General features: G+C 34.1%; 1 protein-coding gene across 1 annotated transcript; it reads right to left on the reverse strand.

Annotated features, from left to right (window-relative positions):
* Positions 1 to 22,196: 22,196 nt before the first annotated feature.
* Positions 22,197 to 485,598, reverse strand: LOC106638117 (programmed cell death 6-interacting protein-like). Its single transcript, XM_089592473.1, has 9 exons — positions 485,489 to 485,598; positions 484,054 to 484,231; positions 405,905 to 406,066; positions 349,786 to 349,929; positions 349,493 to 349,708; positions 340,847 to 340,996; positions 254,226 to 254,367; positions 192,457 to 192,636; positions 22,197 to 22,418 (listed from the first exon to the last, which is right to left on the reverse strand). Exons 1-9 carry the CDS (start codon positions 485,596 to 485,598, stop codon positions 22,318 to 22,320), a joined length of 1,383 nt encoding a protein of 460 aa, XP_089448599.1. The 3' UTR covers positions 22,197 to 22,317.
* Between the last annotated feature and the right edge of the window lie 54,547 nt (positions 485,599 to 540,145).

A 540,145-nucleotide genomic window follows, 5' to 3' on the forward strand; every position in this document is an offset into this window, starting at 1 on the left:
AAATGAAAAAATAGTTTCCAAATAGACCATGGTGGTTCCTGGAATTGTCTGTCATCAGCGCAGTTGCACTACTATTACCATGTTAATTTAAGAGTAGCAACCATACGGTATTGCGGACATTACTTGGCTGCTTAATCAGTGTGCCCAAAAAAAATGGTAATAGGGGCCAAAAATGGTTTTTCGTGTCAAGAAAAAAACTGGAAAGTCGGACTAAAAAGTTATATGGGTCAAAACGGTATGCAGTTTTAAGACGAAAAAAATGAGCTCCGGTGGGATAAAGTCGGTTCAGCTATTTTTTCGCAATTTGCAAAAAGTGCTACGTAGGACCGTTTTCTGAAAAATCTATAACTCTCGTTCCTTTAAATATTAAGACTTGAAAATTAGAAACAAGGTATATATAGTATCCTTTAACATTCACACCGGATTTCGAGATGATTAGTTGTAAACTTTTTGTTACTCTACAACCTACCAAAGCGTCATTTCGTTTGACATTTCGGAAGTGCGTGAAAAATCGGTGTCAAAAATTGGCTACTTTCCGTGGATGCAGCGGCGCGGCGAGCTGCTCGCAAACACCGGAGCTATGATACCAAGAGGGGACTTGGCCTACGGTGGCTTATATATTTTGGATCAATGCAACTATCACCATTGATTACGTTCATCAAACTGTTAGTACGTTCTCATCTGAACTACAGCCTCTATCCGTAGTGACCGTAGTGTACCGTGTTCCGCGAGCATGGACTGTAGCCGTGAATAAACGCACAAACCGGCATGGTACACTCATGTATAATATATAGCCTTACTACATAGCAGTCGATGCTCTTAACACATGAGTCAAACCGTGGAAAAATCCTATAGAGGAATTGAGGCATTGGTATATTTCTCTCTCTCTCTCTCTCTTGTTTTTTTTGAATTACTTACTTAGTACCTGCGCTACTTCTACTGTAAATACTACACTACTTATGTATTATCTTATGTAATATTTTGTCTTAAGCTACGACTAGACAGGAACTATAGCCTAGGACTTCTGGATCCTTAGTCAACAATAAACTCTAACTCTAACTTTAACTCTAACTCTCTCCCTCTCTCTCTCTCTCTCTTTCTCCCTCTATGCATGTATATCCATACAATTTTAAGTATTGTTAAAAAAGAAATAAGATACAGAAAAACTCGATATGATTCGGAAAAAAATTTGAATCTCCAATTTATTAATATACTTGAAATGCAAAGCAAAAACAGTTAAATTTATTGCACATACAAATTACAATCGATTTTTATCGAATTTTTTTTTCTTTTATTCCAATGCCAAGAGAGGGCTAAGGCACTTTTTATGCATGTATTTGAGGCGTCCAATGATTGTTTGGCACCGCAAATATCTAGAGATCGTTCATATTACTATATACACTCTTCTTATGCATGTGAAAAAATTAAAAAGCGACAGTTGAGCTGAAGGAAATTGAAAATTTTTTTTTTATGAATTTGACTACCTAAACAACTTAAAACATTATTTATACGATTTGTGCAAAAAGTACGCAAGTTGTTATTTAAATAATGATTTTTACATCTATACATTTAACCTCATTACGTGCATTAAGGCTGGGAGAATCGTATCAGCAGAAAGTTTTAAGTAAAGCAAAATCAGTCATACGTATAGACAGACAAAGGGAGACCATCGACAAACACAAGAGGGCAATCTTAAAAAAACCAATGCTTCTATAGGATTTTTTCACGGTTTGACTCATCTGTTTAGAGTATTGACTGCTCTAGAGTAAGGCTATATATTACATATAAGTGTACCATGCCTGTTCGTGCGCTCATCCTTGGCTACAACCAATGCGTTCGAGACACGGTACACTATAGATGTAGGCTATAGCTCACATGAGAACGTACCAACAGTTTAATGATTGTATTCCACGGTTACTGTCCATGTGAACGGAGCACAGATTGCATTGACGCAAGAGCATACAGCTTGATTCCTTTAATGCTAGTGCCCTCTTACCATTAAATATTTGTAGATCCACCATGAGAAATATTCATGACTTTTCCTTCCGTCTACATACAAATGTTAACCGAATATGAAAATAGGGCTTACGGTCATATTATATCGTCTGGATACACAGTGGAGGGGTACTAGGGGATTTGATCTGATGTTCATTGGGTTAAAATAACGCAGAAATAAGATGAATTTTTTCTTAATTTGTGGAAGGACGGTGGGAGGTCATTTGAGGGTGGTGAAGGGCAGTGAAGGACAGTGGGGGAGCATGTAAAACACTCCACAGTTTTAACTATATAATATGGGGATATATATTGTGACGTGGACTGACGTCACAGAGCAATGTATGTGGTAGTAGCAGACAAGAGGAAAGGCGGTAAAATTCATATCAACACTACCTTACCCAAGGCCCTTGTACCGACCTATCTCTTCACCCATCCCTACTATAGGCAGCACTGCCAGCTCTTGACCGTGTGCAGCGGCGGCTGTGTGTGCGCATCGACGCATACCGATGCAGGTTGCTACATTATCGGGGCAGCACGAATCGGCGGGCCGACAAGAGAGATACTCTCCGTCTTGTCTGCTTTCCGTCGGAACGTGTGATCCGAGGGCTTCGTTGCGTCGTATATTTTCACGGGCGTGTGTGTGCGAAATAACACCGTATACTGCACCAAGCGGCAACAGGAGGCGCAGCAACGGCTACCTGTTGACGACCCGGACTGCTACGACAACCTTCACGCACACACTACCAAGGACTGATGGGTTCAAGTGCCGACTCCTGCTCGTCAGATCTCCCGGTGCCCGAAGCTAGTGCTGCTGAAAGATCCCTGCCGTAGTGAAAACGGTAGGCCTATTTCCTATATATTCCGTCCCTACCGTGCATAAGCATTGGGCCGAGCAGCAACTGCCAAACCTGCCCCCGCAGGGCTAAGGCTGCATAAAGTCAGGTCAGGTCAGATATTTAGGCAGGGTAAACTTTGTATAGAATTAATGTTAAGTTCCGAGTAACTATTAAATGCAAATAAATGCTTAAATATTAATCTCGCCCATTTATGTATGTTGATTGCCAGCTATCCATCCTATCCATTTAGCCCTATAGTAAAGCAACAATAAAGCAGAATTTTATATGTGCCGTGTCTTGCTGCTGACTGCAAAGTGAGCAAGGCACGACACATCACAATATGTATGTACATACATGCATACAAATAAAATACATTTTCGTAGCATTATTTTGATGTGCTTATTTTAATAAGTACGTAGAGTAATTTCAGTATACATATTTAATATTATTAAATAAATGTTTGTATAAGAAAAGACATGCTTATATAGAAAGAATTTCACGGTATAATAGTGTTTTCTCCGTCATCTTGCATTCTAATTAAAATCGGTGCTAATATGACAGTAAGGTAAGTAAACACTTTTGTAGCTAAACAAATTAATGCTACATATATATGTAGGATATTCTACGTCAATTGAGGAAAAAGATATTTTTTTTTCTCATACTTTGGGAGTCAACAGAACTCTATTGAAAACTAATAATATAATTTTTTCAGATTTTTTACCAACACCCTTGCCATCAGTGACAGTCACAATTTTATAATATTTTCTCGGACCCCTAACGTGTTGATTTTGGAAATTAATTAATGTCTCATAAAGAAAAAATTAAAAAGTATGTTTTTCATAAAATACGAAAAAAATACTCAAACAATGTTTAGTATTTTTTAGGTACATGTTTTGAAGACGTCATAAATGGTATATATTAGTAGAGCAACTTTCATATTATGTAGTAATAAACATTTATTTACTAAACATTAATTTGTTACTTTTTATATAAATAGATAATTGCTTACACAATTTTTTATATTTTCTCAAAATTTTCAAAAATTAAAAAAAAATGTTTGTACTTTACAAGTACGATAATTTATTTTTTTTGTATTTTATTTCTTTACAATTTCTCCCTTTGTAATTAACGTGAGTTTTTTACTGAAGGACGTTCTTTATATAGTTTGTAGTGAAAAAGTTCAGAGAAGTGAGAGAAACGCGAATGTGTGGAGTGTAGCTAGCAAGTCTTTTGCTCATGTGGATGTACTCACATACATGCTTTTACGCACACTTCATCCCACTTTCTAAATTTATTTGAAAACCAACTTGTAAGTATATTTGACAATTTGATGAATTAATCTAAAAGTAATCTTTTGGACCCAAAAAGGTGGAAGATTCCTACAAATCATACAAATACCATTTAATGTTTTTTTTTTTATAAGGTTACATGTTAAACATAAATTTTTTTTAATGTAACATATATAAAATAATGGAGCAGTCAAACGAACTGCAATTTTTTTAAGGTATTTCTCATGCTATTTTAATATACGTTTGCCGTTTGAACAATATCTGTCGAAAAACCTATGTGTGATGAACGTCCTGAAGGGACATTCACTAGCACGTGAATACAATCCTATTGAAGAAAGCTATACTAAAGGATGGTTTTTCTTAATTTTTTATATATAATTATATTTTGGGTAATAAATATGGACTAGGAATAAGTGTGGGATCGTATGCGATAGATGTGAGCGTAACGTTACAGATATAATCAGCGTAGGCAGTAGCAAGTTGTTCTGAAATCACTGGAAGATTAAAAAAAACGCACAGTCTTGTACTGGCTAGCCTATATGTTATTTTTTCATAAGTGGTTCTCGTGATAGCAGATAATATATGTTATTTTTATTGTATTGTTCCGTTATACATTGTTTATAACCGTAAACTCATTAAATATTAAAATATTTGTGGAAACCACACCCAAAGAACGTAGGCTTACTCTTTCTAACGATAATTCCAATATTTTCGTACACAATATCGTTTCATAAAATGTTTGCTTATATTTATAATGTATATTATCTGTCATATAATTTTATAGAAACATAACTTCTTACTTGAGTAACGAAGCACCCACTGTCTACTGGTTTTTCATATTTGAAAAAAGCCACCACCTTCTCCGCACCTCCGCTTTACTGGATGCTCCAGGATCTGCAACAAAGCGTGAGACTTGTCCTTTGCATGTCAGCGATTTCCTTGGTTCACCAATAGTTCGGTCTCCAACTTTACCCAGCGGATTTCAGGGGCATATTCACGTCTTTTTATTTTTAGATGCGTTGCATGGTGGACCCTATGAGTCACTCTGACTCCACTGGTCCTAGCATAGGGCTTAGGTCAGCTGGAATTGGCACATTAGCCAGGGATTTATGAAGCACTTTTTGGTTGAGTCGCGATACATCCCTCCCAACGGCTTGCGTTCTGAGCGCTTCTCTTTATACAGCACCACGCAACTCACCAAGTTCGATAGAAATGAACTGACAATCACTCGCTGAATTGTTCTCTTAAGCCCTCCAGATAGACACCAGCGCTTACATTTTCGGCGTTGCGAGTGTCATGACTATTGATCTCCTGGTTTCTGTTCGTCTTAACGTCGCCTCATTACCAGGATTCAACACAGTGTGGTCAAGGGTTGATGGCATTTTTAACACCACCCGTCTCCTGGTACCAGTTTGTCAGCCTATATATTATTTTTATTGTATTGTGCCACAATATATTGCTTATAATCGTTAACTCATTAAGTATTAATTAAAATCATACCCTATTAATGTAGGTATACTCATTTCCACGATAATTGCACACCACCTTCGTACATTATATTGTTTTATTGAAGGTATTTTTACTTAAAATTATATTGTTTGTCATATAATTTTTTAGAAATATACCTTGATTCTTGGGTACCCAAGCACCCACTGTCCACTGTTTTTTTTTTTTTTTTTTTCATTTCATATCTTGAAACATGCTTTTTCAGATAATTACCTGTAGTGGGTAGATATTAAGTGCAGGCGCTAGAGAGGGTTTAATGTTAGGTATTACAGTTTTCGTGGTACATCGTATTCCATACGACGAAAATAATTTTAAAAAGTATATTTTAACTCAATTGGAGGCACGGCGTACGATTCTAGTGTCGAATGAGTGGAATTTAAAAAGATTGATTCAAGATGGTGGTCAATATTATTTAAATAAACGAATTTTATAAATTATAAAATATGGTCATTGGCAGCATAGAATTTGAAGTCTGAAATAACACTCAAAAAATTATCGTCAATTGCGTCAATTTCAAGAAAAAAATTCATAAACGTTCCAAACTCTACGAATCGTTTGACTAGGAGTATAATAGGTAATATGACAGTACATTTTCGTATGGAAGAATTAGTAGGTTCTTTTTTATTAGTGAAGTCACTGTTTAGAAATCTATTAGAATCTGTAAAATTTACGAGTTTCACGAATGAACGAATCAAATAGTAATTACAACAAAATTATCAGTAAAACATTGTCTTAAAAAATGTTTGTAAAATATACTTTGCTGAGGAAACAAATTCGTTGATTGTCAGAATTCTTGAACTCAATTAAATCAAAAAATATTAACTTTAATACAGTTCATAATTGAATATGGGTGACTGTTGAATTATGAAAGATAATAAATACAATCGTTTTTTCGCTTCGCAATTTTTGCACGTCACTGTCAACGCACCTGCTCTGAAATAGATGCTTGTGCTTCGCATGACCTACTTACAATGAAAACCTCTGTGTTATATCTTATCAACGACCAAGAGAACGCAGAAAGGTGATAAATACACAGACAAGAAGAAGAATAGATCACACAAGTAAATGAGATGAAATGTAAGTGTCTATGCGTTGACACGTATGAGAGATTCTGACAGATAAGGTCGGGACCAGATAAGGAGTTTAAAGTTCGGGAGGTAACTCGCCCGAGGGACGAGAGGAGACTGACGGGAACAATAGAAGGATAGAATGCGAGAGGTACGAGATCGGAGAGAGAGTGAGAGAGAGAGAAAGTAAGTATTCGGAACTGAGCTGTCGAGAGCCAAGTATGTAGTTAAACGAGAGCGTTACAGATAGTGCTAGATTTCTAGATTGAATTCTGGATACTGGTGGTATTTTTACTTTTTATTATAAGTGTAATTTGTTTTGAGCAAGTGTGAAAAAGTAATCAAGGTAGAGTAGCAAGAAAATGAGGTCTGAGTGTGCGTCAGGGAGTACGTCGGCATCTCAGATTACAAGGAAGATAGAGAAAGTATTAGAAAAATAAGTCTGATCCCAGTCTACCTGGCCCTGAGCAGTGGCCAGCCAACAGACAGGAACCGGACACCAGAAAGGAACAGTCTTCCTACCGTCAAGGCAAATGCTGCACAATGCAACAAAAAGGTACAGTGTTTAGGTTAAGAGGGGATGCAAGCGATACAGTCGGTTGTGTTCAACGAGAACGGGCCTGAGTCACGGGGGAAGGTAGGAACGTCGAGAGAGGCAGAAGCGTGTCTGAGTGATAGATTCCTAGGGAAGTGACTGTTCACGCGGCAGTTAGGATGTCGTCAAGATGTGGGAGGCTTTGGTATTGGGTGACGTGTGTGAAGGAAAGAAAGGGATAGAAAAAGAGCGTGAGAGGAAGATAAGGACTAATAACGGGTTCTATTGGGCGAGGGTATAGGTCGAATCTAGGAGTGTGTGTGTACAGTCAGCAGCGTTGAAAAGACGCCATGGACCCAGACAGACGGTCGCATTGAAGTAGAAGTGCATGTTAGTGTGTGTGCGTATGTAAGCGTATATCGCATCTCTCTGAGCGCACTATTTGCATTGTGGTCACGATCGAGAGACTCCAACGTGTAATTGGGACCCAGAGAATTGTTTTCATGGTACAATAAATAATTTAGGCTGATCGAAGTTATACTATAGTATTTATTTAACCCAGACACGAACCATATTGCAAAATTGTTCGACCCACTTGGTTGGCTTAGTCATCTGGCCCAGTGGCAGAATTCTGATCAATGACCACGTTGGCTCATGGGGCTTACAAGGGTAAATCTACAAAAAATATCCCAATTGAACTACTATTATCCACAACGAGAACGCCCCAAGCTTCATGGTTAGGCTAACGCTTTAAAGTTAGCTTATGCCACTGTTTTTCATCCTAAAGTTGTGAAGAGCGATCAGGTTTACGTTTTTTTGCAAACAACCAAAACTAAGATAGTGCCAATAAAAACAGTAACTATACCTCAACTAGAACTTTGTGCGGCTCATCTTTTGGCAAAGCTTACCAGTTATTACCTAAAGGAAATATAACATGCCATCGACGCTATTTACGTGTGGACTAACTTCAATAACATTTTGCACTGGATTAATAAACTTTCTTCCAATTGGCCAGTGTTTGTCGTGAATCGTTGTACTGACATTCAAACTATTGTTCCCTTAGCTAAGTGATATTATGTCAAAGGTTAACTCAACCATGCTGACATAGTATCGCGAGGAATTTACCCAGAACAAATCCAGTCATTGGATCAATAGTATAAGAGGCCAGAACCACTCCATCAATTGAATGCAATGTATCCAAAATTTGAAGATACGGTAAAGGTAGCTGCCGTTTATTCATTTCCGTTCATAGCTTATTTCTTAATCCCCAGAAAAACTACCAAGCAGAATTTTTCTGTATCTCTCTATGTCAAAAACACTTTTTTAATGTTGAACTCAAGATATTGAAATCGAACGTCACTGTCCCCATTGGTCAACAAAAACTCTGGCCTTGAGGAAGTAAGCTGAACAAGGTAGCTCCCTTTCTCAATAATACTATGATCCACATTCGTGAATGATTCCAACGATCCGAACTTAGCTTTGACTCCAAACACCCGTTGGTGCTGTTGCCAGACAAGCTTCTTACCACTCTGGTAATTCGTTCCTTTCACCAATGATGTTCACACGGAGGCCCTTGAATTACGCTGGTAAATATGCGAAAAGAGTTGTGTCGTGTGCAGGAGATACCAAGGTCATACTCATTCACGAATGATAAGTTTCCTCCCTACTTCTCAAGTTTTACCCATTTCCGCCTTCACAAGATTAGGAATTGACTATGCAGGACCTGTTGAAGTCTAAAGGGTATACTACCACAAAAGGTTAGATAGCTGTTTCTGTGTGTCTGAGAACTCGAACTATCTTCTTTAAAATCGTAGAAAATTACACGGCAGACTCATTTATCGTAGCTTTTATTAGATTTACAGCTCATCGATGTTACTGTGCTGAATTATACAGCAATTTAGACACTAATTTTGATGGAGCTGAAAAACAACTAGGGCAGATGTTGTAAGACTTCAGTCAATCTCATCTCCGAGCATACCCCGCTTTGGCTACTACATGACCTCGAGCATACTATATGACCCAACTAAAGATGTGAAATACAAGATTCCGTTTTATTTAATGAACAATTTTTACGAATAATAATTGGGTTGTTACTTACTAAAACCGATTCTCCTATATCTCGTCATTTAAATATTCCCTTCACAGTCCTTTTTTTTTTTCGGAACGAAGTTCCTTTTTGTTGCGCTATGAGTTTCAGGCGAATAGTGGCAAGACCGAAAGAAGTTTAAAAAGGATCTGATGGCTCTCTTTTGTTTGGCCTCCTTCGGTTGTACTCAGCCAATATCTTCTCCTCCCCATACTGCGTACCATCAGCACTACCTACACATTTACAACGGCTACTGAAAGTATATACGTATAGCTTGACTGGACATATAACGTATTAGTCTCTGTCCACTTCCCGCACCCCAGGCTATTGCACATATTGCACTGGCTGTAAAAGTGGCTGTTAAGTTTATTGCCCGAAAACAAAAATTACGATTCAAACTTATGTTTTTCAGTAGAAAAAAAATAGGTTATTTCCTTACAGAATTTTCTCAAGAGTATGGGAAAAATAGTTTTTTCTAAATCGGAAGGTGATTTTATGTATTTATTTAAAAATGCATAGTTAGTTGCCAATTTTTTATTCAGTTTCTTGCTTTCATCTCCACTTCTATTACTTGTAGAGTAATGTTACGACTGTCAATCTTTTTGTCATCAAGTTTCCTACAAAATGAGCATCTTTAATAATTTATTATTTGTTATTATAATACACTTATAGTAACAAAGCGTGAAAAAAACTTATTAAACCAAAGTACTTTCGATTGGCAAAGAAAAAAAAATAGCATGTAAATTTGAAAACACATAAAACATTATTAGTTTTTTATTAATTAATTTCTTAACTGATACTTTAAAGTCCAACCACAAACCTTATTGTTGGTTTACAAGAGTAGTTGTGCTATTGTGTTGAAACAATCATAATAAGTTTTTTTGTTTTTTTCTGATCTCGTAGGAAATGTGCAAGTACCCAATAAAACTCATTTCTTTACTCTAATCTAATGCATACTCAAATTATCGATTTACTTAGGCAATTTACTCTTAATAACGTGTTTTTTTCAAATTATCCTTATTTAAAGCTATTACACAATATACTCATATTCTTTTATTACCAGTTAAAATGATATTTTTTCGTCAATACATATTTTTTTAATGTTATCAACTGACTGGTTAAAAAGACTGCACAAATAGAACCAAAAAAGGAAGCTTCGTTTTTATGCTTATCAAATAAAACTGCACATAAGCAAAAATTTGAGCACGTTGGGCACGGGATATTTGTATGTAGAATGTACCTTTCTTCCTTTTACTCCTGCGATGCACTACATACAGAATTATTTCAATACAGTTTGATTGAATCAACAGCGAAGTTAAGCCAATACAATGAGCTGATATTTGTTACTACAATGTAATCTTTGTTAAAAATTTATGTGTTAGAAATAAAATCAATGATAAGATTAAATGATAACACACTTGATAACAATTTTATAAGGGAAAAATTTTAGTAGTTAGAATACAAATAAACACATTTTAATGAATTCGTTTCCAAAACTAAAATTCTTTCCACAACAGTTGAATATACGAAATGTCCGAGATTTATTGTTAGTCATATCAAAATTTTTAACCCCTACAAAAAACATAAAATAAAAAAAATGAATTTATAAGTTTTAGCATACTACTTATTAAAATTGTACTTTCGTCATGTATTAAAAACAAGTTGTAAGCATAAAACAAATTGTACGTACGTGCGGAGCCATGAATGGAAGATTTCACGTTTTGTAGATATATTTTCAACCACTGACTTCCAAGAACCTTTAGTTCAACACTAGAGCAGTGTAAAGTTGTGACGAAAACCTACAGTAAGAATAACGTTTTACAGTTCACAAAAAGTTTTTCAAACATGAAAAAATCAATAGGGTTATAACACAATTTTGCGCATGATGAACAACGATGTAATAGAAGCGTGATAACAACATTGAACATTGCAGTACCTTCTCTCACTTAGTTTCAATGAAGCATTACGGATCCCGCAGAAATGTCGCATAAAATTTCAACGCCATTAGGATACTTCAAAGAATGCAAAGCATCAACGCCAACTGCGTAACATTACCAATTATAACTACAATCAAGAAATAAAGTAACTGACAACTCTCTGATGACTTTCATCAACACTCCCAGGGACCAAGTCGTCGCAATTCACTGCAGATAATAGATACATGTCAACCTTATAAAATACTCCAGTTACAGTATAGGCGCACTGCCGTACCATGTAATGCCCTAAGCAAAGAGAAGAGAAAAAAAGAGAGCAGACCAACAACTTTAAATCACCTGGCTCATAAATCATGATGCAGTAAAGCACAAACATCGTTCCTACTAAACTCAGCAAAAATCGTGACTACTAAGCTGCTATTTAAAAATGCAAACCATCCTACAATTGTAAATGTAGCACAACATCTTCTAAAATGAACTGAACACGACAGACTTACAACCGCAAAACCTCAAGAAGTAATAATTCACAACATAACGTGTATTGATCCATATAAAAACATAATTTTTATATCCTATTCTTTCTTCCTACTCTCCTACTCTTTGAATTATAAGAAGCGAAAGCTCAGGGATCTCAAAAAATCGAGCGGTACACCTGCTTCTACAATCGCGTGGCATACAACTTACTTCTTTTGAAACAAGTTCCCGTGACAAAACTCGAACTACGTGTTAACAATTTCAACAATTTTTGAATGTAATTTTTGCACTACGACTGTGATTATGTCAATCGAGAGTAATTAGGTTAAGCTCCAATTGGTCATTGGGATCCTCAACCTGACGTGTCTTCCTTAAATGCAAGAGTTTAAGAACTTTTTGGACATAACAATATTGGCCACTTCTCTTTCATCAAGTGCTCCAAAGTAACTGTTGAATTTGGAGAGTTAGTTCTGTGGCGTCTTTTAAGCAGATGGAAGACTTAGTTTAGTGATTGAGCTACGTGTTAGTAGCCTGCATTTCAAGCAAATGTAAGTACTTCGTTTGGTGACTAAGCTGTGTAAGAAAAGCTCGAGCAAACAAGGCCACTGTAAACTCGCCTGAAAAGTGAATCAAGGAGAAAAAGAAAAGAAAGGACCGTCATTTTGGGTTCTGACGTAAAAGCAGTAGCCTAATTATTGTTATTGCCATGAGTACTCTCGTGTAGGATGAGGATCATCGTTGTGATCAATCTTGTAAGATCCTGCGACTGCGTGCGCGCAAGCAGCGGCTAATTAACGATTATACAAGTAAGTAAAGTTAAGGAAAATAATATTGTATAAACAGTGTAAATGCAAATTTGAAAGTTTATAGTTCATATTGACAAACATTATATAAATTCATGTGATTAAATTTACTTTTTTAATTTAAAAACATCCTAACTACTAAAGTATATAAAATATTCCAAGATTTAAAATTTTAATTGATAGACACACAGTTCTTACTTTGATAAATATATTGAATGTCAAGAAAAATTTAAAGAGATAGCGTATGACAGACATTTTTACAAGGACTTGAGATGAAAAAAAATTAGATACGCCACTATTGCATTACATAATATATAATTTTTAATAGTATGTCAACGCCAGCTTACGTATGACACACTTACACTACTGCAGACATATCATTCGGTGACACCTAACACTACAACGCCGAGTCAACGGTTTAAAAAGAAAAGTGTATAGTAAGCAAAAGCAAACACGGCCTATGGGTAAACGGTTAATTTCTGATGAAAAAAAGTTAAATTTATTTGATTGTAGAATGAATCTAATAGTACTGTTCCTTTTTTTATAGAAGTTCGGACGTAACAAACTTAAACGGCCATACTTATTTCTCAAATAAAATAGTTCTTTTTTTTTATAAACTTGATTAAATAACTAGATACTTAAAAGAATCTTATTGATAAAGAAAACAATTTTTGTTAGTTTTGGATTATTAGATATTCATCATTTATAATCTGTATTACCTATGGAAATCAAAATTTAAAAAAAGTTAATTTGCTTATAAATATCAAAAATTGGTACAAGTAATAACTCATCACTGTACTGAAAAATTATACAAATTATTTCTGGTATTAAATCAATTTATCATAAATTTTTATTTAGATACTGAAATTGATGTGTTCACGTCTGAGAGGCACAAAGTTCAGGGTCAAGATAATTGGATGTTAACATATTAAGGATATGTAAATTTTTATGCAATTGAAAATTTGTTGCTGGATAAGAATCCTACCTTAGCAACGCTATGTCTTGTCTGTCTTTGTTTAATTGTTGTGGGTACACACGCACACACACACACATACACACACACCTCTCCCTATACTATATAGTTGTGTTGACGAAAGTGAGTCTCAGCCCCCTTTCCTCCCCACTCCCCCTCAGTACCCTCTCGATTCACATAGTTACTTACTTGTTTTGACGTCATTTTTGATCAAATTACATTTGAGAATTGAGAAACCTCCCCCCCACTCCCTCTTGCTCCTCCTCGACTCCCCCTTCACCTCCCCCCTAAAAAATACTTATTTATAGAATATTTTACCATCTGAAATGTTAAGAAATATATCTAATTTAGTACCCAAGCCATACCTCGTTTTTAGGGTTTTTCAAGTCACTGATCATGGGTCCCCCTATGTCTATTTCCTTCTCCCTTACTCACTATATGTCTGAAGGACCATTATTTGTTTAACTTAAATGAACTTTTACATTTGGAATCTCTTTTTGGTCCATGTGTACTTTACCCAAATATAAAATTCTTGATTAACTGAGGACTTTATTAACAAAAAGACAGAATTCAGGAGCAGGTATAATTAAATAGACAAACACATTTAAGCTTTTTAAGCAATAATTCATTGTGTTAATTTAATGCTGTGACATTTCATATGTCATTTTAACCCATCTGTTCTTTTAAAACCCTTTCTATATTTTCCACATATGTTTTTTTTATGGTTTTTATGAATTAACTTATGTCTGTTTAAATGTAACGATCTTTGAAATGAAATATTTTTGAATTACTGAAAAATTTTTTGCTGAACAATATTTTCAATTTCTGATTTATTCTCGGATTCAATTTAAGTAAAAAAATTTTTTTGGATTCTCACATCTTGATAAAGCAACGTATAATTGTACGTGAGATAATAAAGGTTTTTAATATACAATCCTAAGGAATCAAAACTCCGTCCTTGTGATTTGTTGATAGTTATAGAAAATGGTAATAGAAAGGAAAACTGTTTTCTATATAAGACAAAAGGTAATGATGATGAGGTGCCAGTATTCAATATTATTCTAGAAACATAAACTTTGCATCCTTTTTTTTCTGCCGTTATTATTTCTGTTTCCACGTTATACTTAAATAATTTTGTTATTCTAAATCTTGTGCCATTACAAAGACAGTCTGATATACTTAAATTTCTTATTAATATTACTATAGCAATTATTTTTAGTTTTAATTTTTGTGGTGGAAGACCTTCTCTAATGTTATTCAAAAATTTTATTGGTAAATTAATATTTATGTTATCATCTGTTTTATCAATTCCTTTGTGAGTCGCGTATTTTGCTGTTGTGAACTCATTCTCAGCCTGCATTGATAATTACACGAGTAATGTTGTTATTTTGTCTACTCAATCAGTTAGTGGGGGGTTGGTATATAGTTGGTTAGTACTAGTATATAGGGCTCCACCCCTCCACTCACTTTAGACGCCAACCATCTATTAGTGAGTTATAATCTTTTACGTTGGCTTTGAGGTAAGAGGCAAAAGGTTTAAGATTTGAAAAAAACTTTTTTTTTAAATTCATGAATCCAATGAGAAATAATAATAATAATGACATAAAAATATAATGAATGTATTTCAGATAAGTTTATTATAGTTTTCATAAAAGATTAGTGGGTGTGTAGTAAATAATAAAGAGCAGTATATAATAGACGTAAGCGAAATATGATTATTTAACTATTAAAAAAAAAGAGTTTAGTATAATACTAAAGATATTTTTACAACAAATATTTTTATTTATTAATAATAAATATATATTTATAATTGTATGAAGAAAAAAAATTATATATCAATTTTTATCATAGTGATTGATAATTATTTACATGCTATTAAAATTTTTTATTTACTTTTTCAGAAAGTCTATTGCAATGCCTTTTAAATGCTTTTTTTTTTGAAAATTTTCTTTCTCAATGCTTACAAATTCCTTTATGCTCCCTGTTGTGTATATTTAAAAGACGCCATCAATGTGTTAGTCTTATAAATTTTCGGTCACAGATGAAACAATATATTATTCAACCATACGTATGCTCTCTTACTTGGCGTACGTAATGATTTTTTATAAGTAAGATGCGTACACTTCATTCAAAAAATTTGTTGTTATGTGTTCTTGATGAGCTGACAATTTTTCTGTAGTTTTGAAAACATATGGGTAATATTCACGTATAAGTAAGCTTATTAACCTGGAATTAAGTAAATTGCTGAAATTCAGAATTTTTTGGCTCAATATTTTACATTAAAAAAAATTATTTATTACTAATTTTATTACAGAAAGCACCCCTGTATCGTTATTGAAATTATGTTTCGTATATATATTCAGTATATGTCTGTTAATCATTTATTTCTGTTTTCTAATTGACTTAATTGTAAAATATTTATTTATTATTTATTATTGCTTTTTTAAACTACTATGAATCGATAAAGGAAGTAATAAGAGACCATTGCTCATATGACAAAATAACCAGTATTAGTTTACCACGGAAGTTATCTGTAAAGTAACTTGGTGTGAAGAAAATAACAATGCCAGCGCTACAACTATCGTAATATAAAACTTTATGTTGGTTAAAATTAAAGCAACAGGAGCTGATATTGATAGATTAATCTTTTTTTAATCATTAGACGGCGTGAGAGATTTATAAGCCAAGTTTTTATACTGCTACTGTTGTTTTTTTATTTTGTCTTTAGATGCAAATGTTGTCTAAATAAAAACTAGGGCTTTAATTCATATTATACATAAAAAATTGTAAAAAATATTCAAGCAGAAAATGGTGTTGCATTGAAAAAAAAACCGTGTGGCAGTCAGGGAGGGGGGGTTCAGGCCAATATTGTTAGGGTTAAAAACACGTAGAAATAGGATGAAATTAAATTGTGGTGGGGGGGGTAACGGTATAGGGTCTTTCAGGGGTTGTCGGGGATAGTCGGTATTTGTATGGCATGCACTACATATTAAACTATAGAATTTAGTTATTTATAAAACTTTATACTTACAAATAAAAATTTTGTATTATTGTCACTATATTAAAAGATGTAAGAGATTAATTACCACATATTTTTATGTATAATGTTATTATGCATTAAGTACATCTATTTTTCTCTCGGGCGGTGTAAAAAATCTAATTAGAATATAAAAGTGAGGCTTAAAGTCATATTATATGTTCAAATTATAAAAAATATTCCACGCAGACAATAAAAAAGCACTAAAACAGTCAAAAAATCGTGTGGATGGCAGTTGATAGATAGGGTTGGTGGGGGCAAGAAACATTGTGTGGAGGAACAGTGGAGGGGCGGTGGTAGGCAGGGGGGTTTGACCCAATATTTATAAGATTTAAATGACGCAAAAATGAAATGAATTCCCTCCTTAATTTGTGGGGAGCAGTGGGAGTCTTTTGGGGGTCGTGGGAGTCTTTTGAGGGACAGTGGGAAGTTATGTGGAATGCCCCATACATTTCACTACATAGTATAGGAGGATATGTATTTACTACCTCAATTGGTCACATTAACTTTAAAATTTGTACTATTAATTATTTACAAGACTATTTTACTATAAAAGAGTCCTCCTTTTTTAAGACATCGTTGTTCTTTATTATTATCTGAAAATCTATATGAAACGGCAAAATCATTACACCAGTTGCTCATTTATATGATATCCTAGTAATTAAATCATTTAAAAAAATACCCCAGGGTTACCTGGGAGGAGGGACCGGAGCGGAGTCTCTAACCCAAGCCGTAAACAACCCCTACGCTGAGTGCTATCTACCATAAATTTAGGAAGTACCTGTAGCCAAAATAACACTGTAGACAGCTCTGCTCAGTTTCAAGAACAGGCCTGTTTCAATATTACATAAAAAAAGTTTGGCTTACAGCTAACTTAACGATAAGAACTTTCACTGAGCCTAAAAAAATTTTGTTTTTAGCATTTCAAGATACATATGGCTCGTTTTCGTTGTTCTGACTACTTTTTGCCCTATATTTGTAAGTAAAACTGTAAAATAGGTTTAAAGAGACTAACAGAAATAAAAAGCCATCAAGCATATCAGCAATAATACTTACTTTTCGATATTTAGAAATTCAATCATGCAAATCTGAAGTAAATATTAGAGCTGCAGCCAAGGCTTTATATGCTTTCTCAAACTAACCTTATCACGCTCCCAGGCTACTTGATCTTTCCTCTTCAAATTGTAATAAAAAACAACTAACGATTGTGAAACAAAAGAGGAAAATAAGGAAAGAAAAGAGATAAGACAATAGTGGTAGATTTTTTAAAATACGTAAAAAACCTAATCAGTGTACGTAGTAGTAGTAGAACTTATACGTACTGTATAATAGTACATACTATTAGAATGGAAGGTGTGACATCCTATGTAAACGTAAGGTAAGCAGGTGCTTAGTGAGTTTATGCATTGAGCTATGTAAGAGCTTTAGCAATCGCGTTACTTACAATTTACTTTTTTTTTTGAAGAGCTGCCTTTACAAAACATCTAAAACGTGTGCAATCTTTGAGCAATTATAAAAAATTTTATCTTACAGCATCAGTTTTTAATGATATACGTAAGAATGCAAACAATCAAAATTTACGACATTAACCATTGTGCATGATCTATAATAAATATTGCACATTTCAACATGAACTTGTACCGAAATGTGAAATCTGAAAGATGAGAAATTATAAGTATCAATAAGCTCGGACTCACTGCAAGACGATTGTGCTAGTGTTAATCAAGAATAGTTAAATTAAACTGTGATCGATCTCTAACTTAAGGTATTCTCTTTAAACGCAAGAGTATGCAAACTTGTAACAAATACCAATTAACGCCTATTCCTTTTCTTAAAATGTTCTGAGGTGCCATAAAAGTTTAAAAAAGAGTTAAATTGTGTCATTAAAAAACTATTTTATTAAGTGTTTGATGAAAATTCTAAGTTTTTCGAAAAAAATAATGGTTTTTTCAAATTTTGGGGCACTTTGGTAGAATTTTGTGCCCCCCCCCCTCCAGGGCCGTATCACGACTTCGGATCAGTTTTCCCTGAATGTACTATATAAAACCCTTAAAATAAAAAAAAATCATGAAGATCCGAGTTTTATGTCCAAAGTTATCTTATTTTAAGAAAAATTTTGCCATTTGGTCCCACTGTGCGCCGTAGACCATACCTCTTTTCAGCATCATAGCTCCGGGGTTTCCGAGAGGCTCACTGCACCTGTGCACAATAAAGTCCATACACATGCAAGCATAATGTTTGATATATGAAAGTGTAGCTAATATATACCCTGTAAGATTAAAAATTTATAAAATCTTCACATTTTAAAAGCTTGAATAAAAGGGGTAACAAGATTATTTTATTGAATTTGTTAACAAAGTTCTGGTTACTTGAATCACTGTTAACTTGTCTGAAATTTAAAAGAAAGAGAAAAAAACAGTTTTTGATCTAAATCCCAACATCATAAAAAGCAGTCTCAATATTATCATTTCCCAGAGTACTCGTGTGTAGCACGAGTCATATCATTGAGCCAACCATAAAAGATTTTGAGACTCCTTAGGTAGGGATAGCGTTATCACATAATTGGTATCCTTGTAGAGTTCGAAGTTTGGTTGATTTATTAAACCACATGAGAAAGAACTTTGTCTTTGAATGTATTCATAATATTGTTTAATTTGTGAGAAAACTACTAGACCTATTTGAGTTTAACACAGCTTTTTGACCTTGGAAGTGCGCATCTTAATTTGTACCTAACTTTTTTCGTTCAATTATTCATTTTTTTTTTGGCACAAGAAACCTGTCATAGCCTTTTTTAAAGGCTTTTGCTGAACTTTTACAAAACTATTCTTACGATAAGCCACAATTTTCGAATAAAACTCTTCATTTATTTAATGGATATGTTTACAAACTAATAAGTATGCCAGCAACCTCACCAGCAATTAGTTGATCGCCAAAATATGGTACCCATTCAGAAGATCTGAGTATAGGTTATATTAATTTTTTAGAAAACTTAGTATAGAGTTCAGCAGCAAAGTGTATATTTAAAAAAATTTTTTTAAAGTATACATCTGAAAAAAAAGGTTGACAAGACAGAATTAATATTATGGAATCGGGTACTACCATTTATGTACTTTACACAAAAAAGTTGAAAAGCCGTTACTCATTGAGTAAATCAGCCGCTCATGAAAATATTGTAAGAAAACTTGTTAGCTCAATTTCTGGACATTCATGTGCATAACAATTATTAGCAAAAGTAAAAAAATAATGTTTATCTAAAAAAACCTAGCAATGACTAAATACGAAAATAGAGAGAATTGCTTTAATGCGGACTACATCAGTATTCCTCTAATTAATATGATAGAATTAGTTTTTTGATCCTAAAAACTCCCACTAGCTAAAAAAAAGATAATTGCTTAACGTATTATAAAAAATTATTATAGAACTTAAGAAGTAGAAATGTGAGCCAAAGCCCTTTAAAAATGGTGAAATGGCCAAAACATATTTCTCGCGTCTAGAAGAAAATCGAAGAATTGCACGTAAAAAAGATTAAAAATTTTACTACTAACAAAATCAGCTGCGTTGGGTTCAATCTAGTTCAGCCTTTTTTTGCAATTCACAAGTTACATATCATAGTTCTTAACATACACACAAAACTTCATCTGAATAAGTTTTTAAACTTTTCGTGAATCACAGTAAAAATCGAAAAAACATTCTGTCCATACATGGCTATAGAAAAGTTGTTAGCTAACATAGGTACATTTTTTAAACGTACTTCTCTTCGTCTACAATAACTCTACAAGTACTGAAAATGTCGTCTGTTTTTACTAATCAGAAGTACCTCAAAAATCGATTGCAAAAAACAGCGTTTTGCTCTGCGGTCAGTGCAGTCAGCAGCTCAGCGAGCCGCCACTGAACGCTACGCCTAAACCCTGTATGCATGTTCCAGAGGGTTTGAGCGAACGTATTCAAAATAAAAAATTGCTTTTGTTGCAATCAATTTAAAAGATAATTTTAGTCAGTAGAAACAAACAGCATATTAAGTACTTGTAGCGTAAATATAGACAAAGAGAATTAAGTTTATAAAACGTACCTTTATGGGCTAACAACTTTTTTATGAACATTTTTGGATAGGACCTTTTTTTGGTTTTTGTTGCAATTTGCGCAAAGTTCAAAACTGATCAATCCAAAATATACGCAAAATAACCGAAACATGTTTTACGCTTCTACAAAAAACCAAAGAATCACACATCGTTAAGTATGTGGTAAAAAGATGCACAATTTTTAAACTAACAAATTGAGCTGCGTGAAAGACACATAGATTTAGTCATTTTTTGGTAAATCGCAAAAAACTAACATTATTAGCCTTCTTTTTGAAATTCAAGAGCTCACGTTCTATGCAATATTGAAAGCTGAAATTTGTTCACAAAATAGATATTATAGTCTTTCACTTTCACACAAAATTTTAGCTCTATCGGTTCTCAATTTCGCACAAATCGCAGCAAAAACCAAAAAAGAGTCTTCTACGAAAATCGCCATAGAAAGGTGTTGTGCCAATTTAGACACATTTCCAAACGTATTTGTCTTCGTCTATATTTACACTACTCGTACTTAAAACACCGTCTGTTTTTACTGACTAGAAGTATCTTAAAAATTAATTGCAAAAAAAGCACGTTTGTATTTTAAACGTGCTCGCTGAAAACTTTCAGAGCAGGCATACAGAATTCGGGCGTGGCCTCCAGTGGTGGCTCACAGAGTCACCGATAACACTGATTGCAGAGCAAAAAGCCGTTTTTGTAATCAATTTTTAAGATACTTCTTATTAGTAAAAACTGACGGCGTTTTTAGTACTCATGGAGTAAATAAAGATGAAGAGAAATACGTTTCAAACATGTACCTATGTTGGCTAACAACTTTTTTATGCCCACTTTTGGAGACGACCTTTTTTCGATTTTTGCAGTGGTTCACAAAAAGTTTAAAACCTATGCAGATAAAGTATTGTATGCATGTTAAGGGCTACAATATATTTCTTACAGCCTAATTTTTAGCATTTAATATTGTGTAGAAAGCGAGTTTTTGATTGAAGGAAAAATAGCTCAAAATGTCAGTTTTGCGGTGTGCGAAAAAACCGATGAATTGATTGGTCCTTATCACGGCTTGTTTATCAGTTAAAATTTGCATATTCTTTTACCACATACTTTATCATGCGCGATTTTTCAGTTTTTATGTTGAAGCGAAAAAAATGTTTCGGCCATTTTTGCCGCTTTTTGGGAGGCTTTTGCTGATATTTCTACTTGTTAAATTGTGTGTTAATTTTTTTATCATGCAGTGAAACTACTCCCTTACTTTTTGTGAGATCGTTAGAATTCTTTAGATATTGATATGATTTTCATCTGATTCTACCATACCATAATAGAATAATGGTAAAAATGGTAACTTATATTTGATGCAACGAACAAAAACATGATAGTAGTATACGATGGGTATAAGTATACGGGTAACCTAAGACCTTTGTTTAAGAGCGAAGTCTACGAAAAAGACTATAAGTTACATTACTTCTTAATGTATAATTTTATCAACATACAACTTAGCAGTATTAACATTAATGAAAATTATTTAGGTACAGTAATATCACAACTATAGAAAAACTTTTTTTCAAATTAATATATCTAAATACCTAATATTTTACAATTGAAACCTAATAAGAAATGAAAAGAAACCGTTTCTAACAAATTTTTTTTTTAACATTCATAAAAAATACACAGTGTGGATATAAAAATTATTGTTGACAACAAATTTTTCTCGATCAGTTTTGAAAATTCCTTTGATCCGTATTATGTCCATGTCGAGGTAAGGTAGAGATTTGATTATAAGGCATTGGCTGAAATTGCTGATCCATATGTCCTCCTAGAACAAAAAAAAATAGTTTTTAAAATAAAAAAAATTTTTAATATTAGTTTGATGCATGACGCTTGCTCATATTAACGTATGTTACATATTGTAATTTCTGAAGCTAAATGGATTTATTCTTTCTGATTTTATACCCTTAAACAAATACTACTTAGACAGATTTAGTAAAATTAGTAAGATCTCTCGAAAAATTAGAAAATTTAAATAAAAAACTAATCGTAGAAAGATGAATTGTAAGCTACAAAATTTGATTATGCTGGAATCGAACTATTTTTAAACTTATTACATCTGCATGAAAGCTCATGATTAATCAAAAAGAACATTTTATAAAAAAAAAAATACCACCATCTAACATCTAAAAATATTCAGAGAGCTTAAAGAACAAGACAAAAAAAATAGTTTTTATTTTAGCAAACCATATCTTTTGAAGAAAACACGTAAGAGTTGTTGTAAGATCGATATATATAATATGTAGTTTCTTGTATTGTATGGAGCCTTATAGCAACTGGATATCTGTGAGTTTTAATAAGCTACATTACTTTTATTTTAGAATAATGTTTCAGTTAAAAAAATACATTAGTTGAATAATAGGAGTTTTTAGATTATTTATTCGCTATGTATTGTAAGCAAATTAAACATTTTATAGTCAAAGCTTATAAAAGTTGACCTCAATTACACTGTGACCTTTTTTTTTTTTAATTGTTTAGCTTTTAGATAAAATTAAATCAAACTAGGTTTTTTGTAATAAACTTCGTGGCTGAAACATGCCTTAGCAGATCAGTGAAACACAATGGCATCACACTCACAATTGACTTTCTAGACTTAAAAGTTATCATTGACAACTACTTTGAATAATTGAAAAAAACTTACAAGTATTTGCCAACAGCACACTGCGTATTCATAAGACTAGCAAGTCATAGCGGTAAAACTATCTTCAACAAAATTTTGCAAATGACTTAGTTTGTCAGGGATGTTACAGAATTGAGCAATGAGCCATGTACAGTTATGATGTTTCTATAATAGTCTCTTTTAACAAGTATGAAGTAATTTCTTTAAGCTTTAAATACCAAGTTTACGCAATAAAATTTTAGGAAAGACAAACAGCGAAGAAGTGCCGTTTAGATGCTTGCTTACAACATATTATGATGTATTGTACTACAACAAAAAAACCAACACGGGATTGTAGGTACGCAAAAATAGCATCGTATGGCCTTTAAAGTGGATATGTATTTGATAAGTTGTGCATGACGCGTGATGTTTTAAGTGGACTATTATTGTTATCAATCCTTTAACTTATATGAAACCATGGAAAATAATCATCATCAGTAAGAAACAGATCACAACCAGTAGACAGTGGGCGTTTGACAGTATGAAGTTATACTTCTATAAAACTACATGGTAAACAATATAGTTTTAAGTATATATATATACCTTCTATGAAACAATATTGTGTACGGAGGTGGTGCATTTATCGTGGGAATAAGTATACCTACGTTGATTGGGTGTGATTTTAATTAATATTTAATGAGTTAATGATTATAAACAATGTATGACGGCACAATACTACAAAAATAATACAGTGGCTGGCCAGTCCAAGACTGTGCACTTTCATCGACTCTTCCAGTAATTTTAGAACAACATTCTACTGCCTACGCTGGTTACATCTGTAACGTCACGCTCACATCTATCACGTACGATCCCACACTTATTTATCGTCCATATTTAATACCCACAATACAATTGTATATAGAAAACTAAGAAAAATCATCCTGCAGTATAGTTTTCTTCAACAGGGTAGTATTACATGCAAGTGAATGTCCCTTCAGGACGTTCATCACACATCTAGCTATTTTTGACAGATATTATTCAAACGTCAAACATACATTGAAATAGCATAAAAAATACTAACGAACATAGTAGCTCGTTTGACTGTACCATTATTTTAAACATAATGCATTTAAAAAAATGGATATTTAACATGTAACGAAAAAATTACATCAAATAGCATTTATATGTTTTGTAGGAATCTCCTATTTTCTTGGGTACAAAAGATTACTTTTAGAAAAACCTATCGAATTTTCAAATAGACCCACAAGTTAAATTTCAAATAAATGTAGAAGGAGGGGATGAGGTGTGCGTGAAAGCATGTATATGAATACATCTACGTAAAAAAAAAAATTGCTAGCTTTACTGTACACATCACCGTTCCTGTCATTTCTCTGAACTTTCCTCCACAAACTACGTGAAGAACGTCCTTAAGTCAAAAAATCACTTTAATCACGAATGAAAAACTTTTAAAGTAATAAAATACATTAAAAATTAATTATTGTATTTGTACAGTACAAAAGTATTTTTTTGTAATTTTTAAAAATTTTGAAAAAATATAAAAGAATTCTATAAGAAATTATTTATTTATTGTAAAAGTAACAAACTTAAAAAGTAGGAATGATTATTTGTTAATGAATTAGAAGGGTGCTTTGCTAAAATATACTACTTGCCAATTTTTTTGAAAAACTTAAAAAAAAAAATTATTTTACTAAGTAAATTGTTAATTTATTTAATTTATAACTAAACAAAATAAATAAATATACATAAAATAAATATTCTTATTAAAAATAAGTTACTAACTGTAAGATAACATGAAGCAATTGATTTCAACTGTTGGGCCCGCTCATAGCAGAGTAGGTAAGGGCCGTATCCAGAAAGTAAGAAGTCGGGGGTTCAAATCTTTTTTAAAACTGTTTTTTTCTTTTTTTTTAAAGAATTGATTAAAAGAAAAAGAACTAAAATTCACAAAAATTAAAATGTGTGGCATGGTGATGTGATGTGGGATCATGTGGTGTAGAGGAAACCGGAAGTACATCACGAGAGGCAGGGTGAAGGGGGAGATCCACTTCCGTCACACTTTTTCTTAAGGTTGAAATCTGAAATTGTCGGTTTACCCCCACGCATAACGCGCCTATAGAAGTATAACTTTAGTAAAATTATTATTTTCAGGTAAAAAATAATTTAGTACTCAAAACCTTTGCATATTACTTATGTGCAAATATGTAGATCCATCTGTATTTCAAAATTTCACGGAAACAAATCATTTTCTACGTACTTATTATATACACTTTACAAATATAATATTGATTTGTTTACATAAAGGTGATTGCTAATAGGCTGAAAGAACAGTATAAAAAAGCCACTTAAGATGATTCTGATGATATCTGATGAACCTGAAACAGGCAGCCAGAGTTAACAGCTAGCCAGGGGTAAATAGGTGGTGTCAAGGGTCTCCATGGCTTAAAAAAATTACGAATGTTAAGGCCAGCTACATCTGAAAATCAGAATTAACAATATATAATGACTATTTAAACTTAAACAAAAGCCAGCATACGGCAAATCACAAAGTTATAAGCAAATGAAACGAAAAAAGTATCACATTTCTGTATAAAATCATTAATTTCATAGCCCAGCGTGATCCTAGACATTTGAAAATAAACATATCAACTCTTTTATTGGTAATTTATTGGCACATGTTACTGTAACCATAGGTAAAGAGTTATTTAAAAAACTGTAAATAAGTAAAACAACCAAATATCAATTTTCTGTAAAGAATAAACTGTAACCACGGCCGAGCATGGCCTCAGACGCTTGAAATAAAACATACATACTAGTAAATTGGTTATACATTGGTATATATTATTTGAAACAGGAGTTAAAAGTTATTCAAAAAGTTATAAACAAATTTAATAGGCAAAACATTTACTTTTTGTGAAAAATTTACTGTAACTTGGCCCAGCATAATGGCTCAGACACTTAAAATCCAACGAATATTTTGTTTTAATTATTAGTCATTGGTATATGTTATAGTACATACGGGTGAAAAGTACTTGCTCAGTTATAAGCAAATTAAGTAGGCGAAATTCTGATTTTCTGTGAAGGAATAGACTGTTACTTGGCCCAGCAAGATCTTATATCCTTAAAATTCAGCATAGATTCTCTCACAATAGTTTAATAATAGCACTTGTTATTCACAACACAAGTGAAAAGTTATTAAGAGCTATGAACGTAAAATAAGAAAAATATCGGTTTTCTGTGAAGAATCGACTATAACATGGCCCAGCATAATCTCGGACACTTATATACCTATTGATTAATATATAAGTGTTACTTGATATTGCCAACACGAGTAAAAAGTTACTATTAAAGTTGTAAGCGAATTAAATACGCCAAATATCGATTTTCTGTAAAACAGCGCCTTTATAAAGCAACTTAAAAACGATGGATTTTAAACAGAAAATGACAGAACTAGGTTTATTTGGGTGAGTTGAATACTGTCGTGTGTTAACATTGGGTATAAGGACACATACATTTGATACACAACATTTTCTTTTTATACATACATCTCAGTCAGGAGAAACTACAGGCTATAATGTGTGTGTGCGGCTGTGTATCAATCACGAAAGAAAATTTGACTTTTTTGAATCACACTAAGATCCTATTGAGAGTGTAGTGAGTGTATAAAGATTGAGTGAATTTCAAGAATAAAAGTTAAAAAATTTTAACATTGCGTTTAAATTCAACACTGCACGTTTAAAATATTATACTGAACGTTTTTAATATATTAAAAAATATGAAATTTTTACCATTGAAAATCATAGAAAGAGATTTCATCTCGAAGAAAAAATGAAGTAGGGAAAAAATTACAATTTTAAAAGGTTCTCTAACGGAAAATAACATTATCGAGGCAGAAACTTAGAGAAGGTCAGCATTATACAAAAAAATTTCCTAAAACTATTTGTGTTTAAATAATACCTTCTAAGGACAGTGTCTTAAACCTTTCTGTTTTAAACAGTGACCTATTATTATCAATAAAAATATTATTTCTTTAACATTTATTATCACTGTTTAATGCATGCCAAAATAAATTGTAGATACAGCGTTGAATTATCATTGAAAGTTCCAGAGACTATCTAGCTCTCTATTGTACAAATCATCTCTAACGCATTATTTCGTTTTCATTTATATAAATACTTTAATAAAAAACATTGTAACACCAGTTACAATTTTTAAGTTGGTTAAAAATATTTCTTTTGCAGTATTGCTATCTCAAGCACCATCTAGACCATCTATCTTAAGTGACTTAACCGTGAAGTGTTTCAGTCAAAAGATATGTGACATTTTGAAAAAGTTAATTTCAATCAGTTTTTTGAAAGACTACGTGTGATTAAGGTACGTGCAGTTAGCTGCTTTTACAGTTAAAGTACTTTAACCCAACTTAAAAGATAAATGGGAATAATCTCTATCAATCAAAGAGGATAATTTTGTTGCCTTTACTGACACAAATCAAACATTTTAGTAGTTAAGGAACAGCAATAAAAATCGCTAAAAAACGACATTAAAGATACTTGCTGAAAATATTTAATTTATCATTAAACTACTATTACTTGCGATTAGTAGCCTTTAGTTGTACGAAATATTATTTAATTGACAGGCCTTCATCCCATTTATAATTTAAGCCAAGTGAGGGAAACCTTTAAAAGTGTACTATTCAAATACTGAAGTTATAAGCAGCATTACAATTAACAGATGTATCTTGCCTAAAAGGCTTTTTTAGTAGAGAGATTGCTAACGACAATGCTGCGATACAAGACGCCTTTTGGGAACTAATCAAGGCAATCTATCACGGCCAGCATCGAATGAGGCGCGCATTCTTCGAGAGTGCTATAATCGTATTGAAGATCGTGTGCTTACAAGAAGAGGAGTGGATTCACACGAAAGTGAGCATCTAGGTGCCCATTTTGGAGATACGTAGAAAGGGTATACCAAACATGCGCTTACAAGGAAATGAGTATAAATGTCGACTATACCTTTATAGCTGAGCGCACAGCCAAAGCAAGCGATTTTTTCTTTCCACGTATTTTATCTGTAACTAAATATATGCTATTTAATTGACTCTTGCTCTCACTTTTGCTGTAATGTTATCTATCAATCTTATTCAATTGAATCGTAGAACAAAATGCTTACAATCATATGCATAGAATTTTGATTTCCAGATATTTATTTTTTATTTTTTCTGTACTTGTAATACTTATTTTAAAATCCAAAGATATTTTAAAAAAATATTCTGTTTTTTTAAAGGATGGTAGATCAGCTATAATGAGTTAGTTGATACTTTTTATTGCCAAAGCAGTTTTGTAGTTTCATAATAACGAAATAATTTTTGAGAATATAAATATAATTTATACGTTTTGAAACTCCCAAGTAATAATAAATATCCAATATAAGAGAAGAAAATTCGAAGGCACAAGAACCTTTATTACAATATGATCGAATACGATTATTACCAGCAAAGTAAAACATACATCCAATCATACATGAATATCTGTTTTCATCTAACTATACAATAATTATAATCTTCAAATGTAAAAACACACTTTCAAATTATCTATTGAAATCGTTTCAAATACGTAATTACAAAAAATATCGCTCTTCAAGAATTAGCACAAAACTCCTCAAACATTTATTTTCTGTCTTTTCCTGTACAAATTTTTTACATATAGCAGCTGTACCTAATACATTTATTGAAAGTACATTTCTGAATTGAATTCCAAAATGTTTATTGTATGAAGAATGTTTGAATGAGTGCAGATATCAAAATTAATAGCTTTGTAAATTACAGAATAAAAACTTAAACAACAATGAAAAACATTAGATTTTATGCTACCGTCTACCGCCGACTTCTGGATGTTAAAATATTTATCAGTAAAAATATGTAACAAACAAAACAGAAAAAAGTTTTGTAAAAGCTTAAAATTTGTTTTCAACTCTCAATAGGGTACATAACTTACTTTTTATTTCATATTGCAAAAATAATAATGAAACAGCATTTCAATTAATGTATGAATGGAATTAGTGTGTTCTTATACTCCAAAAATTATGGTTATTGTTTAGTCAAATAAAAAAATTATTGATGGATTAAGCTACATTATTGATAAAAAAGAATACACTTTGTAAATTAATAAAAATTATGTATAAGCTTTAAGCTTTTATTTTTTTAAATTTATACTGTAAATTAAAAGTGGTTGTTTTTACAAGGCATAAATTAGGAATGTTAGTACAAGCTAAGAAAATTAATGTATGTTTACAGAGAAATATTTATGTATAGTTACATATATGTTCTACTTAGCTGGTAATAATTGTATTTGGTCATATTGTAATAAAGGAAAATTTTCTTCTCCTTTCAGATGTTTTCTCACTTTCATTGGCTGTTTATAATTTCTTGGGGGTTTTGAAAAGCATGAATTATGTTGATGTCCTTAGAAATTATTTTATTATTATGAAACTAAAAAATGGCTTTGTATAAATTAATGTGTACAAATATACTGCTTATGATATAGCTTCACTGAGAAACGTAAAAGCTACTATAAATACAGTAAGTTAATTATTCACGTACCATCAACCGATGATATTTTTTGAAAAAGTATAACTGTTAACTCACTTAGAGTATATTGTGAACGTCTGATGAGTATTCAGAACCAATAGTACGTTTGTTATTGAATGTTTTTACTGCTTTATTTATTTCGCAGGGGATTACAAAATGCTTTCAACGCTTCAAATAAAAGAAAGGCACAAAGGATAGTCGCTTCGGCGTGTAATCGTCGTCTTCTTCTTCTCTCCTTCTCTAGCGTGGCGTGCGACTGTCCTCGCTGAGCCCTCGTACAGGAGTGAGTGCCACCTGCCGAGCGCGGTGACGCACGAGGTGGGAGGCCGGGAGAGAGCGCAGCGACCGACGTTGCATGGCAGGGCGCGGGTCCCCACTTGGTTGGTAAGAAAACCCGAACATCCCGCCCGCCTCGATCCAAGAGCGAGACCCTAGTCACCGCCCGCCGAAGCGGGGGGAGTCCCTCGATCGTCCATCGCAGGGAGGCTAGAGTCCGCAGGTGCCACAGGGAGACGCGCAAGCTTGACAATGGGCCGCACGTATTCGCCGGTGGCCGTCTTGACGGCAGCAGCACGGACTAGTCCATCGGATCCAGGGTGTATGCGGGTGATACGGCCCAGAGGCCAGCGTCCGCTGGACTGTAGCAGTGTAGGGTCAAGAAGAACCACCAGGTCCCCCACCGCGAAGTTCCGACGGACAGCGCTCCATTTCGGCCTCTGTTGGAGAGTATTTAGATACTCACGGCCCCAGCGCGTCCAGAATTGGGCGCGAACGGCCTTGACGTGCTCCCAGTGCGTGAGCGGGTCCAAATTCTCTGCAGCGGGGGTAGCTTCGATGATGGAATCGACGGGAGCCCCGATGAGGAAATGTCCAGGCGTGAGCACTTCGAGGTCAGAGGGATCGCCAGACAAGGGCGTCAACGGGTGGCTATTCAACACGGCCTCAATTCCAACGAGAACCGTAGAGAACTCTTCATACGTTAGATGACGAGAGCCGAGCACACGGCGTAGATGGCTCTTGGTCGACTTGACCGCGGCCTCCCAGAGTCCTCCAAAATGTGGCGCACCGGGAGGAATGAACTGCCAGGAAGCCCCCTGGGAGGCAAGAGTCCCGGCGACTAGGTCCCAGTTAAATTCTGGGCCCTGCAACGCCTCGCGGAGCTCCAAATCAGCTCGACGGAAGCAGGTGGCGTTGTCGCTCCAAAGCTCGGATGGTCGGCCTCGACGACCGGTGTAACGGGTGAGAGCACCCAAGAAGGTGACCGCGGAAAGGTCGCCGACAAGCTCCAGATGCACGGCTTTGGTGGTCATGCACACGAAGACAGCGATGTAACCCTTTGTGGTCCGGATCCCCCGTCCCTTCGATGTAAGCACGGAAAAGGGCCCGGCGTAATCGACCCCGGTGCGACCAAAAGCGCGAGACGGCGTGACGCGAGACGCGGGCAGCGGAGCCATCAACTGGCTTGAAGAGCGCGCCTGTAACCGGGCACAGATGACGCACCCTCTAATGTAAGCCTTGATTCTGCGTGGCCCGCCGAGAATCCAGGCACGCCTGGAGACGTATGCGCTGGTAACGCGATATCCACCGTGGAGGGCGCGTGCGTGAGCCCAAGAGACCACGAGTCGAGCGAGCGGCGATGTTCCGCTGAGGATGGGAGGGTGCTTTTTTTCGTAAGACAGCGATGAGTGATCGAGCCGCCCGCCAACACGCAGAACTCCGTCGACATCAAGGAAGGCGGCAAGAGAGGTCAAAGGGCTCCGTTTCGGAAGACGTTCACGCTTCCGCAGGAGTGCCAACTCATCCCTAAACGTCATCGATTGACTCAACCGAACGCAGGCCAGAAAAGCGTCCTGAATCTCAGACGGCGTCAACGGCGAAAGCACAAAACGGGTGGGCATGCGCTGCAAGCGGTGTCGCACCCATCGACGAACGCGCACGAGGAGGCCCAATACAGCGCGCAAGCTCGAGAAGAGCTGCAGCAGGTCCGATTCAGGCGCGCGGAAGGCGCAGCAGAGTGAGAGCGTGGGCGTGGGCGGAGGCAGTGTCTCCTGGGGCCAAGACTTGTCGTCCTGGGCCAGCCACGTGGGGCCTCTCCACCACAGGGGCTGCTGTCGGAGGCCACTCATGTCGGCACTTCTGGTGGCTAGGTCGGCCGGATTCGATTCCGACGGCACGTATCGCCAGGCACTGGGTGGCAGGACCTCCTGGATCTGAGCGACGTAGTTGTCTACGAGCACGTTGTTGGCCGGCTGATCGGAGCGTATCCAGTGGAGCACAATTTGAGAGTCGCACCAAGCGTGGCAGTGCTCGATCGTGACTTCCAACTCGCTGGCTGCTGAGCGAAGAAGCTTGGCAGCGATGAGGGCCGCTCGCAATTCTAGACGTGGGATGGTCATGCGAGCGGCGGGTTCGGTCATCGGCTTAAGCGCGTGGATGGGCGCAAGCTTAGTACGAGCGAGAAGTATGTGGCAGAGAGCGGGCCCATCTGAGGACTGCAGCCGCGAATATACAACAGCGGCCATAGCACGGCGACTGGCGTCAGAAACCACGTGCAGCTGGACATTCGACGACGGAGACATACCAATCCAACGAGGCAGAGAAAACCCGGAAATGGACTGCAGCTCGGCGGTGAAAGCGGTCCAGCGGCGAGTCATGGAGGACGGTACGTTCTCGTCCCAGTCCAAGCGCGCGCGCCACAGGTCTTGCAGTAAAAGCTTGGCGTTCAACACGATCGGGGCAAGCCAGCTGCACGGATCGAACAAGCCTGCGAGCGCGGCGAGCATGGATCTCTTTGTGGTTTGAGATTCGACAACGGGCGGCGTCAAATGAAAGAAATCCGAGGGCGGGTCCCAGCCTACGCCCAGTTCGCTGACGAGGCCTTCAACACTGAGCTGATCCCAAGTAGGACGGAGGCGGACGTCTTTGGGAAGGTCTTCAAGAAGCTCGGGCGTGCTGGCAACCCACTTTCGCAGAGGGAAACCGCCCGCTTGAAGGAATCCGATCAGCTGGTTGCGCAGACGCTTGGCCGAGCCGATGTCATCAGCGCCGGAGAGGATGTCATAAACGTAGCGATCGTTCATCACCACTGGGACGGCCTCGGGCCAGCGGCGGCTGTCATCCTCACACAGTTGCTGTACGACCCGTAGTGACAGGTACGGGGAGCACCAGGCACCGTAGGTAACGGTGAGCAGTTGGTAGTGCGTAGGTGGCTGCTTTGGGTCGGAGCTCCACAGAATGCGCTGCAGGTCGACATCGCGTTCATCAATCAGGATCTGGCGGAACATCATGCGAACGTCAGTACAGAACGCAATTTGGTGACGACGCCAACGCAGGAGCACACTGGGGAGAGCCGTCTGGAGCCGAGGACCAGCATGGAGCACATCGTTTAGGCTATAGCCACTGGAAGTCAGGCTCGACGCGTTGAAAACAACGCGCAGTTTGCGACCTTGGTCACCGTGCTGCCAAATGCCGTGATGTTGGATATAGTACACTGGACGGTGCGATGCAGCGAGTTGGTCATTAGTAAGGGGGTTCATATGACCGAGGGCAATGTACTCTGCCATGAACTGGGCGTACTCAGAAGCCATCTCAGGAGTCCGCTGCAGCCGACGATGCAGCGAGCGCAAGCCCACGGTGGCGCCCTGCAGACTGTCACCAAGGAGGCGCACAGCGTCATGTTTCAGCGGAAGTCGCACAATGTAACGCCCGTCGTCAGCGCGATGATAATCGGCGAAGATTCGCTCGCATTCCACATCCTCAGGCGCTCGGCGGCTGACATGTGGCACCTCCTCAATCTCCCAGAATCGCTGGAGCTGCGCAGCCAGCTCTTGATCCCAGGGCGACTGAGTGTTCGTGTGCAGAGTTGTGCCTGCGATGAGGGCGTTCGAGCCCAGGCCAGGGGCCCGGCCGACGAGAGTCCAGCCAAGAGCCGTGCGCTGTCCGACGAGCTCGTCACGCTGAACGTAACCTGGTTCGATGAGGCGGTGGTAAACGTCGACTCCGAGCAGAATGTCTACACGGCGAGGTGTGCCAAACGCTGGATCGGCCAGAGGCTCAAGATCGAGCCACTGTCTCATCACGGCTGGGTGCAAGGGGGCAGACGGAGAGGTGAGCCCGAGCCGCGGCAAGCAGAGCGCTGTCAGGTGGATTGGCGGTGCATGCTCTCCAGTTTCAAGGCGTAGATGCGCTCGGGTTCTCGAAGGAATGGTCAACCCTCCCCCAACCCCATAAATGCTCGCCTCGTTGACTTCTAGCACTGCGCCGAGCTGCTGGGCCAACCAGATGGAGATGAGTGTAACCTCAGAGCACGAATCAAGGAGAGCTCGACCAGCGACTCGTCGACCAGTGGGACCGGTTATCTGGACAAGAGCGGTCGGAAGTACGGCTAGTCAGGACGATGGAGGCCCCTGATGCTGTGAGTCGGTGGCGGACGGGCCCGTGGGGTCGACTTTTGGCTTCTTGGGCGAAGAGGGACGCTGATCCGATTCAGGCTTGCGCCGATGGTTGCTCTCGTGCAGCAGACTGTGGTGGGGCTCCCTGCACTGCTAGCAGACGGACCGTGAAGGGCAGAACTTTACTGCGTGACCTGGTTTCAGGTAGTTAAAACATAACTGCCCTCGATAGACCATGCGTCGCCGGGCCTGCGCGTCAAGGCCTTGAAATTGCGCGCAGTGACCCAGGTAGTGCGACTCTCTGCACGACGGGCATGGCGGCAGCAAGCTACTAGTGGCAAGGGCTCTAAAGTTTCGTCTAGGAAACGGGTGAGCCGGAGAGCGCATGATGGCCGTGTTGGCTGAACGAGCAGGGCGAGAGGCCTCGACGGAGCTGAGCGCGTGGCACTGTCGACGAAGGAAAGTCGTCAAGGCAGCAAAAGTGGCAACTTCCGCCGTGGTGTCCGTGCCAGCTCTCTTCAGTCGCTCGATCTCGTCCTCCCACGCGCGCCGGGTCGTCGGATCCATGCCAGTCATCGCGCAGGAGACAATCCAGTCGTCCCACTGAGACACAGGACGATCCAGAGCTTCCAGCTAATCTCGATGTTTTCCCAGTGTGTCGAGGAGACCCTGAAGCCCTCGAGCTGACTCTTCCTTCAGAAACTTGATGTTACGGAGCGCCGTGATATGATCATGGATGAGAAGACGGCGGTGCTCGAAACGCGCTTCGAGTAAGGCCCAAGCCGTTGGGTAATTGGCACCGATGGTCTGAACGGTGTCGAGAGCGGCCTTGGCGTCTCCGTCCACCAAGGATTTCAAATAAAACAGCCTCTCTACGTCGGTGAGCTGTTTATCGTCGTAGACGAGCGCGCGGAAGAGGTCCCGGAAACTTTCCCAATCCTCTCGCTTCCCCGAGAAGGAAGGGATGCTGATCTTGGGCAAGCGGGCTCCATGTCTCGAGTTATGACGGTTCAGGTCGGCGCCGCCCGGGCCAGGGAGAGGCGTGAGGGTGTTTCTTGCGTTGTAGAGGCGTGATCGAGAGGCGATATAGTCCGACTCTGCCGTCGAGTACATCTGGTCAAGAGACTCCAGCTTCTCAGGCGGCGGTGACTCCAGGAGACTCACATGATTGGCCTGGAAAGTGTTCCAGTAGCCGTCCAGCAGCTCGAGCCTTACTTCCACGAGACCCAGGCTCCAGTTCGGGGGGTCGATCTTCTCGACGTCCCGTGCGAACCGGCTGATGACGCCGGCGAGGGCACTCTGGGAGCCGAGCAAGCTCGTCCAGTCGTCGTTCGACCTGAAAAAACGATCACTAGCTTGACGTTCGCACGAAGCATGTCTTGCCTCCGGGCCACGCGCGGCGCATCGACGGCAGACAAAACAGATAGAAGGAGAGTGAAAGAAAAAGAGTGTGAGAGAGAACACGAAAGGGCGAGGATGCCAGAAGGAACGTGCGTAGACCACGCGCGTGCCAATGCGCACGCAAGCTACACAAGCTTCGAAGCCTGTTTCTCGGCGTCGACCCCCCGCGCCAGCAAAGCGCAACAGCTCCGCCGCGCATGGCGGACGCGCGCGACACATCCCAACATGGCGGCCGCGGCCGATGAGGACATCGCGAGCGCTTGATCGCGGCTAACAATGGCGGCCGCGAAAGCCTCGCTTTCCGACGTTCGAATGGCGTCGAACAAAGCGTCGCATCGACAACCGCATGGCCTTATCTCTGCCGTGGCTGAGCATAGCTGCTGGACCGCGGGCTCTGTGGCGACCGCGGCAGCCACCGTGTGCACGCTGTTGATAACGCAAGTGCCAGCAAGGCAAGCGTTAATGGCGGCATGACTTCGTCGCGGCCAACACCTGTGTCGAATCGTGGGAACTGTGTCGACCACGACGACCTCCATTACACAACATTTCTTTAAACTGTACTTACATTACGCTGTGTAAGTCGAATCGCAGACTGTGACCACCCTAGCTGCGGCGTTGGCTGCTGTTCTCCTCGGAATCCGGCTCGAAGGACCAAATGAATGTTTTTACTTCTTTATTTATTTTGCAGGGGATTACAAAATGCTTTCAACGCTTCAAATAAAAGAAAGGCACAAAGGATAGTCGCTTCGGCGTGTAATCGTCGTCTTCTTCTTCTCTCCTTCTCTAGCGTGGCGTGCGACTGTCCTCGCTGAGCCCTCGTACACGAGTGAGTGCCACCTGCCGAGCGCGGTGACGCACGAGGTGGGAGGCCGGGAGAGAGCGCAGCGACCGACGTTGCATGGCAGGGCGCGGGTCCCCGCTTGGTCGGTAAGAAAACCCGAACAGTTATTAACTTGTACTTCAGCAGATAGCAAACGCAAAAAGTGAATAACTTCTCTGACTGATTCAAGCTTACCATACGTATAGTGTAAGTATAGCAAAGATATTTGCAACGCTGATCTTCTCATTAACATTATAATTATCGAGTAATACAGTACCAACACATGTAAGTCACATGTTAGTTTCAGCACCAGACTATTCCCCTGTAAACGTAGAGTTAACTAGCGTAATATTTTAGGTGAAAAAATTTTTAAAACTTTGATATTTTGACGCTATGGAATATTAAATATGCCAAGCTTTACTTTGTGTATGGAATTTCAACCAGAAAATTTTTATAAAATGGTTTAATAAGATTCCTGACGTGGTCGTTTACTTATTTAAAAAATCTCCAGATTTAATAGAGTACGGAAAAACTCTCGAAACTTTTAATAACTTCCATAACCATGCATTAAATAAAAAAAATTTTGACGTTCAAGTAACAATGTTTAAACCGTCACAAATATTAGAAAAATGTAACTCTGTTTGTTAGGCCTTGTAAAAAAAAGTTAATAAGAGTAAAACAAAAAGATAAAATTAGTTTTAATAGTACAATTTAATACCACAAAATATCATAAGAAACCATGAGTTACTGTCGTGCCAATTCAGGCCAATCAAAATAATAGGTTTTTTTGAAGAAAAAAGTAGAAAGCTAGTATTGCCACAATAGAAACTTTAAGTATAGATCTTAGAAACAGTTAGAAATTGAAAAAGCCAGTCACTGTTATACTATATAATTTAATTAACTAAAAATGTATTTGTATAAAAATTTTATTCCCTACCTTGGGCGTTTTTGAGGATCAGGTGTGTCCTGGCAACAAACGCTACAAGATACGAAAACTACTATTATTTGTGATGTTGGATTTTCTAGCTCTGTCGACGTTTTCACCCTGACGTGGAGTTATTTTAATAGAATGCTACGCACTCAACTACAAAGAATCGTATCATTCTTCTCAAACAACAATACACATTGATCCAACTTTCTGCCCCCTCCAAACGGCAAATTTCTACATACAATACACATACACTCGTGCGCGCACACGAACTCTACGACGTCTGACTACACTAGACAGATGGCTCCTCGTCGACTGCCAAGACTTGGACAATACTATATCCCGAATTTTTACTATTTTCTATTTTTTTTATTTCTTCTTCTCTTGATTCATTTTTTTCCCTCTTTCTCTGTTTTTTTCTATTCTTCTCTCTCTTTTTCTTTCTCTTCCTCTCTCTCTCTTTCTATATTTCTTCCTCTCTCTCTTTCACTATTTTTTCCTCTCTCTCTCTGTCTCTATTTCTTCCTCATCCTCCCTCTCTCTCTCTCTACAATCATGACAGACATTAATATTTACCACTCTTCTTTTCAACAGTAAGAAAACTTCTACTACTCGCCCACTTCTTACTTTCATCCTCTATATATGCTTTACACATAAGAAATTCCAACTTTAGTGTCACCTTGAAAGTCCGTCTACCACAGTCTGCTACAAGTCACTTGCCTTCTCCTTGCAACACGTTACTATGTCTTCAGACGTGCCATTTTCAGAGTGGATCCATGCATGGTGCCCTCAGTGTGTCATCTAGTACACTAAGGCCTCTCGTATCTCAGAGCCCTCAGCAGCGTTACACATGGTGCCTTTTAAAGGTAGTTATGAGCTGGTGGACGGAAGGAGTTTATTATTAAAAAAGAAGATAAGATTATTAAAAACACTACAAATACAATCACTAATTGAAATAATTGCCGTGAATCGACAACGGAGAGTTATATTCTTATCATCGTACAATTTTATCGTACGGAAACGTACAGATATATTCGCACGCACGGTTATGTTATTGTCACTTAGAGTCCATTAAGTACTTTTACTTTTTTTTCATTTCGCTTTTCTGTCCCGTTCTTCTCTCTCTTGTCTCACCAACTGTATCTCTTTATCTGCATTTCCCCTTCCTAGTATGAAACATAACAAAAAGATAACAAACGTACTAAGGGCACTAATAAAAAGCCTTGGTCATCTGAATTCGTATCAATTTGTGTTTTGGTATTTTTAGCTAAAAATAGAAAAACGATCCCCTCATACACATTCAATAATAGAACATCATGATAAAAAAATATTAATCGATATACTTTTCAAATTAAGAAGTATAACTTTTTTTGGTACAAATAGTTCTTCTACTTCTTGAATTGCTTAAATATATTAGGTAATATTGCGGCCTATATTGCTGTCTATTCAAAGTATAGACTTTGTTCTGGTTTCCAAAGGTAAGGTTGTTATTTTATGCGCGTTTATTGTTATACTCAAGAATTTCTCATTGTGACAGTGTTTTATTTTAAATCTGTATAAAAACATATAATGGAATACCACTGAGAATAAATAGAAATTTAATGAGTTTTTCATTCTGCCTATGACAAGGATTTCAAATTTTTTTAGTCATCTTATGAGTTACGTAGATACGTGTATACTTTATTATTCAATCATATGATAATTTGGGTAAGTCTTACCACAAATAATCTCTACATTACCTCGTTACCCTCTCACAGTCACACTACAAAATTAAAAGAAATTTGTATAACTTTTTCGTTATTTAACCTAATAAACCTTCGAAAGAAACTTTCATAGCTCTTTAAATAATTCTAACAGTCCTTCATCAATATTCAAGAGATCGTGGCAGCGCTCCCTGTGTTAATAATTTGCTTCTTTTATTATAAAATATGTCTTTATAAAATGAGAATATCACTTATTAATATTTTTTACGGCATTTTTTAGGCAAATAGACAGATAAATTTATATTTATAGAAAATAAGAATAAGTCATTGATGGTTTGATGATGTGATCCATCAGTTTCAAAATAAAATTTATATTATTTATTTTAAATAAAGTTTAAACACATTTACTAGTTGTTCATTAGGTCATCATAAGCTTTTTTAAACGTTCAAAAGGCATTTTATGCAAACAGGATGTTACTCACACAGCTAACATAAATATGCGTGACGAGTTATTCAAGTCTTAGCTTGCACTTAATAACTTGGGACGTACACTGGGAGCGTAGGTGGGATGTGAAGAATAGCTAAACTACATGGTAAGCTACTCAAAAAGGGGGTGCGAATGCTTTCAAGTAAATGAAATCAAGTCACATTGCCTCGGAGCGGTTTTTGTGCTATATCGCGATGCACTTACTCACGATGCACCTAGGGGTTGTTAATACTATCCAGAGTGGCGTATCAGAGGCGTCTTATTCACGATCTAGAAGCTATTTATACCGTCACGAGTAAAGATAATCGTTCTAGAGTTTACGTAAGGGGAACTTGTGATTAGTTAGCGACCTGTCTAGAAGCCACCAAAACAGTCACGGGTAGAGGTGATTGTTCTAGATTTTACGTATGGAACAATCGATAATTTAACCACGAAATCTAGAAGGTACCAGTACTGTAACATGTAATAGTGTGCACTTTTGATGCTATACCCACACCGGCAGGAAAAAAAAGAAAAGTTAGAAACACTTGATAATTTTTAACCACTTTTATTTTATTTTTGAAAAAAAAAGTTACACGCAGCAAACAAGCGCAAGGTGTCTAATGTCGGGATTTAAATCGCACTCGCAGAGGGTCAGCTAGCATAAGAGGTTGACTATAGCTACCTAGTCTACCGTTCAAGGGGTAACTCTTAAGTGTATGTTTTCAGGGCCTCGGGGACTTTTTATAGGGAGTAGCAGACCTCAGTCAGGCGTTGGCTTAAAAAGGACGTAGAAAAGCTGGCGCCAGTGGAAAATATTGAAGAAAAGACAATAGCCAAAAAATCTAAATGGCTAGAGCTGCTTTAATTTAGCCATTGAGAAATTGGCACTTCCTACATCCGGCTTACTCTCCCACATGCGTTAACAAAAGAGGAAGGTGGCTCAATTACTCCTGCCCTTTTATTTTCTCTTTTTTGTAAAAGAATAAAAAAAATGTAAAAAAAAAAAAAAAAAAAAAAAGGAGGGGCAGGAGTAAATGAACCACGTTCCTTTCAGTGAATCCTCTTAAAGCGAGTCTCCTTTTATTAGTAGCTACGACGCTTTCAACAAAATAGTTCCTATTTTGTCTGAGTTAAGACTTGCTTTCATCGACTTACGTACTCTAGCAAAACTTTGTCCCTTAGATATGGCAGGAGACAAAGCCAAGTTTAACCCTGCCTGCGTCTTCAACTTCCTTGGCGACAGTATCGTAAAGGATCACGAGCGTCATTCTTTGTCCCTTAGCATTTGCTTTAAGCAGATGACCTTTAAGTCTTGGTGCAGTTCCCAATAATCTTCTTAATGGATTCCTTGGTTTTTCCTTCTTCGACGATACTCTCTAAATATCAAATCTCAAGCGTTACTTTTCATTTTTTTCCAGCCTTCTGCTTTCAGCGAAGGAAAGATACAGAAAAGTCGGTGGCACTTTATAAGGATCCTAAGAAAAAAATTGTGAGGGCTATTAAAGGAAGTGAATCTCATTGTTGGCGTGAACTTGTTGCCGAAGTTGACAGAGACACCTGGGGCTTGGGCTACCACATAGTCAAACAAAGACAGAGTAGCTCTGGAACGGTGGGGCTCACCAAGCCGTCGGTAGTGCAGGACGTTGGCAGGGATCTCATCCCGGTACATCTAGAGGAGGAAAGAACCGAGTCACTCACGGTGGACTAGGTTCCTTTGTCCACTCGAATGGAATTGTCAACGGTTTTGTCAGCTTTGCTAAGACTAAAATCTCTGGGTCCAGACATAATACCTAATAAAATTCTTAAGACCATGACAACGGAGAAACCATATGTTCTGCTAGATGTGTTCAATGCTTGTTTGAAAGCTGGCATATTTGGGTTGACTAGAAAGATCCAACGCCTTGTCCTTCTGGACGAGGGTAAGGGTCCACCTGTGATCTCTTCATAATTCTGGCCCCTGTGTATACTCGACGATTCGGGCAAAATATTGGAAAGGATGTTTCAAACGTGCTTACACGGAGTAGTGAATCTAGCCGACAACCAGGATAGTTTTAGGATTGGCCGATCAAGATGCTACGCGCTAACCGAGATTCTCAAGTTCGTAAAATGAGCACGGTAAGTTCCTCACAGGACAAGAAATGCTTGTGTTCTTATTACCCTTGACGTTAAGAATGCCTTTAATTAAGCGTAATAGTCTGGCATAAGAAATGCATTGTGTGAGCAGAAGATACCAACGTACTTGAAAAGAGTCATTCCAGGACCGTATGCTTTGGTGCAACACAACTAAGGGACCACGAGAGGTAGCATTGAGGTTGGGAGTAGCTCAAGGCTCGGCACTGGATCCAGATATTTGAAACTTTGGGTACGATGGCTTCCTGCGTTTGGAGATGCCCAAGATAGTAAAGCTATTGGGCTCCATGGACAGTATTGCCCTGGTCGTTCTAGCAAGATCCCAGGTCCAGGCTGAGCACCGCATTAAGTGAGAGACCTCCAGAATGTCAGAGTACCTGGGGAACCATGGTTTTTAGTTAGCTGGCCATAAACTACCACTACCACTACCACTACCATCACAACTACCACTAACTCTACCTCTATCACTACCATTACCACTATCACCACCACTCTTCTTCCACAGTTTGCGTGATCTTCTCGAAGACCGTATTGCTTGCAGCCCAGGTCAGGTGAGGAGGCTTTGAACTGATAGCTTACCACCCGTCATGTAAAGAAGTAAGCAGCAGCTATAAAATTCTTTTCAGATGCAGGCACTACACTCTCACTACACTAACACAGGTATACTGACAAGTTGTATCGAGTTGAGGTTGGCGGAGTCTCTTTCAGGCTGGCGTAGGGGGCCTGGTGGAGGGTAAAGCCAAACGATGAGGCTTAGATAATGCTGGTTAACATCATCTAATATGGCTGCACGCCTTGTAAGCAAAAGAGGCGCAGAAGGCTGACTAGTCTAGGCTTACTTCCACTGAGGAGACTACATGGTGGCACTTTAAGTGCATTGTTTAGGCCAGCTTGTTTGTGTGGTTCGCTGTTTTGGTCAAGGGATGGTATGCATATTGCTCATCACACTCAGGCACTTGTAGTTTGCATACATAAACGTTCACCACACACCATCTTTGATACTTTTAACACAAACTTAAAGCAGTCTTCAAGGGTAAAATTCAGAGAGAGTGGCGACTCTCGGCCAACCCGAGGAAGTAGCACCCTTCTCTGGATACAGAAAGAAGTGCTGCCTTAATTTTAAACACATTCTAGATACTTATTTTCATAAAAAAGTAGCGTTGACTTTTGTTGGTCAGCACGCATTAAATAAGGAAATACCACCATAAAAAACGTTAGTGTAAAATAAATATCCCAGGTGGTAAGCTATTAGAGGAAATCTGCCGGCAGTTCCAAACCAGTGAGAGCCCAGGTGACTGTCGCAGGCTCTACGAATTCTGGGGGCAGGGAAGGGGGTGTCACAAAGACATTTTTAGTGGTCAACAAGGTTTACTAAGCCTCAGATGTCCGTTGTAAGATAAAAATAAAACACCTAGTCTAACAAGCATAGTTAGCAACGATAGCCAGGATAGCATCGTTAGCGTCTTCACCAACCAGACGCAAAATGAGCTTGCCTCCATGGTAACAGAGAGTACAGAACTTAAGCTAAATCAAAACAAAAAGATTCAGCAATTTGAATCAGCAACAAAGAAGATTAAGGGGGCACTCAAAGCCATTTATCAGAAGTACGGTAACACGGCAAAGGATATTAAGGATGGTTATGATGTTTCTCGCCCTCCATATTGATATAATTTAATAATTTACTAGTTGATCTTTTGGGGCAAACTTTGAAATAACAAACACACAACGAATTTTCTTTATTCAATATAGCAACGCTTCGTCGACTGGAGTGGCAACCTCTTCAGGCTTTATTAACAAATAAAACAACAAATCAGTACAAAACCAACAAATAATAAAAATGAAACACAAACGCTACAAGTAGTACTTTTATTATAAACACAGCATTTCAGAAATCATTCGTTTCTTGTAATTTGGCTCATTGTCCAGTATTTTGATGTCATCAAACTACCAACAATCATACCATTAGATGGGATGACATCAAAATACTGGACAATGAGCCAAATTACGAGAAACGAATGATTTCTGAAATGCTCCATATAGTGTCAGATGATAATAATATAAATAAGAAAGAAGACCTATACACTTTGAGTCATACTTATAAAAGCTTTTTCAAAAACATACGTTGCTGACCACATCTATTAGTGTGATATACTGACCTCTTGATGTATCTGTGTGAATATGTGTGTTCTACTATAAATTGACAATTTTGCGAAATGTGGATGCTTTTGCCTATTTAACTTGCGTGCGAACGAACATCGTTACGTTAAATCTTTCCGTTCTGTGTTTATAATAAAGGTACTTGTAGCATTTGTATTTCATTTTTATTATTTGTTGGTTTTGTACTGATTTGTTGTTTTATTTGTTAATAAAGCCTGAAGAGGTCGACACTCTAGTCAACGAAACGTTGCTGTATTAAATAAAGAAGACGCGTTGTGTATTTTTTATTTCAAAGTTTGCCCCAAAAGATCAACTAGTAAATTACTAAATGATATTAAGTATGGCTGTAAAGCTGCTCTTAAGCCCCGTAAATCGACGGAAATCATTCAACGGGACGATCTTTTCAATAAAGAAAGACACTACAAAATATGGAGGCAGTGCTTTAAATCCTTGCAGTAAGGAGAGGACAAGAGAAATAATTTTTAATAGCATGTCCAGAAGTAAAACCCTGAACATCTCTCTTAAGAAAGTAGAACATGCTAAAACAATTAAGAGTCTTGAAAAAAGCCCTAAAATCAAACGAAGTACAATGACAACGACTAAACAAAAAAGGTTTTGCGAGGGCTAACCAGGAGACGGCACTCAGAACAGACAGAGAAAGAATCAAAAATCTTTAAGAACAACAACAAAGGTACTGGTAAATGAAGCTGAGGGACAAATCTTTGCTAAAGTACTTAAGTACATGAAACCAAGTTTTAATCCAAACATAACGAAAGCAACTGTAAAAAGTGTCGTTAGCACTAAAAAAGATTTGCTTTCAAAAGCCAAAAGAGTAAAAGATGTTGTAAGTTTCTCTCATCATGTTAAAGAGTCAGTGGCTGGTCAAGGAAAAGTGGTAACAACTGCATGAAAAATAATGCTAGAAGTCCACAATATGGACAGTATCGTCAAAGACGCAGAAGTGAGACAGTCATTTGGAAAGGTTATGATAAGGGCAGACAAAAACTTAAAAATTCAACTTTTCAAAGTAAACGCTACGGGATAAACAGTGGTGCTCTTAACCCTTTACAAAGTAGCCACCAGAGAAGTCGAAGACGCAGGCTGGGTCAAGATAAGATTCGTCTCCTGCCATGTTAAGAGAAGGCTAGTCGTAGCAAGATGATTTTAACATCTGGGATACAAACATGTGTCCCGTAATAACAAGAAAGAGGACTGACCGAAACTGTCCTTTAAGTGCCCAATCTTCAGACTAACGTTAAAAACCCAGAAAATGAGCCTAAGCAGCGCAAAAGTAAAGAGGCCAAAAATAGTTTTTTTTTTTTCTAAAGGTGTAAAAGCTTATGTGGACCCACGTCACGCTTAGTATCCTTACTTACTAGCTAGGAAAAATATCAAGCAATTCGTAGCACTTGCAAAAAATGCTGTAACTAAAGCCACGCAGCATGGATAAGGGAGGGGGGAGTTTCAGTGGTTTTTTGTAGTCTAATAAGAAAACCACTCAGCCTCACACTACTGCTGTCCCTACAGTGTTTCTTAATGCATTATTTCACTCTGTACAAAAAAAACACTACCACTATCACTACCACTGCCACTACTACTACCACAACTGCTACCGCTACCACTACCACTACCACTCACCCTCTAGGGGCTGCTAGAACTTGTCGTTGGTAGGGGTGTCTGGCTTGGAATGGGGTAGGCTCTAAAGAAATAGGTGATCATTTGTCTGAATGTGTAAGGGACTGGGTTTCCCCAAAAACAAAAGAAAAAACAAAAAAAGGGGGAATTTTAAAAAATGAATGAAAGTATAAGTGGTGTATGCGTGTCGGGACTAGAGCTTGAAGAGAGCTGTCTGGATCCTCGAATGAAAACCAGCCAACTTAAAGCGCCAGCAGGGGCTGACCCACCGTCCAAGCCACTAAGAATCAGCCTGCTGTCTTGGTGTGGTGGCAACCTTGACAGGTATTGACCAATCTCCACCCTGTCATGTATAGAAGTAAGCGCCGGTTTTAACATTCTTCTCAGATACATGCATCACACTCTCACTTAACAAACACAGGTATACTAAATGGTCGTTCCGGTTTGCGTGGGTCGGAGTCTTTTCCTGGCTGGCGTGGAGAGCCTGACAGCGGGTGAGGCCAGACGATGAGGCCCAGGTAATTCCGGGTAACCGTATCTGATATGGCTGCCCGACGCATGAACAAAAAAGACGTGGTGGGCTGACTAATCTAGGCTTGCTACCACTGAGAAGGCTACATAGCGGCACGCCAACTCGTTTTGGCGGGTCGTCTGCGCCGCTCGTGGGATTGTATACCTGGCGCATGTCTCGCTGAATCGACTGTGGTCTACCAACATATTCATACACTACACGCATACACCACTGTAACACTTACTCTACACAACGCCAGGACAGTCTCCGCGGGTGGGACTTAGGGAGAGTGGCGACTCCCGGCCGGCTCGAGCAAGTAGCAGTTCTCTCTGGTAACAGAGCAAATTGGAAAGTCGGTAGCCAGACAGGATAATGTCAAAATGAGCAACAAAAAAGTGACAATAGAGGTCCAAAACCTGGACGTTATTGTAGAGGAAGATGAGGTCAAAGAAGCTTTCGCTAGGACTTTTAGACTTAAGAGCCAGGAGCCAGAAGTAGCTCTCTTAAAGCCGAATGCCAGAGGACAGAGGCTGGCGTTGATAAAGGTGGACGAAGCAACTGCCAGACAAGTAGAAGAGGAAGGCAGGTTACTAGGTTGGCTTCGTAAGCTGCCGAATACGAAGAAGAATTAAAGTAACAAGATGTTACAAATGCTTGGGATATAGACACGTCTCAGGCAACTGTAGAGAAGAAAACAGATCAAAGCTTTGCTTCCAGTTTAGAAACTCAAACCACCGGAAAAAAGAGTGTCAAGGCCCAGCACGGTGCTTCCTTTGCCCAACGATGGACAACAAGCACGAAGCAGGCAGTGGGAGCTGCCCTTCATTCAAAAAAGCGCTAGAAGAGGCCAGGGGTAAGGCCCAAGCAGGACAAAAATAAGGCAAAGGGGCCTTAAGTTGAAAGGCAGGCTAATGTGAACTCAGGCTGCGATGGGTACTTTCTTACCTATCAGCAAGGGAAAGCATTAAGCTTATAGTGGTGCTTGTTAGGTAAGCGGCCTACTATGGAGCGCTAGACAGGGTGCTGGTCCTCAGGGACCCCGAGTCCTTCTCAGGACTCGAGAGGATCAGCACCTCTAGCAAATGGTGGCGAGTTAGCTAGTTAATGCTGTGAGACGCGATGGTCTCCCCGGTGGCTCCACTCTGAAGTAACGCTAACGCGGTTCCGGGGTGAATTAAAAGCCACACGGTATGGGGGGGGTTTTAGTGGGTATGGTGGTCTAATAAAAAAAATCTACCGAGTCCCACACTACCGCTGTCCCTGCGGTGTGCTTCAATGCATTTCCCCTTCCTCCACGAAAAAAAAAAAAAAAAAAAAAAAAAGTAGTAGTAGTAGTAGTAATTTTCATTTATTTTTTTTACTACCACTACTACTACCAGTACCACAACCGCTACCACTACTTTTACCTTTCACACTACCACTGCGACTACCACTATCTCTACCACTACCACTATCACTACCACTACCTCCCCCCATCTGCGGTATGCGTAACCACGCAAAGACATTGCTGCTTGCAACCCAGGTCGGGTAAGGGGGCCCTTAACTGTCAGCGTACCACCCCGTCGTGTAAAGAAGTAAGCAGTGGCTATAACGTACTTCTTAGATACAGGCATTACACTTTCACTACACTAACACAGGCATACGCAAGAGTTTTTTCAGGTTGTAGGTAGCGGGATCTCTCTTTGGCAGGCGTGGGGGGGAGGGTGGCTAACACCAGGTAAAGCCTGACAATGAGGCTCGAATAAACCTGGTTAACTACATCTAATATGGTTGCGTGACTCATGAACAAACAAAACGTGGTGGGCTGACTCATCTAGGCTTATGACTACTAAGGATGCTACATAATAATACTTTTAGAGCATTGTTCACGCCAGCTCGTTTTGGTAGGTCATCGTCTCTGATCATGGGATTGTATGCCTGCTGCTCGTCGCACTGAGACACTTGTAGTTTGCGTACATAAACATTTGCTACGCACAAGCACTACATTCAATTTTTTTACGTAACGCCAAGTCAGTCTCCACAGGTTGGATTAAGGGAGAGTGGTGACTCCCGACCGGCTTGAGCAAGTAGCATTCTTTTCTTGAAACTAACAGGGCTGCTGCCTTGGTTTTAACCCTTTCTAAAACTTCATTTAAAAAAAAAGGGTAGTTCTGGTCTTTGCTAGTCAACACGTTACTAAGACGATGCCAGAAATGAAAAACGTCAATTCAAAACTTGTACCCCAGGCGATTACCTCACAGAGGGAGTCTGACAGCAGTTCCGATCCGGTGAAAGACCCGGTGACTATCACAGGCTCTCAGATTCTGGGAGGGGGGGGCACAAAGACATCATTTCTGGCCAGCAGGGATTGTTGGATGCCCCATGGCCTTTATTAGATCAGGGACAACAAACAAGTCTCTCAAGTATTGGCAGCAACGGGAGTGAGGAGGCTAACGTTACTGTCTTTAGTAATCTGACAGAAAAAGAGCTTGAATGTAAGAAAAGGGACAGTGCAGATGTAAGAGCAAAACAGAACCAAGAGATCGAGCAAGTTTGGTCTGCAATAAAAAAAATTGACAAGATGCTTGGAGCAATTAGAAAAAAGTACGGGAAAGCCGCAAAACTTTGTGCATAATAGCCTTAAAAATACTTTCAAACATCTCAAATTAGCTGTTGTTATAATAGAAGAACTGAAAATTGAAGAGGAATAGTACAGAACTCAGGGAAAGGAGAATTTTGCATTACTGCAGTACAGGGAAAAGATAAGTGATGATTTTCGTCAGCAGGTGCAGGAAAGAACTCTAAACACTGCCCTTTATAAAATAACATGGATAAAGGGATATAAGAATCCCTCAGAAAGCCCTGAATAATGGCAAAAAGTAGTGACTTAAAAAAAAAAAAGAACTTGCGATGGAAAGAGGGATGAGATTTCTTTCAAGTATACAGCGGTGCCCAAAAAAAAACCTTTGACACGATGACAAAAACTCTGGTAAAGGACAATCCTTTGCCAGAAGACTTAAGACAATCAAGGCAAGAATAAACCCTGAAAAAAACAGTGCAGTGGTTCAGAGTATCTTCGCCACTAAGAAAGAAGACTCCAAGGCAGGCCAAGGGACAGTGTTTACTACTGCTCAAAAAGTAACATTGGAGATCCAAGATTTGGACAGTACTATCAAAGAAAAAAAAAACCAAGGAATCAGTTGTAAAGGAACTCGAACGTACAAGCCAGGTCCAGATTAGATTCGTTTTCTGTCGTGTTGAAATAAGGTTAGTGGCAACAAGGTGTAAGAAATGTCTGGGATATGGTCACTGATCTTATGACAGTAAAGAAAAGGACCGATCAAAGCTGCGGTTCAAATGTGGAAGCTGCAACCACCGCAAAAAAAAATGAAGTAGTACAACGCAGTTTTTTTTTTTTAAAGAGGAGACACAAAACACAAAGCCGGCACTGTGAGCAGCACAATCTTTAGACAAGCGCTAGAAAAAATGAGGAGAAGATCTTTAGTGGCACACAAGTAATGAGATTTAGTTTATTTGATTAGTGTAAGCTAATCTGGATCCACGCCACGCTAAGTACGTGTTACTTGCCAGCTAGTGTAGGCATTAAGCATTTTGTAGAGTTTGCAAAAAATGTAACCTACCAAAGAAAGCTAGACATAGATGTTGATTCTTGGGGACCCTGAGTCCTTTTTAGAACTCGAGAGAATTAGTACCTCAGACATGGTGGCAAGCTGGCTTGCTGATGTTGTGAGATACAATATTTTCCATGGTGGCTTTAACCTTCAGTAACGTTAACGAAGTTTCTTGGTGGAACTGAAGCCATGTGGCATAGGGGGGGGGGGGTTTGGTGCATATGAATCATCTAATAAAAAAACCACTGACTCCCACACTACCAATGTACCTATAATTTGCCTAAATGCATTCTTTCTCCCTCCACAAAAAAAAAATTTTTTTTAAACATTCCTACCACTACAACTACCAGTACTACTACTCCTACTACCATAACCTCTACCACTTACACTATCCCCGGCGGTTTTTGCTAGTTACTTCATACTGGGCGCTTCCCTAGGTGGCAGATAGGGGCACACTTTAAGATCTGAGGTAAAGACAGGCAGATACGGTGGTAATTCGCGGTGGCGGTAAAGAGCGTTGAACAAGAGGCAGGCACGGCGCACAGTGGAACCAAATGGCAAAATTTTTCTCAAAATAAGATAACTTTGGACAGAAAATTCGGCTTTTCATGATTTTTTTTTTATTTTAAGGGTTTGAAATAGTAGATTCAGGTAAACTGGTCCGAAGTTATAATACGGCCCTAAGAGGATAGGAGAAATCCCCCAAAGTGCCCGGAAATGTGAGAAAACCATTATTTTTTGCCAAAACTTTAGAATTTTCATCAAACACTTAATAAAATGGTTTTTTAAGGTTAAATAAAACCTAAAGTTTTTAGTAATAGTCATTCCGATAGATTAAAGATGGCAGCAGCAATATGGCAGCTAGGACATGAGAAAAAATGCATGATTTCTATTACTTCTCTTTATATTTAGGTTTTGATTGTCATAAGCTATTCAATATAATAATGTAACTTGCAATAAACATACGTGAAATAACGTTAGGTACATTTTATTATTTTAAATCCAAAATGGCGGTCCATAAAATATGGCGGATTATAAAATTTATAACCTCCCCCCCTATGTGGGTATCAAATCAAAGAGAATTCTTAGTATAGCTTTACGAATACGGTTACCTCATTCTAAATAAAAAATTGCAAAAAACTTAAAATGCTGGATTAGTCACTTCTCTACAACCACTATGTTGTGGTCATAAAGCAGAAGAGTGCACTTTGTAAAGAAGTAATGAATGCGTCTAATATAACATAATTAATTCTCTATTGACTCAAAAAAAGTTAAATAAATATTACACTAACATCTTGTATTTAAAATAAGAATGTAATAGGTAGTCGCAACACATCAAAAACAATATGGTTGAAGGGACCTTTTCAAGTTAAAAATGGCGGCTTGTACAGAATTACGAATTTTTTTTCACTCGCTATCCTTAGAATATGGGTATCAAATAAAAGGGAATGCTGAGCAAAGTAGTTCTGAGTGGAGTAAAATTAAAAGCATTGCGCCGTATGAAATTTAAAATGGCGGGTAACTTGGGTCAGTGTATAAGCCATACCACGAAGGCCCCTATGATATGAGTACGAAATAGAATATATTGCTCTTTATTTAATTTTGTAATGATTATGATATTTATTTATAGTACCTTGAAATTTTAGATGTGCTATAAACAATTAGTTAATTTAAAGAAAGCCCTACTTATATTAAAGAAAGCAGCATAAATAAGTAAAACATACGGAACGTTTCATCGCAGGGTCATTTGCGAAAGAGATATGGTTGCAAATAGTAAATTGTTAATCAATTACATAAAAGTTACGCAACAGTTTTCTCTAATGTGAATTAGAAACTTGAGTTCAATATACAAACTTTATGACGAATAAATTTAATTATTATAAAGTTAACTGAAAAACGTAGATGAGTAAATCATTTTTGTATACTATGATTCTAGATAAATTAAATTGAAGTCAATTTTTGTCGAATATATCAATTTCAGCCTGTTTTATTATAGCTAACGTATCTTGCAATACTTGTATATGAAATGGAAGATACTGTGCAGGATCCTATCTGGTAATACAGAAAATTTCATTATAAACAATATCTTTATTGATAAGCATACGTGACTGTGTGTAGTCATGTGGTTAAAAATTTTTCTGCTGTGAGTAGAATCTTTATCATAAATTGATCATAAAGTATGTCATAGTATTCATTGAATGATTGTACTGTCTTATTAACAAATAAATAAAACTAAAGTTGGAGAAAAGAGTCATCTGATCAAATCCTTTGAATTACAAATAATTACTTCATAATTATTTAACTAAGGTAATCAACGATGTTGTTATCGGTCACTTATAAGTACTCCCTCTGTGCGAGGTGTAGTACATTAAGGTGTAATATACCTGTACTGGGTCTACTGATATCCTTAATGTCCATAACAAGTACTAGCAGTAATTGTTTCGGTTTTCGTGCTGCAGCCATTACTGTGTTGTTTACATTGTACAAGAGTTTGAGCGTACAGCAGTTCATAGTTCACAAAGAAGTTTGGCTTTAATTGTTCTTCCGTTGCAGTTAATTAAGGTATGCATTTTTACACAACCTTTATGAAGATCAGCTGCTTGAAAATAATCTTAGATATCTTGCGTGCAGTCCTTACAATTTTTATTGACATTTATGTAATAGTGTTATATTATGTACGACTTGGAATTACTTCTTTCATCAAAATTTCTAATAAAAATAGTGCATCAACAGTAGTAACATTTGCCGTTATGCGACAGTTCCTATGGTTTTTTACACATTAAATCAAATTGAGTGTAAAAAAGTGGCCAGATTTAACCTAAAAATCACTTTAATGGTGACTTAATATCTTTACTGCACCTATAGCTCTCAAAATAACTTTTATCCATATGATTTTTACTTCATGCATTATACAATAAATGACAGATACAGAATAAATACTACTAATAAATAGTTTCATACCATTTATTTGTATTGTACTGTATAGTATATTATAGTATGTGTTTTTATCACAAAATAAGTATGGTAAATTTTATTCTTATATTTATTCGAAAGGCATTTAATCTGGTTTTAAAATAATATGTAAGATTTTTGTTTCTTTTTTTTTTTGATAATCTGCAGTTTTAATTCAGTGATTCATGCAATGTCGATACGCACATTGTATTTTCTTCAAGCCAACGCAAAGATGGAGCCCACCGTGGTAGAAACACTAAAAAGTTTTTTAATGTAAGAAACAGGCTGGCGATGCTACGCAAGGTGGGAGGGATACACGTAGACATATAAAGTAGATACTTCATATGCTATGGACATGCAGCACCTAAGAGAGATGTATGTGGAACCATAGAGATAATGACAACGTTCACAATCCAGTCCCTTTCTGCAGTTCTCGAGTTGACGTTCTTTTTCTAGGGCCACATAGATCTCGCTCGGGCGCTACTTCTCCATTGGCAATCCAACCAACTCACAGGCATCGCACATATATAGGTACATCTCCCATGTACTTAGCCCATCGTTCGACACCATATTATGCCCAAACAGAAGGCTAAGTACACGAGAGATATATCTATATATGTGCAATGCGATGTCGGTAAGTTTGTTATATCGCCAATAGCATATAAAGTATCTACTTTATATGGCTATGTATACCGCTCGCATATTGCGTCGTGTTACAAGCCCGTTTGTTTACATTCAATTGACTGCATTCAGAACCACGTGGGTCTTTACCTCTACGTTGTCTCGGAGCGAGTACAATAAAAAACGGTTTTGTAGTCACACTTGAGCAGTAATAAATACTTAAATCTCACAATATACGAAATTCCTCTTCCAAACTTCGATTATCTATCTCGACTCTTCATATGTCTTGATTTCTGAAGAAACTCTTCCATCAATAATCAAAAAAATTATTATACAACGATAAATAATGTTTCATACTGTGTTTTAATGTTTGACTGAAGAAACCAGTCAAGCACCGAAAAGATGTCGCACACCGAAATATTTCAACTTGAACTAATCGACAATAAAAGCAAATCCAAATAATACATAATTTAAAACCCGACAAATGTTATGAATGATATTTTTTACAAATTAAAAATACTTGACTTGACTTTTAAGGAACAACATGAGGTAATGTAGATATCATTTTTTTTACAAACATATAGAGTGCCAAGAAAACCACGTCAGAAGAAAAAATATCAATCTGAGAAAGAGGGTCGACCTAAAAAATTAGAAAAAAAATTATAGTACAAAAGGTGAAATAAAGAATATACTAATAAGTAATGCAAGTCAATCTACTCTCTATCAAAGGGCAGATACCGTAATACAGTTGGCGGATAACGATCACAATATTTTGCAATTGGCAACTAGTATTTGCAAAAAAAAAACGAAAACCAAAACAGCATATGATACTCTACAACAAGACCTTTTATTTCACACTAAAGAGACCGGGCTTGCTTTTTACTTAGAGCTAGATTTAAGTAAAAAAATGTATGCAACTTTGAGAAAATATTCTGAATTGCGAAATGCAAATATATACCTAAGCTACAAAACAATAAAAGGCGCAATGAACGAACGTTTACCTGAGAGCATTATAGTATCAGAAGTTAAAGTCAGTACATCATGACAAAGCCTACTTACCAAAACTGCAGAAAGACTATGTAATGCTGTTTCTTTGGATTGGGATGCTAATCATTTGAATACTTTGGTGCTTCGAGTTACCGGAGGGTTCGACAGCTCATCAGGGCACATGAACGCTTAACAAAAATGTAAAAACCCTGAGAATGATAATGAAAACAGTGAGCTTTCACTTTTGTGTTCAACCATAAACATACTGTAACTGAGCTGTGCATCTAACGGTAAGAGTATTGGCTAACACTTATCTTACTTTTACTAAAACATTAATAATACAATATTGTATACCCGCATTACCAGTAATCATTTATTTTTACTTTAACTCTGGTCACAGATTAAATCGACTCTATTTATTATCAACAATCATTTTATAATTAAGCATTCACTCTAACTTTGCACTAATTTTCTAAACAAGCAATTTGAGTAGATTGACTACCCTACTTTACAGGACTTATACGGAACATAAGTAAAAAACTACTTTAAACTTATCAGCATTTTCACTAACTCTTGATGAAGTTGCTGGCATGCTTAATCATTTCTGTTTGAAACTATTGTTGAATCTAATGGCTGTATTATACAAACCTCGTGGAGCAAATAACAGTATAATATTAAACTAAAAATTCATATGTGAATGCTCAAGAAACTCCAGTACATAGCAAGGGAAATATCCTATACGATAAGCATAATAAGATATATTAAAAGTTGATTTTGAAAATACTTCTTTTAATATAATTATCCTTCTCCAACACATTTAGTTTTGTAAGATTGCTTCATCGTAATGTTCCATTTTATAGTTTTACATATAACTCACTTATTTACCGTCAAGTAATTCTTTTTTTTATTTACTTATGAAAAAAAACAATTTATGTAAATTCTGTTGCCAAAACGATTTTTAGCCCTGAAAGAATTAAAAATTTAGTAAATTTCAAACTGCTTCATTGGTCTCGTATTCATTTCGTTCAAAAGATGATTGCTTGATAACTAACACGTAGTCCGTTTGCTAAATTTATTTAGTAAGTCCGTGCAACACAGGCTTCGAGACAAGACGAGACGAGACGGCGAGAGGAGACCCAGGGAGACGATACTGAGTAAAGTTTCGTCTTATCTTGGATTCGTCTTCTAGTGCCGGAAAATTTTCGAGACCGTTGAGAGTCTTGAGGGTCTCCGAAAAAAGTTTGAGCCCTCCGAGACTCTCAGAACTCTCGAAGATTTTCCAAGACATAGAGACGAGACCAAGATGAGACTTTGAGAAATTTTTCTGGATGAGACTCCGATATTTTTAAATTAGACGAGAAGTATTGCCAACATGTCTCGAGATCATGCAAGCCTACTATATAGACATTCTTATCACCATAACACTTACATAAAGACGTCTGTAGATAATAAGATGTTCACTTTCAACTTTAATTGTATTGCCTTAGAAACTGTTTCTATAAAAAGATTAGTATATAAACTTAATTATCTAAACATATCTAAGCTTTTAATCTACAGTACGTGTAACTTAATAATACAATTTTCAAACTTGCAGTAATGTTCAGCATAATATTTAATACTAAGCTTAAAGATTCAATATTGTTTAAAATTTTCAAAACAACAATAAAATTTGAATGTTTTACAGAAAAATATGTATGGCTGAATCCTACTCCCCAATCCACATGTTTTTGTCGAACTTTAAAAATTTCTATAGAAAAGGAGACTAGCGAATGTATCAGAAGAGAGTATGAGAGACTACAGAATGAAGTGTATTCCCTGAAATGCCATAAATTTTTTCAGTCAAATAATAAGTATGTTACGGTAAAATTTGATGTCTCGCTAACAATGTTAGACGGGAAATGTGGTCATGGGATTGTGGGAAATAGTGCCTCTGTTCGGTGTCTGATATGTAAGCACTCGATGCATGAATTTGGAAATGCCGAAAATGATTTTGTGCCTGACAACTTAGCTCTGAAATGTGGGCTTGGACTATTGCACTGCGAGATCAAAGCTTTTGAAAACTGCTTACGGTTGTCCTACAAAATCGCTTGCAACCCACCGTCACAGCAAACAATAAACGTTAGTTGTTCACTACATGCGTGCACTTATCAGTTTTATTTGTTTTTATTTGGTATTTGAATAAACTAGTATTTCTTTCGAGGTAGTACGTACGAAAATAAGTTGTGAAATGAATTTTTTTGGGGAATTGCACTTCACCTTCTACATAACTTCAGTGTAATGATGTTTGTGCGACAAAAAATTATTATCATAAGCCTTATGTACAAAATGATAACATTCTGAGTTCAAAATGTAGTATAAAGTAATCGTGTTACTAACCATCATATAAAACTTCTTGTCACTCAAATAATGAGCTCTGTCATAAATTTTGAGTAAATACTGCGTTTTATACCGACTAACATTGAAAATTTTGCACAGTATGTAACTGCTGCAAACACTTTCAATTATATTGTTTGATTTAAAATTTAAAACTAATGGTATAATGTATCTATACCCAGCTGAACTGAATGCCTGCAGTCTACCTGCCTAAGTGCGTACGATACTATATTTATTGTACAATAACAAACTACGCAATACTATATCGCACGTACTACCTTCAGGGCAGAGTATGAATATCATTAAAATTTTCTACCTTACCTATTGCGCTGTTGTAACTTGGTCACTGTAGAACACTAGATGGTTCAAACAAAATTTTTTACAAGTTGCAAAAAAATTTTTAGATTGCAAGCTGCTGGTGCAGAAAAAATTAAAGGATAAGTTTGGCATAAGGGTTGATCAGGTACTCCAAGGTCACGGAACTACCAATACTGGTAATTTAGCGAGAAAGTGTTTCGATGAACCAGTCAAGTTTGCTGAAGCTCTTGAAATTAATTCAGAATTAGTAACGAACATAGCAACGATTCTTAAAATTTTCACGTCCAAAAAAGTCATGAAATTTAAAAAGTGTGATATGTTTTGTTGGGAAACGTACTTACTATTCTACAGACTTTATCCATGGGCTGAAATGAGTCCAACCCTTAACAAACTGTTACGGCATGGTTGCGAAATAGCTGAAGAATTTCCTCTACCTATACCCTACTATTCAGAAGATTGTCAAGAATTGTGGCACAGGTTACATCGGAGAAACATAATCATGCACTCCAGACAAAATGACAGAGAGAAACCTCTTCTTGATTTATTTAACAGAGCCATGTACATGAGCGATCCTTATATATTACTTGTGTATATAGAAGACAGATGCAGGAAACATCGAATCAAAGATCTTCCGAAAGAGGCTAATGAATACATCATGTGAGTACTCTTTTGGTTAACCTCGCATGCGAATTTCAATTTTTATTGCACTCCAATTATCAGTTATTCTGGGGACTTATTTTTAGTCCTTTCTCCAAAAACAATAAGTATTATAATAACGAGTTTTACAGATTACGAATAAGTTTTAAAATAAGCGAATAAGTACATTTTAAAGTTGTAAAAATAAATAAAAATTCACAACCCAATGCACTATTCGTTACTCAATCTTATAGTAATACCTAATTTTTTAAAAATTATAGTTTAATCTAATATTCCTCTATTAAAAAGTGGTTTATTCAATTCATTTTTACTACTTTGAATGATATTCAACTTTAGTACTTTTGGAAATCAACATTGCAAAATATTAATTCTGAATGAATTTCTATTGATCTACCTTATATTGGTAAAGAGAAAAGAACTTGGCCAATAAAAATCTTATCGATAATTAATATACTTAAGTATGGCTTTTTCACGTTTTAACCCCTTAAAATATCTTAATTATTGTACTTACACAATTATGTCAAAACTATTAAACTTTTATGCTTTGGCGTTAAATGAATTGTATACTATTTAATTATTTAAAACGAAACAATCACTATTAATTGACATACCTCCTTAGTAATTACAAGCAATTTTTTATGATTATTATAAGTAATATGTTATGCTGAACTTTTTCGAATCAATTATTTGAAAAGATGTACAGTTTTATAAACCAGATTGTGAAATATTGAAACAAAGATCAAAAATTTCCTGCAAGTAAAAGATGTTGCTGGAGCGAAATGTTACTTTTGATAAATAAATTCATGTGACATGATGATTGGCAGTTATATTCATACAAGTGTGCTGTAGACGTAACTTGTAAGTCGATAACGAGAATGCCAAGAGTTCTGAGTTAAAATGAGAATTTCGCAAGTTAAATTGGTTAGCATCATAGTGCAAGCTGCATGATTATGTTTTAAAAAAATTAGGCTGTGAATGATAAATAATAATAAAAAAAAGGAGGAAATCTCTTTTTAATTAATATAAGAAAGAAATACATTCGAAAGAATATCTTAAACATACACTACAATATTATAATTATGTATTTCTTACAGAAGCAACACCAGTATAGATTCGCAGAGAATATGCTTAGGAACATCTTTAAATAATGTAGATAAAGAAACGAGGGACGACCTGTCCGGTAAAGATAATGACAATAAAGATCAAAGTTACATTGATCAGAGTATGACAGAAGAAAGTGAAACGTTAACCTCATCTAATGGATAAATGGGAAATTAAGTCAGTACTAAGTTACTTCTGCGTACAATAATATAAGTATTTTAAATTAATGAGGTTGTAAAGTATTTCTCTTAATAATTGATTTTTTCGGTTTTAAATACACGTATTACCCAATCAAATGCTTTGAATAAAACGTATTAAAGGTATTTCGTAACGAAGGCAGGCTAGTAGAATAATAAATAATTAATGACTATTATTTCATTAATAAATGTAATTTTTTTGCTTTTATAATAGTCTTTTTAAGTAGGCTAAAAATAGTTTTAAATCCATGGAAAATGTTGAATGACATAAGTATAGAGACAATTTTACATTTGAAACAGATTTTGAATTTTTTGCATTAACATTAAACTTTTATGATAGGAGATAATAATAGGTTAGTCTTTTTTTTAATAGATTCCTTGCTTTACGCTTTAGTTGGTACTCATATCATAGGGGCCTTAGGGATATGGCTTATACACCGACCCAAGTTACCCGCCATTCTAAATTGCATATGGCGCAATGCTTTCAATTTCCCTCCACTCATAATTACTTTGCTCAGCATTCCCTTTTATTTAATACCCATATTGTAAGGATAGCAAGTGAAAAAAAGTCCGTAATTCTGTGTAAGCCGCCATTTTGAACTGGGAAAGGTCCCTTCAACCATATTTTTTTTGATGTGTTGCGACTACCTATTACATTCTTATTTTAAATACAAGATGTTAGTGTAATATATATTCAACTTTTTTCAAGTGAATAGAGAATTCATTATGTTATATTTGACGCATTCATTACTTCTTTACAAAGTGCACTCTTCTGCTTTATGACCACAACATAGCGGTTGTAGAGAAGTGACTAATTCACCATTTTAAGTTTTCCGCAATTTTTTATTTAGAATGAGGTAACCGTATTCGTAGTGCTATACTGATAATTCTCTTTGATTTGATACCCACAAGGGGGGAGGTTATAAATTTTATAATCCTCCACATTTTACGGACCGCCATTTTGGATTTAAAATAATAAAATGTACCTAACGTTATTTCACGTATGGTTATTGCAAGCGATATAATTTTTTTAAATAGTTTATGACAAACAAAACCTAAATATAAAAAGAAATAATGGAAATTATGCATTTTTACTCATGTCAGCAAGTATGAGTCATATTTGTCTACGGCTAAGATCTCTAGCACACCGTACTGATGAGCTTAGATAGTGGTCAAGATCGAAACGAGCTCAATCCTCTTTGTATAATTTCTTTTTTTTTTTATTCTCTCATACATGTGAACGGTAAAATGTTACATACGTCCGTTCGTAATGTATTATTTGTTAAAAGGTCGTCTATATACACCCTATAACTTCAGTATAATTATAACATCCTTACATTTAAAAAATTTTTTTAAACAGCTGAGTCAGCAAACTAATCGAACATTTACTTAGAATGATTCACAGTTGCTTTAATGAAACAACTAAACTCTTTTTTAAACTTTTATGGCTACCTCAGAACATTTTAAGAAAAGGAATAGGCGTTAATTGGTGTTCGTTACAAGTTTTCATACTCTTGTGTTTAAAGAGAATACCTTAAGTTAGAGATCGATCACAGTTTAATTTATCTATTCTTGATTAACACTAGCACAACCCTCGTGCAGTGAGTCCACGCTTATTGATAATTATAATTTCTCATCTTTCAGATTTCACATTTCGGTACAAGTTCATGTTGAAATGTGTAATATTTATTATAGATCATGCACACTGGTTAATGTCGTAAATTTTTATCGTTTGCATTCTTACGTATGTTATTAAAAACTGACGCTGTAAGATAAACATTTTTCATAATTACTCGAAGATTGCACACGTTTTAGATGTTTTGTAAAGGCAGCTCTTCAAAAAAAAAAGTAAATTGTAAGTAACGCAATTGCTAAAGCTCTTACATAGCTCAATGCATAAACTCACTAAGCACCTGCTTACCTTACGTTTACATAGAATGTCACACCTTCCATCCTAATAGTATATAGTATTATAAAGTACGTATAAGTTCTACTACTACTACGTACACTGATTAGGTTTTTTACGTATTTTAAAAAATCTACTACCATCGACTTATCTCTTTTCTTCTCTCATTTTCCTCTTTTGTTTCACAATCGTTAATTGTTTTTCATTACAATTTGAAGAGGAAAAATCAAGTAGCGTGGAAGCGTGATAAGGTTAGTTTGAGAAAGCATACAAAGCCTTGGCTGCAGCTCTAATATTCACTTTAGATTTGCATGTTCGAATTTCTAAATATCGAAAAATAAGTATTATTGCTGATATGCTTGATTGATTTTCATTTATGTTAGTCTCTTTAAACCTATTTTACAGTTTTACTTACAAATATAGGGCAAAAAGTAGTAAGAACAACGAAAACGAGCTATATGTATCTTGAAATGTTGAAAACAAAATTTTTTTAGGCTCAGTGAAAGTTCTTTTCGTTAAGTTAGCTGTAAGCCAAACTTTTTCTATGTATTATTAAAACAGGCTTCAGAATTCCCTTTGATTTAATACCTAAATGGGAGAAGGGGGGTTATAAATTTAATAATCCGCCATACTTTACTGACCGCCATTTTAGATGTAAAATAATAAAATACACCTAACGTTATTTTACGTATGGTTATTGCAAGTTACATCATTATTTTAAATAGTTTATGACAAAAAAAACCTAAATATAAAAAGAAATAATGGAAATCATGCATTTTTTCTTATGTCCTGCTTGCCATATTGCTGCCGCCATCTTTAATTTATCGGAATTACCATAACTCAAAACTTTAGGTTAAATTTAACCTCAGAAAACCATTTTATCAAGTATTTGATAAAAATTCTAAGTTTTTGGCAAAAAGTAATCGTTTTCTCACATTTTGGGGCACTTTGGGGGATTTTTTCTGACCCCCTCCCCCCCCAGGGCCGTATCACGACTTCGGACCAGTTTTCCCTGAATCTACTATTCAAAACCCTCAAAATAAAAGAAAATTATGAAGATCTAAGTTTTCTGTCTAAAGTTATCTTATTTTCAGAAAAATTTTGCCATTTGGTCCCACTGTGCGGCGTTGGCATGTGTGTCTGTATCTATGGGGACGTGAGCCTTGTGCTCTCTGCCTTCATTGGTGTGGATGCGTGGGCCAGTGCTGCTTGTGTTCGGTTCGGTTAGCGTGCGGCTGGGTCTCTCTCGGGCTGGCGTGGGGGGCCTGGCGGCGGTTGAATCCGAACGATGAGGCCTGGGTGAGTCTGGGTAACAACATGTAATATGGCTGCATATCTTAAGAATAAAAAAGACGTAGAAGGCTGTCTAATATAGGCTTACTACAAGGCTACATAGTGGCATTTTTAGTGCATTGTATACGCCAGCTGATGTTGGCGGGTTGTCTGTGCCGGTCGTGGATTGTATGCCTGCCACTCGTCTCACTGAGATGGCTGTAGTGTACTTACATATACATTCACTACACAAAATTACTATTTTCACGCTTCTTACACAACACTAGGGTAATCTCCGTGGGTGGGACTGAGGTAAAGTGGTGACCCCCAGCCAGCCCGAACATTAGCACCTATCTACGGCAACGCAGTGGGCTGCTGTGCTGGTTGTAACTGTTGGGAATGATATTAAAAGGCAGCGGCTTAAATATAGTAATATATTGAGAAATTAACTTATTGTCTACATTTTTTTGTTAACGAGTTTTCCAAAAAATTGCGTTATTGTACATTCTTATCACAAATCCTGTTGTTAATTCTCTGTTAAAATTATCACCAGCTTAGTGTGAATCTACCATACAGTTAAATACTTAATTTTTTTCATCATCATTATAAATTAATTTTATATCTTTTGTTCTTAGTAAATATTTTAATACTTTCATTGCGTACTTGAAGTAACTTGCATTATAACAATTCTGAAACCTACTATAATAATCTAAAATAATTTACACTGTATGTTATATCCGGTCTCGTACCTACACTAACATATAACAGTTCTCCAATTAAATTTCTGTATTTTATTCGTTTCTCGCAACTATCACATTTCTCAATTTTTAAATTCGTTTCCATAGGAGTATAATGTAATCTTACATTTTCAACATTATTTTTTATCGCTAGTGATTCTATATACTTTTGTTGACCTAACTTCATTGTGTTTCTTCCTTTATTGTAATTAATTTCAATTCCAATGTAATTTTTAACTTTACCTGAATCTTTCATTATGAATTTTTTTATGAGTTTCGCTTTTATTTCTTTTATTTTATTCAAATCTTTACTGCATATCAACAAATTATCAACAAAAATAAAAATACATATAAGATTTAATTTATTACTTTTTACATATAAACAATTATCGTTATTACTTACAACAAAATTTTGATCACTTAAAAATTCATGATATGTATTATACCAAATTCTTGGATTTTCTTTCAATCCATATAGCACTCTGTTTAGTTTACAAACTTCATTTTTTCTAATTTCATAGCCCTTGGGCTGATTTATGTAAATTTTTGATTTTATTTGGCCATTTAAAAGTGATGTTTCTACATCCATTTGTTCGGTATATTCATTATTCTGACAACAACAAGATAAAAGTATTTTTAATGTTTGCATTTTACTAACAGGCGAATATACATTTTCTATGTACTCAGTTTGTTGAAAACTTCTCACTACTAATCTCACTTTAAATGTATTTTGATGTTTTTTTTTTTTAATTTCCACTTCACATCTAAAATTTCTTTATTTTTTGGCTTTTTAACTATATTCCATGTTTTATTTTTGGTAAGATTTTTTATTTAAACCTTTATGGCTTATTGCTATTTTTCGCCTTTTTTTCGAACCAAGCGCTTCCTCGAATGTATTTGGTATATTCGCATTCATGTAATTAACGTATACTACATGTGCAACTGGATTACCATATCTTTCGAAAGGATTCTTTTTTCTTTCCGATTTTCTACTAATTAATTTTTGCGATTCGTTTTCAATCAGAATTTCTTTTTTATTTACATTCATCATCTCATTATTTTCATCAACAGTTTGATAGCTTTCATGTTCAATACTTTCGTTTTAATCATAATCAAATTTAATTTCGCTGGATTGATCAGACTCTGTTTCTATTTTATGTCTTAAGCAAATTACATTCATTTTAACTTCGATTACGTCAACGAGTCTAGCTACTATTACTTTATAGTTTACTAGTACTCTATAACTATAATTAGCATACCCAACTAATATCCCTAACTCAGCTTTGTCATTCCATTTATTTGTTTTTTTAACCTCTGGTTTACGAACTAACACCCTATTTCCATAAATTTTTTAATGTTTTACGTTAGGCTTAATACCAAAAAATATTTAATATGGTGTTTTACTTTCAATTGTGTATGGTATTGTTCGATTTTTTGAATAAGCTACTGTTTTCATTACTTCGGGCCAAAATTTCAAATTTGTATTTGCTTCTTTCATCTAACACCTAACTATATCCATTGCTGATCTGTAATATCTTTCCATGACACTATTGAGTTTATGTGCATAAGGTGGGCATGGCAATAGTTTGATGCCTTTGAATTTAATGAAGTTAAAAATTTCTTTAAGTACCTTTTTCCACTGTCGCATTGTACCCTTTTAACCATTTTGTTAAATTTATTTTGTTCAAAATTTACATAATAAATAAAGCATTTCACTGTTCCTCACTTATTTTTTATACAAATGATTTTTGCGCATTTGCTGTATTCATCTACAAATGTAAGAAAATATTTTTTTCCATTATTAACTATTGTATTGTGTGGCCCATTTAAATTAGTATGAGTAGCTTCTAAAGTTTCTGTGACCTTATTCTTACAATTTTCAAATGGTTTGTTTGTCATCTTACTTTCAACACAATTCGCGCATTTCATTGCAATATTTTTTAATTTGTCTGGCGCACCATCAATCATTTTGTATTTAATCAATTTATTTTAATATTACAAATTAATGACGACTAATGCCCTGTGCCACTCTTCTTTGTAAGTTAATTTATCATCGTTATTTGAATCAGTACAATTAACGTATTTGTTATAAGAATAATCTCAATGACTTTTTATATAGTATAAGCCATTTTTAAGTTGCGCAATCGCTGTAAGCTCAATATTTGATTTCATATATATGTTTGCTGTATTATCAGTCACTATAATTTTGCTAACTTTCACGATCTTTAACATACTTAGAATATTTTTCTTAATTCTTGGTACATAATAAACATTATTTAAATCAATACGTGACTTATACGAATGGTTATCAAAATAAATTTTTATTTTTCCTATTTCCAAAGCCTTTAAATTTTCTCCATCTGGCAAACTTACTTCTAACGGTTTGTTTGAATTTATATATTTACTAAAGAATTTATCCGTGTTAACAATATGGTCAGTACTACCACTATCTAATAACCAATTTACTTCGTTACCTGTTGAACAGTTATTTATTTCTCTCTTTTCGTGATCGATTTGCACATTTCACGCTCCTGAAAAGTTCTGTTGTTATTGACATTTTTCGTTCGTTATGTTGCTATAGCCTCTGCTTCTCCTATTTCCTCTGTATGTACCTGTGCCTCGGCTGTTGCCTCTATGTCTCCCTCTCCCTCACCGCGTGTCTCTGGCTTAAGCACCTTATTGATAGTTGGATTGGCCTTGATTACGTACTCCTGCCATATTTCAAAAATTCTCACGTTTATAACACTGTCTTTTTATTTTTGTATGGAATGTAGTAAATTTATTTTTACTTTTACTCTCTAAGGTTTTCTTTGTTAGATTTTTTTTCTTTGATTTTCAATTTCACGAATTCCACAGTTCCTTGTTCTTTGGGTATAAGATCTATATATTCTCCGATGTAGTTATAGCTTGCTGGCAATGCTCCTAACATATATCTCATTTTTTCGGATTCGGTTATTCCTCTTTCAGCAGCCTTGAATTCATTTACTGTTTGCTCAAGCTCAGCAAAAAATTCTTCTACTTTTTCAAAGTTTTTAAACTTTATTTGCTCTATTTTTTCTCGATTAACCATCGGTAGTGCTGTGGATTTGGTCATATATATTTTTTCAAGTTTTTTTATCATCTCATACGCCGTCTTGCTTTTTCTTATGTATTTAAGTTGCCTATTCGATACTGTACTTGCAATAATCACTCTTGCTTTGAGGTCACCTTTATTCCATGCGGCATCTATGTCTGCGTTTGTTCTCTTTCTAGGAGCTTGTTGTTGACATTTTTCACATTCTAGTAACATCAGCAATCTACATTTTCAACTGCTGAATTCTTCTCCACCTAATACGGGAATCACGACATTGTCAGTTTTCTCTCTATCGGCCATTTTGTCTTCTACGTATTTGCTAGACTCTTCTAGAAATTTCTTTATTATAAGTACTTCTCTTGTTATTTTTACTAATCTTTTTCTCAAATATTTTATGTCTCTGTCCACATTTAATTTTCCTTGTTCACTTACCATTTACTTATTTCAGCTTTTGCACTTAATTTTTACCACTGGATTACTGATTACTTCATTACATACTTTGTCTTTACCATTGGATTGACATTCTCATTAGTTGTGATCACTTGCATAATTGCTTCAATTTTCTTGTGTTGGATTTACACTTTTACCTGGGCCTTGCCTTTGGTTGATTTTCAAGGACCGCCGAAGCAGTGCGTGAAAAATAAAAAAAAGAAGGAAGTCCTAACCACTGACTTGGCTTCTATGTTGGATACAATAAAAGAAAGTGGTTTTAGTGTAATAATATATTTAAAAATGAACTTATTGCCTAATATTCATTGTCACCTTAACGACGAAAGAGTGACCACTTACGACAAGAGCTAGGGCTTGATTGGCTGTATTACTAGACGCTGCGTGTACACTTCGTGGTCGTCATTTACATGTGTATGTGCGTTCAGACAAGACTGTACTAATTTACTTACATTACAACAGTAACCCTTTGCAGATAATTATTTTCGGAAGAAAAAAGAGTGTTAGCTTTATCCAGTTAACACGATTTAAAAAAAAACGTCAATGTCAAACTAGTACCCCAGGTGAAAACCTCTCTGAGGGAATCCACCGGCAGTTTTGATCTGGTGCAAATCTGGGTAACTGCCAATGGCCCCACAGACTCTGGGGGTAAGGGTCACGAAGATGTTTCTCATGGCCAACAGGACTGTCAAATGTTCCATGGCCTTTTCTCACAGATATAGGACGAAGAGGAAGCCTTTCGAGTATAGGCAGTAACGTCAGCGAGGACAGCAACATGACAGTTTTCAGCAACCAGACCCAGGAGAAGCTTACCTCTATAAAAAATAATGGTGCTAAGCCTGACGTAAAGCGACAGCAAGAGTATAAGCAAGGTAAATCGGCAACAAAAGAGATTCAAGAGACGCTGAACGCAATGAACGCTATGTACGAAAACACGGCAAAAGCTGTTAAAAATGGTCTCAAAGCTGAGCGTGAACATCTTGAAGCAGCAGAAGTGATGAGAAAAGACGTACTTTCGAAAGTATGGTCAACAAAAGGTTGGAAGGCATGCTTCGGATCAAGCATGTTCAAAAAAGAACCCTGAACACTGCCCTTAAGGAAACAGAACGGGTTAAAAGAAACAGGAGTTTATCAGACAGTCCTGAAAAATGCCATATCTTGTAAAAAAAGGAAACAGGCAGAGGCCAACAAGAAGAGGTTCTCCTGAACGACAAAAAAGACCAAAAGAAGAGAGTTGACCCGACGACAACAGTACTGGTCAAGATGGCTGAAGGGCAGACCTTTGCTAATGTGCTGAAGACAATGAAGGCGAATTTTGACCCTGACAAGGCCAATGCCGCAGTTAAAAGTATTGTCACAACAAAAGAAGGATACGTACTTATTATGGCTAAAGGTGTAGAGAATGCTTCTGCATTCTTACAGCAAATTAAAAAGTCGGTAGCTGGACAGGGAACTGTCAAAATAAGCACGAAAAAAGTAATACTAGAGGTCCAAGACCTGGACGCTTAAGGAGACATACTTATAAAAGCCGAGAAAGACGAGGTTAAATAGGCTTTTGTCAAGACGTTCGGACTAGATAGCCAGGAGCCTAAAGTAGCTTTTTTAAAACTAAACATTAGAGGATAGAGGCTGGCGTTAATAACGTTAATAAGTAGACGAAGCAACCGCTAGACAAGCAGAAGGCTAAAAGTTGACTTCGTAATCTGCCGAATTCGACGAAGAATCGAAGTAACAAGATATTACCAATGCCTGGGACATAGACATGTCTCAAGCAGCTGTAAAGAAAAAAAGCGCTTAAAGAGGCCAGGAAAAAGGCGCAAGCAGGAGGTAAATAAGGCGGAAGGGCCTTGAGTAAAAAGGTGGGCTAATGTGGACTCACGCTGCTCTAAGTACTTGTACCTATCAACAAGGGAAAGCATCAAGCTCATAGTGGTGCTTGCTATGTTAGTAGCCTATTGTGGAGCGCTAAACAGGGTGCTGGTCCTCAGGGACACCAAATCCTTTTAAGGACTTGAGAGGATCGGCACCTCTAGCAAATGGTGGCAAGCTTGCTCGTTAATGCTGTGAGACGCGATGGTCTTACTCGTGGCTCCACCCTGAAGTAATGCTAACGCGGTTCCAGGTTAGAACTTAAGCCACGCGGCATGGGGGAAAGGGCTTAGTGGGTATGGATGATCTCATACAAAAAATCCACTGAGTCCCACACTACTGCTGTCCCTGTGGTGTGCCTCAATGCAATTCCCCTCCACAAAAAAAAACTACTACTGCTACTACTACTACTATTACTACTACTACTACTACTACTACTACTACTACTACTACTACTACTACTTCTACTACTACTACTACTACTATTACTACTACTACTACTACTACTACTACTACTACTACTACTACTACTACTACTACTACTACTACTACTACTACTACTACTACTACTACTACTACTACTACTACTACTACTACTACTACTACTATTACTACTATTACTACTACTACTCCCGAGTGGGGTTTTCGCTAGTTTCTCCATACCGGGCGCTTCCCCGGGTGGCGGATAGGGGAATCCTCTTAAAATAAGAGGTGACGATGGGCAGCTGGGGTGGCTCTCTGTGGTGGTGGTCGGGAGCGTGGATCGGGGGGCGTGTGTAGCGTTGGCGTGTGTATCTGCGGCGATGTGGACGGGGGAATAGTGCTCAATGCCTCCATCGGTGTGGATGCATGGGCCGGCTCTGCTTGTGCTCTTTGGTCTTCGCTTTTTGCTGCTTCCGTGGGTGGCACTCCATTGCTTGATGCGGGCCAACAAAAACTAGCACCCGTCGTGTATAGAAGTAAGCGGCGGTTGAAACATTCTTCTCAGATACATGCATCACACACTCTTACTAAACAAACACAGGGACACTTACGGATTGTTCTGGGTTGTGTGTGGCGGGTCCTTTTCCGGGCTTGCGCTGGGGGCCCGGCGACGGGTGAAGCCGGATGATGAGGCCCGGGTAGGTCTGGGTAACCATATCTGATATGGCTGTACACCTCATTAACAAAAAAGACGTGGTGGGCCGACTTATCTAGGCTTACTACCACTAAGGAGGCTATATGGCGGCACCTTAGTGCCTTACGCCAGCCCGTTTTGTTGGGTTGTCTGCGCGGTCTCGGGACTGTACACCTGCCGCTCATCTCGCTGGGATGACCGTTGTGTACCAACAAATACATACATTACGCACGAACACCATTCTTACACTTGTTACTCAACGCCAGGGCAGTCTCTGTGGGTGGGACTGAGGGGGAGTGGCGACTCCTGGCCGGCCCAAGCGAATAGCGGTCTTCTCTGGTGACAGAGAGGGCTGCTGCCCTGGTTTTAACCCTTTCCAAATACTTATTTCTAGAAAAAAGGGTAGTGCTGGCCTTCGCGGGTCAGTACGTCACTAAAAAGATGCCACAATGAAAAACGTCAATGCAAAACAAGTACCCCAGGCGGTAACCTCTCTGAGGGAATCCGCCGGCAGTTCCGATTTAGTGAAAGCCCGGGTGACTGACGCAGGCCCCACGGATTCTGGGGGAGGCCACAAAGACGTGTCTCATGGCCAACAGGGACTGCTAAATGTTCCATGGCCTTTTCTAAGAGACAAAGGACGAAGAGGAAGCCTGTCGAGTATAGGCACTAACGACACCGAGGACAGCAACGTGTCAGTATTTAGCAACCAGACAAGGGAGAAGCTTGCCTCTTTCGAAGAAGATGGTGCTAAGCTTAGAGTTAAGCGACAGAAATTGGCTGATTAAGTCAAATCAGCAACGAAAGATATAACAGAGACGCTACAATTAATTAACGATAAGTACGGCAACACAGCGAACGCTGTTAAGAATGGGCTAAAAGCCGCGCTAGGACACCTTCAAGAGGCAAAGGTGCTAAGAAAAGGCTTTTTTTATGAAGAAGAAATTTACGTTAACGCTCGGAAGTCGTCATTTAAATCCCTGCAGGGGAGGGAACAAAGGCGAGATAATTTTCGACGGCATGTTCAGAAGAAGACCCTGAACACTGCCCTTAAACAAATAGAACGTAGTAAAAAAAACAGGAGCTCATCGGACAGCCCTGAGAAACGCCAGCATACTATGTCTTCAAAGAAAAAGAAAATAGTTAGTGGCAAACAAGAAGAAATTCCCCTGAATATCAAAACAAGCCAGAAGAAAAAAGTAGACGCCACAACAACAGTAGTAGTGAAGATGGCTGGAGGACAGACCTTTGCAACGGTGGTGAAGACGATGAAGGCGAATTTTGACCCCGATAAGTCTGACGTGTCAATCCAAAGTGTTCTTACTACAAAAAAAGAAGACATACTTATTAAGGCCAAAGGTGTAGAGAATGCTATTGCATTCTCACAGCAAATTGAAAAGTCGGTAGCCGGACAAGGTACTGTCAAAATAAGCAGCAGAAAAGTGACTTTAGAGGTCCGAGACCTGGATGCCATTGTTGAGGAAGATGAGGTCAAAAAGGCTTTCGCTAGGACTTTTGGACTTAGGAGCCAGGAGCCAGAAGTAACTATCTTAAAGCCAAATGCCAGAGGACAGAGGCTGGCTTTAATCAAGGTGGACGAAACAACTGCCAGACAAGTAGAAGAGGAGGGCAGGTTACGAGTCGGCTTCGTAAGCTGCCGAATACGAAGAAGAATTGAAGTAATAAGATGTTACAAATGCCTGGGATATGGACATGTCTCAGGCAACTGTGAGAACGAAAACAGATCCAAGCTGTGCTTCCGGTGTGGAAGCTCAATCCACCGGAAGAAAGAGTGTCCAGGCCCAGCACAGTGCTTTCTTTGCCCAACAACGGACAACAAGCACAAAGCAGGCAGCGGAAGCTGCCCTTTATTCAGAAGAGCCCTGAAAGAGGCCAGGGATAAGGCCCAAGCAGGAATTAAATAAGGCAAAAAGGCCTTGAGTTGAAAGACAGGCTTATGTGGACCCACGCTGCGCTGGGTACTTTTTACCTATCAGCAAGGGAAAGCATTAAGCTTATAGTGGTGCTGGCTGAGTGGGCGGCCTGCTATGAAGCGCTAGACAAGGAACTGGTCCTTAGGGACCCCGAGTCCTTTTCAGGACTCGAGAGCATCAGCACCTCTAGCAAATGGTGGCGAGTTAGCTCGTTAATGCTGTGAGACGCGATGGTCTCCCTGGTGGCTCCACCCTGAAGTAATGCTAACGCGGTTCCGGGGTGAATCAAAAGCCACGCGGCATGGGGGGGGGGGTTTAGTGGGTATGGGTTGTCTAAAAAAAAAATGCACCGAGTCCCACACTATCGCTGTCCCTGCGGTGTGCCTCAATGCATTTCTCCTCCCTCCACAAAAAAAAAAAAAAAAAAAAACTACTACTACTACTACTACTACTACTACTACTACTACTACTACTACTACTACTACTCCTACTACTACTACTACTACTACTACTACTACTACTACTACTACTACTACTACTACTACTACTACTACTTCTAATACTGCTGCTGCTGCTGCTGCTGCTACTATCACTACTACTACCACAAATACTCCTGCCACTGCTGCTGCTAGTTTTTACTTAGGGAGAAAAAAAATGCAGTAGTTAAGCACATTGTTTTGTTTTTGAGACAGAGGATGCAAAACACAAACGCAGTAGTAGGTACTGCCTAATGTTTAAATAAGCATTACAGAAGGCCAGGAAAAAGGCCCAAGCGGCTCGAAAGTGAAGAGGCCAAATTCTTAAAGAAGAGTAAGTTTAATGTGGACTCACACTGCACTAGGTACAGTTTTTTATGAGCCAGAAAAAACATCAAGCATTTAGTGGCATCTGCAGAGATTTCAGTTTAGTCAAGAGCGCCAGATATGGGCGTGATTCGCAGATACCCCAAGTTCCCTTTATGACTTGAGAAAATTAGTACCTCTAGTAATGGTACCAAGCTAGCTCGCTAATGCTATGAGATACAATGATCTTCTTGGTGGCTTTACCCTGAAGTAATGCTAACGCGGTTTTAGATCACAACTTAAGCAACGTGGAATGGCGGGAGGATTAAGTAGGTATTAGTGGTCGAATAGGAAAAAAATTAACTGAGTTCTGTACAATTTCTATCGCTGAATATTAATAAGTAGTTACACTCATATTAACAATAAGGATAATAATAATAATAATAATAATAATAATAATGATGATGATGATGATGATGATGATGACGACGACGACAACGACGACGACGACGACGACCCTGTTTAGTGTCCAGTTTGCTATCTTATTTTTTTTACAGACGTCTTAAGAAAATAAAACCTTTTAAAATAAGGCATTTTTAAACAGAATTTTTAATCTTCGGGTCGAAAAAAAAGAAGTCAGTAAGTATGTAGCCAACCCATACATTTTGAACACATTGTGGTCTGAATTCAGGTCCAGTGTTTTATGAGGAATCAATTATATTATTTGATTCGCGGGATGTACTATTATAGGTAAACACAGCAGTACCAAGGGCTAGGTCCCATATGTTTTCTCCAAATTTAGAGTCTTACGTGAAAGCCCGCACTATGTCCTGTATCGTCCGATGAATTCGTTCTGCCACACAATCGTACTGAAGAGCATTAGGACAGGTCAATTAAAGCTCACCTCCCAACTTCTACAGAACTACTACTGTACCTTTTTTGCTAAACTCTGTGTCCTGATGTACTCATTTATAATGTACTTTAGCATTTAATTTAAGATTTCGCATACTCTTTACGAAATTTTTTAAACAACGTTCACTTAACCTTCAGATTTCACAGGATATGCAATCGTCAATCTGAAATTATCACCATGTGTATTACAATAAATTTATATCCCTTTAGAAGAGTTACTAGGCTTATAGAACCTATTATGTCAGCTCTATCTTACTTGCGTGTATTATCTCTAAAAATTTAAAAGCCCTTTTTCTCCTCATATTATAAGGCAATTCTATAATTTCAGAAGTCTGACAAACTTTTTTTGAAAACAATTTTTGAAAAACATTATGATTTTACCCCCTACATATTGAGGGAGAATATTAACTAGAAAAAATCAAAATTTTAAGATCTTTGGCAAATGTACAGTTGTTTGAAAATTTAATAAAAAACAGGTACTGTTTGCACGGACGGTAGGGCGTTCAGCCGTGACATTCTCATTCCTTTTTAATTATTAGCAATCTGTTTGAAGAGAGTCTGCAAGTTTTATTCAAAATGGTCAATAAACAACAGTACTAAAAGAAAAAGTTATCTTGGTTTTGTATGGTCACAAGACATCTTTTCTAAAGCAATACTATTGTAGGTACCTTATATACAAGAGTCAATGAACAATTTAATTGTTTTACTGTATAAAAATATGTAAAAAAAGTTATTTTTCAACAAAAAAAAAAACAAAGTTCATTTTTCATTTTTATGGCTTAATTTGATTCTAAAAAAATTTTTCTTTAATAGTTTACTCTTACGCCCTCATGTAAATGAGCCAAGCGTCATATTTAATTAGCTACAAGCAATCATGGAGTGGACAGAACATCACACTGCACTGGCATTGAAATGTATACTATTTAATTATTTTTTTTTTAATACAAAATATTGTCCAATAGAAGCTATTCTACGTATTAATAAATTTTTTTAGATACATTTCTTTGTAAATTTGAAAATAGTTGAATGATATCTTTGTTGAATAATTATAACTATGATTCAACCCTGCCTTTAAATAAAAACTGAAGGTTGTCGAATATAGTCTCACGCTTCTTTACAGGCTACGGGACCAGCATACCACCAGAAAGTCTTTTTGTTAAGGATGACTCTTAAAATCCTTAAAATCACTGAGAAAAACAGAAAAAAGTTTATTAATAATAGTTGTCACTTAATAGAGACGATAAAGTGTGTTTGTACAAATTAGCAAACAATATAAGGTGATGTGTGTGCATATGCGTGTGTATTATTGGGCATTATTTGATGGTATCATATATATCAATAACATGGTAAATGTATGCGGACATCGTTTCCGTTATTCTCACTTATGATGTTTTTTATTAAGGCACCCCACTGACGCCAATTACACTGGAACATTCACTTTCAAATATATTTACATTACTATATTAATAGATACTATACTATTTAGTTTTACATACATACTTTCATGAATATACATATGCATAATTAGTAATTAGATCTATTCTATTACTATGAGTAAGATCATAAGTGAATTTAGATAAATTCTATTTTAATTCATATGTACGTCTGAAGTTCTTAGTGTGCTAAGCTTTTTGTTGTAATTTTAAAGATAAACTGTGTAAAAATATTATATTTCTTCATGTATGATATGATAGGAATACATACATAAATTGAAATAATACTTACGTTTACAAATGTACAAACTACGACAGTATGGCCGTATTAAGGATCATAATCTCAAGTTACAGAGCTAGTCAAGTAATTTGACTACTATAAATCGTACTGTCAAATATATATGTATTATTTAGGACGTTTTAAAATTATTTGTATTTCTTATGGAATATTATGAAATTAAAATAGTCTTGTATTTTAAGAGATGAGCAATTGAAAACTTGTACTTGAAGTTTTACAGCAGTTGGTTTATTTAAATAAGTTTTGTAATTCTAATAAAAACTTTATTTAGGGGGAAAAAGTTGTTTTGACTAGGTTCATCACCAAATTTTAAAAAAGAGTAGTATTGAAGAATACCTTTCATTTAATCACACGAAGCGGTAGAAGGCCCCCTTACTTATTTAATATGAAAAGAATACTAAATAATTTAATGGCGATTTAAATCAATGTTAATAGTTTACTGAACTGACTGTAAGTGTACATTTTTCTAAACAGAAAAATGAATAAGTGTTTTCAATTGATTACACGAAAAATTTCTTGTTTGGCTTTATTGTCGAGCTCAAAGAGAGATTGTAAGGTGATACACACTAGAAAAATCAATTTTTTTTCCATCAAACCCAAATTTTTTGAAACAAAAGCAGCTAGAGTAATTTTTTGTTGTTGAAAGTATACTATAATAATAGTTAACCCTGAGTGTATTATATGTATAGAGTTATCGCGGTCCACGTTGAATGTACACTGATTTTTACAAGGATATTCATGCAGAAATTATTTAACAGTTAAGAGAAGCTAGATTTGTCAGACAATGATTTAATAATTTAATAATAATTACACGAAAATACTTTAAAAAAAGTCCATCCTCACTAATTCCGAGTAAAATTTTGCAGTTTACAGAAAATTCAAGCTATTTTCTGCATAGAAATTTGATGTAAAATTAAATTTGGTAAGAGAGTACTTGAATTTCAAACGAAAATTTACTTAAAGTATTACAACAGACTACTACTTTTATCAGAAATGGCACGCTGCAAAAAAAAAAATTCTTATTACCTGGATTCTTAACTGACTTTGCATTTTTGTTATAGTGTGTGTTAAATAACGATTAATATCATTTAAGGTTGTTTTCATCTTCAAACCAAAAACTGTGGACTACAGTCTCACGCTCCTTCACAGGCTGCGGGACAGCAGATAGTCCAACTATTTGTTTGTTTAAAAAAAAAAAGAAGAAGTAGAGAGTTAAATATAATATCCAGGTAAGCTTACCATTCTTTCCACTAGAAACTAATACTCGCAACTCTGCTTCAATTATTAATTCGGATGACCAATTCGGATGACTTGTACTTCTTCTTTTCGTTAGATTTATAATTATTTATCTTATTATAACTTAAATTCTTTTTCTTATAACTCTTGTATCACTTTATTTTGTGTTGCTTATATATACATAAAAAGAAACAGAGAAAAAACGGAATGTCTGGTCAATCTTTTAACATTAGTTATTAACGTCTGCACTTGATGAGCGGCAGCAGGCTACTAACTAAAACGCTGCGCAAAGAAATGCACCTTGAATGAAGTTTTAGTTAAAACTTCTTCGTCTTACTTGCTATGGGGCCGGTACTTACTGATTCCATGTGTTTAGGCTTCATGGCTCGTTTCGGTTGTCACTTGACACTTCCAAGAGCCACGAAGTACACAGTCAGCTTTGTTAGGCGACGACTCTAGTTGAGTATGACTCTGTAGAGAGTCTTAAAATTCTATTATTGGGAATGAAATATAACAGGATAAAATAGAATGAAAATAAAAATTTATTCATTTACGCAAATCGTCACCTAACAGCCTCCCCTTCTTAAAACTATCACCATCCTCGGTGAATATATATTACATTATAATTTTATTATTATTATTATTATTTTTTTTTTTTTTTTCTTATACTTTCATCTTAAAATTAAACATTTATGAGTTACATAACATAAACATATTACAATAATCCTTATAGTAATAGAATAAAGTATTAATTTACAGAATTATTACATTTGTTTATTCGGGACTAAGAGTAAGGGAAGGAATGGACTCGTGAATATTACGTCTTCTTCTTCTCCTTGGCCCCTGGTTTTGTGTTTTGTGTTTTGTGCATCAAGATTTGCTGACACTCCCATCTCAAGGCATAGCTTACGAGTATAGTGCCAGTCGTATTTTACCAAGTTGATATTTTCCTGGCATGATGGGTAGATCTTTTTTAATTTCATTTGTGTTTTGCACAAAAGACTGTGCACTTCAAGGTAGCATTTGTATATTGAATTTCTACGCAATAAATGTGTTACTATTTCACGGCTTTTTTGCGAGTCTTTTTGGGAGTAATTAGCCCCATACATTTTGAGTCCTTTGAGGGCCCTTTTCGTCGATTCTTCGTTACAGTATGTAGCGAAGCTAAGGTATAACTGTCTTCCATTGTCGCGTATGACATCTAATGGGTAGTAGTTTAAATGGCTTAAAGGGCCAAAGGTCATTAACAACCAGGTGTATTCATCCGGATTCATAATGGCCGGTACCTTAGATACTACTTTTCGCGGAAGTGAGTCAATGTCTTTTGGATCGTTATTTATTCTGATTGTGTTTTTTGTTTTTGGTTTTTTTGTGATCTCATGTTTTGGCTGCTGAGTTATGCAGTACACTACTATCTGGCGCATTTTTTCTGCCCACTTAGCGGATCCATATGTTATGTGAACGGGAGTAATATCTTTCCGTGTTTGTTTTTGGGTTGAAAAATGAATATCTTCTATTAGATATTTGTTTTCGAAAAATTCAATAATATAGTTTGTGTAAATAGGTTTTTTAATAATGACGTTTATTTTAGTCCCGGTACGATTTACTCTTACAAATCGTTATATTGGACTAAGCTCTTCTACATTATTTTTTTTAAGGGTTTTGACTTCCGTCGTTGACTCTATATTCTTAGTTGGTGCTTCGATATTTTGTGAAGATGATTTGTCTTCTATTTCAATGGTTGTTCTGTCATTTAAGGTTACTGCAGCAACTGCCGCATCATATAGTTGGTAATATTCGGCCTCGTAGCCAATGTATGGAGCCGAACATGGCTGTTCTTTTAATGATAACATCAGACCAAATTTGTTGAGGGATATTTCCAATTGGCGCTTATCAATTGGTTCTTCGGTCATTATGTTTAACCAACGTCCATTTTCCGATATATTGTGAACCTTAACTTGTCTTTAATTGGCAAGGGGACAGATGCCGTTGACTTTGCCCGATTCCTCTCGTCCGATACAATCAACAATGAGTCGAATAGCTCCTGTAGCGTTGGCGCTGCATTTAGGTTATCAGCCGCTATCGCTGCCTCCCATGGTGAAAGGAATGCCACCTCGTAACTTGAGTACCCCATAGCACAGGGTTTCCGTTCGATGGACCTCACTATCCCGAAGTTTTCGAGAATTTTTTTTAGCATCAGCCTACTATAATCCCCCTGCAGCAGTATGCTAAGCTGGGATCCATCAGCCGTTGCTTCTGTGATATAAGCGTTTTGTTTGTCCATTGTGTGTGTAATTCTGCAAGCGTAAATATGATGGATGTTGTGAGGATCATAACTTGATACTGTACATGTATGAGTGCTCTTATAGTGTAATTCGTGTTGTTATTGTTCGTAAGTGATGTATCGAATGCAAATATGAGATTAAAATTAGGTTTATGAAACTATTGGATAATGGGTAGGGAATACATGGATAGATACAATTATTACTTATCATGCTATGCAGAAATATTTGCGTATTTGTAATACAATTAAATAAGTAGTTTTAATACATGCTAAAGCTTAATATTACAAAAGAGGTTAGAGGTTTCTTTTTTGACTTAAAATAAACGTACTTTATATAAATCCTAAAGATAAAATTAAGCAATAAAGTAAAGTTAAGAAGAAGGAATACGTGAAAGGAAAAATTGATTTTACAGAGTTTAAAGTTAAAATCTTAGAACTAAGTGATGTGTATTTGACGTAGAAGATGGCTAGTTAAATAGAAGGGTTCAATTATTGGATTCATTTTCTGGTACTTTTATCTTTTCTCGTAGATTAATGGTTTTGGTGAGGATTGACTTCGTTTCTGTAGTTTGTGTACAGCGTTGTCTTATGCATGAAATTACATGTCTGTGGTAAGTCATTAACTCAACTTGTTGTTGACATAATGGGTGAGTTAATTTTCGGTTTATTTCGTATTTCGTAGTCCTTTTAATTGGTTCAGCGTATTTCGTGCGATATTCGGGTTCATCGTTCTGCAATGCTAAAATAGCGCTTTTAGGATCCATGTATTTTACATATCCTTGGGATAATCTTCCCTGCCGATCTCTAACGGCATAACAATATTCTAGGGTGCCAAATTAAGAAAAATGATTAAAGAAATCTCTTTCCCTTTTCTTTTCTTCTATATCCCATGGCAGAAGACACATAAGTCTTTTTGGATCAATGTTTGGTGTATCATTGTCGTTTCTTGATGGTGTTGGTGAAGAGATCTTTTCTGCTTAACAAATATTGGATTTCATCTTAAAAAGAGAAAGTGGTTGAACTTCGTCTCTCGTATTTAGTGTTTCATCAGTTACTTAAGTAAATGAATCACTATTGTATTTGGCGGTTATAGTTCGATGTTCATAACTATGTAAATCCGTAAGTATGTGCATTTTCTTAATATTTCCTTTATTTTCTAATTGTTCGATAACTTTATGTAAAGGTTGGTTTATGTTGACTCTAGTCTTTATTGTTATTTCATATTCGGGGTTCATTGTTCTACCTGGAAGGAAAATAGTATCAAATTACTATTGATTTATGAGTCCATTTCCAGTTTTTGGGGTGTATGGCGTGGAAGTATCAAACTCCGTGTCTTTATTATAGGTCTAGCTTTAGATAATTTAGATATTTTTTGTTTTTTTTACATTTCAACATACAGTTTAATTGGTTCATGCTCATTTGGTTCTTGTTTTATGGTTACTCGGGGTTCTGCGTTCAGTGAGTTGATGGTACGTTTTATAAATTTTTCTGAGACACTACGTTTCATAATCTTCTTGAAACAGCTTCTTGCTTTGCTAATGAGTATTGCTATTATAATTATAATAATAATAGCTTCAATGACATTTCGTATTAAAGAAAAAAAAAAGTTTGTTTTTCCTCCAACTTTCGGGTCCGTATTTTCTCCATTTGATTTATTATATTTTGTACATTTAATTCTTCATCTGTCCATGCTTGTTCATTAAAGTTTAATTCTCGAATCGATTTCATAGCGTCATGTAAGTCATCAGTGTCTTTTAAGGGTTCATGTAGTACTGTTAGGTTTAAGATCACTTCTACCTGATAGGTATATTGTATTTAAGTGATAATCTTATATTCACTGGTTAAGGTTAATCTGTGAGCTTTATCCGTACACCCATCATTTATTCGTAAAAGAACTATACCTTTTACTCTTTCTTGTTGATCCAATTTTATTAGGACAGATAATGTTCAATTGTTCTTCATTAGGTGTTGAGAATAACCATGAACTATCAGCTGGTAAATAAATCCATTGGCTTTCAGTTTTCGGCGTAAACATAATCCCACAGTATTTAAATACTTTTGGTCCAGGTCATAATAACATAAAAATTTCACATTCGTTCATAGAATAAGGTTCCTTTAGCAGCTCCATAGCCGAGCATATATAACCATATAACGTCTTATCACATTGGTTAAATGTAACTTCGTTTAGTCGTTAATACGAATTATGGTCTGCTGCTACTGCTAAGTAAGGGTACGACGGTTTTATGTAGGCAGATCCATTTTGTCCAGATTGGAGTATCATGACTGGATGTAGTCTATAAAGATTGTAAGGGGTTCGATCTACGAGTGGCAAATGTAATATTACCATGGTTCTATTTTCTTGATGTACAACATCTAATTTGCTTGGGGCACTTACTTCGCCAGCATAAAAATTTTCTATGGGTGCTACAAATTCTAGATTTCTCGCAAGGTTCTTTACATCCCGGGCTACTGTTCTAAATACATTTGAAAAAAATAGCTTTGGATGTGCTTGACCTCTTTGTAAATCATGCAAGATGTCAATCAGATCTTCATGGAAAGGAATAATGTGATCTAGGGTAGCCTCAGTTCTTCTTAGGTATGCTGATGAATGATTTAGATATCTGTTAAAAGTAAAATCCTGTCCAAAAGTCAATATATCAGCAACTTGTTTAAAAATATGCTCATGGCGTTTTGTGGTATTGTATAGTTCTTTAATTGCGGCTGCAAAAATATGGCAATTTTGTTCATAAAATTTAATATATTCTTTTTGATTAGTATCCAAATTGTTGATGTTAGTGTTTATAACGTTAATATCATCTTTTGTGACTAAGGCGTAAAGTCTTTTAGCAATGCTCCCAATAATTTCAAAAGGTGTCAGTCTTTTTTCTCGTATGCTGGGGGATGGAATAATGTTTTCTCCCACATGGATTCCCACAGTGTTCATTATGTTCAATAGTGTTGCTTTGAGGTTTGTCAATCGCTTTATTTTTAAATTCAAGAGGTCCATTTCTATATAGCGAGTGCAATTAGAATAACCAAACTGTACAATGCAATATCGAAAATTTTCGTTTAATCCTTGAGTAGGTGTTTGTTCCAATATGAATTTATTAACATCCAGCCATATCACAATCTTTCAATCGGCTCTCTTAATTTTTTTTATACCGATTCGTTCGTAGTATATTCCAGGGTTTGTTTCAAGTGGTTCTATGCTACAGTTGCCATGATTAGCATAGTTTAAGTCTGCGCGACCTTTGAACGCTATTGTCATTAAGATGACCAATATAATCTGCATCGTTGTGTTTTTTTTTTTCTCTCTGGAAGACATGTAGAATATGTTTCTTACAAGATATTATTATCGGGGAACTAGTTAAAATTTATCTGTATGTTTGCGAATGGTTTCACCATTGGTTTTTTCAAGTAACACATAATTTCCCTCTAAAACTGTTCTAACCTTTAGGAGTTCATTATAAAAGCGATCAAATTTATGGGAACGCACTTCTTCCTTTACCCAAACGTACTCTCCTGGTTTAACATTAAGAGGCTTTAATTTTTTATCATATCTGGTTTTGCTTGTACTTTTATCTCTATTTGTTGATTTCCTGCTGCGATTTGCATTTCTTGAAGTCACCTTATAAGATCTTGTAAATATAATGGGTATGTTGGTAATTTTTCATCTTTAGGTATCTTCAAGGGCAACCTTGCTACTCTCCCACATACTAGTTCATAAGGCGTAAAATTTTTAGTTTCATGTACACTCGTGTTATACGTGAAAGCTGCAAATTTTGCTTAGTTGTCCCAGTCATCATATGTTTCAGAGTAAGTTCGTATAAAGTCAGCTAGGGCAGCATAACTTCGCTCTAGTGATCCGTTTGTTTGAGGGTGGTATGCTGATGTACTTAGATGATTGGTTTTGAGGGTTCTTATGAGTTGTTCCAATAAATTAGACATAAATGTAGCATGTTTATCTGATAGAATTGCTCTATGCGCATCATAAACTAATATTAGATTTTGTACGAGTGCATCGGCAAGAGTGCTTGATCTTAGGTCTGGTACAGGGACTAATATGATATATTCAGTCAAATTACACTGTATGGTCAGCAAATGGCAATTACCATTTAGTGTTATTCTTAATTTACCAACGGTATCGATGGAAACCTTATCGAAAGCTTCAATAGGTATATCTGTAAGTACCAAGGGTTCTCTTGTATTTAGTCGTTCAGTTTTTTTCTCTTGACACTTGCTGCATTTACGTACATAATTGAAAATATGATTTCTCATTCCAGGCCAATAAAATCGTTCTCTTATTTTCCCGTAAGTTTGGTTTGTTCCCTTATGTCCTCTTGTCTCCCTTATGTTCTAATTTGTCTGTAAGATCTCTCCTTCTTAAAATTCGGTAGGTTTTAAGATTTCGCCTCAACAATATTTTTTTAAGCGATTTAAAAGCTTTTGTAAGACTTTCTGAAGATACTAAATCGTTTGACGTTTCATTAATAGCGATTGACAGTATATTATGTCCTCCGTAAGGTGTTATTAAAATTTGGCCAACTTTTGGTTTCTTCGATTTCAAATAGCTAAAGTCCAGTGCACCTATCGATCTCAACAGCCTTGAGACATATGTGACTGGTTGACAATCCTTGCTAATAAAATCAACTATATTGTCTCTTTTGTATGGAAGGCAAAATCTGGTGGTAATGACATTGTGTACTAGCTTAGCTCCATTTTCGTTCTTATAATTATCAGTACTACTGCTACTATCACTAAGACTTACATACACTTTTCCGTGCTGTTGTTTGTATCGATTGATGGGTTGAAAAGAGTATAAGTCCGATAGTAACATGAAATCAGGTGCAATAGTTCGATTCATTGATTTATTTTCATTGCAGTTTATTTGTTTGTTGTTTTCATTTAAGTTATCCGGGGTTTCTTCTGTTATTTGTTGCAAGCTCGGTGCTTTAGATCGTCTTTTTTTTGCAGTAGCAAAAGTACTCGTTTGCGTTGGTGTAATAGAACTTAAGGGTGTATTATTATCAATACGTGGGGTAATTGATAATTTTCCACTTGTCCTATATTTTCTTAAAATTTCTTATTCATCAAATAGGGGTTCAAGACCTGTTGAACATCTTGATATATCCGCAATTCTTTCATCTAATACAGAATCATCAAAATTATCAGGATCATAGGTGTCCATTTCGGATAATATGTCTTGAATTTTGGGGTCCGGTTTATCTTCATCAGAAAATCTAGTTACTGATAAAAAATCGGCCTGTTCGGGCTCATCATCGTTGTTAGACTTGTCCAAATATTCTTGAAGGCTTTGGTTAAATCTCTTTGTTAACTCTTTTATTTCTTGATAAGAAACTTCATCAGGATTATTTGTCGTAGTTTTAGGTTGGTCTTAAGAAACGTCATCATTTGAACTTTCGCTAAGTGACATTGGTGTAACGAAAATTTCAGTATTTGTCATGTCTGTGTCTTAATCAGTATGTGTATTTAAGTCTATTTCTGTTTCAGTCAGTTCTTGCCATAGTCCACTTCGTCTAGGGTCATATACTGGTATTTGAGTATCTTCTCTTGACGATTCTTCAGTATTGCTTGAATCATTTTCAGAAAACATACTTGTTCTTGACGATGCACCAAGGTTAATTGTATCTCCAACTGGTAATTGTAGCATTTCCTCATTTTTGGAACTATTATGTTTTATTTCTGTAGTTTCTAAATTCGTATCGCTAGTGTGTAATGCTGAGGCTACTGATTCTGAAAAATTCACTTTTAATGGGCTAGAATCTTTTGATGTGTTTTTAGTGACATTTCTTGATATATTAGGTTGAGATGTAGATGATTTCTTTGGCTGTGGAAATGTTCTTGTTCGGGTTCTTTGAGCAATCACACTATGTTTTAATTTCGGCCGTTATTTGTTTGTTTTTAAACCAAGGGGTCGTCCAGGACCCTTGATCAACTTAAGTACATCTGTTTCTGATTTGGTCATGCTTCTTGGTTTTGTTACTCCTATTATTTCGTTCGAGGTTGTTGGCAATGCTTTAGGTTTGATCGTCGTTAATTTGGATGCTCTTACTATTCCTTTCCTCTGAATTTGTAATTCTGTTTTCTTCTTTTCCTCTATTTTCTTTCGACCCATCATCATAACTCTTAATAATGGTAATACATTGTTTATATTATTTTCTGCATAAAGAAATGGTCCTACTGGGTTTCTAGATAATGCATCAGCGTTGGTATTGAGTCTTTCTGGTTTGTATTTAAAAGTGTATTCATGATCAGTGAATTTAAACATCCAGCGAATCAAACGCTGACCTGGGTCTTTTCTTGTATGCATCCAATTCAACGGCTTACGATCGGCTACGAGAACGAATTTATTTCCTAATAAATACGAACGAAATTGATGCATTGCATATAGTGCGGCTAGACATTCCTTATCAGTTGTGGAACAATTTATTTCAACTTTGTTTAAAGTTCTTGAAAGGTAAGTGACAGGATGGTCAAACCCATCTTTTTCTTGACTCAATACCGCTCCAATTGCATAGTCAGATGCATCTGTTGTTAACTTGAATGATTTACTAAAGTCGGGGAATTGTAAAATAGGCTCTTGGCATAGGTGATCCTTTAGTATTTGAAAACTCTTTTTCTGCACTTCAGTCCATTCAAATTTTTCTCCCTTTCTTAATAAATCTGATAATGGTTTAGCTATTTTAAAAAAATCTTTAATAAAGCGTCTATAGTATCCTACTAGTCCTAAAAATTGTCTAATATTTTTCATAGTTTTTGGTTGGGGAAATTCTCTAACGGCTTGTATCTTTTCAGGGTCCGGTTCAATCCCTCGTTGACTCACTATATGCCCAAGAAATATTACTTCTTTTCGCAAAAATTCAACTTTATCTGGTTGGAGTACCATATTCGCTGATCTTAACCGATCGAAAAGTAACCTAACTTCACGGTCGTGATCTACTAGATCTTTTGCGTACATAATAATTCATCATCTAAATACACTAGCATTTCAATATTCAATAAGCCTCTCAATATAAGATCCATTAGTCGTTGGAACGTGGCAGGTGCGTTTTTCAGGCCTTCGGGCATTCGTCTATATTGGTTATGTCCATGGGGTGTCGTAAATGCTGTTTTAAACTCATTATGTTCATCCATGGGAATTTGTTGGAATCCACTTGCCAAATCGAAAACTGAAAAATATACGGCTCCTCCCAACTGGTTCCTAATATCTGCGATATTAGGCAATGGATATGCATCACCAATGGTCTTTTTATTAAGTTCTCGGAAATGAATTACTACCCTCCATCTTGGGTTTCCATGGCTATCAGGTTTTTTAGGGACAATCCAAAGAGGTGAATTATACGGTGATGACGAAGGTTCGATTATTCCATCGTTAAGTTTTTTTGCTACGTGTTCCTCTAAAACTTTTCTATGTACTAGTGGGTGACGATATTGTTAAGTGTTGATAGGGATGTTATTTTCCGTCGGGATTTCGTGTGCGACGAGGTTAGTACAAGGTAAAGTGTCTCCTGGTAACAAGAAGATTTCTGACAATTCAGAAATCAATTGATATATTTGGTCTCGTTCTTCCAAGTTTAAATGACCGGTGCGCACAAGTCCTTTTAGGTTATTTATTCTATCTCGTTTATTTTTAACAATTGGTCTCTCATGTTCGCTGCTAGTATCGGGATCAAATTCAGGTGCAATGTATTCGAAAGGAAGGATTTCTCTTGGGTCTATTTCAATCGTAATATCATCCTTATTAGTATTGATCGCAATAATATTACATTGACCGTTCTCATTTTTTACTATTCCTTCTCCTAAATTTATGTTATCACACCATACATCTATTCGTGGTAAGTATCCTTCAGTTAAATTAGTAATAATTAAATTAATTCTTACTATTTGACGTGTTCGAGCCTTAATCGTATATTTAGTTGCTCTACTGGTATTTTTTTGTTTCTCATTAGGGCAATGTTCTACACTAGGAGTATTTTTATGCTGTTCAATGGCATGGGGTTGGAGTATATCTTGGTCGACTAATTCATTATTTTCACTGTATATCTCACTTTCAACAGTTTTATTTTCAAAGGCCTTCATAAGATTTTCACCTCTTTCTGATAAGATCAGTTTTTTAAACTTATCTCGAAAATGAAAATCAGCTTTTATGTCTCCAAATTTTTTGTATTTAGGTATATTTGATCTTTCGGGTGGGCCTACGACGTATTCGTCATAAAATTTCTGTTGGTTAAGTTTATCCTTAAGGCATTCTGTCTCTTTGTTAGTATCAAGGGTTGTAGCTAAAATTTGATTTTCCTGTGCTTGTTTTTTGAGTTTTATGGTTTTTTGTTTTTTTTCATCTCTTTCCAATTGCTCTATTTCCTCAAGAGTTTTTAAAAAAGGAATGGAGTTCATTACGTCATCATCTAGTACTATAGCATCATGATAATATGATAATGTGGCTCGTCGTACCTTACAAAACTTTCGACCCAATAAACCGCCATCTTTAATCGGAAAATCGTTAGGGATCACATAAAAAATTTTAGGTTTTCCTTGTATGGTCATATACGTTGTTCCTTTAGTTAAAACTGGGTGAGGTGTGATTCCAGTAAGGTTAATAATTTCACTAGTCTCTACTTGTGAATATGGGTGCAGTTGATCTAATTGAATCAGATTTGTGGTGGCGCCATTATCAAGCATGAGTGTTATAAAGTGATTTTTCCCTTCTGGGACTGATAACCTTATGCTTGTAGGCTCGTCGTCTTTGCCGAGTCCCTGGCACGTGCCAATGTGGACGGTTTCAATTCTGTTGCTATTTTCATTACCTGAGCTGAAACATTAGGTGTAGGGGTTAAATTCTGTCCTTGGGGGCTCACCTCCGAACGACGATTGGGGTGAGCCTCCTGAGAGTTTAAGTTATGCGGCAAACGGTCATCTCCTGGTTGGTATTGATTTTGAAAGTTCTGATTCTGATATTTAGAATTAAAACTTAGTTAATTATAACTATTATAATTATTATTTCGGGGGTACCTATTATAATTCTGACCTCTGCCTCGGTATCCTTGATTATTACCAGGATTTAAATAAGCATTCCTTTAAGTGTAATAATCATTAGGATTTCCGTTATTATCGTCCGAAATTATTCTAATGATGATTAAAGTTTCTTGATTGATTTTGAAAATTCTAATTTCTTCCCTGATTCTGATAATTTTTACAGTAATTCTGTTCATTATTTTGTTGTTGATATTGTCTATTATAATTTTTATAATTATCATACTGCCTATCAGCGTTATTATTCTCTTTGTCGATCTGTTGTTCATTAACTTGTGCCACTTGATTTGATGAGAATGGCTGATCGGGATACCTATTCTGCTGTTGATATGAGTTGTTTAAATTATTTCTAAAGTCACTACGAGGTAGTCCTTGATATCGCGTATCCGAAATTATATCCGCTCTCATTCGGCTTTTTAATCTCAACGCGTAATCGAAGGCGTCGGCTAGAGAAGCAGGTTCTTTCGCATCTACCTGCTGGCTTATCATAGGTGCTAGACCTTTTATGAACATGTCTAACGCCATATCTTTTATAGGGGTCATCATATGCGCGTTGTATGTATTGCCTTTATCTTTCATCAAGGCTTTTTCAGCACCGCTTAGCAGTAGGTTTACATAATCATAATATTCACCAACCGATTAGCCTTGTCGTTGGCACCCTTTATGTAGCTGAGTTTGATAGTAAGCAACGGTTTTTTCTGTTGCATATTTTTTTTTTAAATGGGTTATAAATGCTTTGAGGTTTTCAAAATCTTGGCCACTTACGCTTATGCGTGCTGCACCTCGTAGATTCTGCAATACTGCTCTTTTATATAAATCTTTTTGATCATTTCTGACCCAGCTTTCTCCATTTCTAACATATTGTATGTAATCCTTCAGCGGAATATTTTTCCCATCGAATATAGGGATGGATTTAATTGCATGCTGAAATGAGAAGTTGGCATTGAGAGACTCCATCAGCGCTTCGGCTACTGTGATATTAGCATCATCGTTTCCATTGACCGTTTATTTAGTTGTATAATACCTTACGTGCGTTTTTTTTTTTCTTTTTTTTTCTATTCTTTATATGTGTAATACTAACAAAAAAAAATTATTAAAAACAACGTCCAATGGTGGTACTGTCAAATTTTGAATTTATTAAAAAACAAAACGACGTTTCGGCCGTTTGGACAACGTCCCGGCCCTCATCAGGTACAAAAATCTATGAGTAATAAAATTCTTTGCAATACAAATTTAAGTAAAATATAATAAACGCAAATTAAGTTACATGTATAACATACCTCTGACTCTTACGAAAGGGATGTAAAATCGTAATGTAGTCAGAGTTTCAAGCTAAGTTGCTTTTATACCCTGCACATACACAAATGACATAGTACACGCACGTAATACAATCGAATAAGAATCGCAAGCAGTTCCTTGAGACGCACATAAACAGTTCATGTTTTCTTAATACTTTGAATGAAAGGGGTCCTCGAATCATGTATATAAAGTTAGTCACCTTTCTTAATTGACATAACGAGAGACCTATAACAATCTTTCAATTTTTCTGTATCTTGTTTTCTGTTAATATTATTATTGAAGTAATGTATATTTAGCATTTCGGAAAAAAGGCGCTTTTTGTAATTTTGTTCTATGTCTAAAATTTTAATATTATCAAAATTAAAATTATGTGTGAATTCAATGCTATGTTGTGATAGTACCGATGTATTCTTTTTTTTCTCGATGTCTCTTTCGTGTTCTGTCATTCTTAACTTTACAGCTCTCGATGTTTGACCAACATAACAGCAGTTGCAATTCGCACATGGTATGTGGTAAACAACATTTTTTTATCGAGTGGCTCAGTTACATCTTTTCCAAGTGAAAAGATCGATTTTAATTTATTGTTTAAACTGTATATAAGACCAATGTGAAGCTTCTTACAATAATATTTAATATGACTATGCAAGTGGGGAATATACGGTAATGATAAGATTAATTTATAATTATTTTTATTTCTGTTGTTATTGTCAATCATATTCATGTTTTTCAAGGTATTTAATCTTTTATTCACAAATTTGTCAATAAATCTTTGAGGATAGTTGTTAGCTAATAAAAATTTATTAATCAATTTTAAATTATAATTATGAAATTGTGTGTCTGCTAATTTAATAGAAAAGTCTACAAGTGTGTAAATGATACCTATTTTATGTTGTATTGGATGGTAGGAAAGAAAATTCAAGTATCGGCCTGAGTGTGTGGGTTTTTGGTACCAATTAGTTAGTACTGTGTTATTTTTTTAAATAATAATCTCCAAATCTAAGAAACTGATGCTGTTGTTATTGTTACATGTCTCAACAGTGAATTGTAATTCAGGACAATAGCTATTAAAAATGTTTTTGGTATAGTAGATATATTTAGTAGGCACGCATATGAGGATATCATCCACATACCGTACGTACAATGGAACATCAAAACATAACTTATCTAAACATGAAATTTCAAGTAAACGCATTACGAGATCACACATTACTGGACTACAGGGACTGCCCATTGGAGAGCCGAAAACTGATTAAGAATAAGATTTTGATTAAGAATATTCCGCTGGCAAAATCACACATAAAAAATAGCTATGAATTAAAAAATAAATTAAAAGAAGTTATCATTCCACCTGGTTACACTCTTATTAGTCTAGATGTAGTTAGTCTATTTACTAATACTAGTGAAACCTTAATCACAAATGCAATAAAACATTTTTGGAAATTCTTGAATAATAAGATCAATGTTTCTTTAAATGAATTTTGCGCAGGAGTGTCATTGGTTTTGAATTCAACTTTTTTTCAATTTAACAAAAAATTTTACAAACAAGTTTTCGGCTCTCCAATGGGCAGTCCCTGTAGTCCAGTAATGTGTGATCTCGTAATGCGTTTACTTGAAATTTCATGTTTAGATAAGTTATGTTTTGATGTTCCATTGTACGTACGGTATGTGGATGATATCCTCATATGCGTGCCTACTAAATATATCTACTATACCAAAAACATTTCTAATAGCTATTGTCCTGAATTACAATTCACTGTTGAGACATGTAACAATAACAACAGCATCAGTTTCTTAGATTTGGAGATTATTATTTAAAAAAATAACACAGTACTAACTAATTGGTACCAAAAACCCACACACTCAGGCCGATACTTGAATTTTCTTTCCTACCATCCAATACAACATAAAATAGGTATCATTTACACACTTGTAGACTTTTCTATTAAATTAGCAGACACACAATTTCATAATTATAATTTAAAATTGATTAATAAATTTTTATTAGCTAACAACTATCCTCAAAGATTTATTGACAAATTTGTGAATAAAAGATTAAATACCTTGAAAAACATGAATATGATTGACAATAACAACAGAAATAAAAATAATTATAAATTAATCTTATCATTACCGTATATTCCCCACTTGCATAGTCATATTAAATATTATTGTAAGAAGCTTCACATTGGTCTTATATACAGTTTAAACAATAAATTAAAATCGATCTTTTCACTTGGAAAAGATGTAACTGAGCCACTCGATAAAAAAATGTTGTTTACCACATACCATGTGCGAATTGCAACTGCTGTTATGTTGGTCAAACATCGAGAGCTGTAAAGTTAAGAATGACAGAACACGAAAGAGACATCGAGAAAAAAAAGAATACATCGGTACTATCACAACATAGCATTGAATTCACACATAATTTTAATTTTGATAATATTAAAATTTTAGACATAGAACAAAATTACAAAAAGCGCCTTTTTTCCGAAATGCTAAATATACATTACTTCAATAATAATATTAACAGAAAACAAGATACAGAAAAATTGAAAGATTGTTATAGGTCTCTCGTTATGTCAATTAAGAAAGGTGACTAACTTTATATACATGATTCGAGGACCCCTTTCATTCAAAGTATTAAGAAAACATGAACTGTTTATGTGCGTCTCAAGGAACTGCTTGCGATTCTTATTCGATTGTATTACGTGCGTGTACTATGTCATTTGTGTATGTGCAGGGTATAAAAGCAACTTAGCTTGAAACTCTGACTACATTACGATTTTACATCCCTTTCGTAAGAGTCAGAGGTATGTTATACATGTAACTTAATTTGCGTTTATTATATTTTACTTAAATTTGTATTGCAAAGAATTTTATTACTCATAGATTTTTGTACCTGATGAGGGCCGGGACGTTGTCCAAACGGCCGAAACGTCGTTTTGTTTTTTAATAAATTCAAAATTTGACAGTACCACCATTGGACGTTGTTTTTAATTATTTACCAACTGTCATTGGACGTTCTATTTGAAAAAAAAATTATACTACTATTTTGTTTTGTTTATTTGTTTTGGAAAAATTTTATATTAAATCCTTGACATTTATCGCTGAAGACATAAGTAATAAAGAAATATTTGTGTATATATATATATATGTCTGTGTATTTATTCGTGTGTGGATGTGTATGTTTTTAATGTGAGCGTTTGCTTAACGCATGCAAGTGCAATAAGTTTGCTTTAATTTTTATGGGTGTACGATAAGTGTACTATGTGTATGCCCAAAAACTAAAGTGAGAGAGTGTAATCGAGCGCGCTTATATGATATCATCTGCTTTAAGCAAGGGAGTATACGGCGCAGGGATTTCTAATGTGGCATGTGTAGCTATATATACAAATTGCTACGCGAGCATCAGCTAGTGCGCGGTGTACTATTGAAGGGCTCTTTCTGTACGAGAGTATCCGACTAAACTTAACATTTTTTTCTCTTTAAGCAAGAACGTTTTTCTCTCTTATAAGCTCCTGCATAAACAATTTCCTACCGCTTCTCTTACCTTTTTTATTACTCGCAAAATTATTTGTTGGCGGTTTCATGAAATATTATTTTATAAACAATTGTGAGTATATTAGTAAAATCATTAATTATATTAAATCTTTACTTCGTTTTTTTTAAAATTCTTCTTCTACTAACTCTATTACGTGCAAATATGTCTGTGTATGTTGTTGTTATTTTGATAGACCACTTTATGTAGCAAATGTAGGGTAAAAAGTGTCCACTATTTCAGCAGGACTAATGGGGATGAACCGCTCTGGTTAGCAGATTCAGGGTGGGAAGAGAAAGACTGCTTTGGTTAGCAGATCTTGGGTATAGAATGTCCGCTGTTTAAGCAGGACAAGAGGGATGAACCGCTCTGGTTAGCAGGTTCAGTATAGGAATAGTGTATTTGTTCTGTCTTGTAAGCGTGTAGCTTAAGAGGTCACTATTTCCTTATTTTTCTATTATCATTTAAAACACAATGTTATCTTATTATTATTTATTTTTTTGTTATTTTTACGACAGTTAACTTTTACTTATTTTTCCGTTTATTTATTAGTGTAGTAATATATTTATTACTTTCTTTATTTAGTTCTGTTTTTTTTTTTTTTTTTTTTTTAGTTATAACGAAATACTGCATATACCGCATATACCATGCCATCTGCAAAAGCACAGCATATACTTGTCTGCGCACAGTGTACTATATGGGGTATTAAGCGTCATTCATTAACATGCTTCATTGAATGGTGTTTGGTATTTCTTAAGAGAAAGATAGTAATAAGAGAATATATAATAAATAAACAAATAGCTAGAGACCATTAAACACGCTATGCTACCAATTTTGTTAAATAACGATCAATGTCATTTGAGTTTGTTTTCAGCTTCAAACCAAAAACTGTGGACTACAGTCTCACGCTCCTTCACAGGCTGTGGGACAGCAGATAGTCTAACTATTTGTTTGTTTAAAAAAAAAAGAAAGAAGAAGAGAGTTAAATATAATATAAAGGTTAACTTACCTTTCTTTCCACTAGAAACTAATACTGGCAACTCTGCTTTAATTATTGATTCGGATGACGAATTCAGATGACTTGTACTTCTTCTTTTCAATGGATTTATAATTATTTATTTTATTATAACTTAAATTCTTGTTCTTATGACTCTTGTATTACTTTATTTTATGTTGCTTGCATATATATATAAAAAGAAACAGAGAAAAAACGGAACGTCTGGTCAATCTTTTAACATTAGTTTTTAACGTCTGCACTTGATGAGCGGCAGCGGGCTACTAACTAAAACGCCGCGCAAAGAAATGCACCTGTAATGAAGTTTTAGTTAAAACTTCTTCGTCTTACTTGCTATGGGGCCGGTACTTGCTGACTTCATGTGTTTAGGCTTTATGGCTCGCTTCGGTTGACACTTGACACTTCCAAGAGCCACGAAGTACACAGTCAGCTTTGTTAGGCGACGACTCTCGTTGAGTATGACTCTGTAAAGAGTCTTAAAATTGTATCATTGAAAATGAAATATATCAGGATAAAATAGAATAAAAATAAAAATTTATTTATTTACGCAAGTCGTCACGTAACAGTGTGACTCTGCTGATTTATGATTACTCAAAAAATAAAATAAAATGCCTTGAAAAAATAGCACAACTTTTTTTCAAATTTATTAAGCTGTATGTTTATTTGTACTTCAAATGTAAATACAAAATAACTTGAAATGCTGATTCTTATGTTTTAATCTTAGAATTGTTTATAAACGCAGCCAGTGTACAGTGGGTGCTTAGGTACCCAAGTAAGAAGTTATACTTGTATAAAATTATATAGCAAATAATATAATTAAAAATATAAGTATACCTCGTATGAAACGATATAACGTACAAAAGTGGTGCAGTTATCGTTGGAATAGGTTGCAAGGGGGCACTTCTATCACCTAGAATTTATAATATACGCTTTACATTTACATTTATTTTGTTGTAATAAAAAATCCGTCCAATAGACAATTCAAGGGTACACTTTTTTTATACATAAAAAATTCCTATGTGAAACACGAAAATTCAAATTTGAACGCCACCTGCGGGGAATGCGCGTCTAGTACGTTAAAAAAACGCTAGAGCGCGTTCACCCAAAGAAGGGAAAACCTGCTACTCAAAAGGAAATAACGTTAGCATAAAAGGCACCAGTGCGCAATAAAAAGCAAGTCCTCTTCCAGCGAGCCTGGGACGCGGTAAATCCGTTGCTCACCCAGACCTGGAACTTTCCCGTGCACCGGTACATTACCGCGACGAGCACAAAGGCCGATAGCTGAAAAGTAAGTTGTACACCACCAACAGGTAACATTTCTACTAACCGGTTTCTACTTGGACTTTCGGTGCTCGACCGCTTTAAGCGTGGAGACGACGCATCCCCAAGTAGTCAAGGCACTAGGGTTAGCGACCACGTTCTTAGGCGAAGTTCCTGGATCGACGACTTGAGCAGTGCAAGACACCCAAGGATCCTGAAAACGACCTAACCTTACGTGACTTGGTAGGATAGGTAGTTACCTAACATTAACCTTCCGTGGTTGTAATAAAAATTCGTATTAGTCTAACCTAACGTGTTTAAGCAGAGATATTAAGGAGGGAAAATTCAAATTGTCATTTATATAAAATTTTTTATTGAAAAGGTGGATAAATTTTAAGTAAATTCTTAACTATCGAGTATGTTATATATTTCCTTTTTTTTATTATTAACGTAAATAATTGCGATTATTAAAATCACTTAGAATCATATGATTGAATAAATTTAAGATAATTAAAAGTAAATCGATTATACTTATTTAAGCAAACCTTCCCCTCCACGTAAGATTGCGAGTTCCTTTTATAGTTTAAGATAAAAACTAGAAAATTAGCTGTTAAGATTTGAAATCGTTTATATAAACTGAGAATATTATCTGTACCCCAAAAAGGGGCAGGAATAAATTAAAAAGATATTAGATTAGAAAAATATTGAATAAGTTAAAACAGATATTAAATTATTAAATTAATTAAATTAAGGGAATATTCAGGAGAATTTAATAAAGTTATAATCAATTAACAGTTGCTGTATATGGTGCAGGAATTAATTGATTATTCAACAGATAAATTTTAAAACTTATCTTATCTTAAAACACTAACATTGTTTGTGTGTTGGTTCCTAATCTTGGAGTTTCCTCGGTAAAGATAATATTCTTAGCCGATTGTTACCACCACCAATTAACCGGGGTTATACTCAAAGAAAGAGAAGTTGTAAGGTATACCTACGTTAGTTGGGTGTGGTTTCAATAAATATTTTAATATCTAATAATAGAACAATGAAAAGCAATATATAATGGCACAACACAATATAAACAATATGGCAGCTAGTCAGTACAAAACTGTGCTCTTTTATCGAATTCTCCGATGGTTTCCAAACAACTTCCTAAGAAAATAAAAAATACCCTTACGAAACAGTAGATTGTTCAGCTGTACCTTTCTTTACATGTTTAATTTAAAAAATTTGCAATTGAACATGTAACCTTATGGAAAAATTACTTTAAATTGGACTAATATGATCTATATAAAGCTCCCATTTTTCGATTACATGAAAGATTACTACTAGATAAACCTGCTTCATTTTTAAACAGATGTATAATTTTTTTTTTTTTTTTTTTTTTTTTTTTTTTTTTTTTCCATAACACAAAAAAAAAGGGGTCAAGTGTGCATAAAAGCGTGTATGTAAGTTCAACTTTATGAGGAAAATAATTTCCAGCTCTGCAGCATATATTTGCGATCCTTCCACTTCTCTGAATTTTGTTCTCAATTACAAAGAAAAAATTGTGAAAAAAGGAAACGCAATAACAATTAATTATTGTATTTATACAGTATAAACATTTTTTTTTCTATTTATGAACATTGTGAAAAAATTTGAAAAAATGGTATAAACAATAATTTAATCATTTAAAAAGGAACAAATTTAAAATAAATAGAAAAATGTTCCAAATATTTAAAAAAAATGTGCCGAAAAAATATATTTTTCTCAACACCTTATTTATTTAATAGAAAATAGTAAGAAATCAATAAATACACAATAACTAAAAACTTACATTGAAAATAAGCTACGAACTGTAAGATAAAATAAAGTAATCGGATTTTTATTGTCGGGCCCGCTCATAGCAGAATTTTTTTTTTTTAGAAATTGGTTAAAAGAAAAAGAAATAAATTCAAAATGTGTGCTGTAGTGAGGGTAGTGCTATGACGTTGTGTGGTGTACAGGGAACCAGAAGTTCGTCATGAGGAGTGGGGTAAGGAGGGAACAATCAATAAAAATTCACATCCTTTACACTTTTTTTCAAGGTTACCAATCTAAAATCGTTAATTCATTCCGTAGGCTAGAACACGCTTATAAAAGTATCACTTCAAAAATCGAGTGGTTAAGTTATTTTAGCTCTTCAAAAGGTTTGAAATACGTTTTTTTTTAAACGTTTAATTTTTTTCGTACAAGTCGTTAAATAAAAAAAGTTCTTATATTAAGTTGATTATCTTACAATTCGCCTAAAATTAAATGCTTTCTTGTCTTGTCAAAGACAGTACAATATTTCTGAAGTCTAAATTTGAAAAATAACGTTAATTTTCATACTCTTTACATAAAAGAAAAAAGTGTATTAAGTACAAAGACAGCACATAATATTATAAGTAAGAATAACAATCTACCAGAATTGCATAGAATAGTGTGTGTTGTTGCTGTGATGAATAATTTTCTTTGTTGTATCTTTAAGGGCGTCTTTCAAAAGAAAAAAGGTTCCTTTTGTAAGCTTTCAAACTTACAAAGCTTTCAACACCAATTATGATTTACTTAACGATAGCTTTCTGTGCATTTTAATCGTACTACAATATTTTCGTTCTTTCCGTTTTTATTTTAAGTTACTTCGAAATTGTTGTTTTAAAAAAATTTTGGTTGTGCGATCAATTTCTGACATATTTTAAGTATGTTAAGTTTTGTTATTCTTAACATTATTGCAATTTTTGGGCCTACAATAGATTTTTTAGGTTCAGAAAAAGCATTAAGATGTTCTATATAATTTTTCTCTATTGAGTCTTAACTACCCTTTATTTAAGAAAACAAGGTATTACCCTTGCTACGTAAGTTAATGAAATATTAGGTTCTGATTTTAATGGAGTCATAATTTTTGACATCTTTAGTAGATTAAACGGAATTAAGAGAAAAGTACATCTAATTTTCACGTATTTTGTAAGGTTATAGGGGGCCCATGTCAAGGGTTAAGGAGGGGGGGACGTTTGAAGATTTTTTCCCACAAATATCTATATAAATAAAAAGTGGAGCTTCACACTCTTGCTTATTTTGCGTGACAACCAAAGTGTGGTTGGCACAACCACCACAAATTTCTGCCATTCCATGCTTTTTCGAGTAAAAAAAAATATGTTTGTGCAAAATAAAAAAGTTCTGAATTAAAACACGTGAATTAAAAAAGAACTGTTTGCATGGATCTGACACTTTTATAACGATCTGGATGAAATTTATACTCAACAGGGATGGAAAAACAGTTTTCCAATTAACCTACACTTCTAAGCTTCATGCTTTTGTTTTTAATTTGGGACTAACAAAAGACAAGACTATTTAAATTTCCTTATTATTTGCTAGAACAGCGAATGATAACAAAATTTCCTTATGAATATGTATACATCTAACAGCGCAATAAATATTTATCAAATTACTTAACTGACTCTCAAAGCTGACTCATTACAATAAGCCACTTGAATAGGGCGATACGGTCACGGCTTACATTATCACATATTTAAGTGTTATTTAAATTCATGTATGTACATGGAATGTGCTGCAAAAAGATTTATTAAAAATTTTTCACATTCTTTATTACTAATATTCTAAAGATAAATATCTCTTACTCAACGCTGCTTTTTCCTTCTGAATTTTAAATAAAACAAAGAGATGGCTGAGTGTGGTAGAGCATCTTTATGAAATGAATTAATGACGTTTTGCCAATCATTGGTGGTTTCTTTGGACATGCAACGAAAATATAAAATAGGAGAATAGTGAACATGTCTATCATTAATCTTCAATTTAGGAACAAAACCACTATTTATAAACGTTACAACACCACGAGAACAAAAAAGGAGCGTTGCATCAATAAAAACTGTGCAGGTCCTATAATATAAGTTTGTTTCGTCAGTACAACAGGGCATTTAGAGACGTGTAGCTTTTTGACTATAAAGGTATAACAATGAATTGGGCTGTGTTTGAAACGTATAATAAGTAAAGAGCATGTACAAAACTAGACATATGAGAACGTGTAAAAAAAAAAAAAAGTATAAAAGAATGTGAAACTTAATATAAGTTACCTATATAAACAGCGCATATGGTTTTTATAACGAATATACGTAGGATTTAAATTGTACAAGTCAGTTTTTCTATTTGTGATATTACCAAACTAAAAAAATTTTAACAGTTTAAGGAATGCCCTGCAAAATTTACTACTATCTCTATCCAAAACTATGACTTTATTCAAATTCTAAGTAGAAAAACAATGCATGGAATGTCTAGCTGAAAAAAAATTAATTATACTTCTTAATATATTTCTTCTATGTTGATGAATTATTTTTCCCAGTAGCTGTGACATTAAGCTTACATATGCCATACCATATATACCATATATACCATATTTTGCGGAAAAGTGGAGAGCTAGAGAAAAAAAAATATTTAAAGGTAAACATTTAAGTATGTATAACGACAGCAAAGGGCAGTATGGTGTCTTGATAAAATAATGAGTCAAACTAACGGACCAAAAGAATTAATTTTTCCTTATTCTCTGCATGTACCTTATTGTATGCAGTCACTGTATATTCATTCTTATATTTAAATATTCTAAATCTTAAATTTTTTAAAAATTCAATCAGTACCACTGCTTGATAAGGCATTTTGTAAGCTTGCTGAAAAAAGAAAGATGTTCTTATGAGGTCAATATTTTTAAAGAATATATATGTGTACAGTACAATAATATATTACAGATACAACAAATTACATTTTAATGAGAAAACTTTTGTTCCCTTTAATAAAATAAATAAATAAATAAAATTTTGACTAAAAAAATGCGATTTCTTTATGTATTATAAGATAAATTATTTCCAAATGCACATATTTATTTAAATATGATTATCACAATATTTTACCATTTATGACATCCTATTTTTTCAATGAAGAGCGCTTTGTTCAACTCACTCACGATCGCCAGTTAGCGGCTAAAAAAATAAAACAAATGCATTAATCGATAGATTTTTATCTGCTCTTTCCGTTAGTGCTATTATTTTCAGCCGCAAATCTTTTCTTCAAGGTTAAAATTAAGTTACAACTGGAGGTTAGTTTTTCTCAGAGTACATTTTTTTTTTTTTCTTACATTAATCGAAAGAGCAACTCTTTAAGTATACGTAAATAAATTTTCAGAGTGGGAGTGCAACGGGTTCGTGAGGTAGCAATAAAAAAACACGGAGGTACACGGCTTGGCGCGGCATCACGCGCTGCGGCTACCGGTGGCCGGGTGACGCTCTTTTTCATATCTACTTCACGATTGAAGACAAGTAACTAAAAAAGTTTTTTTATAGTACCAATCGATAGATTTTGATCTCATCTTTTTAGTGGTGCTATTAAATTTAGTCGAAAATTCTTCTTTCATGGCGTAAATCAGGTTATAAAAATATATTGCTCTCTCTCGTAGTAGGTATTTATTTACCTTTTTCCCTTTTAACTTTTATCAATCGAAAAGGCACTTTCTGACAAGATTGTTGTTAACAATCAGAGTAGGAGAGCGGTAAATGCATTTTTGAAAGGCAATTGAACGAAAACAAAGACGCGTGGTGCATCCCTGTCGTTCGTGGCCACCGTTATCGGCAGTGGATTTTTTTCGTTAAAAGTGACAAGCATTAAAATATTATAAGTATTTAATAATAATATTAATAAAAAGATAAACAAAACAATATAACTAAACACGAAATTTCAATTTAAAATATGTTTATTTTTTATTTCTTTTAGTTTTTTCCAAACTTTTTTTCACACAGAACAGATTTTTGTAAACTCTTTGATTTTTTATTAGAATTCTGTTCAACAGTTCTCTTTAAATTTTCCTTTAATTTAGATGTATCACTTGACATTCTCGGCTTATCAGCAGATTTTTTTATTGGCGGAAATAAATGCGAAGATTTTGATGCTCAAAATTCTTTCAATCAAGCCGTTTTATTTTTGCCACAGGTATTACACAATAAAAAAATTGCGTTCCTGGAATCATATTAGCTGATTGAAACCTTTTTTTCACTTTTTCTTGAGCTTCTACGTACTCTTTCTTCGATGAAAGAAAACGGTCGATGTTTTTAAAGTATTCTTTAGCCCAATTAAAAAGTTCTTGAGACGTCAAAATACGAACATTCCAAACCATCCACAAACTAGCTCGCCTTGTATTACTTTTGATCGAAGTACCAAGACCATCGCAGGCGTTCTTACCGTGAGCTATAGCGTGAAAATGCCATTCAGCGTCAATCGAAAAATCATTAAAATGAAGTGTCAAATTTTAAAAGTCGTATTTGTTCTTCAAATGCTGAGCGGCGCCATCGGTATTGTAGGTAATTTTTTTTACAGAAGGAAAGGTTTTTTTGAGGTAATCGATTATAATTTGTTGGATGCAATGAACGGCCATTGTGTCGTGATTCAGAATATCAGAGAAAATAACAATACTTTTATGTGCGGTTTCTGACTCTGAGTTTTATAATATATCACTACTTTTGCTAAACTGCATTGATTGTTGCTGTAGTGAAACGATTGGACTGCATCCTAAGTAATAAAAGCGTAGTTTTCGGAAAAGTCCATGGATAATAAAAATTCACCGGGTGATAAGGAATCTTTTATATGCTGAAAAAAATTTGGTTGCTCTTTCGCTATAAAAGATTAGTTTTTAGCCTAATTAAATGAGATGAAAACTTTTTAAAAAACATTGAAATAGGATCTTCGCGTGTTGGTAACGTTGATTTGTCGGTTGTATGCCACGTTTGGTATTTTATTTTCGTAATAGAAGCACCTTTCAGTAAACTTAAAACTTCCGACTGTTAAAATCTGAAATGTTGAAACCAAGCATAAGTTTGAAATTTTGATGATAGACACAAACGCAAACAGTAAGTGTGCCACTTGCACCAGCAAGCAAGCAATGTTTTGGCCGAAATTCTGCAAACTAAGAGAAACCAATTTTTGTTTCAAGATTATCATTTTTGCGTTTAAGATGAAGTTCTCTCAAATTTTAAAGAACGAGTCTTTTTTGCACGAACTCCTTACTACCATTCTTTTGTGTAATACACTTATTATTTCTCATTTCAGGTATTATTCTGCTATTCTCATCGTTTTCATAATACAATTTTAATTTTTTAGAGTATCATCTGAGAGTGTATTATACGGTTTTCTTTTATTTATTAAATCATCTAGTAGTTTAGATTTACTAGCTGACCATACAGACGAGTTTGAAAATTTCCCAATTTGTCGGGGACTCCACCTGGAAGGTAATAACTTCTGGAGCAAGAGTTTTTTGCTCTTTGGAACGTTTTCGTCCCATTATTTTGCTTTTCAATTATTTACTATTTAAAAATAATCTTGTCACGGAAGTTCATCTTTAAGTAGTTGTTTCCTCCATTTATCACAAACATATGCGTTGTCTGGTATCGTGGGAAAAAATTTTTGATGTTCCCAGGTACAGCCCGATGGTTTAAGAATGCTTTATATTACCATTGTAAGGATCAAAACAATATGCGACAATATGCACTAGATTTGTCACGAGTCTTATGATATTCCATTATATATGACTTCCAAAAATGCATTTACCGCTCTCTTACTCTGATTGTTAACAACAATATTGTCAGAAGGTGCCTTTTAGATTAATAAAAGTTAAAAGGAAAAAGGTAAATAAATACCTATTACGAGAGTGAGCAATCTAATTTTATAACATCATTTACGTCATGAAAGCGATATTTTCGACTAAGCTTAATAGCACTACTAAAAAGATGAGATTAAAATCTATTAATTCGTATTTAAAAAAAATTTTTTTAGTTACTTGTCTTCGATCGTGCAGTAGATATGAAAAAGAGCGTCGCACGACCACCATAGCCGCGGCGCGCGAGGCCGCGCCGAGCCGTGCACCTCCGTGTTTATTGATTGATATCTCGCGAACCCGTTGCCCTTCCACTTTGAAAATTTATTTACGTATACTTGAAGAGTTTCTCTTTTGATTAACGTAAGAAAAAAAAAAAAATATGTACTCTGACTCAAATATGTACAACTTGTAACTCAATTTCAACTTGAAGGAAAGGTTTGCGGCTGAAAATAATAGCACTAACGGAAAGAGCAGATAAAAATCTATCGATTAATGCTTTTGTATTATTATTTTAGCCGCTAACTGGCGATCGTGAGCGAGTTGAACATAGCGTGCTTCATTGAAAAAATGCACCTCACGCGTCGACTGTCTTGTTTCGCTTGGATGCGCACCTATATGTTACAAGCAAGTAATGTCCACTACTATAAATAAATGAATGTTAAAATTTGTTTTTAAAATTTTTACATAGATTCGATATAATAAATCTAATTTAAAATTGCGACAAAAGCGTTACATCACATCGTAGTTTAGTAATAAAATTTAATAGATTTAAAAGTAAAATAATACGTATCTAAGTGTGTGTGTGTGTGTGTGTGCGCGCGCGCGCGTGTGTTGGAGTTTTATACCTTAGTAGAGTATCCGTAGGGTTCCACAGAAATAATGTAAAGAGCAGTGGGCAGTGGCAGGGACAAGAAAAATTGTGTGGGAGGCGGGAAACGGCTTGAAGGGATAAAAATCTATAAAAATAATTATGTCACTAATTCTTGAATAGTTATACTCTCATAACTAATTTTTATAAATAGTAAGACTTTACGAAAATTTCCTGCTAAAATTATTAATTAATTTCTAAAACACATTTTAGTACAACAAGTATCTCTCAAATTTCTGTCAATTGTTTGTAAGGCTTTTTTGAAATCACTGAATTTCCATCCTTAATAAATAAATGATCTTCTGCTAATTTTTTTCCATCGTTTTTAAATTTTCCAAATACGCTTACTATATTGTTTCAGTGTAACGTAACCCTAAAGTTCTATGACTCAGTTCACGTTTTAGAAGCAGTACTGCTAATGTGACAGTCCAAACAGTTGATTAATTTTTTTTTTACCAGAAGAAGTGAAATAATAACTCAATGTTGATAGTAAATAAGTTTTTTTTATCTTTAGAACCCTCAACAAAAAAAAATTTCATAATTTTTTTCGCCAAGTATATGAAACATTTTGTTCCCATATTATGTAAATGTGTAGACAACGAGTCAAACATCTCTTTACTAAAAGGTAATATACTATTCCTACAATTTTGTGCATTTTTTATTAGTTTCGGTGAAAGTATATAAAACGTTAACATGATTTATCTTTTAGTGTTAAAATTCGATAAATATGTAAAAGAGAGCGTTAATCTCTATTGTCAACGAAATTTTCTGTTGTATTTTTTGTGTTTATTTTATATTTTATCACCTTAAATATTTGTAGGAATTGAGAACCAAACTAAAAATTGTCTTAATTAATAAGGAAACCTCACTTAGTAGAAAATTACTATGTAAGCTGGCTAAAAACTTATTAACGTACATGCGTCAATGGGCTTATAACATGTTAACGAGTTTCTAGCCAGTTTATGGAATAACGTTTCTTAATGTACCTTATTAAACTGAACTTAAAGGGAACTACGACTTCCCTTTCTTTGAGTGTAACCCCTGTGAGTTGGCCGTAATAAAAAATCGGCTAAAAATTTTATTTGTACCAAGGGAGCTCTAAAATTAGGAACCAACACACATTCGATTTTTAAGATTGTATGTTGGGGGGCGGGTTCGTTACCCAGTGTAAAAGAGGAAGATCGCTCAGGTTGCTAATTTTTTTTAATGCAATTATCTAAAAGTCGTTTTAATCAAAATTCAAGTAATCATGTCGAATGATCCATCAATCTCTGCAGTATCTACAGTGATTATGTTTGATTATTGCTTTATTGATTTTTTCTACTGTAAAAAGTAAAGTAAACTCATTTCTTTTATTCGTTCCAGGAAATCTCTACTATTCGAAATAAATTTATATATATATCTCTTTTGGCAAAGATACAATTCTTAGCTTTTTATAAAAATCAATTTTGTGGCCAGTTCAAACTTAAAGCAAAAAAAATATTTGTAATGAATTTGATTTTAAATTTAAAATAAATAATAACCTTATTAAATAACATATTAATTGCCATTCTAATTTTTAAATAGACTCAAAGAATCTTGTGAATCGCAATCACCTGTAGAGAAGTAGGTATAAATAAATAAGAACAATCAATTAATCTCTTATGAAATTGTTCATGTTTATTTTAATAAGGAAATAGTATTTATAATTAATATGGATTCACTTATCGAAAGTAGGATAAAAAGTGAAATTTTAAAGTAACAATTTAGATTCTTCTATTCTATGTGAACGTATTTGAATCATTCGGACATAATTTAAATTTTGCTCTTGGCTATAAATTGACATTATATTTTTAATTTTTATTTTTAGCAAACTATGGACCAAAAAATTTAAATGTGCCTGCACAAATTTCCTTGTACTAACACTGGATTAGGCTATGGCCGGTTATCAGCTCATTCATGGATTTTTAGTACGGGATCTATGCCTATCCAAAAGAAGTCACGTAGGGATAGGTCGTCCTCGGGGCCCTTGGGTGTTTTGAGCAAGGCTCAAGTAACCGACCTAGGTTCTTTGCCCGAGAAGCGTTATCGTTCTTATTAATGCCTCGACTACTTGGGAGTGCGTCATCACCACGCTTCAAGCGGTCGAGCACCGAAAGTCCAAGTAGGTATCAATTAGTAGTAGTGACACACCACTGGTATACTTACACTGATGCTATCAGTGCTGGCCTTCGTCCCTTACCCTCTTCTTCTCGGCGTGTGCTCGTCATGGTTACTACTGGTGCACAGGAGAGTTCCAGGTCTGGGTACGTAGCGGGTGTCCGCAACCTAGTATCCCTGGAAAGGATATCGTTTCCTTGCGTGTCAGCGCTTTTCATAGCCAACTCGCAGATACTTTACCGCAGTAATCTGCTCCATCTCTCTGCGCAGGATCGATTCCACGTGTTTACCGAGAGTCCTCGCGCATATCTTACCTAGCTTCCTCCACGTAGCCGACAGCACGGACTATATCCTTCGCGCCAACTCTGTGAATTTTAACTTGGCGAATTTTACACTTTTGTTAATTATTTTAAGAAAAGGAAAAATCAAAAAAAGGAAATAAATATAAATAAAGGATGTGAATTATAATTTCTAGATTATAAATAATGCCCTCTTGCAGACCTATAAATTTTTCGAGCGAGCAAGTAGTTCTAGTTAAGGAATTATTCAAGAGAAAGAGACTGAATGAAATACACTTAAGTTGAAGAGGTTAAAAGTTTTTTATTTATTGCGATTTAAACGTTATTTGAAAAATAATTATTCCTTTTCATTGACATTTGGATATTATGAACTGCATTTGAAGCACGTTGCTAATACTGTTTGAACGGTCACCACTTCAAAATCTTTTCCAAATTTCATCTTTATTTTTCAAAATATTTAAAAATGTATTTCTAGAAATATTAATTTCCTTTGCTACCTCTTTTTTGTTCTTCACGTTACACTTAAACTCTTAGATAATTTTTACTTTTTGAGGAAAACTCAAGCACTTCAATTTTCTTTGAAAACTTGACATCATGACAATCCAGTTGTCAATACTAATGATTTTTTGTATGTAACCATAGTAGTATTCATACTATCACATTATTTGTATTGTCATATTTTGAGTTACAGGATCTTGCAGCTTGATGCTTCAAACTATAGCGGTTTTCAGACGTAATATTATACAAAAAATTAAAATAAATTCAAGTAAATGAGAATATCGTTTTACATAGAATATTTTCAAGTAAACAAAAAATTTTCACGGTAAGAAAATTTATTCAGAGTTAACGAGAATTTCGAGTTAGAGAGGTTCAAATTAACGAGGTTTTACTGTATTTAAGAATGTTTACATACTTCATTTATTTTGCAAAATAATCATGTTGGTTCAAATACATTAAAGCTGTTAGTTGCGTTCGATAGTTTATACTATTTTGAAAATTACTCTTATCGAATATAAATTCTTGCTTATTTTTCAAGGTGAACAGCTAAATTTACAACTGTATGACTTCTAGCGCAAATTAAATATTATATTAGACTCGAAGCTGCTTTCAGGAGACTGAAGTATCTAGTGTCTAGCACTAGTATAACTACTCATTTCATTAAATATTCATGTTTTGTGTCTCATAATATTTGAATATTAATATATACTCTGTCACTACCTCTACAAACAAAGTCATAAATATATCTATGCTTTGAATAAATGCACTACATTTACCATTAACATAACATACTTAAGGAGGCTCAATACCCAAATGAAGTTACCACTTGTTTCCAAAAAATTTGACCTGACGTTAAATAATAATTTTATTAATCCAACTGCATAGTTTCAAGTACGGTTGCCAGTAAAAATATTGACAAAAAGCTGATGAAAGTTTAAAATTTTTGTAGGTTATGAGCAGCTACTTATGGAAGCTACTGAACTTTTTATCGGAAATTTTATTATTTAGAGCATTAAACACCGATTTCCTGCACAAAAAAAATAATTAAAGATAGTTATAACTATATCCTATCGATTGGTCATAAAAACAGTACAGGTTTCCTGTCATTCTAAAAAAATTTTAATGTTTAAATTTTAATGTTATTCATTCATTATCAGTATGTAAAAACGCGCCACATTCAAAGTGGATGACAAAATCAGCGTAAAATAGTAACATTTGTAATTAAATACTAATAAGACATAATTACATAGTTTTGCAAAAAACTTCGATGAGACAGTGGAATAAGAAATGAGAATATTGAAATTTGTACGAAGTAGCTTTTTTATTGTTAATATTAAACTTTTTAAATAACAACGAGCTGTTTGCAACACAGTTATTTTTATATGCATTTAAGAAATAGAGTATTTTATACTAAATGTAGTGTTGAAGATACAAAAGTTTATTTTTTAAATAAACTGCATATACTAGCTATAACTTTTAGACTCTAAAGTTCAAAGGCAGAGCAAAAAGCCAGTATTTACATACTAATAGAAGACAAGGATTGTACGGTTATGATATGATAAATAAACCGAGAACAGGGTCCTGGGTTCGTCTGCTGAAATAGAGATCTTTCTAAGAGAGATGTACACAGTGCGTGTTACCAGTTAGACTAAAATGGCCGTTACTGTTGCAACTTTTTCTCTTAAAGACCTATGGTATAAAGCCTCCTTGAATTTTATCTTTCAGACAAGTTGGGTAATAATGTTAATTAGTTATGTTATTTTTTTTGATATCGTGAGAAACCGTATATTCGGAACGTAATTTTAAATGTACTACGTTCGTAAAAAAGGTTTTAGAAAATTTTTCGTAGATTTCTGATTAAAATAAACTTCTGATAAATCATGCAATATAATAAATGATTATTATTCAGAAAAAAATCTTTCTAAAAATAAAAAAATTCTAATCCTCAAAAAATAAAAATAATATTCGAACAGAAGGTTATAATTCAATAAGTAATACGTTAAACATAAAACAAAAAAGAAAATCTTACGATAACTTAAGAGTTAATCAGACTTAACCCAAACCATTCAGACTTAGTTAGATAATAGTTTCTATTAAAAGAATGGGAATGGATTATTTTAAGTTTTTTTTTTTTTTTTTTTTTTTTTGTATGATAAGGACTATTTTTCATTCTTAAACAAGATTGATGATAGTTTAAAATATCGTGAAAAAATTAGATTTTGATGTCGATTCCATTGTTAGGAATAAATATTTCAAAAACGTTAGACTTCTGAAAATTATTTTGAAATAAAAATTAACTCATAAAACTTGTGGTACGTCAATTGAAATCCAAAGTGTTGTGAATATAATTAATCTACCTATTACAATCGTTGTTCAAAATTCTATGAAAGTATTATACTTTGGTGATTGTTTAAATAATTTTAAATTGAATATCCAACCCTCAAGAACTGTGAATTGCGTTATCAAAACAGTGGTGTTAAAAGAAAATCACAAAATCATATATATATATACATATAAGGCATTTCACGTCAACTGTCCTAGCGTGATCCGCGAGCACCTAAACATGTACTTTTTAACTTGCGATTGCGATATTATAAATAACTGAGAAAAAATAATGAAAACATAGGATCGACATGTTTTTTCCTCAGCTATTCGGTGATGCAATCGGTTTTTTGAAAAAATGATGATTTAACCTAGAATAAACACAGCTTGAAGATTTTAAAAATTTTCGATTTGTGCTAGAAGTTATACAGTTGTAAATTTAGCTGCTCACCTTGAAAACAAACAAAAACGTGTATTTGAAGAAAATAATGTTTAAACGGTTATAGAAAACTACCAACCACAGTTAACAGCTTGGTTCAAATGAAGTAAACATGATGACTTTGCAAAATCCATAAAGTGTGTGAGCATTCCAGAAAACTACACTTTTAATAATAAATTAAAAATTTGGAAAAGAAGAAAATATGTAATAAAAAATACTGCAATAAGTATATTAAATGAATTATCTCCAAAAAATCGTAAGAGATTTTTTTTAACTTGTATTAAATGAAAAGACTAGTTCAACATCGTTCAAAGATATTGGAACATGTAAAAAAATAACATATTAAACTTTTAAAGATACTGCAATTGCAATGGGTTTGATAGACAATTAAAAAAAATAAATGATATTTTGAAAGAAGTTATTGCTGTTATGTTTCCATATCGATTCAGACAATTTAATGCTTGAGTTTTAATTTCAGAAAACGTTTAAGGTGGTGAAATATGAAATATGTACAAAGAATTTTTATGGAGGATTTACTTGATAAAAAAAACTTAGCTCTTTTACATATTCAACAAGTTTTAAAATAAGAAGAAACATCATGTTAATGCTTTAATTTACCTAAACTAAAAAAGAATTGGGAAATAAAAAAGAAGATATAGATAAGGAAATACGTTTCGGTAAAAAAATGTTGAACTCAATGTAGAATAGTTCGAATAATGACTAGAAAAAAACAGTCTATATTATTTGCGAAAAAAAAATTATTTTTCTTGTAGATGATCCAAAAGGGTTGGGGAAATCTTATTTATATAAAACGGTAATATACTTTTTTATTTTTCAAAATAAAAAAGTATGTCAATGGTAGGTACGGGCACAGCATCAATTTTACTTTTAAAAGAATGACAAGTCATAGAACTTTTAGACTTTTTATGAATCTCAATAATACAGAGAGTGCATTCTTAGAATTCAAGTCAGGTAAGAATAATTAATAGAAGTTGATACAGTTATTTGGGATAAGGCTTTAATGATTTAAAAGAAGCATAAGGAATAGTTGACAGAACGTTAAGAGGTTTATGTTATACTGAAAAATGTTTTGGAAATAAATTGGAAATAAATTAATTATTTTAGGTGATTTTTGTGAGATTTTCCAAGTGATAAGAAACGGTAATAGACAAATCATAATTGAACGAACTATTAAATCTTCGTTTTTATGTAACTCATTTAAAATTTTATAACTAGAAATCAATATTTGTTATCACGACAAAGGATTTTTAAAATTATTATTGGAAAAATGGGGGGGGGGGATAAAAACCTTAAAGATTCCTAAAAATTGGATAGCGAATGATGTTTGTTTTCAAATATTTTCTTACACCTATAATTGTTCGATGAATAGTATTATACTAACATCACATAATGAGTAAACCCATTATTTAAATAATTTAATTCTCAAGAAATCAACTGGAAAAATTAAGACTTACTAAAACAAGGATAACAAAACTTACAATGGAATTGATAAATCGGACGATAATATTGATTTAAATTTTTCAGTGAAAATATTGAACAATACTCGTGAATAATTACCACCTCGTGAACTAAAACTAAATCTTAGTACAATTGTGATGTTACTCAAAATTTCAAGTATATCACATGGACTGTGTAATGAAACACGCTTACGAATCATGAAATTATTACGTTATAATATAGAACAAAAAATAACTGTAGAAGAAATTGAATATAGAGTCTTCATTCCAAGAATAACTTTAGTCACAGGAAACACCTCAACATTACATTTTATTTTGTATCGTAAACAATTTCCAATCGTTGTAGCATTTGCTATGACAATAAACAAATCTCAAGGTGAAAATATAGATAATGTAGATTTGCATTCAAGAAAACCCTAATTTTTTCATGGTCAATTATATGTGGTTTTATGAAGATGCAAAATAAGAATAATTTATTAATTCAACTAGAAAGAGAAAAAATACAAAAATAGAAAAAGTTGTTTGATAAGAAATATTTACTTTAATAATTTACTTTACTTGATAATTTTTTTAGATAAATCTGCAGTATTTCTGGCAATAAATTAAAAGATATTGTATTCATAAGTATTTGATCATTTAACAAGTATACGTGACTTGCTGTATTTTTTTTTTAATGATGATAATTTTTTTAAAAAAAAATTAATATTTGAATTGTTCAGAATAAGAAACCTTTAATTTTCTAATAAAATTTATCTTACTAATATAGATAGCAAAGTCACTAAAACCGTCGTAATCGATATCGCGAAAACTACTGAATCGATTTTGCTCAAATTTTGCATACTGATTCTTGATGATTCCGAGATGATTTCCACATAGTTTTTTTTCTTGAAAACGTTAACAACAATAGCAATAAATAAGCTCAAAGTTTTTCTAAAATAAGCTAGCTTTGCGCTTTGGTTAAGTAGGATACGCTTGGTGGCGCCAAGGTGAAATTAAAGCCACCCGCATCAAAGATGGTAAAAAGTGGTTATAAGATGCCCCATCGAGTTGGAGATTATCATACTCGATCATCGGCACTACACCAAGGACAGAGTAGTCCGTCGTGCAGCTGGACATCCCAGCTACCAATGACACTCTTCTTTCATGGGCAAACGAAATAATTCTGTTTTTTACCCCAGATCACCAAAACACCAAAGTGGCACGGAAACATAGGCGTTCAGAACGTCAACGTCTCTTGTTGAATACCAGAAAACGTATCTAGCCAGAGCACGACCTGCTCCTGCACTTCAGAGGTTTGTGGTCGTTCAACCATCTGACCTGGTGCCGTCAGAGAATTTTCTACTTCAAATGTGAGCCAGGAAAACCAGTTCTGAAAAGTACGAGCAGCCACAACAGCCTACTTCTTGGTGGTCGTCCCAACGCCATACCTACACAGAAGGTATTCTCCAGGCCCATTTTCCTGACTTACAATGAACAGTTGATTTCCCGGGGAACGACCTAAAGACGAGATATTCTTTTCCGCAGCTGGCTCTCCATCATAAAAAATAATAATAAGGAGTAGCTGTAAGTTTTACTACTGGCTCTTTTCACGGCCATTATAAGTATTAACATTACCGACTTAACTATCAATCTCATCGGTTCATTTAAGGGCCTCATAAGTTTAAATAACGTTGCCAATAAATACATTTTTACTACGATTTCCGAAGAAGATTCGTCAATTTAAGAACTATATAAAGCCGGCCACTATTAAACCAAGTCAGTCATTCACTGGCAGACGTTACGAGCAGAGTTGTTCGTAGCAAGGCTGGGAACCTCGGTGACCGACAACCCTATATTAGCCTCTTAACTGTAAGCATTCAACTAGGAATCACCGATCTTCTCCAAGGTCTGGGTTGGGAGAACTTAACAGCTATGAAGAAAAAATAATAAACGTGAGCCAACGGAACAGTTACCAACGGACAAGCATCACGAACCAACCTTTCAACCTTAGATCACCGAAACAACTGAGTCTAAAAAAAAGGTGCTTTAGACACCGTCTTTGACGTTATACCAGGAGACATTGGGATTATACGGGACTGACTGCAAATCAACGGCCTTTTGAACCCAATGATTATTTTATGATATGAGGAATGCACGGTACTTTTCAGCATAATTATATTTTTTTTACTTTTACCACTTTTAACTCGATTACATAAACTGTATGCATTCCGAACAAATATGTTTTTGATAAGAAGATTTTTGTTTTGAGATATGTCAGAACTAGATGTAAAATATTCAACTGAAAACGTTTTACATTACATGTCAACACACTACGGTGTTCCATTTAGAGAGTCTCGGTCGAAGCCGAGACGGGGGGCCGCTAGTTGTAATATGATAGCTTAGTATACATGTTATTAAAAAATTGTTACAGCTATTTATAAAATATTTGCTTCATTTCATAATTACTTATATTTCAAATAACAGTTATTAAATTTTATTTTGATCAATTAATGTACAAAATTAAAATACAACAATAATTATTTATTTATATATAACACGTATACGTCGAAAAAATAGGTAAGAGACAGATGAATTTTTTATATTGAGATTATATATATATATATATATATATATATATACACATAAATTATTAATATATTTAAAAAATAAAAGAGTTGATAGTATACATAAAACAAATGTAAATATATATTCTTATAAATATTATCTGGATTCCAAATTGGGTACGGAGAGTTCTGTGTTTTCGTGGTTATCATAAAACCTAATTTAATAGGTTATTTACTTAACCTTTTTAAATTAGGCGATACTTTCACGGTTATTCTTATTTAGGAAGTATGTAACGCTTGAATTTGTATATGTAGTTGTAATATAGTATAAAAATACATGTAAGAAATAATAAATGTTACATTGTTTTAAAAATAATAGTAACACAAAAAAAGTTGAATGCACCGAGAACTTCATACTTATGAGTGAATTAAAACAATTTGATGATTACTACTGTATAATTTTTAATTCATCATTTATTTATATCATCACATAACTAGACATGAATTATATATTTCATCAATATGTATAAGGTTTATCTATTTGCCTTCTTGGTGGTGTGAAGAAAAAAAAAGCAAACAATTATTTTTAAAACTAAGTAGAAATAAATTTATTGTAAATGGGGTTGACTTATACAACACAGAAAAATTTTCAAGTGGACAAGAACAATGGCGTGAAAAGGCTGAAAGGGGACAAGAAAATTGGTGTAGGGGGTCTGTGGGAGGACAAGAGAAATGGTGTGGAGGGGCTATGGGGGGTTTCAGGAAAAAGTAAGAAATGTCAGTTGAACGATAAAAGTGGTCAAATTTAAGCTTATTTGTGGGGGGCTATGAAGGGTATGTGGGGGGTGGGCTGTTGAGAGACTATGGGGGAGATATGTGGAATGTCCAACACAAATAACTATACAATATCTTTACAAAAATACACAATACAAAAAAGAAATTCATACGACCAATGGTAAAGAAGCGAATGTTGATACATCTAAATCATTGAATCAACAGGTGCATTTGCATAGATGACAGCACTTTCCATATAAGCACTCTATATCATCCATACATGCCCTCTTCCTCAATATTCCATACACTTGAGACTCATAATATCAAACCACATTAACTCTTTTTCAAGAAAATTTTCTTAAAAAATAAATGAGAATGAGAAAAATATTCTCCCCGGGTGCGGATCGAACACACCTCGGTAGCTCAAGTGGTAGAGCAACTGTCTAGTAAACAGGAGGTTGTGTGTTCGATCCGCACCCGGAGAGAATATTTTTCTCATTCTTATTTATTTCTTAAGAAAATTTTCTTGAAGAAGAATTAATGTGATTTGATATTATGAGTCTTAAGTATCTTGGATATTAAGAAAAAAGGCATGTATGGAGGATATAGAGTGCTTGTATTAAAAGTGCCACCATCTATGCATATGCACCTCTTGATACCAGCGTTGGCCACGATGGTCAAAAGTTTGCTGCCAACCGCAACCTTCAGAGCGCTTCTTTATCAGCGCCATCACCGGCCAAGCTGTGAACTATTGCTGATGTATACATATGAGGTATACATATACCAGCGCTTATCATCCGATGACTCGGAACCCGAAGCGCTTACTGGCCACTTTATAGATTAATAAAATGTTAATTAATACCCCAAGGGCCTATAACCAAATAACCCAGAGCGCTTACTGGACACATTAAAAAAAAAAAAAAAAAAAAAACGCTAACTCATAATACAAGCTCACTGGCCACTAAAATAATTAATAAGATCCTAAATTGTACAAGCGCCTATGACCCGATGACTTGGGGCGCTCACTGGCAACTCTAATAAATAGTTGAATTCTAAATAAAAACACAAGCACCTATTACCCAATAACCCGGGGCGTTTACTTGCCACACTATTAAATAATAAATTGTTAACTAATAACACGGGCTTCTATAACCAAAGATCCTTGTCAAATTTCACAATTAATTAAAATATTAAATTGATGACGTCGCAACCCCATAAAATGGTACCTTTCGGACGATACATTTCCATACATCAGTACAAAAAAAAGTGTTTTAAGAGATGTACCATATAATTGTCCAAGTATTATTGAGGCATAATAATTAATGAATAACAAATTTCAAAATCTTTTTAAGATTTCTTTAACGTTATCATACGTTGCATCATGAGTCATTGCGTTTCTAATAATTAATATTATAATTGATATCACCCTTACTAATATCTCTCTATATGATGAACCAATGATAGCTTTCGTGTTTATCAATAGTTTATTATTTATTTTGTTCAACTACATACTCGTCTAGAATCATTTTTTTTCTTTAATTGTAAATAGAGCCCGCGGATATCAGATGGTAGGCACTTGTGTTATATATTAACGTTTTTTAATCAACAGTGTGGCAAGTAAGCGCATCAGGTCATTGGGTGATAGGCGCTTGTAGTATTAACAACCTATTCATCAATAGAGTGGCCAGTAAGTGCCCCGGGTCATGGGTGATAGGGGCTTTTGTTACTATTTAAGATTTCATGATTTATTAGAGTGACCAGTAAGCGATCCAGGTGATTGGGTAATATAAGATGTTGATATGAGCTAAGATTTTATTATTTTATAATGTGGCCAGTAAGCGCCACGGGTCATAGGGTGATAGCACTTGTATTATTTAAGATTTTATTAATTATTTCAGTGGTCAATAAGCGCCCTGGGTTATTGGGTGATAGGAGCTTGTATTATGAGTTAACATTTTATTAACTTATAGAGTGGCCAGTAAGCACCTCGGGTTATGGGCACTTGTGTTATTAATTAACATCTTATTAATTCGGTTGCGGTTGGCAGCAAACTTTTGACCATCGCGGACAACGCTGCTTGATACAATGGTTTAGATGTCTCAACATTCGTTTGTATACCATTGGTCGTATAAATTTCTAATTTACCGACAAGCATCAGAGTCACATAACTACTTTGTCGGGCTTTGATGAAAGACAGCTCTGAAAATTAAGAATCAGCGACTTATCTAAACTTACGGTGCGAGTAAATGTACAGCTCCTCGGTAGCTCAAGTGGTAGAGCAACTGTCTAGTAAACAGGAGGTTGTGTGTTCGATTCGCACCCGGAGAGGATATTTTTCTCATTCTTATTTATTTCTTAAAAAAATTTTTTTTAAGAAGAATTAATGTGGTTTGATATTATGAGTCTTAAGTATATTAGATATTAAGAAAAAGGGCATGTATGGAGGATATAGAGTGCTTGTATTGAAAGTGCCACCATCTATGCATATGCACCTCTTGATACAATGATTTAGATTTATTAACATTTGCTTGTTTACCATTGGTCGTATAAATTTCTAATTTACCGACAAGCATTAGAGTCACATAACTACAACACAAAAAAGTCAGCGCACTTGTTCAGTTGTATCATAGGCAGCGTGGAAGAAATAGACAGAGAAGCTGTTGAGTTCTTTTTTTTAAATTCTAAATAAGTTAATATTAATCATGATGTTTTGAGTAACAATATGCAAAACATCATACAATTTCAAATGACGTCAGAAGTCAAGAAAAATAAGGATGTACTTATGATGAATCAGGGTATGGTGTTCTCTAATATACTAAAGAATAAATCACATGAAAAGTGGTATTTTTTTGTTATTTTGTGGTGGGTATCAATAAATAGTAGAACAAGATGCTTATAGAAATTGGTGGAAATCAGAGGAGTGCAGATATACCCACTAAAATAAATCTATAAAATAGAATGATATTAACGTAATGTAATCAATTATACCATCAAGACTTTCCATCTTATGAGCTACCTTTGTTGAAAAAGTATTATTTATAATAAAATTAACGTTTATTTAGACAGAAATTGATAAAACAGAAGAAATATCAATGAAAGCTATTAAACAGTGGTGGTGAGGTGAAGATAAATATAAAAAAAGCATGTCTCTAAAAAAAATTCTAATTCTTTTATAAAAAGGGTGGGGGATTAGCCTCTCTTGACCTATTATGAAGTAATTTTACAAAAAACTCTAAGTTAATGTGAGAGAGGGGGGTGAATTGGGCTGTGGGAATAGGCAACCTATATTGACTCTATGATAAATACACCACATATAAAAAACTATGAAACATAAATCAGTAGTAAAAGTATTTTTAAAAGCCACTCTAAAAGACAACAACTTTTATGTGTCAAGAACCATTTTTATTTATAAAAAATCCTTGAAATAGTTTATTTTAAGCAAAGAAATTACCAACGAATTACTAACATACTTGTTGAAAGTTTTTTACATTTTAATATAAATAACGTAACAATCTTTACTTAAAACAAAAAACAAATTTAATGGCAAACAAGACTACAATCATTTCTTTTATGACTTTCAGGTTTCCAAATGATAATACTTGAAATAAGATATAATAATCAAGATGGTAATTTTATTTTGTTAAAAAGGGATTTATAAAATATAAAATGAGATCATACTTTGATGTAACATAAGACTATACTAAATTATACCTGAAAGTAGTATAATGAACATTAATGGAATCTTTTGATAAAACTTTATGGGATACGATGATAATTTACTAGATTGTACTAAAATAAGTTAACCGTTTTATATACACTAGCCACTGAATGACAATGATTAAAAATTCTAGATATCAAGGATAACATTAAACACAAAAAAATTGTAAGATGTGTCTTCACAAAATCTTTAACTGAAATTTTAGTAATATTCATACCACAAACTAGAATCCTTGTACAATATGGTGTAATAAAACTTTTTAAATTGTTACTTATAAGCAATGTGACAGTAATAGCCATAAGATGCTTTTTTATACCATAATATCGATTTTTTTTTTTTTTTCGAAGATTTATAGAAAAGCCAACTGCTCGTGGTGAAAATAAAAAAAATCTAAATTTAAATGTCCTACTTATTAAAAACTTTTTGTTGATTAAGGAAGTAGAGTTTTTAAAATCCTGATGAGCAGAGTTTTTTTTCTCAACGTACAAGGTAGCTGATAAACCAAACGACAAAAGAGTCGTTGAACTGACAGCTCTTATTATGAGGTTTCTTGAAGACTTGACACATTTAAATAATAAATTGTAACAGTACAAAACAACATCCCAGTCAAAGTTATTTTTAAACAAAAAATTATTTTCATATTTATAATGCACAGTTAATAATTATATGAATAGAACATTGATTTAAAGTCTTATAAAAAAGTAAGAAAAAATACTATTGACAACCACCAAATTATTCTTATACCACAAACGAATTGTTGTATAGCCTGGTTGTAGATTTACATATTTGGTCTAAAAATAAGGGCACCAACGTTTTTTTACTAAAAGAATATCATCTGGGTCTTAGTTAATTTAAAATTTTTCTATACCATCGTTTGCAGACTTTCTGGTCTTTGTTGACAAAAAAGGGGGTCTAGAATAATAGAAAATTTTTTTACAACTTTTCGAAGTCTGAATCATAATAAGTTGAATAGTGTAGAACTTCATTGTCGGCTTAAGGCCCCAAAAAAATCTATTTACAATTCTTAAGGCAATGTAAGAATAAACATCCCACTTATATAAGGCCATTGATTCGAAATTAACAATAAAAATGTTTTCGGTAGCAACTATAACGGACAGCAATTTTTATTCAAAAAATTTTATAAGACACTTTGACAAAAAATTCATTTTAAGTTATTAAAAATCGTTACACTGATTATTCTTAGCTTAAAAAAGTCAAGTTTCTGACTCCAATACAAATATTCCGCAAACTACCGTAATATAAGACTAGCATTAATTAAAATAGCAAATAAAACCAAAGTTATCAAAAGTTGTATTTTATACCTTTTTGTAAATACAACCGTTACACCGAAAATAGCCTTTTATGATCAAGATTAAAAGTTTTTCTGCCATAATAATATTATTAGACAACAAGATACAGAGAAATTAAAATATTGTTATAAGTTTCTCGTTAAATCAATTGCGAAAAAGGATTAACTTGATGTAAGTAACTTGCAAAGCTTCTTTAATATAAATTATAAGGAACACATGTACTGTGTATGTGCTTTTCACGAGGAACTGCTTACAATTCTTATATTATTGTATTACATGCATGTACTATGTCATTTGTGTATGTGCAAAGTATAAAAGTAGCTTAACTTGAATCTCTGATAACATAACGATTTTACATCCCTTCCGTAATAGTCAAAGGTATGTTATATAATTGACTAAGTTTGGGTTCATTACAATGTATTAAAATTTGTATTGTAAAGAATTTTTATTACTCTTAGATTTTTGTACCTGTGGCAGGGAGTCCAAATGGCTAAAACGTTGTTTTATTTTTTAAATAAATACAAAATATGATAGTATCACCATTAGACGTTGTTATCAATTAAAACCTGTAAGTGTTTTAATAAACATTTACAGGAAGGCTTCATAAGAACCATATTCAAATGTCATACTCATACTTTAATGCATGAAGTTAAAACAGAAACGTTTTGCTTTCTTAATAAAAATAAAGCATAGTAGCCATTAAACTAACAAATAAAGATGCTGTATCAAAAATTTAAGAGTAGTTTTGCACTTTGTTATTAATAGTAAGTTTTATATTTTACCCAACAGTACTTTATAGATATGCTTGGATGTAACCAAAAAATAATATACTCACAAATATTTTGTCAGGACTATAACTAAAACCAGTTGCAGTATAGTTAATTTTACTGCTCAGTTGTTTTCGTAACAGATAAAGATAATGAGATTATAGAAAGTAACCAACAGTTAATTTATTTTTTTTGCTAGATTTAGTTACTATTAAAAGATTGAAGAGGCGATCCATAAATATGTCTTTAATTACCAGATTCATTATTTTTGTTTTTTTAACAAAGAGTAGCAAATTTACTTATTATAATAATGCTTTAGATAGATTTTTATTTAACTAACACATAGATAATATTTTACTGATTGCGAAAACAATATTGTCCTAATTTGTTGAAAAAAACAAGACATATAAACATTCGTTTGTGGTACAGTAAGAATGCGGTGTCAGTTAATTGCTTTCCTAGAATATTTTAGACTTCTTATTATAGTTTTATCAATGGTCAAGTTCAATAATATTATGATTATACTTGTGAACTATGCAGCTTACAAAATAACAAATCAATGTTATGTTAGTGGTATAAGACTATGCCTTATTATTTATGTAATATATGTGTGATAAGAGACTTATTTTGTATCGTTAAAATTTACAGTAGTGGTTAACAAAGTATTACAATTATCTTAGCATAAGAGCTGTCTTTTTTAACAAATCTCAATCAGCTATCTTGTCTGTAGACTAAAAGCCTAAACTCTGCGTATCACTCACACTATCTATTGAAAAAGATGCTAGAGTATGGATTTGTGATTTCAGATATCTTATCAACTCGATCCATTACAAATAAATCCAAACATTAAGATCAACTATACAACTACTGGCTCCAGCTATTGTCCTAACAAAGTATAAGTGAATATATTATCGTTAAGTAATATTTAAATACATCCACATAGTACTATCTTGCTTATCATATAACTAACTGTCATTAGCAAAGTTAAAAATAACTTAAATTAAATGTGACAAATAGAAGCAGAATAAGTTGGAAAAACATACATATAAATAAAGATAAATAAAAAGAAGGGGAGAATTTCTCATTGCGTAGCGACAATCCAAGTAGAACTATCTCTGAGCTAACGCGTGGAACGGAGCGAAAATAGGCCACCCACGTAACATTATACCGACTGCGTCACAGTCTCATGATAAGATCATGCACGACCTTGTGAGCACCTATGAGCAGGGGATGTTCCGGCATGAGTTACTCGCGCTTTCACTAGAAATAGTAATAATCCAGCTTGAAGAGCCAGGGCGGAGTTCAGAGGAGGACGAATCAATTTTACGTGATAGGTTGCTACGATATCGCATGTTCAAGCTCGAATCAAACAACGAGCTTATCCCGCGTTAGAAGTGCAACTTAGTGCGAACCAGATACGCAGATAGCAACGAGTCAATCGCGGGTGCAGAAGTTGATGATAACTCAAGGGCGATAGGGCAAATGAAACGGTAGCGACCAGCGGGGGCAAAATGGGAGATTCTGCCTATCAAGAGGGTAGCGCTCGGATACGGTGGACGAGGAACCATGAAGAAAGCGTCCAGGAGTTTATGAGAGCGATAAGAATAAATTCATCGTTCAATGTAAAGATGAACCAGATGTTGTCATCAAAGTGTCATCAGAAAGTGCCTTGATGCCTCTTTTCTTTTTCAATCGAATTTTAGAATCCTTTGAGTGATGAGGAGCGCGCTATATTGGTGGGGGGTTTACATGCAGAAATCTGCGAAGAAAACATTACCAGAGTAAGCGATGATAATCGTTACTACATTTGCGTATCGTTGGGAAGTCAGATCAGTAAGGCTTTATTAGAGCCGGGAGCTACCTCCACACTTATCGGGCCTACAGTAGCAGAGAAATTTGAAAATCGCCTGTTGCTAAGTAATTCTGCTATACATAACGTAAATGGAGGGGTGAATAGTGTGTTGGGGGTGCTAAGGGCACAGGTAGACGTTGGAACAAAAGGGGTACTTCATATTTAAAAGCAGTGTGAAACATCGATCAGGATGTTCTTTTGGGGATGGATTTCTGCCAAAAATTCGATGTCAAGGATTATTTCGGAAAAAGGCTTTGGCGAACGAGCAAGAAGCCATAAGCCTTATTTGTTGGAGAAAGTAACGAGCCCGAAAGAGCGATTGACGTGGAATGACATTGGTTGGGACGCATGTCGCTGCGGAGAAATTGTCAAGCAATTATAGGAGTGCACTGGTAATGATTAAGAAATCGGATGGAACTAATCGTTTTTGCATCAACTTTCGTGACTTGAATAAGGTGACAAAGCGTGATACATATCTTCGACCGAGCATGGATTCCATCCTTGATCAACTTCGAAATGCAAGGTATCCGACTAAGATCGATTTGAAGCAGACATAATTTTAGATACCAATGGAAGCCTCGAGTAGAAGATACACGGCATTTTTAATGCTAGGTTTAGGGCTGTGGCATTTCCAGTGACTGCCGTTTGGCTTGACTAATATATCAATGACGTTCGAGCGACTTATCGATGTCCTTTTCGGGCCAGACTTATAGCCGAGAGTTTTTGGGTATTCAGACGATATAATTATAGCAACTGACGATTTTAATAAACACTTACGGTATTTAGAAATAGTTTTGCGCTGAGTAACTAAGGCTGAAATAGCGAGTAAAATTTAAAAGTGCAAGTTTTGTTTATCTCAACTCACTTATTTGGGTTTTACCCTAGATGAGGACAGCTTCAGATCCAACCCTAATAAAGTTGTGCCTGTACTAAAATATTCCACTTCTAGGGATGTTAAACAACTGCATCAATTTTTGGAGATAAATGGGTGGTACAGCCGATTTATTGATCGTGAATTGGAAATAAAAATTTTGCTGGTTAAATTATTGCGTAAGAAGCAAGCGTGAGCATGGGGGGCAAAGCAGAAAGAAGCGTGTGACAAATTAAAGGGGGGCTTCAACGGATACACCAGTACTAGCGCAGCCAGACTTTTCCAAGCCATTTACCATGCAGATCGACGGAAGTAATTACGCGATCGATGCCGTATTAATCCAAGCGCACGAGAATAGCGAGCATATGATCATACGAGTATACGTGAGTCGTGTGCTCACTTCCACGGAGAAGAATTATAGTGTTACGGAAAAGAAGAGCCCTGTAGTGATTCGGAGATTTAAGAAGTTGTGACCTTACTAGGACAGGTATCGGTTCACTGTGATTACTGATCACAGCTCTCTAAAGTGGATCAAGGACTTGTGCAAGCCAACCGGTCATGTAGTAAGGTGGGCATTAGAGATGACCCAATGGCACTTCGAGATCGTGCATCGTACGGGCGCAATGAACCATCTACTGCATGGGCTATCTCGCTTGTCAGGAAAAAAGGAGCCACTTCTAATAAAGTTTGCGACGAGTGGTACATAAAAACGTCGAAAGAAATTATCAAGAATCTGCTCAAGTACAAGTACTAGCGCATTGAGGACGAAAAACTTTATCGTCACCGTGCCAATTAACTGTTGAATCTGATCACACATCGAGAAGAAAGGTGGACACTCGTAGTGCCAGACAATCAGAAGGGGCGTCTTATGACAGATGCGCACTGCACAGGCATATGGGTATCGAGAAAACGTATTACCGCGTAGCTTATAAATATTACTGGCGGAGAATTCATGACGAAACCAAGGGATTTATAAAGGCGTGAAAATTGCGCCAGCAGTTTAAAGTGCTACAGATGGCTCCTCAAGGGTTAATAAGTAAACGAATCGTCGAGAGATCAAATGCTGTCATGGCCACCGATCTGATGGAATTTTCGCTGAGTAAAAGTGAGTAAGGTTAAAACAAGAGAAGCATTATAAGTGTGGGCGTCGCGATGTAAGTTTCAACATAGGCATGCGAATGATGAGACGAACTCATCATTAATCTGACGCCACGAAGAAATTCTTAGCAAAACTTGCGCCAAAAACTGAGGGACCGTATGAGATTGTTGTGGTAAAATCACCGATAGTGTATGTTTTTCGCAAGGGAAATAAGAAGAGCGTTGCACACGCATCGGACATCAAGCAATATATTATACCCCCATGAGGAAGCCGAGCATTTACTGATAGCTCTGAGATCTTCACGCTTTTTATGTTTGCTTTTCTTCATTTATGATTTCCTAGAAGATGATAAAACCACAGACACACTGTCAAACCTAGTAGCCAAACAAGTAAGGCTACCAACCAAGGGATTATCAGGCCACTGGATCAGCAGACCGGGGTAAATACTTTTTTGTTGATTTATTGTATGACCTTGAGACATTTTTGGAGTAGACTCAACTCTTGGCAAGATGTTCGTTCTAGGGGAGGGAAATATGTCGAAGTCATTTTTCTTTTCCCTCAGCCGCAAGCGCCAAAATGTGTCTTAAAAGGGAAATGTCACAATTTATTATATGACTAATTGAGTGTCGGGTATGTCTGCTATATGTTTTATATGTGAGAAACCGAAATATGTAACGCTGAGAAGAGTTCAGAGAACGTTGAGAGACGTAGACGCATGTGTACATGTATTATAAAATTCTGATGTATGAATAAACATATGTTATCATTCTCGTACTGATATATTTGTAATTGCAACGCCTGTTGTCATATGCCAAGTGTTAGTTGTATCGACACGGAGTATACATATTCCCGTTTTATTTATTCCAGTGTGTGTACGTGTGAGTGACAATTCGCTGATGAATTCGGAAGTACACCCATCAATATAATGTGACGATGCACGAGACTGCACTAATTGGTGGCCCTGACGCATTACTTCTGCAGTAGTCCACGCGAACCACAGCTCCCGAGTAACTCACAATTGTAATGAATGAGAAATGAACAAATAATTTCTATGAAGGCTAAGGACTTCGGGTATCTTATATGTGACATAGGTCAACTGCATGTTCATGCGGGCACATAAACATTCTATACAATACATTGACGCTCTTACAAGACTAAAGCCCAAAAAAATGTGAAGTACGTAAGAAAAGATGTAACTTAGAATAATTCAACTAATAATGGACTTAATTAAACTAAAATCAAATTAAATCAAAAACAAGAAACAAAGAAACTTGGCCTATAGTAGACACAGCAAAAACACCAGATCGCTGTACAGCAGAATGCTAGGATACTTGCAGTTTAAGTCAGCATGAAAGACGAGCACTCTGCCACTTAAAGTGTATCAGGAGATTGCTTTAAAATGATCTAGATGCATATTGAGCACGTATCATAAAAGTCATTGTGTCCAAAGTGATGCAATCAGGCCTAAACTGGAAGAGCTCCCAAAAATAAAAAGAAGCAATAGCGTGCAGATAGGAGGCAAGAAAGCAAATGATCATATAACCAATATTACCTTGAATACTAAGAAGGGAGTCTTTTCTGTAAACGGGCGTTATATGCTCCAATTTACGTGTACCTTCAATAAGCCGCACGGCAGAATTCTTGCATCTCCCAAGCTTTAACTTCATTTCCGCCAAGAGTCCTAAAAAAAGAGCCGTACAGTAGTCCAGACGTGGAAAGACTAAGGCTTTGACTAATAATAGCCTGGTGTCCTTAGATAGAGAGTAACCGCATCATATAAGTCAAGACGGAGTGCCAAAATACTTTCTGGAGACCAGGGTACAATGAGCACTCAAACTTAATTCTGCATCAAGCGCAACTCCCAGCAAAGTGAGTTCAGCAGAGAAGTTGATGGGGCCTCAATCCATTCGGAGCATAGGCTGAGCATCTAAGTAATTTAGGGCATCTAGCAGTTCCTAAGAGCCAAACCAGATAGCTTTAGTTTTTCTCTTATTGATGATTAGGCCTCTTTTAGCTGCCTTAATCGAGATGGCACAAAGAGCCTTATTTATTTTGCCAACAATCATGTTTAAGTTCTTAACCTAACCCGATGTATAGATGCAAAAGTCATCGGCATACTGGTGTGGGCTCACGTTTAAGCACACATCAGGCAAACTACTGACAAGCAAGGTGAAAAGCAAATGAACAAAGAATACTGCCCTAAAGCACGCTACGTGCATGAAACAATGCTTGGGACATTCTTTCATCCTGAAATCGAACAATCCGAGTTCTACTGGTCAGATATGAAGAGATCCAATGGCTAGATACATCAGAAAAACCCAATAGTACAGAGCTTATCGACTAGCAGCTGTACATTGATCAGGTCAAACGCTCAAAAGAAATCGATGAAAATCAGGAGTGTGATCTGTCAACAGTCCATCGGCAGTCGTATGTCATTGAAGATCTTCGTAAGCGTAGTCCTGATGGTGAGATGTTTACGAAAACCAGATTGACATCCACTTAAAAGCAAGTTTACCTTAACGTGAACAATCATTTCCTTGAAAGCGACAGCTTCAAGGAGATTACAGAGTGCTCAAAGAATGTTCATAGGCCGGAAGGGATCAACAGTAGTTTCAGGGTGTCTCTAAGGCGCCGTAACAATAGTAGTCCTCTTTCAGGAATCAGGGAAAACTCCTATCTGCAACGAGACATTCAATATGTCCAAAATAACCAGCAAAATAATAGGCATGCAAAGTTTGATTTAGCTCAGTAATAGGCCGTCAGGTCCGATGGCCTTAGAGCGGGAAGGTAAGATGGCCTCGCAGACCTCATCAAAGCCAACAAGTCCAAAGTAAAACCTATTATCCGGTGAGATATGGGTGGAGAGTCACATAACGTACAGAGGAGCAGGATGATCTTATCCCACGAAGAAGCTGTTGACAGTTGCAGGCGAGCCAGGAGGCAACTGCGAGCTCCTTTTACTTTTAGTGAGGCCAAGATTATCCATGACTCTCTAGTTGTCAGTGAAGTTTCAACTAGCGCTAAGTTACGTATTACGTAGGCGCTTATATTCCTCAGCCCAGGCTGAAACTCCACTCCACCGGTAAGAAACACGCTGCGTTCTTTGATCGAATCAGACTGACAAAGCTCGGACTCATTTATATAGAGGGCCTGTTAGTTTGACAGATGAAACAGTATGGAGCATGCTTGTCAAGAACCGACAGAAGAGTACGTAAAAATAATTCAAGCCTTAACGAGGATAGTGGACGCCTCGATAATAAGACTCCAAACGACCAGAGCAAGTTCAGCGAGCACCGTGTCCTTATAAAATCTCCTGAAGCATCACTTACGTCCAGAGACAGATTTACTATTAACCACAGAAGTATCAAATCAAAAACCACAAGTAACGTACCATGTCGAGATGTCCAAGGGTTTTCAGGCTGTTGATAAGAAATAATACCATTAGAAGGGTTGGTGCAAATGAAGTGAATCATCGACTGCGAGCTGTCCACCCGATAGTTGAAGTCAAACAACACCCTTCCAAGCCCTAAAGCCAGCAGTGATTGATAGAGTATGCACTGGTTAGTAGAGTCAACCGCTTAGTTTATGTTGAGGTCATCCATTATGATGAGGTGATCATAACCGGAATTACAATTCATGATAGCTTCTTCCACCTCGACCCAATAACCAGCTTTGGGGGGGGGGGCTGTAAACATCAGCGCACAACACTTGTATAAAGTCTAATTTAACCTTAATCAAGAGGTAGCCAAGGTAAATACCTTGCGATAAATGTTGCTGGGACACACCGACTACTCAACATTTAGCAAGCTGAAAAATATACGCAGTTTGGCCAACACGATAATTTCTCAGCAGCGTGTAGCCGCTAATGTGTATCTGTCTGCCTGGTAACACTGACGTAGCTAGTCACTGTAGCTGATACTATGGAATTTGCGCTCGATCTTCAATTAAAGTAAGGCACATTTAGACACATCAAAAGCTGTAGGAGAGACATTGTCACGCTTTTCAGTGTGACAATTAATGCACTTAGGTTGCGATCTCAAATTACACATTTAACTTTCGTGATCCTTGGCGCAAGATTCACACACTGTATTGTTGTTACAATTTTTAGTGATGTGACCAAAATCTTGACACTCGTAGCACTGCATAAGACTGATGTGGTCAGCAAAGTAACACTGCAGCCACCCCAGGTAAATACGTGAGTGTCTAAACAGGTTGACACGAGCAGCCAGCATGACTTGAACCACACAGGACCTTTTTTTCTGCCTGCAGGGTACATGTAGATCAAAGAAACGATATCAGGTAAGGAGTCAGGCCGATTCTGGTTAATAATACTGTCAATTATTTCCTCTTTAGAGGGGGTAACTGGCATGTCATGAATAATAACGCCTATTAACAGCTTCTCTTCCTTTTTAACTTCTAGTTTCATGTCATGCAGAGCAGGTAGCTCGGACTGCCAGTCTTTTACTCTTAATGACAATGTTCTTCCTAGCTAGCATATTTACACAATCAACTCAAATTTTCAGGTTCGACATTTTCACCTAACCCAGAAGCATACTCTTAGTATCATGAGTCAAATTAAATTTATTATGTTCATCATCATTAGGATCAACTACGAGACGCTTAACTTAGAGATCGAGTAGGTAAACTGTGCCGGTTCTGGCACCCCCCCCCTGGTTCCCACTGGGATAATGGTGGGGGAAGAGGATGCGGGTGGAGGAGAGACAGTGGTGGGAAAAGGAGAGGCAGTTTGTGGGGGGAGAGGTTCGAGCTATAGCACGACCGGACCATGGGGAGAGGCGGTGGGTGGGGCGTGATTCGGCCATTTGGTGGTGGTGGAGATTGAGCAATCGGGTAGTGGGTGGTGAGGATTACTCGGGCGGTAACGTCAGGAGTGGGGCCTTGTGAGCTGGATGAGGGTAGCTGTGACGTTGGATGGTACCAATGAAGCGGTGAGTAATGAGAATTACTCAAGCGGTAACGTCAGGAGTGGGGCCTTGTGAGCTAGATGCTGGTAGCTGTAACGTTGGATGGTAGCAATAAAGTGGTAAGTTGTGAGAATTACTCGGGTAGTAACGTCGGGAACGGGTCTCGTGATCCAGATGCTGCTAGCTGTGACGTTGGATGGTACCGAAGACTGCCATCGTTTCTGGCTACGAATCGATCTCTGGCGTCAGGATGGTTCCAGAGCTGTAGGATACTAAGAAGCTCAACGTATAGCGAGAGAATGATGATCAAGCCTGAACGGATATTTTTTATCAGAGGATGTTTTTTTTCCTTCTTCCACTCATTACTTAAGGCGTCTCAGCAAAATATTTTCTTCTCGAAAGCGGGCCTATCGAGTTGTTACAGAGAAAATGTATACTCCTTCATTGAGAATAGGGGATCACGTATTCCCCTTTCAACTGACCAACGCTGGCTCATACCAATACTCAACGCAGTATCCTTCCAAGGAATACAGCCAGCTTATAAATTTAAGTTTGAGTTTAGTAGGACAGTATGTAAATGGTTTGAATAATAACAAAAATTTTAATTTGATACATATATTTGTAGTAGTTTCAAAAAATACAAGAAATTTTTTATAGCCCTAGCAAGGACTGATAAATAATTTTTTTTTATTATATTATATCCATCTTTCTTTAGATGCGATCAAATATTTTCGGAATAATAATTTCGAAAATCTGAAATGTTAAGATGCATTAACGTGCTTTTCTATAAGAGGTTTTCGGCTATTTTTATCCTTCCTCTTTTCCTTACTGAGGATCTCGTATTTTTGTTTGCTGAAGTATGGACCCATGTTTTTTTATATTGACTTATCAATCGTCACAGGATAACTGAAGCTCTACGCGAACTTTCATTTGCTTATAAGAAGGCACTTATTTCTTTGTACTACACACAGTCATCGGTTTTGATATCAACATTATTATCAGTTTGAGAGTCACTATCAGTATTATCAGTAATAGGTCCATCAACGATATCCCAACTGGGAGGCATTTTAGAAATTTTCTTCTTATAACTATTAAGTGCGTCGATAAAACATTTCATGTATGACTCAATGTCGATTTTCACTAAAGAGCACAGGAATAATTTAATTTGACAAGTTTTACTAAGTGTATTAAATTTCTTTCTACGTAGACTTTTATGTGCCTCATCAGTACCACACATTATCGCCTTTGTCGAATATTCCATACTAATAATGTGACGTGATGGTATCATATATTGTTGAATGTTAATCACAGCACATTCTATGGTTGATTCAGAATAAGCAGCTGTGTTATCTTCATAAACGTGAATTCGATTAGCATTTTTTGCTGCAGCGTACAAGTGCTGCTGTAATTATTTGATGGAACAATCACCTTCAAACCAGTGCAGTCCATGCACTCTCTCCAAGTAATGATCATTGTTTCGGCGTACATCCATAGGAAAGGTAGAAAAACTGCACAGGGGCCGCACAATCTAATGACTTATCACTGGTGTCATAAGAGACACAACAGCCATTTCTTTGGGTAAAAACTATGTATAAGCCTTGGAAGAACCTTCAATCTCTATAATATAATCTGTGTATCAATCCATCTTTTTTATTTTGTAGCTTAAGAGCGTTGTACTAACTACGAGATAAATGCATATTTGTCACGTTTGATGCTGCTTCATAAACTAAGCAGCAATATGCGCTAAAATTCGTTTACGTACGTCCTACACTATGTAAAAGTGTGTGTGTGTGTGTTTTATCAGGATACATCATTGAATCCTAATATTTTAATCTTAACCAAGCTTTAATAAAAGGGCTATATAAATAATATTAACAATACAATTTAATACATTTATTTATGACATAATTTAAAAAAACTTAGTTTTACTATTTTTTTCTTATACATCTTCAGAATCAATGGCATCTTACCCTTTCATATGTAGCTGAATTTTTTCTTTTGTTTAAAATTGTGGGTAGCACACATAGATCTATACGCACCAATATGGTAAGGACATGCAGTAGCTGATATTAGGAGTCCAAACTCTATATAATCAACCATATTATCAACTTAAAAATTAAACCTCTTGAACCACTTTTCCTTTAATTCTCTAATTACATAAATCTTATTGACATCGTTGAGATTTTCCCAAAAAATGTTACCAATTGATGTGTTGTAACGGTGCCCCACCGTTAGGCCACGTTAGTAGGCTAGGGCAGGTAGAGAAAGGGGGAAAAAGAGTTCAAGGGCCCTAAGTGGGAAAGCGGAATGGGAAAGTAGGGGTAAAGGAAAAGAGAGGAAAGCTAGGAAAGGAAGCAAGGAGAGACAGATTAGCTTGGGCCAGCGAACCCGCGAAAAGCGAGTTTTTCCGTGTTGCCGTCTCCTGTTGCTCGTTTTGTTTTTCTTTGGGGTGTGAAGTTGTCGTGTGAAGTCAACGCCACGGAAAGTGTTAGTGCCGTGATCCGACTCCGGAACCCGACGACAAGGGCAGACCAAGTCCAGATCTGACGACCTTTATCTCCACTCACAGCCAGTAGAGACGCCTACTGGCCTCTGCGAGATCACACCAACTGCACCTAGTTCAGCCTATCCAAGGCAGCTTCGAGAAGCGACCTCACCACCCCGCGTAAGTACCTGCCAACAGGCAGTCTGTTGTAAAGGGCAGTGGCCCTTGATTAGCCCGCGTAAGTCTGCCCGGTCTGCGTTTCCGCGCCGCAAGCTCGTCGAGCAATAGCGCTCGACGAGCGAGATCTCACACTCACACACATACACTACACACCCATTAATACCTTTATTTTGTAATTATCGCATAGTCACTGAATATATATTTTAATTTAAAAATACCCGCGAGTGCTACTTCTTTTGGTGTGCTCCAATTTCCTTCTTTATTTATAATTGCAAACGATCGTCGCGAAAAGTGACTACAGACGCCAGTAGCCGCGATACAATATCCCGCAGCGGTATCTCAGCGCACGAGACCCGCGAAATATTTTACAGGGAGTGTCAACGTTGGGAATCCAGGCAACACAGGCCCGGTCGAAGTGGAGAGACTCCACCTCGTTGATCCGCATTGTACACCCCGTAACATTGGCGCCCGACACACAAAATCCACGGATAGGTATCGCGCGACATCGTCTACAAGGTAGACGACCTTTACTATTATTATCCCTATAATAATAGTAAAGTAGGAGCTGTAGCAGTAGCTACAGCAAAAACAAAAACAAAACAGATCGCGGGTATAACGCGGAGAACGCTTATAACGCACACGAGAGACACCGGCAGACTCGTATAGGTCGCGCGTGTAAACAAAGCAGCGGCTTTGTTTACGTGACAATTTTGAGTCGTTGCTGACTTCCAGCACTCAAAATTTTTGTCCACAAGTGCGAGCGAGAAAGAAAATAATATTTCGAGACGAAATATTATTTTCAATAGCTAACGAGCCTTGCCTGTGAAATCGGATTTTCACAGGCGGCGTACGCTGACACACAGCGCATACACGGCATAGTATACACTGGTATACATATATACACGGCTGTTGGCTTCTCGCGGCTTGTAGTGCGCGAAGCAGTAGTGTACGTGTGCAGGTACACTATACATAACTGTATTTACAACTGTACCACACACATATACACACGCAAAAGAGAGAGTTGAGGGAATTGACTCCCTACAGCTGATAGCTTTAAATATAAGCTACAAAAATTAAAATTTTAATTTAAAGCCTCAAGGCATTTTAGGTAGAAAAATTGCGTCCAGCTAACGCCTTGGCGCAGATTCTCCCTAACCGTCAACTCTCTCCTCCCAAGCTAATCTCTGCGCTGCGGCACAGTGCACTTACTGCCAGTAGTTTTTTTTTGTATAGTGCGACCTTAAGATCATGGCACCGATACCACAGGATCAAGAGGATAAATTGAGCGATTTCTGCAGGTCATTAATACAAGAAGACCTAGGAATCGATTTTCTAGAAAATCTCGAACTGCTAACGACTGGTAGTAAAGCAGCCAGATCACACCGCCTTTACTAGTGGCTGACGGGGAGATACGTCCCCGAGAATTTTGAACCGGCGGAAGACGTCGACGCAGCCATTGAGCGACGTGTAAAAGCGCGTCACCTCATGGTCACACAGGCCTGCGAGGAGTTTGCAAAAGCAAACGATGACGAAATTGACGTCGAAACCGTGCACCCACTACAAATAGTGCGGGACAGTGAGGAGGTGAATAACCTCCTAAAAATCACAACGACGGCGGCAATGACAGCCACGCAGGTCGAAACTCTGGATATCCAGACATTGGGGACAAATAAAGATGAGCTCCTCATCAATACGTCCTCGCTTGTCAGGGACTCGGACGAAATTAGAGCAACTCAGTCAGAGCAAGCTCTCGAAAGGGAGAATAGATGGCTGCAGGATAGGCTATTAAAAGCCAATATAAAGATCGCGAACTTAACGCGAACAAGTTCGGCTATCACATCGAACCAGAATCAGCCACAAAGGAGAAATGTGACATTCCCAAACGAAAACGCGCCGGCGAAAAAGCGCGAAACTATATTTGGCAAACAAGCGTTTGCAAATCTCGCAGGTTCACAGGCCACACCATTCAGACACGGCCGTTACAACACTGACTTAGCGTCGGCGTCGGCACACATCATAGCGCCACCGCCACCCACGACAATGGGACATGTATGGCCAGCAAATACAGTCAGCTGGATACAAGCGATATGCCCATCATGCGCAGCAACTAGCGCATATACGTCTTCGGTAAGCTATCCGCAAAGGAGTGGGTACTAAACAGCACCGCCTGCTTGTACAACGCAGCCACAAGCGTTTACGACGTGGCCCCACACATATACGGTGAGCTCGTCAACACGCCCGACGTACCCATACCTACCCCCACAGACGGCTGCACCGGTTGACCCCACACGTTCAGCCTGGTCGGGGGGGAGTCTCCCGCCCTCGGCGGGAAGACAGTCGGGGTGAGGTAGGTCATACGCCGACCCCGGATGCCGTGACTTAGGACAAATTGTCCGTCGATGGAACGTAAAGTTCACGGGGGAAAGTCATGACAACTTTGACTTCTTCCTCACGCTCATTACGGAATGCCGCACAACTTCGGGGCTTACGGAAGCAGAGCTTTTCCAAGCTCTGCCAGAGCTTATGACTGGCATCGCAGCGACGTGGTTTCGCAACGAATGCAACCAGTGGATCAGCTGGGCTAATTTTGTAGCCGCAGGACAGGAGTGGTATGGCTCAGGCGAAGAAGTGCAACGCCGCCTGATTTCGGATGCGCAAATGCGTACCCAGTACGCTGGTGAGCCCATACGAAATTTCTTAACGCAGATTAAGAATATCGTGCGGCGAGTTCAACCTCCATGGCTGGTAGAACGTCAGTTGGACCTATTCCACAGGAATATGCGTCCTGAGTTACAGGATCGAGTCCGACGAGACGAGGTTCACAGCATGGCAGATCTGCTGCGAAGGGCCACTGAGGCTGAACGCCTCTTGGAACTCAGGAGTGCGTTCCATGAGCCATCCCCACCGGAACATTTCTACTTGCCAGAACCGGCATACAAGCCCAAGGCTAAGGCTACTGAGGCCAAGAAACAGCCCAGGGTTGCGGGTATAAGCGAAGCCCAACCTTTGAGCGCTAGCGTACAGGAAATAGCGGCTATCCGGAACGAGCAAGCTGCCCTTCGAAAGGCAATTGAGGAGCTGCCAAAGAAGCTGGCTAATCCTCCAAAAATTGCGAGGTTCAACGTGATGGATGAATACTCGGCAGAAATAGTCGATGAGCTGACCAAGAAAAAGGTCAGAAAATCGGAATTGGACGAAAACATGCTGAAGCTGCTGCTTGACCTTTTCTACGTCGAGAAGCGTCGAACAGGCCTGGCTAAATATGCTAATGAGCCAAAGCAGAGTTCTCGCGCTTCAAACGGGCCCCGTCAACAGGGGCGACGATCACCCACGCCTCCTTCGCCCAAGGCAAATAGACGCCGAGATTCGGGCTCACGCTCACCGAGGCGAAACCCGAACAAGGGGTCAGGCACGAAAAAGTCTGGCACCCGGAGAGACAGGTCTCCCTCGCAGGGGTCTCAGCCACATTGCTACGGGTGTAATCACCTAGGCCACTATTCGCGGGACTGCCCTAATAAGAGGCAGGGAAACGAGAGGAGGCAATCGTAAGCGAGGGTATTACGCCGCCTCCCTCTCCCGAACCCTCACAGGCCGCGGTTACATCGGAGGACGCGCGCCGGTGGTGGCTACAGCTGGAAGTAGCCGGGTACAAGCTGCGAGCGCTATACGACCCTGGCGCTACGCACACGGTCATGCGAGCAGTCGGGCTCCAGATAGCCAATTCCTGTCGTCGGCAACTACGCCCCACGCTAGGAAGCGCGGCTATGGCCGACGGGCGACCGTCACGCACCTTAGGCTTCGTCATCCTACCCTTCGAGTTGGGAGGGGTGAAACGGGACGTAGACGTCATAAAGTTGCCCGAGTTAGACGCTAACTGCTACGTCGGGGCTAACTTTATCAACGCTTTTGGAACCGTCCATGATCCTGTTGATAGAGTCCTGGTGTTGAAAGGACCAGGTACCAAGGTTCCTCTAGAGGTGGCGGGCGTGACGACGACCAGTGAGGTCCGACTCGCTGCCGTCGGGCTGGACGAAATCTCGTCCACCCAACAAGAGGAATTACAGACCCTCCTGGACCCCTACGTGGAGTGTGAAGCTCCTTTAGGTTGCACTACGTGGGTCGAGCAGGAGATTGAGGTCACGAGCTCGCGACCCATCAAGCAGAAGTGCTACCCGGTATCGGATAAGATCCAGGAGGTCATCCATGCCCACGTGAGCGAGATGCTCGAAAGTGGCGTGATTGAGCCATCCAATAGTGGATGGGCAAGCCTTGCGGTCATGATACGCAAGAAGGATGGCAAGTATCGGTTTTGCGTCGATTACCAGAAGGTAAACGCGGTAACAGCACCCGACGCGTATCTACTGCCACATATGGATACCATCCTGCGCAAGCTGAGGAAAGCACGTTTTATTTTGACCCTTGATCTCAGCAGCGCGTACCACCAGATACCGCTAGCCGAGAAAGCTAAGCCGGTGACAGCATTCACCGTACCAGGCAAGGGGCTCTTTCAGTTCCGATGGCTACCGTTTGGCCTGAGTAATGCGCCGGCGACGTTTCAGCGGCTAATCGACAGCGTCATTGGGCCGGAGCTCGAGCCCTATGCCTATGCCTACCTCGATGACATAATAATTGTCACAGAGACATTCGAGGAGCATCTCAAGTGGCTAGAGCATGTGCTGAAACGCGTGCGCGAAGCGGGACTCACCCTCAACCAAGGAAAGAGTGATTTCTGTCAACCCGAGGTGAGATACCTTGGCGTCCTCGTAAACCGAGATGGCTTACGACCGGATCCGACTAAGTTGCAACCAATTACGGCGTTTCCGGCTCCGAAGAATCTGAAACAACTTAGGCGGTTCCTAGGCATGGTTTTATGGTACCGGAAGTTCCTGCCAAACTATTCGACGGTAGTAGAACTGATCAACAGGCTGTTGCGTAAGGATCAGCCGTTCGACTGGAAAGATGAACAGCAACGATCCTTCGAACAGACAAAGGCTTTGCTGACGTCCTCGGTAGTGTTACAACGACCCGATCCCAAGAGTCCGTACGTGGTGCAAACGGACGCCAGCGACTCCAGACTAGGCGCCGTATTATCCCAGATAGTCAACGGGCAGGAAAGAGTACTGGAGTTTGCAAGCCGTTCGATGACTCTGGCTGAGCGCAATTATAGTGTGACAGAGCGAGAATGCCTCGCAGTCTTATGGGCGACGCGAAAATTCCGCCCTTATATCGAAGGGACACGCTTTAAGGTTGTGACCGATCACAGCAGTCTCCGGTGGCTGGTTAGTATTAACAACCCGACTGGACGACTGTCAAGATGAGCCATGGAACTTCAAAGCCATGGCTTCAAGGTTGAACACCGGAAAGGGACGCAAAATTGCGTACCCGATGCCCTGTCACGACTGTATGAGGATGATGAGAGTGGCGCTGTGGCAGCGCTCATGTGGGAACCCCCGACTGGAGATCCTTGGTACCAGGAGATGGTACAGAAGGTACGGGACGACCCACGTGGTCAACCGCGATGGAAAATCGTCGGGGGATACCTGTATGCATATCGTCCCGATTCCACGGTTGATGAAACTCTCGGTGACCTGGAAGCCTGGAAGCTGGTGGTACCTAAAAGCCAGCACGACCAAGTGCTTTAGGAGTGTCATGATACACCATCTGCCAGCCATCTTGGCCGCGAGAAGACGTTCGCGCGTGTCTCCCGGTTGTACTACTGGCCGGGATACTACCAGGATGTTGCCCGTTATGTGCGGAGCTGCTTGGTTTGCCAACAAACCAAGGTAGACCAGCGGTTACCCCCAGGACTTATGGGGCGTAGGATCATCACCGCTCCATGGCAAGTAGTGGCCGCTGACATGATGGGCCCCCTACCGAAGACAACGCTCGGCCACGAATACATCCTCGTGATCGAGGATCTATTTACGAGGTGGGCCGAAGTCGTACCGCTACGGCGAGCCAATGGGAAGGCTGTTGTGAGTGCACTGAGAGAGCGCCTCATCTGTCGACATGGTACCCCGGAAGCGTTGTTGACGGATAATGGCACCGAGTTCCGGAACAAAGACGTCGATGGGTTTTTGGAGAGCCTGGGCATACGGCACATGCTTACGCTGCCGTACCATCTGCAGGCGAACCCGGTTGAACGTTTGAACCGTACCATCAAGACCATGATTCGAAATTTTGTCGAAGCCAATCATAGGTCATGGGACGAGAAGCTGCCCGAACATGTGTTCGCTTACAACACAGAGAGGCACGCTTCCACAGGCTTCTCCCCCGCGATGCTTAACAGCGGTAGAGAACCGTACGCCCCAGGTACAATGCGCCGACAGGTCGATTCGACGGCCCAGCAACGCCTAGAGGATGAGGCAATAGAGAGCTGGAAGCAGCGTATGGAGCGTCTGCCGATGCTGCACGTAGAAGCAAATCAGCGAAACGATAAGGCACAGGCCAATGCCACTCGGCATTACAATGCCAAGCATCGCGACGTGGTCTACGCTCCTGGCGACCAGGTATGGCGGGAGAACCATGTCTTGTCCTCGGCAACGCAAGGCGTGGCAGCGAAATTAGCCCCAAGGTACGCCGGCCCCTTTACCGTTCAGAGGGCATTGGGTTCTAACACGTACGAGTTGGAATCCGAGAAAGGCACGCAATCAGGCCCTATTCACGTGAGGCAGCTGAAGCCCTACGTGAGCAGACCCTCAGCGACGGCGGGAGAAGATCCTCCTGAAGATTCGGGGTCCGAAGAAGAAGAAGTGGCTAGCGCTCCTCAACCACCGTTGGAAAGCGGCGAACAGGCGAAGCGCGACCCGCCTTTAGCGAATCCATCCAATGTAAGCGAGGCTGCCGGATCAGCCAGGCCAAAGCGAGGCCACCCGCGAAAAACGACCGTGGCGTCGAAGCCATGCGCCGCGGCTAAGACGCCTGCGATTGAAGGCAGACCACGCGACGACGTCCGAACATGCGACCCAACGACGGGTCAATCGCCGAGCGATATGCGATGGCTGCGGCCCCGTAGAATAGAAAAAAAATTGATTTTGTAACCGCCTCCATCCCAACTAATTGTGTTTTCTTCTTCTTCCCCACTTTTTGTTATTTTTGTTTTCTTGGGACAGAAGTATTACAGATTGAGCTGTTACCATCCATCAGTCTGGGCAAACTGATAAGGCGCCTAAAACGCACCAACACCGAGCGTGAGGCCAACGAACTCATCAACGCGTTCCAAAGGGGCCTCAACCTACAGGCGAAGGCGACTCCGCGGTTGGCTATCGAGCCCCCAAAAGAAGTCCAGACGGACTTCACGCCGGAAGAGCTATCCATCCCAGAGGTCCTAGAGGCTCCGCAATCGCCGACCCACGAGGCTCCGGCAAGCTCCGAGGATACCTGGGAAAGTATCCAGGAGTGTCTTGACCGGGCCCGTGATCAGGTCGTGGCGAGCCGCCGGGAGGCGCTCGCCGCGTTCACAAGGGTGGAGGCCTTCGTGAACAAGCACGGCTCCTCGGCCACGACCGCTGAAGCGGTGAGGATCACCATCATGGGCCGTAAGAGCTTCGTGGCCTTCTTTCAAACGTGGATCGAGACGCGTAAGCGTCTCGACGAAGAAGAACGCCAGCGCGTCGAGGAGGCCCGACGCCTTGAAGAGAGGAGGAAGGCGGAAGCCGAGGCTCGGCAACTCCGCCAGGAGGCTGAACGCCTTCTAAACAGGGACCACACAGTGGAGGCGCAAGCGATGGGTAATTCGCTCAGACCCGTCCGCTGCTATATGTGCAGGTTAAAAGGCGTCAAGCGCTCCAAGGAGTGCCCAAGGCGCTTGGAGCACTACCGCTTCAAGCGCGTAAACGGAGACTGGGTCCAGGAGTGACTGTAGTACAGGACCAGCCGATCCATGGCACATCAATATTTTTTTTTTTTCTTTCTCTTCTTTTTCTTTTCTTTTCTTTTCTTTAATAAATTGTACCCCACTTTCTTCTACCCTCCGTGTTTTCTTTCTCCTCGCCCACAGACATCGTCCTTGTAGCCTTCCTAAATGGCGCCTAGGTAGTAGAGTTGGAGACCCCGGTATCCAACGTCTAGCGGGGGGGTGTAACGGTGCCCCACCGTTAGGCCACGTTAGTAGGCTAGGGCAGGTAGAGAAAGGGGGAAAAAGAGTTCAAGGGCCCTAAGTGGGAAAGCGGAATGGGAAAGTAGGGGTAAGGGAAAAGAGAGGAAAGCTAGGAAAGGAAGCAAGGAGAGACAGATTAGCTTGGGCCAGCGAACCCGCGAGAAGCGAGTTTTTCCGTGTTGCCATCTCCTGTTGCTCGTTTTGTTTTTCTTTGGGGTGTGAAGTTGTCGTGTGAAGTCAACGCCACGGAAAGTGTTAGTGCCGTGATCTGACTCCGGAACCCGACGACAAGGGCAGACCAAGTCCAGATCTGACGACATTTATCTCCACTCACAGCCAGTAGAGACGCCTACTGGCCTCTGCGAGATCACACCAACTGCACCTAGTTCGGCCTATCCAAGGCAGCTTCGAGAAGCGACCTCACCGCCCTGCGCAAGTACCTGCCAACAGGCAGTCTGTTGTAAAGGGCAGTGGCCCTTGATTAGCCCGCGTAAGTCTGCCCGGTCTGCGTTTCCGCGCCGCAAGCTCGTCGAGCAATAGCGCTCGACGAGCGAGATCTCACACTCACACACATACACTACACACCAATTAATACCTTTATTTTGTAATTATCGCATAGTCACTGAATATATATTTTAATTTAAAAATACCCGTGAGTGCTACTTCTTTTGGTGTGCTTCAATTTCCTTCTTTATTTATAATTGCAAACGATCGTCGCGAAAAGTGACTACAGACGCCAGTAGCCGCGATACAATATTCCGCAGCGGTATCTCAGCGCACGAGACCTGCGAAATATTTTACAGGGAGTGTCAACGTTGGGTATCCGGGCAACACAGGCCCGGTCGAAGTGGAGGGACTCCGCCTCGTTGATCCGCATTGTACACCCCGTAACAGTGTCGTCAATATAACCTGATTTCCAATTTAATTCATGATAGGATAGCTCAAACCATAAATTTTCGGGTTTGTATTTATCATTCAGTTTGCGCCAAGCAAATGGTGGCTTAAAGAAATATACTTGAGGCTCATCATCTCCATAAAGTGGAAGAATCACCAACTTTTAAAGCACATAATCATTACCAGGCTTCTTAAGGCCCTGCATGTCTACCACGTACTCTATAATCATAAGGACTGACTTCACTGCTAGCATTTTTTTTTTAATTTCACATACGTGCTTCAATAAACGTACGTCTATTGGCACGCTTTTTAAAGTCTTAATTTGCTTGGAGCAGTCAGTTACAATGAGAGGCATGTGTGTAGAAAAATCTTTTTTATTCCACATAGGTTCTGATTTTTTCCCATAGTAAGCTTACTGAAAATTCTTGTAAATATCAATTTATATTTAAAACTAATTTTAAATAATATTAGAATTAGGATTTTCATACGAATAGTAGTCTGAGTTCAAGAAAATCTTCATATTGTTGATATTACAATGATGAAAGAGACTAGCATTAGATGCAGGCTTATTTTTTCGCTTTTCCTGAAAGCCCAAAATAACAAAACGATTGGGAGTTTTGACATTCCACACATGCCTAGAAGTTTTTGGCAAAAGAGGATACTCATACAACTCACAATTGCGGTAACTCGTAGAAATAGGCTTGTCTTTTGCAACAACATTAAGTAAACGAATTTTTTGTATGTCTAATGTAAAAGACACAAGCCACTTAATCTGAATCAACGTAAGCTAATATTTATAGAAAGTTTGATTGTTAGCTACTTGTATTACGGTGCCAACATCATCTCTTGATCTTGTAAGAATTAATTCATAATCTGCATTAACTACAACGTTGCGATAGTCAAATCAACTCAGCGAAACCAAATATCATACTCAAAGGTATTGGCACTTTAAAATAATAATGGTCATTAATTATAGATTTTTCTTCTTCAATGTTAATTCAACCAGCATTTTCAAGCATTAAACTCTGACTGAGAGAAAAACATTCCCATCCTTTCATTAAAGTTGTCAATCTTACATTTGTTTACTTGTCGAATTCTGAACCATTAAGTTCATATCGTATTTCTTCAAACATATGATAGATAGCGTTATTAACTAGTTTTGTTTTCTCAAGAGAACCGTCATCTTCAGTTGTTATAAGTCCAGAAACATGTAGAGAATTTTAAGAGGGTAAGAGCCATAAATCTTGATGTTAAATTAAGATGCGAATTTCATCAGTGCTATAGAATGCTGATGCAATGTGCGGTCAATGTGCATGAATTTCGTAGTGCGCAGCCAGCTCGTGGAGTACGATACCTGACTAAAGTTCAAGAATTTCTTCCATCACGACTATTTCTCGTTAACAGGCAGCGAAAGAAATCACAAGTTATTTGCCACCCAGAGCTCTTACTTTCAAGCCTGAATTTTTTTTAAACTGCAAGTTTTAACGTGTTAACGCTCTAAGCGTTCGTTGACAAGTAATCCGTCTTATCCATTTTGGTTTTTTTTATAGCTTTGTCCAATTTTTTTGCCTCGCGGATGAGTAATCGTCCGAATCTTTGATAATTTTCTTTCATAGCCTTGTCTAACTTTAATTTTGTTGTATACTATACTCATTTCAGTTGAGTTGTTTTAAGTGTAGCCCTATATTTATAGTTTCTCTACAAAAATGAGTCAAGTTACCTTCCTAATCAACAATGCGCACTTGGAGATGATCTATAATTTTAACAGCAACGGGTAAATATGTTATTTGCGATGGAACTTTGACAATCTTAAATACCGGTGGTACAGCAGAAAAAAATTTGTGAATAATGTGAATATTTTTTCCGTTTATATAGTCTCCACTAGTGAAATTACACTCAACTCTCAATGTGTTAACTTTGAGAATAGCAAGCGGTGAATCTGAGTTGTAAGTTTGAGTATCTCTAAGAATTCGTTCAGTACAGAATAAAAGACGGCCTATAGAATCATTTTATTTGGTCTGAATCTTTTGGTCTGAAGTCAATAGTATGACCACACGTTTTCACACTGCGAAGAGTATTATTGTTTGATTTAATGCTAATAGCTATATCCTCGGATTGTAATGCGTCAACCAAAAATAACTCAATATTTTGAATTTCGTAGCTAACGGTTGAAAAAATAACTACTTGACCACCTACGTAAGATTTATTATTACCTTCATCAATATTTGAAATTAAATTGAAAGTTAGGAGTTCTACTCGACCAAGAACGTAGTTATATGTTAAAGACAATTCGAAAGGTGGAAAATATTGTAATTCAAGAATAGATGATGTTCCTGATAAACCTAATGTCAATGATTCTTCCATTACGGTTCGTAAATGACTCATGTTATTAAAATATTTAAATACAGTTATATAGGCAGATAATGAAGTTTTTGACAAAAAAAGCTTAAGCAAAGATGACCGTAGTTGCATGTACCAAGATCTTGGAACCTTTCATAATTATATTTGACTAGCAGCCCCCCGTCTCGGCTTCGCCCGAGACTTACTAAATAAAAAACCGTAGTGTGTTGACATGTAATGTGAAACATTTTTAGTTAGAAAATTTTACACATATTCCCGATACATCTCAGAACAAAAATCTTCTTATTAAAAACATATTTTTTTTGAATCCATATAGTTTATTTGGTCAAATAATAAGGTGTAAAAATTCAAAAAAATAATTATGCTGAAAATTTATGCCATAAAATAATCGATGGCTATAAGAAGTTGTTGATTAAGTTTCTTCTGTGTAATTCACGAAAAGGGCTATTTTTTGAAGCTGTTAAGATTTTAAACCCCCAAAAAATGTATATTAAAAAAAAATTGTTTTTTCTCATGTCTCACAATTTTATTACCAGAGCAACAAAGTCCTGGACTTTAAGCCCAACATTTTTATTGCCACAAAAACACAAATACATTTTCTACTCATTAATAAATCTGAAGTAGGATCTTTAAAGATTTCAGAGATTGCTGTGAGGGTACAATGAAAAGCTGATCTCTCACGTAATGGACTCTTTAGTTGACGATTTTGACGCTGCTGTTTCAATCTCGATAAATTTTCTGCGTCAGTTTCTTGACGCCTCAAATTGTGTTCATTATATACATTTGAGGTTTTCTTTCCAATATACCCTTTTGCGACTATTGGTATGCTTACGACTTTTATGACCCCTAAAGGCTATTTTCAGTCAACTTTGTTAATTTTAATACATTTGTTGGCAAGGTAGTTCGACGTCCGATGGCCCTAAAAAAGACCGGTGAGCTTCTTAAGTTAACTCTTTCTTAACTGCAGTTAACAGCAATTGTGACTGCCTGGATACCTCAGGGTGATCTTCTCTGGCTTACTGTTGAAGACCAAGACTGATTGGGAGAAAAATAGCAAAGTCCGAAGCTTTGGGGCTAGTTGTAGTGCTCTTTTTCAACGTCTCCCGGTATAACGTCAAAGACGTTGGTGTCTAAAGCACCTTTTTTATTTGCAGATTCAGTTGTTTTGGTGATATTAGATGGGGAGATTGGTTAGTAAGACTTGTTCAGTGGAGGCTGTCCCGTTGGCTTAAATTTTTTTTCCTCTATAACTGTTATAGGTTTGCCCAGCGCAGACGTTGGAGAGGATCAGTGATTCCTGGTTGAATGCTTAGAGTCGAGAGGGTAATAAAGAGTCTTCGGTCACCGGGTTTTCCAGCCTTGCGAAGAACAACTTCGCAGGTGACGTCTGCCAGTGAATAGCTGACTTGGTTTAATAGTGCCCGTCTTTAGTTAATATACTTTTTTAGTCGACGAATCGCTTCCGGAAATGGTAATAAAAATGTATTTGTTGGCAAGGTAGTTTACACTTAGGTGGCCCCTAAAAAGAACCGATGAAATTGATGGTTAAGTAGGGAACGTAAATACTTATAATGGCCCTAAAAAGCGCCAGTGGTGAAACTTCCAGGCTATTCTTTATTATTATTCCTGATAATGAAGAGCTGGCTACGGGTTGCTTGATTCTTACCCTGGGAGTCTCGTTGTACGGAGACTGTGATGGAGGGAAGTACGCCGCTGACCCAAGAATATCTCGTCTCGGGTCGTTCCCCGGATAACCAACTGTTCAATTGCTTATCTTTAGACGGAAACATGTGGGTAAGCACGTTGGGGACGCGACGACCAAGAAGGTAGCCGTTGTGGCTTTCCATGCCCCTCAGAGCTGTTTTCCATTGCTTACATTTGTAGCCACAAATTCTTTAACTACACCAGGTGGGATGGTGGGACTGCCATACAACTCTGAAGAGTTGGTACAGATTGTGCTCTGGCTAGATATGTCTCCTGGTATTCTGGCAGAGACGGCATCGGTTGGAATTAATTTATTTTTCTTTGATCGCACTCGTAGAGATTCAGGGGGAAGGGCCTTAGAGAAGAGTGTCGTCCGTAACCGGGATACCCAGCTGCAGGACTATCACCAGCATTCTGTGAACAGCTTGTTGAGCTGCCGAAGCTCGACTATACAGCTATCGATACGCTCCAGCCTATTATAACCACACTTATTTAATTATGTTGCAGGTAGCTTCGATGTTATGTCGACGCCACCTAGCGGATTTTACTGAACTAAAGTAAAAAGCTGGCCTATTTTTGCAAAACTTTGAGCTCATTTATTGCTATTGTTATTAAATTTTTTAAGATAAAAACTATACTAAAACCATCCAGGAATTATCATGAATCAGTGTGCAAAATTTCAGCAAAATCGGTTCAGTAATTTTCGCGGTTAGCGATTACAACGGTCTTAGCGACTTTGCTTTATATATTAGTAAGATATAATTAACACTAAATTGTAGCATTTAACCAATCAGTTGCTGTAGGTTACCAGAACTGTCAGAATACATCACGTTATTGCCTTGTTTTCTACAGGCAACCTAGTGAGTACCAGGACCATTCTCATCATCGAGATTAACTATTGCTGATTCGGAAAAACGTGGGCCATCAGCTATCAGCTCATGAAAACACTATGGAGATGTGGTATTTACAAAATTTTTGCATACTTTATGAGATCATAGTCTGTGAGAGCTCAGTGAGGCAGTTTAACGTAGGAAATTTTTTTTAATTTTCTTTTAAGCCTTCTTCACGCCTTGGATGTAGACCTAAGCCGTTTTTATATGGTTTTAAAAATAGCCGCCTTCTAAGTTAGAGTGCTTCCATCTTTTTATTGTGCCTCTCATTCTCCTCTAGCTGTTTTTCAGTAACTTTAGCTTCATCAATAGTCCTGACAACTTTAGTTACACCATTAGTGATATCACCCATAGCACTTAAGCCAGCAAATACTGGGATAATGTATGGTAGAAATCCTCCAGTTTTTTATGAGATGGACAATACTCGAGGCATTACAATATTTTTTTGCCACCAACTTTTTTCACAGCATCCTGCGCTTCCTTTAAAGCTAAACTTCTGAAATTTTGAGCACTACTACGAGGAACCGTAAACTTTTAGGCACTTGGAATCAAACTTTTTAAAAGAGTCTTCTTTGGCTTTATTTGTTTCTTACTCACTTTACAAAAATTCGTAGTAGAGAATGATCCCATGCCGAGTTTGGATTTAAATTTCATGGCGCTGGTAATAGTAAAAGCAGCAGCTTTTTTCCCTAAACTAGCGCCCGTGGCTTTGAATCTTTGACACACCTTTTCAGCAAGAATTTTGTCAGCGGTGTTTCCTGCCACAATGTTCTCTCGATTTTAAGATTAGGCTATATCGTATTGTTTGCAAGCACGATCTAATGGATTGATACCTGAATTTTCACGAGCTAATCTCTTGGCTAGTTTAGTGATCGGTCCACAACATTGATATCCTGGTATGTGCACTTCTACAGGCAGTTTATTGATAAATATGTTTATAAGTCCACAACCTTTGCGACGATGAATGATCATTACTTTCCAAGGGCTTAACGATGAATGAGCTCGAAAATGTAAGTAGAACTCTATTTATAGTTTTATATTTTAGCATTCAGTCATCACGAGCTTCAAGAAGAGAATATTTTACTTCCTGTCATAAATTTCAACAAACTGATAAGCAAGATTAGGAAATATAATGAATGAGCTTGAAAGAATTGACGCATACTATTTACAGTATCATGTTTGAGTCTTAGCTGAGTCAGCATACAGCAAACATGAGCTTTATGGAACATAATTCTAAATTTCTTATCGTAATCTCAACAAAATAATAAAAAAGAGTAGAAAATACGCTGACAAATGAGTTTGAAAATATAAAGGCAAACCATTTACGGTATCATGTTTCAGTCTCAGTTGAGTTAGCATACCATAAACATGAGCTTCGTAGAACAGAATACAAAACTTCCTGTCGTGAATGTCGATGAAATCGTTAAGCAAGATAAGAAAATCAAACGCCATGGTGGTTTGCTACCCGATACGATAAGAGCTGTTCTCTACGGTCGGTCAAACTGTGGAAAAACAAACAGTTTGTTGGTTTTAATTACTCACCCCAACGGATAGAGGTTTCTAAATGTTTATCTGTACTCAAAGTCTCTAAATCAGCCAAAGTATAAGATTTTAGAACATCTGTTGAATCCCACAGATGGTATAAAGTATTTTTTATATATTTGGGTGATTTTTTTACAAACCATACGGATTTCAAGAAAATTTAAACAACCACTTTTTATTAGTCTGAAACATTTTTTACGGGTTCTACATTAAAAAAAAAATATACGGATACGAGGGTTTTTTTTTTTTTTTTAGAGGGGGTAGAAAATTCGAGATTTTCGTGGTTTTCGGCTCAAAGACTCATTCTCAAATGATCATAACTTCGGTTTTTTTGAGCTCAAGTAAACCTTTTTTTTTTTTAAAAGTAAAAGAGTGAATTTAAAGAAGAAAAAGGTTACAAGAAAATTAATAAGAAGTTTTTAATTGGTATAAACAATTGGATTGTTGAAATTGATTTTTAACAATTTTCCCTCAATCGTAGCACGTTGTAAGTATGACCGTTGCAATCTACGTCAAATTTTACATTGAAAATTCGTTTCTAATCGATGGAGAAATGATTTTTACTACTGGAAAATAACTAAATAAACTATCACGATTCGTTAAATTAGTGAGTCGGTTTCAAGGTACGCCTCACTTTTGTCGTGTGATCATTTTTCTTACTATTATCGCATAATATATTATGTAGTGTATGAAAATAATTCACAAATGAATCATTATTTAGAAAGAGCATCATTACAGACTTAGGTATCTAATGTAGACAAATTTTTACAATCTTTTAGTAGTAGTTTGAGTAAATTGTTACCACACTCCTTCTTAGTTAATAAGCAGAGAGATTTTTTAAATGATAAAAAAACTAATTTAATGAGAAATAAATGTGTTGTTATTTGCAACTTTTTTTAAAACCATGCTTTTGTAATACAAAATTTAGTCCAAGGTATTCACTGGAATAATAACCAAGTAATAATACATCCATTTTCAATTTACTACAAAGATGATAAAAATGAATTGAAAATCAAAAATTTTGTTTCTATTTAGAAATGTTTGCGTCATGATACTGTTGCTGTTCATCTCTTTTAAGGGGGCTCCAGCGAGCACTGGTACCAACCCGAAAACTATTCGGTTAGTTGGTATCACTTCTGTGAGTATATATCTATATATACGTGTATATATAAGCGAGCACCATCATCTATATATATGATGTGTCCGTACCTATGGTAAACAAACAGCAGCTTCTGTCACGTACAGAGCGTTTTATTTAGAATTAGTTTTTTTGTGTTATAAAAAATGAAAGAAATCACACATCACTGTAAGAGTCATCAAGACTTGCAGGATGCTGAAATGATTTTGCAACAGCAAAAAAGAAATAAAAAAGTAATTGATGATAACAAACAAAAATTAATTGTATTAAAATATATTATTAATGATAAGATAATTTATAAAATGGCCAAAGAATCGATATCAATAGAAGTATTAGTAGATGCATATAAAAAAGATCCTACAAATGGCATCACCTCATTATTATCTATGAGTGTAAATAATAAAGTAAGAGTTATTTCAAATAAAAAAATTATTGACGCAATTTTTGATAAAATAAAAAATAATTGCAGCTAAAATTTTTCAATGTTCTATTTTATTTAAAAAAAAAAATATGTGTAAGTAATCCATAGGAGAACACGATTAAAAAAGAGTTACAAATGACATGAAACTTATGTAAGTACTTGCAGTGTAATTCTGAAATATTCAAAAGCGCGCGCCTTACAAACAACAAGATGGCATCCCGTCATGACCCTGCTAATTCAATGACTTGATCAATACTTTACAAAATATCTCAAATATTTCCAGGGTTACCTATATTTTTGAAGGTACCATCTGAAAGCTGAGATGTTTTTCTATAAAACAGTTACAGTCCTGACATGTAACTCCTCAATTATTGTTAGAAAATACCGATGTTTTCACGTTGCTCTATGAGAGGCTATGTATAATGTACGAACTTTGAGAGCAAATATCTCAAAATTTTCCAGGGTTAGAGGGGTAAATCAGGACACCGTTGGAATCATCGTGTTTTTATCTATCAATTAAGCTACCTGTGACCTCCTTACTCCTCCCGCTGGAGCCCCCTTAAAAACAACTCGTGAAATCCATAAAAAAAAATTTAAAAGAGATAAACAAAATAATCTATTTCTCAGATGTTGCAAGCGGACAGTATAAGAATAAAAAGAATTTCATAAATCTTACTCATTATTTTGAAGATTTGTAAATGACGGCTGAATGGCATTTCTTTCTACATCACATACTAACGGACCATTTTACGGCCTCGGTGGTATGTTAAAGCGACTTGCTGGTAGGGCTAGTCTTTATGGAGTTAATGATCCCATCCAAACACCAAAAGAGTTATTTGACTGGGCTACAGAAGCTCTACCGAATATAACTTGCCATTATTCAACAAATAATAAGTATACAGAAGAAGAGAAACTATTATCTGCGCGTTTTCAAAAAGTCATTATGATGAAAGGCACCTTGAAGTATCAAAGTATAATTCCAATTTCTGTTCCAGAATTGGAAACGAAGCAATTCTCTATGAATGAAAAAAAAAGTATTGTGAAAATGTTCAAGTGAAAAAAACATTAACACAAAATGTACACGTAAAATTCTTACGAATTATAATCTTAATAAATAACTTTAGTACCAAAAATACTTATATCATGTATCAATTTTTATATGTAATATATTATGTGTATAGACTATTGATACATGGTACAGAAAAAAATGGTAGAAAGAGATAAATATGAAGCATACCTTGCAACCAACTCATGGATTTTACGAATCGCGATAGATTATTTAGTTATTTTCCAATAGTAAAAATCATTTCTCCATCGATTAAAAAAACATTTTCAATGTAAAATTTGAGGTAGATTGCAATAGTCATACTCACAATGTGCTACGATTGGGGAAAAATTATTAAAAATCAATTTTAACAATCCAATTGTTTATACCAATTAAAAACTTCTTATTAATTTTCTTGAAACTTTCTTCTTCTTTAAATTCACTCTTTTACCTTTAATTAAAAAAAAAAGGTTTACTTTAGCTCAAAAAGAACCAGAGTTTTGATCACTTGAAAATGAGTCTTTGAGCTGAAAACCACGACAATCTCGAATTTTCGACCCCCTCTGAAAAAAAAAGAACAAAAAAAACCCTTGTATACGTATATTTTTTTTTCAATGTAGAACCAGTAAAAAAAGTTTCGGGCAAATCAAAAAGGGGTCGATCTCAAAGGTGTTCGGTTTATAAAAGAATTAACCATTCACAAATACTAGATAGAAATAAGCCAGAACTGGATCGAATTTATGGGATAAGAAAAGAAAAAAAAGCACAACATATACTTCGTGATTCGGCTATATATTTTAAAAATAATCAAACTCAAATAAGTGGTCTGATATTTAATGACCGATGGATTGACGAAGTTGCTGGTCAAAAAGCATTTTGATAAAAAGCACATGACACTAGAGAATTTAGTTAAATACAAATAAATTTTGGAAACTTCAACTGCGTATTAAAGAAAATTCAACAAAAACGAGATGATTTATCCATACAGTAGTGGCAAAAAAATCAGCGGTTATCTTAGTCACACTTTTGATATAAATTCAATCGTTGAGGAGATTCGTAAAGCTAATATCATGTTTTGAGTTTTGTTTTTCAATTTTACGTCAGTATTAAAATGAGCATCGACGTATTCGGACGTGGATCAGCTAAGTCAGAAGGTAGTAGTCGAGGTCCTTGAGAATTTAAGCTCACCACAGATGGTCAATTTGACTTAGAAAATTAAAGATTGTGCAATGTTGCATCAGCTATTCAATCTCATGATGCTGTAAATCTTACTACTTTAGACTAGAAAAAAGTCTCTTTTTGGATAAACAGAAGAAAATAAATGTACATTGAGCAATTTAAGTGATGTATTCTTAGAAACAATATCAAATTTGCAGAGTGACATAAATACAGTTAAAGAGATTGTAGCACACATGTCTAAGATGAACCTAAAAGATATTCAAGAGTATTGTATTACGTGTAAATTTGTATGGCTGCGTGTGCATAGAAATATAAGAAGTAGACTGCTCGTTTCTATGTACGGCGCTGAAGCACGGGTAAAAAGAGACACTCTGTACAGAGCGTGGGTATATCTGCGTGTGCATATATGTTAAAGGAGAAAGTACGTGGTGTTAATAGTGGTCATTCATGTCCGCTGTTTCTTGCATCAGTTTGTCTGTCAATTGTATGAATGTAAATGCACCAACACCAAGGCATCAGTCATAAAGTGTATGTGTGTACCACGTGTTGGTGTATAAATATGTCCATTTACGATTGTTGAGACTGTTTAATAAAAGTGTGCTTTAACATTGATTTTTTCATGACATTTTAGAATAATTTTTTATATACTTCATTTTGGAGATTATTATTCAGGAAGAAGTGTGTCTATTTCATTCTCTACAAACGAACTTTTTGCTAAAATATCCGACAAGGATACAAACGTGTAAGTTGCAATTTAAAAAAAAGTTTTTATCATTTTTATGTATGGTTTTTATTGGTTTTCTTATTATTTTTTATATAAGAAAGATAATAGGGCACATAGATGAAGGGAGTGCTCCATATTAAGTTGGTACGAATGTGGGGTGATGAACTTATTTCATAGTACAAAGATGACTTTGCTATTTGCAAGGTAAAAAATCAGAGTAGTTATTCAATTACGCACAATCAATAAATAATCATCATACTAATCATCTAATTTTTCGTTTCAATTCACAAATAATTAACATTGAACGTGGGTATACCAAAACGACTAAGTCTTCATACTCTTCACAAGAGTTAGTCTCCTTCGAATTAATAATTCAGAGTCATACTAGCATCAAATTTTGGGGTATGCATGATATTAAGCTGCGAGAGGAGCCACTGGCTATTCAGGATGTGAATTTTGAAACTATTAAGGACGAACACACTGGCTCTCTTATTCGTAAGTATACAAAACAATACTAATATTAATTGTATAAGCTATTGTTAAAATTGTTTTCGTTTGTTCATTACAATTTTTTAATGGTTATTTTTTTAATTTTATTTACAATTGTTAATGTTTTCAAGTATCACAGGCTTTGTTAAAACTACATTTACAGCTATCTCAAATCGGCTTGGGAATTCAAAGTATGGGTCAGGAGCTATACAGATCGAACTTTTAAGATAACAGTCAACGTAACTAACTATTCATCTGTTAATTTTCGGAAGGGACAGCATATTTGTGTTACTGACTTTATTAAAGATACAGGTACGTTTATATTTATTTATACTTTACAACATTCTATTTATAGATTTTATTGTTAAAATATTTTTCAGATGGACCAGTTGTTACAGTTTGTGCAGATTCCTCAGAAGTACAACTACATGATTCTGTCGAAGATGTTTCCGAAACGGACGCGCTTCAAGGGATAAGCACTCCTAAAAAAAGAATCCACGAATCTCCATAGTTCGTCATTTTTTGATAAGTTTTCAATGTTTGTCTATGATAACTTCAGAATTATTATTTTTCATTTAAAGTTTTTTCTTATTATTAAAAAATTTACTTTTTTTTACTAATCATACTTAACTAATTATTTTAAGAAAGTTTTAAGTTTCTACTTATTTTCTGTATGCATGGAATCATGATAACATTAAGTATTTTGATTAATATGTATTACGCATTGTAAAAAGACTGAGTAAACTGAATATGTGTTCGTTAATAATAACAATGTGTGTGTAACTATTATAAAAAGAAAAATATAATTTAATTACATTATAATATTAAATTCTATGTTTTTCATCCTCTGGGCTTACAAGCTCCTTTTGTATTTAAATGAATGTATACTTTAAACTCATTATTTCATGTATTATTGAAATTACGTTGGACTTACAGCTCCATGACCTAGGCACCCAACTTTATTTTTAAAAATTTGGAATTGCACTAAAAAATTGCGCGAAATTTCCACATTTTTTCTGCTTATTGAAAACAAATTGCGCGTGTTTCCCTTTTCAAAAAACGGAAAAACGCAAAAATCAAGCGCAATTTTTTAGTACAATTCTAAATTTTTTAAAATAAATACGGGTGCCCAGGTCACGGAGAATGGACTTAAATTTGTATTATTCATGTGGCTTAATAAGAGTTCATGCAACACAACAAACCTGCATATTTATTTTAGCCTGTATAAGTAAGTGGCATGTTCATAACTTTTTATTTTTTTCTCTCTTCCGATGACTTCTAATGCAGCGCTTTCAACGTAAACACCCAACACAACCATCTAAAAGAATATTTTTGTTAGTATTGGCACCGACTCTATGAGAGAGAAAGAGGAAAAAGGGATTGGAAAGGGTACGGGGGTGACAAGCTACTAACAACCTAATCTTATACAACTTGTTCCACATTCGCCGGGACGAGTCCTCTCCAATGCGAGTTATTGGTGGTTCCAAAATATAGCGTAGAAAAATATCAGCTGGCATTGAAAGGGCTGCATCACGCTAATTTCTTATGTATAAAAACTTTAATTTAACAGAAAAATCCAACCAGTTGAAAAGCAGTCGCAATCAACGAGTACTACGTGTTGATGCAGACAGGCAATAAAATTAAAGGTATGCTTAATTATAATTTCAATGAACATAACCTGCCTATAAGTGGCAGCACGATTTACAAGTGTTCTTTTCTGCAAATTGGAACAACTTGATAATTTTTTTTGATAAAAAATATATCATCATTAAACAGCACGACACATGGATTCATTCTTCTTCTTAGTTAGCTGGCTTTACATGCTGGATGATGTTCAATTAGTATGAGGTAATAAAATTTAGTATGTATACAAAAGCAGTCTACCATTCAATTTTAAAAATTCTTTATTTTGATTGCAAGATGATAACTAAATTTTTAATGTCTCATAACTAAAGAATGTAAAAAAAAGTTCTTACTTTTTTTACGAACAAAGTCAAATTAAGAACTTCAATTATACTACCTTGGTTGACAAGGTACTGGAAGTGTATTTTGAAATCAAAATTTCATTTCAAAATCATACATATTACTTTACTAGAATTTTTATACAAGATATATTTTAATGAAATTATATACAACAAATTGACTCTAGGATTTAGGGTTTAGGTTATTTTTCTTTACTTAATGGCTTGACATCCATGAAGATGATAAAATACTATCAGCTAGCCTATGAGTTTTTGTGTAAACACAGGGCAAAACCAGTCTGTCATTGTAAGTTTTGAAACTTACATGAAATAACCAAAATTATCATGAAATAGCATCCAACAAGTTTACTCTTACTTTGATATTTGCTTACTTGACACCTACGAGGATGGTAAAATTAATTTAGATAATGAGCTTTAATGTGTACGTAAGCCAATATTAGTAGTCTATCGTTCAGTTCTAAAAGTTATCAAGTTTTTAATGTTGTTAGCTTAGCTTCAAGTGTCTTACTGTACATGCAACTTACGTGTGTCTCAAACCTACTGGATAGTAATTATTTTTAACTAATTAATTAAGTAAGTTGTGAATATTTAATAACAGAGAAGTTAATTCTATACGAGAGAGTTACATTTTGTGTTCAAAAAAATTTATTTTTTCAACTTTTTATGTTACATGTTTCAATATTGTTAACTGTTGAGATAAATTCTATTATCACGAGCAATTTTTTTTGTTTCTCATTTCCCAAAACCCGTTCTATCCCTCCAAGGATTTTACTTAGGGTCAACGATAAAAGTTTTTGACAACGTTGAACATGTAAAAAGTTATTTACCATTGTTAACAAAAAAAATTTTATATTCAACGTAAAAAATTGAAAAAAAAATTGTTATTGAACACATGATATACCATTCTTTTTCGTGGAATCAACTTCTCTGTTATTAAATATCAATATCTTACTTAATCAGTTTAAAAAAGATGCTATATAGCAGGTCTGAACCACCTTAAATGGTACCAAACGAACACATCTATCTTGGAAACCATGTATGATAACGATAGTACGATAACACCAGAAAATGTTTTTTTTTGTTTTCGTTGATTAAAAGGTTTTACATTTTCACTTATAACTTGAAAAATAAAATCAGTTTTTTTCATATACTCTCCTAATGGCCAATTCATATGCATTTTCAGGTTACCGTAACTGCCACAAATACACATTTGGATATGTTTATGCATTTTAATCATTGTGTATTAAAATTTATTTTACATTATAAATATGACTTTTTTAGGTTTTTGTCATACTCCATGGTAGCTGCTTTAATAGAGAAGATTTTTTTAGTACTTAACATTATGTTCATAAGTAATTTACATTTTATAAACTAAACTTTTCTTATCATGTAGCAAATAAAATTATACTCCACTTAAATGATAATCATTTATTTTTCCCATAATTTTATTCACAATTACATTACAATTGAAGAAAACATTTACCAAACTTTTACTAATCTTTTAACAAACTTTTACCCAATTTTTACTAAACTTGACCAAAACCTAAGGCCTTAACATAATTTACAACCTACAAAAATATTAACTTTTAAAAACTAAACGTAAATTACAGCCACAGCCTTAATTACAACAACAACAGAATAAGCAACCGAAACTAAAATTATAACAACTAAATTAAAAACTAAAACTACCATACTCATCACCGCAATCATTGCTTTAATTGAACTCATAACCATAGTTGAAATCATCACACTAACTTATTTTATTACTGTCTATTTTTCGTTAAGCTTTTATTTTATAACATTGATGATGAGAATAAAATTGTTGACAAGTTGTTACAAATAATTTTGAATTCATTAATATACTACTTTTGTTACTGTCTCTACTCATTATTGTACTTTCATCCTCTTTAGTTATATTTCTTTCGATAAATCGACAGTAGCAAGAGAAGTGTATAATAAAACTTATTAATTTTTGTTTCAAACAATATACAATAACAGTAGCTACAGGATTACTTCAAAATATACGTCATCATTTATTGTGGATTCATTTATTTGGTTTCATTGTACATTAAATGAAGAAGTTATTTAATAAAATATAAATATAAAAATAAAATATAAATATATTTTTGGTACATGACTTTTTCAAAAATTTGGAACATTCATTTATTCATCATTAATTCGTTACTTAAAAAATATAAATACGTTGTTGTTTATAACATTTTTTTACATTTTTTCAGAACTTTCAGAAATAAAAAAAAAAATATTTCCGTACTGTATAAGAACAATAATTAATTTTTATTGCGTGTTATTCTTTTACAATTTTTCCTTTATAATTAGGAATAAAATTCAGAGTGGTGGGAGGAGCGCAAATATATGTTGCAACGCTGGAAACTATTTTTCTAATAAGGATGAACTTACATACACGCTTTTACGTATACTTGGCCCCTTTTTTTTTTGTGTTCATGGAAAAAAAAGAAAATAGATTTATTTAAAAATGTAACAGGTTTGTCTAATAGAAAACTTTGATAAAAAAAAAAATTAGAGCTTCATATAGATCTTATTAATCCAATTAAAAGTAATTTTTTCATAAGGTTACATTTTAAATTAAAAATTCTGTAAATTAAACATGTGAAAAAGGGTACAGTTGAACGATCTGCTTTTTTATGACGGTATTTCTTATTTTCTTAGAGAGTTATTTTGAAACCATTGAAATATTTGATGAAAGATCACAATCTTGTACTGGCCATCTGCCATATTGTTTATAATGTATTGTGCCATAAAATATTGTTTATTATAGTTCTGTTATTAGATATTGAAATATTTATTGAAACCATACCCAACTAACGCAGGTATACTCATTGCAACGATAATTGCACCACCTTTGTACATAATTTCGTTTCATACGAGGGATACTTATATTTATAACTATATTATTTGCCATATAATTTAAAAAAAGTATAACTTCTTACTTGGGTACCCAATCACCCACTGTACACTATTTTTTCCGAGCGTATTCATTACTAAAGTAATTCTTTATCTTTTGCTTCTTTCAACGCTAACTTAGTTAATTTCCAATCTCGACGTCCTGGACCATATTGTTTTAAAATCCAAGGTCCAATATATTATTAAATTAATACTTTTTTGTATCCATCCAATAAATGACTCCCCATTTAATGGGCAACTTTTTATTATTGAGCAAGAAGAAGTTGTGCGTTATCAGATGATTGAAAGTCCTGTTTTAGATTACGAACTAATATCTATGTTAGATTCTATTATTCGTAATAATAATATCTTTGCTAAATCCTACGAAATGATGAAGCAGGAAATAGATACTTAACTTCTGTTGGATAGCAATACGCAACAGCCTGAGTTACACTTATGGTTTTCATTAAAACCAGGTCAAGGCAAACGAAGATACAATTCTCAAAGAGTTAATGAAGTTACAGCTATCTTCAGTACCACAGCTGATGGAGAAATTCCAGAATCTTATATTACTGTGCGGAACAAGAACACAAAAAAATTAGAGTTTATAAGTTCTATGGATCCGAACGTCAAACCATGGATATTTCCTTTGTTTCATCCCTATGGTACACAAGGTTGGCACCAAATTATGATTCGAAACAATGATAATCATCAGCGTATAACTCGAATGGCTTACACGAGATATGGAATGACTATTAGATCTTACGAATTTAATCCTTTTAAAATGGGACGTAGATTGTACCAGCAATGGGTAGTTGACCATTATGTTAGAATAGAAAAAAATAGAATTCAATATTGCAAAAATCACCAAAAACAACTAAAGGCTGATACGTACAAAGATTTACATGATTATTTACAAACGTCTGCTCGTGCTGTATCGGCTAACGTGGATAAAACAGTAATTTTTCCTCATTTAATGGATCTTCTCGCCATATGCAACAATGTTACCAAGATGCCATGGCAATCGTTAATAGAAAAGGTGAACCCGATATTTTTCTTATAATGACATGTTATCCTTACTGGCGTGAAATTAAAGAAAACCTCTTACCGGGCCAACACGTTTCGGATAGACCAGACATCGTTGGACGAGTATTTCATTTGAAAAAAGATTGTTTACTTGATCTTATTATAAAAAAAAATTATTTCGGAAATGTTTCAGCTCATGCGCACGTTGTTAAATTTCCAAAGCGAGGCTTATCTCATGTGCATTTATTCATTACGTTAGAACGTGGTTACAAAATTTTTACGTCTGACATAGTTGATAAAGTAATATCTGCTGAAATCCCCGATCAAATTTTCAATCCTCCATTACATAAAATAGTTATAAAAAACATGATACATGGTCCATGCGGGGATTAGTGTACTGTCAGTAGCAAGTGCTCTAAAAATTTTCCTAAGCAATTTCAAAATAAAACAACTTTATATGAAAACGGGTACTCTAATTACCGTAGAAGAAACACAGGCATAACATATGAACGGCCAGGAAACCATTTAGTAGATAATAAATGGGTTGCTCCTTACTGTCCGGAACTATTAAAAATGTCTAATTGTCATATTAATGTCGAAGTTGTTTCTAGCATTTTATCAGTTAAATATTCATATACATACATTCATAAAGGTCATGATGCAGCTTCTGTGATTACAAGAGAAACAGACGAAAGCAATACTATTAATCACGATGAATTTCATAATTTCATTGAAACTCGTTATGTTGGTCCAGTAGAAGTGTGTTACCGTATATTAAGCAAAACATTGCAAGATAAAAGTTATACTATTATGAGATTGCCAACACATTTACCAAATGAACAATGCGTTATAATTCCAGATACTATTGAAGACGCAATCGTTATCAACAACTTGAATGCTTCAAGTAGTATGTTACTTCATTATTTCAAATTGAACAAAAGTTGTGAGGAAGCCAGACAATATTTTTAATCGGAAATTCCAAGATATTTTACGCACAAGAAAACAAAAAGCAATAATATAACTACAGCTTCTTGGAATACTCGAAAAAAATAATTTAACTGTATAGGTTGTATGATTTCTGTCAGTTCAACTCAAACTAAATTATTATTTCATTTAAGATTGCTATTACAAGCTGTTAAAAGGGCCAAAAGTTACAATTATCTTAAAACAGTAAATAATATTTCACAACCATCTTTTGCCGCAACATGCTTAGCACTCGGACTTATAGATGATGATGACAAATGGACTAAAGCAATGGAAGTAGCAACGCTTTGGATGATGCCTCAAAGTCTTCGTCTTTTGTTTGTTCTCATACTTACACACTGTCAACCGATTCACCCTGAAAAATTGTGGAAAACATATAAACGTGCAATGTTTGAAGATTTTTTACAAACAAATGAACGTGAAACAAGTTATCAAATAGGTTACTCTGAAATAAGCAATTTAATACAAAATGAAGGTCGAAGCTTAGTTGATTTCCCTACAATGGAATAATCTATGATAAACACATATTATAACTGCCCAATAATATCAGAATACTCATTCGAGTAAAATGAACGTCAATATAAGTTGAATGCTAAACAACAAGAAATGATGGATATCGTACTTAAAGCTGTTCAGGATGAACATTACAACGGTTTTACTTGTTTTATTTAGATGGACAAGAAGGATCTGGTGAAACTTTCGTATACACTACTTTTTAAAAATATACAAATTTGTTTCATGGCCTTTACCGGAATTGCCGGAATTTTACTACTAAATGGTAAAACTGTTCATAAAACTTTTCTTTTACCAGTTCCTATATTTCAGGATTCTTCGTCACATATTAAAGCACAATCAAAAGAAGGTAAATTATTGAAATATCCAAAACTTTTTATTTGGGATGAAGCACCAATGGCGCTAATATGCTTTAGAACTAGTAGATCGGACCTTAAGACATGTTATGAATAACAATTTGCCTTTTGGAGGAAAAATTATGCTTTTAGGTGGAGACTTTAGACAGTTTCTCCCTATTAGATATCATGGAACTCGAAGTCAAACATTAAATTTATCCATTAAGCATAGTTTACTGTGGCATTATTTTTTGAAATTTTTACTGCAAGAAATTAAATTTGCTCAGTTCTTATTAGATGTAGGCCAGTATGTAGACTTGTAGACTTTACTGCAAGTATTTTAAATGACTTGAATAATAATATTCAACTCGTTAATCGTTGCATACTACAAATGGAAAGGTGTATTGTTCAAGAAGTATTTGGAAAACTTATAGTAGAAAAAAACTTCGAAGAAATGAGTATGTGTGCTATTTTATTTGCTAGAAACATTGATATCGACGACATTAATGACCAAGTTACTGATTTATTAGAAAAATCAACTAAACATATGTATAATGAAATTTATAGTATTGAAAACTGCAATAACGGTGAGCTTACTGATCTTTTCGTACCAGATAATATACCTTAATACTTCAAATCCACCGTCACTGCCTCCTTATACATTACGTTAAAAATAATTTAATTATTTTTTCAATTAGAAGTATAAGTATCAATAAAGGCTTATGTAATAGCACAAGACTGCAAGTTATTGATTTTTCTTATCATTTATTCAAATGTAAGGTTTTGACGGGAGGTTAATGCAACAGTATTGTCTTTTTAAATCGTATTACGCTTTGATGTGAGAACGAATATCTATTAACTTTTAAAAGAAGGCAATTTCCAATTAAATAAGCCTTCGCAATGACTATTAACAAATCTCAAAGACAAACGTTTAAGAGAATACGAATCGATCTCAGAGGAGATTTCTGTAATCATGAACATTAATGTGTAGCAATGATTCATATAATATAATTTTATTACTGACCCACATAAAAACCTAAATTAAATTGTAATATACAATAATTTTTTCTTGAAAATACGTTTCCAAAAAAATATTTAAAAATTCATACGTTCTCATAATGTTCTGAAAGAGAACCGACTTTTTGTCAGCATAATCAATATTATTTATTAGCTGTTGGAATCCCTTCTATTTATTTACAAATACTTTAAACAATTAACATTATTTGTATTTTACAAACTCACTTAAACAAATAAATAATTTAATAGACTGACTGAATGAGACTAATCATATATCATGCTTGATAGAGTGTTTCATTCTATTTACAAATTTTTTGAATAATAGTAAAACTGACATTTGCAACGGTTTCCATAAGAAACAAATTATTTAGATAATTTGTAAGGGAATTTAGTAGCTCCAAAATGTTCTTACCAAGTTTTAAAAGATATTTATTTATCTGAAAACGATTTACAATTTTATCCAGAAATATAAACAAATTGGCACATTATTTAATTTAATGCAGAATACGCGTCTTCACACACATGATCTTTTTTCATGTATATTGCAAATGAAATTACATTTCAAAGATATGAATCTACATCGATCGACTCAATCTCCTTAATATTCTTCTGTTCTGTTGTCCAATCATAATAGATTCATACATTCAATACATTATTGCTTACTAATTTATCTTAAATACTGTTTTCGGCGCACATAGCGTGCTAATTAAATTTAGTCTAATTAAAAGCGTCACATAAAATAAAATTGATAATGATGATAATGATAACGATAGTAAACATGATGATTAATATAATCAAAGTAGTTTTGTAACACCAAATCTGTTATTTTGAAGAACCGTTGTTGGCCTGAACTGCCTGCGTTAGATGATGAAGTAGTCAATACTTTTAGCTGCTCACTACAGTTTTAACTAAGCTCTGCTAGTTAATGCTGCTCAAGATATAGGTTTTCTTCCACCACTAGAAAAATCTCTTCCTTTACATTAGCTACTTTTTCGTTAGTTTTCTACACACTCTCCAGCTCTTTGTTCTTCTGTTATTTCAATTATATAGTGGCCCTAAGGCAGTGTATCTGTAGTGTTTGATAAAAAATATCGTTTATTATCTCGGGAACTAAGAGAAATTTTATTTTGCCTCTCAGTGTACAGGTTATGATGACGTGATCTTATATTAATTTGCTCTCGATTGATGTTTATAATTTGGTCACGTAACCATTCAGTGTAGTCGCTGAAGTCAATAGGTACTTTTACGACGTTACTCTTAACACCCTACACTTTCCTAATCACATGTCCATTTTCAACGAGAATACTATACATTTTACTCGAGTATAATATTACCATTGCACTCGTCTTTTGTAAGCTTAACGATCTTTTCATTTTTTAATGGCATCATAAACTTATTATTTTCTGCACAATCTTATGTGTGGAATTCATTAATATCAAATTTTATTATTTTATAAATATCATGGTTCGTTATCTCATACATCAAACTGCCTGTGTCAGTGTATCAGAGTTTATAATTATTTTGCGTTTGGTAAGCATATAATCGTAGTAAAAGTGATATACAAGTGTCTTAGATAAGTCTAATACACTAAGTCCAATGTATATAACCTTTTATATCATCACTTCTGTGCGTTGTAACTGTAAGGCTACAAAATACTCATCACAGCTGTAAAAACTTGGCTTTGCAATGTACGCTGCCACACTATAGCGTACATTCTAATGATTTCAAAGTTTGACACTGATACGTTTTCTCTCATTTTTCATTTTTTTTCCAAAAATAACATTATTGAATAGTTTGAAAAGCATTCTTTTGAACTCATTCTTAGCCTTTTTTCTCTTATTGCTATTGAGATCAATATATTCTTTAAGCCACGTACTTGGCAAGAATTTAAAGACTCGATAGATTTTTGTCAGTCGTAATCCATGATTCATCGCTTGCTTCAAGGCAATATATTCATGCTTGTTATTTAGTGTTGTAATTAACTTAGGCTGCTTTAAACCTGGAGCTAAAATGTGTTTGGAGCAAAATGGCAAATCTTTATGAAAATAGTGGAGCTCCTCTGGATGCTCCAAATTCATTTTTAAGACATATCGGGAAGCACTTTCGTTGCCAATATTATAAGAATCATGGGGCTGTTGATCAACATTTTTGACTCACTAAAATTCACCATAAGTAAGTTTTTGAGTCATTGCCCAACCCTATTAATTATTGACATGAAAATGTGCTATATATCATCCAGTTTTAACTTTTTCATAATTTTCCATATAGTAATTATTAGCTTCTGCATATCTGTTCAAGCACTGACTTATTTCACCTCATATGCCGTTTTCAATTAAGATAAACATATCTATATCAGTAATGAGTTCTAGTAAAATCTGAAAAAAATTTTTGATTAATAACTAAAACACAATTGACATTACATTCTTATTCATGAAACTTACTAATGTTTTTTTCAACATGGCATCCCAAGTGAAGCCTGGAGTAGTAAAATAGTGTACGGAATCTAATTTATAAACCTTAAGGAAATTATTTTTGAAGTTCTCAAATACCTTTGTTATTAATAGTACATCAGTTTTGAGGTAAAGATCTGAAGACTGTCAAGAATTAGAATAATCAAAAGTTTTCCATACTAATTGAGCATGTGCATCATATAATTTACTGTAAAAATCATCTTTAGATGGGAGCGATGTTTCTTCAAGTTTTTCAAATGATGCTATATAATGGTACGAAAATACACCTTTTCTCTTTAGCATATAAATTTTCTCTAAAGAGTATTTATCGTCTTGACTGGAAACCTTTTCTACAGTGTCATATTGCTCCAATGTTAGCAAGATCCCAACATATCAAACGATGATGGCAACAATCCATACGAGTCAATGAAGCGTAAGTTTATACTTGTCCCTTTAACGTACTTAGTGAAAGAATGTACTTTTCTTTCGTTTGAGGTGTAACTTGTACTTTTCCGGAAAAGCCAGTTACAAGTGCTTGTATAAATAAGTGGGCATCATAATAGCTGAGATTATGAAAAACTATTGGTACTGCTCATGAGTCTTAATATTTGAGATTACATAAATTGTGAGCTCGGCCTCGATATCTGAGTTAAAAAAGCGAATATAAGTTTGAAGAGAAAAAATTTCTCAATTAAAAAAGTAATGAATGTAATATTTACTCTCCAGTAAAATGACAATGGTCATGAACTTTTTCATCATTTTTAATAGACTCCTCATGTATGTGACATATATCAGCATTAAAAGAATCAAGGTTCTCATCTTTACTTAAGAATCTCATTGGCACTGGATTCTTGTACATGCTCTGTAAATTTAAGGTGAGATTTCGCATTTCTTTTACAAACCAAGCAGCCAGAATTCTCATTGTTTTTTAGTTTTTTTTCTGTAGTAAATATATCGTGATTTCGCGTTTTTAAAACTGCCCTTTAGATAATATCCTATACTTAATGCTTCATGGTATTGTGTTGTTCGATCGCTATTACGCACAGGTTATAATAAACACTCCAAGTCTGCGTACACTATGAATGGTATACGATTATTATTTATGTGATTTTTAAACTTTGAAGTTCTATTATCATACGTCGGCAAGCTTATTTTACACTTATTTACTTTAACGCACTCCCGTATGTGTTTTTAACTTTTTATCAGTTGTGAAGTAATGAAGACAGCGGTCGCAAATATACATTTCTAGTTGATTTTTTTGTTAAAGAACTTTTTACCAACCTAAATAAGTCTTTAATTTATATACGTAGTGATATTTTATATCACTATCAGCACTACTATTACCATCCTGCCTTTCTTCTAAATATTCTTCTCTATCATCTTCTACCTTACCTTCATCCATTGCCTCAGCATTAAGAAAATCTTTTCTATCTTCTTCTACCTCATCTTCATCTACTACCTCAGAATTAAGGAAATCATCATGTTCTTTGTCAATATTGTTTTGTTTCTTTGATTTTTTCTAACTATACGTATCAACATAAAAAATTTTTATGAGCAGAAAATTAATGTGTTAATCCCTTTTTTTGCAGTCGAATGAAAGGGTAAAGTTTTATGATTATTTGTACTTTTTCTCAAAAAATATACGTTAATAGACACATCATTCTGTTTTTCAAATTTTGAAACTTGCTTCAACTGCACTGGAAAGGTGATCCCCTCGAAATTATAACTGTTTTCGTATTGTGTATAATTTGACACTCGTGCATTTTTATTCACTGGATATAAAGCTGATAGAATGGCCCATTTAAAGCATTGCTCATCTGCATTTTGCACATCCACGCAAGCTTTTTTTTTCTCAATACAAATAAAAAGTTATATGTTAGATCAACTACTCATTGCATTGTACTGATTAACATTTATTACCAAATTTAAAATTGAGCGTAGAGTACATCTAGAATCCTGCTCCTGGAACTCTTTTATATCTGTAGAAATGGGCGTCTGGACATTCGTTTTAAACCGTTCATGTAGGTCTGTCGTATGAAAAATACATTCTGACTTAGTGATAAAATATTTAACTTCGACAGTCTCTGTATCATTTTTCACCATCAAAAACTCTTCTGCTAATACTGTTTTTATTTTTAAAGCATTCTGCTCTTCGAGAATTTCTCGCAATTTTGAAATGAATATTTTTTTCGCAGACTTAAAGAACTTTATAATATCTAAATGCTTACTATTTGCTATAACAACCGTTCTTATGCGTTTTTTAAAAGCACTAAGAAGATCTTTCCATGTCACAGACTCATCATCATCATCTTGATTGTCTAATTTTGCTCCGAGCCCTGACTCTTGCACTTCTAGCATTTTACAAAATGCTGCTAAAAACGTTAATAAAAGACACTAAACGCTGCTTGAACTTTTTATGTATACTGATTTCATATATTCTGTTTTTAAGAAAGCAGAAACGACAAAATGATATTCTTTACTTAATGAACACCTGATACACAATACTTACGCAATTTACTAGTTCTTTATGAATCTATGTCAATTTTCTTAATTTACGCCTCCTTATTACTGCACCGATGAAAATTACTTTATTTTATTAACTGAAACTATTCGTTAGCAAGGTACTGCGGTAACGAGGACTAAGCCAAGCAATGTTGGGATGCGCTTTCGGTTATGAAATGGTGTACATGTTCTCTATGGTAACTCAATCTTCCCTACAACCAAGTGGCCCCATCCCGCCCTACCCACCGCCTCTTCCCACGATCCGGTCATGCTATAGCTTGAACCTCCTCTTCCTCCCTCAACCGCTTCTCCACCCCTCATGATCACCTCTCCCCCCACCACCACTCTAGGGTGATATCTTGGGAGGTACCAGAACCGGCACAGTTTACCTACTGAATTGCTTTGCCGCCACCAAGCAGCAATTACCGATCACTAGGACCAACGGTAAAGTAAGTCACATGGCGACGTCAGTCAAACAGAATATTCACATAGGATGGCAAGACAGGCACCCCTTCACCTGTTGCGTTAACTGTCGACTGAGTAAGACTTTTAGCCACCCGAGTTACAGGGCACCAAACCTCACAAAGCTAAGATCTACATGCTTGAGGCGTACGCTCCTCGGCCAGTTGCGCAGAGTAAGTAACAGAGATTTTGTTAATTGTATTGCAGAAGGAGTTAGCAGCATCAAAGATAGCCTCAATTTTAGTGGTTACTTTTTCATTCTTATTGGCAGTAAAGAGAGCCTCACGGCATTTACTCGTCCTACCGAGCAACTTGGCAACAACCTTGTCAGTAAGCCTATGTGCTTAGGCAACTGTCAGCGAAGCACACTTCAAGAAGCATTAACCCTTACTACTCTCACCCATAGCTCAGGTAAGTAAGTAGTATCATCAGTTACAACACAGCCGCAGATGACCCAGTTAGGCATGCATACGGTAAAAGACGAATTCACACATCAGAATTCAGCATACACCATTGGTAAGGTAGGAGTAGCCACAATTAACAACCACGCTTCTTTCTCTCTCTCTCTCTCTTGTTCTCTTGCTTTCATAATCCCTGGAGCCATCTCATGCGGCTTACTCTGATAACACAGGCTCAGAATATACGCATACAATCACGCACAATTTTCACGGCAGCACTACACGGCTACTTTACTTTCAGATTTACCACATCTCCTCGATGTCTCGGCGCTACCTCACAGCAAGCTTCGGTGACGGTGGCCTTGTCAAAGGTAAGCTCTTGTCCTTGGTATCGTCGTACCAAATCGGGATGGCAGGCAGGTCAGAGTCCTGGCACTGGTTGATGGAAATGATGGCCTGAAACGCGATAGCGGGCACGAGGTCAGATCGTCAAAGCGGACAAAGATCATTTGTTGGCTTCTTGTTTTCTCTCTATTTCTCTCTCTCTCTTCTTACTTTCTTTATTACGGCTTATAATCACTAATCACTCAGAAGCTCTGGCTCAGGCGCGGGCTACTGCAGAAGTGATGCGTCAGGTCCACAAATAAGTGCGGCGTCGCACATCATTGCACTATATCAATAGGCACACTTCTGAATTCATCAACGAGTCGATACTCACACATACACACACTCGAACGGTTACAGCGGGCATATGTATACTCAGTGTCGATAAAAGCAACACTCGGCACATCACAACAGGTGCGGTAATTAGAAATATGTCACTATAATAATAATTACATAGGTGTATTTGTGTATCGTAGTTTCATAAGACACGTACACACAGTTTTGCATCTCTCAACGTCCTTTGGCCTCTCCTTGGTGCTCTCGTCTTCTCTCCAATTTCTCACACATGTAACATATATCAGACAGATCCGGGCCTTAATCAATCTTATAATAAATTACGACATTTCCATTTTGAGACACATTTCGGCGCTCACGGCTGAGGGAAAAAAAATGACTTCGTTGTATTTATCAACTGCATTTTTTTGAAGTTATACTTCTATAGGCACGTTATGCGCGAGGGTGAATCAACGATTTCTGATTTTGACCTTGAGAAAAAGTGTGACGGAAGTGGATTTTGCTTAGTTTGACCCCCTCCACCTCGCCCCCCGTTACGTACTTTCGTTCCCCTCTACACCGAATGATGCCACAGCCTATCATCCTACCACACATTTTGAATTTTATTTCTTTTTTTTAAGCCAATACTAAAAAAAAAATGCTTGCTATAGTGATGTTTGTTACTTGTTTTTTATGCAAACTTTTATTTCATGTATATTAATTCATTTGGTACGATTATTAACTAAATTGATAAATAATTTACTTAATAGAATACTTAAAAAAAATGTTTTTCAGAAAACTTGGAAATAAGTATATTTTAGCTCAGCACCTTCCTAATGTATTATTAATGATTTATTCCTATATAACTAATTTATTACTTTTACAGCATACAAATAATTGTCTATACAATTTTTCATACTTTTCAAAATTTTCTAAAATTAAAAAAAATATTTTTGTACTGTACAAATACAATAATTAATTTTTAATGTGTTATTTTTTACAATTATTTCATTCGTGATTAATGTGATAGTTTGACTTAGGAATGTTCTTAACATAGTTAGTGGGGGAAAAGTTCAGAGAAGTGAGAGGAACGTTAATGTGTGCAGAAGAGCAAGCAATGTTTTTCTTATGTGTATGTACTCACATACATGCTTTTGCGTACAATTCATCCCCTCTTTCTAAATTCGTTTTAAAACTAACTTGTAGGTTTATTTATAAGTAATCTTTTGTGCCTAAAAAATTTTGAGATTCCCACAAATCATGAGAATGCCATTTAATATAATTTTTCCATAAGTTTACGTGCTAAATATCAATTTTTGAAGATGAAACATACACAACAAAATCGTCCAGTCAAACGAGCTGCTATCTTTGTGGGTATTTTTTATGCTATTTTAATACACGTTTGACGTTTAAATAAGATCTGTCAAAAAAACTTACGTGTGATGAACGTCCTAAAGGGACATTCGCCGGCATGTAATACTACTGTCTTGAAGAAAGCGATACAACAGGATGGTTTTTCTTAATTTCTTATGTATATTGATATTTTGGGTATTAAATATGGACTAGGAATAACTGTGGGATTGTATGTGGTGGATGTGAGAGTGATGTTACATTTGTAATCAGCGTATATACAGAAGGAAGTTGTTTTGAAACCATGGGAAGATTCGATGAAAGCGCAGTCTTGCACTGGCAAGCCTACATATTATTTTTGTTGTATTATGCCGTAAGACATTGTTTATAATCGTTGACTCATTAAAAATTAATTGAAATCATACCCAATTAACGTAGGTACACGCAGTTCCATGATAATTGCACCACCTTAGTACACAATATTGTTTCATAGAAGATATTTTTATACTCAAAATTATATTGTTAGCCATATAATTTTATAGAAGTATAACCTAATACTTGGGTATCCAAGCACTTACTGTACACTGGTTATTTTTTAATAACACTTTTAATCAATGTTTTATTTATTTTACAAGCTGAATAAAATCATTAAAAAACTTTTGAACTGTGCAGCAACATAAATATAAGAATAATTTGCCGTTAGAAATATTAGGCTGTGTTTTATTGTTTATAGAATATAAAAGACTTTGACTGGGAAGTTAGATTGTATTGTTACAATACATAATTAGGATTTGAAAAGTGTTATCAATATCTTAGAATAAAAGATGTTATTTCAACGCATCTTCCGTCATTCTGGTTTTCAGCCATCTTGTATGTTGACTGAAGCGATAAACTATGCTTGTTAGGATTTTAAATACTTAAATTTCATGGTTCATAAAGAGTTTATGATAAGATGTTTGCTACTAGACTTTTTTTAATTCTTACCATAAGCTATATCAAACTTACAACTATCTTAGTTACATTGTTAAAGATAGTATCACTTAGATTTAAAAAAAGTGACATGAATAAGTTTTCAATCATCAGACTAATTAATCTAGTTTTTTCTTTCACAAAAATCAACAAACCTACTAGTAATTCTTCAGAAAGACTATAATTGAACGAAGACGTAGAAGATCATTGACTGCAAGTATGATCAAGTCCTTATTTGTTGAAAAAAATTGTAGCTTATAGACATGCCAAATAATCAATCCTATGTGGTATAAAAATATTGTGAAACACTTATCTACTTTTGTTACATGTTTTAGTTGTACTTTCAATTGTGGTTTTATTTACTCTTTAGCTCAAAGATATTATAATCTACTTTGAAACTGCGCAGCATACAAAAAAAATGAATGTTGTGTAAGTGGTTATTTGCTATGTTGTAGTATGATTTGCAGTTCAAAAGTCTATCAAGTTATATCTTACATTTTCCGTATGTTTGAATTCTTGTTTTTTAATTTTAAAATTTTTTATTATCTTTATTTTGTAGAATGCAGAATACAGAAATCATATGGATTTCATCAAAACCATTAAGTAAAATATTTCATTACTCCTCAAATGAAAGCTTATCAAGGCCTTTCCATAAGCTCTTGTTGTAACACTTTAAAATATAATCGGTTTTGTAAAATGAAATATGTTTCGTTTATAGAAAGGTTTTACAAAACATTCCTGGATTACTGTATCAACAAAAAAAATAAATATCTTGATTATCACTTTTTCTATGATGGTAATATTACCTTAATTTTGAAAAGATATAAAATAAGACTTTCTATACCTTTAGTTTTATTTATCGTACAATTGACCGCTAGTCTCAAATTAAGGAAATTTGTGATACTCTTCGTATAGCTATACAAATTACTTAACCTTCTTAAACAAAAATGTGTGTTTAAAACGTAAGATGTTAGTAATTTGACAGTTTTTCGGATAACAATAAGTATCTTAACGATTTTTAACAATTTCAAATCAACGTTATGTCAAAGGGTACAATATGCTTCTTGTTTTGGAAATTTTTTGTCATATGATTTTTTCGAACAATATTTTTACTATTGCTTGAAAACTTATGGCCTTTTGTATGGTATGTATTTGTTTTTAAAATCTTAATAATCTATTTATATTGCAACTTAGGACCTAAAACATGCAATTAACTCCATCGCCCTGTTGATTTGTGCGTTACACAAATATATTCGAAAGTATCAGAAAAATAAATTTTGTTTTTCTTACCATGGGCCCAAAGTGCAACTGCCACTTTGAGCCCTCGGGTCACACTTTGCGCCTTGGAATCACTTTGGGCCCGAAATTATACTTTGCGCCCGCGGTAAGAAAAACATTATATAGGACTCGGGCACTAACATACAACAATCACGCCCTCCGGACGCTCATGTTTGTTCGTGCCTTAGTGACGTAATGTACCATTTTTTTCATAAAAAACAGCTTATTTACTTCTGTTTCGGGAAGATTATGAGTTAACGAAGATCTAGAAAATAGTCTATCGAAGCAATGACATCGTTAATTGTCAAAGAAAACTGCAGTCTGTAAACTAACTATATAACCAACTGTTTGTGATATGGAAATAGCATGCTGTCAGTTATCTGAATTTTATAAATTTTTCAGTAGTACTTCAGATTAAAGTTTTTTAAGTCTTTAATTAAATAAGACTACTATAATCATACTCATTCATTCCCTCTTTCATAAAAATGGCAAATTCACGTTTGTCGTAAAGATTTTTAGATGGAAACCTTAAATTATTCTACAGTTAAATATTTCTATTTTCGTTTGCGTCTTTTTTCAAACGTCTTATTTTAGTCTTATATTGATTTTTTTTTTTTTTGTAGAGTATGTATGAAATTAAAATAAATTTCTAATTTATTTAAAATAGTGTTGATGTTAAGGAAACAGTGTATGGCTCTTTCACTAACAGAATATTATTCCTAATTAGTTTATTATATTGTGGTTTTTATTATTTTTACTTAGAAACAAAATAAAAAATAGGACAACTAACGAGAATTAAGCACTGCCAGCCCAACGACTACTTTTTTCTTTATCAAAAAATAATAAACTTATTTAGTGGAACGTTGTAAAATTTTTTTAACAAATAATAGATTTATTTTTTTTAAAACTTTATCATATCTATCTGTTATAAAGAATCTAGCCCTTTTTACCCTCTTGCAACTCTAGGCTCATTGTTTAACTTAACTCATTGTTAAAAACTTTTGTGAACCTTATAAAGGCTACTTTCATCTAACTTTGTTAAGTTGTAACATACTGCTTGGCAATGTAGTTTGACATTAGCAAGCCCTAAAGGACCGGTGAGCTATTTTGACTAAAGTTACCAGCAAACGTGATTTCGTGGATGATGTAGGGTGGTCTTCACAGAACTGCTATTGTAGCACTAGACTGGTAAGAATGAAAACCACAATGCTCTTAAACGTCGGAGCTAGTTGTAGGGCTCTTTTTTAAGGTCTCTTGGTGTTACGTCAGAGACATTGGCGTCAAAATCACCTTTTTTTGTGAAGATCAGTCATTTTGATGATCCAAAGTGCAAATTGGTTGGTGTCGCTTGCCTTTAAAGGATGTATGGTGTAAAGCTCAATCCAGAAGGCACCAGGACCCCCCAGTCCTCATCCATGGATGTCTTAGTGTATCCGTATGAATATTATGCGTGTGGGTTCGTACATGAGCGTGTATATAGTTGTCGTCACTGTAATCAGTTTATACGATGAGATGAGATTTATATGAGTACAAATACATTAAAAAATGTCCAAAGCCGATTTCTATGGTAAGTTAAACGGCAAAAACCTAAAATGGTTATTGAAATAAGGGAATCACACAGCTGGGAGGGAAAAAGAGCTAGTTAACATGTAAGAAACAGTAAAAATTGTTGAGATCCTCTGTGAAAAATTTTCAACACAATGAGATATGCATCATTTGTAGGTTATTATACTATGATAAAAATAATGACTTTGGGTATACATTTGTTCAACAACAAAAAGAGTTCATCGATACTCCACCAACGATTGAGTAAAAAGATATTAATTGTTAAAGCTTCGTCACTCCTTTTACCCCAAAACGTTTGGATGTTTTTTTTCAAAGGTTCAAAATGTAGAGAATGATATTTATTCTGTGTTGATTTTCTGATTGTATAAGATTTCTGGTTATGAAAAACAGATTGTTAATGCTAAACGATTGTATACCACAGAATATTTTGCAAAAAGAGATTGCTATTTGAGCAACGAAAATTTTTTGAATTATAACTCAATTTTCTATTAATTATCATGCACTCTTTTACTTTAGTTTTACAGTAATGTGTAGGGGATAGAATCTTTGTGAAAGGACAGTGTAGTGCTACGATGGAGAAGCATGTATCATATAAAGTAAGTTTGAGTATTAGTCTGGATGGAGATGTGAAAGAAAGTAACTGTTAGTGACTATAGGTCTATAAATGCAAACTGACTGCAAACATGTAGCTTTTGTTTTACTTCCTGTAAATGATGTTTATTCAGATAAATCTGTCATAGTTAAAGCAAGCTGTACTAATAAATTACAAACGTTTTATCAGCCAAAAAAAAAGTTTTGTGGTTCACCTGTTAAGGTACCGTAGTATAAAAAGGAACCAGGTTCAGAATATGATCTTAGTAATTCAGACTATTGTAAATGGTACAAAACTTATTTTAAAAATGTAATTGTAGCTAGGTGATACAATACTAATGTGTCAATCAAAATGATCGTTAAGCCTGCAAAACATATATGGTATTGAATGCGATCACCTTTACTCTACTGATAACGAAAAGCAGAGTATACAACAATAATTGTTTTTGTTGTGACAAAAGCTGAAGTTATTGAAGTTGTAACATTAACTCATGGACAACCAAATAATAAACACTCGCATGACTTAAGAAGTTCTCGTATAACTGCTAGTAAATTTTATGCTTGTTGTCTATTTTCTTCCCAAGGTGGTCCATCGCTAGCTCAGTCAATTTTAAATCCTTAATCCATTAATTCCAAGGCAGTTTTGCATGGACAAGTGGATGAAGTATATGAAGACGTTGCAATCAAAATATTCAACGAATACCATGAAAATTTCCTTGACATACAAGAGTGTGGACTGTTTATTTCTGAATCTTACCCATTCTGGCTGAAAGTCCAGACAGATTGCTTTCCTCTCTGACTGTGATTTAAGTAAAATGTCCATATTCTAGTGGTGGATATCAGATAAATAAAATTACAAAACCCTACCTAGAATAATATCAAAATAACATACGTTTAGAGAAGAACCACCCGTATTATTATTCAGTACAGGGTCAAATGCTAGTTACTGATAGATTTTTTTTATGATTTTCTTATGCATACATTTAAAGATTTAGTTAGAATATCCATAGAAAGAAATAATCAGTTCATAGCAGTAATGATACCCAAACTAACTGTTTTTTATGAATCCTACCTCTTGCCTGCAATATTTGATAAATATTTGCATAAAAACTTTAATGAATAACTGTAAATTATTAATTTACTATAAAATTAATTTATTTTTGAACGAGTTACTTACATAGGCTTACTCGTTATTTTTCATCATAATATTTTCTTTAAAGTTATATAACATCGTGTGAACACTAATTATATCTGCTATATGTGAACTCGGTGACTAGACAATCGTCTGTTTTTCATGACAGTTGAATAAGGTAAATGTCCAAAACCTTTGGTCAAAATTGGCGTAGAGGACTGTGACACCGTAGGGCGCAAAAATATCTTGAATGGTAAAGGCTATGTCTGCTAACACTAAGTCTTGAGATTTACACTTGATCATCAAGTCACATCTTTCAATAATCTGTCTGTCACTTGTGGAACCGTCATACACTGGAGGGCGAAACGAAAATATCCCTTCCAGGGTTCATCCAAGTATTATTTTTATAGTCCACCTGTTTGTACGTACTAAACATTTCTTGCTGCAGGCAAATCTACTAGTTGTCTACTTGGCCATATGTCCATCAACGACCAGTGCTTTGACATTAAATTTATCCAAGTTTCGCCAGTTGCAAATCATAGCAATCCCTTTGTTATTTCCACAAAATTAGAAATAATTGGCTACAAATAGTAATCTTACTAACCATAAGATTTTTCTTGTATTTTAAATAATAAACTGCTGGTTTCAAAGAATACAAAACAGTCATAAATTTATCATAACTTTCTATGCCAGTAGAATGCAATAGAGACTCTTGGTTATTTCTAAATAGTTCAATGTGACAACGATTTCCTGCAGTGGCTTGTACTCCAGCTAATTTAAAATTAGGATTACTACTTATTCTCTCTTTTTGATAACGGATAGTTCTTCGTTGTCGACAGAAATACTAGAAATAATTTCTTCACTACAGCCTATGTTTATTTCTGTAATAGAACTCCTGCCTAAATAGTTATTTGGGTTCAGTTCTTCGTAAGAGGGAGTACCACATACTTTCGCAGACTGTTCATTTTCATCATCAAAGTTTTCATGCATCACTTGCTGTAGTACGTGATCTGTTGGCAAGAACTGGTTATTTTCATCAACATTAAAAACTTTTTCCTCCTTTTCATCTTCATGCTATCCAGACTAAAAGATTGATGGTACAGAATTTTTACGCAAGCAAATTAACTGAAGTTTGTAACCTGTAAATTATTTCAATTTTAACTGTAAAATAAATTATGATCAGACAATTTTATGTATTGGGTAAGCAATAAAAGATAAAACAACATACTTACCATATTTATTGCTATCTGATATGATACACTCGGGATCAAAATGCTCGGAGCAAAGGCCGCTTCTTGTACTTGGCTTAAATGCAAGATTTCTCATAGCTGCGAGCCGTTTTTCTTGGAGGTCTTTGTTTTTAGAAAATTTAAGTTTTACGGTATTTTTACAGTTATACACACTACATTTCATTACTGTCCCATTTGTTCAAGTTTTTTCGCTTCTTTATAGCTTTGATATTAGGTCCACCAAGCGCAGACCTTAGAGTGATTCAGTCATTCTTGGTTAAATATTTGGAGTCAATAGGGTTGTTAAAGTGTGGAAAGGTGTGGTTAAATAAACTAAACTATCAATAGTTTATTAATAAGTAAGTTTAAAAATAAAGAAAACGATATACATAAATGTAAAGTGCGTGTGCTGTGCGACGGCACGATCTAGACTCCCGCAGCAGCGCTTACACGACTCTCTCTCACGCTGAGGCGAGTTCCCTCTCTATACCACTCACTCATGCATATGAGAGCGCTCACACTTACACGACCGTGTCTATCATTCGTGATAGTGTCTCTCAACCTATTATAGCGCTAATGTACATGTATTCTTAACACGCCTCCTTACATTTGCGCTATTTCAATTATACAATCAGCCATTCAAATTACATATATCAATTCATCATATCAATATTTTTCCATATTCTTATTTTTAAAATTTTACATATTTTTAGATTAAATAATCAATTTAGCAATTAGGATACATTATAACTTATAATAAGCATAGCATTTTACTAAATTGTTCGTGTTTATTTCTATTCAACGACTTCGTAAATATATCCGCAATATTATCATTTGTGTCTACTTTTACAATTTCTATTTTTCCTTTATTAACACTTTCATGAACAAAGTAATAATGCACCTCTATGTGCTTCGAATTTTTTGTAAAATTACCATGCTTAGCTATACTAATTGCTCCTGTATTATCTTCATAAATTTTTACAGGCTTTTTATACCCTATCTTAAATGTCTTTAACAATTCAACGATTAATTTAATTTCTGTTACCGCCTCGGATAACGCAACATATTCAGCGAATGTTGATGCTTTTGTAACTGATTTTTGTTTTCTTGACTTTCAAAATACTACATTTCCAAACAATCTTATAACAAAACCCGTTGTCAATTTTCTATCTACGTTATCTCCAGCCCAATCAGCATCAACATAACAATCAAGTACTTCTTCTTTTAAGTTTCCGCTATAAGTTAAACTTAACTCTTTTGTTACATATAAATATTTTAAAATTCGTAATGCATATTTGAAATGAGTATTATCGTAACAATTCTGAAAACGACTCAAATAATTTACCGCAAAGCTAATGTCTGGTCTCGTAGCAGAACTTATATATAACAATACACCAATTAAATTTCTATACTTAATATCTCTCTCACAATCATCAGATCTTTCAAAGTTCAAATTTACTTCCATAGGTGTATTATACATTTTACTTTCTTTAATTTCATACTTTTCTGCTAACGAGTTAATATATTCTTTTTGTGATAATTTCATTATTTTACGAGACACATCATAATCAATATTAATACCTAAGTATTCCTTAATTTTACTAAGATCTTTCATCTTAAACTTTTTTGCTAATTTTTGTTTTACACCCTTAATTAAATTTTCATTTTTACTGCATATCAACAAATCATCTACATAGATTAGTAAATAAATTACATCATCATTGCTATTAAAAGTGTATAAACAATTATCAACATAATTTCTAGTAAAACCTGACTTAATTAAATACACGTCTAAACACTTATACCAGGCTCTTGGACTTTCCTTTAAACCATACAACGCTTTTAATAATTTACATACTCTATTCGTTCCATCTTCATAGCCTTTCGGTTGATTTACATACACTTCAGATTTTACAAAGCCATTTAAAAAAGCAGTTTCGGTATCCATTTTTTCTATATTAAAGCCCATTTTACAACAATACGCAAGTAGTATTTTTAATGTCTGCGTCTTTGCTACTGGCGCATAAATATCATTTATTTCATCTCTTTGTTGAAACCCCCTTACTACTAACCTCGCTTTATAAATACCATTTGATTTTCTATTATACACCCATTTTACATTAATTACATTTTAATTATCTCTTTCCACTAGTTCCCATGTTTTGTTCGATTCAATACTTTTTATTTCTTTGTCCATTGCTTCTATCCATTTTTTACTCTCTTTCATTTGAATCGCCTCCTCAAACGTATCAGGTGTATCAACTTTACAATAATTTGCAACAATTTTATTTTTAATTTTATATTCATCGTAACGATCTGGGCTACTTCTTTTTCGTTCAGACCTTCTAGGAATTTTAAGTTGGTTATCCTCTTCTTCTTCTGTTTTGTTTTTCATAGGACTAGCAAAAACTTCATCATCAGATTCACTATCGAAACCTTTTTCAATTTCAGAATTACTATTTTCATCTGAGTCATTATCATTAAATCCTATGCATTTTTTATTATTTTCAATAACTTCAACGTGTCTAGCAACAATTATTTTATTATTAATCAAAACTCTATAGCCATTTTCACTATAACCAACTAAAATTCCCAGATCAGCCTTTTTATCCCATTTTGAACTTCTCTTTTGTTCAGGTTTTCTAACAAATACCTTACTACCATAAATTTTTAAATTACATACATTTGGTCTTCTACCAAAAAATATCTCGTACGGAGTTTTCTTTTCTATAGTATTTGTTAGAGTTCTGTTTTTCAAATAAGTTGCCGCTTGAACTATTTCCGGCCAATACGTTTTACTAATCTGCGCCTCGTCTAATAAACACCGCGCCATATCCATGATTGATCTATTAAATCGTTCAGCAACGCCATTCAATTCATGTACATACGCGGGACACGGTGAGATCACAATACCTCTACTTTTAGTAAAATCAAATACGCTTTTATTTAAATATTGCTTTCCATTGTCGCATCTTAAATACTTTACTCTTTTGCCTGTTATATTTTCACACTCATTAATATAATCAATAATACAACGGCACACTCCTGATTTTTCCTTCATTGGATAAACTCTCGCGATCTTACTATAATCGTCAATAAAAAAAATAAAGTATTTCTCACCCTTATTGCCCGTATTATTAAAAGGCCCACACACATCAGTATGTACTATTTCTAAAATTTCTTTTGCTCTATAACGATTATTTTTAAACGGTATATTGTGCATTTTGTTTTGAATACACGTTTTGCACTTTAAAAAATTACTTTCTAATTTATTTGGCAGTCCTGTTAACAATTGATTCTTACACATAGTTTCTAAATATTTAAAATTAACATGACCTAATAATCTATGCCATTTTTCTTTATCATTCATTTCATTTAAATCTTTATTCAAATAATTAACTATGAAATTATTTCGATTTATTTTACTTCACAAATGATATAAACCCTTTTTCTTATTTGCTACTGCCATTAAATTATTATTCAAATCGAAAATCTTAGCTACATCTTTCTCCGAAACTACTTTACCATTATCAGTAATTTTGCTTACACTTATTAAATTTAAATTCATGTCTTTAACATAAAGAACGTTTTTCATTGTAATTTCACTTTGCTTTCCAAAAGCATCAAAATACGTTATAATATTTCCGACCTTAGTAGCTTTAACAATTTTATTATCCCCAAGGTAAACATTTATAGGATTACACAATGTTTCACAACTCACGAAATACCTATCGTCGTTTATTATATGATCGGAGCTACCGCTGTCCAAAATCCAATGTATCACACCACATTGTTTACCTTTTGATTCGCTTTTATATGCCGCCGCTGTCGCCGAGTCTCGTTCTACTGTTGCTATCCAAGCCGCGCTGTTGTTGTCTCCTCTGCCTTGCTCGCTCCAATGGCACGTGTTATCACTGTTACTAGGCCCAGCTTGAGAGTTATGTGCGCCTCTGTAAGTACCTCTTCCCCTTGCTCCTCTATAGCCTCTCCAAGCTCCTTTGCCTCTGCCTCTATTCGGCCTTTGTTCTTGACCTTGACTTGTTTGACTTTGGTCACAGTTCTTTTGTATATGTCCATACTTTCCACATTTATAACACTGTAACTGTGTCTTATTTGATGAAAAAGCATTTGCTTTATTCACATTATCACTTTTATTACTTTTTATTTCAGCCATTTGAATTTTATTTTTAACATAATCTGCCGTCTGATCTGATGTTGGCAATGCATCTATCAATTCACCAATATAACTATATGACTCTGGCAACGTATTCAGTATATAATTTAATTTCTCCTTTTCACTAACTTTAGCACCAGCACTTTTTAAATCGTTCACGCACTTTTCAAAGTCTCCAAAGAAAGAAGCTGCATCATCGTAATCCTTTAACCTTAGCTTTTCTAGCTTATTTCTATACACAATTTGTAAAGCTGTTGATTCCTTTAGATACAAACTATCAAGTTTCTTCATAATTCCATAAGCAGTTGTCTCTTCACACACAAACTCCAGTTGTCTATCTGAAATGGAACTGTATATCCAATTAATACATCTTAAATCTGCTTCATCCCAATCACTTTTATCTGCAGCTGTCTTCTCTCTCGTTATATTAACGTCGACTTTCTTCATTTTAAGAAACATGGCATTCCTTTTCCTCCACATGGAATAATTCTCGCCATCGAAAATTGGAATTTTAAATTCATCATGACCATTACCCATTGTTAATAATCAAAATATACTCAGTAATTTTCACAGTAATCACTGTCTTTATATGTTACTTATTTTAGCACAAACCACGAAGCCTTTCAACCACGCTCTGCTACCATGTTAAAGTGTGAAAAGGTGTGGTTAAATAAACTAAACTATCAATAGTTTATTAATAAGTAAGTTTAAAAATAAAGAAAACGATATACATAAATGTAAAGTGCGTGTGCTGTGCGACGGCACGATCTAGACTCCCGCAGCAGCGCTTACACGACTCTCTCTCACGCTGAGGCGAGTTCCCTCTCTATACCACTCACTCATGCATATGAGAGCGCTCACACTTACACGACCGTGTCTATCATTCGTGATAGTGTCTCTCAACCTATTATAGCGCTAATGTACATGTATTCTTAACAAGGGTAATGCAGAGTCGTCGGGGGCCAGAATTTTCAGCCTCTCAACAAACAACTCTGCTCGTGACATCTGCCAGTAAATGACCAATTTGGTTCAAGAGTGGTCACCTTTACATAGTATATTAGTAGACAAATTGTTGTTAGAACTTGTTTTCAAAAATTTGTTTAAAGGAGTTATAAAAAATTTTTGTCAAAAGAACCGTCGAGATAAAGTGGGGTTAAGTAGCAATAAATATTTATAATGGCCTTGAAAATGGCTAGTAATCATACTATCAGTCAGAAGTTAGTGGTATTCATCCATAGATGTGGCTGCCCAAACTCCTTACGGTATTTCCTGGCTTGTTGTGGTAGCAATAAATGCTTTGGCAGCACAAGGTTAGTCGAAAAAACGGCCACGATGACCCTAAGGTAGTAGTTCAGTAAAATGACTAGAGGATAAATTTTTCTAAAATTTTTACGTGTGGCTTGAGTTTGCAATAATTCATCGCGAGTCCAAATTTGGAGATGCCTAGCTGTGTAGTTTCGAAGATATTAAAGTTTTACTGTTGATCGCTTAACACGTGAGAGATAGGGGTAGGATTCTAAACGAAATTATTCATAAGTCCTAATCAAAACGATTAATCCTATCAAAAAACGATGTGTAATAATTGATATTATAAATAAACTAAATGCCAAGTCTCAAGAAGCCTAGCCGTACAGTTTTTGTGTTTCAGATTTCCAAAGTTAAGAACTATCGTGTAGTTGCGTGAGAAGGACAATGACAGCTGTATAGTAAAGACTTTATAACCTATGCATACTCTATAGTACAGTATGCCAGACGATATACCTTTTTTTTTTTTTTTTTATATTAGAGTGCTCTACGTCCGGCTCCTTTTAATAAGGGCACTACTATGGGCACTTAGCACTTTGGAGAAGGAAGGGAAGAGGGATGGGAGGCCTCCCATTACTGGAAGGGGGGTAGGGGGAAATTAGGCAATTTTTGCTGCAAGGAGGTCGCCTAAACCCTCCTCGAGGAGCATTGCGTGGTGAAAAAGCACATGTGAAAAATCACAGAGGTACTTGCCCGTAAAGTCGCACTGGCCGGGAATCGAACCACGGTCGCCCCGCGTGCCAATCCACGACCTAGCCGACTGAGCCACCGCGCGCTCTACACGATATACCTAACTGAACTACTACCTTAAGCGTTGGAGCTGGTTGTGCTCCGGATAGATGTCTCTTGGTATTACACTGGGGACGTTGTGGGTAACGTTTCTTAAAACTTTGCTTTACATATTATTGAGATTAAGCTCAATATTGAGCTTCATAGTACTCGTAAGAGAGAAAGAAAATATTTATTTTTAAAGAAAACGTTATCATCTTTTGACATTATAGAATCTCAACTATACTTTTCATAATAATTAGTAGCAGGTCTAATTAGCTCTATAAATACCGTATAATCAAATGAGGTATTGAAATTATCTTTCTTTATTTTAACTACCTTGTACGTAGACTAAGAAGATGAAATATTTTAAAATATTTCTTGTCGATCGAAAGTTTGTATAATATGACGTAGCCTTTGGTAGTGTGAACTCCTCTCGATGGAAGAACTTGGAAGTGGACGACATGGTATACGCCAGTACGACAGAAGGCTAAGGTAGGTGTGACTTGAGGAGCAGAAAGCGATGCAGTAAGCTGAGTGGCCCCTTGTTCTTGTAACCTGTTGCAGATGACGCATTGTCAAATAAAAGCCTGGATTTTTTTCTGGTGCCACATGCTGCAGACGATTCCAGCACGTTTGGCCAAGTAGGCTCTAGTGACACAGTTACCACCGTGTAGCACCTGGGTGAAACCATGACATCACAAGGCAGGAGCGTATATTCTGTGCAAAATCAGTGGATGTTGCTCTCCACATCAAGTAATAAGCTATCTGCTTATCTTAGTAGTCTTATAAATGAATGTTTCAAATTTCAATTGAGGTTCGGACACAGCTTTCCATGTCAATATCTAATTATTGTTTAAACTTTGCAATACGCACGAAAGTTTCATGGGATATTAAAAAAAAATCATCACTTAATATGGTATTACAGAATAATTTACGTCTATGGCCATTAGTAAGAGGTTTATTTGAATAATTTAATTAATGACACCTTTTTTCGTTCATGGTAAAAGTAAAAGGTGAAGTAAAATATTTAATAGGTTATAGATCATTTTAATATTGCAATGAATATTAAATCTGATCTATGTATATATGCTGACAAAACACATACAATATTAACTGACTGAGGTAATATTAAAAAGGTAACGTGTCATGTCCAGCAATTTTCATTAATGTGATCGTTAAAAAAGTATTTATTACATTATTTGCTAATTACTTCAGAAAACTTATGAAAATAAATTGTCTATTACTATAAATGTTTGTCTATTGAGATACTGAGCTTGGCAGAAAGTACGTAACGGTCTTATTTAATTTTAAAGGAATTTAGAGTATTGAACTAAGGTTTATTTTAATTGCTTAAAAAAGATGTCAACTACTCTTGTTGTAAATAAAAAGGCTCTACTACAAGGCTATTCGATTTTTTGTATGGAAATGGTAAAAATTGTTTCAAAATATTTGTGTGGATTATTCTTAAAGTCTTGCAATAATATGCTGTATTAAGTTACCATAACCTAATGGTATCTTATCTGTACAGCTGGCTAGATACAAAGCAATCAAGACATACTTCACACGTTGTATAGCCGTAATTATAGTATACTGTATACTCCGTTGGCACAAAGTAAAATTAAATATATATCTTTCTAAAGTAGTGTATATTTTAATTCAGAGAATTAATATCAAAACGATAACGATGACAATAAAAAAAATTTGTTATACATATTTTTAATCAGCGTGTTAGTCAATAATAAATTTTGTTTTTACATCCATGCCTTTTTTTACATATTTTGGACAACATGTATGGCATACATCTTTCACGATGGGCTCATGAATTTTCATTTAATTCTAGATAGAGCACTGATACTACTTATCATATACAAAAAAATTTTTACTTGATAAAAAACGAGAAAATTTTTCTAGAGTTATAAAATTTTGTTACCTCTAGCAGTTACATACATAGTAAAACTAAACCTAAAGCTACTCGGTCTTCTGCTTGTGGTGTTGCGTGGCAAAAATTGATTTACAGATTTAATAACAAAACGATAACTATGACAATGAAAAAATTTGTTATACACATTTTTAATCAGCGCGTAAATCAATAAGGTGTGTGGATGTGAACATGTATATAATTTTACCACTGTACATTGAACATCCTTTAAGAATGATCAGGAAAAAAGTTTAAAAGTTAGAATCCTGCCAAAAAACTATTAATATATTTGAGCACATCAAGAGTGCACATCAATTTTTCCAGATTTTTCACTAAGAAAATTTTTGAGAAAATAATGTTATTTCAACACGGTCTCTTATAATAGAATAAGGTTATGTTACCTTTTCATTACAGTAAAGGTATGATAAAAATTCATTAGAACAAAAAAAAAGTTCCTGTAGATATCTTGGTACAAGAGCGAGATGCTCAAGAAAAAAATCGAGCCTTGCCACACATTAAAAAAAATGTAAACAATGGCAGTTCTAAGTTTTCAGAGTGCAAGAGAAAGTGCGCAATAAAGGGGACTTGCTGCATGGGCAGGATAAACGTCCTGTTCCTCGCCTCTTTGCATGATAATCCTGGACTTTTTTAAGAGTACATACTAACAGTACAAAGAGTTTTGCTGACTGTTAACATGATTCTGATATTGTCAACGTATATACAACAGCAATTTTTGTTTCTCTGCACAAATCCTATTCTATTAAGATATATTCATACAAACACACGCTAGCGGAGCTCCACTCACAACGTGCTCCACGTGCCAACCCTTCAGTAACAGATTATGCTATAGCTATCTTTTCTACATAAGTTTATTCCACTAGGCCTTGGTAACTTACATAATTAATTGTTAAATATGCAAAAACATCGCATAAAAGTAGATCCGACTAGATAAGGAAGACTACGGTATTTCTCAGGAATACTAAGAAATACATGTTTTGAAAAGGGGGCTGTAAAAAGACTAAGAGTCGCTTTTAGGGAGACATAAGCAGTCAACTGCTTGTTACAAATATCGGCAGGTTATGTCATGAAAAAAAGAGATCTGCTTTTAACTTATCGTTTTTTCTAGATGAGTCTTAGTGCCATTTTAGCTTTTTTTCTTCTAACTGTGATTTTTAAGTGTCAGTAAGTGCAACTATGTTACAAGATCTTCAAGTGATTGCAGCCGTAGTGTATGTAGTACATGGAAATAAAATGTAATAAAGTGCATTTGTGTAAGTATAATAATTTATTTTTTCCATCCATTTCATCCGTGGGCTGTAGATATTGTTAAATTAGATACAAATAACATGGCTACTCGAATTTTTCAATATTTCACGGGGTTGCTTTGTGGGTAGACAAAGAGCCCCAGGGGTCAAGGTGGTAATGTGGTAACCTTTACCCTAACAAGACTTATACGAAGACATATCTCACGCTTCATAGCCCACAACCCACACTTCATTACCCTAACGCTACCTCGAAAAATATAAGAAAATTCGATTGCTATGAATACAATTTTTACTCAATTTCATAATATCCTAAGCTTGCTAAGCCTTCTTTGGCCTTCTCGGACAATTTTAAGAGCCTTTTCTATGACTTCTTACAAAATAAGAAAAAATTCTGTTTATTCGTCTGTTTTTTTAACACCATAAGACTCTGTAATTTTTTTTGTGATCTTCTTGTCCCCTCATGCCATCCATCTCTACCTTTTAAGTGCTGCCTGCCAAATTCACCCTTACTATACTTAGAACTTATGTTACCATTCCAGTAACCTCACAACTTTTGAGAAAATTTAATAGATTTTTACGTTATTGTAACCCAGTAAATCTGTCCTGTATGTTTTTTTACCACACCTTGCATTATATAAATGAAACTACTAGTGCCCTTAACTATGTATATTTTTCTTTTTTTTCCATTATATTAAAAACTAGATATAAATTTTGGTACCTATCAAATCTGAAGTGCGTTAGTTTCTTTTGTCATAATTGTTTCTTTTGTTAGTTGAGTTTTACATAATACTAGCCCATTATATTTATCATTTATTAAAAGCAAAAGCCTAATAGAAATTAAAGAACAAGTATGTCATGTCTTTCTGTCTAATTAATTTTAATACACCATATGACGAAAAAAATGTGCTTATTCCATATTATGTACGATACTTTACTGTAAAGAATGATCGTTTTATTTCTATATAGTATGCTATATATAATAATAGTGTTAATATTTTTAATAACTAATAGTCTAAAACTATTAGGACAATAAATGAATAATTTTTTTAACGATAAGATGAAACAAACTTTTCTTAATAAGAATAAAGTACTAAACACATAGTATTTCTTAAATTTCATATTCAATACCTTTTGAGAAAGTGGCCTTGTAAAGTATAAACGGAGTGGATACAATTATTTTATAAAAACCAAAGAAAATCGGCTTAGCTGCACCATTTAATCATATTGTGGGGCAGAGATATGCCCTTTTAACTGAAGGAAATCTTTAAATTCTTTAATTTCTCATTGTGTATTTATAATAATTCATTTTTTATCACTGTTCTGATACAGTGATTATTGGTGGATGATATTTGGAGATAAAAAACGAAGAAAGTCCACGTAGTTCGACAATTTACGATTCAGCATAAGTATTCAGCAAACTGTACGTGTGCAGAATATTACGTAGCGTAGTGCTGCAAGTTTACCATTTCTATTTTTCTGAATCTAACAAAGAAAAAGAATTTTCTTATTATACTTTAAAATTGTATTAGCATTGTTTATTTGTACACAAATACAAATATCAGTCGTAGTGCATTAAAGTGAAAATGCAATTAGTACTGTAGAAAAGTATAAATAACCAAATAACAATGTGCTGAAACATATTACTTTTCACAACATATACGTGTATATTTCATAGATTTTACAAGTCTTTGATCAAATGAACTCATGAAAAATTAGTACTTAATACGTCTCTAATGATTTTGTAACAATTTCTTTCATAAGATTACTTATATTCTTATAATCTGAACTTAGCGGGAACCTACCCACATACATATGTTCAACCCTGCCAGTATTTTTATTATGTCTCGAAATCTATGAACTTTCCTAACCACCAGTACATAATAACTTCTATTAATAATGGCCAACACGATTAATTTTAATAGGTTACTAGATTCGAGGTCTTAGTGAGTGCATTTAAAATGTATATTGTGATTTTCTTATTTAAAAACCTATTGTATTATCTTAGGTCATTTGTTGTAACATGCCAATCAACATGAGAAAATTTCAAGAGTACACAAAAATACTGCGGACTCATTTTTGAAATATTCTGACTGGTACTACGTGCCTGCTTCTGTACATGAAGTTCTTTTACATAATGCTCAAATAATAAAGCATTACGAACTAGTACTAATTGTACATTTAACAGAAAAAGTATAAAATGCATAAAATAAGGATGCAAAATTATTCCATAAATTCAATACTAAGAAATGTAAGAAAGTAAACACTAAATCCAACTTGTTTGATAAGTAACTGACTTCTTTAGATCATTATACTTGTACTATTGAGATTAAAGAAAAAGAATGATAAGATTAAAGAAAAAAAAATTTGTAAAAACTATTTGAAAAGTAAAAAGTAGTGTATTGGCCTAAAACAGTAATTAATAATTTTGCTAGAACCTTTTCACTAGTTATTTACTATATCTTATAACTTTATACATCATTCTGTTACAATAATAATGAAAAACTGTTTTTTAAATTTAATTACATTTTGTTTTTCAATCGGTACATGTAACTTTTTTTCTTTAATATGACGTAAGCAGACTTGAGAGCCGTCCGCAAATAATTAAAGTTTCTAACTTATCAATAAGGTTACTGTAATTGCTTTGCACTTACCTTTGTAACATTATTTATTCAGCAATTATCAATGTTATCAAAAAAATAAGAGTATACAAACATTTTTAACAAGTCAAAAAGTAAAATAAGCCCTCAGTTGGCAAAATTGATTGAGAATTGAGGTGAAAAAAAAAAGAAATATTTATTTACTGTGGATTCAGAAATTTGCATCTACAGTTTTTTTAAGATGTTCAGATTCCAAATCAATTGACTGTTGTAAGCTATGTAAAATATCTGTTGAACGGTAGGGTAGAGTAAGAAACTCATTTATGTTAAGTAATATCTTATTCCTAATTCAGTTGGGTGACGTTATTTGCGGTAGTAATTTATTCTACATAATTTTTGGAAAAAAGAAGTATAAGCGCACATTCATTAATCTACAAAGAATAAAAACAGCTTAACTTTGGCGAGAGATATTTAAATATAGAGACAAAAAGTAAAAAATCAGATTGCATCTTATCAGTATAACATCTGATTTTTCACTTTTCGCCTTGAATTCTAAACTAATCTTGCCAAGTGTGGGTTTAATTTATTCTTTGAAATTTGAAGAACGAGCGTCTTCATTTTTTCGTCAAAATAGCCAGCAGTTAAATAAATAATCTAATAAACATGTAAAATTAGAGTAACATTATTGAAAAGGTAGGAAACTCCAACTATCTGACTGCTCTTGAATGTATACATCCTAAATAAGTCATTTATAAACCTAGTGTACATAAAGTAGAACGTATGAAAATTGAAGTCTCTAATAACTTTTTCTTACTACAAATTTATTTTTACCTAAAACAGCTACAATCCAAATAAGATTATACTACTAGTCTGCCATACTCGGACTCCTTATGCTAAATCTCCTAATTATGGTATTGAAATGTCTTAATTAGATGTCTGAAGGAATTTTAAAGTATACATTGAATGATAACTTTTACCTTGTTTTTTGCGTAGCGTTGACTAATGTATTTCAAACAATGTGTTATTTAGCAAGAATGGACGATTTTTTACCTCTGAGGTGAAGTACAGTTGACGTAGAAAAGAAAAAATTTTAAATCCTGCATGACAGATATCTCACAAACCTTCTAATCTGGAGAACAAAACGAACGATCGAAATCAGTTAAAAATTGTGATCTCTGGAAACTTTTAAGCAAAAAAATGTTTTTATCATGCTTTGTCCTTCTGATATTATTTTTTTAGTTTTATAATTTTGCTATAATTTGATTGAACATGTGACTGAAGCCTTTTTATTCGTTCTGTGATTGGACAAAACTCACGAAGAGCGTGGAATTTAAAAATGACTTTAAAAGGTATAGATGAAAAAAGTAATATTTGAAATAATAAAGATCTTGTAATGTAGAACAACTAAATTATTGATACTTTCAAATCCAAACAGATGAAATGGTCAATTTGAGAGAACGATTTAAGAAATTGAGTTCACTAAATTCAAGTGAAAATTAAAAAAAAAAAAATTATTTGCGTTGGTAAAATTATGGAGAGGTAAATACTATTTGATTTGGTTGTGCTTTTTAATTTAATTATCATGTTAAGAGTGAGTATATTACTTTACAAAGCTAAGATCTTATAGTATTTGTTATGGTATTGAAAATAAAAGAATTGTTGATGCAATTATTAGTTTGAAGAAAGGATACGAATAACAGATAGCAAGAAAACTAATTTTTCTTACTTTTAACAAGATAGAAAATGCAGGAAAGTTATTTTGTTCATTTGTACATTAAAACTAAATAACAAAACAAAAAGCATGTGTAAGTGTAAATTGAATTAAATGACAAAATAATTAAAGTGCATGAAGTGCAACTAACACAACTAATTCTTAAATTTTTTTATAAATTCTTGGAACATTTTGTTCCTTAAATCAATGTCTAGAAGTGTAGAACTTTTGACATTGTACAGAGTTTTGTAAGGAAAGAGAAACATTCTTACTGTAATGTTTTATTTGTTCGTGGAACTTGTCTTTATCTATCTTTACTTCATTTATCTCAACATGAAAATTTATTTTTAGAAAGTTACCTTATATATTCCACAACACAATTTCTTCCAACTGTTTCGTTTACTTATCTGATTGCAATAACGTTTACTCCGGCCAACGGTTTTTTTTGTATTTGCTCTTGACACAAAATACAGCTTCATAAGTGGCCAAACGTAGACTACAAAAATCATGGGTAGCAGACATAGTTATATTATTTTCATTTAGTTTCTTTTGACATTTGTATTAAAACATTTTAGTAAGTAAGCTGAAAATTTGACATACCTGATGAAATACGCTTACATGAGTATCTCAACAAAATTATTATCATCATTATTTGATTTGCTATCCAAGTAACTACAGCAAAATGAAGATTCTATTGTAAGACGACTACATTCGATTTAGATACAATTTTTATACGTGTAAAAGTCACCAAAAAATACGTTAATTGCGTAGACAAACTTATGTAAAATATTTTGTCTCACAGCAAAATTTTATAATAGAATATTAGTTCTAATTTATATACCTCATAAATCGACAAATAATTTTAAGTCTGAAATTCTTATGACCGTTGGACATATAGTATGAAGGACAATTTTTATTCTCACTTGTATGTTTGTAATTTAATGAGAAATTACCACTCTGCCACAATCGCTTTCGGACTGTCGTCCGTTTTTATTTTTTTAGTACATGGGTATATGTGTAGTTTGTTAAGATAACTACACCAATTAAACCACCCACATAACTACATACCAAGCAAGTACATCTTGAAATGTAAGTTATATATACTAAGAGGCTTCATATTAAAAATTTTAAAGTCAAATGATTAAATGAAGAACAGGAAAGAAATTCATTATACAAAAAGCAGACGGTTTTCTTTTTTTTATGTATTTTTTAAAGTTCTCAGTATGGCGCATTAGCGATCTTAACTGCAGACGAATATGATGGACTCTAATAGCATTTATAGTTACGTATTTTTATACAGCTGCGGCAAGATTAATAAGTCCAAAAATAATAAGAGAAAGTCCAAAGAAATCTAACACATTTACCGATGGCTAATGTATTGTAATTTTTTAATTAAAACTCAAATTTGTACTTCTACTCATACTTACACTTTTTAATTAGAAAAAAGAAAGTTTGACAAGAAGTTTCAGACTCTCATACTTAGTTAATTTTTTATCACATAGATATGGGTATAATTTTCTAAAAAACTGCATACATACATGCATATGACAAAAAAATTGTACATAAAAGAATTAATCATACTATTCCTTTCCTTTTTTTCTTTAACTATGAGCTTTTAAAGCGAAACCTTTAGTATGATTTTCAACTTAGTTTAAACTTGGTTGGTATGCACTAATGCATACATGCATGAATAATTTTATTTTCTTGAAAAAGTACACACATACTAACATATTCAAGAATTAGTAAATTTTTCAGGAGTTTCAACAAGATGATTATTACATACTGGATTTAAGAAAATATGTCAGATATCTAAACTTCCTCGCTCATTTTTTACACTGACTATCTCAATCTGACCCCAGATGCGTATAAGCACGTAAGTATAAATATAAGTCAAATCTATGACAGTTGTGTATAGCTTAGAGGGCTAACTCAACACACTGATAAGTCTAAGTTTGCAATCAAGAGCGAAACAATTTTACTTCTGTCCGATACTATTTCTCTTTTCTTTTCCTTTTGACTCCAAGCTTCCAAAGTGTCGTCTTGAAGTATGATTTCTAATTATAGTTCAACTTTAAAGTAATAGATGTGCTTGTATGCGCAGAATATTATTAAAAAAAAGTATACACATACACAGGCAATAAAAAAATAAAACCGTACTAAAGTCTAAAAGTTATTGTAAGACGGTGCTAATTCTTAATTGGAAATTATACGTATACGTGAAAAAGGAATATAAGATTAATGTGATGATTATCATTGTATAGTGGCTTTTGGTATATGTATGAGATTTTTGGATTTCTTTAATTCCTCTTTTACATCCTAGACTACCTACATAAACCTCACCACAGCAGCATGTAAGCGCTAAAGTGGAGGTATGATCTAAGCCCATCGTATTTCTTTATAGCTAAGATCACCAAAGCTCCACACTGATGAGCTAAAGAGATCAATCGTTTGACAACGTCTCATTTTATCGACAACTTTCTTTGTTTGAAATTGGCTTGAAAATTAATTATTTTAGACAATGGCAAGTTCTTTTATCTCTACAAGTATCAACATATGCGTGTGTATGGTATCCATAGAGATGATTATAGTTGTTGAGAAATTAACATTACTAAACAACACTATTTGGTATGCAAAAAAATTAAATATTTCATCACCCACGTGAAACATCTAGATAAAGGAACACTCAACAATAAGTTTTTTAAGCTTTCTTGATACTTAATACTCTTATACTCTAATAATAGATATCAATTGATAAATTTTAAAAATTGTCACAAGCTATTCTTTTACATGAGAAAATTGCATTTCATACTAAAGTGCAGTATAAAAAGTAAAGGTATCAAGTTATCAAGAAAGTATAAGGAACTTTTTTCTTGTGTGATTTTTTGTGAATAATTATAATTATAAAATGTGTATCTAAATAAATTAAACTAAATTAAGTTCTTGTACATGCACGTCTTTATGAAATCATGTTAATAAAGAAAGCCAGCTTTTACGTTTCTGCGGGCCAGAAGGTTACCGCTGCGTTAGGTAGAATAAACCCTTTTTCTCTACAGTAGTCACGTTGAAACAGTAAAAAATGCCAACGTTGACTTCAACTCAAGTTTTAGTATACATGTGATTGAGGACGTCGTTTACTAAACTTTTGTTGGAATGTAATACATCAATAATCTTTTACAATTTTCATTCTTCTTATTTAAGGATGGAATTTTAAGAATTAATAACTACGACATAAAATCAGGTAATAGGATTCAAAAAGAAAATTCTGATCGAAAGTGCATGCATACTAAGTTTAACAATTGTTTGAAGATTTCTAACGGCATTGATTTAAAATAAAATTATCCTTACACTTGTGCGTACATAAAGTAGTATAAGTTAATTTCTTTTTTTTTCCTTCATAGAAATTATTTTCTTTATGATAACGATTGGTTTCTGAGTAACCAATAGAAAAATTTTTAACGATCAATATTTTAAAAACCAAGTTAATTGAATTCAATTTAGAAATTTAATCAAAAGCTTATTTATAAGCTCTAGTGTATAAAATTGTTATAAAAAAACCGTGAAACGAAACTTTTCTCTTAATTTAGAGATTAAGGTAGTATTAAAATTTTTGAATCCATTTAACCACTTAAATGCATGTGCATGCAAGAACAGTTTTTTTCCATGATACAGAAGTCGTTTCATAACCCGAAACTCTGTTCATACGAGCATGAATCCTGATGAAAAAAAATATTTAAGAAATAAGAGTAAGTCCTGGATTAAGAAGGTTCACTATAATCTTTTAATGAGATGGTGAAGCGGGGTTAGAAGTTAAGAAGAAGGGAAATAAGGGGTGTAAGAACCTTACGACATTACCGATAGAACGTAATATAGTTTATTCCTATGTCGTAAATGCATCAATGTTAGAAGCCTTACGAAAGTTTTTATTTTTATTTTAAAAAATCAAAATTTTTTCTCAATTAGTATGGATACAAATAAAATTCAGAAAATCAAATGAATCCTTAGTATTTGAAGTATAGAAATTTTTTTTTTCGATTTTTAATCTTTACTATTGTAAGTTTTCTTAGGTCATAATAATTTTTCCGTTGTAGCCCGTGTCAAGTTGTTCATTTTTATTTTGGAATACCCATACAACTACATAGCTAAGAACATCGTAAAAACATCCGTTTATTTTTTACAACACATAGAATAAATCACGACTAAATAAGAGCTCTCAACCATTATCGATAATATGTATTAATCCTTCTTATTTAGGTAAAACAGTACAAGAATTCAAACAGCGCTATATTATTGTATTTTAATAAAGACTATAAGAAAAGATTTAGACTTTCCCAAAGAAAATCTATAATTCGAATAAAAATAATGCATACGCACCTTGACTTGGATACTGTATTGTTGCATATGGATTGAAAGTTGAAGGCAAAGGAGTTGTTACAAAATGGGGGTATGATGCTAACTGTGCTGAGCCAAACGGTAAAGGCATACTTCCTTGATTTTGAAGAGGATAAGGTAAATGCATTGGTATCTGTGAGTTTCCTTGTTGAGGTTGAACATCTAAAATCAAAAAAATTATTAGTTAATATATAACCATATGACTAATTATACATATGATTGAACTATATCGCTATAAATGACAGAAAAAGGTACATGGCCCTAAGAATTAGAATACTGTGTATACTGTCGTGATTGACAAAGTTACAACCGTCTCAGATTTTTGGTTAATCGATAATTTACACAGCAGTAATGAGTAAAAACTAGCAAATGAGTAACAATCGGGTCTAGAACTGAGTATGTGCTACGAAGCTCTCAAGTTATAAAAACCATAGCCCAAGAAACTGTGCTACCACGATGATTTTATGTCCACAGTAACACAGCAATGCAAAGACAACTAAAGTACAACCTGAATGAGGACCTCAAATTGCTACAACATAAGCAATTTAAAAAAAAAGTTAGAATCATTAGTACAAAGGATTATTAATCAAATAGTAAAAAAAAGTTTTCGGAAATTTGTAGCAGTTGTTTGTAAAATATAAAGATATGTCAAGTCAAAGTGGCTGAAGTCGAGTAAATTACCAATACAAAAGGTAATTTCGACTGTTTAACAGTTGTATCATTTTGTACTTAAAGTTGAGAAATAGGTTACAATTGCTTTAAAAAATAGTTGGCCCCTTAAGAAACTTCGTAATAATATATCATTTATGTTTTTAAATGGCCATACATTTAACAACTAACAACTCTTTTCAAATCTTGAATCATTAAGTTACAAAAAACCTCTTAAAGTAAGTTTTAATGTATTTCTTAAGAATTATATACAATATAATCAAATTAAAATTTCATCAAGCTGATCTGTACTCCAAAAATATTAAAAGAGTCAGATATAAGGAATCCCGAGACTTGTCTAAAAAAAGTTACAACAGGGTTCAGCAATTTTCGCAGTAAGTCAATAAAAATTAAATTATTTCCAAAACAAATCTTTACTTAAAAAAATTCAAAAAATTTACAATAAAGAAAATTTTTACGAATACTTGAAGATTTTTATAATGTTCAGAAACTTTATTATTTTACAATTTTAACTATAAAACAATTAGTATAAAAACTTATTGTAAAATGGTTTAGCATTTTCTTTGTACATTTTTAATGAAAACTGTCAAATTCGCACAAACCCTGAAAGTAATGATTTATGTAAAATCACATTGAGGCTTTTATTTGATGTCATGGTAACTTTTATCTAACAGTGGTTTCTTATAAAGAATACGAAAAAATTTATTGCTTGCAAAAAATTAAACAAAAACCAACGTTTTCTTATTATTTTGAAAAACTACAATTAAAGACCTAATGCGATCATCTTTAACAGCGTTGAAGCTTAAATAGCTCTTAAAAGATAAATACTTTAAAAATCCTATAGTGATAATGTAGCATTCTTAGTTGTAAAACAAAATATACAAGGAACAGACATAAACATGGGCTACAGTAAGACACAGCTATGTTCTTTATACTGACGTCTGTCTTTAGATATTAAAAAAAAAAAAATTTTCTACACTACTTTGATCTTAAATTTTAGACACACATTTTTGGACATAATTTAAATTAAAACGATAGAAAAAAGTCTAAAAGTTTATGTTACTTCTTGCAGGCTACAAAAATAATAGCAACCAGATGATACAGTGTATAGGAAGTACATTGATAACAATCACCGGTAGAGTAAATTTACTAGATGATATATTTGTAGTGGTTACAGAACCACTTACCATGAGTTAAATATATGTAATATGTAGGCAAAAAAAACTTATTGCTTATAAAGATATGAAAGAAATGCTCAGATCTCGGAAGCAAAGTTAATTAGGTATTTAAGCTGACTACATAAAAAAAAGAACTATTGGCTACCAATGTAAAAAAAAAATGTTTAAATAGATTAAAAGCGAAGTATCAACTAATTTTATATTAAAATGGTGTCTTCTAGCTAAAAAAGTTCAGAAAAATTGTTAGATAATAAAAAAGGTTATTTATTAAAAACGTATTATGTATCATTATTACTGTTATAACTATTATTATTATCCCTTTTTACCACACATCGAGTTTATAGAGTTCTATATTTGTTAAAAAAAAAAAAAAAAAATGATCTACGACCCATGCAAACATACAACCATTTTAATAACTAAACGCGCATGCACTTTTGCACTTTTCGAGGTAATAGAGGTAAAATTTTGTAAAACGGATGCCATTACTAGAAAGCTAAGGAAAAAATATGTAAGAGTATCTGTTTTGATAATTTTTTATTGACGTTTTGAGACCGAAACGACAAGTTGAAAACGTAGTGTTTTACGCTCGCACGGGCCGTCTGCAGCGGCGCTGGGGCAGTTGGCGTGATTTTTCCCTTATATTAAATTTAACAGACTTAGTTTATTCAAGCTTATTAAATACAATATTCTTGAAACATTTTTGTTTTTATTTTTTTATCTATTTATACATCAAACTCTTCTTAAATATTACGTTTGAAGTAAATAACTTTTGTATAGTTAACAATTATGAATAGTATTGTGAAGTAACTGAGTCAAAAAAATTTCTTTTTCGTGAAGTACGCTCTAAACGCTAAAAACTGTCTATTTTAAACGGAGTTTCTTTATTTGAAATGGAGAATTTTCTAAATTCTTTTTGTCATTCAAAATAATTAGTCACCAAGTAATAGCTAAGACGTGATTTTTTGACAATTATTTAACATAATAAATAAAATATCAGTAAATTACGTCACGAGGTCATAATGTGGCTGAAAGGGGCGACATCACGCAGCCATCCATCAGCCACCTAACGTTCAAGTGACTTATACGATTTTTCGTTATCCCGTATAAGAAAGTTTGTTCAATAGGTTGATATAGGTTAAAGTACGGAAAAAGAATCGCTCGGTAAATCGTACTTTGTTTATAAGTAGTGTTCCTATGAACCGAGGTCCTAATGGAGTGCGAACGGATGAACGATAGATAATCGGACGTGCCCAATAACGGGTACGTTTTTTTCGTGATCGATCTTTCGGTCGTTACGATTCTTTCAGCATGTATATCCATGTAAATAGTGAATATAGATATACATTCTTGAGAAATTTAACCGACCGATCGACTACACAAAAAACGAACGCATAATTCAATAGTGAATGATAAAAGAATACATTTTTTTTTACAGTTTCTCAACGTACACTAAAAAAAACTTTCATCAACCGATACTTCATTCATGGATTTCCAGTCCATGTATTAAATATGTGATTTTTCACATAGAGCACAGGACATTCTAGGGAACAGTCAAACATTCATAAAAATTTACTCGCCATCACCTTCTAGTAATTCTGAACTTTCAATAAAAATTATGAAAAAAGCACGTAGTGGTAATTTTGAGTAAACGAACGCAAGAAACGAGAAACAGATCATACCGTAAACGATAAGTATGAGACGGTAAAAACCGGACAACGCTATAGTTAACATAGGTGCAAACTGACTTAACGCAATGACAAAGGTGAATAGCATAAGGCACCGAAAAGACGATGCACACATGCGCCTGGCCGTCACAAAAAAACAACACTTGGCCACCATATATACACAGATGCAAATATCTGTTACAAATTTCAGATATATATATATATATGTATATATAGTCTTATCCTCTTCCTATATTATATAGTCGTAAGAGTTAGAGCTAGGTTTTGCTCCCCCCCGCTCCCCCCCCAAATAAGGGAGTTATTCTTTCATTTTCTTGCGTTTTTCGAGTAATCCTACTTTTTTGATAGCTCCCCCACGCTTCCCCCACCTCCCCCCGCTCCCCCTCAGCTCCCGCCCATTTTCCCCATATCGAATGTAAATTTATTAGTAAAGCCTTGTATATTAACCGTTACAAGTGGTCTAATTTTCACATATAATTTTATTTCGTCATAACAACAAATTTTGTTACAATTATCTAACTTACGATGTTTATTTTGATTACATACTCTAAAATGTCTTTTTAGGTGCTCTGCTTTTAGGGGTAAACGCACCATCTACCGTACAGCCGTAAATTCACTTTATTTTGTCACCATGATTGTAAGACAGTTTGATACTAAATATTAACTCAGTAAATTTTCAATTGTTGTTTAGGATCTCAAGAGAGCACCGAAATTTTTTTGAGGTGTTAGAGCTTGTTAAAATAATTTTATAATAAAAATAGAAAATTAAGTTAACCCTACACAACCTTTTCCACAATTTTGACAAATATTTTTTTGAACGTTTTTTTCATGCCTTTTCAAATGTCTCTGTAAGTGATGATTTCTTTTTAAACTTTTTTCACATTTAATACTCTTAAAAATTTTTTCAATATTTTGGCATTCCTTTGTGTGACGCAAATAGTTTTTCTTGTTTAACATTATAATGCTACACAGATCACATACAAAAAAATTTTTTTTGTGAATTGTTTCGTGCGATGATAGACACTCTTGATTTAAAAATTTTGAGTTACATTTATCACACTGATAAAATTTTTCATCCATGATGGTGTATCTGAAAACATGTAACAAAAAACGGATTGTTCATGATTACATAAATCTGGGTACTAGACGGTACTGAAATTTGCTTTTTTGATGAAAGATAAAATTTGCAAGAGAGTATAAAAATAGTAATGAACTATAGAATAGTTTTTTTGTTACTCTAAAATTTTATTCCAAACAATATTTTTATTTTCAAATTTGTTTTCTGATTCAATTGGAATGAAAATTTTTTTTTGGTTTCAACATCTAGACAGTGCAACATATAATTGCCCATTAGAAAATAATGGTTTTCTAAAGTACAACCCTTAGGCATCAAAACTTTGACCTTAAGAATTATTGATAGCCATAGGAAGAGTTAAGATAAATGGAAATCGTTTTCTGTACAATATAAATGGTAGTGAAGAAGAATTGTTTGTATTGAGTGTTATACTTAGACTAAAGACTTTATTTCCTTTTTTTTTACCTGAGATTATTCCAGCTTCGATGTTGTATGTAAATAATTTTGTAATTCATAATCTCGTACCATTGCAAAGTCCTTCAGATATGTTTAAGTTTCATATTAACATAACAATAGCGTTGATTTTTAAATCTAATTCGTGTGAAAAAAGACTTTCTTTACTACTATTTAAATATTCTGTAAAGAAAATAGTATAAATATTATTGTCTATATTATCTACTCCTTTGTGATTTGCTTTATCGATACTATAGTACGTTACTAATATTCCTACCATACTATTTAAAATTTTTTTGTTTAAAAAGTGAGGGTATTTATTGTGAGATGTTGATATAGCTTTACTTATAAAAGGATCATCATTATTAAAAATTTAAGAACACATATCATTTGTTTTCAATGTCTGAGGAATTATAAAAGTTTTAATGTTGCCTTCTTCTATATCCAGTAGTAATGAAGATAAATTTTTATCAATTAAACGTATATTATTTTTTAAATAGAAAATTTAAAATAAAGGCCAAAAATTAGAAAATTTTATGGTTTCTTGAACAATAGTAATTTTGCTTCCGTTTTTTACTACTGAGAGAATTTGACGAAAGTCTCCACCTAAAATTATTATTTTATTTCCAAAAGGTTTATTACCACTAGATAAATCTTTTTAAGTCCTATCAGCAATTTCTAACGCTTTTTTTGGTACCATAGAAGCTTTATCCAAAGTAATTACTTTTACATTACGTAATTTTTGTTAATCTGGCTCAAACTAGAAGAATGCACTTTCTATAGTGCTTAATTCCAAAGGAAGTCTGAAAGTCCTGTAAGTGGTCATTCCCTTTGAAAGCAGAATAGAAGCAATACCTGTCCAAGCCACTGTAAGAATTTTTTTTCAATTGATACAAAATAATAAATTAATCTTTTGTACAAAAAAGTTTTTCCAGATCTACTAGGACCATCGATGAAAAAAATTTTTTTTTTAATTCTATTATTTCTTGAAAAATTCGACATTCATCACGATTGAGTTGTAAAAATATTTTATAGAATTTATGTTTACAAAATATTCTTTCATCATTGTCAGTATCAATATTTTTTTCATTGTTTCTGTTGGTTCTGGTCAACTGAAATCTTTACAAGACATATTTTCAGAATTAAAAATTTCGTTTGAATGTAAAAGAGCTTTATTTTGATCATATTCACAATTTCCAATGAAAAATTTTTTGTATTTGTTCCAAATAATATTACCAAAAAAATTTTCAGACATAATAAACCATGCGAAAAAATTTCGTAGTTGAAAAGGCAGCATAACGTTACATGCTTCTTCAAAAATTATATTGTTTTGAAAATCGTGTTCTACTAATCCCATAGTAATAGCTGATTTTAGTGAGGGAAAATAAAAAGTGATGGTTAAAAATTCATGTAATTAATTATGATCAATATACATTTATTACATATATAAATTTTAAGTAACAATTATTATAATTCGGGTATTTTTCCATACTTCATAAATCTAATTTGCAATTACGGGGGTTGGTGCGCAGAGCGCGCAGGGGGCATATATAGTTATAAAAGCTTAGAAATATCTATTGACACATACAGGATAGACATCTTATTTAAAAAAGGGAGCCACTAGAAAAAATAATAAAGCTCACCAACAAAAATTCAAGGGCACATCTCTCTGTGTATATAAACTTTACCACTTTTATTTGAAATTAGCAGCTTGTTCTTTACATTTCTTTAAAAACAGACCAGTAATCATACCCCAGCGTAGATAACTTATTCCCAAGTATTTTCGAAAAATGCCATAGTCTTCCGAATTCTGTAAAATATACTTCATCATATTATTTTTATACTAACAATTAATTTTATCATTTTTTAAGGCCTTAAAAAATATTAATACAAACCTTTTTTTGAAAAAATTACACTTATAACACAATAAAAGGGGGAGTTGGCGCACGGAGCGCGCAGGGGGTCGGAGCCCCACTAGTATATATATATATATATATATATATATATATATATATATAAATGTGTGTGTGTGTGTATGTGTGTGTGTTCAGTGTACACTTGAGAGCACGGACGTCATAGAAACGCCTCGCTCAATGAACGAAAAAAAGTCCCCCAGCCTTACGTTTGTCACTGTACGTCTCACTAAACGAACGTTAACAACAAATTTTGCTGTCAAGGATAACGAAAAAATATTTGTTCAGTGGATGTAAATTTTCATGAGTTGTCATTAGGGATTCAAGAAGAAAATTAAATCGTTTCAGATCCTTAGGAGTTAGATAACAAATGATGTATCGACGCTTTGGACGAAGACGATGCACACATTGGCCCTAGACGAAAACTATGCCCTATCGAAGACCCGAGCGAAGATTATGCCCTTTTTTCTAGTCTAGACGAAAACTATGCCTTTTTTTCGAGTCCGGATATGTTAAAAAATATGAAGCAGAAAGGGGTTAGTTGAGAAAGTCATACTAACTATAGTTACTGACTGCACTCATTACATAAACAAAAAGTTTTTATTTAAATGAGCAAAATTACATTAACTAACTAGAGGCAATCAATTTAGCAGGCTCAGCTTAAAGGGCACTAGAGAAGAGCCCTATCCCCCAGTTAACAGTAGGGTATGTATCTGTGTGTATCTTTTTCGTATATGACAGTACATATATAGGTATACTTTCTGTTCCTAAGTGCAATAATCTTATAAATTATATCTCTATCACACACTCTGGGCTGAGCTCGCCAACCTAATTGCCCTATAGCAAATATCATGAACTTACAAAGGTGCTAATAAGTTTGAGAATAAGATTTATAAAAATTTTCAGCCAGAGTATTAAATATAATTTGTAAGGGTCTTCTAGCTTATAACTAACATAAAAAAAATTTAATGAATGATTATGTTATAAAGAAATTTAAGAAAAACTAAAAACTAAGGTATTTTTTACAAAATGTACATTACAATTCAGGTAATTCACCATTATAACCTTATGTTTTATACAAAAATCAATTCTTCAGTTTTAGCGTGTGCTACTAATGAATCGCAAGTACAAAATTTTGATAATGAAAGTTTCTTTATTGTCTGTCTGACAATTCTATGTCGCGTTATAATGATGTTAAACTCAAAATGGCATGATCATACAGAATGAAGATAATAGTAATCATTGAAAGAATAATGTTTTATAAAGAAAACTTCTGTTTTGAACGTTAATTTCAATTACGAAGTCTATTTCTACCTTAGAAAAATAAAGTGAAATTCATTTAATAAGCGATGATTTAGAAGTAATAAAACACGATTTTTAATAGTAATACTTATCTTATCGAGCATTAATATCTATTTGTATCGAAGTCTAAATAAATCGCTACAGAAAACAAAGCTAATATTTAATACATAAACACAAAAATTATCATCAGACAGTTTTATTTAATTGTATAGTTACGTACTGAAGTAAAAGAATACGAGGGCTGAAAAGCTATGCATATTTGTCGTAAGTTGCAAACAGAATCAATGATTTAGAAATAAAAAGTTTACCACGTATGTGGTTTCCTTATTTATTAATAAAACCTTAAGAAAACTTATAAATTTTATTGTATGATGTAAAAAAACCAATCATTAATGTTGAATTGTAATAAATTTATTGCTTTTATGTTAACTTTCGGTCTATATTAGTAAAACTAATAACGAAATTATTGTTAACATTGATTTTTTTTTATCGAATAGTAATCTCTTACATGAAATATAACTATATTATAATGACACAAGTTTATGGAGAAAATAAGTAAATGAGAAAAAAATCACTTAACTCTCCAACTTTCTCAATACAAGTTATAAGAAGTTTAAACTAGACTTGTCCATATATATACTCATAGGGCTTTATCTCCCTTCGCGTTCCAGCCATACCTCATAAGTAGTGGAGAAATTTTGTTTGTTTAATAACTTATATTAAATACATGAGTTTTGGTTAGCACAAATTTTCTTATTCCTTTTTTGAACATAACAAGTAAAAACGACGGTGGGTTGAGGAAATAAAATTTTTGGGTCAAGAGAAGGAGAGTGAGAAGGATTTTTCTTTTTCTTTTGTGGGGGACTAACTAAAAAAGCGTGGGAGAGCGTAGAGTAGCGTGGGTAAGCATAAGAAAGAAAACTAACTGCCCTACACAACGTAATTACGTAATATAAAGACATTATATACATTTTTTCATTGCTTTTTCCAAAACAATGAGACAATATGTAGAGGTTTTTACGGGGCAGATAGTGCGAGAGAAAAATAAATTTAGTAGAAAGCATGAGGGAAAGCATATAAGAGTATAGAAGAGCGTGAGAGAGAAATAAAGAATTTTTTTAAGTTATACTTCTATTGGCGTATTATGAGTAAGGGTATATCAACGATTTCGGATTTTAACCTTGAATAAAAGTGTGACAGACGTGGATTATGCTTGATTCTCCCCCTTCACCTCGTCCCCCGTGACGTACTTCCAATTGTCTCTACAGCATATGACGCCACATTACCACGGCACACATTTTGAACTTCCTGAATTTTTTTTTTTTTTTAGCCAATTCTTCAATGAACAGTTTCAAAAACAGAAAAAAAAACAGTTTCCAAAGAGATTCAAACCCTTCCTTAGCCGCTCCTCAACTTCCGCTCATTTTAATAATACCTCTTGGCCCTCTCTAGCCTCTTTCAATATTGATATAAACGATTTTAGTTTGCCCCTTCTTCGGATAAAAATTATTTTTCATTTAGTACATCAAGATCTTACTTATGATTCAAGCTTATTTCAAAGATTATGGTTTCTTCATAATTTTAAAGTTAGTACAATAATTTTAGAATTTGCTTCTTTTAAAAGAAATTTACCCTACTTACGAATAAAGAAAATATTAAAGGATAAAACTTAATAGAAATGTAATAATTTATCCATAGAATTTCGCATCAATAAGGCAATATCAAAAAAAGATAAGAGCTTTAAAAATTAAGAAATTAACTATTAATTCAAAGAATAAGATTAAAAATTAAAACTTAATGAATATTAACAAATATATAAAATAGACATTACTAAAAAAATGATGATTAATTTAAAAAAAACATTGCTTAATGAAAAATTAATCAATGGATACAATTTATAACTAAACCAAGTTTAATAAGGATCAGTAAATAAATATATGAATTTAATATAATTTTTTTCTATTTTAGCTGAATAGTTTTAAGAATTACTGATTAAAATTCAATAAAAATAAAAATTTGCTTTTTTGACATATGCGTTTTGGCTGCAAGATGCAGCTAGGAGAGGCCGGCTGGCAAAGCGAGGGGAAGTAAAATTAAAAATTTACTTATATTACTCATTTTCGTAATAACATAATTCTTTAATTGCTGGTTTTCTTTATAAAAACAAGCCCATAGAAGTGTAACATAAAAAAGTTTAAAACCTTCATTATTTAAATAAAAATCTCCTGTTAAATGATTCTTATAATTTTTTTTATTTAAATACTAAAAAAAAGTGGTTTGAACTAATAATAAGCAATATGGTACTAGCCTCTCTAAGAGTATTATCAAACCTTAAAATCATGTCTTCGAGACACAGCACGACAGCATTGTTTTGAGGTTCCATAAGTCATGCGTTTTTAAAGTTTTACATAATGTTGCTTCTTATACTTGTAATACTTATTTTTTTATAAATTAAATAAAAATTGATTAATATCATTTTTTAGTAGGAGAATTACAATTGCTCTTTACTGTCCCAATCAATAAGTTTTTACTTCATTATTAAAAACAAAGTTAACTTTACAGTTTTGCCAGATAAGAAAGTGTAAGTACCCTTGAAACTTCTTGTTTTTGCGTAAAAAGAATTTTTATTAAAACAAATTGCGATGGTGGACCTCAGCGTCAAGGGTGTATGTATGTATGGGCGTATCAAAGTTTCTTTACTAACTCATGCAGTTTTTGTTGTTAAGGGCTGAAATTAGATACAGAACTTCGTTTTTTTTCTCCAACGTTATGTTGTAAAATGAGCAAGGTTCCCTGTTTTATAAAAAATTAGCAATCATTTTAAGATGGTACTTTTAGTGAAGAAAACAGTTTTTCAGTTATAACTTTGTTACATAATTTTTTCAAAGTTTCTTGTAGAAGACACAATGGCATATATAACTAAAATGCAACCCTTTTGTGTTTCATATTGTGATTGAGGATGTTACCCTGTACAGGATTGGGCCCGGGAGGCAGTGCTCCTGCACTGTTGTTGCGCCGGATCGGAAGGACGGACAAGAGATGACGAGAACTTTTGGGATTGTAGTGTACGCGGGTAAATATAAAGGCTACTTCCTTTTATTGAGTCAGCTTTAATATTCGTTCGGAACTTAACACTCGCGTACATTGACTTTCTTACATAGGAGGGAGAAGAGACGCAGTGCAGCGTGACTGGTTCTTACTCCCTCAAGTGTTGCAGAGCAGTTGCAGACTGACTTGGCGGAGCGATGATAAGCCGGAGAGAGCACGGAGCTCAGTCTTACCCTCTCTTTCTAGGGCGGCGCATGCGCTTTTCACTCAGAGCACACACGTGGAGCACTCGGCTGAAAACCCTTTTGACACACATACACGCACACAAATGACATCAAGCACATGATGTCATACATACTCCCCGAGTTGATGTACAGAAAGTAGATTGAATGAACATCAAGAAAAATATGAAAATTAGGTCCTTCAACAGGTATAAAAACTAGCTCAGAGACAATATCAATCAAAGCAATGGCAAACAATAGAAAAGATAACTGTGGAGCGCTTTCCACTTACAATAAATCAAATTATTGGTACAATTTTGTATAACGGTATTTTTTTCTTAATTTCTTTAAATTGGTACAATGAGTGTTACCAGAAACAAAGCAAATAGGAAAATTATAAATTATAAAGCGAAAAAATGTGCGATTTTTTTGAATTAATTCTAAGTGTTATTATATTTATAAACTATACAATAAGAGAGGCGGTGAGGTTGGACCGCGAAAATAGTTATACCATCTCTCAAATAATTACTTCATTACTTAACGTGTGCCCGTTGATTCGATCTCGGAAACGGTACGTAGCAAAATTATCTTATGAATCGGTCTGGTTAAGATAGTACTTTGAGTTTTAACCTTTATGACTCGCACCAGCGCCTTTGGATCGTCAAAAGCATCTTCGACTCTCCCGAGAGGCCACTTGCCAGGAGGAGTGTTCTCGTTTTTAATGAATACTAGATCCCCTACCTGTAACGACCGTTGGGGAGGGACCCATTTTTCACGAGTTTGGAGAGAGCTAAGATACTCTGCTGACCACCTGCGCCAAAAACATTGTAAGGCTCGGGACAGTAGCTTCCACCGTTGTAAAGGCGAGATTTTCTTGGAAGTTAAGTCAGGCTCTGGTGTCCAGTAAGAAGATTTGAACATTAAAAAGTGAGAAGGAGTTAGTGGACTTAAATCGGAGGGATCGTCTGTCAAGGGTGCCAAGGGCCTCGAGTTAAGGCATGACTCGATCCTACATAACAACGTGAAAAATTCGACGAAGGTAAGGACTTGGTTTCCGATGACTCTCTTAAGGTGGAATTTCGTCGATTTGACTGCAGCCTCCCATAAACCACCAAAATGGGGGGCTGAAGGGGGGTTGAAGTGCCATTGCGTGCCAAGGGTGCAGAGGGCATCGGCAAAGGAGACGTTTTTATGACGATCCATCAACATTTTGCTCAACTCCCGATCAGCCCCCACAAAGTTAGTGCTTGATCACTATAGAGATCGGAGCACTGGCCGCGACGAGACGTGAAACGTAGGAAGGCCACTATGAAAGAGTCGGCAGTGTAGTCCTCGACGACCTCCAGATGTACAGCTCTCGTGACCATACAAATAAAGACCGCAACGTAGCCCTTAAGGGTGCCTCTCCCGCGGTGCTTTGCTAAACGAACAGGAAAAGAACCGGCGTAATCCACACCAGTTCTTAGAAATGCTGGTGAGGGAGTTACTCTTGCAGCTGGCAGATCTGCCATCAACTACGTTTGTGACTGTGCAGCATACCGGCGACAGGTCAAGCAGTGAGACAGCACAGAACTTTCAATCTGACGACCATTTAGTACCTAGTACTTTCGACGAAGAGCGGTCAAAGTTATTTGGGTACCACCGTGAAGAGTAAGAAGATGATAGCGTTTAACAAGTAACAGGGTGAGAGAATCTCTACCAAACAAGATTAGTGGGTGTTTCGCGTCAGAGTCGAGCAAAGCGTTACTTAGCCTACCTCCAACTTGTAACAATCCATCAGAGAGAAAAGGAGCGAGCTTACGCAAACGGCTCGAGGCAGGAAGATGCTCCTGTTGACTAATGGGCAGATTAGCGTTGCGTTTCCAGACAGTAATGTCATGAGCAAACTGACGCTGTTGATGATCAAAGATCAAAAGCAGAGATCTCGATTCTAACTCAATGGTAGTCAAGCTTGAATAAATGTATCGAGCAAAAGCTTCACGTTTGATGAAACTCAGGTCAGTGGACTGTATAGATGTAGTTAAGGATGACTGCCTCAGTCTACCAAGACATCGATAAGCGAAACGCAGGACGTAAGCCGTGACCCGTGTTAACCTGAACCAATGAGAGCAACGGCTAAGGAGCGAGGTAACGAAGGAGTCAGGCTCCTTTTCTGAACAACTTGCTACGAGGTTGAATGAGAGAGACGGCTCGATGACTTCAAGTTTCAGGTCAGGGTACTGGGGATCAGTCTCATGCAACACGTCTGGGCCATGAAACCACAACTGCTTGGCAATTAGCTGACTAGGGAGAATGCCTCTAGAAGCCAGATCAGCTGTGTTCTGTTTTGAGGAGATGTGATGCCATTTAACGCTCGGCATCAAGTGGTGGATGTCTGAACATCTGTTGGCTACGAAGACCGGCCACTTTGACGGCGGAGCGTTAAGCCAGTGGAGGACATGAAGAGAATCCGTCCACAGATGGATGGGAACTCCATCACAAGGACAGCTATCAGTAAAGTGTCTTACAACTTTAGCCAGTAGATGTGCACCGCACAACTCAAGCCAAGGAATGCTCAGCACCTTAAGGGGGGCAACTCGGGTCTTGGCTATTTGGAGCGACACGTAAACATCATTTTCTACAACCACGCGGGTGTAGACGACAGCGGCGTAGGCTGACTTAGACGCATCAGCGAATCCATGGATCTCCAACCGGATACTAGGGAAATGAAAATTCCAACGGGGAATCCTCACTTGATTGAGTTGAGGAATCTCACTCAACCACCTGACCCAAGGTTCAACAACTGAGTCTGGAAGGGGCGTGTCCCACGAAATTTTAAGTAACCACAGTGATTGTAGCAACATCTTTGGAACTATTATCACCAATGAGAACCAGCCCAAAGGATCGAAGAACCGGGCAGTCTGGGCGAACAAGGTTCTCTTGGTCCAGAGGTTAGGAAACTCATCAACCGTGAATTTGAAAGCAAATTCATCAGTCTGGGGGTCCCATGACAATCCAAGGACTGAAATGGCTTCTGGATTTTCTTGCAAAGTCTTTGGCTGGTCGACTCGATGGTCAAGAGGGATGCTAGCTAAAGCCTGCAGCGAGTTAGAGGACCATTTGCGAAGAGGAAATCGACCTAACTGTGCCAGTTCCGTGAGTTCCTCACATTTTATTGAGGCCTCCTCCAACGAATGACTGCCTGACAAACAGTCATCTACGTAGAATTCTTCGCGGAAAATCCTGGAAGCTCTAGGATGCGATTCAGCATGCTCAGAAGCAAGTTGGAGTAAGACACGAGTCGCCAGGAACGGAGAACACGCGAGACCATAAGTGACGGTAGTAAGGAAGTAAGTTTTAATCGGGGAAGAGACTTCAGGTCTCCAAAGGATCGTTTGAAAAGTTTGATCGTCTGGATGAACTGGAATCTGCCAGAACATCTTTTCTACGTCGGTGGTAAAGGCAAACTTATAAAACCGCCACCTGAGAATCAGCTCGAAAAGAGTTAACAGGAGATTTGGACCTGTGTGGAGTAAGGAGTTCAAAGTCAGACCACCTCTGTTCCTAGCAGAGCTATTAAAGACAATTCGCAGCTTAGGAGTTGGCGTATTGGTCTTCAAAACTCCATGATGAGGAAGAAAACACTTCGCTAGGCTCGAATTCGATACTTCGCGCATGTGACCAAGAGCCAGGTACTCAGCCATAAAGGTCTTGTATGACTCGAACAGGTGAGGGTTATTCCTAAACCTTTTCTCTTGTTGGCGAAACATGGAGAGCGCCGTGTTATAAGAGCATTCCCGAAGGGAAATAGCGTCGGCGACTTGACCTTTAAACGGAAGTCTGACCACAAATCGACCGTCCGAGTATCGCGAGTGCGTGTGAACAAAATGTTCCTCGCGATGAAGATCCTCTCCCTTGAGCTCTGGTATGAAAAGGGATTCTTCGATTAACCAAAATCGTTGCACTATTTCAATTAGATCAAGGTGTTTAGAGATGTGCATTACGGTAACCTCTTCGGGTCGGGCAGTGATTATGTGATTTTCCCGCTTCGCAGAAGGGACATTTTCTGGTGGATGTGGCACAGGTTCGGACAGTAACCATCCGATGCTGGATGCGGAGGCTATAGGTTGATTTGCAGGGCCCCGTCGAATCGAGTTTTGAATAACATGAGCATGGACCGAGGCTCCGAGCAGAACGTCTATTTTATCTAAAGCGTATTGGTCAGGATCTGCAAGTTGGAGTCCTTGAATGTGAGGTAGTGTTAGTAAGCTCCTTGAAATTGGAGACTTATAAGAAGAAATTTTTGGAACTACTAGGACCTCGGTATCACACTTAAAACTCGATTCGAAGTGAGGTTGGAAAGTTATGTAGGTTCTCTTCCGAACAGAGGTCGTAGAAGAATCACCTACACCCGTCAACGAAATACTAGCTGGGTGAGTTTTGAGACTCAACGTATCGCAAAGCGAGCGAGTTATTAAGGAACTTTGAGAGCCCTGATCAACTAATGCTCTTACTAAAATTTTCTGACCATGGTGACCACGAACATAAATTCGAGCGGTAGCTAACAGAACTTTGGGTCCCGAGGGGAAACTAGGGCTAAGGCACAAGCTAGCGGTAGCGCAAAGGTTTTGGTCGGACTGAGACCCTTGATGCTTGTCAGGATCTCCCTCTTAACTATCTGTAGATTTGCCTGACAAGTTTGGACATTTCGCGGGAGTAGACTTAACCTCTTCCTTGTGCAACATGGTGTGGTGCTTCCGGTAGCAAACTGAACATGAGAACTTACTTTTGCACTGCCTAACAAAATGTTGCCCAAGACAGTTGAGACAAAGTTGTCTATCGTTAATGATCTGCCTCCTCTCATCGAGCGATTTATTACGAAAAGACTGACAAGAGTGCAAGCGATGGGACTTACCACAAAGAAAGCAGCTAGGAGATCCTGAATCATCAGGAGATGCAGTGCTCTGATGTACAAACGAAGATTTCTGTTTGGATTTCAAAGAGTCAAGTTGTTGGCCTGGGTTAGGCTTCCGTTAAGTCGACTCTAACGTTTCTAATGTAATGATTTGTGCAGCGATGAACTCACGTAAACGATCAAGAGTCGGAGGTTCATCACTACTACCTAGATGCTTCTGATAATCTCTATTGGCAAAATTATTAAACCTACTAACGATGAGAGCAATGAGAACGTCTTCACTTCCGTTTTCTCTACCCAAAGCGACGAGAGAATCTAGGGGACCTAACATTTCCTTCCTTAGATAAGCGCTTCATTTCCGCACAGGAGTTAGATTTCATATTTGAGCAACTAAGAATCGTACCCGTGTATGTAGTAACCAAGCGCCACTTATTGTCATAATACCTGACAAGAGCGTCCCAGGCCTGTGCGTAAATTTCATCCGAGAGGGGAATATTTTTTATCAGGTCGGCTGCTTCTCCGGTCACATGGGTTCGCAGGTGCTGGTACTTAATAATAGTAGGGAGCTCGGTTTTTTGGTGAACTAAAGGCTTAAAAACGTCGCGAAAGCTTTCCCATGCCTCAAAATTGCCTGAAAACGTAGGAATGTTAACAGAGGGTAACGAAGACAGACTATGTAGAGCTAAGGTGGAAGCTGAGCCGGGGATCACGGTCGGCGAGGTCGGAGGGTCGAACTTAGACGTATAATCCTCGAAGTCACCTGCGACTGAGCAATAGATCTCTTCAAACAAATCAATCAAGTTTTCTTTATATATGTAAGTTTCAAGTTGCTTTAAACGTAACACTTCGGACGGTTAGGAGTGGTGTTAAATGGCACAAAATCAGACACAAGTTGATGCAGAAAGAAATATAACTGGAATTTTAATAACAATAGTAATTGTAAATAACAATACACAATATTAAAACTAAAACAATGTTACAATGTTGATTACCTGAATCAACAATTATGTCGCTTTAGGTGTTACAAGCTTACATTAACAACTTTACATTACACAACAATTATACAATACAGTTTTATATTTGGTGCGAACACATTGAGCGCTTGTAGCTAACTGACTAGAGTACGTGGACAACGAGAGCCGAGGGTGGTGATGACGGTTGAGCTGTGTGCTTTCATAATGACTTATGAGAATCATGAGTCGCACCAGCGGCTAAGTTTTTAAGTGTTAAATACAACAAACTTACATATATTCATGTCCACTGGGTTCCTCATTAAGATTTAAAATTTGATCATGAATCATTAACATTTAATCGTACGAATTCTTAATCACCTTACTCCGAGTCTTGCATTGACCCCGAGTCATTTTCGCTTTTCCTAAGTTTCGAAAATTAGCGCAGGTATTTTTTATTTTGTTGTAGAGCGCTAGCTGCTGTGCGTAAAGGGTTTCTAAATCAGCCATTTCAAAGGAAATTAAGTAAGGACAGCGTTTCTGAGATTGAATGAGGAAGCACGAACAAATACGGGTGACGCGAACAAACGCAAATTAGTGCTCCACGTGACAGCGCTTCTCGTTACAATCAATACCGACAATACAGTACCACGAAAACAATCCTAGCATGTAACTCGCGAATAATAATCAGACCGCAACTGTTAGAGCCGGTTGAATTTAATTCGATTAACAATAGCGAAGAATTCAATAGTACTTAATAGTAGATAAATTTTTAAGAACGCTAACACAAACGCAATTATGTAAATGAACCTGATTGACGATCAGCTGTTTAGTGAAGCTCGTTGAGTAGAAGCACGAAGCTTGGAAAGCTCGCGGCAGCAGCGATCATCATGCACACGGCCCGTGTCAACAGCAAGCAGTAGTGAGCGACGTTGGCAGCAAGTAGTGGTGCGTAGCGTCGTCCCACGTAGCTGATCTGTAGTCTGCAAAGGAGCAGGAGCAAGCAGCAGTGGCAGCTCTTCAAAGGGACATGCGCGCACAGCGGCGCAGTAGCAACAACGCTGATGTGACACGTCGCCAAACGACGACACTCTCAGGCAGGCTGGCCACCTGTAATCAAACAAAGATGGCCGTGGCAGCAGCGGCAAGCGCGGCTGTGACGATCACACATGCGCTGGAAGCGCAAGCGATGATGGCCGTCAGCGAGCTGGAGGCTCACAAGGCTCGGCGCGCTTCGGCAGCCGACGATGTATGGCCAAGGGCGAGCGGGTAGCTTGGCAACCTCGGCGTGTGGCAACGGCCTGCAGCTCCGTGTATAGGGCAGGCGCGGCGACGACGACCACTTCGATCCGGCTCGAAGGACCAATGTACAGGATTGGACCCGGGAGGCAGTGCTCCTGCACTGTTGTTGCGCCGGATCGGAAGGACAGACAAGAGATGACGAGAACTTTTGGGATTGTAGTGTACGCGGGTAAATAAAAGGGCTACTTCCTTTTATTGAGTTAGCTTTAATTTTCGTTCGGAACTAATCACTCGCGTACATTGACTTTCTTACATAGGAGGGAGAAGAGACGCAGTGCAGCGTGACTGGCTCTTACTCCCTTAAGTGTTGCAGAGCAGTTGCAGACTGACTTGGCGGAGCGATGATGAGCCGGGGAGAGCACGGAGCTCCGTCTCTTTCTAGCGCGGCGCATGCGCTTTTCACTCAGAGCACACGCGTGGAGCACTCGGCTGAAAACACTTTTGACACACATACACGCACACAAATGACATCAAGCATTTGATGTCATACATACCCAAACCTTTAGTTAGTCAAAAAAAAAATTGTTAAATAAGAAGCAAATCGTTGTTTCCTATCCAACTTTTTTGTTTTTTACCTAAGATAAGAAATTCAGTGATTACGCTTACTTATTATTAAATTATAAAAAAATTATTTAATCATAGATCTTGTCGGAATGCAACTGTTTTATACATAACATACTCAGTTGAGATATTAAAATAGTTTTTTAAATCGCAAAAAATGCCAAAAAAAGTAAAATAATCGTTTTTTCTATCTCACTTACTCAATAATCATTTTAGACAACAAAGTTAATGTAAAACTTTTGTACCCTTGAGAATATGATTTTTTTGTATCTAACTTTTTTTTTTGTACGATATGATCAATGCCATGAATTGCAAAAAGTTATGAAACAATAGCTTGTTCAGAATGCATACAACTGATGCTCGAGGCGAAACTAAGGCGATGATCATTGTGTTCTGAGGATTGCGTATCATCGTTTTGTGGAATGCATAAATTGTCTTACCTACTTTGCATCAAAAAGTAAACACTTTTGACCCAGTGTGTTAACAGCAATATATTTTCTTTTAATAGTACCACTTTATTTGACAAAATTGCGTTTTTGCATGAACTTAACTACTTGTATAAGACAATAAACAATAAAAATTTATTTTATTTGGTAATTCTAAATATCAAACTCAAGTTTATACTGCTAATTTGGATGAAAATGTAGGAATTGTAGAATTTATTAGAGATATCATAATTGTCATACAATGTTATACTGCATAATCAATAATTATCTGGTAGTGGAATTTGCCATGCAGAACGCAGTGAGGGGCGAAGATCTACCATATATATATATATATATATATATATATATATATATATATATATATATGTGTATATATATTTAATGGGCTCCACTGTCTTGCGCAGGATGCACACTAACCTCTATAACTCAAGCTTTAGCGAAATGTTTCTTTCAATTTTAGAGTAAAAAATATTGTTATTTATTAGTTGATGCATTTTATTAAAGTTTTTTGGATATGTATTTTTCATATTTTTTTGTAGATCTTATAATTATACAGAAAAAATACAATGTTTTGTTAATATTCTAATAACACTTATTCTTTAAAATACATCTAAAAATCAATATTTTATTACATTTTTTTTTTTTTTACTAGGTTACCACAACAGCCTATTGGCCTAGTCACCGGGATAGCCCACTCACCAATTACGTGCGAAAGTCTTTCTGGATCCGCTAATCCCTACCCATAGCCCTGGCACTGTTTCGCATTTACTTAAGCCTGAAGACCTGTAGGGGATAAACAAAAACACTATAATAACTTTAAACGAAGATTCCACGGAAAAATTCGCTGTAAACAGCCGGAACTTTTTTAACAGTGTAAACAGTTTTAGAAAAAATCTGCACTCACCGTGAATTAAGCCCACATCTCCTAGAACGGCGTCTTATCAGTGATAATGACGCCTATTACTGAGCCAATGCCGCTTTCTAATGTTATTATATATTTGCCTTATATTTTAGACTAAAAATAATCGCATCTTTATGTTAAAACGTTAAAAAAAAGCTTGTGTTAAAAGTATCTCAGCGTTTTTTAACTCTTTAAAATCAAATTTTCAGTTTTCAATTGACTGGTTGTAAGATGACCTGAATTGTCTACTTACAGCACTTTTTTTCAAATTCATTACCACATTGAGGACTGATTTCACGATTTGCTTAATACATTTTTGAATGTATCTTTATGTATAGAAACGTCGCAAACGTGCCACTCTTTTAAATATTGTTTGACACATTTCATATTAATTAACTACGTATGTATACGAAAAATAAAAAAAATAACTACATTTTGAGTTAATTGCAAACAGTAATAATTAACATTTTCCCATGAATGTAATTTTTATATAATTACTTGGTTTACATGTCATACACTAATATTTAAGCGTTAAAGTATTTGACTGTTATGTTAAAATATGGTTTGTAAAATACTTCAGGGTTATATAAAAGATAAAATAAAATTTTCAAACACGTATGTATTTAAATAATTATTTTGTAACACGATGACGGCAAAGGATTAGGTAAAACGCTGTTTTTTAAGTCTCTTAAAAATGGCTCATAGACATGTGCTATGTTAATAGGGCAAAACTTTTACGACTATATAAAACTTAAACTAATACACGTAATTTTTTTTCAGGTCATGAAAATAAATTTAACAAATTGAAGTTTCACCTAATTGTATAATAAAATTAACAAAGAAAAGATAAATGCAATAAAAACTTTATACGTACTAATGAGATAAAAAACTTGTATTAGAAACAACTATAATACTTGGTGATTAAAAAGTTAGAAGTGGAAAGAAGTGGGAAAGTAAGTTTGAGAAATAAGGAAGAGAATAAGATAATAGTAAGTGAATGTTAATATTAACTTACAAAAAATAAAAAAGAGTGATAAGAACGGCACAAGTGAGGTTAGATTCACCCGCAAAAGAATGGCAGATATCGAGCGAGACGAGGACAGGGAAGCAGCCACCAAGTGAATTAGGAATGACTAAGAATGAGTTGAAAAAGCAATTAATAATAGAAAGAGAGGGCGACCAAAAGGTACAAGAAACAAAAAGTCAGAGGAGTGCATAAAAGAGGCGGAAGTCTAGAGTAATACCTCAAAAGGGGCTCTTTTGTTAGAAAAGAGCTATTCTCACCAACAAGTGCAGCAAGTACAATGGGTGCTCTGAGTGCAGTAAACGAAACGCCAAAAGTACTGACAAGGGTCAGTCAGGACAATGGGACTTTAATAGAGCTAGCGCATCAAAAAATTGAAGACAAAGGGTACCAAAGTAAAGCAGAGGACACATGGAAAATGAGGAAGAGAGAGGCAAGGGCACAATCCAAAACACCAGAAGTATGCAGTGTGTCTAAGAAAAATAGATGCTTGAGAGGACAAGGGAATGAGCAGCTGTTGATAAGTACGAAAGGACGGAAGTTGCTGCAAGTGGTGCAGGCGACAAGCGTGAGAGGTATCAAACTCAGCAGCTGCAGCTTAGTATAGGGTGTTGCAGACAGATACATACTTAGAAAAGAATAGACTGAGAGAAGGAGGAGAGGAGTTAGAAGAAAAACGGCAAGAAGCAGGAGACGGGGACGGCAGCGACAAACACGATGACACTGCAAGCCAAGACAACAAGGACATCGTTGATGAAAGCAGAGGTAGTCAAGGTAAAGAAAATAAAAAAGAGACTAGAAGGATTAGAATAAGTACGGATAGGCGCACAAAATCCGAAAGCGACAAAAGTAATTCATTCTATCGTGTAAGTAGGATGGACGAATGTGAAATGATACAAGAACTAAAGTTCAAACTAGAGAGAAAAAAAGTTAAAAGAGCCAAGCTAGAAATAGATAATAAATATTCAGTAAAAACTATAGAAAAATTAGTTCAAGAAAATACAAAGCTAAGAAACTATAGATAGTCACAGAAGAGCGTTATTAAAAAAAAAAAAAAAAATCAAATAAATGTCTTGCATAATTTTACAGAGTAGGAAAACCTTTATTTAAGAGATAGTGTGGATATTATGGCAATCAATGTAATAGCAAGAAAAAATGACCAAAATCAAGGGAAAGACTGTTATACTAGAAAAGAATTGAAGACGAGCGAAAACGGTGGAAACAGTGTGAATGAGCCCGGAAAGCTGGAAGCTATGAATAAATGGAAACTAAAGTATAAGAAAAAAAGAGAGAAAAGAAATATTCTAAATACTTATAGTAGATAAAAATCTTAAAAAAGTCAAAATGAGGGTAATTGGAATTGGACTAGTAGTCGAACTAAAAACACTTAAAAAAATGATAAATATTATGAGGAACATGGGAAAACTTAAAAATCTTAACTTTTAGTTAGATAACGATATTTCACGTAGGGAATAATAACTATAACGTAGATACAAATAAGAGAAGAAAAGGAGAAAAACAAAGAAAATAAGGTATACACGCAATATCTTAAAATAAAAATTAATGAGAAACGGTGGGCATGGAATGAATTACCTAAATAAATTTGATGTGATAATATTATAGAAAACATGGATGGAAAAGTAAAGCTTAAGTGATTGGGAGAATAAACTAGAAAAAAATTAGAACTAGTACCAGAAAACAGCCGTTAAAGCTTGTTACCAAGTACCTAATGCTTCATAACAAGCTTTTAATGCCTATCAGAACTCTTCCTTTGGCCTTCCCTTTCTTGCTCTCTCTCAGGTAGATGAATAGGATTACAGGCTAACCATAAAAGGGCTGAAGAAAGAAAATAGAGTAAGAGAAGCAGACTTAGTGGGAATGAACTTACAAGAAAGATGGGAAGATCAAAGAACACTACTAATTAACTTTCTTGTTCATAGATCTCCTCCAAAATCAGAGTCTCTGAATGCGATCAATTCTTTTCCTCCATTTAAAAAAATTCTAATATTGACTGTGCTCTTAAGATACTGAAAACTTCGTTTGTAAATTTTTCAGTGATTTATCATTAGCTTGTTATTAAATCTACTAAGATAATTAACAAAAAAACTTTTGTCGTAAAGAAATATAGTACATAAATATAAAAGACTGCCAACTGCTTCTTTATAAGGTATTAATTCACTTAAAGGTGTATCATTTACAAGACTATTTACATATGTTACCATTCCATGCTCAATAAGTGTATATACTAGACTTACATTATCATACTTGAACAGCTGCAATATGTTTCTTACATTGTTTGACTGATTTATATGTACACCATTAGAAACGGACTTGATTTGCATTCCAAAGTACATAACTGGATTCCTTGGTTTTGTCTGATGTTTATATTAAATTTAGAGTTTGTCTTATCTAGAACTTTATGTATGAATTTTATATTCGGTACTACAATAAAACCATCATCAACGTGTAATACAATTAAAATACTTCTGTTTTTTATTAAAGCAAGCACATGGATCTTCTGCTGCATCTTGAAGATCCAATGAATTCATGAAATTTGAAAATTTTTTATTTGAGACTTTAGGTGACTGTTTTAGGCCATATAGACTTCTCTTTAGTAAATGAATTTGATTTGACTTATGATTACACTTCCTGGCTGATGCATAAAAATTGTTTCTCTTAGATCGCCATGTAGAAAAGCAGTCCCTACATCAGACGAAGCAGTTTTCGTATTTTTAGAGGCCTTTTGTTGAAAACCACGCACAACTAGACATGCTTTATGCCTTTTACCACTTTCCTTAGAAAACACTCTTCAACAGCTTTAAGGTTTTACGTTCTCTAGTTTCTCTACTAAAGTCCATGTTTGCAAACAGGTAAGTGAATTAAATTTATTCATCATGGCTTGCTTTCAATTTATATCCTTAAGTGCTTCAGACACGTAAGTGTTTATTCCACCAAGCAATATGTGACTTAACTTCTTGCACCAACAGAGCTTTAATAACAAATAGTCGTAAAATTTTTTTTGGTGGTTTCAAGATTCTACGATCTCTTAACACTAAAGTCTGAACTGATTTGGGCTTTTCTAATACTTCAAAGCTACTACTGTCAACATCATTTTGGAAACTCTGGAAATCATCATGATCTTCAGATTCAGACTCACTTTCTAAATATTCAGAATTATTTTCCAACTCTGACTCACTCTCAACTGCATTTTACTCTGTTTTATTTGGCATTAATTAAACTGTGTAAGGCTTTTAACTTTATTACTATCTTTCAACATCACATTCCTTGAACTGACTACATCCTTGTCTTCATGAAAAAAAAATCTGAAACCTGGCGTATCAACCCATAACTTACAAAGATACCTTTCTTTGACTTCTTATTAATTTTTCCTCTTTTATGATCTTCAATAAACATATAACTCTTTCAACAAAAAGACCTCCATTTTCTTATATTCATCTCACACATTAACCACAAATCTGCTGGTCTTTTATTATTAACAGTACTAGTACCTGTTTAATTCAGTGTCAAAATGACATAGTTTACTGCCTCAGCCCAGAGATGTATATCAAGGTCATTTGTATGGATGACAGTTTTTGCTGCTTCTACCACTTTCCTATTTTCGCATTCCACATGACCATTTTGCTGAGGTGTATAAGAACTTGATTTTATATGAAAAACACCAAGCTCTTCCAAAAATTCTTTAGTAAAACTATTTTGATTTCTGTTCTATGGTCCGATCTCAACATATTTTTCGTTTGAAAATATTTTCTAAGAACTTTATAATCACTTTCAGTTTAGCAGGAGCTTCACTTTTGATCTCAAATGTGTATAATCGTCCTTAAAGAGCAGAAAATGTTTTGCTCCCTCTCAAGAGTATACATCCATTTCACATAAATCTACATGAATCAAATCCAAGAGCCTGGCTGATACTTTAGGGCTTGCATGATGAGAGACTCTATGCCGTTTACCATAAGTACAACCTTCACATATATAATCATCTCAGTCATTAATAAAATTTTTTTTCCATTTCTAGTCAATGCATTTTTAACATACCTGACATTTTAATGTGCTAGCTTCCCATGCTACTGTCTGAGAGACATACTTAATAAGCACAATTCATTTGATAATCTAATTTAAAATTGCATCTTTCACATCTTTCTATCTCTCACTGCAATTACTCTAGTTACTCTATCAGAATTCTTGAAAACTGATATTTCTGAATCTGCTGACTGAATATATCCCTTATCTATAGCTGATGTAACGAAAAAAAGATCACAGGGCATTTTTTAAGCGTATTAAACTCTTATTAATACTATTTCAGTCCAGTCGTGATCATCAAAGCCCTCCAATTCTATATCACCGACCCCTATTACCTCAAGCTCAGTACCATCACCAATAATAATGGGTGTATGATAATTTAAAATAAAAAAGTTAAGAAATAACTCTTTGCCATAACTCATGTGTTCAGATGATGCACAATCTTAAAACGAAGTATTTATGAAGCTTAGTGCTAATAAACCAGTCTCTGTCGCTGATAAGCTTAATAAAACCAGTGCACACCAACCTTTACCTGTATTTGTACTTCAACTTTTGTCTGTCTTATCTTCAGTCTGGTTTGTGTCTTTATTAGGGCATTCTTTTACAAAGTGTCCTTTAGTCTCACATATTTTACAGCCATATTTATCCTTACAATATTAAATATATTTTTGACGAGTCTTATTTTTACAATTTGCTTTGAGATGTCCTGGCTTACCACATTTATAGCTTTTACTTGACTGCTTAATTTTTGGTTTGTTTACACTCTTAGGAATAAATGCATTCTGATGAGCACACTTACTATGACCATAATCACTATTTAGTCTATCTTTTTCTACTCTTAACGTGTAAATATAACTGTTAGTGACCTTTCATTTCTAGAAACATTATCTTAGGCTGTCCTAAAATGATGAAGTTTTGACGGCAGAATACACAGAATCTTTTGTATTATTCAAGTTTCCGTGAGATTTTTACCCAGAGCAGTCAACCTATCAGCATATTTTTGTACCAACATGGAATCTCAATAACAGACTTTCTATCGTTACATTTGTATCTAAAAAACATCCTCTGTAAACCTTCAATCGATACATCAGACTTTTTACCACATAAAGCTTCTAGCTTTTGAAACATTGCATTTGAAGAAGTAAAATTATTTATCTTCATAGAAATAGATCCACTACAATTACATCTTATGAGAGCTTGAGCCTCAAGATTTTTTGCTGACCATTCGGATATAGCTGCACTTTTATCCGAACTTAAAGGGTTAATCTCAACTCTAGTAGCAACACCGTAAATCTTCTTGCTCTTCAAGATCAAATCTATGGTACATAGGAATTTCTCTAAATAAACAAACAGATTTCCTTAACTTGCTTTTTAAGATTAATTTACTACTTGAATGTAAAATATTAATTTTAAAAAGAAACAATAAACAAAGGCACCTGCAACATAAATATAAAATTATATGATTTCAGTATTGCAGGTTTTCTGATAAAATTTATTAGGATAGCTACACTTTTAAAAATAATAAAAAAATATACCTTTATGTACAAAGTCACTCTGGAAGATCATTCCACACATGCCCTGTCATCTTCTTAAAAAATAAAGTAACATTATGTTGATTTCCTAATTATTTCAATTGGGTTTAATATTTCATCTCCCCTTAACTCCACCCTTCCAATATTCAGCCAACATAATTATTTGTAGGTATCCCTTTTAGCCCCTCTCAATGTAAGCTAACATTAGATCGGTTTCTGTCAGATTTGATTGGATTGCATTTTTAGAACGAAGTTCCTTATGTCGCGTACTCGGGGGGGCTGGAATTTTAAAACCGACAGATTTGATGAAACGGAAGTGGTTTACCGGAAGTCTCTTCCTTAAGTTACCCCCCTTACTTCGTCTCCCTTACCAACAGTTCCCTACACACTTCCCCTCACCCCATCATATACCTTCCAACCGTCCCGCCCTACTCTCCTCCACACCTTTGCCCAACAGTCCCCTTCACACTCCCAAGCAATATATATTTCAACAAATTTTAAATTCATTTTCTCACAATAATTTTTATTTCGCTTTGAATTTTTTCTCTTACAATTCTATAAAAAAAAAAAAAAAAAAAAAAAAAAAAAAAAAAAAAAAAAAAAAACACATCCCTATAAAGTGATTCGAGCCCTCGACCTTCCGCATATGAAACGAGTACCTTTACCCACTCTGCTACGAGCACTGCCGTATATAGGAACTTAGTTTCTTGTACTTATCGTGTGGTTAGTAACTATAATATTTCATTTCCATATTTTATAAAACAAGAAATGAAAAAAAAAAATGAAAAAAATATATTTTCACTGACAATACATTCAACTAATGATAAATTGTTTATTTAATTTTTTTTTTTATGTCGCGTGCTCGGGGGCTTGTTTTAAAAACGACAGATTTTCATAAAACGGAAGTCGCTTGCAAAAAGTCTCTGCTTCTTAAAAAAAAATTTGTTTTTTAAATAATAAATAAAAAAAAAAAATGTTTATTAGCATGAATATGATTACATAGATTATATCGAATAAGGAGCGTTATTACGCATTAAATATTAGTATTATATGCATTAGATGCATAAAATACCAACCAATTTTTTTCAAACCTTATGTTTTTCTGGCATTAAAATAATGCTAAAAATTACTGTTGTAAATAAATTATTTAATAAATAAACAAATGATTAAAATAAACGTATACGATAGAGTTAAAGAACGTATCAATGGTTTTTAGAGGAGCTTATTTCGAATTCAACAAAGGAATTATATTACAATATCACATAATTATAAAAACATACTAAATTATTAAATCAATAATAAATTAATTATGTAAGATCATTACATATGTATATTTCAAGTGACATATCATTTTAATGGTTTTAAAGAGCGCTTATTTTGAATTTGATAAACAAATAATGGCAAAATGTCATTAAGTAATAATAAAAAAATGAAACAAAAATTGTTATAATGGGCTATACAATTGCAAAAAAATAAGTGAAAAAAAAAAAATTAAAATTGAATATTAAAACAAAATAAAACAAAATTACAAAAGACATAAATAAATACAATAAATTGGAAAAAAAATATAATGAAAAAAGGGAATGAAAAAAAAAGATTAAATATGAAAATAAAAAAAAAATTAAATAAAGGAAATACAAAAAAAAAATAAGAATAAAAATGTAATGAAATTATTCACGAAAAAATAATGAAATAAAATATTAAAAAAATGAAACAAGAAATAAAAAAAAACAAAAGAAAAAAATGTAAGGAAAATTAAAAAAAAAAAAAAAAAACAGTAATGAAATAAAATATGACAAAATAATAAAATTAAATATAAAAAAAAAATAAAACAAGAAATAAAAAAAAAAATAAAACAAGAAATTAAAGAAAAAAAAGGAAAAAAATACAAAGGAGATATAGAAAAATAATAAAATTTTTAAAAAAGTAACGTAATGAAATATGACAAAATAATAAAATGAAATATGAAAAAAAATAAAACAAGAAACGAAAAAAAAAATTAAAAAAAAATAAAATAAAAAAATAAATAAAAAATAAACAAATTAAAAGAAACAAACCAGAGGGTATAAAAAATTCATGGGACCCACGGTAAGAACGAAGTTCTTTAAACATGACATGAGTACAAAGACACACAATTTCTCTGGTAACAAGGGGGTTGCAAGACCCATAGGAAGAACGAAGCTCTATAAAAATAAGTACTGCATTCATGTAGTTTACTGAAACAAAAACTTTAAAAACAAATAACAAACCAGAGGGTATTAATGGGTCATGGGACCCACGGTAATAACGAAGTTCTTTAAACATGAGATGAGTATAGACACAATTTCTTAGGTAACAAGGGGGTCGCCAGACCTACAGGAAGAACAAAGCTCTGTAAACGTTAGTACTGCATTCATGTTGTTTACTAAAACAAAAACTTGAAAAACGAATAAAAAAAAAAAAAAATAGTCTACTACTCACGATGGTTGAACTTCGTGAGAACGTCGTGCATACATACAGTACTCACGAAGTTCAACCATTGTGAGTAGTAAACTATTTTTTTTTTTTTTAATTCGTTTTTCAAGTTTTTGTTTAAGTAAACAATATGAATGCAGTACTAACATTTACAGAGCTTCGTTCTTCCTGTAGGTCTGGCGACCCCCTTGTTACCTAACAAATTGTGTCTATACTCATCTGATGTTTAAAGAACTTCGTTATTACCGTGGGCCCATGACCCATTAATACCCCCTGGTTTGTTGTTTTAATTTTCTTTATAATTTTTTCCTTTTTTTTTTTTTTTTTTCATTTCTTATTTTATTTTATTTTTCATTTCTTGTTTTTTTTTCATATTTCATTTTATTACATTTTTGTTCATTTTTTTGTATTTCCTTTACTTAATTTTTTTTTTATTTTTATATTTAATCTTTTTTTTATTCCCTTTTTTATTTTATTTTTTCTCATTCCGTTGTATTTATTCATGTCTTTTGTAATTTTATTTCATTTTATTTTTATATTTCACTTCATTAATTTTTTTTGAAATTTTTTTTTCACTTATTTTTTTGCGATGTAGCTCATTAATGCAATTTTTGTTTTATTTTTATATAACTACTTAATGACATTGTGCCATTATTTGTTTATTAAATTCAAAATAAGTGCCCTTGAAAACCATTAAAATGATATGAAACTCGAAATATATTTATACAATGACCTTACATAATTCATTCATAATTGATTTAATGATTTACTTTAGTCATATAATTGTGTGATAATGTAACATAATTTGTTTGTCGAATTCGAAGTAAGCAACTTTTATTTGTCGAATTCGAAATAAGCGCCTTTAAAAACCATTTATACGTTCTTCAGTTGATACGTTCTTTAACTTCATTCTACATGTTTATTTTATTTTATTTTATTTTTTTTTTTTTTTTTTTTTTTTTTTTTTTTAAATGTACTATTTACAAAACAAATTTAGATGTATTATTTAGAAAACAAATACATAATTAAATGTATTATTAGTAAATACATTTAAAAATGGAATGTTATAGTTACGAACCACACCATAAGTACAAGAAACCGAGTTCCTATAGTCGGCAGCGCTCGTACCAGAGTGGGTAAGGTACTGGACTTATGTTTAGGAGATCGAGGGTTCAAAACTCTTTGTTGGAAAATGTTTTTTTTTTTTTTTTTTTTTTTTTTTTTTTTTTTTTTTTTTTTTTTTTTTTTTTTTGTAGAATTGTAAAAATTTAAAGTCAAATAAAAATTATTGTGGGAAGATAAAATTAAAATTTGTTTAAAAATTAATTGCTTGGGAGTGTGAGGGGGAATGGTGGGTAAAGGTGTGCAGAAAAGTAACACGGCACGGTTGGCAGATATACATATGTAGTGAGGAGAGGGGAAGTGTATAGAGAACATTAGGTGAGGGGGACGGGGTAAGGGGGAAACTTGAGAGGAAGAGACTTAGGGTGAAACCACTTTCGTTTCCAAAAAAAAAAAAAATCTGTCGGTTTTAAAACTCCAGCCCCCCGAGTAACGCGACATAAAGAAATTCGTTCTAAAAAAGATAAGAAAATTTAGTTCAGTACTCACGATAGTTGAACTTCGTGAGTACGTCATGCATAAATACAGTACTCACGAAGTTAAACTATTGTGAGTACTGAACTAAATTTTTTTATTTTTTTTATTTGTCTTTCAAGTTTTGGTTTCAGTGAACTACATGAATGCAGTACTTATTTTTATAGAGCTTCGTTCTTCCTATGGGTCTGGCAACCCCCTTGTTACTTGAGAAATTGTGTGTCTTTGTACTTATGTCATGTTTAAAGAACTTCGTTTTTACCGTGGGTCCCATGATCCATTTATACCTCCTGGTTTGTTTCTTTCAATTTGTTTATTTTTTTTTTTTCCTTTATTTTTTATTTTTTTTTTTCTTTCATTTCTTGTTTTATTTTTTTTTTTATATTTTATTTCATTACTTTTTTTTTATTTTTTTATTTTTTTTCATTTTCTTTATATTTTTTTTTAAGAACTCCCTACAGTCCTTTTATCTATTCAAATTTCGTAATACCTCCATCTGTCCTCAACTCTCTCTCATTTTTATCACGACACTGAAACCTTTCTTGGATCCCTTATTTTTATAATACCCTTTACAATTATAGAAAATGTAATTTTTACAGTTACTGCAATAATAGTTCTTATAGGCTCCCTTAGCCCGTACAAAATTTTTGTCAACTATTTTTGTTTGTTCGTCATTCAATCCAATAAAATATTTATTTCTGATCCTACCTCATCATGCTTTTTAATACTTACTAAGCTCCATTTTAGCTACCCTTACTATTAAGTAAGACTATTACAGTTTGTTTATTATGTTCTTTAGATTTTTTTAGCTAGATTCTCTTAGATCTACATATTTCTTTTGACTTCTAAATGCAAAAAAAAAATTAAACTACAATAGTTTGACAGTCCGTTGTTAAACAGTATGAGAGACAACTGGACAACTAGGATTTGCCAATAAGCGCGGAAGTGTATGACGTTTGTAGCTACGCGATTCGATGTCTCGTCGAAGACTCTCAGCTATGAACTGTAGGACTGTGAGCTAGGTAACAAAAAATTATAATTAGAGTTGCTTTGATTAATGCATAAATTTTAATTGCCAAATGTGAGTAAATTAAACTCATTATGGACATAAAAAAAGTGATAACTTTACATAGACAAATATACACACCATATTATAAACTAATCATTAAATGTTATGTAACTAATTATACCTTTGGTAATCATACCTGCTTGAAACACATAAATTATTACATCCTTTATTCATTAAACATGCATTTACTTTGGGTAATAATTTTGCCCAAAAAATTTTATGGGATCTTGTATTTTTATGCACTTTATACGCATAAAACCATCGTTTGAAGTAAAAGTTCTCTTTTTTCTCTATAAAATAAAAAACGTTTTCCAAAACGTTGAAAATTTTTTCTTATCTCTACGAATTTCGAACCTTCATCACTAATTTCATGCATTATAACTGTTTCTGAAAAAGTTTTTTACCATCCAAAGTTACATATGTGTGAAGGTTAGCCCTTGCCCCCAATAATTCTATTAACAAACTAATATTTTGAGATTTTCGTGTTATCAGCCATCTCAATTTTTCAAAAAATTGGATTGAACGTAATATCATTTTCAAACACGTAAATGTAACATTGTTGTAGCTAGTTCTTAAAAGCTACTGTGTAAGGTAAATTCTTATTTATGAACAAGTATCTCCATATGTTTTTAACTTTTCATTTATACGCTTAACCGATATGCTCCAATATGAAATCATGAGTCCTATAGATTTTATTACACTAAAGTGATCTTTTGCTATTGGAGGTCTTTATCAAGTTAAATACATTGTATTTAAAGTTTCTGTTAACTGTGATTAACGACTTTATCAGCAGCTACGATTCGGAGACAGGACGAATATCAACTATTTCCCATAAAATTAAAAATAATTTTCAATCAGGATTGGCTCAAGTACAAACTGCGAATTATAAGTCCCAAATATCTCATGAAAATGATTATTTTAGCGGCAGATTATCTTTTTTTATTTTATCCTGGAAATTCTTACTTGGCCTTTTAGATTATTTTTTACTCGAGCCGTACCATATAACTTTTTTTAGCTTCGCGGGCCTATGTTATAATACAGGCCGATGTACAAAAAAATAGTTATATGGTACGGCCCCTGACGGAGCAAGGTTTGGAGTTACTGTCGATTTTTCCGTAATTAAAGTTTCTTATTGAATTATTTACAATGTCCATGGTAAAAATTTTATCTTTAAAAATGACGTTGATCGATACTTTAATTAAAGGGTTTTTCAATACTCCTTCCAGATGATGATGCATCAAAACTAAATGAACATTTCTTTATATTAAAAATCTATTGTTTAATTAAAGGAGAGAGAACCCTATGTATATATATATATATATATATATATATATGTATATCTTTTTTTTCATTTTTACGCATTTTTACGCTGTTATTTGTGTTTCTATTCGAATTCATCCTGCTCTCCCACCATCTCACCTACATGCTTTTATACTTCACATCTTTGAAAAAAGGAAGAAAACGTTTTTAATCTTGTGTTATACACTTATACTGTTTAAGGCAGCCAGTTTTCTCTCTCATATTTTTCCACGCCATGCACTATTTTACACGCTGTTAAGCGTCTACAGTTATTTCCTTCAAAACAGAAAAAAATTATATTATATGTTGGAGCTCTATGTTTTATACAATAATAAAATAAATAAATACTTAATCGTTAAAACAAAAAACACAACGTAGGGACTTATATGTATACAATTTGAAGATATTGGTACGGAATGTGCATGCGAGGAGAGGGGAGAAGTGGTCGCCTGTCTTCTAACGTCAGCCACTTTCTTGTCTTCGTTTCTCCAGCACTCGCATGTTTTTTAAGTGCTAATATCGCTACAAAAGGAGATGGACAGGTATCAACCTCACGTACATGTATGTACGTTTGGTTCGTGCAATCATAGCCAGCAGCTGCTTACGTCCTAATATTTTTTGTGACTTACTGTGCTTAGTCCAATCTATGTCCGTCTCTGCGTCACTTGTTATTAGAAAAATCAAGTTCACTCATACGTAAATCTCGGCAGCCCCACGAGGGACTTTTGCTATCGGGGCCCCATATGTGCTTAACTAAACACATTTTTATATCATTGCATGATAATCCGTACTGTGTGCGTGTCACGCGGAATATTGATCTGCATTGCGTTTTGCGTCAATTATATATAGTATTTTAGTTTGTCCAGTATTCTTTCCGAGTAAGTAACAATTAAGTTCTCTATTATTAAACTGTTCAGTTTAGGCAAAGAGCCTTTTATTAAAAGAATATTTGTGTTTTGTTCTATTAAATTATTTGGAGAAAAAAAAGCCTTAGTATAAAAACTATCGAAAAGACCTTTAAACACAGAAATCGATGACTAAACACCTCCCCTGTTTTTTGCTTTCAAACATCTTTTCCACTTGTTCTTTTTTAAAAAAGATTCAAGGAATGAGTAAAAAAAAGTTTATGTATTTAAGTATTAGTTATTGCAATAATTAAATTTTTAAGCTTTACAAAAAGTACTGCTAAAGTGAATTAAGTTTTAAAATATTGTGGAACCTCTTGCGTTCAATTTAATAATTATGAATCAGTCTTAATAATTCAAATTAATATTATTATTAATTAGTGTTTACACAATGTAACCAATTTCTAGATTCGCAACAAATTACTTTCAAACTATTAGGATGAATTTATGAATTGATGGAAAAAATTTGATGCATCTCCACAGTTTCAATTGATGTAAGAATATAATTATTTCTAAATGTATACAAAAATTCAATATAAATACTTTAAATATTGAGGGAATTATATTAATTCTCTCTCCATCGGCTGTACTTTTAGTGATTGTGTTTATGATGCGTGTTCTGACAAATTGCTAGAGCGGAGTTTTGAGCGACGATTGCCTGGCGAATAATAGCGAAACGTATAAGATTTAAACTTCACAACAGTTTAAGAAATGCGCAGCAATGCAAAACTAGCGTCTACGGCGAGACGTGCAGGTCGAGCAGCGACGGCTTCGCGGGAGCGTCCTGTCGATTCGATCGCCGATGCGAGAAGAAAGCTAGGCACCTCGCACGGGAATCGTGCAAAACTAGTAAAATTCAAAAGAGTACCAGGACGGGGAGACACACACACACATGATGAAGAGACTTTTCAAGATTCAACACATCTATTATTTGTTTCATGATCGATAATTACGATGTAAGTGTATGTGACTCCCACCAAATGGTTAGTGCCACTATCGACTTCCACTCCAGCGCAATTACAATACCAGGCAATCGTACCGAAATTCTCCGCTCAAGTGAACAGATTATATACTTCATTATTAAAACTTTGTTATGATGTTACTATTTTTTGCCACACAATGTTGTCAATTCATTAATTATTTTCAAATTTCATTAAAATTGATTAGTTGTTTTTAGATATTTGCATCTAGATAAAGCTACATGTTTCAGCTTCCTGGACCATGTCTTATTAAAATTATTTATTTTTCTTTACCAATAAGTAAAAAAAAAAAATTCACTACTCTCTTGATATTACTTACTCACTAAATTGTGAGTAAGTAATATTAAGCATATTTATTAAAAAAATTAAAACTTTATTTAATAAGTATTTACAGATATTTACATTATATTCTAGAAATTTCTAATTTTCAGAACACTTATCATATTTAAAAAAAAAACAAAAAAGTTTGATTCTAAAAGGGCTTAATTTTCATAAACTTAGTTAAAATTCTGTGTAAAGAATTATTTTTGTATATTTTAAATCGTTTTTCCACTAATTTTTTCTTAAATCAACAATTAAGAAGAAAATTTTTTCTGGTTGAAATAATCCTATAGTAGTTGCAGTGTCCTTTAAACTTTTATTTTTATTTTCAACTCTCTATCCAACATATGCTTGAAACATTTTTACTTTTTATCTTTTTTTTCTAGAGTATTAATGAAATTTTAAATGTCCATACCTATAGAAAGAAATTTAATTAATTTATTACATAGATACACACAGCATGGCCTAAATTATTTACAAAATGAACTTGCCACATGATCAAACTACGACAACATTTTCGAAAAGTATATTTTAAATTTTAAATAAATTGTAAGTTCTTTGAATTTGTAAAAAAAAGGTGTTCTTTCTCATTATCATAAGCATTAATTTTTTTTAACAAAAAATTTAGTACATAGGATAGTACGATTTTAAATTTGGTAGACATACACCAATATTACTCATAAACTTTTTTAAGAAACTGCTATAACGGTAGATGATTAATTGGCTTCGTTCTCTAGTGGACTGTATGGTCTAATTAGGAGCGAGAGAACACTTAGGATGGTAGCGGTAGGAGGGAGAGAACACTTTGAGATAATAAAAAACACTTGATAATAATTCACTAACTCTTTAAAGCTGTTTAATAAAAATTTCACTGTCTTATTACAAATTTTGCTGCATAATACAAGATTACCACGTATTTCTTACAATTCTTATATTAGCTGTTATATTCATTTTTTATTTCATAAAGGTTTCAGTAAATATCATTTTTTAACTAATAGTAATAAATTAAAGTTCAATTTAAATATTAAAGCGATTAACGACAGACCAATACTATATAGAGACCGCGTTTTAACTATGTGCTGGTCTCGCCGTGACGTCATGTGCAACGAGCCATAAGCAACTGTTGGCGCAAGTGAAAGGAAGCAAGCGCGCGCTCATTTACTAAGATACAGCACACTTACTCAGCCCACATACAACAAACGCGCCTCTCTTGACTCGATCGCTATAGCTCTTTTTCTTTCTTCTCTCCCTTCTAGTTGCTATCTGTTTGAATCATTGGAGCTTCATTTTAAACAGTACAGATTGTAAGAAAAATTAATTTAATCATATTTACAAAAAGGCTAAAGCCATAATGATACTTTTTGAAAATATGAATTGATTATTTTATTCTTTTAAGAAAAAATGTCTCTACAGCTTGGACTGCTATTGCATCCATTGAAGGTTCAAAAAGTGTGATGACGTATTCCCTAGCAATGCCAGAATAATGGTTTGAAAGTTAAAAATTCGTTTTCAAATTATACAGAAGAATGTGTAATAAAAAATTTTCACACAAATAAATTTTATTGAAAAAAGTATAGATACACGATAGTAGTGTACAATAAAACTAATTTTTTTTTGAATTTTAAAAAATATTAAGTTATACTTAACATAAAATAAAGCCTATTTAACTGAGCAAAAAAAAATTAAGTAATTCGATTTTTTGTTTACTACTGTAAAAGTAAAAAAAATTCGTCGGGCTACATGGATCAGATAAAACATTCAATCAAATCTTACAACAAACAAACTGTGATAGTTTTACCTCATGTTATAGGTGTATAAACGAAGGCCAAGAGAGTATCACATATATTTAGGGGGTAGCAGATCCAATAGAATCTTACATACTATGAAATTGCAAACTAAATAAGTATTACCTAATACCAATCAGAACACATACTTTGATAATTCCATAGCATCAATGTCATAACTATGGATCTGAAAAAACGCATAGCTTTACATAAGTAAGTTTTTATATACATGTGGATAAAAGTTGCTTGAAGGGGTAGTATGTGAACATTATTAGGAAATTATCCAAAGAGTTATTAGGAAAACAAAATCGTACTTATGCAGACAGCCTGCATAACACTTCAATGTGATTATTATATCCATCCTGAAAAAATTAGTATCACGTGACTGTCAACAGAATACGCCCTGATCTAATTGGCCGTGAATAAAAAAGGCGGTGCATTTAAATGTACGCATGAGAATGAGTAGACAAGCGCTAGCTACGTCTAATGCCCTAAAGGCTAATCAAGGTCGTTTTATTCATTTAAGCTTAGTTTTATTTTTAAAATTTAATTATGAGGTTAAGAGTATATAATTATTAGATATATATTTAATCAAAAAAGTTTAGGGAGTTGGCGCGTGGAGGGCGTAGGTGGCGAAGTCCCCTTGTATCATAAAGTACGTAAAGTTAACGTTTGTCACCGTCTATAAACATACACACGCGCGCGCGCACATGTATATATATACTGGAGAGGCCTAGCCTTATTTAAACATGATACTAATTTTGTATAGAATTCCTATTCGTAGGGAAGAGAGAACAAATAACAAAAGTCAATTACTGATTACTTCTATACTTTCTTGAAATTACTGCTTTATCAAACAAAATGATTTATAATTATAATTTATGATTTGAAGACTTGTATATTACTATTTAAAGAACTAATGGAATTTCTAAAATCAAATTCATGCTGAAAGCTCATTTCAGTCTTAGTATTTTCTGTTGGAAAAGTAATTTTAATGCATTCTTTTACTTTTGAAGAACCATTCAGTATTTGGTAAAAAAAATTTTTTTTTTTTTTTAAAAGAATACATCAGCCCTGATCTAAGCAATGCTTTGTACTACCTGGAATATAGTTACAACTTTGTGAAAGTGACATTAATTCTGTACATGTGCAAGCACTTTTCTTACTTAAGTTGATCTAGAAACGTCTGAAACGATCTTTCGCTTTTTTGGATGACTAACTGAAAGCTTAGGTGAAGCAATTGTGATGATTTAACTTTTTTCACGTACTTAAAGCGTTATTCACTGTGTGCAAGGTTAGTGCTTTTGCTTGACTTCTTACGTTAACTGAAATGGGAGGAAAATCGTTGACGTAGCCACCACTGGCAAAATCTCCGTAGGACTACGATTCCATACGACTACACGTAAAAGTGACAAGTGGAGCCAGCCCTCCCTTCCACTAACTTGGACGCAGCGAACATCTAACTAAAGTTACACAAACAATTTATATAATTTACTTTTAAAACTAATAAAAAAATGCTAGTCACGCAAGTACCCATTGCACTGTTGTTATTTGGCTTTTTTTAGGTTAAGTTGTTAGTTGATATACTGCAACTGCTGCTCGAAAGCGGGAAGTGGTGCACTGCTTCATCGTTGCATGTAAGGATTACTGTAAAATCTTGAGTGACAGATGTACACCATTTTGTATGATTTTTGAAATTAATAATTTTAATTTTTTACGGATTAAAATGCGAAAATTTTAGTTACTCTTTAATTTTTGAGCAACAAGCTTTCAAACGAGCTCAATGTCAGTATGATCTCATGCGTACTCATTTTTCAACATTGATGCAAAATAAAAGAAAAATTATTTTTTTTTGTTTCAAATTTCCACTTTTTCTTTTTTATCCATAAAATTTGTACTTACACATCAACTATTAACACAAAAATTATAACAAGTTTGTTAATTTTATTAAAATAAGATGTCTTAGAGTAATAATAAGGTACGATTTAAATCGAGGGTGCCGGAGAGACCTGCTGGCTGGTCCATGCTTCACTCTTTTCTAAGCAAGCAAAATATTTTTAGAAAAACTATTTTGTACAATTACGCAATTAAATTATTAAAAAAGCCTTATCAGGCTCACATTATTGTTATATTTCATTTTAACAATAATATACCCACTACTGCAGACTTTGACAACTGTATTTCAGCAGAAATTTTACTTGATTCATACATGAATATTAATATACAAGAGTATCAATCACAAATCATAATGTTGTATGAAATGTATAATTATTTATAAAAATACTGAAAAAATTATTAGCACCAACGTAAAGTTCTAGAATAAACGAAAATGTGTTATGTTAATAACGTGATCACCTAAATGAATGTTATTTTTATCATGCAGTCATAAATTATGATTAATAGTTTCTTTGTAACAAGTACCATAAAGGGTATTGGAAAGGAGGCCAGAAAGGTAAACATTAAATATGTTAGGGGGCCCTGAGGGTAGCATGAAGCACCTTTATTTTTATAGCATATTTATTAATGTGTCAATTTAAAGAAGATATTTTGAGCTTTCTCTTTTATTTTGCGGGGGGGGGGGCTTAAAGAAACATTTAAAATTTTGAGAGGGTAACAAGGAGGGTCAAGGGGGAGTTGGCGACAAAATTCGTTCTTACATTTACATTCTATAAGGTAAATGTATATTTATGTGTGTATGTATGTATGTAAGTATATATGTATGTTCCTAAAAGGTAACTTATGCTAACAATTACACGTAAGGGAAGCAGGGTCATAATACGTAAGCAAATTAGGAGTTATGCAGATGTCCACATTGTCATTATCATTATTATTATTACACTTACTGACTAGAAGTAAATCGCTCACTTGTAGAGTCCAAATAATTTTAATGACGATTTCCATAAGACGTTGAGTTGAGATAATTGTCTTTCAAAATACATTGAAACATAGAAATGTTAATAGTAATCTCATAAAAAAGTGTGTTCCATTCATTAAGTTAAAACTGTTACCTGAGTATTTATGTTACATTTTAAACAATCTTTTTTTTAAGGATAAAATTTTATCTTACTATTATTTTGATTATTTTGCTAATAGTTATGAAGGAGAAATGTAAAAGCACTAAAAAAAGTTTTAAAGTGAATTTTTTTCATTTAATGTATGAAGTCTATAACGGAATTTCAAAAATATAAAATAAAGTGAAAAAATATAGATGTAGTGAATTGGTTGTATGATCTGCTGATAAAAATTTAAGTGACAAACACAATAGTAAGGTCAGTACAATAGCAAAAATCATCTTATTCATCCAAGGGGAAAATCCATACTAATGTTAACACACACTTTAATATGAGATAATTACACTTTCGTCCTCATAATTACCCTTAGATACATGTGATTGTCCGCATGAGTTACCTCTTCATATGTGTGTGTCTTTTGCTATACTTTATGGTTCTCTCGGTCGGGAATTTCACACAATCCCCCACAGCCCCCCCCCCACATACCCCCATTCACCCCCAACGCCTCCCTCTCCAAATAAGGTGAAAACCCGTAATTTCTCTCTTATTTTGACACATCGCAGTTTTTTCAAAAACCCCCAACAGCCTCTACACAGACTCTACGCACCTTTTCGTGACCCCCAACCGCCCCCTCCCGCCACCCCCCACAAGACTTTTGGGGAACCTGACAGGAATCATACAGTCTTTCTCGGACCTTGATGTGTATACAGACGTGTACGTATCGTATATGGATTAATCTATTTTTCTAATCTGCTTCATTATTGAATTACTTTAAAACAAAACTGTTATATCGACATGTTTCATCTTATCGTCAGTAAGAAGTTTAAAGTCAAAATTTATTTATTTATAGGAGGTCGTTGCGCACAGCATCATTATAATCATATAGTTAATTTTAAAGTTATCTGTTATGTCATGTAGTTAACTGTGTGGGGCATGCCAAGCAACGTTTCACTATATCAAACCGTTTATATTGGTAGTTAAGAGATTCGGAAATATTCATTCATTCATGTTTTACTGAAAGTCTTTCAATAAAAATACAAATTGATATATCAGAAAAATAATATGTCGTATACATTTTTGTACTATTGAAACGTTTATTTGTTAAGAATGTTAACTAATAAGGTGCGAGGTCCAAATGCCGCGTGTGCCCCTACTTGATCACCTCTTCCTTCAACCACGATGATAAAGCCGTTATTTATGCTACCGAATCAGCTGCGCCAAGACCCCAAAGCGCGGGCAATTGATATTAAACGGGGAAACGAAAATCGCGTTCCCCTAGGCAGTGGTAGGAGTGGGGATTTCTGTGGACTGAAAGGAGGATAAGCAGCTATTGAGCAGCGAGTAAGCAGTAAGAGAACGGAGTTTATCGAGGAAAAACACAGTTTTCCTCGAACGGCCGGGACTCGCGAGCCGACGTGCTCTCACAATCATCGCTCTCGGCCTACGCGCCTGCAACACCAGCTCAAGCGCCGTGTTCGCGATTAATCATCCGCTGCTAGTAACGGATTCAAGCCTGCGATTCCTAGTTCTAGCTTTTTCCATGACAATCAATAAATGGCAAGGGTAAGGTTGTGATAAATTAGGATTTTACTACAAAAGACCTTTGTTTTTTTATGGTCAAGTTTACGTATTGGTATCAAGATGTTAAAAATTCTGAGAATAGATTTGTACAAAGTTATTTGGAGAACCAAGCAAAGAGTGAAAATATTGTGGGGCAAGAAATTTTTTATTGTTATCAATTTTATTATTTGTTTGTTAATGTTTATTCCTTCTAATTTCTTATTTTTCTCTAAGAAATCTTTTTTTTTTAAATACATAGAATGTATCTTGAAAATTAGGCTTTCAACAAGTAAAAACACAAAAAAAACTAATATATTAAGATACTGTTTTTTCAAACTTTTACATTAAAAAAAAAAAAAAAAAAATGCTCACATTACAAAATTTTTCATGCATATTATAACTTGGACATTTATCTTGAAAATTTTGAATTTTGGTAAAAATCAATTGTTCGAAATTGAATGGCAGGGTAGCCTTTTATTTCGTACTCGAAATTCTATGATGACAAAAATTGTCGCATATTTTAAAATGCCGGATTTAGCCGAGGAAGGTGGGGCAAAGGAAGAGTGATATGCAAACTCTACTTTCGTTACATATTTTTTTAAGGTCAGAATTACAGAAAACTTAATTCATTCTTGCGCATAACGCGCCTATTGGGATGGCAACCTAGCAAGCTTGGCTCAGATGGTGCCAAGGAGCCAATACTCTAGCTAATAAGATTGAAGAAGATGAATTACACATTGTGTATATCAATATACATGGTGTTTACCTTACGCTTATTGTCTGCTACGTGCCAAAATAACTTTTTTGGAGTAACACAATATTAATTAGAAGAATGCCTTGTAATTGTTAAGTGACTCATAATAAACATTGATATCGATATTTAAATTATTAAGTTACTTGTATTCAAAGCTAAATAATTATATTACAAATTTTTAGAAACTGGTATTAACAATTATAACTATGCTGTTGTGTGTTATGTTGTCATAGTCATGATCAGTTTTTTTTTTTTTTTTTTTAATTTCGTAGGACGAGTGAAAGCACCAAACAAAACTTATTACTGTTCACGAACGTAATGTATACACATACAACTGATTTACTTGAGCGATCCACTTTTACTAATTTTTTTTATTTTTTATTGAATGAAGTTTATCTTGACGAGCTTAGTAAAGGACAACTTATCTTTCTAGCGGCGCAACTTAAAATAGGCTAATAGCAAATAATTAACGTAGTCATCATTTGAGATGTATTACATTTTCTTTATTGCTTGTTCACTCTAGCACAGAGTACACGGAATGGAAGATGCAATTACTTTCTCTCTCTCTCTCTCTCTGTTGTATTTAACCTACCATATGCAGGCTGTTCATATTTGTAGCAAATATGTGTATAGATGTCGAGTCATGCTATACATATAAACTTAGAGCTGCCACTGTAAGTATAGTGCTAACGGTACTTGAAGTAGGAGGGAACTACTAGTTAAAAGTGACCGAACAAGGCAAAAAAAGTGAGCCGTTAAGTGCTTCAGTGCCACATGTTGAATAAGAGAGCTGCATGTGGCAATGTATATAGCGTTGTACACAGCTGTAAAACTATAGTGAGGTCAAAAAAAGTCTTGTTATGATTTTTTGGTCTAGCCTTCATTTACCAAACACTCACAACGTGAGAAAACGTACTTCGTTTTTACAATGTAATACTATCAATCAAATCAATGAAATACTATGAATGCAATCCTTAGTAACTTATGTCATTATAAATTATACATAAATATTTTTTCCAGTAGCTTTTTTTTATGAACGGTGTAATTTATTGTTATCATATTATATAATTTAATGGAAAATAATTCAAAAACTTTAAAATCAATTAAAAATTATTACAACTTTTTCTTGCACGAAATCTTTAAAAAGTATCTCCATATCTCTACTTTTGAGTTAATCATACTTAATAAATAACAAAACTTAGCTGAACGACTGCATTTTTTCATTAGCTATATCCATATTACTTGCTATAATAACTTCTAGAAAAACAGTGTATTTACTTTCTGTCCATGGTAAAGGTAGATGAAAAAATTTTTACATGAATATTAACAATTAAGCGTGTTACGTGGGTTTTACGGGGCAGGAATAACTAATAGGCCGACTATTGGTTAACTTATGATTTATTAGAATGGCTTATATTCGAGGGAAGTTGCGCGTGTCCTTATCACGCAGGCTCGGTCCTTCCACTCTCCTCTATAGCTGATCTCCCCTTTACTCTGTTGCTTCGTTTCCCTTATTATGGTTTCTTTTCTCTATTCCGCTACCCTTTTGGGCCTAGGCCAGCGGGGGCACAAGCACGCATAGCTATATGCTATCGTACGTAACCCGTCCAAGGCCGCAACGCCGACGTCCTCAGCGGCGATTTTCTTCTTGATTTGCATGTTTGTGATAGAGTAGTGTTCGTGTAATATTGTTTGTTTTATATATTACTTCCAGTTAGAGGAAGGAAGGTGGTTTTAAACACCATGTCCCTGTTTCTCACACTGGTTCATTTCGCTGTATCTTATGTGTATATATATTTGCTTATGTTTGAGTTCTTGCTTCATACAAAGTGATTTTGTTCCAAAATTCTCTTACTTTTTTCATAGTACATATTCACTTGCATATATTTTTCTTTCTTTTTTTTTTTTTTACTAACATATCAGCTATATAATGAATTATGAAAACTAATTTATTTTTTTTCGCACTAAAAAATAATAATCTCTATATTTGAATGTAACTGTCAATTTTTTTTTTTTTTTCCGTTGTCAAAGATGTCGAGGGTTAAAGGCTTACTGCTTTAACCTATTTGTAATACTGTTCCTAGTGTATGTTTTATTACTTATCTTACTATAAAGTTTTATGGTTGCTCCAGTTATTCTCATCGTTATTTTTATTACACACAAAATTTTTCACTTTTTTTTTATTTTCTGCTTATCACAAGCTATTTATATTTTACGATTAATTTCGCTTCGAAAACATTTTGGTAATCAGAATACATTTACTATTATATTTGAGTTATAAAAAAACTCATAATTTTACCTATTTCCTGCATATTTTTTTTAATGTGGTAATAACAATATGAGCACTTATGACTAATAGGTGTTTTATGATTTTTGTTAAGGATGCACTGGTCAAAATCTACTGTGTTTAGCCTAATTTATTATCATTCTTATTATTAATCTTATTACTATTATTGTTATTATTTATTCATATATATGCTATTTTAAGTATAATTTTATTATTACAGCTATCTTCTCTTTTTTAATTATTGCTATTGATATTTTAAGTTAACCCATCGACTGCAGAGCGGTGTTGTTCTCCAATGTTGTCGCCGTTACCATTCCTTGTCTGTTGCGCCGATCGTTACCTGAAAACAAGGTATAACACATTAGTAACAGGAGCCCCCAGTATTTTTAAAAACCTGAAAGATCCTGCAGCTGCTCCTAATAATATTTCCGTCACCACCCAATCCTTCCAGTCTCACAGCTCTCCTTTTATTTGCGCTACCTCGTATTAGTATATTTGATGATACGTGTTACCGTGATGTTTTCTTATTTTGTATATCCTACTCTATTCTCGCAGGTATATTTTTGTTTTTGAAATCTTTTAAGAACCGCAGTAGAGAGAGTGCGGGGCACGAAAGGAGAGTGATTGGCCGTATGGCTATAAATCGTCTTCGTTTATGTTTTATCTATGTTTTTTTTTCTATATCTACACTCATGCACATATATGTACCTGAAAGGCGGTTCGCTCGAATATAACGCGATCCAATGAATTGCAACATTCGAGAGCCATGTGCTTTTTTTTAGCTGCGAGTGTGGTTTATTATTTACAGATGTATATTTTTTATCTTACGTTGCGGCATACGCTTTGCAATATACATACATCTATTTCTGGTTATCCTACTATGGCTAGGCTGCCTCGTTGCCAAACGCTTAATTTTTTTTCTTACTTTGTCGTTATTGTTTTTTTTTTTTTTTTTTCTAATTCATTATTTTTTTCTAATTTTCTGTTATTTTTTCTTTTGTACTTCTTCATTCTCTTTGGTTATTGAACAAGTACACTTCATTTATACATTTAATTATCATTACACTCAAACGGAGGCAAGTCCGGAAAAATTTTCAATCTTATACCAGAGGTCTAGTCCAATTTCCAGATCGTAAAATTCTCTTACTTCCTTCCGTTCTGGTATGTCATGCATAAAAAGGGAATTGTGATGGGATTTTGTTGATTTTGATGATTCGACTGCGCTGGCACCCATTTACTACAATTATTATTTTCCACTTCCTTTTCTCTCTTTTTGCTAGCTTGTATTGCAGTTTTTCGTCAATTCATACACTTTATTTCGCGTGCCATAGCCACTATGTTTGCCTGGGTGTTTTATTGGGTGACTACTCAACCACTTTTCCAACTTTTCCATTTTTTTCCTTGCATTATCCTGGTAGTTTACCGCCATCGTACTTACTCCGGGTTTTCGGTGTGTCCCATGCGTTGAGGTACTGTGTGGGTTCATTTCAGCAGGAGTTGTTGGTGTTGTTTCAGCAGCGTTGCTAGTTATTATTTTTACGCCACCTTAGTATCCGGGTGATCCGTAACGTTCGTTTTTGTTTTTTTTGCGGATTTCAATGCAATGCTTATTTTATCTTTTCCTGGATACTAGCGTCAGCTAAGGGAGTTTACTGCGCAGTCCGTGGGCCTCCATCGGGTAGAATTGCTTTCGATTGTTCCGGGTCTGTGCCTAGAAAAGGATCTTTGTGGAATTTATGAGGATAGTGGGGTACTCTTAGCTTATCTTTGAGGTAGGAAGGGGTGATCTTCAAGCGCCGTGGTTGTGATTGCTTTAGGAGATCACGGTATCCAGTGATAACAAACAGTAAATTTTCGTTATCTAAAATCAAATCGATTTTCTTTTCGGACTCCTCTCTGCCTTTCAATTTTTTTTTTTGTTTATCTATTCAACCCTGTATGTTCCATGCATACAGCCTGATTTTTGTCATATTTATACGTGTTATATGATTTTCTGTTGATTGTAATGCCTCGCTTTTATTTTCGTAATGCTACCTCTTTATAATCTTATTATTATCATTATTATTATTGTTACGATTATTGTTATTTTTTGCATTATTTTTATTATTATTATTATTATTATAAAAAATTTTCTGTTGTATTCTTCGTTAGAGAATGCCACGGGCGCATCTTGTATGTTCTATGTTTTGTTTTCATATGTTTATATTCCTATATTTTCCGTTCATACGTTATTGTTGTTATTTCTTACCTTTACTAGTTTTTGGTGTACTTGTATGTTTTTTCGTGGCACGTCCAAGGGTCGCGAAAGAAAAAAAATTTTTTTTGTACGTATTCTATTAATATTGTTTCTTTAGAAGGGGGGTATTTCATTGCCTGAACGTACGTTGGTTGCATATTTATCAATGATTTGACATTTTCTCTCTATGTAATCTGTTGTTCCGTCACGGCTGGTCCGGGGCCCACGAAAAAAAAAAAAAAAATATCGTGTTTATTATGCCAGATGGGGGGATTTTAATTTACACGCCTTTTTGATTTCGTCTACATGTGCAACGCCTATTTTGTTGTCTCTTTGTGATTTTACGTTGTGACTTTTGTAATTTATGTCCGTCATTTTATATAACCCCTCGAAATGGTCGTCGTACGTCCTTTTAAACGGTTTTTTCAATATATATACCATTTCTCTTGAAGAATTTTGTAATTAGTTTCCTGTCATAATAGTATTTTGACCATTACTTATTTTGTGTCCAAGACATTGCTGCCAGCGTTCGTAGTTCTGTGAGGTTCCCTGTTATTTTTTCTAGTAATTCTGTGTATGTATGTCCTTTTTCCAGCTGTTTAAATCTTGACGGCAATTTTTCACGTTGGCCGAATACGAGCTTGTGTGGAGAGTAGCCTGTGCTCTAGTGCTCTGACGTATTGTATGCCAGTGCGCACACTGGTAGTACCTCGTCCAATTTTTCGGTTTGGCTAACGTATGCTTTTAAATATTTTTTCAGGACGTGGTGCATACGCTTCATCGTACCGTTGCTTTGCGGGTGATAAGCTCTGCTCCCTGTTTTGTCGACTTTAAATATTTTGGCAAATCTCTCCATGGTCTGTTTATGACGTGTCCCTCCCTATCTGATAATAATTTTTCTGGGGCTCCAAAGTATGATAAGAATTTGTCCGTTAGGGCTCTTACTGTTTCCTCTGCCATCGCTTTTTGGACGGGGGCCAGCGCTATATATTTGGTTAGCTAATCCTGTATTGATGAGATGTGTGTATTGTTGTATGCCGATTATTTGTTTATTGGCCCATCGATATCTTTTTGAATGGTTTACTAGAACTAGCTTTTTTGTTTGGCATGACGAGCATCCGAGTACGTGCTGTCTTACGTCTAGCCTCATTTTTTGCCAATAGAAGTCTTTCGATATTTTTCTAATGTATACTAATGTGTTAGTATATAATGTCGCACTTATTTTTATTCCTTTAAAGATTTTCTCAAATTGTCTGACTTCGTTTGTCTATCGGTTAAGATTAAGATTCACTAAATCTCTTACCAATCCTATCGTTTTTTATTTATCCACCATAACAAGTAATGTAAGGGCATCACGCATTTCTATAAGTCGGATCTTAGTGCTGAATCCTCAAAGTAAGTGCTTGCATATATCCGAATAGCGCATACTTTCCTAATTTTGGATAGCATGATGTCACCGACTGCCTCTGTCTCGTTATTTATGACTAGTGGGTTTATATAGCCTCGCTCATACAGCACGTCGATGGTCTCTGTGACAGAATATCGTATGTTAATGTGAAGAGCGTTAGGTTCTCAATAAATCTAAACGGGTGATCTTCGATTTTTTTCATTCTTTGAAATGAGGTGGGGTCTGAGCTACCTTGTGAAGCCCATGGAGCTATGTCACGTGGAAATCGTGTCCTCAATACTTTATACTTTTTCATTGTGCCCACTTTGTCAAAAATGTTCCTCTCCTCGCCGGGACTATCATCGATTTCTTCTATCAACGCTTCATTTAGGTCTCAGTCACTTTTCAATGAGAGAAAGTCTCGTTTAGTGTTAGTGTTCAGTGGTAGTGGAGGTTTTGGCGGGGTCATGCTGCGCTCTTTATTAGCCTTTTTGCTTTTTTTCTTTCTCTCGCTTTCTTCACCGCTCTCCATATCTCATGCATTCTCTTCACCATTCTCTCCGTCTCGTTTGTTTACCGATTGGTCGTTGCTATCTTTTTCAAGATTTTCTTCTGTGTTATCTCGAGGTTCCTGGTAATCGGGATCGTAATCTTGATATTCATCATTATTTCTAGATGAGTAGTCGTCACTGGTTTCCTCTACAAGGACTTGATATGTTGGCTTTTAAGATGTATGTGCTTGAATTCCACGTCTCCCCCCCCCCCATAAATTGTTGGTATACTGTCTTATCGTAAACCCTTGCAGGTGTATGCATACATTTCTTTTATATTGTTGTGAAAATATAAAAGTGCATTTCCCGTCACCGAATTTATGGTTGTTGCTTGGTATTTGTTTGGTTTCTTTTGAGTATTTGCATTTGTTTATCCATTTTGACTCATGTAGTATCTCTCTAAGCTCGTCTGTTGATTCTGCCAACTCGTACAGAAGTTTTAAGCAATGAAATAGACAGCTTCCGACCCTTGAGACATCGATCATTATTAGCTGTTTGTGAGGTTCTGCACATTGAGTCCCCGATACTCAAGTCTTTGCGCCTTCTTCTTCGTTCATTGCGAACGGTGTGTCATCGCTTTCCCATACATCGATCCTTATAGTCTCTTTCCCCCTAATGTCTTGATTTTTAACGTCGATTGAGACCTTTGCTCAAAATCAATTGGATGATTCATCAAGTATTAACTTTAAGTTAATAATTTGACCTCAGTTTTAATTGCAATTATTATTTTCCCTGTCAGATTTTTCTGTTTCTGTCGGTCGTTTAATCATGTATCAGTTTGATGCCGTTAGGCTTGGCCAATTCATTTACGTCCCCCGCTCTTATACCTACTGTCTGTCTTTGACTCTACTCTCCCTCTCTCTCTGCTTATGTACCTTTCTCTTATTTTATAATTTCACTTTACCTTCTTCGTCTCCATCAGGTATTTTTGCTGCTGCCATTTCTTCTGCCACCTCTTAAGCTTTCCGTTCTCCCTCTCTTTCTGCTCTTTTCGCTGCCTCGGTATTCCGCGCTAGTTGACATGCCCAATATTTTTCTGGCTCGGGTTTCCTCTGCAATGCTGTCAGTGTATCACAATGTGCGATACTTATTCCCTTTGAGTTGTGCAGTTGCTCGGTGGTGTTATTAAAATCTGGAATTTTCCTATGTAGTGTATCCAATTGACGTTTACGCGTTCTGTGTTGTGTTTTCTTTGCTATATACCCTTGTTTATAAATCATGTGCTCGTTATTTTTACTCCTTTTTCTATGTTTTTCTCTTTGCGCATGTACGCTAGTTTATTGTCCACTGGTCCTTGCGACAAAATTTCCACTTTGTCATTTACCGCCATAAGATTATATCTTTTTCTGTCTTTTTTTTTGGTTTTTCCGTTATCTCCCATTCTTATCCTGTATCTCTACCACTGTAGCTGCTGGTACTTCATACCTGTTTGCTTACTTTGAGTTTCCTGGTTTTTTTTTTAACTACTTTTTCGTCTGACGCGGCTGAGTTAGATATTTATATTTTGACTTTCTTATTCTTTCGTATCAGATTCCTCAGTCTCCTCGTACGCATTTTGTATAGTCGTGCTGGTGGCGCGTTTTTGTATTCATGATTGTCCTTTTTCTGTTTTTCCGCAAGCTTAAATAGCTTCCAGCGTTATAGTACTGGACTTTCCTCCCCTTCTTTTAGTACTGGATTGCGATGAAAAGCATCCGGTGCTTTATTTTTCTGTCCAGGTTTGTAGACAACATCAAACTCATATCCTTAGAGTTCTTATTTCAGTCTTGTGAATCTTAAATCCGGTTTCTTTGATGTGTGGAAGAGCTTGAACGGTTCACGGTTAGTTATGACTGTAAATTTACGACCAAATAAATATGGACTAAATTTCTTTTTGGCGTACACTATCGCCAACAATTTCTTATCGTATGTCGGATATCGTAATTCACTGCCTTTAAAACATCTAGACGCGTATTCACAAGCGTGATCTTTAACTATCGCTCCTTGGCTGAAAATTGCTCCGATGGCTTAGTCGGATGCATCGGTTGTTACAATGAAGGGTTTGTTTACATCTGGAGCTTTCAGTACTGGCTCACTGCTCAGAGAGTCGTTTCGTTTTATAAACGCTTGTTCTTGTTTTTCCTTCCATTTAAATTTGGCTGTTTTTCTTGTAAGTTTTGAGAGTGGTTGGGCTATCTTTGCGTAATCTTTGATAAAGCATCGATAGAACCCCGCTAACCCAAGGAATTGTTTTATTTCCTTGCGTTTAGTGGTTTGAGAAAACTTTTTACTGCATCAATTTTTTTCCGATTTGTTTTGATCTGGCCAGTGCCTACAATATGTCCCAGCACTTTTGCTTCTCTTCTAAGAAATTGACATTTACTCGGTTCTATTGTGAGGTTTGCGTCAGCTAACCGTTTTAAGAGCCTTTGAATCTTATCCCGTGTTATTCCAAGTTTTCTGCGAATACCATGATGCCATCCCATAAATAACCCTACTTCACATCCTTGTAGGCCCACTAATGCCAGTGTTATTACTCGTATGAATGTACTTGGGGAGTCTATGCATCCCATCGGCATTCGTTTATATTGGTAATGTCTGTTTGGTCCTGAGAACGCAGATTTATAAGCATCATCCTCGTGAATCTCTACTTGGAAAAACTCACTCCTCAAATCTAGGACAGTTATATATTTTCCAGCTGCCAAGTTTTTTAAGATTTCATTCTGGAATGGCAGTGGATAAGACGTACCGACCATTATTTCGATTAATGACTGTGAATCTGTGACGACTATCCAACGCTTTTCTTTGTTAGGTTCCACGTTTTTCGGGACAACCCACATATTTGAGTTACATGGGAATGTCGAGGGTTTAAACACTTGTTGTTGTAGTAGCTTGTCTATTTCTATTTGCATTTACTCCTTTAGTTTAAATAGAATTGTACTCTATGAGAATTCAGATGTGGTCTAATTCCTCCGTGTTGCAGACATATGTATCGACAATTTCCATTATTTTGTTTACTCGAGCAACTATCTGTGATTTCTTTAAATTTTTTTAACGTTACTTTGTATGTCATAGCACTTTTTTCTTTCATAACTACATTATTTTCTTTATTTTTATCTGAAAATTCAATATTAAAAATCCCAATCATGGCTTCGTTTCAATCTTCAGCATCGTCCCCAGACATGCTGAATTGTTCCTTTTCTTGTCTGGTTTCATATTCGAGAACATCTACCTCTGGTACTAGAACGTCAATTTATTTATCTGTTATGTTTATAATTTCTGCATATATTTTCGAGTCTTTATTTTCTTCTATAAAATTTCCGAATAAGATTTTTTTTTTAATGTTTTGTAGATGGACCAAGCCGACCTGTATGTGGCTGCCATCATCTTCTATGCGTGAAAATATTATTTTCCTCAACTTTACCGGGATTTTAAAATATTCTGGTTTTAATAATGGGATTCCGATATCTTTTCATTCTAAATAATTTTGGTTGTCACTTATGAGGCCATTATGAAACATAAACGCATCCCAGCTGATAATGCCTTCCATCTCTATCGGAAAGGTATCTGGGACTACATGCAGATTAATTATGATACCGTTAAGAGGTATTTTAGTCGTCTCTAACGTGCAGCGTGTTCCATGTGTGACGTCAGTTATTAAGACTTTCTCTCTGCTGTCTATATGCGTGTCTGTAGTGAGACAGGATTCTTTTATAACTGATACTTCGGCACCAGTATCCACGTAAAATTTTGCGCTATAAGATTGCACTTGATTGCTGCTTAATATTACTGATGGTGGTGTGCTTTTAGTACGTGATATATTTACCCTGCGGAAAGGTAGGTTTATGTCTCGTCGGCTGAAGGGCTACTAGTCATAGGTTCCATTTCAACTCTTTTTTCTTTGTGAACATTTTCAGCCGTTCGGGGAGACTACCCAGAGTCTGTTTCTCCGATGTGTATTTTGTCTCATTCTGTTGGCTCCTTCTCTCTCTTGGCTGCCTCTGTCTCATTTCTACACTCTATCTCTCTTTCTATTCTCGGGGCCCGCTCAGCGCTTGGGCAGCACGACGAGCATCCTGCGAGTTTAAATGTTCCGTAATATGCGTAAATATTTTTCCATCAGGTGCATCACCTGTTTTATTTGGAGGTCCTCTGTCGTTACAATTTTCGCTTTTATTATAATTTCTGTTGTAGTTATAAATACCTTTACAATTTTTGTTGTTACTGTACTGGCTGTTGTAATTATTATTGTTATTTCTCGGGTAATCAGCGTTACTGTTGAAGTTGTTATATCTGTAGTACCCAGCATTATTAGAGAGTTTCTTTCTATAATGGTTGTTATAGTTTTGGTTATGGGTATTAGGGGGGTAATTATAACTATTTCGGTAGTTAAAATTTTCTTTCGTATTTTCTCTGTTATTGCTGTTGTATTATTTGCTCCAATTTATTCTTCCACTCTCTGCGTGTCTCACCAGTGTGCGGCATTCGCTTGTATAGTGCCCGTTTGTAGTAAGCGCAATTTTTATCCCTTACATTTTGTTTATCTTGTGCTACCTGAACTGTTTTACTCGTCGCGTCTGCTACCAGTGTCATAGATAATTTTGAAGCATGCTCCTCGTATTTATTACAATACGAGCAATATCAATAATCCCTGGTTGTTTTACCTTCTCCTGTCGTTTCGCTTGCTTTTGCTTGCTCTAGGTTGCGTACACGATCGTCCGTATCTCTTGTTTCTGTTCTTGCTAGGCATATTTGAGCCTGGATTCGTGCTGGCATAATCTCACGTAGGCTTAGGTGGCTTACCATTTTTAGGTCGGCTACTATAGCTTCGCCCAACGTTTTTGGACTAAGGCATGTTACCCTGTAGTTATAAGGCGATTGTATTATGTACGTATACTGTTTTATGGTTTTTTTTCAGCGCTCTCTTTCAACGCCTGTCGTTGACCATGGAGTAGTGTCGTGCCAGAGTCGTAGGGTTTTATTATTCTATCGTATGTTTTCTATAAGCGGCTGCTGTAATATTCTACGAGTTACCCTCTGTATTGCTTTATGACTTTTAGTTTTGACAATAATATAATGTATCAACGCTACCGATGCTACTGTATTTGTTTTTCAGTTCTACTGAAATTTGATCTACAGAAGATAACTGTGATAGCCATGGTATAAATTCGCCTGTCTTGTTTTTAAATTTATTTGCTAGTGAGCCTATAAAAAACTTTCTGTACACAGGGCCTACAGTCCAAGATACACTTCTCACCATCTGCTCGAATAAAGATAACTTATCGGGATCGCCATCAAATGTTGGCACGTTTGTTGCTAAACGACTCAATGACGACATCGTGTTTTGAATTTGGCGTTCGTAATTAAAATTTTCTGTATCATTCGGAGGCATCGTAAATTGGTCTTGGGCGTTCAAGTGATTTTTATCCACCCAACCTGACTCAAACTCGTCTGCAGAATGAGGTTGTGCCATATTATTTTGTTTATAATTATGATTGTTGTGGCTTGCATTGAGAGTAACGCTATCATTCCCGATTACTTGTCCACCTTAAACTACCGGGATTCGCATTTGTGTTTGACGCAGTGTAGTCTCTCCGCAAGTATGTCATGACGGTGGACGTCTTGATTGTGCAACTGTAGGTGCTGTTTGATTCGTATAGTGTTGTACAGCCTGTGTAGCTGCTTCTCTTATGATATCATGTAGATTTCAGTAGTGGTTGGCTTACGCTTTATCGTTAGATTAATTAGTGAATTGTCCATTCATGTAAGTCGTAATATTTTTGTGCTCGGTGTGGGGAGTTAATATTTCAAATATTGAGAGTCTATGTGTTTTGTATGGGGTGACAAATTCTGGATTTTGGATCATCTCCTAGGTTAATTTGTATCACCTCATCGTCTATCTTAATCAGTTCTATCGCGTGTACATCTGTGCACCTCTCGACTTTCTGTACTCCTCTTCCCAGTATATCGTTTGTTTTTACGTCACTCATAATATTGACCTCTAGCTTTTTTCTGTAGTTTGTCTTGTGTGTTCGTATTCTTATTTTGTTTAATCGTAAGACGCTGTCGTTGTTGTGTATTTTGGGCTAGCCTGATAGATATGTGCACTCTTCTTATGCGTTAGTCAATAGTCTTTTTATTGTTTTTGCTTTCGTTTGACGACTCCTTTTATTTATTAATTAAAACTTTGTATGGGGTGTTCGTCGCTTGTATATCGGGTATATGTTTGTGCGTGCAATTATGTGTTACAACCAAAGTCTTTAAATTTTGCGATTTAGTAATAACATAATCTTTCTCTGGGCATGTATTTCCCTCGGGGGTTATAAGTATAGTAGATAGGAACAATAAAATTTTACTCACTAGATTTATGTCACGATGGTCAGCATAATGCTGATCCTGAGTATATCCATGAATTGGCCTTTGATTCTGCTGAACGTTGACCTGCCTTCGCTTTTCCCCGTTGTTTTCTACTTCTGAGTGATGTACTCCGTGTCCTGTCTGTGGTTACCGTCTGGGCTCGGCGTACCGTGATCTTTTTTTGTCTGTATTTTTCTGCCTGTAGTAATCGGTAGTTGTCTTCTGGTGTTCTATAAATTGGTCCACTGGCTTAATATGCAATTTCTTCTATTATTGCTGTACTGGTCTGGTAGCAGTTTTGAAGGTTTTTTACCAGATTATTTTTTTCTTGTTTTTAACGCTTCCTCTAGATTCCTTCTATTGTGACTGTTGGATCACTGAATTGGGCGTCTGGCACTTTTGACACAATTTTTTTACTGTACGATGAGCGATATATTTTTTTTATCTTTATTTTATTACGTTGATTAATAGATAAAATTAATTTTTTTTCGAGACTAAGTAATTTCTACGCACGCAACAGACCGTAAAAATTTTTATCTGTATCCCACTTCCGACACCAGCTGTAACGTGGATTTTACGATGCCAGAATAAATAATAGGCCAACTTACGGTTAACTTATGCTTCATTAGAGGCCCGGTCCTTCCGCTCTCCTGTCTCTAGCTGATCTCCCCTTCACTCTGTTGCTTCGTTTCCCTTCTTATACCTTCTCTTCTCTATTCCCCTACCCTTTTGGGACAAGGCCAGCGGGGGCGCATGCACGCGTAGCTATGTGCTATTGTACATAACAACCAGTAGGTGTACTCCATTTTTCACAAGACTCATATTTACACTTCCATATTCTCGCAGGACTATAAGTTAAACGGGAACATTTCAAAACTTAGAGAGTGTCGATGGTGCTACGTGCAGCACAACTTTGAAAATACATTGCATGCGTAAGACTTTATCCACAAAACTTTTATAGCGGTGCACTGTCTATATTTCAGAGCACAAGTATATTCACAACCCAAGTTCGCAAAATACGAGCAAACGATTAACTAAAATATGCATGTGCAACAAAGCTTGTATTAAAAGCTTTAACGAAACTGAAAACTTTCGTTTTGATATTGCTTGTTTTTTAGAATACCAATGACACAACTTCATAATAGTTACGTAGAAAAATTGCCTTGATATCATTTTAAGCAGACGCCCGATGTTATGAATAAGCCAGCAGCTCTTTCACACTTACAGGGTGCGAAAAGCTTTTTTTAAGAGATCCGCAAGTTTTTCCTTTAATCTACAGAATTCCAGAAATTACATTGGTTAGTTATCGTTCCTATTACGGGAATGACTTCAGCTAAACAAAGGTCCATGCTAATACCGACCGTTTAGTGAAAGTCATCTTTTTTATATTGATAGCCTGATTATAATATCTAGTGACGTTATATATTAACTAGTGTGACGTTATTAATTTTAATGCGTGGTGTAAACTATAAGAATTTAACATTAGTACTATGTTACCGTTTATTTAAATGTCAATATAGAAAACTAAATTGAGGAGCTGGAAACGAAAAGGGCGCATAAGTTGAGAAACACGTAAAAGTATTGTCCAAGGAGTAAATTTTTCAAACTCACCATATCGATTTTTAAAAAATACTAGCTTGTATAGAATGAAAATCCACACCTTTTTTACATTTACAACTTTTTGAATCAAGTCGTACTTTTTGAGATAAAAAATAAAAACCGCATTTCTTGAAAACTCAAATTCAATCACTTTTAAAAACATAAATTGCTGTTTCTCAGTCAATTATGATCGAAATTGTTTGAAATTTAGTACGGGTACGTGGAATGCCTCAGCGCTGCCGATGAATTAATCAGATTTAGTTGAATTTTTTATAATTAATTAATATTTAATTAGAAGTAGGTAGTGCACGGATTACGAAGGTTGTCATTTTCAATGACATAAAGTGTGCGGGAAAGTTTCAGCTTGACAAAACTTTCAGCGACAAAGTTGTTCCTCAATATTCGAAGAAGTTTTCCTAAAAGTTTCAAATCGATTTATCAAAAAACAGCCGAGATAGAGAACTTTTTGTAACAACGTGCACGGATGCTAGGCAATAAGCTGTCAACGGCGTGCAGCAGACGGCCTAACCTGATGGTGTTGTTGAGCTGGGTGACCGCCGTGGCTCAGTTATTGTCAGCTGTGCACGTTTTATTTTTACGAAGTTCTATATTTCGGCTGTTCTTCAAGAATACCTACTATACGCTCCTGAAATGAATAATGTGAATGATGAGTACCGTGGACGCAAAAGGATAAGAAACGAAAAAAACTGGCAATCAAACCTGAAAAAAAGAGCTAAAAATGAGGTATATATTTACGTTTACGTGTCTGTTCATACGTATTGTTTTTTTACTCATTTTTTTGTTGAGCATTCACGAAATGCTATGGAAATTTGTGTTCATATATAAGTGAATACCGTTTGATATTTTATCATTGATTACCTGATGTTATTTATGTTGCTTACTTTGCAGGGTAAAACGTATGAGACTGTTTTGGGTAAAGAAGTTCTCGAGAAATCATTTGAACCTATCGCTAGCTGTTGTAAACATGAATGTTTTAAAAAAATTGCCGTACAATTACAGATTGGTAAACATATTGATTTTTGGTCACTGGGCAATTACAATATGCAGAATGTTTATTTATCGAATTGCTTGAAATTACGCGATCCTTGTACAATAAATCCGAGTAATAAATCCCAAAGATTAGTCATATGGACTTATTTATTTCATACGTCAGAAGATGTTTATCAAGTTTGCCAAAAACTTATTCTTAGTTTATTTCAAATTGGAGAAAAAAGATTAAGAACAGTCCAGAGAAAAATATTAAATCAAGATAGTTTCAACGACCAAAGAGGGCAAAAAAATCTTCATAATTCAAAATTGACGGAAGAAGTGAAGCAGTTAATTTTATTGCATTGTGAATCGATTCCACATCGTCAGCCCCATTATTCATACGAAAAGTCTTCATTGAAGTATTTTGAAAACCCTACCGTTAATTCAAAAAATTTATATGAATCGTTTTTGACTTATTATACAGCTATAACTGGCAAAGAAGATCCTCCAATAGGAGAATCATCTTTTGCAAAATTTTTTGATCATCATTCGGGCTTCTCTTTTAACTTACCAAGGTCAGATGTATGCAACATTTGTTTTGAAAGTGAAACTGCTGGTGCAATCAGCCAAGAAGTTCAAGTTCATAAAAATAAGGCAGCAGCTTATTTTAAAATGAAAAAGCAGTTGATTTCAGAAGAAAATGCTTTGATTCTCAAGTTTGATTTTGCACAAAATCTTCCTTTACCCAAACTACCTGTTTGTGATCAATTTTTTCGTCGATTAATGTGGGTATACGTGTTTAATGTTTATGTGCATAAAACTGACGTCAGTTACATGTTTATTCTACCAGAAGGTATTGCTAAGAAAGGTGCTAACACGGTTTGCAATTTTGTTTCATTCGTTATCAACAAAGAATTTAAGCCTATGATTCATAAAAAAATTATTCTCTTTTCTGATGCTTGTGGCGGTCAAAATCGTAACTATATGATTTTAAGGTTTTTTTCTAGCTTAGCATCAGAGTTAAATATTGAAATTGAATATTTATACCCTGTTCGAGGACATTCATTTAACCAGTGTGATCGTAATTTCGGTCTATATTCACAGAAAAAGAAACATTTTGAACGAATTGAAACTCAACAAGAATATGTCAAAATCATCGAAAGTGCTCGAGAGCCGCCGTTTATTATCGTGCAAGAAAAAGAATATCAACTAATAGATTATGAAAAAATATTCAAAGGTGACATAAAAAATTTGTACATCAGCAAAGCTTTTCATATTAAATTTTACGTACAAGGAAAGGTTGATATCTATGTAAACTATGACAATTATTTACAATCATTTACAATAGAGCCAATTATTAAATTTGATAGTATCAGCTGCGTATCACCGCCTATAGTTGGTTTAGCAAGTGAAAAAATAAAAGATGTTGAAAGTTTACTCAAGTATGTTAGTCCACAAAGTAGAACATATTTTATAAAACATTTTGATGAAGAAGGAAAAAAGATTGTTAAAAAAGACATTGATCAAGAAAATAAAAACAAACTGAAAACAGAGCCAAAAAGAAAAAAAAAACGAAGATTCTATTAGCCAGAAAAAAAAAATTAAATTGAAAAAAATTGTTAAACGGAAAAAAAGCTTAAAAGCAGCTGGCAAAAGCAAAGTACAAATTAAGCGTGATCATAAAAACATAAAAAAAACATAAGAGCAGGAATTAAAAAGTGATGAGCAGTAACTCAAGACAAAAAACAGATTAAAACAGATGTTAAAATCAACAGAGAATTATTAATTAAAATTACTTAGACAGAATACAGTCAAATTTTAATAAAATAGTTAAATGAAATTTTAATGATTAAACTAAATAAAATTATTCAGAAAAGTTGCTTACTATAGTATTGTCTTCAATTCTTTACAAGATTTCATCATTTATATTATTGATTTCAGGAGCGTAGGTATTCTTGAAGAACAGCCGAAATATAGAACTTTGTATAAATAGAACGTGCACAGCTGACAATAACTGAGCCACGGCGGTCGCCCAGCTCAACAACACCATCAGGTTAGGCCGTCTGCTGCATGCCGGTGACAGCTTATTGCCTACCATCCGTGCACGTTGTTACAAAAAGTTCTCTATCTCGGCTGTTTTTAGATAAATCGATTTGAAACTTTTAGGAAAACTTCTTCGAATATTGAGGAACAACTTTGTCGCTGAAAGTTTTGTCAAGCTAAAACTTTCCCGCACACTTTATTTCATTGAAGTTGACAACCTTTGTAATCCGTGCACTACCTACTTCTAATTAAATATTAATTAATTATAAAAAATTCAACTAAATCTGATTAATTCATCGGCAGCGCTAAGGCATTCCACGTACCCGTACTAAATTTCAAACGATTTCGATCATAATTGACTGAGAAACAGCAATTTATGTTTTTAAAAGTGATTGAATTTGAGTTTTCAAGAAATGCGGTTTTTATTTCTTATCTCAAAAAGTACGACTTGATTCAAAAAGTTGTAAAAGTAAAAAAGGTGTGGATTTTCATTCTATACAAGCTAGTATTTTTTAAAAATCGATATGGTGAGTTTGAAAAATTTACTCCTTGGACAATACTTTTACGTGTTTCTCAACTTATGCGCCCTTTTCGTTTCCAGCTCCTCAATTATACAATTTCTCAGTTGCATAAGAAAATATAGGTGGGCTTAAACTGCTTTCGATGATTTCAATGTGAATAGAAAAAAGATTTAATGTAAGCTATTAGATGAAAGATATTTATAAATAAGTTATCTATCATTTTAGTTATGTTAAAGAAGACTGTAACATAAAGGTGTATAATTTATAAAATGTCTACAATTTCTAAGTCATTACATAGTAATCAAACACATTTATAAACTTTTTTATTAAAAAAATCATGGATTACCAGGACTACTAAACTATGGGTCATTTAATGACACCTACCCTGGGTGGATGCCTAGTATATCCATGATTTTAGCTGTCCCTAGTAGCATTTACATGAACTAGAGAGTTGGAAAATAAAAAAAAACGTAATTAGCTTAATGCATCTTAACTTGAAATATTGTAAACACTGTCTGGTATGAAGTAGTTTTTTTTTCTTCTTCGAAAAAACTGTACAAAGAATTTAATAATTATTTTGCTGAATCAAAAAATTAGAATGTGATTTTTTAAAGTATCAAACACTTTCTGTAATCGTGTCACGAAATAATTATAAATATAAAGACAAAATATTGTATTCTAACAGACAAGAGAAAGCCATGGTTTATCTTAATGCAACGCATATAAAGACAAAATATTTTATTCTAACAGACAAGAGAAATACTTTTGTTGGACTAAAGCCATGGTTTATCCTAATGCAGTCATAATATGTAAATTTTGTGTGTCACCTATCTTACAATCTTATAAATAACATACATAATTACTGTTTTAACATACCTGAATAATGGGATGGAATATTTATCGTGTTCAAATTCATTTGTTGACTAAAGCTGTTAGTCAGATCTTTCAATAACTCCTCTTTTTCTGTTTTTCGAGCGAAACAAAAATCAGATACTTTATTTTGAAAAATGATGAGTAGCTGAAAGTAAATATGAGATGATTTTAACATTCACAAAGTATATGGACATTTAGAAAAATATTTAATTTCTTCCTCAGGTTTATTTCTATTATCATAAAATTTATGAGATAAATCAAATACTGATCATGTTGGAAGGTTTAAAGAAAAATAAAAATATATTAAAAAACCTTTTAGAATTTTGTGTGACTGGGCCACAAGTATTCACAAAACTGCCACTTTATCAATTAAAATAAAATTTTAATTTTTAATTGATTTTAATTATCATTCTTAGTATTTGAAGCTAATTTAAGATATTTTAAAACAGCTAAGATACTGGTAAAAAAATTTCAGTGATCTACGCTTTCATACACAGAATAGAAGTCTGAGAAATTTCCACCCGTGTGGAGATAGAACTTGCAGCAACTTTTTTCTTGAAGTTCAATCACGGTGGGTTGGCAACGATAGATTGTATACTATGGATTTATATTGTTTGCAGGGAGACCATAAGATTAAGGACCTAATACATTGTAACATCGGTAAACTAAAATTACTAATAATTTTTTCCCTGCTCATTCCTTAGAAATTCTTCATGTTGTTTTAAAAGTATTTTGTGCAAAGATCAACGTGCATTGGAAAAAAGGTGAATCACCTACAAGTTACTTGTACCTGTAGCACAATTATAATTCATGTACATGCACACTGGCTCATGCTGACCAGAAATAAAAAAGAAACAAAGTATTTTTCGATGAATAAAAATAAAATAACCGTAGAAAATTAAAAATTTAACTGAGAATAGTTGAACTGAGATATAATATTAAGTGATGATATAACTTTCAATTAAGACTAAATAATTAAAATGACTTAGTATTAATACATACAGATAAAGTGAAAATAATAGCAAAAGCCAGAATCGTCACACACAGTTAGAAACAACCAGTACACACTACACCACTAGCAAGCAACTACATTACATGTTAACTACGACAAGCCTGGTAACCAATTTATGAACTTTCAAGGAATAACCCGATTTTTACCATTTAAGTTCACAAGCTCATGATTTACCGAGTGACCCTTTAACATCACATTAATAATTCCATAAACATACTGCTATAGTCGAATTTATAATTTAGTTAAATTCTAACACTTTTCCGAATGTAAAGGAAAACGGGAGGTTCACCCTTCCCCTTTCCCTGACTCAGAGATGTCAAGAGAGATAGAGAGAGAGAGAATCTGTCCTTCTACTTCCAACACAGGTAACGGAATTTTCGATTCCCCAGGGCACTACGAGCCGACTCCCTCTCCAACGACTAACAGCGAAAAACATATTGACTAAAATTCTACCAAAATTCCGTATTATTTTTGCAACATTATAAACAGTCAAAACTACCTGTAAATCTCATTATGTTAACTCGCGATAGGTGAAGTACCATTATTTTTGTCATTATTGTTACTATTATTATTATTATTATTATAATTATTATTATTATTATAAATATTATTATTATTATTGATATTATTATTACTATTTTTTTAATAACAACTACTACTAATATTACTATTATAAGTTATTATAGCCACGGCCACTGTTACTGTTATTTAAGGGGATTTAGTATATCATATTAACTTTCTACTTTACCGACTTTCCTATAGTAAAAAATTATTGTTAATAAATAATTATATTTATTAAAACCCAAAATGATGAGAACAGCCCCTAAGCTGGTACTTTCCGGATTCAATGAAGCTCAAATTCAATGCAACCCGTTGCGAATTGAGAGAAAAAAGTTACATTTTAAATTGTGCACACTGACTTACTCTTTTATGATCACAAAATGTAACTTTTTCTCTAAGTTCGCAACAAACTCTATTAAACTTAGGCTTAATTGTTTCTTCAAAGTACCAGCTTGGGGGCTCTGCTCATTATTTTGTGTTTATATAGTTATATAATTAGTTATTAACAATAGTTTCGTATTATAGGGAAGTCGATAAAATAGAAATTTTAGATGATATACTGGATGCTCTTAAGTATAAGTGATAATTGGTATATCGTAACACACCGATGTTTTATTCACCCGAGCATTACTTGAATTGTTAAGCGATTTTTACCGCTCTTTTTGCAACGAGTTTAGTTCAGTGAATGAACGGTGCTTAGCGTTAGTAAATATTAATAGTATTCTATCTTAATGTCAATATTAAGTTATATCAAAATTGCGTAAAATACCAATGTAAAAAAAAAAGAAAGGGCAAGAGTAAGTGAATCACCTTCCCTTCTCTTGACGCATGTAGGAGAGCAAGCCGGATATGGGAAGTGCCAATTTTTGAGTGAATGAACTGGAGTAGTTCTAACCAATTAGATTTTCTTCAAGATCTTCCCTTGGTAAGTTTTCCTGCGTCGTTCTCAAACCCGCGGGTCACCGAGGTCCGCTACTCCTGATAAAAAGGCCCGAAGGCTCCGAAACTGGACACTCTCTTAATTTTTACCCCTCGAACGGTAGACTGAGTAGTTAGAGTCTGCTTCTGCTACCTCTCAGTCTACTACGAGTTAAGGACACGGTTTTTGTTTTAACCTCGAACGGTTGACTGAGTAGCTAAAGTCCGCCTCTGCTGATTCGTCTTCCACGAGCGCGGTTTTAATTTCAGATACGGACACCTCACTCTGGTTCACCGCGTGCATAAGTTGTTTTGGGTTTAAATAAAATGAAGTGTTCAAAATTTGTCACATTTTTAATTAATTTTTCCCTTTTTTCTTTCCGGCGCGGGCATAAACACGTATACACCATTACCCGCTACAGTAGTGGTACCCGAGGATCACCGGAAAATAATAAATTCGAACGCGCAAACTATTACTCGCCACATTAGTGGTACTTGTGGAATGCCGGCTATTAAATAATCTGTTGAATTATACGTAAAAACTAGAACGAATACCATTACTCGTGGCGATATTGGTAGATTCTATTAGGGTCCCAAATTAAAACATCGCCCCCCCTTCCTACGTAACCCCTAGAAACAAAACTTTGCTCGTTACGGTACTGGTAGTTTCTAGGCCGCAAACAGTCACCCATTCGATACGCCGCTCCGTGTAAAATCGACAAACATTAGGCACGCTGTAAATAAGTACACCGGAATACTGCACAGCAGTCGCTCCGAGTCGTGTTAAAACAGTCGTAGCCCCTTTGCAAATACCCCATATCGTTTAAATCAACTATCCTCTAGCCCCGCTTCCCATTTACGCGCCCAGGGTGAGTCCCAAGTCATTAAATGCAAGCTTAGACTCAAAAATAAATCGTCGCCTTAAAATGTTGAATCAGTCAATACAATGACTTCGAAATCCCTATAATCCATACTATGATCGTTCTTAATTATTTCTTTATTGTAATATTAACTTAACTCAATTCAATTAAACATTGTTTAACATAAAAACTCAAAACTAAGATTAATTTGAAGATACATGAAGGACAGACACACAGATGGTTAGTTTCATTCAGGTCAAACTAATTTGATTGAGTTTTTTTCTTCCCAGGTATTGTTTGTTCAGATCCCTGGGGGTACGTAAGCATTGCCCACTTTAACTTACTCAGGGCTCCTTCGCTCCATAAGCATATTCTACAGTAGAGTGAAACTTAACCACTGGGATATACATAAAGGTATTATTATTTCAGTAGAGTCAGTAATATACAATTACCGTAGTGTTGTCTTAATTGGAATAAAAATTATTTTATCTGGTAATGTAATCATTGTTGTACATAGTGTTTTGCTTCGTTAGATACATTTATCTCATATTTACATTTTAACATGAAAAATAAGATATTTTTTTATAATTTTTTACTTAGATGATAAAAAAAATGTAACAGCTTATTAGAAATAAAATTCTGAATAATTTTAAAATGAAAAGTTCTACAAAACAAAATTTATAATGCCACAACCGTTCTGAGGTTGGTCCGAAAAATTACTTCATATTTTCATCAGTATGAGTCTTAATAGTCAGTAAAAAATTACTAACTTGATGAAAAAAAAATTCCTTCATTCCAAATCAAACCGGCAAGCTTCTACTTACTAGAACAAAACGCAAATAATTTTACCATCAAGTACTCGATTCTACTTTCATTTTGTCAGCTTAAATTGAATAAAAAGTATTCACCCAGGGCGTTTAATTTAGAAGATGACTTATTAGAATCATGTGTACAGATATACGATTTTACCTATAGCAGAATTTTTACAACGTAATAAGATGACACGCTACATTACACCTTAAAATATAAGCAAATCATGTTAGACCTTACATGACTACAGGGGCACAATAGCCTTGGTAGCGCAATAAGTAATGTAAGCTTTTACGCTAAGCATTTTTGTAGCTTCACAGCAAGACAGTAATATTTGGCAAAGAGACACCTTACAGTTACCTTACAACTATCCTGAACATGGCAGGTACTTGTGAGAAACTCACTTACATGTAGGGACACTTGGTTCAGCTACTGCACCAGATATAGTAGAGCAATGTTTGAAAAGATGGCTATAATATTCATGATAAGGCACAACTCGTCCTTTTCTAGGTACGAGAAAAAATAATTTATTCGTTTACAATTTGTATACATGGTTGAATAAGATGTGCTTAAAGTTATAAGCTATTGAAGCTGTTCTTCTCAGTGCGCTTGGCACACTAAACCTTTAGTACTTTAAGTAACAATAAAAGTCGTGAAATTTAATATATTAAATGGTTATGTATTCATTCTTTTATTTGTTTGTATCATAAAATACTTCATAAATTTCTATATAAATTAATAGTAACAGATTCGAATTTGTTTAGTTTATAATAATAAATATTATGCTTAGATATCATCAACTTATTTTACCTGTGACTACAGTTTTTAAATGCAGAAAAATAGTCTTTATTTATTATAAATATGGGTAAACTATAAATACATTAATTTTTTTAATCAAAACAATCAGCCAAATATATTTTTTTTTGTTGGTACATTTTTTAGAAGCAAACAATTTTCTGGCTGTAGCCGAACAAAAACGTTTTTTCTGCCTAGAAAAAGCAACATAAAATATGACAAGCTTCTAATTTATTTCTATCCAAGTATCCTGATCTTTCGAAGAGATCTTTTATTAGTTCAATATGTAGAAAAAAGAGATATTAAAATACTGTATGTTCATCAAGTATTTTCAAGTATAATTTTAAAATTCCTGTCTTTTACGGAGAATAATTAATTAAAAGTCTCTATTCCAACCATTTCACCTGACCGTTGAACAATAGGAAATATTATAAAGGAGTTAAATGTTTCAATGAGGATGGCGATAAAGATGCGATGTGTAAAATATGTAGATGGTATTGTTATGTCGGCGCAACGTATTATTTAAGTCTAAGCTTTCGCTTAATAACTCGGGACTCACACTGGGCACGTAGGTGGGACGCGGGGCCAAAAGGTTATTATATTTGTTGTCTGAGTATTTGAAAGGGGGCAAGGACGGCCGTTTTGATTAAATTGACGCGGTTGTCAAGCTATAGTGCGATGCACTCGTTCGCGGCGCACCTCGGATTTATCGAGGATACCCAGTGCGATGTGTCGAATAGTATCTCGTTCGCAATCTAGAGGTTACCAGTACCGTAACGACCAAAGGTAGTTACACTCTAGAAGTTACGCAAGGGGGTAAAATGGTTTAAGTTCACGACCAGTCTAGGGGCCACCTGTACCATCCGGAGTAAATGTGATTGCCCTAGACTTTAAGTGAGGAATGATTCCTTTATTTAATCTCGTAGTGTAGTATTTTACCGACACCATATTTCTAACTCTAACAAAAACACGTCCACGTTGAAACTGAGAGGAAAAATAGACTTTTCCACCCTCGGGTGGTTTTGGAAGGCTGGTACTTCCTTGGGCAAAAAAGCAGTTTTCCGATACTCGTTCTAAAAGTCTCCTTTACGAACCTCGTTACGGACCTGGCCTTCTGCTCGGGCCACAAACCTCTCGGTTCGCAAACAAAGACTTTTCAAACTCGTAGAGAAACTACTATTTCGCAATAGTGTGCGGAAAATAGGTGTTTTCCGCACTGATATTAGTGTGGATAATTGATTTTCCCACATAGTGTGCGGAGAAGGTGTGTGGCAAAGATTTTTCCGTACAGTATGCAGACAAAAAACTTTGCCACACACCTTTTCCGCACACTACTTGAAAAAATCGATTTTCCACACTAATATCAGTGCGGAAAACACCTATTTTCCCCACACTTATTGCGAAAAAACTTAAACACAACTCGTGTGGGACGATTTCCCGCACTCGTGTGATAGACTCGCACTCGTGGCCGGTGACGATAACTTGTGCCGTGCGATCACACGAGTGCTACGCAACTCGTTCCCGTCAACTCCGGCCACTCGTGCGAGTCAATCATGACTCGTGCGGGAAATCGTCTTTTCCGCACTTGTTACGTAAATAAATATGTCACTTTAGTATTTAAACTTGACATACTTTTATTTTCGGTATAAAATGTACACGTGCCGAACCAGCGCGAAGTGTCCGAGATCGAAGATTTAAAACCGCACTCGTGGAGGACCGTGAGATAGCAGAGGCGGACTCTAACTATCTAGTCAACCGTTCGAGGGTGAAATTAAACTGTAACTGTCTCACTGTGCCTCCAGGCACTTTTTATAAGGAGTAGCGGACCTCGACCACGCGCTGGCTGGAAAACAACGCAGGAAAGCTTGCCGCTGAAAATTTTTGGGGAAAAGACAATAGCAGAAGATCTAATTGGCTGGAGTTGCTCTAGTTTAGCCGCTCAAAATTGGCACTTCCCACTTCTGGCTAGCTTTCCTACATGCGTCAAGAGAGTGGAAGGTGATTCACTCACTTGGACCCTCCCTTTCTCTTTTACATCAAGATTTTACAGATTTTCCATGTTATATAATATTAACATTAAGATGACATATTGCTAAAATTTACTTAGACTAAGGATTGTTCGTTTATTCAATTTAATTTATTTCGACAAGAGCGGTGAAAATCGCCCAATGTTTCATGTAGGTGTTGACTGAATAATTGTTCACTTCGTTGCTATATTAATAATAGGGTTAGTAATAGTAATTTTTACACATCAATAACTATAATAGTTGCTAGAGTTGCCAGATACATTAATCAAACAAGTTGAGAGTCGGAAAGAGTAATTGTTAACAGCGGTCCAACCATTTATCTCTGAAGAAGCTGTAGTTGTGTTAGCTACGAATGTACTTCGAAATGTTAGAAGCATGATCCATTTTTATTTTTTCTTTGCTTACTCGTTGGAGAGGACGTCGGCACGTGGTGCCCTGGGGATTTGAAAATTCCGTTACTTATATTGGCTCGGTCGTACAAACTCTCTCTCGACATATCTGAGTCAGGAAAAGGGGAAGGAGCTATTGTTGACTGTTGGCTCAACTTTCCCGCTTTCCTTTACATATTGAAAAGTAGCAACATTTGTCCGGATTACAAAAATTAGATTTTTGCGAATGGTATAAAAATTCTATGGTGTAAGAGGGTAGCTTGGCAACTCATGTATCAAAAACGAACGAAAAACTAATAATGTTGCTTTGTTAGGTGTACAGTAGTTAACATTATTACTCATATTGTGGTTGCTTATCAGCTATACATTAACTCTATCTTAGTCTACTTGTCTTGGTTCTTATATACCGGTTCTTATTAACTGTTCCTAGCTGACATTTTGCATCTGTTAGTTCTTTAAAGTTATTTTGTTATTTTATGCTTTGAGAAGTATTTCGTTTGATTTCTTTTCCGGTCAGCATGGGCCAGCGTGCATGTATGTGAGTCATACATGGTCGTAGTACCTTAGCTACGAGCAATCTTGCAGGTGATTCACCTCTTTTCAGATGCACATTGGCCCCTGCATTTAGTGCTATAATCGGCATGGAAAGTGTTGAAGAAAAAAAAATTAATGTGGATTTACTGATGTTACAGTATTTTCACAACTCCTTATCAGAAAATAAGTAAAACTTAACCAGCGAGTACTAGTACTGTAGTAATAAAATATAGTACAATTGAAATGATACGATTTATATCGAAATTTGACCGAAAAAAATCTATTATAACCAACATGTTTTAGTAAGTTTGGAGAGTCAAAACCTCGATAGTGTTTTAGCAGAAGGAAGAGAGCTGCGCGCACATGCGCGAGCACGTGTGCATGGGACACTAGAATTTTAAATCAACGTTTAATGCTTTTAAAAAATAAAAATTGAACTAGCAAAAGGATTCTCAAAAAGTTTTTACTAATTTAATTAGGTTTTACTTTCGCAAAAATCTTAAGCAAAATTGTTACTTTAGAATCTATGAAAAATGTCCAGGACACTCAGATTTTCAAAAGTGTGTATCATGTAAGAAAATGGGGTGTTTAAAAAAACGGAGTTCTTTTATATTTTATAGAAAGTCAAAATTCCTAAAGTAGGCCACGTACATCATAAGTTGGTTTTCATACTCCTTTTGTAAGAATATTAAAGGCTTATAGCTTAAAACTATTATCCTAAAATGATTCTGCAAAATTTTTTTTTTTTTGCTGAGGTTATTGACAAATTACTTTCTACGTAAAGTTTTCTTAAAAATGCGATTATTTAGCAAGTATTTTATGAAACTTTAAAAAATTTGAATACCAGATACGAGAATAATAAGAAGATACAATAAGACATTCACTTTGTAAAAAAAAGTTTTGTGTTTATATAAAATTTAATTTTTCATTCACAAATTTAAATTAAACAATGTTCTCGGTTAGGTAGGATAACATTTTTTCATGTTTTATTCCTTTATCCTCAAACTAACGATCTGCACAAAAAAAATTTCGTGATCTTCAGAAAAAAAAATTATGTATTTCTTACCACAGCGGCATAAGCGCTACCACCACGCGTGCTTTTGCGATCTGCTGCCCGAACGCCTCGCTCCCTCATATCATGTTAAAAGCATCATGCAATATATAATATATGATTTACTTATTTTATTTAATTTCTTTATAATAATTCGACAAATTATTAAAAACTTTTCTACCAACATTAAGTAAGACAACTTCGGTATGATCGAAAATAATCTTACATTCCAAATGGTTTTTATCGAATGGCTTACAACTACGATACTTTCGGGTTCTGTTAATGAGCTAAGAATTAGAAGAACGTGACGCTAATTTTTTTTTGTGTTTTTCGTATTTCATCAACGAAAAAAGATGAAAACTAATTTTTTTTTAATTTACGAGCCCATTCATACAGTTATTATTATATATATGTTTCTTTGCCATAATAATGAGTAAAAAGTTCTACCCAGCTTAAGTACCAAAGTCTACTGACTGGTATAAAAGATTAAGCAAATTAAGCTAATTTTTATATTGCCATGCACATGCGCGCACTGGCTCGGTTGGCTGGTTTGTGGGACGGCACGCGAGAGACTGCTGGTTCGTTTGCCAGCCAGTGCGCCTCTCCCGAGCAAGTACCTCTGTGAATTTTCACACGTGCTTTTTCACTACGCCATGCTCCTTGTGAAAAGATGGGCGACGTTCTCGCAAGAAAACTGCCTATCACCTAGATTCTTCGCTGAAGTGGTCTTCGTGAAATCATTACCGCACGAACGAGATACAACTGTATCCAATAAATAATGTATAAATCAAAACTGTAACGAATAATTTAGAGTGTAACCATTACTTGTAACATGTAACAAATATGGTGTAACGATGCACCTTACGGTACCAAGGCTATACGTATTTGTTAACAATAAAGGCTAAAAAATAAATATACTACGTTAGTGGATATTTATTAAAAAAAAAAAAATATTGTTATGCACATGTATACCCCTTTCTAAAAAGTAATGTAATTTCTTTATATATCTTGGTCTGAATTTTTGTTTTAAAAATTTTAGCATTTTTGAGTTATAAAAATATACTTTAACAGCATCATTATTTTCGTACTCAGATATCAATCTATGATAGTAATTCATCAGATACATGAATGCAATGGTAATTTATATTAAAAATCTTATTTTCTTTTTTTTTTAATTACGTATGTGTGTAATATTATCTAATCTTTAAACTTATGTTGAGATTGAATGAAATCTTAGACGTAAAATGCGTAGTTCTCAGGAAAGTATAAAGTAACAAGAGATAAATCTTTTTTGAGTACATTTTTTATTTGTTCTAAATGAGCAACTCATGATTTTGCAACTTTGAGTTAGTCATTGACTCTTAAAAAATGTAAAAATGTATGAATGGAAAGAAATAATCGTAGGATGTATAAATTACTTCACATCAGAAATTAACACCTATCAGTTGTAAGCCATACATAGTAAGAAACTTCTTTGATATTGTTATCTTTTTAAGATTTCTTCAACTCTTTGATCAGTTTTCATAGATTCAGACATACATTCTAACTTTTAAAAAAGCATTCAGCAGTAGCTTCCTGGCGAGATCTATTTTTCAATAAACTTTTGATAACTATTTAGAAAATTAAACCCTTGACGGGTAAATTCTTCTTTTAGTCCTCTTAATTTAAGCCAAATATTGCTGTGAATTTTACAAACGCATACGTTGCAAGATTCCTTGGCACCTATTAAAATGCCTTGTTAGGCTCTCAAATATCTAAATGAAGACAAAGAAATGTGGGATCCTGCATATTTATAAAGAAATCATCATGCACATTTTTTTAATCTCCCAGAAATGAACAATTCTATAATAAAAAAAATGTCGTTTGAAATACACGTTGTACTTGATTCGATTACAAACTATAATTTTTGAATTTATAACTTTTTGTTTCCATACTAAAAAAAGCTTTATTGTTTTTAAATTTTTTTTTTTTTTCTTTTAACTAATATAGAAATTTCTATAAAAATATATAAAATAAGGAACATCATTTTATGTTCACGTTTTCAGTTAACATCAATAAATTTAAAATCTTTTATTTCAGACGAACCGTAGCAAAACTGCTAAAATTTTTCAATTTATTACCACCGATGTATTGACGGATAAAATTTTAATATGTTACCAACAAATAAACATTTTATTTTTTGTAGGTGTAATCACCATAATTTTTTTTAACAGTGGCCACAAACTTCTTTCTCTTGATCTGAAAATAATAATTTTTTTATCAATTTTATAATTAATCGACGGCGATGACATACAAGCCCTCATATAGGCAAAAAACAAATAGATATAGCTGTGCCCTTATTAGGAACGAGATTATATAAAACATAGAGCAGTAACAGAGTTTTATACAGCTTACCTTATATATTTTTACTTCGAATTTTTTTTAAAACTCAGTCGCGAGGTATTGACCTTTATACACACAACACATTGATTCATACTTTTATTTTAAGTAATAAGAAAAATAATATTTTAAAACCAAAAAAAAAAAGTACGTGCTGTTAAGACCTTAGAAATCTTCCCTGTCTTGAAGCAGTATTTTATACCGTACAGGCATAGTTATTTTTTAATTTCATTACTGACAATAAATACAAAGTCTTACGTACATGTGAAAGTGCTTATGATTACACCACACATTTTATGTTTCTAACTTTGAGTTTTGTGTAGGTTCTATTCAGAAGATGTTTTTTTAAACAACTTTGTCTTGTAAGAAAGGCGACTTATTGAAAATTTTTATTATAAATTTTTCGATGGACCAGTAAGAAGTGTCAAGAATCGGTATGCAGAATTTCAGCAAAATCGGTTTAGTAGTTTTCGCAGTTAGCGATTAAAACGTATTTAGCAACTTTGCTTTATATATTAGTAAGATAAAATTTTGACATTAAAAAAAAAAAAAAAAAAAAAAAAAAAGTGATGTTAAGATCTTTAAGACTCTACATGTTTTAATGCAGTATGGTATACCGTACAGGCATGATTATTTTCCAATTTTATTACAAAAACGTTTTTATCGTCAAGTTTTACGTAGGTTCTAATTAGTCAATGTTTTTTTTAGATAATCTTAACTTATAAGAAAAGCAACACCTTAAACATTTTTTAAATAAATTTTTTTACAAATTATTAGGACTCAGCTACAATTATAAATAGTTGCTTTTAATAAGTCTAAGGACGATTGACAGCAAAAAAAATTACTTATCTTAAGAAAAAAATTAGAATAAAATTAAAAAAAATTATAACTGCTGTCAAGAGTACAAGTACTCTGTAAAAAAAAAAAAAATTTGTCAAGTATGCTTTTATACGTTAGAGTTTTGCAAAGATATATTTTGGTAGGTCTTGACTACAGGTAAATAAACTTTTGAAGCACAACTTATGTTTTTTTTTTTTATTGTAGCAGGAAACTGTTTTTCTAATAACCAATCGCTTATATTTTTGCATAAAACCACACATTTTACGAAAAATTTATTTACTAGGCTCAGAGAAATAGCTCAGTTTTCAACATCTTTTTCCGCTCTTTCTAGCTCTCACTAGCTGATGTTTGTCACATAGTTGATATGTTTTCGTCTTGGCATGATTATGTATCCTCTACATAGCTGACACGAACGTAAAAGCAAAGCGGAATAGGCAACAGCTGCTTCGTTATCTTTTTCTAAAAATACAGGTTCGAACGAAAAAAACACACACACGCCCAAACTCTCTCTGTACTAGCTTGTAGCTAATGAGTGCGCTTGCTACACGCACTGGCATAGCTGGTCAAAACTTGCATTCTCTCAGCCTCTACATTGCTGCTTTGCTTCTTCATCTTTTCCAGCAGTTAGCAGAGATAAGTAGAGAGATTGCAAATGCCAATGCTACGATGTGAGACGATTTGGCACTGATCTAGGCGGCCCGAGCAAATAGGCATAGGCGCACATTTTGGAGATACGTGGAAGGGATATACCGAAGTTGCGCATACGAGAAGAGAAGTGGAAGTATTGACTACAGCTATATAGCTGAGCGTACAGTCAAAGCAAATGACGAAACGAGTTTTTCTCTTTTGACTACCACCGAGTATATGCTATATATGTTGAAGTGACTCTTGCTCTTGCTTTTGCTTGAATATTATCCATCAATTTTATTTAAGAGAATCGTTGAACTAAATATTCATAATGATGTGCACAGACTTTTGATTTCATAAGATTTCTTTTTTTTCCGTAAGTTAATACTTATTTTTAAATTCAGTATTATTTTTAAAAAATGTTTAGCTTTACTTTTAGAGGTGGCAGTTTATATATAACCACTAATTTATTATATCTCCTTATCATAATTATTATGAACTATAGCACAAGCTCCAAACGTTATTAATGAACATATGCGACTTGAAGTTGATACTTCTCGTTGGCAAGGCCATTTCGAAATTTCATAATAATAAAATAATTTCTTACGCAGGACATAAATAAGTCGAGAGGGCCTTAAGTAGGAATGTACGCTAATGTGGATTCACGCAGCGCCAAGTAATTATACTTATCAGCAAGGAAAATCATCAAGCTTATAGTGGCGCTTGCTAAGTTAGCAGCCCACTGTGAAGCGCTATGCAGGGTTCAGCCCTCAGGGACCCCGAGTCCTGTTCGGGACTCTAGGGGATTGGCACCTCTAGCGAATTAAGGCAAGCTTGCTCGCTAATGCTGTGAGCCATAATGATCTTCCTCGTGATTCCACCCTAAAGAAATGCTAACGTGGTTTCAGGATGGAACAAAAGCCACACGGCTTGCTGGAGCTTTTAGTGAGTATGGGTGGTCTAATTAAAAAAATTTACCGAGTTACATAGTACTGCTGTTCCTACGGTGTACCCTAATGCATTTCCCCCTCCTCGACCAAAAAAAGCTACAACTACTACTACGACTACTAATACTACTACTACTTCTACAACTACTACTACTACTACTACTACTACTACTACGACTTCTACTACTACTATTACTACTACTTCTCCTACTACTACTACGACTTCTACTACTACTTCTACTACTAATACTACTCCCGGGTGAGGTTTTTGTTGGTTTCTCCATACCGGGCGCTTCCCCGGGTGGTGGATAGGGGTATCCTCATAAGATATGAGGAGACGATGGGCAGCTGGGGTGGCTGTCTGTGGTGATCGTTGGGGGCGTGGATTGGGAGGCGTGTGCAGCGTTGGCATGTGTACCTGTGGCGGTGAGGACGGGGGACTCGTGCCCTGTGTCTTCATCGGTGTAGATGCATGGGCCAGCCCTGCTTGTGCTCCTTGTTCTTCGCTTTCTGCTGCCACCGTGAATGGCGCTCCGGTGCTTGATGCGAGCCAACAAAAACTAGCACTGCTCAGGTAAGTCTGGGTAACCACATCTGATCCGGCTGTACGCCTCATAAACAAAAAAGACGTATTGGGCCGACTAATCTAGGCTTACTACCACTGAGGAGGCTATATGGCAGCACCTTAGTGCCTTACGCCAGCTCGTTTTGTTGGGTTGTCAGCGCGGCCGTGGAACTGTACGTTGCTGCGTGTCTCGCTGAGATGACCGTAGTGTACCAACATATACATACATTACTCATGAACACCATTCTCAGACTTGTTACTCAACGCCAGGGCAGTCTCCGCGGGTGGGACTGTGGGAGAGTGGCGACTCCTGGCTGGCCCGAGCTAGTAGCGGTTCTCTCTGGTAACAGAGAGGGCTGCTGCCCTGGTTTTTAACCCTTTCTAAAAATTCATTTCTAGAAAAAAGGGTAGTGCTGGCTCTCGCGGGTCAGTACGACATTAAAAAAGATGCCAATATAAAAAACGTCGATGCAAAACTTGTACCCCAGGCGGTAACCCATCCATCTGAGGGAATCCGCCGGCAGTTCCGATCCGGTGATAGCCCGGGTGACTGTCGCAGGCCCCACAGATTCTGGGGGGGGGGGGGCCACAAAGACGTGTCTCCTGGCCATTAGGGACTGCTTAATGTTCCATGGCCCTTTCTAACGGACGAAGGACGAAGAGGAAGCCTGTCGAGCATAGGCACCAACGTTGCTGCGTACAGGGAAGCAAAAAGTATCATGGTGCGGGAGATAAAGGTGAGCAAGAACCGATGCTGGCGCGAACTCATTGCTGATGTAGATAAAGATACGTGGGGCCTGGGCTACCGAATCCCGCTAAAAAGACTGCACGGCTCGGACCCGGTGGCGCCAATGGAGCCTTTTTTCTTGAAAAGGGTGGTCTTTTATCTCATTCCGGAGCATCCCGAGAGGAGCTGGGAGGACATAAGTGTGTGTGAGGTGCCTTTCTTTACCCTCGATGAATTGAAGTCGGTGGCGTCAGAAACACCAGGCCGCAAGGCCCGGGTCCGGACGGGGTGCCGTCTGAAGTCCTCAAGGTCATAGCCGTGGAAAAACCCCACATGTGGCTGGACATGTTTAATGCGACTTTGCGCCATGGACTGTTCTGCGAGCGGTGGAAGATCCAAAGGCTTGTCCTTCTGGACAAGGGTAAACTACCCCCCTTGGTCCCGTCGTCACTCCGACCTTTGTGCATGCTGGATAATGCCGGAAAATTGCTTGAGAGGCTGACACGAACTCGTCTAAGAGGGGAAGTCAGTCTCTCTGACAATCAGTACGGATTTCAAGGGGGACGATTGACGGTAATGGCTATAGCTGAGGTCCTTGAGTCAGTGAGGGAGGCATGAAAACTGTCACATAAGACGAGAAGCACCTGTGTCTTGGTGACTCTTGAAGTTAGAAACACCTTCAACTCAGCCAAATGGTCTGATTTAATAAGAGCTTTGAGGCGCCAGAATGTACCGGACTACCTTAGAAAGATACTGGATAGCTATCTCCAGGATCGCGTACTCCGGTACGACACGAAGGATGGACCAAGAGAGAGGCACCTGACGTCGGGAGTCACAAAGGGTTTAGTAGTCACGTAATGTCTGCCGGAAACTTTCCAGAGAGTGAAGCGCATCTTGGTTGGGGGGTAAAACTCGAGAGAGTGGAGGTTAGCTAGCGTGGCAGGGCATGCTGTATCTTAGGGTTACCCACCTGGTCTGAAGCCGCCCTTCAGGCATGTTTTGGGGGAAGAAGGACAGCTTCCGCCAGTTGAGGGATCTAGATGGGTCGGTGGTGCTCTTGGAATAAACTCTTTATGTTTTAGAATGGCTTTACATAAATTAACATTGCAGAGGGAGAAGAGAGAAGAGAAGCTTCTTATGGTTAACGAGGGGGGTCTCAACCTCACATTATTGGAGGATGAAGTCTGGGTAGAAAGAAACGCATGACAGCGCTACTTTCATTTAGAGTTGGACCTACTTATATAACTGAAAAGATCTATTAATTGAATGGTAGAATGGCTGGCCAGTGCGAAGAAAAAAAATCAGCCCAAGCCTATCACAGAGGGTATTGAAGCTACGAAAGAGGCGATTAACAATCTCCTAAAATTGAGGAACCGAACGGCAGAGTTGGCACCAAAACTCTTTCCGTCTCTGTCTTCGAATAAGGATACAGGAGGAAAGAGAAAGAGAGACTTAACAACTTTCAGTCTCCTAAAACAGAGATTAAAAATTGGCAGAAGCCTTAGCTCCACTTCGTCCACTTTCCCGCTGGAAAGACCAGAGGAAAGGCAGGGAGAAAACCCGAGTCAAGAAGAGACACCGTGGGCTGTAATTGAAGGGGAAAAACTAGGGGCGAAAAAACCTATAGGAAAAAAGTAGCTAAATGAAAATGTAAGAAAGTAACCCCGGCAAAGAAAGAAACGTTAGGCTATTCTTGTGATGCCAAACAAAGGCAAAGAGTACGCGGATGTACTTAAAAAAATGAAGGTGGTGGATATCTCACAGTTTGGAGTCAGTGTGTCTAAGATTCGCGAAACAAGGCAGGGAGGCATCCTAGTAGAACTGAAAGAGTCCACTGCAGAAGGTCGAGTTGGGCTAGAAAACCGCATTGGAAAAATGGTGGAAGGTGATGCAGGCGTCAAGTAATTGCTTCCCAAAAGAGTTCGGGAAAATAGGGATGTTGCCAGTACTGTCACCATCGAAGAGGTAGAGAATGCAGTTAAGGCCTTTTTACCGAGGGACCAAAGGAAATTAAGGTACGGATGTCCTCTAGCTCCTTGAGAAGAAACCGCATTGCCTGGGTGACCACCCCTACAGCTGCTGCCAAGGTCTGGATAAGACGTCCCATGTAAAAATAGGATGGGTAAACTGCAGAATCGGTCCAGCAAAAAGCAGGCCAGAACGCTGTTTTAAGTACCTAGGCTTTGGGCATCTTGCAGGAAACTGCAAGGGCGCAAGTAGGACTGAGGCATGTTGGAGATATGGTAAAGGTGGAAACCGGGCTGGTGGCTGCCCCACTATAGAAGTGGAGTGCCACATGTACCGAGAGGTGACCCCAACGCCCGATCTCCACCATGTGGTAGGATCTGAAGTATGTGCTGCCCTTGAGGCAGCTGAAGGAGACAGGCGGATCCTATGGCACTGATTCTGCAGGGTAACCCACAGAGGTCCTGGCTCTCAGAGACAATGCTGGACTAGTACTTTCAAAACTGGGGAGAGGCGCTGCTTATAATAAGTAAGCAATACTGCGATCGTCTGGGTATGTGCTGATACGGTGACCTCACAGGCACGGCCGCCATGATGGTCTGTGACAGGGACAAGTTCCCGGTTTCTCACTCTGGAGCCAGGAGCAGTTTCGCATGAATCAGAAGTGGCCGCGTTACCTATACAAGTTGCTACATGTCCCCTTACATAGCGATCAGCGTTTTTCGGAAGCAGCTCGCTGCCCTAGAGGATGCCATACGTGGATTTAGGATGATGGGCGATGTGCTCATTGCCAGCGACCTGAATTCGATGCATCCTGAAACTAATCAAGTAAACTTTCGTTATTGATAATATAATTCATCCACTTATTTCTCAAAAAAATCTTTTTCTCTTACGTTAACTTGAATTGTGTTCTTTGACGTGCGACACAGACTACAAGAAAACATGGCCCATAATTTTAATAGTTATGGAGCTTCTCTCAAAACACAATTTTGCAAAACATAGTCACAAAATTTTTTAACCACCAGAACCTTTGATACTTTTTTAATGTTTTCTCTTTTTCTTTAACTTTCTGACTAAGCATTTAAATTTTGCGAATAACAGAGTGCATAGCAAAATAGAAGTTAACATTACTTGTAGTGTAAGTAGCAGCTGTAATCTGTGGCATCCGCTTTGCAAGATTTTTAAAACAGTTCTACATAATAATGTGTTTTTGTTCAGGACTACAACAAAAGCAGGTGGTGTGTCTACGATATTGTGATATCTGTAGATTCTGAACAATTATTTAATTAAATTTAGATAGCCGTCAAAAACGCCATCCATGAAAAACTAGGCATTTTTGATGAAAATCATGAATTTGTTTTAGTCGTAAATAAAACTATAAGTAAAATTACTAAATTTGGATATTTAGAATTAATTAGTTAATTTTAATACTCTTTTATTAAGAGCATTAAAGGCTTATATTTGAAAATTATTATTTTTAAGTGTTTCTGAAAGATTTTTAGTTTTGTTAAAGTTGTAACCTAATTACATTTTGCGTAACATTTTTGTAAAAATGTGACTATTTAGGGAGAATTCCATAGATGAAATTTTAATGCTGGATACGGAAATGTTAAGATAATACAATAGGATATTAACTTTATTAAAAAACTACTTATAATGAAGAAGTTTTTTCATTAACTAATATAAATTAAACATCCTTCTCGATTGGATGAAATACAATTTTTCTTCAAGTCTCATTTTTTATCCTTAAGCTATGAAGCCCTGCAAGATAGTTTTTGTTATCTTTAAGAAACAAAAAGTATAAATTTTTTACTGCAATGGCAGAAGCGCTGTTACCACGCAGAACCGTGCCGCACGCGCCTTTGCGGCCTGCTTTCCCTTCCTTACTCCTTTATGCCTCGTTACAAAAATATATGCCATCAATAATACAAAATTTACTCATTTCATTTTAACGAATAAGTCGAAAAATTGTTTTAATACATTTTTGGTATGGTCAAAAAAAATCTTACATTCAAAATGTGCTGCGCAAAATAAAACAAATTCAGTCGCCAGCTCTAATCACGCTAATACTTGCATTTAGTCGTCATTTCTCATTTTGTCTTTTCGTCTCGTAATCATTTATAGATAGTTTGAGTTAGATTACTTTTTATCATTATAGAACCAGTACTCTAGTTTTTTAGTTCTTTGGATAAAGAAAAACACTATTGATTAAGAAAGAATCTTACATGTATTTCGGAAGTTACACCACTAGTTTTTAGTGGATTTTATGGTTTATACGCTCGTGCTTGATTTGAACACAGCTATCTATAAATGAAAATTCTATACAGATTAAAAATGTTAATAAAAACAGCAATACGTTAAACGTAAAGAACGCAACAAATGTGCATAAGACAAATGAAGATGTGCAAAGAGAAGAAGGTAAAAACGAAGATGACGAAGAAGTTGAAAGTGTTTTACCGGACATCGAAGTCTATTACTTGGGGAAAACCGTCAAATTTAAGATTAAGAGAAGAAAGTTTGAGGCCACTGTTGAAAAAATTATTGTGACTACACCTACGAATAATTAAATTTTAATTTATTGGAGGCATATGAATCTATACGTCAATCTATCGGTGATGATAGATTCAAAAATTTTAGTGGTATTGATTTAAATAAGTAGATCAAAGATTTTAAAGTGTTTTATCTCGAATAAAAAGCCGAAATAAAGACACTTAACTTTTGAAGACGATACCGTTAAAGTGATCTGTTCTATATGTCGAATATAATAAAGTGATAAGGTAAATAACAATGTGTCTCTTTAATGGTTCCGGATGGACTGACTTTATTCCATTTCCTTACATCTTGTCGATAGCCAGAGTGCCCATACAAGCATATACAGAGAATTATCAGTGTATACAAATATACTTACATATTCGCAATTGTATATATACGCATTGTCTATGTGTATATAATATACACATACACTACATCCTTGCCCCTTTTGTATTTTTTATATTTGTATTTCATAAATAATTAGTTTCAATTAATAATATTAATTATTACAGCAAATAGAATTAAGAGCTACGCAATGACGCTGGCTTCTTCGTTCTAGTCGAGCGTCTTACAAATTTCTCAGGTATTGGATTGTTTACACTTTCAACTTTCTCATTTCCGACCTCATGTGCATCTGTGCCTGCCCAATCTTGCAATTGGTCATAGTGTCTCTTGTGTGTACCCCCATCTTCGAATTCAACTATAATGCTACGAGGTGACAACTTTTTAACAATTCGAGCTTTTGATATAGGTGGATAATTTTTACGGAAGTCTTTAGCCATCACGATATCCCCCGTTTCAAATCTCACCTTCCTTCCCCCTTTGCAATTGTGAACTTGGTCATGCTGCTTATTTTCGATGCATTCTCGAATATCTGGTCGAAGTAAATGCAACGGTGTGCATATTTCTCGATTAAATAACAATTTTGCCGGTGTTTCGCTGGTTGTTACATGTGCTGTCTTTCGGTACCCGAATAAAAATTGCCGTATTGATATTTTTACACTTACATTTTCGCTGTTAACTATTGCTTTTAATTTCCTTTTAAAAGTTTTTACAAAATTTTCGGCGGCGCCGTTTCTTGCTGGATGATTCTATGCAGTTTATGTATGTTTAATGCCTAATTTTTTAAAACAATTTTGGCACATTTCGCTTTTGAATTGCGTACCCGAGTCACTCACTACCTGCACTGGTAACCCATGAATAGTGAATATTTCATTAAATGTATCAATTGTCGCTTCTGTGGACATGTTTTTTACAATAAATACTTCTGGCCATTTGGAATGCGCGTCTATCAGTATAAAATATGTGTGTCCTAAAAACGGCCCGGCGAAATCAACATGTACTCTTTGCCAGGGTCGGCTGGGCCATGGCCATGGCCTGAGCTCTATTTTCTTTGGGTTGTCTTTACATTCTAAACAATATTTACATGATTTCACCGTTTTCTCTAGGTCATTATCAATTCCCAGCCACCATACAACCAACCTTGCCAAGCTTTTCATCTTCACGATTCCAAAATGGCATTTATGTAATTCTGTAATGACATTTTCGCGTAGTTTTGGTGGAATTACGACACGCTGTCCCTACATAAGGCATCCCTTTTCAATTGATAATTCGTCTTGGCGCATTGAGTAAGGTTTTAGATTTTCTGGCCAGTTCTTTTGTTCACGCTCGGGCCAGCCAGTTTCCACTAGACGCTTAACCAATGATAAAATTTTATCCATCACAATTTCGCGCGCTACAGCTTTATAATCTAGACGAGTTATGTTGCTTTGTATAATGTGATGCAAATATCTGTATTCAAATTTTTTAACATTTGTTACATTTTGATATTCGTTTTTAATTGGTAGTCTGGACAAAGTGTCTGCAACAAAATTTTCCTCGGTACGTTTACATTGAATTTTGTAGTCAAATGCCGATAAGAAAAATGCCCAGTTTTGCAAATGACTCGCTGCAATTCGAGGTATTCCTTTCATCGGACCAAAGATTCTTGATAACGGCTTATTATCCGTTTTTAAAACAAATTGACTGCCGTATAAATAATCGTAAAATCGCGTGATACCGAAAATTATTGCTGCAGCCTCCTTATCTATTTTTGCATAATTTTCTTGGGCCTTTGTAAGTCTTTTTGAAGCGAATGCTATTGGCTTTTCGCCATCTGTGGTTGGTTGACTAAGGTATGCACCTAATCCTAATGGTGACGCACCACACGTTAAATATAATGGTAAATTCGGATCATAAATAATTTATTACAATTTGTTTTAATGCATTCTTAGCCTCTTCGAACGCGGTTCTGCAATGATCATCCAATATGAATTCAATGCTGTTTACACATTTATATAATGGCGCTAACTTCCCAGCACGATCTTTGAATAGACGACCGTAGTAATTTATTTTTCCTAACAGTAACTGAGCTTCTGCGATATTTGACGGCTCTTACATGTTTGGGATTGCTTTATATTTACTTTGGTTGACACTAATTGTATTTTCTTTGATTTTATAGCCTAAATATGTTATTTCATTTAAAAAAAAATGACATTTATTTCCACGAACTTTCAAACCACATTCGTTTAAAATGCTTAAGGCTTTATCAAGGTTTTGTAAATGTTCTTTTATGGTTTTGCCTGTTTTTACTATATCGTCGGCTACAATAACTATTCCCGAAATCCCTTTAAAAATTTCTTCCATTTTCATTTGAAATATACCAGGGGCTGAACTAATGCCATATGCCATGTATTTATAGCGAAGTAAGCCCTTGTGCGTGTTTATTGTTAATAAAGGCTGCGAATCAATATCTACTAGCATTTGAAAATATGCATCTTTTAGATCAATTTTTGTATATTGCTGCCCGCTTACTAGTTCCGCGACAGCATGATCAAAATTCGGTGGCGAATCCCTGACTGTAATTAGCTGTGGATTTAATGTTACTTTGAAATCAGCGCAAATTCGGACATCGCCATTGAGTTTAAGAACCGGCACAATCGGTGTTGCCCACTCACTTGTTTCCACTGCCTCGATTATACCTTCGCAAACTAAACGTTCTAATTCTTTACTGACTTTCTCTTTGAGCAAAAATGGTACCATGCGAGCCAGTAAATACTTCGGGCTATTGTTTTCCTTTAATTGTAATTTGATTACACCTTTAGTAAATGATCCTTTTTTTCGCGTAAATATTTCTCGGTGTTTTAAAAACCTCTTTCAATTTTTGCGTCGGATTTTTTCCTTTTTTAATTACATGCAATTTTATACCCGAATACAAAGGCCATAATTTGAGAGCTTTTAGCCACGGTCGACCTATGATAGGCGGACTTTCAGCGTTTGATACATATACATCTGATATTATTTTCATATTATTAGCTTCTATGCTTACGTACCGTAACATTCCGACAAATTTTGACACAGCGTTGTCATAATTCATAACTTCAATGTCAGCGTTATACATCGTTTTATTTTAAAATGTTTTTCTTTGAAACTCATAGGTATAAGGGATAGTGCCGCTCCCGAATCGATTTCCATTTCAATCTTTTTTCCATTTATTTTTACTTTCATAAATTGAGCATTCACTTCAATTTTTCCGGGAATATACGCTTTCAAACAGTGTACATCGCGCAATTCAGTTTTCGTAAACATTTTATTTTTTTCGTGAGTGACACTATCACTGTCGCTATAACTGCTGTCGGTATCGCTCCTGTCGTGTGTGTTGACATATCCTACACGCTTATTGTTTGGTGCCACTACTTTATTTTCACGATGAAAACACACACGACCGAGGTGCCCGCGGCGATTACGTACATTAAAAATTTCTCTTCGATACTTACAGTCACGCGCTAAATGGTTTGCCTTGCCGCAACAATAACATAAGTACTCTGTTCGCTGTTTTGGTTTTGAATCCTGTTCTTGTGATAATTCCGGCCTCTGGGATTTCCTTTGGATTGTAGATTCTTGTTTTCCAATTTGTTGTTGTTTTCTGCCTTTTTTATGCATGGAACCAAAGTTCCTTTTTATTGATGTATTAATTTTTTGCATGTCCATATAACTAGGATCATTACTATTGCTGTTATTGGTTTTCAAATTTTCGACTCCTTTATTTGCCGCTTCTGTTACCAGTGATTTTTGCAGAGCCTCCTTTAATGTTGGTGTTACTAATTTCAAAATCTCTGCTTTTTTAGAGGCACTTTGCAGTCCAACTACTAGTTGATCGAGTACTTGCTCATCGAGATTGGTACTAAATTTACAGTCATTAGCTAAATTTTTCAGAATCGCTACATATTCACTGACTGATTCATTATCTTTTTGCATACGTTGACAAAAATTCGACCGGTGCACCAAATACGAAACTGTTGGTTTCAGATAATCCTTCACTAGCTTCACTATTTCATCGTACGTTTTTGCCCCAGGCTTCTCTGGCTTACAGATTTTGTCAATAACATCGTAGGTTTCGGCATTTACCTTGCTTAGTAAAATCGCTCTTTTTTTTTTGGTCTTCCACATCATTTGCCATGAAGTATTGCTCCATCCTGTCCGTAAACTTTTCCTAATCATTTTCCTTAATGTCAAAATCTAAGTTGGATGAAATTTCCATTTTTGGTTTCTTTCCAGTGTCGTTTTTTACCTCAGCTTCTTTTTGTTCTTCTTTAGCTTCAGTTTTGTCCTTTTTTTGTTCTTGTAAATCCTGCCAAGTTTTTACAACAATACTTGGATCATATTTTGCACTTTTCACGAATTGCCGTAAAGCCTGTCGTAATTGTTCTATAGTATTATTCTCCGATGCAACTATGCCATTGGCTTCACAAACTTCAATTAATTGTTGTTTATCTAAGTTTTGGATCCACGATGTTTGACTCATTTAATCACGATTACAACCGTATACAGGTTTATCCTCGTCGCCACTGTTCTATATGTCGAATAGAATAAAGTGATAAGGTAAATAACAATGTGTCTCTTTGATGGTTCAGGATGGACTGACTTTATTCCGTTTCCTTACATCTTGTCGGTAGCCAGAGTGTCCATACAAGCATATACAGAGCATTATCAGTGAATACAAATATACCTACATATTCGCAGTTGTATATATACGCATTGTCTATGTGTATATAATATACACATACACTGCATGATCGATTTGGAAAACTGCAAGAAAGTTATGTGGAAGTAGACGTATGGTATGTATTGCATGTCGTTTGCGTGACATCGATAACTACGGTGCTTCTCCTGCTATTAGGAAAGGTCGTGCAATAAAAAAGGATTGAGTTAATAAAGTTTAGGATCTCTTTTTTTTTGGGTAACTTCAGCCATGGTATGTCTGGAATAAAAGATTTTTAATTTATCGTTGTAAGCTGAAAGCATTTACATAAAATGATATTTTCTATTTCACATAATTTCGTAGAAATTCCTATAATAGATGAAAATTAACAAATAATGAAAACAATAAAAAAATTTTTATACGTAAATAAAAATTTATTAATTTAAAAATAATATTTTCTAATTGAATCAAGTACAAGGTGTATTTTAAACTACAGATTCTCATCATAGACACGTTTACTTCTGGGAGATAAAAGAAATGTGCATAATGATTTTCTAAATAAATATGCAAGGGTCCACATGTCTTTGTCTGCATTCAGACTTCTGAGAACGCAACAAGGCATTTCAATAGTTGCCAAGGAAGCTCACAATGTATGCGATTATAAAACCACAGTAATATTTGGTTCAAATTGAGAGGACTGAAAGGAGATTTTTAGAATAATTAGTACAATTTTTTTGGTAAATAACAAAATTTGATTATAAAAAGTTCAGTTTTTAATTCTTCTTAGCTGAAGAGTATGTCAGTTGTAACTCACAAAAATTCTGAAAAATAGATGAGCTTCATGATTTTCTCAGCCAGTCTAAAGAGGGACATTAGGTGCAAATCACTTTTTACCGATTCTGTTTAGGATACTGATAAGGGCTCGTACATGGTTTTATGACCGTTCAAACTTGATTTAGATAAAAATTTACGCTGAAACTTTAAAGATGCTTTTTATATTCTCAGTGACTCAAAATTCAGGTTACAAAAATCACTGCCTTAGCAGATAAATATACAAGTTTTGTTACTCAGTACCAAACTTTGAATCATATGACGACTTTATCTCTTCCTATGAATATCAGCTGTTTTGTACCACACCATACAGTTTTAAAGTCATTAGATCCTTAGAGTAAGATACGTTTTATATTGAATGGATCACTTAATATCTTATCTGATTATTTATTGTATGACTGCATCCATGCAAGTCCAAAACTTCGAAAAAGACTTGTGGATTATCTTATTCGATTGGACTTACATACATGGGTGATAATGCTGTAAGTGTTCAAATTCGTGTCCCAAGCTCATGCTACTACAAGAAACTAAAGCTTAATGTTGAAATTAAGTGAAGTTGCGTTAAAAGTGTTTAACTTTCTTGGAAAAAACTTTCAAGCTCATACATTGACTCCTCGAAGGGAAAAATAAGAAAATATAGTCAAAATGTCACTTCCGTGCACTGTCCCAATCTTAATTTGGCACCTAACAGAACCTACTAGAAAAAAAGTAAGCTTTAATGCCATGTCTTTGTACGTATATCATCAAGTATAGAAGTTGTATGTTACATGTATGCCATAATAACATTTATTATTGATCTTTAAACAAGGGTTGAAACCAAATCTTAAATGTCTCACGATTTAAACAAAAATGTCGGCTATAGCAGAAACCGCTCGAAAAATCCAACTACTGTACTTCCTAACACCTTTTAGTGGTCACTTTTTAAATCTCATATTATGACAAGATAAATGCACAAGCCAAAGCTGTCAAAAATTTGTATGAAGTAACTTAATTTATAATTGGAAAACTTCTTTGACGGTATGGTTTGATTAATACAAAATAGAAAATTTTGCAAAATTTATAAAATACGTTAACATTCCAAAATATTACATATTCAGTAATAAGATGAAAAATAAAATAAACGGAAATATTTACAAAAAAATATTACTATTCGTAGAATAAATGTTGTTTCTTCAAAAGACCAAGAAAAGTCTTACTTAAAATTAATACTTAACAAAGTTAGAGGTAAAACATCATTTTCCGATTTAAAAACTTATGATAACATTGTTTGTGATACATTTAAAGAAACAGCTATTACTATGGGATTAGTAGAAAATGATTCACAAATTGACAATATTTTCGAAAAAGCAAGTAACATTATGTTACTGTTTTAATTACGTAATTTTTTTTGCTTGGTTCGTTATGTCCAAAAATTTTTAAGGAAATAGAATTTGGCTAAAATATAAAAAATTTTTCGTAAAAGATTGTAAAGATAACAAAAATATAGCTCTATTACATTTAAATGAAGTTTTAAACTTTTAATTCTAATGAGAAATCTTGCGTGGGCTTTGGCTTACCAAAACCAATCACAAGCACAGGAGAAAATTCTGTCAATGACAGAATCTAAAGTAAAATTTCTTGAAATGTTTTTAAGTCAAGTTATGATAAAAAACTTATTTTTGAAAAAGTTAGCACATTTAAAAACAAAATTTTTTTTAATTTACAGTCCTGGTGGTTTTAGTTAATCATTGAATTTAACTTCAATTGAAAGGGCTTTTTAAAAAAAGAATCCGATAAAAAAAAATTACGTGAAGTTGATGTCATAATTCGGGACAAAGCTTCTATGATACAAAAAAAGCCTTTGAAATATTTGACAGAACTCGGAGAGATTTGTGTACTACAAACACACCGTTTGGAAACAAATTAATTATTTTAGGAGGTGCTTTTCATCAAATTCTGCCTGTAGTTAAATGTGTTAATAAACTTAACATAATAGAAAAGACTATTAAATACTCAAAAATTTGAATAGATACTTTAAATTTTAGATACAAAAACAAGTATTAGATTGATAGACAAAAAATTTTCGTCATTTTTATTGGATACTGGTAATGGAAAAAAAAATTGTTTAAAAATACCTGAACGATGTAAAACAAACGATGTATGGTCGAAAATTTTCAGCAATGTTAATAGTTTTTTAATGAATTATGTCATTTTAACGTCCCGTAATAAATAGACTTATTTTTTTTACAATAAAATTCTAGAAAACATGAAAAGAGAGAAAATAACGTATTATAGCATAGACCATGCTACTCATAACAAGTTAATAAAACAGACCATAATATTTACATAAACTTTCCAAAAGCATTTTTAATTAATATTCTATTAACTTGTAGACTGTTAACAAATCTCAAGGTAGGAGTTTTGATTCTGTAGGACTATACGTGAAAAAACCTTTATTTTCTCATGGACAGTTATATGCTGCCCTTTCAAGATGTAAAAATCCAAGTAATATTTTCATTTAAACTAAAGCTGAAAATAAATTTGAAATACAAAATATTGTTTGGTCCGAAATTTTTCAAAAATTCAAAAAAAATTAGATACTTATCTATCCACATTATCCACATTGAGAAATGTTTTAAAGAATTTTAAGGGGAAGAAAGTTTTGATCCATCTGTGAATCTTCTATACTTTATAACATTATCCGTAATTTGTAAGTTTTTAAATGTCATGAATTTTAATTTGAAAAAAAAAAAATTTAGAAAAAAAGTAATCATCTGTTTTCTATTCGTACAAAAATGTTTTCAGGTTCTTTAGAAACGTAATAAAAATTAATGCAAAAAAAATTAGAATGAATTGACATTATCAATTGTAACATTAAATTTTTTACTTATTTTAGGTCACACAATGCAGTTGAGGTAAAAATAAATCATTGAACTCACACAATTGATCAAATCAAACTTGTAATAAAAAATTGTGTTACAGTTTTAAGGATTCATTCATTTGCAATGTATGCAAAACAAAATTTTTGAACCCTGAAAAGTTAATAGAACATAAGAAAACACATCAAAAAATTATGATACGTTTGTAATACTTGTAAAATTTCATTTACTGATGATACTGACGGGACTGATTGATAAGTCAAGGTCAAATTATCTGAGAAAATGAACGAATCTTACCTTAAGTTGTAGGGGGTCAATTGGGGAGTGTGGAAAGGCCTCTGGGGAGGTATTGGGGGGGAGATGATCGCCAAACCAACTAAAATCACTATACAATATAGGGAGACGTATATATATATACTAGTGGGGCTTACACCCCTCTGCGCGCACTGCGCGCCCACCCCCCAACTTCCGAATTTTATGAGAATCTTTCAGTAAAAAAATGTTCGATGTAATGTACACAAATTTAAATGAAGATCAAAGAAAAATTTTTAAAACTATTTGTGAACAAGATGAAAAAGTATACTTCATAGATGGTCCTGGTGGATCCGAATAAAACCTACTTATATAAGACACTCATTTATTACTTTGTTTCTAGAGGTAAAAATATTTTGTCAATGGCTTGGACAGGAACTGCATCTGTATTGCTACCAGGAGGTATGACCAGTCATAGAACTTTTCGTTTACCTCTAGACATAGATAATATTAAAAGTGTATTTTTAGAATTTGAAACTAAAAAAAAAAATTAAGGAAAGTTGATTTAATAATATGGGACGAGGCTTCTATGATTCCAAAAAAAGCTATAGAAATCGTTGATAGAACGTTGAGAGACTTGTGTAATACAAAACTTTGCTTTGATGATAAATTAATAGTATTAGGAGGAGATTTTCGACAAATCCTTCCAGTTATGAAGAACGGTAATAGAACTATAATATTAGAAGAAACTATTCAATCATCATTTTTATGGCACTTCTTCCAAATTTTAAGATTACAAAATAGTATCCGTTATAATAATAACGAATTTTTAAAATTATTGTTAAGATTTGGAGAATGGGACATAGAAACATTTAATATTCCTAAATCCCGGATAACAGATGATGTCTGTACCAACATTTTTGGTAATTACAGCAACTGTTTTGACAATAACGTCATACTAACGTCACATAATAAATATACTTTTTTTTTAAACAATAAAATTTTAAGTAAATTACATGGGGAAACTAAAACTTATAACAGCATCGATACTGCAACATATAAAGATGTTGATAAATCTAATGATAATATTCATATAAATTTTCCCGTAGAAATGTTAAACAACATTCGTGAAGACTTGCCACCTCATGAACTTAAATTAAAAATAGGTACAATAGTAATGTTAATTCGAAATTTGAGTATATCAGACGGATTACGTAACGGTACACGATTGCGAATTACTAAATTACTGAAGTATAACGTAGAAGGCGAAATAGTAATGAGAGAAAAAATTGGAAATAAAGTTTTTATTCCAAGAATTACATTAAATACTGGAAATACTTCATCGTTACCTTTTATTTTATATAGAAAACGATTCCCATTAGTTGTAGCATTTGCTATGACTATAAATAAGTCTCAAAGTCAAAATTTTGATAACGTGAAATTATACTTAACAAAACCTTTATTTTCTCATGGTCAATTATACGTGGCTTTATCAAGATGCAAAAATAAAAATGGAATTTTTGTTCAAGTCGATAGAGAAAACAGTTTAGAGATTGAAAATATAGTTTGGAAAGAAATTTTTGAATATAATAATGTATTTAATATTCATAACATAATTTAATTATCATTTTTTTATGTATAGGTAAAATTTATTAATTAATAATACATATTATGAATGTATATCGTGTTCATCTATTGTACCAATTTCAGCATTAATTTTAAAACAAAATAGAAATGGACGTAAGTCTTTGTGGTTTCATCAGGCTTTATAAGATGACTTATAAAGTGATGCGAAACTTTCATTGTTTATATTAATGATACTCTAAATTTAACTTAAGTTTATGTACGTAAAAAGAAGAATTGTGTAATAAAGTACTATATAAGTGATGATGATATAATAATTATGCGCACCAATATATGGGGAGATCACGTCAACTGTCCCAGTGCTGCGGTGGACGGCCCGCGCGGTCGTCAAACACGTTTTTAACTCGTCGTTTTGGTGTCAAAACTTTGATAAAAAAATAACCTAAAAACATATTCTTACGTATTTTTTCCTCAGCTTTCTAGTAGTGGCATCAGTTTTTTAAAAATTTGCTCCCATAACCTCGAAAAATGCACTTGTTTGAAAAACACGTTTTATCTCCATGATCTTCAACTTTTGGAATTTTTTTGATAGTCTAGATCGAAAGATGAGACATTTTAACGTAGATATCGTCAATAACAAAAAAAGGGGTTTTTCGTTTTTATAACGTATTATAACGACGAACGAGACGATGGGAGCCGCGGCGGCCGGGCCATGCGCGGCAGGAGCGCGCCGTCTGCTACCGTCTCTCTGACTGGATGTAAACAAATACACCTAACCGTGATGGTTTGCACTTTGCAACAAGTTTCGATTGATTAATTAAATATTAGTATTTATTTTTTTTATGACTTAAGATTGTGCTATCGTAAGTCGAAGTTTTCGTAGGTTTTACTGCAAAGAAACGAAGGTTTTTTTAGTAGCAAATCTGACTACGAAGAAACTTCCTTGAGATTAAAAGACAAAATTTCCAGTGCGAAACTGATTCCAGGGACACTGAATTATCATGTGTTTATCCCCATTACGGATAATAAATTAATGTTGAAGAAAACTTCTTTGAGTAACCAGGATGAAATTTTTCCGAAACTGAAAGAACGTAAAACAAGTGTCACTTCGATTACCGTGCCTAAAAAGAAAAAGAGAACAAAGTAAAACAAATTTGTTTTTATTTTTTGCTTTATTTATGTAAATATCTAATATTCAATCAATCTTAATCATTATTTATTTCTTTATTATAAAATTGTTGTATATATGAATAAATTTTATCAAAACATTTATTATTTACCCATTGTAAGCCCTGGTTAACTAATTGTTGTTTACATCGCCACTACTACATTATACATTATATAGCCAAACAGACTCACCGTAGCAGACGACACACGGCGGACGCGCTGCTGCCGCGCGTGGCCCGGCCGCCGCGGCTCGCATCGTCTCGTTCGTCGTTTAAATACGTTATAAAAACGAAAAACCTTTTTTTTTTATTGTCGATATCTACGTAAAAATGTCTCATCTTTCGATCTAGACTATCAAAAAAATTCCAAAAGTTAAAGATCATGGAGATAAAACGTGTTTTTCAAACAAGTGCATTTTTCGAGGTTATGGGAGCAAATTTTTGAAAAACTGATGCCACCACTGGAAAGCTGAGGAAAAAAAAACGTAAGAATATGTTTTTAGATTATTTTTTTATCAAAGTTTTGACACCGAAACGACGAGTTGAAAACGTCGTGTTTGACGCCCGCGTGGGCCGTCCACCGCGGCGCTGGGACAGTTGACGTGATTCTCCCCATATGTGTATATATTATTTGGTTTCAAAATATTGTTAACTCCATATAAATTGGTTTTTAAACGTACTTAGTTGTATAAATAATGATGTTTTGCGCAACAACCCCCTATGAATCAATTTATGACTTTAAATTTCTTCTTGACGATGAAATAAATCATGGCAATAAGACAGTTTTGTCTAAAGATAGGTAAAGACGGTATGATTACGGTCAGGTTTCAAAAAAGTGGTGTGGGGAGGCCGTGGGGGCCATGAAAAAGTTCGTGGGGGTCAGTGGGAGGGCCATAGGGGGTAGGTGGGGGAATGTAGGATGTTTTGAAAAAAAATACTATACAATATTTCCATGTGATTCGGTAGGAATGTGGTAATAGACTTTAACACATTGACAGGGCTGGCAAAATAGACCATTACAAAATGCTAACGAAAAAATTCAGCCCACCAAAAACTTTATGCTTACAAAGAAACCAAGGGATCCAGTAAATTGAAATACAATTAATTGTATTTAGGTTTAGCTGATTACAGTATTGTGCAGTATTCTGTAACTATTTGATTAAATATTAAAACATACATTGTTATTATCTCATGAAGCCATACGTGGTTGAACCCCCTGGCTTTAATAAAAACTTATACCATACTTCTATACTGTTCATATAATATTTTGTGGTGGGTCGGTGGGGGGGCGGTGGGGGGCCATGAAAAATTGTGCGGGGGTCGGTGGGGGGGCTGTGGGGGGGTTTTGAGAAAAACTACGATATGTCAAAATAAGCAAGAAAATAATGGATTTTTACCTTATTTTGTGGGGGGTTGGTGGGGGGGGGGCAGTGGGGGGTTTGTGTGGAATGCCCCACTGAGTTAACTATATAATATAGGAAGATATATATATATAATCTTGTTTCTTACTTGTCAATAATGCCAGAAGGTTTTTTTTATTAACAACAAATATCCTTATTACTTTATTATACATACAATAAATAACTTATACTAGTTGTTAATTCTTAGTGTAAATAACACTTAATTTTTGTATACAATGTAGCTTAAACATTTGTATGGCTCTACTACTTATGTTAAATTGTCTTAATGTAAGCGGTTAACTGAGGGATATCTTATTAATCTAATAGCGCACGTAGTTTGTGAAAACTAAGGAAATTTTCCTTACATGAATATGTATATACACCGATATTTGTAGATAAAAAACTATGAAAAGTGTCTATATACATAAATATATATATATGGGGCATTCCACGTGAATAAAGACAAAAAAAAATTTTTTTTTCTCCAAACTTTGAGAATCAATAGTACTTCATTAGAGAACAATACTGGAATTTTTTCAAATTTTATGGCCAACACCCTTGCCGTCAGCGACGGTCACAATTTTGGAATTTTTTCTTTGAAGGCAAAATTTTCTATTTTGTAGACCAAACGATGCGTATAAAAAAAAAAAAAAAAAAAAATAGCAATTCGGTAGCATTTTTTCCGTAAAACACGATGAATGTATTTTAAAAAATTTTGAGGTTAGTTTTGTCCATCATTTTTGGGTTTTAAATTTTAAAATCGATTTTTTGAAAAGTATCACACTTTTTTTTTTTTTTTTTTTTTTTAAGCTCAAAATATGGACGTGTGAACAATTTTTGTCCCATGATGGACGCAGTTAAAATGTAAACGCTAGAGGGGGCTAAGTAATAAAAAAACACAGTTTTTACGTTATATCTCGTTCCATATGATAAAAAAATTTGTGAAAAAAATGTGCGTCCATCATGGGACCAAAATTATTCAAACGTCCATATTTTTAGCTAAAAAAAAAAAAAAAAAAAATCGAGAAAAAAGTGGTGTACTTTTAAAAAAATCAATTTTAAAATTTAAAACCTAAAATTAAGTGACAAAACTACCTTCAAAATTTTTTAAAATATATTTATCGTGTTTTAAGAATTTTGCCTTCAAACAAAAAATTCCAAGATTGTGACCGTCGCTGACGGCAAGGGTGTTGGCCAAAAAATCTTAAAAAATTCTAGTATTTTTCTCTAATGGAGTACTATTGATTTCCAAAGTTTGGAAAAAAAAAAATTTTTTTTGTCTCCGTTCACGTGGAATGCCCCACGCACATATATATATATATATATATATATATATATATATATATATATATCTGTATTAGTGGAGCTAAAGCCCCCCTGCGCACTCCGCGCGCCAACCCCCCACTAACAGATTGAGTAGACAAAATAACGACATTACTCGTGTATTTATCAATGCAGGCTGATAGTTAGTTCACAACAGCAGAATACCTGAATCACAAAGGAGCTGATTAAACATATGATAACATAAATATGAATTTTCTAATAGTGTTTCTAAATAATATGAGAGAGGGTCTTCCGCCACAAGAATTAAAATTAAAAATAAATGCTATAGTAGTGTTAATAAGAACTTTAAGTGTATCAGACGGTCTCTGTAGAGGCACAAAATTAAAAATAACAAAATTATTTAAGTATAATATACAAGCAGAAATAATAACGGGAAAAAAAGCAAAGTTTATATTCCTAGAATAACATTAAATACTGGCACCTTATTATCATTATTTCCTGTCTTCTATAGAAAACAGTTTCCCTTTGTATTAGCATGTTCAATGTTTACTAACAAATCAGAAAAACAGAGTTTGGATCCCTTAGGATTGTATATTTAAAAACCTTTATTCTTCTACGGACAATTATACGTTGCTCTATTAAGATGTAAGAATCCAAAAAGAATTTTTATTCAAATTGAATCCGAGAATGAGTCAGAAATTAAAAATATTTTTTAGCAAGAAATTTTTTAGTAATTCAAAAATATGTAACTTTAAAGATCGTCACATTTAAACAGACATATGTTAATTAAAAAAACCATGAAAAACAAATATGTGAAAAATGTGGAAAGGGTTTTAAAAGAACAGATGGGTTAAAACGACACATGAAATGTCACAACATTAAGCTAACAGACTGAATCATTGTTTTAAAAGCTTAATTGTGTTTGTATATTTAATTATACCTCCTCCTGAATTCTGTCTTTTCGTTATTAAAGTCCTCAGGTAATCAAGAATTTTATATTTGGGTAAAGTAAACATAGACCAGAAAGAGATTTGAAACGTAAAAGTTCAATTAAGTTTAACAAATAATGGTACTTGAGAGACATATAGTGAGTAAACAGGAGCGAATAGACAGAGGGAGACCTATAATCAGTGACTTAAAAAATTCTAAAAATGAGGTATGACTTGGGTACTAAATTACGTTTTTTTTTAACATTTATGATGGTAAAACATTCTATGAATAAGTATTTATTGGGGGAGGTGTAGGGGGAGCGAGGGGGAGCGGGGGGAGCTCACTCAAATATAATTTGGTTAAAAATGACGTTAAAACAAGCAAATAACTACGTAAATCAAGGGGGAGCTGAGGGGGAGTGGGGGGGGCTGAGACTCACTATCGTCAATATAACTATATAATATATATACTCGCGCACACGTTTATCTAAGTATTGTGGTCCATAAAAATCGGTAGGGTTTTGGTCAGGTTGTATGAAATTGGCAGGGGGGCAGAGAGGGGCGGTTAGGGGTCAAGAAAAAATGCGTGGTGTAAAGGGTCTGTTAGTGGCTAAGAGGGGTGGTGAGGGATTTTGGCAAAAATCGTAATATTTTGAAATAAGCGAAAAAAAAAGGAATTTTATTTTATTTCGTGAGGGGTCAGTGGGGGGCCGTGTGGGGCAGAGTGGGCGTCTGTAGGGGGTTGTGTGGAATGTTCCACCAAGTTGACTGTATATTATAGAAAGATATGTGATTTTTATACAGAAATAGATAATGAAAATCAAGCTTTTATTGGAAAAAACAATTAATTCGAAACTTTTGCCCCTGTTTAAAAAGGTCTTGCCCCTTTTACTGAAAGTTTCTCTGCCCACAAATTCCACTGCATTACTAACAAAACGTTCTGTTCTGTTGGAGTTGGTCAGTTTTGTTAACCCTAAGAGCAGGTTTTTCCCAGTCCCGATGATTGCTATGATTGTTGTACAAGATACTTTATTGCTTAATTTAGATTGGGACCAAATATTGCCAAGTTTCCTGTCGAATAAATTGTTTAAGTTCTGACAGTCACTTGTTTTTTTTAAACCATTAAGATCCCTGGAGGGCTTGATGTAGATTCTTTGAACTCTAAGTACATTCTCTGAATGTGCCTATGCAGCTGCAGTGTATATGCGCACTGTTTTACCAAATATGAATGTATATAATACTACGGTTGGATGGACCTTCGTGTAGTTATAGCTTGGATTTTAAATCTTGCTTTAAAACTGACCTTCCTTGTCACTAACAGAGTTTTTAAAATCCGATCACTTTTACCAAATGCTGGCACGATGTTTCGTAGGGTGAAGTTTTGTCGATGCTGCTCCTTGTGGCATAACACCAGTGCAGCTGAAAAATTTATAACAGTGATAGCATGGTTCTAGCTGGTTCAAAAATCCAACACTCGACTTGTCTTTGTCGATTTCGGAACTACATAATTATGTTCCAGAAACCAAGACAAAAACAGCAGCGCTGGTTATTTAATTAAGTATCAAAGGCAATCTGTCTATCCTAGAAATAAATAAAGCTTATATTTTGTTCATAATTTCACAAGATAGAGCTTGTATAATACTCTCTGTGCTTATGGTCCACTTGGGTCCGTTACAAGCTCGAAACTTTTTGGCTTTTTCTCAAAAGCCAAAGAACATTTTCTGAAAATTTTTTAAACCAGATTGTACGCCCCAACGTTCAAATATTTTTGGGCCGCTAAGACCAAATATGACCATCAAAATTCAAAAGTATCTTCTTTTTAATTATACTTATAAAAAAAGCTTGTAAAAAAGTGTAAAGATCTTTAAATAAATAGGTAATCGGATATCCGACATAGGTAATCGGATTCCCGACATAAGTATAACTGTCAAAAAAAGGGCTCATAAGAACGATCATGTAAAATATTGTAACAGTTTGCTAAGAAAATTCAGCGAATCCTGTGTTAGCAAGCGTGGTATGAAATGCTCTCAGTCAAAGAGGTGCATACTTAATAGCATTCACCTTAGGCTGCGTTAGCTAAAAAATGAATTCCATTAATTGGTTACACCTTTCCACCTTTGAAAAATCGAAGTTATTAGTGATCGCTCTTCTTCAGACTAACATAAGGGTGCATCACCAATACAAATAACCAAATTTAATAATTAAAAAACCTTCCGTTTTCAATAGCACACCACTCGTACACCATCATAGGCGCAGGCTGGGTTGTTTCAAGTAGCTAAGGGTGAGGTTACATGGAGTCGGGCAGTCTCACCGTGAGAGTTGCATGAAGTCACGTGATCGGATCTCTCACTCTAGTGCATTGTAATGGGAGCGACTCTGTCAGTCTGCAGACTGCCAGACTCCATGTAATTCCACCATCAGACGATGACAACATCACACTGCAGTATTGAAGCGTATCATCTAGACATCGCAAATAATGTCACTGCAGTAACAATGCATAAGATATTCATATAACACGGTCATATCCGTCATTTAAAAGAGTTGTGCACGTGACTACAGAACGTACACTTAAGAAATCTACAAAGAAAGTTATCACTCGATTTTTGGGGCTCAAGATTTTAAATAAATAGGGTCTTTGACATGTAGATGCAATCAGCACACCTCTACGTGGTGACAGTAGGCAACGAAGTTGTCACACTATCATGTAGAGTCATTGGGTTTCAGTGATAATGCCGTCATGGCAACCACACGCAGTAGACTTATGAGGCAGAGATACGGAATCCCAGAATTGGCGATTGGTCAGGGTGCAAAAGCGGGCCCACAGGCTTTGTCATCAAGCGACCGCAGTTCAACATTGGTGGAAAACTAGGCCAATGTTTAATCAAATGTTACGAGTGAAATCATAGATATTGATTAATGTATTACTTTGCCATTAAAAAAAATCTATAAAACAAAAAGTGGTTGAATGATTTTTCACTCTACAAGTAAGTTTGTGTTGTATGATTTGAACCAAGGTTGCATATATTTATTAACAATGGAATAGCTGTTTAATGTTATCTGTTAACACGTAAGAAGTATCTAAAAAGTAAGATCATTCGAGAAGATAAAGATTTTTGAGTTCCAACAGTTCCAAAAACCACGACCTTGACTGAGTCCGAGATCAGTATTTTGCTGAATAATCTCGGAAATTTTGCTAAAAAAAGGTCAGTAAGCTTTAAAATTCCTGGTACAATGAACGATTCTGACTACTTGAGACTTACAGGTATGTCTACATCGAACTTCAATGACTTATTCGATTATTTAAAAAGCTCTTTTCGTAATACATTATTACAGCGAGTAGAAGTTCACGAACTTGTCTCACAATATTGTTAATGAAATTTTAAACTGGTATTTAACACTACATTCTTCCCACACTTTTTCAGATGCAAAAAGATTTTTAGAAAAAACTATTGAATCTGCGAGAAAAGCTCTCGTGGCCAATTTTGTCCCGTCTTTTCTTGATTTCGACCATATCAGCAGGTAACACTTTATAGAACATCATACACGTGATTTAGCTAAAGATTTGTTTGTAAATGATAAATATGTGATCATCCTTAAAGTAATGGCACTTACATAGACATTGACAAAAGCAGCACCTACGTGTATCAACGTCGGAGTTATTCTGTTTATAAGAGCAGATCAATAGTTAAGTCTACGATGTTAGTAAGTACAATTGGATATATTTTAGAAATGTACGGGCCTTACTTTGTCGATGGAAAAAATAACAACACCAGAATAGTGAATAGCTTGGTAAGGCAAACAGCGTCTCCTCTTTCCAAATGGTTAATGCCTGATAATGTAATCATCGTTGACAGAGGATTCAGAGATTCTATTGCAACATTAGATGAATGTAGACATCTAACTGTTATACCATAATGCTTAGAAAGTGAGTCACAACATGCTACTACAAGAAAAAACGAATGGCCATCAGTCCATAGATAAGATAGGTGGTTGAATCTGTAAACAGATTGACAAAACAATGAAAAATGCTATCTCAAGTCATGTCTCACTCTCAAATACCGTTAATAAACGATTACGGAATAATCGTTACAGACATATGCAATGCTTACAGACCTCAAAGATTTTCGACAACCTGGTAAGATAATGCAATCATTGCTGAGAGAATGCTTGCCTTAAGTAACGAAAAAAAACGAAACGATAAAATTCATCGATGGCAAAGGTTGGGCTCGGAAAAGGGTGATTTGGGAAAACATAGAAGAAACTTTACTTATTGATTTTCCTCGATTATAAATGAAAGACCCCCAAAGAACAACAGTTGGTGTGTATCAGATCAAGCAAGCAATATCTTACACTAGATAACATATTGACAAGGACAGAAACTATATGCTTCAGGCACATAAAAAGTAAAAAGATATTCTAAGAATTTTCATGCAGTCCAAGCACACAACTTCAAAACAGTACCAACTTTGTTTGTTAGGAAGCAGAGAATTTTGATCCTATTAAAGGTTGGTACTGCCAGTGCACAAATAGAGCTAGGTAATTGGCCGTTGGGCTTCTCTAGTATCTGTTCTCTGGTTTTTATAATTTTTCAAACACATAGACAACATTTTCCAGTACAATAGTGACAACAATCGTGATTTTTTGACTAATGCACGTGATTTTGAAGTTTCAGAAGAAGACGATGTATAAGAAGAAAAGGAAAAAGCAAAAACATAATGAAAAACGAAATAAAAAGATTAAATATCCATTCCAGTGAGAGGCAAAGGGACTCACGTTAATCAAGCACTCTGAAGGAAACAAAGATCTACCATTTCCTCGTCGCTGTTCCTGGGCCACGCCAAGAGTAGTACCGAATCATGATGACGTTTACTTGAATTGACTATTATAAAATAGGGACAATAAACTGCAAACTGACTTTTGATAGTTGGAATATTGAGCTCATGAAAACTTTGGTCTACTTCCTTGTTTCAAAAGCATCAGCACAATGGTTCACCGAAAGACATCTTTCTTAAGAATCTTGCTACATTCTTTCTGATGATTATGAGGACATTCGATATTAGGGGTGAATAAAGTGGGTGAACATTATTTTGTACATGGTACAGAGACTAAAGAAATTAATTTTAATCGTAATACTCAGTTTCAGTGATTTACAAAATATGCAAACACATACACATACATCTTTATTTTTTACGAAAATAAGAAATCCAGTGCCTTTTATGGGAAAGCTAAGAGAGACTAACACAAAAATAGGTATTAAAAATGATTTTCTATGGTCATTTTTAGTTTCAGCCATGCCCCAAGCATTAAACTTTTGAGGCGTGTTGTCTGGTTCAGCAAATTTCGTGGAAATGTTCTTAATGCGTGATTATATTTTTTTCATTTTGAGGGGTGGTTTGGGGAAGCCAGGGGGTTGGAAGTAGTCTATTAAGGGTAGGATTGACTTAATTCATCAAAAAATACCATAGAAATTTTTGAAACAATTTTCATCAAGATATATATGGGGCCAAACCCCAACCTCATCCGTTTCCAAGCGCTTGTCCATAAGATCATTAAACAATGTGCTGGTTGTGCTCGATATAGCACTCGATTTTCGCAACATCTGATGGGTGATCTATTAACTTAAAAAAAGAGTGACAGGTTTTGAACCTTTTTGGCTACTGGCTTAGATTACGCAGGACCTATCCACGTACGAACACCTTGGGGAGCGATCAAAAATCGTATGAATCTTATAATTGCTTAGTTGTATGTACAGATACTAAGGCTCTCCACCTGGAACTAGTCTCTAATTTTTTTTTCAGCTTTTGTTACGGTCTTTAAATAATTCACAAGATTAAGAAGAAGGGGATATTGCAGATCATTTAAAATGATAAAAAATTTAACTTTTATGGTGCCAACAAAAAACTTCACCACATGTTTACTGAGGCCTCGAATTTTTACCAACCAACAGCTTAATTTCCGGCTAATAATAGAGTCAAATGGTCTTTAATGCCTCCATCCACACCACATTTAGGAGAAGCCAGAAAGTAATCCGTAAAACACCACATTTGCTGTGCCACAGAATACACAACGCTCATGTTCGAAAAATTTAATACTCTGCATTGCCAAATAGAGGCTTGTTTGAACTTCGGGCCTCTAACGCATTTCAGCTATAACCCAAATAAGACAATGCCTCTTACACTTGTTCGTTACTTACTAAGTGAACCATTTTTTTTAGTTCTAGGACTAAGCATTATGTGAGAAAATCAACCTCCCACTACCAGCTGGTAATTAATATTCCAGCTAAAAGATCACCTCTGGAATTGATGGCGCATTGAGTACTTGCACTCTTTACAAGAAAGAATAAAATAGTGTCCTTTCGAAGCTAATCTGGAGTTGGGTCCGTCATACTCATCATCGAAAACAATATCCAAACCTTTGAAATAGCCACTTCAAAAAATTGTCAATATCACAAGGGGAAAAGACAGTGTAGTTCAAGAAGTCAAGATTGCTACTGCACGAAATGCATTTATAAAGCGATCTTAAAAATTTTTATTGCACTGTTTTTGAACAAACGATGCTTATTTTTGTGTTTATCTTTGTTCTATGTACATACATTAACTATTGGTGCTTATTTTTGTTCATATCCGTATTATAACAAAATTAACTATATTTTAAGTAAATAATTAGGATTGTTACGGCTAGTGGCTAACATTTTAACGTTTCTAAAATGCACGTGTTCTCATTCTTTCGTTTAAATTTTGTTAAAACATATACGTACGCTATACCTTATCATTGGTTTTTTTTAATGAATACAAAAAATTTTTTAGTTTTAATTAATTTAAAAAAATCTCATTGTTACCGAAATACAAAATAAGTTTGTCCATTTTCGTCCATACTGATATTATATTTTTGTTTTTAATGCAACCTTATAAGTGAAGAAGAAAATTTTTTGGTCCTTTATTAATGTTTTGCACGTTTCCAACGGGGCTGGCGGTATGAACACGCATTCGTATAAAATCAGTATATTTGTAACTCGCAGAAGAGAGCGTATACCTTACTACACGCAAAAAAAAACTTGTACCGTGAGAGTACAAGCTTAAAAGAGTACAAACACGCATTAAACGCATACAGTACAGCTGTCTGCTTGCAGCTATCCCAACTTTGGAATCGTACAGTTCAAAGCAACGCTGTACTGTGGAGGTTTAGGCAAAAGGATGTCAGAGCCAGCGCTTGGAATGTATACGTTCTAACCTCCGAGCTCAAAATGTAACTACCGATGTATAGTTACGGTGCATATAGTCAGCTCCTGCTATATGTAAATATGTCTGCCAGACAGCACGTCTGTAATCACTATGTGTATATGTATATATATATATATATATATACAGCGTAACTATACATCGGTAGTTACTGCTCGAGCTCAGAGATTGGAACGTATATACGTTCCAAGCGCTGGCTCAGACAGCCCCTTCCCTAGACCTCTACAGTACAACATTGCTTTGATTTGTACGAGTCCAAAGGTGGGATAGCTGCGAGCAGACAGCTGTACTGTATACGTTTAATGCGTGTTTGTACTCTTTTAAGCTGGACCTCTATACTCTCACAGTAAAAATTTGTTTTGCGTGTATACTACTATACGCTCTTGCGTCTCTGGTGCAAGTCACCTCGAGTAGGTAGTAGTATTGGAATTTTGAGCTACGCGTGGTATACGTGCCACCTCGTCGACGGCTTGTACTCTCTCACCAAAACCTCTTAGCATATAACTACACTTAACATCAGAGACCTTTACACTAAAAATGAAATAAAAATTCAATGGATACTGAGATTGTTTCAACCTCAATGTTCATTCATTTGCCATGCCTATTTTTCCACACCTTTTGTGACTTGAAGTCAAAAGCGCAAACATTATTATTAGTTGGCATACAAAATTAAGAAGTTAATTGCAGAGTGTACTCTCTCCCACTATTTTTTTTTATGTCATGCTATATTAACCTGTGATGGATCATCTAACTTGAAATTTTCTTAAGAGTATTGAGGACTTTATCTTAAAATCTTCGTTTCGGCCGTCCTGGTGGTTTAGTTCCCTCTGGCTTCCCGATCATGATTCTATGCACAGTTCTTTTATTCTGACTATAGCTACATGTTCATTCTGTCTTAATCTACATACTTTTATCACCCTTCCTATGCCAAAGTCAGCATATCATTTCTCAATCTCAATGTAATGTAAATTCCTCCATTTCCCATTAACCTCATTTTTTTTTGCTGTGAATTTTTTTCTGAATACTATCACCTCAAATACCTCAAATTTTTTGTTTTAACTTTTGGTAATTGCCATGTTTGGCTTTCGTAATGTGGCACCAACATTCTGATAGTTTTATCAATGCAATCATTCAGATTTTTTTTTCAGTGTCGCGACTTCAAGACTTTACTGGCCTTATAATCACATGCATTTACTAATTGCAGTCTTTTTAAAATCTTTTTCTGAAACCTAATAGTATCAGATATATTGCCGCCAAAGTACTGAATTCTTAAAACCCTATAGAACGATGTTCCCTTTGCTTTTAACGCGATTACGCTCAGCTTATTCATTCTGCTGAAAATGATATAATACGTTCTTTCTTTATTTATTTTGAGTCCCACTTCTCTAAATATTTTAAGAAATTTTTCCGTTTTATCCATAATCATTTCCACACTATCACCCACCAAACTTAAACTGTCCAGAAATTCCCATATTCAAGTCTTTCTATGTAGCATGACCTCACTTTTATTTTCATAAACATGTTAAATCACATAGAAGTATTTTTTTTTTTTTTAATTTATTAAGCCGTTAAGACCGAAGTCCAATAGGCCTAAAGATACAAGATTTATACAATATACAAAATTATTAATTTAATTTACACATCTTAAACGTAAGAATTATACACTATTTCGCTATACAAGAAAACACATCAGTTGAGTAGCCCTTTGCTAAATATTGACATTGCAAGTATTAAGAAAGGAACATACGCACAGACAGGCATCTATTTTAGGTTCCGTTACAATGCTTTCGATGTTCAGTGGTGGGTAGAGTTTTATTATTCTGAGTTTGCGGATCATTTCCTCTCTTTGTGTATCGTATAGAGGGCAGTTCCATAGAATGTGGTTTATGTCCTCCTGTTCAGCTCCACAATTGCACTTGGCATCATTTAGGATATTTACTCTAGTGAGTGAAGCAGCTAAGTTATAGTGGTTGCAACGTATGCGATTTATGGTAACTGTTATTTTTCTACTGAGATTGAGATTATAAAACCATGATTTATTTCTCTTTTTGAAGTAGTTTTCAAAGTAGTATTTGCCAGTAGTAAAGGGAGGGCTGGAGATCGTATTGAAAGTATTTAGTCTGGCTTCTTTCTTAAAGAATTCGAAAAAGTCTGAGAAGGGGATCTGAGGATGAATCACATTTTCAGATAGACCAGCTAGTTTGGCAGCTGAGTCAGCCAGTTCATTACCAGAAATACCGATATGAGACGGAATCCAGAAGAATTCGATTCGGCAGCCGTTTGAATTTTTATTAAATAGAAAAACTTTATTTTTAATGTCAAGAATATAGGGGTTGGTTTTAATACTATATTTTGTAGAGGATAAGGCTTTAAGTGCGCTTAGAGAGTCAGTAAAAAAGGAAATGTTCTCATCTAAGTGGTCGAGAGCAATGTCTAGGGCGTCCTTAATTGCAATACATTCAGCAGTGAAAATTGAGGTTTGCGGGTGGAGTTTCCGACTGGTTTGTAGGTTGAGACTTGGGCAGATACAGGCTGAACCAACGTTCGTTTTAGACTTACTACCGTCAGAAAAAATATTAAGGGTGTGGTTTTTTGAAGAGAATTCGATGAACAGATCGTTGGGGGAGTCAGAATTTTCAAGTATTTTTTCAAAGCTTGAGTTAAAATCAATTGATGTAAGGAGTGTTTGGTAATCATGTTCATACAAGCAAGGATTGTTAAAACTAAGAATGTTGTTTGAAATCCTGTCAACTTTTTTGGTACAGATTTGTAGAAATTTATTTGAAAAAGAGTTGTTTTTCTGCAAAACATTTTTGTGACATTTTAATGAGGCAAGGGTAAGCGAGGATTAACACGAATAAGATTTTGTTATAAAACGACAGCCTAACTGGATAGAGCGATCCATAATACTTGTTAAAGAAGATTCAGCTAGTAAAATATTAGTCGGGGTAGTTATGCGATAGCCAAGAGCTATACGAATAGCTTGATACTGAATTTTTCCTATTTTATTAATTAGAGTGGGGGATGTATTAAGATAAATAATACTGCCGTAGTCGATAATAGGTCTGATAAAACTTTTGTACATAGTTAGGACTGTCTGTGGGTCTGAGCCCCACCAAGTTCCACAGAGATATTTTAGAATGTTTATAGCTTTAAAGCACTTTTTTTGAACGTTTTCAATATGTGAAAGAAAGGTAAGTCTGTAATCTAGAGTGATACCCAAAAATCGAGCTGAAGAGCTGGAGGGGATTGAAATATTTCCTATTCTGATATGCGTGTTTCCAGGAGTTATCATTTTTCTGTTGAAGTGAAGGAACCCAGTCTTGGGTAGAGAGAGGTGCAACCCAATTTTAAGTAAGTTATTTTTTATTCTTTCCGATGAGTTACCTATGATTTTTGAGGCCCATTTAACAGACGAGAATTTAATATAGATGGCCAAGTCATCCGCGAGTTGGGATATTTTGACATTTTTAGGAAGGTTTTCAGTGATGTCTTTTGTAGCAAGAGTGTACAGAAGTGGACTAAGGACCCCTCCCTGTGGGAGTCCCTTGTGCAAGGTTCTGGGGGAATCCATATTGACTTCAGAGTAAATATATCTTCCATTAGTGATAAAATTGACAAAAAAGACGAGGTTGGATGGACAGCCCAATTCCGATAGTTTACTGCAAAGAGTGTCAATGTTAATGTTGTCAAAGGCTCCAGTAACATCTAGAAATACAGCTAGAACTTGCTTTTTTTCCGCAAAGGCCTCTTCAACTTTTAATACGAGTTGTGTTACATTGTCTAGACACGATTTCCCCTTGCGGAAGCCATTTTGTGAAGGAGGAATCAGATTATTGTATTCTGCCCACCACTGAAGCCTAGATTTCAAAATAGTTTCAAATAATTTACACGAACAAGATGTTAATGCTATTGGTCGGAGGCTAGCTCCATCAGCTTTGGGTATGAAGTGGACGTATGAATTTTTCCAGGATAGAGGGTACTGATTTTTGCTTAACATTTCGTAAAATATATCTAAGAGAATTAGTTTAAATTTTGTTGGTAGGTTTTTAATAGTTTCATAATCAATACCATCTAGACCTGGGGCAGAATCGGAATTTTTAGTTTCAAGAGCGACATTAAACTCAAGAAAAGTAAAAGGGGCTGAAAGAAACTGATTGATAGGGCAGGTGGGCGTAGGTGAGGGAGTAAAGGAGTCATTGACCAGAGGAGCAAGCTTGTTAAGAGCTTCGTTGACGAGATCCTTATGATTCAAGTTAGATTCAACGTGTTTAGGTTTAATTTTGACCCAACTGTTTTTAAAAATTTTACACTGATTCCATACAAAGGTTGGATTTGTCTTAAAATTAATAGATTTCGCAAATCGTTTGAAAGAGTCTTTTTTCTTTTGCTTGAGAGTTTTTTTGGCGATAGCACAAGTTTTTTTAAAGTCAATAAGATCGAATAATTTACCAGAGTATTGCCATTTTTTGAAGGCCGCTTTTCTTAGTCTAAGAACTTTGTTGCACTCTTCGTCCCACCACTTAACTGGGTTGTGACCGCTTTTTTTGTTTTTGTTGAATTTATAATTTGCATTGCATTGAGGGATAGAAGATACAAGCACGTCAACGATATTTTAAAAGAAAAAATCATACTTGGCATTAGGGGAAAGTTCATCGTAGTAAGTTGTTAAAAACTTCAAATAAGTATCTTCTACCTTTTCAATGAATATATTCCAGTTAGTTTTTTTAGATTTTAATTTAAAAGTTTTTTTCTTGTATTCACATTTTTCGACGCTTGTATAAATATAGAAAGGAAAATGACCTGTACCACACGTCTCGTCATTTACTGAAAAGTTTACTTTATCTGAGAAATTGAGAGAAGTGAGTATGAGATCGATGTTAGATTTGTTATTGTTGTAGGAATTCACGTAGGAATAGGTCGACGTGTTATGGATTTGCAAATTATAGAATTCGATAGATTTTGATAAAAAGGCTCCGTTTACATCGGTACGAACGCAATTCCAGTCCTTGTTATGAGCATTGAAGTCGCCTATAAATAAGGTATTTGAATTTTGGTTGATATAAGAAAAAATTATATCCCATTCATTTTGGGTTAAAGTGATTCCCGGAGCTCTGTAGCATACAAGTATATCAAAGACTGGATTTGTGTTATTTATAGTTATACCACAAATTTCTGTTGAATCCACAGGAGAGGCGATATTCGCGATTTCTTTATAGCACAGATTGTTACGAATGATGAGGATAATTCCGCCACCTTTACAACGAGTCCTGTCTTTTCTGTAGGTTAGATAGCCAGGAAAGTTAATATTGTCACTTTTAGTCAGCCAAGATTCAACGAATATGAGAATGTCATATTTTTTATACACACACTGAATTTCTTCAATTTTATTTCCGAGGCTACCACAGTTCCAATAAAAAATTTTCAAATCACGTTGAACGATGTTGAAAGAGTTGTTCATTTTTTTTTTTTTTTTTTTTTTTAAATATATATATATAAATAGATTAAAAATTAGCTAAGCTCCTCACACGAGCTTGATTCGTCAAAAGTAGATTCCGAATCGGGATACAGACGGCTTAGCCCGAATTTTTTTCTTATTCTGGAGATTCGGTGTTTTGAATTGTTGTCGTTGACTAGATTTCTTATCACTTGGAGAGATTCATCCATATTCTCTACACTACAATTTAGTGAAGTGAGAATATCGGAAACATTGGATTTGCCATAAGACAAGAAAAGAAACATTGTAAGTTTTTCCCAGTTGACTGCTAATTGGATGTGATTGTCTTGGAGATGCTTCGATACAGATTCAAGTTGGATATTGATTTCATCGTGAGATATGTTTGCATTTGGAAGTGTTGTTTGATGAGGCTCGGTTTTTTTCCTTTTTGGCTTATTTTTAAGGAGCCGGGCATTGGAAGGGTTTGTGATAGCTGTTTGTGAACTAGAGTCGGATTCAGCATGCCTTTTTTTTCCATCAATTGGAGCAAGCGGAGGTGGCATAATTTCAAGGTCGTTGAGGTTGGGTATGTTAACAGTGTTAGCATAATTATTTTGAGCACTGTTGAGATCGCTGCATGTTGGAGGGAAGGCGTTTCCCAAGTCTTGTAAGGGAGGAAAATTTTCCTGTGAAATATTCGTCTGTTGCTGTTGGCAGTCCTTTGCCAAATGACCTTCCTCTTTACACAAGAAGCAAGTAGGTTTGTTTGTCGAGAAATATACGTGGTAAACAATGTTACTATTGCTGACTGGAACAGAGGGAAGAAGTTTGGCTTCGTCCTCCTCTCTTATATAGATTTGTCGTCTGAAGCTTCCTAAGTGTGAAAATTTGGGTAGATTGTTATTAATTCTCAGGTAATTAATGTAAGAGACTGGATCAATGCCCATTTTTTTCAGTTCTTCAATGAGGGTAGCGTTAGAGATGACAGGACTTGCATTGGAAATAATGACTCTTTTGTTTCTTGATCTTTAAGGCCGAATGTTGACTTCTTGATTATTTACTTTTATTGACTTTACTTTGTCGCACAGATATTTAACTGACTCAATGCTATCAAGATACACACAAATTCGTTGGTTGGAAATGCGAGAAGCAAACTTCATTTTGAGTGGATCTAAATGGTTTGCAATTTTACAAACAAAATCCATGCACGGGACACCTTCAATCGCATCAACTATAACTGCCATATCTTCAGTGTAGTTAATATCATTAGAAGCCATCTGAGCATACGTTTTTCGGTCGCGATGCAGTGTATGGCTGTTATTGAGTCGGTTTGCATTTTGTGCTATGCATGTGTAGGCATTATTTGGTTGTGTGCTGTTGAAATGATTAGTGCTGCCTGAAGAAGCACTTGTAATCTGAAGCTGGCTAGGCAAGGCGTTGTTGTCGGCGGCGTCTACATGAGACGACATTTTGAGGTTAAGATGGCGACTTTGAGAGCAGAGTCGTCACTCGGAGAAAAAAAAACAGGCACAGAGCCTCTAGAGGATAGCACACCACGAGGAAGGCGAGCACCTGGATCAAGCCGACCCAGGCACACGCAGCAAGCACAAAATCATTCGCACCAGCAGTCTCTATCTTTAGGAGTTGCACTCGCTAGACGGGACATAAACAAACACGTCCGAACTCTGAGGTGGCTCAGAGAGCACCCACATAGAAGTAAACACATTTTCTTAAAATTTCTTTTAGATGTATGTAAAGAAATTTCAGCTCTTTATTTAAATGTTTGCACCACATCAATAAATAATGGCCCTTTTAAGTGTTAGTAAAAATAAAGAGCCATGGCACACGATAGGAAGACAATAGCTTGGATGTGGCTCGATCAGATAGTCATGAGAACTGACGGCTTGAGGATAAACTTTAAATGTCATTTCTCTAATTTCTGCTAAAACCTAATCTTGTTAAATAGTATTAAATTTGTTATGTAATCAATTAATAAAACTCTAATTTCAGAGGAACGCAATATTGTTTTATTAATTTGGCTGTCTTACATGAAAAATTGTCTTATAAAATGACATTTTTAGTCAACAAAGAAGTAATACAGAATACAATAAAGAATAACGAAGATTCTGCAATTCACTTTTAATATGTTTGAATCTACGGACAAATCAAACCTATTGTGTATAACGTCAATTATGATGCCAGGTAATCGCACCTATTATCTGCCACCGAAATTAAAACCAGTTCATAAACATACGGTGTTGGCTGCCACGAGTACAGTAACTAAAATAAAAAAACGCTAAAAAAAAGTAATGTAGAAAGATATGGATTCCACTATCGGATACACTTAAACCAATATATCTAAATGAAGGAGAAAACATAAAATTTGGAGACCAACATTAAGAAAAATCACTGAATAGGTATTTTCTACCATTATTAGTACTCATACAATTGCTGAAACTACACAACAAAGGAATGACAATTTTCAAAGTGTTGCTGAGAAATTTGTACTAGATAAGTTTTCAAATAGAGTATCGAATGCAAACGAATGAGTGGATGAATTTGAAAAAAAATGTGATGGATTCAAGATAAAAGAGAATGAAAAAAAATTGAAATCGTTCGAAACATGTTTAAAAAATCAAGTTTAGATTGATCTAGCAGCATGATAATGAAATTTTCTATAAACTTAAAGTGAAATACTTGGAAAACGAATTTTTGCGAAAGATACGAAAATAAAGGTTGGTCCCAAGTGAAATATGCTTTTAATTTCAAATATCAACTTGGTTCCCTACTAGAATATGCTGTTAAGAAAGAAAGACGTCTACTTGAGGTTAACAAAAATATTGATGACTCGCCAATGACAAACCTTATCGTAATCGGTTTTCCGGAAGAAGTAATTCACTAAATTAAAAAAGAGTCAGTGAAACAAACAACGCAGTTATTCACGGAAATTAATAGATACGAACATTAGTTAGAAAAAAAAATTTGAAAAAAAAAAAACAAATTAAGACTATAAAGAAAATAGTCAAAGAAAACCATGCACAATATGGGAAAACCTAGGAAAAGGTACTCGTTTTCACACCGAATCCAAATGCTATTTTAAAAAGTTTGAACGGAACGGAAAAACCTATCAAGCCATCAATAACTCTACAATCGATGCTAAGTTAATTAATAAAGATTTAAAAAACGAGTAATAACACCATACTCAAAAGTTAAACTAACTCTTCATAAAAAAACCGAAGTACATGGAGTATAGACTCGGGTGCAAATGTTTTATCGATAAATTTAAAACTTTTAAATATAAAAACAATAAAAACCATCATCGAATCAGATACAAAATTGAGAACAATTGATGGTGTTTAAAAAACTATTGGTTTGATAAAAACAAAAATAAAAATTTTTAATACAGAGAAAATGGTAGACGTCTATGTCACAGACAAAGAAGATCTGAGATATGAATTTCTAATCGGGCTAGATATTATAAAAAATGGCAATCTATTTCAAGATAAAAATTTGACTTTAAGTCAAATAATTAAAGATAATTATTATATATATACTTTAATCAAAAAATCACTAAATATATGTTCAGACAAAGAAAACTTTAAAAAAAAAAATTAAGAGAAGATTACTAAAGTTTTTAATGAACAAGTAAAAAGAGAAGATTGTACGGTATCTATAAGAAATTTGTCAAAAAAGCAAAAACATACTTGCATTTAATAATGGAAAAATACAAAGATATTCTCGCAAATAATAAGTATGACATTCGAACTGTCAAAGATTATAAAGCATGAATAATTCTTATAAACAACTAATAATGCTGCAAAAAAACCCTACAAATGCTCGTTAAAAGACAAAATAGAGATAGAAAAATAAATAGCGAAACAACTAGAAAAAAAATTAATAGAAGAGTCATACAGCCCATTTGTGGCACTAATAACGCTGGCTTTTAAAAAAAAAGAAAACAAAAAAAGTATATTATGCTTAGATTTTAGAGATTTAAATGAAATTGTAATACCACAAGCCCAGCCGTCTCCACTTATAGAAGACTTGGTGGTTAAAACAAGAACCTGCAAATATTTTTCAACTTTGGACTTAAATTCAGCGTTCTAGTCAATACCACTACGAGTCGGAGATCGGAGAAAAACGGAATTTGTCACTCGGGAAGGACATGGAAATGGACTTGTTTTCCGTTTGGACTAAAAACATCTCCAGCAGTATTCCAAACACTCTTGAGTAATATTTTGAGAAAACATAAGCTTACCAAATTAACAGTACATTATATAGATGATATTTTGATGTTTTCGAAATCCTTCAAAGAACACACACAACACTTAAGTAAAGTATTAGAAGCTGTAACGAAAAGGAGTCAGATTAAAGTTCACAAAGTGTACACTAGCATCAGACTCAGTTAAATACTTGGTTCATATCATTCAAAATAATACAATAAGACCAATAAAAAATAATCCAAGATCAAGCAAGGAGTTTCCCGTGCATAAAACACGAAAAAATATGAAATAGTTTCTGGAAAAAATAAATTTCTTTCATAAATACATCTCAAACTGTGCAATCATTCTAGGGCCTCTCTACAACTTACTAAGAAAAAACCAAAATTATATTCGGTCAGAAAAATGCACAGAACTATTTGGAAAAAAAAAAAACAACTTTTACCTTTTCAACTGATCTTAGAAATATTTTATAATAACCTACAAATGAATATTTATACAGAAGTGTCATTACAAGGATTACGAGCAATTTCATATCAAATTTAACCAAATGGTGAGGAAAAGCCAGTAGCTTACTTCTCAAAATAGCTAAACAAAGCACAAAAAAAGAAGAAATCAAAATACCTACAATTCCTAGCAATCAAAGAACCCATAAGATTTTGGCCAAATTGCCTGATCGGAAAATCGTTTACAGTTCACACGAACCACAAGCCCCTAGAAAATTTGAATGTAAAATCTAGACTGGACGGAAAGTTAGGGGACTTAACTGAACCTACTATTTATCACAATATAATTTCAATCTTACTATTATATAAAGCAAAGTCGCTAAAACCGTTGTAATCATTGAGCACAAAAACTACTGAGCCAAATTTGGTGAAATTTTGCACACTGATTCTTGATGATTCCGAGATGGTTTTTGCATTATTTTTTTTTTTTTTTTTTTTTTTTTTTTAATAACAACAGCAATAAATGAGCTCAAAGTTTTTCTAAAATAAGCTAACTATGCGCTAGTTCACGTAGTTTAGTACGATCCACTAGGAGGCATTGAGGTAAAATTAAAGCCATCCGCAATCAAAGATAGTGAACAGTGGTTATGAAATGCCCCATTGAGTTGTCAATTATCGTAGTCATTCATCGGCAGTACATCAAGAACAGAGTTGTAAGTCGTGTAGCTGGGCCTTCTAGCTACCGATGACACTCTCCAATTCTGAGCAAGCAAAATAAATCGGTTCTTACCCCGGATTACTAAGATAACCAAGTGCAACAGAAAAGTAGGCGTTCAGAACGTCAACGTCTCCAAAGGGGAATATCAGGAGACGTGTCTAGCCAGAGCACAACCCGCTCCAATACTTGAGAGTTTTGTGGCTGTTTAACCATCAGGCCGGGAGCCGTCAGAAAATTTTCTACTTCAAACTCAAGCCAGGAAAGACAGCCCTAAAGAGTACGGGCAGCCACAGCAGCCTCCTTCTTACAATTAGTGGTCATCCCAACGGCATACCTACAGAGAAGGTATTCTCCGGGCCCACTTTTCCGACTAACGATGAGCGGTTGGTTATCCAGAGAACGACATGAAAACAAGACATTTTCTGGTCAGCGGCGTACCTCCTTTCAGTATGGTTTTTGTACACAGAGACTCTAAAGATAAGAGTCAAGCTACCCACAGCTGGGTCTCCATCATCAAAAGTAATAATAACGAATAACTGGGAATTTCACCACTACACCTTTTCAAGGCTATTATAAGTATTTACATTCCCTACTTAATCATCAATCTCATCGGTTCTTTTTAGGGCTACTTAAGTTTAAATTACATTGCCAACAAATACATTTTTCACTACCATTTCCGGAAACGATTCGTGACTAAGAGACAACGTTAAGCTTTCCACTATTAAAGCAAGTCAGTCATTCACTGGCAGACGTCACAAGCGAAGCTGTTCGTCGCAAGGCTGGGAATCCCGGTGATCGGCGACCTTATTTTATTCTCTTAACTCTAAGTATAATAACCAGGAATAACCGATCATTTCCAAGGTCTGTGCAGGGAGAACCTAACAGCTATGAAAGAAAAATATACTTGAGCCGACGGAACAGTCTCCAATGAGCAAGCGTCACGAACCAATCTCTCCACTTCAGATCACCAAAACAACTGAGTCTGTATATCAGGAGACGTCGAGAAAGAGCTCTACAACTAGCTCCAAAGCTTCAAACGTTGTAGTTTTCCTCCTGATCAGTGTGGTGCTACAATAACAGGCCAAATAAGATCACCCTGAGGCATAGAGGCAATTACGTTTGCTGGAAACTTCAGTCAAGTAAGAGTTTACTCTACAAGCTCATCGGTCCTTTTAAAGGTCATTGGACGTCGAACTACCCTACTAACAAATACATTACAACTTAAAAAGTTGAAAAAAAAAAAAAAATAAAATAATAATAATAAACTCAAAGGCTCACAATAGTCTTAACTATGCCAAAGTCAGAAGAAGTCAAATTGGAAGGAAAACGTCAAATACATCTAATGAATACAATTTTAGGCGTCAAGAAAACGATGTCACTGAACATTTGTCTAGATCAAAGGAGTATCAAAATCGATAAATAAAGAATTTACTAAGTAAGAGATATGCTGCTTACTATAACCCTTATAGTAATCTCTTGAATCTTCCAGATTTTTAAGTAGGTGAAATATGTATCCGTATTTTTGTGGAGATAAAAAATGTAGAAATCAATCTCTAGGACTTTTTTGCTGTGGTAATAAAGTTGTGAGATACAAGAAAATTTTTTTTTTAATTACGTATTTTTTGTGAGTTTCGAATCTTTACAGCTTTAAAAAAAAGCCCTGCTAATGGATTGTAGAAGAGAAACTGCAAATTAACGGCCTTTTAGGACCAACAATGATTTTATGGCATAAAGAATGCACAGTACTTTTCTGCATACCCCCGCTGAAGGTGCTTTATACGTGACCTGTTCCAAAACAGATAATCAGCTCTTTCAGCGAGGGTATGTAGAAAAATAGAATGCGCACCATGTTCGGAGGTTAAGAAATGTCCTAAATTTTACGGTAACCGCCGCCTTGGGCGTTTATTCACGTGAAATCTGCGACGTTATTAATGTCGCTCACTAGGTGCGCAATATACTATTTTACTTTTTACAGCTTTTTACTTGACCAAATGAACTGTGTAGATTCCGAACGAATATGTTTTTAAAAGAAGATTTTTGTTCTGAGAACTGCCAGAAATAAATTAAAATTTTTAACTGAAATCGTTTCACATAACATGTCAACAATCTACGGTGTTTAATTTAGTGAGACTCGGGCAAAGCTGAGATGGCGGGCCACTAGTATAAGATATTCCCTAGGAAATAAAAATTTAGAAGCAGATGTCTTAGCAGGAGCACAGTTTTAAACCCAAATGAAAACATAGATAAACAATTAAAAATCATAAACCTATTCACACTGGAAAATATTAACACCAATCAGAGTAAGAATAAAAATATAAAAATCACGGAAACTAGAAGTAATTTCAGAAAATAACACCTACCATAAACTATTTCGAAAAAAGAAGAAAATTATACCTACTGAAGCATTTAGCATTAAGTTATTTGAAAAAAGTACATAACAATGTGGGGCACATGGGGACAAAGCAACTAAAAAAAAAGAGCTCACTGTACACAGCAAATAATCTAACGAAAAATGTAGAACAAATCGTGAACAAATGCAGTATATGTACAAAAAACAAATCAAGAGAAACGAAAAAATATAGTTTAATGTCACACTTAAGTCCGGCTACAAAACCTTTTAAAATAGTATCCATAGATACGATTGGTGATTTTGGAGGCTCAATATCGACAGAAAAATATCGAAGTAGATTATTTTACAAGATATGCATGTATTGTACCTTCAGAAACGCAGTGTGCAGATGACTTTGTAAAACTAGTTCTTAAGGTACCCAATGTACAAAATATTAGTATGCTTCTAACAGATCAATATTTAGGAATAAATTTAAAAGAATTTAAAACATTTATTTAAGGAAAAAATAATAAATATGGTCTTTACAGCAGTCAATGCATCACTTTCAAACGGACTTAGCGAGAGATTAAACCAAACACTAGTAAACAAAACTCAATGTAAATTTAATAAGTAAGAATTAAAAATTGCATGGACAACGATTGCTCATGAGTGTGTAAGCCAATACGACGAGTCAGAAGATATAGTTACCAACTTTGCACCAAAATATTTACTGGATGGCTCAGATGTATCAGTTTCGCCAAACGAACTCAAACATAAAAAGAAACGAAGTGATTGGTTAAAAGATCGGATAAATGTATTTATAAATACTACAAGATCACATAAGTATGTTATGTCCAAACTTCTATAAAAGAAGGGTGGAACTCGTAGATTCGTTCTACGAACAAATAAATTTAATTTTTGTTCGTCAGGAACCAGCAATCAGCCCAAAGGCCTTATTTGCTATTACTTTTGCTTTTTCTTTGAAATCGTTGACTCAGCGTTGTAGTGTTAGGTTTCACCGAGCGATTTGTACGGAGTACTGTACGCTAAACTGGCGTTGACTTACTGTTAGAGTTTATGTATTATGTCATACGATAGTAGCAAATTTTATTTTTCTTTGTATCTCACGTCCTTACAAAGGTCTTTGTCATACAGTGTCTATTTTATTTTTCCTCGATATTCAATTTATTCATTAAAATAAGAAATATGTATCAATCAATTAGAATTATGAGATCTTAAAGTATTTCAGATAAGTTAGTAATTAAAATGTTTTTGAATTGAGAAAATTAATTTAATCAACAACTAAGTTAAGTCTTATCTGACGATTCAAAAAATTTAGGAAAGCCAGAAATACTTAATTTTACAAATAATATAAATAGTAAAGTTTCAGATTCGCATTTACAATGTTGTACAATTTATAGTTTTTTTAACTTAAATTACTTTTATGATCATGAGTTAGCCGCTGCTTGTGCGCACGCAGTCGCAAGATCTTATAAGGTTGACCGCAACGATGTTCCTAACCCTACACGAGAGCACACGTAGCGATAAGAATAATTAAGCTTCTGCTTTCAACGTCGGAACCCAAGTCAACATTCCTTCCTTTCTTGTTCCTCCTTGATTTACTTTTTAGGCAAGTTTATAGTGGCCTGATTCGCTCGAGCTTTTCTCACACAGTTTAGTCACCGAACTAAGTCTTACTTTTGCTTGAAATGCACGCTTCAAACACGTAAATTAATCACCAAACTAAGTCTTACATCCACTTAAAAGACGCAACAGAACTCACACCAACTTTTATAGTTACTTTGGAGCATTTGATAAATGAGAAAAGGCGAATATTGTTATGAGCAAGGAGTTCTTATACTCTTGCGTTTAAGGAGGACGCGTCAAGTTGGGGATCCCAACGACCAGTCAGAGCTTAACCTAATTACTTTCGATTGACACGAGCACAGTCGTGGTGCAATAGTTTTACAGTAATTAATGGTTAAAACTGCTGATCTCTCAGATTTTACATTAAGTACAAGTTGCTGTCCAAATTATATATGATTTTCTTGTGTACATCCGCAGTAAATAATGTTGAAGTTGTTGATTATCCACATTATTTGGTGTACTTGTGCGAATTAATTTTGTAAGATGAGTGTTTTATAAAATGTTTAGGGTCGCACGCGTAATTCAAGTTTTTCGACCGTAGCTTGTTTCAAAAAAAGTAAGTAATATGTTACTTGATCGCAGAAACAGGTACACCGCTCGATAATTCGAGATCGCTAAGCTTTTGCTTTTTATAATTTAAAAACGAAACTCTGTGTTTTAAAGTAATTAATATTAAGTATATGACATGGGATGTCATAAGCGCAATAAATAATTGTTTGACAAAAATAGAAAATACTACGATTTAAAAGTCAGTGATTTGGTGTACGTAGAAAATGGTAACAGATTAAATAGAAGAGAATTAGACAAACTAAAGATTGGACAATTCGTGATTCTGAAATAGTTTCAGACTCAATTTATAAAATGAATACGGGAAACAAGGAAATAAATTTAAATCTTTGTGTTCAAGTACACGACTGTATCGATAGGCTGTAGGCATGCGCGAGCGTATTTGTGCTTGTGTTAGAGGAGAGGCATGTACAGCGCCAGTCAGGTGTGCGCCAGTTATGATTTGATCATAGTCAAGTATACACGCAATACTTAGCTCTCCATGAATTTAGAAAGTCTTGTACACGTAAAAGACCGTTATAGTCAATTGTGTTCTTTTCGTGTCACTGGGAAGAAAAAATGGTTAATAGAAAACCAGCTCTGGCTGAGGAGAAGAGCGAGGAGATCGCGACTTCAGTGGACGAAAAGCGCCCGGTGACCGAGACTGAGGATGAGGCCGCGGCGATGGTTTTGCCCCCAGAATCTCCCAAGGCGGCAAGCAGAGCTGGGCTTAAGGTGCAAAATGTCGGTAAGTGATAGCAATACCATTAAATGTTTTGTGTCAAATCTCGGAGACAGTGCTACGGCGAGAGGCAGTCAAAAACAAGAAAAGGTCAGCGAGTTCCTCGAAGAACTCGGGAAAAATGAAACTGTCTACTCGCACGTGATGACAAAAGCGCCGCGGGCGCGTGCTTGGTTGTTTTCGAATGTGTGGGCAAAGACAGGGTGAGGTAACGAGCAGAGAGAAAGCGTTCGCGCTCCGTCTTACTAACATGAGATCACATGGCCTCTCTCGTGCGCATTGTATAGCGATGCGTGATCTCTAACCATAAATAATTCTCTCTCTCGGTTTCCGGCGTAGTAACCGTGTGCGTGCTCGGTCGGTGTTTTTGTTTTGGCTTAAACGAAAGCAGTAAGGGTGATACATTAACACTCTGGGATCGATACAACAAAGGCAGATACTTCATGTTAATTAAAAAAATGAGAGATAGTCCGTTAAATATTTTCCGTATAAAAGGCAGCAAATTTCTTTCAGATAAGCGGACTTTCAATGCTTTGTCAAGAGCTTGTCATGTCATTTGTCTGCGCGTAGGGCAAAATTTACGAGATTGGAAAGTCGTGTTATCGGTGGACGAAAGCTGCATCAGGGTCCGTGTCGGCAGTGATATTATAAACGTCAAAGGTGTGTTATATACATTCTAAAATTTTTCGCTGTAACCTGCACAGTCACGTGAGGCTTGTGTTCGGCCACGCTGGACTGTGTAGGTGCCCAGCACACAATAGTGCTTTGTATTCGAGTACGTTTGTGTGCACCAGGCCAAGTGATTAGAAACGACTTGTGTTCAGTCGATCTAGGTTAACTCTCTTAAGACTCCTGATATTTGTTGTGTTTTAGAATTCCTGATTGAAAACGACATTTTGTACTTGCTGAATATTCTCGATTAAGGGCGGAAAACTAACACTACCAGGAGATCTTTTTAAGGAAGATTTCGAAAGTGGAAATTCTGCTCAGAATGAGCCCGGGTTATTTATAAAGTCGGTTAAAGTGAATAAGACAGTTGATGAGATGAAGTCGGTTTATAAAACGTCTGATACTAATGCTCTAAATGACATCGGTAATGGCAGAAAACGTGACGAGAAATTTAAATTAGACAGAAAGGCAGGCATTGAGAATATGTCAGAAAAACGAGCAGCAACCGTTTTTAAACTAAGCACAGGTAAAACTCCACAAATAAGTATAAAGAAAATAGAAACAGTGCCGAATGAATATAAATAATCAAAGGCAGTGATTGAACGACAGTCAACGTCGGACAAAAATAAAGTTTCAAAAATTACAGAAAACAGTCTAACATGGAGACTAAAAAACCTGACGGCCGAATTCGACTGAATGTTAAAAAGGCAGGAGGAAGAAAACAGGAAGGCGGCAGAGGAGAGGAGGAAGGCTGAAAAGGAAAGGCAGGAAGGAGAGCGGGGAAGGGAGGAGTTCTACTCGGTATTGCAGAACTTTGATCAAAGTCTAAATAGGTGGAACGAAAGGCTGGTGAGGCAGATAAACAAAGGCAGATAACATATCCAAAAGTGGCGCGGAACTTATTGCTACAACCATTTCGAACTTAATTAATTTCAGACTCGGGCGTGAATCTCTCAATTTCTTTAATTTCAGTCTAACTAAAGATGTTAAATTTGAAGTCTTTTACAATAAATTGAAGTCAGAACTCCGGTCAAAAGGACTACTGTATGTTAGTAATTCTTCGGTTAAAATCTTAGAGTCAATAAGTGAAGACGCGATTCGTGATGATAAGGTAAAAGTCCGAGATCTACTATTAAACAGAGTAGCTGAGAGATATTATCTTAGAATATTGCGACTGCAAGACCCGATTGAAATTTTAGATAGTCTAAAAGATCTTAAAAGGGAAGAAACACCTATCACTACGGCCGCGATTTTGAAAAAATTGCACGAAATTAAATTTAATAAAGGGAAAGAGTCAGTGTCTAAATTTATTAAAAGATTTGAAAAATTGGTGAGGAACTATGCGGTTATAAGTACGTCTGGTCCCTTTTCTGAAGAAGAAGAGATAGATGCTTTTTATGCCGCTATGGTTGGAGTGGTATCTAGCGTGCAGGTGACAGATTTTACTCTTAAAATGCAAAAAAAGACGAAAAGGGTATGACGTACGAAAATCTTGTGTCGTACATAATAAAGGTCGAGTCAGAAGGGCTGGCAGAAGCAACCAGAGGCCGACCCACGAGGGCAGCGTTGGCAGCATCCTGGCCCCAGGATCGCCTTCAGTACTTCAACTGTGACGACTGGGACCATATGGCAGACCAATGCCCGAAGGCTGGAACCAGGCTCAGAAAGTGCTATACTTGTGGTACTTTTGTAAACGACATACCAGCCCACAAGAAGTGGAGCCCAAGTGGTGAGCAATTTAAGTAAGATTCATGGGATTTTAAAAGGCAGAAGCGAGGGAGCCGAGGAAATCGAGGTGGCTGCGGCTGTGGCCGAAGCCACTCAAATTGCCGGGGTTTTACGCAGAAAAAAGACTCTAGCAACGTCGGAGATAAAAGAGACTCCAAGACAAAAATTTTCTGACCAGAACCGGAATACTAAGGGAAAACAAAACGCGTCGGGTTTAAATAAAGGTGAGTCTCTGACGTTGATCGAGATTCTCACATTCTCAATAACAATTAAGAATCAGATGGGACTGATAAAATTAAATTCATCGCCGATTTGGGAGCGACCGACCATTTTATTAAGTCGGAAATATTATTTCAAAACCTTGAGAGAAGAAAAATTGGAAATAAAAATGTGCAAATTCAGACTCATCTGCAGATTTGAAAACGGAGGAAGTGGGAAGTATGGAACTTAGCAATAGTAACAACGAGGTTGAGTTGAACGTAGTAGTTTGTGCTCGGGACTTGTTTGGGAATTTAATCTCCTTACGTAAATTTGCTGACATGTGTCTGTCCATCTATTTAGATGATAAAGAAATTAGCATCTTCAATCCTGAAACAGAAAATGTTTGGATAACAGGAATATATCAAAAAGTGTACTGGGCAGTCAAAATCATAAGGTCGGATAACATTAGAAAGCCGGGTCAAAGACAGATCGAAAGTGGTAAAAGAATGAAAATACTAACAGCAGAATCAAAAGCACAAACTAGTCCTGAAAATTCAGCTCCGGAAAGCATAAACTTAACAAATGACTCCAAAAGCTCGATTGAAAGGGTAGATCTAAATGATAGCTCCTTTGACGACGTATTTCTGATACAAGATAGAAAGTTTTATGATGTCGGGACAGTTGAGACTAAGTTAATAAACGAAGAGCAGAGTCCATTCTCTGAAAAATATAAAATATTTAAAACCAATAACGGGGCTTTGCTGTGGCATGTCAGGCTGAGACATGCGTCACTGGAATATCTCAGGAAATTGCAGATAGCATACTTGGATATTAAAAGTCTGAAGGATGCTGTCTTTAGTGATACAATAAGGACTTGTGACGTGTGTTTGAGGACAAAGTCTCAAAAATTGCCTTTTCCCTCCATGCGAGAAAGAGCAGCCAGACCACTTCAGATCATCCGTTCAGACACAATGGGAGTTATAAGTCCGTCATCTTTTCTGAAAAGGTTCAGATTTATCTCTATATTTATTGATGACTTCTCGAGATTTTCCATGGCGTACCCCATGAAAAATAAAAGAGATACGGGTGAATGCTTAGAAAACTTCGTTGAAGGCTGTAAAAATTTGTTAGGAAATGACACAAAAGTGTGTTACCTAAGGTCAGACCAGGGTACAGAAATGACGAGAGGATCCACCCAAAAGGTGTTAGACAGTCTTGGAGCGGAACTCCAGTTAAGCTGTCCGGGTACCCCGAATTAAACGGCACTTCGTAAAGGCTGAACAAAACCATTCAAATAAAAGTCAGAGCTCTCATGTATGATTCGGGACTCCCGGAAAATATATGAGACTTGGCCTTGAACGCGACAGTTTTGCGTACAATCACACTCCGCATCGTTCAAATAATATGGAAATCCCTTTGGCGAAGCTTGTGCCAAACAAAAGGATAGATATAAGTCAAATAAAAAGATTTGGTTGTGTCTCCTAAATGAGAATTCAGAAAAATAAAGACACAAAATTCCAGGCCAAAGGAAAGAGTGCATTTATGGTGAGTTACACACCCACAAGGTATCGGCTGCTTTGACCTGACCAAGGAAAATTGTACGAGAGTAGGGACGTCGGATTCAACGAACGTTTTGTATACGGAGACATGTATGGAAAAAGTTCGATTAAAAACTGGGAGAACGTGACAGTAAATATAAAACTAGATGAGTGGTTTTTGATCTTATAGAAAGAAAGAAAAGAGATGACAACATCAGAGGGAGAGCTTTTAGTCTTACGAAGAAAACCAGGAAGGCTGAAAAAGTCAACAGAGTTAGAAGCAAACATGGCAGATACAAACCTGAAATGTAAGAATTTAGTTATAGATATCAGTTTTGCGGGTTTGGCTATTGCTGACGACCTCATAAAAAATTTAACTCTCAAAAAATATGATACAGATATGGTAGATGAAGATACGTCTGCAGAAGATCTCACTCACTACCTGCTTTAGGCTGAAATAAACGAAGACACGTCTTCATATAAAGAAGCAATAAAGGCAGCAGATCGGGAAGGCTGGATTCGAGCAATACAAGATAAGCTTGATTCAATGGCGAAAAATGATGTATGGATTCTTACAGACAGACCTGTGGGTCTTATAAACGGCAGATGCCTAAATATAATTGACTCTCGCTGGGTACTTTAGAAAAAGATCGACTCTCAAGGGCAGAAAAAATACAAGGCATGGCTGGTAATTCAAGGATTCAAAGACATAAATGAATACGATTCAACAGAAACTTATGCTCCAGTGTCGAGACTGACCTTGATCAGAACGGTTTTAGCTCTGATTAATAAATTGAATCTGAATACATGTCAGCAAGACGTAAAAACAGCTTTCTTCGAATGGTACTCTTGATGATGGAATATATATGAAGATACCAGAAGGTTTAAACTGCACAGACCAAGAACGTGAGAATAAAGTCTGTAAGCTGCAAAGAACCTTGTATGGGCTAAAGGTCAGTCCTAAAAAGTGGCATGAAAGATTTTTGGAAGCAGCTACTAAAATAGATTTGAAGTCACACATTTTAGAACTATGTCTGTTTACTTGGCACGAGGCGAATAAAATTCTTATTTTAGTTATATATGTTGATGATATGATTATTGCAAGTAATGATCCAAATCGTTTAAAGTTTGTTAAAGAAAGTCTGCAAAGCGAATTTGAGATGACGAATCTCGGTGAAGTAGAATCGTTTCTAGGTATTGAAGTCAGAAGAGAAAGGGAAAGGCAGGTTTTAACCTTGACTCAGACTAATTATATAAATAAAATTTTGGCCAAATTTGGATTCAAAAATTCAAGACTCGTGAAAACTCCCATGGTCACTCGACATGTGTTCAATCAACAAAGAAAACAAAGAGAACAATCTGAAAGGCAGGATGATTTAAAGGAGACAAAATTGACATAAAATGTTTCTCACCGAGAGGCTGTGGGCTGTCTATTATACGTAGCTAACACTGTACGTCCAGACATCAGCTACGTGGTCAGCTTCTGTTACGTGGCAGGCACTAAATCTTTTGGTCTAAAGTTCTTAGGATGGCAGGACAACTTAAAAGCATTTTCGGATGCCAGTTTTGGTGATCGCAAGGGCTCTCTGACTACGAGCGGGTATGTCATCAAACTCTTCGGAGATTCTGTAGCCTGGAGAACTCACAAGCAGACGTATGTAGCATTGTCAACATGTCAGGCTGAATACGTGGCACTAAGTAAAGCATGTAGAGAATTAATGGCAGTAGACAATTCTCTCAAAATCATTTTTAACAAGACTTGTTGTCCAGCTGATCTATGGTGCAATAATAAGGCAGCTATATTAAATTTGAAAATAAGTGGAAGCGGAAAATTAAGACATATGACGGAAATTCATGAACATTATGTCAAAGAATGTGTGATATATGGCAGAGTAAATGTAAGGTGGTTAAGTACTAAGAAATAAACGGCAGACATTTTTACAAAACCCTTGCCTATCGAGCTTCACGAAAAATTCAGAAATCATATCTTTAATCAAGTCTGTAACTAAAACAAATTATTAATATGACACACTCTGTTTCAGACAAGAAGTAAGGTGCTCGCCGGACAACTCCGATCCCTGGCCTGTTTAAACCTTGTTACCAGTGCCATGGAAAATTGATAATTAAAATAACTTTACTGTGTGAATTAAATTTATATATATTTTTTTATTTTTATATCTCATTAGCTATCACAAGTCGGGAGGGAGTGTTGAAATACACGACTGTATCGATAGGCTGTAGGTATGCGCGAGCGTATATGTGCTTGTGTTAGAAGAGAGGCATGTACAGCGTCAGTCAGGTGTGTGCCAGTTCTGATTTGACCACAATCAAGTGTACACGCAACACTTAGCTCTCCTTGAATTTAGAAAGTCTTGTACACGTAAAAGTCCGTTATAGTCAGTTGTCAGTTAGTTCTTGTAAAGTCAGTTAATTCAATAATTTTGTCAAACGAATCCTTTCAGTCATCTCCTCATTTTCTTAACCTATAACCCTTTACTTTGCCATATTACAAAACTTATACTAATCAGCGAAAAGGAAGAAGAGGAGAAAAAGTAGTATTTATTTCTAAATGGGGGGGGGAGATGTAAAGAAAATTTAGTTTTTTATGTAAATGTTCGCGCCACATCGATGGATTAGTGTTAGTTGATACCGATCGAAAGTATTAGTTAAGATAAAGAGCCAAGTCACACGATAGGGAGATAATAGCTTGGATGTGGCTTGATCGGATAGTCATGTCACGACACGTCAATAAGTAAGATGCGTGTAGGGTGTGCCCAAGAGAGATTTATATTTAATATTACTAAAGATTGTGTAAGAGAACTGACAGCTTAAGAATGAACTTTAAATGTAATTATCATAATTTTAAGTAAAACCTAATCTTTGTAAATAGTATTAAATTTGTTATGTAATTTATAAATAAAACTTTAATTTCAGAATAACTCAATATTGTTTGATTAATTTAGCTGTCATATACGAAAAATAGTCCTATATGTATTGTGAAATTCTAATGTTCATCTGAAAGACATGTTTTGAGAATGTTACCTCCAAAACTCTCCCCCTCCACAAAAAAAAAACTGAAATATTCTAAAACTAAATTAAACAACAACGGAGATAATACTTTCTGTTGCTTAAGCCCCTTCTAAATTGAAAATGTAAAGAAAAGTTTATTGTAAACGCAAACCCTCCATTTACCATCTTGTATGCAGACGCGTATCATAGCTACAAAATTTTTTGAAATTTCGGAGGACACCAGAATATGATTAATATCTAATTTAATAATTAAATAATACGCTTTTTAAAGTCCATGTAAAGTTGTCCAAAATTTTTTTTACTCCCACTGTTTCTTTATTATTTGTCTCATCGTAATCATTTAGTCAGTAGTCAATCGGTTTTAGCTCAACCTATACGAAGAGTCTGCTATAGTGTTTTCCTCTACAAAATATTAATTTATTTAAACATTAAAATCATCGAATAGATTATATGCATTAGGAAAGAAATTTATATGAACATATGTAGAACGGCAACTTTGCAGGCTATACCAACTTTAGTCAAAAGTTCATTTGTTTCTTTATGTCGTAAAACAGAGTAAAGGTGTCGGGAGAAAGAAATAGTATTCAAAAGATCTTTAATCTTTCTTAGTATAATATGAATGAAAACAAACTTTAAAAAAAAAATAATTGCAGCAAAAAAAAACCTTTTTTTTATTAGAAAGCTTATTATAAGGGTGCCATGCTGCATCAAGTAGAAAAACGATAAAAGATTTCCATGAATTTTAGAATACGGCTTAAACTTTGAGCACATTTTATCTTGTTTTAAACAGCCTTTGTCTTCTAAAATTGTGTTGAAAAGAAAGTTATTGCAACCACCTGATTGTAGTTTTTGTCGTATGTCCCGCATAATATGCCAAAAAAAGTAACAAATTTTAATACAGAATTTTAAATACCCTAGTAGACCAATGTCAAATTTTCAAGTCACCAACATGACATCGTCCCAGTGCATGTAAAAAATAATAGTAATAATTTTGGTAATTTACCTGTTAAACAGAATTTGTGCAAATAAACCAGCCGTTACCATTTTTGAGAAAATTTATGTGCAACTACTACATCCATAAATTAAAGACATTTTCTGAATACAAGGTTTCTCAAAAACATGATTACGAACTCAAAAAAATATTTAAAAAATTTTTAATTCGACAACCCTCAACTAACTGAATTTTAAACGAATATAGATAGAAAAAAAGTTAAAAGTTTACTTAGAAGAAATTGTTAAAGACTTTACACTAAGCTTAAAAATTGAAGTGTATATATTAACAGACGTCATCAGAATATTGTCACTTCGACCAGATTTTAATAAAACAAAATTCAGTGTTAATGAAAAAAATGCTATTAAATCATTTGAAGACTTAAAATCTCGCTCACAAATTATAAAAACATCTGAAAGTTCAAGAGAATCTATGAGAAAAACTATTATAGTACAATAGTGCTGATTCGTATGCGTAACCAAAAGCATATAGAGATAAGAAATGATACTAAACAATTGAATAAAATAAACTAGACAGTTCATTACAGCTAACCAAGAGTTGATCATTTTCAAAGCAAACGAAAGTAACATTTTTAAATGTATAAAAACACAAGAATATATTGATAAAATGACGTAGTTCCTATGTGATGACACATTTCACTAATAAACATAAAAATAGACGGCATGCGGGATGTGAGAATTATCACTAAAGAAACTTTACACCGTGTGTTCGAAGCATGCGAAAATAACAATACTATCAGTGTATCATATTCCCTTGAAATCTTTAAAAAACAAGACATTATTTCAAAAATCAGGTAAGTACTATTTTCAATATAAATAGACAATTTAATTTCATTGTACAACTAGAAAAAAATACAACAAAAAAAAAAGATAACACCAACGAGGGACATGAAATTTTGAGCAATAACTGTCCTGAAAAATATACAGATGAAACAAAAAAAAAACACTTAAAGAAAGAAGAAAACATTCAAATGATGACAAAACCAAATCTGTGGTACCTCTAAATCATCAAATACAAAACAATGATACTTTTAAATAAGATGATAGAAGAATTTCAGACAACGTGCCAAATTACTAGAAACAATTGCTTATTAGTGCACTATAGAGTATCAGACGACAATAATATAAATAACGAAAAGGATCTGTACACATTAAATCACACTTATGGGAGTATTTTAAATATATATATTACTGACTATATCTACTAATTTTAATACATTGATCTGAAGTAACTCCGACAATATGTATAAGTTAAACCTCTCATGTAATGTGGGTGTTTTTGCCAGTTTGGCTTGCGTGCGAACGAACCTCGATACCTTAAACAACTCTTTTCAACGTTTGTACTAAAAAAAATCTGAAGCGCTTGATCTTGTGTTCATAATTCATAGGTATTGTGATGATTTATTGTTAAATCTGTTAATAAAGCCTAAAGCAATCTACGTTCTAATCAACGAGACCTTGCTGTTTGAAAAAGGTGTAGTGTTTTTTATTGGGAGGTTATTTTGGAAAATTATAATTCTTGTGCATAGTCTGTGGTTTTTTTACAAATAATTTTTTGTTTTTGTAAAAAAATGGTATGTCATAGAACAAAACGCAAACTCTGACTTTTTATTTCAATAAGCAATAATACTTTTTTACCGTCAGTAAATGTATGTTAATCCGTCACTATTTATCTCATCACAAACATAATCATTTTTTGAAATCTCAAGTTCTTTTTCTGGCATAACAAACTGTTTCTATCTGATAATTTCCCTCTTCAGAACTGATTGTTTATACAACCATTAATGATAATGAATTTGCATTAATTATACGAAATTTTTTCTTGAGCATAAAATACTAATGTCTTTCTTAATTAACGTTTTAGAGTATAACGAGAAAATAATATGATATGCAGATAACTTATTACAAAACAAAGTGACAATAGGTATAAAGAATTCAAATAATTTCATTTTTTTTAAATTAAAGTGTCATGCATCCATGTATACAAAGTCCACTACTCAGAGAATCGACACATTATTAAGGACTCAAGAAAACGGATGGGAGAGCTCCCATTACAGGGAGAAAGTAATTCCCAAAAAAAAAAATCTTTTTCCCTTGATAGAATTTTTCTCGATGAAGATTGGGAAACAGTATTTAAATAAACCCATAATATACATGTTTTGATTTCTTATTTTATGAAAGCCAAGACTTTTCTAATTTCATCATATTTTCCTTGGCATACGAAGTACAGAAGTTTTTTTATAATCATCTTCAAATCTAACAACACAATAAATATTTTTTGAATTGCTTTACTGACTCTGTAAGTTGAATTATATTAAAAAGTCACCTTAATAGAGTGATATTTCCACTGTTTGTATTATTGCATAACAAAGTATTACTTCGCTTTATGTATGTATTAGTATCATATCGTACCAGGACATATATATCTTTACGTAAGGTGACTTATACAGACTCCATGTGCTTTAGGAATAGATACAAATAACATTAAAATGTTATGTGAACCGTGCATTTAATTACGATTTCGTCCTTATGATAACCTTTTTTTTATCAAATAATGTCCACATAAGCTAACGCTGTAGTTAAATATTAATTATAAAAAAATTGATTTAGTTATTTAATAATCTTAATCTTAGTTATATGATTACAAAAACTATTAATTTTTGGTATGAATAAACTCCATCTAAAGTACATTCAGGCAATTCGGGACACGAAAAGTTTATAAGGTAACTTGAAACAGCTTAAAAAATACATTATTACTTTAAACAAAAAATTCTTTTTATTCTACAAGACTCTTTGTATGAAAAATAACAGCAACTGTAATAGTTAAAGTAAAGAATCGACAAAAAACAATAATTGTCATGTAATGTTAAAATCATTTACATTCTACGTTACCTTAAAAATTAAATCACTTTATCCTTAGTGAGACAGAACTTGGCACGTTCTCTTTGCTAAATGATTTAACAAATACGAGTAGTTTCTTGAACTTTTTAATGTAACTAAAATACGAGGTTCACAAATAATCAAGTTTGATAGAATTGTCAATTCAATTTGTCTAGAATATAAGAAATTTGAAACATAACCTAAAATTTACTGTGCATGATTGTCATCGATGCCATGGTAGATAATGTACAGATTTGTAAAATAAAAACTGTTTAAGGTGGCTTGGGCGGTTGGTGCCGTACCTAGGGTACGGTGCCATAAAGGCCTGTCATAAATTAACGCTTTTTGACAGTAATTTTTTAAATAAATATACTTATTTTGATAAAACAAAAATACAAGAGAAAGAAATTGCCTTAGAGGTACCAAGGAATGTTAATTGTAAAAATCGAGAGATATTCCGAGGCACTTGATATTGACGGTATGTTCCTGCGTGTCAACGTCGCATATTTCAGCAGCTGCTATAGTTATACTCACTCGCGTTGTCGTTTCATACATAAAAATACATCCGCCTCGAACAAATTTTTTTTTTAAAGTTATGCGAAAATGTATAATCTTCATGTAACTTTAGGCAAACAAAAAGGAAAATTCATCAAGCGTTGCCAGAACAATCAATACTTCGAATACTATTATTATTATGAGTTCACAAGCATTTATTTATTTACTTTTTCCAACTTCTTCGAATTTCGCGCATGAATGCGCTACAGGCGCTGTTGCCAAACTTATGGAGCATGCGGACCAACATGCGTAGTCAGAAGCCAAATTATTATTTCATAGTCTTCTTCCGATTAACTCTGAATTGAAATGGTTGACCATATATTTTTAAAAATTTCATAGATTCTTTGTAAAAAAATACACAAGTACCATTTTTAATTTTTGAGGTTAATCAAGTACTTTAAGAATTATAGCCGTTTAAGTGATAATTCCCATGAGAATGCATGTTTTATTAGTGAATTTCAGTAGCAATTTGCACAAAAATAAAATGTTTGACCCTAGTATTTTTTTGTCGCAAATAAATCCAGCATACTTAATTCACATAATTCCAGAATTTCAGAGGTCTTAATCAAGCCATTTAAAATCACCCAAGCCACCTTAAAACATTGAACTTTACAACTTTCGACTGCGTATCACTAAAATTTAGATTTAGAACGTGAAAATAATTTCTGTAAGTAAGGATACACGGTCTTTGTTTTAAATGACTATTATCAGTTTTTAAGATTAAATAGGCTCTAGTTCTTATTGTTTTATCCATACAAAGTAAATTTATTTATTATTAATCACTGTAATGGCAATATGAAATCAATTATTAGTAATTAATATAGAAATCAGGCGTTTATCAAAAACTAGCATAGGCGACGTCCCAAATAACCTTAATGTAAATTAAGTAGGCTCGGTTATAGCAAATTAGACATAACTTTTGTAATGTTACGTTTTCGCGCCCTGAGACACCTAGAGCATCACGGCCAGGGCGGTCCCGAAGCAACGCATAAAGACACGTTCACGATTCCGTCGATGGCCACTCTGTACCTGTAACACACAACTTATTTCCCCACGATTCCGACGCTCACGGCTTGGCTCTTCAACTCCCTTCCCGACGAGGTCCCACCGGGGTAGTACGTCAGGAAGCAGGCTGCTTTTCTGAGAAGAAACGATGGCACTACCTATAAAAACGGCGATTCGGAAATGGCATGCACAATAACAACATGAGTAGGCGAAATTATAGAATCACAATAAACACTTTATTGGCCTACATAATTACATGAGCGTCCAGGCCCAGAGTTCACGGCGCAATCCAGAGTTATCCCCACGGCACAACACGCGACAGGCACACACACACACACACTCTCTCTCTCTCTCTCTTTCTCTCATGCTTTATTCGCCATTGGGGCTGACCCACCCGGCTTCCAGGCAACACTCTCACAAGACCACTCACACACACTTAGCGCAAGGACTGACACTCGTACTCTGCCTCTGGGATGGCCATCCCTGCTGGACTCGGTCTCTGGATCGGCTCGGTAGCAGTGGTCTTGGAGATGATCGTTAGGCAGCGGTCGGCTTGGATGGTTCCGGAGATGGCCTTGGGTACGCCGATAGCACGAGGATGGAGCTGGTGGATTGGAGAATTCCGGGCAGCTTCCTCTCAATTTCTCTCTTCCCTCTCTCTACATCTCGCTTTCCTCCTTCTCAAATCTGGATCGATTCCAAAAATTCTCGATTCCAAAAATCGGCGCTAAAACTTTGAACATGCGCATCGCGCGCGAGTTCAGACTACTGACACATGCATACTCGTACGCGGCACAACTTATGGTATAGAGTGACACATTTTTTGTCGTTACAATAGCGCGGTAATTACAAGGGTCGACTGCTTCATACATAGGTGTCTTAGAATCGTATTCTTATAGTGGGCACGTTCTGCTTCACTTCTGTCCTCCTTCCTCTCTTCGGCGCTATCCTCCTCTCCGATTCCCACACATAAAACCAAAAGCTGGCAAACCCAGACCTTTATTAGTTTATATCAAACTATGAGATTTTCCCTTTAGGACGCATTTCGGCGCAGGGGAAAAAGAGAAAAATGACTCCGTTATACTTTTAAAATTTAACTTTTAAACACTTATAAAAGTAAAAATAGAATTTTTTTTAATTGACTCAAAAAATGCGTGCTAACGGTTGAAAACAAACACACATACTATTGTAATGTAATTTTAAAAAACTCAGGATAATGATCTGGTATGGTTAAAAATATTTTAAGATACTTTCATTTACCTCATTTGTCTCCTAGACAATATGGAAGAATACATAAAAATTAGTATTTTCAAGTTTACAATTAAGTATGTAAGAGGTCACTAAAGAGGGGTTAGGTGTCTGGATAAAAAATAATATAAGTCAAAATAACGAAAAATAAGACCGAATTGTTTCTCATCTTGTGTAATAACTGCATATTTATTCTTGTACAGATAATAAATCTTAAATTTGTAAGAATCCAAAATTGTTCCCTGGCTTACTACGGCAACTTCGTTTGCGTCACTTAAATAAGGAATTGTCACAAGTTAAAACTTATAAATTTTTTTTGTTAAAATTTTTTTTATATACACTACACTGTACGTAATAATGTATATATATATATATATATTCGAAAATCATAATAGATAATTCGTCAATTATTATTATTAATCGGTTAATGTAAATATGTCCCACTGTGTATCTTAGTGCACAACAGAAATCCGATAACCTTAAAACAATATTAAAAATTATTTTCATGTAGTTTATCGACACGGGAAGATTTTCAGAAGTATAGAGTAAATTTATTTGAACGTTTTACTTATCTGTGGATAAAAGTATCACCTTACTTTATCGAAGAACGCTGTTTTTTTATCGTTTATATAAGAAAAATTCATATTTGTGTACTTGTGATACTACTGGTATGTTATGCAACTCATCAATAATTCTTTTACTTTTTTTTTCCCCTTTGATGTACGACAATCAATTTTTCTATAATCTTTAAAGGTTATAAGTGTTCTTTCTAATGTACAGAGAGAATGTAGCGTATATTTGTATCTAGAAACATAGCACACGTTTAAAAAATGGCTTTTTCTAAATCCTCCACTATTTAGAGCACTTCAATAACCATGAAACTGATTAGTTATGGTGACTTATAAACGTTGTTACCAACGTACTGTTCTGACATTCCGAACACGGTAAAACAAAGTATACGTGTTAACCTTCAGTTCAAGCCTATAAAAGTGTTTAACGGTAAAATGGAATTTTGAGGGCACCGGTGATCCGGTTAACGCGTTTTGTCATATAAATATACAGTATTCAAGATATATAAAGTAATATTTTTTTCCTTAAACTTCTAATCTATTTTATAAAGTAAGCAAATAATAAACCTTTGGCTAAAACTATGAGAGTATTTTCTATATAATAAGATAAATTTTTTCGACATGCATATACCCATTTAAAAATAATTTTTGTTATTTTTGCTGAAACGACGTCCACATAGTTCCACTATGGTATTAGTATGTTTGTCACAAGCAAGTTATGTCTACTAATATACATAAATGCATGTGTTCATTTATTTTCAAAATCCATACATAAACTTGATATTATAAATCCTAATTGGAATAGCAACAGGGAGTTATATTTTATCGCGAGTTAATAAGAAAATAAACTTAAAAATAAAATAAAACGTATAAATATGTTAGTGTGTTAAGGTCCGTAAAGGTTGGTAGGATCTCAGAACAGTTTCCAAAAAACAGTATCGGGGCGGTAGGGCTCGGACGGGGACTTAGACAAATGGTCGCCATTAACAATCGAGAAATTATCAATTACAAAAAAGGGGTCATAATTATGTTAATCAGCACTTTAATAACACAGACTACCTAAAAATATTTGTAAGGTGTCAGCAAATGGCCAAAAAGGTGCGAGAAATTGAAAATGCCTAAGAAAAAAAATATTTTCTTATGCTTTAAGTACAAACGGTACATTCTAAGTGCATGCAGTTTAACACAATAGTATAGTGATGGCAAATAAAATTTCAGCATGGCATAAAAGTAGGCCCTCCGCTATTCTAATACTAGAATAAGAGAAGTATAGGGCCTGTTCTGTCCCGAAACTAAGTTCGGAGTCTGTAATTATTGCCAACAGTTCCATAGCGTTATCTACTACGACAGTGGTTCTCATATCAGTAAATACAAGATGTCTTTCAGCAGTCTCAGCACACGATGTGCATTAGCATCAAGTCATAATGACTATTAGTTTGTAAACTAGCTGGTGGAAGCGAATCTAGAAATGAGACTTCTAAGGTATTGAAATTTTTTTACATCATTTAATAAATGAATGGTAGATCCATTAGCTATACACAATATGAATGTCACTTAGCAAATCTTTTTGGAAGAGGCTATAAGATGGCATAGTTGAAACAGATAAAAATATACATTAAGTTGAAAAATCATTAAAGTTTTCTAAAGCCGTTAAACATGATACCCGCCAAGTCAACTCAGATGGGTGCAAGACAGTTACTGATTTATCATCTTCCAGCTAATGTTGTTTTTAAGCAAAACAAGTTATCACTTACAACAATGTGCTAGGTAAACAGCTCCTGGCCTTATCTGATAAGAAAGGGATACACTAAAAACTATAAGAGTCAAGTTGATCTGCTAAGTATGATTAAAGAATTTTTTTTGTTTTACTAAAAATGTACTAATTAATTTGAACCAAGTTAAATTTCACTATTTATGTTATATTTAAGAGAGATGTTACTTTCTCACTTTAAAGTGTTTGTAAAATGCTAACATTCTCATACATTATGGATAACTAAAAAAAAAAAATACTTTTTATTACACGTGTATCTGTACTAACTTCTTCATTTTTTTTTTTGTTCTTGTTTCACGTTGTTCTATATTTGATTTTACTGTTTTTTAACTCATGCATAATAAAACATAAATCATGTAGAATAATAATTTATAATCATTAATTGCGAAATATAATACAACTTTAGAAATCACATGAAGACAAAGACGAAATTAGATTACTTCGATCAAGGGTAGAGAGCTTAATATTAAGGCATATTAAAAAATAATTAGTCGTGTTACTGTGTATTTATTTAATTAACATTTATAAGTTGTCAATTTTTTTTCTGATTTGAAAATTTTATTTGTGAGAAATTTTTTCTTAATATTTTTACAGAGTATTTTGATTTGTTTATAACTGCGTCAAATAATACAAAAAAAAGTTGCAGGTAATGGTTTCATCAATGGCTTTATAAAATATCAGTCGAATATTATATTAATACTGTGTAAGATTAGGGCAGAATTTGCTTCAGGTTTCGATTACAAAGCTCATATAAAAAAATGACGTTCTAAATAATGATTAAATTCAATCTTAAAGTAGCAAGCACCAGTGATGACTAGCGTAGTTATTAGTTAGTTTTTTTCAATAAATAGAATAGTACTTGGGCCAGCAAGGCACAGTGATAAGTAGCCTAAGGATAATTTTTTTTTACTGTAAATGAATTGGTTTTTAGGCAAGCAAGCATCAGCAATAACTTGCCTAGCAATTACTTATTTTTTTCAAAGACATTGATTATTCCTTGGGCTAGTCAGCGCTGCAAATAAGTAGGTGAGCTATATGTTTGTTTTTTTAATAAACAAATTCATACAAGAGCCAACAATAAGTAGCTTAGATGCATATATGTTTTTTTAATAAATAAAGCAAGCAAGTACCGGCAATGGGAAGCAAGCTATTTATTAGTTTTTAAAGCTAATTAATTTACTTTCAAAAAATAATCAACAGCTGATTTATTGATCACCAGTGTTGGTTTGCCCGATAATTGATCTTTTTTATAATAAAAAACTAATAAATAACTAGATCACTAATCGCTAACGGCAATTTCTCACCAGAGAGTCAATCTATTTATTATAAAAACTGATGAATAGCTAGGCTGCTCGCCACCATCACGTACTCATCCGGAAGTCCATCGATTGATATTATAAGAAACTAATCAACATCTGGGCTTCTCAGTGCCCACTCTTGTTGACTCATTTATCAATTTATCCATCATTAAAAACCAACATTTACCTGGGCTACTTATGGTAGGTGCTTGCTTGTTTGCGAGTCGATCTTTGTATGAAATTAATTAATTGTTGGGCTACTCATTGCCAACACTTGCTCGCCCAAAATTTGATTTATTACTACAAGACAGAAAAAAAACTAACCAATAGCAGGGTAACTAATTACCAGCACTTATTTTCCCAAGAAATTGTTTATTTATTAAAAAAACTTAAGAACAGCTCGTCTATTCAACACTGACACTTGTTTTCCTAAAAACTCTTTTATTTTTTGGAACTAATATTTAGCTGGATTACCCATTGCGAACGCATACCCAGTTAAAAATTAACTTATAAATTTTTAAAATTTCATGAATAGCTGGGCAACTTATGGCCGGAACTGTCTCGCCAAAGATTTGACCAAGGTTTAAATCAAGCTTTGAACTGGAAGCAACAGCTCACCTCATGAGCGCTACGGTAGTGTGCGCAAGCAAAAAGAAACGCCACCCTCTTGGGCCCTTCGCTTTCCTCTACAGTGCCTAGTTTTAGGTGGTGAGTACTGCCTCGATGCATAACGCGTTTGACTATTGACGACGTGATGGCAGCACGCACCTTGTCTACGATTTAACTACACCACATATTTTTTTTTTTCATGTTTAACAATTTAGAGCTTTTTTGTAAGTCCCACCTCATCATTTAGAAGCCTGCTGAGTACTTCTTATGTTATTGAGTACCAGGGAGCGGCCTACCTCACGACATTCTCTAAAGTGCAAGAGTCCTATCGACCCGATGACCAAACACTTTTCACTCGGCTTCCTCGCTCTGGCAGCCATTGAAAGTGTGCTAGCAGTGATTTTATTAGCTCAGGCTTCCTCCTGGAGATCTCGGAGACCAAAGACCAGAACTTCTCACCGAATATGCTACCATCTGCTTCCCAGAGACCACCACCTTAGCACTTCTAGACCTGCCAGTGCACCATACTATCAACACGACAAGCCGTCAAATCTTTGAATGACCTAAACACCTACTCAAACCGTGTCTACAAGCAGCCAAGGTGGAGATCGGACATCCCTTGGAGCAAGGCATCGTTTACCCCTCATGTAGCCAGTGGGTGAGATCTCTCTACTTTGCCAAGAAGATTAGTGGAGGCTGGAGAGTCAACGAAGTCTATCAGAGTCTTAACGCTTGTACCACTTCAGATCCCTACCCCTTGCCGATCATCGATGGCCTGCTGCAAGAAGCATCTAGAAAGGTTTTTTATGTTCTAAGCTTTAGAAAGGCTTTTCACCAAATTTTCATTACCACAGAAGACATCCCAAAGACTGCCATCACGATTCCATTTGGGCTCTTCAAATTTACGAAGTCCTCTATGGATATTTGCAATACCGCGCATTCGCTGAAGCGGACGATGGATCACATTCTGCACGAGCTTCGTGTTAACCTACACAAATTTATCCTGGGTTAGCACCAGATTAACAACCTGGAGTACAGCATGTCTGCTAATAGAATCTGCCCTTTTGCACGCAAAGGCCAGGACATCTAGGACTTTTCTAAGCCAACAAACCCCTCCAAGTTTCGGCGTTTTCTGAACATGGTTCATTTCTACAGGCACTATATATCTGGAGCAGAGCACGCCATAGCCCCGCTCAACATCCATGTCAACTTGGTAAAGCTTTTTCTTACCAGAGGACTCCAGTACTGATGGACAGTTGCTATATCATTCCGGATCAGCAGGCCTTAATGGTTACCAACAGCTTGTACTACAATCAGAACCTACGCCGTCTTAATAGACCATAAAATCTATGCAGGCTTCAAGAGATCCACCACCACAAAAGCCATTTGTTTTCAGTGAGCTACATAGGTACTCTCAGTCCTCTTAGTTACACCGTTGTATTGACTGGGCAAGAAGTGATGTGGTATTTCACATCTCAGGCTTCATACTGTACTCACCAGATGGCCAAGCCTCTAAGTATCTTTCCCGTCAAACATTAAAAAAATTCAAACTTTGGTGCATCGTCGTCAATTTGGACCTCTGTTGGATCGTTTTTAGGTACTCCCAGCTCTAAAGCTTCTAGAATAAGTCACGCATACCGTAGATAAGTACTCAGTAACCCAGTTTTTTGAAGTCCTTGATGCTGGAATGGTACTGAATTTCTCGTACATTGAGATAGATTTGACGCCATCAGTGTATTACCGTTGGTACAGTGCTAGTTCGGAAATTACAGTACTACTTTGGGATAGTACACTGCTTAGGCTAGTACGCAGGCTGTTCAGACTGGAATACCTGCTATATCCTAGTAGTCAGAGACAATAGACTAATCATGATTTGGTATAGCTGCTGTAGAGACAACTGCAGCACCAAATCTTTCTTAGTGTAGGTGAGGTGGTGCAAGCCTAGAACTCGTCTTAAGTGCACCTTTACGTACTTGACGACAGCCTCCTGCGTCTGCTTGGCAAAACCAGGTGGGGTTGTCGCTCCAAATACGCGACGGTCTGCCACAATGACGGCAGAATCGAGAATGGTGCTCGGAAAGGACTTACCGTAAGGTCTCCAACGAGCTTTAGACGCAAAGTTTTAACGTTCATGCACAAAAATACGGTAATGAAAGCTTTCATCTTGCAGATGTCACATTTCTTTGAGGAAAGTACTTCAAATATGCCAGCAAAAACATTATGTCAGCTCAACTAAAGCAAACTACTTTTTTTCGCACAACTCTGAAAAAAATCAGAACAGATAGTAACGCCTCTTTTGGAAATTTTTCAATCGCAAAGTTGCCAATTCAAAACTTCACGGTTCAATAATTTAAGTTTAATCCTATTCTGAGGCAAGACACAGCTGTGTGGCTCTTTAAGAATGCTTCTGTATTATTTTTCACCCAACCTACATTTAAATATGTTACAATTTATGATAATAACATGTTTAAAGGGTTCTAACTCGTAAATTGGCATCAGTAAGTTGTATTATGGCTACATTCTTTTAAAAGTCACAAATGACACAACACTATAAAAATGTTAAACCAAGAGTGTTTTGTACTGTCAAAAATAAAACGCTCTACTGTACATTATAAATCTGCTTGGAAAAAAGCTTAATAACGTACCTCGTTTATTCAATGCCATATCTTCTGTATATTTTTAGGTTGTCTATTTTTGGAACTACGAGAGATAGGCTCATTTGTATTCTTAAGATTCGAATATAAATTTCAGTATTTGTTACACTATAATTGTCTTTTTTTTTGAAGCTTTTTTTATTAGGTATGGCCAGGAGCTGTTTACTGTTTACAGTGGTATAAACGATCACTTGCTTTGCTAGGAAACAATGTTAGCTGATAGATAATAAAGAAGTAAAACTAACCGTGTTGCATCCATCATCTTAAAATCCATCATCCATCCATCATCGTAAGAAGATGAAACAAACTACAAAAACGTAATTAAGTTCTATGTTTATAGAAAAAAATAGCAAATAGTTTAAGGTAAGTGCTACTTACTGCTTCAATGGGTTAAGTTGAGTAGACTCTTCTATATTTTGAGTTGATCTGGGAAATGACATGGCTTATGATCTTAGAAAACTTGAATTATTTTTTCAACTTGTCTTGCTTCATCTAATAAATCCTTGCTATCTTGTAGCCTCTTAATAAGATTTTCTAAACAACAGCTATATTCTTAACACCCAACGGAGCCAAAACTTATTCATTAAATGGTGTGCAAACATTTTAATACATTAGAAGTTTCTCATCTTGACTCCCTTCCACTACCTGGTTTATATACTTACAGTCGTTATCGGCTGATGCTGATGTACATTGGGTACCCACACTGCTGAAGGACACCATACATTCACAAATACAAAAACCACTGTCGTGGTAAACAACGCTATGGAACTGTTGACAACAATTACACCTGAAGTTAGCTTCGAAATAATGTAGTCACTTATTTCTCTCTTTCTGATGTAAAAGTAGTGGGATTGTTACTTTTTATACAATTAAAAACATTCAGCATTACTGAGACACAGGAATAGAAGTAAGAAGTTACTTAGATTATTTCTCACTATTTTTATCTTCATGATGACCATAGATGTATGAATTTCATTGTATCTGATATTATCTTAGTAACATTTAATACTGTAAGGTATAATTTCATAATAGTTAAAACTCAATAAATTTTTGTGTTTCCAAATTATTTGTAATTCCTTAACATTTTGTCAACCATAATTTAGGCTTTTTTTAGGACTATCAGAACTTTATTTCCGATCATTTAACATACTTCTTGCAACTTTTTAAATTAATTTACAATTTAAATTCTCGATTTTTTAAAATTAAAAAATGTGTTTGTAAATGTTTATTATTCAGTTTAAATATGTAGAAAGTAGACGATTTGTCATCAAATTCTTTGAAACTCTCTTTTTCTTATTTTCCATAACTGTTTCAATGATTTGAATATTAACTAATATGTTATTAAGCTTAGAACAATATTTAAAAAATGACTGAGTACGGTGATTTTGGTTATCTTATACAATCTTATTCCAACAAGTCAGATATATCATAGGGTTAGGAGGAAGGGGGGAAAATGGAAGGCCGAAGGGGGACGCTTGAAATGTAAGGGATGCTAGAAGTTAAGGAACAGTAATATTTTCACAAGATTTTTTCTAGTGATTGTTCATGAGGGTATAATGACCGTCTATTTTTTTGGAAGAAATTTCACTTGTAGCTAAACCCCTACAGTTGACTTATAAATTTTTTCAATATTGATCTGACAGTTGAAATACAAGAAAAATAATTTCAAGTTAATGCTAATACAATAAAAATAAGTTTATCAAAAGTTAGGTTTATAGGCTGTAGGTAGGGATCATCGGACCCGATGCCAGGCGTCGGGCAGGGATCGCCGGCCTTACTGGCGAGGAGTGGCCCCTGAAACACGGGGCATCTCCGGGGATGCTAATTAGCCTGGATCCGATGCCTCGGCAGAGAGCGCCGGCTCAACCAGCGAGGAGTGGACGTCCTGGAATAATGGAGTCTTCTCTGGGGAAAGGCTACACAGTAGTGAGTGGACCTGATGCACCATCGGTGCAGAGGGTGTCAGCTTAACTGGCAAGATGTTCCACCGAAGATACTCACACGGTGCCCATGGATTCAGGTAGGATACGAGGAAAAAGGTTTAGAGATGGGTGTGGCAATACACCTTACATAGGTGGTGAGTGGGTGGCCCCCGCGACTAGGCCAAGTAGGCTGTCGTGGTAACCCGGTATGAAAAAAAAAATAAAAAAATAAAAAACATTAAACGGTAATATTTGTAAACATTCAAATACGCTTTTCTACTTACAAAAATTAACAGGGCTTTACACCATACATTTCCAATTTAAATTCAGGAACTACAAAAATTTTTATTTGACTGTATGTTAAAAAAGTTGCATGTTTTTATTTATTAGGAAGATGCATTTACTTGAGTGCAAATTTGAAAGTTACGTATTTGGTGATAAAGATGGACTTAACATGCATAAAAAATACATTTAAATTAGCATTTTCAATGTAATAACAACAAAAAGAGAGAAAAAATGTTAGAACACCATCTTAAGTTTAAAATTATAACTGGCACAGAAATTAAGGAAAGGAAATTATTGAAAAATAATTCTTATACTTGCATTTCTTTTACATAACATTTTAATGGGCGCAGAAAAAAACTTCCCTTACAATTGGCTTTTTGCATGACTGAAGAAAACGTTCAAGGATAGTTTACTTAGATAAGGTTTGCAATTAAAAAGCCGTTCTTCTCTAAATTTTACCCTTGTGTTGTATTATCAAGATAAAAAAATTTCAACAATATTTATACCCAAAGTGAATGGAAAAATTTTAAAACAATAGACAATATTCGGAAAAAAAGTTTTTTTCTAATTGTAAATGATGTAACGAGAAAATTTTATATATTTGTTTAAAAACAATAAAGTAAATCATTGCTGAAAAAAATTTTATTTTCAAATCTGTATTTCTGGACAGCCAAAAACACACACATAAAATGCACAGTAAGTAAACGTCCACGTTGTACATTCTAAGTAACGATAACTGATTTGCAAATAACTGATAAATCATTATACTTATCATAATGTTGGTTTAAAATATTAATTTAAGTATATAAGGAACAATTTAAAAACAATTATTTTTAACTGCTTAACTGTGTGAAAAAAATTTTATTTTTTGATAAAAACTACACTTTATTTTTCGTTCCATACTAAAATATTTTAACGTCACTGTTTTTCAGTTCTACATAAAAAAATGCAACAACTTTATCTTAATCTTTAAGATCAACTAGTAAAAATATCCTTAGTGATCAGTTATGTATCCCATTTAGTTTGAGGAGTAAATGCACTCAATATTATACTGCCAATAAAATATAAGAAAAGTAATAGTCTTAACTGTCTAATGAAGATACCCTTAAATAAGGGGCGCATTGTGACTGTAATAGAGCAATACTATTATACGTTTATGTAGTTTTAAAAAATTCTTGTTGTATACACTCAAAGGGCACAGATAAAGGAAACAGAGGCAAGGCTATGGCAGAAATATGAAGAAGGATTACAAGTATTTAAAACACGGAAAAAACACACTTTTCTGATATCTTGTAGAGGGCTTGTAGAAGCAAACAAAATAAAAATTTAGAGCATGGAGACAGAGTGGAGATAGAGTGTGACAGATCACATTTTTTGTGAAAGCATACAAAATAAAAAAAATTTCATTTTATTTTTTTTTTTTTTCATAAAGTAAAAAATTCGAAGGAGACACTGGGAGGCAAGAAAAGTTAATACTTTTTCTTTACAAAAATTAAGCATAAAATGAAAAAAAAGATAAAAGTTTTAAGTTCTATACTGGTTTTGCTGAAATACATGTAGATAGAGATGTATTACGGACCTAAGTAATAAATTTTCAATTATAACTACGAAAACTTAAGGTATAATTGGCACAACTCTTTAGTACTAAATTTTTAATAACAAATATTGATTTTTTAAAATAAAATGTATAATTAAAATAAATTCTTTTCCAAAGATGTACTTAGTCTTTACAGACTAGTCATTGGAAAGTTTACCTACAAAAAAACCAAAAGTCAGTTTGAAGTTTCCATGTTTTTTCTTTCTAAATATATATTTATTGCACCAACTTTCCAACAGCTAAAAAGTAGTGTGTTATTGTTGAATTGTGCAATAAAGTAAAGAAAAATGATTTTGTCTTTGTTTTTTAGTTATGTAACTTTTACCAAAGATTTTACAGCAATACTCTAATGAAATAAGTTGTAGATACCAAAAATATCTACTTAATATGCCCCGAGAAATTTGAATCAATTTTTTAGTTGCTCATAAAATTTGGAAAACGAAAAGAAATAATAATTTCTAAGGGTTTTAAAAAGAGAAATATAATATTAAGGTACACAAAAAGAGATAAATTAGACGATGTGCAAACATAAGCAGGAAATATTTTTTTTATTATGTCGTTTGTTGAACATGTCATTCTGCTCTCAGTTGTTTCCATGATGACTTGAGGGCCAGTGCCTAAGCACACAATCAGTAAGAGCTAATTTTGGGAGTACGAATGAAAACTCCCAAAAATCACGTTTTGTTGGTCTTAACGCCAACCTCATCAGGCTCAGTATCGTTAAGACGATCGTTATAGACTCAACAATCGTCTTAACGATATAGACTGAGCCTGATGAGGTTGGCGTTAAGACCAATGAAACGTTGTTTAAACTAACACCTGATTTTTTTGGTATTTTGATTATAAAATGTATTGTTGATAAAAAAAAAGTTAAAATTATAATAACATGATTTAAAGATTGATAGAAACTTGCAAAGAATGCTACACAATGATTTTATTACAATATTACCTGTAAAATAACAGATATAACGCTTATGTCTTACAAGATAAGTAAAAATCTATAATTCGAGAGCCATGTATTAGAACAAGTGCCGTTCAGACGATTGAAACTACAATACAATGTGAGAATGTAGCCACATTAAAATTCCAACACTCATCATGCAACGGTTATTGTAGGTTGTTTTGAATTTATATAATATTAAAGCACCCCCCCCTCTCAGCTTTGCCTAAGACTCACCGAATGAAATACCGCAGTGTATTGACATGTAATGTAAAACGTTTTCAGTTAAAAATTTTATACCTATTTCTGACACTTTCCCAAACATAAATCTTCTTATTAAAAGTATAGTAATTCGGAATCCATGCACAGTTTAACAATCATCTAAATTTTCATCCAGTCGTCTAGATGCCACTGATCTTGCGGCAGTAGTCTTGCAAGACAATCTCGATTTTGGCATTTGGATGCCAAAATCTTAACTCAAAGATAAACTGTAAATAATTGTCAATGCAAATAAAAAGAAAAACATAATATAAAAAATAAAAATCTAAGTTAAAGAACTCACAGCAAGTATATAAAGAAACAATGAGATTGTAGAAAATCGAAAAAAGTTCTGGTGCAAAAAAATTTTTATTTGGACTTTAAAAAATCAGAAAAAATGTTGAGAATAGAAAATCAGACAAAATTTTATATTTAAATATTTAAACTATACAAATTGAAAAAACAAAATACTTTTTAGTTTGAATAGAGGAGAAGCTAAGAAAACAAAAACAAAAAAAATTTCAAATAATAGGATTATTATCTATTAAAGGTTTTTTCCACACCATATTTACGCTCAAGAACGATTAAAATTTCATGAGATATAAAATTTCATGTAATGTGTTATCACTCATCATCGACGTGCTGATGTTCACGTCACACGTTACTGATACCCGAAGCCTACTCCAAACTTTTACTTATAGAAGTAACTCCATAAAATTGATTGCCAGAATGGCTCAGTCATTGTAAAGTAATATTGCAAACATAACCACTCGACTACTAGCAGTCAAAAATTGAAATTCCCTCAGAGCTGTTTTGCAGTTAGTTTTTACAAGTAGCATAAAAACACTTCTATTGAACTTATCGCTAATTTTAATAGCCAATGATACAGAAGTTGTAGTTGAACTTCTGTCAAAATTTGGGATCGATTGGTTCAGGAGTTATTAAGATTTTTTCGAACATACAAACAAACGCTGTCTCTTTGTATAATAGTAAGATTTAAAAGTGTCGAGGTAACGAGAAGTATACAGTTAGTGGTAATGTAGTTAGGTCATGTGCTACAGCTTGTAGTTATGATAATTGCACTTAGTATTATAATAAACTAGATTTCTAATGAACTGAAAAATAGTTCCGTATTTTCAAGGGGTTCCAAAACTCTACACCTTAGTTTATATACATACACAGAAATAACCTAGAATATTGTCAAACAAGTGATAGACTTGTCAAAAGAATAAAGGACAAAGGGGCCCTTCTTGGCACTTTAACTAAAACCGTGAAAGAACTAGGATCCGTGAGAGCAGGTGAGAAAAGGGTAACGCTCAAAATTTGCAACTCGCATCCGATTGTTAAAGAGGCTGACGTAGAACGTGCATTGAGTAGAATCCTTGGTTGTTCGCCATAGATGAGAACAGTGACGCTGCGAGCAGCAAATAATAAAAGGCAGAAGGTAGCTCTGGTAAACACTGGAGATACCGATACCAGAACTATAAAAGAAACGAAGAGGTTAACAGGTGTCACATGCTGCTAAGTTAGGAGACGGGTAAAGTCCTCAAATAATACTGGTGTCTCGGGTATAGACACATAGCCCGAAATTGCAATAAGCAGGACCGGTCAAAGCTATGCTTTCAATGCGGCAATTACAATCACCGCAAGAAATATTGCAAGGAGGAGGCTTAATGTTTCGTTTGTGAAACAGAAAGTGCCAAACACGGAGCAGGTAGTGGCAGGTGCTAAACACTGAGAAAGGCACTAGAAGATGCCAAAAGTAAAGTACGTAGAACGTGCAGATAGAGTTTAGAAAGACGAAAACTAGATGACTATTGCAAATCCAAGCTCCGCTAACTTATCTAGGCTATCAGCAAGGAAAAGCAACGGGAATTAATGTTCCCGCAAAACAGCAGACGATCAGACGGAAAAGAGAGAAGGCAACATCACGACGGTGACAGCACCCCGATGGAAGGCCACATCAATGGTCAACATTTCATGACCCCGGTTCGAAGTATTAATGCGAAAGCGGATTCCAAGCTGTGTTCTAGGAGATAGGTCTTGCTAGTTTAGTAGGTATTCAGTCAACATCGCTTAAAACACTGGAGCAAGAAATAAGCATTTTTAGGCTGGCTGCGAGTTCCACACAGGGAAGGGGTTCGTACCAACTTATGTTGTGCATTAAGGCATTCTGCACGACCTCGGATAAAGAAAAACAAAAATCACAAGAACAAAAATAACAATAACAACAACAACAATGTATAACATAATGATAATAATTATAATAATAATAATAATAATAATAATAATAATAATAATAATAATAAGTATCGCAGTAATAAAAATAATAAAAATAATTAAATTATAAGTATTACTTTTACGTTAGTGTGATATCTCATAATTTTGATGATAATACTTACCACTGCATTAAGTTAAATATTGAATAATACTTATTGCAAATATAAAAAAGTCAAGTTGAAATCAGATTTGTTTATTACTATTACAAAAACAAAAATTATTAAAAATGCTCAAAAATGCATGAATTTTTATCATCTTTAAACAGCTGATAGTAAAATACGTGGTTTTAAGTAATTCTTTTTAGACTGTTTGACTATATGCAATTATTTGAAGTATGTATCAATTATGAAGACATATTTTCGTGAAACGACTGTAAATGTATTTACAAACCTGTGTTAAGTCATTGTAAAATTTGACACCTTCTTGTAAGTTGTTTCTTATTTCTTTGAATGCGTTGTAAGCTGCAGCTAATTTACACAGCATTTGTTCACGAGCACTGCCACAATTTTTTTGCTCTTTTGAAAAATCTGCATGCTTCACCTATGGAAATAATTAACTTTTATCCATTTTTTTTTGATTTTCTTGATTTTCATGAATTTAATAAATTTTTTTTATTTGTACAAAAAAAGTCGATTACAATAAGAAGATTATGGTGAGTATCTATATAATATTACGCAAAAGTAACTGTACATATTTAAAGATAGGTGGTCTGTAGTAGATGGAGAACTAAAAAAGACACTACTTAAAAAAACTAGTATCTTACAGGTAAGAGTTTTCTTAACTTTTATTCATAAGAGAATATGTTGCGTCCAAAGCCCATACAAATGTTTTTTTTTTTTTTTTTTTTTTTTTCATACGTTCTATTTTTCTTTTTCCACAACTAACGTATAAGAAAACTAGAAATTTTACTAAAAAGGAAGCAATGTAGCGCCCAAAGTAGTAGCTAAGTGCTAAATACTTGGTAAGCTATGACTGAACTAATAATACAAGTAACCACTATAACTTATCTGTAAAGTATGCCTGAGGCAATTACAATGTTTACTAAAACTAACAAATGTGGTGATAAAATATCATTTTTACGCGCACATTGTAAGGGAATATCCATGTTTAATTCGCAAAAGTTATTAAGACCGACAAGTTGTTAGTAGATTTGTAATATAAAAAAACAATAATAGCACTATTTCTGTCAAGTTGTGATTAAAATAATACCAATTATATGTATATAACCCGTGAAATCTTCAAGATCAGAGATGATTACAAAATACTATTATAAAATAAGACGCAGAAAATAGCAGTGTTAAAGGGACGTACACCTCATAATGAATGAAGCAGCAAGTGCAATTCTTATAATTTGACCTCAGGCAATTCTGGATTGAATTAGCTAACTTTGACCATCTTTGTTCGCAGCAGTTTGGTTTGTTAAGGTATGCAAACCCCATGCACTAAAGATCATGCAAAATGAACCAATCACAAAAATACGCCTGTGCAAGAATTTTTGTGAAAATGTAGACTTTTTGTGAAGTGAGATAGAAAGGCGATAAAAGTTCTTTGAACGTACACTTTCTCTCTCTGAGGTAGAAAAGTCACTCACAGGAGTCGTTGGTGGAGGTAAGAGCTATTTGGTAGTAGATTATTAGTCCCTACCAATGGTTCCTCTTTTGGAGCTCCTTTAGTCACCATATTCTTAGTAGCAATTGATGAGTTGTCGGATATAGAAGCCATTAATTTTTTATAGCTCATCGCAGTTGCCTGTCCGTGATAGCCTTGGTAATCGTATGGCCTAGCTTTTTAGGACACTACAACAGTATTTTCCTGTTGTTATTCTTTAAGTTTTTCTATATTTATTCTGCACATCATGCCGAAAGTAGAGCTTGACTTAGTAGCTCATTAATACCTGCGCCAACCTAACTGTATCCTAACTTTAAATAATAAAAGTAAGTAGATCTCAAATTTAAATTCACCTAACTCTATCTCACATAAGTATATCCAACACCTAACAGACAAATCACTTATCTACGAGCCTCCCAATGCCTGCACCCTTAAACACATACGGAGTAGCTGACTTGGGTCCACGCCAATAAGTTAAGTTAATTTTTGCTAGATACATTTTTTGACACACAGTAAGTTTGAAATGTGCTATGAAACGATCATTATAATTTTTTGCATCACACTTAATAAATTTATTAAAAGAGCTTCGATAGCTTAGTGGTTGGCATGCTCGTCTCTTAGCCGGAGATACTCGAGGGGTTGTAGGTTTGAATCCTGTCGAAAATTTTCGAAATGTTTTTCTCGGGCTTTTTTGACAGGATGAGTACCCAGGATACCAAAACATCACTTATCCGATTTTTAAAACTAATAGTCGATTCTTCTGACGATGTCTGGACCTCTAGCGGCTTTCTTTTCAAAGGAAACCCAACACCTGGCTAGCTCATCGGGTAGAATCTCTGGTAGTTATAAAAAGGTCAATACAGCAAATGAGATGGTTTATTGGAAAATATCTTTTCATTGAAATTAATAATAGCTGGGGTGTGCTTGAAATAATCGCTGCATCCTATAAATAGTACCCAGTAGGATGGATGACTGAGACGTCTGAGGACAACTTTGCAAGGGGCCTACACGAAAGACTCGCACACCGTGCGGTTGGAGCAAAAAGTTTAAAGCAAAAAAGGTCGCTTTTATGGCAAAAGCTTACGAGAGTTCTGGAAATCAAAATACCAACACAAATACCAATAATCAATACGCATGTCACAATGATACATGATCCGGATAGAACTTTTGTGATCATTTACAAGTGCCAAGTATGCTATAGTCTTGATCTCTATATTATACAGGTAAATATTTCATAGAAACGTTTTAAACGAATTTTAGTCGAGATATGTATCAATTTCAAAACTGTTGCACCTTAGCATTTTTAAATCTGTGTTTCTCTTGAATAACTATGTATTCATCTTGTACGATAACGTTAACGTCATCTTGAACTGATTGCAGTGTTTCAATGAAAATATAAATGTATATATGCATACATGTATATACATATATGTATATACTCGGCTTGAGTGTGTTAAACACACTATTAAATTTTAAGTGGAATGCCTTATAACTGTAGTTGTGTGACATACGGGATTTGTAAATTTTGCCTAAAGTATGAGAGGCATAAGAGCATCAGATTTAATAAAATTATCTAAAACATAATCACAAAATTTCTTAACATTTTTGTTTTGGAGTATAACAGCAATTAGATATTCAGTATAAGATTCACTTACATCTTGATTGAGAAAGGTAAACCTAAATAAGATTTGAAAAATTCTACTTTAGATTGTGTGTCTTTGTAATTTATATTAAGACTAAGTTCTTGTATTTCATGCCTTCAACACGAAATGAGAACTATGAACTGCAAATAATTTTTGAAAATTTGGGCAACTACAGAAACTGTCATCTATAAACCAAGTGCTCAGCAAAAATAAACATTTCAAATTACTCGCCGTTAAAAGTAGGACGATGTGTGATAATTTATCATTAACCGATACGAATTCTTCATGCTGGTTGGTTAATATTTGTTGTTTGTCCAAAGCTCCATACAACTCAGAAACAGATTTCAGTTGTTAGCCATATCTACCACGTCTCGCTGCTCCGATGTTCTTTCGTATTCGAGCAGTATGTTTCACTATAATAATATGTCACATTGTTATACTGAACTAAGCCCCGATATTTAATCGCAGGAACCCAACTTGGCGCAAACATTTAATGGCTGGGACCCTACTTGGTACTTTTTCTTGGTTTGGGACCCAATTCAACATCAGGACACTAATACACGTGATAAAATACGTAGATAAGAGTAATAGAATCTTAGTTTCGTACTCTCAACGTAACATATCATAAGGATTTTCCAAAATTAAAATATTTATCGTATACTCTTGAAATTTTAGGTCTTGAGAAAGACCTAGCCAAAATTTAAATCATCATTAGTACTTAAGATTTATACTTATGCTGTACGGATTTGGGTTATGAATATGAAAAAAATAATTATCACTCAGCACTAATTAACGGATAAACAAATTGTAAAAAACTACATTATTGACTAGATTTCTACTACTTTCCATAATCAACTATCCTCTAAACAGCTGTATGTATGTATATTTATACTCTTGTACCATAAGCAATGCATAAGAATAAGAAAGTCTATATTCCACACGAATTTTATTTTAAAAAATTTCAGCGATTGCAAAATTAAGAATTTTCTTGAATAATTTAAATAATACCATGCTAAGATATTTGTTTAATTTTCAACCACTTCTTGGTATTCAATGATTAGAAATGTTAGAGAAATCAAAGTTATTTTTGTTTTCCTCTTGATCGTTACACAATCATAATATAAATTCCTTGTTACATTTTGAGTTTGAATTTTCAACCCTATTATAAAATAAACGGTCAGACCAGGAACATAAAACTCTCAGACTTTTGCTGAAAAATAAAAATCTGCAAAAGTCCAGTTTAAATTTTTGTTGATAGTTTTTAGCAGTGTACATTATTAATAAATTGTGTTGTTCAAACAAATTCATTTTCAAAGCCTACAGTAGTACAAATGTGACACGAGAAGTACTTCTTTGTTCGTAGTTTTTTTTCTGTTAAATTTGTAAAATGCCTATAAGAAAAATGTAACTATTATAAAGATCTACAAAATAAGCCACGACGATTGATTTCTTCATTATTAGTTTAATTTCGAAATTTCTTAATGCTGCAAAACCAATAAAATAGTGGTTTATAATATTTCCAGTAAATGGGGTCTTATTAATCCAGTTTTATTGGCTTTTACAATAGCCAATTCGTGTTCAGTGCATGCCTGTTAAATTTAAGCGATCCTTGCTTGCTTTTGCCGCGTTGCTGCTTCATTGCCATGTGTATCAGCAGGGGAAAAATCTTCTGTTATGTATTCTTCTCTTAGCCAATTATATAGGCTAATTGCATTGTCTTCATGTCTCTCAAGCGTTGGAGTTCTAATAAATCAAGAATCTTTCCACTTTTTTTTCGTTCCGTTAAACAAGTGCAGGAATTAAAAAACGCTTTACTTGCTTTTAAGTTTATTGTAAATTTATAGCGAACGATATTAAAGCTTCGATCAAATCATTGATTGTTGTGTGTGTGCACTAGCTTAGGGTCCAAGTATGTTTGTGTATGTAGTACAGGAAATTGAAAAAACATTAATGTCTAATGTACCTACGTACATAACATTCAAATTTCCTGTGCTAGATAATGTGTACGAGAAAGAGAGATGATTGTTAGTGATTTGAGGTAATGTGTACGACACTATTCCTTCTTTTTTCAGTATGAATCTGTATATGGGGTAAAAAAATAACAAAAGGTGAACCTCTCTCTCGTAAATATTGTGTACGTAACTTCCTGCTCATATACGTGTAAATGTATGTAAGGAATACAATTTATCAATTTTACATATTGTGTAGTGTCCACGACTATGTATTCATTTGTGATGGACTAGTTGGGGGGAGGGAGTAAACATTGCTGTTCAGGTGAGTTTAATGTCCAGACGTTAGCTGCACGTAATTAGATACTTGTTTCCAGTATTTAATTCAAGTAATGAAAATGTCGGTGTCAGAGTAATTGTATTTAGATTAGCTTAGGGTAACTATTTTTTTATAGTTAAAAAGTAATGTAAGACATTTACAGCAACGTCTACGGGGCTTGTACGAAGCTCCGTGGTGTAAACCTGTTCGGGTATACAGTCGTTAACCGTATAAATGTATCCTATATCTATAAGTAAAAAGCGAAAGAGAGAGAGAGAGAGAGAGATTCATGTATATTAGCATCGTGTATATCTAGTGGAACGTGGCATTAATAAAATTATCTGTTTTAACGCTCTCGTACTTATGTAAAAAGTTTTCAAGCTCTTTACTCCTTCAAAAGCTTCATAACTTAACGTAAGCAAAGTGCACACTTGTTAACGTTTTCGACCTTCAGGCGTCTGTCCACCTACTAATATAGGTTGCCCATATCGTCTTTACGATTGACGTTGTAGATTGCTAGGCTACCATGAATTTTTCGTTGAAGGCCGATGTGACAGAAAAATGAGCGTGAAAATAGGACGTATATCTATTAACATTTTCTCCGACCAAGCATATATGGGTGAGGGACCCCCAACGACACTCCGCATCTCTTAGAGCAGGCTAAACTGCCTGCAAACCTCTTCCACGTGACTATCCTTGGACACAAACACCTCTCGTTTCACTAGTAAGAGGTTTGGTGTCACGTACGCATGCGATATAAAAATACAATAAGTCATATTTTGTGTGAGGAACAGAGAACAGTGGGTTGGGGGTCAGCAATACGCTGTTAAAACCGCCGTCTAGCGCTCGCTAAGATTACAATATTTTACATTCCCAAAATGGCGGGCAGGCTTCATTAGCTAGGTATACTAAATTTACAAACTCCAATGTCAAAAACTTATTGTGCATTGTTTACTTTAGGAGCATCGGGTTATACCGCAAAGGAACTGCTAAGTATTAAACTAGCTAGTGGGCGTTCCCACTAGCCAAACACTTTTGTGCGAAAACGGAAGTACAGACCCTGGTACTCAACTGGTCTCAACCTGGCCTCGGCAATCATGACGTTCAGCGTTAATGCCCCAGATCGTTAATGTTGGCTTCTTTATCTCTAACCTCTTTTAATTTTCTGGAGCTCAAACGCTCGCTACCTCGCTCTCACACATTCACTCACCCAAACTAGTCTACCTCTCGTAGTCTCTCGTCTTCCTCTGCTTTCTCTCGCTTCCCCTCCCCCCAAGAAGGAACCAATTTGTTTTTATTCTATCATTTTGTTTAAATAATGCGATGTATAAAAAATCAATCTCGCCACTGGTTTTCGTTTTATGAGTAAATTTTAAATATTTGTTATAATTATAAGAGATTTAAAGAACAATATTAATAGTAACTTTTCTTATCCAAGCTATTTAGTCATCAACATATGTAAAGACGAAGTGCGGCTCTATACTGTATTTGTTTTGTTAACTTTTTCAAAAAACAATGCACTTTGTCGTCGAGTTCCGAATTCATAAAAAAAAAAAACAAAGGTTAGTGGGCCAAATATTTGATAGTAAATTTTATTGTCAATGGTGGAAAACATATTTTCGAACAAAAAATCTATTTTACGGTACATTGACTGTCCAAAATGATAAAAGGAACATGTAACTGAAACGTGTGGCAAAACTGTATGGATGGCATTGTGTATAGCCAACTCAAAGTCTGTTAAAATATTTTTCAGTTCTGAATGCGAAATTCTTCAGCAGCATTCTGCACAGACTCGAGTACCGCTGTATACTGAGCACATTTTTTCGACAACAATAGTGAGTACACGAAAGGCATCGCAACACCAGGGTCTTGAAAGCCACGTTCTGTTTTTACCAAATCCAAGATGGCAAATAGTTGGGTAAATATAGTTAGACAGACTTGTAAAAAACAGGAGAGATATGTATAGTCATAAAAAAACAAAATATTCGTCCGTGGCATTGCATACCAGACCTTAAATGTGCCAGCGAGAAACCACGTATCACTTGCACTGAGTATTTTGACATTGCGATGTGTAGCGACTCAATGGTGTAAACGTTTAATTCGTTCATGAGAAACTGTTCAAAAGAGATTCTAAGCATTCTTTGATATTTATTAGGAAGAACAGTAAGTTCAGCTAGTGATCTTAGGTTCGGAAGAAGATGTTTACGACACTGCCTGCGCATAGATTTTTTCAGTTGCACTCGTTCTGACAATTAGCTTACTACTACATCAGATGAATCAGCAAACTTCATACGAAGAATTTGTGACGGAGTTTGTTCTGGATCTTCCTAAGCTTTGCATTTTACCCTACACAGCGTAGAAAATTTTAAAGTTAGACTACGTATTTGTAATTCTACGGACACCCAAAATTATTTTAACTAAAAAAGGTGGGATTTCGAATAATAGTAATCTCGCTTTAATTAATTCAGCAACACTGCTCCAAATTAGGAGAATGTTCGAAAAACCGTTCAAAATCAATGTACTACCAAGATTTACACTACGGTTATTCATTGCAATAGAAAAAAGGAGAAAAACGGCAATTTCGTAAGTAACAGAGATAATTATGAGAATACTTAAATTCCAGAAGTAAACTACGCAAAGCTAGTACTACATGAAAATATATTATACATCGTGAAATTAGCTTCGACGTTGGTTTTTCGTGGAAGTGGATTCGCGAAAATAGAATTCGTTAAAATTAAACTTCGTAAAACTTACAAGTCGCAAACTGTGCTTTCGTAAAAGTATTTTTGGGAAAATGGACAGAGATCATCCTTTTAACTTCTTAATCACATTTTTGAGAAATGTTATACGCAAAAAAATGTCTCTAATTTCAAAATTAGAAACTCGCACACAAATTCTTCCAAAAATGGTTGAGGCTAGTTTGTTGCATAAATAACTTCTAAAAGCTTAATTACAACAATTCTTACTAGCATTTTTCATGTGTGCTGGGACAATGTCATGTTGGCGATATCAAATAAAAAATATGCTGCACAAAACTACCGGCACTAGCTTAAATTTCAGCTCCTCTTTTTGTTAAAGGCAATTCGCGAATTTGTGTTCATATTTTTTAGCAATGCTGTTAAAAAATCTATTGATTACTGAAGTCGTCTTCTATCTTAAAAATTATTAAATACTCATACGGAAGGCAATGAACACTATTTATATCAAATACTATATTGTAAGTGTATGTATCGCATTAGTTTTGGTTAAAAATTTAAATGATTTATGCTGGTTTTTCTAATAAAATAAAGCATCTTGTGTGAACTTAACAACCAAAAAAAAATAATAGCTTAGTTTGCATCCAAAACATTTCACGTAAAACATAACAAATACGTAAAAGACACAAGTTGCATAATTATACTATAATTTCATTTTATTTACAAAAATAATGTTACAAGAGAATACAAAACTAGAAATTATATATCCTCAATAACATTTAACAGTTATGGCGAATAAAAAGAAAAGTCTTATTAAATACCTGGATCAATTCTGTAAGTTTTTCTTGTTTAAAAGTACAATCTTCAATTCTTTTTTGTAGTGGAATAAAATATAAATTGAGAACTTCTGAAATTAAAGTTTTTTCGTTGACAATCCCATCTCTGGTAAAAGCAGATAAAAATTTTGCGGGTATGTCCATTGAAACAAACTGTAATTCTTGTTCAATAATATCTTGCTCTTTCTTTAATACATCAACCTAAGTTAATTGTTCAACTGTTAAACGGAGCTCAGTCACAAGTCAAATATAAGAATTAAAAAAAAATTTTTAATTACCTCATTCATGAGCTTACGTAATTCCATAACGGTTTCGCTTTCCTGAACAGCGGATCCAATTGGTATAATCTGAACGAGTTCTTTTGGTTCAATACTAAGTAAATTAACAGCTTCCCGATGAGCTTCGAATTTCTCTCTAACAACCTAAAAATGATCAGAACTTAAAATATTACTTGTTTAAGATTTATGAACATAATTGTTAAAGTATTCATCATGTAGATACCACATGAGTTATGTTTACAATACGTATAATAAACAAATGTTGGGTGCATCGATTTTAAAACATTTTTTTTTCTTTTTCCAAGGTGCAAGAAAGAATCTTTATACGACACCCTAGTTTTAACCAGCGCTAGGGTTAGATTTACTAGAATGTCTATTGACTAAGAACTAACCTTTTCGCATGTAGTCAGTCCATTAGAGCTACTCCTCCTAGCAGTCAAAAGGTATCTAACAAAAGAAGGAAGTAAGAGAAGTATCAGAGAATTTAGGAGGACAGGTCTCTCTCAAAGAGATGAGAATAGCGGCACCAACGTATATAGGCGAAGCTGAAATTTTATAATATAACTCAGCAGCTAAGTGTTTTTAAATCGTCAATTAAATAGTTAGAGTTGGTGCAAGGTTTTTTTAGGTACGATAAATACTAAGTTCTACAAGAAGTTTTTTTTTGCATTTTTTATTAAGGTTTTGCTTTGCACTTGAAATTACCAAAAAAATCATCTCAATATCTGCGCAAAAATGTGTACAATTGTATTGCATCCACACAAGCACGTTGTTTTTATCTGAAGCAAGCAAGTTTAGTATCCATTAAACTGCGTACTGAGTACCTCCATTGTGAAGCGCACAGTACATACAAAAAATTAGTCATAAAATCATGTCATAAAACTTTTTTAAGCCAATTCTTGCACATTCAAATGAATGTTTGCCTTGTTACATAAGCCTAGCGCCAAACAGTAGGCAAGTATGGTACTAAGTTAACCAGATGAGTAAAATGAAACTATGTTACGAATCACTTGAAAATAACTAAATAATTAAGAAAACGATTTTTATGCAGCGGGAGAACAAATTATACACTTAAGTTTAGAATAACAACATGGAGTTACTTTTAATGGTCGTTAAACAACCACAATCACAAAAAACTGTAAATAAACCCGTACTTCTTAGGTCACGTGTATATAAATAGTGGTATCAGAAATGGTCACTGTAGATACTGAAATTTGTAGGAGCTGCGGATATAAATGTTTAAGGAAACGTAACCTTATGAATCCAGGTTTATTTGCTATTTTCTCTTAATATGGCCATGAGACAGCTAAAAAACCAGGTTTGGTTTGTAATTTTTAACTTTAGCACTTAAAACACGTTTTAAAGTGAGAACTTTTTTAGATACGCCTTGGTTAGGGACCAAAACGGCAGAAACGCACGTACGTCCATATCCATACGTACAACTCAGTGACGTATTCAGATACGTATTGCCGTGTACGCAGCGTATACATACCAAGTATGTATGTGTATGTAACTTCTGTATAGACTAGAGAAGTGTGTATGTAAGTGTATGTGTGGACTGTCTACAGTATACTTATACTGTAAACATGTGCGTACATGCATTTATATAATACATATAGCTAGTTAATACTTTTATTTAATCCAAGTAAATTATCCAAAAAAAATGTTCATGCATTGCAGATCAACGTAAACGAACAACATTGATTCTACCGGTTTTTTATAATAAAATTTAACCTTCAACTATTAAAAAGTAAGTTATATCTTGAAAAAAAAGCAATATAGACTAAAAATAACGATTTTTACGGATTCTGTATGAAAAACAATATGACGCACGAAAAGAAAAGCATCGAGTTGTGTAAAAACATAACGGCACATATCAGTGTTTTGGATATTTCTCTATGAAATAAAGATAAAAATTTTTAGAAAAAAATTTCATATTTGAAAGACTATGACGACTGTGTCGAATACATTTTTCGATCGTTGCCCGATTATAACCTTAAAAATTATTTAAAAAATTAAAAATTACTAACGGAATGATAAATAGATGAACGAAAAATAACAATTTTCATGTGTGCAGAAGTGTGTGCATTTTTTATAAGCAATTCTTTTTAAATTATCATTAGTCAGTGTACTAGTTACAACACTGGACCTTTATAGCCATAATATAAGTACTGTACACTTTATAGAATACACATCTATGATCATGTTCATAAAAAGATTGTTCTATTTTTTGTTGAAACTTGTTTGCTTATTACAATAATACAACAATAACTTTCGACTTTTATCCTTATAAAGGTATAAAGTTATAAACAGGTGTAATCGTATTATTTTGAGATATTACAATTTTAATATTGAATTTCTTATCCTATTGCATAAAAAATTCAGGGCATCTCTATTAGAAATATTTTAAGCTTAACACCTAACTGTGACCCTTCACAATTAAAAAAAAGATATGGGACTACAATAGACGCTGTTTTTTTTTAATTTCCTCATACATTTGATTCACGAACATTTGTCTCTTGTTATAGTTATCGTAAGCATATCGTTTCTTCAATAAAAACCGATGAACTAAGTTTACTTAACCAGTCTGTTAAACAAGTAGATGAATGACAAACGTTAGCAATAAATCGTATTTATAAAGATTAAACAATAACAGATAACTTAACTAAATAGTTGTAATACTCCAGCTTTATACAAGTAATAGGTCCATCTTCATTACTTCTTTATTATTTCATAACTAGTACTTTTTCATATATTAATAACATTTTTGTAGAATTCTTAGAAGTTTTATAAATACATTTAATAAACTTATTGCATTTAATATGAAATTAATTTTACCCGTGGTGCCAATATATCAATTTCTGCTAACCCCTCACTCTTCCAATTCAAGAGTCTAGATCTGTCCGTTAATTTATACATATTTATTGTTCACGAAATTCTTACTTTTGTGGTGTGTCACATGAGACGCAACAAGTTTTTTTGTATTCCTTCAAATGCCTTCGACTTTGTCTTCTTCCAGTTTTCAAAAAAAATGTAGTGTGATTCACCACTTACCTTGTTAACTCACTGTTAATTGAATTTTAAAAGGTCGAAAATTATACGCTAGGAGAAATTTTGTAATATTCTCAAACATAAAAAAAATTCTCCCCGGGTGTGGACCGAACACATAACCCTTATGTTGACAAGCTAACAAGAGGCTGTGTACTTACATTCATACCGTATGTGGTATGACTAGAAAATAATTTCTTACTTGTCGATAGATAAAATACTTTTACTACTATGTGCTTATTTTTACTTTATTTTAAGATAACGTTGTAACAAAAGTTTTTTGTTTCCGTTTATGTGCGTCTGACATATTTTACTACTATGTAATACTTTTTTTTTTTGTATCTCGATTCCGAAGAACCATGGAGACATTTCGTACAAGCAAGAATTTGAAGATCGTGTCTTTATGTTGTTTAACCCTTCTATATTCGTGGGTAGCAGTAATTTAATTAACATTCAGAAAACGCGTAGAAATTGTTATTTGTACATTGTAAGTTTTCTCAGTGTAATATTACCAACCAGCATTGTTTAAAAACGTTTAATAAAAAACATTTAATAAAATAGATGAAAATTATTAGACTTACGAAAAACTACGTAGAAATGACCAATACGCATTTTTATTAATGGTTTCCTAAAAACTTTTGAAATAGGATAATTACATATTGTAATGCCTTCAAAAACATCCAAAATTTAAGAACAAAAATTTTTGTGTAAAAGAATAAATAAGAAAAGAAATTATCATGTAGTCACTGACACAAAAGAAAAATATCATCGCATATAATTATTTAGAGTAAGTTTAGACCTTTTGTTTTTTAAATATACTATTTTTCAGAGCGACAATCTTGATGGAATAAGAAAAAAGTTTCTATTAAGGAGGCCCATTACCATTGTAAAAGCTTAGCTATTATACTCAGATTAAAATTCACAGTAAAATTAATTTTAAAAAATCCATAGTTAATATATTGATGCATGTTGCTTACCACACTAAAAACGAAACTATTTAAAATTTTAAATTTTTAAAGCTTTTTTTGTCTCATTATTTGCGACATGTTATAAAAACTGAAACTTAACAATTTAAATATTTCCCTTCTTAACTAAATCCTAATAGTTGAAGGTTGCTAAATGAAAAAGTAAGATAAAAAATGTTAAAAGTCAAAGCTGTAGTTACATTCTGTTTAACAGGAAAAAATGTTAAAAATAAATTTTCATACCTCGGGCGTTTTTGAGAGGCTGGTGTGCCCTCAGTAGGAAAGATAGGATTCGCCACATAAGCGCCATCGCTCCGCGGCTATCTTACGTCTTTATCCTTCGCACTTGTTACGTAAATAACTACTTCGCAATAGTGTGCGGCAAATAGATATTTTTCGCAGTGTTTTTACTCTGGAAAATTGATTTTTCTGCATAGTGTGCGAAAAAGGTGTGTGGCAAATGTTTTTCCCTACACCGGAAAAAATTTTCCTACATGCCAGAAATCTCGCGAGGAACAAATTAAGATACCGTGTGTGTATAACTATCATTATACTACCTGGTGTAAGTCTCAACTCTCAACTAAAATTCCTTCTTAATGACTTTTTTTGTTAATTCCATAAAACTATATCATATAATAATTTCAGAACATTTCATTGGGAACCACAATCCTATTGTGTTGGTGAGGGATCCTTTAAAAAAATTGGTTACAGTTGTAAAATTATTTGAAAATGTTTTTGTTTAAGTAATTCAAAGTTCATTTTTACAATAAAATTTCATTTTAATCCAATTTTTTTTTTATATTTGAGGGATAAAATTTCTTTATTTTCTTTTGAACGATCATTTGATATTTTTGCAGTCAAATAGGCTTTACTCCCCTCGTACTCCCCACTGTGGGCTCCATCCCCTTGTCCCCCACCAGGGGTTGCTACCCCCGGATCCTGCACAATCTTTCCAGCGAATCATTAACATACTTACTATTTTCCTCACACTTATTGCGAAAAATCTTGTACGCAACTCGTGTGGGACGACTTCCCACACTCGTATGATAGACTAGCACTCGCAGTTGATGACAGTAACTTATGCCTTGCGATCATACTCGTGCTACGCACTCGTGTGCTCAACTGGCACTTATTCCCGTCAACTCCAGCCACTCGTGCGAGTCAATCACGACTCATACAGAAAATCGTCTTTTCCGCACTTGTTACATACATAACTATTGTTTAATTTCATTTCAGATTTTTTGATATCTAATCAGTTTTACATGGAGGTATTTTTTGAAATTTTGACAAAGAAATATTGTGCAAGAAACGAGGGCATGGCACAAGTTATACTTTTATGAATTATTTAGTCACAAAATCTAGGATTTATTCAGACTTAGCTATGGATGAAAAATCTTGCTTAAGAGGACAAGTCTGAATGTAGTAATGTTCAGGGCCTAATGTGCACGTAAACGCCACTAGATAACAAAGGAGCTATTCACAGTGGAGAAGCATAGAGCATTAGGCAGAAACACAATTACAAGCATAAGGATATAGCATTAGAATGTTTATCCATACGTACGAAGCGTAAGCTTAGTCGATAAAGCAGGCGGCAAAAACGTAAAGCACAAGCGTTAAGTTTCGAAGATATAAGTATACAAGCTGATGCTATCATTATGCTTTTGCTTGTGTTTCTGCTTTATGCTCTATGCCTCCTCACTGTGAATAGCCCCTAAAACATGAAACGAAGAATCGATGAAAATTTACTTATCTACTTACACTTTATAGATAATGCACTTGTTTTCTGAAATAACGATTGCGCGAAAACTTTGTGCTCTATGAAAGTGTTTTGCTCGTGAATTCTGACTTTGATCGATCGACTCCTTTTCCCTTGTATCCTTCTACATATTTAGCACAAACACACACACACCCTCTCTCTCTCTCTCTCTTTGACCAACATGGCTTTGGCAACAGCTTATTACCGCCTGCTTTAAATAACCTGTACACAGCCATACAGGTATGTATGCCAAAAATTTAAAGGTTCCTTTTACAGTCAACTTAAAATGTACTCAAGATTCCCTTACAAAACACTGCAAACATAAAATGTGTTATAGGTTGTTGGTCTAAGACTCAAAAATTTAGCATACGACTTTTTCTTAAATTTTTAAAAATTAATACATTACCTATCTAGCATAACATATAAGATAATGATTTTTACCAACTCCTAGTTTCGTTTTTATTAGTATTATTGACGTCTATGGCGAGCTCAATTACTGTTTTATATACTACCACACTTTTTAAATACATGTTTACACGCAGAATGTTAAAAATTGTGCCACGTATCATGCAATCCAGTGCTCAGGCAACCTTCTCAATACAACTTGTCTTCAAAGTAACAAGTGATACATTTTTTCATTTATAGCATAGAAAAATAGTGTGCATTGAAACATTTAGTGCTGCATTTTTATTTCACTACTTTAAACGTTTGTATACCTTTTAAATTAATTCCAAAAAATGTATCCAACTTCAGTGTCCTGGAAGTGATTTTGGAAATGGTTTTGATTCTGAACAATTAATAACAACACTTGACAAGAAGCTGTTACGATTTGCTTTGACTGTTGTTTACTATGATGCTGTTTGCGTGGCATATATATGTAAAGTCTTTATGTCTTAAGGGCTATTAACAGTGTCGAGGTGCATAAAGCATAAGCGGAAAGCAGAATTACAACAGGGTTTTCTCTGACTATGCGATGAGTGCGCTACCTGCATACTGCTTGCTCCAAGTCGAAGCACGCAGTCAAATACACGTTATTTATGCTGCTTGGTTAGAATAACGTTGGCTAGTATATCATGCGGCTATAACCTATAGGAAAACGTTGGCTTCATTATAAAAATAGATCATAAAGCATAAGCGCTTATGCTTATATGCTTTCTGCTGTTTTGTTCGCCATCATGCCCTTCGCCAAAGATAGCCTTTTAAAAACAAGCCACCAAACTTGATGAATTAGTTCACTTCAATCGGTCGGAAATCATTGGCTTAGTCCTATAACTATAGTTGTTCATGGATTAAATTGTAACCAGTTAGTCATTGAGTATAAGTTATTTTGCCCGTTTCCTCTCCCGTATAAATGAATCCATACAGTCAACTTGTCTTAATATTAAACACTACCTTAACTGAAAAAAAATTGTAGTGAATTGTATTAAAATTTTCTAAAGATACGAGACCAAACGACTTTCCAAACATAACTGTTCGACTATTTCACTAACAATTAACGGCAGTTTTCAGATGACATCAATAAAATTAAATTTTGATTTAAGTATTAAGATACGTCTAGACCTTTAACTTCCAAAAATGTAATCTACTTCATGCATAAACTTCAAAAACTTTGCATCCTGATTAAAAAATTATGACACCTGAACCAATTAATGCGGAAATTCCAGCTAGAATTACTTCTGGTAATACAATACTTGAAAATTTAGTGATTTAAAATATGTTTCACGCACCTAATACAAAACAAAGTTCTTATATGATTATCCAAAAACGTATTACAAACTTTCTGAAACCTTTACAAATAAAACTATATTTTGAACGAATGGGTACAACAAATATGTATAAGAAAAAATAATAATTGTGCTTGTGAACTAAATGTTTATTAACTTTATAAAAAAGATAAAATTTAAGTCAACCATTCGATCGTTGTATCGTATGATAAAGTGTAATTGGTATAATATAAATGTCATAGTAACGTTAAATTGTGTGCATCTATTTGAAGCATAAAATACATGTAGGTCTACATACATAAAGGTAGTGACAAAATATTCATTAAAATTTAAAAATTAAAAGACCAATACAAAGCGATATTTGATAAAATTATTAGTTACGTTAATGCTAGATATGCAGGTCTGATATAAGAAGCTTGAAGATTGCAAAAAATTTTTTTTCGTGGCATAAGTCATACAGTTAAAAATTTAGCTGTTTATCTTAAAAAGAAACAAAAATTTGTATTGAAAGAAGATAACATTTTAAGTGTAATAAGAAACCACGGAAACCAGTTAACAGTTGGATTTAAATTAGATAAACATGATGATCTTGCCAAATCCATAAGCTATATGAATGTTCTAGAGTACTGAGTTTCAAATAATAAATTAAAAGTTTAGGAAAGAATAAAAAATGTAATGGAAAAAACTGCAACAGGTATATTCAGCAATGTATTTCCTAAAGATCATGTGATATTTTTTTTTAACTTGTATTAAATAAAGTAACTGATTTGACATTGTTCAAAGTTATTAGAACACATAAGGAAATAACACATAAAATGTCCAAATATATTGCAATTGCAATGAGTTTAATAGATGATGATAGAAAAAAAGGTGACACTTTTGAAAAAGCAATTATGTTTTCATTTAAATTAAAAAAATTTTTTGATTGGTTCTTCATTTTTGAAAACGTTTAAGATGATAAAATATGAAATAAATATAAAGAACTTTTAAAAACAATTTGCCTCATACTAAAAAAAGTTCAGCTCTTTTATATATTAACCAAATTTTAGAATCAAAAAATAAATTTTGTAAGTGCTTTAGTGCACCTACACCAAAAAAACAAAAAAAAATGATTTCGATAAAGAAACACGTTTCATCAGAAATTGGTTAACTCAATGAAGTTTTAATACTGACCAAAAAAAAAATTTAATATCATTTGCGGAAAAAAAAATAATGCGTTTTTTATAGATGGTCCAGGACGTTGGATGAAAAATACAGCTCCACAAAAAAAAATTTTTTTTCACCCATGAACTCAGACCCCTCTTACTATACGTAATTGACCATGCAGTAAAAAAATTTATGGGTAAAATTATCCTATTACGAAAATTTTTTTTCTAACTGCAAAAAATAAACCAAAAATGAGAAAAACTAACAAACTTGGTTTACAAACTAAAAAAATCCTGATGACCCCGTAACCGTTAAACCACATTTACGATGACCTTATAACCTCATATCCCAAAAAACCCCATAATTTACAACTATGAAGCCACATCACCTAAACATCAGGAAGAAAAATCATTTATCTATACTGATTCGTAGGTATGCTGATTATCAATTTCGATGTATTTCTTAAACGCGTAAACTTATAACCCCATAACCCTATAACCTGATTCATAATAACCCTATTACTTACATATAGCTTCATGATCAAAATACCTAAAAGAAAAAGCATTCGTTCGTATATTAACTCTAAGATGCTAATTTTTAATTTTTATATATTTTTTTAACTGAGAAATTTATGACCCTACAATCCTTCAGCCCCGTACGTAACCTGTTTGTTTAAAACCACATAGCCTCATCACCTAAATGTTAGGAGGAAAAAGCATTTATATGTACTTATACTAAGGGATGTTGATTTTTGGTTCTTAAGTATTTCTTGAACTTATAAACTGATGACTTCGTAACCCTGTAATTTTATTACTTACAATGTTATTACTTACATAGCATCAAAACCTAAATATCTGGAAGAAAAAACAATCAACCGTATATTAGCTCTGGGATACTGATTTTTGGTTGTAATGTATTTCTTAAGTATATAACCTAATGACCCCCTAACCCTATAGCACCTTAACCTTATTACGTTAAACCATATAGCCCATAAACCGTCATCAATAAATCAAGAAGAAAAATAATTTATTTGTACTTACAATATGGAATACACACTTTTGGTTCTGATTTATTTCTTAAATTGATTTATATTACAACCTAAATTGAGCATCCCAGAGTTAATGTGCGAACGAATGCTTTTTTTTAGATATTTAGGTTATGGGGCTGTATGTAAGTAAATCTGCTTCCCTAAATGTAAGTACGAATGAATGCCTTTTCTTTCCGATACTTAGGCAATAGGGCTACACGGTTGTTATTGAAGCAGTTCTAAGAATATGGGGTTATAATTGTATGCATTATGAAGTCTTACAGTTACATGGTTGAAGAGTTTTCAGATGATTTCGATTATACTGTGTTACACGGTGCTTACGATGCGGACATAGCGACACGGAATTTAACCGCGACCGGGCCTGTGTTGCCCGGATACCCTTAGCAACACTCCCTGTTATGTTTGTACATGCGGGTCTCACCTTTCAGAAAGCCGCTAGGACTAGGGATCGCTGGCAACCAATGTTATCGTCACTTCTCGCAACTTTCTCGAGACAATACAGGGGGGGAAAAAAGGCACACAAACAAAATAAACACTCGCAAGTATTATATTGAAAAAAATGTATATTCAAAAAATTATACAAAAATTATACAAGACACTCGTGGGTGTAGGTGTGTGTGATCGCATGTCAAGCGCGAGTACTCGACGTACTCGTAGTGCAAAATTGCGAAGCGGGCAGACCTACGCAAGCTACTCGAGGGCCGCTGCCCTTTGCAACAATCTACCTGCGGGCAGGTACTTGTGGCGACAATGCTACGGTTTCGCTGTAGCTGGGACGTTCTGCGAACGAAAAACGAGAGGATTAACAAAAAAACTTCAACGACGCTTCTCGCGTACAAACAAACAAAAACGCTTCGCACGCGCTTGCAAGCCTAAGCTAATGTGCTGCTATCTCGGCTTTTCCTTACTTTTTCTTACTTTCCCTTACACCTTCCTACCTAGTTCCTTTAACTTTTTTTCCCCTTTTTCCTACTTCCCTACCTGTTCTAGCCTACCAGTGATGGCTTGACGATCATTCACCGTCACAACTGTCACAGTGTTATAGGGCCACACTTTTTTTTTAGTTTACATGCCAAGTTTATTGATTTTTCCCGTTTTGGTTATTTTTTATATTCAAAAAGAAAACCTGACGTGATAGGATAATCATAACCTGAGAGTCAGTATCTGCGAGGTTGATTACACAAAGTAAGAGTGATCTAGGTTGATCAGTAGAAAACTTTTCTTTTCATGGAGCTGTATAATTTATTGATAAGTATAAGGTTCTCGGTATATTCAATTCTTTGGTATAACAATTATTATAAACAATACAACATTCACTATTTATCACATGTATGTATATGACATGATACAATCACATGTATAAATAAAAAAGTATAAATAGATTACTCAATTAATGAATCATATTCATGAACTAAAATGATTCTATAGTTATTAATTGACTATATTTAGTATGCCATTTATAATTTTTATTACATAAATAAACATTTATATTATATTTTATCAGTATGCATAAAATCCATTTATTTGCCTCTTTATCAGTGAGTAAAAATAGGTGAAAAGAATTATCTTTTAAATTAGGTATAAATAATTGATACATAGTATGTAAGAGGGGGCTTGTAAAAGGGCTGTGAGGGAGTTTATATGGAATTCCGGACACAAATAACTATGTTATATACGGAAATATATGTCTAAATGTATTATACAGTTGTTTTTAGATTCGTGCCTACTAGCTACCCAACCCTACCCTTCTTACCCAACACCAACCTGCGCAGCCCTACCAGCCTATTACAAAAAATCATGTAAAAATCTGCTTTCTTTCTACGTGACTTAAGAATAAAATAAAAGCCATTTTACCCCACCTCACGATACTCCGTATAACCCATAAGCCACTTCGTACCACCTCGCAGCCACCACTCAGATATGTATGCCAATAAAAAAAAAGATATGCACGGACTTCAGCAAAACGCTTGCTTGCTTGATAATACCACAAATCGCAGACTGTGTACTGATGGAATTTTTTCCTCGCCACCGTGTAGAAATACCCAAGAATATCAAGTTAACCAACCCATCATTTCACTTGCCGCAAAGAGCGGACGTTATCATTGGTTCAGGAGCAACGCTGTCGTTGCTTTCCCATGGATGAATTAATTTATCTACACATGGGATTGATCTTTTTCTACAGAAAACCTTATTAGGTTGGGCAGCTGTGGGGGAAATGTCGAGTCGGATAGGTAAGGTGAAAAGTTTTTGTCATATGGCCGAGTTGAAAAGGATCATCAAAAAATTCTGGTCTATCGACAGTGCTGAATCACATAACTCCGAGGTGTCGGAAAACAACGAGTGTGGGGCACATACATACAGAACGTGTCAAGCGATTCATCGGGAAGATATCTAGTTAAGCTACCGCTTAGGGCAGTTAACATTGATCTTGGAGAATCTCGAATATTTGCCTTTCGACGATTCAAAAATTTATTGAATGAATCAAACAATGACTCTAAGCTAAACCAAGACTAAAAAAAAGATTAAAGGTAGTTGAATAAATGACAAATTTAGGATTTTTGATGTTTTTAATTACAAAGTATTTTATGCAAGAAATTTGTTGGAAGAAGTAATTAAATTTATGTAGTAAGCTTAAAAAAAATTGCTAAGAATGATACTATAAAGTAGTTTAATAAAAAAAAGAAAAAGGAAAGAGCATCTTAGATAAAAATCCTGAAACTGTATTTTTTAAGACAATTTATTTTATTTGGTGAATCAAGAAACTGTTTCTAAAAATTAACTGCATTTAAATATACTTGAAACATCTTTAAGCAAATTTTAGTAGAAATTTAGTGGGACTGTTGTAGATCACCATAGCTATGTTTTACAGACTTCGTTTCTATCCAGTACTTTCTCATATGAGCAACATTTAATACTATTAAGTTTTTTAATTTAAACATTAAAAAATGGTGTTTTCCTAAAAAGTTATGAAATCCCTTTAAGAACAGTTTTTTACAAACTTTAAATGTTAGGTAAGTTTGATGTATTGAGTTCATATTTCGTACAGAATTTCTGAACCTTTATACACACTGGCTATGAATAGTATTCTTCCTAATTAATCTGTAGCCTTAACAAGTTCTGAAATCAAGATATAAAAACGGTCAAGTTTTTTTTTTGCACACCATACATTTTGTATGACATTCGTAGTAAAATACTGTTTAGTACTCAGTAAAGAACCAGTATGCAAAATTTCAGCAAGATCAGGTAAATAATTCACGGTTAGCGATTACATCTGTCTTAGCGACGTTGCTTTACAGATTTTTTCAAAAACTGTTTTTATTGAAAAAAGTCCTTATGTAACCTCAGCTGTTTCAGGACAAGTTTTTCCGTAGAATTTTCCTTTAGAGTAATTTCAGTGTTATTTCCTTATCCCACAGGTCTTTGGGCCTGAATAAATGCGAATTAGTGTTAGGGCTATAGGTAGGGATTAGCGGATCCAATGCACCAGGCAGGAATCACCGGCCTTACCAGCGAGAAGTAGTCCCTGAAACATGGGGTTTCTTCGGGAATGCTAATTAGCCTGGGTCCGATGCTTCAGCAGAGAGCTCCGGCTTAACCAGCGAGGAGTGGACGTCCTGAAATTGGAGTCCTCTCTGGGGAAAGGCTACACAGTGGCAAGTGGACCCGATGCTCCATTGGTGCAGAGAGTGTCAACTTAACTGGCAAGGTGTTTCATCGAAGATACTCGCACTGTGTCCATGGATTAGGCATGATATCCATGTATCAATGAAAAGGTGGAAAACACATAGGTGGTAAGTGGGTGGCCCCGGCGACTAGGCTAGTAGGCTGTCCCGGTAACCCGGTAAAAAAAAATAAAAGAATAAAAAAAAAAAATTACAGGTTATTATTTAGTTAAAAGTTACATATAGTACTTGGTTGATTATTAACTTGATTTTTCGTCTGTATGAGGTAATTAAATTATCTTATAATATACTCCTTTGAATGAGTTGTAAATACTTAGATTACTATTTTTACACTAGAGTTTTTATCAAAGTATTATGACACACTATTATTAAGTTCAATAAGTACACTAAATAATATAACTAAACATTTTGTTGACCCATTAACACAAAGTAATCAGTGGGATACAAATATGCATGATGAAGTACTAGAGGAAAAAAGACTTAACACTATGTACGGAAAATGGGTCAATTTTCCTATCAAATATTTTCGGGCTTACTTGTCGACAGAGCCGTTTTTAAACATTCACAGAGTCTCTAACTACTACAGTAGACTAAGCAACTAGAACTCAAAACCAACAGCAAATGCTTACGAAAGTACGAGTCAAAAAAAACTACAAAAACGTCGATCTCACATTCAAAACCAATAAAGAAAAACAAGTGAATAAAGTTAAGTGTGAGGCAATGACGCTTGTACATAAATAATTAAATAAATTGAAAGATAAATATTTTGACTACGGTCCATGCCTATACTTATAAACATATGGTAGTTAACAGTGTTTAATCCTATAATGTTGTATTTATACAGTCCGTTAGGTTTTACACTTCTGATTTGCAGGTCAAGGGTTTCCTCAATTTCATAACTTCGATAGATTTTTAAATTATATATTTTGTAACCAACTAACTAATATAGATGTTCCCACTTGAAACATATTGATTTTTTTCTTATAAAACATAATAGCCTTACGTAACATTTACAGCAGATACGCATGTATTTGCTGTAAGGATCAAGACCTGCAGCGCTCCAGCGGATTTTTTTCTAAATTTTAGAGTGTCATGAGTCAATTTTTGTGCCGTAATACATGTGAACTCTAATCATAAATAACCACTGCAACTGATAACGAACTTACATCACTCAGCTTTTTTGGTGAATATAAATTTGTGAGTTGAGTTATCCATAAACAGTTTTCTTAAATATTCTAGTGTTGTCGTGTACCATCAAAAAGTACGAAGGGCAAAGCTAAGAAGCACACAAGAGAAGTATGAATGCCCAAACAAACCAAAACAGATAAACAAATAATATCAAACATCCCATAATGGGGCAAAATGAAAGAATTCGTCTAGAAATCAAATTTGAGATATGTATGGGTCGAAAAGACGTTTTAATTTTCAAATTAAAAAGGAGACAGAACAGATTACGTGAAAACTTAATTATTTGATAAACATTGTCAGGTACGGGTAGGAATTACCATGAAACATAACCTATTTAAAAAAAAAATTTTTTCACATTTAACTCAATAAATAATTATGGTTTCTTGATTCCGAGTGTTGAAGATATTCTTTATTAGTTTTAGGATGTTTTATTTAAAGTACATTTGATCTCATTACCACCTAAAAAAATGGTCTTTTCTGTTTAATTATATATTTCGAACAAAATGTAACAAAAATCAAAGTTCAAAAACTCCCTCGTAGTTTTTTGATCGGTCTTAGATTACGTGGTTTGTTAAGGAATGTGAGAAAAGGGAGAATGTTCGATTCAAAGATCATAGTAATTTGTCATAAATTGTCTAAAAATAACTTTACCACTTGCAAAAAAAAAAAAAGATTGGATATTGCTCTATTTGTAAGAAAACTTTTTAATCTTCAAAGGGATTATGTTCAATGGTAATTCTACCGCTTACCTTACAATGTTCATTACAGAATACAGTTTTCTCCTAGTTTCTCCTTACTCCTTCTTACATATTACAAGTTTTATTTAACACCTCCTTAAAATAAGATGAAAATTAATAAATTTCTCCGTTATTTTGATCGTTATTGAAAATTGAAATGAGCCTTTTTTTTACTTTTTAATATCTTCTATCCAGTTGATTTTTTTTTTTTTTTTTTTTTTAATAATGCCATACAGAAAAAGTAAAACCATTTCAAATTCTCAGTCATGAAATGAAAAAAAAAAATTGTTTTTTGCTTACTATTTAATGTCTGATGATGTATATGGAGAAATAATATGGGCGAAATTAAAAACATTTTTATCGAAATCTCAAAAAAACATAAGACAACTAGCAGTAGTAAATTTTAATAAAATCTTAAATTTATAAAAAATTATGTAAACATACCAGAACTAACTAGGAAAATGAGTTCTATTAAAATTGATGAAAGTGGAGACATTTTGAATACTGAAAAATAATTTAATAATTTTTTCATTAAGTTAAACAGTGATCAAAGACACATTTTTTATCAAATAGTATTAAAAAAAAAAAAGAATCGTAGTTTATGAATGGCCGAGGTGGTTCTAAGAAAACATTTTTATACGAAATACTTACGTTCGATTGTTTGTTGATTCATAAAAAGGGTGATTTCTATGGCTTGGACAAGAATAGTTTTAATTTTATTACTCAAACGTATTTGAAGTCATAGGATAATCAATTAGCTTTAGATTTAATGAATGTCGAGAGTTCTTTTTTATAACTAAGAGCTGATTAAAAAAATTGCGTGTATTAGATGTGATAGTTTGGGACGAAGCTTTCATGATTTCCAAAAAGGCTTTGAAAAGAGTAAATAAAATTTTGAAAGATTTATCTAGTATTAATATATTATTTGGTGGTAAATTATTCATTTTACGTGGTGACTCCAGACAAATACTTCCAGTCATAAAACATGTAAGTAGAAGATCTATCAATATTGAGACAATAAAGTGGTCCTTTTTTTAGAAAAACTTCAGAACATAGTGATTAAAAAATAACATGCATTTTACAAACTATGAATTTTCATTATTATTAATAACAATTGAAAATAGATCAATAAAGTTATTTAACATTTTTAAAAAGTTAAAATCTAATAATATATGTAACAAAGTTTATAGTAATGGTATAAATATATACACGAAAAATAATTTTAAACGTAAGGACATCAAATATGTGGGCTCATAGAGTTAAACCACTTCGAATTCTATAACCACGTGAATTTGATCTCCTTACGTTCAAAATTATTATTCGTATAATCTAACAAAGTAATTTAACGACTTTTAATGAACTTAGAGTAATAGATTTTAAATAACTGAAATGTCAGTTTATTTACAGATATAAGACACACGTATTATAGTATAGATTATGCAAGTAACAAAGATAACTATCGTACTCATAATAATACAAATATAAACTTCCCATCATAAACTTTGATCCACATACACGAAAGTTTATTACCACACTTTCTTAAATTCACAGTAGATGCAATTGTTATGTTAATTAAAAAGTTAAGTATAGCTGATCGTTTATATGGCGACACAAGATTATGTAAAATAAAATGATTCAAGTATGACTTAGAATTAGAAATAATAACAGGAAATAAGTCAGGTAAATATTCATACCAAAGAGAACTTCAAATACCGGTAATAATTTATTTTGACTAATCATATTATATATAAAATAGTTTTCATTGGTTTAAGCTGTCTTCATGACCTATAAATAAATGAATCACAAGGTCAGAGTTTCAATAGTTTAGGTTTTACTTGAGAAGACCGTTTTTTTTACCATGGTCAATGTACGTATAATTGGCAAGATTCAAAAATCCTAAGAATATATTATTACAAAATAATTCAGAAAACAAATTAGAGAGTGAAAATGTTACAAAGCAAGAAAATTTTTAAATGTTAGAAAATTTTTAATTTTTTGGTGCTGTTGGATGGGATTTTTTTAATAAGGTGGCATATTTTAAATATATAAAATACATCCTAATAACAAGCTAATGAATTAAGCATTTAAATTCATTATCTGATAGAAGTATCTACATTTTTATTCAACAAAACATACTGCACGACTAAATTTTCATCTCCTAATATTACAATTTTAAATATATGTGTAATTTACACATTTGTAATAAATATTCAATTTTTACATTATTTCTAATGTTTAGAAAAATTTTGTGTACTATTTAGTATAGAGATGTATAATAAACATATGATATAGTATTAGTATTGAGATTCCACGTACACCCATTGCAAGGTTTTTACGTATCCTATGTCCTTAATCTCTGCCTTTTGTGTGTGTGTGTTTTTTTTTTTTTTTAAATAATTACTCTCCTTTTTTCCAAGTATGCAAGTCTTTCGTGCGGGCCCCATCCAACGAACTATTTTAGACGATTCGGTCACCTATCCTATTGGGTACTCGTAACAGGGCGAAGTGATTGACTTAAGCACACCCCAGCTATTATGAAGTTTAATGAGAATATATTTTCTAATAGACCATTCAAATCGCTGTACTAACCCTTTTTGAAACCGATAGTGACTTCATCCAATGAGCTGACAAAGTGTTGGCTTATCCTTCGAGAAGGAAGTCCTTAGAGGCGCAGACATCACCAGAAAAATCGAATTTGTTTTAAAAACCGAGTAAGTTGTGTTTCAACATCCTAGGTACTCATCCAATTAAAAAAGTTAGGGACAAAAATCTCAACAATTTTAGATGGGATTAAAACACATAATTTCTATAGTTTCTCCAGCTAGCAGGCTAGGGCGCAAACCACGAAGCTATCGAAGCTTTCATGTTCACATGATTCATTAAGGTTATAATAAAATTAGTGAACAATGAGTGCTTGGACACTGAAATATTTATTTATACTTCTCGAAAATAATAGGGCAAACAATACAATTATAGATATAAATATACATTCTATAAAACGGTATTGTTTAGGAAGGTGGTGCAATTATTGTTGGGACGAGTATACCTACAATAACTGGATGTGGTTTTAATAAATATAACAATATTTAATAGATAAATAATTATCAACAATACATCACGACATAATGAGTACAAACAATGTGTAGGATGGTCACTACAAGACTATGCGCTTTCATCGAATCTTCCGATGACTTCAAAACAACTTCTGACTGTCTTTACTAATTGCATCTCCAACGTCACGTCCATATCTGTCACATACGCACACACACGTATTCCTTCTTATTTAATACTTTAAATATGGCACTTAAAAGATTTAGAAAAACTATCCTGTAGTACCACTTTCTTCAATGGGGTAGTATAACATACCAGTGAATATGTCTTTAGGACGTTTGTCACACATAGGTTTTTGAACAGATATTTTAATTTTAAGCTTGTATTTGAAATAACATAAAAAATACCCATGAAATAATGCAGATCGTTAAACTGTATTTTTTTTAAGCGTTTATTTTTAAAAAATCACAATGTAACATGTAACCTAATGGAAAAATCACATGAAACTGCATGCATATGATCCGTAGGAATCTCCCAATCTTTGATTTTGTAATAAATTACTTTCACAAAAAACAATGGAATTGTCAAACAGATCTACAAGCTAATTTTTTTAATAACACAAGAAGGAAGGAATTAAGTATGCAAAAAAGCATGTATCTAAGTACACCTGTATGAGAAAATAATGTCTACTTAACTTTTACCCCCTAACTATTATTAACGTCGTTAAGTCAAAAATCACGAATAAAGAAATTGTGGAAGAATGAAACGCTATAAAAATACGTTAATGTATTTATAGAATACAAAAAAAAGTTCAGAAGATTTTTGTAAATTGTAAGAAATTTTAAAAATTGTTTGAAAAATTACTTATGTACTACAAAAGTAATCAATTAATAATAAATATATATATTTAGAAAAGCTACTCTGCTAAAATACACTGATTTCCAAGTTTAAAAAAAAAATTCTGTAACCAAAGAAATTTTGTTGAATAAATAAATAATAAATTCATAAATAAGAGTAAATTTATCAATAAGCAGAAATAAATATTCACATTAATAATAAGTTACGAAACATATTAAATATAACGCGTAAAGTGGGAATCGGTACGGGGCAGCGCAGCGGGGCGAAGGAGAAGTAACATGCTTAGTCCACTTTCGTCACATTCTTTTGCAAAGTCAGAAGTCTAAAGTTGGTGATTTACTATCGAGCCTAAGGCGCCTATAGAACTATAACTGTAAAAATTAAGCAAGAGTTATCCAGCAAACAGAAAATTTATTTTATTTAAATAATAAACACTAAGTTGTAAAGAAGTAGAAGCATAACCTGATTAATAAAAATAGAGGTAAATGACCCTATGACAGCGAACCAAAACCTATGGCTTGGCTGTAAAATGTGTAGACGTGATGGAAAATTAGAATAGTAACCTAGACAATATTTAAAATGTATTTTACGAGAAAGATAAATATAAAGGTAAGTAGAAGAATAATGTAAGAGAACAGATATTAGGATTCACCCAAATTAAGGGTTAAAAAAAATACGTAAAATTATATTAATAACTTAAAATAGATAAATTGTCTTGTATTAGAGAAAAAAAAATATTTCACATAACTAAAACGTCAATTACATTATACTAGGAGAATTAATCGATTCTTTAAATGTTAGTTTTCTTAAAAAAAAAGACTGCTTTATATTACAACAGGTTTTAAATGACTTACAAAGGTTAAACACCACTAATTTATGAATGTGTATAAGTCAAGCATCTCACCACGTATTCTTTACTTATGTTAACAACTTGAACAACTATATACTGTTTCTTTTAAAATAGGCATGGAGACTGTTGTTATTAAAATGCTTTGTAAATTTAACTAAAATTATTAACTAAAGATATGAAATGATTTTGAGCGATTGACATTTAAAGTATAGGCAAGATCTTTTACAATTTGTTTATTAATCAAGGATTTCTTTTTGATTAAATAATACATCCAATGACAGTTGGTTAATTATTGAAAACAACGTCCAATGGTGGTACTATCATATTTTGTATTTATTTAAAAAACAAAACAACGTTTCGACTGTTTGGACGACGTCTCGACCGTCATCAGGTAAACGATTCATAAGTCATAAGAATTCTTTACAAGACAAATTTTAATAAATTACAATGAACGAAAATTAAGTTGAGTGCATAACATACCTCTGACTATTGCGAAAAGAATGTGAAATTATAATGTAGTCATAGTTTCAAGTTTAGCGGCTTTTATCAACGATTTCTTTTTAAACTATACTTTAAATTTTTAATTTATTATCTAATTTATTTTAAATGAAAATTGTTCGTACTATAAACTGTAAAAAAAAAACGAATTTAAGAAACCTCGTTATTCCTGAAGATCTGAAATATTTCTGTCATATTTTACAAGGGTAAAAAGTTTTGTTAGTACATAAAAGTTCTATGTAGTCACTAGTTACAATTGAACCCAAAAGATAGAGAGTAAAAAGATGCCAAACAAAGCTGTCATTTGTGGCCGGACTAGAATTTATTTACTAATAGAGAATTGACCTCCAAAGGAATGGAAGCCCTCACAAAAAAATAACCTGTTACTACTTTGTCAATCGTTTCTTTAAAATAATTTTCATCAGGAACGAAAGTTGCGGCAATTTTTAGACTTAATAAAGGTGATAAAACAAGCATACTTTTGTCAGAATTGAAAAACCGCACCGCTTAATTAACGCTAGTATTATTCATAAATATCTATGTAAACTTAATATATGAGGCATAATACATAACATTATAGGTAAGATTACGGTATCTATTTTTTTGAGTTAACTTTTCAGGTAACTAACAGGTTCTCATCTTGCCACAGTTAACACATTGCTGTAACAACCTTTTTTTCTCTATGCATTGGTTTACCTTGCAGATAGTTTATAGTATTGACCAAATGGCACTTCTATAATACCAACAACACTCTTTACTAAAATTACATATGACAAATAGTTAGGATCTTTATGAATCTTACCGTTTTTTATTTGCTGTAAAAGTTGCAGGTAGTAATAATTTATAATCACCTTGGCGCTAAGCTCACTCAGTCAAAAGTTATTAGTTAAAAATTTAGCTATTAATTGTAGCTTTAATTATACTAATAAGGACCTACATTTATAGCTATAATCAACTACAATGGACCCATAATTGTAGCTTATTATTAGCTGTGAAATGTAGGTGTTTATAGCTTTAAATTTTGTGCGAATTCGAAAGAAAAAATTTTTCTAAATCTGATTTTTTTGTAAATATGATAGCCACTAGTGGTGTTATCATCCATATGATCATACAAAAACTGAGGGCTTCAAGTACTTTTAAGCAAGAGAAAAAATAGGAAAACATTTGTTTATTAATATCAACTTTTTTAAATACTGTCCGAAAATTCTTTAACCCCCCAATTTTGAAGTTGTCATCCACATGATAATATCTTTCATGGCTGACATAACTTCAAAAAAAATCAGATTTAGAAACATTTTTTCTTTCGAATTCGCACAAAATTTAAAGCTATAAACACCTACACTTTACAGCTAACAATAAGCTACATTGATAGGTACATCGAAGTTGATTGTAGCTATAAATGTAGGTCTTTATAGCTATAATTAAAGCAACAATTAATAGCTTAATTTTTAGCTAACAATTTTTGACTGATCGTGGTCTAATACATGTTTTTGGCAATTATAACATCCATGCTTTATTCTACATCCTTCTGCTGCAGCACCATTGGCATCCAAGATTATCAGATTATCTGACGGCATAGTGATTTGTATAGGTAAAGGTTATTCACTCTAGTTGTTCAATCAAGTATGTCGTTTCGACTAAAAATTGAAGCCATAAGTGGTTGTTTAAGGTATCTTTTAAATTATAAGTCATAGTAAAGCAGGCATTAAACAGCATGATGAAGAAAACAATCAATTACGAATATTTTAAACGATTTTACAACAAAGTTTTTCGGTCAAAAGATGTACGGTATATAAGTCACTTTTGGTCAATTTTCTACAAAAAGACGTCTGCCTTTTATGTGTGTAGGTAAGCTGCTCATATAGTTAATATATTCTAACCTTAATGAAACAAAAGCTAAGATTAAACCCTATCAATTGAAAGAAAATTTGTTTTATTAAGTGCCTTTATTTAAGAGTTGTAGCTGTTTAAACAATAGCAATAAAACTTGCTAAGAATGAAATTTCGTAGACTTTTGACAAAAATTAGTAATTAGAAAAAAATTCCTACAACTTTTACTTATGACTAAGCTCGACAAATTTTTTTTTAATCCATAAAGCTTTGTTTCAGCAGTCATTTGAGCTTATTTGGGACCACTTAGGATAGTATACTACTTTGCTACTAGTATTGGAAGTAGAAACAATATTCATTGATGCATCCCGCAAAAAAAGGCCAACTCGACGAATCGCCTAGACACGTGTCTCATGATTGAGCCCAACAATACTGGAAAAAGTGTTTCGTAAAGTTCCGATGCAGGAAAACTAGAAAAACATATACTTTTACCACCAAGGGCTACGGAAGTGACATTTCGAAGTTTGTGTAGTACTTTTGCGGCCCGTAGACTTAACATCAACGGTTTTCCACTTGCAAAATATTTGTCCTTAATAAATCGTACAAGAAAAAAAATTTTCCTTATCTGTATAAGTAACAAAGTGCTGGGGCCAGGGGTCGACGGAAGTGATCAACATTTGTAAACACAGGAAAATTAAAAATTAAAATACGTCTTAATAAAAGAGACTAAAATTTTTAACAGCTTTGGCTAGGGCGTTTGTTTTGTCATGACATGACATTACAAAAGTGATCACTAAAAAGTATTACTATATATGACAGAGTAGTTTTTAAAGTAATACCTGCTACAACTGACATTTCAGTTGAAATCTTGGGATATTTTGTATTTAATGAAAATTTTCGCCTACACATGAAAAATTACTGTTATTATGGCGTAAATGTAACATACGACGTCTTTACTTGACAATGGATATGTAAGGACATGGCAGAGGAGCGTAACTTTTTTCTAATATAAGCTTCCAGGTAGGAAATTCAGATTGGAAAAGGGTGCGAAAATAAAATGTTGACTATATTTTTCTAATTATCTTATTTAGAAGTCAATGAATCCGCATAAGAGTTTGTTCCAAAAAGGTTCAACAGTTTTAATACAACTTTACGTAATTTCAACATTTAGTTTTTGGCTTCCTGTCGTTGCATAGGCTCTGCACACATGAGGTTGGCTACTTACGGTAGAATCACGGATATACATTTATTGAGTTTTGAAAAAAGTAATTTGAGTTTTTTCCATGTTTTGCAAAGCAAATTAATCAACATAAATTTCATATACTCGTCAACCATTTATCTGCCGTTTTCATCAATAGAACTCCTACTATTGTGGTAAACCTCTTGAAAAAATTGAATATAGTTAAATTAAAAATTAATATAGTTACAACTTGTATCTTATAAATTGTTTTAGTTCATGCGAAAGATTAATACATTAAACATACATAAAATCTCATTTTTATCTTGAAACGCCTAATTTGTCTTTTAGAATAAATAAACAGATAATTCTTTAATTTAAGCTACGCAGTTATTTTACATACAGTAAGATAAATCTTTCAAAAATATATGTTTATAATTTAAATATATCTTTAATATTCTTTGAACACATAAAATATAGTTCTGGTCTGAAAGTCCAATCAAAAATCACTTGATATACCAAAAAAATTATTATAAAATCAGTTCAGACGTATAAGTCTAAGGAGTTAAATAAGAGACAGGCTACGTTTTAATATAAAATATACATAATTATAAATATACGTATCAATACATTGCTAAAATTTATACAAAAACATAATATAAACTATTTAATTCAACAAAGGGATAGGGCAGCTCCGTCTCTTTGTAGTCTCCTTCAGCTCTATAAGGTTATTCGTCAAAATAAGCTGACTCAATGCAGAAGTATATATTATTATCATGTCATAAGGTAACATTCATAAACTATAGTTTCATTATTAGTTTAATAATAATACTATGATACAAAATTTTACCTTACCAGGAACAACGTACTCAGAAATATGACGTAGAATAAAGATTAATGCTTGTTTAAAATTAATCTAAGTTATTTAACTAAAGTCGTCTAGAGATCAGTAAACAACTGTAGGGCAGTGAAGGACAAGAAAAATATTATGATAATGCCATGGATGTCTGTGGGGGGAAGTTAAGATCTAGACAAAAAATTCTGTCAGTCAAAGTAACGGAGGATAAAACGACATTTTTTTTTATTTTGTTGGGAGTCAGTGGAGGGGCTGTGGCAAAATTTTGTAAAATGCCCTACATAAGCACCTCTATGAAATAAAAAGATTAATATATATATATATATATATACACACATATATTTTATACCGATTTCTGTGAGGCACTCTACACAAACCCCGTTAAAATCCCTTGCACAACTTATCCAGACCCCTCTTAACCACTGACGCTCATCCTACAAAAACAAGTAAAATTCTGTTGGTTTTTTCCCTTATCTTTACTTAACTTACTATTTGTTTTGACATCCTACTACTCCTACACACTTACACCCTTCAATGTCCATTAAATACCTTCCACTATCCCACACTAAATTTTTCTTAGCCCAACTACCACCCCCCCCCCGCCAACCAGAGATCACCAGGGGGCATTTGACGGTTCTGGTTTTATTTCTCGATTTTATTGCTATTTCTTACTGCTAATATATTGAACATACCGTTTCTAGGGTACGTATCATCGAGTAGTGTACACCACTTTTGCATAAGGTATCTGAGCTGTGCTATATACTGCTCTTTGTTCGGTATTTGTGGCTGCACTGAACAGGTGCCGTGCACGTGTACAATGATTGTTCAATGATGTTTGTGCGTGTCGACTTTCGTAAATATTTAAAGAGTTGATCACTTTAAAAATAGATATGGTGCACTGCTTCTCGACATTACAGATACAGAAAAATATTTTAGTAAATAAATGTTTGACTCATTGAAGATAAATTTAAATGATACTAAAAAAAATTTTTATACAATTTGCAAATAGAATGATAAACTTTTTGTTCTTAATAAACCTGGAGATTCGAGAAGAACTTATTTGTATAAAACATTAAGTTACGATTTTATTTCTCAAAATAGGAAAAAATTTGTCAAAAGTTGAAGCTGACTAAGCAAAAGTACTGCTTCGAAAAGGTATGACAAAAACAATATAGAAAGCGTGTTTTTAAAGTTAAAAAACAATAAAAAAATATCGAAAAAACGATTTAATTATTCAGGATGGAGCTTCAATAATTAAAAAAATGATTTAGAAATAGTTAACAAAAATTAAAGAGATATATCTAGTATGAAAATAGAATTCGGAAGTAAATAAGTTATTGTTAAAAAGAAGATATACTATGGGGGTTCTGAACGCACTCTAGCTTTCCCATAGGGTAGCAGTGGTGGGGGGAGCACAGCTAGCGCTGTTGTACGGAGGCATCTGGCCGTAGAGGTAGGGGAAGAGCGGTATTGCGCCAGTGGTAGAGGGGGTACTTTCAGACGAGCTATTAGACGGGAATCAAGCGTGATGTATGTATATGCGTGTGTGTGTATATATTCTGCTTCTGGACCACTCTCTCTTTCTCTTTGTGCTATTAGACAAGAGATTACGGGTTATCTCTCTCTCACTCCCTCTCTCTCTTTCTCACCCTCCAGCATGAAAGTGAGGATAGAGCAATACTGTGTCAGTGGTGGAGTCTTGTGCTGTAAGACGGGTCCCATTCGTTATATATAGGCTTATATGCATTATTGGTATTTTCCAAGAACAGCGTGTCGAGCGATTTTTTTTGAAGCAAATCCCGTTGGAATTATATTTTTAGGGCCAATAGCTTTTAAACAGGAGGCAATTTAAAATACATTCTCAACTTTCCGTAGGAGAGGTTGAATTGCTACGGTACAGCTGTATGAAGAGCGTTGCCACATTGTCATAGTGCTGGGTCAGTAAGCAGTAAGGTACCATCAGTATGGCTGTATACATGGGTGTATCCACACGTACGCAAAATCGTCTGCTATTGTACTGCTGTATTAGCTGTGTGTAATGTAAAGGTTAGATAATAATGCTGTTAGATTATTATTTTTTACTTCTTATTCTGTCCTATTTCAAAGCCATCCGATCATTCAATCATCGGATTCCAACATAATTTCATAGATATTATAATAATTAGCTACAAAATCATGCAATAACAAGAGTGTTATTAAAAAAACTTATCACCTAGCAAAAAAATTATTATAATAGTAATAGTAATTTTGTAAAAGTGGTAGTTAATTAAAAAGTAGTTTACTTTTTTAGATGAGTAGAATCCTAACTGGTTTATACATCTTTTATCTACATCATCAAATTTTATGAGCATATCTCATTAAGACTAGCACAAATTTTTCAGATATAAATTAATAACGATACAACTCATATTGTCAAGTAAATTTACACCTGTACATATTGCCAGCTGACGACACCATTAGTAGCACACTTATACTGGTATACACCACTGCTTGTCGACTCGCTCTCTGTCTCACTCACTCACACATCTGGTAGAACCTTCTTTAATAAATTTTTATCTAAAAATTTAGTTTTACTGCAAATAACAGTAAGCTATCAAGTTAGGTGGAAATTTTCCGCTCTACACGATGGTATTTTTATTTTTATCCGCCCTCTTACCGTATACAAGATATTAGCGAAACAAGATTCATGCGCTACTTTGTCAGTGTGCAAGATTCCAATTTTTCATCTGCTGTTCTTGCAACCTACGAGTTGGATTATAGGTAGCATCAAAAACGACCCTTTGCATATTAGTGTTAATGCTTAACAGATCCATTCATTCATGTTATATTATTAAAATGTTAAAGTTGACAAATTTCAACCGAATAGTAAAGTATTATGTCGTAAGGACTTGTGAAATAAATAGTGTAGTTAGAACTTTTTTGTCATTGCTCTTAAGTGATTTCATCTTTACTGTTCTTGGCAGACGATACCTTCAAAAATTAGTATGCAAAGTTTAATTGTGTATAATTAAGTTTTTGAAATATTTTTAAGGCTGAGGATTTATTTTATGTTAAGGACATATTCTGCATGCAAACTAACATAGTATTTATAAATATTTTGCAAGATCTAGTGTAAATAATTATTAGCAAGTTACAATGGCTTATAAAAAAATGTACACAAGAGCCATTGTTAAATAGAAAGTTTTATTTTCAATGAAATCTTAAACCTAAAGGTTTTGAAAAATATTAATAAAGTTAAGTACTTTAACTGAAACTTAAAAATTTCTGTTATTTAAATATTATTATCAAAACTAATCCTCTTAAAATCTGAACCTAGGAGGTTTTGCAGTTTCAACGATAGCCCGAAAGAAAGCGCGTTGAACTAGGAACTGAGCCCGAAGTGTGTTAAGAAAAATTACTACCGCAAATCTTACGAAGTTTTAAAGCATTAAGATTGGTTGAAACCACATATTTTTTAAATCTTTTTTCTTTATCACGAGTACTTGGCGGGCGCTTAAAGGAAACTTGGACGGCACTTGAGAGGCACTTGGCGGGCTCTTGACAAGCATTTGGCGGGCACGTGGCGGTCACTTGCTGGTCATTTCGCGGGTACTTGCCGGGCACTTGGCAAGTACTTGACGGGCACTTAGCGGGTACTTGACCGACACTTGGCGGATACTTGCCAGGCACTTGGCACACTTGCCAAGTACTTGCCGGGTATTTGGCGGATACTTGCTGATCACTCGGCGTGTACTTGCGAAGCACTTGGCAGGTACTTGACGAGCACTTTGTGGCAAGTAACCGTTAAGTGCCCGCCAAGTGCCCATCAAGAGCCCGCCCAGTGCCTCTAAGGTATCCTTCAAGTTTCCTCCAAGTGCCCACCACGTACGAGTGATAAAGAAAAAAGATTTAAAAAATATGTGGTTCTTAATGAATCTTTATGCTCTTAAACTTCATAAGATTTGCAGTAGTGGTTTTTTTTAAACACATTTAAGGCTCCTAATTCAACGTATTTTTTTTCAGCCTATCGCCAAAACTGTAAGACCTCCTAGCTTCAGATTTCATGAGGATTAGTTTTGATTATAATACTTTAATAAAAGAAATTTTTAAGTTTTAGTTCAAGTACTTAACTTTATCGATGCCTCTTAAAAACCTGTAGGTCTGAGATTTCATTGAAAATAAAATAAATCAAAAAAACTTTCGATTCAACAATGACTCTAGTATACATTTTTTTATAAGCCTTCATTACTTGTTAGTAACTATTTACACTAGATCTTGGGAAATATTTATAAATACTATGTTAGTTTGCATGCAGAATGCGCCCCTAACATAAAATAAATCCTCAGCCACGAAAATATTTAAAAAATCTAATTATACACAGTTAAAATTTGCATACTAATCTTTGAAGGTATCGTCTGCCAAGAACAGTTCAGATCAAATCATCTTAGAGCAATGACAAAAAAGTTATAACTACACTATTTATTTCACAAGTTCTCATGACTTTAGACTTGACTATTCTGTTGAAATTTGTTAACTTTAATATTTTAATAATATTTTATTAATGAAGAGATCCGTTGAATATTAACACTGATATTTAAGGGGTCGCTTTTGATGCTACCTATAATCCAACTCGTAAGTTGCAAGAAAAGCAGTTGAAAAATTGAAAGCTTGAACACCGACAAAGTAGCGCATAAAACTTGTTTCGCTTATACCTTGTATACGGTAAGAGGACGGATAAAATAAGTATGCTACTAACGGTGTCGTTAGCTGTCAATATGTACATGTATGAATTTACTTGACGACAGAAGTAGTATCGTTATTTATTTATATCCAAAAAATTTGTGAGAGTCTTGATGAGATATGCTCATAAAATTTGATAATGTAGATTAAAAATGTATAAACAAGTTGTGATTCTACTCATCCAGAAAGCGATACTACTTTCCAAATGACTACCCATTAAAAAAATTAACTATTATAGTAATTTTATTAGTAGGTGAGGAGAATTTTTAATAACACTCTTGTTGATGCATGATTTTGTACCTAATTATTATAATATCTATGAAATTACACTGGAATACGGTGATTCGATGATCAGATGCTCTTGGGCACGTGTTGATATACCCATCTATACAGCTTAACTGACGGTACCTCACTGCTTACCAACCCAACACTATGGCAATGTGGCAACGCTGCGTGTTTATACAACCGCGCCATAGCGTTTCAACCCCTCTAAAGGTAGTTTGAAACGTTTTTTCAATCGCGTTCCGTTTAAAAGCTATTAGCCCTAAAAATATAATTCCAACGGGGTTCGCTTCAGAAAAAATTGCTCTACACGCCATGCTTGGAAAATGCCACCGTTGCATAGCAGCCTTATATATGTCTTGCTCTGCAAAGTGCTTTCTCTTTCTTGCTCCTGCTATTAGACAAGGGTTCAAGCTCTCTATATATGTGTATGCGTGTATATGTATGTTCGATCTCTTATGCACACGCTTGTGTATAGACCTGCACACTCATACAGAATGACGTGCATGTTCATACGTTACTCTTTTACAAGCACAGGCGTACATGCACGAGCGTTTGTATACAAGCGCGAGCATACGCATGCACCACACGCGATCATACGCATGCACCACAAAAAATCGTACGCGCGCACCATGCGCGAGTGTACGCATACTCACACGAGGTTAAATTAGAATAATAATAATCTTAAATTATCATACAGACAGCAACAAAGTTTATCGTTAAAAAAATGTGCACATGTACATGCCGTTGTTGCGGAATGTAGATCCTATTCGTGCTTTGCAATATGCAAGTTTTTAATGGCTTAGTCGGTTAGCCATCCTATTAGTTTAAAAATTGAATATGCGAAATCGTGTGCAGCTTGTGCACGTGATAGTTCCATGAATAGAAAAAATGTTGCTGTGTCAGCGAGCGCGTTGCATGATAATGTAAGATAAGGAGTGGTATTAAAATTATTATTAAACATTGTATTTTTTAATGTTTTTTAATTTAGTTTGTATTAAAAAAAAATGCACATAATTTATAAAATGATTTTGCTAAGCATCTCATTTTTAAACTACAATACAATACGACGCATTTTTACAGCTCTCTATTATTATTGTCATCATTATCAACATTAACCCGTTTCATATTAAAGTGAAATTTTTCCATTCGCTTCACATTATTAAGAGCATACATAGATTTGTAGGCTTCGTTGTGATAAGTGCAAGTAGTAACCAATCTTAAAAGTTACAACGGTAGATAGTCCGTCATATGAGTGACCTTAAAGCCTAATCTTTGAAGCTACTTTTTTTTAAATCTCTAATAACATGTATCTTTATCGAATTTTAAAGATTCTTCCGTAAAACATTTTATATCTGCGGACACTCAATTTTTCCTAAGTCCCAGGTTACTCCGTGATAGCAAAGTTCAAGCTATAAATTTTCATGTTTCTACTTTTGTGGTAATTTTTGTCAGGTAAAGAGTGCTTCGAAAAAGGAATACTTGTGGTTCTGTATGGTTAGTGATAAGCAGAAAAGTAGCAAATTCTTTGAGCACATAATCATTACCCAATTTTTTTAAACCATGCATGTTCAGTAAATACTTCATCTTTAGCTATTATAATATTTAGTTTTATTGTTTTTTTATTGTTTCATAACCTTCATTTTAAGGACAAGACCCTTTGTTCGTTGAATACTTATCGACGAAGTTTTTTAGTCCAGATTTCATATTTCTATTATTATCATCCTCAGTTAAGATTTTTCGATACTTACCTTTTCTATCATTAATTTTAACTTTCAAATTATATTTATTTTAAAATATTGCGTAGAAGATCAACCTGACCTTTTAGGAAGCGATAAAAAAATGTATAAAATCATTCAAAACAATTTGTCGTGCTATAAAATTAAGAATTACTAAGACCACAGATACATCAAATACTTTGGAATAGCTTAAAAACGCTTTTCGGAAACTTACAGCAGTTGTTAAAAAAATTAGACTACGAGTAATTATCTTGTGGGGATGGACTTGCACTCGGAAGCGTTAACCAAAGGATTGGCGGGTACCAATTTAAAATCGATGCATTAAATAAATTTTTAAGATATCTAGAATCGATGGAAAAAATCGAACGGAGTTAACAAATCATCGACATCACAAATACTTTAGTAGTTGAGGTTACACATGTCAAACTCCCTGAAGAGTAGGGTGGATCGGAAGATGTGTTAAATACTTACAGGAAAAAAGGCATTTTAGTGATAAATAACAGAGAAAATCTATGTTTAGCTTGGGCACGGGGATATCAAATTAGTTACCAGGCAAGAATTTCACTGATAGGTAGGGTCAAATTGGATCCCGGGTCATTAAGGCAAATGGTCAAATTGGTTTCCGGCTATTCAATAATTATGTAGATACTAAATGTTTTCGAGTTTAGTAAAATGCACTATTTTTTCGCCACACAATTCATTTCACCCTATACGTCCAGCATAAATAAGTAGTCGTTTACTTTTTGCATTGTATCGTATGTGTATCGTAAAATTCTCTCAGAAAATATGTATTCACGATTCAGTATCAGATACGGCTGTATCAGGTACATGGGTATCCGCCAAAATAAAGAAAACTCTAGAACTAGGGTATAAATTATTAAAAATTGATGTCATTTGGTAATATAAAGTTGCTAAATACGATGCTTTTACTCAAAGTGGTGGTGTATATACAGAGTATATCAACACTTTTTTAAGAATGAAGCAAAAAGCGAGTGGGTGGCACGGTATGGTTAAGATGGAAGAAAATAAATTAGAAAATATGAATAATTATGAACATAAAGAAGGTGTTAAGTTATTATAATATTATTAATATATCAGCAACATAAAAAAAAGTCCAGGTCTGCGTTCTGTAGCAAAATCATGTTTAAACTCATTTGGAGAAAATTCGGTCAAAAGAGAAATTTACTTTAAAAACAAGTATCGTTAATGATAATAAAGAGTTACTGAAGGCATTATGTAATAGTGAAAAGTATGTAGAAAATTTTCTACCAGCGAATGATGATTTTATTGAGATGAGATTAGTGTTATTTATGCAACGTGGAAGTATAAAGAGGAAGTGGAGCTTTCTTTCCCGTGTACAATTGTTCCTGTAGCTGCGTATACGACAGTTCAAGCACGTTTTAAGCTATAGTCATACTTGGAAAAACTCGATAGAAGAGTTTTGTATCATAATACAGACTCAGCATTTTTACAAGTTATAATAAAAACGTCAGTGCATATCAACTACCTACTTGTTTGTCATTAGGACAGTAAGCAGATAAATTAGAGGTGTATTTCTTATGGAAAAATTTTTTTTTCAGCGTGTAGCAGTGAAAAAGTTACTGTTGGCTCGAAACTTGTTAACAACACTAAAAAAAACTCAACTTGAATATAAGAGATCCCTTAATGCCTCAAAAAAATGTATGAAGTGTCATGACCCATAAGAGGCTATGTTATTTTTATGAGTAAGTACCACCATTTTTACCCATATAGGCGCTGTTTAAGATTGCTGCACAGACGGAATAAAGATCTTTGTTTTAGAAGGTCCTAAATTTTATGTATACCGCTTGGGTACAGCTACCAGGGGATTTTACGATCCATGAAAAGTTAAGGGTATTAAATTAGATTACGATGAAACATTAAAAATAAATTTTAATTCTATTGTAACTGCAGATGAACGAAGAAATAAAAATAATGTAGAATTAGATAACACAATAGAAATTAATAATACAATGATTAAAAAGTCTGATGATATACATGAAGTGGTAACGCGTGATGAAGAAAAAACATGTAAGACAGCTTTAAAAAGCGGCGCTTAATATCGAAAATCTCATCGTATCCTTTCGGTTACAAAAAAATAAATAAAAATAAATGAACTATTTTTATTATAGATACCGTAGGCGCAATTTAAAAAGTCTGTGCTGACGAAAATTGTGATTTTTATTGGTACTGTTATCGTGTGCCAACGTGCAAGTATTATCCACCTCATAAATCCTCATTGAAAAAATCAGCATGGCAATTTCTTTTACATACGCTTGTTAAACTCAAAGCAGATAGAGAAGTTAAAGCGTATTGTTAAATGTATGAAAATCTATCTAAGCTTGATTTTATTAATATGACTTTCGAAAATGTTAGAGTGTTAAAGTATTTTAATAAGTCGAATGTCATATGGAGGCTTTTAAAACCCGTTTAAAATTTGAAACTCGACGATCAGTTCAACACTGTACCGTATAATAAACTATAAGATGAGCATATTTTTTTAAATATAAGAACATTAGAACTCTTGCAATTGATCAATACAAATCGAATTGTAAGAATTCATTATTATAAAGTTCGACGTTTACATCAAGAGCAACGAGATAATGGTGTAATTTATGAATGTCACAACGATCATTCGATGAAAAGAACATATAACAACTGATGGATGATAAAGTTAAACATAGACGTAGACTAAGATTATCGGAAAATGAAATCGAATACAAAATTTTTATGTACATGAAAATTACTTGATCAAACTAATTCGATAGCTTAATTTATTTGTTATAGATCTCTTGCGCACTATTCAAACATACTGCTCTTCATCAAAATGATCATGTTCTAAAAAAGTCTGTAGATTTCCCAAATGCTTATGCTTTCCAACTTTTTGCCAGACGTTGCAAGGATTATTGTAGCACTCATTATTTTATACCCCAATAGAATTAAAAAATAAAAGCAGATATCCACTTACAAACAATTGTATACAAAAATTTATACAATGAAAACACTTTTAGGTATCATATTTCATGTAAAGTTTATGGGCTATTTTAAAAGTTCAAGTATAATATACTATTATGCCTTTTCGGAGTATAACGATAATATTCAAGAATTTCAAAAAAAATTACAGTTGCTGAAATTTTATTTATAATAAATGAAAATGTAACAACAGATATTTATGTGATAGCAAGACAGGATAACGATTGTCAAAATAACTGGTGTCCATCTGTTTATATGCACTTCTAAAAGATAAAGACAAAATAAACTGTAATAATAATTTTCAAAAATTTTTTAATAAAATAGTTTTTTCTCTAACATAATTGTAAAACCTTTTATTTTTTCCGAATGTTGTATTTTCTTATAAAATTTTGATACTAAACATGTAATATAAACTAACGCTATAGAAAAAGAAGCAACGATGGTTATGGTTTTAAAAGGTAAGTCACTTGCTTCTTTTATTTCTTTTACTCATAGCATGATCATTTTTATAACATTTTTTAAAGGGCTTATTAAGATAAAGGAAAATAAGGAAAAGGGGGGAGAGAAGGAAAGAACTGTCATAAAAAAACGTTTGCGTACATACGGAGAGACAAATCTCGGGTTTTACGCTTGGAGGTCTTCGTGCGTATCGACCACGACAACTTTTCTTGCATATGCAGCACGACAATTGTGCGCCGAACTCAAGTGGTCCGTGCGATTATCGCACGACACATCACCATCGGTAAAAAGCAAAGAAAGTTACGTGATTATCGCAAGGAAACCGAGCGCCGAATGCATACAGGCGGCGCTGCACATGCATACATATATCTTTATTTGAGGTGACTTCTAAGGTTTTTCTGTGCTTTTGGAATATATACTAATAACATTAAAAAGTTATGAGGACAACCCGCATATGTACGATTTTGTTCCCGTAATAACCTTTTTTTACATAATAATGTCCTCATAAGTCACCATTTATGAAGATACATATTTACGTGTGTGTATATATATATATATTTACGTAATGCATGGGCCCCGTCTTACAGCACAAGGCTCCATCACTAATGCAGTATCGCACTATGTTCATGACCCTGCTGGAGGGTGAGAGCAAAAGAGAGAGAGAGAGAGAGAGAGAGAGAGAGAGAGAGTGAGAGAAAGAGAGAGAACGCATGAGATCTTGTCTAATAGCACACGGAGAAAAAAAGAGCACAACGGAATTAGGATAAACATATATATGTATAATAATGTTTGTAAATACCTTGTCATTCGTGATTTAGAACGTATAACCGATTATGCAATAAAAAATACGGGTTTCCATTTAAAAAGTTGATTTAACTTCTAAATGACATAAAAAGAAAGTTTCGAAGTCGAAACTAATAGTACCATGTAATGACCCCTTAAGTATCGAACAATTTTTATACTAATTTTTTTGGTATTTTCAGTATTTTAAGAGATATTCAAATTCATAAATAAAATTGAGTCACCCTGTATAATGCTTAAACCCTATCTAATTGCTTGTCTTATCGTACCCCCTCCACCACTGGCGCAATATCACTCTCTTCCCATCACCATGGCCTAAGGCCCTCGTACAACAGCACGAGCTACGCTTCCCTCAACATGACCACCCTAGGCGAGAGCTAGGGTGGGTCCAGAGCCCCCATAGTATATCTACTTTGAAGAAAATTCTCATCAAATTGTTCTATTTATGAAAAACTGTAATAAATGTATTATTATCTAAGAAACCATTCAATTATTATTTTTATGGATATTTGAAATTTTTAAATTACATATTAGTCTTTGTTCTTAAGCCACGGTAACATGGGACAGAAATAGCTAGTGAAACGTTACAGCAGAAAGAGGAGAGAGTCTTTTCGATACTATTTTAATCAGCTACGCTTGCCACTCTTGCTAGGAAAAATGTCTATCATGCCGATGGCGCTTAAAAAAAAGGTTGCATCGTAGCCATCGCTAATGAAGGTAAAACCTTCTAGCAGCAATTATTAGACGTTGTACGTTCAATATTAATCATTTTTCCTTATGTATTGGTACCTATAATACATAACAATAGAAACATCACTAACGTAGCTATAATCATGCTCAGATACATAAAAGCTGTAATAATAATCAAAGAATAAAATTATGTATTTATTTAGTTGGCTGCCACCGTCACTTTTTTTTTGAATCTTAATGAAAAACTTAGAATTCTTTTTGAATATAAGAAACTTTTTATTTTATACAACACTAAAAAAGTTCGATTATTATATCGATTCAGTCAACCGTCGTAAAAATTAGTCTTTATAAAAGTTCGAGTACATATGTGAGTTTCGAGGGATCAGAAGAGAGTGGTAGCAGTGTCGCTGTATGAGGGAAAGCCAGCGCAGCTGGCTCAAAATAATAATTAAGTAACTAATATTAAGTAATGTATAGGTAGTCAGGCAGGAGGGGTTGGTAAGTCAGACAGTTATGTTTACATTAAATTTCTAACAGATATGTTAAGTAATACCCCCGACAGTTTCCAACTTAATGAACTTAGTTTAAAAATAATAAGAATAGTAGTGCTAATTGGAACATGGCCCTTGTGCAAAAACAGTCCTTGTATTATTTATTTTGATCAAAAGTATACAAAAAATTTATCAAAATCTTTTACAAACGTACTACGTTTTAAGATACATTCCAAACAAACGGTAACCCACGATATAAAAAACAAATAACATATTTGGGAGACATATTTACAAAACTTTAGCACAAAATACATTTTTAATCAATAGACAAATAGTTGTACTGTACAATAAATTTTTATAGACGAAATGTGAATGTTAAATTAACTTAAAAATTACTGCATTCATCCAAAGCATGAAATATATTTATGACAACATTTACAGAGGTAGTAACAGAGCATACATTAGAATTAAAAAATTAATAGACTAAGGAACAAAAAAATTTAATTACATAAGTAGTTGTATTAATGCTAAATAAGTAAATCTAATGAAAGAAGCTTTCAGACTACAAGAATTTTTCATTCGTGCTGGAAGTCGTACAGTTATAAATGTAGCTATCCACCATAAAAAAAAACATTTATGAGTTTAATATAATTATTGAAGTAATGTTTAACTACGAAACGCAACTAACAGCTTATACGTAACTAAACAAACATGATTATTCTGTAAAATCAATAAAATATGTCAACATTACAAAATATTACATTTTTAATAACAAATTATGATTCAGAGTACAAGAGACAATGTTATAAAAATTATGGCAATAGGTAGATTAAACAAAATATCTTTAAAGAAAGATAAAAAAAAATTTTTTAGTCAAAAAATGTTTAACTTAAGTAACAAAAAATTCTAAGAAGGTGATTTGATTACTTAAGATGCAGCTTTTATAATACAGAATAAGCCTTCGAAATAGTTGACAAAAAATTCAAGCGATATATGTGATACGAAAATGTATTCTGGTAAAAAATTAATCATTTTAGGAGGAAATTTTCGTCATATTCTTTCATTTACAAAAAACAGTAATAAGATTATTAGTCTCAAAGAATCTAACGAATTGTTGTCTTTGTAGGTATTTTAGATTTTGAATTTCCAAACGAGTATTCGTTCCTGTAAGAAGAATGGATATAAAATAACGTACGTTCAAATTTATTTGTTCATGTATATGGTTGTTGGGTTGACAGTGTTTAGCATATGTAACATTATAAGTATACCAGATTTTTAAATAAAATAATTCTTTAGAAGTTACCTGAAAAAACTGACATCTGGTACAGCAAAGATAACGTAATGTATAGAGGGGTTGGTAAGTCAGAAAATAATATTTATATAAATCTTCCCAAAGATATGCTTAACAGTATACATGATGTTTTAGCACTTAATGAACTTGGTTTAAGAATAAGTACAAAAATAACGATAATTCAAAACTTTAATGTATCAGACGGTTGATGTTATGGTATTTGATCAGGTAATTTTAAATCACTGGAATACGACATGGAAGGACAAATAATAACTGAAGACAAAACTGGACATAAAGTTTTTTTTGATATTGGAAACACCTTTTCACTACCTTCTATTTTATAATTAAAGCAATTCTTAATCGTAGTGGCATTTGCTATGAAGATTAATAAAACTCATGGTCAAGATTAAAAATCTTGGCATATACTTGAGAAAACGAGTAGGTATTCTTTTACGGCCAATTATACGTGGCTACAATAAGTTATAAAAATGAAAATAATATGCATGTACTCCAGTCAAAAGATATGATTTGATGAATAAAAAGCAATGTTTGAAATAAACTTTATAAAAGACGTATATTAATTAAAAATTCGAATTCATTCAAAAAGACATGACTTTTTACATGTAGTCTTATTGTATGAAGAAATGTTTTTGTATCTTAAACAGTAATAGAACATCTATAATTACTAAAACTTTTCTAACAAAATTCATTAATAATATAATATCTTTAAATACGTGTTGTAAAAAAATGAATCATAAGCCAGTCTAGAGTGGATGCTTAGGTACCTAAGTAAGAAGTTACACTTCTATAACATTACATGATTTTTTTTCCTACATTATTTTAACTATAAAAATTAAGAAAAAATGTTAAAAAATTGTATAAATAATTATTTATTTATTTTAAAAGCAACAAATTAATGACAAGTAAATAAATGTTTATTGATACATACGTAAGCTGCTCTGCTAATACATCGTTATTTCCAAATTTTTTAAGAAAACATGTGCCAAAAAATATATTTCAATAAATAAATTATGTATTTATTTAATGTCTCATTAAATCGAAGAATTTATCACACAGTAAATAAAAATTTACATAAGAAGTAAGTTAAAAAATGTAAGATAAAATGAAGTGATCAATTTTCCATTGTTGGGCCCGCTTATAGCAGAGTGGGCAAGGGCCTTGGCTTGTGTGCAAGAGATTGGGAGGTCAGATCTCTTTGGAAAAAGTTTTTTTTTTTCTTTTTTTTTTTTTTTTTTTTTTTTTTTAAATTGGTTAAAACAAAAAGGGAGTAAAACTCAATATCTGTGCTGTAGTGTGGTTCAAAGATTTATGGTATTATAATTAAAATGGTAAGAAACTTAATTAGGTTCCACCGTCAATTGTTCATAGGTAATTTATTTGACACTTAACTTTAAAGGGTCTAGTAACATAAGAACCATTTGTTTCCAAATTTTGGAAAGAACTTTTTTAATAAATAAAAATAAATGGTTAATCAAAATAAATAATTTATTAATTAATATGGTGTATATTCGACAAATCAATAAACTAACAGTAAATGAATATCAAAATAATAGATAAGATACGAACAACACTAAGGCAAGGAGAAAAAGATTTATTAATAACAGGGGTCGCTCGTAGTAAAATAAATAGGATACTTAGCTAGCATGCAGAAGATTGCTAGTTTGATTCTCCAGAAAACTTTTTTTTTTTTTTTTTTTTTTTAATTTAGGAAAAGGATGAAGATCAGAATTTGAAAATTTTATTTTCTCGCATAAGCGTTTTGACAGTGGTATGGTGTAACACATTAGGGCCAGCGAGATACATAAAAAATTTACTCAAGTTACACATTTTCTCAAGGTCATCACACAAGAGACATTAGTTTGAAAATTCTTGAATTTTAATTTTACATATGTATCTCTTTTCTATATATTAAGTGGAAAGACTTTTTGTTTAAGTAAAAGTAGTGGGAATGAGCAAGCGCAGCGCATAGGGGGGTAGAGTCCAACTAGTATACGTACATCTGTGCGCGCGTGTGTGTGGGTGGGTGCGCGCGTGCATGTATGTTGAAAGCTATCAATAAGTTGACTGTCTACTTTACTTTTTATTTTTATTAAAGTCGGACTATAGTTTCTATTAGCAAATTAATAAACTTTTATTTAATTTTTTACCGGAAGAAGAATGTTTTAAAATTTTTTATCTATGACAGTCAATAATTTCTTTAAAACTATTAGCAGGCACCTAAGAAAGCTCCGACAGTTTTTTCGTTTTTTTTTCTTCTTTTTTTTAATGTTATTATTCTTGATCACCTGCTTTATTATTAATAACATTTTGGTGAAATTATATAATGCACAAATATTGGATATCATTGACATTTTGTTGAGATACAAAATGTATTAATGTTGTGTGTCATTGACGTTTTGTACTTTTTACAGCAAAAATGAAGAGAATTTACACTATCAATATCGGAAGTAATTTTGAAAGTAGTATTAGAATAAATTGCATGATTGTTAAAAACATTTAGTATTGCACTTTTCAATCAAAATAGGATTTCATAATGCAAGTGATGGTTTATATAACTTTTTTAATACAGAAATGATATGAGTTAATCACGACTTTAGATAAGGAAAGAAGTGGAGACATGACACACATATCTTACTTTTCTATTTTTTATCACTGCAAACCTGTAACCTTTCCTAGTTACGTATCTAGAAAGCATGAATTCAGATGTGCAGTATTATTAATAGTTGTGCTCTTGTAATAACTTAGCACCATATGATATTTTTTCTACATGCAGTCCTTTATCGAAAGTCATATCTGGCTGAGCGTAATAAATAGTTTAAATTATTGTTACATAATTATTTTAACAAAAAATTTTTTAATAAAGCGTGATCTTAATATTACAAAATGTAAGAAATCAGTTTGATCAATTCAAATCTGGCCAGCTTTATAACAATGAATTTTAATCTAATGCATTTGTTATGGTACATATTATTATTCAAATGCCACCATTTTTCAACATTTATTTTATTGTATATTTATTTATTCACCACATTACATACATGGATACAATAGTTAATTTATTTATTTATTCACAATATAATATACATAGATACAATAATGAATTTACAGCTTTTCAAGATTTCTTTTTTTAACTAATCTATAATGGTATGTTAATATTAAACTAAAACTGAATAAAAGACATTAAGTATGCCTGTACACTGGAGTGGCTATCTTAGAAATAATGTAAAAAAATTATCTCTAACAAACAAGAGGAAGTTAGAAGAGAGACGACAATACAGTTTTTTTAAAAAAAAAAAATTTACGAAGCAATAAAGTACGACCGACAGTTTTTTAAATTTGGTTATCTGATTTATAATCTTATTATTAATCTTTTACACGATCTTTTAAAATCTTTTTGTCTTTTTTCCCTTTAACATTATTCAAAACTTTCAGTTCATGTGGCAGTTTACTAAATAATGTTATGACCTTGTACTTGTAACGGCATTTTCCACTGTTCAATTTACATTTTGAATACTGGATGATTTTATTTTTAGATTTACTTTAACCAGTCAAGTTCTTATTCTTAAGTGTTGTTATTACATCCAATATGACTTACAGTACAGGTTTTCATGGAAAGTGACGATGCCCAACATGGTTCTCTCTTCAAATTAGTTTTAATTTTTGGTTCTTGAATACTCATAGTTGTGTTTATCCCAACTGTACTAAAATGTCTAGTAAGCTCTTCAGCTATTGAAAGTTTGTTATTAATATGATTGCTATCAGCATTTTATATATGATCAATATTCTTTACTTTAGTTTTATAATTGCTGACCATATTTTTAACTAAAGACCATAATTTTCTGATATCACATTTTGATAATATTTTACTTTCATACATATTTATATTTTTTGTTCTCATTAAAAGTTTTTTTAATATATTGTTCTACTTTTTATAATCTTCAAATGCTAAGTTATTATAAATATATATATATATATCTTTTTTTTCAAATTTTGTACAAATTTTTTTTAAGTTTTACATGATTTTTTAGGCATCTAAGTTTTCCAGGGTTTCTTATTTGTTAGGTTATTTGGCATAATTAACGATTTCTCGATGCAGTTATTAATGTTTTTTATGTTATTCTCTAGTGTAATGTCTATATTATGATCATCACTTAAATTATTAATAACTGACCACTAAACTTGATTTGCTACAGTTATAAGTTTATTCTGATTAAAAACTGAAGTTCTAGTCTTACTTTCGCATTTAAAATCAAATTTGCGTATGAGCAGGTAGTGGTCCGTTATTCTTTCTTTAAATTTGTATACCTTATAATCCAAGAAAGTTTTTATATGTGTTCTTTCTTCTTCATTATCAAATTTTGGCTTCGTTATGCTCTGCACTTTGAGGGTAAAGCCCTTTTTTAGGAAGTTGAATTAATACTCTGTTGATTTGTCGTTTTCTTTTAGTATATTTATATTCATGTAAGTTTCAAGCCTTATTTTTAGGCTGGAACTTCAGATGATTAGGAAATCGGCTGAATAACTCAGAATCAGATACAAGTCGATGCAAAATAACTGTAATTTTAGTAATAACAATAATTGTAACTAACAATACACAATATTTGAATGAAAATAACGTTTGATTGTTGATTACCTGAATTAACAATTATGTCGGGTTTTCGTATTTAATACTTATAATAGCATTATTCACAATTCAGATATCTATAACATATCTAGTGTTAACATCTTAAGCACTTGTCGCTAACTGACTCGAGTTCGCAGACAAAGCAAGGCAATAGTAGTGATGACAGTTTAGCTCTGCTCTCGTAACGACTCCTAGGAGTTATAAGTCAAGCGAGCGATTGAGTTTGTGTGTATTAAATACAGCTTACGTCCCCCTCCTTCATGAACGGTGGGCAGGAAAAGGCAAATAAGGTATCATTTTACTCTTATGAAAATTATTCAAGTTTTTCTTTTTCTCACCAATATCTATTTTGTAAATGCAATCAGAAACTTTTTTTATTATTTTGAACAGACCTGTCCGAACTGGGTCCGATTTTTTTCTGTTAATTTTATTACCATTCTGAATATAAACCAAATCATTTTCTTTGTATTCTATGTTTGTTGTATGTTTATCATAATATCGTTTATTTGTGTTCTGGGATTTCATTTTTCAATGCTACCGATCTATTAAAGTTAAGATCTCTATTCAAATGTTTATTGAAATTTTTTGGAACCATTGAGTCAACCTCCTCCGTCAACAAAGAATTCGGCGATAAACCTGTTGAGCTATGTATGGTATGATTATATTCTTGAATACATTGTTCTGCAATGGTAGGCCATGGTTTATTTTTATTTTCATATATTTTACAACGGATTCTATTTGTCAAAGTTTGATTTGTTCTCTCGTTCTGTCCGTTGGAAAATGCACAATCTACTGCTGTGAAAATCAATTGAATATTTTTTTGCTTTAAATAATTTTTTAATTCTACGGAGTTCATTCCCAGATATTGATCTGTTAAAATCATCTTAATATTTCCTTTCGTTTCAACCGTTTTTACAAGATTAATCAAATCCCGAGATACTTGCGTTTTTGACGTTAAAATAAATGCGTACCGAGTTAATTGATCGACCATTAAGTGTAAATATTTTTTTGGGGATCTGTTTCCACTGAAACCCCCTATTGTATCCAATGATAGTGTTATATTTCTAACGGATGTAATGCTGGAACTACTTGCGACAATGGTGCTTTAAAGTTACCCAATCTCGTTTTATTTTTTATGCATGTTTTACAAGTCCTGCAAATAATTTTAATATGCTTATGCATATTCTTGAAGTAAATCATCAGTGTGATCGTTAATGACATTTGTTTTACACCAATATATCCTTGTGAATCATGCAGTTTTTTTAGCACTGTCAAACCAAATTTTTCAGTCGAACATATTTTCTCTTTTTCAATTAGGATTTTATACGTAACTTTATCTTTTATTTTGCAATATTTATCACGAATCAATTCTTTTTAATCATCCAAGATATTTTCTAATGTTAAAAAATTTACTATCTTTATTTTTGATGTATCATCATTGCTGTCATCAGATAAAACTGGGTTTCTTGAAAGACAATCAGTCTTTGAATTGTTTTTACCCGGATTATATAGAATATCAAATTCGAATTGTGAGATATAATTTAAGATGTGGAAGAGTTCTGTGTCTTTGCAGTTTTTTATATTAAAATTTTGTAAGGGTTTGTGATCTGTATACACTTTAAAATGTTGGCCTATTAACTAATACTGCCAATATAAAATAGCCTCTTTTATTGCTAAACATTCAATGTAAATTGCTCTCTTTGTTTTTTGCGATGGATTTAATTTTCATGAGAAATAAAATACTGGTTTAATACATCCGTCTTCCTGAGGTTGTTTTAAAATTGCACCGACTTCTTCTAAACTAGTATCTGTGTAAATATATTTTGGTTTACTTTGATCGAGTATTGCTAAAATGGGTGATGTACACAGATTATCTTTTATTTTTGTAAAGTTTTCTTTACATTTGTTTGACTATATAAAATCAGCATCTTTTCTCAAAAGATTCTGTAATGGTTCCAGTATAATTGCCGATTGTCAAATGTATTTTAAATAGAAACTTACTCTACGCAAAAACTGTCTGATATGCTTTTTGGTTTTCGGCGTGAGAAAATTTTTTATCGCAGTTATATTGTCGTTAATTGGCTTTATGTTATTGCTTGATATTATGTTTCCTTAATATGTCACTTCTTTTTGTGCTAAACAGCATTTATTTTGATTCAATTAAAAACCATACTCTTGTACAACTTGTAATGTTCTTTGAATATAATTCAAATGATCAGAACAATTTTCTGAAAAAATCAGAATGTCATCTGTTTAATTTATGGCAAAAGAATCCAAATCGTTATTTCTTATTATATTCGAAAGAATCCGTTGAAATATAGCCGGAGCTGATTTCAACCCAAAAGGTAAACATTTCCACTGCCAATGACCATGGTAAGTCCCGAAGGCTGTCTTGTGTTTATCTTTTGCTCGTAATGGAATGGACCAGAAGGCCGAATTGATATCTAGTTTTGAAAAGTGAATACTCTTTCCTACACGTACAACGAGATCATCAAGTCTAGGGAAAGGTTGGCCTTCAAGAATAATTATTTTATTTAATTCACGATAGTCAATACACAATCGCGATTTTTTTCCTTCATCTTTTTTATAAGTCAAGGTGACTGGCGCGGCATATGGACTCTCTGACTCTTCCACGAGTCCTACTTTTAACAAGTTTTTTATTTGTGTTTCTATTTCTATCTGATCCAGAATAGAGCATTTATATGGTTTCTTCGAAATATATTTAGATTCAGTTAACTTGGCCGTTGCCTCGAAATTTTCTACTCTACCTATATCGAATTTTCCCGTAGCAAATATTGTTGCATGGTTTTTTAAGAGATTGGGTAAATTATTAATCTCATTTTTGAGCGTTACGTTTAAGCTTTGATAGTCTGTGACATTTACATTTTCGGAAATGGAATCTAAGCTCTGAGTAATTTTTAAATTCCCATTCTGACACAAATTAAACTCCTTGATACAATCCAAACCTATCAATAAATGATCCTTAAATAAGTTGTTTTGAATTATAATAAACGAAAATTTTTTCTCTGCATTAAAAATCTTTAAATTTACTGTGATTGTTCCATTGGCATGTATTGAACCATTCAATGTTTTTATCGTTTTGATCCCACTTATTTCGTTTTTTAACTGTCATTTCTTATAAAAATCGTAATTCATTAATATTACATTGGCTCCAGAATCATGCAATGCAATGGCTTTAGTATCATTAATGAGTTCATTTAATTTTATAAGTGGGATCGAACTTAGTTTTTTGTTTCCACTGATTTTATCATTGGATTTGTTTTATTTCTACACATGTTTTCCGGGTGGAATCCATTCACATAACCGATTCTTTCGCAAATACGACAAGGTACATATTTTTGTTTTTGTTTTTCAGACTCAGGCTTTCTCTTTTCTGTGTCTGTATTTGTAGTTGGCTCGAGTGTACGCAATGTTGACAGTAGGTTTTCAATCGTTATTAAGTATTTCTTATTTCAATGCGTTCTAACGGATTTTGGTAATGCTAGAACGATAAAATTAATTTGAGAATTCATACTGAGATCTGGATCAACGTTAATTAGAAGATTTCTCTTTTTTAACGCAAAATCTAAGGAAGACCCACCCAGCCAACGGAAAGAATAAGCTTTTTCAATTTCGCACCAAGATATCTCACCGAATGTATCCAGAAAAGACGTTGCCCAATAATTCCAAGGCTTTATTGAAGCACCAGTTTTAAAAAAAATTGAAAACCAATCTAAGGCAGGCCCCTCCAAACATACTTTTAAAGCCTCTGGAAATTGTAATTAAGCGATGTTAAATCTTTGGCACTCAAGAATAAATAAATCTTACCACGACTTTGCACTTTGATCTTTATTAGAAAATTTTTGGAGTATCATATTGTTTGCGTTTAATTTTATTGGATTATCGTTAGTAAAAGTAGGCAATGGGTTGTTAGTAGGAGGACGGTAATCATCAGCTACCTCCAAATAATAACCGTCAAACACCACATTACCTTCCTTATCCAAATATTCTTCTTTCAATTTCCTGTTAACGTGATGGCGATTTTTATGAACTTTCCTCTTGTATTTAGGCTCTTCATGGCTCCCACGATCACCAAAGATTTTACCAATTCTAAATAATTAACGATTGGCTGAATTTCTGGCGGGAAAAAAACTCTCTTCTTGTCCCAGAATTTGAATACTCTTCACCTTCACGATAGTAGTTTTACTATCCAGAGCTTCTGAAAATAGGAGAAATTTTACTTTGACCTTTTCTGTCATAATTGTTGATTTGTAAGTTTCAAGCCTTATTTTTAGGCTGGAACTTCAGATGATTAGGAAATCGGCTGAATAACTCAGAATCAGATACAAGTTGATGCAAAATAACTGTAATTTTAGTAATAACAATAATTGTAACTAACAATACACAATATTTGAATGAAAATAACGTTTGATTGTTGATTACCTGAATCAACAATTATGTCGGGTTTTCGTATTTAATACTTATAATAGCATTATTCACAATTCAGATATCTATAACATATCTAGTGTTAACATCTTGAGCATTTGTCGCTAACTGACTCGAGTTCGCAGACAAAGCAAGGCAATAGTAGTGATGACAGTTTAGCTCGGCTCTCGTAACGACTCCAAGGAGTTATGAGCCAAGTAAGCGATTGAGTTTGTGTGTATTAAATACAACTTACATTTATATCACCTATGAGTATGTGTTGTTTTTTTTGACACTGTTGCTTGAAGAAATGTATTGAAGTCTATAAGAACATCTGTGTTTTTATTGTCAAAATATCTACATATACCTGTTATTTTAATTATCTGTTCACGATTTTACGATAAAACTGTCAGAGTTTTTAGTTTACCATGTACTTGGGTATCAATTTAATGCTTAACATTATTTTTTAATACATAATAAGACCATCCACCTTGTTTATATTGCTTTTATTTGTGTGATAATTGTATCCCTCAATAACAAGAAATGCTGAACTAGATTCTAACCAAGCTTCTGTGTATATTTGCACATCTGGTTGTTGTGTAAATTTAATAAGATATCCTTAAAGGTTAAGCTTATTAGAATTTATTACTTTTAACATTAGTTACTAATATTTGCAAGCCTCCGCAGTTGACTGGTTTTGTATATTCAGAGACATTATCACAATTTACTTTCTTTTCTAGTAATTTCATTGTAGTCAAATATATTTATTTTTCTTATTTTTTTTAAATTTTATATCAGGTTCAATGAGATGATCAGTTTCTTTAAAAACTCTATTAAGTAGTCTCTTAAAGGAAGAACACTTTTTCATTTTACTCACCTTATGACTTTCATCAATTGTTTTTATTAGCCCCACTGCATAGCGTACATTTTACAACGTTGTGTTCAGAGTTGTTGCACTAGTTTCATGATCACTAGCACAATTTGCACATTTTGGTGCATGATCACATTGGTTGTTATTATGAAAACATCTATAACATTTTTTACATTTCGTTAAGTTATACTCATCAAAGATTTTACGTTGTTGACACTCCATATATATATTTCCACCATTCATCAGAGTTAAGTATGCACTTCTTCTTACTTCTATAATAACATTTGCAAATCCGTGTACGTTTGGTTTAAAAATATGATCAACTTTCACATTATCTTCTCGTATACTGCTTTCTAACATAGTTTTTTTTTGTAACTCATCTTTTTCTAAAACATCAGACATATTCACTCCTATCATCTTGAGCAATGGATTTTTAAGACTGTTTTAGTCAACTTTTGGATTCTGTATGTTAGACAATTTTTTTATTAGCGTTTCAATCTCATAATCAGTTTCACACTTTAATTCTATTTTTCCATTAGTGACTTTTTAAAATAAATTAACTTTGACATTTTTTTCTTTTAGTACTGATTTTGCTTTCGTTAATTTTTTATCTGTTTCGTTTTGATTATCTTTATATCACTATTTCTGTTGTTTTCTCTTTAGGCCTTATGAATTTTTTGTTTTGATTACTATTTTAAATACCATACAACATTCCTACTGCCTATGCATATGTACCTTTCTGTTGTATAAGTTTAATATGTTTTAGTAGTTCGTTTTTGCTCTTTACCTCTATATTTAATTCCTTTAGTAAAAAGTTACTTTCCTGTAGTCTTTCAATTTCTTCTAAATCGTTACAAACTTTATAGTTATTACTTTGTTCCTTTAGTTTTTCAGCATGCATTTCCTGTTTTGTAGTGTCTCTATTTTTCTAAGCTTTTAAAATTTCATTTTCTTTCTTAAGCTGTTCATTTTTCTTGTCCATGATTACCAATTTATTATTACATTTGTCTAGTTTTTTTATTATTTTGCAATATTATATTATCTGCTCCCTCATCTTACTAAGAATATTTTGTCAATTTGAAGGTTATATTTTCATTGTATCCCCACAACACAAATACACCTTCGACATGTATTTGAAAACATTTATTGCAATATGCATTTAAGCTTAACACGTTGTCTGTTCGCTGCGTATTAGTTGCCGACGTATCTACATTACAAGATCACAACTCACAACATTATAACAGCTGTTACTCCTTGTTCATTGGTGTGTCTCTGTGCGCGGAGGTGAGGTCCTACCTGGTGCCTTGTGCGTGGTACTTGTGTTTAGATAGAGTCCCTGCCCTAACCTAGAATTTTCCGATAGACATAGCCATGTAGTACATACAATAAGCCTTATGTCCCTGGGTAATTATTGTGGCTATTGCAAAAAACCAGTAATGACAGGTGCTAAGTGTATTAAGTGCACAAAAATTGACCATCCCTCGTGTACTTTTTGGGTCACAACACCGATCCACAGCGTCTACCGTTATTACAAATCAGGTTGTACTCACTCGTGCTCTGAGACGTCTCCATCGAAATATGACTCCGAGAAAAGGCGTTGTTTTAGTGAATCCTTCTCCTCAGTCCCTCTGCCTAATGCTATGGCTGATCAAGTAATTTTTGTTGAATTATAAAAGCCTAACCTAGGATTTATCTAGCTCTTTACATAAAAAAATAACAACACTGGATACGACGCTGGACTTCACGAGCAACACACTGTCTCTACAGGTAGAGGCAATGGACAAACGTATCCAGGGTCTGGTAACTCTCTTATCATCAGTACAGGAATTAGACGAAAGGCTGCTGTTCATAGAGTGTTTAGCGTCGTCTACGCAGAACTTAAGAGCAATAGCTAATAACTTAATAACCTTAGACGATAAGCTCAATTACATAGGGCCCTGAATGGAGGATCCAATCGCAGAACTTCAAAACAGGCTTCATCGATCGACTAACGTAATCTAATATAGTGTCATAGAATCTGTTGCAGATTCTAGTACGGATGAAATTGCAATAGAAGAGACTTTTGTAAAGGTAGGCATAACATCCGTTCAGTAGGTACTCCAGCTAGGGAAGGTACCTACCCTAATCTATCATCTAAAAAAAGAATAAAATATATCAACTGCAGCACTGCAGCAGCCTTCACTGAGTTTAGTACCCTGGTTGAACAGCTCTACACTAAATACTATTTCTATGAATTCCTGATATGTGGAGATTTAGGCCCAACCAACCTCCCTTAGTTAAACTACCCTTTACAGTTTCAGACTCTGGACTACATCGCATCTAATCATTACCTCGCTGCCTCTGCACTATTGCACTCCATCATTATCCTGGATCTCAAGCAGTCTCTCAAATCTACGTTGGACAAACCGTATGTACTGGACCTACTTTTCACCCATGCTCACTCTGTAGAGGTTATTGACTCACCAGAACCAATTCTCCAAACGGACAATCATCACTCGCACAGTGCTTTTCACATCACTAACGACACATGTAATACTAATAAACAATATTTAACCTATCTTGACTTAAAATATATGGATTATCCTGAACTAAGCAGTAAAATAGATAATATTGATTGGTGCGATACCTTAAGTCATAAATGTATCAAAAAATGCGTTAAAATTTTATATGCTATTATTTACGATTTGACAGATAAAGTGTGACTCCAAAAGTCTCTCATATTTGAACCATCGTCTTTCGGTATAAATTGTGTGCTAAATAATTGTTTATGACTATAACATGCTACTTACAAAATTCTAAGTGGAATATCATTTTTGTTTTATAGATATTACTGATAATGCCCAGTCTTTACATATACTTTAGTAGAACTTTACTTTTAATAGGTTGCAAGTGTTGCCGGGTCATTTCTATTAAAGTGCTGTACAATTATAGCTGAGATAACAAAGATTATACTCTACTTGGAATTTTTTGAATCCCAGTTCTCCAGTTGGATGCTAAAACGGGTCACAGCAAAAAGAGTAGCGCATCGGATGTGGAAATCATTAGGACTACTCGATAATTACATAGAACTTAAGAGACTCTGAGCAGAATGTTAAGAATTGTTCCATATTCTATATCGTGGTTTTTTTAACAGATCAGAGGGCCGGAAAGCGGACCTCCGATATTTCTGGAGACTCATTCGGTACTAATCATCTGCCATAGTCTAACCAAGTATACATCACAGAGAATTTGTGCGGGAAAATTAAGAAATCCTCTAAAACATAGTTTGGCAAAATTTAAAGTTGAAAATATGATTTATGTTGTAGTTAAGCATGACATTCAACTCTCCTCGAAGTGGTTCACATCCTTTGAAATAAAATCAAAACTTTTTCGTTGTTAATTTAAAAACAACGCTAATTACTAAAATCAACATAAGTTAAAAGCCTCGTAACTAGAAACATAATTTCCTCATTAGAATAAAAGTGAATGAATTTAAGAAAGAGAACAATTAATTGTACTTATACATTTAAACCTACCCCTCCATAGGTGATTGCAAGACCTAATATTACTTAAAGTTTATTTGGGACTTTAAGTATAAGTGATTTTGTTATTTAGTTTACAATTTAATTAATTAAAAATTTTTATTACTTTATCTATTGTTGAGTTAACGAGTAGATAATGACTTAAGTTATATAAAATAATAGTAAGTTTTAACGTAAAAGAATTTTATCTTGCCCAATGAGAAATAAATTTACTTAGAATAAGAAAGAATTACCAAAGGAAAAATCAATAAAGCATTAATCAAAAATAATCGCTGTATATATCGCAGGGATTAATAAATCATTTAACTCTTAATTTAAATTTGGATAGAAGCTACTTAAAGACGTTTTTCTTCATAGAATTGGCAACCCAAAAGATTTTGCTCTTTTACACTCAGCAACGAACCCACCCTACAGCATATAATTACTGATATTGATTGTGTGCTGGTTCCTAATCTAAGAGTTTCCCCGGCACAGATAAAGTTTTTAGCCATTCCTTAACTACTGCCAACTAGTCGGAGTTACACTCAAAGAAAGGGAGGTCGTTAACTGTCAGCGTTACAACTTATCTTTTACTCAACACATAAAACGTAATTTTTATATTAACTATGACTGTCATCAACATTAACTTTAATTCATATGAGGACCTAGCGCTTTACATCACTTTCTCTGTATACTAGTGTTATTCAGCTTCTAGCCTGTTAGTCACATAAATTAATAAATAAATTTAAAGATATTTTTCATAGCATTACGTTTTTGATCTTTAAAATACTGTATGAATAATTATATTCTCGTGAAAAAAACGTATAGACCTTCAGAGTTCAAATAAAGCCTTGCAATTTCATTAAATTGTTAACAAAAAATTTATTTTTACCTGCTACCATTCACTTCCGGGTTTCAAATTCAATTTCAAGAAGTATTTTGTTGTTTATTGACGTAATTGAGGACTTGACTTGTCTGCAGACCTTAACTGCTTCCCTACAGTTTATTTAGTCAGGATAATTATTTTTTATACTTTTAAACTGTGGTTGACATCAAATAACTTTTAAAAAATTCAAATTTCTCAAAAAATGTTAGCAAAGAGTTACATGTATGAACTAATTTATTAAACTGTAGTATTTATTTGAAAAAAAAAAAAAATAAAATAGATAACGTATGACAAAGACCTTTATAAACACGTGAAATAACGAAGCAAATAAAATACGCTACTAGTGTATTACATAAAATAGAAATTTAAACAGTAAATCAACTCCAGCTTCGCGTACGACACACTAACACCACTTTTGCGTACGAAACAGTAAAACTTAACACCACAATGCCGAGTCAACGATTTGAATAAAAAGTATACTGTTGTTAGAGCAAATAAAACCTCTGAGTCAACGGCTGGTTCCTAACGAACAAAAAATGAAATTTGTTTGTTTGTTTGTAGAACAAATCTACGAGTTCCACTCTTCACTTAGAAGTTCGGACGCAACAACTGAATGAGCTGGGGAACATTCATGAGGAACGTTAAATTATTTGAATCCACAGGGATCGGTCAAGTTAAGTCACCTTGTATATAGTACTCACTTGTGTGCACACAAGCGAGAAAAAGGATTTTGTGTCGTCGATAAGAACTTCATTTGAGAGTCAGATACTATTGTGTAAAAATCGTAATTTTTTAGCGCGTAAGTTACATTATTCGGAGATGAATTGTTATGTTAAAACAACTATCTTAGTATTGACGATCAATTAAGAAAAAAAAAATTATCTAATAATTCAAATAATCTTTATATGTACAAAGCTAAGTAAATAATTAACTGTGCTCGGATTTGGACTTTTCTATGAAAAATAAGTGTCTTTTTCACTGAACAATGCATAAAAAATGTGAACATTGCAATGTCAAAGTTAATAATCAACAAAATTGTGCTTTCTTACACTTTATTTTTCATAATACTACATGCTCATGCAGATGAAGAAGAGGATGTGCATTTTTCTTGGAAGATCCTTACTTTTGTTGATGAATGCATGAAACATGTAACACTTTTTGACTCTCAATACTTCTAACGTAAAATTTAGATAGAAAAATGAAATATTTACAACTTACATTGAGTTTCAATACATAACTAAATCATTTGCTGGTGAATATAAAAATTAGTTTAACGAGCCAGTTTTAATTAAAATTTATTAATACAAGCTGCACTGCTAAATGATGGCTCTTTGCAATCCAGGCTATAAGGGTCACAATCGTAGGCAAGAAAGCAAAATTTAAAATAAAGTTAGAGTTTAAGCTGGGAGGCCTTTTCAAAAACTTTTCTTTGTATCGACGTAGAAAAAAATGTTTTTTTCGATACATTATATTTTATTATGATTTGCATATCATCTATTTAGGCAATAGCTTTACATTAGTATTAGAGCTCATAGTGCAAATAAAATTCAAATGCGTGAATTTGTAAAAAAAAGTCGCTATTTGAGTGACGAATGAAAATTTTTACGATATCTGTGCCGAGAAAGCTCTTTGAAATATATATTCATGAGAAAATAAGCCACATTTCTCTTAAAGCTTAGATGTTTCTTAACTATCACCCACTTTCTTTACGATTAGATAGTAAAAATAAGATAAAGACTGTTACTTAAGATAAGTAAAGAGAAACTAGCTTAGCCTGTCACATAAAATTTTTTTTTTACAGCCCAAGTTGCAGAACAAAATCACGTGAGACACTGCAATATAATTGAAAGTATAAAAAATAACTTTTACATAAATTAAAACGTAAATTTCATATATATTTTTCAAAAATATATACAGTAGACATGTATGACAAATGATTATAAAGTCAGAGATATCGTAACCACTCCTAATAGCTCGCTGTAAATACTAACACATAAGATCAGTAGGCCGTATTATCTTCCAGTGAAAAAGAAGCCTTGAACTGATAAAACAACGTCCAAGACAGCCTCATCTTATCAGAGGCGGTTTTTACCAAGCCATACTACTATAATTTAACAGACACTAAAAGGGTGGAAATGAGAAAAACAGAGACATTTACCAGAGCATTACAAGCTTGGAAAACCTGACTCAGATCATAAATTAGAAAAAAACAGCTAATTTGAAAAAATTTCTGTGCTTTATTTATTGTTAACTCAAGATAATAAAAAATATTCTGAGCTCAAAATTAATACTAGGTACTTACTGTAAAATTTGTCATTTAAAATGTTACACATGTCAAATTCTATAAAGCATATTACTTTTAGATTGCAAAGACTTGTATTAAAGTTTTCTATGACAAGACGAGGAACTTATCCAGCGGATGTCTGCACTCATTGCTAAAACCAACATAAATAACATTACTTAAGCACTGATAAGAAAAAAAATGCTGTTATACAAGATATCAACAAGTATCGCCGATAATGCACTAAGCCAATAATATTTTTATCAAATAAGGAGATTACGGTAATCTTAAAGGTTATCAAATAGATTGTAAGTATGACATTAAAACTTAAACCACTACACCAAAAAATAATAACGACAAAAACGATTCTTAAAACTTCTATTAACAGTATTGTATAATTTACATTAAGCCATATACTCTTTTCAAACTCTAGGTTAACAGTTTTATACGTCTGTATACAAAAATGACTAAAATCTCTAACTATACATGTGATTAGTATCATCTCTTATGATACAGATTGTTTAGTACATAAACTAGAGTTCCTTATTCAGTACAAGAATTATTCCATGGTCAATAATCGCTAGCTTTTATCTTATATATGAAACGTTTTATAGTACTTTAAACTTTTTACTGCCTACTTCATACTCATGGTATTAAACTATTTAGCATATTTTTTCCATCTTACGGAGTTGTGCAATCTATCTAAGATAAACATAATAATATTCCATACATGAAAATTGAAAGAGTTGGAACCATTTTAGCGGTTTCTATCTATGGTAGTATAAAAAATTTAACTGCTAACTCTTAAGAAAACCTTATGTACCACAAATAATAAGATTTTATTCCAACTATTATTATTATACTCGAAAAACTTGCAGACAATTACAATCTTATCTTCAATATTCTAGTCAAAGCCTAAATATAGCATATATATATATATATAAATAGAGTGATCGACAAAAAATAAGATTTCTTTTCAAAAGATTTAATTTCAGCTTCTATATAAGTTAAAAAAGATTCTTTGTCTTTAAATCAATGCAGCTGTTAATGTTGTAGTAAGTACTACAAAATCAATAAAATTGATGCTTTTCTAACGATTTCAAAAGTTGATTTGACCTCACTTAATTCAACTTTTTTATAATAATTTCTTATATGCTCATTTTATAAGTGATGTAAATTAGTTGCATCGAAGACGTTAGATATAATCATGCATACCTTGCTAACCAATAAAGATCTTACACTTAGTATTTTCCACTCCTTTTTTGCACTAAAAATGTTGCATACAGTTGTTTATTAGTTATGGTACTACTTGTTAACTAAATAACAACTTTTGCGAGACTGGTATTCTAACAGATATGAATTTCCTGGTTTTTAAATGGAAGATAAAAAAGTTTTTATAACTATTTTCCACCGTAAAATTAACAAGAAAACATGGTAAAATTTAAATAGTCACTCAAACAGTACTTTTTTGACTGCCATGAGAACGTTGTTTCAAATATATACTTAAAAATGTGTATAAATCATTATTATGTGCAAAGAATTAAGTACTATTCCAAATTAGGTCTTACAATACAAATACAAAATAAATAAGTATGTAATGAGTTAATTATATTTAATTTAAAAGTTGAATTACCTTATCTGCATTTATTGCATTTGTAATGATTCCTTGATATTTTTGAATATTAATTTTAAACTGCTCTGTAAGTTTTTCACTTGAAACTCTCTTCCATCGTTCTTGAAACTGAGAACGTAAATTATCGTCTGCAGTTTTTTCGTCCGTTAAAATTCTTTCAGCCTACAAAAAGCAATTTTCTGTGTAAGACTTTCATTTACAGATAAATAGGAAGGACTGCAATGATAAAAAAAACTGTTAGTGCACAACCTGTTACTTAATTCGGATGTAATAAGCTGTTATATCTATTAAAAGCAACTTCAACTCAATGAGCTTAATATAAGTTAAATTAATAAACATTAACCAAACAATACCATGAAGTAGTTATACTTGGGATATTCAAACTATTTTTTAGAACAAAACTCATAAAAATATAATTTTAAGAAAAAAAATTACACCCACCGCCCTCTCACTAATAACTCACGACCTATTAGTAAGATAGACGACCTTTATCACAACTTTTCTAAAGTTAAATTTACTCGTTACAGATATGACTTTTTTTAAAGAGGAATGCCATACTAATAGGACGTCCCCTAGTTAAACTGTCAGGAAGCTATACTAAACATTCGGAGGATGTATGTTGTCACACACAATATTTCGAGGAAGTAGAAAATACGTGATTTAGAAGTATTATTTTAGGATCCTTATATTCATGGCATGATACGTTAACATCAGAGCATCCGTCTATGAAATCCTGTGTATGTATACACAAATTTCATTGAAAAAAATGTATAAAAGTTAAAATTTTGGAACAAAGTATGTTTGCTATGATTTATGTATATAAAAAATAAAACTTAAAGTACTTTTCTGCCCTAAGGCATAAAATAGTTTATCAGGCGCAAAGTGTATCCCTAAGCACCCAATTACACTTTTCACCATCAATTAGAAAAATTATTTACAAAACTCAGGTATCAACGTAAAACAACGTAAACAACGAGCGATAGCCGTTCAAGGGTATAATTTTAGCTCTAGCAATAAAATTCCCTTTTTTTACTACATTGGATATGAAAAAATTAATACACTTTGTACACACTAAAAGATAAGAAAAAAAATCTTAGCCACCGCTAGACGCCTGCCAAATGTAGAATATCTAACAAACTTGTTTTAAAAATGATGTTGAAAATTTATGGTGAATGAAATGACTACAAAAAAATTGTTGAGTTTATGTTACGAAAATATACGGTTCATTTTATTTTCATATGGAATAATTAGTGACATTAGTAAGAATTCAGTTTATTTGTAAGTTTTAAACTCTCGGTTCAGTTAGAATACTTAGGTTCTTGGTATATTGAGCATTAAAATCAAACAGTAACGATCAACAGTATTAAAAAATAAGCATGTAAAGTGGAACAAATCTTTAACAAAGTATAGCTTTCGAAAATTTTAATTAAATCATATTAGGAATAGATTGTAATCTGACAGTAGTATGCTGCTACACGTTGGACTCGTAAAAAACATATGCGAAAGACTCATCGTGCGACACTGCATTAATGTATCTGATTAAATTGCCAATAAAAAGTGGTTACCATTAGTTGTATAATTTCATAAATAATTTTTGCCACTAACAGTATAAAAAGACAAAAGGAGAAAATATAAGTATACTATGTGTAAAATCTACAATCCATTACAAAATGCAAGAGTAAATAAACCCACAAAATATCTTAAGGATTGAGAGCGTTTGAAAAGTTTTAAACATGTTTTTAAATGTATTAAGTACATAACGTTTGAAACAGTGAGTTTTGAAACGTTGAGAACACGAACATTTTCAAACCAAATTATTCAACATTGCTAATGTACGACATATGTATAATTTAAAAAGCAAGATAGTACCATTGAAAAGTATAAGCTTATCTACAGGCCAAATTGAGTATCTCTGGCCTTATTTTGTTATAATTACAACAATCTTAATATCGTTTTAGGATTTTAGAAAATACTATTCATGTAAAACTAGACTTTAATTAATTTTTAAAGTTCAAATAAGCAAATCAACGGAATACCACCGCACATGCATTGAATACGAACTCTACGCTCAGTACCTATAACAATGCACCATAATAGGTGTGGTTTTTTTCATTTTTTTCGTAACAGGGAAAATGCCTTGATGTTACACCACAGGAACAACGGTAGTATGGAACTGAGACAGGTGGCCAGGTGTGGGAATAAGCCCTTTTTGTCCCTATCATAAAGTAATCTCACAAAAAATTGAAAGTTAATTTAAGGGGTGCGGAGGGACTGTGGGGGTTAGTATTTCATAATAACCCTATGATAAAGTATTTTTACAATGCATTTCACATTTTTGTGGGAAGATGTGGGGAGGGGATGTGGGGTGGGCGAATTACTCTATAGGTACCCTTCGTTAACATATTTTTATTTGAAGAAGATTATTATAACATTATATCGAATTATTTTAAGTTTTTGTAAAAGCGGTAGTGGGGAGTTGTGGGAGCCACTATATCCACGTGGGAGGCTGTGGAAAAGTAGTAGGGAGCGTAGGGGGTTTACAAAAATTTTGTTGGGTTAAATTTACAGAAAAACAAAGGGAGGGGGCTGTAGAAGGACCATGGGGATAAATGGGGGAATGAGTGGACAGCCCCACTAAAATATTTATACAGCATACACAGGTAATAATTTAAATGTTAACACAATACTCTACATTTACGTGATACCTACACTTCACGAGAAAAAACTTACTCTATGGTACAATCATGGAGTTATAACCAATTAAAACCAGAATCAAAACAATATAAAAAAATACACATGATATATCTGATAATCTTATTAACGAAAGGAAAAATAATGAGTCAATTTCTGTTGATATCAAATGTTTTTTTTCATTTTTAGACAACCATTTTTTAAATTATATTTCATTAGCCTAGGATTTTGGGTAATTCTTTGTACGGTTTCTAAATTTAACATGAACTTTTATTAGTGCTCAGACCATGGTGAATACGCTAAATAACTAATTTTGCAAGTTATACATAGGTTATAATGATAAATGTAATTTACGTAATCAACATTAGTATTATTTTTACCATCGCTGATGTAAGGAAAAAATGTTTAATTTTAAAAATGTATTTACTTGCACCAATATTTCAGATAATTTTTTCTCTTTCACATTTTTGCCTTGATGATTTGTTACAGATTTTCGTATTCAAGTGTTTCTACTATGCCTCTATCAGGCAATACATCTTAAGTACAGTAAGTGAACCTGATACGTGTTAGTCCTTTATCTGTGCTCAACAAGTTTTTAGTAATTTTTTGTATTTTATATATTTCTACTAGATTTCTGAAGAGGCCTACAATGATAACACATGATGAGGCAAAACATCATAGATTTATTTAATAAAGATACTCTGCCACACTTCTTACTTTGTTTATGCAATAATATGTTTAAAAAAAACATTATAACGTAAGTATTAGTTCATACATAATATTTCTAATATATTTATTATTTTTAACTTATTTTTTAATTATCATGTCATTTGAATCTTTAAATTAGGATAAAGCTACTTACAATAACCTATAAAAGAACAATAACCTTTCTTGTATACTAACTAACTTTATCCAGTCTTCAACCTTTTAATTAATTTATAGTTATTAAAAATATGCTAAAATAAACCAAAATTATTGTCTATATAAAATTGATGAAAAGAAAGACATTTTTTCTCTAGTTATAATTTCTCCTTTTAGTTTATATTCAGTCATGGTAATAGCTGTATAATTTTAAACGTCGTTCAAATTTATTCTAAGTAAAACTTAACCTTATAATTAACATTAAATTTAGTATCAGGATGCGAATCATTGTTAACTTAAGTCAGATATTATTTGTTTTGCTGAATAGTAACAAAATACAAAAAAAAAGCACTCACTTCTCTTAAACAATTTAAGTTTTTACTCATACCAACATACACGAATAACTTCAAACAACAATTTTAAAGGAGAATGAAAGTTTAAAATAAGCATTAATATTTATCACCAAAAACTATTCATTAAACATTTTTTACACGCTTAATAACCTCTTTAGTTCCAGGTGGCTTACAACGTAATTGGATAATATTCTTGCGAAACAATCTGTGAGAGAAGCGATGAAGCGACGTGATAATAATGATAACTATTTTGATCACAGTGGCAATAACAATAATAATAATAATTATTGTAATAATGATTTTAAGATTTAAGTGTAGTACTTTTTTTTAAATAAATGTTAATTCAATTTTTAAGGTAATGCTTAAACTGTCAGATAACAGTTATAATAGTTTAACTTTTTTTCTGCATTTATACAAAAAAAAAAGTTACTTCCTACAAAAAAATTAAGACAACTCTTTAAAGGTCTTATATATAGTTTAAGAAGGCTGCTCAAAAGTCACGAACAAACTGTACGGATTATCCTTAAATAACCGCGTTCACATATTTAAAGTTTAAGAATCCTCCAAAAACTTGTACGAAATCTTCAAACATCTACTACCGTATTGAAAAATCTTTACAATACTTATTGAACTCCATTTTTTTTTTAATTGACAACAAAAAATACATAAGTTGTTTAAAAAATACAATCAATATCTTCTACAACAAGTTATAAATCTGAGAACAAATAATGAATAAATTAAATTTTCCAAAAACATGGATTACTGACGATGTCTGTTCAAAACTTTTTAAAAACAATAACTACTAAATAAATATGTTAATTTAACATTACACAATGGATACAAATTTGTTTTGAACAATGAAATTTTAAAAAACATGAAAGGAAAGTTCAAATTGTACTATAGCATAGATCAAGCAACTCATAAAGGTGTTGATAAATCTGACAATAATGTTGTATACCAGAAAAACTTTTGTACAGCCTTTTTTAAGTATAGAAATCAATTGCATTCAATTTTTGATTTTCTGACAAATACTAAAATACTAACAAATGGAAAGGTCAAAGTTTAAATAATTTTCGTCAGTATTTTAAGAAATCTTTGTTCTTTCATGGTCAACTTTATGTAGCATTAGCAAAATGCAAAAATGAAAATGGAATATTAAATAAAATAGATAGAGAAAGCAATTCTCCACTATAAAATAGTATGTCAGAAGGGATTTTTGATTTGTACATAATTGTACAAAATTCGAACAAAAAAGTTACGTTTCCAAACCTGTACTTAGTTTTTAAATTATTTTAATAATCAAATAAAAGATAATTAATAAAAAAATGAATAATAATTCATGGTTCATAGGATTCTATGATATGATTAGCATAAATAAGTCATACTTATAGGGCGAAATTTCCACGGTTTTAAGTATTTTATAACAATGAGACGTTGAGGTACATAACAAGATAATGTTATTAACAGAAAAAAAAATTCACGCACCCAAACTTTATACTTACTATTAAGAAGTTCACAACATTGCTAGATAAGTCTTGCTATGTATTAATAAATATAAGAGATAAATTATTGTGTAGTTTTGGATATTTTACAAGTGTGTATGAAGTCTATCTATTTGCCTTTTGGGTAGCATGGAAAAATGAATGAAAAAAATGTTTTAAAGAACTTCTTCTAGTTTCTTAAGAAAGCCTATTATAAGTAGGAAATTTATAGTCAATTCAAAAAAGATTCTCAAAAATAGTGAATAAGCAATGAAGAACGACATACAGCGTGTTACGGTAGTGAAGGGCGATGAGGGTCTAAAGAAAAATTGTGCGGTGTGACGAGGAGGAGGTGATGGGGGGAGGGAGACTCGTACGAATATTTATTGGGTTGAAATAACAGAGAACTAATACAAATTTTCTTTTAATTTATATGGTACTGTGGAGGGGGGCAGTGGTGCGGTGGTTGAAGAGAAGTGGGGGGAGATAGGGGGGGTTACATTAAATGCACCACACAATTAACTTTATATTATAGAAAAAAATGTTGGGTTAGGGAAGAGTAATTTTGTTTGTTTCATGTTTTGCATAGCGAATCTATTCATAGAAGTTTTAAATACTAATCAACAATATATGTGCCGTAGTGGTCCATGACCTTTTACCACTTTTCTAGTAGCACCATAGTTCCAGCTCTATATATATTCTGAGATGCCTGGGCAAAAAACTGAGCCAAGCGATTTTTGCAAGCCATTTTTAAAGCCAACTCAAAATAAACAGATCCCTTCCAGTCTTACCAAACACTTAGCATCACCTTCCTTGGAGGCAATACAGGTTTTGCATCAGTCCATGAAACTTCTCTATGCTTCAACCACAATCTTTTCTGCACAGGAGTGTAGTGCATGATTAGTTTTTCCTTTGGCTCAAGCTAGTTTTGTTTGAGCTGCAATTCACGAATAAAAATTTGGTCCACTAAATTTTTCTCTGAGAAATAATGTGGAACCTTAGTATCAAGCTTTTTGGTAAGTAAATGTTTTAAAACTGTTTTATGGTCAATTTTTAGTTTCATACGCATGTAAAATATTGATATGAAAATTCTCTTACGCGGGGCACTTGATATTCTTAAATAGAAAAAGAAGACTCTCTCCCTGCCCAAGAGACACGTTCTCTCACGTTGAGAGACAAAGTCTGTTAAGCTTTGAGCAAGAGCAACACCAACACACTGGGAGAGTCATTAAACTATTAAGCAGGCGAATTATCTCTTATTTTAAAGTACAAAAAAAAGTATAGAGATGTTATAAGAATGTAAGTTGTTATTATAAGGTATACAACATTAAATGATGTGTTAAAAAAATTTGAGTCGTACATTAAGATATCTAAATTGGTGTTTAGCTGTTCATTTTTTTTGTCTTTAAATTATCAGTACAACATAAAATTTGAAAGCTGGGGAATTATTTAAGAAAAAAAGAGTTTTATTAGCATAAACATTTTTCTAGAATAGTAAATTAGCAACCAAAACTAAAAAATATGTCAACTGTTGATCGTTACTGCTAGTATTCTGGAAACCTAAAATTTCAAATCGTAATATAAAAAATAATACTTTGTTGACAATAGGACAAAAATTACTATTAGGTAAAAATTATTTTACTTCTTCATCGGCAGCAAAATTTTTTTAGTTATAAAATTAAAAGTATGAGTATATGATTTCAAAAATAGCAGATTAAAAAAATGGTTATTTGTCATTATTAACATTAATATTTTACAAAAAAAAAAAAAAAAAAAAAAAACTGAAGATTAAGAGCAGTCTAAAGGAAGGTCTTGAAGCCACCGGCAACCAAAGATAGTGATTAGTTGTTATAAGAAGCCCCATCGAGTAGATAATCATTGCAGTCGATCATCGGCACTACACCAAGAACAGAAGGAGTCCGTCGTGCAGCTGGGCATCCCGGCTACCGATGACACTTTTCTTTCATGGGCAAGCCAAATAAATCGGTTTTCAGCCTAGATCCCCAAAATAAACGAGTACTACGAAAAAACAAGCGTTCGGAACGTCAACGTCTTTGGTGAAATACCAGGAAACATATCTAGCCAGAGCACGACCTGCTCCAGCACTTCAGAGGTTTGTGGCCGTTCAACCATCCAACTTGGTGCCATCAGAGAATTTTCTACTTCAAATGCGAGCCGTAGAAGACAGCTCTGAAGAGTACGAGAAGCCCAGCCTCCTTAGTGATCGTCCCAACGGCACATCTACAGAGAAGGTATTCTCCAGGCCCATTTTCCTGACTTACAATGAACAGTTGATTTCCCAGAGAACGACCTGAAGACGAGATATTCTTTTTAAATTATCCGCAGCTGGCTCTCAATCATCAAAAATAATAATGAGGAGTAGCTGTAAGTTTTACTACTGGTCCTTTTCACGGCCATTATAAGTATTAATATTACCGACTTAACTATCGATCTCATCGGTTCATTTAAGGGCCACATAAGTTTGAATTACGTTGCCAACAAATAAATTTTTACTACGATTTCCGAAGAATATTCGTCAATTTAAAGACTATATAAAGCCGGCTACTATTAAACTAAGTCAAACATTCACTGGCAGACGTCACGAGCAGAGTTGTTCGTAGCAAGGCTAGGAAGAAGGACCAGGAGACGTTGGGAAAGAGCTCTATAACATAACTAGCTCCAAAGCTTCAAACCCTGAGGTATCCTGGCAGTTACGTTTGCTGGAAACTTCAGTCAAGAAATACTTTACTTAAGAAGCTTACTGGTCTTTTTTAGGGCCACCGGACGTCAAACTACCTTGCCAACAAATAAATCACAACCTAATAAAGTTGAAAAAAATAGCCTTTAGGGCTTAGAAGAGTCTTAACTATGCCAAAAGTCATAAGAAATCGAATTAGAAGAAAATTTTCAAATGCATCTTATGAATACAATTTCAGGTGTCAAAAAATGACGAAAGAATTGATTGAGTGAGAGATCAGCTTTCCACCATAACCCTCATGGTAATCTCTTTAATCTTCCAGATTTTAAAATAGGTAGTATATGTATTTGTATTTTTGTTGCGATAAATAACGTAGAGATTAAGCTTCAGGACTTTGTTGCTCTGGTAATAAAGTTGTGAGATAAGAGAAAAATTTTTTCTTAATTACTTATTTTTTGTGAGTTTTAAATATTTACAGCTTCAAAAAATAGCCCTTTTTGTATATTGTACGGGAGAAACTGCAAATTAACCGCCCCTTATGGCCAATGATTATTTTATGGCACAAGAAACGCACGGTACTTTACAGCATAATTTTATTTTTTTTAATTTTCACAGCTTATTATTTGGACAAATAAACTGTATGGATTCCGAACCAATATATTTTCAATAAGAAGATTTCTGTTGTGAAAAGTGTCAGAGCTAGATGTATAATTTTTCACTGAAAATTTTTCACATTACATGTCAACACACTACGGTGTCCCATTTAGTGAGTCTCGGGCGAAGCCGAGACGGGGGGGCCACTAGTCAGCTATATGTACTTTTAACTTTGATGATACATCATATTTTATTTAATGAATAAAAAACAGCTTAAACCTTGAAATAAAATCGATTTGAACCTACGGTAAGTGTAGAGCACAATACTCTTCGGCAGCTGAAATGGTAGAGCGACTGTCTAGAAAACAGGAGATTGGGGGCTCGATCTATACCTGGGGAGAATTTTTTAATTTTTGCAGATAGTTAAAAATTTCTTTTAACTTATGATTCACGGTTTTCCTAAAATTTAATTGAAAAGTTATGTATCATCGTGAAAGGACGCGGATGGACTAAGACTGTTGTTAAAAGACATCAACTTTTATGATACATGTGTATCAGAAATATCGCTTTTCACACCAGCGATGCTGTCACACGAAACTTACAATATCCAATTTATCAACAATAAAGAAATTATTTTTTTCAAATGTACCTAGTTAAATCAACTAAGGTAATATAATAAGAAACAATGCAAATAAAAATAAATAATACAAGTGATTATAACTATTTTATTGTATACTGAAAATAAGTTATTGATTTGTTAAGAAATAAATGATAGACGTATGAACGAATATAACTAATTTACGATTCTTTAACACTACTCTGACTACTGATACTAATTTTAGAACTGTTAACTTCTTTTAATTTTAATGAAAAAGTGTCAACATAAAAATTAAAAAGCACTGCAGAAAATAATACACACAGATACAAAAACAGTTTCTTTTTGGCTTTACGATATTTTAAAAATACAATTTAGATTAGGGACACATCCGTATACGTTTACTTCTCTTTAGAATTTTGTTTAACAAATGAATAAAACAGCTAGTTATCATAATAATTATGGTTTCCTTAAAAAAAAGTATTACAAATATGTAAATAGATTATTATTTATATTCTGCAGCAATATTATTTCATACGCTTAACAAATTTTCAAAGAAATTTTTTGAAGATTTAAATGTAATCACTAATGACATCCTGCTTTTATTTGCCAAACAAACATGTAGCAGATAACTTTAATAAGCATGACAAAATTATCCGTAAAATATGAGGTTATTAATTTTTTTTACGGAACTGTCAATTGTGGTTTGCGTACAAAGTGCGCAGATCTTAGCACTATAAATATCTTCCACTGTTATACAGTTATTTTCAGGTCCATGCTAACTAGCGTCACCGCTCCACCTCTTGCCGCAGCACACCAACCCACGCCATTTAACACGCCCATCAAAGAAAATCACGTAAACTTCTGCTTTTTTTTACGTGATTCAAAAAAAGGAAAGATAAAATAAATGCCACGACACGATACCCTGTGTCACTCGTCTGCAGCTTTATGTCACGATTGTCCCAGCAGATGCTTCACAGAGTTGTATGCCAATAAAGAGAGATGTATGCCCTTCATACAGCAGACATGCTATAAATGCCTGTGAAACTTGGGTTCAAAAAATCTTTCGATATAATTTAAGCAGGAAAATTTATATAAATATGTGTTTATCAAGAGGTGACTTTTGCGGACAATCACATGTATGTAAGAGTTATTATGAGGACAAAAGTGAAATTGTGTGGACGTCCACATAATTCCACCATGTTATTAATATAAAATATATTAGTGGGGCTTCGCCCGCTTGCGCACTTCGCACGCCAACCCCCTACTGTCCTTACTTAAAAAGAGAGTCTTTAAATTTCATCTGTTTGTGGGAAGAGGTTGGTGCCCAGAATTTTAGGAGGAAGAAGAGTTTTTGATCTACATTGATATTAAAAGTAATATATTTTCCAGCAAATTTCCACACTACCCAGAAGGTACTATTGTGGCACGTTGAGAGTTTTTTTTGGAACTTTTTGTAATGTTTAGAGAAAAAAGGTAAATATAAGCTTTTCTAATTTTGACAACTTTAATTACATTCGAATATGATTAAAAAAAAACAGTCCTTTAACTTCTATGTTATATGTTAATACTACCATAAAATAACAAGTAGTTTCATCAATAAAAAATATCATTATATTTTACAATATTCTTTGATTGTATAAAAAACACTTATAACGCCATTAAGCTTTTGATAAATTAGATCATCTAAACAATACCTTTCTGTTTTTTATTTTTTAAATAGTAAGAGAATATAATTTTTTCTCTAAAATAGCCATATGAATATTCATGAATATTTAAAATTCTTAAAAAACTGATCGAAACTTTGAAGAAAATTATGAAAGAAAATCCAATAGAAAAAAGTACAAAAATTTGAATCAAATCATAAATGTAGAAAAACTACCAAATTATAAAATGATTTTTTTAAGAAAAACCGGCCAGCAAAAACATACATACAATAAACCATTGACAGAAAAATGCGGTGCTATTATAATTTTAGACTCTAGACTACCAGAAAGTCTCAATCTTTGTGTATACCCGAAAGAATTACCAAATAATTATTTTAGAGAAACTTTTTTAAATAAACTGTATTATTTTATCGATGCCATGGTTTTTCCATCATTTTTTTCCTTAGGAAATTTAGGATGAAGTACCGGTTATTTTAAAAATTACTTAAATAAGAGGGAAAAACTAACTATGTTACAAGATTATTCTTACAGACTATCTTACGAATCAAATAAAAAAAATTTTTATTTATTATTATACAGGGGACGGCTGACACAACAATTTTTTGTGCATTCTTACATCATGATTGAATATAACCGTTTAAATTGATTCAGATATGATAAGAAAAATTTAAGAATAAAACATTATCAACGTTTATTAGATGCAATTGTTAATAGCACCAAACATTTCTAAAAATTTTGAGACAAAAGAAAAAAATTGGAAATCTTTTTATATTTCCATCTACATTTATTGGAAGTCCAAGGTATATGCAGAAACATTATCAAAATGCAATATCTATAATAAAAAAATGTGGTGGACTAGATTTATTTATTGCAGTAACATGCAATCCTGAATAGAAAGAATTAAAGCTAATTTTGTCAAAATTTTCTAAAAATACAACACCAAATGATATTCCAAACTTAACTGTCAGACTATTCCACTTGAAATAATTGTCAGTTTTGGATGACATCATTAAAAATTATATATTCAATAAAGTACAAGCATACATCTACCTTAGAATTACTCTACCATAGAATTTCAAAAACGTGGTCTACCTCATGCAAATATTTTGCATCCTGATAAAAAAATTATTACTCCTAAATAAATTAATGCAATTATTTCAGCTGAAATTTCTTTTAATAATACAAAGCTCACAAAATTGGTGATTAAACACATGCTTTATGGACCCCATACAGAACAAAGTCTTTGTATGATTAATAAAAAATGATAAAAAATTTCCCAAAATCTTTTACAAACGTAAATTAATTTTGAACAAATGGTTATCCTGAATATAGAAAAAGAAATAATACTTCCGAACAACTTTTTTGTAGAATTTGGAGAAAAGATGAAATTTTAGTAGATAATTCAATGGTCGTACCGTATAATAAAATTTTGGGAAAGAAATATAAATGTCATATTAATGTCGAATTCTGTGCATCTATTCAAAGCATAAAATATATTCATGACTACATACATGAAGGTAGTGACAGAGCATACATCAAAATTTAAAATTTAAAAGACCAAGATGAAGAAATATTTGATGAAATTAATAGTTACATTGATGCTAGATATGTAGGTCTAATGGAAGCAGCTTGGAGATTACAAGAATTCCCAATTTGCGGTAGAAGGCATACAGTTGTAAGTTTAGCTATTCATCTTGAAAACAAACAACAACTGGTATTTAAAGAAAATAGTATTAAAACTGTTATAGATAAGTGAAAGACACAGTTAACATCTTGGTTCAAATTAAATAAACATTATGACTTTGCGAAATCCATAAAGTATGTGAACATTCTAGAATACTACATGTTTATAAATAAATTAAAAATTAGGCAAAGAAGGAAGAATACAATAAAAAATATTTCAATTGGTCGATTTAACATTGTATCTCCAAAAGATCATGAAAGATTTTTTTTTAAACTTGTATTAAACAAAATAACTGGTTCGACATCGTTCAAAGATATAAGAACATATGAGGGAATAACTTATTAAACTTTTAAAAATACTGCAATTAAAATGGGTTGAATGGACTGTGATGAAAAAATTGATGATATTCTTAAAGAAGCAATTGCTGTTATGTTTCCATATCAATTCGGACAATTTTTTGCTTGGTTTTAAATTTCAGAAAACGTTAAAGGTGATAACATATGGAATAATTACAAAGAATTTTTTACGGAGGATTTGCCTAATAATAAAGATAATTTAGCTCTTTCACATATTAACCAAATTTTAGAATCAGAAGATAAATCATGTGAATGCTTTAATTTACCTACAACACAAAAAATGAAGAGTAAAAAAGAAGATATAGATAATGAAATATGTTTCAGTAAAGAAATGTTCAACTCGATGTATAAAAGTTTGAACACGTATATGTTGAAGCAACAGGTAAGAGACAGTCAGATTCTTTAAATTGAGATAATATGTATAAATATACATACAAAATATTAATACATTTAAAACATGTATAAATTTATAATATACATTAAACAAGTATACATGTGTTTATGAATTTTATGTCGTTATAAATATTATCAGAATTTACGATTGCGTGTGGGGAGTTCTATCTCTTCATGGTTATGATAGAGCTACATTTAATAAGTTATTCACTCAACCTCTTGAAGTAGGCAATACTTCTACGGTTATTATTATTTAATAATTATGTAACGTATGAATTTATACATGTAGTTGTATCATGTCTTATATGTACGTATAAGAATGAACGAATGTTACATTGTTCTAAAATAATAGTAACACAAAAAAAGTTGAGTGCACCGAGAACCTTATACTTATCAATGACTTTTAACAATTTGATGATTATTACATGACGATTTTTAATAAATTATTTATTAACTTCATTACATAATTGAACATGAGTTAAGTGTTTCATTTATATGTATTAAGTCCATCTATTTGCCTCCTTGGTGGTGTGAAAAAATAGATAAAAATAAATATTTTTATAACTAAGTAAAATTAAAATTTATTCTTAATAGGGGTTATTTACATTTAATAGAAAAAGTTGTAAGGGGACAAGAAAAATGGTGTGGAAAGACTTTGGGAGATAAGAAAAATAGCGTAATGGGTCTGTGGGGGGGCTGTGGGTGGACAAGACAAATGGTGTGGGGGTCTGTGGGGGGGCTGTGGAGGGTCTGTGGGGAGGGTATATGTGGATTGCCTAACACAAATAACTATATAATATAGGGAGATATTAATCTATATGAAAATCTTAAAATAAACATCCTGTAGTACCACTATATCTTTAATGAATAAGTATTATATGCTAGTATATGTCGCTTCAGTATGTTCACCACACATAGTGTTTGATATATATTATCGAAACATTGAACTTATGTTTATTGCAACATAAAAAATGTCCACAAAAAAATTCAGATCGTTTAACTGTACCGTTTTTTATACGTTTAATTTCAAAAAATTTTAATTTAACATGATACCTTGTGAAAGATTCATGTAAAATTAAATTTATAAGGAAATAATCCGCAAAGGTTTTCTGATATTTTTTGTATAATAAATTGCTGCAAAATAAACAAGTAAAGTTTTCAAATAGATTTATAAGTAGTTATTTATAAAATAAGAAAGAAAAGATCGCGTTTGCACTAAATCCTATTTATAGATATATCCATATCCTAGAAGTAATTGTCAGCGTTGGTGCATATTTGCACTACTCTCACCTGTCTAAACATTCACCTTCCTAACTGTAATGAACGTCTTTAGTCAAACAAATCATATCAGTCTCGAATGGAAGATTGAGAAAAAATTAAGCATAATAAAGATAAAATAATGAATTGGTAGAAGATTGTATAAATAAAAAATTAATATGAAAAAAAAACTATCAACTGCTTTAAAATTTTTTGAAGAATAAAATACATTGTATACAAAATTAATTATAAACTTATCAAAAACAAACGAATCAACACACATTTAGTATTTTATCGTATAGTATGGTATTTTTATTTCCAGGAGCCTTTTAGGCTTTCGTTTTATCAAAAATCTTTTCGCTTTCAATTTTTTTAAATTAACCACACGATGTACAAGTATTTCGTGCAGGCTCCTTGCAAAGTTCCCCTCAGAAGACTTGGTCATCCATCCTACGGGGTACTATTTACAGGGCACAGCGATTGTCTCTAGAACACCCCAGCTATTATCAAGTTTTCATAGAAAGATATTTTCCAATAAACGATCTTAACTCGCTGTACCAACCGTTTTACACTTGATCAAGACTTTCACCTGATGAGCTGGCCAGGTTGGTCTTCCTCCGAGAAGGAAGCCCCTGAAAGTCTAGAAATTACCAGAAAAATCGACTATTTTTTATAAAAGTCGAGAGAGTGGTTTTTCAATATCCTGGGTACTTATCCCATTGAGAAAGCCTAAAAAAAATATCTTCGCCAGGATTTGAAACTACGACCCCTCAATTAATTCCTGCTAGGAGGCTAGCATGCTAACCACTAATAGATCATATGTTTAAGTTTATCGATCCAGGTTTAAAAGTCTTTGTCATTTCTGTCAATTACTTAAAAAGAAATTTTTTTACGAGGGGGTAAAATCATGCAACATAGTAGTCACGTAAATACTGCCTCACTAATTGTAGTGCATCGCAATAAAATTCAGATTATTTTATCTGTTCATGTATTATTACTTATTTCCTCATTGCATTAAACATCTCTTCTGTTTTAGAGTGATAATGTATTAATAAGTATTTGACTGTACTTTGTTTTGATTATCATTCAAGTCTTACTTGTATTTTTAATTTTGGTATCCACAATGGGTCGAGTTTTCCATTTATGAGTGCTGGTAACGCTTACTACACAAACAGTTAAATGCTTATTTATACGTTACTTAAAAAAATTTCAAAGTTAAGTATAAAGGAGGCGTTCCTCGCAAGACATTCCAAGCCCGCCACGCAAGCGCTAAAAACCACTATTTTTAGCTCATTTTCTTGGCCTTATTCCTATCTGAAGAGAATATTGCAAATAGCATTTTCTCATAACCACAAAATCATTAGAATTTATAAAGTTTTTGTAGCAATGGTAGATCTGTTTGTTTGAATTTCAAAATACTATGTTTTTCAAACCATTCTTGAAGCTACACACTTACTGCACACTGCTGCTTCAATACAGTCGTGGTAGTTTTTAAGAGGTAGTTTTGTACTCTGCGTTAAATGTTCCAGATCTATAGCTTCAAGAACTACTTTAAAATTGTCACGATGAACACATACGCATACATTAACAATACACAACATACAGTTAACTTAAGTGGAGAGTGGCACGGCTCAAGATATAGCATATTTTTTTTTTTTTTTTTTTTTTTTTCAGAAAAAATAAAATTTTTTCGGGAAACTAACCAAACCATTGGAAAGCTGGCCAAAAAAAAAACATAGAAAATGCTTTTTGTAACATTTTTTTCGGATAAGAATAATACTCAGAAAATGAGCTGAAAACAGTGACTTTTCGCGCTTGCGCGACAGGCCTGGGATGTTTTACGTGAAACACCTCATTTATGTGTTTAATGGAAAATTTTTTAAAATTTTTATTCAATACTAGTAGAGAATTTAAACGCCTGTGATCTCTGGAATACAGAGAACAAAAGCTATGTGTTCTAAAATATTCAAATTTTTAAATAGTTTTTCGATGAAAAGTACAACACTTACTTGTCATAATGAGTACACACACTTTTTGAATGAAAAAGTCTAAATAAAATGAAAAGAGAAGTGAGGACATCTTACAGTATTACTTGTAGAACGTTTGAAGAAGACAAAAAATCTGATGGTAATATTGATTTTAATTTTGTGATGAAAAAAAGGTTTCTAAAGGTCTTCCACCTCATAAATGTAATTTGAAAGATAGACCAATTGTTACGTTAGTAACAAATTTCAGAAAATGTAATGGTTTATGTAATGGCACAAGGTTGAAAATAAAAAAATTGCCAAAATAGAACACTAAAGAAGAAAGAATAACTTATAACGTTAATACACATTAAATGAAGAGTTTTTATATCACAAACACCTTAAATACTGTAAAATCACCTTTAGTACCATGTGTTTTATACAGAAAGTAACCTTTCTCAGTTAAAGCTTCTGCAATAACTGTTAATAAATTACAAAGTCAATTATTGTCATAGTAATTCTGTATTTAAATATACTATTGTTTTTACATGGTCAATTATATGTTGCCTTACCAAGATGTAGAACTAAAGATGGTATTTACGTGCGAAATAAAAATAAAAATTACACGTGGTCAGAAATATCGAAGAGAAAGACATTTTTCAATCATAGATAAATTTACTTTGCTGTTGATGTACACGCTTATTTTTGACGGGACACAAGTAAGATTTCTTAAACATTGTAGAAATATTTTTACTTTATTCAATATTACTACAGGGTATGATGTTGTAATATCTTTCAAGCTCCTTCTGTTCATGCGTTCAATATCACTTGAAATTACTTCTTTCTTGTTATTTTTGAATAGCCCAATTTTTTATACATTACTTTAACTTATACATTTCGTTTTTTACCCAGATCAAAACAATACGGTTAAAAAAATTTCATTTTCTTAACTTTTTCTCCTTTGAAGGCTTTGGAGACCAAAGTTTTTTCAGTGCATAAACCAAAAAAAGCTCTAAGAATTTATATTATAAGTATTTTCTTTTACAGGAGTCGTTTAAGATCTGATCAAGTGATCATGGCAAGAACCTTTTTTTAGAGAAAAAACAGAAAGAGTGTAGGTAGTAATTGTGTGGCACAAGCTTATTAAATTAATCCCCTGATTTCAGTCAGTGTTATCACCACGAGTGGTCCACGAGGTGTGGGCACCTCTGGCCCATCTCGTAAAGCAGAGTTTCCGTGGTCTGAGGCTGTACGTAAGGATATTACCAATGCATGATGCAAGTTATGTAGAAAAATTATCGATATGAGCTCTATCAGCCAGAGTATGCTAACGAGTCACGCTGCTGGTCAAAAGCACAAATGCTCGAGAATATTTTTAAAAAACACCCCATTTGCTGTTGCAGTTATATTCGCTGCAATCTCACATCCTGTGGGTAAGTTAGTACTTTATCTATTCGCTTTTCTGCAGTATCAACCACGAGTAATTATATAAGTAGGAGCAATCGACTCGACAGACACAAAATGTCAGCTAGAGTCTCAGTGTAAAATCGCAAATGGCAGCAAATCAATCATATTTTTATTAGTTGGAGGCTAGGAGCTTGGACTGCTTGGATAAATCAGCGTGTGGTACCTCTTATAGCGTTTAAGCTCTAACGTCAGAGCTATACCTCACTATTAAAAAGCACGCAATTACTCGTTTTGGATAAAAATTAAGTAATTGATTTTTCAGTTTCATGCATCTTTAATTTCATTGATTTTCAATAATACGAAAACGTACTTGGTAATAAGGTAAAACCGTCAATTTTCGTGGCTTAACTCACTTACACTTTTCTCTCAGAAAAATTCAAGTTATGTAATACGATATTTTAGGTTCCAACAGTGCTACACTGCAGCTTTTAGGAACCCGTCCTGATCCTGGTCAAGCGACAGAGGCACCGCAGGTGGTCGCATCCACTGAAGCAATCCCAGAAGTCAGTCCCATCAGACGATCATAAATACTTATGTATAAGTACATGCTTAATGACGCGGTAACAAAGGCGGAGATCATAAGGTGTTTGCAGTTTACAACTGAGATCCATTTCAATCGAGCGACAGCAGATTGTGCTTCCATTTTCCCCCTTATATTTACCAACAGTAAGACTGCAATACAAATTCAGCTCGATAATGATAAGGTTGGTTACAATATAATTTATGATTTGCTGCTTATTTTCGGAAGGAAGTTTTGGACATGTTAGGAGTACGCAGTCACGTTATGGAGGAATTCGATGAAGCATTAAATGAAGCGTCCAAAAAGAAACAAATGGACCTCGTTGTACGATACTGGAATCCTGCAACAGATTTAATTAGTACTCGTCCCCTGACATGAGTTTTTCTTCAAAATACCACAGCTACAGATCTGAGATCCAGCATGAGAGATGCTTTAGGTCCTTATATTACAAAGAAACTGCTGCAAATGTTAAGGGATAGACCCTCGATAAATTTTAAAATGCTCAAGGAATACTAAAAATAACTTTAAGAATAATATAATACCTCCCTCATTGACTTAGTTAGCTGCGGGTTGGGAAAATAAAGGGGTTTGAACTTTCACTGTACTACCTATTTTACAAAACATCAGCTCAGTGCGGTCACTTTACTAATACTACATCCTCCAAAGTCTTTCCTATACCATCCTGTTTTACTTGTTGGATGGATGATGATAAGGCTTGATCAAAGGCTATCGCCGTGTTGCTTCATTAAAGACATGTGTTTATCAGGTCCATAGTGAAGAAAATAATAACGTTTCAAACAAGGAGTACATGAATTTCGACAGAGTAGCTATTGCACTAAGTGATATGTTCTAAGGCGCAAAACTGGCATTTTTTCTGACTACAGCTTAAGTCATTGAGCCCTTTCTGACTAAATTCTAGTCAAACAGTCCATTGACTCCATTGTTATTTCAGGAAGTGGAATCACTCAGTATTAAATGAGTCGGATGTGTAGTGGAGAAAAAAGTCTTGCAATAACATACTACGATGGTTAAGGTTGATCTCAAAGACTCTAATCTTATTCCTACAAAGGATTTTAATCTAGGCTTTGTAATGAAAACAGCCGTAAGAGACGCAAGTAAATCAAAAAAGTAAGGTGACCAAGAAATAATGAGATTTTACACAAGCTGTCGTAAGATGTACGTCAAAGTAATAAAAAAAATTTAAGAGCACCGACCTCTAAACTCTAAGATGACCCGTGCTGCTTCGTGTTAAAACCTTATTGTTGATGACAATACTCCAAGTTTAGTACAAGAGAAAGCTGAACTTGCCCTTGACATTTTTTGTACTTAAAAAAAAATGGTATTCGGGTGCTAAGGCTGATCAAATTAAGAGGATCTATTCTGCCCTTCTGAAAGAGTCTTACGTTTTAAAGTATTTGAAGGAGTTTAACACGAATAATACGCGCCTTGATAAACTTTGGCTTGCTCTGATAGCACTAGTACGGACTATCCCCGCCATAGAAGACCTCATTCATCTCGTAAAGATGCTGTTTATTTTATTCTATGGCAATGCTGCACCGGAGAAAAGTTTTTCTTTAAATGATGATTGTATGATTGTGAATAAGAAAAAAACCTTATAACAAATCACATAGTCCAGAAAGAAGTGTTCACTGCTGGTGGCGTTGAGAAAGTAAATGTGGCCAAGTCTATGATCCCTACACGCAACGCTAAAGCAAAGTACACGGAGGCTACGGAAGCACGAAGTAAGGAGGAGAAAAGGTCAGCCGCTCAAGTGGCGTTTATTCGATAGAATTTATTATTCAATTTACATTTTCTAACGATGTTATATATAACCTTTTGACCAAAATTTTTTTAAACTAGTTTCTACGTAGGTCACTTTTTTAATCTGAAACAAAACAAAAATTGTAACCGAGTAAAAGCGATTTGAGCATACACACATTTGTGTGTATGTGTGTGTGTGTATTTGTATATGTAAATGAGCTCCAGAAAACTTGATATAATCTTCCTCAATGGCGTCAAAATATATATGAATTCCGCCAATCTTCATCCGGAAACATCGGAAAATATACAGGAATTTTATTCCAGGCTTCCAGTCGACAGAAGCTTAAGAATAGCGTATTAACTATAACATACACAAGTATTCATCACGTTTGATGCTGCATGATAAACTAAGCAGTACTCTAGCTGAAATTTGTTTATATACATCCTACACTCAGCAAGTATGTATGTGTGTTTCATCAGAATAAGTCATTGGTTTTTAATATTTTAATCTTAAGTTAGTTTTGAGAACAAGGCTACATAAATAATAGTAAAAATACAATTCGATACATTTCTTTATGATATACTTCTAAAACTACCATTTTACTCATTTTTTTCATAAATCTTTTTCAGAATTTTCGAAATCTTCCCATTCCATAAGTAAGTAGAATTTTTAGTTCGTTTGACATTGTGGGTATCATATACAGATCTAAACAAACTGTTATGGTGAGGACATGCAATAGCTTATATTGGGAGTTCAAATCCTGGATAATCAACCGTATTATTAACTTGAAAATTAAACCTTTAAAGCCACTTTTTCTTTAATTCTCCAATCACATAAATCTTATTAGCATCGCTGATATTTTTCCAAAGAACATTGCCAATTTCTGTGTAGTCAATATCACCTGATTGCCAATCTAATCTATAATAAGATAGCTCAAGCCATAAGTTAACACGTTTATATTTATCATTTAGTTAGCGCCAAGAAAATAGCGGCTTGTAGAGAAATACTTGAGGCATATCATCTTCGTAGAGTAAAGGAAATACTGCCAAAAACTTTAATAAAAGACATTCAATATTTAACAACTACTTTTTCACAACACTATTTCACGAAAAATTCTAGAGAAGTTGCTCAATCATGCTTACAGCTTGCGTAAATGTTCTTAAATGAATGGCACGCTACTTGAACTTTTCATATATACTGATTTACCACTGCGAAAGCGATACAAGTGATAACTATCGGCGACTAGTAGTTGTATATAAAGAGATTACGTATCGGTATAGGGGTTCATTGATTAATAATCGTTCCAACATTAAGATGACAAAGTACGTGATTCATGTTCAAGTCTTTAAAACCATGCACAACGAACTTACTTTCAAAGAGGTCACTATAATTACTCTACAAGAAAATTCTACACCGTCAGTTTTTGTCCTTAAGTTCCCATATTTTTGGGCACAGCTCTTACCTAAGAACAAATGTCAAAGTCGATGGTTGGAGTTGAATTACCAGGGTCTTACTTGAAGCTTAGAAGAAGTTCTATACGAAGACCCAGTTACAACCTTTAAAGCAATTATCAAAGAAGATGATATTATTTACGTAAAAGGTCTTAAAAAATTGGAATAGTTGCGCTTTGTGCTATTTAATAGGTACATTACATATAATATACTTTATATAATTTACTAAATATTTGCGCAGTATAATTATTTTTATAGGTACGTTTGTGATACCAAGCAGTGTCTATCTTTAATAAAAATAAGTATGGATGATATCGAACGCGCAAATCACCAACTTAATTCAGTTTATGGTGCTGTGAAGAATGATACAGCTTTAACAAAATGAATTTTTAAAAAGCAGCAACAACAAAACGATATGCTTTACCTAATGTACACTTGATATACAATACTCATGTAATGAATAAGTTTTTTATAAATCGATGTAAATTTTTTGACTTCACGACTCTGTATTATTGCACCATTTAAAATTACTTTTTCGCATTAACTGACTTTGTTCGTTGGCGTGGTACTGAGTTAAAAATGACTAAGCCAACATTAACATACGCTTTCAGTTTCTAAATAGTATACAATTTTTCTCTGGCAACTCGCAACACTCGATGTGCCTACTATCAAGAAAGAGAAAATATTACGCTGGTATAATGTAAGCCTTAGTGAAAAGCGTTGAATCATCGGGCACATCTAATGCATGCATGTAGATAAGAAATGATAGCTACATTCGGCGGCAAGGTACTGCATCAAAAGTAAGTGAGTGAGCGTTAAGCAATTAAAACGAATATACGATCTGCTTTGGTAATAGGATAGTATACATTTTCTCTCTGACGTCTCGCATCACTCGATACGCTTACTTCCAAGAATTAAAAATGATTCGCTGGTATATCACACGCCTAAATAAAAAGAGGAAAAGCCATCGGTCATGGCTAACACATCCGTGTGGATAAGGAATAATAGCTCCATTACTTGGCAAGATACTGTGTGGAGCGAGCCAGCGTTGGTCAGTTGAAAGGGGGATGTGCGGTCCAGTTTTTGTAGTTAAAGAGTATACATTTTTTTCCTTAACAACTCGATACACTCGCTCTCAAAAAGAAAAAAAAGATTCAGCTGAAACGCCTCAATGATAAGTGGTAGAAAAAAATCCACTGATAAGAAATACTCGTTCGTGCATGATCATCTTCCTCTCACTATAAGCTGAGATTGTTAGTAGTCTACACCTCTCAAGCCATCTTGAAGCCAGAGCTCGATTCACAGCCAGAAACGAAAGCAGTCGTCGGTACCATACGACGTCACAGCTACTGCATCCTGATCACAAGCTACACCCCCCCCCCCAACGTTACCACGTTACCACCCTAGTAATCTTTATCCACCACAGTTTACCTAGTTGTATGTGATTCAAATTGCAGTTTTCATTTTTGCATAAACTTGTGTCTGATTTCTAAGTTATTCGACACAACTCCTAACTATCACAAGTTTCAAGTTTAAAGAAAACATAAGACTTGCAAATCAACAATCATGGTAAGTGAAATTAAGGCCAAATTTCATACATCGTCAGAAGTTTAGGACAGTAAAACCATTGTGGTTAATGTAAAGACTGTTAATGTTTTGAGACAAGAAAAAAGTTTTTTCTTTCACTAGAAAGTCAGCACAGCGCTGAATACTTGGAACAAGTGAATCTGTCTATGATTATAGGAGCAGTAAGAAACCTAAATAGAAGAGGTAAGCAAAAGAGAATTACAGTAACAATCACAGAAAAGTTAAAATAGTCATACTTACATGTAATAAGATGTAAGAAGGTAATGTGGTGTTTAATATATTGCTAGTAATTATAACCCAATCAAATTTATCGTAAATAATATGATACTTAAAAAATTTTGAAGTAAAAGCCAAAACGCAAAACCGTGCTAAGATTTGTTTATTTTTGAATGCCACAGATTGAATATTTAAGAAACGCAGTTTCCAGAAGCGTTAAAAGTATGATTGGAAGGACTTGCTTTAAATTAACTTTTAGCTTTACTTTATACCAGTGCTCTGATAAAATCTTGGAGTTATTGGGAGAAATCTTTTCTAGACACATTCAGTAAAACTCCATGGCATGACATTGAAAAGCTTACTCTTTTCGATGGTTAAGAGGTTCTTTCTTGAAATTCGCTTCAAGAAAAAAAAATCTTCGAATTAATGTAGATTCAGAACCGAGCATACTCTCTAAAATTAATTATGTTGTACTTGCTCTCCCAAAATACATTAGATCGCATTCAAATAAAAAAAAATTACCACTGATTAAAAACCCAATGATTGCATTTTAAAAACTCAAACTATAAGCAAACACAAACCTTAAAGCAAAAAAATCTGAGTCAAAAATAAACAAACAGAAACAAAAACCTACATCATGTAAAATTTTTGAGAAAGTTAAACATACAAACAGACTTAATGGATAAATTTGTGTAGGAACAAAACAAATGTAGCTATTATAAAAAAAGGAAGGTCAAAAAACTGAATACGATCCCGCTAATAAAATTAAGTGTATTAGTTAGTAATAATAATGCCGTTGTGCTACATGATTCTGGAGACAATGTATTATTAATTTACTACAAGTTTTATAAAAAGTTTCAACCAACAAACAAAACCAGCGAGATCAAAACGATTTGAGCTTTGAATGGGCTAAAAGATGCGTATGAAATATCAACTTTAGATTTAAGAATCCTTAATATTCAAAAATAATTTTTATTTATGCTTATTAAAAGTAATTTGTTAGAGAATAATTTGTTGATCAGCTTGGATTATTTTATAGAGTCTCGTTGCTGTCTAAATAATATTTTTAATATTGTTGAGAATTTAATTTGACTACTAAAAATATAAATATATAAAGTAAATTAGAGTGTAAAAGTAACGCTTGAAAACGAAAGAAAAAAAAAATTAAATGTTCTTCTAACAAAACATGATCAGTACTTGCTGAAGAAAAATTTGATATTGGTACGATTACAAATTTTGAAGCAACAGCAAAATTACTCAAAAACAAACATATTATAAAGGAACCATGTAAATGTTCTGTTCCGGACAAATTAGAAATATAAGCACAAACAAAAAAACCATGAAATGCAGGACTCGTGAAAGAGTCACATGGTACATATGCTTTTCCAGTGCCTCTAGTTTAAAAAAAGAAGAAAAAAAACATTACAATTGTATAGCAACTAAAGCAACTAAAATAAAATTACTATTCCCGAAGGACAACCGTTGCCTAGAATTGATGATCTTGTAGTTCGTGTGAAAAAGTGTATTTATTTTTCAATGTTAGACATAAATTCAGCCTTCTGGTCTAGTCCTATCCAAGATTGAGATAAATTACTATGGTCAATAATAATGGAAATATTCTCCTTTTAGCTTGAAGTCAGTTCCAGCTATATTTTAACAAATTTTTTTATGTACGATTCAAAACAATAATTTAGATTCTTTTTGCATAAATTTCATGGAAGACATTTTTATTAATTTTTTTTAAATATTCAAATAATCAAAAACACAATCAACAAATTTAGCAAGTTTAACAAGAACATGGTTAAAAACTAAACCCAGGAAAATGTATTTTCGCACAGGAAATAGTAAAATACTTAAAACCCGTTATTTCAAACAATAGCACAAAACCAATTCATAATAATTTAAGAGCAATTGAAGATTCGCCTCGCAAAGAACAAAGAAACAAATCAGATATCTTTTAGGTAAAGTGAATTTTTATTTTAAGTACATTTCCAGGACAGCGATTACATAAAAACGCCAATATAATCTTCAAAGAGAAAATGTTTGATTTATATGGTCGAATAAATGTAAAGAAAGTTTTTAAAAAATAAAAGAGTACTTATGCGCATAACCAACTTTAGCTGTACTTAATCTGAATAAGCCAATATACATTGACACGGATGCTAGTTTGAAAGCAGTTAATGTTGTATTAAAGCATCAAATTTCAATATATGAAACTGCAAACAAAACAAGATTCGGTAATTTTAAAGCTCTATTATCATAGTTAGGTCCAGCATCAGAATCGTGAAAAATAATATCACTAGATACAATACAAGGTTACAGTGGGAACAGATCCTCAAAGAAGTAATTATACTTAATGGTAGACCAATTTACTTGATACGCACTTATTGACATTTTAAAAACGCAGATAGCACGAGATTTCTTTACTCTTGTAAATAAAATGAAAAATCAAAGGTAACATAAAGACAACTTTAACAAATAAATATCTAGGTATAAGCTCCACACAATTTGGAAATTATTTATTTATTTATTTATTTATTTATTACCAAAGTATACAAAAAAAAGTAATACATTGCAAAGCATAAACTGCATTCACATCCTACAGAGGTAAATCAATTACCTGTTCGCAGGCTGGTACATAATTTTTACAAAAAAAAAAAATATATAATAATTATTACTACACAATTCTTACATACTAGATTCATACCTAACGCAATACAATATAATTAAATCTATAAACTTGCGTACTATCATTCATCTAATCATTTTGATTATTTTGATTATTTGATTAAGATAATGAAATATATATTTTTATGAAATAAATTTTTGAATCAAATAACAATGTATGTATCACAATAGAATATTTGAAAATATCCATTTTTTAATCTTATTTCTAGTTTTTTTTTTTTTAAGTTATGTCTAAACCTTTTAAATTTGTAGGAAGTTCATTAAAAAGTTTTATTGCACATATGTAGCTGTTTTTAGAACTAACAGTTTTAAAGATTTTTGGTAATTGTATTAGTTTTTTTCGTGTAACGCTGCTGGAGGTTAGATACTGTTTACGAAATTCATTGAAGTATAAACATACAGATTCATATGTGAAGGATTGTTTAATAGTGAGAGGCTTACGTGTTTGTAATTTATTCTTGTTAATAATTTTTAAGATTTAATAATTTACAACAAAATATTTAATTATTTTATACAGCAATAGAATGTGCATTTTCCAATAGACAAAATTAAAGAGTCAACGAAACGTTGATAAATAGTATCCGTTGAAGAATGTATGAAAATAAGAATAAAACTTAGTCAATCATTGCAAAACAATGTATTCACCAATATATAAACACTAGCAGCCCCCCGTCTCGGCTTCGCCCGAGACTTACTAAATGGAACACCGGAGTGTGTTGACATGTAATGTGGAACGTTTTCCTGACACTTCTCGGAAAAAACATCGTATAATTTAAGAAAATGGCTATTTTTTAAAGCTGTTAAAATTTTATACTCCCAAAAAATATATATTAAAAAAAAATTTTTTTTCTCTTATCTCACAACTTTATTACTAGAGCAACGAAGTCCTGGAGCTTCATCTTTACATTTTTTATTGCCACGAACATACAAATACATTTTCTACTTATTTAAAAATCTGAATTTATATCTTTAAAGATTTAAGAGATTACTGTGAGAGTACGATGAAAAGCTGATGTCTCACGAAGTGGATTCTTTATTTGTCGATTTTGACGCTGCTGTTCCAATCTCAATAAATTTTCTGCGTCAGTTTCTTGACCCTGAAATCGTATTTATTAGATACATTTAAAGTTTTTTTTCCAATTCACCCTCTTGCAACTTTTGGCATGCTTAAAATTTGTGTGACCCCTAAAGTGTGTTTTCTGTCAACTTTGTTAGGTTCTAATATATTTGTTGGCAAGGTAGTTCGACGTCTAATTACCCTACAAAAGACTGGTGAGCTTGTTAAGTAAACTCTTTCTTGACTGAAGTTTACAGCAATTATGGCTGCCTGAATACCTCAGGGTGATCTTCTCTGGCCTGCTGTTGAAGCCCCAGACTGATCCGGAGAAGAATTAAAAGGTCCAAAGCTTTGGAGCTAGTTGTAATGCTCTTTCCCAACGTCTCCTGGTATAAATTTTTGCACCTTTTTTTTGCAGACTCAGTTGTTTTGATGATCTAAGATGAAGAGATTGGTTCGTGATGCTTGCCCGTTGGAGACTCCCGTTGGCTCAAGTTTTTTTTTCCTTCATAGCTGTTAGATTCGCCCAGCGCAGACCTTGCAGAGGATCGATGATTCCTGGTTGAATGCTTAAAGTCTAGAGGGTAATATAGGGTTGTCACTGGAATTCCCAGCCTTGCGACGAACAACTCCGCTCGTAACATCTGCCAGTGAATGACTGACTTTGTTTAGTAGTGGTTGGCTTTACATAGTATTTTAGTCGACGAATAACGTTTCCAGAAATGATAGTAAAACTGTATTTGTTGGCAAGGTAGTTTAAACTTAGGTGGGCCATAAAAAGAACCGATGAGATTGATGGTTAAGTAGGGAACGTAAATACTTATATTGGCCCTGAAGAGGGCCGGTGGTGAAATTTCCAGTTATTACTTATTATTATTCTTGATGATGGACTCTTACCCTCGGAGTCTTAGTGTACAGAGACCGTACATGAGGAAGATACGCCGCTGACCAAAGAATATTTTATCTTCAGATTGTTCCTCGGATAACTAACAGCTCATAGTTAGTCGGGAAAGTGGGCCTGGAGAATACCTTCTCTGTAGGTAAGCCGTTGGAACGACCACTAAGAAGTTGGCCGTTGTGTATGCCCGTACTCTTTAAGGCTGTCTTTCCTGGCTTACATTTGTAGCAAAAAATTCTCTGACGGCACCAGGCCAGATTTATGGTATGGCCAGACAACTCTAAAGTGTTGGAGCAGTTTGTGCTCTGGCTAAACACGTCTCCTGGTATTTCACCGGAGACGTTATCGGTTAAAATATACTTTTTATTGGTGGCACTCGTCAATCTTGGAGGTTCAGGGTAAAAGTAGACTTAGGTCACCTGCCCATTGGAGAAGAGCGTCGTCGGTAACCGAGATAACCAGCTGCACGACTATCATCTACATTCTCGATGCAGATCAGTGACTTGCCAGTAAACGATGGCAGAAATTGCTGAGACGCTCCGGCTTATTATAATTACACTCATTTAATTCTGTTGCAGGTAGCTTCGATTTTATGTCAACGCCATCTAGCGGATCCTAATTTTGGAGTTATTCAACACAACTCCTAAGCTTTAGAAGTTTCAAGTTAAAAGAAAACTTAAAACTCATATATGTATCTCTCTATATTACGTAGTTATAAAGACAAAAGTGAGTTGAACTCATCCTCAGATTACATAATTATTTGTTAATTTTCAAGTGATTTTTGATCATACAATATTTTAGCAAATTTCTCACCACTTTTTCTTGCACGCCTTTGCTTTCCATCACCTTTCCATTGCCCCCCTATATCTCTTCTGCCACCTTCTTCAATTTAAGTAATCTTTACCTCCTTCGAAACTTAAACATTTGAGTTGTTAAAAACTCAACAGAATTCTTAAAATTATTTACTTTAATTGACTGAAACAAACAAGCTTTGATAACAAAGGATAAATGCATAAACATCTATCTTAATTACATCGTAAATAAGGGTTTTATTCTTAACAGGATCTTCATCGTTTTCTTATTTTTTTGGATGAATAAAATTTTTCAGCGTACTTAAACAACTAACTTACAATTTTCGTTCATTTCTAAGATTGTAGCTAATTTAAGCAACAGAAAAATTATTAACTATCCAATTATTTTGGTAATAAATACTACGTGTCTTTGTTTGTCACACATGACTTATGTTGATATTGGCTCTATTACAACATTAATATCGTAAATCAACCGTAAGATTAAGTGTAGTTGAATCAGAATTTATCATGAATTGCAAATTAAATATTTGGTGAGTCTAGACATCTGATTTTTACTATAATTTTTTTTCCAGAATTTTTTAATGTCCTTTGTAATACAAAAATTACTATTATAGATTTAAAAAATTGCACTGTATCTAGTGAACCCCAAAACGCTTTCTATTGGTCAAGACCTAAGTGACATAACGAATACATAAATAGCCTTCCCTTAAGCTAAATAGGAAACAAAACATATCGTTTTTTGATAAATTTCATTTTATTATCAGGATTATTTTTAATTAGAAAGTGATCATGAGTGTTTAATACGTATCAGGTGTAGATCACTTTTTTTGATGAGTTGGCACTCAAAGTGAAAAATAAAGATAATATAGTTACTTAATCTTACTTCTATGTTAATATACATTACACGATGGCTAATTTATTAGAAGTCAATTTTACTCACGGTTTTACTGAAAACAAGTCAAAGAATCCTCCAGTACTTTATAAGGGGATGATTTTTTTACTTAATTACAAATAATGATCATACTTATGCGCGATAAGCACGGGGACTAAAAAGTACTGAGCAAGAAAATGCATTAAATTGTATTGTGTCCATGTTTACAGAGCATTAGTTATTCCTTAAACCACAAATCTACGAGAAAAAGTGAAAAGCATAATATGCTGTAAGTTAAAATGCAATTTTTTGCATCTTCAACAATTATTTTTGTCATAAAAATGGCATTATAAAACTCTAAGGAACAATCGTAATAAAAATTAGGGGTCTAGATTCAGAAAATAATCAATCTGAAATTCATAAAAAAAACTTATGCAAAGTGTTATAATATTTTTAACTAGGTAAAAAAGTTGGTTATTATGAAATTATTAAAATATTCCTACACAACATAGAAAATATGTGGTTAAATACAATTGATTTGTTTTAGCACTAGATTTTAAATTAACAGTCTACCTTTTACATATCTTGGAAAGTAGCATTGTTACATTTTTTCAGCCCCTCTCGCAAATTATCTTTCACCAAGTATTTCTAAAAAATCCTGTGGCTTCTCAAATCTGATCACATTTACTTTAACCTATTTTTTTCCAATTAAGAACTCAATGATTTTAATGTTTATTATAACATGAGTTTTCTGAAAGTTTTCCTAAGACTGTTGATAATAGAGCCTTCTACTCCTCCGTGTAATAATAATGAACTGTTTGCATGGATCTTCCTTTTATATTGCATTTTCAAATCCTAATATTCTTTTTATAATATATATAGGAAGCATGACATTTCGATCCTTTTTTCTTTTCACTTTTAATGATAAGCAAGGTATCAGGAGAATTCTCCCCCTAAAAAAATTTCAATGGGTATTATATAAGCCAACTGTGTGTAAATAAAGCTTCTGTTCCAAGCTTTATATTTTTTAAAATTTTGAAACTTCAAAACTAAGCACTCATTGTATTTTGTTATAGCCTAGGTAAATACAAATAATTACAAAACTTCCTCATAAACCTCCTTTATAGGGCAATACTTTCATAGTTTGTATTCTTGTACAATTAAGTCTTATTTAAATTAATGCATGTATTCGTAATATGTCATAGATAATGAAGAAAAAGATTAACGCGTTTTTTATACTTCAATACTTATATCACCAAAAAAAAGCTAAGCGTAACAAAAACTTCATACTTGCAGAAAAATAAAAAAATTATGACGAATTCGTTTATTACATTTTTTCAAAGTTACATAAATGACTTGAATATTGATCATACTAACGTATAAGAACTATTTATTTACATTCTAGGCAGTGTTGAAGTGTGAATAAAAATAATTGATGTAAATTAAGGTGTATCGGGACAAGTTAAGTATGAAATTTCATCTTAAAAAACAAAAAAATTTCTTTTATTTGGATAAAACAATGATATTTTTAATGAACTTGCATTTTTTTTTATAAACTGCAAAAAATACCGTTAGGGTTCTGTAGTTGATATTGAAAAAAAAAAAATTTATTACGAACATCTGATTAGGCTGTATCGGGACAGGCTTGCAAGCGATTTACAGTTAATGTGGACACCGATTAAGCTGTATCAGGACAAATGAAAATTTTGTATCCTTATTAAAGTACGTGGATAGAACTGTAGTAAAGTAAGTGGTAAGTACTTAGAAATTATTTATTAATAAGTAATGAGTATCTGTAAAAACATTTGCACTTTTATAAAAAATGTATATAAAACAATGACATACTTAATTATCCACTCATTACATGTTTATTGTTCGATGACTTTATTTCAGTAGGTTTATTTCTTTTTGTTTAATCTGAAGTTTCTTCTGTAATACTTTCATTTCATGCAAGTGCAAAGAACGATTGACCTCTTTTAGCTGACGATCTAGATCTTCTAGATTTCCATTTAATTTGATTTAATTTTGCTTCTCCGTTTCTGATTTCAATAACTTTTTTGTTTGTTTTATTTGATCAATGATTTTTTTTTTATTTGTAGTTAACTGCTTCTTTTTTTTTTGAAAACTTTTATTTGAGTTTTGCTCTTTCTTGTTTATTAAGCAAAATTTGATGCTCTCTGCTTTTTTTCTCGTTTTCTTTCCTTTCTAATTCTTCAACAAGTTCATATACTACACAAACATTTCCTTTTCCCTCAGATGAACTTTTTTTGTTCAAAGTAAATTTTGGAATAGTTAAAATGTCTTTTACGCTTTTTAAAACATCCATACTGCTTAAATCTGAAACACATTTTTTATTAAATTTTTTTTTTAAATAATTAAATCGTTAAACTTAATCATCAGTAAAAATTTTATTTACTACTAGACCCTTGATTTCCGATAATCCCGTTTTTAGAAGTACTGTTTTCGTTAGTATACATATTGGGTACGGAAGACTTATCAACTAAGTCTTGAGATCCATTCAATGAATTGGAATGAACAGGATAGTGAGTAGCTTTTGATAAATCTAGAACATCTATAAAAAATGTAGTATTAAGTTTTCAATTCTTGAAATAACTTATATAAATATTTGGTGTACAAACTGTCTGCTGCATCAGAAAAATTTTGTGTACCTTCATGCGATTGTTGAGTTGCTGGATGAAATAAGTTAGGATGAAATACAGCAGTTGTTGGTGAAGTAAAATTTTGTATAGGTAAGGCAGCAACTGTCAAATCTGCATCGATATTCTATGGCGAGGGAACTAAAGTTGAAGTAGATTGTTGGTTGCTCAGCACTGCTGGAGTTGCATCTGGGGCATTCATTGTGGCTGGTAAATACTGAATGCTGACTTTAGTATTGCAAAAGGCTGGGTCCTGCGATGCCTCAGTGGGTACTTCTTGGGTTGTGGATTTTAACGCAGACTACGTAGCAGTTATACACTGCCGTTAATTACTTTAAGGTGGGTGTACATCCCTTTGAGCAGTGTAAACGACCGATTCATCCAGGTGATTGATTGGAAATGGTGAATTCTCTGTAGGTGATACATAAAAAGTTAAGAACATGTTTTTACTTAGTTTGTGTATTTGCTCGTTTTAATATTTGTAGTTATACCTGTGTACATCATTCCAATGTGAGCCGCATTCTCAGTTTCCATACCATCTGGAGTATTTCTATTACTTCTGCCACAATAACGTTTCCCAACTTGTCTAAAAATTCGTATTTTTGAGTTTGCTGTAGTTCCATGTCTGCTGCTGAAAGATCTTGTTGGGTATTTATAAATTAATGTTTATCTTCAATGTTGTTAACTGACGACTGCACAGTTGAATTTTTATGACTGATATTGTCTATGCTGCTATGTTCAGGTTGCCCATTTGACAAGCGAGTGTCAACATTATTCTAAGTATTGCAATTAACATTAGTTTTTTGTACATTTTCTAATAGGCATATAAAATAATTTAAAATTTTTATTCTTAACGAGTTATAAAAATGATACCTCAACATTTTTTTTCTCTGAAAATGTATAAAAATTGGAATAAAAACTTCATCCTGATGAATTTAATAATCATCATTGTTAGATAAAAAAAATTTGTCTTAGTTAAAATAATTTCAACAATTAAATATTGACTCTTAAAATACCAGCACATTTTTTCAGCTTGCTCCAGAAGTTAAACATGCTCTCTTCATGAGCCTCGCCATGCCAAACATCATTAAAGCCATTTTTGTTGAATATATTTACAAGTTCTGTGGTAAGAACAGTTCTCTCATAATCATGAAGTAATTCCAAACAAAGTGATTCATTAGAAATACTGTTTTCAGTTCTTTGGTCAGAAATGACGTTTTGACTATCACTACTGTTTTTTTCAATCCATGAAGTCTTAACATTTTTCTTTATGACATCATACGATACTGAGTCAGTATTTAAAGGCCACAATCCAGTGGCATTAAAGCCATTATTAATATAATTAAATAAATCTATTCAATGTTTACTGCAGAATTTCAGCAAACATGAATTTCGTTACAGAAAATATATATTAATCTATTCTCCACTTTTTAACAATTTTTTTGAACATAGCTTTTAAAGGACAAAAAACTGCCATATTGAATGGCTGTATAATATGAGTAGCGTTAGGGTATAAAGCTACTAACTCGATTGTTTTCAGTTGACAAAACTTGACCACTGGCAATGTAAGATGCGATGCACGCCCGTCTACAAATAAAATTACAGGGAATTGACAACCGTTATCTTTTAACCAGGTAAAGAAAACATTTTCAATGTACTTCTGGAAAGTTTCAGAAGTCATGGAGCCTCTCTCTGAATATCGTACTCCCCATCCTTTAGAAATTTTCCGTATAGCACTTTTTTTAGGGAGTTTTTTGTATCAAATAAGATCGTGGGGGGTAGTAAATGTCCAGAAGCAGCTGCAGTGTAAAGTACTGTTAAACATGCTTAGTCGTTGTTACTGACAACTTGGTGAACAGATCTTGCACCTTTTTTAGTGATCACTGAGTTATCTTTGGGTACAAGCATGAATGCGGATTCATCCAAATTAAAAACTCGATTCGAAGAAGTGCTTAACAAACCTTTGCTTTTAAGGTAATCTCCGAATTTGCTGAACCATTGCCTGAGATTAGTCTCTGTTACACTAGCTCGAGTTATTGTCAAATTTTGGGCCATCCTTTGACTTGAATTAAAATGTCTCTGCATAAAACCTTTGAACCAGTAATAACCTGGTCGGTTGTCGTGAAAGATATTCTTCCCTTTGTCCTGCACTAAAAATCTTTGAAGAACATCTAAAAGTACATCTTTTTTCACAGGGAATCCAGCTTCTGTACGATACAAAATCCACTCCACAATATCTAATTCCTTTGATTCAGAAAAAACACTTGGAAAACCATTCTTACAGCCCAGAGGAGTGTAATTATTTGCCGTTACAAATAGAATGGATTTTGGTATGTTAAATTGAGAAGAGGTTTCTCTTAAGGTCATTCCTTGGCCGATGAAGTTAAAAGCATTTACCATCTGTTCTGATGGATATTTTTTCCCCGTATTTTTTTTGGCTACCAGTTTTTTAAATATCACTGTTTTCTTTACGTAACCAGTGTTTTTTTAGTGGCTTGATCTGTCTTACTAACATCCTTTTTTGGGCAATTGATTCTACATTTTTCAACTTTTGCCATTTTTTGTTGTTGAAAACCTGTAATGATAATGACCATGTGTTGCAACTAAGTATTGGTTTGAACTAATCTAATAGTAATTTGTACAAAAAATCAGTTTTTTGCTTATTTTCCAATCAATTTCAGTACTGACCTAATAGTAATTCGAGGTCAAAGTGGTTGTTGTATATTTTACACGACTCCACGCAAATAAAAATCAACTTTATCTAATAGGTGTAGCTTAAATCAGCTCAAATCTCACATGCGCATCGAAGACAAATTATTTAATTACAACTTTCATCGAACAGACGAATATAAAACTTTTGTTGACAAAAATCGTAGATGCATGTCCCGATACCGCTCAATGACCACATTATACTGAGGTAACTCGGACCACCTTGTCCCAATACAGCATAACAAATTTATTTCTTAAGGTTAATCGGGGCACACATTTTTACAGATAAAAAAGTTTTTTTAACATAATATTCAACGTAAATATCTTTTAATAATGTCATAGTCAAAGTTTGAAAAAAATTTGCTTTAGATTCGATGTCACATGTCAAAGTTCTCAAAGGCAATACCATCGTCATATTTTTCATCAATATATGCACAATACATTAAAATTTTCTTAAGATTTCTTTGCTTTTGAAACTTATTTTATTTTAAACTAAAAATGTTGTTCAAGGTATTCTACTTGCTTAGATATTTATTACAGGCATCTTATTTATTTAATACAATTTTTCTTCTTACATGAGATATTTTTATATAGTTTCTTGAATCGTTTTTCAACTGCTGTCCCAATTAACCTTAGGGTGCGACTACATGGAGGCGGATGGACGTCCCGCAAGTTCAGGAAAACGATGCGCAGTTGTTTCGATTTGAAATGACTTTATATAACTTTTGTCTAAAACACCCACATTGCATGTTTGTATTACTTTTCATAATTATTTCAAATACTATAAAAAACATTGAAGTAAGATGTTAAAAAAGTTATAAAGGAGCTTAACAACAGTGAATGCTGCTATTGCTGAGTTGGATAGTAAGGTAATGTAAACATAACCCCAAAATTGTCAAATGTAAAATTATTTGTATATAGCATAGTTGACGATTATTAATTAAACTATCAAACTTATTTGATCTGCAGACTTGTCCGGAATTTACCTGCAAAAAATGTTCTTGTGCAATTGAGCCAGAGGAAGCTTGGGAATATGAGTGTTTGCTAGATATAAATATTTTGACCCAAAGAGTTTGTTAATGATCAAAATAGACTATTTGCTGGTATGTTATACTTTAAGAATGCTTTGAAATCAAACGTATTCTAATAATACAAATAATTAGTTTAATTCTAATTTTAGTACCTGGGAACAGTCTCACACCTGCTGGTCAAAACATACTAAATTCCGAGATGTCAGAGGACTTGGAATTGAATTTAAATAACACTAACTTAACGCAAGATGAAATCACTGAACCAATCATTCATTTTGTCAAGACAAAGCCTCCACTATGCGATACAATTAACGTTCCTCCAAAGAAAAGAACAGTATACAAAAAGAATCTTTTGTGGATAAAAGTTTGCAAGGAAACGAATTTGCATGATCTAGATTATGTCAAAAAAAATGGGAGAATTTGAGACACAAGTATATGAACTATAGAGGGAATGCTAACGATCACAAGCCTAGTGGCTCAGCAGCTAATACTGTAACTTCAATGAATAAAATCAAAAGCTAATTTAAATCGTATGATTTAATGTCTTTTCTGGATCAGTCTGTAAATTCAGTGCCGTGAGTATTTCCTTGTAAAATCTTTTAAATTTTGTGTGGTGATTGCTCTTCACTAATATTCTTTAAAATTTTTAGGACCTGTTCATCCATCTCACCCTCGACCAGTCGAGGTGCATGCACGACTACAGATAATTTTGATGGAACAGCTGCTTATTATTGATCGGTATCTAAGAAACGTAAGTGATTATGAATAATGCTTAATGACATAAGTCATCAAATTAATTATATCCAAATATTTAGGCCCAAGGACTGATCAAAAGCAATCAAGAAATGAAAGTAACAATTGGCAACAAATAGTCCAACTACTCAAAGAAAATAAAGCTCCAGATGAAGTACATGGATTTTTGATACAGCTTGGAGCTAATCTTCGTAAAATACCTGAAGAGAACAAATCTTATATTAAACTTACCCTTATAAAATTTGTGTTGGATAAAATTAAACAATTAAAGTAAGTTTGTTGTGATTCATATTAAGTAAGAAAGCAAACATTGATGCGATCAGTTTTTTATCAATTCATATTGTGATAAAATGTATTATTTATTGAGTAAAATAAGTCTGAATAAAAAACTGTTGAGTAAAGCTTAAAAATGTGCTTTAGTAGCTTTTTCCCATTGAAATGGAAAATTTTTTTTTTTTACGTCACCTTTATTTACAAAAAATTCTTCAAATCGTTCTCTCATTTTGTTAATGTTAATTTTTTTTATTAATTCGTTATTTCCAACTTTATCATTTTTCTTAATTTCCAAGTTAGCTTCATCTGGCATGTTTCCAGTTTCATCGTACAGGATAAGAAAATTGTGCAAACAAACACAGGCTTTTATCACTTGGTAGGTCAGTAAAATTTCTGTTTTCATGGTCGTTCTTAGAACCTCCCAAACAGATGTGAAATAGCGAAACGAGCATCCAGCAATTCTGCAAACTCGAGATAGTCTATAATTAATGATTTTTTTTTTGAAGTCTAAGTTTAAAGAACTGGGGTATGGTCTCAACATAAATGAACTTAGAGCAAATCCCTTATCTGCAACGAATACATAGGGAAGTTGTTCCCCTCCTTCCATTAAAGGTGTTGGAGAAGGGATGTTTATTTCATTGTTCACGACTTTTTTTCCAATGTTACTACTTTGGACAACACCACCATCACTTAGACACTCAGCAGCTCCTATATCAACCATGATAAATTTTTTATAAGCATCTACGAAGGATAGTAAATCAAGACTGTGATGTCCTTTATAGTCATAAAAATGAGAACCAGTATTTGGTGGTGCCTAAAAACAAATCTTTTTCTATAAGGTATTAATTGAAAAATTATGTAAATGATGCATGTTTAAGGAAAAATAATCACCTCTAGTCTTACAAGCTTACTGTCAACAGCACCAAGGCAATGTGGAAAGTTCCATTCTTTTTCGAAACCATCAGCAATATTTTTCCATTACTTTTGATCAAGTTCTTCAAAAACTATTGGTCGCACAATACTCCAAATTACTTCTGTTGTTTCGTTAAGAATCTTTATAATTGTACTAGGGTGAACAACGAGCAAGGCAACCAAAGTTTTGATATCTCCTGTTGCCAAGTATCTTAAAGTTATTTGTAATCGAGTAACTGCTAAGATTGGTGTACGGATAACATTTTGTTTACTGATGATCGGGCTAATTAAACATAAAAGTCGTTTAAACAGGTCAGGTGCCATTGTAAATAATTTTTGAAATAATGGTTGAGACTAAAAATTTTCATTTTCTCAATGTCATTTTTACTAGCGCCAAACAATCAACGATTCGCATCTGTATAAACTCCTACTTCCCATTCACGTTTTTTTTCATTTGATTTTTCTATAACATCCAACATAAAACAAATTTTTCCTATTTGTTTTTTGTATGGATTCTGCCAAGGTAACCTCTTTTGTTCAAGTTTGATCAAAATTACCAATATTTTTAAAGTTTTTCTTTGATACTACTAGGCATTTTCCTTACAACTACTTTAAAATATGTCACTTAAGGTTTCAACTTCCAACTTAAAAGAATTTATCTTATTAATTCAATTTAAAATTACTCGCTCAAAACTTTTCCCAAACTTGCGGGACGTCCATCCGCCTCCATGTAATCTCACCCTTAAGGATTTTGCTTTGTCCCGATACACCTTAATTAACCTTATTTGGAATATAATATTAACAAATGTATAAGGTCGGTGAACGGTGGAGGGTTGCTTTCAGAGAAAAGGATATAGATAAAAAAAATGGAAACAACGTACTAATATCTTTGGCATGCTATTAGTACACATAAGATAAGCAAATAGTATCTATTAACGCGTATAAATTAGTGCATTCCTGAAGCTTATGTATCATTCTAGTTTGCTAATAAAATAAAATTTGCCGTTGAAAAGTACATATAGATGTGGATAAGTGTGAAAGTCCATAATGTGAGGTTTGTGAGGTTTTAGTTAAATACCACAAAAAAAGTTTGGAGGAAGGGGTTGTGAGTAGAGAGAGTAGGCAGTAAGGGGTCAAAAAATATTATGCGGGGGCAGTGGGGGGACGTTAGAGCCACTAGAATCCTGTGAGAGATACAGAGGGTAATAGGGGTAGAAAAAGTAAATTGAGCCTAAATGAGAAGAAAAAAAAAGTTTTACCTTATTCGAAAAAGGGGGCAGCAGGGGATCAACAAAAATCTGTAGAAGATAACAAAAAAATGTGGGGAGCTATCAATAACTAAAGCACAATGTTTGACACAAACAACTATATAATAAAGGATAATATATGAAGTCTGCATGAATAACTCTTCTTAAACACAAGCATACATACACACATTCTTGCATACATGTACGTATATATCTTCCTATAGTGTACAGTAATTTTACAAGGACACTCCACACATGTCCTCCTCCTTCCCCACAGCCACACAGCTAAATAAAGCCCAATTATTTGAGTTACTAATGTTGGGTTGAATTTTTGTTCAGACACCCATCCAGCCATCCTCTGCCCACACTTCATTTTTAAGAACAAACCCTTAGGCACCCTGCTACTCTCCTTTAACTACGCTTAAATTCTATCAGTTCTTAACTTATCTGTATTGATTTACGTTTTTGTTAACCCCACCTCCTCTCTCACAATTTAATAATCCAATACCCGGATAACCCAATAAGCCCCCTCCCCACAATTTTACAAATCTCCATTTAGCTACCCTTCATCCGCATCTCTATACATGGTAAAATTATATACTCTGCAGACCTCACTTTTTGTGACTTCTCCTATTTCTAAACCTTAAAAGGCCTATGAAAGGATGACGCTACGTTACAAATAAACAGATAAAGACATTATCGGCATAGAAGTAAAGTTAAATCATACAAAAAAAATTTTTTTTTAATGCATCGGGGATTCTAAAAAACGTTGGCATAGGTTTGATGTTTCGGGAGGGAGTAACTTAACAAGGGATAACAGACATTTCGGAATTATTAAATAGTTTTGAAAGAAACACATAGTTTGTAATAATTTTACAACAAACCTTATGTACACGTTTGTTATAAACTATTATTTATCACCCAGAAAACCACTGTTTGTATATACCCACGTGGGCTCATTGTGTATGATACACTATAAGTCAATCATAAATTGTTTTGTATCAATTTGATTTAAATGTAATCGTAAGAGTACAATTCCTGGCGTGCTGAAATTTTTTTTGATAGTATTACTTAGCTATGCATTAAATTTGAATACTTTAATATTTTTTTTCTATTAAAAGATACTTAAGCATGTATTAATTAAAATTTTTGTTTCTTACACAATGATTGACACCATAAAAGTGCTGTCCTACCATTTTCATAACTCAGCTCACAGAGCCTTCTTAAACCACAAAAAGATAAAATTCCCTTGTTTTTTTTTTAAATTAAATTTAGGAAATTGAATTCCTAATATAGTCGGAAAATAAAGTTCTGATCCAACTTTAATTACTAGATCAAAAAAATTGTTTGTATTTTATCAACTTCAACATGTATGAAAAAATTTTCATCAAAGATTTAATAGCTTATTCTTTCTAAAAAGTGTATTAAAGGTATCTAGATACAAACGAATCTCTCTGTTTTTGAATATAATTATGTACAATTTAAAATGAAACAAATTATAATAAGAAATTCTTATGACTCACAAAAACCTACTTTTTATTTTAGTAGGCTTGTTACAAAAATAGAATTTTAAGCAGGAGTGCGCCGGGGAGTTTCCATAAATTAAAGATTATCAATATCTCCCTACATTATATAGTTGTATTGACGAAAGTGAGTCCCATCCCCCCCACTCTCCCCGCTCCCTCACAGCTCTCCCTCGATTTACGTAGTTATTTGCTTGTTTTAACGTCATTTTTAATCAAATTATATTTGAGTGAGCTCCCTCCCGCATCCCCTCCAGCTCTCCCCCAATAAAATACTTATTTATCTAATGTTTTACCATCATAAATGTTAAAAAATATACGCAATTTAGTACTTAAGTCATACCTCGTTTTTAGGATTTTTTAAGTCACTGATAATAGGTCTCCCTATGTCTATTCGCTGCCCCTTACTCACTATGTGTCTCTAAAGTACCATTATTTGTTTAACTTGATTAAACTTTTACATTTCAAATCTCTTTCTGGTCCATGTCTACTTTACCCAAATATAAAATTCTTGATTACTTGAGGACTTCATAAAGTAAAAGACAGAATACAGAAGGAGGTATAATTAAATAGACAAACACAATTAAGCTTTTACAACAATATACCATTGTGTTAGCTAAATGTTGTGACATGTTGTGTGGCATTTGAACCCATCTGTTCTTTTAAAACCTTTTCCACATTTTTCACATATTTGTTTTTCATGGTTTTTATGAATTAACATACGTCTGTTTTAATGTGACGATCTTCAAAGTTACATATTTTTGAATTACTAAAAAATTTCTAGCTAAACAATATTTTTAATTTCTGATTTATTCTCAAATGCAATTTGAATAAAAATTCTTTTTGGATTCTTACATCTTAATAAAGCAACGTATAATTGTCCATAAGAAAATAAAGGTTTTTTAATATACAATCCTAAAGGATCAAAACTCTGTTTTTCTGATTTTTTAATAAATATAGAACATGCTAATACAAAGGGAAACTGTTTTCTACAGCAGACAAAAGGTAATGATAATAAGGTGCCAGTATTCAATGTTATTCTAGAAATATAAACTTTGTTTTTTTTTCTCCCATAATTATTTCTATTTCTATATTATACTTAAATAATTTTGTTATTTTTAATTTTGTGCCTCTGCAGAGACCGTCTGATATGCTTAAAGTTATACTATTGAAAAACTAATATTTATGTTAATTTAATTATGTTAAGTTAATCATATGTTTTATTAACTCCTTTGTGAGTCACGTATTCTGCTGTTGTGAACTTATTTTCAGCCTGCATTGATAAATACACGAGTAATGTCGTTATTTTGTCTACTCAATCTGTTAGTGGGGGGCTGGCGCACGGAGCATGCAGGGGGGCGTTAGCCCCACTAGTATATATATATATATATATATATATATATATATATATATATATATATATATGTGTGTGTGTGTGTGTGTGTGTGTGTGTGTGTGTATGGGTAGCTAACAGGTCCTAATAATTATGAATCAAAAAAAAACTTGGAACAACTATGTACTTAAGGGAATTCTATCAGTTACAGAATTAACAATGAGAAATTGATGAAAATTCGTCTACAAATAAATAAAGCCGTGTAAATGGCACTGTTAAAATTTTGAGGCATGAGGATTTCTAGGAGCCGAGTGATTAATATTTATATTTAGCTAGTTTTTACATGTACACTTATGGGCTGCCGTTTTTTTTAACGCACTTCTGTTGCATTCACCTCGTTTATTACTAATCAACTTTAGAAAATAATTTAATGAATGATAAAAGTAAATCTAATGATCGTATTTAATTTTATTAAACATCTCGAGTGTCCTTGTAAAAGGACAAATTAATTAATAAGGGAGATAAAAACTGTAAAAGGTTTTGTTGTTACTAGAGGGTGACAAAGATAGACGACAAACCAAACTATAGAGAGCGTCGCATGGACTATAGAGAGAAATTAAACCCCCTTAAGTATACATTCTGTTTATCATTTTACCTCTTTTATAAAAGTAACTTACGGCTTGGAATTTCAACAGTTTTTGTCTTTTACCTTCACTAAACAACCTTCGACTTCTGAGATTTCGTTTAAAAGTGGATTATTTCAACAGTACATCATTGGTTTTCGTCAGATGTGGCTTAAAGCAGTCCCAAAAAGCTACAACTTCTTATACAGAATTTTTGTCACTCCAGATGACCTGTGTAAAAAATTAAATAAGTTCATAAATTTCTTTTTATTTTACTCAGGAACATGCCCAAATATCTTGAACTGTAGATTAATTGAGTCTCAGTTTACCATTAATTACAATCTAAATGCAATGGCTTGGCTTTTTAATTGATGCTGGAACTTTTTTAAAAGCCAAATAACGAACAATAACGGACAAAAGTGTTTGTTTGTGTACATTCTCAAGTGTTTTGAGATATTTCTATATCTTTTTAGCTGAATTAATTTTTTTTTTACTACACTACATTGTCAGTTTAAGGAAATAGTAAAACAATAAACAAAATGCAACACGGAGATTGTATACTTACATGCGATAATACTACTCTTACGTCTACATAGGCAGTATATTCTCCTTTCTTCTTCAACCTTCCGTAAAAACAACTTTTTTCTTTATTATTTAGTGTGATTTCCAGTATTTCAAGCTGTTAGAATGTGATTATTTATACATTCATAACTATTATTTATGGAACCGCTGATAATAATACTTCTTTATTAATAATACAAAGTTCTCTTAAAGTTGACCATAGTTTAATCTATATTACCGGACGTTTTAGGAATAATAAAAAATCACGTGACAAGTGAAAAAATAGTAACAAAGCAAAAAAAATACTTATAAATAACAGTGGCTTAAAAGCAAATTTAAAAATTTTCTCATTAGCATATGGAAGTTGGCACGCAAAGTACTTAGAAGGTCAAGCAAAAATATTATCTTCCTGACCTGCAAAGTTAATTGTGTGGTGAATTTCACACAAACCTCTCACAGCCCCCCTCAGACTCGCAATAAACCTCCAACGCCCCACACTGCCTTCCACAAAAGACGGTAGCATTCCATCTTTTCGTCACTTACTTCAGATTAGTTTACTAACTATTTAAATGTATATACATATGAAACGTTCTAGGTCAACGCGAACGCTCTAAAAAAAGATTTTGATTTTACATAGCAATATGATATTTTACATAATTTGATTTTACATAATCAATAGTAATCCTCGTCAAAAAAACTATTCCCTAGTTTTTCCAGATTTTTTGACCGATACCATGTCTTTCAGGGACGGTCACAAAATCAGAATTTCTCCCTCTATAATGAAAATCATCATTTTTTTAGTGAAAAACATGGAAGAATACACATACTAGACAGGGGTGGTTCCTTAAGCATTTTAATACGTAGACTGAAATAAAGCATTTTTTTTAACTTTGGGGGGTGGTTTCACGCTTACATGGCGATTTTTATAATCAAAATCGATTTTTTAAAAAGTATGCCATGATTTTTTGTTATTATTTTTTTTTTTTTCAACAATTTCATTTTTTTATCCAGTTTTGGTTTGTAAAAGTTATATGATAGGCGTCACCCGGTAACTTGCCCAAAGTAAGGATCAAAGTAAAAATTCATAGAAACACTCATATATCCTAAGGTACAAGACAAAAAAAATTGAGTTAAGGATAAATTCATGTGATTTTGAGGTCGCTGATTACGAATCTGGTGTTCGATTTCTAAAGAAATAAAATGCCATATCCAATATGGGGCCATTTTCTTAAAAATGATAGAATTTTGAAAATTTAAAAAATTCCATCGTATTATACGGAAAATTTTAAAATAAAAACATAATTTAAAAAACTTTGTTTAATCCCCAATCATTGAGAAAAAAAAATTAATAAAATTTTTATGTTATAATACACGCTTATGCGTAGGTCAATCAGCTTAACTCATGTGCAGACAGGCTAAAAGTATTCATTATAAGAACTATTTATCGTTTTGACAATTTTTGGGGTCACTGATTACGAATCTAGAGTTAGATTTTCAAAATACGAGATGGAAGATCCAATGTGGCGACCATTTTTTTGAAAATTGAACATTTAAAAAATTCTAAAAATACTATTTTAATCTAAGCCAAAACCTGAAGTAAATACCATATTTTAAAAGAAGCTTCTTAAGTTACTATTAAAAAAAAATTTTTTTTAAATTTTCATTTCAATAATACACGCATTTACATAGGCCGATCAGTTAAATTAGTTTCTAGAGAGCTAAGAGTATTCATTGTAGAAACGATTTATCTTGTTCACAGTTTTTAGAGTTACTGATTACGAATCTAGTAGTGGACTTTCAAAATACAAAATAGTAGTTTTAATATCGTGGTCATCTTTTTTAAAATTAAATTTATAAACTGTGTTGAATAGTTGCAAAGGATATTTTATTTATGTGCGTGACGGAAGTGAAACAGGCATATTTATCTCGAAAATAAAAGATTTTTATTTTTACCCAATTAAACAAATAGAGAAGTTTAATCCTACAATTATTTGTAAATCTTTAGTTTGGTTATTTTTTTATCACGTCGTATACTTTTGGATCTAAGTATTCGAAATAAATACTCGGCAATCTTGGAGTATTCTTAACCAGTTAAACAAATCATTAGCTGTTAATGTCACGTTCATTGACTGGAGACTAGCTCGCACGGCACTGCGTTTTACAGTCGCTCCTACACCATCGCAGGGAGATTTCCCGTGGGCAATAGAAAAAAAGTGTCACTCCACATTTACACCATAATCATTCATATAATTGACCAAATTAATTTCATTTTTGTAATTATTGTAATTTTTGTATTGCTGTGGAACACCACCCGTGAAGTGATAAATTTTATTTACTATACCAAACTTTTCTTTTCAATAATTTATCACAGTAGCATGATAAGCGCAGACGCATAGTGCAAACACTCTGAAATAACGACCATACTACAATGATCCGACGAATTATTATCTTTAAAATATACTACAACGTTGTATATTGTAACCTGATTATTATTCCAGCGAAATCCTGGAGCAGCATTTTGCACGATAAATGCATAGTTCTCCGCAAAATCTGCTAAAATTGCGAATTCACTAGTTAAGAGGTTTTCTTTTACGAGCCGTAAGTACTGCGACTGTTTCATAGCTATAAAAGCATGCAGCAAAATTTCCGAAACTTTTTTACAAAAAGTTTTTACGAACTCACATGCGTCATCCGTCAAGGATTCTAAAGTAGCCCTTGGTTGTATTATCCAATGCTTATATTTAATATTTTCTGTGATATCCTCGAACATTTCTTTTAAATGAAGTTTTATTTTTTCAACATCTGAATATTTATTGCAGAATGTGAGATAACATTCTTCATGTGATTCGTCACAAACGATGATCTTAATGCAGTCTTTGTAGAAACTCAAATGAAAAAATTTTATTTTCTGTTTTTTTCTGTCAGCTGTATCTGTAAATATTAAAATCATTGGTGGATTCTGTGTTGACTATAAGATTTCATAATTCAACAACGAAGTACTCTGATAATTTGCGTTACTTGCTTTTGTTTGGTAGCACGACTGTTTTACAGAAATACCTTATATTTTTACCAAAGCAAAAAGCATAATCATATTCAAGTAATGCAAATGCAGTAAAATCCAAAACAGGTGCAAAAATAGCCAAAAACTCGTTTTTTGGCCATGACAAGAAAAATTCACAATGAACGGCAAAGTGTCAAATGCAAGAGTTATAGATCTTGAAGAAAAAAACTCTTTATATAAAACGTTTTTTTTTACCAGTATCATCCTTAAGCCTTAAAAATTAAGATTCATTTTAAATTGAAAACAAATTATTTGTTACGTACAATATGCAGAGCATATCATACTGACCCCCTTGACAACAGCGAGGCGATCTCAGCAAGAAACCATCGACAGGAGGGGGACAAGGTTATATAAGGCCCAGCAAGCCTCTAATCAGGGGACTCTAGTCGCGGCTCTCGCGGGATTCGGCAGTCGGGCAGTCAGGCGAGTTTAAGGGGGTCAGGCGTACAAAGGAGATCGGACAGACCAAGCACTCGCGCTACTTTGCCTTTAGTTTCGGTATCTTTAATAAAGCTTATTCTCGCGACGCACCTCCTCACCGATAATATTCCCACGTAACAGTTTGGTGCTAGGTGTGGGGTTTGGTGAGAATCGGAATTTTTTTTATTTTACGCTTTTCAAAAAATTCCACCGAGAAGCACACATAGTGCAGTGCCGCGAGAATACGACGATTTAAAATCAAAAAGCCGAGGGTCCAACCAGAAGCGACAGGACCGATTTACGAGCAGCGGTGACAGCAGCCCGGTAGCCAGTAGGACTAGGGTACTCATTGCTGATAATCACGGGATCAAGCAGACAAAAGGCGAGGGAAATGGTCTCCACAACCTTTTTCCTATTGGTGTGCATAGCAACGTACACGTAAGTAATTTTATGGTGAAATTTTTTTTCTTCCTTACTCCCGAGGCACTAATTAGGAAAAGAGAGGGTTGGGGAAAATTTTTAATTTCAGAATATATTTATTATTTCGCCAGCTACCCTTTTTTTAGTGGCTATTCTCTCGAGACTCGAAACAAAAAACACGCAGGATAACGAACTTAAATATACAGTTGACTAGACAAATTTTTGAACAACAAACGGGAAACAAAGAAATTTTATTAGTACGCCTGGTACAGACACAGGAAACATCCGTAATTAAATACTTACACCCATAGCAGCTGAGAAATTTATAACTATCTTCATTATTATTATCTTTTTAACGAAAAATAAACGACAGACAACCCCAAAAGAATAGTTTCCCCCAATTACCACCAAACAAAAATATAACGATAAAAAGGAAAAATCAAGTGAAAGACGAACGCCGCTCTTTTACCGTCTCATCTCGCCACTTACGTTTCTATTCGTCAAATTATTATTGAGCCGCCACGTAGGTAGTGAAATACAGCCCTGCAGCTAGGAAAGTAAACAAGATTTATTACAATCAAGAAAGGAAATACGACGCATGACACATATATAGATCGATATAAAAAGTAGAAAGAAAAAAGACTCAGTTCAGTGACTTTAATAACGAGCTGGAAAGCAATAACGCTCGAGTAATGATATTATAGCTGACATGGGCAGGCCAGGGCCCAGTAGAAGACAGCAAAAAAAAAATATGACAGAACAAATGCTAGAACTGAAACTCGAACCAGTAGGGTGTGAAAAACTTGATGCCCTAGACGAAAAGACTAAGGCTATAGTAATGGGGTTATTTTCAAGAATTAAAGTGAAGCTAAAGAAGGCAGAGGAGGTGGAGGTCCCGCACAAGGTGTTCACAGAAACCATCCAAAATTCGTCACCAAGACATGGGGATTACAGGAATATATCATGTGACACAGACATAAACACAGGATGTATGAACAAAGAAGCGGGTCTTTTTTCGAGTGGTTTAGTCAGCGAGCGGAATACGAGAAGAGCTGAAGAAATACGTGGAGCTTGAACTAACAAAATCGGAATGCTATCGATACAAGAAGGCATACCAGGTAAAACAGAGCGGCCGGTTTCGGTTGCATCCGGTTACGAATATAAAGGATCAAGTAACGCCACGATAAGGGACTTATACAATCAACAGCTGTGGAACAGAATGAAAAATATGAGCGAGGAACTCGAAAGAATAAAGGAAGCAATGCATCTGTAGCAACAGTATCACCACCAAATAATAATTATGCAAATCAAGTCGATTTTGAAGTAAATAGGGATAGAAGATGGGGTGATTTAGCACCTACCAGGGCCCAATGCACAGAATACATATACGCTACACATAATCATGACCACCCACGCAGACCGCAGAACGCGCAACTGAATATTCTGCCCACACTCAGTCATATGGCAAGTAATATCCCGTTCTTTGATGGAGACCCAATCAACCTGCCAATATTCGAAAGGATGCTAAGGATGACTGCGGAAAGTGTGACGATGCTGCATGACTGTAAACCAAGCCTACTCCCTATTCAGAAGCAGGTTCTGAAAAGAGGCGCAGAGGCAGAGGCAGTAAAAAGATTTACATATGGCCTGCACTCAACATGTAGATGTAAGATTACATGTTTAAACCCGAGGACCCTCTGCAAAGCAATTATAGAGGAGCTGAAAATAGAGAGCGATCTTAGCTTACGGTATGCGATACCAGTATGTACACTACCCGCACATAATAAAGCAATAACCAAATGGGGGCCAATAGTAAATCTGGCAAATATAGGAGAAAAAACAACAGAGACCACCAATGGGGAGCAAGGAGCAGCAGCAGCAGCAGCAAACGTAAAACGCTGTGTTCACGAGGGAAGGGGTTTTATGCTGCTCCCAATCCAGTTCAGTCGTGTAGAGGTGGAAGTGGTTTACGGTGGAAAATAAATGTAAGGCAAATGTGCAATAAAAATATATACAATATATTTACAGTGCTTAAATTATGAAAATGTGCTCAAGTGAAGGCAAGCGGAGAGAAGCTTTCTCTGCCGCCGCGGCGCGCTAACTAACATACTATGCTCGCAGAGCAATATTTATAGAGACAAAAGTTAAAGTAGAAATTCTAGTACATTGATAAATAAAGGTACAAGAGTAAAGGTAAAACGGTCTCTTGGGCATTGCAAATGTACGCGATGATAAAGGCGTATGATCGGAAAATTACTTCGACTTTAATACAAGAATAACAAACGTGACGCAATTTGAATTTAGAAAAGGTTTGTCGGCAAATATTCAGGTACAAAACTGAACATACCACCCGCCATACTACGGTTCGGGGTAAACGGAGTATTAACAATTAGCACTGCACTTATGTAAAACAAACTTAGAGTCTGTATTTTGAAAATGTCAATAATGTAGTGGACCGAAAAGCGTCCAGCCGAATATGGTGCGCTGGGCTATGGGTGTCCCAGGTAGTCCGATGCGTAAGCCCTCTTGAAGAACTCGTGGAAGCACATCAGCTCCTAGCAGCAACTCGATTTCCGTCAGATCGGCTCGAAAGTCGTCTGCAAGCTCCAAACCCTGTATATACTTCCAGTCGCCTGGAAGCTTGAAGTTTCCTGACCTGTAGCTGGATATAAGCGAGAGCACTAGAGCTTCGCACGTGAGCTTCCCGTCGCTAACCATGGAGGCGAGAGTAAGGTAAGTTTTTCCATGAACTCGCGGAGTCTTGATGCCACCGATGCCAATGACCTCCATGCTGGCCTCTTCATATTCCTGGCGAAGTTTACTTAGCAGGCTCTTTGCAACAAAGGATCGCTGAGAGCAGTTGTCGAGCATGGCACGAGCGATGAGTGTGCGTCCGTCCGGGCCTTGAATTCGGACGAGCGCAGTAGGCAACAGCGTAGTGTTTGAAGAGTCTGGCGATGCCATCCAATGACAGGATACGCGACTCCCTTTCGTGAGTGTAGCAGGCCATGCAGAAGATGCAAGATGCACTGTAGTGGCAGGATTCTCGTGCAGCAGCGTATGGTGATGCCCGTTGCAAGTTAGGCATCGTTTGCTTGATTTGCAGCTTGCGAGTTTGTGAGCACCAAGGCAATTATAGCACATGTTCTTGGCCTCAACAAACTGTTTGCGTTCGTGTGGCGATTTTGCTTTGAAATCGGCACAGCATAGTATGAAATGCTCACCTTGGCAAAAGCGGCATTTCTCCGTAAAGGCGGCATATGCGTGTGAAGTAGAAGACGCCGTCTTGTCCTTCTTCCGTGTTGCCTTCTCTGTAGAAGACGCGACGATCTCGAGCATCGAGATGCGTTGTTCAATGAAACGCACGAGCGTTTCAAGTGCAGGAGGCTCGTGGGTACTGCTGAGCGATGACTCCTATTCTCGGAAAGTTCGAGCGTCGAGTTTCCGAGCTGTAACAGCGACCACCAAGTCATCCCACTGGTCCGTCGGACGTTTAAGCTGTTTAAGTGCAGCCAAGGCATTTACAGTGCCACTGAGCAATGCCTTGAGTTCGAGCGGCGATTCGTTGCTTACAGCCGGCGCGGCTAGCAAATCGCGAGTTAGCGCGGCAACCAAGCGCAGCTTGTTTGCATAATGATCCTCCAACCTTTTCCATGCAGCCTCGAAGTTGGCGTCGATTACCTGGATCGTCCTCAACAATTCAGCCGCCTCGCCTTGCACATGCGTCTTGAGGTGCTGAAGCTTCTCGACGTTGGAAAGTCGAGAATCGTTGACTATGATCGCAGAGAACAGATCCTTAAACTCGAGCCAGTCGTTGAAATGTCCGGAAAATGTGGGCACAGCAATGGACGGCAGGTTGCGAGAGTTAGCTGGTGGAACAGGAGCTGGGTCTGATGCGGGCGATGCAGGAAGTTTTCCGAGCTGTTTAGCCAAATTAGCTGCCGAATCAAGGTAAGCTTCTTCGGCGATTTCGTAGCTGTTTTCATCGAAATAGCCGATGTCCTTAGTATCGTCTGGAGCAATGTTGAAAATCCTGAGATGAGTGTCCTTGAAGTCATCCCAGTTTATTCGTAGTTGCTGTATACGGCTCTCGATGATTGCACGAGTGAACTTATCCTTGCCGCGCTTCTTGAGGTTTTCGTAAGCATTGCTAATGCTTTTGTACAACTCCTGTTGACGCTTAAGTAAAATTTTGAGTTCCTTGACGTCTGCCATGACGCAGTCGATGTCGCGATGAAGCGCTTGATAATAGGGCTGAGTGTTGGCAGCTAACGACCGCCCGCCTTGGCAAATTCAAGCACGGAGAGCATGCACACACTCTGATTCCTTAAATGACTCACTACTGCAGCTTCGCGAGAGCGCGTTCACCTACACGGCATCAAATGGTCAAGGCAAAATTCAAGGCTTCACTGAGCACTAGCACATATCCACTCCTGCACTGACCGTCGGTCCCTGGAACCACGCTCTGCTACCAAAAATGTTCACGAGGAAAGGGGTTTTATGCTGCTCCCAATCCAGTTCAGTCGTGTAGAGGTGGAAGTGGTTTACGGTGGAAAATAAATGTAAGGCAAATGTGCAATAAAAATATATACAATATATTTACAGTGCTTAAATTATGAAAATGTGCTCAAGTGAAGGCAAGCGGAGAGAAGCTTTCTCTGCCGCCGCGGCGCGCTAACTAACATACTATGCTCGCAGAGCAATATTTATAGAGACAAAAGTTAAAGTAGATATTCTAGTACATTGATAAATAAAGGTACAAGAGTAAAGGTAAAACGGTCTCTTGGGCATTGCAAATGTACGCGATGATAAAGGCGTATGATCGGAAAATTACTTCAACTTTAATACAAGAATAACAAACGTGACGCAATTTGAATTTAGAAAAGGTTTGTCGGCAAATATTCAGGTACAAAACTGAACACGCTGTATATACTGCGACGGCCAAACCAGGCATTCAGTCGAAGAATGCCGAAAACTGTTAGCAGTGATAAATGACAGAAAAAGGCTAAGAGATAACGGGAGAGAAGTAAAAGGAAACTGCAATTATTGTCAGAGACCAAGACACTATGCGAAAGACTGCCGCTCCCGTAAGCAAAACAGGGATGAGGAGAAGCGACAGCAAAACGAGCGGCATAACCAACCACTTAATAATATGCACACCAACAGGAACGCCTATAATTTTGGGGGTAGAAATGATAAGTACAATAATTACAATAGTTACAACAATTATAACAGGGGCTATAACAATGGCTCATCCGAGCCGTACAACAAAAATGATAACTACTACAACAGAAATAACAATTACAACACTGGAAATAACGGAAACAGCAATTACAACAATAGAAATACCAATTATTATGATAGGATTGATTACAATAACAGGTACAATAACTACAACCCCATGGGCAGTAAATATTACTTCAACCGCGGCTACGGTGATCCTTATAATAATAACAACGGGGACACATCCAACCGTTATGGAAATGACTATACAAATCAGGACAGTAGGGATGGCTATAATGGAAACTTAATAACACCTGGGCCACCACAAGATAGGGAACCAGCGCAGCAAAAAAACATCGAATACGGCCCTGATAGTAGGAGAGACGGATCGGCTGCTTTAAACTCGCAAGATGATCGGCGTGGTCCCCAAACGCCGAGCATGAACTAGAGAAAGAGAGAGAGAGACGGAAAAAAGCGTGTCCGGCAAAAAAGAAGGTGCGAGAGAAAAGCCGCAAAAGGCGGAGCAAGAAGTAGTGAAGGCGGAGACGCATAACAGTCCAAATACTAACGCAGTGCAGGAAAAAATAGAAAGTAATAAGGCAGAATGCGAAAATACTCTAAGACAACAGGGGGGGGGGGCAAACGTACAAGAAGAGGGAGGTGAGCCCGCAAAAAGAGTAATCGGATAAGAGCGTTGGACACATATATAGAGAATGACGAACCCAAGCATTCGGAGTGTGACAAAGAAATAAAGCAGCTTCCCAAAAAAGCTATAAAACTCGCGAAAACAGGGCATAGGCCACCATCGGTTCAATTACAAGGACCACAGCTAAATAACGGAAAGGCAACTTTTTATGCGGATACCGGCGCAGAGATTTCTATTATAAAGGTAAATTTTTTAAGCACTGACATGCTCATAGACAGTAGGTATCGCGTGGCTATTATTGGTGGGGTTCACGGAGCACGCAAGACATTGGGCACAGTACAGGCTCAGTTACAAGGGCTGAAGTGCACATTACACGTTGTGCCCCATGACTTCCCTATTGACGCGGAAGGAATCATAGGGTGGGATACGTTTAAGCGATATCAGGGCCAGATAAGCGCCACCGAGAATATGATTAAATTAGAAGATGTAGTGATACCACTGTTGAAGTCGGAGGGTTTCAAAATTACTGCAAGATTGAAACAAATTATTTATGCGCGAGTAAAAAATGATAGAAATAAAGCAGAAAATGGCTGGATACCCCTCCAAGAAATGGAGGAGGGAATATTATTTGGGAACTTTATAGCGAGTAATATTAACGGGAAAATAGTTGCAGAATGTATTAATATCAGTGATGAGATGAAATATGTGCCTGTTCTGTAAGTAGAGCTGCTAAGTTACGAAGAAGTTCATCGGAAGGTCTCAGACGTTGACGGGGACAATGTCGAAAGGTTGGGGGGTAGCAGTGATAAGGTTATTTAATGAGGAAAAATATTATGATAAAAAAAAAACGGAAAATTTTTCGAAAAACGAAAAGGAGTTAGAGAAACAAAATCGGGTGGACAAGATAATGCAACTTGTAGACATAGCCAGTTGCAACGATAAAGAAATAGAACACGTGAGAAGACTGATCGAGTCAAACCCTTACGTATTTAGCCTTGATGGAGAACCTCTCAAGGCAACACACCTATTAAAACATCGAATTATAACGGCGTCAGACAAACCCATCGCGGCGAAAAGATTTAAATATCCACCAGCGATAAGGGATCAGATAAAAATCGAAATAAAGAAAATGCTTGAACAAGAAATAATTAAACCCTCCACCTCGCCATTTGCTCGAACACCTGGATAGTGGCAAAACAACCGGGGCCAAAAAATGAAAAAAGGGTGAGAGTAGTCACGGATTTTCGACTACTTAACGAAGTTACGGTAGGCTCATGTTACCCACTACCGTTTTAGAGTGATATCTCAGAGAACCTAGCGTCAGCACGTTACATCACGGTGGCAGATCTCAAATCGGGATTTTTCCAGGTGGAAATTCACGAAGACAATGCAGATAAGACAGCATTTTCAGGCCCAGACGGGCATTACCAATACAAGAGAATGCCAATGGGGTGCAAAGACTCGCCAAACACATTTCTAAGGGCTATTGCACTAGCACTCGCAGGATTAGAAGGCCATGAAATAGAAGTGTATCTTGATGACATAATGGTCTTTGCCGCTGACCTTGAGGAACATGAGAGACGATTTACAAAACTATTAAAACGGCTGGCAGCTGCAAACCTTACGATTAAACCTAAGAAGTGTCAATTCTTGAAAACAAAAGCAAAAGTGCTTGGTCACGTTACTACAGGCGATTTGTCAAAAATTATGCACGAATTGCCCAGCCTACATTGAGTCTCCTAAAAGCAGGCACTGCATTGAAATGGGGTGACCAAGAGGAGAAGGCATTTAAAACTCTCGTAGATACACTGTGCAGTGGATCTGTACTCATCGCCCCAGATTTGGAAAAACCCTTTATTGTTACGACGGACGCATCAGATTACGCGATCGGAGCGATTCTTAGTCAGGGTGAGATCGGAAAAGATAGACCGTGCGAGTACGCGTCTCGCTGTCTTGAAGGGAGCGAACTCCACTTCCCGACCTACGACACGGGACTATTAGCAATTGTATTTGCAAAAGAGCAATTTAGACCATATTTATACGGACGCAAGTTTACGGTAGTTACAGACCATGAGCCACTTTTACTTTTTTATTCTTTTCACAGCATTTTTATTCACCTAAAAAACCAGATATTCGTTTTAAAAGGCTTAAAGCGGAACTGAGGGGGTATGAGTTTGAAGTTGTATACCACCCGGGCGCAAACAACAGACCACCTGACGCATTATCACAAAACCCAGTACTACAAGAGGGGGAAGTTGATTCTGAACGGCCTCGCCAAGAGCTATATCAGCTGGCGGACGAACAAGAGAATAAAGAACCAGCCAATAGTGACGGACCACCATGCGCATATTTAAAGAACAGGCAACTCGTAAAAAAAGAGTCAAAGTAATTCGAAGAAAATAAAAATCCATGGCACCAACTCAGAAAACTCGAACGTTATAACACAAAAAAAGACACGATATCACAGTGGAAATAGTGAAAAAGGTTCAGATTTGAGTACAGGAGGTCAAGAAAACGGCGATGAGGACTCTAAATCAGAGGAGCCTAACGAAAAGAATTCGCCGCCGCCAAAGACAATAAAGGATCGAAACGAGTGGGAAGTGTGAGAAGTTGCAGAGAAAGGATGATTAATTTTACAGGGGCCAACATACGGAAAATTAGGCTACATTAAAAAAAAGCCAGGCTTTCGAAAGGAAATAACTACTACAAGCACGCCAGCAATATGAAAGGAATCAGGATAGATATATGGGAGCCTAGCGAGATAGTAACGACAGACAAAGCAGCGCTACGCACAAGAGACGAAGTAAGTGAAAACACACATAACGGGGGAAGTACGGCTCAGTCAGAGAAAAATGAGAACAAGGTACCAAACGAACGCAATGAGCAGCGAGAAAAAGTTGCACCCCCAGATAAATGGCTCGAATATTTAAAAGACGAAGCGCGAAGGAAAACTTGTAAATGAACACAACCTGGTAGTACTCTGACAAAAATATCGGAAATACCATCCGACGTACCCAGAAACTGTTTGGTCACAGCCTTATATGGTTGTACGAACTCGACATCTCAACTACTAAGTTACGAACGATTTTGCGCAATTCTAATTTATTACAAAAATGCAGAGAGCTGGAAGAAACAAGAGAAATTTTGGAGTCACAAACAATGTATGGGAACAGCGATTGTACTTATCTGTTCTCTCAAGAATTCAAGAAAAATATTTCTGTACATTTTGATCTGACCAATGGAAATTATATTGACACTCATTACATTGCTACGACAGACGGTGAATTTGGCCATTCACATCTTGAAGGCATAGGTGAAAATGCACATTATCCGCCTCTTATACAAGTTTCTAGCGCGATAAACACAGAACTTGAATCAGGGTTAGAGAGCCCACAAAAAGACCGTAGCAGTAGTGAAGGAAGTGAGGAGCGTAAGCATGGGTCCAAACTACACAAGAGAGTAGACAGAGGCAAGCGAGGTAAGGAGGACAAAAGTCATTCAGAAAAGGAGCAAGACACTTTCGAAAGTGCAGCAGATACAAGTAAGCATACGGAAAAACGGAGAAAAAACAGACAGCAAACAAACAGCGACGACGACAGCAATGAAAGTACAGTAGAGGAAGAGAGAGAGCAAGCCAACGAGTTGAATGACGCGCTATGCGAAACAGAAAGCGAGGACAAAGCCAACACAGTCATAAACTCACCATCGATGGAAAAATATAGAGTGTGCAGAACACGCCTATCAACGGCAAGGCCACCATGGGCACCAAAAGAGAGGGAGGATCCACCCCTATTACAAAAACTAAATAGGATTGAGGGTCACCCATTTAAGTACTTAGACGATCTAGCGTTTATGACAATAACAGAGGCGGTACCCAACACAGAGGTCACAGATGCGCTACACGAGAGAGGATATATTAATCTGACACGTATGAATAACGAAGAAAGAAGCGTTGGAGAAGCCAAAATGACAAATGCAAGAAGAATAAAAATCATGCATATGTATGTAAAGGAGCACTTGGAAGAAATGGCGCTTAAATCAAACATTAAAAAATGTATTAAGGCCCTTAAAGAGGTAGTGGTAGCGAAAAAAAAAAAAACGATTGGAATTGTTAGGGATCTAGCGATTCTCAATCTAACCCAGTGGGGATACTTTGTCGATACCTTTAAGAAAATATTCAAAGATATTAGACTAGCAGCAGTACTCTACACAAACACTCTAGTGATCCCACCAGCAAATCAAAGATTTAAAATTATCAGAGAATACCACGAGGCGGCTATAGGTGGACGTAGGGAAATAAATGAGACGTATAACAGGATCGCCAAAGACTACTACTGGAGAAACATGCGCCCAGATGTAAGACAAGTCATCCTGGGATGTACATCATGCCAGACGAAAAAACTCGTCCGAATTAAAACGAAGCAAGCCATGCTCATCACCAACACACCGAGTAGACCGTTCAAGAAAATTTCCATGGACTTCTACGGGCCCATCAGTAAACCCTCAGCAAATCAGTATACACATATTTTATCTATACAAGATTGGCTAACAAAATTTATAGTTCTCGCACCTGTGAAAAGAGCAACAGCCGAAGAAACGGTAAGAGCGACAACAGATAAGTTAATAGCGTACTTCGGGCCGCCAGAACATTTTTTATCGGACCGAGGCACACACTTTATGAATAAGAGCATGGACAAATTTGCAAGGTTGTTTAAAATAGATGAAGAGGGCAGCACAGCGTTCCACCCACAAACAAACGGCGCCATCGGAAGAATGCACCATACTTTTACGGAATACATCAAGGCATATGTAGAACAAAATGATCACTGGGACGAACACCTACCTGTGTGCATGCATTCATACAATACCTCGGACCATCAGAGTACAGGATACTCACCGCACGAATTAGTTTTCAGACAAAGAGCTAGAACACCATCTAGTATCAAGCTGCCCCCTAAGAGCCAAACTTAGGATGAATATTTCAAAGAGTTAGTTGAGACCCTGACAGAAATGAAAAATATCGCAGCAATGAACCAAGTTCAGGCGAAATACCGATCAAAGTATTACTATGACCGCCAACTGAATACAAGATATCTCTTAGAGGGAGAAATGGTTTATGTGATGGAAGAGCCATCAAAGGGTGAATATGATTCGCAATACGAGGGCCCATATGAAATAACAGGCATTGATTACATCAACAAAAATGTAAAACAACAGAGAGGTGACGAAATAAGAGTATCCCACGTAGACAAAATTAAAAAAGCATGTATGGTAAAGGCACCGTCAGAGCATGCGAACAGGGCAAGGGACACGAAGAGATAGACTTGAACATTCGACTTCGCTTAAAATTTTCGCGGCACCTGGACGCAGCGCGAAAAAAAAACAGAAAGGAGGGATTAATTATATTTACGAAAAATTTTCGCAGCTTCCGGACGCGCGCGAAAATACAAGTAAAAGATAGAGAAGGAGATGCAGGGATTAGGTCAGCAAACTATACAGGCAATGATAAGAGCAATATAATTGGGAAAAAAGAGCATATATAATAACTATAACAATAACACCACGGAGCATCAATATGTTAAATTACGTGAGTAAACAAAAGTGGGGCGTATGGCACTACCTCAATTAGTAAATTTGTTAACGACAGAAGGTGCTTAGAATGATAAGTGAAAAATTTTTTTTTAATTGCGCAGGCGAAAAGAATATTTTCATATATAACAAATACGCATATTATAGCAAACTAATGACTGCTGAACAAAGAACACGTTAAATATATATAAATATAGGAACAAAAAACATGTACAATGTAAACGAAGGAAAAAGATAATAGACTAAACTGTGTGGTCCTGTTAAAATCAATGTATAAGTTATCTGAAACAAAAAGAAAAGTATATAACAGAACGGCGTAAAAAGAAAAAAAAACGAAGGGGCAGCACAATAAAACTCGGAAGCCATCAGTTCTGGGATTTTTCTTTAATTTTTTTAACTGAAAAACAAAAGGAAGCAATTACTATTGCTCTCCTCTCTTTTACATGGAGGCGATCTTTCACAGATCCCAAACCTTAATCACGGGCTTCCGTTCCCACTCCTAATCCCGCTCTCGCCCCCGTCCCCGCCCACGAGCCCAAAGCACAGCAGGGGCACCCTGCACTCCTTCTATTGGCAGAGCAGGGCCAGGATCAGACACCGATGGCTGAGGTGCAACGACACCGTGACAGTGTAGGCAGGACGCAGTTACTGCCGCGTCGTCGACAACGGCAAAGTGTCCACTTCCAACCGGCTGAACCTACGGAAAAGAAAACAAAAAAAATTAACAAAAGAAATAAACGCGAGCCAACAGATAGTGATAGTGCACGGTACTCACTCTTACACAAGGCTGCCTTTCCAACGGGAAGCCGCCACATCGACCACCAGGGCGAGGAAGAAGCCGTGGCACGTGCACCCCAGGACGACGGTGTACGATGTCCCCGACTCCAGGACATCGCAGCGGGTTCGTACCACCTGACCTGGGGAATGGAAGGATGACCCTCGGGGACAGTCTTGGAAGAGAGCCACAAACAACTGCCCGGACGGACAGTACACGTCGCACCAGACCACGCCTCCGCGGTACGTATACCTCTGCACCGGCAGAGGCACCACGTCAGACGGCCACCCGGGCTGTCGCAGAGGAGGGGAGAGGGCAAAATAGTCGTACGGATCTACGATCTACAAGCGAGCAAGATACTTACCTTTCCGTGAGTCAGGCAGACGATCGGGGCCCCGCGTGGTCGGCCCTTTGAAGACCACAACCTGCACCCCCCGGGTACGGCCCACCGATGGCACCCGCCGGCAGATGTACAAAGGAATGGGCTAAGGGAAACAATCAAGGAATATGAATATATATATATATATATATATACGACTACGTACGGGAACTAAGGGATGAAGATAGAAAGAAGACAAGGAAAAAAAATACTTATGTGGGCACACTCCCGGCACACCAACGCCTCCTCCACGACGGCCCCGTCCAGCAGGGCGCAAATGCTGCCGTCAACAGCAGTAAATCCCGGGCTGCGGGTACCATCGTGAGACAAGCTCACGAAATTCCGCAGCCGGCGTACAAACTCAGATGTACTCGCAAACGTTGCCATAATAACAAAAAAAAAAAAAAAAAAAAAAAAAAGGAATCAAAAAATGAATAAAACGAAAGAAGAAATAAAAGAAATGGTTGACTGTTAAAAGGAGAGAGTACGGTTAACGCACTAAATAAAAGCAGAGTGGACATTGAAAACTAACGAACACCGAAAACTGACAAACACTGGCAAAGGAAAGCAGGGAGCACTGAGACGAACTGAGCACAACAAAGTCAGGGCAAGCAGTGACGAAGAAAAGTAAAAACCAAAATATCAAATGATCCTTACAAATTTACGTCCCTTGGAAAATGTCAAAGAGAGGGCTAGCATGGGAAGTAATAAGATGACCAAAAAAAGGGAGAGGGAAAAAGGGCAGGTCAGCCACAAAATCCGCGACACTATATGCGCCTTCCTGTTATAAACAACACACAGCGTCGAACACATGTCTAGAGGAAAGGGAACACAGCAATCTGTTCATGATAACCATAAAAGGCAGTACACGCAGACACGTCCTTCGAACATTTCTTATACTGACGTTGTACTGTTCACACAAAGAAACAAGAACGAGTCTAGTATTTTATGTATTTACGACGAACCGTACCCATTTAACAGAAAGAAGCAAGTGTACCAAAAAAAAGGGAGAAAGAGGGCGATAAACATCTTAGCATGTCGTACATAGTCTTAAGCAGCGCACAAGCACCACGTTATGTAAGGGTAGAGCCATACTCCCAGCTTGATTTGCAGTGTACAGCCTTCTTGCATAGTAAAATTATTGTTTCAACGTTTGTCATTGCCTGTACGGAATGTCACGATTCAGGGGGGTAACTAAAACCGCGCACAGGTTATGCTCACAGTTTAATTTTTTTTTTCTTTTTCCCTCCGTATGAGAAAAGAAAAGGAGGAAAAGTAGTAGTTTGCAAAGAGGGCAAACGCGAAAAGAATAAAGAAAGATACCCATTTTTTTGTTTTAGGGCGGAAGCCGCACAAGGGAGAAAGCAAATAGTGAATATAGAGTTAATTGTGGAAAATCCGGGGATAATAGTAGAGGACTTGGGCCCGATCCAGTCAGCCACATAAACGTGGAGAGTTATATGGTATATAGATTGGAATCAACTAATGTAAGAGTCAACGCAGTTTTTACAGGCACAGAGGCAGGCTAGCTAGAAATGCTCAGTAACACTGAGAAAAAAGCAGGAATGTATGGAACAAATAGATCAGGCCACAATCGAAGTTTTACAAGCCGAAGGAAATGTGCAAGAGGCACATGGAGAAGTAGTGGGACAGGGAATTCATAGCCAAACCGTAGCCGTGCAAGTGATCCAAGGACAATTAACGGCGAGAGAAAAGGAAAAAATACAGGAATTAATAGTTTTAAAGCCGACTACCACAATCGACACAAACAAACATTTAACGGAACAAGTAACAATCACAACGTTCGGGAATCATGAAAAAGAAATACAAAATATGAAAAATTTTGAAGTAAAAGCAGGAAAAATAACAGAAAAAGGGTTAAAATTATTCGCCAACTTAATAACAGGGAAGGACGAGGTGTCAGGCATGATAAAACAATTCGAACAATTAGCCAAAGAGCTCGCAACAAAATTTAGAAAAGCAACCGATATAATATATTTAGCCAGTCGAGGCGTGACTCACCTACCGGAGGAAGCATTAACAGCTGTATTGGAAGCCAAAATCTAAGCAGGACAACTAAGATCGGACCTCAAATTCGCAGGAGAGGAAAGTACAACAACAGAAAAAGAAATCGGGGAAACTTCAGAGATAACGACTGTAGCATTTAATGGTAACATCATATATTACATAGAGATACCCTTGGTAACAAAGGACGATTTCGATCTTCTAAGAATATCGCCGCTACCGATGGAACAAAAAGAGTTTAACGATACAGACATTGTGGCCTACCTACAGCCAACATACGAATATATGGCAGTAAGTACTAGTGCGAAGAGTTTTGCACCAATATCGCAGGAAACGGTTAAAGGATGCAAAAAAATAGGACGAAAGCGCTTTTGCACACTGATGGAATCAGCACATTAAGTAGAGGAAGACCATCCTTGTGAAATAAAATTAATCCTAGGCTACACAATAAAAAATTCAGAGAAATGCCCGATAATACTAGCCAAACTAAAAGGCACTTACTGGACGCGCCTACATGCAAGAAACCAGCATGCTTTCAGCACTACGGGGGAGGAGAAAATAGACGTGCAGTGTGGGCACACAGAGCATAAAACATTAAAAGTGGTAGACGCAGGAGTAATAAATTTGTTAGAGGACTGCACGGCCAGAGCAGCAGAGACCAGATTGAGTCCAGGATCAGAGGAGGGCAAGAGCAAAATAGTCAAACTTAAGGACTCCAACTTGAATTCAGGAAAGATAATACAGAGCATAAAAGGAATAAAAGGGGACAAGTTACGGGAGCTTATGGGTATAATAATAAAAAGAGATGGATTACAGGAACTCGGCAATGATGAGCACGGGACTGAAGGAAACTCAGAGACAGGCACAAAGCTAATGGATACAAACTCTTGCAAACACAAGGGGGATTATCCGATTGGAAAGAATATGCATGGGTAGCAGCAGAGATAACGCTGGGCATGGCGACAAGGTCGTTCGGGTTCTTTAAATGGGGGGGCCCCTTAATACTAAAACTTGCTAGAATGTTCGCAGGTAGACAACGCAGAAGCGACGAAGCAACACAGAGAAAGACGGAACTACGACAATGGGTCCCTCAGCGCCTGAGCCAACACCCATCGAAATACAGAGGACTCCGAGACACCTTTTCAACGTCCCGGTAGTCATCACGGAGACACACTCCAAGGGCCGGGGGCCCATATAAAACATACAACGCAACAAAGCGATGAAAAAAAAAAAATGAAAAAAAAATTAATCAAGAAATATTGAATAACAAATAATATTCGTATGACAATAATATTATAATGCTAATAATAACAATAGAATAAGAATAAAATTGTAATAATAATATAGACTGTACGGTAGTAGCAATATTATAAGAATAATAACAATAGTAAGAGTAATAAAGAAAAAAGGATGAGCGCCAGGAGACGCTCGACTTTATCGGGGGGCGCAGTCCGTAGGACGACACTAAGAAAGAATTTTTCTCTTGTCAAAATATGTAACATCAAGAAATTTGTTTTAAGTTTATAGATGTAAAAAAAAAAAAAAAAAAAATGGTAATCGTAGCTATAACAATAATAACAATTAAAAGAATGGTAACAATAATAAACGAACGGAAATGAGCGCCAGGAGTCGCTCGACTATATCGGAGGGCGCAGTCCGTAGGATGTAGATAAGAAAGAATTTTTTGTTCCTTTAATACTTGTAATGGAAAATTTATATGAATTTTTTTTTTTCATTTAAAATAAATGACAGTAAGTACATGTAGTTAAGATTATAAAGTAAACAGTTCACGTGAAATGACAATGTACATTAAATGTAAAGTAGTTCGAAGCAAATGCCCAATTGGCGGCAACTTCATATATAATTATAATATAAGGCAAAGCGCGTACACAACCAATATTGTAACACACTCAGCACACAAGAATGGAAGACTGAATTAAAAAAAAAAAAAAAAAAAGCAAAATATTAATGTAAAGAGTACAGCAGTTCTCTACAATCGAATGGAAGGATGAGTGTGGAATGCTACATAAACAACACAGACAACAGAATACAGCACAACACACACACATGCACGATGGCAATCAAGCCAACAGGCTCAACAAGGCATAAGCTGAAGTCAGTGTCGTTGAGGGCGACGACGTCGCGGCCTCGGACGTGTTACGTACGATATGCAGGGCGTATCATACTGACCCGCCTTGACAACAGCGAGGCGATCTATGCAAGAAACCATCGACAGGAGGGGGACGAGGTTATACAAGGCCCAGCGAGCCTCTAATCAGGGGACTCTAGTCGCGGCTCTCGCGGGATTCGGCAGTCGGGCAGTCAGGCGAGTTCAAGGGGGTCAGGCGAACAAAGGAGATCGGACAGACCAAGCACACGCGCTACTTTGCCTTTAATTTCGGTATCTTTAATAAAGCTCTTTATATTACAATTGTTGGTCATTCTCGCGACGCACCTCCTCACCGATAATATTCCCACGTAACACATTTAATAAAACTTAATTTTTTTATGTAACACATGAACATACAATTTTTTAATGAGAAAGTTAGTGATTTTGAAAAATACAAGTCTTTTGTAACATACATTTTACTCTTAAATGCTATTTTTTTTTTCTACCAACAAAAATCAGTTTTAACTAACAAAGAAAAGCATTTTCGAAGAGCTAACATTTTATATTTTTGGGACAAAATATCAATTACAAAATTTTTAGGTCTTGAAAAAAATTAAATTTTTTCGTTCAAATCAGATATTTTGTGCTGATTATAGTTAAATTTATTTCTATGGTAATGAATTTAGCAGTCATGAATTATATGCAAAAGCGGTCAAATCTACACTGTAAGCTCACTTTATATATGAACAGTTATAACTCAACTGTTAAAATTAATTTGAGATTTTGGTGGTAAGGACAAACGCAAATACTGTAAGTACTACTGCTGCCTGTCAATACGCATTGCTTTAGTCGTAGACTTGCAAATTTGCTAAACCCAACATGCAAGTCAAGGTGTTCATCTTCGAATGAAACATATATCTCCTTTAAATGTAACAAGAGTTTCAGTCAACTTTTTCCTGTAAAAATTTTTATGAGTCAGATAAATTACAGTGTTGCAGCATAGGTGTAATATTTAGTTACTATATTAAAAAAAATTCCCAACAGGTTATTATAGTAAGAAATTTTTAAGAAACAAAATAGTTTGGAGTATTTAGTATTCAAGTAAATGGCTTTTTCTTCAAAATTCAGGTTCAATAATGGTAAATAACCCTCCAAAAGAAAAAAAATTGTTATATTTAACGTTTTTGCTCATAGAAATATTTATTAATTTTTTTTTAGCAAGGTTACCATTATGTTTTGATATGATACCAAATGGTTCACTGAAATCTCATAAAAATTTTCATTATCATAATAAATAGAAATATTTCCCTTTCAAAAAATATAAACATAAAAAAAAAATTATTAAAGTACTTTTTTTACAAAAAGAAGATGATGAAATTCCATTTTCTTTAAGCAAGTATCTGGCTTTTCTAATCATGTATTTGCTTGCATTTAAGTTGTTTTGAATAGTTTTTATGGTCCAATAACTTGGTAAAAGACTGTGCAACTTTAATTTTTGATTGTACGAGCATCATTCATTATGGAATACGAATTTGATACTGTTCAGTAACTGTACCGACTCACTAATAAGTTTTAATGGTAACACCATATGAGCCCCATTATCATCTATTTCAGCTTTCAATAAATCAAGAATACCTGCTGTAGTCAATTTACTTTCAAAGCTTTGATCTGCATTTACCGTAGTTTCACTAAAATAATCTATAATTATTTAGTATTGAATTCGATGCTGTTATACTTAAAAACGATGTATTTTGATAATAGTTTTATAAATGGTTAAATATTACTTAGCTTATCAATTACTTATTTTAAAAAAGTAATAAATTAGTAATTTTGAAACTGAACAGAGAGTGATATAATGATGATCTCAACAAATAATTAGAAATTTTTTTTATAACCCATTGTTAATAGTCAGTGCTAAGTTTATTATTTAAATTTATAAAAAATAAAACAATTCAAAATAAATAGTTATTTGACATCAATAATTATCCTAAATTATATTCTTAAAACAAAAGTAAATCATTCAAATAAAATTATTCACTTCAGATTTATTATTATAATTTATCATGTAGCAATATATCTATTTACTAAATAAATCATGATCCTCGATTTTATTTCACTAATTAGTCTTATAGTTAAAAAAGTATTTTTCAGAGCACAAGCCATTAAAAACGTCGAAATGCCATTACAAATCAACTTTCAGTCATAAATACTAAAAAAAAAATTGTATCACTCAAAAAAAAGTGAAAGTTACGAATCTGTTTATAAAATTTGTTAATGTTCACGCGTGATACTTCAATAAACTTTAAATGCACGATTAGAAAATAGATTCTCGTAGCCACAGCCAGAAAGCATTTACTTTCTGCCTGCTGCGCTAATAGCAGTCATCGTTTTCTGGCCACAGTGTGCAAGAAATTGTATACGCCAAAAGACTATCCGAGTGGACGCTCTAAGGATTTTTTAAAGTTTTTTGTATAGCTACATAATATTCTACTCAAATTTTAATCCCATTTAGTCATTAAATTACGTAGATTATTTATGCATGTGCCAGGGCAGACACGGAGGTCGAGAAACTCTATACTTCTTCCCAGCTAATCAGCTTGGAATAAGTATGAGTTGCTTGGCCCTCGTCTTAGCCCTGGCACATGCGGATTGAATATTTTATACTCCTATATTTTTTAAATTTTAAGTAATGTGAAACAGCATTTCAAATTTTAATGAATAATTTCTGTGCAATTACGAGTCTTAAAAACAGCTTGTAGATAAGAGTTCTTTTAATTCATGAATTAAAAGAGCTTGTCAAGTAAACATGATTTTATTCATAAATCGAACAAGAGCTTATGAAGTAAGGGGTTACGCTATTCAAGTCTTCATTAATGACGACATTTAGACTATGGGTGGCACTTATCAAGTCACCAATACACTACAATATTTAATATACCTTTTTTACTTGTTAAATAAATAATAAGTGTAATATAGAATCAATTAAAAAATGAAAAACCAATAACCTGGAGTATAACCTACATATTTTGGTTGTAACTAACCAATATAGTATACGTCATCGTTATTTTTTATTTTGTTAATTGATTGTATATTACAATTATAATTCATTGAATCTGTGAACAAAGTAAGGTTAGGTAAGCTGAAAGAAACGGTTAGAAAATATTTCATTTTTCACATTTTTTATTTACTTTTTGGCAAAAAATATTAAATAAGTTACTTAGCGTTTGTTTTAATTAAGTTAATAAATAATTTCAAATATTATTTCAATGATTACAAAATTCAAATTGAGGATTGATTCATGCACTCAAACTACTAAACGTTTAGCAACATTTAAAAAAGACCTTGCTCAATAACTGCAGCATGAGAAGTTACATTTTGATAATTTTCATCACCTAAGAATGCAATCTTTTTCCTACACACGCTGCATAAGTAGAAAGTATCCATCAAATGTGAAAATAATGACTTTGCAGTTGCAGATGGTATACGCAAGCTTTGTCTCTTGACATGGTTATCAATCTTGAATGGATTGCAACATCTATCAAAATGCAGTTTTGATTTCAGGTCCAATATTGCAGATTATCTACTGGTTTTAAAAAATTTTGAACCCAATGCACGTCAAAAGTCTACAAAACCGTATGGCTGCTATTGGACTGCTTCCGAAATGCTTTTTCACTATGATCTGTAGCTTAAATAATCAGAACCTAATTTTTGCATTACTTGATTACTCGTTAAACATAATTCATAAACACATATTTACATTGACTGCGCTACTTTCAATTTTTTTTTTTATTATTACATGGAAAAGCAATGGACACTCACAGAGCTCCGATTTTCTTGGACGTAGATAAATCTAAGCGATTGGCAGACTTCAACTCAATATTAATAGTCTGAAGATTTATTCGACAAAAAACGAGCGGGCGTTCCGAGCGCTCCACATTTTTAAGCCAAACACCCATTTTTACTCCAAGCCATTTCGAGCGTTCTTTCAATTCCCAATATGAGTGCAAGAGAGACAGTAGAATTAACAGCCATTATACAATAACGTGCGGTATCTTTCGCACTTGCATTAAGCATTGAAATAGCAGCTTGGGGCAGCTTGGAGTTGCTCGGAGTAACACAGATGATCGGCTCAAAAATACAGAGAGCTCGGGGCACCCCTGAGCCCCAAGTCCATAGTCGAACAAATCTGAAGACTACCATCTTCGAGCTATAGAGCTCACGTGTATATACTCATGCACGCACAGGGCCACGTGCCTCCAGCTCGACCTTGGTAGTATATAAAGGTATATAAGTATACAGTTTGGGACTGTAAACAAACAGTAACTGTAGCTCGATACCGACATGGGGGCGCAGCTGTGTAGAGTTCCAGCTCTGCTGATCAGCGAAGTTAAGCATCGTTTGGCGCGGTCGTTACTTGGATGGATGACCATTTTAGTCTCAACGATTTTCCCTTCGTTTTTTAATTTTCCTGATTACGTCACTGTTTCTTTTCTTCGTCTTGGTGGCGCAGCTGTGTAGGGTTCCAGCTCTGCTGATCAGCAAAGTTAAGCATTGTTTGGTGCGGTCGTTACTTGGATGGATGACCATTTTAGTCACAACGATTTTCCTTTCGTTTCTCAACTTTTCTGATTGCTTCACTGCTTCTTTTCTTTGTCTTGTACCACGTCAGAGGGAGGTATAAAGATGTTTGGTCCTACTTTTTATACATATACACCCAATCGGAACTTAGTCAATACACCGGGCCCTTATGGAATGCAATTTTTCGAAGTAATTTCCCTACCCACAGATCTTGACATGGGCGAATGCAAAGTGGCATCACTTACTCCTTCCCAATCCCTATACCTTTATTTCTGTCCCATCCTCTTCCCAAAGTGTTGAGGGCTCAGAGTAGGACGTATGACACTATATAATACAAAAAAGCTGTAGATCGAAGTTGGTAGCCCCATACTGCCCATATAAAGTTGAAGTGTATTGAGCGTTTCGTTTATCTGTGTCTTAGAAAATTGAAGCTCTGTGTGTACCAATTGACTTCCCATATAGTAGCTACAGGACATAGTTAGAGTAAGTTATCTTAAAATGTCAGTAATTTAAAAAAAAAAAAAATTAATACCATAGACGTTTTTAGCTAATGATACGTAAAAAAACTTGCTTTTTAAATTAAATCAATAGATCTCACTTTTTCCCCATCAACTATACTTACTGCTATCACACAATTTAAAAAACTTAATCATCTCGGCCCAGACTTACTCCCACCCTCCTTGATTATCAACTGTTCTTCAGGTCTTAGTCATCTTCTTGCACTTCTTTTCACTAAATTTCTTGCTTAGGGCATCTTTCCAACGGTTTGGAAACCGTCCAACATACTTTCCATCTACAAATCTGGTAATGCTCAATTGACCATTAACTATCGACCTATCGTTCTACCGAGAACTACTCCAAAGTTGTTTGATCAATTAATTTACAAAAGACTTTCAGCACCTCTCTCATCTTTTATCACACCACGTCAACACGGATTGACTGAGGGCCGCTCTACGGTTACAAACCTCCTGACACTAAGCCACTGCGTCTCGTCTTCTTTTGAAATAGGTGCACAGGTAGACACTATATGTCTGCATATGGCTAAAGCCTTTGATAGCGTTCCTCATAATATTCTACTTGCAAGGGCTAATTCATTTGGCATAGGCGGAGCACTTTATAGATGGCTCACTTCCTTTCTCACAGGCAGAACACTCAGAGTAGGTCTCCTTGGTGCCTTGTCGAATGAATTCTGCGCCACCTCTGGGGTGCCTCAGGGCTCGCATATTAATCCATTACTATTTACTGTCGTTATAAACAGCCTTACCTCTGAACTCTCTCCTGAATTATTTTGTTCAATCTATGCACATGATGTAAAAATATATAAACGTATTACATCACAGGCATGTTCTGTACTCTTACTGTCAGATCTTTCAAATGTGGCCCTGTGGTGATCCGACAGCGGATTCGCAGTCCATGAGAATTAGTGCAGGATGCTATCAGTTAACAAAAGCCAAAACACGACATTTTGTAGTAATTCAATTAATGGTGGTGAATTGGAACAAGTTGAGTCTCTGTCTGATCTGGGAGTTACTCTTAATTACTTTTGGTCCTTCATGTACCATATTAGCAAAGTCATTTCTAAATGGTTTAAGCTCTTGGGGTTCATACAACAAACTACACGTGATTTTTCACTTCCAGAGTCCATTATACACTTATTCAAGTCTTTAATACGAGCGCACGGTGGCTCAGTCGGCTAGGTCGTGGATTGGCACGCGGGAGACCGTGGTTTGATTCCCGGCCAGTGAGACTTTTTCGGGCAAGTACCTCTGTGATCTTTCACATGTGCTTTTTCACCACGCAATGATCCTCGAGGAGGGTTTAGGCGACCTCCTCGCAGCATAATTGCCTATTTCCCCCTACCCCCTCCCAGTAATCGGAGGCCTCCCATCCCTTTCCTTGTCCCTTTCCCAAGTGCTAAGTGCCCATAGTAGTGCCCTTATTAAAGGAGCCGGACGTAGAGCACTATAATATAAAAAAAAAAGTTTTTAATACTCCCACATGAACTTATGTCTTGGTTGTTTGGTCCCCTTATACTCATCAAAGTTATTCTCAGCTCAACAGTATACGACATCGCATTCTTAGACTAGCCTCTTATAAAACAGATTCTTCTACAGCACATACGAATCACAATTACTTTCCTTATCTATCTAATTACTCCTTTTTTACCTGTGAAAATTTACATAAATACCATGACACACTGTTCATGTTTAGGCTTACCCATAATCTCATCAAATGCTCTGACCTGATTGCACTATTTTCCATCAGAAATACTCAATACGATCTCGGAAATTCCCCAAATATCATTAAACAAACCTACAATTCTAACTACCTTTTCCACTCCTCCATACCCCGCCTCAGGCGCTTATCTAACACCGTTATCCAAAATCTACCCGAAACTGATAGTACACATGTTTTTAAAAATAATCTCCAACAAATCTTACTTTATAATCAATAGTTTGTTTTTTTCTTTACCATCGCTTCCCAGCCTTCGTAATTATTTCTTTTCGCTAACTCTGATCTCATAACATTTTTTTTAAATTTATCTATTATCATTTCTGCTATCCAGCCAGCTCACCTAAAAAACGCTGCACCATTTATTATTATTTTTATTTAGTACTTACAGACAATATTTAGTGTTTTAAAATTAAGAACATTGGTAGTTTTTTTTTTTTTTTTTTTTCAAATTACATTTTCTGGGCGCTTAACATGAAGTTATGTTACACTTAACGAAACTTGAAGAATACTGAAAATAGACCGAAAAAATTTACATTAATTCTTACCTTAAAAGCACAATTTCGATTAATGAAAGTCTGCTACAAATTTTTAAATATTTAAGGATGTTTTTTTGTCACTAAATCGATAATACCACCAAAAAATGACCGGCTACCTTCAAGCCTTCAAGTTCTAATTTCTTCAGAATTGCAAGAGCTTTAGTGCTCTGTGTCGTTCCCTATGCAACATTTCCTTAAATTATTGTTTTTTTATGACTTGAACAATGTAAAAATATTTACTGATTGTGGGGAGCGACACGGTAAGCATTATTTTTCAACATTTCAGATAAAAAAAGAGTTTAAAAAAGTGCCGGGTAACAAGCGACATACAGCATAAGCACGTTAAAAGAAATTAAAACACGTCCTCTAGCGCAGCGCTGCACTATAAATTATCGATAAATTACTTCCCAAATTATTTTTTTCAATATTTCAGTTTGTAATTTCGTATACGCATTCTTTAGAAGTAAGTTAATGATTCAGTACTTCGATTTTTGATAGTTTTCAACATTATTATGGACTATGCGTATAGCCCTATTGTTAATGTACACATGTCATTTCTGTAAATCAACTGAGATTTAGCATATCTTACATTTTATTTCTATCCAAAGTTTATTAATAAAAAAAGTTTGAGTGACTGCATATCACAACAAAGTGCACAGAGCTAGATTTTCTATTCCACAATGCACGTACGAAAGGTATTTCTGAAATCCTTTATCATGCAAGACTCTATTGTCCTGTATAAATACGTGTTCAGGATTTAACCTGCATTAAGGTCTAAGTTAATATGAAAACATAAACTATAAGTATCTTTACTGAACCTAAGCTTTCATATTACGCATTTTCATATTATTCTACTTGAAACTCGACATCTGCTATTCTGTTATTCTTTGAATCCATGTTAATATTAGCTTTTACTGCTTAGCGTAGCAGTTTAAGTTTACACGTACAAATACTCTACATTCATAATACATTCTTGGTCTATACGGGACTCACCCGGGGGGGGGGGGGGTGAGCGGGTGTGCGAGGGCTCCTGTAAGACACCGTGTTCAAGTGAGTTGTACTAACCGTGTATGAAAACATCCGCCTACTGCATCACGGCCGATTTAACAGTGTTCAACTCGTTAGTGCTCAAAAGTTAAACCATTGAATGTTATTAACAAATTACGGTACATACTTTAAAGCATCTTATTTCCAATAGTTCAAGTAAAAGAACTTGGAAACATGTTGTTTGCATGATAAAAAGTAACCTAAAAAAAGTAAGAAGAGACTTAACTTTCATCAACAAAAGTGTGTTATGAATTTTTAAAACACAAAATTTTTTTTGCACAGCATTATAGTTTAAAGTCTTAAGAAAGGCTGGGCCAAAATTCAGATCATGATTTTCAGTTTAACAAATTCTAGAAGCAATTTTTAAAAGACGTCCCACTCTGTGTGAAAATACCAGCTGACAGCAGATGATCTCGGTTCTCCCCCATATACTTAGCATAAGACCTACTCGCGACTTTGTTCACGTTTGCACACATATTTCTCCAAAATACCTTATAAGGTGCACATTTTTTGATACAAAAGTCTTCCTTAGAAGTTAAGCTATCCATTTAAACTTTTTTTTATCATGACCTTTTTTTGTGCAATAAAGGCTGAGTAATGACTCTTGCCCATAAGAGCAATGTTGAATCATGCAACTTTGGGAATTATTTCTTGAAAACTCGGCTGATAAAAAATATTGAAAAAATGTATACGTACTTTCAGCATGTTTAAGTACAACATTTATTTTTTTCAGCGAGTGAATAAATCTCCTCAACAACAACGGAACCTCTTTAAGTGATTGGCTCGAGTTTAAAAAGCTTTTCTCCGATGTCATAGGGAATGATACGCGGTTAAGCAACATCGAAAAACTCTAACAGTTTGAGACCCACGTGCAGGGTCTAGCTGCTAAGATGTTGAAGACAATACAAGTGACCAACGCCGATCGAGGTCTTGATATTACCAATATGTTTATTATAATAACAAAACTTTTATAAATTTTTTTTTTGACAATGGTGGTTTAAAAAAATTTCCTTTAAGAATGTTTCTTCAAATTTTCTATCGATATTTTTTTTTTCAATAAAAAATTAAGGGGTCAGAAACAAAATAAGCGATAATCGTATATAAATTGCATTAGCTATGCTCCTTTCTTGTTTCCAGGCCCTTAATCATTTAGTTTTAAAAACATGGCCACGTTATTAAGATGGCTTTTTTTTTTTTTTTTTTTTTAATTCAATACTAGATTCGTAATCAGCGACCCCAAAAACTGTCAGAAAGATAAAAAGTTTCTATAATAAATACTTTTAGCCTATCTGAGAACAAATTAGGCTGATCGATCTGTGCATATACGTGTATTAAGATATAAAAATTTCATGAATTTTTTTTTTCAATGATTGTGGCTGATCAATCTGGGCATGTACGTGTATTAAGACATAAAAATTTCATGAATTTTTTTTTTCAATGATTGTGGCTTAAGAAAAAATTTTTTTTTATATGTTATTTTTTAAAATTTTTTGTAGAACACGATGGAATTTTTTAAATTAAAAAATTTTATTATTTTTGAAAAATGGCCGCCATATTAAGTACGCAATTTTGTTTCTTTGGAAATCCAATTACAGATTCGTAATAAGCGACCTCAAAACCATATGAATTCATTCTAAACTTGTTTGTTCTTGTCGTCTTGTGCACTAAGCCATAGGGATGTTTCTATGAATTTTCTACTTTAACCCTTATTTTAGGCAAGTTACCGAGTGACGCCTATCATATGACTTTCACTAATCAAAAGTGGATAAAAAAAGAAATTATTAAAAAAAAATTTTTTTTTAAATCATGGCACACTTTTTGAAAAATCGATTTTGATTCTAAAAATCGCAATTTAAGGGTGAAAACTATTCCCAAAATTTTTTAAAAATTTTTATTTCAATCTATGTACTAAAATGCTTAAGAAACCGACCTCGTTTAGTATGTGCATTCTTTCATTTTTTACTAAAAAAAAATTATGATTTTCAGTGTAAAAGAAACAATTCAGATTTTGTGACCATCCGTGGTGGACACGGTGTCGGTCAAAAAATCTGGAAAAACTAGGGAATGGTTTTTTTGAAAAGGAGTACTATCAATTACGCTATGTAAAATCAAAATCTACCGCTTGAGCGTTTGTGTTGACGTGGAATGTCCCATATATATACATATATTTATTCATTTCACAGAAATTGTATACAAACGTCACGTCATTTCCGGTATTCAGAGTAATATTGTTTTTTAACAAGACACCCTAACTCTCTTCACCAACCTCATAGGTACTTAAAAATTAACTATTAAATAATTTTTCTTATATACTTACCTAGATCGCCTAATTCGCAAATAAATGGACTTTATACATAATTATTATGCCAACCACGGAAGTATTGCCCTCAAAAAGAAGTCCATTCACAGAACCAGTCAAGTAATTAGACTATTATCAAGTATGCTGTAAAATGTATACATTTTGATGAAAAAGTCTTGTAATTATTCGTATTTTATGTAGAATATCATAAAATTAAAAGAGTTCTCTGTTTTCAAGGTTAATGGTTTAAAAAGATGTAAGAAGGACAACAAAACTGTCATGTAACAAATCATAAAAGTTATATCAGAATCTTAAATAGTTATAAAATTAAAGATACATCTGTTAGAATATGAGTTAGTTTATATTAAGCGACATTTACTGTGCTACATATATTCTATAAGTGCAAGATGATATGTATATGTATTTTGTACAGCGATACAGTTAGAGTAGACATAACATGTCCGTTGCCATGGAGGTATGCTCTCGTCGGATCTCTCGGCATAATGAGAGAGTACTTTGTACTCCAATGTCATTTGAGTTATTATTATTAAATAAACCTGTTTATATATTAAGTGTAAATTTAGTCGTAAGCGTGCTTGTTACAGATACAACGTTGCTCTACTGGTCGTAGGTTCGATTTCCGGTGAGTGTGGATTTTTTCAAAAACTGTTATCACCGGAAAAAGTTCGTATGCAAACAAATACTGCATGGTTTCCCCAGGAAATTACAAACTAATTATTTAAAATGTGGGATTAATTAGGAAAACGTAATGCATAATTAACCATCTAATACTGACAGATAAAGGGCCAAAAATATTTAAATCCTCTTGCAATACAAGCAATGTTGAGAAAAAACTTATTCTTAATACAGCGAAACAAAAACTGTTTCTGACAGTAATATTTAGATAGTAAAATATTCTAAGAAAAAGAATTTGCGTTAATAATTCTACGGCTGACATAATCAACGTGCTTTTCAAATTTTTCATATTTTTGATCAATATTTTTTACAATTTTAATATAATGCATATTAACAGGATCACTGAATATTTATTTTAACGTCTTAATTCTATATATTCATACACCATGTTCATTTGAGGTTTACTACTCAGACGTACCTAAAAAAGACTTTTAATATACGAGTTGAACACGCACAATAGTTGAGCTTCCATCATATCACTTTGTAGACCAATAAAACTCAAAATTTATTATCCAAGCTCATAGTCTTCCCTTCCCATTGTGTATAAGACATATACATAGAATATATTTCTTATTCACCAGTTGATGTATATCTAATAAAATGAAAATCATTGTAGAACGTCCGTTTGAGGACTTGTTTTAAGGTTCTAAATTAGGGAATCTTTTGAAATGCAAACAATGTTCAAAAATATTTGTACTAAATCAAAGAGAACAAATAATATCTCCGATAATTATATGTACAAATAACGAAATTCAAAGAAATAATATGATAGTAAAGTTGGTACGAATGAGACTCGTTTGTATAAAACTTGAATTTACAATTTTATTTGAACCTTAAAAATGTTTTCCCAACGGCATAGACTGTTCTTGCCTTGACCTCGCCCCTTCTAGGAGAAGCAAGTTATCAAACATTAAAATTACCATGAAAGTTATACAATATTGAGAGTGCACCCTTGAAACTGCATTGTAGGACTAAAAAATAAAAAAGGTCCAAAAAAATTAATTATCAAGGATTAAGCTTCAGTAAGCCAAGCCGTGGAGATAATTGATTAAATTTCACAAGATTCGTGCTACAATAAAAAACCGTTCAAAAACAAATAAGCTGATTGAACCAATAATTTCAAACTATCAACGTCCAACCTTAAAGAAAAGTTTAACAATGTCAAAAACAATTTAACTCTCACATTTGTAGTCATCATTTAAAACTTAATTGTAAAGACAAATCTTAGTTCAAGTAATGCTTGATTTTCAAAATTATTATTTAAAATAAAGAATAAAGTTAAAAAATCATATATTACAAAAATATAGTAGACAGACAATGTACACGTAAAAATGTTTGATAATAATGTTTAATTGAGACTTAAAATTAAAGAAAAAACAATTTTTGCAAACATTAATGAACCTTCAAATTTTTAGAAACAAGAAAATTTCGCATTTCATTAAAGACGGAATTTTCACTCATAAAAGTACAGATGAAGCAATCTATAATACAATCGATTAAATACATTTAACAATAATATTCATAACTTTATCGTTAAAATTCATCAGTTTATTATCTTTACATTATATAATAATAAGTTTATCATCTTTACTTTTTTCCTTTTTTTAAAAACGCATTACTTCTATCTGTTTAGTTAAATTATCTTTAAAAATTTATAACTTTTAAGAATACATTTAAAAAACTTTGAAACAACTTTTTTAAAACAGAACATATTTTTTAAACTTAAATAAATTAAACTCATAAAAAGTAAGACGTTGGAAGCAAAACTAGAAATAATAAGATGTAATTCATTATAAACATGCATAACCTTATAAACGCCCCTTCAACATATAACCGCTTTTGACAAAGCAGTTCATACTCATTTAAGGATTCAGAAAACACATTTACACCTAATTACGCAAAATAAGATCTAAAGATAAGATAAGATAAGATTTTTTTACATTACAAATCTTTTTTTTTTTAAGGAAGCAAAAAACATGTACACAGTAAATAAGCGATAAAAAATCTTAAATTTCATATTTTGAGGTCGATTTTTAGCTTAGAACGCAACATATCTAATGGTAAAAAAATTAGTTTCTTAAATAATAAAAATTTCTTGAGTGTTTACCTAAGAGATATTTGATTAAAAAACTGGTAGTAACTATTGGGTATCGTTAAAAAGCAAGAAAACTAAAGTTAGCGGTAGTAAACGAACTAAAGTTGCAGCCATGTTCAATCATTTTCTTATTAATATTACCTTCAATTGTAACAAGCTTGGATTTTTTTTTAAATTAGTGAAATTTTTCAGCATACAATCCAAGTTACTGTAAATAAAAGTTTTCAAATACCAAGGTACTTGTCTTAATACTAAATAAAGAACTGAAATAAGAAAGATAACTTTCTATAGTAAAAAGATGTATTAGGAATATTATAGACAGAATGTTTAGTACTATTGAATTTTAATGACATAATTTTAATTATTTAGTGAAGATATCACTATCAGAGTCTAAGATTTATTACTTTGAAAATTATTAGCACATAATATAAGTAATATATGACAAAGCAATTAAAAAAACTTTAGTTTACCTCATCCAAAATATCTTTGTTTCTTTGTAAGAGCTCGGGAAGTTCATTCATTGTTTTCTCGAGATTTATTATACCACCAGCTTGATTGACAAAAACAGCCTTTTCTATAAGAGAGTGAGGAACTTCTGTACCACTGACATCTTCGATGGCCGCTGGTAAGTTTAGGCTAGCAAGAGTTCTGCAAAAATACTTTTTTTCAAGAATCTTGGTTTCATTGCATACGAAATAAAAGAAAGAAAAAAAAAAAAAAAACAAGGAATCCGTATACATGAGCAGCCTCAATATGTACATCTCAGAACAGAACTATTCTGTATCAAGTTTGAACTACAAATCATGATTTATTTTCAAACATTTTTAATATAATACAACGCAAGCAATGTAATACAATTGCCGTTGATAGACTTGTTATTCATTATACGGAGATAGTGAGGCTTAATGTACATTAGAACAGTTCTTTCATGCTCTTAGATTATCAGTTTAAATATAACTAACAGTTTACCTTTCTGACCATTAATTACTTTTTTTGTGGTTAACAGGACAAAGTTAACTTTTATAAACTGGATTTGGACCAGTTTCTAAAAATCTACCTTAAAACTTTTAGTGTAGTCAGAAAGAACCCACAGAAAGTGTATATAGGATGTTTATTTTATTTTGCTAACAGTTTTAGAAATAAATTTAAAAAAGAGCATATTTTACTTCTGGCTCCTATCATATGATATTTTTTTAAGAAATACTAATAGTAGGGTTTTATGATAATCACTATTTTTGTGAAAATAGATACAACTTTGCATTTCTCATCGTCCTTAAGAATCATCGAATGATAATAAAAGAAAACATTATTAGTTGTATTTTAAATAAGACCGTTCAGTTCAAACATCGTGGAATTTCTATAGTTACTTTTAGTTTAGATACTTAAGAACTTTTTCAGTAGCTATTTTAGTTCAATGTTGTAAGAGTTTTTAACTTGTAAAATGTATATTTACCTTTTTATGCTTGCATCTCCTTAATTAATTAAATAAATTTAAAAAATAATAATAATAACTTGAACTTGGATAAAACTGTCTTAGTAATGTGGAAAAGAGTTTACTATTTTGATTTTTTATTTAAAAAGGTAACAACCTGGCTATTTGATAGAGAAGGTGTTCAGTTTTCATTTGAAAAAAAAAACCCTGTACTGCCAAGCCGACGGCCATCCCAAGCAGCTCATAGGGTGGCGGCGGTGGAGCTCTCGTGTGTACTGCGAGTGTAGTAGTAGTCAACCTACCAGTTTTTTTCTAGGTCGCATAGCCATGTGTGCGTGACACACGCGGCGCTGCCTCTCACCCCAACACCGTGAGCACTACCCCCTTTTCTCTGTGGCTTCGTCCCACGCTTACTTTCTTCCTATGGTCTCACTCGTTGGGATCGGTGCCGAAGACACATCTTGGTACCTTACGTACGGAGATGCTCGTCCGCTCCAGAGCTGTTGTCTCTCGTCGTGCAGTTTTTCTGTCTTGCCTCACTACACTTTGCTGCTTGGGTCCAGTTCTCGGCTTGGTGAGCCATTATCCATTTTTCCAAGATAAAACAAGCCTTCATTGATTTTTTTTTTTTGTGGAAAGATACGTGCTCTTATATAGTATTGTTTGGACTTGTATTTGTTGAATACAGATTATTATTTTGTGTTTATAATCTCTCGAGTTAATTTCGTAACGATAAGACCCTCGTTCATTGGTTTAATTGTTTTATTCCTACATCTCAAATTTAATACTAATACACATTTTGACTACTTGCAAACGCTCTCTACTAGAGACCTCAAAAGAAGTCTTAAGTGACTCAAAGAGTACACTAAACAAAAGATGATATGCAGATGAAAATTATTAAATTCGTTTAGCGATAACAAAGTGTTATTCTGTTGCTGAAAAAACAAAGATTATATCTTGAATGCCTTATAGCAAGAAAAAAATTGCATATTCATTCAGTAAACTGTTCATTTTATTTAAAGTTTTGACTTTTTTTTTGTAAGACGATTCTTATAAAACACTAAAAGCATATTCTATAGTGTGAAAGTCAGAAAGCACCTCGCTTAGTGCAAAATTTAGTCGGTAAATTCTTTAGAACATACTAATATAATAGTACTTTTGCACAAAGCCAAAATTAAACTTTCTTAGATATAAAACCAAATAAGTAATTTATTTCGCTACGTTACACATACTTAACATTTTGTAGCTAATGTAGCTCTTTGCCTCTCACCCTTAGACATTTTAAAATAAAGTAATTTTATTTGGTTGCCACACATTTTTGAACGTTTAATTATCCCTAATACATAAAAAGATATGAAAAAAACAGCTACACACTACATATAAAATTAGCAACCAAAAACTACGAACTTTAATTTATTTAGAATTACAAAAGACTTTTACTGCGTTACGTCCGTTCATTAAATTAGGTGACTCCCCACTTTAGTACAATAACGACGAAGCCTTAAATGTTCTAATTTTAGAATATTTACTACAACTGTAAAGTCAACATCGATTATGCTTGAAGTTAAAAGCAACAAAAACTTACACTAAAAAGTTTCTTCTTTTGAAACTTACAATATGTCATTGAAAACTTAGTGAGTTAAGTTAAATAATTTTTTTTACTAAAGACACCATATCCAACTTTTAAGATAATATTAAGATTGTTAATTTCTGAATTCATTATACGCGTCTTAAAAAATACGTTTGTTGGTAAATTTCACATGATAACATACCTTTTATTCTTTGAAATAATTAATTTTTGTTAACTCCTTGTTGTATTTAAGCGCTACTGATACTACGTTGGATCCACCGTTTTCGACAACTAAGCTTCAACCACGAAATTACAATAAGTTAGGCTTAAGGAAGGATACAATGCAAATTTAGTTAAGATGATTGTTTTTTGTCTATAAAAGTTTAATATTGTTAAAAAATACGATTTTATCCCCTAACGCTACATTAGATTGTTAGAGAATGACTTACTTTTATCGAGTCTACATTCGTTTTTGGAGAGTCTACAACATATTTGTAGGCCATTTATATATAATAAGAAGTATTTTTTACGTCCATACTTTATTAAACTTCATTTTTGATGATATTTATAGGTAATTAACGCCATTTTGGGTTCACCGTTCTGAATTTGACAACATGTCGAACGAATTAACAAAGTACTTCTAAGTACTGATTATTTGAATCCTAGAACTTTTATTTTGTATGTGATAAATTTTGGCCTTGAGATAGCAAAATGGACGTGGAAAGTCATTTTAAAATAAAGATGTTAAATTTCAAATTTCACTGAATAATACAGAAAATTATATCTAACTAATGTACAAGGCCGTGACCATTGAAAATTATTTACCTTTAATAATTAACAGTAAAAAAGGTATCAATTACTTTTTTTAGTGCATATCATGTTTTTTAAAATTATTTTTCTCTGACAGCCATAAAAAATCCTTTAATATTTTAAATGTCTATCATTCGTATGTTTTGTTTGTTAATTTATTACCATTTATACAGTAAGAAAAACTATTTATACATATAGTTAGGTGACAACTTTGAGTTTTTAATCATAGAACGAACAAAATTTTTTTTAAATGTTGTTACTCTTTCTTATTCGAAACCAAAGTCGTTCCTAAATTAAAGTTGTAAGTATTATACGACATTCGAAGCAAACCATGTGGTACGTGGCTTAAAATCGCTGTTATATTATGAAAAAAAAAGAAAATCATAAAAAACTGATGGATTTCTTTATACGCTCTATCATTATGTTTTCTAGGAAACAGAGTCCATTGCCTAGTGATTTATAGTTGCCAAACTAAAACCTTAATTAGTATAGCGCTACACTTTAATTTTCTATGGAGTACCAATACTTGTAAAGCGTAGGATTGATGTTAATAATAAAGTAATAATTTAGAACTATGATCAAACAGCTAAGTTTAAAATTAAGTATTAGTTTAGAATGATAATAAGTGTACATCTACAAGAGAAATAATTAGTAAATAATAACAATATCAAGATTGTTTAATGTAACGTACTAATATGTATGAATATACATGTACATATGTTTATAAAAATAGATTTATGTAGATTTCACGTGCTTTTAAGATGTATACTAATAACATTAGAAAGATATACAAACTGTCCACGTAATCCTCCACACACACTCTCTTTTTCTCTCTCTATCTCTCTTTCTGATTTCTATTGAAAATTACTAAGTACCAAATAGTTATGAATATTTAATCTGAAAGTAGTTGCAAGCATGAAACTAAACTACAAAACTTCAAATGTCTAAAATAAGTAAAATTAAACCCGTTACAACATACAACGTAAGAAAAATTGGTAAAAGAGCATGGTTTTCGGCTCTCACTGCTTGCTTAACTTATTTATTTAGTGTTAAACCAAAAAACAAACACACTTACACACATATAGAAGAAGTGATGCAGTACGTTTTGCGTACTTGAGTGCACTGTCGTATCAATCCTACGCTAGGAGAGTTTACTATAAATCGTTTTACAAAATACGTTATAATAATTATAAATACAAACAAGCTTTAGGAGTATCTTATATGAAAACACATTTTCTGAGCTGTACTGTCAACAACATACATAATAGTATATAATTTAAAATAAAATAAGGACTTACAATAAAAATAGTAATAAAAACATATATTTTAATTAATAAAATACCTAATATTACTACAAAAAAGGAAATTAATAATAATGTGTACATTTCCGCAATTGTGTTGATTAATATTTAAATATATTATTTATTACGTCAACGTAAGTACATACATACAACCTATATCATGTAAGCCTTCAATAAAGATTGAATTAAAAAATCGTAATACGAAAATGATATAAATTTTGCATAATATACACTAAAATTCTTCTTTACATGAATTCTAACACACATTTAAATAATTAAAGAATATTTTATATTTTAATGACTAACAGTGTGAATTATACGCATGTATAGATAATCTACATGCTAGAAAATTTGTACACAAGATCCATAATTTTTATGGATACAGACTTTACTCACATCAATAATTCAACAATAAGCACCCATTAATTAAGGCTTGTTAATTTAAACGCTAATGTTTACCATTTAAAATAAACTATTGAAGGATTCTGTTTTTGTTTGGTAATAAGAAAAGTCTCACAGAGATTTAAAACAGTGGAGCTCTCAACAAGAAATAATGTGTTGCATAAATCATCAGTTATAAGGTCATATTCTGTTAACTGTTAACAACACAAATGGCATTTAATGGCCTAAACTTTTATCGGGTTATAAGAAAATACTTTGATCATTGCTCCGAATGCAATGCTAAATGATAAGCAAAACTTTTTCCATTACAATAAATGTGAGTTCAAAGAACAAACAAAGCATGTATTTTATGATTAAAAAATGACATGAAACAGAACAAGTGACCAAATTTTTAGATCATAAATAGCCGGTAGCAGATTCTTATTTTTTCATAAAAAAATGAAAGTCAAGAAAATCATATCCACATAAATATTACATAAAAAAACGCTATGCAAGCAAAAAATATGCAAAAAAGCATGCAATATGCAATATTAACTAACCACGGATCCCTCTGCGACAGACCCCATTAACAACAGAAGTCTAATACGAAGATAAATAGAAAGTGCCCGTTATAGCGGAAAAAGAGTAATAGACCAAATTTATGATGGTTTATGATCCCTTTCATAGTTTTGAGTACATGCTTTTCCGAAATGAAAGACAAGATGGGTGAACCATGTAACTACTATAACAAAAAATCCATTTCAATATTATTGGACTTTAAGACCGAAAAGTCAGATATACAGGAAAAAAAGTGATTTCTCGAATAATACCATTACATGTACTACTTGTGAAACTACCATCTGCAGAGAAATCCAGAATTCTATTTTATTTTATGAAAAGTAGAGATACACAAAAAAAATCTAATATCTATGTAAAATATGTCAGTAGTGGTACATTAAGAGAAGAATTTGTTTACTATTAACGTACAAGTATATTGACAGGAAATCAGTTTACACGTTCTTTATAACTTGTTTGATTTTAACTGACACAGACGGCATCTTCATAGTAAATATGCCATATTTACGTTAAACCTACGCCACGTTACATGGCACCACGCGGGATACATATTATACGTAAGTTAATAGTTCACATATGAAGTTAATTATTAACAAGTCCTCCTCTTTATGTATAGACAACCAGCACCTTAATTTATGTAACGAAACGGTAAATATACTGGACCTTGAAATTTTTTATAGATTATCGACACTATCAACAAAAAAAGCAAAAAAACTAATAAACAAAAAGAGGCAAAAATTACTATTTTCTCCTGATAGTACTTTCGGCTCAAACATCATACATTTACAATGATCAAATTTTAATACTGTACCGTTGCACACACCATCTGATACATAAGAATTTAAAATCAACATAACCATTGCGCTACGTTTTAAATGAAGTTCATGGGGTGGAAGACCTTTATGAATATAACTAGAGATTTTAATTGAACAATTCATACAAATGTTGTACAATAAATAAAAAATAATTATTTGTTCTTTGATTATTATTGATAACTGGGAAAAGAAAAATAAAAACTTTTAATATTCATAAAAAATAAATGTCAGATGACATCTGTTCTGAAATCTTTGGTGGTTTCAACAATTTTTTAGGAAATAGTATCGTACTTAACATAAATATTATACTGTTATATGATCAGTACAACTTTAAAAAACTTAAATAGAGGAAGTAAAAATTAATATAAGCATAGAAAACGTTATTTATCAAGATAATAAAATGTTGGACAATTATACTTCCATAAATTTTTCTGTAAAAATGATAAACCATATTTTTTAAGGCTCACCGCCTTCAAACTTGAATTTAAAATGGGAGTGATAGTAAAATTTAAAATTAAAGTGTACCAGACAGTTTTCGCAAAAGTACATTATTTAAAATACATAATTGGTTCAAGAAAAACACAAAAAGTAAATTGATTGCATTAAAATAAAAATAAAAGTAAAGTTTACGTTTCAATAATAATATCAACTGATGGTAATGATTAATCAGTACCTTTAACTTTATCTAGAATACAACCCTTATTGGTAGCAGCATTTACTATTACTTTAAATAACGTAGAATAATATGTAATATGTGTGTCATACCTATTGAAGTTAATGTTCAACCATTAACAATTTTACGTTTTTTCAACAAATTAAATTTCTGATATTAGAACTTACATTATCTTAACAACTTTTTGTCCCTTTTTTAAATTTCTAAGGATTTTTGACAACTATAGGAGAATATGTCAATTTTAAATAATTTTCTTCAAATTTTAGCACCTGTAACGGCTGTTTCACGGGACAATTCGGACCACTTTTCCTGTGTTTTGTGTTAAATGAGCTGCAATCGTTAGACAAAATCATGGCGATTGGTGAGCTCGTTTTAGAGACAATAATCCAATACCTCCTGCATACGAGCCGTAAGCAGTACCTGCTATGCTGCTATGAGCGATCCCGGCATTGGAAATCTAATTGATGCATGATATCTTGAAAATCGTAACTCATTTTCGGTTTAAATTGTTACTTACTGCGGGATTAATCATCTGATTTGATTAATAAATAAATAATTTTTATAATAACCTAATTTTTTTAGTCAAATTTTATTTTCGAAAATTCAGAAATTAGTATATTTTAGCAAAGCAGCTTCCCTATGTATCAATACATATTTATTTACTTATTTTGTATTTTTTACTTTTACAATTAATCAATAATTGTTAATTAAATTTTTTTTCATTTGTTAAAAACTTTCGAAAATTAAGAAATAAATTTTTCGTACCATTTAAATACAACAATTACTTTTTATTGCATTTGATCCTTTTACAATCTTTTCTTTTGTAATTGAAGTGATTTTTTTAATTAAGGACGTTCTTAACATAATTACCGGGAAGAAGTTCAGAGAAGTGAGAGGAGCGCAAATGTGTTAAGAAAAGCTGGAAATTGTATTTTTCATGTGAATATACTTACATACATGATTTTACACATGTTTGAACCCCTTTTTAAAATTTTATTTTAAAAAATTGGAAGACTTCTACAAATTATGTAAATGCAATTTAACATAATTTTTCGTAAGGTTATACGTTAAATTGCGGTTTTCTTAAATTAAACATATAAAAAGAGGAATAGTGGAACGATCTAAAAATTTTTTTTGGGTATTTTAAATGCTTTTTCGAATATACGTTTGATGTGATTAAAACCTATTTAAAAAAAACCTACGTACGATGAACATTCTGAAGGGACACTCACTGGCATGTAGTACTACCCTACTGAAGAAAGTGGTGCGGCAGGATCGTTTTTTTTTTTAGTTTTTAGATACAATTATATTTTGGGTATTAAATATGGACTAGGAATAAGTGTGTGAGGGTGTGTGACAGATTTCAGCGTGAAGTAAGAGAAGTCATCAGCGTCAGTAGGACGTTGGTTTAAAGTTGTCAGAAGATTCCATGAAAGTGCAGTGTTCCACTGGCCAGCCTATATGTTGTTTATATTGTGTTGTACCGTAGTATATTGTTTATAATCGTTATTTTATTACATATTAGAAGATTAATTGAAACCATACTCAATCAACATAAGTATACTTATTCATACGATAATTTTACCATCTTTGTACACAATATTGTTTCATAGAAGGTATTTTTATACTCATCATTGTATTGTTTGCCATATCATTTCATAGAAGGACAACTTTATACTTGGGTACCCAAGCACCCACTATCTAGTTGTGTTTTTTTCGTTTTTCACTTACTTACTGATAAAATATCTGTCTAGTCTTTTTTCCTATGACAAAGAATACTTAAAGATTCATTTTATAACACGGATAAGTCAAAGGGTAAAATAAGAGACTGGTAGGCTCTTTAAATTAAATACCTAACATTATAAAGTTATGTCTCAGTGTATTGCACACAATCTTACATAAATTTAATATTACAAATTTAATTTAATGAAGATTCACGGGAGTTCTATCATTTAGTAGTGAAATCAGACTCTGTTCAGTACCTCATAAAATCAGCCACTCCGATTTGTTAATACGGTCTTCACTTTCTATAATTAAGTGAAATTCAAACTTATATGTACATCAGTATTATTTCACCCAAGTACATATAATAAAATACAATTATATGCATAGTTTAGTAATAATATTAACAAAAATGCTTAGCATATCAAAAACCTTTCGTTGAAAATCGAGTCACAGTACAGTAAATACAAATTTATTTAAAATTACAGTACTGCATATAGAAAATAACAACTATTCTATAGACTTTTAGGTAGTGTCGAAAAATAGATAAGAATAAGTTTGTATTCAAGTACATAGCAAATCTGTGGGTAAAGGCAATCAGCCGGTAAGTGCACTCAGAGCAGACTAGCATGAATTCAAGTTTCGTGAGGGCAGTAAGGTCTAGACAAAAATTATGATGTAGTGAAGTAACAAACATCTTGCTTTAATTACAAAAGATCTATCAAATTTATTTTGCTAATCAAACGAATCTGCCTCTCTCTTACTAAACCCTTTGCCGTATACATTACATAAAATAATCATTAAAATACAGAGCGACGTTGACTCAGTAGTCAGTGTGCTTATTACTGATACAACGCTTTTCTAGAGGTCGCAGGTCCGATTCAAGGTGAATACAGATTTTTTCCGAAACTGTTTTTATCAGAAAAAGTCCCTATGTAACCCCAGCTGTTTTAGGACAGGTTTTTATGTAGAATTTTCTTTTAGAGTAATTCTAGTGTTATTTCCTTACTCCACAGGTCTTTGGGCCTGGGTAAATGCAAAACAGTGTTAGGGCTATAGGTAGGGATTAGCAGATCCGATGCACCAGGCAGGGATCGCCGGCCTTACTGGCGAGGAGTAGTCCCTGAAACATGGGGCTTCTTCAGGAATGCTAATTGGCCCGGGTCCGATGCTTCAGCAGAGAGCTCCGGCTTAACCGGCGAGGAGTGGATGTCCTGAAATTGGAGTCCTCTCTGGGGAAAGGCTACACAGTGGCGAGTGGACCCGATGCACCATTGGTGCAGAGAGTGTCAACTTAACTGGCAAGGTGTTTCACCGAAGATACTCGCACTGTGTCCATGGATGAGGTATAATGTCAGTAAAAGGGTTGGAAATGAGTGCTGTAATACACCCCACACATAGGTGGTGAGTAGGTGGCCCCTGCGACTAAGCTAATAGGCTGTCACGGTAACCTGGTAAAACAAAAAAACAATAAGAATAATAATAATAATAATTTCTTGAGGTTTTGTGCATAAGCACACGATCAGTAAGAGCTAATTTAGGGGTGAGAATAAAAACTCTAAAATCAGGTGTTAGTTTGAGCAACGTTTCGTTGGTCTTAACGCCAACCTCATCAGGCTCACTTCATTAACAGAAAAAACACAACAAATTTCGTAAATTACATTGCAGGGCCAATGTTTACAAATATCTACATAATTGCAAAATTAATTATCAGTAAGTAGTCACAAATAAAATAGTAATAAAAATAATTTCATTTTAAAATTAAACAATTACTCACGTCTATATCGTTAAGACGATCGTTACCGACTGTTGGGCGCCTCGAACGAATAACGTAAGTGTCAAACATGTATTAATTTACGCATATACATATAAACAGTAAATATACGTTTCTCACGAATATAGATAACAGCAGTACATAACTACATTGTATTATTTAAAAAGATTACTTATAAAATCTTTATATATGTTATTGAGAAGTAAGGTATCTTCTTTCTCATTAATAGTGTGTTTAGTAAAGTGTATGTATAGCATTTCAAATATTAATCTTTTTTGTCTATTAGGTTCACGGTCTAGAATCTTTGTTTGACAAAAATTAAAATTATGGTTGAATTTTTTCATGTGTGAAGCGACAACAAGTTCATCTTTCTTGGTACTTTTATGTTCATTCAGGCGTTTTTTCAATGCTCTCTTTGTTTCACCTACATATGATGCAGAGCAAGAATCACATGCAAAATGATACACAACATTGGTTTGATCGAGCTAATCAATCTTGTCTTTCCCAAGAATGATAACACTGTCTAATTTATTTTGAATAATAGGGTAAACTTGTATATTCAATTTTTTCAAAATTTTTGAACAAAATTTAAAGAATAATGGGTTATATGGAATAGAAATTTTTATTTTATCACGTAGATTGTCATTTAGTAGGTTGTTATTATCATTATTAGTATTTTTTATTTGGTGAAGTCTTTTCTTGATATATTTTTGTATGAAAAGTTCAGTATAATCATTATCACGTAAAATTCTTTTTGCCATGAGAATATTCTTCCTGTGGTATAATTTATCAGACAAAAGAATAGCTCGATCAACCAAACTGTACACTGCATTGACTTTTCAATATCGGGGGTGGTTAGAATTGAAATTAATTAATCTATTCCATGAAATTGGCTTGACGTACCAATTCGTGATTTTTTAAAAGTTTTTATGTGTAATTGTTATGTCTAAGAAATTTATACAATTGTTTTTCTCTAATTCGCAGGTGAATTTTAAGTGATTGTCCTGTTTGTTAAAAATCTGTAAAAATAATTGTGCCTGATCTTTATGTACACATATGAGAATGTCGTCAACGTATCTTTTATATATGAAGGGAACGCAATTATAATTTTCTTTTAACACGCGTAGGCCTTCGCACACACGTGAGGTTTTGTGCATAAGCACACGATCAGTAAGAGCTAATTTAGGAGTGAGAATAAAAACTCTAAAGGCAGGTGTTAGTTTAAGCAACGTTTCGTTGGTCTTAACGCCAACCTCATCAGGCTCACTTTATAAACAGAAAAAACACAACAAATTTCATAAATTACATTGCAGGGCCAATGTTTACAAATATCTATATTAATGCAAAATTAATTATAAGTAAGTAGTCACGAATAAAATAGTAATATAAATAATTTTCAAATTGAACAATTACTCACGTCTATATCGTTAAGGCGATCGTTACAGACTGTTAAGCACCTCGTTATTCGTTCGTTTCATCGTTGTATAGTTGAGTAAACGAGTACTAACGTATTCGTTTTGTTTATTAAATATTAGAAAAGGAAAAACTACAACATTTGAAATTCTGAGACATTGGAAAACATTAATTAAAATTTCGTCATTAATAAAATCACACTACTTTTTACAATATTTCTCTACATTATAAAGTTATTTTTCTGCCGCTGCTACGTATGTCATGTCATGTCAAGAAAGGAAAATTTGAAGGGAGGGTGGAGGAGAAAGGGTGGTACAAGGAGAAGCAAGGGGGGGGTATTTGGTAATTGGCATGAGTAGGAAATACGGGTTGTGAAAGAGGGGGATGCAGGGGGCCGATATGGTTATTAGAAAGACTAGGCAATAAAGGTAGTAGAGGCGAAAGAAAGTGCAGAAAGGCGTAAGAGCGACTCGCTAGTTAGTTAGCTACTTACTTACTAGATGTCAAAAAAAATGTATGTTGAAATAAAGAGACAGCGCTCTAAACTATGTAAAAATAAAAATTAAAAAACAAAATAAAATTAACATTTAAAATAATACTGTAAATTAATCTGGGGTCCTTGCGATGTCGTCTAGTAACAGTTTATAATTTTTATCTTAAATATGCGATAAGCAGTATGATACGGTAAATGTTACATTAACAATTTAAAAAAGTACACGAGACTTCCAACGCTCGTTGAAATTAAAAGGTAAAGGCAGCAGGAAGGCAAGGCGGCAACATGACCGATATTAAGCAATTAGCATGTGGCTTTAAAAATAGCGGATGTTGCAACAATCAGCACGTGGCTTCAGAAATATCCAGGCCTGCAGCAAGCAGCATAAGGCCATGTCAAGAGAAGGCTAAGACGGCTGCCAAGGTGTCAACGACCCTGCGTGAAACTTGCAGACAGGTGGAGATAAAGATCTTAAAGACGAGTGCGTAAATGCCCCTAGTAAAGTCTCATCTGAGCGATGATAAAGGTAGATCATATGGCCGATACGCAGGCCCAAAGTGAGCGTACGTAAGACAGCAACACACAACATAATCCGCAATGAAATTAATGGCAACGGAGGAAGGACAGCAGCAGAACAACAAATATGAGCACATTCCAGGCTAGGCAAAGAGGCGTCACGTTGGGTGACGAAGACGTTGTATCAAGCAACAATATTTTAACCTATGTAGCAATGGCAACGATAGGCTCTGACTAAGCTGCTAAACGCTAATCAGATGGCAGCAATAAAAGAACAACAGCTTACTGATGTTAACACTCCGAAACTAACACCCCAGCACAACAAACAATACCCAGGTCGACGAAAACGAACACATCGGGGTCACTCAATGTAGAGTTTCGGGATACAGCCTTTGAAGTCTATACACCATGTGTTAAATCTTCAATGCTAATACACGGCTACTGCCTAATACTGTATTACAGTGCCGATCGAACTTAAAAAGAAGATCTTTTATAAAAATAATTGCGATTTTTTAACTGCTAATGACAATACATCCTTTAAGAAGACTAGTAAAAACATTTGAATTTTCATTTATTAATTTATTTAAATTATGATTTAATAATGATTAGGGTAAAATATTCCAGGGTCTCATATTAATGTAATAAAGCATTTATGAAATCCTTATGAAGGGCGAATAACAACACAAAAAAATACTTGCTGTATTAAAACGCCGTATTAAAGTTTTGTGAAGACTTGAAAACATACTTTTTAAGACTTTGAAAAAGCATTATTAGGGTCCTAATAAAAAAAACCTACGTTAGTACGCAGGGAACTTGGGATGCATAATGAGTGGGGAGCAAAGCCCCCTAGCATATATATGTTGATAAAATGTGATTTATACAGACAATTATATTTATAAGGAGGTAATTATTAGGACAAGTATGGAGTCAAACGGACGGCACACAATCCCACAATGTTGTTATTTTGTATCTTTAAAGCACGTAAAGTCACTTTAATTAAATAAACATAGATATTTAAGTGTATGTGTGTGTATGTGTACGCGCGCGCGCGCGCGAGTGTGTGTTAACTTGAGGTGACTAATGCGGACATAATTGGGAGGAAAAATTGCAATAGTCATTATAAGGACAAAACCGCACTTATGCGGATAGCCCATGTAACTTATATACATAGTTATGTGGACAAAAATAAGTCTTTACTCTTCTTTCCCCCGGCCCCTCGCTGAAATTCGCTTTACGTTAGCTCCCCCTCAGCTCTCTTTACTTCACATGTTTGTGTGCATATTTTCCTATAATTCTTGATCCAATTACATTCGTGTAAGCTCCTCTCCCCTCTCCACGCAATCTCCCTTGCTGCCCGCATATCCCCCTTAACCTCTCTTTCCTCTTTGCCTAATTAAGAACTCTCCTCTTAATCAATCTTTCCTGTTTCCAAAGATGAAATCTTTGATTTATTAGGAACATAAAAGAATTAAGAAAAAAATTGTTTAATTAACAAAAATAATCAAGCTTTTAAAACAAGAATTATATGTATACATCACTACCTACGTTATATAATGAATGGAGGGGGACCTACCAAAGATGATTTTTTCGTCGTTTTTGATGGCAAGAGCAAATTTTTTTTGTACTTCAATAACTAAAATATAAATCTAGCTTATTTTTGAGAGTGTGAGTGAGATTTCTTGAGTAATGGAAGTAAGTTATTGAATATTTGATCACTTGGGTATCAAATACTACGAATTCTTATTCGTCAAACGTGACTTATGTTTTCACCAGCTTTATCAAAATATTTATGTATTGAAGTAACTGGTGAAGTAGAATATAAATATTTAAATAATTATCATGAGAATAAGTTTATTAACATCCAATTATACATATATATCTATAATACTTGATGAGTATGCAATGAAGTTTCATTTTTGAAGACAATGATCTATTGATTTTGGTGTATTTATTATTAAAATAAAGAAGTCAATTCTATGAAAAAATTCTTTTCAAGATCTATTCACTTTTTAGTGCTGCTACCGTTTTATGACTCATGGAGTTTATTGATAGTACACGAAAAAATACACTGTAACGAACATTATCGATGTAATGAATATCCAACAGTAATAAATGATGAGCGAAAAAGAACAAAAATTATTTGTATCTAAAGATACCTAATATGTAAATAATAATTTTAAAAAAATGAAATTTTTAACCATGTATTTGATTCCTTAAAAATAATAGTAACTAATAAAACGTTGTATTGGTGCTTAAGCTGACGATCAAATAAGAGCTGTCAAGAAACAGTAATAAATACAAACTTGCCTCGTCGCGCTCCCGCGCGACTTGACTTTAAAAAGTGAGATTTTCTTATAAGTAACGTTTCGTTGGACTGAATGCCAACTTTATCAGGCGGACCATAGTTAGAAGCAAAAAAAACAAAATACACAAATATATGTATCAATCGTAAGGGCAACTCTTTCACGGTTCATAGATTGAATATAGTAAATGAAACAAAATGGAAAATATCTTGTAAATAATTGAGTTTGACAAAAAATATATTCATAAGATATTTATCAGATATTCTTTTTTTTCTTTAGTTCACTATGATGCTGCAATTTGGTGTATAAACTGTTAAATATTAGCCATTATAATTAATGTGTACGTTGAACTTTTACTTTTTTTTGCTTTGAAAAAAAAGGAGGGCTGTTAAAGTCAGAGATAATTACTTTCGTATTAAAATAACAATTTTTTTTTATAACACTTTTTATGTGGAATTCTTTGGTTTTTTTCTAGACGCGAAAAACCTGTATAGACCATTTTTACCATTTTTAAGGCCTTTGCTGATATTTGTATTTGGTACTATGCATTAAAACAACTACCCTTTTTTTGACATTAGTCAAAATTTTCAAAAATGAAACGCTAATTCTATCCAACTATTATTGAGAATTTGGAAGTACCTTTAAAACTTTAAGATATTTGTGTATGTCCTTATATGATAAGACCTGTAGTATTTAAGATAAGTAGAGGCTTCAATTTTTGTAAACTATTACTATTCAAAAGACAAATACTTTTTAAAAATGTAAGAATTATTTGAATTCAGTAAATAAAGTCTTAGTATATATACATTCATGTATACTTGTAAAGCTTCGACTCCCTGCAAGCTGCATGCACTAATCCTTTACTTTTAAATTTAGTTGAATACTAACTTACTTTTATTAAGCCTTTAAAAGTTAAGAAAATACAAAAATCTTCGTTAAGTCAATCAAATTTAAAATAGAAGAAGTATATATTAAATATCTACTTCAAATTTGTAACTAAATTTTTTTTTTATTTCAACTGCTTATCACTTTTTTATTTTTATCGACAAAAAATATTTCCAATATTCATATACTACCTTAACTTCTCTAAGTATTGTGAAACATTTGGAATTTAAAGACAAATTATTAAAAAATTCTTACTTATGTACACCAAAAAAAATTTATATAAGAGAAAATTACAACTAACAAATTGTTCTGTCACTTAAATGATTAATTGGATTTAAGAAAAACTATTGTTTAGATTTTTCAGTCTTCTTAATAAAGAGCGAGACTTGTAGATTCGTTTTACAAACAAATAAATTTGGTCTTTGTACAGAAGAAACCAGTCGTCAGCCTAAAGGCCTTATTTGCTCTTACTTACGGAATACTTTTCTTTCGAATCGTTAAATCGGCATTATAGTATTAGGCTTCACTCAATGGCATGTAGAATGTATTATACGCTGAGCTGAGAATGACCTGCAGCTTAAATGTTTATATTTTGTTATGCAGTAAAATCGTATTTAATTTGTCTTTTTATCTCACGTCTGTATAAAAGTCTTTGTCATACGTAATCTGCATTTTTTGCTTAATGTTTAATTAATTTCTCAAAGCTAAAATTTTGTTTCTATCAATTAGAATTGAAGATCTGTAAATATTTTATTAAGAAAATAAGTTTAAAAAAAAAACAAATAAAGTTTTATCTAAAAATTTAATAAATTTGGTAAAGCCGGAAATAATGGATTTTCACAAATGATATAAATTACAAGTTTTCAACTTTGCATTTACAGTATTTTAACATTTTATAGTTTTTCTGAACTTAACTTACTTTTATGATCGTTGGTTAGCCGCTGCTTCCGCGCACACAATCGCAATATCTTACAAGGTTACAGCAACTAAAATGCTAATCTTACATGAGAGTACTCGAGGCAATGAAAATAATTAATTAGGCTGCTGCTTTTAACGTCAAAACCCAAATCGACAGTCTCTTCTGTCTTGATTTACTTTTTAGGCGAGTCTACAGTGGCCTGATTTGCTCAAGTTTTTTTTACACATCTTGCCCACTGAACTAAGTCTTACATTTGTTTGGAATGCACGCTTCTAACACACAGATTAATCAATGAATTAGGTCTTATATTCGCTTAAAAGACGTAATGAAACTAGCTTTACAACCTTTACAGTTACTTTCAAGCACTTGATAAAAGAGAAAAGACAAATATTGGTGTGTGGAAGGAGTTTTTAAGCTCTTGCATTTAAGGAGGACACGTCAAGTTGGAGGTCCAAACGACCAATCAGAGCTTAACTCAATTACTCTAGATTGACACGAGCACAGGTGTGGTGCAATAATCATACAGTAATCTATAGAAAACTGCTAATCTTTCGAATCACAAGTTACAAGTTAACGTCAAAACTTTGTAAGATATTTCTTCTAGATACGTAAAGTAAAGAATGTTAACATTATTAATTGTTCTCATTCTTGGATGTAGTAGTGCAAATTGATCTTGCATGAGGATTGCTTTAGAAGATTGTTAGGAGATTACACGCGTAGTTCAAGTTTTGCGACAGTAGCTTATTTCGAAAAAACTGAGTTAAACGTCAGACGATTGCAGAAGCAGGTATACAACTTTATGTTTTGTGATCGCTGATAATTCACTTTTTTATTTTAGAATTAAAGTAAGTGTTCCGAAGTAATGAATTTTAAGTATATGACATCGAATATACCACAGCTAAGTTCAATTTTTAAATTTATAGAAAAACCATGAGAAGATTACAGACTACCCGCACCGACTCTACTAATAATTTCGTAAGATGATAAAGAAAACCAAATAATTATAAATTTAGAAACACAATTTAAACATTTTTTTGTTAAGCTCAATAGTGATAACACAAAATTCTCATTGGAATAATTTTAAGTGCAACAATGTTACATCCTATTGATGGTCTGCAAGGTTCTGGAGAAATATTTTTGTACAAGAAATGAGATTATTCTTTTTTCTTATTAAAAAAAAGGTTATTTTTATGGCTTCGACTGTAGTAGCTTAAATTTTATTACCCTAAAGGATGACAAGTCATACAACATTTTGATTACCATTAGATATCACTAACATAAAAGTTCGTTTTTAGAATGTAAATTTGATTTTTTTTAAATTGGGTACAGTGTTATTTGAAATGAAGATTTAATGATCTCTAAGATAGGTTTTAAAATGTTTGAAAAAAAATAAAAGACTTAAGTAATAATTACTGGCCAATTGATAGTATATTATTAATTTTAAGAAGCGATTCTAAGCGTTAAATTTTTAGTGGTCAAGCATGGAAGTAAAATTCTAATAATTAACGATACTATAAAATGGTTATTCTTACGAAGATTTCCTTTAATTCATTTCTATAACTTTTTCAGATAATGATATTATTTCCGTGATAGTACAAGGAGCATTTTTTGATCTCATTTTTCTGCGACAGTCAATGATATATTGGGTTTGATAAGTTCTCTCCCCCCTGATGAAATTTCAATTTTAATAAGCAAACAGTTTTTAAATGAACCTACTTCTTCAAGTATAAGAACAAATTTTTTTATTTTTTAACGTATAGAAGACAAGCCTATTTAAATTTCATGACACTTTACTTAAAGTAAAAATAATTGCAAAACTTCTTCATGAACATTCAAACATCTATCAGCACAACTAATATTATTTAAATTACTGGACTATTGCTGTATTTTGACTAAGAGGGCAATGTAATATAAAAATATGTACTTAAAAGTAAAAGCTTAATTATATAACGACGGCCCGTGCAAAAAAGGCCGCCAAGGAGCCCTCGCAAAAATAAACATATCTAATGGGTTTAGCCAATAAAAAGAACTGCTCAGATTCAGGAGAAGAATAGAACTGCTCATAAGTTCACGCAAAAGGACACTGCTCTTATTTTCAGCCGAAAAAAAGCACGGATCACTCGTTCAGATAGACACAAGCATGTCTTGTCGCATTAAGGCAAAAAAAACACAGCTCAAAAGTTAAAGAAAAAATAAACATAAATCACCGGACCTGGACGGAAATAAGTACAGATAAAAATAATCATGGCTTGTTCAATAACATAAGAGCACACGTACATTAATATAATGAATACGAAGCTCTACTTTTGATTATTAACAAAATATTCCATTAGCCAAGAAAACATCAGTAATTAAAAATCTAACAGTTTTTTAAGTATAAATTATGAACAAAATGTGCCCTTAAGCGAGCAAGTATTGGCAATAAGAAGCCTAACAGTTTTTAATGTTATACATTTATAAAATGTGCCTTTAGCGTAGCAAAAATTAAAAATTAAAGCCCAAAAGTTTTTAATATTTCTTATTAATAAAATGTACCTCCAGACATACAAGCATGAGCGACCAGAAACCCAACAGATTTTTTCGTAATATTTAATAATAAAATGTTCCCTTAGGAAAAACCATTAGCAAGGAGAAATCGACCTTATTTCCAAAAATATTCATTAATAAAGCCATACCTTAGGCAAACAAGCGTTGTAATTTTAAAAAACCAATAACTTTTTGTCATTATGTACCAATAAAATATGATTTTAGCCTAGCAAACATTGCTAATGAGAAGCGCAACAGTCCCAAAGTATGATCTACTAATTCAATACATTAGCGGTTAGAAATTTTTTTTTCAAATATTATTTATTATAAAAACAGCAAGCAAGCAGTTTCCATTCAAATCCCAACAACTTTTTATTATTATATATCAATAAAGTGTGCCTTCAGCCGAGCAAGCATTAGCGATTAAAGACTCAACAACTTTACTTATTTTTTGTAATAAGATTAACACTATGACAAGCCAGCATCAGCATTAAGATACCTAATTTTATTTAATGTGATTTATGAATAAAATGTGCCCTTCAGCTAGAGAGCATCGGAGTCTCGACGGACAACAGCTTTCACGAACATTTATTAATAAAATGTGCTCTGAGGCAAGAAGCATTGGCAAAAAAAATTCATTTTTTTTAAGTATCATTTATGATAAAATATGCCCTTATACAAGTAAGCATCAGCAATTGAAAACCCAACAGTTTTAAATACTTAATATTGATAAAATGTGACCTCAGGCAAGTAAGCACAAGCAACCACAAAATTAACATTTTGTTTTATTTACATTTATTTATTAAATAAGCCGTGAGTCAAGCAAGCATTAGTGATAAAAAATACAACAGTCCATTAAAGTTGACAAAACAAAGCACTGAGCAAAATCAAATTGGCGCAGTAAAATGGATAGCGATAGGGCTCTTTGAATTCGATTCCTAATTCCATATAAAAATTTTGTGAAGATAGTTGTTTGAAAAGATTTTAATATACATGTCATTGCAACATAAATACCGGATTTAGAAAAGCATCGCTAAGAAAGATTAAATAACAACCCGACAACTCGGTCAATAATAATAAAAATGGGTCCCAATTTGTTACTCGGAGGTTTTGGGGGTCACTGAGCACGATTATGCAGTCCGCGACAGCATCCAATGCACCTGGGGCCCAGAATGGGCATCAAAGTCATTGTCTTCTGGACTTTCACATCTAATTCGTGTAACATAGAACCAGAATACTTCTTTCAGAGTTCTAGGGGTCGCTAAGCACGATAACGCAGTCAGCGATGGCTCTCGAGGTACCTCAGGTCCAGGGTGGGCGTAAAACTGGTCGTCTTCTGTACTTTTCCTTCTAATTCGTAAAATACGGAGTTAAAAGACTTACTCAGGAGTTGCGGTGGTCGCTAAGCACGATTATGCAGTCAGTGACAGCTTCCAATGCAACTAGGGCACCAGGTAGGCGTCAAACTTGTCGTCTTCAGGACTTTTGCATCTAATTCACGAAGCAACGAGCCAAAATACTTACTCGGAGGTTGCACGGATTGCTAAGAATCATTATGCAATCGGTGATAGCTACCAAGGCACCTGGGGCCCAGAGTCCTAGGTGAAAATGTTTTTATAAAATATTTATAAAAGTTTTTTTATGATTTCTGGTGTATAGAATTTGTATAAAAATTCTATGAAAATCATATCAAAATTTTAAATGATGTATAAAGAAGTGGTTGCCGACATTGCCGGGTATCGGTATGCGCCAGCAGAGAGCAATGGGCAGTGGAAGCTGTGGATGTTAAATTTGTATATGTGCTACTTAAGACTGTCGGCTCAAGAAACTTCGAGACGTTAGTGAGCACTATACGACATGTCTCGCGCAGCCATAGATTAGAGCCGTGTATTAAACTCTCTCACTGAGCTAATTCCAGAGCAAACTTATTCAATTCTGCCTTATAATTGATGATTGAATCACAACTCAATTTAACTAAATCACTATATTTATTTTCTTAAAACAACCAAAGAAATACTTACAATGAAACTGAGTTATCGCTAGCGAGGAAACTGCGCGGCTCGAAAACAATTAGTTAGCGATCGAATTCTGAACGAAAACTCTTTACTCCTTGAAGATTACATAAAATAAACATTGATAAATCACAGTGGCTTATCAAGTGCGTGATCGAACAAAGAGACAGAGACCAAACGACAAACCCTTGAAAGAACAGCTTTCTGGGATTTGGTAGTGCAACGAAGATGCTTGGAGCAAACCCAAAATGTCGACTCGCTGTTGAAGCCAAGATCAACAAGAGTAGAGCGACGCACCAGCAGAGAGAACAGTGTTCTACCTGGGACCTGTAGTGCAGGGGGAATAGACTAGCCGCTGCGACTTCTCCAACCGAAGTGAACGATGCTCGGGCTCTTGAACATGCCCGAGCACAGGAGAAGAGACGGAAAGGAGACGTGCCTTACATAGTAGAGAATCTGACGCTCTCCGCTCCCCTCTCCATACTAACTACATGTACACGCGTTATCTTTCTCTCTCTGATTCTCTGACTCGATCACGCACACGATAAAGGTCACTTGCAAGTGACCAAGAAGTTTGAAATATCTTTATATTTTCATACAATAAGTTTTTTTTTTATAAAACTTTTCGAAATTTTTAATAAACTTATCATATAATTTTTATACAGCAAAAAGTATATGAACTTATTCAAATTTTATAAAACATTTCCCCTCAAAGTGGCCATCCATACGTAACGTCGAGCCTGGTCCGTTTTTCAAATTTGGCGCCTTACATATTTCCCATGAATGTTGATTAAACATTTGCATTTAGCAACCCCCAACACCCCCGAGCAATCATTTTGACTTTGTGTTTTATGAACTAGATGCCAAAGTCCTGAAGACTACGCGTTTGACGCCCACCCTGGGCCCTAGGTGCTTGAGAAGCCATCTCCAACTGCATAATCGTGCTCAGCGACCTTCAAAACCTCCGAGCAAGTCTTTTGGCCTTGAGTTTTATAAATAAGATGCAGAAGTCAAAAAGATGATAAGTTTAACACCCACCTTAGGCCTCAGTGCACTGGATGCTGTCACAGACTACGTAATCGTGCTCAGCGACCACCAAAACCCCCGAGTAACGAAATTGGATCCATTTCTATTGTAATTGACCAAGTTTTTAAATTCTTATTGAATGCTTTTTAGTAATGCTTTTCTACAATCATTATTTCTATTGAAACAATTCATTCATTCAAAGTTTATTAAATAACTACCTATCTTCACAAAGTTTCCGGAACAGCATTCCGAATCGAATGCAGAAAATTCTATCACGATTCATCTTACTGCGCCGATTTGAGTTTGTTTGGCCTAACTTTGTGCTATATTTCCTGGACTATAAGTATAACTTATAAATAAAATTTGCCTTTAGAGGAGAAGCATGAGCAAGAAAAAGATGAACTTATTTTAAGTATTATTTTTTAAAGAAGTTAGACCTTAGGCAAGCAAGTATCAGAGATGAGAACGCCAACTGTTTGAAAAGTATGATCTATTAGTGAAATGTGCCTTTAGGCAAGGAGCAACAGTGATTGGAAAAATCAATTTTATTTTAAGTATTATTTATTACTATAGTGTGCCTTCAGGCAAGCTAGCGTAAGCAGTCCAACACTAAGCTATTTTTCAATACTATTTATCAATAAAACCTGTCTTTAGCAAAGTAAGCATTAGAAATTAAGGGCTCATTATTTTCACTTACTATGATAATTGAAATGTGCACCGAGACAAACCAGTATCAGTGATAAAAACATGATTTTTCTAAATGTAATTCATTAATAAAATGTGCCCCTAAGCCAGAAAGCATCGGCGTCTAGAAACCCATCAGTTTAAGGTATTTGTTGTCAATGAAATGTGCCCTTCGGCGAGAAGCATCGCAGAAAGTCCCTTAATTGTTTTCACTCTTATTTATCAATAGAAAATGACCTTAGGCAAGCAAACATCAAAGATAAGTAAACCTACTACGAAGAAAAGCCTCAGCTCTTATGAGCTAAGCAGTTTTAAAGTATTATTTGTTAACACAATATACCCTTAGTTGAGCTAGTATTGGCGATCAGAATCGCACTGGTTTTTTTGTACTACTTGATAATATTAATTGCATTTGCTTTTATCCAAGCAAAAATCAGCAATTAAGTACTCAACAGTTTGTATTTAACCCAAACGTTGTCATAAGGACAGCTAATATCAGCGATTAGCAACCAACCGGTTCTTGATATAAGTCTTCAATAAACTGTGCTTTTAGGAAAGCAAGCATTGGCGGTGACCAATCTAACTGTTTTAGAGTATAAGAAAATAACAAAACATATATTCTCATAAGCAACTATCAGTGATTGACAACTTAAAGATTTTAATTAGTGAAATTTGCTTGCCTCAGGGCACATTTTGTTGAAATTACTCTAATAACCGGTCAAATTGCTTAGAGCCAACCTTTGCTTGCTTTGAAATACATTTTAAATGTAGATAGCACTAAAAAACTGTTAAGTTGCTAATTGCTCATACTGTTTTGCCTAAATAGACGGTTTAGAAATAAATAATACTTATAAGCAGTTAGGTTACTTATCGGCAATGCTTGTTTGCCAGAAAATATACTCTTTTACCTTACTATACAGCAACTTACTTCAGTTCCTTATTTTCGAGAGTTTTTCGTCCAAGAGCAAATTTTATTAATTAATAATTTTTAAGACTTGCTCACCTTACGGCAAATTTAATTTTCTAAAAATATTAAAAACTCTCGGGTTCTTAATTTACCGATGCTTGCTGGTTTAAGGAGACATTGTATCAACAAATAATAATAAAATTAGTTAACTTACATACTACTAATGCTTCTTTGCCCAAAGATTTATTTCTTTAGTAACCTTTACTAGAACACAGTTGAACTTTTAATCGCAAATAACCTCTCTCGCTAAAGGGTAAGTTTTATTTTTAAATAATAATAAGAACAATTGACTAGTCAACTATCCACGCCTTATGGTCATAAAATATAAAGTGGTAATTGACTATACTAACAAACAGTTGGGCTTCTAATAACTGATCCTTGCTCGCCTGAGGGCACAATACGCTACAAAATAATATTAAAAACAGTTGACTTGCTTAGCACCGATGTTTCATTTTCTTGAAGTTATATTCCGGTGATTAACTATACAACAACACAGCTAAGCAACTGTTTACTAATAATCACTTGTTTAAAGGAACATTTTTTTTATAAAAAAATACTAAGAAATAGGTAAATCGGTAATCACTAGTGTTTGCTCACGTAAAACCATATTTAGTAATTTAACAATACTAAAAAACCTTTTGGTTTTTAATCAACGATACTTATTGAAATATGAACACATTTTATCATTAACACTACTATAAGATAAATAGTTAACTAGATGATCACGAATACTTGCTTGCCCAAGGATGGATTTTATTAATTACAGTACTGAATTTAAGTTCAGTTCTTAATCTTCGACGCTTGCAAGCATGAGGCCACAATATCACAATAAACAATATTATAAAATAGTTAGGTTGCTTATGGCCGATGCTTGCTAGCCTTAAGACACATTTTATTATTAAATAATACCCAAAAAGTTGACTTGAATATCACCGATGCTTGCTTATCCACTAATATACTTTGTCAATAAACTATACTGAAACATTATTCGGTTTCGAATCGCAAATGATCCCTCGAATGAGGATATATTTTATCAATAAATTATAACTTAAAAAAAGTTTGATAAAAAATTTATAATAATACATAATAATAATAAATAAAAGCCTAACAAAAAAAATTTGCCAACGCAGCATGCACTAAGGGGTCAGAACAAGTTAAAAACACAATATGTTGCACAAAAAGGAGGACTTTTTTCGCTAGGGCCAGCATACAAAAAATTAGGCTACATTATAAAAGAACCAGGCTTTCAGAAAAAAGTAACTGCTAAAAGCACGCCAGCAATATAAGAACAAGAAGAAAAATTACAAAAAACACGTAAATGACTACTCGACACTTTGCATGGACAAAAACCGTGTTTTTTAGCTACGCAACCGACGACGGACCTGTCAAAAGAAGTAATAATAGCGAATTGTAATATATTATTAAGTAGCGTTATAAATTAAATTCGAGAGTAAGATACAGAAAATCAAAGAACTGATAAAGCAAAAAAAGAAAGAATCATGGAACAAGCGAAGGAGTTTTTAATAGATAAACAAGAAGAGCCTAAATACATGACTTATAAGACGAAAGGTCGGACAAATTGTAGTAATGATTCACATTAAAAAGCAAGATGTATGAGGCAGACAAGAAATAAGGATAGATATGTAGGAGCCTAGAAAGATCATAACAACAGAAGCACCAGCGCAATACATAAGAGAAGATGTTAACAAAAAGCACATAGCAGGGGGAATATGGCTTAGTCAGAGAAAAATGAGAACGTGGTACGGAACGAACGCAATGAGCAGCTGGAGGAAGTTGTTTCCTGGAAAAGCGGCTAGAATATTTGAGAAGCAAAACACGAATATAAACTTGTAAATTCACCTAATCTAGCGTGGTCTAAAATAAAATATCGGAAATACCATCTGACCTACCCAAAAACAGGTTGTTTTACTGCTTTATATGGCTGTAAGAACTCAATATCTTAATTTTAAAATTACAAACAATTTTGTGCAACTCAAATTCGTTACAAAAATGTAGAGAGCCGAAATGAAAAAAAGACATTTTAAAGTCATCAAGAATGTACGAAAACAACGATCATACTAATCTGTTCTCTCAAGGATTCCGGAGAAACTTTAGTATACAAATTTGCATAAACCAATCAAAATTACGTTTACACTCATTACATTGCAACGACAGAGGGTAAATTTGGCCATTAACATCTGAAAAGTGTAGGTGGAAATGTATATTTTAGGCTTATCGTACAAGTTTCTAGAGCGATAAAAACAGAACTTGTACAAAACCCACAAAGAAATTGTAGTAGTAGTGAGAAAACTGAGAAGCGTAAGCATGGATCCAAGCTGGACGAAAAAATAGACAGACATAAGTGAGATGAAAATCATTCAGAAGAAAACTTCCCCGAAAGAGCAGTGGATACAAGCTAGCTTACGAAAAAAACAGAGAGAGAAAATACAGCAAACGAGCAGCGATGATGACAGCAATAAAAGTACAGTTAAGGGACAAAAACGGCAAACTAACGAGTTGAATGACGCACTATGCGAAGCATAGAGGCAGAACAAAGCCAACATAGTCATACACCTACCATCGATCAAATAATATAAAGTGTGCAGAACACGTCTACAAACAGGAAGAATACCATGGGCCTGAAAAAGGGGAAGAATCGCCCTACTACAAAAACTCAACAGGATCGAATACCACCCTTTTAAGTTCTAAGAGAATCTAGCGTTCATAACAATACCAGATGCAGTACGAAGCATAGAGGTCATAGATGCACTGCACGAGAGGGGATACATAAATCCGACTACATAACAAAGAGACCGTTCAGTAAGATTTCTATAGACTTCTTCGGGCCCATCAACCTATTATGTACCGATGTGCATGCACTCATATAACACAACGGAACATCAGAGTCCGGGATACTCATTGCACGAACTAGTTTTTAGACAGAGAGGCAAAACAACACCTGGTATCAAACTGCCACCTAATGGCCAAACTTCAACCGAATGTTTAAAAAAGTTAGATAAGACTCTGACAGAAATGATAATTAATTAATAACACCAATTGATAGGAGAATTCGAAAAAATAAGAGAAAGGATATGGCACATACGGTAATACGCATAAATATATAGCTATCAATAGAGTTTACATTGTGTCTGGGCAAATATTAAGCATGCGATTAAAAACACGTGCTCGAAGGCAGGAACCAGGATTACAACTAATAGCTAACACTTTTATAAATGACAGCGTAAATAAGTTTAGAAATGGGACTTTTTTATCTTATGGCGAGGCCTACCATTAATATGCTAAACAATAATTACAGAAAAACAAAAAATTCAACAAGAAACATGAGAATTGGGAGCAGTTCAGACCGCGCTAATAGTATAACTCCAAGCACAGAGGCAACTACAACCCTCTAGACGAGTAATAGAATTGCCGTTCACCATGGCGCATGATTGAAATTTGTGAGAAAACAAGTATAAGCACCGCAAGTCGCTCGACTGTATCCGGAGGATATTGATAATGCACTCGAAAGGTACTAAACACTGAAAAAAAAAACAACATTGAACAATACCGTATTATAATACTTTTTTTACAATGACATTATCATTTCTGTATGGTATTTAACGGTGTTACATACCGAGTTATATTATAACTAAAAACTATCCGTCCATTAAAATTCAGATAAGACATATTGTGAATATAAAGCAAGCTCACATGACAAGAGGAGCTTGTATGTCGTTTATGTGTGCGCGTGTGTGTATTAGCTTTAAGGTGAATGCTTCGTAATATCCTGACATAGAATACGGCCAGCCTCATTGTAAAAATACATGTATGTATGAATGAAGAGTTACTTGCTCATTAATTGTTTAGTTCGGATAATGTATACTAATTAAAAATTTGTAATTCACGTATTACTTCATTCTTCATTATTTTTGAAATTAATTGTAAAATCCTCAGAAGGAATAATGTCAAGATTGTAAGCTTACTGTCACTATTGAACTTGTATTTGGCGTTCTTATATTAATAATACGAGCTTTCATCATCACTGACACAAAAACTCAATTACACTTGTCAGAAAATACGATTGGTACTGTTGTATTGTATTTCCTAATATGTAAAATCATAACATGTAACATCAAACATCATCGTGCAACTGTCAACGCAGTCTGCAAGAACATCGCTTATTGGTTGACCTAATTCAACCAAAGGCCTCTTTTACTCGCTCTAATGCTATAAAAACGCACCATCAAGAGAAAAAAAGTGCTCTCTTTACGTCTGTCACCTGTCCTCTAAAGTTTTAGTCGACTCTTGACTCTCACGACTTGTGAATACCTTATACACGTAAGGCATAACGTGTTGGCTGAGGCAACTCAAGTGCGAGTCGAGAACATCAAAAGTATCGGACTACGCTAAGGAGCGAGGTACAGCAAAGGAGGCCCGCCGAAAGTGATTCCAGCGATAGCAGAGGAAGCAGAAATCGCAACATTCTACTGGCCACAAACTCGTTCGTGTAAGTTAAGGAATCACTGACGGTTACAGCACGAAGCATTACGAAACTCCGAAGCAGCAGTAAAAATAGTCAATGATAGATGTAAGTAAAATATCAGTAATAAAATTTACGTTGAACCTTGTTATAGTGACCCAATTAAATTGTATTTAAAAGAACAAATTATTATTAAATTGCTTTAATAAAGAAATACATTAATTACCCATATTATTTAAATAAAGATTATTATTTAATACAAAAATAGAACAAATAAAGCTCACGAGCTGAAATCTAAGAACCCCACGAATGGCACTTAAATAAAACAGTTAAGACCAAACTCTGAACAAGTCAGGTCATAACAATGGCAAATAAAACAATAACAAAAGCCGACCAGATAAGGCAAGAATACAAGTTTCTATGTAAAAATCAGTTAAAAATCATTGAGAAAGATTTCCATTATGTAAGTCAAACAGTGAATTTCAAATGTAGCATTAATATTGTAAATATATTGTTGGGCTACGGAGGTTGTTGGTGCAATGTTATTATTTAACCACTCACGTTATTTTTTGTAGTAAGAAGTCTCTCATGGTGGCATTACTAAATTGCCTGTAACGAGGCAAAATGGCCTCTGTATTTCAAAATGCTCTCGCTGATGCAACGTGTATACAAAGAGCATTAACTTGACGCTTCTCCAAACTGTTTGTTTTTCGGAAGCTGTATACACGCTGAGAGGAGGGGACGAGGACGCCAACGGACAAACAGTCGAGATGCAGAGACACAGCAGCGCCAGCAGAAAAGGACAAAGAAAGTGCGAACGCGACTACTGAGACACATCAGCTGCTAAGTATGAGAGTGACTGCGAGAGGAGATACGTGGCGGCAGCAGTGGCGGCGGACATTGCTTGAGCAAGAGATCGTGAGTCAATCGGGAGTAGAGCCTTGAGCTGCACGCTTAAGCGCGAGCTGCGAGAGCTTCAGTGGTTTTGCGGGATTTCGTGGCAAGAGTTAAGAGAGAGAGTTTTCGAGAAGGTGCGTTGAGTGTTGAGAGAAGAGAGAGGAGTGTGCGTGCGAGACGAGAAGCTGCTCTGTTCTCCCAGTACGACGAGGTCTCCAGGTCGAGGACTACGGCCACTGAGAGAAGAAGCAGAGAGAGAAGAGTTGAGAGAGAGAGAAGAGAAAGGGTGAAGCCGCAGGACGAACGACCCGCTCGAGGACGCCGGACGACATCACGGGTTGGACTCGCGGACGTTTGACCAGGAGGTGAAGCTAGAGAGCGAGAGAGAAATATTGAGAAAGAGAGAGAGAGAAGTAGTGTGTAGCGTAGACAGTGCAAGAGACAGAGAGAGATTGTAGTGTAGACAGTGCGAGAGAGAGAGAGAGAGAGAGAGTTTGGGTTGACGAGACGAGGTACGAGAGACCGCGAGGTGCATGGGAGGGCCGCCATTTTTCGTGCGTGTTGTCGTGTATTAGGGTAGATAGTAGAGTAGAGAGAGAGAGAGAGTGTATAGTCGAGCAGAGAGAGAGAGAGGGAGAGAGTGTATAGCAGTGTGAGAGATTAGGGACGGAGTGTGAGTGTGTGCGTAGTAGTGTGGGTCGAGGACGAGCAGGAGCCCCTCCTGGTTCCGGACCAGTAAGACGTGGTGGACGAGCGCTCGCAGCTCGCGGGGTGCGAGGCGAAGTCGCTGCAGCGCAGTCCAGAGGACGAGGTGAAGCGTTGTGTCGAGTATTGTGAAGAGAGATACTGTGTATTAGTGTTAAGTGTGTTAAATAAGGAAATAGTGAAAGGTATTTGTTGTGTGTAAATTTTTAGTTCTCCCCGTAGAACGGGAGAACTCCCGCGCCAATCTCCCTCTTTCAGGAGCAGAAACCCAAGAGGTGAGAGGGATAATATTGACGAACGTGATTGAGATTTGCTAATGCTGCGTCGGCGCCTCGTTTTATTTCAGGTCAAGAAGCAGTGTTACATGCCGAAATAATTAGCAGTTGTAATTTTTTGTAGTAATAAATAGTTCTGTTTAACCAATCCAATTTGTTCTTATTTAGTGTTGAATTTTGGACAATCGAGCAAGTTTAAAATGATTGGGAGCAGGGATCCAAATTTGACCGTCAGATCCAAACTCTGTCAGTCACGTGTCCTTTGACATATCATTTGACTTGACATGACTGTCGAAATTTCAATTTTCTATTTCATTTTGACCATCATGTCCACGTAAGAAATTGGCTGACGGTCGTTTGACAAAATGGCTCAAATAAATTATTTTTTATTAATACATGTATTTTGTAGAAAGAGTATATATACTTTTATTGTATTTTTGTACATTGTTATACTTTTTCTACAAAATTTCAATAATTACTTTATTAACCAGAATAAAAATTTTTACTAGTTTCTAGTATCGCACATACATTTTCGACAGATAAATAAATGTAGTACAGTAATACTTTATAGAAGCTATGCATAAGAAAATTATCGTTTTTAAGAACTAAGCTGCTACACTCTAGATCTTACGGGTCATCGACATCACTCTCCAAAATAACATCGTCAGAATAATCTGAATATTCTGGCTCCGGAACAACAGAATTAGTTACTTTTAAATTATGGTCAATATATGAGATTTTGGCTACTCGAACATTACTCAATCTATTTTTTTTTTAGTTGTAAATCCAACTGAACGTTTTGAACGAGCGCTCAGTTGCTGTAGATGAACAATGAAGTTCAAGAACTTCAACAGCAATCTTACTCAGCTTGGTATTACTGCAAGTACTACTCCACCATTAATGTGCACTTAACACTTTCAAAGCATTTTTAACATATTCGTTACTCTTTCAGTTTCATATTTAGCCAATTCACGTAAAACAGTAATATTATTTAGTCCAAACTTTTTTCCTATATCAATTATGACTTGCGACCCTGATATTTTAGATTCATTGTCTAAATTTTTGCCCCTGTAGTTTAGATCTAGAATGTAAGCAGCAAAATGCAGAGGGCGGATGGCCATTTTTTTTCTTCCACTTAAAAAAGTAAGCAATTTAATCTTTTCGTGTTCTTCTATTAAATTCAGACTTAATACTGATTTTAGTACTTTATGGATTTCTTTTTTAATTTTACCAAAAATTATGATGATACAACTTAATTTCATATGATTACGTTGAACTTTTATAATTCCATCAACAATAGGTGTAAGTAGATCCGCTACTTTTTTTATTGAAATCCAACATTTTGAATCAACGAGCAAAGTGACTGTTTCACTTTTCATTTCATTAGTATTATGAATGGCCAAGCTTTTCAAATTAAGCTCATTTTCAATTACACTTTTTAGAAAATGCTAAAGTGGACCCCAGCCCGTTTTGCCAGGTAATTTTAGAGTTTGATTTGAAATATTATTCAATTTCTTGGCAATGCTCTGGATTTCAACGAAAAGTGAGCCTAGTACATGAGCTTTTTCAATTTCCTTGACTATTAAAACAGCGCTTTTAAAGATCTTTGAAATACTATCAAGAGCAGCAATATCTTTTACAAAGAAATGTAGAATATGTGCTACACAGCCATAGAAGTAAATTTGATCATTATCATATTTTTTTTCTAAAATATTCCAAGCTGCTTTCATTTTGGCCTCGTTGTCGGTACACACACCCAACACTTTTTGTTTACCTATATCCTCAATTACTTTTTCAATTTCATCAGCGGTAAATACTGCGGTTTGGTGGTGTGATTCTGTAGAAAGAGTCTTGAACACCATTGGCTCTGGTGTAGTAACAATGAAATTAATTATTCCTTCATTGCGTATATTACTCCATCCATCACACTGAAGCCCAACTGTTCGAAATGCTACCAACTTTTTCTCGACACTATCCTTGATTTCATGATGAACTTTATCAAGTAACTTATTAGATAATTGATCAGGTGATGAAACTTTGAAACATGGGCGGAGTTTTGTGAAGAAATTAGTCCAATACTTATTGGAAAAAACTGAAAGTGGCACACCAGAGGCATAAACTGCTTTAGCAAATTGTTCCTGAATTTCAGCGAGATCCTCTGGTGATATCGAGTCGAAAAATTCTTTGACTGATCTTTGTAAATTCCGTATCTTAAGTTGTTGTGGCATATCCGGTATTTTTTCGACATCTAAACATATATTGTTTATGTTTATGATTATGATCCAGCTCCCATATAAATGAGTGATTTGAAAAATGTAACATTAAATGTAACTTCTCAAATTATTACCTTGATTTTTTGATGCCGTAGCAAGATTGTTATCAGTTGAACTGCCAGAGCAGGAGTTTTCTTTCGACTTTGGATTGGACGAAAAATGTTCGTTTATACCTTGCCAAGCACTATCAGGACACGATTTACAGCTCTCAAGATGATTTTTCATGCGGGTACTGTGCTCAGCACATTCTTTACCGCAGTAGTTACATAGATACTAAGTTATCTTTTGTTTTACTTTACTCGGTAGTTTTGTATAGTGTTTGAGTGTAACTTTAAAACTGTTTCCCATCGTACCAAAAAAACCGTTGTATTTACTACCTCCCTCCAATGCTTAGAATCAGACACATCATTTGTGATAGCAAGCTCATCTCCTAATATACTTACGATGATGTTAGTAGGAAAGCTGACAGCTGTCAAGTCTTGAAAAAATAGTCCGATGCAGTCGTCTTGTTTTTGTGCCGTGAATACAAGAACAAGACTCCTCTACTCAAGTGCTCAAGTCTCAGGTAACTGATCACACCTCGCAGTAGCTTAATATTCGATCCTTCTCGTTTTTCGTGGCTGAGCACTTTTTATAATAACGCATTAAATCTGCAGCTCACTTTTAGATGACGAGTTCACGAGTACTTAACGAATTGTGGGGAAAAACGAGTAGGTACATAGAGACATAGAAACATTAGAGACTTGATGCGGTCCACAGTGCTCACGACTGCGGCGGAATTCCATGTTCCCGTTCCTAGAGTCTAGTGCATTCAAATGTGACTACCAAACTCGCGGGAAGTTCAAATCCGTTATATGGGCTAAACTGCAAAAAAATCTGCTCGCGTGTATCTCATAAAAATACATTACTACGTACATATACTGTATGTACATACACGACTCGTGCATAAGTATCTATATGGCGCAGCATCTACGTTTCAGCGGAACACAAAAAAGTTTACTCTCTTTCTTCAACTCTATATAGATACAAACTCTCTTTGTCTCAATGTAGATTCGAAATGACGTGTCATATGTTATTTTTTCAAGTCATGTCAAGTCTGGTCAGTCCGAAAATATTGGACATTTGACAATGACTGACATGACACTTGTCATATGACAAGCTTGGATCCCTGACTAAGCCCCCCCCCCCAACCCCATACAGTCGAAGGATTTCCGGCTTCTTACTCTTGTCTGCCCATTCTTATAATAGTTATTATTATAGCTACAATTACCATGTACTGTAATCGACGATGAATTTGTTTTTTCTTACATTTAACCCTAACATAACTTTCTCAATATTACTTATTATGGAAAAAAAAGAATTCTTTCTTAGTCTCGTCCTATGGACTGCGACCCCCGATACAGTCGAGCGACTTGCGGCGCTCATACTCGTTTTCTTGCGAATTTTAATCATGCGCCATGGTAAAGGTCAACTCTATTACTCGTCTAGAGGGTTGCAGTCGCTTCTGTGCTCGGAGTTGTACTATTAGCGCGGTCTGAACTGCTGCCAATTCTCATGTTTCTTGTGGAATTTTTTGTTTTTCTGTAATCGTTGTATAGCATATTAGTAGTAGGCCCCGCCAGAAGAAACACTTTCATATAAGATAAAAAAGTCCCATTCCTGAACTTATTAACCCTATCATTTATAAAAGTGTTAGCTATTAGTTGTAATCTTGGTTCCCGCGTACAAGCACGTGTTTTTAACCGTGTGCTTAATATTTGCCCATACACAATGTATACTCTATTGATAGCTATATATTTATGTGTATTACCGTATGTGCCATATCCTTCCTCTTATTTTTTGCTTTTTTTTTATTAGCATTAAACTACGAGCGTGGCTCTCCACTAACAGATGAAGTATATAATAATAAAGATATCTTTTAATTCTCTTGCTTTTTTTTCATAACTATTGTAGTTTATTTTAGTATTTTTGTCAATGTGGATATTTTTTGCTTGTTCAAAGATTCTGAATCGTAAATGTGTTGTATGACATCTCTTATTTCGCATCGGCTTTACATGCGCATATGAGTCGCTTATCGAATTGTGAATAGTCGGTTATAATATTATGCGCCCCATATTGCCTGCAGGGTCACATAACATATTCAAAAACCCTGTAGAGTCAGATAGTTTGACAATCGGTCGTTTTCCATTTTTCTTGAATTTTGGACGAGACAAGCTTGGAGGTACGTATAAAAAAAAATCGTGTCATGGTGGTGTATTTCGCATGTAAATTTTGACCTGTGTCGTATATTTTTGCAGCACTGCTCGGGTCACGACACAATTTTTAATGCCAAAAAAATCTCTGTGTGCGGTCCTTCAGGATGCAATTTTTCAGAAGCAGCAAACGTGCACTATTGTGCAATATTGTTATGTCAATAACAGCTTTTGTGATTGTAAGCCCCCTTTATTTGATGCAGTTAAAAATTCAGGTTGTAAATTCGTATGCCTTCTCTCTAGTACCAACGCCCCTGTTTAATAAAGAGTGGCCTAGTAACGTTGTCCTTCGATGGTTGAATCCCCAGAAATCACTGCCGCACATTGGATACGGTCAATTATTCCTCTCGAAAGTCAATCTGTTATCTGGGTGCGTTTCTGTAAGTTTTTCTTAGATGAAAGATTAAGTACTGGTCCTTGTAGTTTTTACAAAATCATGCTTTCATTAAGGTGGACGGTCCGACGAACGGTCTGTTTGTTGCCTTTGACGAGGTAGTTGATTCGATACCTCATGACGACTGTGTGTGTCGTCTCAGGCGTTCTGGTTGTTAGTAGATCATGACGGCAGGAGTGCGACTGTTCCTGATAGAGAACAACGAAAGGGGGAAAGAAAAGAAGGTTCGACCTCTAGAACTCGCCATGGGGTCGTGGGCCTGTTAAAGAATGAATTAATTTTTTTTGCGATTGCTTTATTTATTATACTTTTATTCCTCCATGCTTCTCTCTACCTCACAATAATTGCTTATGTGAGTTATTTTTATACAACAATGATACCGATGGATTATTGAGAGAAATTGTTATTAGTTCATACTTTTTTCGTTTGCTTATTTCACATTCACTTTTTTGTGTACCCCACGCATGAATTAACTTCAATTTACATGTACATGTAATGAAAATGTACATGTCAGCCTCTACGTATATATATAAGGTATTCTTTGTGAACAAATGACCCCTCCTTCTTCAAAATTGGTTTAATTTATTTAAGTTCTGTAGGTAGTCAAATGAAAGGTCTGAGCATCTAGTTTTTAATGCCGAGTGGCATATATACTGAATTAACATTCCTGATTCAACAATCCTGCCTGAACCACGTGATCTACAGATTTTCTTCAATAAAACTACTTCAAATCCCGTGGTATGGACCCTGAAGGGGTAAAAAAAAGCTTAAATTTGAAGTCTTGAGCTCATTTATTAAAATAAGTATGAAAAAATTTTTTTGTTTGCTATAAAATTCAAAATGGCAGCAATAACACGTGACCTACAGCTTTTTTAAAGAAAACTATCATAAACCTCGCATTACAAGCCCTACAGAGGTCTAAAAAAGCTTTAATCAAAAGTCTGGAGCTCTTCAATCAAATTTTGTATAAAAGAAATTATTTTGTATGCTATAAAATCCAAAATAACGGCAATAACAAGTGACCAACAGCTTTTTTCAAGAAAACTACTATAAATCTCGCAGCATGAACTCTACAAGGGTCTACAGAGGCTTGAATGAAAGATCTTGAGCATATCTATCAAACATCGTATAGAAAATTTTTTTTGTCTCATATGGAATCTAAAATGACGCCAAAACGCTTGATTTACATATTTTTTTCAGTGAACTGTAAATCTCGCGGCGTAAACCCTACAGGAGCTTACAAAAAATTTTAATACACCATGCTTTTATTGTTCAACAAAACAAATTAACAATTCGGATGCGCGTGAAAGTACCAAACTAGTGTATAAATAAAATAGTATTTGTAAAAATTTACTAATCATCAATCACAAACTATTCCTAATTTCATGCTTTAAAACACAAGTTCTGTTTTTTACTATTATAAAAATATCTGACAATAGTTGTTAAGTTGGTCAAGGAATTTCAAATATAACTTGTTTTTGGCTACGATATTGTTCAGAGACTATTATATGATACTTTTTATTTTAAATAATATTTTATATTCCTCTCCTGCTACAATACACCTCAATAAACCTTGAAAAAATGATTGTTGTAATGCGTTTCGTACCTAAAATACTAGTATAACGTGATTAATGCCACCATATTGACAATGAATGATAAATAAAATCATAAAACTATACGCTACTCGGAGAATACATCTATTTGTTCGTATAATAGCTTTAATACATCAGGGCAGAACTAATAATGACATGTTAAGTTTGAAATAACAGCAATTATATATTTTTGAAGTTAACATTATCGTCATCTATAATAAATAATTATTGCAGCTTTATTAGGACCTGAGTAGAACAAACAAAAATTTTTATCCTACAATTTTTTAAAAAGACGCATATGTCATATTTTTGACGCAATTTTTGAATCTAAATTCAACAGAGACTTTTTCAGACTTCTTTCTGAGAATAAAAGTAAGAACTGTCATTTAAATCTCTGTGGACCCCAGTTGGGTAAATGCAGCACATTCATGATAGTTTTAGTAAAAATCAGGTGTGGGTCACGTGTTTTGCCGCCACTTTAAATTGTACAGATAACAAGAAATACACAGCTTCTGATATAAGAGCTCAAGATCTTTCATTCAAGCATTTGTAGACTTCTGTAGGGTTTATGCAACGAGACTTATAGTAGCTTAAGTGTAAAAAAGCTGTTAGTCAGGTGTTTTTACGGCCATTTCGGATTTTATAGCAGACAAAATAATTTCTTCTATACATCTTTTGATAGAAGAAATCAAGACTTTTTGTTCAAGCCTTTTTAGACCTCTGTAGGGTTCATGCTGCGAGATCTATGGTATTTTTCTTGAAAAAAAAGCTATTGGTCACGTGTTGTTGCCACCATTTTGGATTTTATAGCAGAAAAAGATTTCTTTTATACAACATTCGATAGAAGAGCTCAAGACTCTTTATTTAAGCCTTTTGAGACCCCTGCAGGATCCATGTTACAAGATATAAAGTAGTTTTATTAAAGAAAATCAGTTGGTCACGTGGCTCAGGCAGCCATATTGGATCAGGAATGTTGATTCAATGTATATGCCACTCGGTATTGAAAACTATACATGCTCAGACCGTTTCTTTGACTACATATAGAGCTTCAATCAATTAAACCAATTTTGGATAAGAGGGGTCATTCGTTTACAAAGAATACCTCATATGTTTATATGAAACATCTAATGATGCACTTGGGGATTCGACCGACGCGATGAAGTGACCCATGCGATGGCACGATCTTCAATTTAACTCGGCTCGGCTCAGCTCAGCTTGGCTCGGCTCTCGGTCTCTTTCTCCACGCGCTTACTGCCACCCCTCTCTGTTTTGTAACGTGTACTACCCGTATATATAGCTATGTAAAAGAGTATTTGTCAAGTTAATATCATATATGTATTGTACGTATAGCATATACATACGTACACACATATATTATACATTATATATGTGTAAAACAATTTTCAAATTTTACGGACTTCGGGAATCGAACCTACATCCTTTAGATTGGTGGTCAGGGACGTTACTGATTTTTCTACGCAGCATGCCTATCTAATTGCTGTTCTTATTACTTATGGATACCAACCGAGAAACTTCTGAATTAAAAAATTGATCTATAATAGGTCATTTTTTATATTATATATATATATATATATATATATATATATATATATATATATATATATTCATATAATATAATACAAAAAACTCACTATTATAGAGCAATTTTCTAATTTAGAAGTTTCTCGGTTGGTATCCATAAGTAATAAAAACAGAAATCATATATATGCATGAGCCTGCCGATTTCAAAAGAAATAGTAATGATTATTTCTAAGTGGTCTTATGATATCAAAATTGTGTAAAATTTTGTTTTAAAGCTCATTTTGCTTATACCTTTTAACGGTTTGATATACATAAGAAATAAAAATACCAGCGTGTAGGGCGAAAATTTTTTTATCAATAAGCACTTTTTATTTTGTTTTAAATATTTTAAATATTTAGAAAAAATAAAATGGTATTTTGGCAGTACCTGTAAAAGGACCTTGTAAAGTTAGACAAGTCAAATTAGTCAATATTGACTGATTATAAGTGAAAAGTCGGTTACATATTGTGATAAGTAAACGACATTTTACTGATTTGCAGTAAAACTTGACTGATTCAACTTATAAGTGAGATATAGAGAGCCATTGATTGTCTACTGTCACAAGCGCTCTCTCTCTCTCTCTCTCTCTCTCTCTCTCTCTCTCTCTATTCTACATATACAGGTAGGCTTTTTTCATGGCTTTTTTAAATATTTTGCGCATGTAGAAAATGATAAATTAGTATTTAAACTAGTATCATTTTTTTATCAATTAAAAAAAATTTCTTCTCTATGAACAGGAGTATTTTAAAATATTAATATTTGACCACAGTGCAAAGTTTTCTCAGGTTTTTCCAATTGTGTTTACTCAAACTCCATTTTTATCTGTCTTTAATAAAAAGCCAACAAAATTCACGCACGGGCGCTCAGTAAACAGGTATCCAAAAAGAAAAAGAGAGACAGAGAAAGCAATGTATCTGATCGCTTGTTAAACCAATGTATGTACCTATGTGCAGGTAGGTGGAATAGATATTTTCTTTGCCGTGTATTATTGTTCTTTCTTGTTCTCGTTGTTAATATGTGAATGAACAAAAAAAAATTAACATAATTTGCTTTTTTCTAATCTATAATATTCACTGATAAGAATACATACTTATGAATAAACTGTCTTTTTAATTTAAAAATATAAAATAAAGATTATTGAGAGTCAAAAAAATAAATATTTTTTCTATAGCGCGCGTTTTTGAAAAGCAGGTTCGCGCTCGGTAAAGAAAATAGAATTCTCCACATTCCACGCGACATTGCTCTGTGGCTGCCTTACGTCTCTCGGGCCCTGTTTTGCAGGTCCCTAGGGCCACAAAATAGCCCTAAAGACAACAGCACTTATCTGACGAAAACTACTATTTTTATCATAGACAGTCAAACACTACCGAGTTCAATAACATATTCTTTAATGCTTCACATCTGTCGTGGGTCCCGAGACCCATACCTGTTTTTTTTTTGTATTTTATCATCTATAATATGTACATCCAGCCTATGAATTAATTCGACGCTTATTAAAGTATGTCTTCTTATTAGAGAGCGCCACATGCACTCCTCATTTGCTTCGTTTTTTTTTTTTTACATCCATGGTATGCAAATTCAACTATTAATTGGTGTTACTAATGCTTTGTTAATGCGTACCTTCTTATTATAGTTCTTCTTTTCTGTGAGCTTGCGAATGTAAGTCTAATACATGTATGCATTTAGTTCGCTGCGCGTCCAGGAGCTCCGAAAGTTTTTATCGTAAACCTAGTTAATCCACTTTTTGTGTTTTATTTTCACGCTGTGTTCAGGGGCCACAAATATTCTAAGCAAACTCAAATGTTTATGCCTGTACTTTTATGTTCCTCACCCTGTTAGCATTCTCTGGCGGTGCCTTTAACATACATGCTTTCTTGTTTTTATCTACGTTCGATACTTTTATTTCGTCGCCTATCTATAGTTTTGAATTTTTGATGTTGTAATTAATACGTATTATTTTATACGGGCCCTCATATTACGAATTGTATTTACTCTTCGATGGCTCCCAAAGGAGGCTTGGGCGTTTGGTGTCGTATCTATTGAGGGGCCCCTGTATGGTACTTGTCATACAAATGATTCTTTGTAATATTTTTTTTATAATCATTTTGATTATACACATGTGTGAACAAAATAGCAATAATACGCGTAAAAGTCATTGGGAAAATCGATATTAAAAAATTTATTAGTTTTCCCGCGGTACCTTGTGTAAAGATGACGGCCCTGCCACGATAAAGCTGACAACACTGTACTCTCTTGCTCTCATCTGCTATTATATACCTATACTTGTGTTGGACTTAAATTTTTATGCTTGTATGTTTATGAATGTACAGCGCATGCGCACTTACAGTACCTGAACAAAACAATTCTCATTTTCGATGTTTTCCTCGCTACTTTCTCAAAATTTAACGAGTTGATCCTATTCTTCTTTTTAAATAATAGATTCCTTATACTTTCAAGTACATGTACCAGCTTAATGTGTGGGCCCACAGCTTTTTATTGCGGTACGGTAGTCTATTGAATTTCGGGTTCCGTAAGGTTGCCTGTTAAAATGACGAATTTTCACAAGCGATTTTCTTGAAAATGTATGTATTGACCTACCTATTTTGTTTTCCTAAAAAAATCTAGCAAACTTTATCTATATAATCTCTGAATTTCAGACCTAGCCAGCATTTAATTCAAAATCGCCTAAGCCTCCTTAAGCTCATAAGCCGTTTCTTCCTCCAAGGAATATCTTGTATTCAGTTTACAGTCATAGTAATACTTCGATCAGTATTTCGCTTCAACCCAGTTCATAGATGGAATGGTTATCATTTCTGTCAGGGGCTCAACTAACTCTTCGAAACATTTGTTTAAAGTTTGGCCCTTGGGTGACAGTCAAATAATAGATAGTGTTCTAGCTCTTTGTCCGAGAACTATTTCATGCTGTGAGTATCCCTTACTCTAATGATTGGTTGGAACCCGTACTCCCATGGTATTATATAAATGCATGCACATAGGTAAATGTTCGTCCCAGTGATCATTTTTCTCTACGTATGCCTTAATGTACTCCGTAAGAGTATAATGCATACGTTTGATGGCACCGTTTATTTGTGGGTGTAATGCTGTGCTGACCATTTTGTCTATTTTAAACAACCTTGCAAGTTCGTTTATGCTTTTATTTATCAAATTAGTACCTTGGTCCAATGATAAATTTTCCGGTGGCCCAAAGTATGCAACAAATTTATTTGTAGAACTTCTTATTGTTTCTTTAGCTGTTGCTCTTCTTACAGGTGCGAGGATGAAGAACTTAGTTAGCCAGTTGGGCATAGATAGTATGTGTGTGTTCTGATTTGCTAAGAATTTACTGATGAGCCAGTAGAAGTGTATAGAAATCTTTTCGAACGGTCTCCTTGTTGTGACGGTGATGAGCCCTGCTAATTCAGATGAGTTATTTCGTTTAGCATAAGGTGCATCCTAAGATGACCTAACACATCACATCGAAGCGCATTTTCTTGCATGTATCGTTTAAGCTTTTTCTGGGCTTCTTTCTTTGATGTTCATGCTTGTCAGATTTATGTATCCTCTCTCCTGCAGCGCATATATGACTTCTGTGTTTGGTACTGCATCTGTTATTGTCATGAACACTAGATTGTCTGAGTACTTAAAAGGGTGGCATTCGATCCTATTTAGTTTTTGTAGTAGGAGCGGTTCTTTCCCCATTTTTGTGCCCATGGTGATCTTCCTGTTTGTAAACGTGTTCTGCACACTCTATATTCTTGTATCAATGGTAGGTGTATGGCTATGTTGGCTTTGTTCTCCCTCGATGTTTCGCATACTGCGTCAGTCAACACGTTGGTTTGCTGTTTTTGTCCCTTTACTATACTCTTATTGCAGTCGTCATCACTGCTCGTTCACTGTCTGTTCCCTCCCTGTTTTTTCGTAAGCTAACTTGTATCCGCTGCTCTTTTGGGGAAGTTTTCTTCTGAATAACTTTTATCTTTCTTGTCCCACTTATGTCTGTCTATTTTTTCGTCCAGCTTGGATCCATGCTTACGCTTCTCATTACTGCTGCGGTCTCTTTGTGGGGTCTGTACGAGTTCTGTTTTTATCGCACTAGAAACTTGTTTAAGAAGCGAATAATGTACATTTTCACCTACATCTTCAAGATGTAAATGACCGAATTGACCTTCTGTCATTGCAATATAATGAGTGTAAATGTAATTTCCATTGGTTGATGCAAAATGTACGCAAATGTTTTTACTGAATACTTGAGAGAAAAGATAAGTACAATGCTTGTTTTCATACATTCTTGATGACTCAAAAATTTCTTTTAATCCTTCTTGTTGTTAAAAAGAATGTAAGCAACATCTTAGGCAAAATATAACTCAGGGTGGCTCCTTTTCGGTCTCTTATTTCTATTAGTGGCTCGTCTTCGATCCTGAGACGCGATTACGGCTGCGCAAAACACTCCATGTTGATATATACCTCGGTTTGGTGTAAGTTATCTAAGTTTGTTTTTCCTTACTAAGGGTAAGTTATTTGCATTAAGCGTCGCTAAAATTAACGTACAGTTATTCGATGCTTAGTAGTTTCAATAAAGTCGTGAGTTCGTTCGTATCTTCGCTATAATGGGCTGTGATCTCGATTGAGATTATTTTATGCAGTTCCGTTATATTGTTCTTAAGGTTGACAGTTTCCTCCTTTAAGTCAGAAATTTCATCCTTATTAAGCTCTGGGTTCTGACGTTCGTATGCACTCTTTCGAGTTGGTACAGTTTGTTGGATTGGGTGTTCGATTTCTTTAATAAGTGTTCTTCAATTATTCGCAGGACATTCCTTACTTCTTTTTTAAGAGCTCCAAGTTTCTTTTGATCACAAACCATTTTAAAGTTTAACCGGGTTGAACAAGGTACTTAATTTTTCTAGGTCCTCTTAGTTTACGTAAGTGGTATTGACTACTACTACGCTATGTAATTTATAAGAAAATACTTGTAAAATTTAAAGTTTTTCACGAGTGTCCTTTAATAAACTTCATACTCTTTTCTGTAGGTAGAGTATCCTGTCTTTAAATGTACTAATTTGTTTTTGAAAGTGACTGGTAGTAATGAAATGCCCTCAAAGAATAGTTTGTAGGTCTTTATTACGATCTTCTGAAGTACAAAAATTTCTATGATTCGTGATTTTATGGTTGTTGATTTTTTTTTCAGCGTGTTCTACAGTACTATCATTATTTCAATGTCCCTACACGGCTACTTTGGCAAGTAGATACCCTCCAAAGTCTGCAAAATTTCTTTGTTACGGGGTTTTTAGCTAAGTTTTCCATTGTTGCTCCGGATTCTTTTTGCTAATTTCTTTTGTTTAGGTAGTCAGACGAAGATAGGCCGCAATGCGAGGCAGTCAGGTATGTGAGGGAGGTGCAACCCCATGCCAACCACTCATGAGACGGTGCAAAAAGTACACTTGAGCAGATCAACTCGCTTGCTCCTTTGCACAAGGACAAGCAGCCCGAGGGGTTGAGGAAAGCTGCTCGTGAGGATGGCTGCGTAGTCAGAGATTGAAAAAGAATTTTTTTATTTTTTTTTGACTTTCTGCTTGATTATTTTCTGATACTAGAGGCAATACGAATTGGCTGATAATTTGACTGAAAGAATCAAGGATGATCTTGAAAGAGTGCTGCCAATTCAGAGCAGCAGTATAGGGAACTTGACCAAGACGAGTCAAGCAGAGGACCTTGACCAAAAGAGAGTCAAGGATGGTAAGATCGATTGATTAAGACTGGCTAGTGTAGGAGGCTTCGAGCCTTACATACAATTTTACATAAGTCAATTCGAGGGTGCCGTTCTTGTGTACACGCAGAGTTAAGGTATTGGGAAGAGGTCCTGAGTGCGAACCGGGAAAGCGATCATCGAATGGAAAAGCTTGGTTTTTAGGTCACGCCCTTGCATAATTTGGGGCCGCTACTTATCGAGTCAGGTTCAAGCACGTGATGGTTTGCAAGTATCAGAAAATTGTCTCCCCACTCCAACATACTTGAGAGAGGGAAGACAATATCCTTTGTTTCTCTCATCTCTTTTTACAGCTGGCATTGTTTATAACTTATGTTATTGCTAAGGTAGTGCTTGTTATTAATAACTTAATTAATAAAGTAAAGAGATGGTAGTGAGCTCACTGGTAACGATGATAATAACAGTAGTGATTGAAATGATGCAAATAGTGATAATAATAATGGTTCTAGCAGTAGCGGTAATAATAAATGAATAACAGCAAATATGAGAATCGTAGTAATTATAAAAATAATTCCAGTAGGGGTAGTAGTTATAATAACAAAAATAATAGCGAATATGATAATCTTAGTAATAATAACAGTTGTTTCGGTAGTGGTACTATAGTACTATAGTACTATAGAACTATAGTTATACTAAAAATAGTGGTAATAGTAATCGTACAAGTGACTATGATACTAATAATAATAATAATAATAATAATAATAATAGTAATTATAATAATAACAATAATAATAGTAATAATAATATTAACAATAATGACTAAAATAATAATAATAATAATAATAATAATAACAATAATAAAAATAGTAATACTAATAATAACAATAATAATAATAGTAATAATAATGATAGTTACAATGATAATCATAATGCTAATAGTAATAATAATTATTATAATAATAATAGTTATAGTAAAAATAATCGTTATAGTAATAGTTACAATATCAGTATTGGTGATAGTAATTTCGTGAGCCCTGTTTATTAACCTAAGTATAAATGTTATCAGTAATTAATCTAACGTTGTTTATAAATGTTTATAAAAAATTATGTTTATAATGTACTGTTAATATTATTGAGAGTGGGAAGGGAAGGGGAAAAGATGCTGTTTAGTTGTACACGGTAGTAGTGGCGTGGGGTTGCTTGCTCCAGTGCGGGAGTAAGGAGGGCTCCAATGGCCAATGTGGTGTGTGTCTTCGGTCTTATTTGACTAAAAACAACATTTGGTATTTGTTATATCTGCAAATTTCTTTATTTTGGCTCTTAACGATACATAGAAAAGTTTTAAAAGAACACATAACAAAAAATACTTAAAGATAGAATAATTTAAACTTTGTTATCACCATATGATTAACCTCTCAAAAGAATCTTGATAGCCATCGGAATTCAGGATAGAGGGTAGTAATTGGTTTTCGTATTATCGACAAGAAAACCATTGGTGTTGCATATCTACTGCCTTACATCGCAGATATTATGAACTAGTTGGGAGGATTCATACATTTTTCAGTTTTTGATTTGGCAAGTGGATTCTAACAAATACTTATGGCTAAACGTTGTAAGTATAGAACACCATTTTTAACACCATAATAGACATTATCGATAGCGATGAATGCCTGAAGGTTTGAAAAATGCACCTGCCATATAAGCAAGTTAAAATTATATATATTATACTAGTAAAAAAAAAATAGTAGATTACGGCCGCAATGTGAAGTTACTTTTTGACCGTTTAAGATAAGTGAATATAGCATTAAAGTTGGACATGAATTTTTGCAGAAAGAGGTCATCTTTGTTGGACTTATTGTAAGTCAACGAGGAATCAAACCAGAACCTAAAAAGATACAACCCGTTAGAGAATCACGCCAACCCAAAACTGTATAAAATATGAGATGATTCTTAGGACTATCAGCATAATATAGACGTTTCATTAAAGATTTTTTAAAAATAGTTAAGCCATTGTCAGATTTATTAAAAAGGGGGAGAAAAATTTGAACAGACTGAAGCACAAGGAAGCAGTTTTCAAATACTAAAAGACCATCTGTGTCAACAGCCTCTATAACAATTTCCAGACTTTATTCAATCTTTTAAGTTAACAACAGATGCATCTGACTACATATTGGAGCTGCACTGAGTCAATTAAAAGAAGGGTTTGACTATCCTGTTGCCTATTTTCCAAGAACTCTAAATAAAGTCGAAATAAATTATTCCACAACTGAAAAGGAACGCCTTGCTGCAGTACATGATTTTCATCTATACTTATGAGAAAATGAATTCACGGTTGTAGCTGACCATGAGCCAGTAAATTGGATGCACAAAAAAAAATCCGAGACAGTGTTTAACGCACTAGATGCTTAAACTTACTAACTACGAATATACCTTTAAAGTCAATCTAAGAAAACTTAATACCATTGCCGATGCAATATCTAGAAATCCAGTAGGGCCGTTTTTGTGTGCAAAAAATGAAATAAATAATTAAGAGTGATGATGATGGGTTGAAAAAGAAAAGAGGATAAAAGAAAAACAGAGTTACGAATTTAGCAAAAAGGAGCAGTCAGAACTTCTTAGTTTATGACAACCATACCGAGATTATCGCCAAAATCCCTGAAGGAGGAAGAAAAAAAACGAAAACTAGGGGTACGACTAAATCAGAAGCAGATGTACCTAAATTAGCCTGGGACCCTGGACGAGCCCTCTGTTTAAAAACAAATAAAAAACGTCTAAAATGAGGCCATAGTTTGATTTTCCAAAATATCCGAATAAAAAGATTTTCACAGCCATATACATCATGTGCATCTTGACCAAATGCATCAAGGAACATCACTAAAAATAAGTCAGAAGACTATAGCTCATTAAAAGTGACTTTCTTAGAATTAAGAGCCTTAACGTTACATGCTAGAAATAAGAACAGAAAAATCATCGGAGTAAAACCAAATAGTTCTAGAAGTAAACAAATGCCACAATTACTTGTCAAACATATAATTAAGCTTGATGCATTATCAAGGACAAGTTTATTTTCTAAGAATATCCAGAGTAACACTGAAAAATCTTCGAAGAAAAATACACAACCACTAAAATAGCATATAACAAATCTAAAACATTCAAAACTTGACCTATAATAAAGTCAGGAAGTTCAATACGCTCCTATACCACACATTCCATACACCACGAAAATTTGGAAAAAGATTCATAGATTAAGGTGGTTCTTCACCTAACCCATTTACTTAAACTTACAGGGAAACTTGGAGGGATTGTTATTAAAGTTATAAGGCATCTTCTCTTAAAATTTCAAGTCCCTTTATCAGGAAAATATTTGAAAATAAGTCAGTCAAAAAATGCACTTTTAACATGTATTCTTATGTAGGTTACTTTTCCATACTACGAAATCATGTAATATCTCGTAAAGTAGACTTAAGATCGTAATAGAAAAAGTTTTTAGTGAAAGAATAACTTTTCAGCTTTCTAATAATATAACAAAAGTATGGGCTAATCAGGGAAATAGTATACGATATTTAATCGTAAACGTAATCAGTTATCGATCATGCAGAAATCGGCGGCAACATCTGCTTAAGTAGGAGCGTACATGCCATTTTCAGAACCTTGCGTCAAAAAAAATTTTTTTCATAACTCTTACTCTGACTTTATTAGCATGTTTATTTGTATGTAAATGCAATGATATTATAGTCAAGTGCCAGTACAACATATGTTATGTTGCAAATAATACGCTAATCGAAAATTAGAAAACCACAGGGTCCCGTGTCGCTTTGATACGGCACCATCGTGAAGAACCACCTTAATAGAAATTTGATACTATTATTATAACAGGCTTTACAATGAACTTTGGTTTCGACATTCAAATAACAATAACGACCTAAGTCAGCATAGATTATTATGTGCAAATAGTTATTAAACAACTTAAAAAACAACGGGAACATCGGAGCACATTTAATTGTTCTAAATATTTTTAGAATTTTTGATTAATCTTGATGGAGTTGGGGTTGAAGTTCTAAGAACAATCAAATCATATATTTAAAAAATATTAAACAACCTGCAACAAGTTCTATTAGTTTTTTTTAAAGGAACAGAATCATAAAATCATGGGGAATACGCAAATTCTCAAATAAGAAGAGAGATGGACCAAAAATAATAGTTTTTATATGTCTCCTAACTTAAAAAATAATCGCTATTACTGCACATGAATAGGGAGGTGGCAATCGAATTAACATAAATTTCACTTTGAATAAAATGGCTGTAAATTTATATTATAAAGACTAGAGATTATAAAACACAATTACGCATTTAGAACCCAAAAAGATAACAAAATAGTTTTGAGAAACCAAAAAAAAATTTGATGCCGTTTTCGCATTACTATAACTAACCTAAGTATCCTTATCTCACTTTGTTTCTTCGTGATATTTAATAGTGATAAAATAAACTACTGTTTTTGCTGTAACAGGTACTTTCTAAAACCATAGTTGAGAATATTCATAATTCTAATTTTCTTGTTCACTAATATATGATACATATTAAATTAAATGCTGCATCAACACACACCTAAAAATCTAACGTGAATGTAACAATACCGTGCAATTTATACTATCACGGAAAATTTTGTGATCAGTGCAATGAGATTGTAATTCATTATTTAGAATTTTAAATAATTTCATTGTTCTGATTTCTATGACTAACCAAAATGATGAAAATTTATATTTGATATGTGCAATTTAGTTTTTATTTAGTATCCTTCATCGACAAATATGCGCAAAAAATCGCAAGAGTAACGAAAATTATCCATGTGTAACTCAAAACACTGAACGCAAGATTTTTGTACGAAATGTAGTCTTATTGCTAAGTTGGCCTCAAGCCAAAATTTTCCTGTATGATAGCGTGTTGTTGTGTACGATATGCATGGCACATTTTACTGATTTTCCCTGGCAACAGCGACGCTACCTTAGCAAGAGGGCACCGACGGGAGGAGAACAAGGCAATAAAAGGCCCAGTAAGCCTTAAATCGTGGAGGTCCAGCGTTATTAACAGTTTGGGGCGTTACTAAGGCAGTCGAGTGTTATCAAGAGGATCAGGTGCTATTACAGCACTCGAGCATTGTCAAATCAAGACACCGGGTGATAATAACGGGATGATACGACGACCCTAACGGAAACACACGTGCGACTTTGCCTCATAAATATGGTATTTTTAATAAAAGTCTTTAAGGAAATAAGTATTGATCATGCTCGTGACACACCTTCTTACCAATCTTTTTTCCTTGTGACAGATTCGGTGGTAGCACACATAGTGCAGTGCCGTGAGAATGCCATGATAAAAAGTTGATAGACCGAGGATCGGATCAAAGACGACAGTTCTGTTCATATTCTACAACATCGATGACAATAGCCCAGAAGCCAACAAGAAAGAAAGAACAGGACTAGGATACCAATTGCAGATTGTCACAGTATCCAGAAGACAAATGGCAAGTGCTGAAGGGAAATGGTCTCTAAAATTTTATTTTTACTGGTGTGTATATCGACTAGCACGTAAGTACGTATATAATAAAATTAGTTTCATCCCTTACTCCCGAGGCAGGATAGGAAATGCATTTATTAGGTGAAGACAAGGTCAAAGGAAATTCTTATTCTTAATGTATAACTATTGTTACATCCACTTTCCTTTTTAATGTTTTTTTCTTCTCTTAAAACCCGAAACAAAAATCACGCGAGATAACAGACTTAAATACGCAGTGGACTAGAAAAATTGTTGCATAGAGAACGAAAAACAGAGGGATTTCATTAGTAGAGTTTGTAAAGATATAAAAAACATCTGAAAATACCAATTCACACCCATATCGGCTGAAGAATTTATTACTCTTTTTATTGCTATCACTTGTTTTAACGAAAACAGACGACACATATTCTGAAAAGAATATTTCTTCTCTTTTACCACAAAACGAGAATACAGTGTAAAATTAAAGAAACCAAGTAAATGACTAACACCGCTCTTTTACTCTCTTGCCTCACCTTCTACTGTTTCTTTTTGTCTGATTATTATTTCTCCTATTTGCAGGGCTGCGTTAAATTACCTCCGGCACAGCTTAATAATAATAGGATCAATAAATAGGAGAAATAATAATCAGACAAAAAGAAACAGTAGAAGGTGAGGCAAGAGAGTAAAAGAGCGGTGTTAGTCATTTACTTGGTTTCTTTAATTTTACACTGTATTCTCGTTTTGTGGTAAAAGAGAAGAAATATTCTTTTCAGAATATGTGTCGTCTGTTTTCGTTAAAACAAGTGATAGCAATAAAAAGAGTAATAAATTCTTCAGCCGATATGGGTGTGAATTGGTATTTTCAGATGTTTTTTATATCTTTACAAACTCTACTAATGAAATCCCTCTGTTTTTCGTTCTCTATGCAACAATTTTTCTAGTCCACTGCGTATTTAAGTCTGTTATCTCGCGTGATTTTTGTTTCGGGTTTTAAGAGAAGAAAAAAACATTAAAAAGGAAAGTGGATGTAACAATAGTTATACATTAAGAATAAGAATTTCCTTTGACCTTGTCTTCACCTAATAAATGCATTTCCTATCCTGCCTCGGGAGTAAGGGATGAAACTAATTTTATTATATACGTACTTACGTGCTAGTCGATATACACACCAGTAAAAATAAAATTTTAGAGACCATTTCCCTTCAGCACTTGCCATTTGTCTTCTGGATACTGTGACAATCTGCAATTGGTATCCTAGTCCTGTTCTTTCTTTCTTGTTGGCTTCTGGGCTATTGTCATCGATGTTGTAGAATATGAACAGAACTGTCGTCTTTGATCCGATCCTCGGTCTATCAACTTTTTATCATGGCATTCTCACGGCACTGCACTATGTGTGCTACCACCGAATCTGTCACAAGGAAAAAAGATTGGTAAGAAGGTGTGTCACGAGCATGATCAATACTTATTTCCTTAAAGACTTTTATTAAAAATACCATATTTATGAGGCAAAGTCGCACGTGTGTTTCCGTTAGGGTCGTCGTATCATCCCGTTATTATCACCCGGTGTCTTGATTTGACAATGCTCGAGTGCTGTAATAGCACCTGATCCTCTTGATAACACTCGACTGCCTTAGTAACGCCCCAAACTGTTAATAACGCTGGACCTCCACGATTTAAGGCTTACTGGGCCTTTTATTGCCTTGTTCTCCTCCCGTCGGTGCCCTCTTGCTAAGGTAGCGTCGCTGTTGCCAGGGAAAATCAGTAAAATGTGCCATGCATATCGTACACAACAACACGCTATCATACAGGAAAATTTTGGCTTGAGGCCAACTTAGCAATAAGACTACATTTCGTACAAAAATCTTGCGTTCAGTGTTTTGAGTTACACATGGATAATTTTCGTTACTCTTGCGATTTTTTGCGCATATTTGTCGATGAAGGATACTAAATAAAAACTAAATTGCACATATCAAATATAAATTTTCATCATTTTGGTTAGTCATAGAAATCAGAACAATGAAATTATTTAAAATTCTAAATAATGAATTACAATCTCATTGCACTGATCACAAAATTTTCCGTGATAGTATAAATTGCACGGTATTGTTACATTCACGTTAGATTTTTAGGTGTGTGTTGATGCAGCATTTAATTTAATATGTATCATATATTAGTGAACAAGAAAATTAGAATTATGAATATTCTCAACTATGGTTTTAGAAAGTACCTGTTACAGCAAAAACAGTAGTTTATTTTATCACTATTAAATATCACGAAGAAACAAAGTGAGATAAGGATACTTAGGTTAGTTATAGTAATGCGAAAACGGCATCAAATTTTTTTTTGGTTTCTCAAAACTATTTTGTTATCTTTTTGGGTTCTAAATGCGTAATTGTGTTTTATAATCTCTAGTCTTTATAATATAAATTTACAGCCATTTTATTCAAAGTGAAATTTATGTTAATTCGATTGCCACCTCCCTATTCATGTGCAGTAATAGCGATTATTTTTTAAGTTAGGAGACATATAAAAACTATTATTTTTGGTCCATCTCTCTTCTTATTTGAGAATTTGCGTATTCCCCATGATTTTATGATTCTGTTCCTTTAAAAAAAACTAATAGAACTTGTTGCAGGTTGTTTAATATTTTTTAAATATATGATTTGATTGTTCTTAGAACTTCAACCCCAACTCCATCAAGATTAATCAAAAATTCTAAAAATATTTAGAACAATTAAATGTGCTCCGATGTTCCCGTTGTTTTTTAAGTTGTTTAATAACTATTTGCACATAATAATCTATGCTGACTTAGGTCGTTATTGTTATTTGAATGTCGAAACCAAAGTTCATTGTAAAGCCTGTTATAATAATAGTATCAAATTTCTATTAAGGTGGTTCTTCACGATGGTGCCGTATCAAAGCGACACGGGACCCTGTGGTTTTCTAATTTTCGATTAGCGTATTATTTGCAACATAACATATGTTGTACTGGCACTTGACTATAATATCATTGCATTTACATACAAATAAACATGCTAATAAAGTCAGAGTAAGAGTTATGAAAAAAATTTTTTTTGACGCAAGGTTCTGAAAATGGCATGTACGCTCCTACTTAAGCAGATGTTGCCGCCGATTTCTGCATGATCGATAACTGATTACGTTTACGATTAAATATCGTATACTATTTCCCTGATTAGCCCATACTTTTGTTATATTATTAGAAAGCTGAAAAGTTATTCTTTCACTAAAAACTTTTTCTATTACGATCTTAAGTCTACTTTACGAGATATTACATGATTTCGTAGTATGGAAAAGTAACCTACATAAGAATACATGTTAAAAGTGCATTTTTTGACTGACTTATTTTCAAATATTTTCCTGATAAAGGGACTTGAAATTTTAAGAGAAGATGCCTTATAACTTTAATAACAATCCCTCCAAGTTTCCCTGTAAGTTTAAGTAAATGGGTTAGGTGAAGAACCACCTTAATCTATGAATCTTTTTCCAAATTTTCGTGGTGTATGGAATGTGTGGTATAGGAGCGTATTGAACTTCCTGACTTTATTATAGGTCAAGTTTTGAATGTTTTAGATTTGTTATATGCTATTTTAGTGGTTGTGTATTTTTCTTCGAAGATTTTTCAGTGTTACTCTGGATATTCTTAGAAAATAAACTTGTCCTTGATAATGCATCAAGCTTAATTATATGTTTGACAAGTAATTGTGGCATTTGTTTACTTCTAGAACTATTTGGTTTTACTCCGATGATTTTTCTGTTCTTATTTCTAGCATGTAACGTTAAGGCTCTTAATTCTAAGAAAGTCACTTTTAATGAGCTATAGTCTTCTGACTTATTTTTAGTGATGTTCCTTGATGCATTTGGTCAAGATGCACATGATGTATATGGCTGTGAAAATCTTTTTATTCGGATATTTTGGAAAATCAAACTATGGCCTCATTTTAGACGTTTTTTATTTGTTTTTAAACAGAGGGCTCGTCCAGGGTCCCAGGCTAATTTAGGTACATCTGCTTCTGATTTAGTCGTACCCCTAGTTTTCGTTTTTTTTCTTCCTCCTTCAGGGATTTTGGCGATAATCTCGGTATGGTTGTCATAAACTAAGAAGTTCTGACTGCTCCTTTTTGCTAAATTCGTAACTCTGTTTTTCTTTTATCCTCTTTTCTTTTTCAACCCATCATCATCACTCTTAATTATTTATTTCATTTTTTGCACACAAAAACGGCCCTACTGGATTTCTAGATATTGCATCGGCAATGGTATTAAGTTTTCTTAGATTGACTTTAAAGGTATATTCGTAGTTAGTAAGTTTAAGCATCTAGTGCGTTAAACACTGTCTCGGATTTTTTTTTGTGCATCCAATTTACTGGCTCATGGTCAGCTACAACCGTGAATTCATTTTCTCATAAGTATAGATGAAAATCATGTACTGCAGCAAGGCGTTCCTTTTCAGTTGTGGAATAATTTATTTCGACTTTATTTAGAGTTCTTGGAAAATAGGCAACAGGATAGTCAAACCCTTCTTTTAATTGACTCAGTGCAGCTCCAATATGTAGTCAGATGCATCTGTTGTTAACTTAAAAGATTGAATAAAGTCTGGAAATTGTTATAGAGGCTGTTGACACAGATGGTCTTTTAGTATTTGAAAACTGCTTCCTTGTGCTTCAGTCTGTTCAAATTTTTCTCCCCCTTTTTAATAAATCTGACAATGGCTTAACTATTTTTAAAAAATCTTTAATGAAACGTCTATATTATGCTGATAGTCCTAAGAATCATCTCATATTTTATACAGTTTTGGGTTGGCGTGATTCTCTAACGGGTTGTATCTTTTTAGGTTCTGGTTTGATTCCTCGTTGACTTACAATAAGTCCAACAAAGATGACCTCTTTCTGCAAAAATTCATGTCCAACTTTAATGCTATATTCACTTATCTTAAACGGTCAAAAAGTAACTTCACATTGCGGCCGTAATCTACTATTTTTTTTTTACTAGTATAATATATATAATTTTAACTTGCTTATATGGCAGGTGCATTTTTCAAACCTTCAGGCATTCATCGCTATCGATAATGTCTATTATGGTGTTAAAAATGGTGTTCTATACTTACAACGTTTAGCCATAAGTATTTGTTAGAATCCACTTGCCAAATCAAAAACTGAAAAATGTATGAATCCTCCCAACTAGTTCATAATATCTGCGATGTAAGGCAGTAGATATGCAACACCAATGGTTTTCTTGTCGATAATACGAAAACCAATTACTACCCTCTATCCTGAATTCCGATGGCTATCAAGATTCTTTTGAGAGGTTAATCATATGGTGATAACAAAGTTTAAATTATTCTATCTTTAAGTATTTTTTGTTATGTGTTCTTTTAAAACTTTTCTATGTATCGTTAAGAGCCAAAATAAAGAAATTTGCAGATATAACAAATACCAAATGTTGTTTTTAGTCAAATAAGACCGAAGACACACACCACATTGGCCATTGGAGCCCTCCTTACTCCCGCACTGGAGCAAGCAACCCCACGCCACTACTACCGTGTACAACTAAACAGCATCTTTTCCCCTTCCCTTCCCACTCTCAATAATATTAACAGTACATTATAAACATAATTTTTTATAAACATTTATAAACAACGTTAGATTAATTACTGATAACATTTATACTTAGGTTAATAAACAGGGCTCACGAAATTACTATCACCAATACTGATATTGTAACTATTACTATAACGATTATTTTTACTATAACTATTATTATTATAATAATTATTATTACTATTAGCATTATGATTATCATTGTAACTATCATTATTATTACTATTATAATTATTGTTATTATTAGTATTACTATTTTTATTATTGTTATTATTATTATTATTATTATTATTATTATTTTAGTCATTATTGTTAATATTATTATTACTATTATTATTGTTATTATTATAATTACTATTATTATTATTATTATTATTATTAGTATCATAGTCACTTGTACGATTACTATTACCACTATTTTTAGTATAACTATAGTTCTATAGTACTATAGTACTATAGTACC

The sequence above is a fragment of the Copidosoma floridanum genome, unplaced genomic scaffold (genome assembly GCF_036245765.1).
Source record: "Copidosoma floridanum isolate Cflo_tuat_1 unplaced genomic scaffold, Cflo_Japanese_pri ptg000017l, whole genome shotgun sequence".
NCBI lineage: Eukaryota > Metazoa > Arthropoda > Insecta > Hymenoptera > Encyrtidae > Copidosoma > Copidosoma floridanum.

Excerpts from the sequence above, each read along its gene's own strand:
- LOC106638117 (XM_089592473.1), bottom strand. The coding sequence starts at position 485,598 with ATGGCTCACCAAGCCGAGAACTGGACCCAAGCAGCAAAGTGTAGTGAG. Across the intron at positions 406,067-484,053 it reads ACAAAGATATTTTGGATGAG|GCTGAAAGAATTTTAACGGA; the intron begins GTAAACTAAAGT and ends TGCTTTTTGTAG. Across the intron at positions 349,930-405,904 it reads ATGCAATAAATGCAGATAAG|GTTGTTAGAGAGAAATTCGA; the intron begins GTAATTCAACTT and ends GATCATTTTTAG.